Raw genomic sequence first — 576,716 nt, forward strand, 5'->3', positions numbered from 1 at the left:
ACCCTGAGGTGAATTCAGTGTCCTCTGTTCTCACCTCTGCACCTCCGGTATAAAAAGCACCTCTACAGTTACTGCTGAAAACGGAACTTGAAGTGGGGAGTCCCCCACCTGGCAGGAATTCAGCACAGGTGGTTCTTCCAAGAACTACAGAAAAGTAAGGCTATACCTACTGTACGACATGGTCAGTCTGTTAGCTGTCACACTGCAGCCATTCTCAACCGGTTAATTGCCTGTCAAGGGGCACCGCTACCACACAACAAGAGCTACAGAAGCTGCAAGCCAGCGACTGGTTCAGAGAATTAGAATGTGGAAACTGGCCACCAGCTTCACCAGATCGAGCCTGGAGTTTGGAGATGGGATGAGGGTGGTGAGCCTTCTTTTACTATATGATCGATCAGTTGGCAGTGCTTTTCCCCTGAAACATAACCGCCTACAGATCAGCAAAATGGCAAGCAGTGGAATAGCCAATGTTAAGCTTTCTCCTTTCTCTGCAGAATGGCAAAACACTGGCAGGCCCTTGTGTTTGTATGTACTATGACAGCCCAAGACAACTCTTAAGAAATGCATGAGACTAGAAGGACCACACAGAAGTATCAGCGTGGGGAGAGATCCTCCATCAGTGGCCTGCCTTTTTTGACAGTGAGAGACCCAGGGTTGATCTATATTTACAACAGCCCACAAAGGCCCACAGCACGGAGCCTCTCATATCTCACCTGGAAATTCCTTTGTGCTGAAGTTACTGAAATTACATCAGACATAGTTTTTGTAAGTTAAAGCAGATTTTGACACACAAAGTGGGATTTGAGACAAGTGGGAAAGCGTGATTCTCCCGCTCTGCTCTCATGGGACCCCTGCTGGAGTACTGCGTCCAGCTCGGGGGCCCCCAACACGAGAGGGCCATGGACTTGTTGGACCAAGACTAAAGGAGGCCATGAAGATGATCAGAGGGCTGCAGAACCCCTCCTACGCAGACAGATTGAGAGAATTGGGATTGTTCAACCTGAAGAAGAGAAGGCTCTGGGGACACTTTACTATGGCCTTGGCCTTTCAGTACCTAAAGGGGCCTACAAGAAATCTGGAGAGGGACTTTTTACAAGGACATATAGTGACAGGACAGGGGTGAATGACTTTAAGCTGAAAGAGGGGACATTTACATTAGATATTAGGAAGAAGTTCTTCACTGTGAGGGTGGTGAGGCACTGGGACAGAGAAGCTATGGCTGCTCCATCCCTGGCAGTGTTCAAGGCCATGGATGGGCTTTGAGAAACCGTATCTAGTGGAAGGTGTTCCTGCCCATGGCAGGGGGTTGGAAACATAATCTTTGAAAGTCCCTTCCAACCCCAGCTATTCTATGATTCTAGGATTTATAGGTAAAGGTTCCTCAGCAATTACATTTACCTCACTGAGATGCCCCAGCTAAGACCACAGTCCCCCTGAGCAGAGGCCTGTGCATTCAGCACCTCTTTCCCCAGCCCCAGATTTAATTCCAAACTTGGTGAAGACAGCAAGAATGCTTTTACTGAAGCCAGCACACTCTGAGCCAGGCTTCACCCTGTAAATATTTACTGATGAATAAGCATATGACCTGGTTCCCAGTCTGGCTACTATAACCAAAGATGTTTCTCTGTCAGCTCAGGAGCCCATGGCTGCAGATGCATTGCAGATGCGCAAGGGTTTTACAAGACATAGAAGATAATTTACTCCTGTTAATAGTTACCCCTTTTGCTAAACTTTCCAGATTTTACTCTCTGTTTAACATTAATTCCTTTCCTTTTCTGTCTTTTAAACTAATATTGGTCTGTTTTAACTAATTGCATGTAATCATTGCTAAAAGTATAGCATTGCTACTTCAGGTTTTTTCACTGTTAACTCTTACCCCAGCTTTACTTCACAGAAAAAATAGTTATCCCCACATGCTTCTTGAAATAATTGTTGGTTCCTCTTATAATTTGCTTGGATGCCAGCTTCTATTTAGAAATAAAAGATAATCATTGACTAACCACTTTAAAGCAGCTTTGTGCTAACCTAAATTAATCCCTATTCCACTTGTTTTTCTGCCTTTCTGCTCCACAACTGCCCCCTAGAGAAACAGTTCTGCAAGGAAAAAAATAAGACTCGCATCCAGTCATGCAGTACTTTCAACAGTTAGTTTGCACTAGACTGGCAAGGATTCAGATTGGTAGAGGCTTTTCTCAGCAAAACTGGAAAATGCTGACCCAGAGGCACGGATATATTTTGGATAACAGAACTTTTCTGAACAATGTATTTTTCAGAATTTTTTATTTTTCCCCCAGGCAATATAATTGCTGATGAAGATTAGCCAGGACGTGGCCAGCTACATCTCCGAAATCTGACAGGTCAAAACTTTAGTTAATGCTTCCCTGGCAGGGAACATCTGCATTTTGAAGAGGATTTTCATTAAAACACTGAGTGCAAGCCAAGTATATGGGGTTTCTTTTAAAGGTGCTAGGAGGTTTCCTATATTTCTAAGCGAAATAAAGAAACCGTGCCCTGCCTAAGCTGACGGTCAGCCTACCTAGGTAGACCTGAACTTGGCATTTCCTTATCCTGCCTGGTGCCTTGGGCAGTATGTAACTAGCTATGGGGAACAGCCTGGGCATTCACAAAGACCTTGGGTTTATCACTCAGCGCAGGGCATGAAAATACTTGAAACTGTAACATTTTTCACAGAACAGGAGGACTGTTCAGTGCAAGTGGAGAAAAGAAGGCTCCATGTAAGCACTTTTCTCAGAGAGACACGTACGGCTTCATCCCTGGAGCTGAGTCCCTGTGTGTAGACAGATGAGCTTCCAGCCTGACAGGAGTTTTGCCCAGTATTCAAAGGGAACTCGCAGCAAATCTATCCAAGTGGAAACAGTTATAGGACTGGGGATATTTTTGTATTTATTAAGAAAAAAAAAAATGGCATATAATAGAAGAGGTAACCCTGTAACAAACAATTTTTCTGTAAGTAGCACAATACGGCCTGGTTTCCTAAGATTTGTGTCTTATTTCCCTTACGTTCCCATACCATGGTAATGACCACTTTCCTGTACAAGGACCCCCACATACCACATGCCTGCCCCTACAACTGGTCCTTCCTTCTTCCGACCTTCCCCACACACTTCACCCCAGTGCTCTCCCATGAGCTGTAACTAGGGAAGAACTGGAAAAGGGTCTACACCATGGCTGGTTTGGCACAGGAGTGTGCTGGCTGGCAAGACAGCTCAGCAAGTTAGTTATCTTGGATTCTCACGCTACCTCACTGCTCTTCTTTCTAATAAAACTTCTATAGCTTTGTATTGTTGAGGCTGAGATTCCTCATCAAACTGGGCTGAAACAGCCACTGAACTTCAAAGTTACCAGGGGAAAGAAGGCATCACTGTTGCACTTCCCTTGGAAGCCTGGCTACTTAAAACTGCAGAATCGCAGGTGAGGAGCCAGTGGGTGTTATTCCAAGTGAGGTGAATAAGCAGATTTTCCCTGCGGGAGAAACATTTTCTAGTGCGAGGCTAGCGAATGAGGTTCAGCCCTACTTGAGCCACCAGGGCCCAGCCAGAGCAGGGGCAGCCCTGGGCCACCTTCCCTCCCCCTCAGCGCCTCGCTCCAGAGAGGGACGTCTCAGGAGCGGCCTAGAGTGGCCCCTCCGGAAGGCCCAGCAGATCCGGAGCTGGGCTGGGTAGGGCCCTTAGGGGTCGAACCCCGCCACAACCCAAAGCGGGCGTTCCCCGCCCACTTCTTCCCTGAGCAGCGGCAACAGCAGGTGGAATGGGCGCGGTGGTGCCCCCCCCACATCGGAAGGCAGGCGGGACGTGCCAATGCCGGGGGCAGCACACCTGCCAGTCGCCTACCCGCAGGCCACCGCCCGCCCGCTCGCACGGGGTCCTGCCAGCCGCCTGCTGCGCTCACGGGAGAGGCGGCGGCACTGAGGGCGCAGCGTGCCGCCCTCGGCACTGGGATCCGCTCCCATCACATCCCATCCCGGTGTGAAACGCCTGCACGCACCACTGCCGCCGCTGCTGCAGCAGTACCAAGCAGCAGTACCAGCAGCAGTACCAAGCAGCAGTACCAGCAGCAGTACCAGCAGCAGTACCAGCAGCAGCCCCCGCACTTGCGGCGCACCCATCCGACCGCCAGGAGGCGCCGCCACCCCGCGCCCGCCCGCAGCCCACCCAAGCTCTGGCGGGGAAAAAGAGGCGGGAGAGGCGCGCGAAGCTGCTCGCGCCCGCCCCTCCCCTCCCCTCCCCGCCGTCACGTGCCTAGCGTGAGAGCTTCCCCCGGCCCCTCTCGAGCTACGGCGCCGCACGCGACTTTCCGGGTGGGGAGGGGGCGGGGCGCGAGCCGCTAGGGGGCGCCCCCACCCCGGGGGGGCGGGCCGGCGGGCCTGCCCGTCGCGCGCCGTTTGTTGACCGAGCGGCGGTTGGTGGCGCGAGACTCTCTTGTGACGAGCTCGCAGGAAGGACAGGCGGGAAGGGGGGGGATAGGAGGCGGGGCTGCTGCTGCCGAGGACACCGAGAGGGGGAGGAGGGGTGAGAGGAAGGAAGGAAGGAGGGAACGGAGAGAGGAGGGAGAGCGCGGTCGGGCTGAGAGCCGGGGAGGAGGAGAAGGAGAAGGAAGAAGGCGGGCAGGAGGCGGTGGTTGCGTGCGTCTGTCCGTGCCGGGGGGAGCCGCGATGTGAAGCCCCCGCACGGACCGGTAGGGCAGACGACGGCGGTGGCAGCGCCCCGGGAATGTGCGTCTGGGACGCGAGGAAAGGTGAGCTGCGGCTGGGGGCTGCTGCCTTCCCCCTCACGGCGCTGTGGCTCCGGCCCCTCATGGTGGCCGCCCAGCGGTCGCGAGCGCGCCTTCGCGCGCGCGTGCGAGGGGCGGCTTGAGGAAGAGGGGAGGAAGAAAGGAAGGAGCGGGGAACGCGGAGTGGCGGGGCTCGCAGCCGCTGCCCTGCTTCAGCCCCTCCCTGGGCCCGCGGCCTGGGCCTGCCCGTTCTCCCCGCCGCAGCTCTGCCCTCAGCGCGGGGCTCGGCGGGACCGAGTGCGGGAGGGGTTGTTTTTTTGTGTGTGTGTGTGTGTGTGTGGTGGTTGCGTGTGTGTGTAAAGGGAGGGGTGCAGTGTGGCGCACGGGGTTATGTAACAGGCGCGGGGGCCTTGCACGCCCGCTCGGTGCTGGCGCCGCGGAGGGGGGAGGTGGAAGGGGGACGCACCCCCGGGCGCGCGCGCGTTCCCTCTTCCCCCCCCCCCCCCCCCCCCAATTTGCGGAGGGTGTGCCAGGTGTGCGCGCGCGTGTCTGGGTCAGCCGCCCCCCGCCGCCCCCCGGCACCTGCGCGCTTGTCACATGGGGCCTGCGCCTCAGACACAACACGGCTCCGCGGGCAGGCAGGGAGGGATGCCGCCGGCGTTGTGCCAGCGGAGGGGTCACTGCGGGGAAAGGAGGAGGGGGGAAGCCCGAGACCTGGTGCAGCCTTGCGCTCTTGGGCGCACCGCGCGCCGTGCCCCTGCCTGCGGTTTTCCGCCGTGTCGGTCGCAAGTTGTATTTGCTGAGCAATAGTCCTGGGTGTGAGAAAGGAAGAGGAGAGCCGTGCTTGCTAAGTAAGCCCGTGCTTGCAAACACCGAGGGACAGATGTGTTTGCTGATGCTGCTTCACCCCTTCTCTGTCTAACGCCGATGCATTTTGCTATAGTTACCATTGGTTTGACCTGTGATACTGAGTAAAAAGTCCCTGATGAGAGATATGCGGTAATGGCAGAAATGTGTGGTAATGGCACGTTAACCTTAACAAGGGAGAGGAAGACAATAATCACCGGCACGTGATTTTTTTGGTAAAAAATCTGTGTGTTGTATGCTGTAATATTCTATTATTTCTGATGCTTTAAAATTAGTGTCAAAGTCTTCAAAATGACAGGACTGTGAATACTCTGTTAATGCAAAATTTTCTTCATTAAAAGATGAGTGGATGTTTGTTCTGCATCTCGATTTAAAATCCGGGTCCAGTCTCAAATTTGTAATCCAAAGAAGCAAAAACAGGCGATGATAATTTTACAACCCAGATTCTTTATTCATTTAGATGCTATTGTTGATCAGGTAGAACTGTTCTAAACAGTTTGCTGCTCGCCATTAGTTCCGAGAGGTTATAGTTCACATTTATTCCTGAAATAGTTCTGTCGTACTGAGGTTTATGACATTTAATACAGAAATCCAAGTCTGACAGATTTTTTGCCACCTTGTCTCCAGTGTGTGGGTATTACTCATTCCCCACCATACTGGTCTTCCATTCAGTCTGTTCCTTCCGGTGGACAATGTTTCAAATCCCTGCTAGTAAATAATCTCAAGCTGTCAGGCTGGAGGTCATTGGTAGGACAGTATTAGTAGAGGCACAGTGCAGACACCTGCCTTGTGATTACTGATGTTTGCCTACTTGCAGAGAGATTGTTTTAAAAGTAAAACTTGAAGAGGAAAAATGCATTAGTGTATTTCGAGCTTGGATAGTAAACTGATACAGTGATACAGTGCATCTTTCTGTGTACAGTATATGTGTCTTCAATATGTTATTCAGTAGTTGGCCTTTCAAACATAGTGCCAGTCTGTCTTTCTGGATGGTATGTTTGTACTATTAGTCACAGCCTGTTCTGATGCAGTGACAGTGTGTTGTAACTGAGTGCTGATTTTGGTTAGTCTTTTCTGATCCCTTCACCCAGATGTCTTCTTTTTCTAAAGAAGTTTCATGGCAAATTTTCAATCTTTCTACCATCCCTTTCTGTCACTAGGGAGAGGGGAAAAAAAATGATTAAGACAGAAAACCTGGTTTTGGATAGGTAGAAATAAATTACTGTGATTACAGAGACCTTTTTTCTTAATAAATCAGTTGTTCAGGACAAGCAGGAAAAGCATAACTTGTCTGACCCTGCCATGTGCTTTTACCATGCTTTCACCATTTAATTTCTTATCTAGAGCTTATTTCATAGAATCATAGAATAGTTAGGGTTGGAAAGGACCTTAAGATCATCTAGTTCCAACCCCCCTGCCATGGGCAGGGACACCTCACACTAAATCATATCACCCAAGGCCTTGTCCAACCTGGTCTTGAACACTGCCAGGGATGGAGCATTCACAACCTCCCTGGGCAACCCATTCCAGTGCCTCACCACCCTTTCAGTGAAGAACTTCCTCCTTATATCCAACCTAAACTTCCCCTGTTTAAGTTTTAACCCGTTACCCCTTGTCCTATCACTACAGTCTCTAATGAAGAGTCCCTCCCCAGCATCCCTATAGTCCCCCTTCCGATACTGGAAGGCTGCTATGAGGTCTCCGTGCAGCCTTGTCTTCTCCAGGCTGAACAGCCCCAGCTTCCTTAGCCTGAAATGATTTTATTTTTTTCATGAAGAATGAACACTTTCTATTTTAATTAAAGGTTTATATTATTGTCACTGAGATCTCTGTCAACTCTTAGCAGTATCTTTGCCTGGTGCAGGTATCACAAGGGAGCTAAATATCCAAATGTTGAAACCCTCCCTGAAGAATACAATGTAGATTAATTTAATGATAGTGCTGTGTGTTTACCTAAGCATAGCAAAATGGGGAAGAACTGGAAGCAAATGGAAATGAGAGTGGCCATGGAATTATAAAGTTGAAAGGAAGAGTGCGAATTTAACTAGATGCAAAAAAAAGAGTGAGGAATTCTCAAGCAAATGTGTAATATAGAATTCTTGTGGAAGTGTCTTTTTTTAAGGGAGAAATTTGTGTGTTTCTGCTCTGTTGTGGAAACCAGGCAGTGTTTTAATTGGAGGCACAAATTTTTTAGGGAGGGGGCCTCTGATGTCTGTGGTCCCACCACTTCTGTATTCCTTGTGAAGTAACTGGCGCTCCTAAGATAGAAGTCAGAATTAGGAAACACTTCTTTCTCATTCTTCAGTGGAAGAAAGGGGAGTGTGTACAACAGCTTTAAATCCTGGGTTGTGATGATAACTTCCATTCCTGTGGCTTGTATTTTCAACAGAAACTGAAGGCCTGCTGCTTCTGTAGTTAAGGAATCTGTGACCATGAAATTCACTTAGGAGATACTTTTAGTTTGTTATATCCATAGAAAAGATTGATGTCTCTTCCATATTCTTTGCTGTAAACACATAAGCAGACCATAGCCTCTGAATTTCAGTGTTAGCTTTCGGTGAAAGTCGTATTTTGTTAACTGGGGGGTGGGGAATGAGTGCTTCTTTCCTCTCTCAAGGCTTCAGGTCTCCCAGCTGGTATTCTACCTGTGTAATAGTGCTGAAGCTGGTGGTTTGAAATTTAGTTTCTTGCATAAGTAAAGCTTAGCCATATTATGGTTTATTCTTCTATGTTGGTTTTGCTTTCTGTTCCCAGCGCCCTCTAAATACTTCAACCAAATCCCAGCATAAGTGAGTTACTGGCTGTAAACTTCTCATTTGATTTGCTTGAATTATAGAATCGTAGAATAGTTAGGGTTGGAAAGGACCTTAAGATCATCTAGTTCCAAACCCACTGCCATGGACAAGGACACCTCCCACTAAACTGTGTCACCCAAGGCTCTGTCCAACCCAGCCTTGAACACCGCTAGGGATGGAGCATTCACAGCTTCCTTAGACAACCCATTCCAGTGCCTAACCACCCTCACAGTAAAGAACTTACATCTGTATATCCTTATATCTAACCTGAACTTCTTCTGTTTAAGTTTAAACCCATTACCCCTTATCTACAGACCTTGATTTATGAAATAAATAATCCTGAAACAGAGAAAAATAATTTTTCATTGGAAAAGGCGCTGTTCAGGTAGCTTGCAGAGTAATTACTGAAAATGCAGGTAGATTGATTTGAATGCCAAAACTTGAAAGCAGTGCTGAAGCTGTGCAGAGTAGGGTTGAGAGCTCCTCTAAGGTTTTTCCACATTGACCTAGAGATGAACAGTATTCTGGCAGGCTGAGGTATGCAGTGGATTTTGGCAGGATCTTGGGGACTGTTGCTAGCATTTGTTTGTCAGGTTTCAGTTGTCATGGTTTAAACCCTAGCCAGACAGCTTGTTCACTCACTCCCAGTAAGTGGTGCCGGGTTGAGAGCAATCGAGGGCCTCTCCTCCCCTGGGGCTCTCCCCTTCCCCGCTCCCAGAGGAACGGGGAGGAGGATCAAAAGAGTGCAACTCCCACGGGTTGAGACAAGAACAGTCCAGCAACCAATGTACAACACAAATCACCACCTTTACTACCAGCAACAACGATAAGAGAAAATAACAACGGAAGAGAATACAATACCACCGGCCAAGAAACGAGTCCCACCCGGAAGCCCATGTCCTTCCAGATAACTCCCAGTTACCCCCCACCCCAGGCATGACGTGCTGTGGTATGGAATACCTCTTTGGCTAGCCTGGGTCAGGCGCCCCGTCTCTGCTTCCTCACGGCTTCCCCTCCTCCCTCGCAGAGCATGAGCCTCACAAAGTCCTTGGTCAGTGTAAACATCACTTAGCAACAACCGAAAACGTCGGTATCACCAGCACCGTTCCCAGGCTGGAAGTCAAAACACAGTACTGCACCAGCTACCACGAAGGAGAAACATGACTGCTACTGCTGAACCCAGGACATTATCCACCCCTTATTCCATACCATTCACATCATGCTCAGATCCCACATTTTCAATACACCATCGCTCTCCCACATATATACATCCATATACACAGACCAAGAGAAAGAGATCATTTTCTTAGTGCATGGACCAATCCCTGTAATGCTGCCGAGTCCATTCGGTCCATGATGTCAGGTTCCATCTCTTGTAACAATCTTTCAGGGCAGGAAAGGCTGTGTGCAGTACTGGATCATTGCCTGCTGCTGCTGGTTGTTCCTTTACTGTGGAACTCATCCGGTTCTATCAAAGTTCATTCTCTGTTGGGATGATGGTTGGAGGGAAGTCAGGGTTAGTCGCTGGTGACCTGGAGACATCTAGTTGATGGGCTATAAAAGTATTATACAGCAGGCAACAGCATACGATTAAGTTCATGGGCTGTTTTCCCCTAAAATCAAATCCCCTTGAGGTATACATCGGACTTCCCCATCTTCCCTCATTACCCACCAAGTATATCCAGGTCCCTGAGCAAAAGCAGTCCCACGAATGGGTTTGCCTTTACCTGAAGCAGGAATAACCCAGACTGTCTTCCCCAGCAAATTCTTCATATGCACCACGGGAACTCTGTCCCCCTCTACAATATGTAAAAGTTCTGACTGGGCTGGGCCAGCCCTGTTGGCAGATCCTCTACTGTTGACCAACCAGGTGGCCTTTGGTAAGTGTGTATCCCAGTGCTTGAAAGTTCCCCCACCCATTGCTCTCAGTGTAGTTTTTAACAGCCCATTGTACCGTTCGATTTTCCCAGAGGCTGGTGCATGGTAGGGGATGTGATATACCCACTCAATGCCATGCTCTTTGGCCCAAATATCTATAAAGTTATTCCGGAAATGAGTCCCATTGTCTGACTCAATTCTCTCTGGGGTGTTGTGTCGCCACAAAATCTGTTTCTCAAGGCCCAGGATAGTGTTCCGGGCAGTGGCATGGGGCACGGCGTATGTTTCCAGCCACCCAGGGGTTGCTTCCACCATGGTAAGCACATGGCGCTTGCCTTGGCGGGTTGTCGGCAGTGTGATATAGTCAATCTGCCAGGCCTCCCCATATTTATACTTCAACCATCGTCCTCCACACCAGAGAGGCTTTAACCGCTTGGCTTGTTTAATTGCAGCACGTTTCACACTCATGAATAACCTGGGCAATAGTGTCCATTGTTAAGTCCACCCCTCGATCACGGGCCCATCTGTATGTTGCATCTCTGCCCTGATGGCCTAAGTGTCATGGGCCCACCGGGCCAAAAATAATTCACCTTTATGTTGCCAATCGAAGTCCATCTGAGCCACTTCAATCTTAGCTGCTTTATCCACTTGTTGGTTGTTCTGGTGTTCCTCAGTGGTCCGACTCTTGGGTACATGGGCATCTACGTGACGTACCTTCACCACCAGGTTCTGCACCCTGGCAGCAATATCTTCCCACAGTGCAGCAGCCCAGATGGGTTTCCCTCTGCGTTGCCAGTTGCTCTGCTTCCATTGCTTCAACCACCCCCACAGGGCATTTGCCACCATCCATGAGTCAGTATAGAGATAAAGTACTGGCCACTTTTCTCGTTCAGCAATGTCCAGGGCCAGCTGGATGGCTTTCACCTCGGCAAACTGACTCGATTCACCCTCTCCTTCAGCAGTTTCTGCAACTTGTCGTCCAGGACTCCATACAGCTGCCTTCCATCTCCGATGCTTTCCCACAACACGGCAAGACCCATCAGTAAACAAGGCATACTGCTTTTCACTTTCTGACAGTTTATTATATGGTGGGGCCTCTTCAGCACGCATCACCTCCTCCTCTGGTGACATTCCGAAATCTTTGCCCTCTGGCCAGTCCATGATGAGTTCTAGAATGCCTGGATGACTGGGATTTCCTATTCGAGTTCGTTGTGTAATTAGTGCAGCCCATTTACTCCATGTAGCATCAGTTGCATGATGTGGAGAGGAGACCCTGCCTTTGAACATCCAGCCCAGCACGGGCAACCGGGGTGGCAGGAGGAGCTGTGCTTCAGTGCCAATCACTTCTGAAGCAGCTCGAAGCCCTTCATAGGCTGCCAGTATCTCTTTTTCAGTTGGGGTATAGCTGGCCTCAGATCCTTTGTATCCCCGACTCCAAAAGCCGAGGGGTCGACCTCGAGTCTCCCCCGGAGCTTTCTGCCAGAGGCTCCAGGTAGGACCATTCTCCCCAGCTGCAGTGTACAGTACATTTTTTACATCTGGCCCTGTCCGGACAGGTCCAAGGGCTACTGCATGAACTATCTCGCGTATAATTTGCTCAAAGGCTTGTTGTTGCTCAGGGCCCCATTTAAAATCATTCTTCTTCCGGGTCACATGATAGAGAGTGCTTACAATCGAACTGTAATTTGGGATGTGCATTCTCCAGAACCCCACAGCACCCAAGAAAGCTTGCGTCTCTTTCATATTAGTTGGTGAAGACATTGCTGTTATCTTGTTGATCACATCTGTGGGGATCTGTCTACGTCCATCTTGCCATTTTATTCCCAAAAATTGAATCTCCTGTGCAGGTCCCTTGACCTTACTCCGTTTTATGGCAAAACCGGCTTTCAGCAGGATTTGGATTATTTTCCTCCCTTTCTCAAAGACTTCTTCCGCTGTATCGCCCCACATGATAATGTCATCAATGTATTGCAGGTGTTCTGGAGCTTGCCCCTGTTCCAGTGCATTCTGGATCAGTCCACGGCAAATGGTAGGGCTGTGTTTCCACCCCTGGGGCAGTCGGTTCCAAGTGAACTGGACACCCCTCCAAGTAAAAGCAAACTGTGGCCTGCACTCTGCTGCCAAAGGGATTGAGAAAAATGCATTGGCAATATCAATCGTGGCATACCACTTGGCTGCCTTTGACTCCAGTTCATACTGAAGTTCTAGCATGTCCGGTACGGCAGCCCTCAGTGGTGGTGTGACTTCATTCAGGCCACGATAGTCTACTGTTAGTCTCCATTCTCCATTAGACTTTCGCACTTGGCCATATGGGGCTATTAAAGGGTGAGCGAGTCCTGCTGATCACCCCCTGACTCCAGTCTACGGATCAGCTGATGGATGGGAATCAGGGAGTCTCGGTTGGTGCGATATTGCCGCCGGTGCACTGTTGTGGTCGCAATTGGCACTTGTTGTTCTTAGACTTTCAGCAACCCCACAGCAGAGGGATCTTCTGAGAGACCAGGCAAGGTGGACAGCTGCTCCATTTCCTCAGTCTCCAAAGCAGCAATACCAAAAGCCCACCGGTACCCTTTTGGGTCTTTGAAGTACCCTCTCTTGAGGTAGTCTATGCCGAGGATGCATGGAGCCTCTGGACCAGTCACAATAGGGTGCTTTTGCCATTCCCTCCCAGTCAGGCTGATTTCAGCTCCAGCACAGTCAACTCTTGGGATCCTCCTGTCACTCTAGAAATATAGATGGGTTCCACCCCTTGACAGCTTGATGGCATCAGGGTACACTGTGCACCAGTATCTGCTAGAGCCTTATACTTCTGTGGGACTGATGTGCCAGGCCATCTGACCCACACAGTCCAGTAAATCCGATTGTCCCCTACCTCCACCTGTCTGGAGGCAGGGCCCCTCTAATGGTCATCACAGCGTTGGACACTTAAGTCGTGGTAAAAGGGATTATTCTTCGTTATCACAGGAGCTGGAGTAAAATCAGCTCTTCCACTCCATCTGGGAAACTGCTCACCAGAGACTGAAGCTGTAGCTCTCATGGGATGATCAGTCTTGGCCCTTGCTCCCCTCTTCAGTTCACTCACCCGTTCCTCCAAAGCTGAAGTAGGTTTTCCATCCCACTTTGTCATGTCTTCTCCGTGATCCTGCAGGTATAAACCATAGGGTACCCCGTGGCGTATACCTCCTGTATCTCCTCTCTTAAACAATAGGACACCTTTTGTTAATAGCTGAGACGTGAGGAGCTGGATAAATCAGATAGATCATCCCTCAATTGTCTGAGGTCCTGGGACAGTTTTTACACAGCTGAGATGATGGAAGGGGTGAGATTGTCTTCGAACTCTCAGAGTTTATGAACCATTTCATCCACTGTTAGTGGTACTGTGTCATTCCAGGTTACTGTTGCCAATGAATGGGCATATGATGACGGTGCATTCCGTGTAAGTTTTCGCCACATGGGTCGTGTACATTCAACTTCATCTGGATCTATGGGTGTATCCCCGTTATTCGGCTTGATGTGATAGATCATCTCTACAATGGCCGATTCCCTCAGAGACTGGATGCCTTTATCTGTAGTAGTCCACTTGGCTGAATGACTCATAACATCATCCTTGTACGGAAACCTTTCTTTCACAGCTGCCAAGAGCCACTTCCAAAGGCTGAGGGACTTTTTCTCTCTTGCAATTGCTTTGTCAATTCCCCCTTCTCTAGCAAGTGATCCCAGCTGCTTGGCTTCTGTACCTTCTAGTTCGTGACCATCGGCCCCATTGTCCCAGCATTGGAGTAACCAGGTGATGATGTGCTCCCCTGGTTGACGGGTAAAATCTTTTCGCATATTCCATAGCTTGGTACCTCTTCTTCTTCTTCTTCGTCATGTGATGATGACTTCTGATCAGATGCTAGACCGGGTGGTGAATACATTGTTTCTTCGTCTTGCTTCACCCTTCTTGCCTCTTTTTTGCTTTTTCTCTTGTGTAAAGGGGCAACCGATATTGGTACAAAGTGGTCCTCTGGTTTGGCTGCAGTGATTATCACTGTGGTTTGAGTAGCAACTGTACTTGTTGCTGGGGGTGGTGTAGCTGCTGTGCTTGGAGCTGGGGTAACCGCGCTGTCTGTTGCAGTCGAAGTTTGAGCAGCTGCTGTACTTGCCACTGGGGTAGCTGTGCTGTTCATTGCAGCCAAAGTTTGAGTAGCGACTGTACTTGTTGCTGGGGGTGGTGTAGCTGCTGTGCTTGGAGCTGGGGTAACCACGCTGTCTGTTGCAGTCGAAGTTTGAGCAGCTGCTGTACTTGCTGCTGGGGTAGCTGTGCTGTTCATTGCAGCTGAAGTTTGAGTAGTGACTGTACTTGTTGCTGGGGGTGGTGCAGCTGCTGCGCTTGGAGCTGGGGTAACCGCGCTGTCTGTTGCAGTCGAAGTTTGAGCAGCTGCTGTACTTGCCACTGGGGTAGCTGCGCTGCTCATTGCAGCCAAAGTTTGAGTAGTGACTGTACTTGTTGCTGGGGGTGGTGAAGCTGCTGTGCTTGGAGCTGGAGTAGCTGCGCTGACTGTTGTGTTGCCCTCAGATCCACCGACATTCTTTTCCTTTTGAAGGTCCTGGATAGTGTTGAACAAGGCCCTGTAAGCATAGCCCAAGCCGCAGCACATTGCCATGATTTGTCAGTTTCTGGTATGGCCAGAATGACCACACCTCATTTAAGTGTTTTACTAATTCTTCTGGATTTTGCAGTTGTTCGGTAGTGAAATTCCAAAGTACTGGAGGGGCCCACTGACCTAGATACTTGCCCATACTATCCCACACACCCTGCCACTCATGACTGTCCAGCCTCAGGGAAAATCTCCTGGTCCTCCTACATCGTCGTTTGACCCCAGACAAGACCCAAACCTGACTCTGCTTAACTCTTGAAATCAGTCGTGGGCAAAACACACTCTGTATGTGTGCTAGCATGGTGATTCCCATCACGATCAGCAAACAAGTCTCAACAGCATTAAAAGGCCATTCAAAAACCTCAAAACTCTCAAATGTAAATGGTCTGGGGGGAGGACTGGGAGGGTAAAAGGATGTCTCCTTCCCAGGTTGAGCACCTGAGAAGGAGAAAAAAGATGTGGAATTGATAAGCACTTCTGTTATATACCTCCCAAAGTATAAAGGTGGTGACCACACTGGGAACATAAGCCAGATCAGTTTCATGATCAATGATTCTATTGTATTACAAGTCATTACCATAAAGTACAATGAGATAAAAACCTTAGCCCAAGCCCCACACTTGAAAAACACTAATACAGCAAATACTGGATGGAAGTAAGATACGATATACTGAAACTGTGAGATCAAGAGGAACAACCTTGAGAGCCAATAAATCAGCATTGTGACAAGTGACTATTAATCTGGGCAAATCTTTCGTTATCTCAACCCCTCGTGCCCCACGTTGGGCACCAAAAGAGCTGTCGTGGTTTAAACCCTGGCCAGCCAGCTTGTTCACTCACTCCCAGTGAGTGGTGCCGGGCTGAGAGCAATCGAGGCCATTTGAGGCCAAGAATGGAATTCAGATTTGAGTTTTATTCAGGGATCCTAAAGAATTAGAGCATTTTTGTTTTGTCCTAAGGACTTAGAAAAGTGTTTTCTGGAAAACACAGAAACACTGTGATCTGTGTTCCACTTTCCTATGAATCTGGGAGGAAACTTGAGAATGTAATGGATCAGATCAAGAGATTGCCTAAGTAATAGTAAAGAAATAAACATACTGGCATACTTTGGCTTTATATTCTGAGTTCCTGTAGTTTGTTACTGTTTTTCAAAAATACGGACTTGTAGCATTCTTGGTGTCCTGTCAGAGAATCCACAAATAAACTAGGCAATAGACGAAAAAATATTTAAATACTTTATTTTTTTTTGATCTCTCCACTTACTATTTTCATCTGATTACTCCTACTCATGTTGGTCTGAGTTGATGATAAAAGTAATATCCATGCACTAACGAAAGATGTAGAAGATTTGAGTAGAAACTTAAAACTTCAAGGGTAAGCATAGAAGCCGTATCTTGTGAAGATTTTATTTCAGAAAACATTTTACACCTTTGAGAGTTTCAAAGGCAAATCCAGGAAAACATTTGGAAACTTGACTACACAGTGTCAGTTGGAATTAAGTAATATCATTCAAAAGCTGCTATTAACGGAAAATCTGCCTAATTAAATACTGAATCTGTAGTCATCAGTACTTCTGCTGGTAAAGTTACTTGAGTGTTATGAGTTCTGCTGCTGCTTGCATGTAGTGCTGTCCATATGTGAGTAGGGAGAAGGTCCTCCATAGGATCTGACATCAACTACCACTTGAGATTCTGAAAAGTGGCTGTCTTATCTCTCTTTTTCCCTGAAAAGCCTGGCCTCATCAGCACCTGCTCAGAGTACTGATGACATTGACTTGAGCATAAAGCACAACTGCCTTGGGCACTTCTGAGAAGAAGAAAAAAAAAAAAACAAACCAAAATCCAGCTTGTAGAGAAGAAGTGGTGCCTTCTCATTAAATTAGTTAGCGCATTGGTCCAAAAAGTGGATTTGTTTCCATGCTATTTTCCATTGCCATAGTGGATAATATGGGTGCTGAGCAATCAAATTGGTCAGTAGCAAAGATAAGTTTGTTGTGTATATACATGCACATGTAGGCACACACATACACATATATATCTGCAGACATGTTTATCCAAGCAAATACATAGAATCAATCAAGTCCCTGGGGACAAGATAGCATCAGTCTGCTGGCATAAAGTCTAGGGAATCTGTGAAGGCTGATGACAGTGTATGTCAGAGGTTTTCACCAGCACAGTTCTTCTGAATTTGATGTTAACACATTCAGAGCATTCAGATTTCTTGCTTTAATCACCTCATGATTTTCCCAGTTACTTGTTTTCAAGCAATTATACCTCCAGTTACCCACTTCTCCACCTTTGTTAAAGTTTAGCTTTGCAAAGATACTTCCTTCAGGAAGTCCTAAATTGTTCAGCAGCAGCAACTCATTAAATGGGAGGAGGGATCATGGTTTGCTTGTGCTGCCTGCCACCTGCTTCACCTACACCCCACCATGGGCCTCTTGTGTAAAACAGGAGTTGTGGGACCAGGTTGTCATCAGACTGAAGAATGCACAAACTGAAAAGTTCCTGAACAAGTTCTGTGGATGTATTAGGTAAAAAAATGAACATCCCACTCTTCCTTTTCAAAGAAAAGAGTAATACAGGTATCTGTTCTCGAGTATTATGGACAACTAAACATAGGGGCTTGAAGGAATACTATGCAATTCATATACTCATCTTGTTTATTGTTTCACATCCTTAAATCCAAGAAAGAGAATTCCCTTTTGGTGATTTACAATCCATTCAGTATGTTGATATTGAGTGTCCTGGCTCCACAAGCTATATTTCTTATCCTGATTCTATTTAAAGGCTTTTATTGTGGGATCTAGGCATTTAGAAGCTAGCATAAAGGTTGCGAGTGTTCAAAATCCTCTTGTGGTTAAAGCTTCAAAACAATGTAAGTGCAGAAGAGAAATAATGAAGCCAGTTGTCAAAGTCCACAGAAAAATACCGGTGTATTGTGACAGTAAGAACAGTTGTATTAAAGATTTCATACTTAAAAGTATGAAATTAAAAGGTGAATTGAGCTACATAGCTAAATATAGCAATGAAAATTTGTGAAGAAGAGCCACTCATCGCTGAGGAGCTCCTCTGAAAATGCAGAAATGTTGAAACTGATGCCAGACTTCTGTGAGCATGTCCTGCTTTTGGCTGGGGTAAAGTTAATTTTCTTCTTAGTAGCTGGTATAGTGCTATGTTTTGGATTTAGTGTGAGAATAATGTTGATAACACACCAGTGGTTTAGTTGTTGCTAAATGGTGCTTACTTTAAGCCAAAGACTTTTCAGTTTCCTGTGCTCTGCCAGTGAAGACAGGCACAGGAAGCTGGGACCACAGCCAGGACAGCTGACCCAAACTAGCCGAAGGGATAGGATTCCATACCACAGAACATCATGCCCAGTATGTAAACCAGGGAGAGTTGGCCAGGAGCCATGGATCACTGCTCGGGTCAGGGTGGGCATTGTTCAGCAGGTGGTGAGCAATTGTGTTGTGCATCACTTGTGTTTATTGGGTTTTATTTCTCTCTCTCCCATTTTATTATTATTGTTGTTATATTTTACCTCAATTATTAAACTGTTTTTAACCCACAGGTCTCACCTTTTTCTGATCCTCTTTTCATCCCACGTGGGGCAGGGGGTGAGTGGGTAGCTGCATGGTACTTAGTTGCTGGCTAGGGTTAAAGCATGACAGAGAAGAAGAAAAATTCAAGTTAAACCACTGCTTGTGACAAGCTTTAAATGGACTGTAGCTGCTACTGAGTGTTACTCCTAGAGGGGAATGAAACATTGACAGTTGGACTCAAATTGAATCTGGCTTGCTATTTTTCAAAGAACTACCTTAAATTCCATGTATAAAGGCAAAAAGCGTATCTTCTTGAAAACAGATTGCTTGAAGCTGGTGCAGAGTGTGCAGTGATGCGGTTCTCTGTACCTCATGCTTATGGTTTGTCCTGGGTTCAGCAGTAGCAGTCATTTTTCTCCTTTTTAGTAGCTAGTGCAGTGCTGTGGTTTTGACTTTCAGCTTGGGAACAATGCTGATAACACTGATGGTTTTAGCTGTTGTTAAGTAATGTTTACTCTGACCAAGAAAGATGACTGCTACTGCTGAACCCAAGACATGGTTCTTCGTGATGGTTAAAACAGTCATATGTCCAGGACTCCCAAGTCAGTTGTGAAAAGGTCTAAACACTTGTGGTGGTGTAAGCCTGTGCAGCTCTCACGCATATGGTTACCTGTTGTACAACTGCTTTAGGTCATTGTGATGATTTGCCAGCAAAAGACATGTTTATTTCTTAATTGTTACTTGTATGTAAAGTATTTAGTTGTTGTTAAAGTAAAGTGATCTGAAATAAAAAACATTTTGAGTTGCAAAAAATAATTTGGAAACTGAATTAGTTTAGCGAAGAGTTGCTGCGTTTTTTTGGGGGTGACTGAACTGAAGGTCAGGGCATCACTTCTTTGCTGTCAAGCTCAAATGTGCTGTTGTGGTTTAGATCAGGTCAGTAACTCAGCACCATGCAGTCACCTTCCCCGTATACCCCACTCAGGGCAGGATGGGGAGGATAATTGAAAGAATGTAAACCCCACGGGTTGAGGCAAGAATAGTTTAGTAACTAAAATAAAGTAAAATATAGCGATAATAGAAAGAATAGCAACGATAATAGGAAACGAGAAGACATGAAAGCTCAGAAAACACAAGTGATACATAATACAATTACTCACCACCAGCTGACTGATACCCAGCCTGACTCAAGCAGTGATCTGCATGATGTGCTGTGGTATGAAATGCTCCTTTGGCTAGTTTAGGTCAGGTGTCCTGATGTTGCTCTCTCCTGGCTTGTTGTGCTTCTCCTCACTGGCAAGGCATGAGAGACTGAAAAGTCCTTGATCAGGGTAAACACTCCTTAGCAACAACTAAAAACATTGGTGTATTATCAGCATTATTCTCAGACTGAAGCCAAAACACAGTACTGCAGCAGCTACTAGGAAGAAAAATAACTTGCAGCTGAAAACAGGACATGCACAGAAGAGAGTTTTAGAATAGTCATCTACACATAAGGAGTTGATTCAGAAGGACTTGGATTTTTTACATGCTTTATGAAAATTGTGTGGTATGTCACCTTTCTAGCAAATGCCTTGGATGTTCATATTTTAGAAAAATATTATTTCTGAATTTTTCATACAAACAGTTTTGTGTCTCATTTGTCCAAGATTTTAATGATTGTTCTACCCTAGTTTATATACTTAGGTTTACTCACAGGAGATGAGGGTTATGGTGGGTGTTTCTGGGGACAGATATGTTCCAGGTGTCCTTCAGCTAATTTTATTTAAAATATCATCAAATATTGAGCTGCAAAACAACTTGATGGTTGACCCTGTAACATTAGGCATCAAATGCTTGTAATTAGGAGTGATTATCATATGGGCACATGTGGCCTAATAAGGCAAGCTGTTCCACCATAGCTTTTTTTGAAAGCTCTTACCCTATGGAAAAAAAATATGCTTTGGATTTGTCTGCTTTTGTGAGTCGGTTCAGCTTGCTGAACTGGCAGGAAACTAATCCATAACGTAGTGTTGATTTTCTGTTGATTTAGTGAGCTGAATTGCACGTAGCACCAGTATGAACCTAGGGGTTGTAAGAGTTTGGAGGTAGCGTAGAAGTTAGGAAGAAGGAATAAAGTCTGTTAGGCCAGCAGAGATTGAAGAACAGAATCATCATTTTGGTGGCAGTCTGCTACCAAGTTGACTCAACCGTCTTCTGAAACTTCATTCACCCTGGGAGTTCATTTCCCACATAGAATAAAAGGTTGCTTTGAGAAATACTAATTAGTTTATCTTAATATGGAATGGTAGCATTAACTCTGAAGATTGTAAAATCACAGGGATTTAAAAATACAGTATCTTAAAAAAAAAACAAAAAACAGCTTTCAAACTTTTTTTATGTTGTTTTGCTGGATTCTGAACCTTTCAGTAGGTGGTAGAGAACAGTTTTTAGACCCTGTAGCCACAGCTCTTTTCCAGAAGACCCAGTCAAGAATAGGACTCTCGTGTGCTGAGAAATGTGTAAGCATGTAAGACAACTCTTTCCTCAAAGTGCTTGCAAACTAGTGCCAAGTAGAGTGGCAAGTTTGATGTGGGAGCTGGAACGTAGATGCGTGAAACTCGACAGGCCGCAAAATACCCACTTGATGGAAACAACTTTTAAGCCCTGTTGAGCTGGGATGGATTCAATCTACAGTTCAAGCAAAAGATTCTGATACTCATTAGCAGTGGCCCAAGATATCCATACTTCCATTAGCAGTTAGAAGTTACACCTTCAAGAATAAGGTTTGTGGTGTTTGAGTATGTTAATTAAGTCAAGGACATTGACTGCATGTTCACTCTGACCAGAAATGCAAAATAACTGTTACAGTGTTTTATACTTTCACTCAGCTTTCAGCTACCTGAAACTGGATTATCTGGATTAGATGTTACTTCTGCCATGTATTTAGACACAAGTGTGGGAGGATTATTTGTTGAGTCACAGTGCAACCTATTTTGGTTTTGGGAATAGTTCATACGCTTTCGTGTAGTGCAGAGCCATAATGTGTATATTCTGCCAGATTAAAGTTGGCTACTTGAAGATGCAATAGAAATGTCTTTATACAATATACATAGAAAAGGGAATCTAGGGAGTATGGCAGAGAGAACTCAGGTTTGGGCAGGATTAATACTGACCTGTAATTAAAACGTCCATCATGATCCATGTTTGCTTCTTACAGGGTCCTTGAGATCTGTATTCTGTGCTCCCAAGCATTTTTCCCCACAAACACCTGTGGGTTTGGTCTGGGTTTTTCTGTTACTTGTGTTATCCCACCTGTTCAAGATAACAGAAAGCCACTTGTTATATAACAACACCATCCTGAATTTAAAGTATTTTAAAGAAATAACTTTCCTGCATCAGACTGTGTGTACTACAGAGAGATTAAAACAAGCATCATCAAATTCGCATCAACATTCCGTGTTTTGTAGTCTAAAAACCTCAGTTGCTGTGCAGCTCTTCTATCCACATAGACATGTTTATAGAATTCATAAAATGTAGATTTAACATTTCATTCCATTACCTGATCTGTAGGCTTTGATTAATAGTCTTCAATAATAGGATTAAGTGGTGGTGGGTTTGGAAGTAAAATGCCAGGCCTGTGAAGCAGTCCACAAACAGATGTTACATATCTTTTCCTAGTGGGCTGTATTGAGTATTCCTAAAAAAGCCAGTTATGTACAAAGCATCAAAACCCTAGTTTCTCTTCTAGCTTCAGTTTTTAAAAGGGTTGCCCAATAGCAATTTGGATTTCAGGTAAAGAACCCTGTTTTTTAGAATGGTAATATTTTACCATTTGGCCTAGGAAGAGATGTAGACCCCAAATATGTTAATTTTGGTCACAAGCATTCTTAAGTTGCCTTTTTTTCTTGAAAGGTTGTTTCTCTTGTGCTGAAAAAATGGGTTATATTCCTAGGAATACTGTTTTTGCCTTTACAGGCTTTTGTGCAGTTTGAGTTTGTCGGGATTTTTTTTTTTTTAATTGCTGAAGATTTCTTTGTATTTCACAGGTCCGGAATACAAGCATTTCAGTTTTATTTTAAAAGTTTTTCTCTGGGCTAAGGGTCATTTTATAGTTTGTCTTTGAGGCTATAAGAGGTACCTGAATACTAGTAACTATGATGGTTTACTTTCACTCTTGAATTTGTGAAAAGAGGGAAGACTGTTCTGGAAGAAGTTAGATACTATGATCACAAGAAAGATTAATTCTTGTGTAAAATTGGCCAGCTTGTGATGGATGTGTAAGTCCCTTGTCTTGATTGTCTTGATTGCACTCCCTCCCCTCCACCTCCCGCTTCAGGTGTTCCTTACAAAGCATTTCTTTTACTAATCCCTTTGTCATGATTCCTATAGATGCACTCTGGTATCATCCTTAGATTTCTTATTTCATGAACTAGTGAGCATGTTTCAAGTCTTGCTTGACTTTTCCTCTGATTTAAAATATCCTGTGCAAGATGTCTCTCAGTGTCATTTGTTCGTTAAGTTTCAGCAAGGCAGTTGTAGAGGTTATCTTCATTCTCCAGGAAAAATTTGCATTGTAAACATAAGTCTTCAGCAGTGGGGATTCTCCTTAGTCTGGAAACTTTGGTTCGCTATTCAGTTCCTGGAACTACAGAGGGAAAAAATAATCTTCCAGGTTTTCATATCAGCATTAAGGAAATAATCCACAACTCTCCAGAACTGAGACAAGCACATCTACTAGTCACTGGAGTACCATGTTCATAACTTACGTGTTTGGAATGTAAGTGGACTGGCTGAGTCAGAAATCACTTCTGCCAAGGAAATGGCAAATCATTATCAGATGTTTTAAGTAGGCATTACTGCCTCACTGCTCTAGTTTCACAGGGTCTAAGAAGACAACTTTTGAAAAGTTGGTATGATACACACTAACCTAAAATTGTTTTGCTTTTCTGATTCCTAGTTTTAACCAATCTAGGCACACACCCATGATTCTGTTTTTGGTTGGCCCCATTGTTTGTGGTGTTCTGATATAATGGCTTTTAGACTACAGGTCTTCGTCACCTCCCAGTGTCCTGAATAGAAACTAAATGTTTTTCAAGGTTTCAGAAAAAAATTACCCTCTTCAATTTATCAGGAATTAGTTTAAGCAAGAGGTTGACTGTATAGGGGTCAGTGTAACTGCCTATCAAGTCTTGTCTTCTCAAGAACTTGATGATTGCAGTAAAGAACGTCTTTGTTAGACTGATGTTGTGATGACTTACAGTGTGCATTTCATGCATTCTTGAATGTTCTTTGTTGTGGGGTTTGGTTGTTGGTTTGTTTTGTTTTTTTTTTCAGAGTAGGGGTTTATTTTTGTCTGAGATTTTCTTTGATAGACTTAAAATCATAAAAAAGCCCAGATTGGAAGGGACCTCAAAAGGCTATCTAGTCCAGCCTTTCATGGATAGGGAAGCCTAGATTAGATTATCTAGCACCCTGTCCAGTTGCAGCTTGAAAACCTACAGTGATGAGGACTGTACCATGTTCCTAGGAGGTTGTTCCAGTGATTGATCTCACTGTAAAAAAACTTCTTTCCTATCTCAAGATGAAACCTCTCCTTCTGCAACTTGTGCCCATTGTGTCTTGTCCTCTCCATGTCACTCCTAGTTAAGAGAGTTTCTGTCCTTTCTGTAGCCACCCCTTATTACGAAGGAGAAAGGGTAATCAATAGTTAAAATTCTGGTGTCTCTTAAGAGTTCATACGCTGATACCTATAGTATCTAAAAACATAGATGACATTTTCATGAATGTTTTTTTTCTTGAACTTATTTTGTTTCCTCCAAGAATTTCTTATCCTGAAGCAATAAATTAGAATTACAGTTGACTTCAGCTGATGGAAAAATCAGTTTTTCCCGATGAAAGAAATCATCTAGCATTTCCAGTGTGTACTGTCCCCTACAGGGAAAAAGTCAGTTTTGAATTTCATGTGGTCATCTAACTCGTCTCTTATTTTTCTCACTGCTCCTTAAAAGTTCTGTGGTATCTGTTAGATATGATCCAAACCACTGAAAATAATTTCAGGAAGCCCAGTGTCTTGGAAATTGATCTCTGGGTAGGAAACATCGGTACCTAGAGAGAAAATGCAACATACTGAGGAAGGGTTGCTTTGCTTTGGTTGATGGTGTAGAGCTCATCTCCTAGACATGTGATTAATCATCATAATTACATACGTGTGTGCAGGTTATGTGTCAAATTACAGCAACTGTAAGAAGAGTAGAACCAGGTGCATCATGATCTTCCTGTGTTTGCAGAGGTCCTGAAACATACAAGAAGCTTATCTTTTCAAGGTAGTTATGCCTGCTTTGACTAATTCTTTGGTTGCCTAATTTGTCATATTTGCAATATTCCATGAAAATCATAATATTTATTAAAACTTTCCTGCAGACATGGGTGGGTTAGCTGGATTTCAGAGTATGCCTGCCTGGTAGCTCTAGAGCAAAAGGGATTTAAGAGACAAAAGGTAGAATTTAATTTTCAGCCAGGTTCGGAGAAAACAAAATGTTCATGTGGTAAATGGGGCAGCCTTCAGAAGAGTGCATTGGGAGACCTGGTTAGGAAAACAACCAGTATGAGCTTTTATCTCCATTCACAGCTGTATGTGCTCTATAGTAGGCTGGAGAATGAGTGAAGCTTTTGTGCTTTGTTACTGGGTAATGCTATGGGGAGTCCAAAGAATAAGTATCTTCTCAAAAGCAGACAAGGATTTAGAAAAAATGGTTTGACTTCTTTCCATGTATTAAGTGTAGTTTTGTGCGTTTTTATGGAGGATAAAGGAATAGAAAATAAATATTTAAAAAAATAAAGGTGACTGGCTTAAAGCTTCCTAGTATTTTCAGAGTCCTGTCCTCACTCTAAGAGACAGTAGCCCTAAAAGTCAAAACAGTGTTTTTATTTAGGGAACTGATTGGAGTAGAGAGAGATGTAATAGCAGGCAGTGACCTCATGATCTGCCTACATCATTAATATTTTAAAATGAGTGTTACAATAGCTATAGTTAATGTGGATCACTTGGGTGCACTGAACAGTTGGCCACAGTCCTAAATGTTTGTTCTTCTCTTCACCAGTCCTGTTCTAGCCAGCTAATAGCTCATCTGGGGACACTGCTGTGTACAGCTCATGGGGCCAGGGATAAGTGTCTTGCGTAAAGGCAGACAGCAGTTTGGCTGGTTGGATTATTTACTATTAAGCAACACAACAAACAAACAAAACCCCAAAGAAACAAATCACAAACCTAGCTGTAGATCTAGGTAATTCATTGACCATAAGATGGCCTTTGGTTCTTTTTGCTTTTATGTGATGTATTGCATTGGAGCAACATGTGTTTGGACCTTTTATAATTGGCTGTAAATCCACTGGTGAAATTAATCCAGTCTCTAGTACTAGGAAGTGTTTGCCTGCATCCCGCCATTTAAGTATTATCAAATAGGAAATAAAAGAGTGTGGGCAGTATTGGGCAATATTTTCCATGAACAGTACCAATAGTATTCAGGAAACTTTTATTACTCCTTTTTTGTAGGTGATGTAGGATGAGCAGGAAAATTTTCATAAATCATAATGGAAACTGAACAATGTACTGCATTTTTTAATATTCTAGGTTAATAGAACAGAATGTACATGTGTGGTTTTTGATACCTAGCAGGAGCTACAGTATGCATTACTACAAAACTGAAGAACTAGGGTTTTGTGCCATTTTCCATTTTTAGGTTAACTGCGTAACTCATAATTTAGTGAAGCCCATTGAAAAATGTAATCTTTGTGCTAATCTGTAGCTGGCCTGTAATGCATTATTGAAATGTCAACTGGTGATATTACGAAACATGTAATTGATCAAGCATTGTTCTTCCAATGCAGAAGCTTCAGTATGAGGCGGGGTGGATGGCGGAAACGGGCTGCCGAAGGCGATGGCTGGGGAATATGGGTATGTTCAAAACCCAAGTGGTTTTATTTTATTTTTTAAGTGGTAAATGGCACTGTGGTTAGAAGGGTTTACAGTGTTGTTCTGTGTGCTTCACCTGAAAACACATAATTAAGTCCAAAAGAATTTTTTTTAAATTACCAGGTTTTGAAGTCTTTGCAACAATCCACTAGGTTACATTATTAAGTGCAGATCCTTGAATAGCTTTAAATCACCATTTAAAAACTAAACAAAATAATTTTAAAACTATGTATGGTTGTCTCCACCATATTCTATATAGTTGGACAAACAGTAACTGAGTCACCTGATTTGCATAAGTATTTATAATGCTACTGTCTCATGTATATTTAAGAACTGAAAATACATGAAGCCTGATGAATATTCTCTACATTGTTTCTTTAGGCAGTGAGGCTCTGATTTAGCATCCAAACTTGCATAATTCACTTATTTATTTATTTTTATTCTGTAAGAATTTTTGTATGCATAGAATCTTTTTCATATGTAATCAGATAAAAGAAGTATGAAATAAATCCTGTCAGGTTGCTAACAGGATGCAGTTAACTTGTAGATGACGATGTAAGGTGGAGGACTTGCTGGTTTTCATTCGGAAAAAAAGAATGTCTTTTGTATGTCAACCAAAATCAATTTGAAGGAATGTTGCTTACCTTTTCAGTCTTATAATTGGCCAGTTTCTGTCTGTAAACATTAGAAAAAAAGACTAGCATCATAGGGTTTGTTTTGTTTTGTTTTAACTTAAAAACTAGGGAGGGTACATGTCAGCAAAGGTCAAGAAACTGGAGGATCAGTTCCGGTCAGAATCAGCCATACAGCACCAGAGGGATGGAAATTCATCAAGTATCTTTAGTGGCGTTGCCATCTATGTCAACGGCTTAACAGGTGAAGCTTTTCTGTTTCCTTTTTTTTTTTTAAGAATCTATCCTGTTTTGTTCTAGTTTCTGTTTACCATCCTAAGTGGAGTAAAGAACTATAATATGCAGGAGTTTGCATTTTATATGTTATATTGCATAACAGTTACTGTGGTTTGCATATTATGTTTCTTTGTATGTCATGATTAAGGTTTTCAATATAAATTCAGATTTAGGATCTGAATAAATATTACTTTACTAAATCAGTTACATGAATGGCCACTGATAGAAATAGGAGTAAATTTTTCCACCTTTCTGTGATCTTATTATTTGAAATGAAGCCTTTTAATTTCCTTCATACGCCTATATGTATAAAATTTTTAATTTTCCAAACTATTGATGGTTGGAGCATATGCATGAAATTTATGTTTGGGCGGCTTGCTAGGGATTTCTGCCTCAGAGTGGCATAATGCTTGAGACAGTGTACCCATTAATAGCAGAAGGAAGAAAAAGAAAAGAGGTATGTATGCGTTCTCTGTGGTGGACTGCTAGTGCACGTTAACTAGAGTAAGATTTTTAATCTGTCGTACTGAAGTTCATATTTCCCCTGGGTTCTGTAAAGCAGCTTAATAACCTTTTTGAAACTTCCCAGAAGCCTTTTTTAAGGAACCTATGCCGGGAATGTTGTGACTGTTACGTAACTGATGGGTATAGCTTCTGCAAGCAGTGCAGGTTTGAGCACAGGGCTCAAACAGACTCAAAAAGGTTGAGGTGGTCATGTTAAACTGTTAATACATCTGAATCGGCTATTTAATAGTTTCTTTCATGAAAATCTAGTATTTGCGTATTCCTCAAGATATTAATTCCTAATACAGCTCTACAAGATGGTTGTCCAGTATTTTGAAAGTTGACAGTAGGGCACTGGAAGGAATTGTAACTGCATTCTTTAAAATTTTCTTCGTTCCTATATTGATAATATTATCCCTTTTTTTTTTTTTTTTTTTTTTTTAGCTTCTTCTGACAGACTTACTATTCAAAACATTCTATTTTGTGCTGACCCAGACCTTTTGGTGCTGCTGCAGAGGTTTTCCAGAAGCTAAAACTTTTTCTTTGTTTTTCTCATGTCTGCTTGCAAAACAAATAATCTATTTTACATGATTGAGGGGATAAGAAGAGATGGTAGTTTTTAAGGTATTCTCTGTTCCCTGTGTAACAATTCAGGAAAGAGTTAACTGCTTCAGTAAATCAGGAATTGTATAGTAGGAACTTTGTGCTGTTGTTCAACCCTTTTGTTATTAATTCTTTTGTATTACTTCTGTGTAGAAACTACTCTCCCAAACTGTGGTAAAAAGATAAGTAAGTTAATCTGATTTTGCATTATGTTGATGTAAAGTGTTTTTTAATGTTTTTTAGCATTAAATCTACTTGAGGCCCATCCTGTCCATCCTTGTTGCCCCCATCATACATGTTGTTGAAAGATCCTCTAGAACAAGTAAAATGTTTACATTTTGAATCAGTCTCTTCAAAAACAGTTTTCTACATTTCTTCAGAAATGCTTTTCTGGTTATTTCTTTGAAGAAGTTGTTTTTTCAGTAGCAGAACAGTGGTTTGCACACTTTCTGATCATGGCATCGTAATTCTTGGTTAAAGTTGTTTTTCTTACTGTATTTGCTGACACAAAACAGGGGTATTTCTGGTTTTAATTTTCTAGATCCCTCAGCTGATGAACTAAGACGGCTAATGATGTTGCATGGAGGCCAATACCATGTGTACTATTCCAGATCAAAAACAACTCACATCATTGCCACAAATCTTCCAAATGCCAAAATAAAAGAATTGAAAGGAGAAAAAGTAGTTCGGCCAGAGTGGATTGTGGAGAGGTAAGTTTAGGTCTACTGCTTTTGGAGATTTCTCCTTTTGGGAAAGAATAATTATGGAAAATTGTATTTTGAGATTAGGGATTAATTTAAAACAGTCCTTGCAACAGCTGAATAAAAATACCACTGTTACATTGAAGATACGCTGCTTAGGGATTGTTCCCTAAGAAACTTCACTAAAAACATTCAGAAATCTGAGGAATATCAGGAAACTGAAAATTATCCTGTTGATTCTATTTAATGTCCAACCATTGACCAGCCTTCATGTCAGTATGTTTAAGTAAGTATCAAGTGATTATTTTTTACCCTTCTGCCTTGTTGTGCTTTGCTTAATTTTCATTTCGTCTGTAAATAAAGAACAATTAAAAAGCATTTTCATGAAATCAAAATTAATCCATCTAAACATTAATTTGTGAATTTGTAGCAAAACAAAACAAAAAAAAAAAACAAACCCACAAGTTTTATTTACAAAGAATTTATGTGCTTTTGTTCTTCCATACACCATGGAATACATAGGATCAACTGAAGTTGTCCTCAGGTCCTTGAAAAAGAAGATAGCCAGGCTCAGAGCAGTTAGTCTGGCTTGCATCTGTCTTCTTCCATCTGAGGAACCCATGGGAAATAGTACAAGCAGCAGTATGTTCTGGAAATTGTTCTGTCATTGTCATGCTGTTCTTAACTAGCTTCTTTCCTAGACAACCAGCATAAACAGGCAAGGAAATCTTCTGCATACATATTTGTAAAATGCTGTCTGCTGTTCCTGTTCTCAGCTTGCTGATTTTTCAGTGCTTTGGATTCAGCTGTTTAGTATCATGAATCTTTATGGGAAATTTTTAAAACTTTAGTCAGAAAAGATAGGTTCCTCAGTTTGAAAAATACTCCAGTATATATTCTTTAAACAGTTTTAGGGCCTTGACCATGAGTTTAAGGACCTGAAAAAACAGTGGTAAGTGTGGTTTTACTTGAAAGATGTGGCAGTTTTCACTCATGCCATTAAAGCTCGCTATGATTTTAACCAAGCTGGTAAAAACAGTTTGTAAACATTTGGTAGAGATTTGCTAGAGCCTAATGTATGGTATCTTCTAAAATTTTCTTTATCATGTGTTGTGTTCAGGTTCTGCATTTCCTGGTTCTGGAAGGTTGTACTGTAGAGTAAGTCAGAAGAACTGAGTATAAACAGATACATGGCCTTGGGCACAGGGAGATGGGGAAGTCACTGTCTCAGTAGAACCGGGTTGTGTCTGAATCTGGAATAAAGCCTGATTTCACAACCACTCCTCATTTGTTTTCCCTTCCTTTCAACAGTACTGAAGAACACTCACTGGTTAAATACTCCATCTCTGTGAATGGAATACCAGATGATGTTCTCCTGTGTAGATGAGTTGGTGAACATCAGTGCAGTGGATGCAGAGGTTCCAAATGTATTGAGTATTTATGTGCACATCATGTTAGTGCAATATGATGAGTTGGTGATTATTTGATTATTTTTTTAATTTTTTTTTTTTTTTAGTTTGGTTGAGAATCAACCCTAAAACGTTACTGTCACCAATTGCTGGTGAAGCAGTGTTGTTAGATCGTCAGTCTTGTCATCCAAGGTTGCAAAATGAAAAGGTCATATGTCTGTGGAGCTTTGATTTATTTCTTTGTGCGCACACATTGTGATCTAGTCCTTAATTACATGCTCACATATGCCATCTATTCACTATGGTACCTGCCACATTCTCTTCACAGAAAAGATTGAGTTCAGGTTGCAAATTGCTAATTCAGTAACTTGGTTTTTGCTTCTTCGTCTTGTAACCGCATTCCTTATTAGTTGCATGTGATTCAAATTCTTTGCTGATAATGGAATAAATAATTCCTGTCTCTTATTGATGCTTATCACTATAGCATCTGTCTGCTTTCCAAAGATTAATGAACTTATCACAGCATTTATTACAGTGGTTATTGTTTTCATTTTTTGTTTGAGAGTTACCATAAAGACGCTAAGGTAAAACACCAAAAATGCCAATAATTTGGAATATACCATGTGAACTATCTAAAATTAAGGGTTTTTTTAGAGTCAATTATACAAGGATGGTAAGGCATATACTGAAGTTCATTGCTGCATTAAAAGCTTTGCCTATTCTGAACTGTGAACATTCTGAACTACTGTCTAAAGTCACAGACTCAAAAACCTGTTAAGTGCAGGTAGCTCTAGAATTTTGGTTTAAGCAGCATCACATAGAGATCGTGTGGTAACGGTAGTTGCAAAATCCAGTATTGCAGAGTAACGTGTGGTTGCTTTAGCGACGAAATCATGCTTTGAGCTGTGTTTGGACTAGCGATATCCAGAGGTCCTTTCCAGCCTAATTTTTGTGAAGATTATGAGTTCTGTGATACAGGGAGTGTGGAATGGAGAAAGATGTTGAATGATGCACGTAAAATAGGATTCCTTCTGCTGCATTTTAGTACAGTTTGAAAAAATAAGCCAACTGTGTGTTGGTCTTGTAATGCAGCTGCTCCAGTTGCTAAACTCTTAGCATGAACAAGTTCATACATAAATGTGGTTTTTTTGTCACCTTGATATTGCAGTAATGATTTTGAAATACTTGAGTGGCTGTGCACACGGGTTCATGTGGTGATACAAGAAACAGTCTCACCAGGAATTCTAAAAGCTTAGTTGCTGCATCACCACTTTCTGTACAAGAAAACTTTGGAACTTCACCATGTGTATTTTTAAATCTGTTTAGCAAAGTTTAATGTAAAAGATGTTCCTTCATGAATGCTATAAATTCATGTATCAAACAATACTTAATTGAGATATTTATAGGGCTGTTTTTACATCCCATTCCCATAGAAACCTTAGCAGGTCTGTATGCCTAACTAGTTTTAATTTATCTAATTGGGAAATGCGATCTCCTACTATATTCTTCACTAATTGCAGCAAGAAAGCTCCTAAGGGGTTTTATTCCAGTGTCCAGCTCCCTTGACAGTAGTACAGATTTGAGCTAGTTAAAAAGCACATCTCCAAGAGAAGACATTCAGGTGTTGAAGAGCAGAAAAACAGTATCTGTCACTGCTATATTGGATTTTTTTTTTATCTTCACACTTGAACACTAATATTAAGCTTCTTTGATATGAGAGAGGTTTCTGTGCTGTAAGAGGTTCTGCCGTCTCCGACCAGTGTTCTATATGAAGAGTTGTATATGAAGAAGAGGTGAAGTATAAGCTGGGAAGGCTGTTTACTGCTAGGAACAGGCACTGGGGTGGAGAAACGAAATAATGCTGTGGTGCACTTTTGAGAGGGTTCCACTTCAAAGGCCATGACTTTCCCTAAGGAACTTAGCAGTTACTGAAGCATAATTGCAGTTTCAGTGGAAGAAGAAAAAGGGAGATACAGTGGAACACACGGGACAGAACAGGGAAGATTGTGGTAAATGTTTGTGGAAGGTCTATTTGGAAATGATTCTTCTGTCTAGCTTTCTTCAGTGAATTTTCTCACAAGAAGGGGTAATTATCCTTTTGAAATGGAAAAAGTGATTCTTTCCTGTTCGTGAAGCACATCCTATCTGACCTCCTTTACATTCTACCCAAATTTGCTTGGAACACATGCCTTTGCATTGTTAAAGCTCTCAGTCAGCATTGTTCAGTTACAATAGCCTGGACCACTCACAGTTGGTTTTGGTTTGCTTTTGAGGATTTTTACTTATTTTATTTTTTTTACTGGGCTTTGTTTAATTTGATTTTGAAAGTAAGTATTTGGGGTTTGTGTATGTCAGTGGGGGAAGAGAAATGGATGTAGACAACTGACCAACACAACTGTGCAAGTGTCTTTTGTACTACCTACCAGTCACCACATCACAAATTACTTTTCAGTTCAGTTCAGTTTGTAGTGAGAAGAGGGGTTGTGGGAAAGGGAAGGGACCACAAGTACATACAGCGAAACAGCAAAAAGCAGTGACCAATGTTAACAGTTTATTGTACATGAGGTATTTTTTAGCATAGAATGTTTGGGGTTTTTTTCAGTGTCATAAGTAGTAACCTGTTCCTTTTGTTGTTTTTTTTTTGTTTCAGCATTAAAGCTGGACGTCTCCTCTCACACATTCCCTATCAGCTTTACACCAAGCAGTCAAGTGTTCAAAAAGGTCTCAACTTTAATAGCATATGCAAACCTGAAGATGCCGTGCCAGGTCCAAGCAATATAGCTAATGATCTCAACAGGGTGTAAGTGTTTCTGATCTTGTAATGCAGATGTTAATCATTCACCCATAATGGGTTTGCATTTACAACTGTATAGTATTTTAAAAATTCACTTCAGCTTTATAAGAGGGAAGCTCTGAGTCACTGAAATTTAAAAGTAAAGTATAGTTATATAAATAGTTGAGGACAGAACTACAGTTACCTTGACTCCAAGCCTAGTCTCTAGCCTTCGGACTGCACTTTGCTTGATAATATAACCCAGGGTCCTAGGATGTAGCATATCTGTATGGAAGCAACAGGCATATGTTAAAGGATTGTGACTAGTGACGCTGAAAAGTAGGTCTTCATTTCAAAAACAAAAAGCTAGTATGATATGATTACTTTTGCTTAAGGTGCCTAGGAACAAATGTAAATGCATACTAGTTGCTACGTTCTTTCTTTAGCTTCTTTTTTTTTAAAAAAAAAAGCAAGCCTCACATCATACTCAAGTATGCCAACACCAAGTTGTCACACTTGAGAGAGAAGCATTAAAAAATCCAATTACAATATAAAAAATTCTGAAAGACCTTGAGAAGGGAATAGAACAGAAAGCCCCAGTGAAACTTTACTGGCAGAGGAATTGGAGTTTGGAAAGAAACCTTTCACTTGAACAAATTGTTCTGTAGATATTTTTTTTAAATATATTTTTTCTTTTAAGAGGGTTCCTGCATCTATTTCAGAACAACATGTGCATTGTTTAGAGGCAAGAATCATAAAATTAGAGGATATTTGAGGTTGGAAGACACCTTTGGAGGTCATCTGGTCCAACACTACTGCTAAAGCAGGGTGAAGGGTATTGTGTAAGATAACTATACTTTCTGATTTGTAATTGCGATCTGTGTTCTTCCATGGTCCGCTGATTTATTTAAAATCCAATTCTGCATAACGCTGAGGAGGCTTTAACGCACAAGTGGAATTTGTCTATATTTAGGAAAAATAACCAGTACCACAAAATGAAAATCCTAAGCAGTATTTCTTACATGTGTTTCGAACAATGAGTGATACAATCACCATTGCCTCTTACTATTGCATTGTTAATGTTTTTTAAATGAGAATAATATTCAGAATATTGAAAATATATCTATTTAGTCTGAAAAGCTTGAGTTTAAAAGCCTACCCTATCCACTGATGCTAAATATACCTACCGCTATCAGCCATGCAATTCCTCAAAAATACTATGTTTAATATAATTTATGACTGGTAATCTTAACCTTAATCTTAAATTGTTATCACAGTTAATTGGCTTTCTGGTTTCACTGGTATACTGAATAGCTAATTGTTTCCCACTTATATTTTTGTGCACTTAAATTGCTAGCTTTGGGACTTGGGATGGTTCAGGTTTTTTTCAGCAGATCAAGAGTATGCACAACTCTTGAATGCTTTGGTTTTAATTCCATTTAGCGTTTGTTACATATTTAATTTCTTGAATGAAATCTTTCCTTCTACACTGTCAGAGTAAATGTAAGTTGCCAATGCACTTGTGGCAGAATATTTTGATTTATATGCTTAGACGATAAAATGCAGGTTTTTGTGTTTTTGTCAAAAGCTAAGAATATGCTTGATTTGTAGAGCTTGAACAGATTTTTTCCTTGAGAGAAGAAAAAATAAATCTAACACATTAATCTAAAATAATTTTATAAAAGATAATTGGTTTCTGTGTTTACTTAATTTTTTTTTTTTGTTTGTAAGTAGATAAAATCACGTATCTTGTTGAAAAGGTAACCCCTGGTGGTTTGCATATTCCTAAACCGCTTGTGCTGCCCATGGTAGTACAGTTCTGTTAGCAAATAAATAATCATTGTAATTCGATTGGAGACTGCTGCTCAAATTAAAGGCCTTGGAAATAGCTTTTCTAGTGTGCGTGTGGTATTTGGTCACTCCTGGTAGTGCTGTGTTAATGATGCACCAAGTCTGTGAAGTCTTGTACAGCAGTACAGTATTTGTGACATTGAGAGGACATGGCTCAGAGTTTGAGATAATTGTCTTGAGAATGTGAAAACTATTCAAGTATATACTGATAACAACTAGGAAGATAAATACTTAGCAATTGAAATGACCTGTAAATGTGTCTTTTTATATAGAATATATGGTATTAAATAATACCATCTCTTTCAGAAATCATATTAAAAAGCATGAGATGGAAAATGAGATAACACCCAATGGAATAAGTAGCTGGAATGAAGAAGAGGAAGAAGAAAGTGCCGATTTGGGATTTACAGACCTGGAACAGCGCCTTCCTGGACGGAAACAAAATGGAATTCAGTCTCACAAAGACAGCGCTGCCATTTTTAACGGACACACACACACTTGTACCAGTGCCTTAAAGACGCAGGATTGTTTGGTGCCCTCTGGCAACAGTGTTGCAAGTAGGTTCTCTCCAGGTCCTGTGCAGGAGGAGGGGAAGACTGAAAAAGGCATGGTTGACTTCAGAGACTGCACAACGCAGCAGTTGCAGCAAAGCAACAAAAATACAGACTTTTCGTGGAATCCACATAGGACTATGAGTAATTCATCCTCATCTTCATCTTTGCACAGTAATGCTAAAATAAATGGTGCTCACCACTCCACAGTTCAGGGGCCTTCAAGCACAAAAAGCACTTCTGTACCTAGTTCTAGCAAGGCAGCTTCCTTACCTGTGTCCAAACCTTCAGATTGTAGTTTTATTTCTGACTTCTATTCACGTTCAAGACTGCATCATATATCAACGTGGAAGTGTGAATTGACAGAGTTTGTCAACAGCCTGCAGAGAAAAAACAGCGGTGTCTTTCCAGGAAGGGAAAAATTAAAAAAATGGAAAGCAGGCAGGTCTGCACTTAAGACTGACACAGGTAGATACTTGTTTAAAAAGGTTTATGTTGAGAAGGTGTTTTATATCTTTGTATATTAAATGTCTAAGTCGGTGAGTATTCAGTATTAACATTACAGACAGGCTATCTGGAAAAGCTTGATGCACTGAAAACTAAAGGTACAGCTGCTTTTTGTTTGGTTTGGATTTTTTAAAGTAAAATGTGACATAATGTGATACTCTGGTCTATTTAATTCTTCCTTGTAGACATGATATTCTTGACTTTACCAAGATATGTGGATTGCTCAAGGGGAAAAATATATATCTAAATACGCAAGTTTGTAGTTGCTGTGTGAAAATCTAAAGGGACAAAGAAGAAACCTTGCTGCTTATAGTTCAGTGTGAAAATTTAAAAGATGAGTAACACTTGAAAGTGAACTAAATTTGTTAGTAAGGGGTTTGTATACCTCTGGATGTGTTTAAATGGGTAGCAGTGTCATATGATGCTTCTGAACTTGGCTTGTGACAGAAATGTTTTATGTCATTACATCGGGGTCAAAATGAGAAAAAAAACAAAACCATGTAATTGATGAGAGGCAAAGTGTTACAAGTACAGCTAAAGATTTTGCATCTTTAGAATCTCTGATTTACAGTGTTACTCAGTTAAAAGGCTAGCTGTGTACCATCAAAGAGATTCTGTGTTATGCTGTAAAAATACTCACTTGTAATCATGAAAATATACTTGATAAATTACCACATCCTAAAAAAAAATACTGTTAGATAAATAAATTAACTGATTTTGTGTTTCTGCTAGGATACCCCAGTTATAAAATGTTAACTTATGAACTACCTTAATGTGTATTTTTCTTGCATCAAAATATGGTATAAGTTAATATATTTTAATTTTCTCTTTGATTTGGCTTGGAGTATTCAAATAGTTAATGACTGTGTTTCTGTTCACAAGTAGCAGCTTTTTAAGCATTAAGTTGAGCACTTGATCTGTGAATGTCCTTTATGAGACAGTCCTTATCTTTCAAAGAATGAGTTCAAGTGATAAATTATTAAGAAAGAACAGGGAAAAACAATCTGGTTACTCAGTAACTAACTCACATGTTAAGTAGAACAGTTCACTTGATGTGTTGAAGTATTTTTTCACTGTTATACTTTATGCATTGTTGAAATTAAGATTTGTGTGTGTGTATGTTAGGTATAGCCTCCTCTGGTAGGCCAGCAATATAGACATGCAGACTTGAACTTCTAGAATACTTGACACAAGTATTTCTGGTGTTTTAGGCATGTAAGTTTTTCAGTCTGGATCTGTCTTGCTTGTCTTTGCTGATTGTTTGCATGGGTATAGGTACAGCAATGTCAAAATTCAGTGGCATGGGAGGCTTAAAACTAATTTTGGTGGGATTCATGAAGAATTAATGATAGTCGTTAGTGCAGCTAAAACTGTTGTCTTTTGGAACAGTCTTCTGATTGATGAACAAAAAGGAGTAAAGTTGTCTGTTCCAGATCCAGTATAAACATAGGAAAATTAAGTCCAGTTCCTACAACATGCAGTAATCTCTTTGGGTTGGGGGAACTTGTTAGGTAGGTGTTGATTATGAGCGAATAAAATAGAAACTTTAAGTTGATGCATGTTGAGGCTTTGTCTACTGTTTATGTTACATTTCTCTGGGTAAATATCTTCTTGGTGAGAAGAAACAAAAATCTTTGTAATTTAAGGTGATAGTCCTTGATGACTACTGTGAGTAGTACCAAAGTATATATAAATTAGGGTTCAAGTTTTCTGTTGGTGTATCTTCATACTAGGTAATGTGTCTGTTGCGAGCTCAGCCAAGCCACAGAGCTGTATAATGCACGTGGATATGGATTGCTTCTTTGTGTCTGTGGCTATCCGAAATAGACCAGATCTCAAAGGTCAGTATTTAGTTCTATATGTTGACAGTTTTCTCAGTTAAGTCTTTAAAAATAAAACCAAAGTTGCACACTTAACAAAATGAATTTTGGATGTTAATTTTTTTTTTTTTTTTGCTGGCATCTTTGATAGTCAGACCCTGCAACTTTTGTATTCCTGCTTGCTTTCTCACAATCTAAAAGAAAGTGGAAGAGAGAGCTGGAATTCTCTTTGCTGTCTCCTTTCGTTATCTAAAGTAAGAAGAGAGAAATAAAATTCGCAGTATTCATTCTCTATAATGTTGCACATGTCTTGTTGAGACTTAAATCTACCGTATTAGAAATCAGAGATCAAAATCTTGTGGTACCAAAAGTAGGGTTTGGTCACTTTCTGTTAAAAAAGAGTGGGGTATCCTAATAAATATTCTGAAGTAATGTAAGGCTGGGAATTAACTGATGCATATTTTTCTAAGGAAAATTTGCTTCTCCTTCCCTTGTTTGTCTAAGCTCTCACCTAGAGGGTGAACAAGTCAGTTGGCACTTGGAAGTCTGAGTTGTGTGATTGATCGTTCTTAGGGCATATGAAGAGTTAGTGGAGCTCCTTGGCAAGTTTTGTTGTTTTTTTTTATTTGCAAGTGTAATATTGAGAAATGGACATACTAGTTGTTCTGTGCAAACACTGAACTTCAGTGATGCACAAGTCTGAAGATTTGGTGCAGGAGTGACCATCTGCCACCCAGAATATTGTAGATCTTGGGAAGGAGTAAGCTGTATATACAGTTCCTCTGTTGTGTTCTGCCCAAAGGCAGGAGCAACTGTATCAGAGAGACGCCTGTTATGTTTGAGTCTTTGAAACTATTTCCTGCCAAGTTTAAAATTCCATTATTGGAATATAAAGAACCTAGCACCTTTCTGTGAGTGTTTTTTCTGTTCCACAGAAAACTTTCTCTGCATAAATTTTCCAGAAATTTCGGTGCATAAGTCAGCTTCCTGTAGAAAAACGAGGGAGGTGTTGATACTACTCAAAAGTCAAGAGTTTACCAAATGTTTGATTTTGTACAATGAATGAAACAAATAGAACTGAGTACATTGATATGTCTATACCCTTCTAGTTTACTTAAGCTAATAAACGTGAGCAATATTTAAAATCATTGGTGTTTGATGTGTCTTAAACTAATGAATCATTAGGACATCGGTGAAGTTTCACAGCTTCCATTTTTACTTGTTATTAAACTGTTACAGCTATATTTCCACTCTTTATAAGCTTTTCTTCTTTACAGGTGACTGCAATTAAGACAGCAAATTCATAGTCACAATGCAGTCACTTTCATAGCTGTTTCCTCCTTAATGCTGTGAAGAGTGTATAAGCTTTGAAGAAGTTATAAAAAAAATAAAGCAGACATCTTTATGATCTGATTCTAGCTGTGCTATTATTAAAATGTAAGCTGCTATACTATGTTGACTTATAAGTACATGCATTTCTTCTCTGCAGGAAAACCAGTAGCTGTTACTAGTAATAAAGGTGCAGGAAAGGCAGCCCTGCGCCCTGGTGCAAACCCCCAGCTTGAACAGCAATATTACCAGAATAAGCTAATGAATGGCAAAGCAGGTACAGATAAGTCTGTTTGTTTGTTTGTCTGTATGGTCTTTTGTTATTGAAGACTTTTTCCTTAAAGTCATTAATAAAGTGCACAGTGGATAATTTTTTTTTCACAAGGGATTTCATAAAAAAGTATCTTTGGACAACAAGGTTCTCTGTGGCCTCAATAATGACCTGCCACTGCGACAACTTCTTAGTTAACTTTTCTAAGAATGGGTTAATTATTTTGAAGTAATTTTAGGTTTTACTCACTTTCATTGAGGTTGAGTATAAGATAGCATGTTAAGTAATTATTTAAAGAATAAATACAGGTTGTCTGGAATCACTTTGTTATGTCTATTGTAGAGAAGAGGTGCCAAATTTTAAAAGGTTACTAATTTTTTTTTCTATAAGAGTAGAGCTGATAGCATGTGGCCAGTGACAATTTTTTTTTGTTTGTTTTTGAATTGCACGAGTACAATATCTGTATACAGTGAGTTAATTTGGGTGATCCTTAAAGCATTTTAAGTTTCTGGAAAGTCTGTGCAACTTCCATGAGCTCTGTCTCACCAGTAATTTGTTTCCGCAACACCAGGGCATCTGTTGTAGTTTGAGAATTCTTTACTTGCCTGCAGTAATTTAGAAATTCATTACTTTCCATAAGCAGTAGTATACTAATGTAAACAAAACAGTTTTATTAACGTTTGATTATTATTATACTGACTGAACTGTATTTAGTATGGGAAAGTATACTGCTAGACATTGGCAACTAGTTGCTCTTTTTTTTTTCTCCAACAGTCTCTATAATCAGCTTGAAACTTTGTTTTTACATTAAGGTTGGTAAAAAGTGCATACACAAGGGGTAAAGTTGAAACTCAACTTTCAAATCTAAACTGAAATTAAATAGCGGCTGCCCTTGTATATGGACTTTTAACCAACCAGGGTATTAAGGAAGTGATACTATTTTATTTGTCTTTTGCTGTAGTTTAAGACCACTTCAGAACTGAGGTAGATTATATGTTTGTGGAACCCACTGGCCTTTAACTTTTTAGGGACATTTCAGGATGCTTCAGACTTAGTTTCTGCTGTGTTGTTTGCAGTGCCATATATGAATGCGTTACAGAGATAGCTGTGGCTTTTATAGAGTTGGATTTTCTGTAATGGAGCTCTTGGATTCAGCTTTATGCAGTGACTTTTATTGGGACCTTACACTGGATAAGGGTGTGACTTAATACAAGCAAGTGATGTTTGGAGAGTGGGGCAGTTAAATAATAGAAGTTTTAGCTAATGTCCAGCATGTTCTTTGTGACTCACAAATTCAATAGGATCTCTTCTACTGTATTTATTGCTTAAGGGTAGAGCAGATTTCAGCCTTGTATAATAAACTCAGTTTCTTACTGCAGCGGCTTTTTCTGGATATCCACACACTCGTTTCTTTAACTTCATCCAGCCTCCCTGGCTTGCACACAGACAGGCAGATAGTTCATTCTTTCTTGATACTTAGTCTTATTGTGCAACCAATTTTTTTGATGAAAGGATTTTTTTCCTAACACTTTTTATAGTCTCTCTTCATTAGCTGCAGCTCATAATGGTTTTTGGCCTCTTTATTAATTTTTACCTCCATGTACAGTAGTTTTATCAACAAAAAATACCTGTTGTTTCTGCTTGCATTCTCTCAAGTACATGGCTTGTCTTCCTTTTGGGGAAAAAAAACAGTTATGGTCTTAGGTGAACAGGTGGAATTGCGGGTTACAGTTTTCTAGCATCACAGTATCTTAGAAAGTGAAGTGACATACTTCACAGCATGTATTTAACTGTGCCATGCCAGAGGTAAATGTGGTTTAGTACACGCATGTATCACATGGAAAAGTACTTTTTCTAAAATGTCAAAAACACAGAATGCTAAATTATGCAGTTAAATATACACAATTCTGTCTGGGGACACGTTAAGCAATTGAAATTAAAGGGTAGTTGGGACCAACCTTGTACATGAGCATATTTTTACATCCATGCTTCAACATGGAACCCACTTCATTTTTTCGATGCTTCATGCTTTCCAGGCTGTTCTCTGATTTTGCCTTCTCCAGGTCTTGCTTATTAGAAAAAAATGTTCTAAATTAAAAAAAACAAAAAAACACCACAAACCAAACCCAACAACAGCAACAAAAAAAAGGGAAGGGAAAAAAAAAACCCAAAACAAAAACCCCAAACTCTTATGAATCACTTTTGACCAAATACTGAATTCTGCTGCATCAGCTACTTCTTTTTTTTTTTTTTTTTTTGAAATTACTTCTTTAGTGATACTGGCTCCTGCCTTTGATCTGCATTGCTAGACAAATATCCAGTGTCAATAGAATCTTGACTCTTTTATGAAATACTTTCTTTTTCTTGTTCAAATTCATCCAAAAATGTATAACTTTTAAATTTAAAAACTTGCTATCATTCTCACCCTAAATCTCCAAGTTGGAGAAAACCTTTCTGGGTAGTAGAAATTACTTCTCTACATACATGCCATCTTTAACATTCATGTTCTAAAGATAGAAGATTAACATATGTTAATCACGATTCATAGTTTGGGGTCTCTTTTCCATGGCCAGGATGCCCAAGATGTGAATGTTTTCTAGGCTTCCTTTCCCTCAACCCTAGTATCTCCCTTTTTTCATTCTAAAGAGCAGCAGATTTTAACCATCATATTAGTCACAGATTTATTCTCAGCGATTTCTTTTTCACAGACTTGGGTCCTGGCCTCTGATTTCTCCATCCGTTGCTCCACATTCACCATGTGCCTGTCTAGTTTCCCAGCTTTTGGTGAGAGGTTCTCTACCTTGCCTTCCATTGAGGACAATGTGTTCTGCATTGCCCTGAATTTCACATGAAGTGACTCCATCAGCTCATGGGGGGATCTGCTCTGCTGCGAAGTGGAAAAAGTCGACGAGTCCAATGAAGATAGACAAGATGACAGCATCATCTCAGGCCAGGGCACAGGAAGGCATGGACTAAATAAATTGTTCTTGTCATTCTTATCTTTATTTGGGGCATAATTTTGCTCTAATTTTCAGTTGCAGACATCTTAGGTAACTTACTGAGCTCATCATACATTAAAACATATAAGACATAAAAAGGTGCACAAATTTAGCAGAAATTCTGAATAAAAGCAGTTTTTCACATGAGTCAGGTTCTACCCCTGCTGTCTCCACTCATTACAGCACTTTCTCTGGTCTGATAACTACTCCCATGTGCACATAGCATCATGTTTCCTTTCAGTCAAATTGTCAGTGTGTAAGTTGTTAGTACCATGAAATATAATTAGGCTTTGTGGCACTCTGAAGAAAACTCCCTGTTTATTATATTACAAAGGTGTATGGTATTAGATAGAATGCAATAAAGAAAAAGACCTGTAATATACATACTAGTTCATTTTAAGTAAACAGAAGCTTTTTTTCTGTATGATACTTGGGGTTTTTTTGATTCTGACAGGGAGTTTGAAAGGGCATAGTAGTTTTTGCATCTAGACATTTTTTCAGGTGGATCTGTATTTAAGTTACAGGCATGTATCTTTCAAGGTTTACATACTGTGAAAACCCAAATAGAAAACGCTGTGTTTGGTTCCAGTGTTTAGTGTTTGGAGTTCTATTCTAGTACCTAGTGTGCAGTGGGCCTGGAGGGGCCTTATCTCAGAGCATGCAGTAAAGTTTTATAGAATTAGGGAAAGTCTGTCTCATTTTAAGTCTGGGGTTGCAGTATTTATAATTGTATCATTTTGATCCAAGATAAATTTATGGTGATATTTGAAAGAAGTTGACATATCCTAATAAAAGTATTATTAGGAAGTAACAACAGAAATTTTGTCAGTTAATATCCTCATAAGAGTGTTAAAGGAAATACAAGTTTCTTGCTAATGTTCTTTAATTTGAGCTAACTAGTATTCTGATTATTTCACTTCTTAAAAACCACTTGGTGGTATCTAGATAATTAGAACAAAGTTTTAGTAAGAGGTTGTAAGTATGATAAAAGGTGGTCTTGTATTCTGAATTTAATTTCTGTGTTCTGGTGGTAGGTGTGCTTTTTGCAAAAAGGAACGTAGTTAAGTGTCATCTCGCTCAGCTAAGCAGTTGGTAAATTTTTAGTGTCTTTTATTTGTTTATAGGATATGGTTGTAGCAGTAAGCCTCAAGTGTTTGATCATTTTTATTGTCATTAATGATAAGTGGGATCAGTCTTACTCTGCAGTATGGTATATGCAGTCACCAACAAGGTGCTGTCTAGTAATTTTGAGGAAAATAGAAGCAGGATTTTTCTGTTAATTTAATATTCTCAGTAGCATGTACACTGATTTGCAGAGAGAGATTACCATGGAAAGGGTGTTCTGGTACTTTTTTTCTGGACCATTATATGAATCAATATAGTATTAAGAACCTCTTAGGAGGTAGCAGTATAGAAATTGTATAAAATAATATGCATAATTCTTATTCTATTCACATCCATTCTGTTGAACTCTTAAGAAAAATAATATTTATAAAAATATTATTTTCCAAGCAGAAATTAGAGTACCTGATAAGCTGGACTCACCAGTCTGGGAGCATCTGGATTCCACTCATGTGAATGGAGCTGACTTCAATCTCACTGTGCTGTCCATGGCTGAAATAGCTTCTTGTAGTTATGAAGCCAGGTAGGTAAAAATCATGTATCATAAAATGTCAAAAATTAGCAGGTTTTAAGATGGTTTCTTCATATTTATCTAAAAAGGAATTTTTATGTTTTTAAAATTTGTAATTACATATGTTGTTAGAATTTAACACAAGGTGTTTCTTGTGGATGCTGCTGCTTTTTAAACTATTTCATAGCTCTTAACCTAACACATATTACTTGAAACAAAGCCTGTTAAAGAAAAACTGGTGCCATTCACTGTGTTAATTGTTGATTTCGTCAGGTTATCTTCACTTTTTTTTTTGTGTCAAAATTGCATTCTTTCATGGAATTAAGAGCACTGTTACTGAAGTTTTTAGTTAAAATCAGACAGTAAGTGTGATTACTAAGCTAAAAGCCATTTCTTGCACTGATTATATTGAGCATCCCCCCCATGAATGCTCAGAGTATGAAATAACTTGTTATAAGCACAGTGTTGGAAATAAAATTTTCTTCCATGATAGATATAATATCCCAGAAATTATTCCTTCATTGGAACATTTCTCAAGCATGCTAGAATAGTCAGGCTTATATTTATATCTCAAAAAATGAGAGTTTATTTAATACAAGAGCAGAATTTTGTTAGCTTGCACAGTGGAATATAAGATCTGGTTACTTTAGTCACTGAGGTATATGCATGGTTTTAATTTGAAGCAGAAGGTAGCAAGTGGTACTTTCTGGAGACTTTGTTCCCAAAGGCAGGCTGTCCATGCTGCATGCCTGAATATTACACAGCTAATTCGGATACTGTATTTGCAGTTATTTTTCTTACCTATTGAGTTGCTAGATTCCTTTTTATTGAGAATTCATTTTTGTGGGAAAAGGCAAATACTTCATTTGGAAATTCCCTGTATTTAATTTGTAGAAAAATTGGTGATGTATTAATTTGGTTTCGGGTGGTTTGGTTTTGTGGGGTTTTCTTTAATAATTTCATTTCAGACAAGTCGGCATAAAGAATGGAATGTTTTTTGGCCAAGCAAAAAAGTTGTGTCCAAATCTTCAAGCAGTTTCATACGATTTTGATGCATACAAAGAAGTTGCACAGACAGTATATGAAATACTAGCAAGGTAACACATGCTGTTTGTTTACGTGGTCTTTCATGGTAAGATTGTCAAGCATATTTGCCACTGCTGAATGCCATTCAATTTAGTGTTTTCATCTCCATGTTACTCTTCAGCTTCAACAAAGCCATTCCTATTTGAGGTCTTCCTTTTGTAGTATTTTTGTTATTTTGAGCACTGTCTTTCTTCTGCATTCTTTTGCCTTGAATTCACATCCTGACATCTGAGTTCCGAAAGACTCATTGCTAAATTTTTTACTGATTACACTATGCGAAGCAGATCCCTGCTTAGTAGTGAGATTCTTCCAATAAGATTTTTTGAGTAACTTAAGAATGGGTTACTGGAGTAACATCTATTGGAAACTACTTTCTGGTTTAAAATGCACTTAAACAAAATTGGAAATTTGTTACTGTATATGAAAAATAAGTATTCAACTCATTCTCTAGCTGTTCCCTTAAAATCATAATGCATGTTGAAATTAGTCCTACGTTAGTAAAGTTACTGTAATTTGTTGGTTTAGCGTTTTTAGTATGTGATGTGTGATACAAAATAAGCAGGGTAATACCACCACAAAAGGAGGACTTTATTTGCTACATATTTGTTTTAACAGATGGTGAGCTGTTGCTGGTGTTTCACCTCCTTTACTTTGTGTTGATAGCTATACTCATAACATCGAAGCAGTCAGTTGTGATGAAGCACTAGTAGATATCACTGAAATCCTTTCAGAGACCAGATTGACTCCTGATGAACTTGCAAATGCTATCCGCACCGAAATCAAAGCCCAAACTAAATGCACTGCTTCTGTTGGGATGGGTAAGTACCTTATTTCATTTTGTTTACAAGCAGTACCTGCTATTATTAGGTCTATCAAAGATATGCAAGATTGCTAAAACTCTTAAGTGTTTGCGTGATAGGGAATCTATTGCCATTGCATTAAATTAGTGTAAATAAAAATGCGAGAAAATCTTCATAAGTAGAAAGTTTTAAGCAAAAAAATTACAAAATTGTACATCTTTGTTATTCGAACAGTATGCTAAAATGACATCAGTATGATATTCTTACATTCATTTTTATGAAAGGCTACTCTATTTTTTCAATAAATGGGAAAACATTTATAGAATTTATAAAATGAGCACAGTCTGTTCCTTATCAAAGATAGCAGTAAGAGTTTAACATGGCATGATTTAGCATAATTATTAGAAGATACTGAAAGCAAAGGTTTGTGTGATTTGTAGTAGGCATTGTATACAAAATCACACATCTGAAAAGACTTCCTTGATTTCTTTTCACCTGGCCCCTTCCTTTCTCCTTTGCTTTTTGGCCCAAATTAATACTAGAGTTGAATATCTGTAAATAAGTATGCTGAGTGTATATGTATATAAAATCCACTTGTGAGACAAGGTCAGTACTGTAGGCAGAATTCTTTATTTCTTATAGTAGAGAGACTGTAATTCCCCGTTTGTATTTTGTTTTGACTTGAAGCACATTTGTGATCTCTTTCATGTGCATATTTCTACAGAAAGAGCAAAATCAATTTTTAAAGCATTATTTTGTAATCTGTTATCATAGTTCTCTTACCAATTGAAAGAGACATTTTTTACTTTTTTTTTTTTCCCTAATAATCAGTATTTGTGAGATATTGGAAAATAATTTTGGTATCCATTCTAGAAGTTCATATGGTAGGTATATGACAAGGACTTTGTCTCTTCATTCGTAATTAATTTTTAGTAAGTAAGTCAGAGGCAAACAATTGTAGTTTTATTATTACATGAATGTAGAGACCTTATTTCAAAAACAGGTTCTGCCTGAAGCATACATTTTGTGTGATTTGTATGTTGCCCACTGTGAAAGTTGTATCAGTATAATAAGATGTAAATTTTAATAGATACTGTTACACTGTTGAGATCTCCTCTCAACACTGTTGGCTGATCAGAGATAAATTGAAGAAAGATATGCTTATGCCAGTTGAATAAATGTAACATTTTTACCCTTTAGATTTTAGGGGCTAAACTAAACCGATTTAAACAATGCTGGTAAAAGATTAAACACACATTTGTTAAGTGAGGTATTAATTTTTTCATACTTTAACTCAATAAAGTATGTGGCAATAAAGTAATTGTGTTGTTGCAATAATACATTGCAGAAGGTAAATCACTGAGATTGCGTGATAGGAGAGGCTATATTGATACACTTGATAGATAAGAGGGTCAGAAATCTTCAGTACTCTATAGACAAAACACATTCTCACAGTTAAATAGGAAATTGAATGAAGAATCTGTCGTTAATTCTTTCATCAGTTTAATCCCTCAGGAGAAACAGTGCATGTAAAACTCTGTTACTGCTCTTATTAACTAAAATTTTAGAACAGACAGAAAGAATGTGAGCATAGGGGAGAGGAGAAGAGGAATAGTAACACACAGTGCTGTGAGTTGTGAATCTCCTTTTATTAGTTTGCTTTATCATTGGATGGGATGTTTGAGTGGCAATAATGAATGTGTTTGGGTACCATTCCAGAGATCTTATTGGCTGAGCATGAATAAGCGTATGAATAGGGAAATAAAAAATGCTGACTAGGTTCCCACCACACTTTTAAGAGTGCATATAATACTTTACCAAAGTCATTGGAAATTTTTTAGTGAATACTCAGGCCCAAATATTAGCTAAATTCCAGAATTTCACATATAATATAGTAGATAGAATTGTCACCTGTTACTTACATTGACCACAGTGGTCTGTTCTGCAGTGTTAAAATATTACCCTTCTATATTTTTTAGCCATTTGCACTTAACTCTTTATCTGTACCTCTACGTGTGTAGAACATACCCAAGACAAATAAATTCAGTGTTCTTAGTGAAGCATCCAGTACTTACTTATTGGTTGTTTTGGGATTTTTTGGTGGATTTTTTTGTTTAGTTGGTTTTAACTTGCTGTAATAACAAATATTGCTAGCAGCTCATGAATATATTTCATTAAATTCTTTGCCAAAGATAAGGAATTTGACTCACTTTCTGCATATTTTCCATGATTACTGAACTATGGCATTCTACTTGAGAGGACAGAAGTTACCACAGACATACTTTAATTTATTGTTTTTACAGGTTCTAATATTCTGCTGGCCAGAATGGCAACTCGTAAAGCAAAGCCAGATGGACAGTATCACTTAAAACCTGAAGAAGTGGATGATTTTATCAGAGGGCAACTTGTTACCAGTCTTCCAGGTACTCCTTTCTTTTAGAGGACACTTTGACTCTTGAAATTAAAATAGTTTCAGTTACAAATCTGTGTTCTGAGATTAGATGCTATTCCATGGTTATGATTGAGAGACAAAAAGGTATACTGACTTCTTAAAAATTCTCTACTTTCTGGAAAGAATGTGTCCTTTTTGTGTCTTTGAGAAGCATCTCTTTTAGTAAAGAATTTTATGGATTCACACAACATGATCTACAGAAGAGAATGTTATGCAGCCTTATAATCTTTAGAAAAATTGAGATGAGTAATTTCAAGTGAGTGCGAGCTTGCTGTATCATAATGGATGTAATCGAATGGGTAACATCAGGTACTTACGACTCTGAGAGACAGTTTGCTTAGAAATGAGAACTAGCCCAAGAGGGTATTCTTTCTAAAAAGGAGTATATGAACTCACGAGTTGGAAAAAATAGCAGAGATGCCATAATGAAACGGTGTATGAAGAGGGAAAAAGCACAGAGAGGAGTTTGTTTATTCTCTGCTGTGTCTAAGAAACTGATTTTGAAGAGAATGAGAAGAAAAAATACGAAAATTTGGAAGAGGAAGAATGTTACAGAACTAGAGAAGTGCTTCTGCTTGCAACATGAGCTGTGTTAGAATGGCTGATAAATAGGAAGGTGTGAAGTAAGGCAGCTGTGGTAGTATTACCAGTGTTATGCTTTTCATGCAGCTGTAGACAGGTTTTGGTTTTGGTAGACTTAAAATACCCATTGGGCATTTGTTACACAGGTAATTATTGTTTTGTGTGAGGATCTTTTAGTCCATGATATACTGCAAACTGTGAAAGAATGTGTTGATTCTTTTAAAGAACAACAAGAAGTTTGTCAAATTCCAACTTTTTTGCCTAGGTTTTTGAAGAAATGATTGTGACAACGATCATGATTTATAATTTAGCAAGTATGACAGTACTACTAATTTTATTAACTGCAGTTTCAGCCAAATTTTACTAAGAAGTCCTACTGACATTATGTTTCCGCAAGTGTTGTTAAAAATGACAGCTTGACAGAGGAAAGCAATCCAAATGAGTACAATCCTTTGAGGGATGGGCAGGCAAAATTCAAGTGTTGTATGTTTTGTTGGTAGTTCCCAGTCATGTGCATAACCAGAGTACATGTTTTCTGTTCTGTATTCCTTGGTCAGATAGGAATCATAGAATCATAGAATAGTTAGGGTTGGAAAGGACCTTAAGATCATCTAGTTCCAACACCCCTGCCATGGGCAGGGACACCTCCCACTAAACCATGTCACCCAAGGCTCTGTCCAGCCTGGCCTTGAACACCGCTAGGGATGGAACATTCACAACTTCCCTGGGCAACCCATTCCAGTGCCTCACCACCCTTACAGTAAAGAACTTCTTCTTTATATCCAATCTAAACTTCCCTGTTTAAGTTTTAACCCATTACCCCTTGTCCTGTCACTACAGTCCCTAATGAATAGTCCATCCCCAGCATCCCTATAGTCCCCTTCAGATACTGGAAGGCTGCTATGAGGTCTCCACGCAGCCTTCTCTTCTCCAGGCTGAACAGCCCCAACTTCCTCAGCCTGTCTTCATACGGGAGGTGCTCCAGTCCCGTGATCATCCTCGTGGCCCTTCTCTGGACCTGTTCCAACAGTTCCATGTCCTTTTTATGTTGAGGACACCAGAACTGCACACAATACTCCAGGTGGGGTCTCACGAGAGCAGAGTAGAGGGGCAGGATCCCCTCCTTCGACCTGCTGGTCACGCTCCTTTTGATGCAGCCCAGGATACGGTTGACTTTCTGGGCTGCGAGCGCACACTGAAGCTGGCTCATGTTCATTTTCTCATCAACCAACACCCCCAAGTCCTTCTCTGCAGGGCTGCTCTGAATCTCTTCTGTGCCCAACCTGTAGCTGTGCCTGGGATTGCTCCGACCCAGGTATAGGACCTTGCACTTGGCATGGTTAAACCTCATGAGGTTGGCATCAGCCCACCTCACAAGCATGTCCAGGTCCCTCTGGATGGCATTCCTTCCCTCCAGCATATCAACCGAACCACACAGCTTGGTGTCATCGGCAAACTTGCTGAGGGCGCACTCAATCCCACTGTCCATGTCAGCGACGAAGATGTTAAACAAGACCGGTCCCAACACCGATCCCTGAGGGACCCCACTCGTTACTGGTCTCCAGCCGGACATTGAGCCATTGACCACAACTCTTTGTGTGCAGCCATCCAGCCAGTTCTTTATCCACTGAGTGGTCCATCCATCAAATTGATGTCTCTCCAATTTAGAGACAAGGATGTCGTGTGGGACAGTGTCGAACGCTTTACACAAGTCCAGGTAGATGACATCAACTGCTCTACCCCTGTCCATCAGTTCTGTAGCCCCATCACGGAAGGCCACCACATTGGTCAGGCAGGATTTCCCCTTGGTGAAGCCATGCTGGCTGTCACCAAGCACCTTGTTGTTTTTCATGTGCCTTAGCATGCCTTCCAGGAGAATCTGCTCCAAGATTTTGCCAGGCACAGAGGTGAGACTGACTGGTCTGTAGTTCCCCGGGTCATCCATTTTCCCCTTCTTGGAAATGGGGGTTATATTTCCCTTTTTTCCAGTCATTGGGAACATCACCTGACTGCCATGATTTTTCAGATATGATAGCCAGCGTCTTTGCAACTTCATTTGCCAGCTCCTTCAGGACCTGTGGATGGATTTCATCAGGAGACAGAAGGATATTTCAGTGAGGGAAAACTGGGTTGATTGAGTGGGATGCCTGTGGACATAAAGAAGACCAAGGAGAAAGCTGAAGGGAAGGAAAGAAGCGTTTCTGGCCCCCATGTTTTAGTGAGGTTCTCTGAGGCATAGCAGGGTTCACAGATAAGTGGCAGGGAACTGAAACTACTGTTTTGGGAGAATGATAGACATTCAGGATGTATGGAATGCATCTGTATGAAAGCAGGCTTCATTATATTTTTTTATTGTTCAATGAAAATATTTAAAAGAGCTGTAAGCTAAAGTGTTTCCTGGCTCTAATTCTGTGTTGAACTGTTATTTAGTACTTTAGTAGTATAATGTGACACAGACACAGTACAAAAAGTGCTGAGTAAGCTCTCATTTATGCTTTGTATGTTAGTGATTGGCTGAGCTTAGCCTGCATGTGTACATGCATATTTAGTTTTAAATGTTTTAAATACTATTTTAATCATAGAATCATGGAATCGTTAGGGTTGGAAAGGACCTTAAGATCATCTAGTTCCAACCCCCCTGCCATGGGCAGGGACACCTTACACTAAATCATATCACCCAAGGCCTCGTCCAACCTGGCCTTGAACACTGCCAGGGATGGAGCATTCACAACCTCCCTGGGAAACCCATTCCAGTGCCTCACCACCCTTACAGGAAAGAATTTCCTCCTTACATACAATCTAAACTTCCCCTGTTTAAGTTTTAATCCGTTACCCCTTGTCCTGTCACTACAGTCTCTAATGAAGAGTCGCTCCCCAGCATCCCTATAGGCCCCCTTCAGATACTGGAAGGCTGCTATGAGGTCTCCACGCAGCCTTCTCTTCTCCAGGCTGAGCAGCCCCAACTTCCTCAGCCTGTCTTCATACGGGAGGTGCTCCAGTCCCCTGATCATCCTCGTGGCCCTTCTCTGGACTTGTTCCAACAGTTCCATGTCCTTTTTATGTTGAGGACACCAGAACTGCACACAATACTCCAGGTGAGGTCTCACGAGAGCAGAGTAGAGGGGCAGGATCCCCTCCTTCGACCTGCTGGTCATGCTCCTTTTGATGCAGCCCAGGATACAGTTGGCTTTCTGGGCTGCATTAATTTTTTTAAGGGGGAAAAAAAAAGGAGGCAGGAAATTAAAAGATAGGCAATAGACGCTGAAATGGAAAAGTGGCAGGAATAGCATGCATAGACAGGTGCAGGTTTACCAAAAATTCTATGTATCCCCTTCCTTAGCTGATCACAATTCACAAGCACAGCATCATTTCTCTTTGGCATAACTTACAGAAGACATTTTTCCCTCAGAAAATGACTCATATAATACTTTGGTTTGACTTGAGTGTTTTGAAGTTTTTGGAATTCACTTGCATATTCACAGTAAAAACATTTTAGTGTTTGTGTCAATAATGCCACTAAGACAAAGAGATTCTGTAAGATAGAAGCTGATTACCTGTGATTTCTAACTTTCAGAGACTTTGGTAGTGTAAACTCATAGGACTAATATTTTTCAGAAGTAACAGGCCACCTCTCCAAAACCCAGACATGTACTTAAGTTTATCACACTTATATATGTGCTGTTGCCGTGGATACCTACAGTTTCCAGTGCTTAGTAAATCAAAGCACAAGTGATACAGGTATGCTATCACTTCTACCTGAAATATTTTTCTACCTTGGAAGCAGTGGAACAGTATTCAAAATATTTGTTGATTTTCTTCCAGATTAAATCACTTGTATATGGTAGCAAAACATATTACATATTGGATACTCTTCTTGGACTGAGAGTTGTAGTGTCCAGAGCTGTATGTTCTGTAATAACCAGTACATTGTCAAGAAGATTTGCAAGCAAGAGTCATTCAACATTTTACCCAGAAATAAAGAAACACACTGCAATATGACATCTTAAACTAGATATATAAAAAATACAGGTGAAGACACCAAAAGTTTCCATTTGGACCATGTTGAGTGAAACTTATTTTTTATAGTATATATTTATTTATTTGGCATAACCTAGTGTAGGTTTAAAAAGGCAGATTTTATTTGTTCAAAACCTGACTGGCTCGGAATTGTATAGAGTTAACAGAAGTAATTGCTTTGTTGTTAGGAGTTGGCAGGGCAATGGAATCTAAGCTGGCTTCTTTGGGAATTAAAACCTGTGGAGATCTGCAGTGTGCTTCAATGTCAAAACTGCAAAAAGAGTTTGGTCCAAAAACAGGACAAATGCTCTACAGATTTTGTCGTGGTTTGGATGATCGACCTGTTCGTACAGAAAAAGAAAGAAAATCTGTTTCAGCAGAAATCAACTATGGAATAAGGTTTACACAGGTAAATTCAAACTTGCTTTCTTTTCTGCAGTGACTTCTTTCAGCTTTAGAAGAATCTTCTCATATTCTGATTATTTTCACTTACACTTTGATCTGTTAGAGCACCATCTTAGCCACCAAATAGGAATGAGGAAAATGAAGAAATAGGAGACCAAACGATAAAATGGGAGGAGAGACTACAAAAGTATTGGACTGAAAAGAAGCTTGCACAAAATTAGCTGGCTATTCTGCATTCGTTATACAAGTCTGGTACAGAAAGAGAGAACTGCAGTAGGTTTGTCAGCACCTAGCATTCTCTTTCATTTAAATGCTGATTATTCAAAATGCCAGTGCCTGAAACCAGCACCAGTACAACATTCTCATTGGACTTTTTACAAATATTGGGGGGTGGGGGGAAAGGTTTGTTGTTGAGAAAATTGTATTAAAAAATAACTCAGCTCTTTGTTGAGAACTGAAGCATTTATAGAAATTACAGGGAAAAAAAAGAGAGAGATCTCATGGTGTTGTGTAGTCCAGCCTTTTGCTTTATGCAGGGGAAGCTTTGAGATCAGACCAGTTGCTCAGGGCTTTATCCAGTCTGGTGTGGAAAACCTTCAAGAATGAAGACTGCAAAACTTCTCTAAATAACATCTTCCACTGCTGGACTTTCCTCATGGTCAAAGTATTTTCCTTATAAGCCCTATGCCCTTCATCCTCTAGGTGTGTGCTTAAAGTTAGACTTTCAATTCTATGTTGGGGGTTTCTAAATACATTTGGGGTTTTAAGGCTTATTTCCAAAAGGACTTATTATTTCCTACTTACTTCAACAGTAGGATAGGAATGTACCATCTCACCTAACTTCAGCGACCGACAATATTAATAAAACACTTGATGTTAAATAAGACAATTGCCTGTGAGTCAGCTTGCTCTTTTCAGTTTACACAATCTGGATTGCATTAAGCCTTAATGATTTACCTTCAGTACTTGAAAAATAATAATTATCTAAACATGTTGTTTTTCCCCTTCAGCCTAAGGAAGCAGAAGCATTCCTTCTGAGCCTCTCAGAAGAAATCCAGCGTAGGCTTGAAGCTGCTGGTATGAAGGGTAAACGATTGACCCTTAAAATTATGGTGAGAAAGGCTGGGGCACCAGTGGAGCCTGCAAAATACGGAGGTCATGGGATCTGTGATAATATCGCCAGGTAACTATGTCTGGAAAAAAGAATGGTTGGTAGTAGGCATTAGAACACTTCTACAGGATGTTGGGCACCAAAACCTACAGGAAGACAGGACAGAAATTTTAAAGTGCTTGGTACCTTTTTTTGTACATGTCAAACCTTGCACCAAAATCCAAAGTAGAATAGTATTATCAGAAGTCCTCTGTGTTAGGGTTGTACATATGTGGTCTTTCGGTCATTAGCACGGAATGTAAATCCCCCAGTGATAAACATGGCATATTGGGAGGTGGAAGAAGAGACTAAGGTGTCTGTCATAAAGAGAGAACAATTTTAAGTCATCTTTTGCCTTTGAGTTTATTCAAAGATTAAAATGGGGGAAAAAGAAAATATATGTTTGATGTATATGTAGATGTTGAAAAGTTCGTGGGCATAGAAGAAACAATTTGTGGGTTTCAGAGGAAGCAGAAACAGGAAAGAAGGAATCTGAGTCTACAAGTGCATTCTTTGTGGTTTGAAATTGCTTTCTTGAGAGGATGTAGTCTTGCGTGTCTGTGGATGCTATTTAAAAATTAAAGTGATTTAGTGAAATATTCACAATTAATTACCGTGACTACCCATTTCTCTTGGCAGGGAGATATTCTTCCTTTTTGACTTTAGTAATATAGTTTAAGGTTGCTTTTAATTTTATAATAGTCTCATGAAATACTGATACAGACTTTTGATCCTGACAGTTGGAGTCAGTTCTCAAAGAAAATACTTGTGCTTGGCAAGAAGGATGTCTGATCAGTACTGTTCTCCAAGTTGAGAATGTGTGGGGAGTAGGGCAGTATTTGCAAAAGACTGAGAGACCACTTTTGATTCTGAAGATTGGAGCTGGCATCAAGACACCGTGGACTGCAGTTGCCCATCTCAGTACAAACAAGTTTCTTTGTGTCGAATCTTTCATGTTGTTGCACCAAGAAGTCTGCAGAGAATTTTTCTGGTCCTAGAAAAGACAGCAAAGATCCAAAGAATTATAGAATCAGCTGGTCAGAAAAGACCTTTAAGATCATCAAGCCCAACCGTTACCCTAGGACTACCAAGTCCATCACTAAACCATGTCACTGAGGTCCTTGTCTAAAGTGGAGCTAAGAAACTTGAATCTCAAATTCTCAGGGTCAGAGACTGTGCCCCATGTTTCAGCTACTCAAGAAGGGTGCTCTTCTTGAGGTGGCTATAAGAAGGTTCATGTCTCTTGACCTTTGCTGTTAAGTTTTTTCATACAGTCATAAGTTCCTCATCAGAAGTACCTTTATTTTATTGTGGATCATTATCAACATAGTAAAGTCCCTTTCAGTTTGGTCATGCTGCAGCATTCTTGATCTCATTGAGATGCTACCTGTGGTGGATGCCCATCCCTGGTGAAATCGGATAACCCTGTTACTCTGCCTCGGTAGTCAGTTGACAGGTCATTGTCAAAGGAGTAGGACCTTCAGCTTCCACAAGGAGTGTTGTTACTCTTCCCCTTTCTTTATTTCTGATTCTTCTTTGCTTCCTATTGTTCAGCTGGATGGTGTTGACTAAAGTTGTGGTGTTTTGTTTTTTTTTAATCTCAAATCTATATGCTTGCATGCTGAAAGCACAAAAATGATACCCTAGGCATAAGAACCATAGAATCATAGAATAGTTAAGGGTTGAAAAGGACCTTAAGATCATCTAGTTCCAACCCCCCTGCCATGGGCAGGGACACTTCACACTAAACCATGTCACCCAAGGCTCTGTCCAACCTGGCCTTGAACACTGCCAGGGATGGAGCATTCACAACTTCCCTGGGCAACCCATTCCAGTGCCTCACCACCCTAACAGTAAAGAACTTCTTATATCCAATCTAAACTTCCCCTGTTTAAGTTTTAGCCCATTACCCCATGTCCTATCACTACAGTCCCTAGACATGAGGTAGTTACATGCTGTTTCAATATACAAGGTTGTCTGAGAACCTTCTAAATGGACTTTTATTCTTCAGGCAGACACTTCTGTATCAAAGCCATTGTTCCTTAGATAAAGGGGTGATGCTGTTGTGTGAGGGTGCATTTGGCATCTTCAAAGATAGGTCTTTTCTACTTTCCCATCCACCTCATGTTGTTGTAACAGGTGAGTCCCTCCTGAAGGGTCATTTGCTCAGGGTTGCCAATGACTGAAGAGGTAGGGGTGTTCTTTCAGTGGGTTACAGATCAACAGTAGAATTTGCAGGCATAGGGTCTGCCTCATACTTTTGAGCTTGTGACATACAATCTAGCTGTGCTATAAACTAAAACTACAAAATTCACCTTTTGCTATCAGAAGCTAATCATATTTTGAGGCTTGTATATCAAGAAGAAAATCCATCAACCTATGCTTTTGTCTTCTGGCTATCCTCGGTGCTTTGAGCTGAAGGTTTAACAGTCTAGGAACATACTTTTAGGATTGAGTGTATGTTGAGAGAGAGCTTTATTCCTTCTTTATGGAAGGAATTATTAAGTTTGGAACTATTCCCAGACTGCTTTCCCATGAGTGAAATATAAGGAGACACCATTAAAGTGTTTAGTAAGTTGTCAGTATGGCATCCTGTCAAAATACCAAGATGGAACTTCCTCTTGTCCATAGAGTCCACTCCATCAGAATTAACAACTGCATCAGTTTCCTCAGTGAGACAACTTCACACCACTCACATTTGATTAGCCATGAGAAATTCTGTCCTTATCTATCTTAAATATTAGGCCATTAGAGAATCCAGAACTACTAAGCACTACTACTACCATCTTAAGCTTTCAGGTGGCAGTTTGTAAAACCCACAGGTAATTTTGTGAGAGCTGTTGCAGAAAATTGTCCACAGTGTAAGATGTGTATTTGGAATATTGTTTGAAGTCACTTGCCATTGATCCAAGTTCTTTGTTATTTGAAATCCACATGCAGATGCCTATATCTGCATCTTCCTCAGAGTTCCTTCTGAAACTTTCTTTTAGACCTTTGACAATCCACAGTTGAAGTAATGCTGAGAAAACTCTTTACAAACCCAAGCTTTAGTGAAGAATAGTTCATGAGTGCATTTCTACAAGTACTGTGAAGTGAAACGTTTTTGTCTGGCATTTTGTAGGTAGCATGTATGTAAGTACATACTGTATTTGACAGTGCATGGACCACACACTGAGAATGTTCAATTCTTAAGTAATCTGTTTTCTGTAGGACATACTTAGTTCTAATTACCTTTAAAAAGAAACCATGGAACAACAAAAAAAAACAGTGTTGAGTTTCAGTTCAGTATGCCAGGAAATTGCGATCTGTCTTTCTTTGAAGTCCTCTCTTGAATAAATACAGAATTGTTGTAGTCTTTAGGATTTGTGAAAGTTTCCTTTTTAACCATACTTTTTATTCTTTGTAGGACTGTGACTCTAGATCATGCAACAGACAGCGCAAAAGTAATTGGAAAAGAAACTCTAAACATGTTTCACACAATGAAACTGAATATATCAGATATGAGAGGGGTGAGTTAATGGGAAAACTGAAATTAATTCTCTTAATCAGCCTTTTTTGTTGTCTTTTCATAAATTTTCAGTTTCCCAGGGTAGACAATAACCAAACTTAAGCAAAAGTGTAGATAATACAAAGCCTGTGTCAATCAGGCTAATTTCATCTACTGGGATTTTGCAAGAACTGAGTCTAGAAGTGAAACAATATTATCTTTCTCATTTGTAGACTGAAGTGATGGATTTAGTACAGATTCTCCTCAGTAAAACCATTCCTTTCTGGTGCAGATAGCCAGATTTAACACTAATCACTTCCTGGTCAATATTGCTATATTTGTTGGCGTCTAAGAACTCTCATAATAATCACATTGCTTCATGATCCTGTTGACAGCAATCTTGTATCTCAGAGAAGTCAAGATGGTATTATCTTTGTGAGTTCTTAGTTTTGGATCGTAGTGGTTAATCCTGGGACTTGTTTGGGATGGTTTTAGTGGCTGTTTATTTCAACATATTTTACTTCTCTCCCCCACGCACAACAGGCAGCTGATTTCAGAGAAGGCAAATTTATTAGGAAAGAATTACAGATTTTATGTTATTTTTTTAAACTTTATAAAATGAATGTATTTATGGTTTGGATTTAGGTTGGAATTCAAGTACAGCAGTTGGTTCCCATCAGTAAAGCCACTTCAGCTCACTCAGCAGTACAATCTGGACATTTACCTGGTGGATCACATTCAGTTATTGATCTTTTTCATGTTCAGAAACCAAAAAAGTGTTCAGAAGAAGAACGTAAGGAAGGTCAGTAAGCTTTGTACATGTGTGATAACAATCAGTTCTGAAGGGCTCCAACATAGATTACCTTTTGGAGTACTTAGTACAATAGCAGTGTTGTTTATTTATTTAACATAAACTCTTAGCAGGTTTAGCTGCTACAAATAAAAATGCTACAAATAAAAGTTTACATAGGATTATTCTGACCTTTTTAAAAGTTAATAGTAACAAAGGATACTTTGAAATGGAAAGTGGTATAATTATGCTAAAAATTGTATTAACTTTAGCAAATAAAACTGGAAATTAACTTTATTGTATCTTGAATCTTCAGAGTATTTTTAACTTATAATTCTGTATTTTGTTTTCATATGTATAGTATTTGTGGCTGCTATGGACCTTGAAATATCTTCTGATTCAAGAACTTGCACTTTCCTTCCATCTCGTGGTAGTCATCTTCCACCTGGTCTCAATTCTAATGTTAACAATGCTGAGTCTGCTGTCAAATCGAATGGCGTACATTCTCCTATCAGCGTAAAATCCAGGCTTAATTTGAGTATTGAGGTTCCATCTGCTTCCCAGGTAAAATACAAGGATATAAAGCATCTGCAATACATTGTAATAACTTGGGATTGTCTGTCTTGGGTAGAACAAAAAAAAGGCTACACTGCGTTTTTATTTTTATTTTTTTAACTAAAAAGAGCTCTAGTAGAGTACAGTGCACAATAAGCTGTTACTTATGCTAAACTATCTTGCCTTAATAAAACAATTTTTTTAAAAGCAGTCATTTATAGGCTAACCCACAAAAGATTGTATTTATGCAAAGGAAAGAAATTTAATTTTCCAGTATCTTTTTTCCTCTCCATCACTTGCCAAAGGATTGCAGTGGAGCAGGAACGGAAAAGATGCCAGGGCTGAAATACTAAAAACCATTATGTTCCACCTTTCACAACCAACTACCAGAGCCTCATTACAAAAAACGCAGAGTGAACTGGGAAAACTTCTGTCAGACAAGTTAGACGCATGAAGTAGTTCATGTTCAGTGTTTCTATGATAATGATAGGATGCAGATTTGTAAATTCCCTTGTCTTATGTTAGCTGTTTAAAATTATTTCTGATTAGCTTAATCACCGATGAGTGGCTCAAGAAGAATTAGCTCAAGTACTTTGTGTCATTTTCATGAAGACTGAATTTTTTTAATGTTTTCTGTCTTCATGGCAGCAACATTCTTTGCCACAGATGCCAATAAATGATAATCAGTAAGTCTTCTCTACATGAATTCTTAAAGTCATGTATTCTATACCAGTCTATAAATTACACTATAAATCTGTCTTCCAGCTTTAGTCAGTGAGAAGGAACTGAACAGCAACTAGTCTTACACTACCTCATATACTACAGTGGCTGTGCTCTAAGTTTCTGCCTAAAAGAATGTCAAACTTGGGTTACAGATTTAGTTACTCATCTTCCTATGTTTTTTCTTATGTTCTCCAAATAAGATTAACGCTCAGATGCACACTTAACATTTGTACAGGATATCGCCTTTTAGATGAGAAGAGGACATCTCTATTTAAGTAAAATGTTCCTGTGGGGCTTGGTTGGGATTTTTTTTTTTCGTCTTGTAACCAAAGAAGAGCCTCCTTATTTCCACCCCATGTTACTCAATCAGACATTTGTTATATGTGTCTGCTGTGAACATGCTGCACTGAATTTTGTAGGTATTTTAGGTACAAGCAGATCTACATGCTTTTCTGTAAAAATCTGTAAGTCTGTAAAAGCATTTGTTTATGTTCTGTTACCTGCTTTTCCAAATATTTGCACATTTTTTGAAGCAAATTACAGTCTTGCCAGAATACTTTTTTTTTTGTAATGCAATACCTACGTTTTAGATCCTAAGCTATCTGAGGATCTAAAAGCAACTTGAGTGCATAATGTGAAGCTCCTCCATATGCTCAGATTCTGCTGTAGGAGGAATATGTGTGAACAAATGAAAAATGCCCTAGTCGTGCAGTAGAATTCCTACAACTTTGGTGGCTTATGGCACAATATGCTCATCTTTCTGCTTTATAACCATATTATTATGGAATATAATATGTAATTCAGTATAGGGAAGGAATGGTAGTTAGTCTCATACTGTAGTTTGTGTGGTGTGTGCTAGGAATGCTACAGGAAGATACATTTACAGCCAGCATTTCAGAAAATGGTCATAGAAGTAGTTATATAGCAAATTTTAAATGAGAGAACTCAAACAGAATGTAGAATAATAGCTGAAGAGATTAATAATACAGGCAGCTTTCATGAAAACCCCTCAAAACTATAAGCCAAGTAGCTTTTCCACAGATATTTATAGTTCTCTGTAAATCCAGAATCTGGTCATAAACTCCAAATTTTCTTCTCAAAGGTCAAAGATAAAGTTTTCTGAAACTGCCATGGAGTCTTATTTAGGAGAACTTACAGGCAAACACTGGCATTTATCCACATAGTTTCACTCAAGTGAGAAAACTGATGCTGTAGATTTACTTGTCAGTTATATTCATTCTGTCACTTGTGCAGCTGTCACTGTTTACAGCAACTTTTAGGCACTGGGGGGCTGTTTCAGTTGTTTCAAGTCCATAATTGATGGTAAGTAGTAATTACAGCAGGCAAAAATTTGAATCTAAGGCTTATTTCATTATCAAAATCTATGACAAGAGCCTGACAGTATGCAAACATACAAAATAGCATTAAATTAGTAACATGTATCCTAGAACTCTGTAAAAAAAATTTTAAATAAATTGCTTTATTGCTTTATATCAGACATCAATTTAGTATTCATAACAACACATTGCCTGTGTAATTTGAACTCAGAATTTGGGTTTCATTGTCACAAGGTAGTTGTTGAGGAAACGTCACATATTTGTGATTGCGATTTGTGATGAGACCACTCAGCACTGTGGAAAGATACAACTGAGCATTCATATTTACTGAACTACTTTTTAGTCTTAAACCTTATTTTTGTATCTTGCTGCTGCAGAGTGTAACTGTCAGGTTACTAAGTATGTTTGCATACATGGATTAAAATGATTAATATTTTTCTAAAATTCAGCAACTGTAGAATTATTTTTTTTACTAAAATTAACCCTGTTACTATATTCCTCAGAAAAATCTAAAAGCTTTTATATATTTGTAGCTAGATAAGTCCGTGCTAGAAGCCCTGCCGCCTGATCTCAGAGAACAAGTAGAGCAAATATACACCATTCAGCAAGGAGAGAGTTACAGAGACAACAGAAAAGAGCCAATAAATGGATGTAACACAGCACTTCTGTCACAACCAGTTGGAACAGTGCTTTTACAAATTCCACAGCTCCAAGAACCAAATACCAATATGGGAGTTAATGTAATAGCCTTGCCAGCTTTCTCACAGGTAGGATGTTTGCATTGTATCAATTAACATCAAGTTTCCACCTACAGGGATAGTTAACAGCTTTTTCTTGAGACAGCATTAACTAGAATCTGTGACTTGCCAAAATGATTTATGGTCCTTTAATACCTTTAAAAAGTCTGCTTTCAAATATTACTTGATGCATCACAGACATAGTATGATAGTATCTATTTAAAGTTTTATAGTCATCAGTATGCCTGTGTTTTTGCTGTTGCCTGATGTAAAACCTCATTTACACTTTGCTTTGCAATCCAGTGTGTAAACAGTCTTTTTTTCTGCATTGCAGCTGAGTTACACTGCACTGTAAGTCTGAAGGAGTCCTAAAATCTGCTTAGCTAGTCACAGGAGACTCACTCTGTTTAAGTGGATGTTTTGATGATGTAAAGCCAGCCTCTGCTGGCTTCTGTGGATGTGATTGTAACACATTCCTGGGAGAAAGGCAGGCTTGGCTAAAGATTGTGCATATCTCTAGAATTTTTTAATGTGCTTGTATACAGCATGTCCAGGATGAGGAAGGTGTGAAGTTGTTTCTCAAAATAGGGGCCTGAAGCAGAAGCACATAGCAGTAATGATGCTTCTAATGGTATTCTGCCCTTCAATCCAAGATAGTGCTGAACAAATGTAGGGTAAAAATGAATTTAAAGATCAAAGATTGGGTTACTCAGCGATACAATACCTTGCGTGTGCATCATTTAAAATAGAGCAGTATTTTGATTTCTCTGTTTTCTGTTTACTGTGCTATTTCTCCATTGTTCTCAAACAAACTGATACCACGTAATCAGATTTAGAGATATTTGTTGCAGTTTCTAAGGCATAATGCTGCTTAGGTAACACAGAATCCAGAGAAAATTAGAAATTCCTGACCCAGTGAACAGTAGTTAATGCACAATTGTTATTTCTGGTACTAAAATTTCTTCTCCTTGATTCAAGTTCTCTGGCTGGAAACCAGTTGTGTCAGTTTTTTGTTCCTGAACTGCAAAGTTGGGTTTCCCCTGTGGAGATGATGTGCAAATAATGTATGAACTCTCCATACCTCTGTTTTAAAACATGTAGTTGTGTTCATTCACAGGCAAGTTTATCTTGGACTTGTGTGTTAAATTATGTTCCACAGTTGTTTTACCACTCAGCACTCCTTTTCAGGGTGAATTTCAACTGCACAAGGCTTTCTGTAAAAATTGTATTTTGTTAGTGTTTCTGCTTTATCTATCAATTAGGTAGTTGAGAATTGATGGTTGTGTTTTTATTATAGTATTACTCCTTGAAATTGTCTTAAAAATACTTAATCTACATACTCATGCACTGGTTTTCTTGTCTCTTATCTCCTGATGCTTAGCGGAGCAGCCTTTCTGTTTGAAGATGCAGTTCAAGAATAATTCCTATTTATTTGCCAGGGATATCCGTACTATTTTAGAATGCCTTATGCTTGTAATCCAGATTTTCCTCTTGAAATCCATTCAGCTTTATTGGCAAAAAGAGAGCTCTAAGATTTACAGTTTTAATTTTTATGAGTTAGGTCAAAGTTTAATACCTAGGGTAATGTTGTTGAATAGCTTCCTTATATTTGGCAGGGGAAAAAAAATGCTAAAACCAGTTAATTAATACAGGAGGATTTTTTTCAGTGATAAAATCAAACATGAACTTAATTCCAAACTGTCATCTTGGTGTGAATATAGTTTGACAGGGGTTTTTTGTTGTTAAAGTCTTTGTGGGAGCGTATATTGTATGAGTGCACACAAACATTTGAGATTACTTTCTTTCAAATGATGCAGTCAGCTAAGCAGTAATAGGTTTCAGGTATAGAAACATTGCAAGCCACTCCAAATTGAGTGCTTTAGCTGTATCAACTCAGCAAATGTAAATGATACCCTCCCATCTTTTTATAGCTTAATTAGGTTTGGTTTTCAACCCTTCATTCCTTTTGACTGAACTGTGGTTTTATGCCAGGTGCCAAATTAATTGGGTGATAGTGATTTATTCATTAGAAAACATGTGGAAAATATCCTTTGTTGGATAAGTTTCTCCCATAGAAAGCATTTAGATCAATTGCATTAATTTCCATCAGCTGCTGAAGAAATCTTAACATTTAGAAGAGCTGTATATCTCTGTAGAAGCTGAACCCTGTAAAAGCATAGGATGCAAAAAGTAAAGATTACAGTTGCTTAGAAACTAATGAAGTAGTGGAATTAATTATTGGTGGCAAATTTGCACCTCATCCTTATATCATTATAACATGGTTCCTTTTCAGGAAATTTATACAGCACATCAAAAATACTGATAGCTGTGTGCTGAGGTAGTACATGAATTTATAAAATCAAGATTCTCCATGTGATTCTCCATTGCCATGTGAAAGCAATGTCGGCACACTCTAGTTGTACAGTGAGTTACACAAAACTCCAGTTAATTAGTGTTGAATTCATACGGACTTGACTGATGGCTCTTCCAATTGAATTTTTGCATATTACACTTTCAGAGGGCAGTGATAGGGGGAATAACAAACACAGCCAGTACCCTGTTCTGCTTTATTTGTGCATAAATTATTAAGTGATGTATACAAAAAACACTGTTAATTGAGGGCCTCCCAAATTCATGACTCTCCACTGCTTAGCTAGAGAACAGCAACCTTTTTAGAATCGTTCCATTAAGTAAGATTTATATTTAAAAAATAACATAATTCTCTGGACTTAATTGGCTGTGTTCCACCACAATCCTTTGTTCTGTACAAATTGAGGTCGGAGTTGTTCCCATTTCCTCTTTTAATTAGTGCACATTTTGGGTGGTGAAAAGTTTGTTTTGGCACATGGAGTTTGAAAAGTGGAAAAAATGTGCTAAATGGATGAGTTTTACCTGTGGGAGCATGTTCATGTTTATTGTCTGTGTAATTCAGACATCATATGTGCAAATAGCACAGCCTACCTTCCTGACGTATCATATGTGTTTTAGTTAAAAAAAAAAGGTCAAATATGTATTGAAAATAGGAAACAATTTCTACTATCTGTGCATACTGACATACAATAAATAGAGTATCTGAGGTAATGGCAGAAATTGTATTGTGCCCTTAGAATAGCAATAGTAATTTTGAATAAATTTTGTTGTTGTTGTTTGTTGCACATCTCTGTATTCTACCACTGAAATAAAGGGCACTCTCATGCTAGGCAGATTTAATCCTTGAAATTATAGGTTTGCCTTTTTTAATTGATATTTAGCAGGGTATAAGCTGAAACACTGTCCAATAATACCAGGAAACTCAGAATACAAGACTAGTCTGTCACAGATTTGCTACTTGAGATGCACAGTGAGGGCAGATAACCAGTAATACATTAAATTATATTTTGTGTATATGGTAATTGGTAGCAAATTATTTCTTGTCTAGAATTTGAGCCCCTAGGACAGTTGGAAAGGACTGCATTTTTATCAGTTAAACAAGGGATGGACAACTGGGAGGAAGAAACTAAATCCTTTCAAGCTAGTTCAAAATATGAGGTAGCTGGACTTGCCTTTCTTGTCCTTAGAGAAGTGAGGCTGTTTCTAGTGATGTTCTGTTTGAGGAGGTTAGCAGCTTCCAGGAAATAGAAGTACCAAAAGAATAGGAGGAGCAAAAGTCTGATTGTCACAGTGCTTGAGTTTGGAAATTTGAAGGTAATGTTCTCTGAGTTAGGCTTAATTGTGCAGTTAATGTAGCTGTAGGTGAATAAAGATAGTGGTGAATGAAGTGGGTGAATAACGATGCTTAGTGAATTATAGGCCCATAAACAGTAATTCTCAAAAATAATAAATATAGAGCAGTATCAGGTGAAACATTTTATGAGTTTTACAAGCTAAAGTACATGAAGAAAACATATAACATATTTTACAGTGTTTCTGTTATATCCCTTTTATTTTTGCTTGGGATAAAATTTACCCTTCTCATGTAAGTGATCTAGAGGAAAGCAAGCAGTGTTGCTCACTGGTGAAATAATCGAATCAATCTTCTGTTACTGTTCAGGTGGACCCTGAGGTTTTTGCTGCACTGCCTGCTGAGTTGCAAGCAGAGCTGAGAGATGCATATGATCAAAGGCAAAAGCAATCAGAGCAGCAACCCGCTAACACTTTTGGTGAGTATATATAGTTGTATAGGAGTTGCTTACTATTCAGAGACAGTTATGCAACCCTAAATAACAAACTGGAAAAATATAACACAAGCTTCTGTGAAGATGCTGTGTTCAATCAAATTTCTTTATTTTTGACAGTCAGTTACAACCAGCTGTGGTCTCATTTTGCAAACAGATGCCAAGCTTTACTTAAATGGGTAATTAATTCAGTTCATGGGGACTGTGGCGCTAAACTTACGCATGTCCATATGTTTGCAGGATGGAATCTAAACTTGATATGTCGTGTAAGTTAAGTGTTGCATCTTCAGTACCTAAGTTAGTTAAATTATGTTCAGATAGCATTCTCATGGCTCCCTGAACCCCATAGCACCGGTATGGGTTTCAGGCAATTAGAGATATGATACATCTCACCATATGTCTGATGGTCAGGTGGTTTTACTCTGATCTGATCACACAGGCCTCCTTTTTATAATCAGTAGAAAGAAATAAGATTTCTTTCCCATGAATGTGCTTTGCCATAAAATAGGTTGGAAATGTCATTGGGTTCATTGCCAGTAAATACTGTGTTATTATAATCAAACCTTGATTTCATAGTCAGTGGGCTAATGCAGATAACGCATTAGTCATATGATGGAGTGAGAGTGATTTCCTTGGTAAACTGTTATAAAAATAGTCTGGGGGGGTTTCACTGCTGGTTTTGCTGATAACCACTTGGTGGGAAGTCTTAGCGGGTATCTAGGTGGAACAGTGCTCTGACTGAGGCAAAGCAATTTGTCCAGTAGTCTTCAGATTTCACCATCTGCTCATACTCAAGCACTGCAACGGTTGATATTAAAAGGCTTATGAATAGTTGAGTATCCTCTGAGTACACTAAAAGCAGTGCTTTTCAAATCCTTAAGACCAATTCCCATATCTGGAATGGCATGTGAGTGTGAAAGTCGCTGTATCTAGGTTATGTTCTCCAAATTGATCCATAGATTTTTGTGGAAGATACAGAGTCCTCCTTCCAATGGAAAAATACTAAATTTTAAATGTATCAACCACTGACTGTTCCTTTCGTTTTCAGTGACAAAAAATCCTTTCTTACACCTGAAGCATGCAACAATGAAAAATAAGAAAAAAAACAGGAAAAAAAATCCAGTCAGTCCTGTAAAAAAGATCCAAAGTCCTTTGAAAAACAGACTCGTTGGTAGCCCTGCAAAAACCGTGCCAGCTGCAACTGGAAGCCCACAGAAGCTAATAGATGGTTTCTTGAAACAAGAAGGAACAGCTGCTCAGGTAATTTTAACACTAACAGCTTTCAGTAAAGCCATGTCTGTTTCTTTAGACTTAGTCCATGTTCACAAATGCAGCTTCTTTTATTTACTGGAATCTTTACTTGTTGCTTATCGATGTATAAAGATGGTGTTAAGATATTTGTCAGGCTGACCGTTATCAACTTTTATGTTTGTAACAGTCAGAAGCAGTTCCATCAACTTCAGATTCTTCAGGCCCATCAGCCGTGCAGACTGAACAACAGCCTGGTTCATTTAGGCCACAAGCGCCCAACCTAGCTGGAGCTGTTGAATTCAATGATGTAAAGATGTTGTTGAGAGAATGGATTACAACTATTTCAGGTATGGGGTGTCACACTAGTGGTGATCTTGCAGGCATCACAAGGAAAACTATTTTTTTAGTAGGCTTTTTGTACTTTCTTCCTTCACTCTTCCTTCCACTGGTTATTTTTCACAGTAATTTTGAAGTCTGACTGCCTTGCAGTCTTGGAGTGACTTGGTTCTTCCTACTTCCTTGTTATTCTGTTTTTTTGCCAATTCCTGTTTTTTAACAGCAGGAAAATTCACCTGCTCTCTCTTCAACCTGTTAGGCTCTTATGCCTCGATGTTACTTACTTGTGTGGGAGGTTTTCCCTGTTTTGTCCAACATGTTCCAACCACTAAGATGAAAGCTGTTGAAATGTTTTTTTCTCTTACGGAGGTGTCATTTTAGGGCAAAACAATGCAGGTTTTGGGTGTTCTGGTGGTGGTTCGCTTTTTGTATCCAAACTAACTGCTGGAAAGAATTCTGGAATAAAGCACAGAAGTGTCACACCATTGCTAAATTGTGATTTGAGCCTTAGTGTTATGTCAAACAACCGGCAACACCCTCATGTCTTGAGAAATCTGACCTTCGTATTCTGGACATAACTGTTCTCCTAAAAGTTTCAAAACAGCCACTCCGTTTTAAGTTCCTGCTTCTTTTCCCTTTGGCTAAGGTTAGCTTGGTCGTCAAAGAGGAGTTCAAGAGACACATATTTCAGGACCTTGCAGCCCTTTTATGTACACCACTGGTGATGCTGGGGGGGAGGTATGGGGATATAGCAATTGTCAGATTGGCCTCTGGTGTGCTAACACTGCAGAATTTCTTTCTATTATATTCCATTTATTCTGTGAAAGTGTACTTAAAGTTAACTTTTTATTACAGATCCTATGGAAGAAGACATTCTACAGGTTGTTAAGTATTGTACCGATCTAATAGAAGAGAAAGATTTGGAAAAGTTGGATCTGGTTGTAAAGTACATGAAAAGGTAGCTCAATTGCTAGTATTTGTGACACTTAGACCATTTTTGTTAGAATGTATGCATTGACTGCTTCACTGTGAGGCCACAAGACCATGAGAATTCCATTATGAGTGTAGACATATTAAGTTTAAATTTTATTCAAGAACAGGAGTGGGGAGAAGAGCTGGGCTTTCAAAACAGGTAATTTGTGAAAAGAGTAGCATTTAACAGTACTTGCTACAGCATCTTTTGGTTCTAGACAAAGGATATAGTTTTTGTCAGCATTATCTCTTCATCCTGTAGTCACTCATTTTTCATGGTGCTGTCTCGATCATACCTTCATTTCATCTGATTTTGTTCTCCTGCTGTATCCAGATCCTGTCTCGCCTCCAACCTATTAAATCCATTTTTATTACTTAGTTACCGTGCTCGTGTTACTCTTCCCATGAGTCAGGAGGCCCAGGTTCCATTTATGATGTGCTTACTAACTGATACATAACTATGGAGCTCAGCTTTCCATGTGTTATATCTGGAAAATATTTATTTCACAGAATTAACACCTAAAAGACTACAGCAGTGTAAAAACTTCACTATAATTTTGTATGATGATTTTGATGTCTTTAGGCCTCAGGAAATGCAAAACACATAGTGCAGTTAACTGTTTTGTTCAGTGCTGCATAGTAAATAGTTTATGAAGCTCCTCAGAAAGTGGCATTGTCCAGTCCTGGTCTCTCTATGTGGTGTTTGCACCAATGGCAGTGTGTCTCTCTAAAGCATGGTGACAAGCATAGGGCAAGGGATTAGGAGTTGGATGATGCATGTTGTCCCCAACATAAGGCCTTCTAAAGCTGTAAGTGTAGAACAGTGATCTAGAAGGGATTTTGAGAGTACAGAGCTGCTTCATTTTCTTTGAGAATTTCCTTACTCTGATTCTAGTAGTAGTGCAGTGCTAGAGGTAACGCAGCTGTTGGCCTCCATGATTTGTTTCCATTTTAGCAATAAATACAAGATAGAGGCCTTTGCCAAGATGAAATCAAAATACCATTCACAGTGAACTACTGTGATTTTGTTTTCCAGTGTGAAGACTAAAACTTGCTGTAAAAATGACAGGTTCTTTAACAGTAATTTTTGCCCTTTTCCTCCTTTTCTCCTTCAGGTTAATGCAGTCATCTGTAGAATCGGTTTGGAATATGGCATTTGACTTCATTCTTGACAATGTTCAGGTAGTTTTACAACAAACTTACGGAAGCACATTAAAAGTTATCTGAACTTGTAGTAAAGAGCTCGATGAGAGCCTGGAGCTCTCTGCTAGCTGTGCCATAAGTGCTTGTGAGGTATTTGCAAAGTGCATGATAGTAATGCCCTGAGTTTTTATAATTTCAGATTTCTTTTTAAACAACAAAGTGTTTTGTACATTTCTTTTCAGAAAGTGCCAAATTTGTCAGTATTGCATGTAAATAATTGTGTTAAAATTCTTTTATTGTAGTATAGAATCTATTTACAAAATGTTTGTTTATAAAGTTTTATGGATTTTTACAGTGAAGTGTTTACAGTTGTTTAATAAAGAACTGTATGTATATTTTTGTACTGATTCTATTTTGTGATGCTTTGATGTATAGCTAACCCCTTGTATTAAAGCCACAGCTTTGATTCATTTCACACAGTTCTACATACACAATGCCACTGTCTCAACATGCATAGGAGATTGCTGTACACTCACCTGGCTGCTGCTTCTTTCTTCTCCAGAAGCTAAGGGAAGAATATTAGCTCATTTTCAGCCTCATCCTTCAAAGACAGAAGCCCAGCCACTCCCAAAGCACACATGGTGTGAGCAGAAGCGTAAGTGCTGTCTGAGCTCTCTGTATTTCGGTGTGCTTGTTACCTCTGGAGCCGGGTGCTCGGGGAGGGAGACGAAGATCTTTGCACAGTTACCCGGAGGACCAAATGAAGTAGCTGACATGTGGCACTGTTGAAGCCTCTATCACTCCTGAGTGCTCGCTTTCCACTTAATAGTTCTTCCCAGCCTGTGACATGCATTTCCTCGATGCAACATAAAATAGGCTGTAGTCAGTAGTAGAAGTGAAATAAACAGCCCTGTCTCTCTGCATTCATAGTAGGGAGAGATGTGCTTCCATCTGTACAGTTTGCGTTTTGGGCAAGTCTGCTTTTTGCAGATGTGCACCAGCCTCATACAGTCCTGTTTGGCCAGTACATTGCAGCAATGCTGGAAAGAATGAAGACCACATGAAAAACAACACTGGTGGTAAGACAAATCTTTTCATTTGCTGTAGAAATTACAGGAGGGGAAACAGAAGTATGGATGAGTGTGGGCCCACACACTGTAGTATTGAAAGCTGGAATGCAAACTGGAGCTAGCTGTGGAGCAGGATTTGCACCACCAGCACGTAGGAACCATCTCTATTAGCCAGGTTAACTGCAGCTTGAGCAGAAAATGCTCTGCCGTCACTTCACTGGCTGCCCTACAGGGTTAGCTTTAGGTTGTGCCCTATGCTTCCTTTGTATGGCACACTGGGAGAGGTACCCATCTATCAACAAGGTGAAAGATGAGGGAAGGACAGATGTTTCCCTGGATTTCAGCGAGGCTGCTTGTAACATCTTGCTAAACAAGGGGATGAAGTATGGGCTACTGAGACACAGATGGATTGAAAAGTACCTGGGAAGGGTAGCCCTAATGGTTAGGGGCAGAAAGCATGAGGAAGAACATCACCAGCAGGTGAAAGGAGGAGACTGTGCTCCTCAGCTCAGCACTGGTGAGACACAGCCACAGTGCTGGACCAAGATCTGTGCTCCTCAATATGAGAGGCACATGGACATTCACAGCAACTCCAGTGCAGGGCAACAGCGGTCCTTAAGGGAGTGGAGCTTCTCCTGATACAAGGAGGGGCTGAGACAGCTGAAACACTTGAGCCTGGAGAAGGCTGGGGGTGGATCTTAGATCTGATGGAGGGAAAACAGAAGATAGACAGACCCTCCCCTGTGGCATCAAGTGAAAGGGCACAGGACAACACTCTTTGGATACAAAATACTCCTTTTAACAGTGCCCATGGACCAGGCTGTCCACAGGGTTATAGGTCCTCGTTCACAGGAGATGCTCAAAACCTGCTTAGACTTCCCCTTTCCTGACCACGGGGTAGGCTGCGACTTGGTGAATACAAAAGGTTCCTTCCACCCTCAGGTAGTCAATGATAAGACTGACTTTCCCAGCTCAAGTTACATTGCTTGGTACCTGTCAAACTGCAGCTATTTGTAGATACAGATCTAGGGGGAGAGTGACCTCATCTGAATCAAGTTGCACTAGTTAGCAAATTTTAGTTGCATGACTTTTGGAGCTGCCTTTTTCTCATTTTCCTGTTTAAGAAAACCAGCACAATAACTGCTCACATAAAGGAATATATTTATTGAAATTCAAGCAAGTATTTTGCCAATTAGGTTTCAGGTACACAGCTCTGGCTTGGCCAAGTGCTGCTCAAGACGAAACTGGTAAATATCTGGTTTAGAAGGACTCAGAACATTACTTTAACTGAGTAACAGTATTTATATTCAACAGTTACCTGCCTGCTTAAAGCATTTGAGTGAGGGTATGGTCTTAAGTTCCACAATCATCAACCTGCAGAAACTGCATGATCCTTTTCCCAGAGTTTCTACCTGCGGAAGAACACCCACATTTGAGGAAACAATCACCAATACTTCAAGACCACAATGTTTGACATCTGGGTTCTCAAGAACTTTTTATTAATGTAGTTTTCATGATTGCATAGTTTGCAAAAGAAACTTCTAACAATGAAATGCAGTCTCCTTGCTGTGACCACTCCATTCTAAACCATCACTTCCCAGTGCTGTGAATTCATACTGTACCAAAGCAGTCCTCTTCCAGGGCACATTTAGAGTCAAACAAACATACATCATTTTGGTAGGTTAAATCCCATTGCCAAAGGAGGCAAGTGCTCCTCTATAATGGAGTCTACACAATCCCAGTTATAAAATTCAGTTTCCCAACAGAAAAAAAGTACTCTAAGTGACAGAGGAAATCTGATCAAACTGCTTTCTGCAAGTTAAATCCTTGTAAATATCTTAAATGCTAATGTTCCAGCTTGTGCTTTTAAAAGTGGTGGTTTAGCTCCTCTGGACATGAACTGTCAGTTACCAGGAGACTCCATGATCAGGAACAGGTAAAGATGTCATCTTTAGCAGGGAGCCACAGGGGAAAGGGAGGGGTAGGGAGGTGGGGATTACACGGCGACTTCTGCACAACACAATCATCATCATCAAACAAATGCCCTTGGAGCTGGTGCTGTGTCCCACGCTGTCAGGTGACTCAACAGCTTCAATGCAATATCCAGAATCACCCTCACTTGCAGACAATCACAACCCTGAGCAGCAGCTGGAGCAGAGATGCCACCTCACACCTGGGCTGCAACTCCAGAGCTTTGGGAACATGGTAGGAGACACCAAGACCATCACCATACACACTTAGTGAGGGGAAGGGAGCCAGAGGAAGAAATACCTTTGCTGGAACACTGCTCCACTACTTTGCCAAGCCCCCAGAGGCAAAGGCTCCGCCTGGCACTTACACATCTGTGACAGCCCACAAAGTGAAATCTTGTTTATCAATGCAAACTGTAAAACAATGGGCTGCTATGTCCATCTCCTTTATTTGCGGCTCTGCGGTATAATGGTTACAGGTCGACTTTCATGAACTGTACAAGCAGCAAAAGGTGACCAACTATGCTTTACATCATTGTTTCACACAAAGCAAGTACAGAAATAGCCAATTGCCTAATTTTCTATTTAAAAAAATTTCTAGAGGCACAAAGCAGAAGAATGTTGGAAAAGAGACTCAGGGAAGAGGTATGCATAAATAAAGAAGTTTCTTACATCAAAAATGTCCCAAGAATCACAAAGTCTGCAGAAGCTTGGGTAGTCAAATACTGCAGTACTGATCTCCTCAATATAAAAGTGAAAGAGCTTTAGTTCTGTAATAAAAATTCAATTTATTTTATTTTCTTCTGGAGAGAGGGAGGGAAGAAGGGTGGAAGGGAGGTGTAAGAGAAGGAAGGGCAAACTTTAAAACAGCAGCCAGTAGTAGGAAGGGCAATAGGAGAGGTGAACAGGCACATTGGAACCATGGGAACATGTAAATTGACCACTGTCAAACCAGTGTAAATTTCTTGGTTTCTCATGGAAAAAACATTTTATCCACATATTTTCCTCCCAAACATATATCCAACACTGTCTTCAATATATGACTTTGTTGGTAACTTTTAGAACAGGAATACTGTGCTTATTCCTGCCTCCCCTTTGCTGTAAGAAGTTATCTAGATGATTTCAAACACTTTCTTCAGTTCTACTATAAGCTGCCAGTCAGATTTCTGCATTTCATCCCTGAACCAGTCCTTCAGCGCATCGATGGACTGACGGCTGATCTGCAACACAAGACAAACCCATCAGAAACACATGCCTATTAACAAAAGCAGCTTTTAAGGCGCTGGAAGGAATTGATCTGAAGAAGGGCAGCACTTTGCACAGCACAAAAGCTCCTCTTAACCCCAGTTTTGCTACTCATGTCTGCCACCTTCTATGATTCCTCACATCCTACCCCTTACACTTGGGATTCAGAGGTGGCAGAAGCACAGTCAGTCTCATGCCCTGTGCAGGTAAGGTAAGGACCTGTGAATGGATAGGACCTCCCACTGCCCCCAGAGCCCATAGGACCAGCACAACCTCCCAAGCCCTGCATTTCCACCTGAAAAAACCATGTGCCTGCTACCCCCAGCATGTGCTAACTGAAGCAGTTTGGAGTATGGAGAGCTGTGGCTGTGCTTCTGACAGCTGAAGACTGAACAAGGGCTCATCCTCTTCTCACCCAAGCCCCGTGCTCCAGAATCAGAGCTACTGAAGTATTGCAATCTATTGCACAACTTCAAAATCAGGCAAACAATCATGCTGTGGTGCCATGGGGTCTGCTAAGCTGCTCTGAGCACAACTGTGCAAAAAGCTAACTGTTTTGCCCTCTCAGGTGCAAGGTATTTTTAGCTGCAGTACATCCTTCCTTTGGTCCTCAAGGGGCACCACTACAAACCTCAAAACAAGGCCACAGAGACACTGGGCTGAGCAGCACCACACACAAACTGTTTCAGATGTCCATTAGTCTGCCACAGAAGGTTCCTAGGGTAATTTTTTCAGGCTTCATGCAACATTGCCACTTCAAGCAAGCTACTGTTATGTCATAAGCCCTCTCCAAAAACGCAGACTGCTTTTACCTTACTGACGAGGATATCTGTTGCTTCAAAGTGTCGTCCATACATTTTAGGTGATTCCCCAGGAATAGGTTCTATTTTCACACATACTTCTTGGCCTTTTTTCGCAACCTCCACTGGTTTATGGTTTATTTCAATACTTGTAACTATTCCAATTTCAACAAACTGCAATACAATGAAGGAGCTGTGTTACACATCCACAAACCCCTCTGTGCACACAATCTTACACAAATTCCTCAGTAATTCCCACAGGAAGCACTGCACCTCAGAACTAGCACAGCAAAACATACCACACTGTAAGTACACCATACTTAGAAGGGCACTGACATCACCTCACCCACAGCTCATCTGGAATATCAATTTGTTATCCCTTAAATTATCCCAATTTGACTTTCCGCCTTACTAGCTACCAGGAATGACAATTCTGCTCCTTCCTTGATATCACAACACAAAACATGCAGTGGGGAAGGCAGGTGGCTGACTGGCAGGTGCCCACCAGCCACACTTCTGGCAGCTCCTGTGCCCCACTACAAGACCTCTCTTCCAGCACAGAACAGCAAGAGGGCTCATGAGATCAAGTCTCCATCCTGGTAAAAGCCTGAATCTTATCTCCTACCAAAACTGTGCACTGGGAAAGGGCATCCAAGCATTTCCCGATACATCATCCCACGAAGTACAAGGTGAATTAAGCATCCACAGAAGAGGTGTTTACTTACATTTTTGCTAGGTACACACATGGGAGTCCCCTGCTTCACCTGGCCGGCCTCCACAACTACACCCATCACTATTGGGTCACGAGAGTTGAAAATGAACTGAGGGAGTATTTTCATCTTGCAAGGAAACACTGCTATATGCCTGGAAGGTGACAAAGAAAAGGCATTTTGCAACAGACACTGGAACAGCATACACAACATGAACACTTCAGCCTTCTCCCACACTCTTGGATGTTTATTTTCTTTGAGAGAAATCAAGCAGGAAAAAAACCTCTTTCCCAATCATGCAAGTTCTAGTCAATGCTCAATCTTAAAGAATGACAGGGAACAATAATCAGGCTTGGCTGGCATAGGTTTTATTCTGACTGGCTTGGGCAGTCAAGTAAGACCAAGACCAAAGGAACAGTAGTTTTACAGTGCAATTACAGTCTCACAAGAGCACAGGAATAGAAATACCATTGCCTCAGCTCATCACAGGGACTCCAAAAATAAGATTGTAAAGCGAACAAATGTGTTCAAATGCTGAGGTACAAACTCAAACTGGGACCAACATGAAGTGAAACATTTTAATTTATTTTGACTGTCCTTACTTTACTGAGGATCACCCACTAACAGATTCCCAAAATTAATTCTGGGTCCCTATGCTGCTGCATATCCATGTTACCACAGCCAGAATAAAGCCCTGTACACTGCAATTGCACAAGCATGAAACAACAGAATCCAAATCCCTTTTGTTTTCTTAACTCAGCAAGACTAACTCATCTGTTACAGCCTGGGAACAGAAGACAAGCATACAAAACAAACCTCAGTAAGAACAGTCCATATTACATGATAGTTTGAGCTCAATTTTACAACTGCTTCACAGTTCTTGCCCGACTGAGCCTAATCCCACATGTAAGCAATTAGACTGGAGTACTGAACTCTTGAACACTACCAATTTATTGTCTTATTCTCTTCTCCTTCCTTCCCCTCAGAACAACATGTAAATGATAATTATTTGGGAAGAAGTTAAAAGCAGTTTCATTCAGACTAAAATAACTGAGGCACTTATTTGGGAATCATCCCTGATAGGACTGCTCTTACTTACTTGAATTCCTCTTGTTTCTGTTTTTTGTAGTCTTGTCTATATTTTGTGAAGGCATCAAATAAATGATAAATTATTTCAGCACTAAAAATTCGGACTCCTAAACTATCAGCCATCTCCTGTGCATCACGTTCAATCCTCACGTCAAATGCCAGAATGACTGCATATCTGTAAGTAGACAGAAGTCAAACAGCTTGAGACAGACCACAGACCCCGAGCTGAGGAGAGGGCATTACTCAACCACCAGTGAACATTTATCAATGTGGTACATAAAGAAGTTACTCACTGTGGGTCATGCTCCAACATAACCGATGCCTTCATAACGTCTTTTTTATGGACAGGACCTATATTAATTCCTGAATACTGTTGAAGGAGAAAGCCACATAAGTCAGTCACTAATCTGATGCAGAAACAACATCAGACAGAGCACAGAAGTACTTACTGGCACTTCTGATGTTTTAAGAAATTCAAGTAATGCTTCTAAAGAGCCTAAAGTAGAAGCCTGGACATAAACACCTTTCTCTTCTAATTTGATTGCATTCAGTGTTTGCTTCAGTTCATGTATTAGTTCATCCTTTAGGGAAAAGAGAAGGAGAAAAAAAAGTAAGTTTTAGTTCTGTTGCCTCAGGGTGCAAAATCTTTCTGTTCATGAGCTTCTGGAAGTATGAGAGACATACTGACACAGACCAGGTACAGGTCATATGCGACCCTGGGACACACTGCTGCTTGTTCCTATCATTACAAAAGTCTGAACTGAACTAGACCTGAGGATTTTGCAAGAAGGTGATCACATAACACAAAGCAGATGCTCATCTTGGGAGTTCGTAGCATTTCTCTGCAGACTACACATAGTTCTCCCCAGCACTCCTAAGTTTCTGCTGACAAGACTGAATGAACATCCACCCCCCAGCGTGTGGCAATTCCTTTGGTTGCCTGAGGATCAACAATGAAAGCAGACACTCCTAAAACCATGAGCTGGAGAAAATTCTAATGTTCCTCAGGCCTAGATACAAAGCAGAGGATGTCAGACCAGCAAGGAAGGCCATTGTGCTACTTCCAGAGAAGTTAAAAGCCTTTAACAGCCCAGGCCTCTTAAACCCAAACACTCAGTCTTTTCCTGACAGATGAATGGGTGTCACCATTTACTTTAAGCCATCACATACCTACTGCTAGCAGGCTTTATGTACATACTCAGATGTACCCAGCAACAAAGTCTGTATTTGGAAGACCTGAAAGATTATATCCCCCCCCCCCCTCTTTAAAGGCAAGACAGTAGTAGTCAGAAGGGTAAATAAAACTATGGTTAAAAGTAAACCATCAATATGCACATTTCCTTTTTAAACTAACTGGAGCATCTTAACTCAGTTTTGGTTTTAAGATGTCTACATTCTTTCCTCTTCCCATTTTTAAAGTGTAAGTTACAAAAGAAATCTACTACAAGAGTCTTAAATCAGCTTTGCAATTATGACAGTCTGAAGAACTCCACTGGCAGATATTTGCCTAATAATTTAATTGAAATATATGCACAGATTACTACAAACACCAAATAAGTAATTAACACAGAGTCAAACCCTGCTGTGATCCTTGTTTTCAAACCTTACTCTACCAGCAGAGACGCCTCAGCAGATTATCAGGGAAACACTAAGAGTCAAGATTCTAAAACATCACAGAGCTAATGCTTCCCATGGGCACAACGCAACAACAGCATGCTATTGTAACAGGTTTTAGAGTACAACCAAAAAAGGCAAGTTATTTGTGTACTGAGCTTTCAACATTTAAGTGAGCTCCTCCCTTGGTTTGCCTGGAGGACCTGTGACTGTCCCATTCCCAGCAGTGTTCAAGGCTGGGTTGGATGAGGCTTTGAGCAACCTGGTCTAGGGGAAGGTGTCCCTGCCCATGGCAGGGGGTTGGAACTAGATGATCTTTAAGGTCCCTTCCAACCCAAACTATTCTATGATTCTGTGATCACCAGAGAACTCTGTTACCCTTAGTTTATGTGTCTTATTTCGCCATCAGCCACCTCACCTTGAGTACTGGGACTTCATCTTCTTTATGAGCTACAAGCAGTGGCAAACCAGCCAATGTTTTTTCCAAATCTTTCCCAAGAATCTTCACACCTTGAGCAGCAACAACCTCTTTGTGCTTTTCATACTGGTTCTGAAAATGAGAATACAAAGAGCTCAATGCAGGTGGCACACAGCAACACAAGGTAGTGCTGAGCAGCTGAAGAACTTGCTGCCCGCAAGCAAAAGTGGAGAGCATGATGGCACAGTCCAGCAGCTCCCATGTTTCACCAGTGATTTTCTCTACTTTGCATGGTTCAGTCTGCATGCTCCTCTCCCTTGTGACAGCCCTCCCTCCCCCATCAAGGGTGGCACAGCAAGGGGAGTCATCTGAAAACCGAGAAGGCAGCCAAAGCCAAAAGGGAGTATCTACTAGAAAAGGGCAGACAGTGACAGGCAGCTACTCTCCACAAAAAAAAACAAATTCAGCCCCATAGGTAAGTAAGGGGAGGATGGCAACAGCTCAACTGATGCACCAAAGCTTAGCTAACCCAGACAAAGGCTCCATGTGGGAAGAGCTGTCTCATTCTCCCACTGGAGGATCCCACCTTCTCATGTACCTAGTCCCATGCTCCATTTCCCAGGTGCTCCTCCCCACCCAGGGAGCCTTTAAGATCTCTACCCATCCAGTGCATGGCTCTAAGGCGTCATGAAAGCAGCTACTTCTGAAGACCTTTAAATCAATACTGGAGGAATCTTCTGGTTTGTTTCTTCATTTCTTTTGTTTGGGAGATGTCCCATGTTTTCCTGAAAACTGCCAGGCAGCTTCTTTGCCTAGTAAGCACTTTGTTCCTGCAAGCCTCTATTCTTAAGCCTTCCACCCGAAAATCTGGGTCTTATTTCAAGGATGACAATTCCCTGTGGGCAGGCTGAACTGAAATGTATTCTCACTGCCTGCTTCAAAAAGAAACCAAACCAACCAGCTACCCTAGATCCACTTTCCCAGCTAAAGGTTCCCAATCCAGTGTTTTTTGTCACAGTGCTGATACTCCATACTCCATCTCCCACCAAAAGTGCAGAAAAACATCCGAAGATCTTGTTGATGGGAACCTGCGATCTGTTACATTGCTATTGAGGCCCACAAAAAGAGTCATGTGAGCCTCATTAGTTTCACACACACACACACCAGTCTACTTTTGCTCTAAATAAAGGGAAACAGATAGGCATGTTTTCAATTCATTCTTCATGGTACCAGAATACATAAATCAGCTTCCAACAAAGCAGAGAACATAATCTAAGTGTCAGTTTTCCTTTTGCCACTCTCTAGCCATTTTCAAGTTATAGCTGTAAAGCTGCACACCAGAGGAGGAAGCCTCACTTAAATTCTCCAGGGCAAATGTCCTACCCCCCGCTGATCAGAATACCACACACACAAGGGGAAAGAGCGGCTCTTCCCTTCCTATTTATATCAGGCCAAGCAGCACCTGGTCAAATCCCACCTCAGTCTCAGTACTGCATCCTTCAGCATCTCTGGGCCCACAACAGTCTCACAACAAAGGATCACCATGGCAGCGAGAGAACACCAACACAGGCACCAGCAATTACTAGTGCTACTTTACAGGAGTATTTAAGTTTGCAGGAAGGGGCTAGACTAAACACTAGGAATGATGGTGGCCCACAGGGACACAGTTCTCCAGTGAAATGAAGCACAGGACAATGGTTGCAGCCTTAGATTATAATCCAAACACTAGTTTGCAAACTCTAAACCAAACCCGGTTCAAAATCTTCTCTCAATGTCAATACACTAACCAGTTTCCATACCTTAACTCGTAGCTCCTTCATAGGAGGAGGCAGCAGAAGACCTCTGATCTGAGTTACTATGGGACCTTCAACCCCAGGAACAATAATGGTGTCCCCTTCTTTCAGGCGTCCATTAATCAAAATAACATCTATGGTAGTGCCCATGCCTGGCAGTGCTTTAACCTGAACGAAAGGGGGAGAAAGTCCAATTTCAACAATTCAAACACACCTTTTTTTACCAGGAGGAAGGGGGAAGGGCAGGGATGAATCTACTGTGAGGGTGGTGAGACACTGGCACAGGCTGCCCAGAAAGGCTGTGCCTGCCCCATCCCTGGCAGTGTTCAAGGCCAGGTTGGACAAGGCTTGGAGCAACCTGGTCGAGCGGAAGGTGTCCCTGCCCATGACAGAGGATTAGAATTAGATGATCTTTAAGGTCCCTTCCAACCCAAACCATCCTGTGATCCTAGAGGAATTTCAGAGAACAGGTACTGAATTACCTCCATGACTTGAGCTCTCAGCTCCTGACACTCAGCCAGCCTCTTGGTCAGCATGGTTTGCGTTAGTTCAACAAGAAGAGCTATCAGACTTCCCATTCCATCCCCTGTGTGAGCAGAGGTAGGTACAAGAGAAACAAAAGTGCGGGGATCCTTATTCTCATAAAACAAGGCAGCGTTCAAGCCCTGGAATCAGGATTAATAGTTATATAAGGGAAAACATACGTACACATCAGTATTAACACTAACATTCAGCCCCAGCCAATTACTACTGCATTTCTTAAATCCCAATTTCTTAACAAAACACATGGTTACTGACAGTATGCTACGGAACTTGAAGCCTTGACCCACACTTGAAAGCAGTATGGGATAACTGTACAAAGCTAATTACCACATCTAGCTTCTAGACAGCATTTTATGTCACCAACAGAAGTTCCCAGAACTGATGTGACTCATGCCCTGCCAGTGTCCTCAAGAAAAAGAGACACATGGGATTGTCTCAGGCAATTCCCAAAGACAGAAAGAATAGCGACAGAAAATTTAATCTGCTATTTGTGACTGTGCTGACCATCCACAGCAATTAGCTGCTACTTTTCTCCAAAGTAGCACTCTGAAGACAGAGCAGTTAGAGATTCATTTAAACAGCAGCAAATTTTGGTTCATGAGAGGTAAACACCAGTATGTGAGAGGAGACCGTTCTCTTCATGTTCTGAACTGTTTTCTGGAAAAGGAAGATAAAAACCCCAAAACAAGCCCCAAACAAAACCCCACCCACCCAAAGCACACCACCTTTACTATCTTTTTTGTTAACCAAAGAGCCTCAAATATTCCAGCCTACCTGTTTCGCAAACTCCACTATGATGGCTTTTGCACGCTCTTCAAATTCATCTTTTGTATTCTTTTTCTGCTTCTTTAAGGTGATGGCTACATCTGTATCCGGACTTTTCTTCCAGTCGTATAACCTATCAATCTTGAAAACAGAGCAATATGTCATCTCTCACAGTTTAAAGGGCATCTGTATGCTTGTGCCGCATCATCTCTGAGAAATACTTTTCCAGCCAACACAGCCAGATATTTGCTCCAGTAATCAAAGTAAATCTTTTTATTTGCTTTTAGCTGCTATATTTATCTGTCTATGTATTTACCCAACACCAAACAGAATTTCATTAGATCAATACTACTTCATGCTTTAAAAATTGAAGCTAAAATAATACACATTCATATGGGAAAAGTTTATACACATTAATTGCATCAAGTTTCAAGGTAAAACATTCAGAAGGAAGAGGCCCACAAAGAGCTTTACATACATTAATAAAAGGACTTATTTTTCCCAAGCAAAGACTACTGGTTTTACAGAGAATTTTTTAAAATCACTGTTTTTTTAAACTTACTGGAATTTGGGCCCTTTCCCAAGTTGCTACAGAGAAGGGATCACAGGGATGTTGTTCAAAAGATACAAATGCATACTTCAGAAATACTTCCATAAGCAAAATTTCAAAGCAGGAAGGACATAGTCCAAGAAACTATTATCAAAACTACATCTTTAGAAAATGGATTATAACCTGGTCAAATAATAGAACTATAACCTGAAATGCAAGAACTTTTGGCTATTTAATCTCAGGCTTAGTACAGGCCTTAACACCTCTCCACCTAATAGCTGAGTTTTATTTTTCAAAGCAGCTGTTTTCAGCCATGAGACAATGGCCTCCTCAGTTCCAATCACCTTCAGTCTTAATGCTCATTTCATTTTTTCAAACACCACTGCAGTTTTCACAATGCACATGAACACCCTTCTGTAAGCTCTCTGTCACGATGCTAGATAGCATCCAAAGTCATTGAACATTACTTATTTACATGTTATAATTCATACTGAGCCATCACAAACAGTAATTTCTCATGCACAGAATTTCTGAAAATAAGGCTGAAAAACCACTACCTTTACCATCTAATATTGCAGAGCCTGAAACACTTCCCACTGGTAATCAACATTACTATTCTTAAAACCAGCTTGTCTTCAAATCAAGCTAACATGTATGGGTAGCTAATATAAAGTAAGCCTTTTCAATGTGAAACCTGGCTTTCAATTTCATCAGAAAATGTACAGAAACCCACAGAAGCGAGTGTAAGAACAAAAAACACAACTGAAGCACAACTTCCAGAAACACTTCATATACGGAAGTTAAGTAAGGTAAAGAAACGTATCAATAAGGACTCGGAAAAGAGCTATAAGAGATTATTCTGCAAAGCTCCCATAAAGCCACTGGAGTATCAAGGGTATGAAAAATGCAAGGGAGGATTAAACAGCCACTGCTTGAGACTTTACATAAACAATTCAAGTTCACAGAAGGAAACAGACAACTGTCAGATGCCAAATACACTCCGGGTACAAAAGCACACTGTTAAGAGTAAAAAGCTATCTTACCTTGTTGAGAGCTACTATAAAGGGGCATTTCTTTGATTTCAACAGATTTATTGATTCAATTGTCTGTGGCTCCAAACCATGCATGATGTCAACTACAAGTATAGCAATGTCACAAAGTGAGCTTCCTCTATTTCTTAGGTTGCTGTGGCATTAAAAAAAAAAACAAAAACCAAAAACCGAAACAGACAAATCAGACATGTAGCAACACCAAGTACAACGTCAAACACACCAACAAAATGCCAAAGCTGATCAAGTAATTTTTCCCTCAAAAATGTGAGCTCTATAAAAACATCTAAATTGCACATTTTAAATTCAATATCTTATTCTCCCAAGATTTCTCATATTATTATATATTTTTGCAAGTTAAGATTTGTCCTGATTTTTTTCTGAGCAAGAATTGAGACAGTTACAAGTGAAAAACAGGAGTGCAAAACCTGAAGAAGGCTATTTGTTACACAATTCTATGTAACACCAAGATTAGACACCTTTGGTGCCAAACAAAACCCGGCTAGAAGATGAAGAGCTGTGAGTGGTTTGATGCCAAGGAACTGATCAGAACATTACCAAATACCCAAGGCATGGCATTTTAGTGCTTGCAGGGGCTAACATCTGAGAACATCACATCAAATTCTTAATCCTTCAGTTTGGATATTTCATCCAAGCACTACCTCAGTGAGTACAGCTATGCATATCATGTTTTTAACTTAGAAGCTGATTTAGCACCTTGTCTGCACACCACTGATGTTCCTAGACAGCATATGACCTCTGCTAAGACTCAGCTAACTCATGCAATTGGTAACTGCAGTCTTCTGAATTCAGTTAACTGGGACACTATGAACTGGAGGCTACAACAGAAGTTCACAGCAGAGTGCTTGGGTCACCTGAAAACCTCACCTTTTCTTCTCTAGCTTTCTGCTTCTGTCTTTCCTCTTACACTAACTATTAAGAAAAAAAAGTTATTTACGTGTTTTTGAAAAATATTCATAGCTCAACTGCCAAATCTATATTCACAGATCAACCAGATCTAAAAAGCCAGCAGTTAACCAGATATAAAAAGCAGCTGCAAACTAAGCAAAACCACTTATTCCTGTACTTCAGGTTGTCTGGGTTTTTTCAAGTAAGAAGAAACACAACAGATTAGGCAAAGATCTAGCACTTTGCTTAAAATATATCCAGATGCTTTAGCCACCACTTCTGGGAAGTACTATACTGTGAGAAAACATTACCTGAAAGACTCATGTCCTGGAGTGTCAATTATCAGCATGCCTGGAATTTTTATGTTCTCTCTGTCAAACTAATATTTCACAATATTAATCATCTTGTAAAGATTACACAAGAAAAACAGCAAACTACCTAAGAGCTGGCAGCATTACTGACAGCCTTCACTTCAAAACCACAGATATACTTTAAGAAAAGCCAGCACCCTCCATAAGCCAGATCAGTCAAAGCTCATTTCTCTATGAAAATATTAAATAAAATGATGCAGCACGCTCCCCATGGTATCAAAGCAGCCATAAGCTCAGCTGAACTTTGCAAGACAAGGCAGCCTACAGAGGAAAAAGTAGTTCTGACTAGTGAGATTTATCATCCTTGTCTTGGAAGAGTTCTTCCTCCCCACTCGACATTTCTAAGAAATTGAATAAAAAAGCCAACACTACCAAGGTTTTTCAGTCAGCTGCTGCTGCAGGCAAGATGGAATACAGAACCCAAAACAAGCAATATGGAACAGTTACTATTTCTGTTACACAATAGAATCCATCACCCAGGAACTAGCCCAGTTTCAGCACACACAGTAAAAAGGGAAGTTTTAAACAGAAAAATGCACTCAGTTTCCAAAGTCTCAATTTACAATCAAAATATTGATGAAGAAGCAGTCTATGTACATATATGTACTGTTTGGAACAGAGTAAGCAGTATTTGTGTATTTTCCTGAAGAAATAGCAATTCATTAACTGAAACTAAACTTTATCAACTAAAATGAAAAATGAGACAACCCCCTTTTGGCGGAGGGCACAGGAATTAAAAAGAAACAATCAACCCCAATATTAGAGATGAGGTAAAAATGCATCTGCCCATGTCAGGAAATCTCACAAGGCCTTAACTAGTTTGCATTTCGTACCTAAAAAAGCCCAAAACCCACCAGTCTTTAGCAAGCTACAACTTACATTTTTCACCATCTTGGTTTGCTCATTAATAGCTTCCAGGGGAACATTTGTTGCACCAATCTGCTGAGTGATACCACCAGCTTCACTGTCCTGCACATGAGTATGGCGGAGCTACAGACAAAAAAAAGAGCAGAAACACTTACATGTAAGTGGCTGAGGTAATCTCTGAGTACACTTTAACTGTGTCTATTTTCAATCACAATAAACACGTGCATAAGCAAGATGCACAGGCAGTGCCTTCACATTACCTTATCTAAAATTTTGGTCTTGCCTGTGTCTACGTGCCCCAGGACACAAATAACTGGTGCTCTGAGCTTTTCAGTGTTCATGTTTTTGCTGTTTTCAGCTCGTCGCTTCTATGAAAGAGACATAAAAATGGGTAAGTATAAATCAAACCCCACAGCTCACCTCACATCTTGACTTGATTACATGCATACATAGAGTTAACTGTGGGCATTAAACTTTCAAGGCAACTCAAAGTTCACCACCCCTCTTTTGGCAAATCAAAAATTTGCAACTAACAGTTAAGGTTTTGGTTGGTTGGGTTTGGTTACAGCCTAGTAGACTAAGCTGTTACATCCATCAACATGTAGCTTTGTGGATGGTGCTTTCTGAATAAGCTTATCAGGTAAGGAAACCAAGGACATTAGCAGCCACAACAATGCTGAACAATTTACAAGTACATAATTTAAAGCTCGACGATATCTATGTGTAAAGGCTAAAAGCCTCTTTCTCCAGGAGAGGGAGAGGTGGAGGGAAGCAACATCAAAGAGCACATTCTTTGTGGTCAAGGTCTCTGAAACCAATTATTTCATCTTCAGGCAAAACCAAGTATTTTTAATTCATTAACTCAAATACTAGACCTACTTGAATATCAGTCATGACACAGCCATCATTCTGACAAATACAGTCAAAAGGCTTTTCAATGAGCTGAAAATTAAGTTTTTTCCTATACAACACAAGAGTCCAGCTGTTCAAATAAAGCTGTATCTAAATACCTCAATTCTCCGTTTGGCTTTGTCATAAGCACGCTCTTCCTTAGTGCGATCATCATCAGAGTCATATTCAGAATCGGAGCTAATTTCCTTGCTAGGTTTTTTTTCCACAGATTGTTTCCCAATTGCTTGGGAATCTGCCTCTCTCTCATCTGAGGTCTTTTCATCTTCATCTTCACTCCCTTCACTATCTTCAGATTCTTCACTCTCTTCTTCCTCATCTTCCTCATCTTCTTCTTCCTCCTCTTCTTCATCCACTTCGTTTTGTTCTTTGACTTCAATGTGGACAGGCTTGCTCTCTATCAAAAGAAAAAAACAAAACCTTAAGTAAAAATGCTTTATTAAATTCACCCTTGTAGGGGAGAGGGCACCAAAAAAAAAAAAAACAAACCCACAAAACCCAGAGACTACTATAGAAGAGTGAGGACTGAGAGTAGGTTCCATTCAAGAAGTCCTAGTCAAGACTGTTTTTCAACTTTCAATATAAAAAAAAAAGTGTTTCATGTTCAGAGCTGCTGACTTGTGTTTAGAACCTGTGCAAGCAGTGAGTTCGGGGTGGGAGGAGGAATAACATTATCAACATACCTGCACTAGACATCATTTGCAAATATGAAGTTATTTAAAACTGTGTGTACTTGATAAAGGAATGAATGCACCAACGTCTTTAAATGCCAGAATACTCCAAATTCAAATAATATGGATTTCTGTGTATCAGGAATATACATTTAAGCAGTAGTAGCAATCATAATAAATGGTCTCTTTTTCATCTTAAAGAAAAATCTCATCTTGAGGTTTTCCTAGACTGTTCAGAGAAGAAATATTTTCAGGGGAATCCTTCCATAAACACACAAAAAGAGCTATCAAAATAGGAATTCTTTGAAAGCTTTCCATTTATCATACTGGCAAAATCAGAAGAGACAAGCTAATGAAGACTTTAAAGCCATGCATTCCCTTCCTTAGAGAGCTACTAGGAGGCTCACTACTCTTAGAGATTAGCTATGCTTCCTTACTATGCTTAAAGTCCATCAACTAATATGCTAATTCCCAGGAAAGCTCATTTCCTGGATCACATCGGCAGATACTTCCAATCAGGCAGCCAGAAGTGGGATGTGATGCTCTCTCAAGGACAGTGACACCACATTACAACCGTAAAGAAGGTGAGCAACCCCCAGTACACAAAGTAGAACAGTCCAGCACCAGAGGAACTCATCTATGCTGAAATAAAATCGCTACCACTTACATGTATGTATACAAATTATTATATTTGAAAACACAGGGGCTCAGCAAGTCAATAAATACTTGATCAACAGTCTTTCATCTCAAACAACAAAGCCCCATCATGGAAGTGCTAAGAACAGGAGCCAACTCCTGTTCAGGAAGACTCACAACAATAGCTTTTGCCACCACTGAAAGAAAACACCCAGACTTATCCCTAAATTCTTGCACAGCTCTAATTTCCCCAGAAACACTGCTGTTGGCCGCATGCAGAAAACTGGCCGTGGCACAGAAGTGCAGGAATATGAATATTCTGACAATTCTTTCCTTTCTTTCAGACCTGTCTCTCAAAGCAGCAATGAGAGGAGGTAACAAGAACTTAGTATAATGCGTGCACACTAACCTTCACACCATCTTAGTTCCCCCATTCCTTGAGAAGTTGTCTCAAAGGTAGTCTCCTAGATGTTGCCAGATTTATGTGGTAAAACTGTTACAGCTTTGGAATGGTTACTAGAGAAATACAGTACCAGGTAAAAGGTTTCCCAAAACTCTCAGAAGTGGTTTAAGCGCAAATTAAGAGGAGAGGATTTTTACTCCCATAAAAACAAACAAAAAAAATCCAGTTATGTTGTAACTACACATACTCCATGTAGCTCCAAAGGATCTTCTTGAGCAGTATTTGTGTGGTTTCTGAAAGCTCTGCCTTTGAGAAGAGGACCTTGTATCTCTATCATCACACTTGCCTCACAATTTATATAAGGAAGCAGGGGGAGAATCTAAAAAACAATAGTTTTCTACAGAAACAAGAGACTCATCAGCCCAAAGAAGCCTCTTAATCGGAGAAAGCATCCATTTGGTATTTACATGCCCACCTTTCTCTCCATCTTCATCACTAACCATAGCTTCCCAGTCATCCAAACCACCATCTTCTGTTTCTTCTTCTTCCTCCTTTTCTTCTGAAACCAAGAAAACCAACATTAAAGAAACAGTCCAGCAACTTAAAACGTTTTTAGAACCTCCTTCCTTTGACATACTGACAACTGTAACTTAGGAGTTTGCTGCTACCATAACTCTATCAAATTATCTCCATGTTGCCTAAACAGAAAATGCTGCATACTGAAGAAATTATCCTCAGTTCTCTTCACAAAATCATACAGTGCTAGCACCTTTACTTAGCAAAACATGGTTTAGAAAGACTTAGCTAAACTGCTCATCTGGTTTGTGCCTGCATAGCAAGCAAGTACCTGCACAAGGCATGCCACACAAACCTCTGCAACACTCCTTTAAAAGAGCTGCCCAACCATTAGCCATGTGTAACAAAGTGACAGAGAAGAAAGAAAACAAGTTGGGTTTGCAGTATTGATTTTAATTAATGGGAAACAAAAAAGCTGCCCATAAAAAGTGCAATTTTACGACTCCCAGTACCTTAACATAATTATATCATGGATTGCAGAAGCATTAAATGTATTCATTCTATCAGGAATTAATTCAGATAATATAAAGATAATCCAGCTCTTCATAAAGGACAAATGGGAAAAAAAAACTTTTCACCTTCTCTAAAAGAGGCATTAAACTATATACATTATATGTAGTTTAAAATATATACAATATTATATATAAGCTATACATAGTGTGTATATATATGCACATTTATAAAAGATATATAAAAGATACATATATATATATCTATAAAATGTTGCAGCACATGGAATGTCATGGAATTTCAGCTCTTCGAAATGAAGAGAAAGTTCCAGACTGCTAAACCATTAACTGGAAATAACGTTCCACCAGTAAGCCTTTGTCTTCTACAGCAATGGAATTGCTCCTTCAATGGGAAAGTTAAGCTAGAATTAGAGTACACATTCAGCTTTGTTTTCAAAAAGCTGGAAATTTTGTCAGTATTTATCTAGCTTAAGTATAAGGGTAAAAACTGAAACAGTCTCCTTGCTGAGGAGGAAGTCCAGTACAACATGATTTTGCCAAAACAAGTACTGTGTGTAGGCAAAAATTAGGACAACAATCACTTGCTGGACTGATACTCAGTTTCAGAAGCTAACCCCATATCCACTGCATTCAGCACTTGTGAAAACAAAACATTTGGAACTTGTACAATCCCTGTGAATATTGCAGTATCAGTACTAGATGCAGCGTATTTTTTCCCTACCCCCACTTAACTGCTGACAAAACAGCCTTTTAGAAAGCAAATGGGAAGTCAAGAGAGCTCATCATAAGGCACTGAATGGGCTTGAAAGTTGCCTAAGCCAACCGAACGCTGGAGTTCACCAAGAATGAGGGATCTTTACATTCCCATTTTGAAGCTTCACGCCTTTTTATTCCATAAAATTCCATCAATTCCTCCCTTAGGAAAAGGGAAAAACAACCCAGCAACTACCTCAAGAAAGGATGGCCACTCATCCCCCATCCAACCAGGAACAATACCTACCATGCAGTACTGCCACAAAGTCTAATGGGGTTTATTAGCATTATGACTAACCTGGCTCTACCGGGAGAGGAGTCTCTTCTTCTACTGGTGGTTCCAGTTCTACAGCATCTTCAGCTGGGGAAGTCACCTCCACAATTTCTGAAATTGCCAGAAAGCAAAGTGGTTGCTACATCCTTCCAAAGTGCAAACCAAGACAGACATACAGCTTCACACTGAAGTTCTATTTTAAGTTGTGCTATTACAAGTAAACAAAATCTGAAATTATGTAACACCAAACAACTCCCACTTACTGAGTTAAAACAAAAGTTAGAGCACGTGGCTTATTTGCAAAACATCTGGCTTTCTAAGCAGTTAAATAGGTTTATGCAATAGGCCCATTATTGGCTAAGAGTACTACTGTTGCTTTCAAACATTATAAAACCCCTCATTTTCTTTAAAAGACAAGGGAAAATGAAGTAATGAACTACCCACTCTTGCTCTACTGTTCCATATGAGAAAATCAAAATCACAGATATAATTCTGTTAAGCACTGTTCTCAATTCTTTACACACACTCTTTAAGTGGTAAGCAGCCACACAACTTCAGCCAAATAGTAAAAAAAAAAAAAACAACAAACCCAGCTAAATAACAAAAAAGCTGATTCAAAGAGGTTTTGGGATTGTTTCTGTTTTGTTTTAACTCGGGAATAGTCTTCAGAAGAGCCACAGTAACAGCCCCACCCCAGAAAAGCCACAAAGCACAAAAGTAGAAAGTTCAACACATTCAATCCACACCTAACCAGTGCAAGCTCTCTGAGCTACTCACACCCTGGAAACTGAAAACTGCTTTTATATACAAGAAAATAAGCAAACAAATTGCCTCCAGCTTAAAAGTACTAGAACTAAGATCAATCCCTTCTCATCCTGGAACATCAACCTAGACTTATTTATAAGTTATTACTCACACTACACTGTATTTAACCTACACAGGCACACAGGGCATTCAACCTCACCATTGTAAAAAGCTTTTACATTCTGCACATCTCCAACATTTATAAATTCTGAAGAAAATACTGAGGTTAAAGAAAAAAAAAAACACACCAAAACCACCAAATTTAATTTTTTTTTTTTTTTTTTTTTTTTTTTACAACAAAACAAAGTGAGCAGCCTTCAAAAGAACTTTAAGATCTTAATGCACCAATACTTGCACATGGGGGCAGGGATGTCAAAAGAACCTCAGAGACACCCTGAAGTGTCACTGGTTTAGGATTAGCTGATTTATTCCACAAACACTTCTGGAAATGTGACTGATCTATTAAGTATCCCCACATGCAAACCACACCTTCTTTACTTTCTGGCTGCTGCTGCTTCTTTTTCTTTTTGTCTTCATATATTGGCCTCTTCTTTGGCACAGAATCTTTGGATGGCACTTCAACACCTGCAAAACAGAAATTGTTAGAAAGAAAAATCAAGGTGATTAGTTACCAAACATAAGCTTTGGTTTAAATGAGAACATGCTTTCTAGAACTCCCTAGGAGGAGGAAGGGAGGGGAAAGTAGGTTCAATGCATATTTTATCTTTTTAAAAAGACTGATTTTCAAAAGCTGCAAAGCTTGAGCAAAGTGTAAATCTTCAGATACCCTGAAGAGTCTCAAAAAGAAGACATTACTAAAGGGAAGAAAACAACCTGATCCTAAGACTCCAGGTTTGAAGGTTTTCTAGATTGCATGAACACACACACAAAGCTTAACAGCATGTGTCGATTTAAAGTCTGCCATGGTAAAACTCCCTTCAAGCCAGTCTGCCAATCACCCCCATTTCAGAAAATCTGGAGCAGTTAAGAGGCACAGCTTTTAAAAGCTTAAGGTTGTTCAGTAGATAGCATTTTATCTTTTGCTCAGTGTTAGGGAGGGAGTTGTCTGTTACTTTTAACAACATAGACGGTTTTAGGTATTAAGATATGCCAGGTTCAATTCATCAGCTTCATCTTCTCCTGTGACATTGGAAGGAATTCAGTTAAAAACAAGAAGTTCAGTGCAAAAACAAATTAATAATTCAATTACTGCTACATCTTCTAAAAATTCCTTTAGGTAATGTGTGACTTACAGTTTGGATTTGACAAAAATCCAGTTGTGGCAACACACAAATAGATTCTAATAACTACAATAACAACTCAAGATAAATGACCTTTGTGTATTTTTAAGAGCTCCAAACACTTTATTAGCTACAGAGATTCCTACCCTTACACATCCACCTAGCAGAAGTGTCAGAGAGCGTTCCCACAAATACAAAGGATACTCGGAACTCAAGGACTCATTTCTTTCTTTAGCCACAACTTACCAGGAACAAATTAGTATATGGGCTTACAACACACTGGATACATTTATTTCATTGTAATGGAAACACTATATTTGAGGGTAAAGCTGGAAATCTCTGTTACACCCTTTTCCAGAAGCAAATGCAAGAGGATAATATACTGTCCCCATGGACCAACTAACAATGCAAAACAACGCACTTGCTTAAGTGAGCATATGAATTAATTCACAATAATACAAGACCTGCAGTACAACCCATCTGCTTTTCTTGGCCTTTGGACTAAGCAATGGAAGGAAGTGATTTCTCTTAAGTTCCTTAAATGACATCTTTAAAATGCAAGTGAAATATAAAATATTAGAAATATAAAGTTGGATATTTGAAGTGCAAGATGAAAATATAGACATTTAAACCTACTTTTGAAAAGGGGAGTGTCATACACACCGCCTTCCTAGACAACAAAGGAGCTTCATTCGGAATTACTTAGAACTAATCCCCCAGCTCCAGATAGAAAAAACATACACAGAGAAGGGGCATGATTTACTAGTAGTAGTAGTATTAAGCTTTATCGCTTACCCTGAGCTTGAAGTAGTTTAAGAGTAGCCTCCGCTCTGGCTCTGGCTTCTCGTTGAGCTTTTGTTAAAAGTTTTCCCTCCTTCTTTAATCGCTCCTTCCTCTCTTTTTCCTTCTGTTTCTTTCTTTCTTTCCTCTCTTGCTCTAATCGCTCCTAGAAAAAGGTTAAAAAAAGCCATGCAGAAATGTTAAAGCATGCTTTACACAAAAGCTGGCCAAGTAGATATTGATAAGAAACACATGAAAGACTAATCCACTGACTGCACCAGCATGGGGATAGGTTAAGATTACCCTGAGGACAGAATAAAGGAGAGGGTAAGATACACGGTACCTCCTCTTTGCGTTTTGCTTCTAGCTCCTCCAGTCGTCTTATGCGTTCTTCCTCCTCTCTCTTTGCCCTTTCCTCCTCCTCTTTCATTTTAGCTAAGGCTTCCTGCATAGCTTTAACCGTGGCTTTACTGGGACCCTTTTTCTTCTCTTTCTCTTTTTCTTCTTTCTCACCTTTCTTTTTTTTCTTGTCTTTCTTCTTTTTGTCCCCCTCATTGTCATCAGCTACAGAAAGAGACAGCAAACATTCAAAGACCTGAGAAATTCTAAAGATACTCTAAATACAATTAACATTTCAAATACAGTAAGTAACATCAAACAAGAAACTATCTAAGCACTTTGTAATGAAAAAATTAAACTCTCTGAATTTATAAAGTCAGGGCCTGAAGTCTTAAAGTAGCAGAATAACTGGGAAGTGAATAGTATGTTTGCAATACAGAACCATAACCACATACTGCAATGAGAATTCACCTTCTGGCTTTTGTTTTCTCATGTACCTGAACAAACTATAGGCCACAAAAAACAGCCACATGGGAGCCAACACAAAGAAGCAGAAAAGGCTATCGTGTCTAGTATTCCCAATTCAGAATAAAGCAACAAATCATCTTCACTGTGTGCCAAATCTTTGGCCTTATAAAAGCTACAGTGTTTAAATTACAGTTTCAAAAATCACATTACAAACCCTCTGTTGCTGCAGGAGTCTCGCCAGCGGCTGCCAGGACTTCAGAAGCCTTCTCTTCTGGTTTTTTTTGAGCTTCCTTCAGCTTGGCTGGTTCTTTACCACCTTCCAGTTCTTCCTTCTCTTTCTGCTTCCTCAGTTTGGCTTTTTCTTCCTCACGTTTTTTCCTTTCACGTTCTTTTTTTTCTGCCTTCTTCTGAGCCACTGTTTTCACTTTGAATGAAGGTTCATCATCATCATCCCCACTTTCTGCAGCAGGAGTAGACTTCAGTTTCTGGTTTTTCTTTTGTCCTTTTCTAGACTGGGAGATGTCATCTGATTCATCACCACTCTCACCTGTAGACACTGCCCCTGCACGGTCTTTGCTTTTCTTAATGTTAGTTTCATCTTCTTCTGACAGATCATGCTTTTTATTTGACTTCTGAGTTTTCCCTTTGCTTTTCTTAAGCTGTATTTCATGATCATCATCATCACTGCCAGAAAGCATGTCTTGTTTTGCTTTCTGAGCTTTTTTAGATTTTTTATCTTTATCTTCCATTTCCTCACTGTCGTAGTCATTTTCCAGATTGGCTTTTTTATTCTTTCCTTTCCTTTTTTTGTCTTGTTTTGATAAGCTTTCTTCATTGTCATTTTCAACCTGGTAATTAAACAATTCAATAATCAGCCATGGAAAATTACTTGCTATTGTGAGCTAAGTAGAAGCACTGAAAGATGTCAAGAAAGACTTCTCTTACTGAAGACAAAGTGTGAAAGCAGTAACTATTCCTGCAAAGTGTGCTATGCCTCAACCCACAATTAAAATTTATTCTGATTGGCTTTGAGTAATTATTAGTATGAAGATATGGCTTCTGGTAGAATCTCTCACCAGTTACTTTACTATGAAAATATAATCAACTATAATTAAAAATACATGCATGTCTCACTATACTCCAAGACTAGAACTTTCCTGGGACAGAGGTGCCTTGTATTTTACTGTCCTATTAATGAGCCCACTTTCCCCTCAGTGTTCACCTTTCCTGTAGAAGGTTCCCTGTCAACTTTCCCTCCTTGCGCCTCTATTGACAGCTCTTCCAGCTCCTTCAGGATATCATCTTCACTAAAATAAGAAAAGTTACGGTACTTAAGTAACTGAGTTCTTGTTAAATGGAATAAAATAAGACAGAAAAAAAACCTGCAAGCTTACTCAAAATCTTGTTTCTTCTTCTCTTTTTTCTTTTTGCCTTTGGATTTCTGAGGCTCTTGCTCCTTTGCAGCTCCTGCACCCTCTATCTCAGCAGCAAGGGCATCAATATCAATATCATCTTTTGCACTGAAACACAAAAGAAAAGCAGGGTTATCAAGACTTCCAATGTTAGGTTTATATAAGAAGAAGCCATCTGCATAAACCAAAAGCTTCAAAATGTAGAATTCCAATCACCAGAAGTCAGCATCACAAGGGGAAACCCCACATTTAACAAACCATTATACCCTATTACTTTATTCCACCCAGTAGGACAAAAAAGAAAAACCCTTGCACTACTTGAAGGGAGGTGGGACAGTCAAATATGTCTCTCCTGAAAGACTGGGTTTGAAAGGTTAGATGTGAGATTTTATAAAACTTCCTGGAAAAATGTAACTAGACTCTTTCACTTTGTTTCTCCAAGAGATAAATATAAATGGCTTAGCCCCTGAAGTCACAGCAATGACAGCAGGTGTCATTAATAGTAAAGCAGGCCCCACAATCAATGCCTAAAAACAAAGCACAAATAGAAGAAAACTTCTAATTTAATAACCAGAGTTCTATTAAGAAGCACTTGCAAACAAAAAAAGCTATTGTATATTTATTTAGCAAGTAGAAGTTCTTCACAGCTTCCAACTTGTAACAGTTGGCTATGCTTTGCCCTCAGACTGAAAAGTTTCTCTTTCAAAAATAAAAGTAGTCACACAGAGGAACAGTTCAGCCTCGAGCCAGACTCTAAAGCAGATCAGAAAAAAATACCAGTGCAGTTGGCAATCAATCCTTTCTACTACTTCAGTATCACCTCTCCCAAGCCTAAAAAAAGGCCAGAAAATTCACTAGACACTTGAAATATGCATCCTTCCTCATTAGATCTCACGATAGCAAGTTTCTCTTTCAAAAGCATTTTCTAACCTCTCATCTGCAACTAAAACACAAGGGGGGGGGGTGTTACTGTTCTTTATCAATATTTGTAATTCAGGTGCACTTTTTTCTTGACTTGTACCACAAGAATTGAGCAAAGACTAAGCCTAGTGTGCAGAGGTTTTTCCACCTAACCACACTCACTACAATTGTGAGAAAGGAGACCTACCTATTCCCTCCGTATTTAGGACCCTAATACTCAGGCCAAAATTAGTCTAGTAATCAGTATTATTTTACCAGATCTTGCAGCTTCAAAACAAACAAATAAGTAAATAAATAAATATGCATCTACCTCCCTCTTTGATATGTGGGCAGAGATCTGTTGTCTTGCAATCTCACTGACTCAATTATTACCAGCCACTAAGGGCAAATCAATCAAAGACTGACCCACCAAATACCTGAACCTATATCCAGAAAATAAATTGATTTCTTCCAAATTCAGAGCCTCCAAGATGCCAGCAAATTCTGAACTACCAGAACTTCAGCCTTGCCAATTTGCAAGCCCAGGAGCTGAATATTAATGAAAAAAATCAAGTACTTTTGAAGATCCTGAAATTCAGCAAGTCTAAGCTGTACTTACCTTTGCAAAAGGAGTGGGCTGAGAGAATCGTTTTACAAGTGAATGCTGACAGTCACAAACTCATTTTATCTCAAATATTGGACATAACCGAATCACCCAACATTGTCTATATGTGACAAGAGCACAAATAAGCAAGACACGGTGGTTGTTTTGAAGGCCAAGACTGATTATTTGTACTTAGGATCTTAAATTTTCTTGCTTGTAGACTAAAGAAACCAAATAATAAGCACCACAACGAAACACCTCACTGTACATCACCTTTATTACCAGAAATACTCTCATTTCTAGTCAAGAGAAGAAAAACCACACCTTAAATATACCTAATAGTACTACTTCTGTGCTGCGTAATACATTTCTTTGAGAAATGTAACTCTCTAATAGTTAATGCCTAATTCCTAAACCAATCCCTACCACTTCAAGAGGAAATAATAAACTTTTTGGCTATTTCCATCTTAAAAACAGCTGACTTGACTTTTCAGCAACATAAGAGCTGTTTTTATAAGCAATTTAACTGCCTGTGCACCAGCAGTAGCATAGACAGCCAAAATAAAAATGTCACCTAGAGTTAAGGCCCTAATACCAGGCTAACTACATTACATCCAGGCCTACACATAGGCCCTTCATTTCTTTCTGCATTAAGTGCAGAAATTCAGTTTATTAAGCACACTTGCTTACCTCCTTTTACTTTAGGAGTTAATGGAGAAGATCAAGTCAAATCCAAGCTTGAAACAGTTTTGAAGAGCCCAAAACACAAGCTCCACCACTACTTCTTCCATAGTTGTACTGCTCCCACTACTGCAGGATCTTAGCCATATGGCTGTATAGATACTGAAGAGCCACGTCTTTCAACAGCTTATATTTTACAAAGATATTCTTAAGGCTGGCTTTTCACATAGCAATTTTGCAGAAAGTTATGTCCAAACATAAAACACATGGGTTTTATGCTACTAGCAAGGAGGATGCTTGGAGCTTTCCAGGACATGGCCTTTAAGGGGTGAGGAGTTACTTGTTTTCAAATCAACACACTTTAACTGAACCTTGAAGAAAACCTTTTTGCAGGGGGCAAAAAAATCTCTGAAACACTGAAAAAAAAAAAAAAAAAAAACATAAGCAGTACGCTTTAACACCCACCAGCAAGAACAACTTGGGAATAATAATGAAGACTGTTCAGCTGTCATGATAGTGGCATATAGTACAAGAGCCTTTCCAGCCTTGGCTTTCACTGCTTAACAGTCAATGGTTTCCAAGAATCATAGAATGCTTTGTGTTGAAAAGGACCTTAAGATCATGTAATTCCAACCCTCTGCTTTTGGCAGACACAGCTTCCACTAGACCATGTCACCCAAGGCTCTGACCAATCAGGCCTTGAACGCTGCCAAAGAAATCTACACTACATTTCCACTTCCTAAGAAGTGACACGGTAAGCTTTGAACATTTAAGCCTCAATGAAATGAAAGTAAAATTAAGGCTGCACATACACAAACAGCAATATGTATAGTTACAATTCTTCTTAAGAAATCTAAAGCAAGAACATTGTTGGAATGCTAAGGAATTCAAATATTGTCTTCCATTACTATGAGTTTATTCCCATACTGACCTTGAATTTGCTTACCTTTAAATACTCTAATAATATTCCACTAGGATTTCATAATAAAAGAAAGTTGAAAATAAGACTGAGAAGGTGCCCTCCCTCTCTTCCCGAGTGATTCTTAAGTCATAAGGAACCCACTGCACTTAAGATACATAACAAGAGAGCTTCCTTCCTATTGGCATTGGAAGATACAACTAGGAACTCTTTCCTGTAAACCTTTTTAAGCAGTCCCCTAAAGCACGCTTCAGAAACCCAACACTCTTGCAGGAACTTCCTCCTCCAAAAGGTCTTCACATAGCCTCTCTTGCCCCTCCACTTAGCCTTTTGCAAGGGTCTTAACCCCAACACTAATAGTACCTTATACAGGAACCTGACAGCACCACTATCCTTAAACAGTTTTCAATTCTGACCTCAAATCACTTTCACATGAAGACTTTATCTATAGACTTCAGAGCCTTGCTACCTTGAGCCATTCAAGCCCATAATGCTTTGGGCTCAAGAGAGGCTTGCTGTTGACCAGGTCTGCACACCAAAATAACCAAGTTACTCACCTGATTTTCTTTTGTCTGTTTCAGAAGTGAAATCTGAGCCACCTTTTCTCACTCCCATACGTTCAACTCCGGCCTCTAATTTTGCTGCCAGCTATGAAGAGAGTTCTGGTATTGCTAAAACAGCATTTCAATTCAATAAATACAGCAGGAGTTTGGTGTGTGCACTTCACTCAAACCTAAGCAAACAATTTTCAAAACATTAAATGGCCACAGACATTCCTCCCTGAAGAGCTGTGCTTAATACAGAGCAAGCTATGCAGAAAAAGACACAGCAGTCAGGCTAATTAAAGGAGATGGCAGGAATCAATGACGAGTGTGCAGAGATCATGTTATTTCAGTCACCAAGGAAAACTATTTTTCCTTAGAATCACACCACTGACTAAAAGTCTTCCCCTATGCAATTTCACTGCCTTTTGCCATTTAAGCAATGTAACACTTGAACGTAGTCCAAAACTGTTTAGAAGTAACATACAGAAACATTCACATACTTTATATTGAAAAATATTGACCTTACTGCTTTAGAAATTACATTAAGAAATCATCTCTTACCCAGAAGGGTTCCAGTAAAGGCTACTGAAAACCTGCATTACATCAGGAAAGCCCCTTATGAACAGATTACTGAATATTCACTGGGTCCCTAGTTAAATGCCGTGCTAGCACACCATTCTGTACCAGACCAGGATCAAATATACACTGAGCATCCCAAGTAAGTATTCAGAGATTTTTAAGACAGCCGTGGGCAACAAAGGAAATTCAACATCTCCTCTCATGCAATCAAAGCATCAATTCAGGCCAGTAACAGTGACGCTCCAAAACACAACCTAAGCTACTGTGTAAAGCCAAACCAGCAAAAAATAAAGCTACAATCACAAATCCTGCCTGTCAGAGAAATTATGAAATGTTTTCGGTGTGAAGATTTAAGCAGAGTTAGGAAATAAACGAAGAGCTGTCACCTACCGCTGCTCAGTCAGATGGAAAAAGACAGCCAATAGCTCTCCTATTTATAAGATCCCACACAATTGCAAGCTATTGAGTCAGGAAAGTGGAAAAGCCTCGTGACTGATAGATGCACAGTCTGGAGAAGGAAAAAAAAAAAATACACTGCAGTGTTTCTCTTGCTAGTGCAGCAAGGAGACAACATTTAAGACTAGAACCCCAGTTAAAACAAAATAAAATCCCTCAGCTAGTTTATAGCATCTGCTGAAATAATACTAAAATAGCACATACCTTAAAGTGTTAGACTCTTTTTTCCTGGGGGTAGGGCAGAGTGGGCGAGTTTAAAACATGACAAACGAGCACAGTTTTGGAGCAAGTTCTTTTTCTGATGCAATGGCCTGCAACAGCCAGAACCTAGAAATTCCCTGTAGAACCCATCATGAAGCCAGAGTTCACCCTCACACAAGGTTTACAGTAATCCTAGTTTCCACATACTAGGGTTTGTGTTAGTCTTAAGGGCACACTTCGCCACTTTGCTTACAAACACTTCAATTGTAAAGTCTTATAATTTCTAATGCTTTCTAACAACAAGCAAGATGTATGTTTGAAGTTTTACCTCTTCTTTGGGAATCTAGGGTATTACAGGTGCAAATTAGCACACATTTCACCAGAAGTTATCATGCTCCAAATCAAGATTTAAACTTGCAATTCTGAAATATGTTAAGAAGCTCTAATGGTTTCTAAGTTTCTCAGAACTGTTACAAATACATTTTAATTATCTATCATGTATCTTCCATGGAAGGTTAAAAAAAATTACTCCAAGTACTGGCATAATTAATATATTCATCAATAGGGATTTTCATAGCATGAAGTTTCCATAGAATCATAGACTAGCTAGGGTTGGAAAGGACCTTAAGATCATCTAGTTCCAACCCCCCTGCCATGGGCAGGGACACCTCCCACTAAACCATGTCACCCAAGGCTCTGTCCAACCTGGCCATAGTAAGGACAGATAATGCATGCACTACAATCTCTTTAAGAGACAAATCTAGGCATAGAAACTTGAAAGACTCCCTGGGCATTGCCCCAGGAAGCAAGGTCAAATACAGGGAAGACTATAGCTACCAAAGTATGAGTCAATAGCCTTTTAGCATTTTAATTTGTGCAGGGAACTTCTGCAGCTGAAATGTGCAACTGCCCTTCCTCGTCAAACAAGCTCCTCCAGCTTCCCATGCAAGTTTTAAGGAAGGACAGTGTTACAGGTCAGTTGACACCAACAACATTTCACAGACACTCTCTGCTAACAGACAAGCATATTAGCATGATTACCACACAGGCATGTCTTCCTCATGCTCTAAGACCACGAAGAATTACACCTTTGAGTACATTATAGTACCCACAATACATATCCCCAAACACAGGGTAAAACTTCACTCTAAACTGGCACTTTGCACCTACATGTGACAGAGATGGCATCCTGACTAGGTAGCAGTGAGAGAAAAAGAAATTATTAATCCATAGATGAACTGCAAGAGTAGAGCAACAGGACTCATTAGCAGTATAAAGGAGACAAGTTGCCCACATTTATACCAATTTAACTCTAGTGAAATTAGTTAAATAAAACTGGAGAAATTAAATGGAAGAATCCAGATTAAAATGAGAACAAGCCGTACTGGAAATCCAACATCTAGCTTTGCGAACAAAGTCAACAAGGTAACACACTCCTGCTGCAACTAAAACTAAAAGGTGCATGTAGACTCAAAAGATGACTTACTTTTTGATCCACTGCACTGACCAAGACAATTACTAAATCTTGCCTTCGCCTTGCAGCTAAGCCAAGTCAGAGCCAATACTAATTAAAATATTTTGAGCATAACAAACTGTTTCTTGTAAAGCTGAAGCTGAAATGTCAGAAAATGTTTGTACAACTAAAAACAGACTAAAAAACATTCATGTGCATGGGGCAGGAGAGTGACTAAGTTGACACAGCAAGAAAGCTGCATCACTAATGTGAACTCATTGCCCGCATTCCTGCGTAATCAGAACTCCTTCTTGCTGAGGCAACTTTGGAGATATTTCATCATTCACATCACACCAGCTCTTCTAACCACCTTCAAAGGAACGGAGCTGTCATTAAGTCATTTTCTTTGCTTAGAAAAAAAAACCAACCAAACTTGAACTTCAAAAAGATTGAAAAGAAGCTGAACCATCTGTTTCCATTTGTTTGGTTTTGCAATAGGTTTAGACCAAGTAAAGCTAGTACTTTTAGACAGGTCTTTACCATTACTCCCCTAGAGCACCTCACCCATCCTCTGTTATACATGGGTTGCAAGCCTGGTAATAGGATGCATTCCTAAATACAAGCTTACCCAAATTAGTAAGTTACCAATGCTGAATGGTCTATTTGTAGGGTTTTTAACTTGCAGGTGTTAAAATAAATAGGCATTCTGCCTTTCACCAGTTTATTTTAGAGCAACTGGTTTAAAATGCTACAGAACATAAAACATTTTGGAAGTAATTATTTAATTGTCCAAAACCACGCACCACCAACTTGCTCTTGAAGTGGGTTATGAAACTGAAAATGCAAGTATCTGCTGGCTCAGCAATGACATTCAAAACATGAAACAAAAGCTATGGTCTTTTTTGTCATCCTTACCTATCAAAGAACATGAATACAGCAACATATTTTCAGAGTAGAATCAGCCACCCTGATTTCCTGCTGAAGACATTTAAATTATATATGATCAAGAGTCTGAAATTCAGGAAGAACTACACTCCTTCCTCAGCCCAAGAAGTGAAGCAGTGTCCACCATCAGCACCAGCTATGCAACCCACCACTGCAGCTGACAGGGCTTAAAAAAAAGTCACAGCCTCAGAAAAGTGCCACACTCCCCTTGCCTTTTCCTCCAACTATGGCCAGGGGAGGGTAGAAGTGACTTCCTTCCCCATTCCCAGCAACCTTTCTCTTCTCATCAGCTCATGCAATCCTGCAGACAAAAGCCCTTGCAGAACACACTCTTCTGGTGGCAAATCAAGTAACACTGCTGAGTTGTGCTGTGAGCACATAAGCACTGTACCAATGCAGTTGAAGCAGTTACAGCATGCTGCTGGGGACAGCAACAGTAAGACCCCAAGTCTGGAAACATCTGACAGCTTGACTGAATATAGTTTGATGCAAAACTACACCTTAGCTGTTTTTCCCAGATGAAGGAAGCTGGTAAGATTTCCTAATTACATGAGACAGCAAGGAAGTGAAATTTGACTAAAAGCATAACTGCTCTGTACTCAGGCTCCCCAGACAATGATTCCATTTTTAATATTAAAGAGTCATGCCTTCTTTTTCAAGTTTGGCTGAGGAAAAAGAAGAGTGGCATAACAGCTAAGCAAAACTGTCTGAAAGAGACACAGAAAACCTTTAACCCCAACAGATCCTAGAAAAACGGAAAATCTCCTTTATTCAACACAGATTTAAAAATAAAAACAACAACAAAAAACACTCACTACAATCTAAAATTTGCATTTAAACAAAGATACAGCAAAACTTCAACATAAACTTCTGTAGTGGCTAGCAGAAGGCAACACAGAGCTCTGTAGTTCTTCAAGGTTCAGTTTAAGTGTTTAGGTGCCAATAGAACTAGGTGACTAAAAGCATGGAATAGGAAACACTAAAGAACTGGCATTCAGTCTCACTGAACTAGTTCTTTCAGGTTTTGGTTGTTTAGAAAAAGTGCAATGATGACAGAAATTACCTCCAAGTCCACTGTTTTACAACTTCCATGTCCTATGCATTTTACTGCACAAAATCAAAACTGATCACAAAAATACCATTTAGAACACTTCATAAAATACACTTTAGATTGCCTATGAACCTGAAGCAGAAAGGATGCCCACCCACATTAACTATAATTAAAAAAAACATACTTCATCTTACAGCATCAATTTACCTAAAGAAGCACCTATCAGTTTTGAGGGAGCATGTTAAAAATCTCCACTAGACTACCATAAAAGAAAAATCGATACACGGGAACAATAAGTCATCAGTGCTGCAAACACTGATGCGTCAACACATACATCTTCTGTAAAACAGCAGCTGCTTTCAGACCAAATGGCACTGTATCTTTTTGGCAAGACAAACTTAACTATATTAATTATATGTTCCTGTAATTTGCGTTCAGGAAAATAATTTCCTCCACCAGTCAATGGGACTGTTTTTCTGTAGGGAGGAAGAACAGGAACATTATGCAAGCATTAAGAGCTATGAACAGGAGATTTCATCCAAAACTGTAACCTTCACTCCTAGGCAGCTTTAAATGATGAACAGTAGAGAACAAATGTACAGAGACACATGAGCCCAGAGTCAGAAAAACATGACAATTAAAACCAGCAAAGGTATGTAGAACTGTCAGCTCGTCTGGTTTAACGAGTGTCAACAACAGCAGCAAAGTTTAACTTGCCATAAACCTCTATATTCTGAGCATGGCTTGCCAGAGATCTTCAGAGAATCAAAGAACAGTGTCTGCAATTCCTCTGGCTTGCAATGTACTATTTCCATACTTTTCATAAATAGGTTAGTTATACATAAGGTTTAAGTGCCTTCATGGAAGTAACAGATGAAGAAAACTGAGATTTCCACAAGAAAATATGATTCTAACAACCTACTTCGTGTACTGCAGTGGTTTTGGTTTGTGATACCATTACCACAAATATCTGAAAAATTGACAGTCTTTTTACAATGATGCTTTGCTTAAAAAAAAATAAAAATCCAAACCTATAAAATTAGTTTTCTTATGAATATGAAAGGCCTGCATTAATAACTACAGGCTGGGAAAACAGAAATACACATTTGCATTGAACAGGCCAACAAACTTCTGTAATGGAGAAATTATCTTGCATTAGTTCATCTTGCAGTACAAAATCCTACCATCTTCCAGATGAGAACTGCAAAACAGGGATTTCAAGGGTTTATACGCTGCTCTCGATGGAGCTGCAAATGCTCTGCTTGTGGAAATATGTGGAAATATCAGAACAGATAAGGTTATGTTTTCTAATGTACAGAATGTTTCTGAACTACAGGTATCTGAAGGCTTGCTAGCCTTCACAGAACTTTCCTACACAACGTTAAGAAGATGCTACTTAACAGACTAATAAAAGAGAGCCAAATAGAACAACTAGTAGACAATGCCAGGAGTTTAATTTGTAGAAGAGAAAGCAATATATAGCACCAGCAACAGCACTCTATGTCTTAATTTAGCAGCAGTGTTCACTCTTGGCTGCAAAATCACAGCTGGCACCTCTAACTTCTAAAGCAACATGCATGAATGATCAGAGCAGTATGCCTAGGCAACAGTTCACAATATTAAAGGGCACAAGAATAAACACACCTAAAGACTACCTACTGGAAACAAAAGAAAGCTACTAAGAGAAAGATGACTTACAGCTAGGAGAAGAGTAAAAACACATGAAAAGATAACACCATCAAGGGAAAAAGGTCCGTATCCTATGCCGGAAATAATTTATACCATATAGCATACTTACTTGGAAATCTACAGCAGCAGCTTAAAGCTTAAATTCAAAGCACAGTTCTGTAGTTTACAACAGCCTTTCTTCCCACACATTAAAAAGGAAATAATAATAATCCTATATGGAATTCACAAAGACAGCAGGGTAGAACCTTGGTATAACTTCTTCCATTACAGCCGGATGCACGAGCCAAAGAATATCACTCCTGGGAGGAGCTAGACTACACATTAGAACACCTACTCTTCCATTAGGAAGGCCTGAAAACTCAGATGCCTTTTTTTTTTAATTTGCTATGACATTTCATTCAAAAATGAGTGATTAACACAACCATAAAAATTCTAAAGAGGAAGCAAAACTTCCACATGGCTTAAGAGCTATTTATGACCGAAGGCACTCTCCACCTTTACAAAGCGTATCACTTACTACACAGCACACTGAATTTTTTCCTGCAGTGACCATGTATCTGACCATTCTAGATAAATATGTTCTTTACTGACAGATGCACAGCAAACAAGCAGCACAAGTCAATAAGAGAGTTCAAGAGGAATATAACAAAAGCACTGGTATAGTAGAAACAGGTTTGTAGGAGTATCTGTTCAGGCAGCAATCTGTATTCCTAGCAGACAACAATCTTGCATCACCATTCTTTCCCTGCTCACCACAGCTGTCATCTCACTCTTGAGTCTTATCCTTTTGTACTTACACTTTGCTCCCATGACAAAATTCATTCTCACCCTTATTTACCAGCACACTTCCAAAACATAAATTAACACTCATAAGTATGACGTCCTCTGTACTCAGCAGAAACAAGGGAGGAGTAAACCACACAACAGAAGACAAAGCTATGTGGGTGAAGGGAGAAAAGCAGAGTAAAGATGACATGTACCTTGGCTCAGTATGTCAGAAGACAAGCAGGAAATCTGTCACATCCATTCTCAAACCAATATTCACAACACAAACACACCACGTGCATCTTCCCACATGCAAGTGCATCTGCACTGCAAGTTATGCCCATGAGCTGCCACATGCTTTGGGAGCTGCAGTCAAAAGGAACTTAAGGGATTGTAACAGAACTGTTGGAGAAAGAGGAAAAGGAAGAGTAAACAACACTGCACATCACAGAACTGAAGATGCAGGACGCAAAACTGACAAGAAGCCTTTGATTACACAGTACCATTCCTCTCGCTTTACTGGAAACTGAAGCGAGAGTGATGGTGGATGCTACAGTCCAATCTCAAACTACAGATGCAAATATGTGATACAGCCTATCCCTCCCTCGAGGGAACCTGACATTCACAGTGATGTCAGCTAGAACTAACACCAACAGATAATCACAGCACCTCTGCAGACAGAGCCTATTCCAAAACATCACTGGCTTTCCAGGTCTATCCTCACTCCCATCCCCTCAAACTCTCTACTATAACATACACCCAGTCTAACCATGCTGTCCTTCTCAAACATGTATCTGTTTAAATTCCTTCATGTCATCCCTCCCATTGCCATACAGTCAGGTAGCCCTGTGACACTGTATTGCCACTGCTAGTAGCAGTAAATAAGCTCTGCACTGCACTTGCAAGGCCTTAGGACTACAGCTACTTTGTCGGGCTACTTTGGCTGAACTTTTCTTAACCTGCCTGCAACTGTTCCTTGATTTAGCTGTGACAGCAACTTCTCTAATTGACCAGGTGCCTATGCCTAATTGCTTCTACTTTTGTTTACTTAGGCAGGCTGCAACCAGAGTCTCATATAGAGAGCAGTAATAAGCAGTCACTCTGTACAGAATGAGATATTCACAGCTCTACAACAACAAAGTCATAGAATCATAGAATAACTAGGGTTGGAAAGGACCTTAAGATCACCTAGTTCCAACCCCCCTGCCATGGGCAGGGACACCTTACGCTAAATCATATCACCCAAGGTCAGGTTGGACGCGGCCTTGAACACTGCCAGGGATGGAGCATTCACAACCTCCCTGGGAAACCTATTCCAGTGCCTCACCACCCTAGCAGGAAAGAATTTCCTGCTTATATCCAACCTAAACTTCCCCTGTTTAAGTTTTAACCCGTTACCCCTTGTCCTATCACTACAATCTCTAATGAAGAGTCCCTCCCCAGCATCCCTATAGGCTCCCTTCAGATACTGGAAGGCTGCTATGAGGTCTCCACGCAGCCTTCTCTTCTCCAGGATGAACAGCCCCAACTTCCTCAGCCTGTCTTCATACAGGAGGTGCTGAGTCCCCTGATCATCCTCATGGCCCTTCTCTGGACCTGTTCCAACAGTTCCATGTCCTTTTTATGTTGAGGACACCAGAACTGCACACAATACTCCAAGTGAGGTCTCATGAGAGCAGAGTAGAGGGGCAGGATCACCTCCTTTGACCTACTGGTCACACTCCTTTTGATGCAGCCCAGGATACAGTTGGCTTTCTGGGCTGCGAGCACACACTGCCGGCTCATGTTCATTTTCTCATCGACCAACACCCCCAAGTCCTTCTCTGTAGGGCTGCTCTGCCCAACCTGTAGCTGTGCCTGGGATTGCCCCAACCCAGCTGTAGGACCTTGCACTTGGCATGGTTAAACTTCATGAGGTTTGCATCAGGCCACCTCACAAGTGTGTCAAGGTCCCTCTGGATGGCATTCCTTCCCTCCAGCATATCAACCGAACCACACAGCTAGATGTCATCGGCAAACTTGCTGAGGGCACACTCAATCCCACTGTCCATGTCAGCAATGAAGATGTTAAACAAGACCGGTCCCAACACCAATCCCCGAGGGACACCACTCATTACTGGTCTCCAGGTGGACATTGAGCCATTGACCACAACTCTTTGTGTGCAGCCATCCAGCCAGTTCTTTATCCACCGAATGCACCGTCCATCAAATTGATGTCTCTCCAATTTAGAGACAAGGATGTCGTGTGGGACAGTGTCGAACGCTTTACACAAGTCCAGGTAGATGACATCAACTGCCCTACCCCTGTCCATCAGTTCCGTAGCCCCACCACATAAGGCCACCAAATTGGTCAGGCAGGATTTCCCCTTAGTGAAGCCATGCTGGCTGTCACCAAGCACCAAGTTGATTTTCATGTGCCTTAGCATGCCATCCAGGAGAATCTGCTCCAAGATTTTGCCAGGCACAGAGGTGAGACTGACTGGTCTGCAGTTCCCCGGGTCATCCATTTTCCCCTCCTTGAAAATGGGGGTTATATTTCCCTTTTTCCAGTCATCTGGAACTTCACCTGACTGCCATGATTTCTCAAATATGATGGCCAGCGGCTTCGCAACTTCATTTGCCAGCTCCTTCAGGACCTGCGGATGGATCTCATCAGGACCCATGGACTTGTGCACATTCAGATTTTTAAGATGGTCTCAAACCAGTTCCTCTCCTACAGCGGGCACAAGGTCTTCATTCTCACAGTCCCTGCATCTGCCTTCCAAAACTTGGGTGGTGCAGTCAGAACCTTTGCCAGTGAAGACCAAGGCAAAGAAGTCATTCAGAACCTCAGCCTTCTCCAAATCCTGTGTAGCCAGTTCTCCCAAGAGCTTCCTGAGGGGGCCTACACTCTCCCTAGTCTGTTTTTTATTTGCTATGTACCTGTAGAATCCCTTCCCGTTATCTTTAATACCTCTAGCTAAGTTTAATTCTAGCTGGGCCTTAGCTTTCCTAACCTGGTCCCTAGCTTCCCGGACAACATCCCTGTACTCTTCCCATGCCACCTGTCCTTGCTTCCACTTGTTATAAGCCTCTTTTTTCATTTGAATTTTCCTCAGGAGCTCCTTATCCATCCAAGGAGGTCTCCTGGCCCTCCTGCTGCACTTCCTTCTGGTTGGGATGCAACACTCCTTGAGTATCAACCAAGAGTCTTGGGCCCCCCTGCCCTCTAGGGCTGTATCCCATGGAACCTTCCGAAGCAGGTTCCTGAAGAGGCCAAAGTCTGCTCTTTTGAAGTGCAGGGCAGTGAGCTCGCTGCACGCTCTTCTTACTGTCCTGAGGATCTCAAATTCGAGCATCTTGTGATAGCTGCATCCAAGGCTGCCCTGGAGAGTCACATTTCCAATGAGCCCTTCCCTGTTGGTGAGCACGAGGTCAAGCATAGCACCTCTCCTTGTCGGCTCCTCTATTACTTGCAGAAGGAAGTTGTCTTCTACACAATCGAGGAACCTCCTGGATTGCTTTTGCTGGGCCGTACCGTCTTTCCAACAGATGTCAGAGTGGTTGAAGTCACTCATGAGAACAAGGGCCTGTGAGCGTGAGATGATGTAGTACAGAGAAATACAGGCCTGATATAGCAGCAGATGCCTTGAGAAGTGGAAGCACAGGGCTGAGAGGAGTGCAGGCATGGATAAACAAGACAGCTTGTACAGGACTCAGTGCTGGACATACCACAACTCACCAGCAACTGACCAAGAGAAATGCAGGCCTGGACAAAACCATTTTTAGGGGTAACAAACAAGAAAGAAGCATTACCTAATACACAGTGCCTTTTACATATTTGGATGAGACACAAAGCTGCAAACCAATGAAAAGCACAGGCACATTAGCAAGCATATAAAAACATCTCGGGTGGATCCCAGAGTGAGGAAGATGAAACCATCAACATGAACAACCATATTGCTCCTCATGAAGGGCACTGATGCTGTAACATGCTGTAGCAGCTTACCATCACCAGGATGAAATCCTAAAACTCAGAGCAGCGGTGAGGGTGAATGCAACCATTTCAACTGAATGGTTGTTCTCTGTTTTCCTAACAATCTGAATTAATAATCATTACTCTCTCAGGATTTCAATTATTCTAACAATAAATTCTTGGCCTCTCTTTTAAGGTATACCTCCATTTTTCAGCACAAATGAGGCTTTGTGCACAGCACCCAAGAGAGGCCTGCGCTCAGTAATTTACAGACCTACAGAAACGTGCACAGATACACAAAGAGAATAAGGTATCAAGTAGCACCAAGACTCTCAAAGCATCACTGCACAGCAGTCATTGCCATGGAAAAGCCCTGAGCAGCAGTGCCTCAACACACGAAGGCTTTTGCACGACTCTGGCATCTACCACACTAGGTGCAAAGACAAGCACTAGGCCACTTTTCCTTTCAAGCACAAAGATCCACCCTTCCTTCTTCCTTCGCAAATCACACTTGATTCATTTTCTCAACAGAGCTGCTCCCAAGATATACCTGTGAAATACAAGCTGACAACAGACACTAAGAAGCAGCATATATGGTATGGCAAAAGGTGCAAGGAAAAACAGTCAAGACAAGCGGAACACTTCACTAGTTACATACTCACTACTCCGAATGGACCAGAAAAACTAAAACAGTTTGCACCCTAACACGGTAAAATGTAACAACTTTAAGTCACTAACACCTTATTACAATACACATACAGGTAGCAAAGAATGCTTAGCGAGAAAAAAAAATTGTTTTGTGAAACAGCCATCATAGGAAGTACTTTCATAACAGAAACAATGACCCAAAAAGGATACACAAACTGAGCAGTCTAGGTAAGGAAAAGTTGTGATTTCCACTTCAGACACATTTGAAGATACGAGTTTTCATTTAACTCCTTGTCAGTATTAACAAGTAAAACCACTCTCCAAATTGGTTCTGTATCTGGTTTTATTATCTTATAGTGACAAATAACAATATGTTCTCTCCTACTACTGTAAACACACACAATGTCATTCAGTTAGTGCTCCATATGGTTAATACAGCTGCCATTATAAGAATCCTTACACACAAGGAAAGTTCACAGATGGGGCAGTACCCAAGATGACATGTACATAACCACAGAAGTGATCCTCTTTCCTTATAATCACTAAAATATACAACATCTGCATTTATTAAACATATACAGGTCACCAAGTTACAGCGTGATCTATAGCACTGTCTCCCATTAAAAAAAAACGAAATGAAAACCAAACACTTCGGGCACTGCAACTGCACCGAACAGCTGTTTTTAGCTGACAACCGAGATCGGCTCTCACAACCAGCAGTCAGCTGACATTGCTCTCGGACAAGAGCCCGAGAGCCCAGGCGAGGATCAAGGAAGCAGCATGCAGAGACCGCAAAGGAGGCGGCGGCGGCAGCAGCAGCAGCAGCGACAACACATCCGCCCCAGCGCCAACCGACAAGTTTCTCTCACCGCGGCCGCAGGACACCCGCCCGCCCGCCCCGCGAGGCGCTGCCAGGCCCGCCGTATCCTCAGGCTTCCGGTGCCGGCCGGGCCCGCACGCACAGCCAGTACCACTCCACCAGGTGAAAAACACGACCGGGCCTTCCACCCAGCCAACGTCCGCCCGGCCGGGCCGAGCTGGGCCTAGCGCGCCCCTCCTGCCCGCCACCTCCGACGAGGCCGCGAGCCCCTGCAGGCCTGACTCAGCGCCGCGACACCGGTGCTCACCACGAGCGATGTCAGCAGCCCAGGAAAAGGGACCGAGGCGAAGAGCCGTCATCCACCCTACCTGTCCTCGTTCTTGTTCTTCTGCTTCTTGCCCATAGCGGCAGCACCGGCGCTTAACGCACACCTCAACGCTACCCGCCCGCCTGCGCGCAGACCCGTGCATATGGGGAAAGCCACCGCCTCCACCGCCGCCGCCCGCCCCTGACTCGCGTCGCGCACGCGCCCGCCCAGCCCCACCTCCACCTCCACCTCCACCGCCGTCCCGGCCTGCCCAGCGACGACCGGCGGCCGCCACCGCCTCCCCGGCCGGGCACTGCCTCCGCGCGCTGGCGCCCCCCGCCGGCCGGAGGGGGAACAGGCGGCGCTGCCGGGACGGGCATCGAGGGGAAGAGTCAAAGCATCAACTAGGTTGGAATAGGCCTTCAAGATCATGAAGTCCGACCTTCACGCCAGGACTGCCAAGACCACCACTAAACCGCGTCACTGAGGGTCTCATCTACATGGGTTTTGAACACTTCCAGGGACAGTGATTCCACCACTTCCCTGGGAAGCCTGTTCCAACACCTGATGGCTGCTCTCAGGGTTTGCATTGACTAGACACAGCAACATCGGCTTTACTTCCACCAGTTCCATTCTTCAGGCAGCCCTGGCAAAGGTCTAAGCAATGCCCCAGATCTGCAGGTTCCATCCCACTTTCCCAAATGGCCGCATTTGCTCCCTGCTTGGCCATAAAAAGAACGACCAGATAGCCAAAGTAAACACATCTGGGAAGCTTTTATCCAGAATCAAAAAGGACAGTTAGGTCCAACTGGGCGAATGGAGTGGTTAAGAGGAAAGCTTTCAGGGCACATGGCGAGCAGGCAGTAGCTGAGATGTGGGCACTGCTCCATGCACCTCGGTATCTTTCCTCTGCTCACAGCTTTGCTGGCCCATCAGCCCCATCACTTATCCCCATTGGAGGTGAGGTATGAACGACAAAACAGTACCATCTGCCCTGTGGTGCCTGGCCTCCCACCAAAGCAGGGGCATGGAGTAGACAGGGCTCAGTTGTACCTCGGTGTAAAGGATCAAACTCAGCTCCATTGACAGGAGACATACACTGACAGGGAGCTGGGCTGCTGGGCAGCACCATCAGCCAAGCGTTTCCTTCCCTCATCACCACATTTTCTCAGCATACAGAGATTTTTCTCCCTCTCCCCTCCAAGAAACAGTACAGGAGCTGAAACAGTGCTGCATTCTCTTAGAGGGGAGACTGAACAGTGCTGCTGTGGGACAGGAGAAGACAGGATGTAAACTCACAGACATGGGGCATGGAAGTTAGACATTCAGCACTGAGTATTACAGCGGGGGGGAGGCTCTCAGTTACAACCCCATCTCCTCTTGGTAATGTTTCTCAAGAGCAAAGAAAGATGGGGCAGGAATAACAGTGATGATGGGGATCTCGGATATTACAGTATTTAATATGCTTCGAGAACGGCACATTTTCTGTCATTGTCATAGAATTATAGAATACCAGGTTGGAAGGGACCTCAACAATCACCTGGTCCAACCTTTCTCGGCAAAGCATGAATCAAAGTCATAGCCGCGTTAATTTCCTTGGCAGACAGCAAGCCTCACTGTTCTCTTCATCTTCTAGCCTCAGGATCACCACCTCCATCTTGTTTCTCTCCCAAAAGCCCTCAATTCCTACTTTTCTCCACTTTCATACAGCTGTACTCCTTATCAGCCTTCCCACTTCGGGCACCCAGCAGACTGCAGATAAGACCAGAAGTTTATCTTCCCGCCCCACCTTCCCCATCAGCATAGTTCAGTACTGGTAAATCAGATTTCCAGGAAACAAGAAAGAAGAACACTTGGGATTTTTTTTTTTTAAATCACACTTTAATATCCTGTTATTTAAATGTGCGCATCTTCCAGCGCACTTGCAACAAGAGCAGCAGAGACAAGCCCCGGCCACTCCAGCACGGCCCTCCTGCTCTCACCAGGCCTGCCGGAGCGCCCGCCCGAGCCCCACCTGCCCTCACCGAGGCGCCCTTACCTCACGGCGTCACTCGAGGGGCCTAACCCCGCAGATCCCGGCCGTTATGACCCTGCCGCGCCCCGACTCCCTGCGGGAGCTCGGCCTCACACGCCCCAACCCCGAGAAGAAATCCACGAGGAGTCCCCCAGGAAGGAAACAGCAGTACCCCCCAACTCCCGCCGGCGGCATCACTCCAGAGCCGTTCACTACCGCCTCACACCGAGTGGAGGGAATGGGCGGGGCTCCGCAGCGACGGGGTGTATCCTGTCCCTCCACAGAATCACTCGGCCCGTGTTCCGACGCTTCCGTCGGGCGGGTCACAACAGGGGAAGGCAGAGATAAGCCGGTGCGCAAGGCCGGGAGGAGCGCGATTGCTAACGGAAAGGAACAGGATGGGAGCGGACAGAACACTGCCCCTGCAGTGGTAACTCCCGTCGGGCTGGAACCGCGGCTGAGCCGAGCCCCGCCCCTGCCGCTGGGCAGACACACTAAACCCCGCCCGCCCGGCTGTTAGCGGCTGGGGCAACTCCCTCCCACACACCCACAGCGGCGCATGCGCGTTAGGCTATCAGGGAACGCAGTGGCCAGCGCTGCGCACGCTCTCGCGAGACTTCGGCGGGGTGCGGCCTGTGTGAGGCGGGGAGTGGGGTAGGGGGGCGTGCTGTGCGCGGCAGCGGAGGAAGACGTGGAAGAGGAGGCGTGAGTGCCGTTTGAGTTCCGTGGCTCTGGCCGCTTGTGGTGGGGGGCAGCGGGGCTGGGAGAGGGTGAGGCTTTCCCTGGATAGCTCGTAAGAAGCTGGATGGGTGGGTGGGTGGATGGATGGATGGGTGGGTGGGTGGGTGGGTGTGTGTGTGTGTGTGTGCGGGTCCGTTCTTTGTAACCGCTCCGCAGTGCGGGTCCTCCTCACCCCGCGGCGCACCTCGGCCCCGTTACGGGCCGTGGGTCGGGCCCTCGGCGTCCCTCTGTAGCAGAGAGGGCAGGACCCCGTCAGCGTTGCTGAGCCCCCTCGGGAGCCAGCCTCGGACGCACCCCCTTGCAGAGTAGGAAATGCTTATTGGCACCCAGGCTTCCGGGGCTGGGGGAGCCGGGAGCCCTCTGGGGGCCTCAGGCTGTGGTGGGCATTGGCTGGTGTTTTTATGTTTTCCTTCCTGTTTGCTTGGAGGAGGAGTCTGCCTCAGCTGAGCAGGATTCCCTCTCTCCCTTGAATACCTAGCGGCTTCCGAGGTGCGCTAGCAAGCTTCTTATTTCCTATGTAAAGGCAAGAAAGGAGATAGAAAACATTTATGGAGAGACTTGGTAGTTAGCAGCTTCAGTGAGAGGGAGTCAAGATGAGGCGCTGCAGGTCAGAGCAAGCGTGGTAGTGACACGTGTGGAGTGTGTCAACAGGGTCAGCACTGCTGAGGTTATTTTGCACTTGGAGTGCTGCCGTGATGTTGATACCTTGCCCATCTCTATATAAAAAACTTTCTTGCCTCGGTATGCAAGGTGTTTTACAAAGCCAATGGCACCATTAATTTGGCTGGTTTGAAATACAGCCAAGAGTAATCTGGAACCCAAATTCACATTAAATCTATGGCCTGCAGGTTGAGAATCTGATTAGGGTGACTGTGTATTGCCCCCATTTCAAAACCATCATTCATGGCAATAATGTTTTTTTGTAGTGTAAGATTATTGGCGAGAACAGTCAATTACATTGTCCCAGCTCTTCATGAACCCCAGTCTTGGTATCTTGTGCATTTTGAAGTGTTTGGGCAGGAAGACCTTTACAGAGGAATGATTTCAGCTGTGTTTCTTCTCACATCAGTTAGGTAGTTGTTGGGGGTTTTTAAATCCTTTTGCTAACTGCCATAGGCCGGTGTTTGCAGTAGCAGTTTTGTTGTACTAGTTGAAGCAGTGTACTGGCCTAAAGCATTTGCTGTTGAGCACCTTGTCTTTCTTTCAGCTGAGGAGTGTTAATTCGGATTTAGATATGTTAATCTGCATCAGGTACTTAAAGTAACTGCTTTTAAACTTTTGATGGCTACCTACAGACTGACCATTGCTTTGACTTACTCTGGGACATCTTATACCTCCTCTCATCAGCTTGGAGCTTTCCGATTATATCTTCTAGTTTCAGAATATTTATTAAAGGTACGTGGATCTGGCTTGGCCTGAGAGTTCTTTGGAACTGATGAATTCTACTTTATGTTGACAAGTAATTTCCAGTTCCTTTGTGCTTTCAATAACTGCTTTTGGGACTGAGAGAATAGGGCTTGACTGGTATCTTTGTTGCCATCTGTGTTCAATGAAAAAGTATTTTCCAGGGGGAGTTGCACTATAGAAAAGAGCAATCTGTTATCTTCAAATAGCATAGCATTTTGTTTCTCTGCAATGTGAACTGCAAGTAAAAGAGGTCAGGCTTTTAATTAAGTGTTTGTATAGATGTTAATTCCATGTATCACTATTCCTACAGCTCTGAAGAGATCACTTTCTAGTTAAAGATGGCTGCTGATACCTCTGTTGACATACTTCAAAAAGTTCTGGAGAATGAAATCCTTCAAACTACCAAGGTTGTGGAAGAACACCTGGATGCTGAAATGCAGAAGCTGGACCAGATGGATGAAGATGAATTGGAACGCCTTAAACAAAGGAGGCTTGAGGCACTAAAAAAGGCCCAGCAGCAGAAACAGGTCATTCCTGTAGTAGTATAGACTCTTGATGTATACAGTGTAACAGACTTCTTGGAAATCTTAGGGAAATTTTGCATGTGAATTAAGTGGCTTGGAGTTGTTTGGGTTTTTCCTCTTTGGGTGGGGTTTTTATTTCTTCCTCACCTTTCTGTACTTACTAATTTTAAGTTACCCAGGAAAGCAAATATCTGTCAATGTGTGCATGCTTTGAGTTTTTTAACAGGAGCTGAGAACAACCTCTGTGATCCTTTACAGTAAGGATAGGGTAAAGAGTTTCATACAAAGATTTGTGTGTGTCTTTATTCACTGACCATTGCTGTCTGGAAACACAAGCGTTGTAAGCAATCTAATCATAAGCCTTTAGGCCCCTTAAGCTTCCGAAATCAGGAGGTTGTTACTTATGGCATGTAAGTGATGCATGCCATTCTCTTAAGGGTAGAAGAATGATACAGAGCTTTTCTTTGTTACTAGGGTGAAATCATTTATCACAGTCCTAACCCAATGACATGCCTTTGTATGACTGCTCGTTTCTTCTTACAGGAAAGAAATTCTGCTTTGCTCCCTGGTGTCTCATGCTAAACTGTGGTCTTTGTGCTCCCCAAAAAGTCTCTTTGAACATAGTTCACAGTCTGAATTGGGAGTAGGGAAGCCATAGGTTTGTTAGCTTACTCCATCTAAGCAAAACCAAAACAAAGAAATAGAAGGGGTCGTGGGGGGAAGGTGACTGGGTTGAAAGAGATGTTCTAGCCGTGATGGAATGCATAAAAGCTAATGCCATGCTCTGAAATGAGAATGCAGTAAAATGACATGGCATAGTTGGTATGCTGGAGGGTGGCAGGGTTAGTGGCTTTGATAATCTAAACATGGAAGTAGAGAAAGTGGCATACTACTTGCTTGTCTTCAAAAGTTCAGTTTATTCTAGTGTTTTCCTTTTTCAGAAGTCATAACATTTGGTTGTGAACATGCGGTAGTTCTCATGCAAAAACTTGGTTATGTCAGTTGATCTTAAGTCACTGTTCTCATGCATTTTCAAATACAAATTTGAAGTAGCATACTACCCTGTAAAAGGTGTGTGCTGCCACACTGGCCTGGAAGCAGAGGGGAAGTAATGCATATCCACTGACGAATAAGTCATTTTTTGATTTGCATCATGATGACTTCTTCATGTGGTCATACCTCTGTACAACGTCCAGGAGATTTTGTTCTATGCTAATATAACTTAAAGGATATTTTTGGTTTGCTTGGATATTTCTTGTTTGCTTGGATATTTTTTCCTGCCACTCTGCTAAGACAGAACTGCAAGATCAAGAACAGTGATTTATCTATACTTCTTTCCCACCCTCCATTAGAAACGAAAAGTTTTTTGTCAAGTGTTGTCATACTGCGCTACTTCTAATAATTCAGCTTAGTCTGTAGTTGTTTTAGTTATTAACTTTCAGTATTGTAGAAGCTCCTTGTTTCTTAAGTGCATTAGCTTTTTCTAGACTGTATTCGTACACCTAATCAGACAGGTGAAGTTGCCTGGTTGTGAAATTTTGTTTTTCCGTACATTTTCTGATTAATGATATGCATGCGTTTCCTGAATGGTTCTCTGGAAGCCTACCTCATACTAAGGTACCTTCAGTATCTGTTTTGTGACACATAAACGTAATTTGCTGCAGGTGAATTGGCAGGCTTTCTTCCCCCCCTTTTTTTTTTCTTAGTTAAAAAATGGAAGAAATCTATTTTAAAACATGTAATGACTTGAATCAATTCTGGACAAGAGTTCTGTGAGTGTACAAAAACATTGTAGAGAGAGTAGCCCAAGCTGTCGATTAGCAGTTTTCAATTGCTGAGTTTTCTGTCATTGGTTCTCTCTGAACTAGTCTAGTCCTACTGAAAGGCTGCACTGTAGAAATTTATGCAGCTCTGCAAGATTTGTATTGCCAAATAGGTAAGACTGCCTTACTGCTGAACCACTTATCTCTTGCTGAGAAAGAGGCAACCCAGAAGTATTGCCTAGCCTGGTGGCATCTGTATATCTTCAAGACAGATCTGAAGGGGAGAAGTAATTTGTTTCTCCTTCTATGAAATGGGTTTCCACTGCAGGTCCCATCTTTAATTTTTCTTAAAAGCTGTACATTTTGCATGTAGGTGCAGGACTAACATAATCCATACTAATTATTTCCTCTTATGTTTTCCAAAAGGAGTGGCTTTCAAAAGGACATGGAGAATACAGAGAAATCCCAAGCGAGAGAGACTTTTTCCAGGAAGTCAAAGAAAGTAAAAACGTGGTGTGCCATTTCTATAGGGATACAACATTCAGGTATAGTAAATAAGCTGTGCTCAAGAAACCTTTTGTTTATAGATGTCTACAGAAACAGACATGTTCTCTTGTTCTTTCAAATTTCACAAATAAATAGGTATTTTTAAAATAATCAGATTCCTTCATTTTCCAATTCTCATTCTCTTCTGAAGACATTTGATTTTTATTTTTTTTCCATTCCAGTTAATCTTTACATGATTTGACAACAATTAATACTTAAGTAGTTCATTAGAATATAAATGTATAACTTCTTTGACCATATTTGGGAGAGTGCTGTGTTTCATTGTTTAGTTTGAGGGAGCCATGTCTCTGAATGTAGTGATTATATGGTAGCAACATTTCAAAAAATTGCTTTGGTTACTCTGGACAGTTCTGACATTTTCAGAGTTTAACCTTTTACTTTGAGAGGATGTGGATACCAGTTGCAGCTCAGCTGCTTTCCCTTTTTGCCTGTGCCCTTGTGATTATGTCACACTTCCAGGGTATGAGATGCCTAGACCTGAGAATATGTCCTGACTCAGAACTGGAATCTAAAATAATATCTCCCACTTCCTTGGAAGAATGTCGGAAGTTCTGGGTTGTAGGCTGTTCCTCAGTGGGTCTGTCTTAGTATCTTCTGTTAAAATGCAGTTGCAAAGTAAAAGTAGTTTGTTGAAGGAAGAGCCAGTTGTCCTGGTTTTGGTGTTGGTTGGTCATGCTACCCCCCACCCAAGGTGTTATGTTCTCTCTAGTTTATAGAATATATATAAGCTGAAACAGCCTCAATGTGAGAAACTGAAAGAGGTCAAAGCTGCATTATGTCAAAGTGAGGCACCTGTATCCTACGTTTTCTAAGTTAAGCATTGAAGCTTCAGAAATACGTGAAGCAGTTGTATCTGACTAGCTTTTTCTTAAAGGAGTTGAAAGACTATCTCTGAAGATAAAGTAGGTTAGAACAGGTTTAGGTTGTTTGTTTTCTAGTTTCATGAATCAATGAAGTCTATATACTCAGCAGAAAGAACTTAAGAGAAAGTTCTTTGTAAAATGTATCATGCTGACAACTAGCTTGAACCTAGTGTGTCAGGTTTACCAGCCACACTATCAAGCTGTTTTCATCCTTGCCCACTCCAGCTTTTTGATATGCTTGGCTCTCCTCTGGAGTTGAGGGACAGTCACATCACAGAGTTCATGCAGCTAAGTCAAACCTTTTAAAGAAGACAGTCCAGAAAGCTGAGGTTGCAGATGACAGGTCTACAGACCTCTGCCATCTGACAAGTATTTTGAACAGTTCATGTCACTGTCCCTTAGCTGAAAATAATTGTATGCTCATTCCTGTTCCATTGCAATAGAAAAGTGAACTATTTTTGTCTGTAGCACTACTGAAGCAGACTGTGCTGATAGCTTATTTTCCTGTACAGTGAGTTACCACATCTCAGTTGTGGGGGTGGTGACTGAAAAACACCAAAGTGCTGCAGCATTTTGAGAGCACTTTTCTGGCAACATGAAGGCTCTTGTAGAGGGATTTTTCTAGCTGACAGGCTGTGAGCTAGAGCAGGAGTCGGAGGGAAACTTCATCAATAAATGCAGGCCTCAAGAAACGAGAGAGGCCTTCAGATGTATGTGGGAGTAATTAGGAAGGAATTAGAGAAATGGATGGTGTAATTGTGCAATAAAGGTGCTCCAGGCTGTTACTCTAATAGTCATCAAATCCAGCTACCTTTGAAACACAGTTTCTTTTTAAACTAAATTCTTAATTACAAAGGTCGTATCTGAGGAGTTAATGTGGTAGAATTAGCTCTTCACTGTTCAAACTTTCTCTAAAATGCTCATTCTTCAGCTTATTGAGTCTAACACTTTTATGTGTTTTGGGTTTTTTTCACAGGTGCCAAATAATGGACAGGCATTTGACTGTATTGGCAAAAAAGCACATTGAGACAAAATTTGTGAAATTAAATGCTGAAAAGTCTCCTTTCTTGTGTGAGAGACTGCGCATCAAAGTACTTCCCACTCTGGCACTGGTAAAAGATGGAAAAACGCAAGACTATGTTGTGGGTTTCACTGATCTTGGTAACACTGATGACTTCACTACAGAGACCTTAGAATGGAGATTAGGCTGTGCAGATGTAATTAATTACAGGTAATTAACTGGGTTGTGATTGTTTTATTTTCAGATCCAGTGTAAGAAGGTGCTTGCAGACAGGAGGATCTGTAATATTTTGTGTCTTGGATACATTGTATACAACTGGCACTAGGCTGAGAAAGTTGGAGCTGTTCAGCCTGGAGAAGAGAAGGCTGCGTGGAGACCTCATAGCAGCCTTCCAGTATCTGAAGGGGGCCTACAGGGATGCTGGGGAGGGACTCTTCATTAGGGACTGTAGTGATAGGACAAGGGCTAATGGGTTAAAACTTAAACAGGGGAAGTTTAGGTTGGATATAAGGAGGAAGTTCTTTCCTGTAAGGGTGGTGAGGCACTGGAATGGGTTTCCCAGGGAAGTTGTGAATACTCCATCCCTGGCAGTGTTCAGGGCCAGTTTGGACAGAGCCTTGGGTGGCATGGTTTAGTGTGAGGTGTCCCTGCCCATGGCAGGGGGGTTGGAACTAGATGATCTTTTCCAACCCTAACTATTCTATGATTATATGACACACAAGAATTAAATCCAGTTGTTTGATCTCTGTATTTTGCAAGGGAAAGAAGTATCTCCTTGTCTGAGTACTGAGACATTGTAATGATCATTGTGTTGTCCTTTCTGTACAGTAACAAAAATAAACCCAGTTCTTGGCCCTGAGGTGTATGAAGTAGCTATGATGCTTTGATGTGGCCTTTAGGAGTCATGCATCTCATGGAATCCTTTCTAAATCAGCTGTAGAATCTTATGTGTCACACTTGCAATGCAGTAAAGTTTGAGCATTTTTAATCCATCAGAAAATGTAGCAAGTTACCCTTAAAGTGCATCCTAGTCCATACTGCATACATGAATATGAATTCTGGTTTTCAATAAGCAGTACAAGAAGTGAAAGCAAGTTGCAGAAGTGCAAATAAATCATTTGTGTAGCACTACAATATAATTATCAGAAATCCCACATTTAAGACTGCAGAATAGAACGTAGTAGTAGATAACTCTCACCACAATAGCCTAATTTTACAGGAGAATAACTTACCAGAACTTTCTGCTTTGCTTTCCAGTGTGGCTAAAACATTATCTTTTTAAGTTAATTTTGCTCTTTTATTTTGGATGTTTCTGGGGGGTGCATTATTATTTTAAATTAATTATCTGAGTTTATTCCGGTCTCTAATTTCCAAATTTTTGGAAGAAGTATTGTATCTTAAAGAAACTGCTGTTCATTTTAGTAGCTGTTGGAACTTCAGATAAAATGACTGAAATAGAAATCTGTATTTCAAAAGAAGTGTTAACAAGTTCAGAAACGAGCAAATACACAGAGGCGTCAAAGACGGTTTGGGTATGTATATTCTGGACAGCAACAGCCTTTTATAGGATAAGTCTTTGAGTGGAGTTGTACCAAGCTAGACCTGTGTATTCCACTCTTGGAGCTCATTGTGAAGTGGGGAAGTTTTGATCTTTGTTCATTTTGCCAGGTCCTGAGTTTGGTACCCTGGCTTTGCAAAATGAACCACAACATCTACATAGCCCAGAAGATCCGTTGGAAGCATTCGTGTACAAGTGTTGCATTTCCACACTCTGATTGTAATGTCCCATGCTCTGGAGCTCCTGAAAGGAGATAGTCCTTCTCAGAGCCTAGAAACAGTTCTTTTCCTTCAACCTGTGGGATAGGTAGATGGTAAAAGGATATACTATATTTAGGGAAAGAAAAAAAAAACCAACCAACAAACTGTTAGGTCACATTGTTTGACTAAAATCAGGATTCACGTGGTATATTGGCTTATTACTTACATGTGGTTAGCTGGCAATCAGTGAACTGTTGATTCACGATTAGTATCAACAAAATGTTATTTGCAAAATGTTAATACCTACACATTTCTAAACAACCTTTCATAGCTATTTCCATATGGTTCTAATTGCTCACTTACTGATAATAAGATGCAAACGCCTCACAGGTGATGTGAGTGAAAGCATGCACACCCTTTTCCAAGCAAGGGGCAGGCATACCCCCTCCTGTAGGAGATGTAGGTGCTCCAGCTTTATGCAAATGCCTGCTGTTCCCAACAAGCCGTGGATGTGCACACTGGTGAGGGAACCCTACAAGGTCTTGCATTCACACTATGAATCCTTCTGTAGTCTGCTAGCTGGAGTGCAGTATCCAGTGGAGAAGCTGCTCTGTCTGGCTAGGAATGTAAACAGTGACTTTTGGCAGTACAAAACCCAGTTTATATGTTTCTACTCCAAAGTCCCGTTACGAAATTTTAGCTGCTTCTGTACATCTGGCTTCTCATTTGTGTTGAAAAGTCTCTCTAATTCCCTGGTTACTGCCTAATCAGTTACGTGGGAAAAGACTTTCAAGGTCCTCAAGTCCAACTGTTACCCCAGGACTGCCAAGTCTACCATAAGCCATGTCACTAAGGGCCACCTTGTAGTCTGGCAGATGGATGTCTTTAGTTTGCAGCAAAAGCCATTTCACATAGTTTTTTTTCCTTTTTTTTTTTCTCTAGAGCCCTACTCACAGCTGCTGTTTATGTGCACACTCCTAAGTACAGTTACCCAGGCCAGGATGTGCTATGCCAGCAACACTGCAATGCTGCTTAGGGTGGCTGTAGGGAGTAGGGGTTGTGTTCTCTTACAACGTTTTTCTGAAGAAACGGGTAATGAGAGCTGCTACTTACTGTCTGTATGAATATGGCTTTAATCAACATGTCTTACTCTTTTTTTCTCCAGTGGTAACTTGATGGACCCACCTTTTCAAAGTCAAAAGAAATTTGGAACAAGCTTTACAAAGTTGGATAAGAAGACCATAAGAGGAAAGAAATATGATTCAGATTCTGATGATGACTAGAATGGCAGCTATATGTATTTATAAGTCATCTTTTGTTTATGCTTGGTACATTTCTAAGAATGTTTTTTATACAGCTTACTGCTTTTCATTACATCTGCACATAATGCTCATTTTTCTATACAGTTTTATACAACTGAGTCATAGCAGAAAAAAGCTTAACTATTTTATTTTTCCTCTTTTGGAAGTCATTTGTAATTAAAAAATCTGAGTCCTTCTAATTAAATACTGTGGCAAATGATGAACTTTGTCTCAAGTATAAGTTTCTGAAAAGTTTTGAAGTAACTGTTAGAAACAACTGTACCAAGTCACACCAAAGGTCCCTCTGGCCCGGCATCCAGTGTCAGTGGCCAAAAGCAGATGCACAGCGAAGAATAAAAACAGTGAGAAGATAATAATGCTTTCCCAGAATATACTTGAAGCAGTCTGTGGTGCGGGGAACTCCACATCTGAGAGCATTTGCTGGTTAAAATCATGGAAAAAAGATCTCTTTAAGTCCTCATAATATCCTAGCATCCATATCATATGGCAAGGAGCCCACAGTTTAACTGCTGTGTGAAGAACTACTTCTTATTGCCTTTCTTGAATCTGACAGTTCGAGGGCTTTTTTTTAATTTGCTGATTTTCTTCATTAAAGGAGATAATAGACACTTTTAAAAAAGATTTTTCCCTATCAGATCCTCTCCAGTTGTCTTTTAAAATCTATTATTACCTATCAGTAAAGGAATTATGCATTTTAACAAATGATTGCTTATCTTATGGTGCCATATCATGATACTAAATAACTAAACTACGTTGCACTATAAGTTGTAAAAACAGTCGTAACCTCTGTGAATTCTGAAATAGATGGTCAAGAGAAATGCCCTTTTACCATCTACGTATGCTGCATGTTAAAGCTGATACAGCGGGTAATAGCACATAGCAACAAGCATATTGAAAAAGAGCCTTGTTCACGGGTTTGTATAATTCTGTGGTTGTGAATGTGTGGATTTTATAGCAGGTGCTTTGTACAAGAGAGTAGAATAGAGAAAAGTGCTTGGGAGAAACCTTGATCTGTTAAGTTTAGCTATAGAGCTGTATACTGTGTACTGTTCTTCAGTAATGGACAGAGTTTTCAAGGGAGGATTTCCTTGGAACACAATGCAAAATTTCTGGCTAAGTGAAGAGTTGAAGATTGTTCTTTTCATTTTGAGGAAAAAAAAAAAAAATAGTTTGCTTTGTGCTGAAGGACCCTTCTGAGGTGGTACTTTGAATCCAGTTGGTCCAAAAAGTGGTGAAGTGGGTCTAGCTGGTCTTGCTACCTTGTAGTGGAGAACACTTGTGATTGGGCCAGCCCAGCAATATATCTCTGTAAGTAAGTTTAAAAAATTATATTTTATTTCTGTTCATGTACATTGAAATAAAATTATTTTAATTCTAACGCTGACTTTTGCATCCTTTCAGATAGGTGGTCTAGGTGCTGCAGGCCATTTTTTTTCTTTACATAAGGTCCATCAGAAAGTTGTATGTGCTCTTTCTGGATTCCTAGCAAGCTGCATACAGTTCTAACATTACAACATCATGTTGAGAAGGCAGCCAGCCTAAGATGTACACAGCTGCCTGTTAATCTCTCTAAACACACTAGAAAGGGCTTAATTTATTTTTTTAATCCAGTTGCATGAAATCCCATTTAGGAAACCAATGTTCCAACAGTATTTTTAAGACTGCCTTAGCAAGACTCATCTCCGAGTCCTAATTATATTGAACAGGTTGTGGCAATATAAAGTCACGTCTAACGTAGTTGAGTGCTGTGTGGAAACGTGGGCTTGTCAGGATTCTAGCATGGTGCATTATTAGAGGTTATCCAGTTCCATGTGTGAATAGCCCCATTACAAACTTGATGTAAATCCTAGTCAGAGTCTGTGGTTTCATGTCACTTCAGCTGCTGATGTTTTTTCTAGGTTAATTTTCCTTCCTTTCTTTCTTCATCTGGATTGTAATACAGCAATACACACTCCAGTGCTGATATAAAATGTTTGCAGGAATGCATGGTTTAGGTAAAAGGGGAACTTGAGACTCTTTGTACTAATAAGTTTAATTTCTCCATTCTTGATCTGCATATTACTTTGAGATGAGCGATCTAAACCCAAGAATTTTATTTGGTCTGAAACTCAGAAATTCTTTGAGGATTGGAAAATCCTTGTGATTTAAGTAGTGAGGAACATATTATTCCATGGTAAAACTCAGTGATTTTGCTGTGCAGATTAACTAATGAAGTGTCCATGATAGTAAGACCTGGGTCAGCAAGCTAAAAGTGTAAACAGTACTAAGAACACTCAAGCAAATGTCAGCTGTACAGACCTGAAAAGCACAAAACTTGTCAACAGCGATCTAGTAGCAGTATGGCTGGTAGATGAGAAGATGACAGTAATGTGCAATATCTAGAAAGGATGAAGGTTGCATGGGATTGGTTACAGCAAATAGATTGTATATCTAAGGACGTGACTAAGTAAGGTTCCTGAGCCTAGATTAATCACAAAATGGTACCTGGTCTGGCATTTGTTAGCCATGAAAGGGCATTGTACAATAAAGAGATGAGAAATGTTCACGTATAGCTTTTTAAGTTGTGGGGCTTATGTATGAACTCAGCATGTAACTTTAATAATGACTAGTGCTTGAGTCTGTGCTTGATGCTCACATGGTTATTAAAGAAGTGCATGCAGACAATAGTAACCAAACAAGATCTGCATTGTTCAGCTGTTTGTTAATGCTAGATTATTGACTGGGCACACTTTGATCACTGATTGATCCCACGATATGGTTGTGATGGTCTGCTCACAAGATCTAGCTGGAAGTTAAGTGCTGAATTGAGCTTTGGGATTTGGGAAGTGTGGAAAGGTCTGTTCCCTGAAAGAGATAGGATGAGAAATAAATCTGGAGAGGGCAACTGAGCAGCTGCTCTCAGACCCCGTTAGCAGGCTGGATTGCCTGCTGCTGCCATCAGTGGTCATTGAAGGAGGCTGACCCACAAGATGAATTGATGCCTTCCAGTCCTTGTTTCCAAGTAATCCACACTGTGCTATTTCCCATCTAGAAATTATAAAAGGAGTATTTTTCAATATATATTTATAGACAATCCAGGCTTTGAACAGCACAGTTTCTAAAGCAAGCCTTTTGTCTTCCACATGAAAGTAAACCCAGCATCCTCAGCCCAGTGTGAGGGATGCTGTCATTTTGTCTCTCACATACATGCGCACAAAAACAAGCACAAGCTGGTGCATTAATAATACAGCTGTTGAAATCATTGCATATTCAACAGCTGTGTATTCCACTTTTAAAGGGAAAACTCTGTCAGGAGTGGATGGATCTGTCTGTCTCTTTAGAACAGCTGTATATGACAGTTCAGGAGTGAGGGCTATGCTCTGAAAGAAAAGCCTCTGTAGGAATCAGAAGTGAAGACTACTTGAAGTTACAATAGAGTATTTTAGAACTGTTCTGAGGGCAATGTTGCCCCTAAGGATAAATAGATAGGTTCCTCTACATTACTGCTCTGAGGGTCTACTCTGATCTTCTGTTCTTCGATCATGCTTTAGAGCTTTCAGTGTTAAGCATGTTGTATATGATCATGGTAAGCCAAGACATTCCAGTCTCCCAGATGCTTCTGGTTAGCCATTCCCCTACAGAGCACTATTCTGTATTGTATGCTGCAAAAGAGAACATGTGCCTCCTTTATCAGTTTAAGCTAACACATTAAATTCGCTAAAGTAGTACATAAGAGACCAGATCATCACCACAAAATACTCTTGTTCAAATTTGGTGGATTAATTTTAAGTGCATGTACACTGAGTGATATTTGATGCTTGTTGATGGAAAGGGAGTAAAGAAAACTAGCTTCTAGCAATGCCGTGAGGAGCATATTCTAAGGCTATATGTTTTTTGGATTAGCCATTACAGCCATGGCTTTAGCTGCCTAAAACTACCACTGATCCAGGAGCCATGAACCTGTGTCAGCTCAGTGTTGCATCCAGGTTGATATACTTTGCCTTTTTGAACAAAACCTGTTCAGGCATCACCTGTCTGGTGGTATGATTTCAACATGTGGCTCTTACAAAAAAGGTTTAAAAATTAACTTATCTATTCAGAAACTATGCAACCTCCAGCAACCATTGGCCTTTCCCAAGATGACATCATATGAAAATCATGTGATTGTAATACACAAGCCACATTAATTCCTTTCCTGATCTTCTTCCTCCTTGCTAATTGTTTCTTTTGTTAGCATGCTGCCCTAGAAAGAGGTCTGAAATTGTTTCCTGTTTGGTTTCTAAATTGTTGACAATCTTCAGCGCTTTGTATCATGAATTCCAGGCACATAGAAAAGATTCTTTAATAGTTATAACAGAATGGTTTGGGTTGGAAGGGACCTTAAAGCTCATCCAGTTCCAACCCCCTGCCATGGGCAGGGACACCTTCCACTAGACGAGGTTGCTCAAAGCCCCATCCAGCCTGGCCTTGAACACTGCCAGGCATGGGGCAGCCACAGCTTCTCTGGACAACCTGTGCCAGGGCCTCACCACCCTCACAGTGAAGAACTTTCTAATATCTAGTCTGAACCCTCTGCCAGTTTAAAGCCATTCCCCCTTGTCCTGTCACTACATGCCCTTGTAAAAAGTCCCTCTCTGGATTTCTTCTAGGCCCCCTTTAGGTACTAGAAGCTGCTCTAAGTTCTCCTCAGAGCCTTCTCTTCACCAGGCAGAACAAGCCCAGCTCTCTCAGCCTGTCTCCATAGAAGAGGTGCTTCCCTATGGGTGCCCGAGAGCTGGATGCAGTACTTCAGGTGGGGTCTCACAAGAGCAGAGTAGAGGGTCAGGATCACCTCCTTTGACTTGCTGGTCATGCTCCTTTTGATGCAGCCCAGGATAGGGTTGGCTTTCCAGACAGTGAGTGCACGCTGATGGCTCATGTTAAGTTTCTAATTGACCAACATCCCCTAGTCCTTCTTGGGACTGCTCTCAACTCATTCTTGGGACTGCTCCCAACTCATTCTCCACCCAGCCTGTTGTCGTGCTTGGGATTTCCCCGACGCAGGTGCAGGACCTTCTCCTGGCTCAAACTTCAAATGACTTGCTTTAGATGATAGATCTGTCTTTAAGCTGGGTTGTGAACTGAAGTCTCATATGATTCAGTCCAGTGACCTCTTTGTTAGAACACGTTTCCTAGAGTAAAATTCAAAGTCTAATTTTATAGAACAGAGGAAAATACTTTTTTCCTCACTCATAAACCCTCATGGTCTGAGTTATTTTATGTGATGGCTAGAGAGGTACTTTGCGCAGAGTGGGATGGCATTTCAATGTCCACCTATGTTCTTCAGAAAGAACACAGTGAAAACTGAGAGCCTCATGTCTTACAAGCTTGAAGACCTTTGGTATCATTACTTACCAGTGTACTAGATGTAGAAAAGAAAATCTACGGAAATGTAATTACCGAACTGGCTGTATCCCTTTAAAAGTTGAGAAACACAACTCTAGAGGGTTTGTTTGAGATGATGCTACAGATGCATCTTTAACTGACCAGTTAGTGGTAGGCATCCAACATGCGTCAGCTGTCATGGGCAGCTTCCCTATAAAACAATTAAAAAGTCTGTGAATTCCTGGTGTTACCTATAATTAGACCACAGACAAAAGGAAGAGCCTGAGAAATGCATCTGCCTGATGATAATATGAAACTGGAGTTGAAACTCACAACAGAGACAGTAATTAGTATGGGTATTGTTCTGGGTAATTTTAGACAGTATTCTCGCCACCCAGTGAAATGTGGTGCTGTAACCTGCAACCTGAAGGAGAACAGCATGTGCAATATATAATGCTTTTCAAAATTATGATCCATTCTCCTTGCATCTCCATTAAGTAGGATATAAAAAAAACCTCTCACCCTGGTAGATCCCTTGGCATGAGGAAAAAAAGTGTCCCTGCCCATGGCAGGGGTTGGAACTGGATGAGCTTTAAGGTCCCTTCCAACCCAAACTCTTCTGTGATTCTGTGATCCTGTGAGTAGGAGAGATGTGGTGGTTTTGAGCCTCGGTGTGCTTTAGGTCACAGGGATGCTCCTGTCTCTCTTATGTAAAACAAGTGGAAAACACTATTCTGTCAGGTAGCAATTTTGTCCACTCCACTCTGTGCACCCTTTAGCTCAGTGTAACCAACAGCATCATTGAAAGACCATGGGGAAACCATGTCTGTGGTCACTGATGTAGTCACTGACTGGGGCTTATTGCCAGTATAGCCCTGTGAATACCAGGAAACCTTTCTGCTTCTTAAGTATAAGATGATGCATGTACCATTTGATAAGTGATTGCCTCCTCTTTCCTTGACTTTCCGTCTCCTCCCTCCCAATCACACACTGTGATGACCAAGATCCAGCACGAGGATTGTATGTACTGGCATTCTTTATGTTTAAAGATTACACAACAGGAAAAGGAGTTTAAAATTATAGGGTTGTTGTTTGTTGTATTTTGTTGGGGTTTTTTAATTATAACATTTGTGTCCTTTTTCTTTAATAGTAATTTAATAACATCATATTTCTATGGCTTTCATATATTTTCCTTACCACCAAGCACGAGGGCTAGCAACTCACTGTCCTTCTGAATGAGTCTTGCAATATGGATGAATCTAAAAAACCCAGGCTTCTAAACAAAACACCAAGAATAATGAATCAAAACATAAAAAGAGGTATGGTAGTGTTATGAGAGAAAGTAACATTTTTCAGGGATATCAGTCCAGCACATTCCTGGATATCTCTTTATGAAGTCCAGCTGTTTAGAAAGAGCTGCTTTAGTCATATGCACAAAGATGTACTACTGCTCATCCCCTCTGCAGCCTAGCAAGGGCAGCTGTGTAGATCCCTTCTGTCGCATTATGGGCTGTCAGAAGCAGTCCTTGTCTGACTCTTGACATAATTTTCCATACTGAGCTTAGCATAAAAATTAAAACTTGTGCTTTGCTAGCACTCTCATTAGGCGCTTCACCTGAATTCAGTGCTCTGGGTTTGCAGCCCCACAAAGACCTCTGAGCAGATCAAGTTTCCTAACATTCTGTAGGTCTCCTTACATGGTGGTGCCTTGGACAAAAGCACTGCCTTAGAGTCTTGCCCCATTCAACATATGTGAGCACGACTTTGTTACCATAGAGACTGCCTGCTTTCACCATTCACTTTGAAGGCAGTCGGCACATTTTGTGGGGATAAAGAGGTTTTTAGCAAGAAAATGTCCAATCCCTAATGTTGATAAAAGAATATCCTCTTCTTTGGCCTTATACTGGAAATTGTGTGAATACAAGGAATCTATCCCAGGCACTTAAAAGAATACAGCAGCATGGATAAAAATAATTGTACTTAAAACATAACATGCACCTTTTAATGAGTAAATAAAGAGCAAAACAATGCAGAAGAGGCATTAAGAATTCATGAGGCAGTACTGTGAAGAGTAGAAAATCTGTAATATTACAGAAGTAATAAATGAGAAAGAGAACACATAGCAAAGACAAAGAGTATTTAAATTCAAAACTTTATCTTAAGGACCATCAACAAGTGGACAACATGTTAGGACATAAATCTTATCTGAGGTCAGAGGCTGCTTCTCAAAACAAGGTGCCGAGTGATCATTATGAACGCAGGTTCAGTGACAGAGGAGCCCTAGTTTATTATCACTAACATGATACTGTTTTTATGAAAGGTAACTGGGTGTTAATACTAAGTCATTTTCATCTATTTGAGAGAGCACATCTCTTTCAAATACAAATTGTCTTGTTCTACAGAAGGCAAATGAATATAGCTACTGGGTTTGTTGCCATTCACTTTGATGGCTCCAGTGCACCTGAGCTTTACCCCATCTCATTTCTTCTGGCTTTTCTCTCCTCCATTTCTTCAGTCACTAGTTCCTTTTGGAAGGATTAAAGTCACCCTGTACATGTGATGTCTTTATTTTCTACCTGTTATTTCCAACAATACCACATAGATTCTCCTGTTCTATTCTGCTTTTAGACTGTCTTGCCTGTGAGGGTGGTGCAGCACTGACACAGGGTGCCCAGAGAAGCTGTGGCTGCCCCATCCTTGGCAGTGTTCAAGGCCAGGTTGCATGGGGCTTAGAGCAACCTGGTCTAGTGGAAGGTGCCCCTGCCCATGGCGGTGTGTTAGAACTCGATGACATTTGAGGTCCTTTCCAATCCAAACCATTCTGTGATTCTAAGATTCTTATCTTACATTATGCCAAGCAGTACCTTTACTGTTTAAAATGTTAAACCTCAGTAAAAGAATTTGTGATAGTCTAGTCTGAGGTACCACAATAAGACGCCAAGTTTGTACATGAAGAACGAGTGCCTAGCCTTGCTGTAATTTTGGGGAAGATGTCTATTATCTTTCTGATATGGGTCCTTATTGATTTTTAAGGTGACAAAGTGCACTTGACCATCATCTGGTTTCTTGGTCTCGCTTAGTTTTGAACCCAGTGATTAGTATCTGGCCAAAACCATGTTTCCTGGATACTACTCAAGCCCAGAAGAGATCAGTGGGAATAGGTGGATTTGTGATATATTAAATAATGAAGAGAAAGCTACTGGAAGGAAATCTTGCATTCCTAGACTCCACACATACTGGACAGAGTCTTGGGAAGAGAAAAGTGTGGGGAAGGGGACAGGATTGAAGGGCTCTGTCCTCCCAGATCATCTTTCCGTCTCCAAGTGTCTCAGATGTTTTACACAGATGAAAAGTATTGCAGCTACAAGATGCAAGTCTGTCAGAGACCCACCATGCGTCCCCACTGGCTTCAGCTGGTGAAAGACCAGTTCCTTTCCTCCTCATTTCAGCTACAGCATCCTGCCTCCCCAAATCTGAAAGGCAAACCCTGCCTCTCATCTCAAAATATTCAAGTTACTCTCCTGAATTAGGCTTGCTGTAAGCAATGAAGCACAGATGCTTTCCTTTAATTGTCCTTTTTAAAATCCATATGAAAGCATAATACTTAATTAAAAGCTTGCCAATCTGAAATCACTGTGGAAATGAGGCAATAAATCCTTCCAGAAATGTGTCCAGACTAATCCCAGATGCAAAGCAAGGAGAGTGCTAGGCAGGAATCTGATTTTTGCCTAGCCTTTACCACTGATTCACTGCAGTGCTTTCTGCAAGCCATTTATTGTGCATCAATGTTCTCACTAATGGAGGAAAACCAGTATTTATTTCCTTTCAGTGTTGTCCTTAGTATTACTAACCACTGCTTGTGTAAATCTGTGGATGAAAGGCATCATAAGAGTTCTAAGCTCTTAATATGTATTACTTATTGCACTTTAAAACAAATGTCATCATACTAGGTAGGAATTAAGATTCCTAAGCCCACAGGGTGGGTACCTTTTCATACATGTATATATAAATGTCATCAAGTGACCTGCCTCAGAGGACGGCTGACTGAAGACAGGTGAGTTGGAATTCATTCATAGACTATTCATTCAGAGCCAGAAGCTTTGATTTTGTTTTGATTTAGCATCTTGTCAATATTGTGATTACTACACTGTTTCTGCCTAGGCCTGTGATGGTTTATGTGATGGGAGGGAAAAAATAAGGCTGATAACTTAGAACTATATAATCTATCAATTTCCTACATGTGGAAATAGCTACAGTGTGTAGCTTTCAATGGGGCCATGTATGGATTTGCCATTGAATTCACAGGTATTGGATCAAGCTATATTGATCTGGGCTAATAATCAGGGCTAGCGGTAAAGCTCCAACTGAGCTACTGCATGTACCCAGCTCTGGCCGTGACCATTTGTTGGCCTGAATAAGCTGTCTCAGGACGAGTATTTCCAATGACACTGCTGAACTATTTGTGTTTCTGCACCCATGCAGCCTGGTTTGCAGTAGAAATACAGGTTAAAGAGATTAAAATCAGTTACTAAAATATTATTAAAATGATTGTTAAAATTATTATTAAAATTAGTATTAAAATCAGAAAGGGGTTTTCAAGTGTTAACTGCATTGCATGATGATTGCCTGCAAGACCTGGGGCACGTTTTGTATTCGAAACTCTCTTGGGAACAAATTTTTTGTAAACCACAAAACCTGCTCAGTCTAAATGCATTTAGCAGCAAGGCAAATACAGTCAATGCTTTTTTGCAGTTGATAGCTTTTACCTGGTGACAGTTTTGAATTCTATTAACAAGCACAATGAATGCATTGATTAGTAAAGTAATTATCTGTCACTAGTATCGCAGATCACAGAATCACATAAATTATCACAGAAGTATTATTTCATCAGATGGATGCTGGAGCTGCCTCACATACCTTAGCAGAGAATTAAGGGTCATATTGCTTCATTTTTGAAAACATGTTTTTCCAAAAGCCAAGCAAAAAATCTCATTGCCTTTCAAACAGACAGACTAAAGATGCGTGCACTCTAGCACGTTAGACTTCAAACAGTTATTTAAAGCAAAAGTACCTCACCTGCTCATCCTAAGGACAAGCTATGGGTGTTCTCATGCTAGGGGAGGAGCCATGTGAGCAAGCAATGAGAAGTGACAGGGGCTAAAAAAATCCCTGCTGGCCCAGGCTGCTGACAGGGACCTCCCTGCTCCCAAGCTTCTCAGGCACGGCCTTTCCCTCTCAATGTGGTGGTGTAATGGCACATGAGATGGAGGAGACATTCAATGGCAGGAGAAGCCTGTACCCCCAGACAAGGAGGAAATAAGGATCAGATAAGGATTATCACTTGCTTCTCCTCCCACCACCACTTTCTGAAGCTGGTGGCTGCATCCCGTGCTGGGGGTGAGGGGAAGGACATACTGCAGAGGGGGTGTCTTCACTCTCCAGCCTATCTTCACCTGTCTGGGAGCTTTTGGCATGCAGACTTTGCTACAGGGATGTTGAAAATGAGCACCAATTCATTCATGTTCTGCAAACCACTGTGTTTCCAGGTCTCCTGGAGCAGCTGAGGAGAGCCATCGCCATGATTCCTACACTGCTCTTGCTGGGCCTTACGGCCCTTGTTGGTGAGCCAGGGTTTGGGTTCGGGTTGCTGTCAAAAACACCCAGGAACTGTTTGCAGAGGGACTGCAGAGAGGAGGTGTACATTCAGGCCTGAGGTCCCCTTTCTGCACGGCGCTGTAAAACCCCATGTGGCTGATGGTCCTTGGCTGCTCTATGCGGCTACTCGGTGTCCACGTGCATCCCAGACCAGCATGTCTGGAGTACGGGACTGACACCAAAAGGGAATCACAGACGTATCTTCTCTTGATTTTACCATCTAACCTTCTCTGATCCCCGCCTGCCCAGAAATGATCTCACCAATGTGGCAAGCTCTTTGATGCAGGCTGTTCATTCCTCTGGAACTGAGGAAGCAGAGTAATTTGCCCAGGCTGAGGCAAGCACTCTCCTGAATTAATTCCTTACCAAGTTACAGATGGTCATAGAAGATGCTCCTGGCCAGGGTGCTCGGGTACCACCAGCTATCACCCGAGGGGTCCCAGATAATTTTGGGCATTGGATGGGGAGCACCCTCTGAAATAACTGCAGAGGCTGTGGTTCCCCTCTCCCACACCAGCCTTTGGATCTAACAAGGCAGATGCCTATTCATCTAAATTGTCATTAGTTTCATTCATTTCAACCTATGCAATTAGAAAAGAACAAATTTCTGTTCTCTACCTTTCTTTGATAATGTTAGTAATGGAGAGCAGTGACAACCACACAAGCATGGCCAACACAAGGTGATGTGCATTACTGGTCTGCATGAGTCCCTGAGTATGGACCTGCAGCACACTGTATCGCCCTGAGATTGTGTGCGTTTAAACACCTGTATTTAATTTTTCAGCTCCATCCATGAGTTACAGTTGCTATGGCGATATAAGTGCTCTTCAAGCCCCACTGGTCCCCTGTACAGCTGTAAGAGCCTCGGATTGTGGTAGGTATCATTTATTGTTTGATTTGTCAACCTGTTTGTACCTTACAGAGAGATGCTTTGTCTGCTGCCAAATTAAATGTGTTGCAGCCACTCAATTAGCCAAAGGAGAGAAAGCAACACCTCCTCTCCCAAAATGTCAGGTGCTGTGAAGCCCCCAGACCTCGTGGGAAGTGGGAGGACAGATTTCAGGTCCCATAGTCAGGATCCTCAGCTGCTAAGCAAAGGGAAAAGGTGCAACCCCTTTTCAGTTAAAATGGTTTCTTCATCGGCCAGGACTTTAGCATCTTCACAAAACCCCAGAGCCTGTCTGCTCGAAGGGGAAGATGCGCAGAGCCAGGCCCTGAGTGCTGGCATGTCAGCTCAGCTAGCTGGAGGCACAGTTTGCAGGGGGAAGGTCCCACGTGCAAAGCTGTCCTACCTCTGGATGACCCTTTTCTGGTAACTCCTTCCTATTTCCCTCATTCTTGTCTTGTGTTACTGCCCCGTCATTACAAAGCTGACTACGTCAGGTTCATACTGCTGAGATCTCCAGGGACTTTGCCACATACAGTGGGTGTAGGCAGCTCCAGGGCAGACACCTGACTGCGGGTGTCCAAGTATGGATCTGAACCTGCTTGCTTGTTTCCAAACTGTTCCAAAATTACCTTTGAGAAAACCCCACCTGGACAGTCAGTCAGCCAGCCTCACAGTCTTTTCAAATGCATTTTGAATTGCACTTTTCTGACTCCAGAGCCGCATTTCCAGCCGTGCGGCAGCAGGAGTAGCCCATGAATGTGCAGTCCCACCTCCTGAGAAGCTGCCCTCTTCCCCTCATCATCCTTGGGTACTGGCACAGCAGTTCTCTGGCCACAGCCAGAGTCAACACTTGTTCCTCAAGCGCCACTACCCAACTTGGTGTAGCTGTGTTTACTTCAGCACTTGAGTTACTCCTTTGAAACACCACTCAAAGGTGAAGCGAGGGTTTTGGACAGGAGGGTGTGTGAGTCTGCCCTTTCCTAACCCGCAGGACTTGCCCTGGTACGGAGCTCTGCCGAGGCAGACATCATACGCCTGAGGAAATACGAGATGCCAATTAAGAGAGTAGCCAGAAACCTGTGCTTGGAGCCGGCGCTCATCGCTGGCATCATCTCGCAGGAAAGCCGCGTCGGTCTGCTCCTGGACAACGGCTGGGACCAGGAACGGCACAAGTACGGCTTGATGCAGGTACGTGGGGATGATGAGTATGAGTAACAGAACAGTAACGTAGTATTTATCCCAGGGCCTTACCTTAGTAAATGACTGTTCTGTGTTCAGGATACCACTTAAATTTGTTCCTTCTACATCAAAGGTTGTGCGTAAGTGTTGCCCTGAGTAAGGTCACTTCAATGAGTCACAGCCTGGGATTACAAAGAAGACAGGGAAGATGATAGAGCTGTGGTTGTGTTCAGAGGAAAACCCATTTTCTTGCTTGACTTTTCTAGCTTGGTGTGCATCAACAGCCTTTTGGACTGTGGGATAGTGAAGAACACATAAATCAGTGCTCAACTATCCTGGTTCTTTCAATTAATGAAGTAAGGGCGAGACATCCTACCTGGACCTGGGACCAGCAGCTGAGAGGTATGTGAGGGGCTATGTACTAGAAAGCAATACGCTGAGTAATGGGTGCGCTGTGCATTTGCTGGTGGGGAAAAGAGCATCACTCTAGCAGATTTTACAGCATCTCTTGCCAAAACAAACAGGCAAACAAACAAAAAAACCCACACCAAACTGGAGTTTTCTAGTTGAAAAGAGGCAATCCCAAAGCAACAGACCAGCAAGAGGTCTGAATACAGATGCAGCCTCCCAGCTCAAAGCGCTGTCCACAGAGCCTCCATGTTTCTGCCTACAGAAGGGAGACTGTGGTGGGACACTAAACTCCTTGGCAGCTTTACTGTAGTAGAAAGCAGCATGAAACAAGCCCAGCCTTGGAGCTAAATTTTCCTCTTCTCTGTTCATCCTACAAGTGAAATAGCTGTCAGGTGGACAAATAAGGTGCAAAGCAACCAAACAAAAGCCACTGGGGAAGGCAGAAATTGAGTTATCACAATGTAACAGATTGACTGTGGCATGCTGTTAAACTGTGTGAAGGAAGCTTGGCATCCAGGTTTGCTTGCAGTCCATGTTATCTGTGCGCTGGTTTGTTCACCCTGCGCTATTTCCTACTCTGCCATCCTTGTTCTGCCACTACCTTTTTTGATTACACCCTTTTCTAGGACCACTATGCCATTCCCACTTTCGTTTGGAGAGAGTCATGGGTTCCTTCACTATAGAAATAAGAATTTTACAAAACCAGTCGCTTTTCAACCATAATGCAGAATGAGCGATTTCCCAAGCAGTTGTGTTGGCTTGGTGAGATGCATGGCCCTTTTAGCTAGGAATTTTTACCTTTAGATCTTTGTTTCTTACTTATAAGCCTGTAACAACAACTTATTAACTTTTTCTAGGGGGAATCTGCACCTACCGTGCAAAAATGGGCAACTTCCAGGTCTACGAGGATGACCCCTGTGACAGAGACAGCTACTACGTCAACAGTGTGATTAGACGAGCCCAGTACTTTAAGAGACATGGGTTCTAGCTCATAAACCCACACCACCACCGAGCCTCTCCTCCACATAGACTAGCCCAGTAGTGATGGTAGTACCCAGAGCAGCTCCTCAGGTCCCCTGGCAGGACCAATGCTGGTGGCAACGGCTCAGCACTGCCTCCTAGGGGACCTGCTGGGACAAGACACCACAAGCTCGGGGCCTTTGGAAGCAGATAGGGACAGCCCAGCGATGTTTAGGCGTCAGGTGAGGAAGGTTCCTCTTCCCATTTGAAGCTGAACCCAGAGCTGTTTGTGCATCCCCCAACCATGGGCACACAAGCACCTCTCTCTGTGCATTGTCTGTGCTCTGCCCATCTCCTTTATCCACCTCCTTCCCTCTCCCTGGCCAATGTGGGGATGAAGCCCCTGAGTTAAACTCATCCTTCCCCTTGATTGTGCTGGCTGCAGGGCAATGAAGAGACTTCTCGCCAAGCCTTTGGTCTCTGCACTAGCTGTCCATGCCTGTGGCCAGCCTTGTGCAGAACAATGCTAAACATGCTTCTGTTTCTCACTCGAGCCCTGGAGCCCACAGGCATGGTGGGGCTGGGGACTCCTTCACGGTGAAAAGCAGCCTCATGCAGGAGAGGCTGTATGGGAAGTACTCCAAGAGCCATAGCAGGCACACAAAACAGCTTTCCATTAGTCAGCAGCCCTGTGAGTGGGAGCCAGACCTGTACGTACCCAAGCCCAGGGGCTGTATCAAAACAAGAGTGTTGGTAAAAAAAAAACACAACCTTTCCTGCTTTAGCTTTTGCATCTTTATGCTGGGTTTCCTTCAAGTTTAAAAGTGTTTCAGTACCTGTCCCTCTGTCAGGAATCCAAACTTCTAATTTGAAGTGAATTATCTCTGGGTTTGTAAGTTCTCTTTGAAAGTGTTCTTCAGTGTGGATGGGTCTGGGTGGAAATTAAGGTTTACTGAGAATAATACTGAGAATAAGAGAGAAAATAAAGATAAATGTTGAATCCAAATACTTTCTTTTCCCATGGGGCCCAGTGCTCAGCAACCTGCAACTTGAATAATAACCCAATTCATTACTCTTAAAATGGGTCTAAAACTCAATCTGAGAACAGGAAGAGGGAAATGGTGCTGCAGCCACTCAGGGGTGGATGAGAAGAGCCAGACTGGCGACCAGGGTGGGAGGCAGGACAAGCCTGGCCACTGCCTCCAAACCTGTGAACAGGGAATAAGGATGTTCATGTTTAGCCTTTTGAATAAGGATTTTGGAAGTGCTGAGACACTTTTCTGCTGGCTGTCACCATTGTTGATACAGAAGCGACTTGTCTTGTGGACCCCTGTGTTGGGTACTACAAAGAACTTTCAGGGTAATAAATCAACATCACTGGGAGCGACCAACATGTAAAAATAGCTGCATGTTATGCTGCTGTAGAGAGGGGAAATGCAATTGGTGTTCTTTAAGGACTCTTACAGGCTAACATTGCTGTGTCAGAGTCAGTAATCAGCAAATCAAAAAGACAGCAAATTCCAGTCAGGGGAGAAAAATCTTCTCTGGGTCCTGTGCTTTGTTTTTACAACCAATGTTAGTACTGGGAAATGTGTTTAAATGTGCTTCCTACAATAACCAGGAAATGTGAGGTGGGAAGCTTTCTCTGTCATCAACCTCATAAGCTGCAGGCAGTATGCGCCAGTCCCTCCACAGCTCAGGCAGGGATCTGTCTAAAGTCTGGAGCTTCAATGACTGACTATTATAGACACCAGGCAGAGAGAGCAAGTAAAAAACCTGTTTCAGCAGTAACTGAAGCAGTAGGAAACCACTGCCAAGAACAAGTCCCCATGGACCAGAGCTGTAACTACATGGCTGAGCAGATTGATCTGATGACGGACTCTGAACACTGGAGTTAGATCAGTTTGAGCCTCGCATCCATGTCTCTCCAAAAGATGAAGAAAACAAAGGGCAATGCCACCATAATAATGCAGTGCTGAATAACTGAGCTTGTTCTGCTTTGTTACTCATTGAAAAAGTGGGCTGCGATTTCCCAGCCAGCAACCTGTTCCCAGGACAGAGTTTCTCTGTGGTTGCCTTAAGCACGCTCAGGACCGCACCCCAAAATGCTAGGCTCATCCTAGGAGGGGGCAACAGTTTTTCTTCTTGAGTTGTGGCATCTTCTAGTGTGGACTTCTAGCATGGTATTTTTGAACATCATCCAGGATGCTTGGCAGGCTCCTTTGGTTTGGGTCTGCTACTTTTTGCTGGAGACTGTTGAATCTAATGCTTGCCTCACTTTATTTAATTGCTTTCCTTGAAACTAAATGCTCCCATGCTGGATGCACATGGCCTGTTTTTTCCTATTTCAGTGTAAAAAGTGATCCTAGAATCACAGAACCACAGTATGGTTTGGGTTGGAAGGGACCTTAAAGATCATCTATGATCAATGGCAGAACTGCACTCTGACAGGCTTTCTGTAGCCTTTCTGAAAGACGAAGAAAAAGTAAGATGAGCTGGATTTGAATTGGAGGTTGCTGAATACCTCAACTAACAGTGAGTACAAGACAAATCCAGGACATAAACCATGATTTGGGACAGTTTTGAGGCTGCCCAAAACTGCCTGTACCCCTGACATAGCAGGAGAGACCGCAGTGCTGTGTGGCTTGCATACTGCCTCCTCCATGGCAAGCGAGTGATGGGACAAGTAAGAGATGCTGCAAAGAGCACTGACAAAAGTCACAGCATGTTCTCTGTCTCTGGAGACCCAAGCCTACAGCAGCTCTGGAGCTCTTGCTGAAGCCTGCGAGCTGCAGCCTGCTTGATGCCGCACGGGTTGTCCTACTATGCGGACATGCCATTCTCCCCTAGTACTCTGAATACCGGTTTGTTGAGGAAAACAATTCCCTGGGCATGTAGACTCCGTGCATGCATATATGGTTAAACAAGAATTTCTGGGTAGGATCCAGAACAGAACAGATCTACCTGCCTGTGTCAATTACTGTGATGTAGAAGAAGCAAACTAGTACCTCCTTTCCAATTCTCCCCAGCAATAAGGGAACGGTAGCACAGGCCACTTGGAGATTACTGGTTTGTGAATCATCTTCAGTGGCATTTTGAATTTTCTTTTTCTTTTCTTTTTTAATGTCATTTCTGTATAAGCCATCCCTGTTCTATTTTCCTTCCTGCCAGATGTACTTCCCTCTGTTTCAACATTCTTTAAAGTCACATGTAATCATGGACATCCATGCAAGGGCTGATGTGACTTTTTGCAGCTGGTTCTCGATGGGAGGTTTTAACTGTGCAGGCAAAACTTACAGAATTGACTCTTTCAACACAATGGCACAGGATTCCCCAGCTTGGAATGTGAAAGAGCTGATGTAAGAGTGACGCAGCATTTCACCCTCACAGGATTCACCATGGGGAAGAAGCATGTAAGGATAGATTAGCACTGACATGGAGGTTTGCCATCCAGTGGCTACTTTCCTTACTGCTGAAGAGCTACAGTAGCTTTGACCCACGTTGCCTGGTAATTTGGACTTGTGCCTACACTTTTGTCATTGCTGTACAAGCAGGGATAACAATAGGGACCTGGCATAGTCTCTGCATATCCAAATTCTCAGCAGTGCCATTTTATTGTTGCTGGGTCTTCACCTGCAAAAACTTTATTACAGCCAAAAGTGCAGGTCCCCACTTTCCCATTGTCAGCATGTTGTTGCTTCCAACAGCTGAAAGCGGGCAGTTGTTTTCAGGCAAGGCTCACCCTAGGTCCACACTGATAACAACAGGGTTTCAAATTAAATTAAAAGGTATTCAATTTTTAAAATCGTAATTGTGTTTGTGCTGTATAGCAGAAACCCTGTTGTGCTTGGGAGAATGCACAGCACGTTGTCAGGCATTCCTGTTTCCCGTAATACCTGTGGCATGTGGGAAATGCACTGGGCCAGCTGCTCCAAAATGCTGCCAGCAGAGAAAAAGTCCATTTGTTTCCAGGAAGTGTGGTGAGATGGGGGAAATCATCCTGCAGCAAATATGTCAAGCCTGTGATGTTTGCCTAACATTCTTGTAAATGATTCACTATACCAAAGTCTGTTTTCCATTAGCTGCTGGGATCAGGTTAGCGTTGTTCCTCTCAGTTGCTGTTTGCTTGTTTGCCTTCTGCGGCAGCGTGCTTAGACAACAGAAAAATGCAGATAAATGGCAAGTCAAACAAATTGCAAGTCAGATGAACTGTAATGGATGTAATTGAAGGATGTTTCTCTTTTGATTTTTCTTGTTGATGGTAGCTATGGACAAGCAAGTTGGAGCCAGGAAGTAGTATATATTTCTTCTGACTCTCTCAGATACTGTTTTCTTCTGGTAACAGAAATCCCAACTTTTGGAGGTACCTTTCTCCATTGGCTACGCAGGCAGTGACAGAGAAGATTGCAGAAAAGGATCTGGAAGACATGGAAGAACACCAAGTCAAGATTACAAAATTTGGCAACAGCCAGCGTGTTGATCCAGCTGTGACTGGTTGCTGGTATTATCTTTCGAGAGTCACCCACTGGGAAAGTGCTTAAGGATGCCTGGGATGACCACAGAAATGCATCTGGTTTAATGCAAGTATGATCAACCTTCCTATAAATACAAAATGCATCCTTCTTCTGCAGCAGAAGGACAGAAGAGCAGCAGTGGCCTCGCTGAAAGGCAGTCCCTGAACATTTCAGCCAACCCTTTGGCCAGAACAAAGCTGTCTCCGCTGTCAGCTTCCTGCACTGAGGAAGGACCCTGGTGAGCGTCAGGACATAAGCAAGCTGCTTTTGCTCTGTGAAACAGCTGCTTGCTTCCCAGTGCTCTCTTGGGAATGAAGAGATTAATTGCTTCTATTTTATACTTTAGGCAAAAAATCTTGTTTCAAAAAGATTTTTTTCTTTTTTTTTTAACTAAGCACAGGGGCCTGTAGGCTGCAGCTACATATAGTCAGGTTAATTACCCCTTATGCACCACAGGGGCTGGCTAGTGAAGGATCGTGCTTCATTATTCATGCCTACATTCACGCCTCACTTGTTTGCCAAGTTGTGTGCTTACCCGTACAACCGCTAACCATTTGCTGTATGCATTGGGATCCAATTTTGTAACAGCTCCAGCCCCCTAAGGCTTGCACTTCACTACCCCATGGATAAGAAGTACAGAAGAAAGAAGAAAGAAGAAGGAGAAGGAGAAGAAGAAGTGGAAGAACCGAGGCAGAGATCCAGGGAAGCTCCACTAGAGAAGAAAGAGGGGGTTTTGTTTATTTGTTTTAAATATGGTGCATTTCTTACAGCCAGCATTTTTACCTGTGATTAAAAATATCCTGATATTATTATTGGCATTGATCTACTTACACTACAGTATTAACTACTAAATCTGAAAGAGTCGGTGAACCTGCAGCAGAGCAATAGCACAGAAATAGAAATTTATTCTTAAGCCAGCCCATTTCCACATTGCTACCACATGTTGCACCAGGATTTGTTTGAATATAAATACTACAGCAGGCAGACATGGCAAATAGCTCCTACCCAAGAAGCACGCTCAATATAAGCAAGCTGTGTGCCCAAGCAGCAAAGGGTACCATGGGCTCTATGGACAGCACAGCTTGACCAAGGGAAGAGATTACACACCTCTGCTAAGCACTTGTTAGACCACATTTACAGTAGTGTCGTTTTGGGTCCCCTAACACAGGAGAGACCAATTAAGTAGAGAGAACTCAGTGGAGAGCCACCAAGATGGCTGGGGCTGGAGCAATCACCCCATGAGAAGGGACAGGTGGATTTAACAGCAGCACCACAGCACCTACCTGTGAGGGATAATTGAGGAGAATAGAGCCAGGATGGCTCCTCCCAGTAGTCCAAGATGGGAAGAGAAGTGACAACAGGCATAAGCTGAAAGAAGAGACATTTGGACTGCATACAAGAGTGTATTCTGCCTATAACTTTTCCCCATGAGGACAGCCAGGCAGCAAAGCAGGCTGGCCAGGGAGGTTGAGCTGTCCCTGTCCTCAGAGGTTTTCAAGACCTCAGTGGACAAAGTCCTGAGCAACCTTTCTAACCCTAACCATTCTATATTCTATGATGTTATGACCTCAGTGCTGGCCCTGCATTGAGCAGGAGGTTGGACTAGAGCCTTGCGAGGTACCTTCCAACCTGAATTTTGCTATCATCCTAAGTCAGCCTGTTTGCTCCCTGCACAAAAAGGCTGCATCTCTTACCTGTGCTTCATGAAGATTTATATGAAACATTTACAATGCTCCATTAATGAAAGGCTGTGGACACACACACTGTGTTTGTGCACCCTGCTGGTTCAGGTTGTAGAACTGAGCGCAAATCTTTAGAGAATGTATGCTTATTCAGAGAAGGTTTGAGATAGCAGCTTGACTATGTGACAGTTGTGACCTTGGAGGAAATACCATTTAAGGAACTCCCACACTAACACACAGATTAAACATTTCAAGAAAATACAATTTTATTTTTCATTAAAACTGCCAACTTGTCAAAGATAGTTGTAAACACTTCTTGTAAACACCTCTTGTAAACACCAGAAATAACAGGTACTATCTAAAGCATTCTCTTCTCTGTACTTGGGAAACAGTTACTAACTGTGCTCTAAGTTAGGTAGTTTATCACACACTTTCTAAGTTGCGCACAGTACCAAGGAAGCTCGTTCATTAACACATTCTCTTTGGTTTACACTGCAGTACTTTTGTAGCACCTGTATAGTGTAATGAATAGAATAGACTGACTCGTACACATACTGTGTATGACAGAACTGGCAGCGCTCCCTCTGTTGGCTGCAGTGCCTCAGACAAATCCTGAACGTGCTTGGCAAAGCTGAGCCATCCTGGCTTTAGTGCTCTGGGCCAACAGTCTTGGTGCAAGTCTTATATTTGCTATCCCTCAGTAACAAGACCCATTTAAGTAATTTTCTGGGCCCTAGTACTTGTGCCATCTCTTTTAAGCTGCCCTGTACCTTGGATGCCCTGCACTCACAATTTCAGCTTGTAACAAGTACCTCCCTGTAGGAACACCATCACAGGGATCAACATCACACAGAGATTGCAGTTATAACACACTGCAGCACAAGATGCTATGCAGGTTCAGGAAGGCAGGAAGGCAACATCAATTTATCTGCTTCATTTGTTCCTTGCTATTCTGGGTACATCAGACCAACACCAGTATCTTCTGTGTCCTTCCAAGTATAGCCTGTAGCTTGCTGAGAAATGGAGGTTTTTCAGCTCAGTTGTGCATTTCTGCCTTCAGCCTGCCTGGAGGAATCACTGACCCACGAATCTCCTCAGTGCTACTACTATATCCTATCCTCCTTTCTTTTCTGCACAGTGTCTCCAGCTTTTATGTCCCTCTACCGATGTCTGTTCCTTTGAACTCCTACCGGTGTTTACTCTTCTCTGGAAGCATGCAGAAAGGGTAAATGTTCATTTTCAGTGACTGTATCCTTCTAATCTTCTCATAACATACAGTCATTAAGATTAACTTCTCTACATTGCGTGTAGGGTGGGAGAGGCTCACACTGTGTTAAACTATGGCATTCATGCTCACTGCAATGAACACTGCTTTATCATTTGATATAGCAGCAGCTTCCTAACTTTGGTCACGATTCTCAGAACTGTAAACAAAAATATGAAGAGTAATACTCAAGATACTTCAGTAAAAGGTGTTATAAGCTTGCAGCCCATCATTACTAACTTGCACTGAAGATGTGTGCTTCAGGGTCTCCAGGTTTCTAATGTCTGCAATTTTAGAACAGGAAAAGCATCAACTTATACACAGACTGCAACACTTAGGCTATTATTATTAAACAGTCAGGATCAAGAAATATATATAAAGTGAGATAGCAAGTTCCCTGAAAAACAAATTATACAAGTTACCATGATATGAATCACTTCTTCTGTTAATCCTAAATGGGGAGTTCAGGTATTTTTAAACTACAGAGACAGCCAGATGACAGACTGTTTGCTAGGGAACAAGCAACCCAAAAGGGTGGATGGGCCAGACTGGATGGGGCTTTGAGCAGCCTGGTCTAGTGGAAGGTGTCCCTGACTGTGGCAGGGGATTGGAACCAGATGATCTTCAAGGTCCTTTCCAACCCAATCCATTCTGTAATTCTATGAAAAGCCTGTGTCAATCAAATGACACTCTTGGTGGATAGCCAGTCAGTTCTTGTGTAACTGCTAAGCAGTGAGCTTTTCAATTCCAGTTTCTTCCTTTGTGCACCAAAGTCATGCACTGTCATTGTAAACCTGTTACTGTTAGCTCAAAATATCCTCACCATCATTAGTTAGATGTATTCTACTTACTTCTGTGACTATTTACAAAGTTCTTTAATAGCAAGCCATCAACTGCACACATTTAGCCACAAAATTTAAACACAAGGACACAGGCCTATCATTCATTTAATATTTGGGGCAAATAATAACATTTGTACACACTTCTTTAAGCATCAGTATCACCTTCACCATTCATACCAGAGGGGAAGAATTAAGCTTACATTTCATACACAAAATCTTAATGCAGGATTTAAATAATCTACTTTATTTTACATAAATCCAACCAGCACAGCTTATGACTTAATTGCTTTCTGCTCCACAGGTTTCAAATGCCGTTTAATGACAAGCTCTCCCTTGCTTGTAAGAAAGGTGTCTGTCATTTCCTCTTCTGTTGGCAACCCGTAAGGTAGTTTCAGGGGCTGTATTCTACAGGCAAAAGAGTTTGCTTAGTGAAGTTCTGTGACTAGAATAGTTACATTAAATGCTCTAAATTAAGCAAATAGTTAACAAACCTTATCAAGTGTTTAACAACTTTCAGTTTGGAATTCACAGAAGGGATATTTTTGTGCAGTATCGGCTGATGTGCCTGTATGAAGGATAGAATGGGTTTTACAAATGCATTGCCAAACCCCAAATCTCTGATCACTCAACTTCTCATACTGACAGTAAAATTACATACCACACTTGCAAACATAGTAAGTAAAAAATATCATGCATCAAGAACATAAATAAAGTATGAAAACTTGATCAAACTCTATTACAGTAAAATGATAAATACAGCTTCACTCCCATTATATTCTCAATATATTGAAATTTCCTCCAACTGTTAAAAGTATTGTAAATACAGTAATGTATTTACATTAAAAGTAATGTAAATACAGGAGTTCAGGGGTACGACTGCTTCAGTTAGATCTTAAACTGACCAATCACACATTTGTTTTTTCTGTAATGTAACACTGACTAGACAAATCTTTGCACAATGTGCAGTTGCTCTAAAAAATCTGGATAAAGACGTCTTTGACATAAGCTCTCTAAGAGTCTTGGATTCAGAAGGCTTTTCATTAATATACAAGTCTTATTCATGTACCTGTAATATTTGAACAATATGACCTAGAGAAAACTGAATTACAAGTACTTACAAATCTACTTTTATCATTTTAGCAGAAGTCTAAAGGTAAAGTTCACCTTAGGCATGCAGAGCAATACCAAACAGTGATTCTCTGGATTTCTACGAAAGGGCTATTTTCCATTAACATTCTTCTTGGCTCTCAAACACATCATCAATTTCTCAATTACCTTTATAGCCACTGTAAAGCAATCCACATTTTATAACTCCAAAATTAAGAAAAATTTAAGAAAAACACCACCTTAATTCTAGCCTATTTCTACATTTCTGATATACACAATAAGTATAAAGAACAACAGTCATACTTTATCCAATCCAAGATCATGTATTATCTTCTTTTCCCAGTAAGGGCGACCAATTACACTTTTAATTCTAGTAATAACATGGATCTTGTGGGGCTGCTCAGGGTCACCTCCATACTTCTCATGATCTCCAGGTCGCGGCTGAAATACCTAGAATCAGAAGTTCACAAAACCATGTTAAACTACCTTTCTTCTCAAAAGGTCAGAACACCAACAAGTGACCTCAGATTTAGCTTTTATAGCATCAAGTGCCTGGTGTCACTCTCCTAGGTGCAGAATCCTGCATTTCAACTCATTCAATTTCATGCCACTGATGATTGCCCAGTGCTCCAGTCTATCCAGATCGCTCTGCAAGGCCTCTTATCCCTCAAGAGTCAACTGCACCTCCCACTTTGGTATCAGTGACAAACTTGCCAATGGTGCATTCAACTCCTGCATTCACATCCGTGACAAAAACATTGAACAGAACTGGCCCTAGAATTGAACCCTGAGGAACGTGGCTGGGGACCGGTTCACCAGCCCCATTCACTGCAACCCTTTGGGCTCTGCCTTCAGCCACCTCTTCAATCATCCCAATACAAACCCTCTCGTCCCACAGCCTCTGGAAATCTGTCATACTACAGAAAACACAAATTAAGCAGGCTAATACCTATTTTTCAGTCTCTCGAATACTTAAGCACATACCGAGTCTGGAATTCTCGACCTGGTAAAGATACAACGAACCCACGCTGCAGGTGCCACTGCCCCCATCCTCTTCCCCAGCAACTGTAAAGAGAACAGGACAAAACTTGTCTGCGCTTTCCTTACAGCTCTTCGTGTTTGCTAAAACGTTACACGGTCACTCAAACTCGGCCCGGTTGAGCACACGTCCCGTCTTTACTACACTTCTAGGTGGCTGAAGAGCAGACAGTGCTCACACCGGGCGCCCACACCGGCTCCTCGGACTTTTCAGCTGCCTCTCCCCCGTCAAGAGGAGGCACGAACCAAACAACCCCCAGCCCAGGCTACTACCTTCCAAGCGGCTGCGGGCCCCAGGCCCCCCACGCCCGCCGCGGCCGCCATTCCGGTGCGCTGCCTTCCGGCCGGCCACCAACCCCACAGCAATTCAGTTCCGCACTGGCGGAACGGCAACAATGAGCACTTCCCCCTTCCCTCTACTGCCGCTTCGGTTTCTGTTTCCCCAGCGGCGGGTGAAGCGGTGCCTCGGGAAGTGTGGCCGCCCCGTCCCGGTCCCCGCCGCGGCGCCCATGTCGCGGACAGGGGGCGATAGCACTGCCGTGCTGGAGCGGGCCGGGGCGGAGACGGTGAAGCGGGCTGTAGAGCTGGACGTAGCGTCTCGGTTCCAGGAGTCGCTAGTGTGTTACCAGGAGGGCATCGACCTGCTGCTGCAGGTGGTGAAAGGTACCGAGCGGGGAGGTTTGGCGGCCGTTTGCCACAGCCGTTGAGGCGGTTAATTGTTAAACACCCCCCGGTTCTGCGAGAGGGGTGGTTTGGCGGAGAAATGAGGTCTGTCTGGTGCTGAGGGCCGGCCCCGAACCCTCGTCTCCTCATGGGGAGGGAGAGAACTTTTGATTGTGCTTTTGATTGACAGCCACGAAAGATGAGGCCAAAAAGCACCGATACCGGCAGAAAATATCCGAGTATATGACCCGAGCTGAGGACATTAAGAAACACATTGAAAAAGAGAAACAAGGTACGGAGCTGCCATGTACCTCTAAACATTTGAATACGTGTTGCTTATGTGAGGTAAGTAACATGGGAACTACGTCCTGCTCTTTACTGAAAAAAGAGAGTTCTTTTCCTTTCAGATGGCAAATACCATAAGCAGATCAGGATAGAGGAAAATGCAACAGGTTTCAGCTATGAAAAGGTTTTCCAAGAGTACCTTTCTGAGATTGTTTCTGAAGTTTGGGTGGAGGACCCATACATTCGGAGTGTTCATCAGGCAAGTACATACTCGGTGTAATTGATACGGATGTGACTGCTAAAACAATTCCAAGTTACTAAATTAAATAAAACTTTTTTTTGCAGTTGTATAACTTCCTGCGGTTCTGCGAGATGCTAGTTAAAGGGCCATGCAAAGTGAAAACGATCCACCTCCTCACTTCCTATGATGAAGTAAGTGTATAAGTTCTGGTTTCTATTTCCCAGTACCCAGGTGATAACACATGCGAATATGCACACAAACAAATATATATGTATATTAAATACTTATTTTTAAATACAGATTTTTGTATCACTTACTTGTACTTGTTAGACTGAGGCTCTGATGCCTTCAGCAGAAAACACAGATTAAGAGAAAAATAAAAATATGATAATTGAACATAAGTAATTTCATAAATTTAGAGTTTTCTTATAACTAACAATTTCTTGGTAAGCAGAATCTTAAATGGAAAAGATATTTTCTTGAAAGCTTTCTTGTGGAAAAGGTCATCAAAACTAAAGCATCTATTGAGATATGGGCTTTTTTCTCTTCCAACAGCTAGTTGTATATAGTTGTCAATTTAGAGGCTTTGATGAGCTAAAACCTCACAAACTATCACTGTATTTATTCTGGCTCAAATAGTAATTCATATCTAGTTTCAAAGGTCTGAGAATGAGCTCTTCCTCTACATATCTTAGCAAATGTACCAATAATCTGTTTCTGTTTTTTATGCTGCCTTTGAAACTGCTAATCTGCCTTCATCCAAGTTACTTTCTTTTGGTTTAAGTTATTACTAAAAAACTTTCGGTGAGTTTAGGAAGAGGTGACCAGAAGTAGAATTTATGGTTAAAAAAAACCCCAACAACATGTCATTTTTACTTTTAACAGGGTAGTGGGAAGAGTCAGCAGATAACTGGCTTGGATGAAATACAACAATCATTGAGGAATTATGGAGTAATGCTGAATATTGCATTTTCATCTTCAATCCATGATCGAGAAATTAGGTGGGTGATATAAAAAAATCAGTGAATGCGAGTTATTTGAACTGTTTAATCCTAACTTTTGAGGCAATTTCTAATTACAGCTGTGGTTAAAAGAGTAGAAGGCAGTGGCCCTTTCTGAACAAAATCAGCCCTCGATAGTTTCACATGTTCTAACTGTGAACATAATAATAGATTTCTCTTTATACAAAACAGTCCTTTCCATGGTTTATACAGGTATTGGTGATACTAGGAAATAATTGTGATTGAAACAAGGAGAGTGTGCATCGTGTGGATATAACTTTTTTTTATTCAACAAACTCATAGTATTCAAATTTGTGAATTTTTAAAACAGATTCAACAATGGATGGATGATTAAGATTGGAAGGGGTCTTGATTATTTTAAGAGGCCACAGGTAAGAATGATTTGATCTCTTTAATTAACTTATACTGTAGAAGAGCTCATTTTATGTTCACCGTGTCCATTCTGTTAATTTCCACAGGGTCGTTTCAGCATTGGATACTGTGATTTTGACTTGCGACCTTGTCATGAAACAACAGTGGATGTCTTTCATACTAAACATACAAAGAAAATGTGATCAGATACGACTTCTTCTAATGAGTGTTTTTACAAGCATAAAAATGTAAGATTGGAAGATGCTGCTTGATTCCAGCTCTCCACCCTCAGAAGGAACTCTTCTAAGTACTTAGTCCAGCACAGCTTTTATGATCTGTAGGTTCTAAGAATATTTGAGATTTTTCAGCCTGAGAAAACACAGCTATACATTTCCTTCACTGTGCTTCTCCCATAATCTTAACTAATATAAGCCATGTCTAAATTTTATCTTGATTTTGTAACAGACCCTCAATAGTGCCTGTCAAAGGCATCTTTACTGTCTTGAGCAAATTTTGTTTTTAATATCTTTAATTGAACACCTCACAAACATTTGAAGCTGGACTGCCACATGTCCTCTTTTATATGCAGCCTTATTTATTTCCTTTAATTTCTGTATTCTAGTCATGACTACTGTTCTGCTGTGTTTTGGTTAATCCTGTAATATCTGATTTGAGACTTTACCAGCAAACCCAAATCTAACATTCCATTTTCCAAGCTCCTTGCATACAAACACTGTAGTATTCAGTATATGGACATTTTGGGGGCTTCTTATGTGCCTCTGCATGATTTTGGGCTGGAAAGTATGCAAACAGCTGTATTCTTTTCCTTGTCACTCCTGTGTGTTCTTTTATTCTGCGATGCATGGTCATATACCTGATTTCCATACTTTGCGCACTAGGTGTGGAAAGGGTGTATGATCCTCTCCCAGTCTTTTTCCCTGACTTGCAAGTTTAATGTTCTTCCAGCTGGTCATGTCAGTCTCAGCTGCAGTAAGCTACTTTTCTGCTACTAAGATAAGTCCTTTACAAAGTAATAATTTGTTTTTTTAATTCTTCCAGAAGTTGGATACCCTGAAGTTTTCTTGCTAATAATGATTTTAAGGATTATGCTAATAGGAAAAAAAAAAAAGAAAGTCTTTTCTTGTATTTCTTTCACCCTTTGGAAACCACAAGGTATACTGAGCTGCTGCTGCTTTGTTTTTATACAAGAGTTCTTGATCATTTTCATCAAGTATCTGGCAAAGACATATATTCTGACATGAAGAACAGGCAGTGCAGTTCCCACCAAAATCTTTTCCGCTTCAGGACTGACAGGTGCCTTACACTTTCTGCATCTTGTAATACAGTATGCCTCTATATTCTAGCATGTTCATTGCTAGAACTTCTTCTCTCTCCTCTGTTTATTTTTCCTAATGGCTGCTGTATTCTGTTATCTTTTTATTTTTTACATTTTCTTTATTATTATTTCACCTTCTGTCATCTAAAGCTGCTATTCCTTTACGCTTGCCTCTAACACAAGTCTATTCCACAGCTATCAAGAAGAATCAGAGCTGGTCTTTGCCTTGTTCTGTGGGTCACAGTTTGGCAGTGGTCTGTCTTATCCTTTTGCATAATAATGTCTGCTTTTCAAAATAACATATAAAAAAGAGTAACATACATGCCACAGAAGCTGTACGCTACCAGTCTACCTACCCCTCAAACATTCCATAGGAACTCTCTGGCTTGCTGCTGTGGTACTAGGTTTCTAGTCACTGTTGTTGATTTTATTCAGTTGTGTATAATATATGTTTATATTTAATGGGAATAAAGGTTATTTTTTACTATTTGTAGTTACAGTCATCTGTTTGAATTCTTCTCTGATCTATTTATTTACATATATATATATATATATATATATAATTTTGTAGGTAATTCAAGGAAGGTAGGTAATGCCTTAAAGACCAGCCATGTTTTGGAGAATGTTTGCTGCGAATACACTAAGCTTCCCAAATGTGAAGCTTTGTATCTTTTAACATAGCCCAGCAATTTCAAACGTACAGGGGCAAAATAAAAAGCCACCTTAAATATTGTAGATCAACTTTAAAGTTTAGTACTTATTTGGAAATAAAACTAAAATATTTATACTTCTGGCATCTGCACTGGAACACCTCTCCTGTGATGACAGGCTAAGGGAGTTGGGCTTGTTCAGCCTGGAAAAGAGAAGGCTCCGGCAGGACCTTAAAGCAGCCTTTCAGTGCCTAAAGGTGGCCAACAAGAAAGCTCGAGAGTGACTTTTTACAAGGGCATGTAGTGACAGGGCAAGGGGGAATGACTTTGAACTGACAGAAGGTAGATTTAGGTTAGATATAAGGAAGTTCTTCACTCAGAGTGGTGAGGCACTGGCACAGGTTGCCCCGAGAAGCTGTGGCTGCCCCATCCCTGGCAGTGTTCAAGGCCAAGTTGGATGGGGCTTTGAGCAACCTCATCTGGTGGAAGGTGTCTCTGCCTATGGCAAGGGTGTTGGAACTAGACGGGTTTTAGTGCTCCTTCCAACCTAAACCATTCTGTGATTCTATGATTCTGTGATCTTGTAATGTAGTATGTCTCTGTTCTAGTAGGAATCCCCTGCGATGTGGTCCTCTACAAATACCACAAAAGGCAAGCATTTTCTTCCCTCTCTTGCCTTTTCATTGCTAGAACTTTTTTCTAATCAGGCTGTAATCTACTAGCTAAGACTACAGCTTTCCTTGCAGATCCAATGGATATGCAGTATCTGTCCATACATAAAGTAAGCCTTCAGTGATACATCAGTTGGTGCTGCACTGGAATTTTTACATATAAGCTCTTTATCACTGAATGGTTCCTTTCACTGTCAGTAGGAACACCATGTATGAGGAGGAACTGGCATCAATGAGTAGAGAAAAAAACAAATTATCTGGGAAATCCAATAGTACAGTTCCTCAATAATTTTACTGACTCTCCATGCCATGTTCTGTGCTGCCACTCATGTAATCAGGTCCTCACCTGGACTGTGCAGCCAGGGCTGTCCCTCATGCCACCATCTGTGCAGATGAGTTTAAACCACCTTCCCCGCTGGAGTCAGCAGGGCATTGTCCAGTCACATTGTGTGGCTGCCAGTCCTAGCCGAGGGCTGGATCCACCCCCAGTGACTGCTCTCCTTAACCAAAGGTAAGTCACTTCTGACATGGAATTTCCTCCTACTGGGTACTGGTCAACCAGCCATCTTCCAAAGGTGAGTCTGGAAGTAACAGTAACACCTCGGAGGCCTCTGCAGGCCTCACCTGTTAAGAAGTATTTGACTTGTGAAGAAATATTTGCAGCTAGCAATCTCATCTGGTGAGCACCATTTCTTTAACAAAGGAGGAAAGTATTCATAAAAGGATATACTGCCTAGGGCTTCCTAATCTGCCTAGATCCTCCTTATTTGAAGAATTGCAGTCACTGCTGGTATCCTGCTTATCCAGGAGTTGGGTGAAGAAGAAATTGTATAACTCGAAAGTATATAAAGTCTTTAACTGCTTCAACTGGGCAGAGTTCCTATCTGCCTCTGCTGTTCTGGGTTCTCTCCTATGGCACTACATTGCTGCTCTTCTGACCTGATCATAGTTGTATTTCAGTTACACCATGACAGACTTTGGTGCTGTGACTTGGATTCAAATGTCCTGCTTCCCCTGGGAGGACCACTGACTGATCCCTGCTGAAACCCCCTTGGTACCACTTAGAAAGGTAAGGGTCCTTGTGAAATTCCTGCTGCAGCATCAGCCGAGGGTTGTCTGTATGGACAAGGAGGCCAGAATGTCCTACAGACCTAACTGTAAGTCTTTGAAGTTCAGCAGGATTCTGTTACCCTAGCTTTCCACCCAACTTTTCCTTCTTGCCACAGCCTCAGAAATGCAATTAGGCCAGCCCCAAGGACATGAACATTATTGCTCCTTTACTTCCTTTAGGCCAGAACAGCAAGATTGTTTCTTGCCTGTTACTGGCATTTCTCAATCTACTTAATGTGCCCCTAATTTTCCTGCAGTTCTCAGAATCTTCAGAAGTAGTAAATCCTGTTGGTATTTCAAGACAGCTCATATGTCATCCAGTAAACAAGCCTTTCTCCATAACCCTCCCTCATTTCTGGATACAGTGCTTTCCTTTAAGTCCTATGACTCCAGTTAACCTCCTGGGAAAAGACAGTGATGTAAATTGGGTTGTGCTGTATATTGTGACTCTACCTTACTGCGCACACCTCAACGGGCGAATTTATGGCTTTTTTGCTTTATGAACCTCCCACTGCAAATTTTACTGCTGTTCAAGGGCAGTTTTATGAAGAAAGAGTTGTGTAACACAAAGGTATATAAACTCTGTGACTGCCTCATTTGGGCAGAGTTCACATCAGCAGAGTCCCCTCCTTCAGCTGTAGCAGTAAACTACTTTTGTTCTAACCTGATCATAGTTGCATTCTGCTTATTTGCCAACAGAGAAATACATCTTGAGCCTTTCTTTCATAATGTTTATATTAAACTATTATTTTTATTTAATGTGAAAACTGTGATTTTCAGTTCATTATTGCCTTTCCTTAGCTAATTTTGTCCTAGACGTTAACATAAGGAACTTGTTTCTCATACATGTGTACTTCCTAATGTAGAAATATTCCTGTTTTTATATCGGATAGCAGTACCTATGGCAGCAGTGACTCCCAGCTTTGTGCCAAGCAGTGTGGGTACAAAGGAGGCACGTATGACCTCTGCCCCAGTTAGCTTCTCCTACCCTCATCACATAAACCTCTACACTGAATTTCCTAAGCCCTTCTCTGTTTGCACAGACCAAAGCCCTAATCCAGTGTGGAACTGCTGGACTGATTCACTATGCAGTAGCAAGCTTAGCTTACTACCAGGCAGAGGGTCACCACACTGCAAGAAAGGACTTTCAACCAGAAACCAGGGGGACACACACAGCTCTCCCCTACACAGCTCACGCCCTGGGACACATCCTTTGGGCTACCATCTGCAAGGAGTGGGATGCAGGCCGGGGGATCCAGTGCAGCAGCACCACAGCAGTTTTCCATCTACCCCATCCCATCTGTGTCAGCCATTTGTACCTTCTTGGCTCCAGAGCCAGTTTGGGATGCCTCCACTGTCTTCCCTGATTTAAGCAGCAATGATGTCTGTCAGCATGGAGCAATACAGGGCTGCAGCTTACTGCAGTGGCTTACATCCCCCAGTTTGGGAACCTTGGGTGCAGGCAGTGTAAATCTAATTGCTAGTAGGTAATATTAGGCAAAAGCACAAGGTTAAACAGTTTGAATGACTAATAAGAGAAAAATTCAGCTTGTAGAAGTTAACATTTTAATTTTTTCAATAAATAAAAAGCAGCAGCAATTTAACTTGCATTTTCAAAGTGCAAGTCACATTAACATTTTTATATTCTCACAGAGCAGATTCCATCTGCTCTGCAAGTCACCATCTTGTGGACACGCTCTTAGTAATGTTGTCACTATCACAGTGGTTTCATTTGGGCAAAACTTACTGCCGGTGAGGTTCTTCACCAGCTCACTGCACAGTGCTGGTGGCAACCACTGCTCTGGCAGATCAATGTTACAGACTTCAATCCTTCCATGCTTTACATCCATATCTACTTTAACATCGAGAACAGAATCTTTATAGGCTATGTTAAAATGAGTGCTAACATTGAACTTCGGTGTCTTTCCATACACCCATTCCCAGGTTTGTAGTTCTTTAGCTTTATTATTAATTCCAGGAAGCACAGTCTCATCAGCTGGATTTATTAAGTTGATATGACAATCAATTTGGTGCTGCATTGCATATTCTTCAGCTATGGCATCCAGAAGCAGCTCAGAAGTTAAACCAGAATCCTCTTCAAAGAGATTTTTCACTGCGGCAGGCACACTAGGAGTAGCATTGCTTTTTAGCCCTTTATAAGGACTTTTTAGCACAGAAGATAAAACAAACTTATCTGTGTTACAGAGTAAGGTACAGTGGTGATAAGCAGCTGTCCTTCCCAGTTTTGCAGCAGTACCTGAGATTTTGTATTGCCTGTCTAGCAAGATATCGTATCTGTCAGTGACATGTACATCTAACTGTGGGCGCAAGGCTTTCAGGGCCTTCACAACTAGTTTCAGGTTTTCCATTCGTTCGTGTTTTTTCCTCGTTGTAAAGAAAGTCAAATTGATATTGCCTAAGTCATGGTACACTGTCCCTCCTCCACTTCTTCTCCTGGCTAGTTTTATATTTTTTTGCCTCAATAGCCTGAGGTTGCATTCCTGCCAGGGATTCTGATGTCTCCCTATTACCACAGCAGGGGAATTTCTCCAAAGGAAAAGGACCTGTTGGTTCTCTAAATTCATGTGGTCATGGATCCAGTCTTCCACAGCCAGATTCTGGTAAACATCATTAGAAGTAGACTGCATAATGAGGCCTCCACTTGCCGTGCTTCTGAAGCCAGCTTTTGGAGCCTGGAGGATGCAGGATAGCTGAAGGCAGTTCTTTAATGATGACTGGAGCACCATGTTCTTAGTAACTGGACAGGAGATGGAAGCAATGCTCAATCTGGTAATGCTGAACGTGGCAAGTGCACAATCTGCTGTTGTGACTGAAATTAAACGCTAGTGGGAGTCATGATGCAGGCATGCTCTTCCCAAAGCAGCAATGCTCCTGAAGTGATGAGAGTTACAAGGCATGATTCTCCTGAAGCTAGTAATGTGGCTCAAACCCTGACATGTGCTTAACATAAAAGTGGGGATTGTCAGTAGCTTCTCCTCACTGCCCTTAATGCCTAAAAGACCAAGAGAAGAAATGGAATTAAGCTGTGTATTTTCCCCTCACTAGTACAATTTTACTTTGTGTATTTTGCTAAACTTAATTTCAGCAGTCCACTTTTGTTATGATTAAAAAACAAAACTAAACGAAACAAAACTGGTGCACCAAGTTCACGAACTCGTTGGGCCAGTGAGGGGTGAGCCGGGCGTAGAGCTTGCTGCCACGGTGCCTGCAGCGCCCAACCGAGAAGGGAGACAAGGCCCGCGGAGGTACCGGAGTAGGGCGCCATTTCGTTCTTGGCTCGGGCGCTCCCTCAGCGGCCACCCCTCACCGTGCGGCAGCAGGCCCCACCCCACCATGGGGCTGCTCCAAGGCGATGCAACTCTGGCCCGCCACCTTCCTCCCCTCTCCGTTAAACGGCCGACCCTGCGGGCCGCGAGTCGCTACTCACAGTTAGGACTAGCAGGGCAACGTCAGCACGGGCAGCAGTCTCTTCCGGTTCCCGAGGTTAGAGGTGCTGGGGGCGGTACTGCTGCCGCCCGGCGGGAAACCGGGAAGGCAAATCCATCATCCCGCTGATGGTGCAGGCGTGCCAGCGGGGGGGAGCGGGCGGCGCTTCCATACCGAGGCCTGGACGTGGTATGGCTGGAGGAGGTTGAGAAGTGAGGATGGTGAGCTGCTGTGCAGTGTGCTGCCAAGTGACTTAAAGCTTTTCAGCCTGATTAAAAACCCAAACCGAACCTCCTGTGGTAAGCGGTTATAAAATGGTAGGTGTTGATTGTTACTGCCTCTGCCAACACGGTAACTGCGAAGTATCGGATCATGCCAGCAACAGGCAGATGCACAACAAATAGAACAGATGATTAGTCGTGCAAGACCCAGCCGTGCGTTTCCTCATCGCAAGATTTTCTGGATGCCAGAAGCTTTCATGAGTTCAAAAGGAGACTGAAAAAGTTACCATAAATGCACAAAGGTTTGTGAAATACATAGAAACTGCAGTATTCATGAAGATACACAAGTTACGTGTCGGTATCATAATTCATTAATGAGCTGAAATTGATCCAAAACTAGATAACTAAAGATGTATTACACGCAGCAGATTGTCTTCAGATTTGCATTGATTTAAGCCATTCTTCGAGTCTACCGGACCATGGCTATAACTTCTTCAAGAGCTATTGTCAGTGTTTAAGTTTATGCTGTCAGATCTTGTTTGATGCTAGTGCTTAAGTTTTTATCCACAGTAGTATTCATATGGGCAGGTGTGTGCTCTATGTCTCCTGCTGGGTGTATGTGTATTTATAAATGGTATGATGCATACATTTATCTTCCATTCTGCCTTTATACTGGAGTCCCAAGACGTTAAGGAATTGTAGAGAAAAAGGTTGGTACAGTGGGTTGTGAGAATTCATGTAGGTTATTTCTTTTGAACAGGTAAGTAATTACACTTTGTATTCTATAAATAGGTGGCTTAGGAAGAAATGCCAAGTTGATGTCCTTATTCAGATGAAACCGTGAAATTACTTGAGGAAGCAATTTGGCTTTGGGTGTGTAAGTGGGTGTTCATATATCTGCTTTATCAATAAAGAAACCTATTTATGATGTGGCCTGAATTGCCTTTTACCTTCTAATCAAATAAACAGAACTAGAACAGCTGTCTTCCCTAAAGGGCAAAGGAGAAAAGAAAATGGATAAGGGTGAAAGACTTTTAAAGATGTGAGCTTGCTGTTATTTCCTACTGAAGAACTATATCATTAGGAGCAGGAATATTCTTACCAAACTCTTAAAAGAAATGTGGGTGTAGTAGGGCAAGCAAAAAGTAAGAAATCACTGCACGTGTGCTGGTGGTGACTAGTGGGAGGTACAAGACTAAAAGCATCCTGATGTGATGTGTGCCCAAGCATTTGGCACGTTGTATTGCCACTTTAAAAGAAAAAAAAAAAGTTGGGAATTATTTTAAGCAGTTTGAAATGGGCACAATTTGTTGCTAAATTAGACTGGTGAAACTTCACTGGGGCTAATTATTCTGTAATGCATAGGGTAAAAAAAAGTGTGAACTTTGTCCAGAAAAATGTGCTGAGTGTTCTAAATATTTAAAAATCAACTTTTGAGGCAGTTGGCAAAATGCAGAGGTTAGCCTGGGCGCTTTAACTGGTCAGAGGAAGTGAAATGCACCTTGTGGGGCTTCTGCAGTTAACTAAAAACAAGATGTTGAAGCATTAGTTTACATTTTGGCACTTGACTCTTGGAAATTTGCAATATGTCATTTTGCCATGGGGTGTCACTAAAACACACTGCGAGCTGTTACCCTCCCTGGTTTTGTAGTTCAAAACTGGGTTCCCTTAATGAGAACCAGAATCTGCTAAAAAATGTAACGTGGGGAGAGTACTAGGTGGTCAGGTAAAAATGCCATGGGTCTGTTTTCTGTGCTGAAGGATAAACTCCACATGCAACAATAAATACCTTTACTGAAAAGTGGCTCTTTTTGGAAACAAACCCAGCAAGATAATTAGAAATATTATGAAAATAAGTGAGAAGTATGAATTTATAAATACAAACTGTGATTTATCTCTTCTGGATTGGAATTTTTAGATTTCTTAGTCTTGGCTACCATCTTATAAATTACATATCTGCAGAATACAGCAATTATTGGTTTTGCTTTTGAAAACAATTCCGTGTATGACTGACTTTCTTTAATCAACAAAGCTTTGTTTGGTGCACAGAAAGCAAAGCAACTGCTCAGCACAACCTTAACCAGCATTAACATATAAGAGAGAACACACCAGAGTCAGTCAGTCAGAGAAAACTGTAGACATATCAGAACAAAAACAATCAAAAATACCTTATTTCACCCCTAAAATGAATTTTCATGTAGAACAATTTTGGTAAAGTTATGAAAACCTGAAATGTTTTTTTCACATCTCTTTTGGAGATCAGCATGATAATGCAGAGTCTTCTCTGATGATTCCCACTATACCAAAATCAGGAAGTGACTTGTAAGAAATCCAGGATGGGGAGAGGAAGATAAAAAGTCTTGTTTCTCTTGCTTTTTTCCTGGAAGTTAAAATTTTCCAGTTTCTTCTCTATCTGTGGTTGGGGATCATACTTCAGAGGTACTGGGCACTCCTAACCTCCAAAAAGGTGAGCTCTATCCATGAGTGCTTAATAGTGGCAGCTTGGAAAAGTGACCTGTCACTCAGCCGGCACTGTTTCCAGAATATAAAATCCATGCTAATGGCTAACGGAACAGAGGACATTTATCTCTGGTTTCTCAGCTTGACTTTGGGACTACCTAAAGCTGCCTCTTTCAAAGGTTGGTGGAGTGTGAGGTGTCCCTGCCCATGGCAGGGGAGTTGGAACTAGATGATCTTAAGGTCCTTTCCAACCCTAACCGGTCAATGATTCTAAACCGTAATGGTTAGGGATAACTTTTTCTTCAGGGGGGAGAGGTGGAGTCGGGGTTTCTACAGCTCTTGACAGCCATCCAGTCTAGCTAGGGCTTTCACTCGACTCTGGAAGAACCACCTCCCGCCTTCGCTGTGCTCCCACCCTGGAGAGCTTCGCCTCACCGCGGGGAGGCGAGAAGGAGCCCAGGGCTGCGGACCAGGGCAAGGGGCTACGCGGGGCTGTGGCTCCCCGTTCCCTCTCGGCGGGCTGAGGGGGGCGGTTGGGAGGCTGAGGCTGTTGCCAGGCGCCCGGGGAACGCGGAGGGAGGCAGCCGTTGTGCCGTGGCGTCACCCATTGGGCAGGGCGGGAAAGCGGGCGCGACGGCGGGCGCCTCAGGTTGCCGCCGGCAGCGGCCATGAGCGCCCGGCGCTCCCCGGGGCTCCGGAGGGGGAGAGCGGAGAGTCGCCGTAAGGTAGTGGCCGGCGTGAAGGGGGCTGCGGGAGCGGCAGGTGATGTCGCTGTGTACGCTGTGGAGAACAAGGAGAAAAGAACATCTGTCCCATCCCTGACAGTGTTCAAGTCCAGGCTGGACCTGCCTTGGAGCAACCTGGTGTCCCTGCCCGTGGCAGGGGGTTGGAACTAGATGATCTTAAAGTCCCTTCCAACCTAAACCATTCTGTAATTCTATGAGGCTTAGTGAGGTCTGAGTGTGAGGTTCTACCCCTGTCGCAAGGGGACTACATTATTACAGTTCAGAGGATAGTGATAGAAGGTGCCAGCAGTGGTAGTTAAATGTCAGTTGCTCTGTGGCAAGCATAAATAATGGTTCTTTTAGGATATATAAATAAATAATATGCAAATGATCATATTATTTTTCAAAAAGTGCTCTTTCACAAGTTGAGTAAAATTAGTATTGTGAGTGAGCAAATACTGTCTGGAAATTTGAGTCCTCATTGCTCAGTGAGGCAGTGAAGATACTGATAGCTTGCAGATTACTCTGATCTCTTCTATTCCTTTTCTGGAAGGACTAGGGAAGTGTAAGAGAAGATTGGGGGTGGGGAAATCAGAATAAGGGAAAAGACCCTTAAGGTATGATACAGGTTGGCTGTGTGGAGGAACAAACCCACTTTTGGTGTAGTCAGTTACTTGAGGGTATAGATGTGACTGGGGCTTCAATTTTGTCATTTTAAGTAATGTTTGTACATTCAGGTTCAGAGTGGGATTTACCCTCCCTGTCCTTCATTAGTGCTTCTCTTCCCACTTTGTAAAACAGGTATCTTTGTGAACTTTCTTCAGTAATATCAGGATGGTATTCTCCCCAGATTTTATAATTTCATAAAAGTGTAGGAATCACAAACCATGGATGTACAGATGCTGTCTCTAGAGCATTTTGTGGGTGGTTTCTGTGGTGTGTGTTTTTGCTTGTTTGTTTTAAACTACTTTTCCACGCAACCACTCCATAATTATGTTTTTTGGGTTATAACTGTGTTTTCTTATTAATTCAATAGCATTAGCTGGATCGGGCTTCATGAAACATAAAACCAAAATGACAATGAAAATAAATTCGTAATTTTTTCATTGATTTTCCTGATATATTTGTATATGCATTGAATAGAAGAAAGTGGCAAAAATAACTACTGCAGAATGTCACAGGACAGAGCCCATCCAGAAAGCTTTCTGTCACAAAGCTTCTTTCAGGACTTCCTAGGTAATTCAGAATGTACTTTTGTGCAATGCTAGTAGTACTTGAGAAAAACTCTCTGACTATTAGAATCAAAGTGAACCTCATAGAATTCAGTATTCCGCTATATTGATTTCTCATGCATTACAGGATCAGCCTGTGGAAGCAGTGGAGTTTCTGTATGGCACTGTATCCCTGTCTCAGTCAGGTTGGGATTTTAGAAATCTGAGGTCTCAGAACATTGAAACGCTGCAGGAGGCAGTAACACTCCTGCAGACTGAGGTGTTACAGCAAGTTGATGGTGCCAAAATTGTTGGCAACTTCTGGTTCCTTACAAAAAGGCCATGTAATAGTTTCCTAAAAACCAACATTGTTTCAGGGAAATGACTAATCTTATCTTGATTAATCAATGAATTTGCATTAATAATTGATTTGATACATTTCTGCTGGCCTTTCTGAAGCTTATGGAAAGCATAGCAGCACAACTCAAGTAGGAGGATTGAAGGGCATTCCTAGGACCTAACAGAACCATAGTGAGTAGGTGTTGGAAACTTTAGACCTGGCCTGGAGAGACATTTCCTCTCACAGTGCTGTGGGAGAATAACTGCAGTGGCAGGCAAGCTTGAAATAATTTTAGCATAAACATTAAAGATCAGATTCTGCATTGTCCATACCCTTCCAGATTAATCTGTTCAAAATGGTGCTAGTAGTGTGCATATTCTTCATTTGTGAATAATATATACTGATTTTTTTTTTGTTAAGTGTAAATTACGTATGAAATAGTCCTTGCAAATCCTTGAAGATTAATTAAAATTCTTTCTTCCTCCTTGTCCTCATAGATTGAAGATCTGAAGAAGATAAACTATGAGCTAAGGCAACGTGTCCTACAACTTCTCGATACAAAGCAAGCGGTGGGAAGTCAAGTGGATAGATTCACCTGTAAAAATGATCACCTGTGTAAAGAACTGGCTGTAATTGGCAAACTGTCTGAGCAGCTGGAAAAAGAATTGCTATTGAATACTTCTGATAAGGAGCTTAAGGAAGCAAAGGTGGCTACTTGTTAGAATTAATATTGTGCAATGATATTTTAATGTTTGTTGCTAATATTACTTTTGTAATTTTGTAATTTTGTAATTGTTGCTAATATTGTTTACCTTTTGGGCTGAATTTCTAGCTTTCATCTCTGTGTTGAAATATATTTGCTAGAATGAAGGAAGAGTGGGTGGGTTCTGGCATTTTTGGTATTTTTTAAGTTCAATGATTAAAATCATGCAGTTGGAAAGAATGTAATTTCAGTGAAAAATGTTTTTGATTTCACAGGAAAATGGCATTCTGTGCACATTGAATTATGTGATGCAGTAGTGGTCAGATGGGAGAAAGCATATTCTTTGCCATTAGTGTAACTACATCCTTATTTCTTTAGCCCATGAACTGTCCCTGGTTTTGGCAGTTTCCCTGCAAGACAGTCCTGGGAATAAGTATCCCATGCTTCTTTTTCCATTCACTCACCTGAGAGTAATTCAACTGTTACTGTTTCTACTCATCCTGAACTGCAACTTTTAACTGGTTGCCTTCTAGATTAAGTTTATTTTTACTGAACAGTATGTTTTCAGGCTAGTCAAACTAGAAAACATGTAAAAAATGCTCTTTTGAACTAGAACAGTTGAGGTAAAATGCTGGATTTGCACTAATGATTATACAAAATCAGTGTGTCTCTTGCTCTCTTTTTTTTTTTTTTTATTGTAGATTCAAATTCAGAACCAGCAGAAGACGATAAAGAAGCTGGAACACTCAGCAAAAACACTAAAATCTGTGAGTTAAGCATGTATCTATATAACTATGAAATCAGATCACTTCCACATGAAATTAATACTTGTACGAGTGAATTTCACTTTGTTTTCACTGATAATTTACAAGTTATAGAATAGATAAATATATCCGTTATCATTTGTAATTTGCTGTCTCTAGCTGGATAGGAATCTTTCTGGTTTGCAACTAGCTGGTAATGATTCTGCTTTTGAGATTCTTCATAATTTTTTTCACAAAATTGCATACAACTGTTTTGAATACCTTGTAAATCACTTTCAAAACAGAAAGAAGTAACATTTTGATATGTATACAATGTCATAATTGTAAAAATATTGTAAAATTGTAAAAATATTTGCCATTTACAGTGGTAAATCTAACTTAAATTAACATTTGGATTTATTAAGTGGACTCATTCACTTGCTATAGATGGATGGGGAATTTTTTTATGTGTTCAAGGTAATAATTTCTTGAGGTAATTTAATGTGGCATATGCCATAATCCTGCAAAGAATCCCCTATCAAAAAAAAACACTCTGATTCTGTAGAGCTTACTGTTCAGTTACCCTGGAAAGATTTCAGTCCTTCAGCCAGAAAATTTGGGATTTGACAGCTAGATTGACAGATTTAGGTGATTAATTTCTAACTTTTCAGGGATTTGAAGGCATACTTCTGCATGTGTCTTAACAAAAATACATTTGCAGAGTTTGGTACTCTCTAGGTGCTTAAACTCCCATGATTCAGGTACTTCCAACAGATAGATTGTAACAGAGAGGGATTGGGTGTGCAGTCTTGAACTTGGGAATTCCAACTCATCCTCAAAATTTGTTTCAGGCCCCTACATGATTTTCTGTATTTCAGCTATATTTATTTGCACATTGCTTTATTTTCATTTCAGAAATTCACCTTCCATGGATCTTAAGCAAACATAGCAGCCTAATGTCTTTCATATTTAAAAATTCATTAAATATTCCAGTGCAAATCTTAATTGCCCTCCTTATTTTTGAGCAGATATTTTCCAAGTTAATTAACATTCAGCTTTTATGTCCTTTTCTGTCCTGTTAGATCCATTCTAAAAGGACATTCAGATATATTCTGCAGTATAATAAAAAAGAGAAAATAGAGACATTCAGAAATTACTTTAAAGTATTAAATGTATATTTATTTTAATTAGATATCTTCTTTATCTTTATTTTGAAGAGTATGTTTATCCATTTTATATTGAAGTATCATCCATTAACAAAATTCTATTTCAGTGAATGAATTCTCTCATTTTTTTGCACTTGCAGGTTATTTTACAAACAGAAGCTGAAATGAAGCAAGGGAGGTCACCTTCAAAACTGGATGCCTTTATTAAGACACTGGAAGAGGACAGAGATTACTATAAAAATGAGAATGAGAATTTGCTGAAGATATTTAGGAGCACACTTGCAAGTCCTAAGCGAACCAATACTTGTGGCAGCATCCTAAAAAAAAATTCATCCATCCAGGTGAGCTTGGGAAAACACTTTGAAAAGGGAGGAATGCATTTTTAGAATGTTGGTTTATCTTGTGCTAAAATACTAAAGCTATAATTAGCAGGAAGAAAAACTAATTGATTATAAAGGGAAGGATGCCTAAGGTGGGAATGGGCCAATAATGCGAACTTCTGCTTTATACTGCATGCATGTGTATCACTTTAAATGGTTCCTCCCAAGTGCTTACAATTTAAGTAATTGTTAACATGATTGTCAGTACCATTAGTGATAGACAGTTGCTGCTCAAACTAAATGTGGATTTTAGAAAATGGTATGTATATCTGGTCTCTAATACTAAGAAACATATATGTAGTCTTGACTATCTAGAAGGTACTAGGTTGGAGTCTTATTAAATCTTTAATAGAAATTTCCAAAACAGATATAATAAGAAATCATATCAAGTTTTGTTTCTCTACTTTATCCTTACATCGTCGTATTCTTTAAGGGAGTGACCTTTGCTCCAGACGTTTTGAAGATACTGAGAGAACATGAAGAACTTAAGTCAACCCAGAAAAAATATGACCGCCATATAGCAGAAATTCAGGGTAACCTCAACGTTTTAACAGCTGAGAGAGACAAAATGGTCAATCTTTATGAACAGGTAATTTAATTTATCTTTGTATGATTAATTAAAGTAACTCACGGTCATGTGCAAGAAAAAAATGGTCTTTTTTCACATTAAAAAAAAAGCAAAGCATTTGTTAAAAAAGTAGAAAAAAGCTATGGAAATTCTGTGATTTGTATGTGTCAGATAAACACAAGTTTGTAAGTGCTGTCCTGAGTTGATAATGCTTTTCTGAATCAAAGAATATGCGCACAAATCATTACTTTGATATTGTACAGTTTCTGTGAAGCTCTGCATTACCACCCCTATGCCACAGTAATATACTACATTATCTATTCCATATTTCTGTTATGTTGCTGTTTTTAAAAACAGGCACAGCAAGAGATTTCCCGACTTCGTCAGGAAGTTATCAAGTGCCCAGGGAGTCCTAAAGCTACTGCGACAGCTCAAGCTATGTTAAGACAAGTGGAGATGGAAAGGGATACAGTACTGTCAGATTTTCGAAGGATGACTACAGAACGTGATAGCCTCAGGGAGCAGTTAAAGGTTTGATTCCAGCCTCCCCAACCCTGGTTATTTTAACCAGTAGTGAAAACTACTTAGTAGTGTAATTAAAGTTGGTAAAGACTTCTAGTCCTGAGAGTTAATTGTGTTATATGTCTGTGGTGAGTTTAGACTTGTTCTTTATGTGGTTTTGTTGTTGATACAGATTTCCCAAGAGACTGTGTTTAATGAAAAGGCTCGTTTGGAACAGAGAATTGAAGAGCTAGAAGCTACTATTCAAAATGTAAAAGAAAATTATTTATGGAACTATAAACGTAATACAGACGATAATCATGGTTAATCCTGCAGGAGCAGCCTGATTGTTTTCTATCAGGAAACAGTAGGCTGAGAGCAGTGGATGTTCTTCATCAAGACTGTTGACACTGTTACCTACAGTGTTCTTTATCCAGGTTAGGATGTTAAGGTCTGGATGGATGGGGAAAAAACTTGATTGGATGGTCAGTTTTGTGAGGTAGAAGTTAATTTGGCCTGGAGACTGTTAACATGGAGCACCACAGGGGTTCTGAGGCCTGTCCTGTTAAACATCTTTATCAGTGACTTGAAGCAGGCAACAGAATGCATGCTCATAAGGTTTGCAAATAACACCATTAGGGAAAACTGTTGATACACTCTAGAGCAGGGCAGTCATCCACAGGGACCAAGGCAGATAGGAAAAATGGAAAACAGGAACCTTTGAAGTCCAACAATGATGAATGCCAACTTCTGAATTTGGGAAGACCCAGTGGCACCGATACAGGTTGGGGACCAATGGATGTGGGAGCAGCTCTGCTGGAAAGCAAGCTATATATCAGCCAGCAATATGCTGTGGTGGCAAAGGTAGCCAAGAGTGTGCTAGGCTGTGTGAACAGGATGCAGCCAGTAGCTTGAGGGAAATGATTATCCTCATTTATTGAGCACTCATTAGACCACATCTGGAATATACCACATCCGGTTTTGCCACCACAGTACAAGAAACACAGTGCCAAAATGGAGTGAGTTTAATGGAGGGCTCCCACAGTAGCTGCGACTGGGACACTTTCCATATGAGAGGAGTTTCCAGCATTAGAGGTGGCTTAAGGATCTAAGTCCTAACCTGCTAGTAATAATTGAGAAGTCGCAAGTGGGCTTTTCACACCAGTGCATGGTGGAAGGATAAGAGCAACAATGGTCATCAGTTGAAACAACAAGGGTTCAGGCTGGATAAGGAAAAGCCTTTTTCTCATGAGGACAGTCAAGCAGTTCCCAACCTTGAAGATGTTCAAGACTGGACTGGACAAAGCCCTGAATCAACCTGACCTCAGAGCTGGCCCTGCTTTAAGCAGGAGTTTACACTAGAGACCTCTTGGAGTTCATTCCAGTGTGTATTATCTATGATTGCATACTGTAAAGCCTGATGCTCCAAAACCAAATATAATCGTACTGTTCTGGCAAGTCCTATTTAATATGGCTTAAATTATTTGTGTGTGCAATTGTTTGCTAATGTATGGTGCCAAAACAGAAAATCAAAACATTAATTAATATAATCTTAAATACATCTACAGTCTTGATAGAACTTGTTTTTTTTTTTAAATAGGTTAACATTGTTTTCTGTTGTGTATCTTTCTTCTAGATTTTCTGGTTATAAGTTCTGGTTAATTCTCCTCTTCAGCCTTTTAAATCCTACAAAGCTATTAAGTATAGTTCCAAGGATTATAATATTAAACTGAGTGCATCTGCAATGAAGAATGCACTGTAGGTTTAAATAGCTCTGGGTACTCCAAGTAGCAAATTAGCTTCAATCACATGTTTGACATATGATACATAGTGAAAATTGGTAATAGTCCTGGTTTAGGTATGTCATCTTATTTCTTCAGTTCATTTGGTGCCCTTTGAGGGCAATACATCAATATGAAATTTATGGCACTAGTATTGAAAAAGTTACTATGTACCAGAGTCTTACTCACTTGCTCTTTAGAAGTCTGGCTTCTGAATACAGTAACACAGAAATTTGTACTGAAAGAATCAGTAAATGAGGAGAGGGATGAGGTGAGAATTTTTTACCTTTAAAGAGCTGTTTCAAATAATTTAGAAAGGGCAGTTGAGTGGTGTTAAGTGTGAGCATTTTAATAAACACGTCTTTCTTTGAAGTGTAGATTTGAAAGTAGTTTTCCTGGAGTCTGTGCGAGCGGTTTTGAACCTGTTCTTTTTTCAAGGCACAGACCTAAAGGCCTCATGGTGGTAACTTGGTGATACAGTGCTTTATGCAAATGTTTTACAGTGATTTCTCTATGCATATCTGTATCTATAACTTAGTAGAGGCCTAAAGTCATCCCAAACTGGGATTTCTCCCTTCATACACTCATAATAATGATCTTTGTAAGTTACTGTGCACTGAAAACTTTCAGTATTGATCAATACCAAATATTTTTGCCCTTGGCCATAATTACCCACCTAAAATTTACATTAATGAATGAAAATTTTCCCAGAGATCTGAAAGACCAGGAATTGATTGTCCTTCAAAGTAAGTGAAAATCATATTTCATCTCTTTGCCAGCTACCTTCAGTAGACTTGGAGTCAGCCCCGAGTAAATGAGATACTTGGACATTTGTTCTTCAGTAAAAGATTTGTGCTAAAAACAGTAGAATTTGAATCAACGGGAGAATTTCTGTATAAATCATCTTTTTCCATCTTTTACTGTTTAATTACATTTATAGTTAGAGAGTGAACGGTTAGAACAGGTGTCCAAAGTGGTGCTAATGAAAGACACCATTGATTCTCTGGAAACTGAGACCAAAAGATTGGCAAGAAAAGCACTGGACTCTGAAGCTGAGCTGAGTCGACGGGAAGCTGAATATGTTTCACTTAAGTAAGTCAGTGTATTTAATTGCATTAGTTTGTTGATTAACGTCAGCCTATGTTCATTTGTTTTCATAACTGTTGTATAGCTCAAAGGCAAAGGAATTTATGATAGTAGTTCTTATGAGCCATCCTTCTTTTTAGAATAAAATTGGTTTCCTAGTTGCTTATTTATATGTAAATGTTCTCAGCTTGTTGATATTACGATATGCTGAAAACCATCTTCAGGGAAAAAGTAAAATTCACACCAAGAGTTAGGAGCTTTCTATTAGAAGCTGCAGAGATTGATGTTTTTTGGTAAATTATGACTTTTTTTCTCTAATTTTTTATTATTTTTTATGAAAGCAAACACATAAAATAATGAGTGTCATGTATAGTTAGTTTCAAACATTCTTTTCTTATTCTTGGAGCTTTTTCATGAGAGGAAATAAAACTGAAGCCTTGTATAAAGTTCATAGCCTGCAGCTCAACTGGAGTTCCTAACCATGTTCAGAAGCATGTAGCTGGGACTAAGTTGAAGCTGTTAGGGATTAAAGCACAAGTCAGTGATAAATCAAAGTGAGATCTTGAACAAGTGCAAGATAAAAAAGGATAATTTACTGACTGGAAGGAAAGATCAATCACGTATGAAGTTTGTGCAGAGAGATATGGGGGACTAGATCACAGACTGAACTAGGCCACAGAGTGAACAGACTGCAAGAGAAGATACTGTGACTTTTTCCTCTTGTATTTCCAGAAATACAATTTAGTTAGGCAAACACTCTCTTAAACCTATGTGTCCTTAAAAGTGACTGGTGTAGTCAACACCAGTTGGGTGTTGTAGGATTTTTATTTATTTTTTTTTGCTGGATTTTAATTGGTGGTAATACTGGGTGCTAGAATCATTAATATTGCTACATGATTTAAACAGATGACTTGGGTATAACTTGAAATAGGTCAGACCTTCCAATGTATGTCCCAAGTGAGGGTTTTTGTTTTCATAATTTTTGAGAAGTTCTCAACACTTGTTGTAAATAATACTTTGTACTTTTCTGTGATTCTTTATAAGAATATTCAGACTGTAATATGCAGAAATTAAGGTTAACATTAATAAAATATCCCAAGTAGTCTAAAACATACAGAAAAATGTTGCTTTTTCTTAACCTTTACAAGTTTATTGACATTTCAGAATGGAAAAAAATATTAATATGTAAATGTCTGAATTCTCCTGTTTAATGCTTCTGCTTTTCCAGTTTATCAAATGAAAAGACAGAACAGAGTCTTTCAGAGGCTCAGCAAAGCCTTGTTAAGAAAAAATATGAACTGCAAGTTGCTCAAGGGAAAATTACACTTCTGGATGAAAAAATTGGTGAGCACAAATAAATACATTTTTGCCAGTTTTAACATTCCAAATGCAAAACATTAGTTTTCTTTTATTATTGGAAGAATTTTGCATTTTAAAATTATGTAACCAAGCTCTTGCAAGTAAGCTTCAGTGACAATGCATTTTGTCAGTGAAAGATGCATGTTGGTATATGGGCATATCATTTTGATTTATGATCCACTAAGGAGGTGGTAGCACCTCTCAGCACCATAAGATAATGATAATGGAATCCAGAAAACATCCTTTTTAGTATATATCTGATATTGTATGTTGCATGTTTTTTATATTATGGGAGTAAAGGAGGTGGATACATGAATTATCGTTCCTGTAGTGCCAGGGAATATGTTCTTACTTCCGAAATAACAATGGTATTGTGTTAGAAGTCTTTTATTATTTTCTGTACGTGTAGTTGACATTATTTTTCTGAAATGCAGTGCTGAATTTGTGAAAGGAAAGCAAAGCTAAGCTATAGCTAATTACAGCTAATGTTAGAGCTGACTGATGCTATTAAATATCGTGGGTTTTGTTAATTACAAATTTCAAACTCAAGTTATTTGAATTTAAATATTTTGTTTGGGATGAACATTCCACTCAAAGTGAACTTATTTGTGTTTTTTTTTAGTGTTTTGGTTAAGGTGTTTAAGCCAGTCCTGAGAAGGCTAGAGGCAAGGATGTTTTGTCCACATTATTTTGTTTTAAAAGTCCTATACTTCTATCCCGATAGTGGTTCAGTAACGTAGGGACTTAGTGTTGGTTAGGCATGTCAGTCTATGTCTTATTGCATGCATCTGAGTTTGGGTGTATTTTAAGCCCCAAAAAGAATTAAAACATCAGTTCATTAAAGCTGAATAGAGACTTTTTAGATTTCGTCACCTGAGGTCTCACATAATCTGTCTGAAGCATGTTCTAATCTAGATTCATTAGCATTTTTCATTACTGTGAGGCAAGTCCAGGCAAAGAATCTTGAAATTAATGGAGTCTGTATTGTGCAGTTATCCTGTGACTACAGGAGTAACAGTGGAAGATGCTGAAGGAGTGGAACTACAGTGTAGGTGTGGGGAGAGAATGTACTGAGAAAAGAAAGTGAGGAGGTTTCAACTGCAGTATAAGTAAGGAGAGGATATGGAGATTAAAATTTGGATAGGGCCACATAATCATAGAATCATAGAATAGTTAGGGTTGGAAAGGACCTTAAGATCATCTAGTTCCAAACCCCCTGCCATGGGCAGGGACACCTCACACTAAACCATCACACCCAAGGCTTTGTCCAACCTGGCCTTGAACACTGCCAGGGATGGAGCATTCACAACCTCCCTGGGCAACCCATTCCAGTGCCTCACCACCCTAACAGGAAAGAATGTCCTCCTTATATCCAATCTGTTTAAGTTTTAACCCGTTACCCCTTGTCCTATCACTACAGTCTCTAATGAAGAGTCCATCCCCAGCATCCCTATAGACCCCCTTCAGATACTGGAAGGCTGCTATGAGGTCTCCACGCAGCCTTCTCTTCTCCAGGCTGAACAGCCCCAACTTCCTCAGCCTGTCTTCATACGGGAGGTGCTCCAGTCCCCTGATCATCCTCGTGGCCCTTCTCTGGACTTGTTCCAACAGTTCCATGTCCTTTTTATGTTGAGGACACCAGAACTGCACACAATACTCCAGGTGAGGTCTCACGAGAGCAGAGTAGAGGGGCAGGATCACCTCCTTTGACCTGCTGGTCACACTCCTTTTGATGCAGCCCAGGATACGGTTGGCTTTCTGGGCTGCGAGCACACACTGCCTGCTCATGTTCATTTTCTCATCAAGCACCACCCCCAAGTCCTTCTCCGCAGGGCTGCTCTGAATCTCTTCTCTGCCCAACCTGTAGCTGTGCCTGGGATTGCTCTGACCCAGCTGTAGGACCTTGCACTTGGCATGGTCAAACTTCATGAGGTTGGCATCAGCCCACCTCACAAGCGTGTCGAGGTCCCTCTGGATGGCATTCCTTCCCTCCAGTGTATCAGCTGAACCACACAGCTTGATGTCATCAGCAAACTTGCTGAGGGCACAATCCCACTGTCCATGTCAGCGACAAAGATGTTGAACAGGACTGGTCCCAACACCGATCCCTGAGGGACACCACTCGTTACTGGTCTCCAGGTGGACATTGAGCCATTGACCACAACTCTTTGTGTGCGGCCATCCAGCCAGTTCTTCATCCACCGAGTGGTCCATCCATCAAGTTGATGTCTCTCCAATTTAGAGACAAGGATGCCATGTGGGACAGTGTCGAACGCTTTGCACAAGTCCAGGTAGATGACATCAACTGCTCTACCCCTGTCCATCAGTTCTGTAGCCCCATCACAGAAGGCCACCAAATTGGTCAGGCAGGATTTCCCCTTAGTGAAGCCATGCTGGCTGTCACCAAGCACCTTGTTGGTTTTCATGTGCCTTAGCATGCCTTCCAGGAGAATCTGCGCCAAGCTTTTGCCAGGCATTTCTAGTGAAATAGGTAGGTGAAGCGAAGTTAAAGAGCCAGGAGACAAGTGAAGAATAGGGATATTGGCTTGTCCTGGACTGAACCCAGGACAGAGGTAGACAGGAATTTGCAGCAAGGAAGGTTGGTTGCCACAAGAGACTGTAAGTATGAAACAGCGAGACTGGAAGTTAGTAAATTGAAAAACAGAGTGTAGATGTGGCACCAGGGAAAGCTGGGGCAATGCGGGAAGTCAGAGACTGCAAATTAATGAAGTGAGGGGAAGGAGTGAAGAAGGATCAGAGACATCCAGTAAGGAGAGCTAATATGAAGTGTGTAGAGAGACTGGAAAGATTTTCGCAGTTGGATGACTAATTCAGAGATTTTGGGTAGGACCTGGAGCTATGAACACAAAGTGTGATTAGAACTTGTGGGTAGAATACACACAGACTATGTAGGACTTGAACAATACAAAATATTTAGAACTTGAACAATAATGCTGAAAGCAGGAGAAAGATTGGAAGAAAAAGGAGCTTGAGATGGAAAACATGGTTTTAGGAGTCTTGTATTAGTAGGGAAGGAGTTTAGGATGAGAAACCTTAAGGCTTAGGGCTGTCCAAAATGAAGACAAAGCATGAGCAGCTAATAATATCTTCTTGGATAGGTAGAATTGGAAAATATGGTTCTAAGATGGAAAGAAATTGTGTGTGTCTACTAGAGAACATTCTCCCATTTTGGACTCTGGAATGGAACTAGGGATTTCCAGTCCTGTGTCACCTTCTTTTGTCAGCAAATTAATGTGTACAGCAGTATAGTCCCCCCATGGTTGTCTTCTATGTGACACGTAATAGGAATCCAAATTATGCTTTTTGTTTTTCACACATGTAACTTATTTCCAAGACAAACACTAAGAAGTTTGGAGTGTGAGTCTTACGGTTGTCTGTACTACTTAATAAATAAACCCAAATTTGGGTGTTTGGTTGTTTGTTTTTAACTTATGGTACTGTTTTTAATTACGCTATCATGTGGTATTTTTCTATAGGAGCCTTTGCACCAACTTTTGCAGAATTTTGTAGGGAGTAAATCAGTGTTGTCTAGTGAAGCAAGCTTGTCTGTCAGATCTTCTCCTTAGCTGAGAATACAGTGAATAAAACAGGTAATTGCAGAAAGAGAAAGCACATACTGTTTAAACTGTTAAATACTACAATGCAGTATTTAATGATATTGCTGTCTATACATTAGAATTTTGGGGTGATGCACATTCAGCTTTTCAGAATTGCTCACTAACTATGTATATGACCTATTTTCGGAGTGCCTGATTTGATACTTTGGTTATTCATTTTCAGGAATGCTGAGCACTCACAGCTGTGACAGCAGTCCATAGTTGTGGTTTTTTGAAATGTAATACTTTTTATCCTTAAAGTGTTGGTCACAGTTTGGGCATCCAAAATAGTCATAGTGCTTTCAATTGATCTTAGAGCCTGCATTGCTTTTCTGTAAAATGGTGATAACACACCTGTCCTGGGTTCAGCAGATGCAGTCATTTTTCTCCTTAGTAGCTGGTGCTGTGATGTGGTTTTGACTCTCAGCCTGAAAACAATGCTGATAACACCGATGTTCTTAGTTGTTGCTCAGTAATGTTTACTCTGACCAAGGACTTTCTGAGTCTCATGCTCTACCAGGGAGGAGGGGAAGCCGGGAGGAAGCAGAGACGGGACACCTGACCCAAACTAGCCAAAGAGATATTCCATACCACAGCATGTCATGTCCAGTAAAGAATGGCAGACTGCCACATGCAGCACCTCACTTGGATGTGTCTGTAGTCTTGGAAGCTTGACTACCCTACGTTCTCCTACAACTGGACTTTGAGCTTGTTTGGCGATGAGGATGGGATACGAACCCACACAGGCAAAGCACAATGGATTAGCAGTCCATCGCCTTCACCACTCAGCCACCTCGTCCCAGTATATAAACTGGGGCAGTTACCCGGAAGGGCTAGATCACTGCTCGGGTCGGGCTGGGTATCGGTTGGTGGGTGGTGGGCAGTTGTATTCTCTTCCCTTGTTATTTCCCTTATCATTATTACTATTGGCGGTAGCAGCAGTGATTTGTGTTATACCTTAGTTACTGGACTGTTCTTATCTCAACCCATGGGAGTTACATTCTTTTGATTCTCCTCCCTATCCCTCCAGGAGCGGGGGAAGGAAAGGGGTAATGAGCGAGCAGCTGTTTGGTTCTGGGTTGGTGGCTGTGCTGAAACCATGACAACACCCTTGCTTAGAATCACAGAATAGTTGAGGTTGGGAAGGCACTTCTGAAGGTCACCTTGTCTAACCTCCCTTTACAAGCAGGGCCACCTACAGCCAGTTGCTCCTGTCCAGATGACTTTTGAATATCTCCAAGGAAGGAGACTCCATAACCTCCCTGGGCAACCTGTTCCAGTGCTTGGTCAACCTCAGAGATAAAAATAAAGTGTTTCCTAATATTCAGAGGGAACCTCCTGTGTTCCAGTTTGTGCCCATTGCTTATGCAATGAGTCACTGAGCTGAAAAGAGCCTAGCTCTGCTCTGTTTGCACTCTCCTGTCAGGTATTTATGTATAAGACCTCCCTCCTAAGCCTTCTCCAGGCTAACCACTTCCAGCTGTCTCAGGTTTTCCTCATAAGCAAGATGCTCCAGTCCCTCGTTCATCTTTATGGTCCTTTGCTGGACTCTCTCCAGTATGTCCATGTTGTACTGGGGAGACCAGAGCTGGAACCATCACTCCAGATGTATCTCATAGAGCTGAGTACAGATACTACCTTGACCAACTGGTAATACTTTCCCTAATGGAGCCCAGGATACTATTCATCTTATTTGCACCCAGGGCACATTGGTGGCTCATGTTCAATTTGGTGTCCACCAGGACTCCCAGGTTTCCTGCCAAGCTGCTGTCCAGCTGGGTGGCCCCCAGTGTGTAGTGGTGCCTGGGGTTGTTTCCTCCCCAGGTGCAGGATTTTGCACTTCCCTTTTTGAACTTTGATATTCCTGTCAGCCTGTTTCTCCAGCATGTCAAGGTCCCTCTGGATGGCAGTATGACCCTTCAGTGTATCAGCCACTCATCACAATTTTCTGTCATCAGCAAAATTCCTGATGGTACTCTCTGTCCCATCATCGAGATCATCAATGAAGATGTAAAACAGGACTGGACCCAGCATTAACACCTGGGGCATACCACTAGTGACCACCTGCCAACTAGACTTTGTGCCACTGATAACCAACCTCTGGGCCTGGCTGTTCAGATAGTTTTGAATCCACCTCACTGTCTCCTCATACAGCCCATATGTCAACAGCTCATCTCTGAGTATCTTATGGGAGTGTCAGAAGTCCTACTGAACTCAAGGTAGACAACATCCACTGCCCTCCCTTCATCTGCTAGGCCAGTCATTTCATCACAGAAATTTGTCAATTGATCTCTTCTGCTGGGTGAAGCCATGCTGACTACTACTGATGATTTTCTTGTCTTTAATGTGCCTGGAAGTGGTTTCCAGGATTAGCTGCTCCATCAGAATTTTCTTTAGAGCTAGGTTTGAACACTGTCTTCTTAGCAGGTTCCAGAGCCATACATCCAAAAATACAAGGTGGAAATTTGAGTGCATTTCATCTTGTGTTTTGAAACACGAAAAGCTTCTGTGGAAAAAATAGAATGTGAATATATGCTATGATGTACCTGAAAGGCTGAGCTACAGATCATTTTACTTCTGATGTTTTATCTCCTGGAAGCGGTTAACAAGTATCATTCAATGAGCCTGATTACACTGATATTTAAAAAGTAATTTGCAGCCTGCATGATTTTTATGAGATGTAAGGTTCACGGTAAGAAGGGTTTCAGTAGTTCTCCTCTGTGAATGCAATGCATGTAGATCAAATAAGGATTGATTCTCTAACCATTTAAAGGTAAATGTAGTGTGTAACACCTTATTAGCTGAATGAAGACAGGGAGAGACATCTTTTGGAATTGATTTTGTAATGAGTAGATTGCTTTTTTCATTATTATCTTTCCAATTTTAAGTGGTGTTAAAACTTATAATTGCATTACTCTCACTTTTACATGAAGTTTGTATGAATAAAAATATTATTTAAGAAAAAAGTAGCTAATATCAGGATATCAATCTCTCTTACTTCATCAGTCTGTATGCTGTAGTCTGCATATTGCTTCTGTCTTATAGTAATTCTGTTTAAGCCTTTATTAATATCCAAGAAAGTTATTTTTAATGACCTAAAAATTTGCTGTTTAGATAGATGATTTTTTTTTTGAGCCAAGTAATTTAATATCAGTTGGATTACTTGCGCATTTTTAAAAGGTACATGCTTCAGTGTTTTCTTGAAGGGGAGATATTGCCATGGTCTTTTATACTTTAGAAGTGTACCAAAAGAATTTTTATTTCGAATGGGTTGAATTAATACAAACGAGATCTTTCTGATTGTTTCCAGGTAACTTTTCAAGACAAAGTCTTGTACAACAAGAAGAGATCTGTGCTTTGAAAGGAACAGTTGCGCAACTCACTAAAGAGAAGGCATCTTTGCAAGGCTGTGTGGAAGAAGGAAGAAAAAAGATTGCTACTTTTGAGGAAAGCCTGGCAACTAAAGTATGTTCTAACATGTAAACAGTCACAAAAAGTAAATGGGTAAAGGATCTGTTGAGTCATCACACTTATATTGTCATCTACAACAGTGCTCAGTGCTGACCTAGTTCTGCTCCAGTTTCAAGACAACAATAAAACTTACACTGACTTCAACAGCAGTAGGTTTGAGCAGTGTTGGTCATCTCATATTTGGTGTTTTGTATGGTTTATGCTTATCAAGAGAAGAGACTTCAATTCCTTTTTTCTGAAGTGGAGAAGAGTAAATTAGCCAATAAATATTTTATCATAAAATTTAGCCTAAATTCATCTTTGGGGTCCACTGATGTTAAATATGCGGGGTGCTAGATAATATTGCCTTTGTTGTCACTGAAGAAGCACCTGAATTACATTCCCTTCACCTTAAGGTATATTGCACAGTGTGATTTCAAACTATGTAATGAAGCTGGTAAGTTCTTAGTTCTGAAACATTATTTTTCACTTCAGCTAAAGTCACCTGGATATTGATTTAGGATAAAATAAAGAAGGTAATTATTAACAATTATTAACTGTTTCAACTGTTAACTCAAGAATTTGCGCTGATAAAGTCAGAAAAGATATAGCAGGACAGGCTAAAATCATATTTCCATAAGCACTGACTTCGTATTTTTAGAGCTGTAAATTGTGAAATGGTGTCCATTTTAGAGAAGAGATGGCTGTCTCACCTCCCCTGTGTCTTCAGTGGAAGACATTTCCTTAGCCTGTCTATGTTTCTTTTAATATCTGTATCCAAAGGCAAGGGAGTAAGTAATAAACTTTGTGATGGAATTCTTGTTTTATCATTTGCAAACTACCAGAGTTTGGTAGTTTATTCATTGTAGAAAAGTTGTGATAACACATCTAATAGGCAGAAGGCATTATTTAGTTTTGGGAGTGTGAGCCAAGTGCTACCTTTACAATCACAAAGGATTAAAAAAATTAATTAAGACCATTATACTCTGCAGAAGATAATATTTGTTCCTTTATTTGCCACACTAGATGATTGGAATTTTCAGCTCTAAACAATACATGATGAAACTTAGAGAACCACAGTCCATTTTGCACTAGTTAAATTAATCAGCTAGCTGAATAAAAGGAAATAGAAATAATATTATTTTATATTTTTTTCCATTTTATACTGAGGAGTGGGAAACGTTTTATTTTAATTTTGTATTTCTTTTCAAGGAGAAAATAATTGCAGATTTCAAGATTCTGATTTCTGAGTTGGAGCGTTCCATAAAGTAAGGATGAACTGTAAGACCATTATCAAATTTTGAATAACTTATTAGCTCAAAAACTGAATCATAGGATGTGCTAATGTATAAATATTTTTTACTTATTAAAAATTAAAGTGTTACAGCTTTGTTGCATGATTTGCAAACTTAACCAATGGAAGAGCTATCATTTGTATTAGGTTGGGCAGTATTGTCATACCTGAAGGATTTTTTTATTTGCTGTATAGAAAATCTTCTGAAGCACTTTGTATCTGTGAGAAAGATATTACGACTTTGGATCAACAGCTACAAGAAACCACCAAAGAACTTGCGCAGGCTAACAAGAACAGAGACTCATTAGCTCAGGAGAATGACAGGTTACAAGAGCATCTTTCTAGTATTAAGCAAGAAAATCAGGTATATTTGTACAGAGAACCCTTGACTAAAAAGGAAAATGGTGCATTTTTAAAGTACTGCATAGAATTGCTGGCCCCTCATCAGAAATAAATCTGCAAACTAGTTTTTAAGCTCATTTATCAAACTCTGATTTCCCCCTTATTGATCAGCTCACTTGTATAATGAGGACCAGCTATTCTTACGGGATGGTTTGGATGTTTATCTGAGGAACAGCTAATTAATGCTTTTTTTGGTCTTCAGGTAAAACCAATGTGGCAGTTATGACTATTACTTATAAGGAAAAGTACTATAAAGAAGGAAGAGAGTATTTCTCATACTGCACTGTCAGTGGCCTAGATTATTTAAAAGCTTTTGAATTTGACTTGCTAATAATTGAACACAGTATACATTCTAATAAGATTCAAAACTTTGGCAATAATATTGTATTTAAGTTCCTTTAAAGTGGCTTTTGTATAAAAGATGCTGGAAATATTTGGTTGTATTACATTATCTACTGTGGTACTTATCTGAGTGCAGTTCCTAATGAAAGCAGTTAAAATACTTAAACTGAAGTGCCACCTCATGCACACACAATACTTACGCATCAGTGTGTTTTCCAATCAGCTAGAATTTAAGCTTAAATACTTGTACAAAGTTCATCACTATGTAATGCTCTGTTTTTTTCTTTTTTTTCTTCAACTTCTTGCCTTTATTTAGTCTTTCTGATACTCGGTCTTTCTTCTCTGCACTTATTCTACTGCTTAGGATGTCTGGGAAGATACTTCATGCTCCTCTGGCTTTCTGTTCTTTTAGAAGCACCAACCAGTTTTGAAGGAGCAAATTAATTTCACCTGATGTTAGGTATATAAAAATTTTAAGTTATTAAGGCTCCCCTTTAAGTGAAGGAAAGTCCTCCAGAAGGAGATTCGCCCCATCCCATCAGTTTTTAAAGTGATTCATTTTACCTGTCTCCCTTCATTAGAGAGGAAGCATAGCTAACACAGATCAGGTGCCTAATTCTGCACTGCAAATATTAGGTAAGACAACTCTCATTCTAAATAACTATTCTCTCAAACATACTAATAATTTCTCTTTGGCGCCTCTTTGAGTATCCTAGAAAAGTCAAGGTTCATAGTAGCCTTCGCCACTAAAGGTACTCCAGGGAATCACTATTCTTTACTTTCTGTCAGAATCACAGTTGATACTGATGAGGTTGGCTGCTACAAAACACAGCCTCCTGTTGCTTTTACCTAGTTTTGAAAGCTTTGTGGTTTTCTTTGTAATGCCTGGGTGCTTTTAGAAGCAGTTAGAAACAAAAAAGTCTTAGCCTCACAGGATCAATTACTTTTTAATAGGCTTGTCTCTATAATATGTATTTGTTCCTCAAGGTGCTTCCATTAATTTAGGGGACACTTGAAGTATTTAAAGCAGCATTCTTGTTTCTTCACTTGGGCTTACTGGAAAAGTTCAGAGACTTCCAGAGTACCTTTCTCAAAAACTGACAGCTTTTTTTTTTTGCAGCAGGAATAGGGGTTTCTCCATAGCCTTTTCCACACACAACCCCTCCACACCTTCTCCCAGTTCATGCAGTTGAGTGTTCTAGTAATTTTGTAAGGAAGAAAAAGTTTCTGAACAGAGCAGTTCAAGACAGCCTTTCTGCAGTTTTTTTCCTCTTTCTGTTCTCATTCTCAAGCAATAGTTGTGAGAAATTCTGTCCCTTCTCCTCATACTTGTGCCTTTATTTCTCCCAATTAGGAGATAACCACTTAATTAGGTAATTCATTTTTTTTTTTAGCTGTCTTCTGCTTTTTCAGATGTGGGCTTTTGAGAAAAAGTAACATGTAAAAGAGAGGGAGCTGAGTCTGAGCCCTGCTCCTTAAATGGGACAAGCTCTTTTGTTATGACCATCTAGCTCCTACATAAACCATCTGTATTTTCCTTTTTGACTGCTACATTCATTTATTGGCATTTTTCTTCTTCTTAAAAAGATTTAGCATTATTTGTAAATCAAAGAAACAAAATATTTTTGACAAATGGAAATTTTGTTTATAGAAATACACATGGTTTAGTTTTTATGTAGCCTTTAAATAATGAGTTAATAAAGCCATAGGCATTAGATATGCACTAATGCTTTTCTTTTTTTAAAGGTACAAACATTATACATTATGAAACAAATCTTTCTTCATAGGTACTGTATAAAAAACTAGCAAAGTACCAAAATGAGCTTGATGATATGAAGTTGAAAGCGCGGGATTTAAACACAGATATTGTCAGGCTGAAGGATGTACTGAAGTCTAAAGTGAGTATATGGATTAAACCTCTTAATAAAAGCTGTTATTTTAACTAAAAATAAAAATTTAACAATAACTCCTTGGAAGAATTTGCTTCCTAGCCAAAACTTATTTGCATTCTACTAATATGGATTTATTAAATACATTTTCTTAGCTGTTTTTGCAGCATGCAAGTAATGCAGTATATTTAATCATGGTTTTATATACATACACACACACATATATATGCATGTGTGTGTTTATTAAAGTTAAAAATGCAGGTAGTGAATAATGCAGAGACTTGGAACTCTTTTTGTCTTTATTACCAAATGGGATTAATTTAAAAAGATATTTCTGCAATATATTTGTATACATCATATTTGTAATGTTAATCTAGTCATTTTTAACAGATGTCTTTTGAGCATTAAAATGGGGCCATCTTGAACAAAACACTGGTTCCTGAGAAGTCTCTTAATGTTTCGGCTAAATGGCAAAGTTTTCAGTGGAAAGAGAACATACAGTATCATGTCATACCTGTAGATCTATACATATCCCTATTTTGTGAAGCTTACTGTAAATTATTAAACAAACAAGCTTTATGTAATAGGAGAGAGAGAACTGTGAGCTTTTGGAGAATTACCACAAAGCCCGTGAAGAAGGACAAAGTTGGGAAGCAAAATGCCATCAAGCAGAAGCAGATTGTAGCTCTGTTAGACTGGTACTGATCAGTGCAGAGTCTGAGAACTGCAGGTTGAAAGAGAAAGTGGATTCCCTTGAAAGAGTGATGGAGCAAGTAAGTTGAAATTGTTCTTTCCATAGTTCATAGATCATAGTGAATTGATCTGGTAGTATTTTAAGCCTGCAACTGTTTAATAATGCCACTTCTCATATTTAGAGATATTTGCAACAATAAGCTGTAGTGTTTGAGTTTATTTAATGGCATGACTAGAACTCCACTAGTCACACTTGGAAAAAAAATCTTAAAAAATAGTTGCATATTTCAAGGAAATAAATATTCATTATAAATTATAAAATTCTCTCATGTGTGGAATGACAGAAGGTATAATGTTGCACACAACTCCACAGCATACCTGAAACATACCTAGTGCTTTACCACCTTTACATTTCTGTCGCTGCTTTTCTTGCTTCTACATTTTCAACCTTCTTTTCACTGCTTTAGATGTCCCAAAGAGCCTCTTCCCACCTGAAAATCTGCAGAACTCGGAGAGAAATGTACAGCATGGCTTTAGAAATACATTAAAAACATACAAGCTATCATCTGGTTTTCAGTTGTTACAGTTTTTGTTGCAGATCATCTCTGCTTCCTAAATATCATGTAGGCTAGGAGGGCTAGCCATGCACATTGGCTACTCATATGGGACTAAACTGCTGCTGTTCAGAAAGTGAATAACAACGTAACAGTAGCAAAACAACACAGGAAGATTGTGTGGCAGATTGATATTTAAAAAAAATATAATAAAACTGGTACATGGTCTTAGTTTGTACAGTGAGCCTCGAATAGAGATTTCATAGAATCATAGAATGGTTTGGGTTGGAAGGGACCTTAAATATCATCTAGATCATCTTGAAAGATATCTCGGATTTTACATTTAGTCGCTAAGCAAGCAGAATAGCTGAAGTAGTTCATTAGCAAACAAATTTGACATGAACTTTAAAATACTTGACTATTTTAGGAAGTATCAATATCTCTTTAATAAATTTCCTTAATTTTCCCTGAAAATCAATTTTGGTTGAGCTTGTTTTTTACAAAACCTACAAAATTCGTGTCTGATAGGCAATTTTTAAAAACTCAGCTTGGATAGACTCTGAAAAATTGTTCACAGATACTCAGATTACTTAGATATTTCCAGTATGATTCTATCACTGTCCCATCCATCCTCTGTTCCAGCTGAGTTCCTTGTTCTTTACAGACTTCTAGCATTCTTTTTTAACCTTTATGCCTTTTCCAAACACCACAGGTAAAGCTGCTAATTTTTTCATACCTTTCAATCAGCAGAGTTTTATCAGCTATGTATGACCTTCAGATAGGGCTTTTATTTTACAGAATATTCCAATGCAGAAGTCTGCAGTACTAGATTGCAGCATATATATATATATTAAAAAATGGAAACTAAACCTGATGCTGAATAATATTGTTCTTTCAGTGTTTCTTATACTGTTTATTTTCCTATAACTTATGCTGTCTACAGTTTTCAGTATTCTTTTGTTCTAAAATACAAAAGCAGAATATCAAAACTGTTTATCGGCAAAAGAACTAGATTTTTGATTGACAGAAAGTTGAATCTTTCAGACTGAAGAAGCCTTTTAGTTCAGTACACAAAAACTTTGAGTTTTGCTTTGGAAATTGAAAAATATTCTCTCTGCTCCCCTTGGCCTATGACCTGAGTTCTCTCATATCTTCTTTGTTGGAACACACAAATGGTTCACACACAAAATGCAGATATTGGTTTGTTATACCAGGTGTCATTTCCTGCACTTTGCCTCAGCAAAATGTAAAACTTCTTTAATGACTGTCTACAGAATCCATTGATCCATATATTTCATACCATTTCGTCATTAGTATCAAATGCATTTATATCCAGATATATGCATTATGTGAATTTATAAATCTGACACAGGATTTTGACTAAGGGCAAATATAACACTAATTATCCATCTTAGAGTGAGGGCAAATTTTGGTCACTGATTCCAGACTTCCTCTTTTCCTTTTTTTTTTTTTTTTTAAAGGTTATTCTAATATCCAGTGATCTTAACTAACACATCTAAAACTTTTAAATCTTTGTTTAGCTGCAGAGCAAGTGTGAGTCATCCTATTCTGAAATAGAGCTGCTGAGAAAACAACTGGGAAATGAAAGAGCAGCTATGAAAAACCTGGAATCTTTGCTTGTGTCCAGTCGTGAGAAAGAGCTTCAGTCACAGATAGCAAAGCAAGAAAAAGACTCTACAATTCAGTTGCTCAAGGAACAGCTTTCTGCAGCAGAAGATACACTGTGAGTAAATGACCAGGAGAATATTGCAGAGTTCTTTTTTCATTCTTCCCAATTGTATAGGCAAACAGGTACGGGTTTATATCTAACTGCATTTTCAAATGGCCAGTGTATGTTGGTTACCTTAAAAGCAGAAAATACCAAAACCTTCTGATTCCTCAGCTATACCCTAACAGACTTTTCTGTGTAGTGTTATATTTCACTCAAAAAATGTTCTTGATCTCATTTGGATGGTACAGTTGCCCTTTTAATTTTGGATAATCGTATTTCTTAACATACCTGGAGGATTATGGTTACTATCTAATTAAAATGTATGGGCTTTACAGTGCTGTGCAGAGTCAAGATTTTACTCAGCTCAGAAACAGAGCAGCTCAGCTAGAGTTGGAACTGGATATGACCAAAAGACAGCTGGAGACTGAGCGCACTGAAAGGCAAGTGTATGTTTTGTATTGTGTTTCCTGCAGCTAATTGGGTGAAAAGCAATACAGTATTAAGACTAATTAGTAGGATAAACAGCAAAGTTCGGCTTTGCTTTGCCGTACATCTTCTGTGTGTTCAGAGGCTATTCACGTCACTAAGTTTAGTCTGTTCAGCTGTCTAAATTAGCTGTCTAGGTTCCTTTTCTAGCCAACAGAATGAGACACTGAGATAAACTGCCCTCTGGAACTGATAGATTTACCATGGGATGGATTGCTTTCCTGAACATGCTCATCTGTCTTCACTCACTGATACTGATGCCTGTTGATCTGTAGTGAAAGTCTAGGAGACTAGTTGGCTATAAATGTGATTTATTGTCTACTAGTTTGACAATATGAATGGCAACCTTTGGCTACACTTGTACTAGTAAACTAATCCAGGTCAGAGCATTGACTTGAGGGGTACACACAATGTACACTTGTCCATACAGTTTAATTGATAGTACACTGTAATGGTTTGGGACAGTAGAAGCCAGCATTCTACCACGTACTACTTGAAGCACAGAAAGTGTTTGGGATGGTTCCCAAATGGCAGTATGGCCAAAGTAATGTGGGCTGGTCAGTTTGGGTTTTCTTGCTGCTGTTGTTGTGGGGTTGTTTGGGGGTTACTTTTGTTGTTGTTTGGTTGGTTTTTTGTGGGTTTTGGTTGGTTGGTTTGTTGTTTTGTGGGGTGTTTTTTTATGGGAAGAGGATATCATAGAATCATAGAATCATAGAATAGTTAGGGTTGGAAAGGACCTTAAGATCATCTAGTTCCAACCCCCCCGCCATGGGCAGGGACACCTTACGCTAAGCCATGTCACCCAAGGCTCTGTCCAACCTGACCTTGAACACCGCCAGGGATGGAGCATTCACAACCTCCCTGGGCAACCCATTCCAGTGCCTCACCACCCTCAGAATAAAGAACTTCTTCCTTATATCCAGTATAAACTTCCCCTGTTTAAGTTTTAACGCGTTACCCCTTGTCCTGTCACTACAGTCCCTAATGAAACTCTCCAGCATCCTGTTTAAGTTTTAAGGCGCGTTACTGAGGTCTCCACGCAGCCTTCTCTTCTCCAGGCTGAACAGCCCCAACTTCCTCAGCCTGTCTTCATACGGGAGGTGCTCCAGTCCCCTGATCATCCTCATGGCCCTTCTCTGGACTTTTTCCAACAGTTCCATGTCCTTTTTATGTTGAGGACACCAGAACTGCACACAATACCTCAGGTGAGGTCCCAGGAGAGCAGAGTAGAGGGGCAGGATCACCTCCTTTGACCTGCTGGTCACACTCCTTTTGGTGCAGCCCAGGATACGGTTGGCTTTCTGGGCTGCAAGCACACACTGAAGCCAGCTCATGTTCATTTTCTCATCGACCAACACCCCCAAGTCCTTCTCTGCAGGGCTGCTCTGAATCTCTTTTCTGCCCAACCTGTAGCTGTGCCTGGGATTGCCCTGACCCAGGCATAGGACAATTACCTGAATTGTTTTGGAAAGAACAAATCTAGGCTCCATTATGCAGTCTGTAAGTCAATTGTAAAAACAGTATGCAGAAATCTTAGATAGCAAAGACTGAAAAGTTCTTGTATAAAAATCTGACATTAGATTGAGCTGTTTTTGAAAGGCTAGAGCTTTTTCTTTTTTTTTTTCTCGTGTGTCTTTTTCATAAAATCAAAACAGTGTCCCTTCAATATCCTGCAAAGGTTACAAGGTTTCTATTTCTTTTCTGTTTTTCCTTGGAAAGTCATGCTTTACAAGAGCAGGTATCTATCTCTCATGCTCACAAGGAAAGGTATTAAAGCATCAAGGTGGCTTCTTACAGCCAATCTATTTTTCTGGTACTGGCAAGTGAAAACCAGAAAATTAGCCAGAGAGGATAAAAACCTATCATTAAAGTCAGTATCATGATAGTATGTAATGGGAGCAGCAGATGTGAGTACTGACTTTTTTTTTTGTTATTGTTAACGAAGTGGGTAGATGATATCCTTGTTCTAACACTGATTTAGCTAGCTGTGTTAATTTACTGCCTTGGTGCAGAATGAAGTAATACTTCAGATTAGGAGGTGGAAGTGCCAACACTGTCAGGCCTTGAATGAACACCAGCACAGTGGTACCAGGAGGTTTAATCCATCTGTCTGAGTTTTTCTTTACCAGTTAGGAAAAGCACCTCCCCATTCCTCCCATCTTCCTGACTGCAGAAGCAGTTTAGGCTCACATGGGGACAGCAGATTTGATTTATTGCCCTGTTCTGATTGTGGTGACCAAGCACAGTGACTCTCAGTCAGTTTTCCAAAGTAGTATCAGATCCCACATACTTCCTCCTTGTATACCCAGATGCAGGAGTTATGGATTGATATAATACCCAAGCCCCACTCCTTGCAGTCAAAATGACTGGACTACCATTTTACAACTTTCCCACTGGGCAGTCCAGCGTCTCTTAAATATCCACCAGTTTCACAGCACTTCAGGTAGAAACCAGTCTACTGGCCTTGCCAACTCAAACAGCACAGGAATACTGCAATCAACACTGTTAATATCATTGCCGATTTTAGTGATTGTCCTTATTTTGCAGACTAGTGAATAATGTTAAAATTAGGCTTTTCCTCCCTGGAGATTTTTACAGTTTTTAAGAGTTTAACCTGCAGCAACCATGGCTAGCTTCTCTCTTTTAGGGAAAACAGAGACAATGAGTATGTAGAATAAAATCTGTCTAAGGGAGTAATACAGAGTCTGTCTTCTAGAGAAGTGTATGATGAACATCACGACGCCTTCTAAAATAAAATTAAAAAGCTGAAAATCTTAAATAGTAAAAATAATCATGTTAATGACTGTGAGATCATTTTAATGATTTTTGGAAAGTGCTTAGTCTCACCTTAAAATAATGTTTATTTAGGGAGCGTGTTGTAAAGGAGCTTCAACGTCGGAATCGTACAATCTCATATCAGTTAAGCTCTACATTAAGAACATCATCACCTGAACATTGCCATCAGCCGTTGCCTGATTGGTCTCCAGACTGGTCCCTGGAAGAGTAAGTGGTTTAACAACATTTAAGTTCCAAACATTGAGAGGGGAAAAATAAATAAATAAAAAAAATAAAGGGGTGAACTCTGCTATTTCTTGTTGAAATAATGACTGAATTTCATTGCTTCAAGTAAAATTATAAGAAGATTCAGTACCACAGTATTTTGATGATACTCCTTTTATTTTATTTAGCTGTATCAAATAGCAACTACTTACACTGCAATGCTGTAGTCATAAATTCTTCAAACAGTAATAAAAGAATGCTACAGAAAATCTCTACTTAATTTGCCAGTGCAGGTGTAGAAGTATTTTCATCTTTCCTACATAAAAGCTCTTAACTACCCAGCCTTTCTTCTTTTAGTAGTTTTCCACATAGTTTTTACTCTCTATATATGCATGTTTTACAAGAAACTTAATGCATTCTAAAAGTCTTCAAATACTTGTAACCCTGAGGAGACACAAGCCCATCCTTCCTTTTAAGAATCAGTGAAATGGAGCCTCCACAGTATGCAGGTACTCCCTGTCAAGCTTAGTTTCGTATTTGGTAGTTGCATGCTTGTTGCATCACACATTTTTGGTAGATTGATGGCAGCCTGCATTAAAAAAAATGCCAGTTGAGGGGGAAAAATTCGCAATTTATGACTTCCTGGAAAAAAATTGTGCTTTTGAGAGGGTTATGTACTTCCAATATGAATTTTGTTAATACTTTGTAAACTGAGAGTATTACCTTTGGCACTTGGTTCATCTTCATTATCAAAGGCTTCTCTAAGTACATAGATCCTAAGAATATGAGACAAGTTTCCTCAGTCAGTGAGCTGATTCTGGTGCCCTTAGGAGAACACAGCTGTGCAAGACAGTGATTTTGTAGCTATTGCCAGGCCTTGATAGTATAGGGAGTCTTCATTCCTCCAATAGGATTGTGTCTGGGGGATTTTGTTTTTTCAGTTTTCCTCATGGCTGACCTTATGTGACATTATCTGCTTTTGCACATTCCTAGTGAACAGTTTTAAGTAAGGAATGAAATATGTGAGCCAGATACAAATACTTTGTTTGCTTAAAATCTTTAGCTGGTTTAAGCTAAATCTGTCTCAAATCAATGTAGCTTTTGAGTGCAAATAAACTCAATTTTTTTCTGCCTAATTATTTTCCATTTTTGAATGCTGAAGGTACTAATATAATTCATTACTTTTTTCCTCATTCAGCTTTGTTATACGTTTTTGGCTCAGAGGGAAAGACTATGGTTGTTCCAGAGTTACTTATACTAAATGGTTTGGGATTGTTTTAATGTAAAAATATCCCAAACAACTGTGTAATAAAACCTGAAACTTTGACAGTCTATGCTATGTTTTAAAAGCTTAACTGGAAAGAATCAGGTTTGTGTGGTGTAGTAATACAGTGATGAATAATATAACGTGTTTGATAAGGTTCTCCTCAGATAAAGCAGAGGTCTAAATCTAACCCCATTTTCAAGAAGGGGAAAATGGATGACCCAGGGAATTACAGACCAGTCAGTCTCACCTCTGTGCCTGGCAAAATCTTGGAGCAGATTCTCCTGGATGGCATGCTAAGGCACATGAAAATCAACAAGGTGCTTGGTGACAGCCAGCATGGCTTCACTAAGGGGAAATCCTGCCTGACCAATTTGGTGGCCTTCTATGATGGGGCTACAGAACTGATGGACAGGGGTAGAGCAGTTGATGTCATCTACCTGGACTTGTGTAAAGCGTTCGACACTGTCCCACATGGCATCCTTGTCTCTAAATTGGAGAGACATCAATTTGATGGATGGACCACTCGGTGGATGAAGAACTGGCTGGATGGCCGCACACAAAGAGTTGTGGTCAATGGCTCAGTGTCTGGCTGGAGACCAGTAACGAGTGGTGTCCCTCAGGGATCGGTGTTGGGACCGGTCTTGTTTAACATCTTTGTCGGTGACATGGACAGTGGGATTGAGTGCGCCCTCAGCAAGTTTGCCGATGACACCAAGCTGTGTGGTTCGGTTGATACCCTGGAGGGAAGGAATGCCATCCAGAGGGACCTCGACACGCTTGTGAGGTGGGCTGATGCCAACCTCATGAAGTTTGACCATGCCAAGTGCAAGGTCCTACACCTGGGTCAGAGCAATCCCAGGCACAGCTACAGGTTGGGCAGAGATTCAGAGCAGCCCTGCGGAGAAGGACTTGGGGGTGGTGCTTGATGAGAAAATGAACATGAGCAGGCAGCGTGCGCTTGCAGCCCAGAAAGCCAACCATATCCTGGGCTGCATCAAAAGGAGTGTGACCAGCAGGTCAAAGGAGGTGATCCTGCCCCTCTACTCTGCTCTCGTGAGACCTCACCTGGAGTATTGTGTGCAGTTCTGGTGTCCTCAACATACAAAGGACATGGAACTGTTGGAACAAGTCCAGAGAAGGGCCATGAGGAAGATTAGGGGACTGGAGCACCTCCTGTGTGAAGACAGGCTGAGGAAGTTGGGGCTGTTCAGCCTGGAGAAGAGAAGGCTGCATGGAGACCTCACAGCAGCCTTCCAGTATCTGAAGGGGGCCTATAGGGATGCTGGGGAGGGACTCTTCATTAGGGACTGTAGTGACAGGGGTAACGGGTTAAAACTTAAACAGGGGAAGTTTAGATTGGATATAAGAAGGAAATTCTTTCCTGTGAGGGTGGTGAGGCACTGGAATGGGTTGCCCAGGGAGGTTGTGAATGCTCCATCCCTGGCAGTGTCCAAGACCAGGTTGGACGAGGCCTTGGGTGATATGATTTAGCGTAAGGTGTCCCTGCCCATGGCAGGGGTGTTGGAACTAGATGATCTTAAGATCCTTTCCAACCCTAACTATTCTATGATTCTAAGAAAATGGCAGACTAGCAGAAGTGTGTAAAATATTTTTGAATGATGAAATAATTTCCCTCCCTGCTAACTCTGGAAAGATTCAGAAAATTCACTGAGACCAGAAAAAAAGAAAAAATAAGGTAAAGTATGGCCTGAGAGTAAAAGCAGGAATATTAATGCAAATATTTGTGTGTAATCATCAGCAGAACCACAGAATTAAGACTTTCTAAATAGATATGGGGAATTGATGAAATATGATCTAGGTGCAAATTCCTGTTGGATTTAAAGCAGAATACTATTAGAAATAGAACTCCAGGAAGTATAATTCCATTTTTCAATTGCTTGAAGACAAGTTACCAGTGATTGAAAAAGACACTGTAGAAAAAACTACTCACTGGTAGTGAGGCTTCTTCCACAGCTAATGTCTGACTCTGCAGTACCTGAAGTACAATGAGATAGCAGTGGTGGAATCAGCACTAATACCCCTCCTCCTCTGCAGTGTTTGGTGCAGTTTTAGCAGACATGCTGTGAAGGGAGATAAGGTGGACAGTCACATTTTTATTTTATTGAGAATGTGATATAAGAAGTAAATTGGACAGTAACTTTTTCTTATTCTTCTATCTTTTTCTTTATTGCACCAGCCTCACTGTTTCAGTAAAGTTAACAGGATGTGCCTTGTAGTTTGTCTTGCAGACCTAGTGGGAAAGACCTTTTCTGTCTGATTTCCTCAAGTGACAGGAATCCAAAGCTTGCCTTTCACTTCAAATAGCGTTATAGAGCTTTTGTACAATAAAATCTATTCTTTCAAATGATCTGGATTGACTTTGAAGAGACTGGGAAGCTTGCTCAAATTGCTTTCAGAATCAAAACCTTAAAATTTTTCACATGGAAACATCAGAATGTATTTCTGTATTCACTGGACATGAAACAAATTAGATTTCTTTTCCTTTCTAGGAATTCTTGTTTCAAGGACTTACAATGTTATATTCGCAATGGCTTGTGAAGACTGCACACCACCTGGAGAGTTAAAGTTGAATGCTCATTTAATTAATCTTTCTTCCCTGCTGAATGCTAAATTTCATTAAATCTCATTCACAAATGCTTGCGTAGGTTTTTTATCACTCTTAATGTTGTTCATCGAAAAGAAAACAGCTCGGGTAGCTTCCTCTCCCACCACTCTCCCAGCTCTTGAATTACCATGTGGGATGGCCCATCTTAGAAACAGAAAGAAAAAAGCCCCACAGGTTCCATTGACTTTACTGACAGTGTGCTTTTATTTTAAAAGTGCATAATTTTAAAAGGTTACTGATATAACTGAAAAAAGGGGGAAAGAAAATAACAACATGAAACTTTATTGGGGGATAAAGGGTCTATATTCAGGTGTTATGCTTTGGGTGTATTTGCGCTGAACTATGTGAGTATTATGCTTGAGAGAATGCTGTGTCATCTCAAGATAGGAAGAGTTTGAGGATTTTTTTCCTCTCTTCAAACACGACTGACTTATTAAATTGGATAAATAAGACAGCAATGCCAGCAGATACCACTGTTTAAATACCCATGTATGAAGACATGTATTTTTTTGTACTGGAGGGGTGTTCAACTTCTAAGATTTTATTAAAACTGCACAAAGTTTCTACTTAGAGTTCTTTAATATGAGTGAGTACTGTTTGGTGATCGTTAATGGCACTTAAACTTGCCCAGAAATTCCCACCCTTTGTTATCTCATAACATTTATCTGTGTTCTATGTTCTCACATTTTAAATGCAAAAGAAAATGTAAAATTCTCTCCTATAACTCATCTGGGAAATCTATGCTTCAGTATTTGGAAATAGAGAAGTAATTCTCTATTTATTCAATTCTCTAATTATTCAATGTTTTTTAATAGATTCATCCTTCTTGTTATCTTCATAAAAGGATTTTATAAAAGGTCTCCAGTTTATTTTTTAAAAGCAAAAGCATGTTGGTCACAGTAATGGTTTAAACATGTATCTTCCACCTATGTTCCTTCAGATGAATTTGGTTTGTGATAACCTGACTGCTAAACATTAACATATTTGAGTAATGATTGAAGACAGCATAACCCAGATGAACGCCCCTAACTGCCTTTTAAAAGCTGTTAATATGATTTTATGCTGCTTTTTGGGAGCAGGTAGCTTTAAAAAGCCTGTAAAAGTATTTTGATTAATAACGTAAAAAAATATAATGTATATAAATATATACCTGTAGTATAAATGTGAGAATTATCTTCTGTAAGAGCAACAATTTTTTTCAGCACAGGTGACTTGATTTTAATTTGTAGGTTAGAATCCTTCATTCTTTATTTGGCAGACAGCCACAGAGATCATTCTGGCAATCATCAGTGTTAATAGGCCTACTTGCAAGTTAAGACTGTAGGATCAGACATGATGATATTAAACGTTTCCACATTATGCAGTTATTATAAGGAATATTGTACACTTTTACCAGATGAGAGAAGATGATCATCTCATCATTCCAGAAGATGAGAAAGTGGTTTGTTTTTGCAATCATATTGCCATATTGATTTTTTTTTTTTAGAAGATGATCACAAAAAAGCTTAAGGTGTGATCTTAGTCTGTAAAACTGATAACCTGTCATTTAGAAAATGAGAAGAAATTAGATAATCATAAAATAGATCAAACTGAGTTTTTTCTGGGTGTGGATATAGAGTGCAGAGGCCCATGTCCTAAGATGTAATTCCTTAGTTGCAACAATGATGGCTTTTCCATATAAGATCATAAAGAAGTCAGTAACAAAGTGCTCCCCTATGAAGTAAAAGTGCAGGATTCTTCAACAATTTGTACTTTAAAATTCTTCTCTTAAGTAGAAAGGATTAAGGACAAATGAGATTATAAATACCAAGTTGTAATAAACTTGCTTTTTGTAGAGTACTCCAATAAAGTAATAGCCTTTATTACTAGGGTTAGCCTTTCCCTAAAGAATGTTATGGAAATAAGAACTTTGTTTTACTGCAGGCAAATTGCAAAGCAATCATCAGGTTATGGATGGGGCCAAAGGAACTTTTTTCAGTAGTGGTGTCATGTAGATTTCAAGTGACTTCTGACAGCAATGAATTGTTATGTAAATACATATGGTTAAGAAAAACAGTCACTCAAGTGAGTATATTCATAGAGCAATATTACTGTAGTGGCAGCCTCCTACATTTGAATATATCCAAATATACCAAATGTGCTGTGATAGTATCTCTTTCCTCATAATTTGGGTTACTTGTGGTAGGGTGATTTTCTTGTTGCTTTCTTACAGTATTTTGGTCAGAAAGAAACATACACCAGAAATCTATTTATCATTTGTTTACATTTGTGATACCTACTTGCAACTGTGAACAACGCAATACTTGACTTTTATACATGTTTTAAAATTGTCTTTTACCGCAATATTTTTACATAGGCAAACCTGAAAATGCAACTTGTGGTTTCATATCAAGTAAGAGCATGTTAAATTTTTTCTTGGCTACTCTGTGACGATCTAAAATTATCCATTTTGCATAAGAAAGAATCCTATCATACTTTTAAAAGTATTCATGCTCTTCTGCAGCAATATATTCCTTATTTCTAGCCACTGTTTTTGGTCTTGTTTCCAACTGACTTTGCTTCTCCATGGCATTGAAAATTGGCACCATTAATCAGTAGAAAGTATTTTACTTGAGCATAATAAGTTTAAAGTTTTTTTTAGAAGAAAGAATTCAGTGCCTCTGATGTCCTCCCTCCTTGGTCTCTTCTCCACGCTGGAAGAAACAGAAGCTGCTATGTCTGTGTACAGAGCAGTATTTCCATCATCAGTACAGTCCCAGCAAGGAGGAAGAATTTGTTGTGCATTGCTGTGTTGAAGTATTTCACTGCTTTTTGTAAAATCCATGCAAACAACCTTTCAGCAGCATTTGTATCTATGTGATTTATCTTACTGTTTCCAGTCAAAGAAAATCAGATATTTTATTTTGCCTTTCAGTCACTAATAAAGCTTGAACTTTAGCAACATGTCATCGGAGTTAAGATTCTGCTGTCAGTGGTAAAGCTAAGTGGGTTCAGTCTTCGAGCAGGAAAGCACTCGTGGTGTGGGGTACTCTTTAGTAGCACTACAGCTGAGGTTTTTATTCTGTTCCCCTCCTCTCTTCTGAGAGCAACTAATCCTATTGATATCGGTGTAGGCTATGGCGCATGAGGATGCCCCATGGCTATCGGCATCAGATGCACTTTAGTAGCTCTCTTGCTTGCTTGCTTTTGTGCATTTATTTAATCTGACTTTGATATTAGTAGATCTTAGATGATACAACAGAATGCATATAAAGTTAGTATATATAGAATATTTAACTAGATAATTTGCATTAGCTCCTCCTTCCACATCTTGGTGATTTCAGATGAATAGCCTTGCAGCGAGGAATGTAAGTTGTTTTACTGATACAGACTGGTGTGTCCTTAAAAAAGTGTGATCTTTTAATAAAGGAAGCAAGAGGGTTTTTTAATGTATCTTGCATTCTTAATGATCTTTCCTCTGATCCACTGAAACTTCATATTAATTTCCAGCAGAGGGAGCATGTGAGACGAAGATGAACAGGTCATACATAGCTTTGTGGTATTAGCATCTGAACACGTAGAAAGATTTCACAGGTTTTTGGGTTGTTGTCTTGTTTTGGTTTTGGTGTTTTTTTGACACTTTCTGCACAGAATAAAAATAGCTTGATAAGATGAATAAAATTTACACAGGACTTGGCTTGAATTGACCATGTCAAAACATATATCCCTATTTCTTGACAAGAATCAGATTTATTATTAATAAAGTTAGGGGGAAAAAAGGCTTTCTTGTAATTAAAACATTATAAGACATGGCCTGTAATGATGTTTCCATTCAATAAAATGTTTTTGACCTGGCTCCCTAATAGATTGCAATTCAATTTTTCTCTAGGCTGCCAGACATTTGACTTTTATTAAAGTCCGTGAAGCAGTTTAATAATTTATTTCATCCGATGCAAAAGTCCAAACTTAGTTTTAAGTTTCCCAGCTTGTGCTTCTCACTGCATTGTGTTTTCAATGCTTTTATTTTCCGAGGTGGGAGAAGAACAAACAATTTTTTTATCTTGAATGCAGCCAACACCCAAGCAATTATATAAGAGTACACAAAGCAGAAAACTTCTTTGTTGTCAGAGCTGCAGTGCAACCTAGCAGGTGAACAATGTGCTTCTCAGGTTTGCTTTACACAAGGGTATGTCTTTCCTCCTGCACATGGCAGTATGTTATAAAAAGACTGTTGGCATAATAGCACGTGCATTTTGTAAAACAATGCTACTTAACAGCAATAAAACCTATAATTGATCTGTTTCTTTGACCCAGAGTGGCTGCTGCTGAAGTAATGTGGAAATGATTTCTCATTTTCAGATTGAGCGTGCACCATGTTCCCATTTTCATTTCTGCTCTCCCCACCACTGCCCTAAGAAACAAGCAAGCTCCACAGCATGTTTCATTCTAGCACTTTTACCTTGGACTGTAAAGCAATGTAGTGTGGTGTTCCTTTTTTTTTTTTTTCAGGCAATATCTGTATTTTCTATGCAAAACTGCAGTCTTCAGACTCGCTGGTACACTGGAGAGACTCTTCAGAGACAAAACCATGATCATGCTGAAACTAGAACTCAGAAGTTTGAGAGAAATTTATTGAACTAGATGGACACCAAAGTAGGAAACCATTCTGCTGACGTTATTTTTGTCAGCTCCTCCAGCCTTCCTATGCTTGCCTCTTGCATGGAAGCTACGCTTCAGATGCACTACTTGAATACCCAAATGTGCTGCTGTTCACAGATGCAAGCAACTTCAGCTGCAGCCTTTCACTGATACCACTGTAAGAGTCCTGACTGATTTTTAATTATGGTCAGGTCTGCTCTCAGCAGATGTACCTACTGACTGCAGTTACCTACATGCTGCAGTTACCCCGCCAGCTACAGAACTCTTTAACCCGAGAAAGAAAACCCTCAGATGGCCCGTTGCTACCTTAAACCACTGAGGGTAGGCGAAGGGAAAAAAAAACACCCAAGCCTGCTTTATTCTGGAGCTGGAATCGCCCTTGTACAGTTGCTGGGCTGCTCTCCTCAGCCCCCTGTACCACAGAAACTCGGCCACGGTTAAGATCTGCTCGAGGCGGTGGCCTGAGCTGCCCTGCCCTTCGCCTCAGCGCCGCACCCCACCCGCCCTTGGCCCCGCGGCTGCGGGCGGGCCCTGCCCCGCAGGTGGCTGCCGGGCCAGGCGGGGAGGAGTGAGTTAGGGCCACGGGCAGGTGGCTGCAGGTCAAGGGCTCTGGCGCGGCGCTGTCGGATGGGCCGATACCTCCTGACTCACTCCCCATCTCCTCCGCGCTGCCAGCCGCGGGCACTGCTCTACTGCCGCTTGCGAGCTGCCGGTGCCTCGGGCTGCACCGCGGCCGGGTGAGGACTGCCGCCTCGTCCCCAGGTGAGTGAAGGCGGTGCGGAGCCGTTCACGGAGCCCCGCCGCCGGCAGCGCGACGGTGAGTCTCCGCGGAGCGGTGCGAGGCCGCTTCCCGTGTTACTCCGGCCACGCACGGCTGGAGGCGAGGAAACCCGCCGGGAGTCGGCGGCAGGTGCCCGAAGATGGGCGCTGCGGCCTGGCCGTGCGGGCGTGAGAAGGCAGAGCCGCATGCTGCGCCCCGGCGGGGTCTCCTTTCAGCCCTCCTGCGGCGGTCTCTGCTGCACCTCCGCCTCACCCCGGCTGCCGGCAGCCCACTTTCCTCAGGCCCGGCTGCCGATTCCCTCCGGCCGGGCTGCGGGGTGACGTGGAGCCGCTGTCGGCGGGGCGCTGCCGTCGGGGGCGGGGAGGCCGCCCGGCGGGACGGGGCTTGGTTTCCCCTGTGTTCTCCTGAGTACAGTGAAGGGAGACACTTAATACGGATAAAACCAGGCGGTTTTATTCAGCAGTTAAAAACAGGCAGCCAGTTGTATGAGGTTCAACAAGGCAAAGTGCAGGGTCCTGCATTTGTGCTGCAACAACTTCAGCGGTGGGGGAAGAGCGGCTGGAAAGCTGCTCGATGGAAAAGGACCTGAGGATGCTGATTGATGGAGCTGAACATGAGCCAGCGTGTGCCCAGGCAGCCAAGAAGGCCAACAGCATCCTGACCTGTGCCAGAAATAGGGTAGCCAACCCTGTACTCAGCACTGGTGAGGCTGCAACTCGAAAACCGTATTCAGTTCTAGGCACCTCCCTACAAGACATTGAGGGGGCGCTTCTCCTTCTCTGGAGTGGGTCCAGCGAAGGCCAACAAAGCTGGTGAAGAAGGGTCTGGAGAACAAGCCTTATGAAGAACTGCTGAGGGAACTGGGGATGTTTAGTCTGGAGAAATGGAGGCTCAGCGGGGACCTTCTTGCTCTCCAAGGAGGATGGAGAAGCAGAGGTGGCTGATCTCTTCTTCCAAGTAACAAGTGATAGGACAAGAGGGAATAGCCTCAACTGTGCCAGGGGAGGTTTAGACTGGATGTTAGGAACAATTTCTTCTCTGAAAGGGTGATCAGGCATTGGAAAAGGCTGCCAAAGGAAGTGGTGGAATCACTGTTCCTGGAAGTGTTCAAAACCTATGTAGATGAGGCCCTCATCGACAGTGACATGGTTAAAACTTGGACTCAGTGATCATAAAGGCCTTTTCCAATCTAGTTGATTCTATGATTCTAACGTACTGGCCACACTAGTAGTGGGAACATAGTAATGGCACACAGTAGTGGGAAAGCACAAGCACTCATTTCCGTGTATCGCAGGTTCTTCTGCGATTGCTGTTTTGAGGTTTATCAAAGGTGTGAATAAGATCAAGCTGATCAGGCTTCATTTTTCCCACCAGCTCAGTGCCCCTCAGGAAGGCTGAGTGTGGCTTTCCAGCATGTTTTCCTGCCCCAAAAAGGGTGTGGTTTTTCTTCTCCCATTCCTCAAATGTCTGACAAAATGCTGACTGATCCTATGGCCTGAAATTGTCCTTTAATGTCATAACTTCTTCCCCTCTTTAATATACTGTTGGACATGAGACTTGAAATATCAGGAGTCATTTTTTCTCATTATTATATTAGCTTCTATTGACAGACTGCAGTCAACAGTATATTTAGTGTATTGAATTTTAACCACCACTGATAGATCTTTGGTCACTGTACATGAATCTCTTCAAGAATTCGTAAAAGTGCAATGAAATTTTAGTGGTGCAAATATCCTGTCAGTTTTGCTGTACAATTAACTGAAAAAATATATTTAATACCAGTATAAGCACTAATTATTTGCATATTTTCATGCTAGTTAAAAACCTATCTTTTCTGTAGCCAGTTTAAATGTTATTTAATTTGCATGAAATGATGCATGTCTGAGGCTTTATGTGCATATAAATACCAAAGCAATAGAAATATCGTCTAGAAGTGTGCAGTGGAGTATTCATTACACACTTTGCCCAAAAGTAAATTGTTATTCCAAGCTGACACACACAAGATCTTCCAAAAGTTTTTACTAGTCTCCTGTTTTTCCATTATAAATCTAACATACCATAATTAGCTCCCATAAATCTTCCTTGAGTTGAACATCATGTTCTCTACTCCATGCTGTATATTCTCCTGTGCTTGTCATCATTAAAAAAATCACTTGCTTTATCACTCACATATCATTAGCTTCCAAAAATGGTAACGGCATGCATCAAAGCCTGTTTGATACTGACACAAGGCTCGGAGTAATTTCTCATTCCTTGTATCACTGTGCCAATAAACACTGGGGCACCAGTCCTTTTCCATGCAGTGTGATATGGATTGTTTTTATGTAAATTTTGAGTAGAAGCGAGCTCTCATCAGCAGTTTCTGCAGGGCAAAGATTAGATTACAGAAGGAAAAAATGTAGTGTTATTACTGGTACTTGCCTTGTAGCTCTTTAATCATTGAAAGAAGGCAGTTTCATGGTAGGAGTTGGCTTATCATTAAAGGAAGGGGAGCAGGTGCGTTTGGCTTAATCCAGTGGTGAAGCAGGAGCTTTCTGTGGTTGTAGTGTGAAGTAATTAATTTGTCCATGTACAGACGTCAGAGTTTATAGACAGTAGAAGCTCTTGTTTCTTTGCTTTCACAATGACCTTGTGATTTTACTTCTGCTGTGTTTTTAATTAAAAATGTTTTCTTTAGCATCAAGGATGCTTTCAAGTATTTTCTTGGAAAATAAAAGTAACCTGTGCAGCAGTGGCTGTGGTAGCGTTTCTTCTAGCGCACAGGTATGTGAGTGCCTTCTGCCTCTCGCTGAGCTCTCCAGAGAAAAAGGCCCTGCTCATGTGCTGCCTGTAGAGGTACCAACATCCTCTGCTATCCCTTCATGCAGGACATTAACAGCTGTAAGTTACCTGGCTTGCAGTTTCAGTATTTATAGTTAGGATGGAAGAGTACCAAAGAGGAGGAAAGGGTGAGCTCTGTTTTAACAAGGACTGGCACTGAACTGTTACCAAGGAACTGAAAATATCCTTAAATTATGGAAATGACAAAAGCAAGTATTTATTGCAGTAACAAAGCTACATTTCAGATTCAGCAGGACTAAAGTGAGATACCGATGTTTAATGACACAGAGACAAGTTGTCCCTGTGTTTATGTGAAGATTTAATAAATGGCTATTGCCTTGTGTTGCATCTGGCTGTTCCACTTCTGGGTTTCACATGTGTGTTGCCAGCACAGCCAGTCTCTCACTGGGGCAGTGTAACCAAACCACAGTGTGAGTAGGGACCCTGCAGACCGCTCGCTGTGGAGAAAGTGAGGGTGTCTTCTAGTGTCTGTTTTTGCTAGTGTCACACATCTCCTGTCCAGTGCCCTGCACAGCTGGAGTGCATCAGTTCTCTCGCCCTCTGAGGTCTTGCCTCTTAACTTGGCTCATTAAATATAGTTTATATCCAGCAGGGCACAATTCATTCATCTTTGTTTCAGATGCCTGGAAGTGCTGATGAAATGAATGTGTCTGGTTTTTATCAGTCCAGAATAGTAAAGAACATCCATTTGAACATGGAAATCGTTGTTGGAAGAGAGTAGATGAAGGCTGCACATGCCAGGATCGTAACAGACTCTTACAGAAAAAGCTATTTCATTTCCCAGCTTTGGATACTCTGAAAAAGAGTTAATAATCACAGGAGAGATGGAAATATGATCATAAAGCATTAAAATGTAATGTGTCCAAGGTATTAAATATAGAGTCTTCTCTTACTGAGAGATTTATGGTTCTATAGTAGTAAAGAGAAAATAGAGGCTATGGAAAAAGGTCAGGGAAGGAGACCATTTAGTTACCCATTTTGCTACAGAGAAATATCTGTTCATGGACAAAATTGCCCCTAAAGGAAAATGGCTTTATCTGTACCAAACTATTTCTGTGTATTGCTACTTATCCTAAAGGCAACAGAACTGCCCCAAGGTTATGTTTGTCCCTCCTTCAGGTTTGGATTTCATAAGGCTGGGTCCTCTCAATTTATGTTTTTGAGTTGCTTGATACTGGCCCAACTCCTCCCACAGTGCCTTGTCAGTGTAGTACTGCAGCCTCTCTCACTCCATTGCCCCACGTGGAGAGGGCTGAAGAGGGCTAAGCTAAGATGTGCTCAGTAAAGGTGTCTTCTCATATAGTCATTAATGGAAAGGTCTTTCTAATTCATTATCAAGTTCAAGGCCAGATTGGACGGGGCTTTGAGCAACCTGGTCTAGTGGAAGGTGTCTCTGCCTGTGACAGCGGGGTTGGAACTGGATAGGCTTAACCCATTCTATGATTAACATTTTGCAGTTAGATGTGGGTAAAACTGAGTGCAGTGTAAGAGGTAAGGGGATCTTTTGCCACTCTTAAATACATTTAAAATTGAAGGTTTTAAACTTAAATATAGCAGTGGACAGTGCAAGCAGTAGAGTAATTCTGGAGTACTTTAATTTATGGTGTGTATAAAGTGTGAACATTATGTGTTATAGAATTCTGAGTGTAAAATGCCTACATCTGTTTGATGAGTTATAACAGCGTGAAACTAAAAATCTTGGCAGTTCAAAATGAAGCAATTGAGTCTTTTGGCACCTGGGATAATACAGACAGCAGTCTCGGAGTATAGTGTAAATGTATTAGAAGATGTTTCTGCAAAAACAATCAGCAGCGATGTTTCTAATGAAGCTGAGGCTTACACAGTCATTGCCTTGATTTCAGGGGTGACAGTTTACTGTGTTCATAGCACTTGCAAGTCCCATTACTCCTGGAGCGTGTACACGGGATAGCCTCGGCTGGAGCCAACAAAATTCCTCTTGGCAGTAGTAACCTACCCTGTAGCTGCAGGAATTTAACTAACAGAAAACTGTCTTAAAGCCCTTTAAACAGCAGATGGTGTATCTCCTTTTGTAGAGCATGTTTGAAACGTACCTTGGGAGCAAGTTTTGCTGTGTGCAATTGGGGATACCTTAAATTCTGACAAATTTGGAAATTTTTCAGGGGGAAAATTAAATCAGTGACTTGGAGAAATACGCATCAAAACAGGTATAAGAGAGACAGGGATTTTTTTAACAGTTTGTCACCACTGGTGCTTCATGACCTTGGAAAGAGTCTACTGAAGTGTAATCACAAGAGTATTTACTTAGGGCAAACAGTTTTTTAGCCTGTCTATTGATGTCCAAAGAGGAAGAGATAAAACAGGACACAGATTTCTTTGGTATTTCTTCCAGTACATTTTGTTTCTCAGAATTCTCAGGTCATGCTCCCAACTGTTTCAGAGCAGACTTCATCAGTCAGCCCTGGGAGTATGGAAAACCCACGTGTGTGTAACTGGTATGTACATACACTCTGTGGTTGTTCTCTGCCAGCTGGTTTTCTGATGAAGTCTGTTGCTAAACTAAGACAGAAGTAGCTTTAAAAAGAATCCTTCAAGGAAACTATCTTGACTGCACCGAAGTGCAACTTTTATGGGTACATTTACAGTTTTAGGAATGATGTACAACTCTGAGTTTACAAGAGAGACATGCACTTGAGAGTACACAGAGTTATAAAAGTGTTTTAGCTCACACTGCTAAGCTACAGTCTCCATAAACAGTTTGTTTATTCTATGGATAAAAATACACAGTAGCTCTGCTTTTTTTTAGACAGCATAGGAGTTTGTTGGGGTTTTTTAAGGTCAATTTATTTTGAATAGTGCTGTTTAATATTGCCTCCCTGAGAAGCTAAAATCTCATCATGCTTTGGGTTTTTGTCCGCAGCATATGAAGGTACTGGGCAGAAGTGACAAGTTGCACAAGTTGTGTCCAAAAGTGATAAATGAGATGGGAAAATAGCCCAGTTTCTCTTTCTCCATGTCATTCTTTTTTATCACATCAGCTTTGGCAACTCTGCTATTTATAGAAAAATTGAATAACAAAGGAACAGATTCATCTTTCAACTCATTGTCCAATACGATGCTATCAGCTGCCTGGTTTTTAGAATAATGACGTTTATTTGATTCTAAACTTGATTAGATTTCTTTCCTTTCTAAAATGGAAAATACTCTAGAGCTGAAGAAGGAAGCTATAAATACAACATGTGAATGCTCCATCCCTGGCAGTGTTCAAGGCCAGGTTGGATGAAGCCTTGGCTGGCATGTCAGGGTTAGTGTGAGGTGTCCCTGCACGTGGCAGAGGGGTTGGAACTAGATGATCGTAAGGTCCTTCCCAACCCTAACTATTCTGTGATTCTATGAACATAGCACAGAACGTAAAGGATTGAGATGCGTAGATAAAAGGGCACCGTATGCCATCAAAATTAGTAACTCCTGAAATCTTACAGTCACAATTTTCTTTCCTTAATACTGGAATCAGTATCGCTAAGGGTTTTGCAAGGTATTGATTAGGGGTTTGGTCAGAAGCAGGGGCTACACTACATCAGCTGACCATGGAAGTGTGCATGGGAAAGTTTCCAGAGGTACTTGGACAAATTGGACATAAGGAGGGACAGGCACACAGCCTGACCTTCTGGCTTCTGCTCCTAGAAGAATGAATTGCTAATTTCTGTATCTGCAGGCCTTCTGAGTTGGTGTAGTGCTTAATGTATCATCACTGAGCTGACAGTTTCATAGCTAGGAATGCTGCAAAATGTCCACATGGTTTAGGTCTCTGCATGTAAGTGAACAAAACAAAGATTCCAAATTTATATTACTTTGTGTGCTGCTCTGCAGGAAAAAGGCATGTAAATCTGGTCTCATCAGTATCTTTTTTTCACTTAATGATATATTACTTAAAAAAAAACCCTATCACACAGAAAAACACTGGGAGAGGAAGAGAATTAATGCCACGGCTTAGTGGTACTAACCAGTGTACAGAAGTAGAGTGTGAATGAAGCGTATGTAGGAGTAGCTGGTGAGAGCTCTCCATTTCTCCTCACAACTTTAGATTTGTTTTCATCCCTGTCTTCTGCATTGTAGGCTAGTTGTGTAGTGTGCTCAGGTGTGCCCTCTTTTGTTTGGAAGGACCACTCATGCTACTTTGATAAGCACTCACCTCAGTGTTGTCTGTTCTTCTCAGAACTGCTGACAGCAGTCTTCATCAGAGAACATCACAGCAGGCAAACTGGGAACATCTTTGGGGCTGGAAATCACAGAAGAAAGCTGACAAAAGATTGTCCCTCCAAACCATTAACATTGCATTTCTCTTGGGGGGTATTGAAGGTTTTATCAAAGACTAAACAATGTAATTTTTATAAATTTAAATGAAAAAGCTGTGCAGGGGTAGTGTGGTGTTCAGAAAGACTATAGGTGGCAGCATCATAATAGAGTTGATTTGGTGTCTAGCTAAATAGAGATACGTCCTTAGTTCCTTCAGCAGCATGTCGTGAACAAATATACTAAAGAGTGTGAATCAGAAAAAAAGCACGAGAAACTTGTTGATCACTGTTTAATCAAACAGCTAAAATAGGTTAATCAGTCTCTTAGATCTGCGTGTGCTCAGTGTTGTAAGCGTGAATGAACATGCTGACTTGCAGAGATCCTCCTTCTGGGTATCTTGCTTAGTCCATTCAGGCCAGCCCTGGTAACTGGATTTTGCTGCACTGGCATATAATCCAAACATGAAAAAGAAAATGCTGTCCTTGTCAGCACTGTTCTCGCAGGATTTTGAAAAGGAGCTTTTCAAGAAAGGCAAGTTAGTGTATTTCAGTGGAGTGTTCTGAATTTTGTGAGGTGGCTGATGTCTTTGCGACATTGAAGGTAGATGGATTCTAAATTTGCCTTCCAGACAGGAATACATCCCAGTTAATTTGGAAAAAAGATGGCCCTTGTTACAATAAGGAGGATAAAATTTATTAATTCTGTCCCTCCTACTTACAATTAAAGTTTATGAGAACAGTTAATGTGGCGTATTATCTTGTGTCAGTGTGTACTTATTACTTTCTCCTAGCGGGCGAATTGCCCAGCAGAAATGAGTATTTTCTTTTCCACAGCCAGCAAGAACTGTCAGACCCGTTCGGCAGGGCACAGATTGACTTTCTCGGTCGCCTAGATTTATACCCCCAAAATCAGCCCCAGATTACCAAAATGAAGTAATAGACTGTATCTGGTCTGTGGGTTTCTTGTTCTTCATTAGCCTGCTTTATAAGAAGATACTCTTGTGTTTACTGCTCTCAAATATTCACTTTGAATATATACTTACCTCAAAGGTTACTTGATTCAAAATAACAGGAGCTGTGGTAGACAATATATATGATTTTTTTTTTTTTTTACTCTTATAGCCTAGCTCTTTTTCACATCTTTCTGTGAGATGAAAGATGAAAGAAAGTATGCTGCAGACCCTAAAGCCAGCTTAAGTAATCACTGCTGAACTGACTGATGAAGAGTGCTGTGATTCTTTACTAGTTTAGGTTTTTTTAAAGTGAGTTGATAACTGTCTAAAAATTAATTGTGCAGATTCCAGAGTTCTGGATAACATGCATCAGGGATGTTGGAGAAAAAATAGTGTCACTGTGAAAATTATTTGTTCTTTCTAATGACTTCAGGTTCCCTTTCGGAATTACTTCTGCAAAACCCCTTTGACAGAATGCCAGACCAGTGTGAATTAAACTACTTAACCATTTCTGCCTGTCTTGTGTCTCACACTACCAGGCAATGTTGAAATTTACCTTGGCAGCTTCCACAGTACTTCCATTTATTTGCTCAGAGATAGATAGACTTGAAGCAAGATCTCAAAGCCGAAATACGGAGGTGGTATTTTTTATTTAGAAAGAAGAAAAACATTTGCTTGTAGTATTACTTCTATATTTCTTTCTTTCGTAAGCCAGCAAAATGAAAAAGAGACATTGTACTTGGATGACAAGGGATAACAGAGGCATCTGTCTTGACTCGGAGGCTTTTAACATCTTCAGGGATCTAATACCAGTCAACTGCAATAGGACTGAAGCACCTAACCTGAAAATCCCACTGTACACCTTATCAGCTAATGATTCCTTTTCATTACAAGAGGCGATGGCTCCCACTTCTAGCTTTTAAGCATTTAATGGCTCTCTAGAACTATGTATTCGAAGAGTAGATGCTTAGAGTAAATACTGAGGGCTGGCTGTGCCCTGTCTGTATCATATCTTTGGGTAGTAGCTCAGGGAATGTTCTTCAGTCAGGCTGTGACTGATCACCTATTTCTTCACATTTTTACAGCAGCTCTGGACATGGTCCTCGTTAGATACGCTGATGATGGGTTTCAGCAAGGAGGGTGAATGTAGTCATCCTCTCTCAAGAACCGTGAGAGTTGAGTAGTCTGGTTTGAAGGCATTGGCTCCAGTGCTATAGAACAGACCTGAGATCATTTCATTTACAAGAACAGATGTAGCCTGAGGCATACTGTAGAAGCTCCTAAATGTAGGCCAGTCTGTATCAACCATACCAAGCACAGTGATTTTATCCTTACCCTGAGAGATGTCAGTAGGCGAGTGTTTAGTTTTATTGAGGGGGACGGGAAATTGGCTCTTCTGTTTTGATGACATTTTTTAAAACATGGTTGTGTGCCAGCCTGTGGTATATTTTTGTAGCACAGTATGAATGATTTGTGTTTGATCCCACAGTTAGAGAGAGCACTTCTGTAGGGCAGGAGAGGTCGCTTATGTGCTGCTGTGAAAGGCTGTGGGAGCAAATGCTCACAGTCACAGCTGACACTTAACGCTTCTGAGCTACAAGTAAGGTCAGTGGGCAGCAGGGTGCTGATAAGGGTAGGAGTTCACTGTAATGAATGTGTATTCACCCTGTTAATGCTTATTACTGTCTTATTTTTCCCCATAATATTATAGCCCCTAACCCAAAGATTGATCAGCACAATGCTGTTCCAACAGCTGCTGTAAGCAGAAGACATTCTGGGTATAATTGGGCTCTGTACACTGATGACTGATCACATGAATTTGACAAATTCTTATGACAGGATTTGTGGCTTTGAGGTTCATTGTAGAAGCCAGATTGTGCCTTTCTTGCTGTTAAGGCTTAATAGAATTGCCCATTGATTTCTCTGCAGCCAGGTCCCCCAAGGGATTTGTTCATTCAGGGATTAAAATTGTTCCACGGTTGTCTGATTTGTTTAAAGCTCACGCGTTACTCTTAGTCGGAGACAGTGACCTCAAAAATAGCCAAAATCTTCCACTATCCTTATGTGGAAGAAAAAGATGTTAAAAAAAAAAAAAAATCAATCACATTCTAGCTAATGAAGGTATGAAATAGGAAAGTATACCTCTGCTTTTCTACCTCCCTACTTCTGCTTGCTGTAGTCACAAATGAGTTGAAATATCTGCCTGGTGAATTTGTTTGGAGTGGAAGGAAGCCAAGAATTATTTTAACAAATGTTTTAGCTTGACACTGAGTATGGAGGCTTAGTTTGCCAAGCTGGAAAAGTGAGTAACTAGGCAATTTTTGTGAGGCTTATATAGGGTGTGGGTCATCTTAATTGTCAGTTCCAATCTGTGTTTCGTGTTTGTAGTAGAGCATATATTGTGAATGAACAGACACGGTCTCCTCATCAGTTTCATGTTTCTCTGAAACAGCTGATTAGTTTTGAGAAACCATGGCACATACTGCAGTTAGCTGAGAAGCCTGAAGGACTTCAGGAAATCTGCTCTTCTATCTGCTGGACAGAATTTCACAGGTACCTGCTTCCCCTATGCATGTGTCTTAAGGAGGGCCATGTTGGGTGCTGTGAAGGTGTGAAGGTAAAGTGTCTGGTAGGCTGGGCTGCAGAATACAGTAAGGATTATTACTGGCTCTTGTGAAAGATTGAAGGAGAAGGGGGCCTTCTAACACAGCTCCTGCAATTGTTGGATTCACTGGTTGGTGTGGTGAATAGCTGTCCTTGTGTCTGTGGCCTCATGGCTGTAGAACAGTCTCACTAGCTTCTTTTGACAGGTTTGCTATTATTCATTCTTGCCACAGCTGTGAAAGAAATCAACAAAGCCCACCTGAAAGTGGGTCTGCTGCTGCTTCTTCCACTTTTGTGCAGGCATCTGAGAACACAGAGTAGCGTGTATGAATAAAACCATACTTGGGCAAAGCAGAATAAGGAGCTGCTTTAAGGTCAGAGTTGAGGTTGTGACTCTGGATTCACTTGAGTTCAGACTATCAAAACTTAGGTTGAAACCAGGCCATCTTTAATAAGTTTTAACTAATGGTTGTCTGGTGATTAAGTCAGATCCAGGCCTGATAATTAGAAAAAAACCTATCCAAACCTTGATTCCATGGATGAAGCAGAATGCAACTAGGAGAAGGGAGGCTTCTCTGAGAATCACTTCCTACTCTGTTCTGCCACCAGTGAGGTGGTGGTGCTCTGTCATTAGGCATTTTCCCAACAACTGTTCTCACTGTCTCAGACTTTCTGCTGCCTTTGCTGTATTGCTTTTCCTACAGAGTATCTCTTTTCCTTTCTTTTTTCCATCTCTGCCATACAAATATCTGCATTTGTGACAGCAATCTTAAGGGACATCTCCTTTGGCCAACAGCATCAGTCACTTCTTTGAGCTTGCCATGTATATATAGATGATGGCTCTGTTACTCTTGGTATCTTCTTGGATAAAGAAGCTCTGTTGCATTTTGTGCTTGCTCTGAATTACAACCGTTGCTTCAGTGATGATTAACTTGGTCACAACAATAACTTGGGTCATTAATTTTCCTGTTGGCTTTTAGTGTGAAATTTAACAGTGGAAGATGGTAGGAGAAAAAGAGAGACATTTTTTTCCTAGAAGCAAGTTGAAATCATGAGTGTGTAATAATTTAATACTGCATATGCGATATTCCAGAATCCCCATGTGGGCTTCAATCCTTGAACAGGCAACATTCAAAGTTTTTTATGGGACTGGAGGTTGGTGCCTTTTAGAGATACCTGAACCAACTGTTTCCTTTCCGACATTTGCAGTGAGTCTGCAGAATACAGAAAGATAATGCTAGCTGACCTGCTGTTTTGACAAGATTATGCTCTTTCAGCTTGTTACCATCTCTTGTGTAACAGCGCTGTTAGCACAAGGGTTTATATTTGAACTCTAGTGGAGTGCTTTAAGGAAATGCTGTCTGCTCTAGAGTGAAGAGATTGTTTCCACAACCTTTCTCAATGATGATTTTTTAGTAAAAGGTGGTCCTGTGAATCTGATGCAAATGACTCTGTGAGCAGACAGCACTGAGAATTGTTTGTCATGACTGCACAAAAGATTTTTGGTCAGCTATCTTGAAACTCAGCAGAAATTTTCTCTGCAACACTTGCAGTGATCCCGATGTAGCAAATTTCTTAGTAAAAGCTAAATACGTAAGTGGGTTTGCTGGCAATTAGACTGTAGCCTTCAAGTCTAAATCTGTAATTTTTATTCATGTTGGTTAAATATGTGGTTTAATAACCATCTCAGCGGCTTTGTGGTCTTATTCTGAATGAAAGTCACAAGCTGTATCACAACAATAATTTGGGCCATAAGAGAGGGCCATGTGTGCAAATAGGTCCATCTTACTATGAACCTTCCTCTTGAACTCATGGGGACTTTGCATCTGTGGGTGATGGTGGTTGGAGCCTTCAGCAGGGGCGTCCTGACTCCATCTCTGCAAAACAAACTTGCAAATTCTGCTGAAAAGTATTTCATTGTTTTTCCAACCACATCTGCTCCTCCAGCACTAAATTTTGTCAGCTGCATCTCCACATTGTAAAGCCTCATTTCCTATTAGCTTTTCTTATCTGATTAGCTGTTAATAGCTTCTATTTCTGAAGCATAATGCAAAGTAAACTGACCAACATACAGTTTTCATCATAATACTTGTAAGTGATCACTCCATCTACTCTTCAGGATGGAATTAGGCTGGAATTTACAGTAGCACTCAGCGTCATCCTAACTCTGTACTTTGCTATCAAATTTGAACTAAAGCTGGGAGCTTGGATTAGCTTGGCCCAAGAATCTGCTGTTGTGTCATTAAAATATTATCTTCCACAACAGGTCTGTACAGCGTGATCTGGAGACAATATCTGTTTTAATAGGCTAGGGTAAGGAAGCAAAAGCCATTTGCTAGTGTAGGTGAGAGAGCTACTGCGGTAAGAACATGCAAGTGGTCTGCTTACACAAAAAGGTTCTTAATCAAAATGAACTTCAAACTTTAACGAGTCTTACTGCCATTTCTTCTTAAACTCTCAGCCTCTTTGCTTAGGAGCAGCAAATTATCAAATACCGGGGGAAACCACTTCAGAAACCAATTATGTTGGATATGTAACGTCTGATAACGTGCTGTGTATTAAACCAGAACGCCCTGACAACTTTCTGCAGACCACTTGAAAAGAGCGTTATTTACTCTGCTGAGTCAAAGCACAAACTTGAATTTGTCAGAACCAAGGTTCATTGTGCAGCTGTAACCTGCCCCTTGCATGTGGGATGGACTTAAAAACACCATCAAAAGCTATTCATCCTATTGCCTTCCCACAGAAAGGACCTAGAAGTTATACCACCTGCCAAAGTCACAAGCAACTGAATATGATGAAGAAAATTAATGCAAGTATCACTGTTATCTCTAATAAAATATCACTGGCTTACAATGAAAGCCTGAAGGGAACTTAATCAAGATATAGACACTGTGTGCTGCATAAATCAATGCTGATTTTGGGTGGTTGTAAAAGGGAAGGTATAAGTTGTTTACATACAACTGTCAATTCTAAGACTTTCAAAACCAACTGAAATAGAGAGGAAATTGCTTTTTCTGGGGCTTATATGTCATTAGAGAAATAAAAGGTACTTAAGCCCCATTTTCTTAAAGGCACTGTAGAATTTAAGAATCTATTCCAGATTAGGCAAGCAGTTAGCTCTGCTATATGATATGAAATCATACAATATTTAGTACCATGCCCAACTTATTTTAGAACAAACTATTACAAGAAATACCATGTAGATAGTATAGTATGGAAACAAGATACCTAAAAAGAAGTGTTTCTGTTCCTATTTGGATGTTCAGATGGCTTTTTGAGTATGTTAAGGCTCTATTGCCTCGCTTTTCTTTCTCTCCCCTTCTCTTTTTGATGTCATTGTTTCATGCCTGTAGGGAAGCCCAGGTAGAACCTGCACCAGGAATGAGCCAGAGAAATGGACCACATGCAGAGCACTGTCAGACTCACAAATGGAATAAACTGAAATTTGTGGCAGGGAAGAATAAGAAAAGGATATTATTAAAAGTAACTGTAATAATTTTTCATCCTGCTACTTCAGAGGTTACAGACAGCAGCAGGGTAGATGGAGCCTCTTTTGTTCTGTTTGGCTTCCTGCCTGTCAGCTCAGCATGCAGGTACCCAGCAGTGAGTCCACATGGGCTCAACTCAGTGTAAGCCACCCCAATGATAACTGGAAGGAAATGGAGAGAGATGGTGGTTCTGCAAGGGTTGTTTGGGTACACAGCAGAGCGGGAGCTCAAGGGGTTGCCCTTTGAATCATCAAAGTAGGCGCATGTGGGGGAAGACTGGTATCATCATGCATTGTATGGAGTTACCAATCATTTCATTGTTTATGCAATTGCTAATTCTTTCTGTGAATGTTGTCCTTCAACAGTAATAGAACTTTTACAAGTAGTTATTAGAGTAAATACTGTTAAACCTTGCCTATAGCAGACATAATGAAATCATCATAAATGTATTCAGAATAAACTTGTATACACAAAGAGAAATGAGCTTTACAGGTACTTTGCAGTGCTGTTAATCGTTGGACTTAATCATCTTAAAGGTCTCTTCCAAACTAAATGATTCTGATTTGTGCCTAAATGCTGTATACTGATAGCTGCATAGGAGGTTCTTGTGCCTTTCTTGAGCTTGCATGCCTCCAGTGTATGTCTTGGTTACTGTACTGTATTGTGTAAATTATAATGGGTTGTTTGTAATATGGCTGGGTGTGTTTGTATCAAGTGCTGCCTAGGTGGAATAATAGCTGTGAGCATGCAGGACATGGGCCACAGTGCAAGCTAGTCTCTGAGGACTGAAAATGCCATGCTGTCTTTTTTCCTTACTGCTTTTGTTATCTGGGAGTGAACATGGCCCAAACCTAAATCATGTTGCTGTGTAACATGAAAGCTATTTAGCCCTAACGCAAAGGGGGAAAGACTAAGGCTCTTTTATTCCCCATGTCACCACTCATTTCCCCAGGAGACCCTTCCTTGGTTGCCATGGACATGCAGTCTGGTGGTACAGTCTTCCTGTCCTTTATTCAGTACACCTACTAACATCTGTACCAGTTCAGCTTTCAAATATAGACCTGGCTTGTGCTGGCTCTGGCTAGATCTGGTGCTGTTTTACACATTTTTGTGATGCATTATTTTTGGCTGGTTGTTCTACCTTCTTGAGCAGATGTAACATTTCATAACTTGTCGCTGAATTTTAATCATCCTTCCATTCATGGTGGTGACAACCAGAAATCTGATTGTGAACCAGTAATGTGAAGAACATGAAACAGCTTGAGAATTTCAAGAAATCTGTTTCTCAGCACCACTCCCTTGAAGCCTGGGCTGTGTATGAAGTGTTGAATGGCACGAGGGCCTGGAGCAGGCGGGTCAGTGTCGTACAGTTCAGTACTGAAGGAATTTGCATTGCAAAAGAATTTATACAGCTTGTTCTTCAGTTGTGTTTGAGTCTAATTGCACTTGATTTGACACTCACTGGGTAATTGGGGAATCAGAGCTGCTGAGACCAAGGACACTGAGCAGCTGGGATAGGTTTATTGGTTTCGTAACTGAAGTTAGAAGCTCTGGAAAACTAGGACCAGCACTGTAGCGTCAGCATTTGTCTGAACATTAAGGGATTTAGACACTACAGACCTTACACTGTTCCTACTTACTTCACCGTGGGATGCAAACCTGAGAGCAGGCAGGCTGTTAGGATGTCAGCTGAGACACCAAAACCACAAGAAAAACAGAAAAAGGCAAGTATATATGCAAGGTTAAGCATACAGAGAAACACTGAACTAGGAGTTCTCAAGCTTTTGTTCACTTGGACAATTTGGATAAACTGTTGGTCTTTTGTGGCATTCAGATTTGAAATGAAATGAATATTTTTTCATGAAAGGGATGGGTTTTTTTCTGTCTTTTATATACCTTTAAGAGAAAGCAACAATAATAATGAGAGGACTAGAAAATGTGTTTGTTGAGAGTGTTGCTGTGGCTATGATTTGTCCAGAGCCGTGCAAGATCTCAAGTATGAATAGCACCAGGCTTTTTACTGCTCTTATTATTTAACTGTATTCTCATGGCATTCACAGGACTCAGTCAGCACAAGGAGCTATTGTACTTTCAACTGTGCAAACACTCAAGAGACGGAACCATCTCTAAAAAAACTCTGAGTCTAAAGTAACAAGATGGGTAAAACACGTGCATTCAGGCAACTCAGTAATACCTTGCTGTTAGGTATTCAGGTGGGGTCATAGCAAGACTTCTCAGCATCTTTCCTTTCCTTCTGCCTCTCTCATGTTCCCCACACCCTTTCCAGCCAGCTGATGTTGAAGTTTTGTGGGCTTCTGTCCTGGCCTTTACCTCTTCTTTGGAGTGCTGCTCAGGCTTGGTACCTTGCAGGGCACAGACATGCTACCCATATTCACATCAGTTACTTCACAAGAGCCCCCATGCATTGTCACTGAAAAGAGCAAGGCTTTGGAAGATAATTTGGAGGATCTAAGTCAGGGTTTTTTTCCACAGAGCATTTGTTTCTTTTGGAAGTTCACATGCAGTTCTCTCTGCCTTTAGCTGCTGCATGACATGATATCTTCTCTTTGCGCAAGGCTACACAACTCCAGCTGCTGGGGCTAAAAATCCAGCTTCCAGGCAATAGCAGCCACACAGGCCACTTTCCATTGTTAAGACAGTATGGTTCAGTTCCTCTCAGTACTTGTCTTTCATTTTGGCTTTGTGCTTACTTGCCTCTTATGACTTTGTTACTGTGGTAATGGCTCTCAAAGGCACAAGGAGAAAATTCCTGTTGGTGGAGCAAGGCCTAACCCAGATCTGCCGGTCTGCATGCCATACTATTTTGGATGCCAAGTTGACAGCAAGAATGAATCAATGCCATGAGATTGAAAAGTGAGTGTATCATTTAGCTGTTTGGACCAGCAGATGGCAAATGTAGAGGAAAAAAATCAATCTAAGAGCCAGTCTAGGGAATAGACATTAAATAAAGCCATCTGGCAGACATATGAGGGGAAGGAAGAAGATGAGACCAAGTTCTGCTTCAAATATCTGTTCACAGCTGAGAGGAAGCTGGTGGGAACTCATGCTGTGCGGAGCTCACTTTGACCCTGTAAGAAGTCCTGTGAAGTATCAAAACCTTTGGCAGCCTTGGGAACTTATATAAGAAAGACCCTAAACTGCCAAGCAGAGAGACAAAGCAGCAGAACCATTACTGCCTGTGTGCGATTCTGATAGTACTCCACAGAGAATAGTGAATACAGGACTGCTTGATTCCCCATGATGGGATTGAGAAATAATGTCCCTGCCATTGGCAGTTTGGAAATAGATGATCTTTAAGGTTGCTTCTTAACCCAAGCTGTTCTATGAGAAGACCACATCTAGGAATCTGGTTTGTAGAAAAGGAAGAACAGGGAGTAAATAAAGAATGTGATCCAGTATATCCCAGATATACTGGGATAGGTGATTGATAGCTGAAAGGTGTTGATAAATCTGGTTTTGTGGCAATGCCATGGCAGTTGTCGCTTCACTGTATTGCTTTTGTTCCCAAAGAGAGATGTATGTGGTTTTGCACTCAGGCTTTTAACGAGAGTTTCAAAAGAGAAGCGTAATTCATTGAAAATGGAAGTGGTATCTTACATAAGTGCCCAGCCTTTCTTTTGGAAACTTGCTCTCAGGGAATATGTTTTCAGGTCCCAGAAGTCTAGCAGATGTTATTACTATTTCTGTTTTACAGGTCAGTACTTTGGTTTTTATACACTGAGAAATGCACACAGCTATTAGCCTTTTACATGAGAACAAGTATCTTATTCTTAACTCATAGATGCACTCTCCCCATCCCGTCCCCCTCCTGTGCCCCCTGTCCATCCCCGTCCCCCCCCCCCCGATAAAATGGTGGGGACTGTGACACATCTTGAGAATTCAGGACCTCTAGTAACAAGCAGTTTTATTGACAGACTCTGTCATCTTCTTATTCCCATTAAGAGCAATGGTGGATCATTTTACAATGAATTTGGTCTTGATGTCCAGATCCATGGCATTAAACAGAACAGATAATCTCACCACTCAGACCTAACTGCAATAAAAGCAAAACATTCAGTATTGTCATTTTTTAGTGCCTCCATTGATAGAAAGGTTCTTGTCAATGATGATGGAGTGGCTGTATTGTGTGTGTTAACTCTCAGTTGCAGACACTTAAATGCAAAATGGTTGCCAGTTCTCACTGCGCGAATTTTTCAAGTATCTACTTCCTTTTCATCTCATCTGTGTTGTTAGTGGTTATTGTGGCTGAGAAAGTTGTCTTCAGTTTCCCTCAGCATCCAATAGCCAGCCTAACAAAAAGGCAGTATTTCTGTCCCTCTGCTCAGATGAATAATTCATTGCCCTGTGCTTTTTGTGTAAAGTAAATTTGAACTATTTCTTTTGTAAAGATTATTTACAAGAGAGTCATGGACACACAGGAATTAATGTGCTGCCTTCAGGGTTATCACTATCTTTTTACTGAGAGGGAAGTTAACGGTTTATTTCTGTTATGTTTTGGTTAAAGAATTTGCTATATCTAGTGTTAGAGGGATCGTATCCTTTAATTGGGGAAGTTGGAGTTTGGCAGGTTTTCAGTGCTGTTCTGCTGCTATTCTCCCCAGCTCAGATGAACAATGGGCTGGAGGGATGCTGGCAGTGTTGCTTGGTTACAATTCATCAGCGTGAATCAGTGTTTCACGTAGCTCCTTCTGCATCTGAACAACCAGGAGACTTCTCAGTACTGTGTTACTGATGTGTGTGGAGATGTGACTGGATTACGTACTATCTCAGTTGCTGCAAAGCTATACCTTGGCCTGAAGATTTGGACAGCAGCATTTGACTTTCTGTGTCCAATTTTCAACTGTGTTATACAAATGCATAGCTGAGTAAAGCAAATTTTTAATAATATATTTTGTTGCAAAGTGTGTTTGATGAGTTAGGTACTTTAGCATCCTTGTGTATGCATCAGGAAGATTAAATCCTTCACTATCTTCCCCTAGAACAGACATGTGCCTTGCTGAAACCTGCCTGCAGGCAAAGCGAAGCATGTAAGAGGAGCTGCCACCTTTGTCGTAGTCCTCTTAGTGCATTTGGATGCCAGATCTTAAACTGGCATAAAATGAAGCTGGTGGAGTTATGCCAGTTTAGATAATAGGAAGATGTGATGGGTTATTTTTAACACTATGAAATGGCTTTTCTGTACCCCACCCAGATCTGTTTTACCACTCACCTGTTCTTACTGTTCAGACATGACTAGAGGAAATGTTAAGAGGAAATAAAGATGCCTAGTTTGGGCTCTCCTTTGAATCAGCATTTCCAGCAGCATTGTTCCTGTCTACATTTTTTTTCTAACTTTGGTATAAAACTGCACTTTCTTTGCCATTTACACTTTTATTGACTGTTACCACTCTGCTCCATGTACCGTTCACACCCCCTTTTCTGCCCAGAAAAAGTTTGAAACTGCCAGTGAGTCTTCACAGCATTTAGGTTGTGTTTGAAAATACCTAAGAAAATGAGTGGTGATACAACAGTTGACAGCTTTGCCAAGAGTGTCACTGGCAAGTCACTGACTGAGCTATTTGCTCGTCTGTGGCCAGAAGATCACTGGATTCTGGCACCTACCTGAATCATTGTTGTCTTCAGCAACAGTTATCTCCCATGGCTTTCTACCCACGACAGTCCTTGTCTGTGTATACAGCCCTTCAGTTTGTATACAGAAAAAGCCAGTATTTTTCTTGTATGTCATCTCCCCTGTCACATGTGAAATTCTTGTTCCTGAAAGGGGACAATTAGTTTAGACAATTTAGTGTTGGCTTACTGCGTTGCTGAAGAGAGGCCATTTGGAAGAGTTTTTAGGAAAAAAAAAAATGCACTGAAGTGACTCTACTTGCTTTGCAAAAGAAGAATCTGTAGTAGAAGATGAATCTGGCACTGTCTAAAGCACAGATATTTCTGTGGGCAGGTTCTCTGCATAATTTTGCCGTCTGGTGATAGTATCTTTAAGATGGCCTTTCATAAAGAAAGTTGTTTTAGAATACTTGCACTACTTCAAATACAGCTGCACTGCACAGAGCTGTGGTTTCTGACATGCACAGTATTCTGATCATCTAACTGATAAGCTTGTCTTTAGCAGCAGGTGATTTAACATCTTAAATTTTCAGTTTGCTTCCTCCAAATGATGCTTGGTTACCTATAAAGATTTTCTTACTATGACCATCTTTAAAACCTGGATTAATTCAGGTTTGCTGCTCCCTGGGTCATGACATCCATAACTGTTTTGTGTGGAAATTTAAGTGCTTTTGAGATTGGACTTAATACTGAGCCCTTCCTATTTCTGCAAAAAGATGAGAGAACGGAAATGAGCGAAAGAACTGTGATTTTTCCTATCAATGTGTCAGGCCTTGGCTCTTGTTCAGAAAGGTGCTTGAAGCACCTTAATATTCATCTGATTTTGGGCAGTTATAATTGCTGCAGGGATAGACTGATTCCCTGAGTAAATGCGGACATTTATGAGGGAGGGAGAGATTTCAAGCCTAGCTAGGAGTCTGTTGCCTGACCCTGAGCCTGTGTTGAACATAGCTGTATTGGGCCACTGAACAAAAAGAATGCCTTTTTGGGGGTACACTACACACATTAGGAGTAAGCATTAGGTGTGCCATTGCACAGCTGAAATGATCTGGCATTTCTGCAAAGACACTTCTGTGCATTTTCCTTCCAGTAAAACAGCCTTTAACAGATAAAAGGCTATCAAATTGTGGAGGAATTCCTTTTTAAGGTTATAGCTGGACTTCCACAGACATGAGAAGCCTGTCCTCCTGTGCCCGAGACTCCTCTTTTAAAGAGCTTTTGCCTGTGTGGTAGCAGGGGTGGTAGGTATACCTGTGGCAAATCTCTCACGCAGTGTGTGCTCTACAAAGATGATACTGCAGCTACTGCCTTAGCTGGGCTGCAGGTCCTCACAGGTATCCCTGTCCAGGACTGGAAGCATCCACCCAAGCAGGGAAGGAGCTGCTCACACCTGGATGGAATGACAGGGCTTGTTTCTGCACTAACACCCCTCATTCCTCCAGGCCTCACCAGCAGATGTGCACAGCATCGCTTTATGCCGGTTTTGTGAAGAGGATGGATGTTCCTTGGTGTCAGTAGAAAGCAAACAGGCATTTTTCTCAGATAATCGTGTCTGCGTGAGACATTTACATTATGCTGCATTTGAGGAGTCATTATTTCCTTCCACTGTACAGGATAACTAGGGTCAGGTATGCCCTATCTAGGGGACCCAGAGGCGCTTTAGTTCTTTAGGCCTGATTCAGCTCTTACTTTTCATCTTTTAGCAAATGCAGGCTGAGGAGGTTGCAAGCTAAATAGAATAATTAATATGGTGGCATAGCAATAGCTAAAAATACTTAAAAGGTATGAAAATGAAGAGTTGTTGTGTCACCATTATCTTTCCTGATTTGTTTCTCTTTAGTTTTCTGTGTTATGAGTTTGGCTTTGAATTACGCTTTGTAGCATACATGTCTGGGATAACCTTAATTTTTTGATTTTCACATGTTTAATGCTCTGTTATTGCATTTGTTAACGTTGAGGCTGTGCACATGGTGCGTGGTTTCTCCCGCTTTATCTAAAGACCAAATTTGAAATACAGAGTTCCCATTTTGAGGTTAATTGGCACAAAGAGTGGAAAATTTGCCCTCTGTTTTTGCACGGGCATTTCCTGTTTTCACCACAGCTGCCCTTTTTGTCATAAAAATAGCTCAGCTGCTGTCCCTTTACCCTGGGTGGTGCTCGCGGTAGCCTTTGCAAAGCCAGGAGCAACTTTTCAGCAAGCCTGTGACTTTCCAGGAAGGACCCAGCTTACACTTCCTGAGCAACATCAGCCTCCACTAAGAATTCAGGTCAGGATCTCCCTGCTTGTTTCCTAGCAACTGGGGGATACTCGTGGTTTCTCCTCTGGCTGACTCCTCCCGGGCGTTAGATACCGGGATCACTTGGTGAAGGGATCGGAGCAGTCCTAATAACTCATTCTTCAGGAAGGCAGAGCACGGCTGATGAGCCATAGGGTGCACTATCCAAGCCGAACCTAAGCAAAACTTTCCTCTATGCAAACTTGAAAGCGCCTGTGGTGTTTGTGGCACCATTTAAATGTCTGGAGACGTGACAGATCCCTTTTGAAACACCAGTAGCCTTTTTGTGTTATGTTGAATCTGGCAAACAGGAGCGTACGCAGGTAAGCAGCTGAAGAAAGTTTATGTCTGAGTGCTTTAAAGGTTGTTTTCCTACAGGTGTAATGCGTTTCTTGGTTACACAGATGCATAACATTCAGTTGTGGGAGTATTGGCCTGCCTTTGTACTTATTAAAGTTTCATTGGATGGTAAGTAAAAAAGTTAAGTGGAAAGATGAACTGTCTTCCCCAGTTCCTTTTGGTGCCTGTTTATAAAGTGCTGAAAAACAACCTCTGAACTTCTCTAGTGATTTTATTGTAGGATTAGCTAAAGAGAAATCCTTAAGTGATCAAGAGTTACCGGTTGCCACACTCGCTGCAACTGGCTCCCCACAGCACATTTACAAAATGGGAAGCAGCAAGTCCCTCTAATTGTGTATTGTCTGCAGAGGCAGGCAATCATTGCCTCTGGTTGGTAACACAATGGGATTTCTTACTGCTTTTTTGTTTTCCTTTGATAAATTACAAGTAGGAACCCTTTGACAAATTTGAAATTAAAGCAATGTGCTGTTCTAGAAATTAATTTAGGAAAAATAAAATGGTCTTTTTTCTGCTGTGGCCTTCTCTACTCACAGATGGCAAAGATGGTGGGAATTATCCCAGAGTATGTCCGTATTTAGTGCTGGTACAGGGCTGGCATGGTAGTTTTCTGAAGGACCACTCCTCACAGTAAATACACTTCTCATGTTTTGAAAAACATGGATTGCATCCACAGCCCAGGTGGATCCGTGACATGGACTGTATCCAGCTGAATACAAACTGTTTAACTTGCATTTTTCAGAAGTTTATAAACAGTATGTTTCAGCTCTTCATTGATATGATTTGGTACAGCTGCAATTAACTTCACCAGAGGCCTGACAAATGACATCAGCCAAAGATCTGGCTGCACATCTCTTGGACAGGTACATTGCAAGGTCTTTTGCACAGGAGGCTGTAGTGGTAGATTCTGAATAGGGACTTAAAAGCCCAGATTATTTGTAAGCCATATATTTTAATTATCTCTAATATGTAGCTGTTAAATTTGAGTGCTGACTCTAAGGCATTCAGGAGCTGATTTCTTCAGAGAGGCTGAGTAAGTGCAGTTTCAATTGATATTTTCCACACTTAGTATTCAGAAAAACAATTCCCAGAGTCTCACATTGCATACCTGATACAGCAGCTGCTTTTCAAAGTGTGCATGTGCAACTTGGTATCCCAGGCTTTTTTTCTCTATCATACACATGGGAGAGCACAAACATCGATTGCTAGGACCCGCTGTATATATGTCCACTTAAGAAGAGAGAAAAAATCTGTACCACAGCAGGATCGTTGTGCAGTTCAGGATGCAACCTATTACAAAAGGTTCTCCCGAGTGTGTAACTTCACACTACTGTGTGTTTAGGTGATGTAGGACAGAGAAGGAGACATACCTGTTTGAGGAGGTGCTTCACATTTCATTTAATTGTTCTGGTCTCAAGGTCAACAACTGAGGAGACAGTTAACAGCAGAAACCTCTTTAGTCACTTTGATCTAGCTTTTCTAGTAAAGCAGCACCCTCAGACGATAGCATGGGACCTGAGAGATTAAGTTGTCCGGCACTCTGGGATCTTACTGATCTTTCCTCTGTTCACAAAGCCTTATAGTGTCCTCTTATTAGTGCTTTTCTGCCAGAGCTGGGAGCTTTGCTAGACATCGAATTCCCTGCCATTTTCCATGACTCACAAATATTTTTAAAATATCTGAAAAAAAGATGTGAAAAGGAAGGGGGCCCCTAGGCAAAGAGGGTCAGATTTTCCTCAAGCTTGAGCTAGTGCATTTGCCAACTGCATGTAAAAGGCAAAATATTTTCCCATTACACCTACACCAGAGATGCTCTGTACGAACACAGATGGCTGGGCCCTTGCAAGTCCAGCCAAGGGAGCATACGCTGGCGCTTTGGGGTTTGAAAAGAAGCTGGAATGGATCCTGTAGTCTGATGTTGGCAGCCAGCATCAGTGATCTGGGTGTCTGGACACCCAGATTTTCTTGATGATAAATGGCTCAAACGTGTCCTTGGAGTAGAGGGTGAGCTAGAGGTGGAAGGTGAATGCTTTCCTCTCTGCCAACCTGTACAAGTCTAAGTAGGAGCTGGGGAGCTTAAATCCAAGAGTGACCTTTGTCTCATCTAGCTATAGAGGCCTCCTGGGATCCAGTGTCCTGCTCTGAGTATCTGGCTGCCAGAAGAGGTGAGGTTGTGGTGGGATGGATGCAGAGAAGGGTAAAATGGCCAGGAGATTGGAGAGCTTATCTCTGGGAAGAAATTAAGGTGCCATGTTTGGCTTTGCAGATAAAGGCTGAAAGGGGAGATGGCCATCTTCTCTCAATACCCATGTCAGGAGAGAAATGCTGCTTCAATGAAAGTATTGCATTGGCACAAAAATAAAGAGGTATAGACTGTTCGTTTTGACTAGGAATTTCTAGCCATCACAGAGTTCTGGAATAGCATTTCAGTCAAAGTGATGGGAAAAAATGAAATAGTTTTCAAAATAAGACTTTAATCAGCCTGTGAAAGGATTACATGGAGCGTTTGTTCTCCCCTCTGGTAGCATGTCCCAAAGTTTTATCCTGATACACCTGTGTGAAGGGCAAAGATTGAAGTGTACCAAAACATACCATTCCTTGGGACTGAGAAAACCGAAAAAGTTAAAGCAATGCGTGGAGCAACTGGGAAGGGGCTGGTAGGTAGGAGGTGTCTGATAGTGATAGGTCTTGCAAAAAGTCAGCTAAAGGTCCTTTGTGGGAAAAATGATTCATCACTGACTTTGGACCTGCCTATGGGATCAGTAAAAGACAAAAATGCTGGGATGCTTCAAAGGTACCATGGTTATTTTAGAAGTGAGTTTTGATTTGTTGTTGTAATTAACTCTGTACACACAAATTTGTCACCTGCCTCATAGAACCATAGAATGGTTTGGGTTGGAAGGGACCTTAAAGCTCATCCAGTTCCAACCCCCCTGCCATGGGCAGGGACACCTTACACTAGACCAGGTTCCTCCAAGCCCCGTCCAACCTGGCCTTGAACACTGCCAGGGATGGCACAGCCACAGCTTCTCTGGGCAACCTGTGCCAGGGCCTCACCACCCTCATAGTGAAGAGTTTTTTTCCTAATATCTAATCTAAATCTACCTCCCTGGGAAAGCAAGCAAAGCACAGCAGTCTGAGGCAGGGAGTCCTCTCACCCAGGGGTGGTGAGATGGCCCTGAATATCTGTGCTGTGCCTGACAGACAGATTGCTCCTGAGTGAAACCACTTCAGTGGTTTTACTCTGCGCCACCTGACTTCGTTGGGATCACGGCAGACCCACAAGAGGTGAGAGGAAAGCCCACACAAGCAGCTTTTGCTCGCACAGCTTTGCTTCCTGAGGTTTAATTAGAAATGCTATGCTGCCACCCTCTCTCCCAGTGCTCCCCACGGGGAGGTTGAGTGCCTCTGTACTCCTTTTCCTGCATCTGGAAGAACATAGTTAGATTTTTCTAGCATCTGAATTCCAATGCCATTTAATTTATGATTACTGCAGTACATTTTGCTGTGCTTCTTTGAAGCAGACACAGCTCAAGTACCATAGAGTCACGTGTAAGGGTGATGGCAGATGAGAGCTCTTTATGTCGTGCTGGATTTCTGCAGCTCACTTGTGCTGTATTTGTCAAATTGCAGGCAGGAAATTTTTGAATTAATGACAAATATTTCCCAACAGGAGTTAGTTAAGTGCCTGCACATGTTAACTTAACCGTAATAATCTTGTCATAGTCATAAATTAATGACCTCCATCTCATCAGGCTGTTGAGTATTGAAGTAAAACATTCATGGTATACTCAAAGAAGAGAGCCTGGGGACGAATGGGATAGGTCTCCAAATGGGTCTTTTCTTTTTTACCTCTTTTAGAGATGATTTTCAGGTTCCTGTGTAGTCTTTGGGGATTACTCAGCATGCAGGGTAGGATGGTGGGGATGGGAATGCAGAGCACCTAACCATGAGCTGTTAGGTAACCCTGGCTTCCATCTATCCTCCGCAAAGAGGTGTCTCCTCAGAGTGAGGTGGCTTAGACCTATTACTAGCTGAAGTGTCTTCTTTTCCCCATTGCCTAGAGGGAGATGCAGTGAGGGATAAAAGGCATGTTAAACTAGTGAGGTGTTTCACAAGGAAAATGCTTCTCAGGTCAGAGGAGGATAGAGTAAATTTCCTTAGGAAATTAAACCTGAGGAGTAGCAGCATTATATAGTGACGTTTATTACCTGTCCTCCTGCTCTGCTTCGAAGATGAAAGTGCTGCCGGGGCTAGATGCACAGTTGGTATGACACTGTGACTGGTAGTGTATTCTGCTGCTCTGGATAGATGGGGAGCAGTAGCCCTCTCGGTGACTACGTCCCTTACTGTAATAAACACTGTCAGGGAAGGTTTGAGCTCTCCAGTGCTGTCCTTTCTTGTACTTTCTCCAGTCCCCTCTCCTGATTTTATTCTGCATGTGACATTTTTGCATATAATCTTCTGAATATGTGAGCACACATGCTCACTTGTCCTGGACAGATGGGCATGTGCAAATACTTTCTCCTTTCCAGTCCAAAGGAATGAGAGAACTTGTGCAGGTGGTGCAGGCACACTGGAGACTTGGCTCTGGACTTCTGACTAAGCAGCAGTAAAAACTATTAAGTAGCATTCAGGGTACTGACATCTAAAAGTCTGCAAGTCTGAAGCGCCAGCTGGAGGTGAAACATGCAGCGTGACTAGCCAGAGGTTGTTTTCACTGAGGTTATTGCTGCAGGGAAGGAGCACAGGGGGAAATGAGAATCTGAACAAGTGGCAGTTCTTCCCATTTGATCGTAAGCTTGTTTTGGAGCATAGAGTGTGGTTTGGAACACAGACCAGCAAGTATATGGTGAGAGAAGAGCTACAGGAAAATATCTTCTGTCTTTCAAACACAAAATATGTCCTGAATGGATAGTAAGAATGAAAAGTTTTCAAGTGCATGTCATGAGGCAGTAAATAACAAAAAATTAGGGCTCTTACTTTTGTGAAATCCTGGTGGTATTTTCATTACAGGCTGTGGAGGAAGGTTCTGAGCAAAGATGAGAGAACTCAGCAATAATATTTATTGTGGCATGGTCAGAAAACAACCTTCCAGCCTGTCCATGTAAGAAATTATTTGGGTTAGGAAGACTGTCCAACTTAACTGGACTCCCCCACCTGAAACCCCTGCAGTAGTCATGTATTGCTGTGACCTTGCATTACAAATCTTGTGCTGTTTTTCTGGAAGTGATCTGAGTGGAGGAAATAGGAAGGAGCCCATGGCTCACCTGCCTCCCATCCAGGCTCATGAAAACGATTATCCATTGAAAGCCAAGAGGGACTGAATTAGGAAGGGTCAAAAGAGGCTAAACAAGGTCCTTTCCAATTAAAAGCCTGCCACGTGTACCCCTTCAGAGGGAGCCTCGTACAGCAGTTAGACAAGAGGCTGTTCAGCTTTGCATTTGGCCTCTGGGGTTTAATGCAACAGGAATGTGGAATGTGTTTACAAGGTAGCGGTTATTGCTGAAATATGTGAGCGCTGGTGCCTGGGGAAATTTCAGAGGACTGAGATTGCACTGACAGTGGCTGTGTCTCTTGGACAGTCCATGGGATGTTGGGGAGGGAACTGGCCTCTGAGTCTGCAGCCAGAGCCCTGCAGAGGGAATGCAGTGGAAGATGCTCCCCTTCTCGACCACCTCCCACTGCCTTCCCACAGCTGCAGTTGGTTCTCACTCCATCCTCACTGCTCCTTTGTGCTAGTATGACCCAGGAGGGCGAACCCGTCCTTGGGCTGAAGACATGGCTTCTTGTTATACCTGCATCCGAGGTGACTCCAGGTTAGTGCACAGCTGCAGCCGGTTCGGCAGATCGGCGTGGGCTGAAAGGCAAAGCTGAGGGAACACTGAGGACTGGGCCTCTGACGGCACCTTTCATGAGCAGCTCCTGGAAATCAACCTGCTGCTATGTTCTGGCTAGTCTCAGCTGGTAGGCTGGTGTATCTCTGCCTGGAAGGGCTCAGGTTTCTTTTAGAATATTTACTTCATTCTCTTTGCATTCCCTACTTTCTTTGTTCTCCACTTTAAATATCCACTATTAAAACTCTTCCGCATGTGGTTCATAGATGATACTAATGATTATTTTATCCTTCCAGCACAGGAATTCCCAAGGAACTGGGAAAAGCCCAGTCTAGTCTTTTTAGTTCATGCACTTTCCCCATCAGCTTGTGTTTGGCCAAAGCAGACTGTATTTTTTGTCACACATAATGGCAAAGTATTTGGAATTAGGCCTGGGATATAGCTATAGACTATGTTTGGATTAACATGACATTTTAAAAGATTTGTCATAAACTTTTAAAGAAACCTAAACTGAAATGACACTGTTAACTACACAACACATTATGGACCTGAGAGTAAATACTCCATGAAGTATAGATGGGCTTAGAGAGGATGAAAATTGGGTGAAAATCGGCACTGATGTTAGCGGTTGCCTTCATTGTTTGGTTAACATGGCCCACTGAGTTTTCTTCAGAACAGCAGATAAAGCTGAATACGGATCTTATTCTGGGTAGTTCTAAGCACTTTCTGCATCTTAAACCCCCATTAGCCTCTGCACTGTACAAGAACACGCTTACAATAGGCTAATTGAGAGGGCAGCAGGTGTAAGTGCACTGTTCCACAGGGCTCGCTGTGGTTCCAGGTGAGTCTTATTCTTCCTTTGCCACAGAGTGAGTGTGTGTGTGTGTACATAGTTATATAGACAATTTACTGTATTCATGGTTCCAAAAAGCAAGGAAGGATCAATGAAAGCCCTGTTATAGTTCCTTGAATTTGAAGGCACTGAGACTTTACAATAACGTTGATATTTCTACTCATTCTGAATACCAAAAGACCTGGTATAGTTATTTCTGTGAAATAGCTTCAGGAATGTTCCCAGTGCTGAATTCAAGGATAATTGCAATTGTGACATGTAAAATCAAATGTAATTTTGTTCTAACTAAAGCAAGACATTTTACTTTGTTTTCTATTGCTTCGCAAGGAGAGGCACAGTGAATTTTTAATACTTCACTGACCCTTGACTCTGAGTGACGTTAGCCTGCTGCTGTACAGAAAAGATGAACTTCTGCAGAACATTATTAGCCAAAGTACTCTGTGAACACTCGGTATTATTTAAAGGTACAGACTGCGCTTCTGTCAGTGAAGATGGCTAATAGAATCCTAAAACTCAGGTAGTATGTCAAGCTGTTTGTGTTCCTAAATATAGTAGAGGATAGCTGGTAGGGTGCTGGCCGAGGGAGGTCTTGTGCCTTTGTGTAAAACAGCTCCGCTTGTATTATCCCTGCATGCTGAGAAAGAAGAAAGAGAGCCAGTGTGTCTTTATTACTCTAGCAAGTCGTTTAATAATAATGCTTGGTAGAATAGATCTCCTGGCTCCTCTATTAAATCACAAAAAAATAGGGAACTGAAAGCATGAAGAAAAGGGTTACTCCATAGGAATAAGACATTTCACATGAGTTCGCTTTATTCTTTCTCTAATGGAGCTACCCCTTCCCCCCCTTTAATTCTTATGTATGGCTATTTGGTTTGATTTGTTGTTGTTGTTCTGGTTTTTCTTCCTGTTTAAAGAAATCATGCAAGATAAGGCTTTTCTCCTGAACAAAATACGACCTTTGACAAAGTGTATACCCTCAGGTTACTGAGCCCTATCAAGGAAGCAGAGTTCCTTTCACCCTTCTGGGGAATAGCCTATTCCCTGCCCTATCCGGGATATCAGACTGGGCAATCCCAGTGGTGCCTTCTGAGCTCTTAGGTTTGTGTCTTCTGTTGCAATGTGCTTTTTTGAAAATAAAACCCAAATGCTCACCCTTCAGAAGCTGCTTGGGAGGAAAGTTTATTTTATGGAGTGTTCCTCGCCTCTCTCAGGAACGCCGGGGGAAGGAAGGTCAGTCAATTCTTGGAAAAAAAAACAGGTAGAGAGAGCAGGGTTCCCCCTACACACTCTCCCAGTTCATTGGACATGCGTTGTGCTTGTAATAGGGAAAGGAATGTGCTATTGGCAGGGGCACAGCAGAAGGGCTGGTGAGGATCTGACACGAGGATCTGCCCAGCCTGTGGGGTAACAGGGGCAGATGCACAAGAGGAGGGTTTGGTCTGTTTAGGCAAAGGAAAGTGCATGCTGCCCAACAGCAGTGAAAGAAGTAAGTGAAAACAACCGAACCCCTAGAAAATGCATTGAAAGGCTTGGGAAGATGCACCTGCTGCCTCTTCTGCTTTTCCTGTCATAGCCTGTGAAGTCCAACATGCTGGTCATAGCAGTTCTCACCCTGTTTGCACAATGGTTCAGAAGGGGTGTCCATGCAGTGAGATATATCTTATCTCCCATTTCCGGTATTCCATTTAGCAGGTCTTTCATTACTTGACATCCCTTGATGTCTCTTCTATCAATGATCACAAGGACACTGGGCACCACCTTATGCTTACACAGGATGCAACAGGGGATTTGAGCGATAAACGTGAGTATTGCAAAGGAAGGGCTGCTGCAAAGAGATAGTAGTATGTCAGTAGTTACACGTAGCTGGTCCCTATGCCACAGCTTACTATTCCCCTGCCACCAGTGATGTTGGAGGTGGAGTAGCAGCAAACTCTGGCACAAGGAGCAGCACTGGAAGAGATGATGTGTTGATGCAACTAACTTTTTTTAGTAATTTCTGAGAGAAAGGGCAAATCACTCACAGCTAGCTCTGTTCATTTTGACAGTGACTGGGAAGAGGATGGGAGGATCCCTAAAAGGTAGAGTTTTAAAGGGGAGGGCACTGACTGTTTCAGGCTGGATGCTAGCCAGGGAGGGAGTGCTGGTAGCAAACCTACTCACAGCCAGCCCTGCTCTAAGCATGAGGAGTGGCACATGAGCTCTAACCACATCGTCGTGGTTGCACAATATACAGATTTTCTGATAGCATGACAGCATGCTATAAGGGTGGGTTGTGGTAGCCAGAGAAAAATGTCCGCCACAAGGAGGGGAAGAAAGCCTTTTACTAATCAGTAATGCAGGGAAGAAGAGCAGTGCAGAAAGAACCTGCACTCTGCTAAGTTCACTATGAGACTGATGAAGATGGATATTGAACTGTCATGTTTTAGACAGCAAACCATTTGTGAAAATGCCACATTTTGAAGATGATGTCCCCGTGGATATCAGTCAGTGTGAACAAGTAGGCGCTAACATCATCCGCACTAAATTATTACAACAAGCAGAGAACACATGAAGTCGGAGGCTTTGCAAAATAATACTTTCTGTTTACTGATTCAAAGCAATTGAAAATGGAAAGAGATGATTGTTTGCCCAACTTTGAAAACAAAAGGCAAAGTTGTATACAAAAATTGACAGGGTGTTTTTCTTCTTGGTTTGTCATGAAGATTATCTCTGATATTTTATATTGATTTGGTAGAGGAAAACAGTGCAGTTTTCTCAGAAAATGTCTTCTCTGAATAAAAGGGTTTTAATAATTCAAAAAGTATGGGGATGCATCTAGAATATGTACAGAACCTGTGTAGGTGCTGACATGATAGAAGGGCAGGGTGGCACTTCAATCACACTTCTGGGACTCTAGATAAAGCTCCTAGGATGGCTGTGTGTATGTAAGTGTGCACTCAGGTGCCTTTGTTCATTTGATTTTAAAGTTGGAGACTGAATAAAAACTGAAACCTGTGCTTCTTTGACATAAAGAGAGGTCTGGAGCAGGGAGATGTATGGCTTTGGAAACGGTGTTGCAGTTGTTATCAAATTCTCCTGTCCCTCTATGTGAGCTTTTTGGATGTGTTCATACAAACTATTTGGATTCCCAGAGACCTGCATCTCACTCATGTGGACACTGCTGAATACCTGGGCTCATATGTGCAATTCCTGCTCATGGGGAGCACTTCACTATGCTTTCCTAGACCTCCTGTTGCAGAAGGGAAGGGGAGAGAGGAGAGGTTTATCTTAGTAAAATGAGCTCAAGATGATAGATGACTTCTGGAAAGGATTTTATAATTGGGCATGTTGTGAGAGATTTGGTTTTGGCTAGGCTCTCGTGTTACCACTTGGGAGCACTCAAAGCAGTTTGAGAGCTTGAAGCGGGGGTTGATGCTGGGATTTCTGTTAGCAGGAGGTCAGAGCAGAGAAGTGTTGAACAGCAGGGTTTCTTGTGCTGTGCAAATACCTCTCCATCACAAGCTTCTTACCCTGCTCTCCTACACTTCCTTCTACCACACCCTGTTGCGCAATGTCTTCAGCAAACGGTCTCTCTTAGTTGCAGAGATAAACCTTTGCTTGGGAGGCAGGTGATCACCGCACGCTTTTGGCCCTGTGCTATGCCAAGGCGTGGTGCCCTGGGGCTGCTCTGGGTGGTGCTCTCACTAATGCACCTTCTGGAGAGCTGGGCAGCTCCAGAGGTGTGCAAGCTCTGCTGGTGCGCCTGCTGCTGGCAGGGATCGCAGCAGGCGCCCTGGGCTTGCTCCCTCTGGAAACTTTGAGCCGTCCCTTTTCTGCCATCCATGTGACAGGCGAAAAGGACTACGTGGCTTGTGGGTGGTGTCTTTACTTCAGGTGAAGTCTTCAGGGGAGGGATGGATAAGGAAAGGTTTGCCTCGGTCTTTGCCCCGGTGCATGTCACCAACAAAAATGTTAAACACTGCTGGTCCCAACACCAACCCCTGAGGATCACAACTCCTCCCCTGCCCATCCTTCCTGAAGAGCCTGTATCCTTCCATTCCAACACTTCAGTCATTACTTTATCTGCTAGAAATAGAGTATTCTTAACAGAAATAAAAGGTATAAACTTCTGTAGTTTGGTTCTGCTGTGATTTTTTGGATACACACTTTTGAATGTACTGACATTTTAGAGGGATAGGAAGGGGAATAAAACCCCATTGCGTTGCCATATTCTCTCTCTATTCTCTGCACTGATCTAGTCTCAACGGTATTCCTTGTATCTTAGCTCATCTCGAAAGGGTATGGAAAGGAAGAAAGAAGGTGGAGGAAGCCTCTGCTGGGAGAAGTCCAATATAGAAAAAGTACTGTTATAAGCTTGGGTAATATTTAGCAATTTATCATCTGGCATTTTGGGCTTATAAAATCTCATAATAAATTGATAAAGCACGTATCTCTAGGAGTCTGCTGTGAAACAAACCACACATAAAATACAAAGGAAGCAAAGAGGAAAAGTGTACAAGTATTAGTGGTGTGGTAAATCCTGCCCTTGCTAACAGGGGAGAAGTGATGCAGGCTGCTCCTCTTGGTTGTGAATCCTGCTGAGTCTTCAGATCACAGGATGATTTAACTTAGTGACAGACTTCAGTAAATCTTGGGGCAACTGGAAATGAGAAAGATCATCAACCATGTTCCCCAGACGAGCCTCCAGATCAAGCACAAGTGGACAAGAATATCACCCATGTCGGTGGGTGCTGATTCAAAGCTGCTGTATTTTTATCAGCATTTTATTGAACTTACAGGCCATCAGAGATTGTAAGCAAAGCTTTGAGGAAGAGAAAATTTAGCTCGACAGCAAACAGTCAATTCTCTGTTTGCGTCACAGAAGTGACAAACAGTTACAGTCACACCAGGGGTAAACTTTGGCCTCTGGGTTTTTTTGTTGTTTCTCCTCTTAAATACCATGTTTTAATCAAGTCTTTCCCATGATGAATGTATTAATACTGGATGGTTTGTTACAAACGCTGAGGAAAAAGCCTGAAAGATTGATAAACCTGCTTCAATGTATTGTTAAAATAGGTCATACTGAATGAAAAAAGGGAAGCTATAGATAAGACAGTTGTCCGAGTTTATATATTTGGGAAAGAAAATAGGGTGGGTGGTGAGCAGGTGAAACCCAATATTTCTCTAACAGTGTCCAGCAAAGGAAGCATTTAAAAGGAAAAATAACTTTCCCCCATGTCAGTAAAGATGTCATAAGAAGTTCTAAGATAGAAGTAAATGTGGTTGTGTACATCTAGGTTTGGTGGGATGCTCAGCTGGGCAGTGCTCTGCTTGCGGAGTAGCACAGAGGGGTCTCTGGCAGTGCACAGGGATAAGTGGGGGTCAGTATCTCTCGGCACTGTGATGGGATATTGCTCCAGTGGAAACCATCACTTGGCAAAACACTCAAGCAAGTGGCTAAGTCTCAGCTTCAGTATTTGCTTAAAATCAAGGTTTTCTAAAAACTAACCTGGTGTCTTTCAAGCATCTTTCTGAAAACCTGACCAGCACACTGCCTGCCGAGGGTTTCACAACTCCTTCCAGTCCTTTCTGCCACCTGCTGATCCTCTCCTGCTGTCCTCAGGGTAAGGAAGCGGGTGCCCATTCATCCCCTGATGCAAACAAATCTCCCTTTGGTGATAGCAGCCATAAAACTCCTCCCGCACCCTTGGCACTGATGCCTCGTGTTCCTCGTCACAACGCATGTTTACACAACATAGTGGTTGTGGTGGGGTCCTCTTCCTGTGCCTCAGCCAGCGTGGGCTTGGAAGAGTCACATCAAACCCTGGGCTTGGACTGGAAACTGGCCTTCGAACTGAACACCTGAGGTATGTCCCTTCACAAGCTCTGGGCAGTGAAAGGCCCACACTGTTCCTCGATCCTTGTAATTGCATGATGAGTCGAGATGCAGGTTTTATAAAAGCCTTAGAGTTGCCTCACTGCAAAAGCAATATTGCCCACCTGGCCCAAACTTCTAGGGTTTATTTGCTGCGATTTAAAATAACCGTGGGCCTGCTGGGGACATGAGAGTCTCTGGGCTCCTGCACAGGAGACAGAGGCCGCTGCTACTTGCACCTAGTTTTCTTCCACCCTGCCTACCTGTGACCTCCACCTTGGGTCACTTTCTGCTTTTCTCCAGAGTCATCTTACCCGGATGACCTTCCTCCCCACACACCTCCTGGATCTCTTCAGCAGGCTACTCACAGTGAAGAAGCCACCTCTTTCCAGCAATTCCCACAGGCAACACTGGGGAACCATACAGGGATGGCTCTGGCAGTGGTGGTGGGACTTGGTGTTACAGAAATTACACATGCCAGTCGCCGTAACAGGGTTTGACTCTAGGTTCATGCTGAATTGATAAGATGAAAGAGAGATTCCTCTATGCAGGTAGTTTTTATTACTAGAGCTATAGCTTGAGCTGGGTGCCTCTGAAGAGTGACCTTGAACAAAGAAATCCAGGGCAATTATACCCTTACAATCTGAATTACCCACTCATGCAACAGTTCAGACCAATAGTAATATCAGGGTCTGGGGTCTTCCCATTCTTTGTTGGGTCCTTTCATTGTATCTAGGTGCGCCATTTCTCTTCTCCTATCTAAGGTTGCAGCTTCTGTTAATTAACATAGCTTCCTTATCTTCTGGCTTGAACCGGTTGTGGGGCCTTCTTTTTCTTCACTAGGTAGAAGTACAACATGTCTAGATGAAAGTTCACAGCTTGTGGCCTAAGGCTTCAGCAGATTTAGCTACTAATGCTGTGCAAGTTATGCTAAACAAGTTGTATATAAGTAGTAGGTCAAATCACAAAACACTGGCCAAGGACCTGTCTCCCCACAAGCTAGTGCTCCAGCCTTGCTCCCTGTGCTGCACCCTTGCGAGAGACATCCCCAAAAGCACAGTGGATCTGAGCTGCCTTCCCCAGGTCTTGGGCACTTTTTGAAAAGACACCTTAATTCATAAAATAACCTTAGAAACCAGCAAAAACATGGCAGAGCTGAAGAATGGCTGCATGAGGTCAGCAGGGGAGTGAGGACTTTGCTTTAAGATGCGTGGCTAGCAAGGAGAAAGTTCATCATTGTTCAGCATCCTTCTGTCTCCCCTAAGCAAGGAGATGTATGCCGCACCCCTGATCGTGTATTACTATCCCCAGATGTTTGGCACACAGAGTGGAAACACTCTTTGTGACCTCAGATGTCACAAATCAGTCACACAAACCTCCTCTTACATTATGGTGGAGGTAACTTTAATTAAAGTTGTTTTTATTCTCTAGAAAACTGGCTGTCAAGTTTTGGGATGGGACAACGCCACATTTCTGGTGTGTCAGAAATATATTATCTGCTTGAATTTTGCCTGAGGGAAAGTGTTTATATTTAGCTTCATGTTTCAAACCAACATGTCCCATTGTGTGGGCATTTATCCCCAGATGTATTTGCTATGCAGAACTAGTGAAGTATAGCCTATAAACATTTGGATTAAAAGAATACACCCTTGCTTGAGTGCAGCTGGATGCAACAGAGCAGTGTCAGTGGGCCACAACTGGGGACCTGAGTTATGGCATATATCATTTATATAGATACTGTAGGATCACACCTCTGGCATGCATATAGGAGCTGAGGGTTTCAAGGTGCTGATTTGCACTCCTGCCATTGCTATTGCAACATGACAGAGTAAATCTGAGATACCCTGAGCCTAATTATCGGCTAGATAGGCCAAGGCTCACAATGCATATGTATCTGTCACCTCCCAGCAGGCATTTGCTACTAATACATGTATCATCTACATCTGTTGTTTTCTAGGGCAGTTCCTTATGAATTGTCCCTACATAAGGCACATGCCCTTGACCAAACATTGCTCACCCTCGTATTTGTGTTTAACTCTGACTTGGTTTCCTGATGGGTGGTAGCAGGGGGTGTTTTACACCCACTCTGTGCATCCAGCTTGGGGGGTAGCCGAGGTGCCTTTGCTGTCCATGCATCTGGTCATCACAGCCAGGCTGAAGTGCTTGCTGACGGTTCAGGCATCACGTCATGTTTTAGACTTGAGTAATAAATGTTTCATTTCCATCTTTCTAACTCCTTGAATGCACAAGCCTCGTTAGTTAATTCTGCTGGTACTTCAGGGGATCAGAATAGCCACAGTGTATTCACCCTCCCACCCATGTGTCGTGGGAGCATCTGGCACCATTACAGCCCAGAGAGTGACCCTGCAGGATTTAACTCACCATCCAGTCAAGGACATCCATGACTTTATTTTGCCTTGACCATGAAATGGTGGCTCTCAAGATGAAAAAAAGAGAGCACACATAGACTACTGCTCTGAGAATGCAATTTAAATTACAGATATTCTGTCTTAAGGCTTGGGACTTGTAGAGTTTTGGAAATGTTTTTTAATTTAGGAACCTTAACAAGCAAAGTGGTATTGTGCTTTCAAAAAGCAACAAAGAGAGAAGAAAATGAATTGTTTTATTTTTACTTGTATTTTTCTGTTGTCTGTATGGACAAAGGAATAAAAAGGGTTGTTACCTTTTCACAAATTGCTTAAAAAATAAGGAAAACTACAGTCTGTAGATTACTTCAAATTTGGATATAAATAAAGGGAAAATATGAATAGTTCTTTACTAATATTACTTGTACATGTTCATCATAGTATCATAGAATGGTTCGAGTTGGAAGGGACCTTGAAGATCATCTAGTTCCAACCTCCCTGCAGGGACAAGCAGGGACACCTTCCAGCCCAGATTGCTCAAAGCCCCATCCAGCCTGGCCTGGAACTTCCAGTTACCAAAAAGCTGTAATAAGCACAAAGACATTTTGTCTGTGGTCCTGAATAGAGGAGAGTCAAAGAAGCCCACCTCCTCTGATGCATACTTCTGGAAGCATTGGAGAATCTCAACAAACTCTATTTTCAGGCAGGAGAGGCTAATTAATTGAACCTTAGCATACTATTGTCTTATGAAAGTAGAAATATCCTATGCAATTTATTATACTTTTGCCTAATAAGCTTCATCCTATGGGATATTTTTTGGTATTTATCATGGAATGATAGAATGGTCTGTCTTGGAAGGCATCTTAATGATCATCTGGTTCCAACCCCCGTGCCGTAGGCAGGGACACCTTGCACTAGACAGCTTGCTCAAAGCCCTGTCCAGCCTGGCCTTGAACACTGCCAGGGACAGGATAGCCACAAGTTACAGATACAATACGTATAGACATGCATTTAGACATATATTTTATTTACATATAAAAGCACATGCATAGTATTTTGTATTGTAGTAACTTGCCTGTATGTATGTATACAGCTGTGAAGTACTGATACTTTGTTGATATGACTGATGCTTTTTCTACCTCCTTTAGTGACTGTCACATGAGTTCCCCAAGGATAATGGACCCTAAGATGCGAGAGGCTGAAGGAGATGGAGAGGACAATTCAGGTAGAGTTGTTCCCTTCCCCAGTGAATGAAAGGTGCTGTGAGTTTTGTTGAAAAGTTCTTCAGCTTTGATGCCTCAGCTCTACGATGGAAGTGAATGTTTGTTTAGAGAATGCGTTTTCCCTTTTTCTCCAAGAGCGGCTATATTTTTGACATTTTTGGAGGCTTGAAATAAGATTTTTGTAGCATCTTGTGACCAAGTTAACTTTTTACCCAACAAGTAAGTGAAATGCTGACAGTGATGCCTCACAGTGCTGTCATGCTAATTTATATAGGGCAGGCACAAGTTGTTGGGATGTCTTGTGCAAAAGACTGATTCCATTTTAAGTAGTTTCCTTTACAGAGCTTGTAACTGAACCTAATTCAGGTCTTTCTTCACTGAGCAGACTAGCATTGCTTTTCAAGATTATTGCTTGATTTCTAGTTGAATACTTTGTGATCCGTTGAGTCTCGTAATTAGCATTCAAAATATTCTGGGATGTATTATAAAACTGACATTTTAAAAGCCTCCCTACACCGCACATTCCACCCATGTAAGCCTTTTCTACATTTAAATTGGTTTTGCTAACACTGTCCTCATCATCACTGTTTAGCTTGCTGAACAAAGGCGGTGGGTTTCCAAGTTGTAATTTCTTCTCTGTGTCCCAGGCTGTTAATCCAGAGTTTTTCTTCACAGTGTAATTATCTCAAGAGGCAAGTAGAAACTCTATTAGGAAAGATTCTACACCGCAGGTTATTTCTTGTGTGTCATAAACATTGCAGTCGATTCTCCAAGATAATAGTAATTTCATGCTATCAATGTAGTCTTGAAACACATTGGTGCAAGAGCGGACTGCATTGTGTTTTCCAGGGAAAAGACCCACTTTTATGCAGAAATGATAAAGGAATTATTATTGTTCAGAAGCATGCTGCTGGCTGCATCTTCTTTATGTTTCTTCATTTAGGAAAGAAGAAATCAAAGTTCAAGTCTTTCAAAAAGTTTTTTGGTAAGAAGAAAAGGAAAGAGTCATCTTCTGGGAGCAGCACTCTGAAGCTGTTCCAGTCAACAAGTGATGTCGCAGCCTCTCATAACATGCACGTTAATTATGATTCTGAAGATGAACTTGAGTAAGTGTTTGGACTCTAGCTGGTAAACAAATACAGAACTGCCACAATGTTTGTAGATTAAAGACACCTTAGAATTGCCTCCTTGTTTTTTTCATAATGCTGCATTCTCAAACAGTTGCCTTTTTCAGGAAAGTACAAATTAAAAAGGCTGATGCAAGACAAATCACAAGGGAATTGTATGGGGTGCAGCAAGAAACAACTAAAAAAAGCTTTCGTTCAATCATAAATAAGCCTTGGGTTATGATTTCAAAATAATGTAACTCCCATCTTCAAAAAAGAATTAGGTACTCAGCTTTTATCTTACAAAGATTGTCTTATGCCCCTAAGATGTAATTCCTAAGGATTGTTAAAGAAATTTAGATGTCTAACCATTTATACCAGGTTTTGAAAGCAAGGAAGGGATAAGAGGATGACGGCAACTGAAATCAGCAGGATCCAGAGGCTGTGAAGCCTTTATTTCCTCTCTATACACGAGATTCATCTGACCAAAGGACAAATTTCTGCATCTGAGTTAGTCATCAGCTGCCTTTTATAATCAGCAGAGAGAAGTTAACATTACTAAGAAAGCTTGTGTCATTCTTGCGTAGATGTCTGAAATTGTTCAGATGAACCAGCCTCTAGAAGTGCCTGTTTCTCCCCACTAAATGTAGATGGGAGCCAGGGCTGACCTGCTCCAATGTAGATACCTGTGGTTTAACGTCTGAAGTTAGACTAGATGAATCCTGGCCTGTGTATGTCTGCCTCTGAAAATCCTGTCTTTGTTCAGGCATTGCCAAAAATGCTACCCACTACTGAAAGGTAACCATGAGAAACCCAATCTGAAGTTCACATGTGTTCCTTGATGGAGATCTGGAGAGCCCTTGATTGCCTAAAAAGCAAGTCCTTGCATGGCCTGTCAGAACAAGCCGCCTGGGTCCTCAAGTGAGAGATGCTGTGCCCAGGGACGGGAAGGGCAAACCATTCCGGCCATTTAAAACGGCATTATACAACGCGGCCACCAGGCAGCGCCAAACAACCAAAAGAATTGACTAAATACTTTGTGTGTCTTTTGTAGCATTGGCAAGAATAACATTAGTCCAGCTTGAAGCCCCAGGAGTTCCACTCTGGCAGCCCCACGTTAAACAGTGGGCTAACAGCGTTGTTGTTCGACCACATATTTCTAAGACATGGATGGTCAGATTTTCTTTCCCTCATGCACAGCTCCACAAGGTCATGTTCAAGTGGATACGATCTCTGGCTGGTTTGGCCATGTTCCTGTGCCTTTACTTGCAGGGTTGTTACATTATTGTTTCTTAATATTTGTTTATACAACGACCAGAAAATTCCTTGAAGGGAAAGAGAGTTAATTCAAGCACTCGTAATCTGAGCAGACATCTAGGATACCTACACCATGCATCTGGGTAGTATGTGTCTGCTAGAAAGAGAAAGCAAAGGTAGCACGCTGGGATGAACATCCACATGCAACAGCGCTGCTGATCTGGCTGCCCTTGCAGCCTTTGTAAGATGTCAGTGTGCTGAGCAGCAATTGCAGTCCTGACTGGCACTTACTTTGCAAATTGCTATAGCTTTGCCTGACCTTGCATACATTGCAGAGATCCCATTTTCATTTAGATAAATTGTTCTTCTAACATCTCTAATGCATTAAGCAGGAGCAGCAGGCTTTCCGTTCTTCTGCAGCAGGAATACAGATCAACTTTTTCCTGCTATTGTTTTATCGAACATATTTATAGCAGCCGTTACAAGGAAAATGTTCCTTTCTGCCATGTTTGTTTATGTTCCTGAATGTCCCTATGACAGTATCTAAGATTCAAAAATACACAGTTCTCTTTTTTTCCTGTTCTCTTTTTTTTTTTTTTTTTCCCTCTAGAATGCTGCTCAATTAACTTGATAAGTACATGAGCCCAGCCAATTCTGTACTCTGCACTCTGGTATGCCATTTCATAGCTGTCTTATTTAAAAAAACTAAAAGATAGGGAGTCCTAGAAGAAATGCTGTGTGCATGCATTTCTGGTCCCTGCTCGCTTGGACTATGAGCTAAGCTGTGGAAAATGCGCACTAGAGACCTCCTAGCAGCAAACTGTCTGACCGTGGGTCTCCTGTACCATTCCCATAAGGAAACAAGGTCTTCATGCCCCACATGTAACATTTGCAAAAGAGGTTATATACCACATGCCTCAAAAGCAGAAAACGGAAGATGAGCGAAGTCATCCACAAAACATCTCCTGCTTCCTCTCACTAGCCCATAAAAGGTGTCCATGAGAAAATGTATCCCCAGGCTCATAAGAGAGAATCCCAGGGATCTTGTTATAGAGAACAGGACCTTGTAAGCATCTTGTAAGGATTTATGCAGATGATTCTACATGAGAACTGTATTGCCTGAAATACTTTTGTTAATGACCTGTGTGGCAGAGATACATTAAATACTGTACCACACTTAAAAAGGTACTTACTCTTCCTATGGTAATGGTCTGTTATTTTCAAGACATGTTCTTATGTTAGCAAGAAATTAGTTCGTCTCAGGTACAGGCTCCTTTATGTGAGCTCCTTTCCTTTTGCACCTAGGCTTGCCTGTCACAAGCCCAGCTACCAAGGCGTAGTGGTTTTTTCATGAGGTATAACTCAATTGCTGGGGTTAAACTGTCTTTAGCCTTCGTTCAGTTTGTTAACGTGACAGATAGATAACAGCATTTTCAAATTTGTGTTTGGCTTTTAAAGGTGTTACCTGGATTAACCTGAATGACTATATTGTATTCACAAAGGAGCCTGCAATCTCCTGTGTGCCCTTCACACCTGTCTCCCACTCCATGTTCAACAGACCACCTTAGTTAAGAGTAAGAGGACTGGCAAAAAAGTCTGTATGTTTTCACTCATTTGTTATATTATTCTAGGACACATAAAGGCATTATGGGAAGCAGAGCTTTGTCACATGATAGCATTTTTATCCCTGAGACTGGGCAAGAGCCTGCAAGGCCAGTAAGAGTGTTCTCTCAAGAAAACATTTCTGATCGGATTAGAGCTTTACAGGTAACGTATACATAATTTTTTCAAATGCAGGAGGTGGAAGTGCCTTTTCAGGCTTGATTTTTTTGGGTAGTATTTGTGGTTCAGCATTTGATTAGTAAGTAATATCTGTCTGCAGTTTACATGAAATGTTGCATTTGTTAATCAGAAGCAGTATAATTCTTGGTTCTACTGAAATGATAGCTGAAAAGTGGATAGGTTGTTTGGGACCCTACGAGAACATCTAAAATGAGATGTCCTATGCTCTGAATTATTCAATTGCAAAGTTGAAATAAAGGTAACTTGTTGACCTGAGCTAAAGCATACTGGGGAAACCTCCATCACTATCACATGCTAACGTATTTTATGCCACGCTGAAGATGAAACTCCAGCCTACCATGAAATTGGGACCTCCACCTCCATTTGGACCTAATGCCAAGCGAACAGAGGATGCTGGGACCAGTTCTGAAGATGATGGATTACCCAGGAGCCCTCCAGAAATGTCTTTGCTCCATGAAAACCTAAATTCAGGCATTAGAACAAGAGTGAGTAGTTCCAGTGTTGACAAAAATCAGTTTAATGACTTGTGTTACCTATGTGCAGAAGGCAGAGTAAATTATTTGGTTTGCTATATACACCACTATCTCTGAACAATTCAGAAATACCTTACTCAAAATGGGAAGATGCTATCTGTCTGTGTAAACAGCTACTAAGAATCTCTGTTCCTGTTAAAATATAAATATCATGCCATAAAAATGCAGAACTAGGAAGGAGTGGATGCGTTTGTGTAGCGCATGGGGATGGTGGGGTTTTTTTTAGGGACTACAGAGAACTGCCAGGCATGAAAAAAGGCTGAAAAATCTATATTCCCCCTTGAATGTGCTGATAAGAGAGCTCTCTTCTGTAATGTTTTTTTCCTAGGCTGTCTTTGGAAAACAAAACAAAGCATTTGAAACTGATTTTAAATAGTAGTTTTGTTATACATTATTTTGTTCTTTATCTCCATGTCTTACACTTTATGTTTTCAGTGTCCTCGCTAATCCTTAAGACTATAGAGAAAACTTACATAGTATCTGTGTGCACTTTGTGTAGATGGTTTCTGTGAGTATATCCATCTTGTTTGTCATCTTTTACTGAATCTCTTCCTCATTCCATCCCACAGTTCTCTGACTTTCACAAGCACCTTAGCTCTTTGAGTTTAGCTGGAACAGGCAGTGAAGAAGAAGATCAGGTAACTTCTGCCAAATGTATTAAGGGCCAAGCAATTATGCATAGTAGTTTTATAAAGAAATGTTAAGACAAATGTTATTGTGTTGCCCATCTGCCGCAAAAAAACCCTTGTGTGTATATAATTGCATGCCTTTGTTTGATGTGCTTTTTTAATGCCTGTCTGTCTAACATAAAAGTTATAATTATTTATCAACATAATTCTGACACCAGGTAATCTCCCACTGATAATAATTAAGCCCTTATATCCTTTAGCAAACTTCGCAGACATGATTTAATCTCCAAGCACGATCCACCAGATTTAGACACTGAAACAGTAGTCCTTTTTTGTAAAGATGGGAAGTTGCAGTAAAGGCTGCTTGGGTTACATGCATAGGATAAGGGAAGGAGCCTGTTGAGGGGTTGTGATCCTCTCACATCTGCCCAGACAGACCCTTGCTTTAAGCACAAGGTTACCTCACACTGGTCATAGTGGCTGGCATTGCTGCTCAAGAGTCTGCAGTTCAGCCTTCAGTTGGATTCTGGCTGTGAATTTTGCTGAAGTGGTTTTCAGGACTTGAGTACAGGCAAATAGCTGGCTTTCTTCAATCAGCAGCCAGCATTCTGGCTGATTAAAGGGAGGTTTTGAAAGGCTCTGAAGAGTCCCTTTTAGCTGTCAGCAGCTGGAGTCATGGTGGAAACAACACAGGAGGTAAAGGGAAAAGCACTTTCTAGAAATAGGAGGAGGAGTGTAAGGGAATTGCTGAAAGGAAATAGAGAAGCTAGTCCTAAGCTGACTATTCCTTGGTAATTATGCAAAATGTATTTCAAGGCCAGCTGCAGCAGGGCTCAGCAAAGATTTCTGGCTACAGTTGTTAGATTCCACATGAAGCTGTTTGAAAACCTGCTTAGATGCAGTGAATTTTTAATAGTTTTAAAGAAAAACAACAGAATGCTTGCAGAAGGTATTTCTTGAAAACTGGTATAGGCTCGCTGTAAATTCATCCAGTCCAGATGCGTGTTTGCTAAAGGAGGATTTATGTCTCCCTGTTGCTCCATTAACATCACTCTGACTCACTTGCTGACTCCAGAGACGAGGTGGTGACTCTGTGGTTGCTCAGCTTTTTCCACATGGCCCATCATTCAGCTAGCTCAGAGCTCTCTTCATCCCAGTCCAGTTTCAGAGCACAGCCAGAAAGCAGCCCCATCTGAAGGTGCCCAAACCACAAAGTCTCCTACCTGGCATTTTGGAGAGTCAGAGGAGAACAGATTGCAGGGCTGAGGAGTTGTGCACAATGCAACCCCAAGGTTTGGGGGAGCAGTGACACCTTGCTGTGTCTTGGAAGCTTTCCTGGATGGAGGAAGGGTAAAAAAGCTCATGACTGTCCCATCAGGCTTCGGGAATGTGGCTCCCTCATGGACCCCCACCTTGTGCCACCCAGTATGACCAGCAGAAGGACAACAGAGCCATGCGAACATGAGATTTGTAGAAAGGAGTCTGGCAGCTGTCCACTCCTCCAGCAGGCTTTGCCAGAGCCAAGCTTCATGGGACAGGCAACTTCTGCAGCCAGCTCAGAGCTGGCATTCACTCAGGCTGCTGAAATTTAAGTAACAAACCAGATTCTTGATTTTCCAGTATAATGGCCAACACTGAGCACTGCCAGTGAGAAGACATGCGGAGTTCTCGAGGAAAAGCAGAGCCCAGAAGAAAGGCAGGCAAATAATGACGTGCCTTGAAAGAGAACATGTGTTGCATCTTTATCTTGGAGCTGAAATGTCAATGTATTCACTGTTAGGTACTAATGTATAATGCAGCCACGTATCATTTGTTGTACATTAGTCATGTTTGAGTACTAGACTGCAGATAGTGTAGCGTGAAAATTAATGAGAGCATCCATTATTCAGCATGGCTGAGCTACCTTTTTTTTTCATGAATAGAAGGCATGATCAGAAGCTGTGGATCCAACCTCTGCTAAAATCAATGTGAGTTTTCCCCTGGCCATTGAGGAATTTGTAGCAGGCCCACACTACATGACAGAGTATCTTTTGGCTGCAGTGCATAATGCAGAATTCTCCTTGCAGAGAACACTGATGCTTTTTCCCTCTCTAAATAAAATGAACACTGTCCTGCTCTCCCCTTCTCCCATCCAACCCCCTCAGTAAAATATCACTTCCAGAGGCAGGAGAAAGAAGAAGAAAAGAAGAAAGAAGAAAGCCTACAGAAGAAAGCATGACAAAGGAGGAAAGCTCCTCTAATGAAATGAACCAGAATTTCAAGCCTACAGGGAGTGCTGTCACGAGTTGTCAGAGGTCATGTTAATGCTATGACAGACACTTTGGAAATATCATTTTACCTATTTGCAGAAAATTAATCTGAGAGAAGGGAAGAACCATTTTTAGAGTAATTTTTCTTATGTTTTTCAGTTTCCTTTTTACATCAGCCCTGGGACTGTGGTAGCTTTTTGTGAAGTGCACAGGCAAGCTGAGTTCCAGCTTGCTGAGAGTACTGCACCCCTTGCAGCATTCAGGAGTTATTTCTGGATGGATTATTGGCCTCTAGTAGGAATTGTCCGTGATTTCTTTCCCCAGAATAGTCTACAAATGTAATGTTATATTTCAGGTAAACTCCCTAGTTATTTTGCAGATACAAATGCATGAGGAAAAAGCACAAGCTGACTTAAATGTCAGTGCCACTGATGTTTGATTCTTTTGTCTTTAGGAGGGTGTGGTAGGGTTGGAAGGGAACTGATGACATACAGAAAGCTAGAGATGCTCCAGCCTAGCATAACTGTGTGTAGAAGCCTAGACACAGATGCTGAAGGACAGACCAAGAAAGGAAACTGGCCCATTAGGTTCTGTAACTGACTACTCTTCATAAATGTCTTCTAAAATAGCTGGCCGTGTATGTGTGTGCCTTATACAAGGGGGAATGGGTTTAAACTTAAACAGGGGAAGTTCAGGTCAGATGTAAGGAAGAATTTCTTTACTGTAAGGATGGTGAGGCACTGGAACAGGTTGCCCAAGGAAGTGATAAATGCTTCACCCCTGGCAGTGTCAAGGCCAGGCTGGACAGAGCCTGCGTGGTGTCCCTGCCCATGGCAGGGGGGTTGGAATGAGATGATCTTATGGTCCTTTCCAACCCAAACCATTGTATGATTCTGTGATTCTATGATCTTCTAGTTAAAATATGACTTAGTCCTTCCCGCCAGGCAGTATACCATGGTATTCAAGCAGCTAAAAATGCAGAATTGCTAATAGTAGTACTCCACATGCAACATTAGGAAATGTGGTGTATTTTAAAGAGATGTCAAAAAGAAAAACGGGCAACCTTAGAATGCCAGTAAACATGGCCCCTTTTTTTGTAGGATTCTAATTTTCATGTCTTTGTTTGTTTATTTCATTCTCTATTTGGGGATTTTTTTTTTTTTTCAGGTTACATTGAGTCCTTCTTCTAGATCTTATTCTACAGATGGTCAGCTGTTCCCTGGGCATGGAAGTGCCAAAACTGGAGCTCCCCAGATATCTGACAGTACCACCTCGCCTACAGCCAATTTTGACACTCCGCCTGAGCTTTCCTCTTGCTTGGATAATTCTGCTGCTAAACATAAGCTCTTAATAAAACCTCGGAACCAGAGATCCAGTAAAATGAGACGATTTTCTCAGGTACTTGTGAAAATAAACAGCATCACCTTTGACGCAGAACCAGGAAGTTCTCACTGGACTTTGTATTTCAAACTCAGATATGAGAAGGAAGGTCAGATGGCAGCATGGATATTTCATTGGGTTTTACTTGGTGAGGCTACGTATCTGGAGTAGACACTAGGAACAGATCAAATATGAGTTTAGTTGTTAACTCTTGATGCAGCAGTTTATGTAACAATTCATTCTTAAATTTACTGTTTAGCACAATTCGGTATCTTCTTTGTGGTGCAGGAGCTGGGGCTGACTGCTCCATTTCTTTAAAATGCTTTTTGGAAACTGTTAGAATCAACTTGGGTGACATGGTTTAGTGTGTGGTGTCCCTGCCCATGGCAGGGGGGTTGGAACTAGATGATCTTAAGGTCCTTTCCAACCCTAACTATTCTGTGATTCTATTCTGTGATTCTAACTTGTGTTCTTCTCGTGGTCTGAAAGATCCTGTAAAATCAATCATGAGTCTTTGAGAGACTGTTCATGGAGGACTTGTTTTAACTTCCCAAAGACCACTGGGTTTATATTTACAAAAAGCACAGAAACAGTAAGTTGTGATCTATTAATTGGAGCCAAATTCTGTACATTAGGACTGTGCTGAATTCAGACCTCTCCCTGCCCCAGAGCTTGTAAACCCTTTATGTGCACCACAGAGACTTAAAAGTAAGTCTCCACAGAAAAAAAGAGGTGTATACTATTAAAAAAAAATCGCTTTTAAACCATGCTTTTAAAACACCATCTGATTCTTTGTCATATCTTGTGAAGGGTGTAGCTTATTTTTCTTCTTTCTCTCTTCTTTTTAGAACTAAAGTTTGCAGCTCTTGCTATAGTATTTGCACTTTGTTGTTCATGGTTTCTTTCACTGTTTCAAATACAGCCATTAAATTCTTTTGCTTATCACCAGGAATATTCTGTCTGTCTCTAAATACTTCTTGTCTGATATACTGTATTTTCTAAAATCTGTGAGTGGTCTTTAGGCTCGGTAGAGCACCACGGTGAGCAACACAATGATGAGGCCAGTTATTTAGAGAACCATGTAAAGCAATAACTCATTGATCAAACATCCTCTTCCATTGTAACATTGTACAATTGCTTTGTCCAGCATGCTTATAAACTGCCAGATGACTTAGCTCTCCTGGTTTTCCATGGAGAGTGCTTACATCTTTTGATAATAGTTGTTTTAATATTTTCTGTCTGACTCTGCCTGTGCACCTTTGCTTCTGGCTAACTGGTATCTTTTGCTTTCATGTTGCTGTGCTTTTATGTTCCTGTTGATGATCAGAGGGCTGGCGCACCTCTCCAGGCTGAGAGTTGGGCTTGTTCAGCCTGGAGAAGAGCAGGCTCCTGACTTTCTAGCAGCCTTCCAGGGGCCAAAAAGAAATCTGGAGAGGGGCATTTTACAAGGCCATGTAGTGACAGGACAAGGGGGAATGGCTTTAAACTGAAAGAGGGGAGATTTAGATTAAATGTTAGGAAGAAATTCCTTACTGTGGGAGTGGTGATGGGACACTGGCACAGGTTGTCCAGAGAAGCTGTGGATGCCCCATCCCTGGCAGTGTTCAAGGGGCTTTGGATGGGGCTTTGAGCAGCCTGGTGTAGTGGAAGGTGTCCCTGCACATGGTGGGGGGATGGAACTAGACTATCTTTAAGGTCCCTTCCAACCCAAACCATTCTGTGATTCTATGTATACGGATTTGAACATAAATTCAATTGTTTTCATAATTCTGTCCTTTGGGTAAAGGCAAATGTAATGAAAAGCCAAGCTATAGCTACAAATTCGAGTCATTATGAGAAATTTCATCTGAAGTGAAAAAAATTCTTTCTTACAGAGACATTGAGGTTGTGTTTGTTTTGGTCTTGTATGTAGTGAAAGGTTAGACAAAGGACAATCATGAATTCTGAACTCCTTCCCATGACAGAGGATGTTAGCCAGCCGGGGAGCACTAGCAGACCTGAAGACATTGTGTTAATATTTACCATGGAGGTAGATTCTCACTCTACAAGTGAGAAAACATAACTGAGCTTTCTCAGTCATCTTCTGATCAATGTAAACTGCATTGCTCCTGTTTTAATAAATAAATGATGTTAGGACCAGTATGAAATAGACTTAAGGAAGGTATTTATAATAAAAGTGGAATAACAGGCTAAATCTGCATCACACAGCATAAACATGCAGAAATTCCTGAGCCAGCTCTTGAACCGGAAACGTGACAGCTCTGTCAGCACAGTGCTCTGCCCAGTGTAAGGAGACAACTGCGTTGGTATGGCTGTACTTGTGAGGTCTGAGCTAGTGTCTCTGAGGGGTTCTGCTCTGTGCTGCACAGATTTCCCAGTCTGAACTGGGAGATGGTTTCTTAATGCAGTGCCACATTGGACAGCTTAGATGTTCACAGCTTGGATGTTCACAGCTTATAACTCCATCTTTGCAATTCCACTTGCAAAACAAGAAGTTGGAAGAACCCTAGAAGTATCTTCAGAGTGCAAGTTTTGTGTTCTTGGAATTAGGGCCTATATCCAAAATATATATTTACCTGACAGACTACAGTGAATCAGTCAGCAAATACAGGCACCATATGAAAAGGCATATTCAGCAGCTTCATAACGTGCTTTCAAATAATCCTCTATATTTAGCCAGTCCTTACCAGAAGCTTAATCACAAGACCTCCCAGATAACTACATATGCATTTAGAAACTTTCAACAAATAGTCTAACTCTTGAAGAAAAAAAAAGACTTTTACACAAAGGAGAGAAGGCTATCATGCTGTTTGGCAGTGGGATTAGACAGAAGACTGCCATATGGGGTTAGATACTCAGCTGGCACAGAGGGTCATAAGCGGACGGACTTGTTAGGATTTTGCTCTTCTTTCCATATACCCTTCCCTCTTCAGAGTCATGTTTTAGGAAGAATGGGTTGTTTTATTTTTAACGCTAGCATGGAGTAGCAAAATACAAAGGGACAGATTTTTCTCTTTCAAGTGCTGCTTTTTGCCTAAGAGGAACACAGCATAGCCAGTATGCTCCGGGGAATCAAGTGCCAAGGACAGTCCAATGGCCATTGTTTTGATGAACTTTCCATCTACAAAGGCATGAAAGCACTAGTTGTGCAGAAGGAAGTGTCACTCATGGCTTTTATATTGGTTAAATACATCATACCAGAATCTGCTTAGATAAAAAGGCATCCAGTATACATAGATTAAGAAAACATCAACTTACCAGTGGAGGCAAGTATTGCCTTCCTCTCTGAGATCTCTGTTATAAAATGTAATGATGTATAAGACAAAAGTGCATCTCTACATGGTGATGGGGCTTTCTGAATTTTTTTCTTGCAGAGGACCCAGTCTGAATCTCTGACTGATTTGAGCTGTACCCCAGAAGAAGAAGAAGAGGATGATGAACAGACAGACTTGTCAGATGCTGTATTCAAACCAAGCAATCAAGAACTGCCATGTGGCACAGCAGCAGTGCAGGATGTGGCTTCCTGGCCAAAGCCCAGAATGCCTGAGGACCTTCCCCCTGCTTTGAGACCAGTGATGACTCAGCCTGCTTCTGGGTCTGCTGTTGCACAGGAAGCCCTGCTACCAGAGAATAAACCGGAGGGCTGCCAACCAACACTGGAAACAATGTGTGTGAAGTCTGAGTCCTCACTGCTGTTAGAACGCAAAGACTCTGCAACTTCTTCCTACTCCAGTCCAGACAGAAACGTACAAAAGCAAGAAGATGCCTCAGAAACACCAGTTCTGTTGTCTGGGGATGTGAACGATGTGTCAATCAATATTTTAAATCAAGAAAATAATGAGCTTCCTACCGTGTTTTCAGTAAATAAAATACCATCCAAAGAAGATTCTTCAGTTAGTAAGAATAGTATTGCTTTCTTGGAAGAGTCAGAAGAAAATATACAGAAGGATGATAACATAGCTGAGGAAATGTCCTGTAATAAAGAGGTAAAGAAAGAGGTTGCTCTGTTGTCAGAGTCCAGCAAGCAGTTTTCCACAGGTTCTTTCCAGCCCACAGGCTCATTCCATGTGTCACATCCTGTTTCCTCAACAAGGATGGGATCATCTGCTTCCTGCTCTCTAGAGAAAATGAAGACTGCACAAGAGGTAGCTGCTTCTGGTAAGGAGAACAGTCAGTCACTAGTCCACAAGGAGGAACTTTTAGGGAAGAAAGCTGAAAAAGCAGCCAATGAACTCAGTGCCTTGAGAAAGTTTTCTGTTTCCTCTGCGCAGGAGAGACCAAGGACCAGAAGCCTTCACTTCCCAGAAAGATCAGAATTGGAAAGCCCATTAAATACTGGATTCTTCCTGTCCAAAGTGAAGGTCTCAAGAAATGAGAAGAAGAAAGAAGACTTGCAGAAGGAATCAGATCTGGAGGGTGAAAAAAGAAGCAACAAAAAGCAGCCTTTGCTGCCAGAGTCCAACTCTGAGAACTCAGGCCAACCTGCAGAAATCTTGGCTGGCTGCGTGTCTCCAGCTGTCGATACGGTGCCGGTGCCAAGCGATTCAACGGCGGTATCTCAGAATCAGCCAAGCTGTGAAGATAAAAATCCTTTTCAAGTGAAACTTAGATCCACGTCACTGTCCTTGAAATATAGAGACAACTCATCACCAGAATCAAAGGGGATTAAAAGACACAGTGCAGAGTTTAATTTAGAAAATGAAGGATTGACTTCCTTTCTAAAAGGTGATAAGGCACAGATCAGAAAAACAGCTGATACAAATATTGGTGATTCTTTAAATGAAAAGATCAAACCCAAAGCGAAGTCCTCTGAACAGCTTAGTAACAAACCTCCATTGCCTAAGAAGCCAGCCTTGCAAACCATAAGCGTTCCAAATACTACTGCAAACAATGAGAAGCAGGACAAAGCTATTCACTCTCCTGAATCCAGAAATGAAGATAGGGACTTGGAGAAAAAGTCAAATCCTTGTAAAGTGTCTGGTAAGACTCCTGATACTTGATAAAGTTAGCTTCACTCAAAAGGAATGGTATTACCTGTGGGAGAGCACGAGGCAGCCCTCCTGTGTCCATCACAACACTGATGAGCGTGAGCTAATGGTTCTGCCTTCAGTGATGTTGCTCCCTCATTCTCCCTTGCTGAAAAGAGTATCAGAAGAACAGCAGGGAAGAATATGATATTTTCACCTGCTATTTTTGCATTTCAGGGCATTGTTTAAAGGATGTTTTAAGTGACACTCAACAAATAAAGTGCATTAGCAAGTACTGTAGAACACAATTACCAAGACATTAAACATCCCATTTAGAGGTGCTGTATGGCAATTCAAAAGCCAGGAGCACATATTAAGTGCAGTGCCCTGTGTGGGATGAGTGACTCAGACCTCTAGACCTTCTTTTTCATGGTAGCATTAAGGGAGAAGTACCAGTAGCTGCCTGGCATGCTCCACTCACCATTTATTTATTGTCTCCTGTGAGCTTTGCTTATTCATTTATCCATTTTTATCATTACTCATTCCTTGTTTAAAAACAAAAATTAACTACCCTGCAGCTTCCTGGAGTTTAAAGCCAGGAGAGACTGTAAGATTGTGTCTACTGCAGATTGTTAAATTTCACCCTGTTGTCTGCATTATATAATTGGGTTAGAGTTAGAAAAATAATCAGTCCTTTGGAGACTAATATATTATGGGCTACAGGCAGAGAACAGAAACGACTGGAAGTGGCACCACTGTCTGAGGTCTTTGCAAGGACAGTAAACAAGTTAGGTGATGCATGCTCAAGCTCTTGTAGAACTGCTCTTTGCTTCAGAGAACAGCCAGGAGGGGGAAAAGGAATCTTTAGGTCTTCTGATATGTGGGAGAAACTTCTTCCCTCCCCTTACTCTGTCTGGTCATGGGTTTGATGTTAAGAATGTGAGGAGGAGATGCTGGCCAAGCACATGAAAAGGTTTCTTTGTGCCACTGCAGAGCTCCCTCCTGCCTCTGGTTGCTCTGGTTTGGGTTAGTCTGAGCTTTGGAGTGGGGAAACACCAAACCAGTTGACCTCATGGCACTTGTCCTGTAGGGTGACAAAAAGCCTGTTCCTGTCCCCAGAGGAAACCTGAGATGCCCTGAGTAGCAGCTGATTCCACTTGTCATCTGCTGCAAGATCACAGATGTGTTTGCAGGGCTCTGGCCACATGTATAGTTTCCTGCACTCCCAGCAGCCATAAAGGAGGGGATTCATCAGGTCCTCTGCAGCCAGATGAGGCTCCCATGGCCATCAGTCTACAGCCTCCCTGCACCCCATGAGCAAGGTGCTCTGCCTTCATATAATCCCAGCATTCCAGTTACAGGTATTTTTCCCTCTACCCTGCCCTGAGGAATGGTTGATTATTTGTAGTGGAGACCTGGCTTGGTAGGGTTGGTCTGGCAGAGGATAGAGGCAAGCAGTGGGAGGATCACTGCTCCTGCACACAGAGAGGCAAGCAGTGGGAGGATCACTGCTCCTGCACACAGCCTTTTCTGACATCCATCTTGCTGAGTCCCAGGGTGCCTGCAGCAGCAGCAGGGTTGGAGGCAGTGCTGGAAGAGGGAGAAAGGTCAGAAACAGAGCTGGGAAACAAGTTTCTCCACCAGGCTTCTCCTCTGCCTCCTCAGCCTCGGGGTGAAGGAGACTCCTGCTTCCAGGCTCAGGACTGTCCTGTGCAAAATCGTGTCCGCAGGTCCCCTCCTCCTGGCAGGGTTGCACACACCTGGGGCTGCAAGTTGAGCCATATTTTGGACATGTTCCTCTCCACCTGACACTACTACACCAAATCTGTGTGGCCTGGAGTTGTTTCAGTTGGTTCAGATTGGTCTGTGATAACTAGTCTTCTTCCTTATCTGCTGCACTACTGCTCTCGTATCACCTTAAGCAAAGCTGCTGGTTTCCCAGCTTTGAGTCACTTGGTAGTGGGTTATAATAGGTGGGCATGTCAGGACTCAGAAAGCAACCTGTTCCAGTGCCTCACCACCCTCACAGTGAAGAACTTCTTCCTTCTACCCTCTGTCAGTTTAAAGCCATTCCCCTTTGTCCTGGCCTTGTAAAAAGTCCCTCTCTGGGTGGTCCCATCTCTGGCCTCTTGATCTGCTGGGACACCCTTTACTTTCCTTTTTCCATCCAGCCACCCTTAATGCTGGCACCCAGCTCTCTCCTAGTCCTTGAGTTCACCAGCCCTTTCAAAAAGCTGTGGTCAACATCAGGAGTCACGTTGTGCTGTCAGGAGTTTCCTCCCAATGTGTTAGGAAATCCCTGCACTGAACAGAAAGACAAGTTGTGAAATGGTGATGTAAGGGCTGCAGTTCCCTTCACATGTGGATTCATCTCAAGGAAGTCAGTTTGCTGTGTTGTGGAGTGAGCAGGGGCAATTAGGTTCATTCAGTTTGATTTTTAGCTTTTCAACACTCCTGGTACCAAAGGCAACAGGAGGGCTGGTGGGATGCTGGTTTACCACCCCGGCTGAAAGCAGCACCTGTGCTCTCCAGAGTTTTCCAGGGAGCTAGCAGGGGATTGCTTGTCCTCTGTCAGGCTGCAAGGTAGCTTTTTAATGGCTGTGTGAAATTAGTCACCCCAGGAGGAGTCATTTTGAAGTTCCTGCAGCTAAAGGCACAAGTCTGCAAGAATTAAAAGGTTAAGCTGTGCTGTTTGGGTTTGATACACTTTGCTATAAATCCTCTAAAGGGCAGAAGCAATTAACATATGCTAATGGGTTATTGCAGGAGTAAAACCATAAGCAGTAACTGTGTGAATGTGTATTTTAGGGTATATAAAACTCAGTGACTGAGGAGCTGTAGCAGGGAGACATGCTCTAACAGGGAAAAGGAGCTTGGGGAGGGACAGTGAATGTAAAGGGAATGAAATTGATGCTTATCGTCTGGCAAACACAAGCTCTGAAATGACAAGAAAAACGTTTCTCCCTACATAAAAAAGACATTGCTTTAATGCTGTAGTGTCCTGGCTACAGCTGAAAAGGAAGCTGTCATTTTCCAGCAGAAGTTGCTTTTTCAGTTGTGTCAGGCTGTTTTGCAATATGGCTGTTTTCCAGCAGTGAAATAGACTTTGATGCTAACATAGCAGTTTCTTGTGTAAAAAAGACTCTCCTGGCAGCAGTGGTATAGATCCAACCAGGAGTCAAATACCTCACACATCATCCTAGAGAAGAAAGAAATGTCAAATCTTTTAGAATAGCTTTGTCTGAAATTAAGGAATTCGGTGTGTACACTGACACCAATGCATGAAGTGCTTTTATAAACACAAGGAAATATGTAGGCCAGGATATACTACATGCCATATGCATTTGTAAAGCTCTTCTTAAAATAACCGGGGCTTTATAAATGAGCAAAGATACAACAGTGTGGAATTAAATATGCATGCATGAGCAGTGTTACAAACCAATGACCGTGTTGTATACAAGGGGTGTTATCTCCTGGTGTAGAGTTGTTTGGATTAGTTCTGAGTATGTTTGCTTTTAAAATACATAGGGAATCCACAAGTTACCTTTGCTTGCTGTTAGAAGTTTGGCTTTCAAAAAGACCTAATATTTCTGTCTCTGACCTTTTTCCTGCACAGATGTATGGCAAGAGGAAGCACTCTTTGCAGTCCTTGCAGGCATAAGATGTTCATTGGCAGATATGAGATTTAAATGTTATAAAGGGCCTCTGCTATATTTTGTGCACACAAAGGCTTTTAGATTTGAAGAATATGGGTACAATACCTGAGGCCATCTCTAAAAAAAAAAAACCTAACAAAAATCAATCTCTAAATCTCAGGGCAATGTTTAAACATGTCTTTGCTGTGGTTATCCATATAAGCAATGCACACACACCCAGATGCACTTGAATACACTGAGTATATCTGTCTGTCAATAGACAGAAATAGGTATGTATCTCTCTCTCTCTTTCATTTCTCTTCACTTTCTGTGCGTGTATATAAACCAATGCACAATAACAGGTCATTTTGTACATAAAGATTAATTTTTATCTTCGTCCTATTCTTTGCACAACCAAACTGACACATATTAAAGGATAATGAGAAGTGTACACACTCATTCCACAATATTTAGGCATAAATTTAATCTGTAAGATCAGAACTTAGTCTGAGGAAAAAAAAAAAAAGCTGTTTTAGTAAGATACTGGAGGAAACAGGTACCTGAATTTAATAGGGCTGCAGAAGAAGAATTCCCCCACAGGGCCATGAGGCAACCAGCCCGGCCACTGTCAGACCAGCAGAAAAGAGCTCAGGTGATTCTGATCTGTGGGAGGGAATTGAGGATGTGGCTATGGTTCACTTGGCTTCAGGGGTTATCCTTGGTAGTCAGTCTGGAGGCTGATGAAGTGATGAAGACAGTAGACAGAGTGGCTGTTCTTGGGACCATCCATGTGTGTTAGGTGGCTGTGGGAAAGATGTGAAGGGAGGGCTTCTGTAGCTCTAGATGTGGTTTCAAGTAGCACAGGAAGACCTTGGCAGCCTACGTTAAATGCTAGTTTTTATGCATGGTGACATTATGCACAGAGTGGCTTGACAAGTTCTGACCTGGTATCACCGTTGTTGGTGACTTACCCTGAGGGGAAGAAGAGGCTCACTTGTCTTTCAGAAAGCCTGAGGCCAAGCCAGCTCCAAGGAAACTAGGGAAAGATGCAATCACGAGGTTAAAACTGTGGGTGAACAAGAGACAAACTGCTGCCAGCAGTGTCCTTTATTAGCTTATGAAGTTATTAAGAAGTTGAATAGCATATTGTTTAAAACAGGATGTTGTAATAAGAACTGAAGAATATGATTCAGATGTCAGTTTTATTCAGAAAAACCTCCCAGGTGCCAGGCGGAAGGAAGAGGCTCAGCCCTGCTTCACTGGAGGAGGCATTTGTGGCATCTGTGGCCTGTTGAACTCACACAGCTTCCCATGGAAGATGCTACTGCTTGCATTTGTCTCCCTAAAAGTCACATTTACCCACTGGGAACTGTTGTGCTAGCTGCTGTGCATGTGATGTGCAGCAGAAGCAAGAATTAGATTTTGGTTTTGAGTACTTTTGGTTCCACTCTGGCTACCTGGTTCCTTAAACTCTCTGCTTTGCCATGTGATGAATCATAAAAGCACACAGACTACCTCATGACCAGATGAGATAGGGAGGGCTCATTCAAGGTGATCAGGCAGTCAGTGGAGTGAGGAAGATGAGCAAGCAGCACTTCTCTTGAGAACAGTCTCTTCCTGAGAAAGCTTTTAGCCTCTTGGTGTCCCCCAAGGTACCCAGAGCTTTGTAGAACAGATCATCTTAAACTGCCGACTCACTTCACTGTACTGTCTCCTGGATTACTTCACCACCTTTCATCTTTCTGGCTGGTACCACAGTGCATGTGTACTGCCAAGAAACCTCCTCCAGTTGGAGGTGGGAGGAGGTAAAGGATCTCTGGGCAATAGGAAAGATAATAAATAGTGAATAAGCCTCTTCTACCCCTTACAGTAATTCTGGCTGACAGATGAGGTAGTAAATCCTGCACAGGTTGCATTTGATGGGTTTTCTTCTGAAAAGAAGGCATTTCCTCTGCCTTGCCTGTCTGGCTTTCTGCAGCAAAGGACAAGGGCAGAATAAAACTGCTCGAAGAAATAAGGAAGTCCCTCCCAGAAACAGCAGCTCTTGATCTGCTACAGGTGACCCTACTCTGCTGTCCTAACTCAGGCCTGTACAGACACATATAAAATCTTTGAGATGATGATAAAGAGGTTTTGTTCCCTCCTATCACAGGGGCATTCTGATACCATCTCTTATGGGATGATACTTGGCCTTCTAATTGGCATAACTAGGATGTCTGGCATCTGGTCAGGGAGACTTGTCTGAAGAGCAAAAGTGCTTGATGCCTTCCTTAGAATATCTGCCTTGTGAAAAACATAATAGCAGCGTCCAGACATATCACTGTGGGACCGGGAACCCTGTTGTGCTAGGCAAGGCACATTGAAATAACAGAAAGATGAATCCTAGATCCATGAGGATGACAGAGAAACAGGAGTGCAGGTAGCAATAAGACCATTACAAGCAGTGTAGTAAATAGAGCCTGGGCATAGCAGTCATTGTGTTGGTATTGATTGATGGGAGCCGAGGAGGAGCAACGTGCATTTCAGTTGGTGTTTACAGAAAGCTCCTGTGGTGTGACAGCGAAAATGGGACAAAGCACAAAGAGTGATTTTGAATCAGAGGGACTGTACATCACTAGCAGCATCAAGGCAGAAGTCAGGTTCCCAGTATCACTGGAAAGCTGGTGGGTGGGTGGGTGGAAAAGGGCCTTCAGGGTAAAGACATCAGTGGTTTTGAGCACCAAGATGTTATAGACAGTGAAGGAAGGTGAAAAGGTGGTGGAAAAGGATTCATGGAGTGATGTGTGTCTGTCGCTGTACAGTTGGAGAGGAAGCCCAGTCTTCTCTAGGCTGAGAAGAGGCCTGTATGTGGTGGGGAAGGGGTATGTTAGGTGGGATGGAACTGCAGGATGAGTCCAGCTAGCCAGGCTTCAGTGGGGAAATATGTTCATAATATTGAGCGTAACTGTGGAATGGTTATTCATTAAAGGAAGTTAGGGAAATGAGTTCACTAATTTGGATAGAAGGTAACTAAAGTTAAAAGCTTGTACTCCATGTACTTGAGTATGTACATACAAAAGCTTGTACACTCTATGTACTCAGTGAGGGATCCTCAGCTCTGAGGAACACTAGGCATTGCTGTCAGCTTCAGCAGTGACAGTCAGTCTGTGTACAACTAGTGCTTTGGGAACTGATGAAGTGTGGCACCTGCTTTTACTGGGCAATGCACCAGTAAGTCCTGCCCAAATTGCTCATGACCTAAAATGGGTGAGCAGGTATGGGTTCAAGGATATGGCCTACAAGCAAAGGAGGGAATGGGATGGCTGATGTATTAGCAGGCATCACATCAGTTCAGCTGTGTGGGTTTACTTATGAAGACCCTAATGAAGTTTGTCCTCAGATACTCAGAGAAGATGGGCTAGCAGTCCTTGAGCTTCAGCTAGTGGTTATCCTGGTGAACCGTGGAAGATGAGGGGCACTCCAGAAGGTGGCACATCTTGAAAAGGGAGGCAAGATGGAGGGGAGAAAAGCTGTTATAGACCACTTAAGTTAATACAAAATACTGGAAGGAATACTTGAGCTATTTCTAAGCACCTACAAGATAACAGATATAAGTTCCAACCAATGTGGTTTGGTCAAGAGCTTGGACAAAAGTGAGAGTGATCTAGAGAATATGATTAATCAGAAGAGTTAAAAATAATCAGAACACAGGTCTAAGTCTTCAAATGCATAAAAGGCTGCTGCAAGGAGGCTATAGGTAATCTGCTGATATGCATAGTGTATAGGAGAAGAAGTTAAGGATTTAAATTGGAGCAAGGAAGATTTAACTTAACCAATAGGGAAAAAAAATCGAGTAGAACAACAAGAGCCAAGCCATAGGATAGGTTGTCTAGAGAGACTCTGAGATCTGTCGCATCTTATGAGGGTTTTAAGAACAGGTTAGATACATACTAATCAGGAAACAGTTTATGTGAAATTGATCTTGAAACTGATCTTGCCTTGCAGCTGAAAGTTAGACTACAGGACATCTTGAGATCCCTCCCAGCCATATTATCATCCTGTAAAACAAGACAAAAGTGAAGTGAGGGGAGCCAGTGAAGAAAAAGGAAGAAGGTTATGGGAGGAACAGCTGTTGGCATGCAAAGGTGGGGCATAGGTGGGATGCTGAGAATTGTTGTAACTTGCTGTGCAAGAGGGAGGTAAGCTCCTTCAGTGTTCAAAGACTGCATTTACACAGCTGGACTTTCTGGCTTGTTTCTTCAGAGGTTTTGCTGTGAGATCACGAGGTGAATGTGAAGGGAAATGCAGGCATCAGCCGGCAAAATACCTTGCTTAGGCTTTAAAGCAAACCTTGTGTTTTCTCTTTTTGTGGTTTTTAGCTGACATAGGCTTTATGGTGTTTTCTTGCTCAAATAACTAGTCTGTCTCTGGTGATGTACAGCACTGACTTGAGAAAATCCCTGAGCAAAGAAAGTTTGTGGGATTTCATAATGTGCCTGAGTTTGCAGACTCCAGCTGTTGGGAGAGGATCATCCCTTTCATCTCCCATGCCTTCATGAGGCTTCTCAAATGTGCCTTCAGAGATGTTTGCCTGCTTTCCACAACAGGGCTGTGTTCCTCTAAACTAGACCACAGCCTAGACAGCTCCACAGGGTCCTGCATAGTACCTGAGCCCCAAGAGACTCTGGGGCAGCAATGTTTCCTGGCTGGGTCTGCCTCTTCCTGGGTCCCTGAACTGGGTGCTGACTAGGTAACAGACATTTCCTCGGGGTAGGACCATGTGTGATTTGAGGTTGGGAAGCTTAACGTCTAGCTCTGAAATAGCCTTCTGTAAATTTGGGGGTATATTAGTTGCCAGAAATGTCTGGGAATGGTTAAATCATCTTTCCTTATGGCTCTAACATGGCTCTCAGGGTGTTAGTACTGTTGTTCCTCTTAAACCACCCAGAGGCTCCACATTGGTTGGAAAACTGAATTTCATGTGCAGTGTGAGCCAATGAAGAAGTGGAGAACCTGGGAGATGGAGCCAACAGGGGAGCTGAGGCTCTTCTCTTGTTCCATACCTGCTCAGCATATAGACAGGTTTTCTCTTCACAGAATATTTGAATAGACAGTATTTCATTTCCCCGTAACTCTGGATACTGCTTATGCCTGAGTAGCAGCTGTGAGGACAGCAGGGTAGCACTTTTGACCCTTCACTCTAGGAACTGATTTTTTTTTAACTCATGTCACTGAAATCAGAGTTGTGGTAGAGCATGAAAAAAGTGACTGTCTCCAGTGGAAAGCACAGTCAGTGTCAGCAAGCACAACTCAAAGTAAACCTCACATCAAAAGACCATGAATTAACCCTATGGTTTTAGCAGTATTTGTTTGTGATCAGACACCACAGACTTATGCTCAGTCACGCACAGCACCTGGAGGCACCAAGGGGCTGTGTGAGGGAAGCTGTACCTAAAGGAATGGGAGGAAGGCAGGAACCAGACCAAGGCATCAACTGCTGCTTCGTGGGTACGGGGAGAGGAGGAGCCAAGGGCAGCTGCAGCGGGGACAGGGTTGTCTTTGTAACACTGTGGTTCAACTCTGGTCAGCTTTGAATCTGCTGCTGCTTGTCTCTGAGAGGTCACAAAGCAGATGGGAGAAGGGAGCAAAAGAGTAGTCCTTGGAAAATGGGCAGATTAGTGAAGCTTGATTCGTGTTTCTGCATCTCCCTCAGGTGAGGGCAGTGACACTGCGACTCCAGCCAAGCAAAGATGCAGAGCAGTTTTCACCAGTAAAACAGTAACTTAAAACAGGCAGATTGCTCTCTGAAGACCAAACTAAACAATTCCTACTCACCCAGGCTGGTCACACGTCCTGGGACCAATCAGCATATTGGGCAAGTGCGAGCTAAAGCTAATTACAACTTCTTTCATATAACCATGTACATAAATGATCTGTCAACAGAGAGAAGCATGCCTTCCCCTGTGGCTGCTGGAGATGCTGGAAGAGATCCCAACACTCCCATAGAGCCAGCCTGGATTTCCATAGCAAGGCAAAAGCAAAGGGGCATGCAGCAGGAGCAGGAACCCGACAGAGAAAAACTGGTGGCTCTGGATATGAAGTCAGATACAAAGAGACAGAATAAAGAGAAGGAGCGAACAGAGGTACTTACAGTACAAATTCATGATGCTTTCATATCACCTCCTTTAGTGTTCTTTGTATCCACTGCTAGATTACCAGTCATGCTGTAGTGATTACAGATACTTGATGAGTATAATCATGAGTAACAAAGACACTGCCCTCAGAAATGTGTTACAGATTCAGTGTTCTCTGATCATTCAGATATGTAATTTTATATTTCCAAGAAATCCTGGAAGTATGCGAGCTGTGTAAAATTTCTTGGGTGCCCAGTGCATACTTACAGATCTGAAGTGTGTATTGCATGCTAAAATACCCACAGTGAGGTGCTAAACTGTAGTCTCAGATCTCTCTCAATGCAGAGGGAATGCACTGTCTTTAACTATCCTTCAAAGCACAGCATTTCATTGAGCCTCCTATGCATCCGGACTGATTTAACACTGAATGAACAGCTCAGTCCCAGAAGCTCCTAGGTAACAATTTTTAGAGCCTTGAGAAGTGAAATAGGATAAAAATAACTTTTGCACTTGCAGACAGTGCCAAAATATAAATTCTGGTTCTCTGTATATGGGTAACTCAGACGCTCACATGATGCCATGGAATACGGGCTGACACTGCCTCTTAAAAGATTCCATGCAAAAGAGGGTGACACCCATAGCAAGTGATCTTCCTGGTTGACAAAGCTGGGCCAGCAGAAGCACTTGGCCTTAATTCTGAACACTAATAAGTCTTCCCTGGTACTGGGATAACTCAGCAGCGTGCGAGTGCTGCCTGCATTGCCTCCTGCACAGGGATAACCCTGCACTGATGCAGGAGTGTGTGTGTCCTATACCAGTACAGCATTCCCAGTGCAAATGGCCCACTTCTTTGCTTTAGATGTTGCTGTTAGAAACCCAGGTAGCTGTTTTATATCCTGGAATAAGGGAAGATCTCTAAATGATAAAAAATAGCAGTGGTTAGATTAACAAGGAGTAATACTTAATAAAATGTCTGTTATGAACTGCAATAATGCTCAAAATTGTCATAGCACTTAAGACACCAAGGGTATAAATGATCCCAAAATACAGTTTCTATGTCAGAATAGGAAACTCCAGATTTGAGCTGGCAATGTTCTCTTAAATTCATGCCATGCATTTTATTTCCCTATATCAGCTAACAGAGAAACTTCCTCAAGATGCTTCTGACTGCAGCATATGAGGCTTGGTGCTGTTGTACTGATCCCACTTTTTCCTTCTCCCACATTGCACCAGCCACTGTCACTTGGGTAGTTTTTGATACTGGCAAGGAAATCCATGGGAGGATGTGTTTGATTCCTTTTTTATGGAAAATCCATTTACCATCAAGCATCCAAAATACAGTGCCCTAACCCACAAAATTCAGGAAGTGGGAGGGAAACATGAGAAAACAAGGCTGTTTCCAAATCCTATATATGCTAGTAGAGGTGTGAAAAGGGCTTGGAATACATGTTGCATTGAAGACTGTAATAACCTACTCAGAGATACCAGTATGAATAAGAGATACAGAGGGATAGTTTTAATTTGTAAAGCTGAGTGTCATGGACACTAAGCTAAAACCACAGGAGTTTTTTGAACAGGTATCCGCTCAAGTGAGAGGACTGGGACCAATGTGTAATGAGCACGTGTGTTCTTTGAGCTGTGACAGGCACTACATTCACTTCTTTTGCTTGTGTCTCTCAAACTGGTCTCATTCTCTCTGCATTACTTGGATTTTATCCCTCTCTGTGCCTAGGGCTCAGTGAAGCAGCAGTGGAGCAAACTTTCGCACCTGGCACCTAAAACCACTTCTGAAGAGCAGAGGAAAGAGACAAAGTCTGAAGTGAAGGAGCCCCTGCTGAAAACCAGTTCACTGTCACATTATGTCCCTGGTAGGAAACAATTCTTAAAATGTAGGCTGTTATCTCACAACCTTGTCAGAAGAAATCCTCCTTGAGTGTGCTGGAAAAGGAGTAGGGGCTAGATTCTAATCTCTTCCCCAGGCCCACATCAGCATGGGAAGACTGTTTTCAGGGTTCAAATCTGGGGTTTTATTTGGTGGCGTATTCTTTTGACCACTTTAATTACAAAGTAGTCAAAACTCGTGTTGAAAGAAATGTGACTTGAGAGCACGAGGCCATTTGACATGACGGGGTCTCAAATGCACTCAGTGTAGAATGTAGAATGCAGAATGCATGCAAAATTAGCATTCAATTTTGATGTGGGTTCCTCAGCAAGCTGGAAGGATGTGATCATAAACTGCCTGCCCATCAGTCCTCCCACTGTAACTTTGAATCTCTTTGGTAAATTGACATTTGAAAGAAAGGCAGAAGTTTTGAAGGCAATAAAATTCCTTTGAGTTGGGGGTTCGCTAAAGGAGGGATTTGCAAATGAATGCTCTTGCTAATGAAAAGACTCTTCTTTTTTGGCCTGGGTGTTAAAACACACAGGGCACAGCAAGGAATCCATGTCATCATTTTGGTTTTGGTAAATTTGGGGACCAAAAGATACTAGTGGTGAGAAAAACACTGTCTTTTTTTTTTTGAGGATAGAATGGTTCTTTCCTCAATAACATACTGCGGGAGCAGCTTCCATGTGAAATGTGAAGATTTTCTACCGAAGAATGAGCCATGGGAAATTTTCTATTAAAGAGGTAGGGGGTACAGCTGCACAGCAAGTGAACATCAAATGTCCATTTGTTTTATTCACAGTAGCCCCATCACCAGCACTGGTGGATAAAGAGGAAATAAACCCCTTGAGGAAAGCCAATAATGCTGCTCCAGATCAGCCATCATGGATGGAACTGGCCAAAAAGAAATCGCAAGCTTGGAGTGATATGCCACAGATTATAAAGTAGAGTGATGCAAACAAATAGCATCTTTCATAATGAAGTCAACAACTTAACTGAACTTCTACAGACCAGCTACTCACAGTGGAGAGTTTCTTGATACACGAGAAGGGGTTTATTGTACAGCAGTGGAGAAAGTGTGCAATAGGTGCAGTCAAAAAGTTTACCGTCAACTTTGTAGCAATCAGGATTGCAATGGCAATGGATTACTTAAATTATGCTAAGGACATACTTACACTTTGGAAAATAAAACCTTTGCTGTACATATTTCCTGCATTTTCCGCCTTTAATGGTGTTTGCAGCAAACCAGGATCTTTGCTAACCTCTGAATTTCTGTTGTTGTCGGAAACTTCTGTTTGTTACCGTTTTCTCTGTTTACATTTATAAAGTGTGCACTAACATTCTGATTCTGTTTCATGTGTTTCACTGGACTTGCCTGACGCTCTTTCTGTTTGGCACATGGAGGCGTTGATGAATAGGTGCTAGTGAGTATTCCATTCAGCTGTGTTGCTTCAGCAGCATGTTTGCTTAGCTGAGCCAAGTGGTCCTGTTTCTGGGTTTAGGTTACGTTTTATGAGGCACAAATACGCACATTTATGCGTGACCATGAATAAAAATTCCTCAGCTCTTTCCGTCAGCAGCCTTGGTTGCACAACATTTGCAAGCAGGCAAGTAATAAGGAAACTGATCGGTGGTTGGAAGCTCATCAATGCATTCACAGTTGCCTTCCTACCTGAGTTTATCTGGTTGCAACTGGCTTTCCTCTGTGTGGAATCATCATGCTCAGTTAGGAGGACAGTATTAGTAGCAATGGACAGTATGCGTTTAGTTTAAAAATAAGAACTGAAAAGCCTTGAGCTAGAGTCCAGACTGAAATGCTGTGAATGTCATTCCAGCATCGGCTTCACATATCACCTCCTAGGGAATCTTAGTTATTCTCATTCAAAAACAGTAATGTATCTCTGTGCTTTACTACCTTTATATAAAATTCTCATGTTCATTGGCCTGAGTCTCCCCCACCAGCCTGGGACTCTTGCTTATGAAGTCTCCCAGGCTCTTCACCTTCACCTGTTTAACAAGATTGACAGGAGAAATCATTGCTGCTGATTGACCGAAATCACTCTGAATATATTTTAAGACCTCTCTGTGAGTTAAAGAAGCAAATGACAAAGCCCATTAGGGAATCTCCTGGAAATGAAATGCCCACTGCTAAGCCTTCCCCTCTTTGCAAGCATTTCTCTCTGTTTATATATGTGTGAGTTACTGCTTGAGCACTGCACTCTCCCAGTTTATTTGTATTGATGTACGTGATTTTTTTTTTCTTGATGCAGTTAACAGTCTTTTTAGATAAATGTAGGGGGACTTTAGGATTCCTGGGGTTTCCTAACACCACCTGCATTTGCAGTTTCAAAATCTTGTCTGCTCTAAGGAAGTGGGGAGGAAAATCTGAGCTCCCTCCAGCAGCTGCACTTTTTAATGAATAAAGACACAGGGCACTGGAACAGGTTAATATCCAAGAAACATCCATTTTCAGATGGGTTGTCTTTCCTCACTGAAAATATGAGGAAGAAAACCAAGTTTTGTATTTGTCAAAGCCTTTGGCTAAAGCCAGCCAGCCTGCATCACTACTGGAATCAGCCTGCATGGGTGCTGGAGGCCTGATGCAGCCGCTGTGCTTGCCCACTCCAGCAGCTGTCAGCGGTCCCAAAGCCAAGGAGTTCCTGCCAGTTCTTCCAGGGTTTCCTCCTTTATGCAGATCACAGAAGGCAGTGTAGGCAAACCTGCTGAAATGAGAAGTGGCAAGAGAGCTTCCTGCTAAACACATCCACAACAGAAATAGGAACTTAATTACAGGACAGGCAACCTTGGGCTCAACTGCCTGAAGGTTGGTTGTGCAAACAACTTTCACGTGGCTCCCCATGAGGCAGCAGGCACAGTCCTTTAGTGATTTTTTGTTTTGGTATTCAAATCGTACTCTAGGACCTGCAGCAGCAATAGGTACATTTTTCAGATGCAATGAAAAACAGCTTAACTATCTCTCCAAAACACCTTTTCTGTAATAAGTAACTAATTATCATCAAGTGTAATTTTAAGATATGCTATTGCGTTCTGTAGCAACCTTCGAAGAAAAAGACATTTTGTGTATTAAAGGACTGTAATAGCTGAAAGAGGGTGGAGGATAGATTTAATTAGATACAATGAGGAAGTTCTTCAGTCTGAGGGTGGTGAGGCACTGGCACAGGTTGACCAGAGAAGCTGTGGCTGCCCCATCCCTGGCAGTGTTCAAGGGCAGGTTGGATGGGGCTTTGAGAGCAACCTGGTCCAGTGTGAGGTGTCCCTGCTCATGGCAGGGGGGCTGGAACTCGATGATCTTTAATTTCTCTTGGTTCTGTGGTTCTATAATATATATAAATATACATATAAAAATATATTAAAAAAAAGACCAAATTTGGATTCTCTACTTATCACCATTCCATGCAGAGCACAGTGTTTTCAGATGTAGTTAAAGGTATGGTCTGTCTCCTTAACATTCTCTCCCTGCTTAAAAGGATTAAACCTGTGTTGAAACCTGACTGAATGCCTAGAGCATGACCTGTGCAGGTGTTTGTGGAAGAGTACAAATCTCTTGGACCATCTCCTGTTTTCATAGACAGATGCTCAGGAATACCGGAGATGAAAGGTGGAGGTATTGTAGCAAGACCTGCACAATCTCAAGGAGAAGTCCCTCCCTGTTCTGATGTGTCAAGATAAGGAGTTAAGGGGGTGACCAGCTCTCCATGGAGCACACTCCTCATGTGGCATTTGGGATCCGAATCTGGGAGAATGATAAAGTAGGAAGCGTGGGGTGGACATGAGCCTGTATTTTGCCATTGATGGTGTGGTCCAGGTATTGCTGCCTTAGGGTTTCTACTGGCTCAACTCACTTTCATTTTTTAGTAGGTGTGAATGACTGCCATGGGTGGTGACAGACAGCTTTGTGGTTCCCTATGGGCCCATGAGCAACATTCACCTCCAAGGGAATGGTACTGCAACCCTGCCAGCTGCTCAGGCCTGTGTGAAGCAAACTTGGGATCTTGACCAATTCTGCCATAATTATGGAGGAATGTAAGCTAATTTCAAAATCTGCTTAAGAGAAGCAGTAGCATGATGTGCTGCTTTTCATGCATAAGTACACTGGAACTGATTGCTGATTGTAGGAGGCTGTGGTCACGAAATGTTCAGTTGATTTCAAAAAGCGTCTATACAAATCAGTGGAAGACAAAATCCATCAAGTGCTGCTTGACACGAAAGCTAGGACCTTCGCTTTGGAGATTGCAAAAAGCTTTGGGAGGTAGTGTGACTAATGAATTCTTCGTATTCTACTACTGCTGATGGACCTGGCCTTTGTGTAAGGGAAGGCACTTGGCTACCTGGACTTCTGAGCTGATGGCTAGAGGGAATTTTTATTTTCTCATGGCATTGTTCTGTACCAAGATCTATTCATTCTAAGTCAAAGGGTCATGCAAACAGGTCTTGCTATATCTGTCTTGTCAACAAGTAAGCAGAAAATAGTTTTAGAGCCTGTGTTCTTCTTTGGTCAAATAGCCTGTTCATGGCAATGGAAAGATGCAAATATAAATATATTATTCTTCTCTGTATGAACAATGATTTATGTTTCACACTTGATACCACCAAAAAAGCCTTTCAGATCTGCTCAGCTTTCTTAAGGACGTCATTGTAGTTTTCCAGCTGAGAAGCAAGATGACTGACTCAGGCTGATCCATTGTGCTCAGGCAGCTGCAATATATATTGTTGGAGTATAACATCTATCAGGGAAATAAAATGTAAAAAATCACCCTTTGTTCGTGACTCATGCACATAAACTAAGATAGTTTGAATTGCAGTCAAAGAACAACAACAAAATGGACTTGAAAAATAGATGTTTCCTCTCCCATAAGTGCTGCATGAGGCACCTTTGGCTTTCTGTTCAATGAGGAAGGTGATGGTCTGCAAGCAGTTGTCCCTCCCAGGGATGAAGGACTGTGCACAATGCAAACAAAATCATGTATCGGGTGTCTTTCAGTGCAGAACCTGCATTTGATGACTTACGCTGTTTACTAGTCAGATTATCCTCATTAGCTACCTCCTAACATTTTAAGTAAAAAGTTACAGCTAAGTGGTTTTTAAAGCTCAGAGAAGTGCAATGAATTCTTAAGGCCAAAATACCCTTCTGACCTTTACTTTGACATAGTGTTTTGCACTCTGTTGCCTTTGACAGTAAAAACATTTACTGAATCTGTTGCACTTTTTCTCAAGACGAAGTGGAATATAAAATCCCATTGCCAGTGAAAATACCCAGCAGCAGCAGCAGCAGCATAGCAAGCAGCTTGCTGTAATTTTTCAATGCCATTAATTCCGTCTTAGTCTCAAGGAGCATAATAAACTTGCCAAAATGTTTGCTTTGTATACACGATGAGCACTCTGCTGTGCGTAACAAAGGTTTAATTACAGGATTTTGTGTTTGTGGTTAGAAGGTAACTTCTGTACTGTTACAGAGTCCAAAAAAGAAAATGGCATTTGTGAACACTGGGCAGTGCTGCATGTCTCATAAAAACCCAGGGGTCAATGTAACCCTGTGTGATCCAGCACAGAGTGGCTGCATGGGGTTAACTCCTATAGAAGAAAGCATTTCAGTTCCAAGTGGGCACAGTTCTCACATACTCCCACTGTTTGCCAAGGTGCTCAGAAAGTGACAGGAACCAATGAGGTTTTATAGCGTGGAATCTTTTATAGCCTGACTTCACAAAATAAATACCATGTGAAGATTTTTATGGATTACTAGTCCCAGCTAATTCTCTGCATCATGTTACACTTTGAAGCTGGAGTCTGAAGGGGAACATATTCATAGTCCATTCCGATCATCTTCATTTGCAGTATCTTGCAGCACCTTTGCTGCAGATTCTAATTCTGTGTGTACACTGGATGTATTCCCAGAAGAAAACCTCTCTAGCTCACCTAAGGCAGCTTAAATGGAGGTCATTGAGGAGAAGGTTGAACTGTCTCCCTCTCTGGGATCCCAAACTGCTATCTTAAGTACAGTTAGGAATGCAGCTGAGTCTGTAAGACATTACTGAAGTGACGGAGGACAATTTTCCTTCCTTCCATCTCACATACTTTCACATTGAGTACTTTCATTGTTGATTTCTTTTTGCTTTGTTTATTTACTTATTTGCATATGATGTTGCAGGTTCATAATTGCACCAAAGCCTATTCAAGGATGCTGAGCAGGGTGCAGTGGTATTTTCACTTACTGTAGCACATAGTTCCCATTTATTTATAGAATCACAGAAGGGCTTGGGTTGAAAGGGACCTTAAAGATCATCCAGATCTGACTTCCCTGCCATGGGTAGGGACACCTTCCACTAGACCAGGTTGCTCAAAGCCCCAGGCATGGGGCAGCCACAGCTTCTCTGGGCAACCTGTGCCAGTGCCTCACCACCCTCACAGTAAAGAATTTCTTCCTAATATTTAATCTAAATCTCCCCTCTGTCAGTTCAAAGCCATTTCCCCTTGTCCTGTCACTACATGCCCTTGCAAAAAGTCCCTCTCCGGATTTCCTGTAGGCCCCTTTAGGTACTAGAAAGCTACTCTAAGGTCTCCCTGAAGCCTTCTCTTCCCTAGGCTGAACAACCCCGACTCTAAGCCTGTCTACTTAGGAGAGGTGTTCCAGCTTCTGATCATCCTTGTGGTCCTCCTCGCTCAAAAAAGTCCATGTTCTTCTTATGTTGGGGGCCCCAGGTGCTGTAAAGGTTTCAGCACCATATCAGAAACTGGAAGTCACTGAACTGCAGTCAGGTCTGTCCCAAAGTCATGCTCTGGTGATTTTGTCTCCCAAAGAAATCCTATTCCCACATTATTTTCATTCCTCCTGCCCAGAATTTAACAAGACTGAATAAATGCTTCCAAAACATTGCCTACATCGAAGAACCAAAGAGAACTGTCTGGAAAGAGCAGAGGAAAACACCCAAAGTTATGACGAGGAGAATTCAGTTAATAACCCTTCAGGAAAATAAAAGCCACCTTTCTCAGCAGAAATAACAGAGACTCCTTAATAAGCTGTTGGCTTGTCTTCTCTGCACTCAGCACCAGGGATAATTTTGATGGGCAGGCTGCCTGCAGACAAGGGGAAGAATAAAGCCCTGAGCTTGTCCAGGCAAAACAGACATCATCTTCCCCATCTAGCCACTCCTTTAAGTAAGGGCTGCCTTCTTTCAACTTCTTTGCCTCCTCCTGCAGCATTCACCTCAAGTATGCAAAAGGGATTGCTTTTTGCTTAATGAAGGTTTTTGTTTGGTTCATGCCTTTATTTTGAACCACAAAAAAAAAAAAAAACCAAAACAAAAAAACAAAGACTTCCAAGGAAGAGCCATGGCACAAATCACTCCCCATCCTTGGCCTTGTGGCATTGCAGAGCTTGTCTGTATGTTCTTTCAAACCCCAGGGTTATGTGGTGGTTCAACAGCTCCAGCACTCAGAAAACCCACTGGGAAACACAAGGAACAACCAGCTCATGGCCCTGACAGCACTCTGTAAGCCATACATCACACGATGCCACATGAACCCCAGACTGGCAGGCATCATGCTAGACCACGTGTCATCAGACATCAGTGTAAGGTTGGCATAGCAGGAGAAGGCGAGCAAAAATTCACATTTGCTAACAGGGGTGCAACATGCACATGAATGTGCACACACCATGGAACAGATGTGCTGAACCTGCTTTTGGACAGCACGGTAATTTGGTGTTACAATCTCAGAAGGAAGAAAAGCAATGCAAAGAAAAGAAGCTGGAGCTAGAGGTAATGGAGGCAACCTGCCCTACTCAGCAGGGAAATCCTACTGCCCTGTTTCTTTGCTGCTTCCCTCCTCTGTGATTTCTGTTTGTTTCCATGGCATGCTGAAGCAGCCGGCAGCAAGTGGGCTGTCTGCCGACGAAGGGTGGCTGCATTTCTTCAACATCAGATCCAGCCACAGAGCTTGGGTCCATCAGCGGAGAGTGGGCACAGGCAGCAGGTTGCAAGGCACTTTCAGTGGTGGACTGTGCTGCCAGCTGCTCTCCAGAGAGACACTGAGCTTTTAAATTGCCTTTTCATGCCACAATTTCTCTGCTAATTGTGAGGGTATAATTTATCTTACCTTGTGATCGTGGACAGGAGACTGGGGAAGGCAGATATTACTGTGACCTACTTCCCTAAAGCAGGATGCGAAGGAGGGTTTTACTTGGGAAAAAGGCAGCATTTGCTGTCAGAGCCTGTTTATGTAGGCTGATGTTTTCAGGCAGGGAAAGCAGAGGGTGGTTATTCGAACAGGTAGACTTGTGCTGGTTTCCCTATTTGCTTTACCCTGTTACACAAGCAGCTCCTCAAATCCACCTCCCAAACTAAGCCATACTCTCACCAGCTCCTGTCTGACACAACCCCAGCACAGTGCTGCAAACCAGTAACCCTCAGACCGAGCCACAGATGTTACGCCAAGGATACGGGAGGAGGAGAGGTGGTTTCCTTTGCTGGTTTTATGTAACTGATGGACAAAAAGGGAGCCTCTTAGCTACATGTGTATCTCAGAAATTGGCTTGAGTAATTTGGAATCCTTGTTAGCCAGTAACAGAGGAGTTTCAGAGAGCGCAGAAGTACACAAGCTTAATTTCGTGCATAGCATAATTGAAATATGGCTGCAGTATGAAGCTGAATTCAAAAGAGAATAAAAATCCCTATCTTGCCCAAATAAAACATTTTAAAGTTATGCTTCTCTTGTATGTAATCTAGTAAATTCAAATTATTAAAATACTTGATTTTAGAGGCAAATGCATGTTCCCAGGATATAACACATACTTCCTCCCAGTTTAGTGAGCGATTACTTCTTTAACAAGAAGCAATTTGCGCTCCTGAATTCTGCCTTCCCTTCAAACAATTTAGTACAATTTGGAGTTTTTATGTTTAGGCACAGAAACTATTTTGATCAGACTGGAATCTGGTGTATGACAGCCCATGCCCGTCTGCAGCCTGTGAGTTTTACTTGCTTAAAAGAACCTCTGGGTCTTGCCTGGTGCTGGGACATCCCCAATACATTCAGCAACTCCAGCCCAGAGTCTGACCGTTCATTTTAGGGATTTTTCTATTTACACAACAAAATAACTGAGGTTGGAGCTGGCCTCTATTCCCTATCAGCAGGAGATGGCGCAGGACCTCCTTCCCGTGCCATCAAAGTAGGTGTTTTTATTATGTGCCTCAGGCTACCTTCCTAGAACCTGTTTTGCTTTTTTTTCAGTGTGTTAGGCAATTACCTAGAGGAACCCAATGAGGAATACTCCCTGCTCCCAAATCCCACACAAGAGGTGTAAATGTGAACCTGTCACCCAATGCATAGGTCCTGCTGCCTTCCCATAGGCAGCATGCCAGAGCAGGAGCCTGCAGACACTGTTCTCAGGCTGTGGCACCACTTGTGGGTCTCCAGCTGACCCCAGATTTTACCTTTCATAGTCATAGGTCTCACTTCAGCTAACTCATATGTATAATTGAGCCAGCCCTCTCAAAATTATATATATTGATTAATGAGTGAATTAAAACACTGAATTCTGGCTCCCTGACCATTCCAAGGTACAGCCACTGAACTGTTAAGCTTTTAATCATATTCTGCTCTGTTGCACAAGGAGCTCACGCTGGTGTTTGCCAGGCTTGGGTGGCATATTTTGATTACTATAGCGGGATGCAGTTACTTGCTTGTTTCTGACTAAGACATTTTATGAATCTTCCCTGCTGTTCATAAACATAGTGCTGTTTAATTATTGAGGCATTTCATAAAAATGTTTTTGAGAGGAAGACAAATTTTATGTTCTGACTAAATAATTAAACATTATGCAAACGTTCACAACCCCAGCATTCTGGTTAGGCAAAACAATACTTGGATGATGGCCTTGTTTGCACACTGCTTTAGTATTGTTGGGCTGTAATTAGCAGCAGATACGGTATTACTGAGATTTAAAAACATAAGCAGGTTCTGACCAAACAGGATGAGCACAAGAGTGAGGCTGAGGGACAGCCTGCAGCCACGTCCCCCAAGGATCACCTACCATACCAGCTGTGCTCGCTGGGGAGCAAGGGCAACTCTGGGCTCACCCTCTTGCAACTGGCAACCTTACCTAAATGCAGAGGGAAGAGGAAGTGCTGTCAGCTGTGACACAGCCTGTAGCAAGGGAGAGATGGGGAGGAAAGCCATTGCTTTCCGCACAATCCCACTTCACCAGTGCCCTGCGTGGTGCTCTCAGCCTGCTCCTTGTGATTTTCCCCCTTCAGCTCTGGCAGTCTGGCAACAAAACCCAGCTGTTGATGGTTTTAGGGTTTAATTGTCAACAAACAGGAGTCATCTTGATACCTGACTTTGGACACATCAGGATATGTGTGCTGTAACTCTGTAACCTAGGGTTTCAGTGTAATCCCGTTAAAAAACAAAGGACTCTGTGTGCGTAAGCCTTGCAATTTGTTACAGCTCTGTTCCTCTCAGGATAGGAATAACAGTAATGGTATGCATGAGATGCAATATGCCAGTGATACACCTATTACAGTTATCAAACTCATCATCACTGACATGTTACAAACTTCAGGAAGAGTTTATTAATTGCTCAATGTGCTCCAGCTGCCAGCAGCTGTTAAAGTCTCTGATAGGTGTTTGCTCCTGACCCCTGTCCCATTCACTCCCATTACCTGCACGTTTGGTGGGTGGAATTAGCATTGGCCCATGCAGTTGCACAGCACGTGGGATCACACTAATAGCTGTCATTCTGAAAAGTACTTTTGGGGAGTAGAATATGTCAATATATTGCTCTTAAACTGCTCGTTTCCTTTTGTTTGCTGGGAGAATAATCTGCATGCAATTTAGAGGAGGCTGAACACCTAGTCTGCATGTAGAGATGGGAATCTGAAGCTTCTTTGGAATCTGTGAAGAAAGGAATACACCACTTCATTTAAAAATGTATGCCTTCAGTGTCCTTCCTAGAGGATGGAGCTATCTGATAGTCCCAAAGCTCTTACGTTATCACTATCATTTTTGTCACCTGTTGGAGCTGCAGCAGTGTCTATCTTGTTGCTATTTACATGTTAATCCAGATATACAGGTAGGGCTGCTGTCTGACTAAGGTTCATTTCTCTTTCTCCTAAAACCTTGCTCTAAAAAGTCCCAGGACATGGGAAATTGCACTCGTTATTTCTAAATGCCATGAAGAATGCTCCTGTCCTATCTATGTTTTCCTTGCCATCTACCATCCTCCCACTGATGCTTGGATAACTGAAAGTTTGCTTTGTGGGGAGGAGATGGGATTCTAAATTGGCAGAAAGATAACACTCAGATGAAAGAAACATCACCAAAGACTTTGAGGCCGATCAGAACGACTTAATACAGCCTGGATCCCTGCTGCGACAGGGCAAAGCATGAGATCTTTTCATTACAGCAGAGCAACAGCTCTGCTAGTGTAAATGGAGAATGGCTTTGATAATTATTCTTAGTGCTGCAGAGTTCTCACACTCACAGGGATTGTCGTGACACTTGCTGTGCCTTGGAGGGATATGAATTAAGGTTAATGATACATACTATAGGTAAGTTGAACAAGGGGATCAAAAGATATCATTCTCTTATTCCTTCTGTCTCCTCCCCTGCCACAAATCAGCTGCTGACAGAACGACTTTGGCATATAGCCTGTGTTCAAACATCGCTCCCATCCTCCCCAGGCTGGATTTGAGCTGCTCTTCCACGGCACTGCTGTGGTGTGGAGTGACATGCACAGTGAATATGCTGTTCAGGGAGAAGTTTAGTCTAGGCAGGTTGATAGGGAGATCAAAAACCCCATAGTAATCATTAGGGATAAACCTAGGGTTTGAACATTTTACCCATATTGTATGTGGTGGGGCTGGACAGGATAAGAAGGACGCATATTGTAGGGTCCTGCTTTGTCAAGAACCTCATTAATCTTTTTCTTCCCTTAATTCCGGTGTAAATGCGTTTAACAATTTCTGTCTATTCCTTACAATATTGGTACAGAATTATGAAAGCAAAGCAGCTGGGGAAGACAGGATCATGGCACAGTATCAGAGCAGAAGGTACAGTAAAGAAGGTATGAGAGCCAGGGCTATGCTTCTTTGCTTGCTGCGGTGATGCTGACTTGAGTGTTGGTAGGCCACAGGTGATGACTGCAGGTAGTGCAAGCTCTCACCCAACCATTGTCTCCAGCATCAGGCACCATGTAAATAGTTTTGGCTTGGAATTAGGTTACCAGGAATGAATTCAGAAGGCCATACAGCTAGTGCAATGCATGGAGAGGCAGCCTGCTCCTTTACTGCAAACAACCCCATTATTAACTTGTTGCTACCAACCCCTTGTCCATCTTTTGCTGGAGAAGGTACTTTTCATCACCCCCTGCTCTGTGCTGTCTCTGGTGGTAGAAAATATGCACAAAATTCATTCTTCACCTAGTGCTCCCCCTTTACGAAGAAAGAGATCAGACTGGTACAAGAAAGCACAGGAAGCCTTCCTTGCTGCTTGTGCACCTGCAGATTTCTTGCTGTACCATGGCTTTTTGCAGGCTATCGACCGCTTTCAGAAACAGAGCATAACCCATCACTTTGTTCCAGTTTGGCTTGCAAGATGCTGCCCTTCAGTCAGCAGTGGAAGAGACACTCAGTGACCAGACATCTTGTGGGTGGCAGGGCAAGAGTAGGAAGGAGCTACTTGCCCTGGAACTGGATTTTAGCTAACAGTTTGGTACCTGGTTTTGACTCTTCAGCACCTGGTCCTAACAAAGTGAGTTGAAGCATGTCCTGCACAACTCTGCTTTCTTGTGGGAAGGAAAATTGATAATGAAGAGCCACGTTTGATTAAGACAAGAAAAGAGTTGAGACAAAGAAAATGACACAAAGTGTGGTCAGCCCACTCTTTGGCAAGGGAGCTTGTGCCAGAAGTCTGGAGCTTTAATGTATGTTTCTTGACAGTCAGAAGTCTAAATTTGCATTGTTTCCTGCAGATTTTACCTCAGGTTTTCCAAAGCTCCACATCTTTCAGAAGATATGCTAGAGCCTTAACTGTACTTTTTTCAAGTAGATATTTGGGCATTTGCGGTGGTGGAGCTAGAAAACCCTAATAGTTTGCAACCATTCTGCACAAAATAGTAGAGTTACACATGAACCACAGTCCCTCTCAGAGCTTCTTCTACTAATGAGACCATGTGCTGTGTTTTGACAGATCTTCCTAAAATTTTATTTCTGCCCATGCAAGTTGACTTGGATTCTTTCCCCGTGCTGTCTGGACCTATATTTAGTTTTGCTAGGAAAGAGTGAAACAGACTTTCAGAAGATGACCTTCAGAAACCTCTTGCTGAGGACCTGATTCAGTCTTCCCTTTAACTGCAGCTTCCCTGCCATCAGTGGACCAACCATCAAGTCACCCTGAAGTAAGCTAAAGGGGACATCTCAAAGGCCGATGAAGATGTACAGTGCACAGAGTCTAGTTCTCAAAATTTCCCTGAAAAAAAATTTTGTCTTTTAGAGTTAGGAGAGAGAGTACCATGAAGCAGTCATGTGTGAAAATGAGCTGGCAATCAAAATCCATAATTCTTAGTGTGATTTCCTTTCCCTTGGACTACTTTTTCAGTAGCAACCATAGCTGACTGCTCTTTACCTAGGCATTGGACCTCAGCTACCATTAGCAATATTGGCACAATATGAACTTCATGGTTTCCGGGTTTATGTTTATGTAATAGTAGGAATGCATTTAAAAGCCTCTGCCTTCAGAAGGAGATGAAATGTAAATGTTCATCGCCTCTGGGCACATGGCAGAGGCATTTGTGGCTCAGACAGAACCTCCACAGCAAGTGAAATGACAGTGATGTGGGCGTAGGGGTACAGAAACATGAGTTTGGAGATCAAGCTCTGTTCCTACCTCCATGAGGGACTTCCTGGACAGATTATTTGCTGCTTCCCATCTCAGTTTTTATCTTGTTAAAGTGAACCAACAATATACCTGCAGGAAAGGATGGCACTATCACACCTGACTTCTGAGTGAGACACAGCTCTGTGTGGAGTGGCATCACAACATGTAACAGAAGATTATTTCATCATGTAAGTCACAGAAGAGGCATAATGAAGATTACCTAAGAGTGATATCTTTTGGCTACTAAGCATTTGTATCTACAATCATATTTTCATGTAATTTTCTATATCCTGTCACTTGTAGAGTATTAACACTACAATAGATGCTACACGAGCCGCACGTTAATACATGAACTGTACATCTAGCAACTTCGTGTCTAAAATAAGTTTACAACACCACAAACCAAAACCTGTCTTTTGCAAACTAGCTCAGCCACTGAAGCATTCGTTTCAGTTTGTGTCTATAAAGCCATAATGAGATCTGGATTTGCATAAGCATCAAACCTGTATGTGAGATGGGAAAGCCTTCTGTATTTATATGTATACACCATTTTATCTAGTCATAGAGAGGGGATGGGAAAGCTCTCCTTACCTTTCCCCTTCTTTTCCTTTCCTGTCGCTTTTGCTTTTCCCTTCCCCTTCCCTTCCCTTTACAGCAGAAATACAGCTTCACTGAGTGAGGTGCTCAGCTAGCTAGAACAAAAAGGATTTGGTCACGGAAAAGCAAAACCGAGAAGTAGAGGTGGAAGCACTGAGAGTCCCAAGGTATTTGCTCTGTTAAAAAAACAAGGCTAGTGGCAGGCTGGGAATAAATCTCTGAAAGAGAACTCAGTTTTCAGTCAGGAGACACAGGCAACTTTCAAACAGATATTTTTCAACTGCTGAGACTTTTGCTGCCACTGCCAAGCACCTCTACCCTTTTTGCTTCTTTCCTAGTGCCTGGAAAAGCCAGAACATGAGCACGGTGAAAGGCAAGGACAACACTGTTATGCTTCTGAATGAGACAGGAGAAGTGGCTGGGTAAAAAGAGCTCCAAATCTGATGAATGGCAACAATCACACAGCCTTATAGAAGTCAGCTGCCCAGGTGTGCCAGGAGCAGTCACTGAAGAATGTGTGAAATTACAGCAGGCCTGGAACGTTTTTTGTCACTTTGTCTTTACTCTGACATGTAGGTAATACCTTAGGAAAAATTTCCCAACATGAAATCTTCTCTGTCAAAATATGATTATGCATTTCTCTCTTGCATTGTTTTGGGGTTTGTTTTGGGTTTTTTTCCTACTGGTATAGACTAGCAAGCTCCTTGGTCTTTCTATTTCAGCAACCCAAGCTAGAATGCCAAGGATTTAAACTTCCTGTATTTTTAAAACAATTTCCTCTCCCACATCTCCTCCATTATGGTTGTTACAGTATTTGCACCTTAACACTTGCATTTAAACACTTGCGAACACTTTGGAAGTGCTTAATCTTCTCCAGTTTCAAAACTGATACTTCAGCTGAACAGCAGTGGCTATAGGATGAAAGAGTAACTGGGCAGAAAGAAAGAACTCAGAAATTTGCAGGCATTAAATATTGTTCAGGCCTAAAATAGAACTGCCACCCTCACCTTACACTAAAATGCAAGCAAAGTTTTAGCGTCAGACAAAAATCCTCAGCTCCTTTCCTCTGGCAGCTGCAGCATTTTCCTTCATCGTGTACTTTTTCCACGCATAAAGTAGCGGAATATGCCAGGAGGCATTTGATTATTGCTGTAGTGGGTCAGATGAGGGCAATGTTGAATATTTATTTTTTCTATTTTGAACTTTGCCTTCCTTCTCAGGAAACTAACTTCAGGGGAAGATGTCAGAGGAACTGAGAAACAAACATGTTATGCTTACCCTATTGTTCAGGGAAGTTAATAGTTAATTGGATACTGTCAAGGTCCAGTCAGTGAAAGAACAAAAAGTAGGAAAGGTTCAGACAGTTCTTGTGAAATGACTGTCATTAAACTCATGGCGCAACACAGCCTTCCCTTCAAAACACTAAGCTCTCTTGACAAAAGGATTTTAATGTGAAAATGTCTCCACCAGTTTATACTTTTCCAGCACAGAAATGCAAAAATTTATATCCCTAAGCAATACTCATCTATTGGAGGCAAACAACGGTGGCTCTAATGTCTTTGTAATGTCTTTGGCTTGTTGGGATCTCAATAGAAAATTCTGCTATAGGTGTGTGTGTGTGTGTGTTTGCACGTGAGGACATGCATGCGCTATTTTTTGTCTGAAAGTTATTGTGCTAAATCTGTTTTTCAGTAAAAAATCCACTTCATTCCAGTTCCTTACAAAAGGGAAGATTGAGGCACATTTTCATAATAAATTCTCACTGCTCAACAAATAAAACCACAGAACAGCCTGTGTATCAAGACCTTGCAAACTCCTTTTTTTGTGCTCTGCCTGAGTTACCAGCAGCCCCTCTTTGCAAGCTTTGAGAAAGCCACAAAAATCACTGAAGGCTTCTGTGCAGGTACCCTAATGTGTAAAAATACTGTAGCATGCTTAAGCATTAAATAAAAATAAGCTATGGAGACTTGCTAAAGGTCACTCTTCAGACAGAACAACTAGCAAGATTTTTCCTCAGTTTCTAGTTCTAGTAGGGAACTACCCCACTATATCTACAGTAAAAGCCTTAACTGAGAGTAAAAATGTGTACTATAGGCTGTTGAAATTAGGTGAGAGATGAGTAAAAAAAGGGGAAGCAATCAAGTCAGTCAAAAGGATTGAAGACTGCTAAACAGCTAGCACTATATGGTAAAAGCATGGATCTTTTGAGGTAGGCTGGACCCTAACCTAAGCTGAGGGTGCTGTTTGACTGATTTTAATGGGAGCTTTCAGACCTCCCAAACATGCATTAAATTCCTGGAACACATGAAACCAACCACTGAAGGTAGGGGATTATTTACAGAATAGAACCACCACAACCCTAAATCATTAGCCCATAGAGTAAAGCCGTCACTAATTTCTTTCAGTGATTGCCCAACGAAGAAATAATGACCCTCTGGAGGAAAGCCAGTTCGTTTTCACACCTCTGAAGCTGTACCCATTTTAACAGCCTCTTGGGCAGCACACATGGCATTGCAACTCGTGAATGGTACAAAGGACAGAGGGTTCATTTAACCAGTGTGAAGCAACAAGCTGCTTTTTAACTAAACAGTTCTTGTTACAAGCTCTACATAATTAGCACAGTATGAACTCAACAGTAGAATTCATGGCTGTGACTTCATGTCACTGGTGAACTCACACATCACATGGGGCGCCAATACATGTGATTTGCTTGGCACTGAGAGGCAGATTGAGAAATCTTCTGCCAAGTTCAGCTTCTTTACAGGAGGATAGACATAATCCTTATGCATCGGGCTAGGGAGGGACAAATTCAGGATGGACCTCCTGCAGCTTACCACGACGCAACAAGTAACCAAGTGCTGGGACAGCTAAGCCTTTCTTAGGAGTCTTTCAGAACAATAACCCCCTAAAAGTACATCCTAATAAGTAGACACGCCGTGGCAAGACAAGCACCTAGAATCTTGTGTTCAGTTCTGGGCCCCTCACTATAAGAGATACTGAGTTGACGATCCAGAAAAGGGCAACAAAACTGGTGAAGGGAGTGAATGAAGCACAAGTCTTATGAGAAATGGCTGAGGGAACTGGGGGTGTCCAGTCTGGAGAAGGCTCGGGAAGGACCTTATGGCTCCCTACAGCTACCTGAAAGGAGGTTGTAGTGAGGTGGGGGTAGGTCTCTCCTCCCAAGTAACAAGCAATAGGACAAGAGGTAACAGCCTCAAGCTGTGCCAGGGGAGGTTTAGACTGGGTATTAGGGAAAAATTCTTCACAGAGAGCGATCAGTCACTGGAACAGGCTGCCCAGGGCAGTGGTGGAATCACTGCTCCTGGAAGCATTCAAAAACCCATTTAGATGAGGCCCTCAGTGACATGGTTTAGTGATGGACCTGGCAGTCCTTGGATGAAGGTTGGGCTTGATGATCTTAACGGTCTTTTCCAACCCTGTTGACGCTACGATTTCCATGAGCACTGACAACGCCCCCACGCTCCAGCTCCCACCACTGCTTCTGAGGGAGGCCTCGCGAGACAGAGCCATTTATAGCTGCGGCCGAACAGAGCGACAGGACTCTCAGCCAATGAGTCTCCTCCTCCGACGCGGCCGCCCATAGGCTGCCCGCGGGGCCGGTGGGCGGGGCGTATCCCCGTGCCGTTCCACGGCGCTCCGGGGGTGGGGGGTGCGGTTGCGCGGGTTGTGTGCGTCGCTGAGGAGGAAGGGGAGGTGGGGGGGGCCGGGAGAGGGGAGTGAGATCCCCGCGCGAGCCGAGACAGTCGCCCGCCCGCCGCCGCCCGTGCCCCGCGGCTCCCCCTGCCGGAGCGCACGCACAGGTGAGGATGGCAGCGGCGGTCAGTGGGTCCTGCTCCCCCGCTGCCGCCTTCGGACCCGGCTCAGAGCCGGCAGCTGCAGCCGGCTCGGGTGCTTGCGGGGGGTCAGAGCCGGGTGTTTCTCCCCACCTTCTGGAGCGGGTGTGCGGCGGAGGCTGTTTCCCTCCTAGCGCCGCCGGTCTCTGCGGGTCTCTGCGGTCTCTCTGGGGGCTGTCCTGCTCCGCCATCTGCGTGTATGCACCCTTCTGCGCTCGCATGCACCTGCCTGGTGGCAGTGGTGGTGTAGGGAGCCCTTGCGGGTCCTTCGCAGGACTTGCTGCCGCCCCCTCCCTTCGCCCTGTGCTTAGGGTGCGCTCCGGGCGGTTGGAGGGTAAGAGCGGCGCTGCTCCCCCTCCTTCTCCCTCTGGTGCGCTCGGGCAGACCCTTCTTGCCATCCTTCCTCCTTCGCTTCCCGGGAGAGGGAGCCCGCGGGGGTTCGGCAGAGTTTGCAGTTTCCCGTCCCTCTTCCTTCCCTTCGCCACCACGCTCCGATGCGCCAGGCAGCTCCGCGGACCGGCGCTCTCCCTCCTCTCCGTCTCCCTCAGCTCTCGCCCTCTGCTGCCTGGCAGAGCTGGCGCGGCCGGTGCGTTATCTCCCCGCTTGATCTTTCGCTTCTCAGACTAAATAGCCAGGGCCGGGGCGGTGAGACACCGAGGAAGGTCCCGGCTAACTCGGGACGGTTTCGGCGGAGGCAGCGGATCGCCGTTCCCCGGGCTTGGGGCGTTTCGGCTGCGAAATGACAGGGCGCCGGCGAGCCGGAGGGGACGGCCGTTAACGGAGGCGGGTGACGGGGGGGTTGCTGAAGCGTTTCAGTAGAAATAAGGTGGAAAGTCCCCTGTTTAGCGGATCTCCACCAACCTTTTCCTTCTTGTCTCTTAATCGTTCTCCCGTGCCTTGAAGAACAGCCTTTTAAACGCAACGCCGCTGCCGCGGTAGGTGCTTTTGCACCTCCCGGCAGGATGGGATCTGGCCTCATCCCCCCAGAAGTCTGGCTCGCTTCATGCCCTGATTCTACACCGTTCAACCCTTCAGCAATTGTGCGAAGAGCCTTTGCCGGGGCATTGAAGTGTAACGTTTTTTTCTGATTTGTGGTTGGAAATATACTTTGTATGTGTTTTGGGAGTGTCTGGGTACATACAGAAACTTCTTGGTTTATTTAAGATGTGATTCTTCTGAATCCTCAGTAGAATGCCCCTCAGCACCTGAGGGGTGCCAGGTACCTTCGGTACCCGTTGCCGTCAGCATCTACCAGGACTGTTCCTGTCAGTCTGCAGGGGAAAAGGTTCAGGTCACAACGGTGCTGGAAAGTTTCATAGGCTTCAATCTATCTACTTATTCCCTGTCATAACGTTGGCTCAAACTGGATTACCCCTCAGTTAAATTTGTTTAGTTTGTGTGATAAATTATTGAACAAATCTAAAGTGACCACCTGGGGCTTAAATAATTTATGTCCATCTACACATGGGTTTCTGCTGGTTTAACTATCTGCATTTTTAAAAGCTGGAGCGCTTCTGGTTCATGCATGGCCTTGATGTATGCAGTTTGATACAGTGTAATGCTTGAATAATCGTCTAAGTATTGCTGAGCTGTAGCTGAGCTGCTGGTGTCTGTGCTAAGAGGAGTGGGTACAAGACCAGAAGAGAAAGATAAAAGCAGAACCAGCCAACTCAAACCCATGATAATTATTAATTTGACACAATTTGTGCATACTTGCTGCTAATTGAATCATGTTGCTTTTTTCTTTTTTTTTTCTTTTTTTTCCTCTGAATTCTTTCATGCTGTATATTTTTTATTTATTTTTTTTTTTATGGATTCAAATTGCTCAGTGAGAAGCCCTGATCACAACATCCTGATTTTATTGCAGCAAATGTAAAAATGATGCCCGCGTTTTCTAGTGAGGCAGGTGGTTCATTTTCCTGGCATTATCAGATGATATTTTTGCTCTCCTGATTGCCCTCTCTTGTTTGCATGTCAGACCAGCTGTCTGTTTGCCCCAATGGGATAATCTGTCTAGCTTGCAGACTGGTCTTTCATGCACACCTGACCTGCTCCAGAGAGATCTGACTGCTGCTAGAATAATGGTAAAGGTAGATGAAGGTTTAGTCATCCTTGCTTCAGAGGCACTTTAGCTGTGTTAAACTGTTAGTGTCAGTGACCTGAGTGGTATCCTAGCTGTTTATTCTGTTAGTCTGGGAATCACCTGAACTTTCCAAATTTATGCAGACAGGCCTTATAAAACCATGGGGTTTTGAGATCTTTGCCTTTCCTTGCTACAGTTCACCCAGACTTTTATCACCAGATTACTATTGCTACTCTTCCGGCTTTTTATCACGTCCATCACCTATTCAAAGTGCTGGTGCTGATGATACTTACTGGCATGCCATACTCTCTGTGTTGACTTTCTATAGGTCTCTCAGTTGTCTTTATCTTTTATTTCATTGAATTCAGGTTTCTTGTGTCATAAGACTTTTCACAGTTCTTTCTGTTCCTGCTCATTATTTTGTTTCTTACTGAATTTTGCCATCGTCTTTGTCTGCTTCCTGTGTTCTTGCATTTGTTTCCTTCCTCATAGGTGCTATGTGATTTCTGAGTTAATGTTTACACAAGCCAATCTGTGTGTAAAGTTCCTCAAAACAAAGCTTGTTAGTAGCATTATATGGGAGGTAATCACAGTCTGAAGATAAATGTTTTCTGTAACTTGGGTGTCGTGACCACAATTTGAACACAAGAGCCTGTAGGTCTGCAACTTTGTTGTTTTTTTCTCTTAATTTCTTGATCATGCCTGTTGGTTATATCTTGTTTTGCAAGCTCCTTGGTAAAGGTAGCATGTGCTGTGATACAGGCTTGGGCAGGGTAGTTCAGATTTGACTGGAATCTCTTGGTACCATAAGGATAATACAAAATATATTTTTCTCTGTTGTTATAAATGCACCCAGGCAAGAGAGTGCCAGAGATTGCTTCCAAGGAAGATTCAGAGCAAGTTATTTATTGCTGGGTAGCATTATTTGTATCAAATATAGTTTATAGTGCGGTAAAATCTGGTAGTGCCTTAAAAGAACATTAAATGTTAATGTTTGAACTACTGTAAGGGATGAAGTAGTGCTTTAAAAACAAATCTACACACGTCCCTTCTTAAAGTTGGTTAATTTATTTCCTTGTGCTTTGCCTTGTGCAGTTAGGACAGTGTGGTTAGCTGCTGGCTGTGTTTGGCCAGCTGAGGATTTTCTAATCCCAGGATATGAAACCTTCCTCTGGGATGAAACTGAACTGTAGGTAATTTCTGTTGTTTTGTTCTTGTGCCTGTGTGACAGAGATAGAGGAGTGATATGGTCATACCATGGTGTTTTGTGGGGCTTTTGGGTTTTTGCCAGTTCATATAGATTGAGCACTCTGAGTGTGTGACTAGTCTGTGCATAGATGTAGCTAAGCTAGGGAAAAAATGGTTGTGGATGGATCAAACACGCTTACACTAAGCAGAGAAAGATGAGTGATGTAGGTTTGTAAAGGCTGTTTATGACTGGTCTCTCAGTTTGCTGGGGGCAGTTCTGCTGCTGCAGTTACATTAGGCCACACTGATTTCAGAGCAGTTTTGTTGATGTGAGGGTTTAGGAGTGGGGCCTTGAGTTGCTGGCTTCCTGAAAACAACTCTTGTATCAGTTCATTACCTGCCAGGTGGCACGTGATCCCTCCCGCCTTGACTTTATGATAAACTTGTAATGTTGGTGATGTGTATGTTTGTCCTTTGCTAAGCAAATTCATGTGAAATACAGCTCTTCCAGATACAAGCAGTCTTTACAGAAAGAGGACAAATCAATCTAACAAGTTCTGTTCTCTGAGCCAAGACTGAGGCAGTGCGGGGGAGGTGCGTGTAAGGCACAGTAATGAGAGTGTAGTAGTATTTCGTTACTGTATTTTGGTACATGGGGACTCTTGTCAATATTTTTGGCATAATCTGTTAAAATTTTATTTCCTTTAAACAGGACTGGAAGAAGAAAGACAAGTTTAATTCATGAGAACGATAAGAGAGCTTACAACAGATTGGAATGGATTGATTTACGATACCTCTGATATGTGAGAGCTACATTTTGTGTTGCTTTGGCCAACTGCTGCTGATGGACTTCAGCTGACTTCATTGCAGCAAGCCCAACAGATAGGTCCTCATCTCTAATAGAACATAAACAAGTGTGATGCTGAAATGAGATGAGGCTCCGAAATGGAACTGTGGCCACCGTGTTAGTTTTCATCACTACTTTCCTCAGTTTGTCCTGGTATACTGCATGGCAAAATGGGAAAGGTAAGTAAAAGGCTCCAAAACCAAATTGACCTTCATGAGCCTGTATGGTACTGCTGCTATATGTTAGCAATCTGTAAATTGTTTGTTGACTAGCACTGCTCCAAAAAAATATTGCCTTGGCAAGGAATAAACATCCACTAATAGATTCAGGAAAATTAGCTTGGAGCCACTGTGATTTTAAAAATGAAAAAAAAAATATACCAGAAGAAAATCAGATGCTGCCCTTGGAGGAAGGGTTTGGTCAAGGCTAAATAGTTGTAATTTGGTGGGTTGTTTTTTTTTTTTGTTATTGTTGTTTTTTTGTTTTTTTTTTTAATTTTTTTTCCTGGTTCCTGGAGAAAAAAAAAAATTACAACCCTCAAACAAACCCCATGTTCTCTGGTTGTTGTTTTTCTTTTTTTATTATTTTTTATTTTTATTTTATTTCCGTGTAACATATGGCCAATGGACCCGGCTGGAGAATGTTATTTTTGGTGCTGCTTTCTCTTCCCTGATGATACAGTGATGGCAGTGGCAAACTGCCAGTCAAGATTATGGAAAGACTTTTTTTTGCTGTCTTTGACTGACATATAAAATATTTCTTGTCAGTGCATGATATAAGAAATAAAGTAATGAGAAAATTGACCAGGTAGTGGGAAATGTACCTATTATAACAACATGAGCAATCTCATTAAATAATAAAGTATCTTTTGTGTGTAATATACTTTTACCTTCTTAAATATCTTAGTTTATGTCAACGCACTCCATGTGAGGCTTGTAAATTCATTTTTTCAGAGGGTCAGGCCTGTTAACTGCAAGTCAGATGTTTTGGTTTTGTCCATTAGTAAAGCAAATAAACTTGTTCAGCAGTGGTCTTTAGGAGAAGAAAGGGATTTGGGTTTTTTGTGTTTTTTTTTCTTCATAAACATCTGATCTTTTGAAAAATAGTAGACTATGTCCTTCTAAGATCAAGTAATTTTAAAACACATTCTGTCTTTAGTGAGCTTGCTACACGGTTTATTCTGACTGTTCTGCTGAGAATACTATCTTCAGTTGTACCTCAGGTCCAATAAGAAGAAGCTGAGGTTCTCCAGGAATATTGTCTGTTGTAGCATAGGCAACTTGTAACCCTTATTTCAGTATAAAAGAAGCAGATGAGTTCTGTAGCGTATCGAATTATTGTTGGGTTTGATTTTTTTCTTTCCCCATTGGGCACTTGCAGGAGAAACAGACGCTTTGTGGTGTGATCTCTGCTGTAGCAGTTGGTTGGTAGGCTAGCCTTCTGAGTGTAAGCAGCAGGAAAAATGTCAGGTTCTCAAGGCTGTGGTAATATATAGATCTTTTCATTGGAAAACAAAAGTGTAGACGTGCCAAAGACTGACAAGAAAAGGGTATCTGAATAGCACTGTAAGTAGTATTTTCTTCATTTTGACTAATGTCACATTCCGTAGTTTCACTTTATGTTACCGATTTATTTCTTGCTGAAGAACCTCACATGAACTTTGCTTTCACTTCAGCAAAGATAAATGTTTATGGAATGTCTTTTTTTTTTTCTTCTTTTCTTTCTTTCTTGATATGTCATTTACAAATCTTGTTCTCTTTTGTCAAAACAGAACACCAAGAAAAGTCTTTGTTAAAAGAAATTAACAGAAATCTGTGATTTGGAGAGCAGTAATATGTACAGCACTTACACAATTAAAGCTGTTGTTGGTCAGACTGCTCTATAACACTTTTTATTTCTTTCCTATTTGAATGCTTAGAATCAATGCTTAATGGTAGTATGAAAGTTCTGCATTTATCTTCTTCCAGGTCTTGCTGGTGAGCATTAGGATAGGTAATTTGTTAAATAAAAATCAGTGTCATGAGACATCAATAATGTGTTCATCATAAATCACAGTTACGAGACTGCAGTCTGGATAACTTATCTTAAGATGTTGCTTCAGGAGAAATTTATACATAAAACAATGGGGGTTTTATTTTACTTTTTAACTTATAGTTATCATTTTATTAATTTGCACAGGTTGTACAAAACCAAAAGAGATCTGAGTTCATTTTGTACCATGTTTTTAGAGACATTCCTGCACCAATAGAAAAGATTAAGAAACTGATGATATGTGTTTATTAAGATTATTTTTTTCCAGCTTGATATAATTTTGTATTTAGTAAGCCTTTCAAGATGGTATCTTAATTCACTGATATCATTCTAATTACAAATTTTTGAGTGGCTCAATTAGAAGCAAATACAGCACTTGCCGTTCCAATTCATTGAGAGGCTATGGGGTGTCACATACTCTGCCCATTATCTTTTGTTATTTGTTACATTTCTATGGCATGCACTAGAGTCCTGTAGTGCTGTCCATTTGTCAGTCTTTGGACAGCAAAGTAAATCAACACTTGGAAAGAAAATACTATTAAAGTTTTTTAAAGAAAAAGCAAATCCCCAAATGGCTGGCTTCTCAGTGATAAGTAGAACAAATTTTGCTTTTTAAAAGCAGAAATATAGTGCCTTGTTTCTAACAACCCTAATCCAGTATTCAAGTGATTAATTTTACTTGAGAAACTAAGAACTTGGACAGTTGTCACTTAAAATGCAGAATTGTTTGTAGAATAGCAATAAGACTGGGATTATGTGATGTTTTTGTAGATCATGTCTTCTGGTAAATACACCTTGTTCCAGTCTATGCAGGGTAGGATTTAGATACTTGAAAATGATACAGACTTTGGTACTGTTTTAAAGTGCTAAAAATTGTTTAAATCACTGTTCTACAGGGACGTCTTAAGGATGTCCCGAAAAGTTGTCAGGAGCTGAAGGCAATACTCTGTCTGAAGTGCCATCCCTGGAAACAGCATGGCTTTAGCTTACCTAATGATCTGATTATGTAAATAACTTTTCACAGAGCAGATGCTGCTCTTTGAATGAAATGGTCAGTTATGTGGTTGTGCTTTTAAAACTGAGTTTGAAAAAGGTTCACTGAAATACCTCTGGCCTTTGGAAAGAGTTTTCAAAATCAGTTATAATTCTTTGCCACTTTCTGGACCCCATGCAATGTCTAGAAGCGCTTGAGTTGTGAGGAAGCAGTACATGCGCTGAACACACCTGGGAAAGGCCTCTCCTGTGTGATCTATGTGCAAGAGTCGTGGGTGAGACTGCTTGCTAGGAGTTAAAAATGTGCTATGGTTAGCACAAAGGAAGTAGATGTTAGAAATCAAATCTTGCCAAAATTACTTCGGTGCACAGAAGGACCACTTTTAAAGGATCTGCAGTCACTGTGAATTCACAGTCAGTTTGGTGTAAGTTGTCCTTGTATGGCTCCAAAGACTGAGCTCTTATGCAAGTGCTAACTTTATGCTTAACTCTACCTCCTTTGACTAAATAATGCTTTCTGGTACTACAAACCTGCTCGGAGGCACAGGCCTTCACCACCTCATTTGTGCACCACTGCAATGCAGTGTTTTTTTTATCCTTAAGGCACTTCTCTTAGGAAGATCTAAGCAATACAAAACAGCACGGTATACCTATTACACCAGCCACAAAAATTACGTCAAAGCTGTTGCATGCTCTGTAGAGAGCATAGTCTTGGTGCTTTGATCTTTAATGTGACTAGTGGCCTGAGTAAATAATGTTCCAGGAAGAGCATAAGGCTCTTGAGCACCACAGAGCATACTCTTCTTAGGTCAGCAAACTTCCTGATGCCTGTTACCAGCATGGAAAGGAAGGTAAATAACTTTACTGAATTAGGGAAGGTGTGGTACTATGAAATTCCTCAGCAAAGCATTCATTAACCTCATTAATTTGCTTCCCCTGTTAAAGTTCTACTCTGATTCTTAACAATTCTACACACTTTTTTTTTTCTGTTGAGTGTATGTTACTTTGTTCTTGGTGAAAGATAGTGGTTGGCAGTGTCTTGCATCATTTTTAGAAGGCATTTGGTTACTTGAAGTGGTGAGGAAACATACGGAGTATGTATTGTGAAAATCTGATGCAACTTAACCCTTTGAGATTGTCTAAGCTATGTAGTTTTCAGAGCAAGCTGAAACTAGTCGTGTATATCATCTTTCTCCCATCTAAAACATATTTTGGTTTAGTGATGAGGAATTAGTTGAAAAAATTTACGGTTTTCAGTTCATCCTAGGGTGGTGGTGTAACTGTAGGATCTTTTCACTGTATGAGGATGACTTCTTTTGGTATACTGGTTTAAACTGACAAGGAAGGACCTGCAAGAGGGCTTTTGAGATACTTATCTAGCTTCATAGTTTGCTGAATATTCACTCATATTTAAGTAATGATGGTTAGAGCTACAGTTTTGTATTAGGCATGACGTTTTCTCTTATTTGGAAGGAAAATTATGTGGGCTGTAAAACAAAACTGTTGTCTTTTCTTCTCCTCTGGCTGCTTTCATAAAATTAGAAGTCCCATGCTGTTTCTCAGCCCTGATAGTCATAAGTGCTGAAAAATATCTACACTTAATAACAAGCATAAGAAAACCTGAGACTAAACCAAAAAGCCTCAGCCAGTGGTGGAAAATCCAGGAGGTGGTTCTCCTCCTTCTCCTGGAGGAAATGTTTAGGATAACAATGGAGGAAACAGGGCAAGGAAGACAGGAGATATACAGATAGATAGAGATAGATATTAGTTCCCTCCCTGACAGTGGTTATGCAAATATTCCCTTTAAAAACATAAATGTTAATTGCAGTCCTCTGGCTGCATGTTCTGATTTTCATAGTTATGTGCCGATTTCCCACTGATATGAATTAAGACCAGCCAACCAAAAAAGTTAAATGGGCTTCAAGCTGGGAATAGTGGAGACAGAGGAAGGGAGGAGCTGGTGTGGGATGCTAAAGTAGAAAGTACATATAGCAGCTTATGTTATGCCAGTTTGTTTGCAGAAGAAAGGTGGTTGTTGTTTTGTTTTTGTTTTTTTTTTTTTTTTTTTTTTTTGTTTTGTTTTGTTTTGTTTTTTTCTTTTCTGTTAAACAGGAGGGAAGCATGATTTCCTTTGGAAATTCTGTTGTAGATCTTCCAGGAGCTGAAACTAAAGGAAGTAGGAGTTTCCTTTTTCTTTTTAATACCAGCACAGAAACATTACTTTAGTCTTTATCTAAAATACTCTTTAAGCTTCATTTCCAAAACTGACAAATTGGCATCCATCTGATTGATATTAAAAGTAGGAGTGGAATTTCATTAAAGCCAATCAGGAGTGTAGGTTTGGAATAGTTACAGAGGGTCCTGTGCAGGTAATGAGCACGCTATCCCAGGTGAATTGAGCAGAAGAGGTATTATATATCCCAGCTATTCACGTGGGCAGTTTTTAGGTCTGGTATCTTTGTGTCTGTCTTGTGCCCGTTGCAGTGGAACTTCTCTGACACCAGTGATTTGGTGGGCTGCAGTGGAAAGGATCGCAACCGAAGTTGTTTTAGCAGCACTGCCTTGTCCCCTTTTTCTGTAACTTGCTAACTAGGTTAGCTTGACAGTTTATGGGAGTCTAAAGCTTGGTTGCTACCAGTGTTTAATGTGACCAGACTTGGCCGACATCTTGAGGGACTGCTCTTGATTGTGGAGTTCACATTGTTGAGGAAAGGTAATACTTTTGCTCAGTGTGGCTTCTCTTAATACTACTTCACCCTGAATCTATGCTTGCATGACTACCGCAAAATGCTGGTTGCTGCTGCCATGCAGAGGCTAACCTGTAAGTGATGTAGCCAACCTAGGAAAGAAAGTTGCATCCAAGACAATTGCTTATTCCCTACTGTAAGAAATACATGTATCCACTAAGAAACCTTTGCAATAGATTGTAAACCAGAGTGTATTTATCTTTTTGCTAGTAACTGCCTTCCTAGAGTAGTTACAATAGATACATAGTCATATTTCTAACAGTGAGTAAGGGGGTCTTCGCAATGTCCTGTTTGTGGTGGTTGGTATTTTCCTTAGTGAATCTGGGTGATAGAAGGGAGCAATTTCTTGCTAGATTTCAAACAGCACCATTCTGGAGGAGCAGAGAAGGCAGGCAAGAGACTTGTGGAAGTTGGAGACCTAGTCCAGAAGGGAGGTGAATGGAGGGTTGAAGGTAGTTAAAATGCCCCAGATAGGACATTGGGCGCACTAAAGCGGGGAAAAACAAAACAAAACCAACACGTATACATAACGTGTATATGTTAAACCCGCCTGGACACATTCCTGTGTAACCTTATCTAGGTGTTCCTGCTCCGGCAGGGGGATTGGACTAGATGATCTTGTGAGGTCCCTTCCAATCTCTAGCATACTGTGATACTGTGATAAAGTACAGGGAAGAAGAAATTTGGTGTTAGGATGCTAGTTAGAAATGGCAGTTTACTGTAAATCAAATGCTAAGCGTGAGTCACCATGTTATTGCAGGAAACAAAAGAAATTGAACAGAAAAGGGTGCTAAGGAAGTAAGAAGTATGAAGTCAGCTGCTCCAGCCATAGGGAGTCTTTCTGCACTGCTGACATTGTGTTCACTTCTAGATGGTCCACTAAGGAAATAGATTTATTAGCTAGGGTTCAAAGGAGCAAGAGTGATCAAAGATCTAAAAAATCTAAACTGTAAGGAAGGATCAATGTCCTGACGTTCCTTAGCTTGAAGGAAAGGTGTGAGGAGAGAGACAGGGAAATTAGTTTCAAATGTTTTTAAAGTTCTTTAGGGGAAAAAACCAACAAGAACCCATATTCATTTTGTAGCCACACTGAATAACAGGATATAAAGGACTGAAACGGAAAGAGAGAACAAGGCTAGGTAGTGGAAAGAGGTGTTTTTTTTTTTTTTAATGGTAAGTGTAGTTACGTACTGAAGTAGATTGAAGGGAGGGGTGAAGAACTTCCACGCAGGCATTTTCAAGAGCAAGTTGAATCAGCAGTGGCAAGTAAAAGACACCAATACTACATTTGGTACCAACAGAGATTTGGGCTAGCACAAAAAGAGTTACTTACACTGGGTTTTAAAGTTAATATGACACTCAAAATAAGTCTTAGATAGGGAAGACCTGCAGCTGGCAGGAATGGTCTAACTTTGAAGTAGCTATCTTCTTGAAATCAGCTTGGAGGAGGGGGTTAGACTAGATGACCCCTAGAAGTCCTGTCTAACCTAAGTTGTACTAGGTGTTTTTGTGGCCAAGTTTATCTCCTTTTGTGGCCAGAGGGATGTGCCAATGCATTTCATTACTAAATAATACTGATGTTTGCATGGGATATGTGAGAGCTGCCCTCTTATCAGAAAATTTGATCCCTTCAAACATGTAAAATGTTTGCCTGTATTTTAGCAGATTCACTTAAGCTTTTATTGTTAATGTCCACTGCCATTTCTACAGGTAGGAACCATGACAATACTGTGTTAGAAAAAAGTCTCAAAAAGGGACTTGCTTTTATTTTCAAGCGTAATTATCCTTTTTGTTTTCCACCTCCTCACTTCCATGGTTTAGACTAGTATTTTATTCAGTAACCTTATTCCTACTGTGTAATCACAACTTTATTTGCTATTTGCTGTCTGGATTAAAAAAAAAGCTTTTTTTCATTATTGATACAATCTTTAGGATTAGAATCCTATAAATTGTTTCTTTTTAAGATGAGACACCAGTAAGTCTATAATTTAGTTTTGTTTATAATGCACTATGTTTTCTTTTGCTGAACATGACAGAAAGTGAATAGAAAGTGGTTTCCTTGCTCAGAGTGCAAGGCTTTATTGCAGCTAGTCTCTGCCTAAAAAGCAATTACTCTACAGTATTTTAGAGCTGTGCTTCCAGCTGCTTTTCTGGTTGTCTCCTTGGCTTTCATGCAGTTTTCTGTCTATTCCTGTGGATGCTTCCCACAGATGTGCCACCCATCTATCTAACAGTAAACAACAGAAACCCTATTTTTACTTGTGGCAATATATAATTTTGCTATCTTATGCTGAAAAAGGAATTTAAGTTTCCTGTGCCTATTAAGCATAAATGTTGCTATTGTAGCCCACACATACATCAGGGTCTTATATATCAACACCATGAACATTAAATTTTTCTCAGACAGTTCAGGAATGGGCTGAACTAAATATTTTTTTCCATTACAGACTACTAATAAAGTAGTTGTTCAAATAAACAGCCCTCATATTTAGTTGTACAGCCCCTAGAGGCGAACTGTAGAGGTACTCTTGGAGGGAGATTTGAATAAAATAAATGTGATGGGATCACATTTGACTTACAAGGTTGTTGTTAATTTGCAGCAACATGGGAGCATGGTGAAGCTTTGATCCCGAGTTGTTTGCAAGGAGTACAAGTTAGACAGAATATGTTCTCTGAAGCAGCTTGTTCAACACAGTTGTCAAGGCAAAAAGAAACAAGGAGCATCAGCAGCCTCAACCCACTGGCATGTGTGAAAACAATAATAAAACTTCTGCAATGGCTTGGCTTTTGTGCCCAACCTATTAAGGATTTCTGAATGTTTCAGCACTTAGAATAGCATTGCTAATTGCGAGGTGGTAGCTGTCTTCTGACCAGTTATCTTTTGATAGATGAATTTTATTCTGATACATTAAAATGTTCAACATTTGTCTGTGGATCTACTATTACTAATTTCATTTAGATTTAGAAAGCTAGCTTTTCTTGCTGCAATTCCTGGCTTGTCTGTTTTAAGAGGAGGGAAAGGAATGGTTTAGAGTATCTTGATTTACAGGTACAGAAACTCACAAAGTTACTGACAATTCTGTAGTGGAAACAAAAAATGTTAAAGCATTTCAGATTGTCAGAACTGAATGATTGCTTTTTTCTTTCTATGTCATGATTCTGGTTTCCTGTGTGCCACATTGTACTGTAACTGAGTTAATCTGTCTGAGAATATACAGCATTTTAACTCTCAAAATGTGAGCCCTGAATGTTCAACAGTGTATGAGCAGATAGTGTGATGATTCTTGGAGAAGGTTTGGGGTATGTATACCTTGGTTATCCTGGAAATTACTTCTTTTTTCTTTACGGAAATCTTGCCTGGACACAAATCCTTCAGCTAAAGAGCCTGTTAGCCCTGGATGGGTGGATGCTGCTGCACAGGCATCCTGTTGCTGACCAGTTTACTGCATGACCAGAAATCCCAATGGCATACACAGATTGTGTAAGTGTGTACAGTAAGTGACACCTTCAAGAAGTTTTATGTAAGTGTATATTTATGACTGGTAGTTGCTGAGCAATTGCACAATAGCACACATGCTTTTGGGATGCCTGAGTGGAATCAACCACTTGATTACTGCCTGGTTGATTGATATATGTGCTGTGAGTCACATTCTGGAGGATGTATAGAGGGGCATGAGTTGTAGAGTTTATTTGTGTGGAAGCATCAGGGTTAAATGCTTCTGCTTTGCACAGATGTATCTGTTCATCTGCAGAAATAGGGGAGACCTGTCTGTAACTTGTAGACACGTGATGGTAGAATAACTGCTTTCCCTTTTGATGTAAATAGGATGCAGGCGTTTGAAGGTAGAGATAATCTTTTGGGGTCAGGGCTCATTTTCCGTTGTTTTCCGCCTCCACACTGCTTTAATGAGAAGGCAGTTGTGTACAATAAATTTGCAGTTTTGTATTACACAGAGACACTGAAAAAGAGACTTTGCCCTGTATTCGTAATATGTTGCTTTAAACCCAACTATTTAACTCTGGTTGATAAAGCTTTTAATTTGGAATGAGCTGTAACTGAATGGAAGAACTTTCTTTCTCTTGTATATTGGGGATCCAGAGATGAGTTGCATTGGAATTTGTAGTATTTTAGCTGTGTGTAGATAGCAGTGATCAGTCATTTGAATTGGTTAAAGTTGAGAATTTGTCTCTGCGCAGGAAAAGATTTGATGCAGAGACATTCAGAATATGTTCGTATATTCAGTACCAATGGCTTTATCATTACAACTGCATCGGAGACCAACTTAAATTAGTGACTCAGACAATGAACGTAGGATGGTTGTGGTTAACTTTTCTCTGAAGCTGAAATGTCACTGCAGCTTCATTGTTTTGATGTGCCACTGTATCTTCTTTTTCCCTCTGTCACTCCTTTGTAACACATTTTTAGTCTGTCCTCCTCACTTGGTTCAAATTTGGTGTTGACAGTAACAGTGTATTCCGTAAGTTTGGAGGAAACAGGCTGTTACCACCAGGAAAGAGTCTCCGCTTGGTCCCAGGCAGGGGTAGGCTGGAACTCAGCAGTAGTGTTGGGCTTTGTTAGGCAAAAAGTGTTGGGCTTTGCTGGCAGCCACTGCTCATGTTCCTGCTGACCACACAGTGGGTGCAGAGCTGTGTCTGCTGCAGCACTGCTCTCTTTTGCTAGTGATTGAAGGCAGATGCTATTTGAAGTATATGTCTGGGAAGGCATATACATGGGGGAAACATGAGGACTGGTGTTCCAAGGGCCGAACACTGTTTCTGCTGGCTGGGGTTATAATGACAGAGGAACAGAGGGTCCTGGGGTGTAGACAGGGAGTCTTGGGGAAGAGCTGGAGCCACTGGGACAGAAGTCCTTGTCGGTGAGAGAGGATGGAAACAACTGTAGAAAAAGGAATCTCCGAAACTTGTGTGGATGCAGTATCTGCTGGTTGGGTTTGGGTATTTGCCCTCTGCTTCCACCCTCAACTCGGCTCCCCACCCCAGATCTTGGCTGTCACGAGGCACACAAAATTACCAGAGTACCAGGTGAAATGATGGTTTTAAATAAAACTCACGCAGAGATTTACACATAAATTGTATACATTAGGTTTTGATTTTTCATTATACTGCTGGTTTAATCCTTCTTCAATGTGTAGGACAAACAGCTTGTGATTGTGTTTGCAAGTGTAATTTTGTACTCTGTTTTCTTTTGACTTAGTGGAGAATAGCTTTCTGGTCTGGCAAGAATTTGTGCTTAAGCTGTTTGCCTTTACCTGTATCTGGTCTTGTGCATCTTACTTAATGTGTGTACATGTTTAGTATCATCATTAAAGGTGCCATACATGCTTCTGAGGTAGGCTGATGCCAACCTTATGAAGTTTAACCATGCCACGTGCAAGGTTCTACACCTGGGTCGGAGCAATCCCAGGCACAGCTACAGGATGGGCAAAGAAGAGATTCAGAGCAGCCCTGAGGAGAAGGACTTTGGGGTGTTGGTTGATGAGAAAATGAACATGAGCTGGCTTCGCTGTGTGCTTGCAGCCCAGAAAGCCAACCATATCCTGGGCTGCAGCAAAAGGAGCGTGACCAGCAGGTCGAAGGAGGTGATCCTGCCCCTCTACTCTGCTCTTGTGAGACCTCACTTGGAGTATTGTGTGCAGTTCTGGTGTCCTCAACATAAAAAGGACATGGAACTGCTGGAACAAGTCCAGAGGAGGGCCACGAGGATGATCAGGGGACTGGAGCACCTCCTGTATGAAGATAGGCTGAGAAAGTTGGGGCTGTTCAGCCTGGAGAAGAGAAGGCTACGTGGAGACCTCACAGCAGCCTTCCAGTATCTGAAGGGGGCCTATAAGGATGGTAGGGAGGGACTCTTCATTAGAGACTGTAGTGATAGGACAAGGGGTAATGGGTTAAAACTTAAACAGAGGAAGTTTAGATTGGATATAAGGAAGAAATTCTTTACTGTGAGGGTGGTGAGGCACTGGAATGGGTTGCCCAGGGAGGTTGTGAATGCTCCATCCCTGGCAGTGTTCAAGGCCAGGTTGGAGAGAGCCTTGGGTGACATGGTCTAGTGTGAGGTGTCCCTGCCCATGGCTGGGGGGTTGGAACTAGATCATCTTAAGGTCCACCATAACTATTCTATGATTCTATGGCTACTTTGCTGTGTTGTTTATTGAGATGTTATAGCTTCATTTTTCAAATAGAAATTAAATGTAGGAGGCTGATTGTTATGCTAAAATGAGTGTTACCATTTGTGGTATTTAAGTGAAATACTAGATTTGGTGGCTGATGCAGTTGACTCTACCCTTAATTCTCAGGAAAAGTTTTATAGCAGATTGATTTATGTATTGCAATAATGGAAAAAAGTAATGGGACACTTAATAGAAACTTAAGAGGAAACTTCTACGGCTATACTTACTAGCATCCTTCAACAGTAAAAATGGAATTTTACATACATTTTTTTGTAATGTGAAAGGTTTTCTGAACAAATCTTTAGCAAAGTCTTTACTGTAAGGGAAAATCAAAATATACTTAATTTCAGTTCATCTTTATGGAGTTGTAAAAGGTTTACTGATGTTTATAGCTACATGATGCTTCTTGGATTTCTTCTTTTGTGGGAATGATTTCTACAGTGTGGTAGTTCTTCCATAAACTCTTTGCATCTTTGTTAGAGGAAGGATCAATATGAAAGTTATAAATCCACTCAGAAACCTTATCCCATTTAAAATACAAATGGAACCACATTTCCCTGTGGCACTGTCGCATCACAAGCTAATGTTCAGTAATATTGATTAAGGGTAGTGTAATGGGAAAATAATTAAAAATATGTAGTTAACACAGTGATTTGGGGAAGTTAAACCAACATAGAATTTTCTGCACTGAGTATTTTGGAGTCTGTGTACTTCTCACCAAAATAAAATATTTAGCTTCTTACACCATGTGACCAATTCCAGTGGCCATAGTTTGTTCTAACTAGAAACCAAGTAGTGCCTTCTCTAGCCTTGTGGAAACACATTTGTTGCTGCTTCTAGACCATTCTTTTTCTCTTTACAGTTTTGTTTGCCATGATTGATATTCTGATCTGTTAAAGTATATTGTTTGTTCTAGAATTTGCATATGACATAAAGATGCCTGTTCATCCTGTGCCCCTTGATTTATTTCTTTTTTAACTTATTTTTATTCATAGGGAAGTTGTCTGTGAAATGATGACAAAACAAATACGATACATAGAGAACATGCTAGAGTTGAGATTAAACTAGGTTCAGATGTTCAGCTAGTGTTCAGTTTTGAATTGGTGTAACACTGTAATTACAGGCTTGAGATGCACCAGTGCTCACAGCTGCATCATGATTAGCACGGTAATCATCACAGTATCACAGTATGCTAGAGATTGGAAGGGACCTCAAAAGATCATCTAGTCCAATCCCCCTGCCGGAGCAGGAACACCTAGATAATGTTACACAGGAATGTGTCCAGGTGGGCTTTGAATGTCTCCAGGGAAGGAGACTCCACAACCTCCCTGGGCAGCCTGTTCCAGTGTTCCATCACCCTCACTGAGAAGAAGTTTCTTCTCAAGTTTAAGTGGAACCTCTTGTGTTCCAGTTTGTACCCATTACCCCTTGTCCTATCATTGTTTGCCACTGAGTAGAGCCTGGCTCCATCCTCGTGACACTCCCCCTTTATATATTTATATACACTAATAAGGTCACCCCTCAGTCTCCTCCAAACTATAAAGGCCCAGCTCCCTCAGTCTTTCCTCATAAGGGAGATGCTCCACTCCCTTAATCATCTTCGTTGCCCTGCGCTGGACTCTCTCCAGCAGCTCCCTGTCCTTCTTGAACTGAGGGGCCCAGAACTGGACACAATATTCCAGATGGGGTCTCACCAGCGCAGAGTAGAGGGGAAGGAGGACCTCTCTCGACCTACTAACCACCGCCCTTCTAATACACCCCAGGATGCCATTGGCCTTCTTGGCCACAAGGGCACAGTGTTGGCTCATGGTCATCCTGTCGTCCACTAGGACCCCCAGGTCCCTCTCCCCTACACTGCTCTCTAGCAGGTCGTTCCCCAACCTATACTGGAACCTGGGGTTGTTCCTGCCCAGATGCAGGACTCTACACTTGCCCTTGTTATATTTCATCAAGTTACTCCCTGCCCAACTCTCCAGCCTGTCCAGGTCTCGCTGGATGGCAGCACAGCCTTCTGGCGTGTCAGCCACTCCTCCCAGCTTAGTGTCATCAGCAAACTTGCTGACAGTACACTCAATTCCCTCATCTAAATCCTTGATGAATATATTAAATAATACTGGTCCCAGTACTGACCCTTGAGGCACTCCACTAGTTACAGGCCTCCAACTAGACTCAGCCCCATAGACTACAACTCTCTGGCTTCTCTCCTTCAGCCAGTTCACAGCCCACCTCATTACCTGATCATCCAGACCACACTTCCTCAATTTAGCTGTGAGGATGCTGGGGGAGACTGTGTCAAATGCTTTGCTGAAGTCAAGGTAGACCACATCCACCGCTCTGCCATCATCCATCCACCGTGTTATTTCATCTCTAAACCATACGTGAATCTGTGTTTTGCAGTTTTTTGTTTTTTGTTTTTTTTCCAAATGCAGACCTATCTGTGTGTTCTAATGTTCCTTCTGACTAGGAAGCTTGAATGATTACCAGGTTGATTAGGAAAACTAGTTTACTGTTTGTGTACCCTCGTTTGGAAGAGAAACACTTTCAATAGGAATGCTTTTACTGTGAGCTTTTATGGAAATTTGTTTTCTCATTCAAATCCCTTTTCCAGTTTTAACTTGCCAAATCACTACAAGGAGAGCAGACAAGGAAAGTCTGCTTTCATGAATTCTGTTACAGCAAAGAACATGATTTTAGTAAATTGAATTGGAAGTTCAGTGGGTTATAAAAAGGTGGTGTGCACAGAAATATTTAATTAAATAAAAAAAAAAACAACCAACCCAACCAAACACACCCCACATCCGCCCCCAAACATACAGAAAAATCCCAACCCAAACAAACTGACCTCACCCCCCAAAAAAGAAACCCCAACAGTAAAACATAAACCACAACCAGTAAACTCCAGACCACTAACTAGCATGGATATTTGGGTTTGCTAGCTTGAATAGGTATCTGTGCTTGTTTATAGAAAGTTGCTGAAAATGTTGTCTGATTGAGGTCTGAGGAGAAAAATGAGATGTCATGGAAGACTTGTAGCCAAATTGACTGTGAGGGGTTGAATTACAGATTTGCTGATGGTGTAAACAAATCTATTTCAGGTGAAGGGGTTGATTTTTGTTCTCTTTTATCTAATGTGAGAGATTTATGTTTTACCAGGGTTAGGTGTTGGTGTTATTTTTAATGTTGAAATTATGATATGATGCAGAGATACTGATCTTTACAGTGTGAAGCCACGCTCTGCTAGGATCAGCATAAGCAGTTATGGCTTCTTTCATATGTCATGCTAGAAATTGGTCTACTTAGCTATTATGTAGTTTTAAGAAGATATCCTCATTTATTAGTAGCATTAAAGTGTATGTATACACACACATAAACTAAATGGTGGAAGCAGATATACTAAGTGGATGCAACATGGATGCTTAATGCACACATTTCTTCAGAAATGTAGAATGGATTGTTTTATTTTAATATGTTAAAAAATGCAATGGAAATGCTTTCTTTCAGCATATGTCCTCCAGCCCTTCACTGTTGCCAAGAATGCAGGCTAGATATTGACCTAACCTATATCTTTAAAATGTGTTTCAGTGTTATAATTGTAATGCTTGCCTAAACTGGAGCTTTGTGCTTGCTTGAGCAGTAGATTTTCTGCATAAGATTTTGGTCAGAGTTGTAGCTTGGTTTATTAATTGGTAGTTTTCTTGAAAAAAATAATGGTGACATAATGATCTTTGTAAAAGCTGTCACTGGAAATTGGGTTCCTGTTTTTGAGGCAATACTGTGATGATGTTGTTAACCACTTCCTAGTTTCTTTTGTGCTGTTGTAGACTTTGAGTCTCATGCAAGACAAGTAAAAAATATCAAAGTGGAGGGTTTCAGTGAAGGTTGTTGTAAGGTAATTTTTTCTGACACTGTCAAGAATTAATGCTCAAATTACACAACTTCAATGGTTTGCATACCCACCTGAGCTCTTCTTTTATTAATTTCTTAAGATGAACTTTGTGCTATGTATGGCTACAATAAAAGTTGTATTAATTTTCCTTGTACAGCTTTGTTTTTTGGGAATAGAATCTATGAAGCTTTTATTTATTCCTCAGTGTTTCTATTCAGGCCCAGAGATGTGTTAAATGCTGATTGCTTATTGTGGAACTGATTTAGCATATGATTTCAGTGACCTTTTTATATCACTTTGTCTTTAAAGAAGAAATGGCAGCAGAGTTGACAGTGCTTCTTAGCACTGGGAATAAAATAAAACCCAAATAGCTGGAACCTAAAAAACCTTGAGGATTACATTCAACCACAGAGTCTTGGGTGGTGTTGTTTACTAGGCAAAGAAGTGTGAATGCTAGTTAATGGTCAAATTGGGACAAATAAATTGCAAATGTGATATTTCCTTAGGTGTCTCCGTTGTTTTTTGTTTTGTTTTGTTTTTGTTTTGTTGTTTTGTTTTGTTTTCAATTACCATAGCTTGCTGGTTTTTGTTTTAAAAGAAGACCTTCAACACAAGTGCTGCTAATAACAAACAAATCATGTGTTTAATTATCCTTATTGTCTGCAGCCAGTGCACAGACAAGAACACCATATGCTTCTGTTGACTTGACCTCCTTGTTGTGAGTTGTGAGTGTCTGGATTTTCTGGTGTATTATTCCATTTATTCCTTGTGTCCGAAGGAACACTCAGACCCTCTGTCAGCCCTCATCAATGGAGATTAGAGAGTAGTGTCATATGTTTTCTAACATGCAACGTGTCATAGTGTCACAGTTTTATAACTGTGTAGATTTTTTTAAATTGTGACCTTTCTGTGTGGAACAATTCCAGTAGAGAGGCAAAGGTGAGCAATTGTGTCTGGAGACGTTTGGAACTGTTCCTGACTATTAAAATACCCCTTAAGTAAATCATTCATCAGTTGTCACAATTCTGGTTTGGTTTCTTTGGCTTTCTGATTGCTTAGGATTGTTTTTCCTCTGGGAAAATATTTTATTCTGTAGCTTTTTAGGAAAAAAACAAAACCAAACCAAAACAACCCAAAGCTGCCTGATTTACTACTTTGTGCTTCTATTTTGATTGGTGAGCTGTAGCATTTTTTAGCTATAGATATAAAAAAAGGGGGTGGGGAGGGAAGTGGGCTCTCAGAGTCTGATGTGTTTTGTACTCCCTTTTTTCTGCTTGCTTTGTGCAGGGGGTTTAATTTTTCAAAAGAATGATTACAAGTAAAATTGATTCTGAAGTTTACATTTCAAAATAGGAAGGTTTTACCAGTTGATATTACAAAGGATCATATTCAGATTGCTTTAAAAATTTTAGTGAGAACAACTTTAACTCCTGCTGCAAAGGAATGTTTAAACAGAAGTATCTGGACTGAGATTGGATCAGGCACTGAAGGTTTCAAAGCAAACACTTCAGACTTGTGCTAATGCGTTAGGATTGGAAAGAACAAAAAACATTATTTGTTTATACAGATCCTTGCCATGCAAAATGTGAACAAGTTGCAATGAAAAATTAAGTAATTATAATTATTGAGTTTTTGGTGGGGTTTTTTATTAATAAAGTTTGGAAAACCTGCAGAACCTTAAACCCAAGCTGTTCTTCACAGTGAAAGCTGCTTGAATAAGCAGTTTTCATAATACTTTTAGTCCTAATAAGTACATTTCCATGTGCAAAACAAGGGCAATAAACAGTAATTCTACGGGATTGTATTGGTAGATTGAAATACCGGATTGCTGAAATGACCTGTCAATTTGAGTAACAAGATCAGGGATAAACGAATGATTTGCCTGCTTGTTTTCCTGAATCTTGATACAAGCCCTTTTTTGTTTGTTTCATGAAGCAGGAAATTTTTTGTCATGATTAGTAGGATCTATTTTTGTACATAAATCATCTACGTTACTTTACTGTCTTTAATTCCACAGAATAATAAACTTGCAAAACAATCACATATTCTCCAATCCCTTCAAAATAATAAAACAGTGTTACAAATACGCATAGCTAAAAAGGCCCACAGGATCCAGTGTTCAATGAGGACTGATTTAATATGACCTTGAGCTGTTTTCTTAAGAGTTTTTATTTATAGCATGTCTGTTGTTAGCATTTACAGTATACTGCATTATTCTGTATTTGCATGGCTGATTACTTTTCTGCTTCAGATTGTAAAACTCATCATAACTTGCTTATAAAAGGTTTTGATTTCACTTAAGAGCAAGGAAGCTAATTAGCTTATGTTGAGTAGTCATCCATGGTAATATGTTGTAACATTTCAAGGACACCATCTATCAGCTTTTAGGCAGTTTTGATACAAAATCAGAATCTGATTTGTAAGCACAATTGAGATCTGATTTTGGGGGGCAAAGTTTGTTAACGCCTTCTTTAGTCTTCGCTGTTTGGCACTGCTGATTATAAATATGATTTGTGCTTATGTAGAGATACTGACACTTGATCATTACCTCAGCTTGTTACTATGTTTTGCTGTTTTTGTAAGCCTGAATGTCATGGGTGGATTCTGCAACATCCTTATTATCTCTCTTGTGTAGGCAGAGCTTTTTGGCCATTCCTGTGTGATCGGTTTGACAATTCTTTTATTTGCCTCTCAGGTGGATGTTTGAGAATTCAGTGCTCAGTTTGTGCCTTGTGAGTATCTTCTGAGCTCTGGAGTCACTTACAAGGGGTGATGGAGGCAATGTTTGTATTTCCTCAGTAAATGCCACTATGTATTTCTTGTCTGCACATCTTTACATCGGATGATTGTACAGTGCAGTGAGAGCAGGATGTCATATCACAGTATTGGGTAATTGTATTTACAGTTATATTTTGCAAAACATGCAAAAGAGGAGCTCTAGCCTTTGTCAAAAAGAGTGTCAGTTTTAAGATGAAATTGAAAATTACTGAAGTGCGAATGTACTATGAATCCCTTTTGATTTATTAGAGGTGTTCAGGTGTGTAGTTTGTTGTTTGTTTTGGTTTTTTTTTGACTGACACTGGAAATAATTTAGTTTGCCATGTTTCAGCATAGCAGGATTTAAATTTAAAAGGATATCTGTGCAGGACAAAGATGAGTTTGATCAGGTGAAACTACAATTATGATAGCTTGTGTGGGACTTGGGTATTCTGGATCAAGCATAGTCTAAAAAATACGTGTTGCATATGCCTCTGTGAGAGTGAAGTGCAGGTCAGTACAGGTATTGTCATGACTTACTGGATATTTCTGTACTTGGTATCACAGTTTCATGGATCACATAAAGCATCTGAACTGATCTCAGGGGAAGTGCAGAACTTACTCTTTTACTTTAGATAACTGAAAAAAGAAAAATGCCATGCCAGACTGAACTGGCTTGCGCATTGACGAATCCCAGACTCATTGAAGAGTAATCTGCTTTTGCTGCATCCACTGACTATATAAAATGCAGTGTAGAAGCTCTCTGTCCATTAAGATCTCTATTTTGTATCAACCTGTAAATTAATCAACATCCTTAATGCAAGTGTAATGAATTAATACATGAAGTTTGTTACTGTCTCTGACTCTTTAGCATGATGTTTGGGGTTTTTATAATGGGAGTAAATGAGTTGTGGAATAGCCAGTCGCAGAAGTACCTGAATTGGCACTTACTACAGTATATTCTCACAGATTCAAACGTTTATTTAATGTTATTTAGATAACTCTTCAACCGTGTATACAGAAAAATGAGACATTTGCAATGGAACCTTTAACTTGTAGACTTGTAGTGCAGTTTACTTCAGCTGAAACTTTTTTGCTTTTAGAGAAGGTGCAGGCTGTGAAGGTTTTGAGTGAGGGTCTAAGGAGAGAAAGAGCCCTGGGGTTGGAAGAAGAAAACTGCAAGGGTTGTCACTGAGGTGGGCCGTAAACATAACTGTTACATTGGTGGACTTAGTACTGTTGCAAGTGAGACACTGTTCATTTGAATAATGATTTGAATATCCCCCTTTTGATACAGGAAAGGTCCTGCTGCATCAGGTATCTGTTCCTGCTTTTACCTGTTTTGCTAATATTTGTGTGCAGTGCTGGGTTGCCAACAAAAGCGTTTTGTGTATCAGACTCAGTCAATTTTTCCTGTTCCTGTTTAATGAACAAAGGGGGGTGAGAGGCTTTGACAGTTCAGTTGGGTAGGAGCAGGAAATAAAAAATCAGGCCTATAATGCAGTGAAGCTAAGCCCTCTGTCCTTTTCTTGCTGCCTTTTTTGAGTGCCAAGTCTGTGTCTGGTTACGTTTTTCTTTGTGTGGCAGGTCCATCACTGAGGGTATCTAGCTGATTTGTGAGCTGGAGGAAGACTCAACTGCCTGCTATTGATATAGGAAGGCTGTAAAGCTTTTCCTAATCTTGTTGCCTGATGCATCTGCCTTTGGAGACAACCAGTGGTAGCACCATAGAGCTCTTGAGTAAATTATAGCTTGTTTGTTTTTCTCTCTTTTTGCCTTTTTTTTTTTTTTCTTTCCCTCTCCCCTCCCCAGTACAGCCACTTTAGTTTGGGATTTCTATTTCCAGTTGTGGAAATGGCCTGTGATTTATCATATTTCTGAACCTGCTTGATTGATAAGATAAATAGCAGCTTGCAAAGCTTTCAGACTGCTTTTTGTGTTGTTGATGGTGCTTCTTTTAGCAGACAGTAAAAGGCTTTCCTTGAGGGAGAATGGCAATACTGAGAATGGCTGAAATATTCCTGTCGTTTGTAAAGGTTCTTAACTAAATTCTGTTTTCTTTTAACCTCCTTCACCACACCCCTGCAAAAGCCCCAAACCAAACAACCTCCAACCCCCCCCCTGCAACCCCCAACCCCCACCCCCCCCCCCGTCATCACCCCCCACTCCCTCCCCCCCCCCCCCAAAAAAAGGGAGAAGGGATGGGGCATATTGCACAGCAGCCACAGATTTTTATTGCTGGTTTTTTTCTGTAGATAGCAGGTTTTTACTGGAGCCACAGGCTATCATTGTATGGCTGTTGCAGGCTACGTGGGGTAAGAAACCGTTGCAGATTGCAGAAATGCAGAAAAACTTCCCTTTTTAGATGGTGTCTGGCCCTTTGCCCACTGTTTGGACCATTTCTTGAGAGGCATCTATGGAGGGTCACAAGCATCTCTGATTCTGTAGTGCCTGTACCTCCTTTCCCTGGTACACTACTAATAAAAATAGATATGTATGCGTATCATCTAGATACATGTTCAACTCCATATTCTGTGTTTTAAGATTAATAGCAACACATGCACATATATATGGGTTTCAAAAGTGCACTTGCGGTTGAAGACGAGGTGCTTAGGTTTTCTTTGATACTGACCCAGCTCTGTTTCCTTTGTAGATGGTTTATGGTGAAACTTCAAATAGTCAGAGGCAGGAGAATTTTGCTGATTCTACAGATGTTTGCACTCCACTCAGTTTAAAAGTGCACCCAAAGTAATTTCCTTGCATAGTTTTCATACTAGAATAGACTGTTTCAGTTGGAAGGGACCTATGGCTATTGTTTAGTCCAACTGCCTCGCCAATTCAAAGCTGATGAAAAGGTAAAGCATGTTATTAAGGGCAGTCTCCAAATGCCTCTGAAATAGTGACATGCTTGGGGCATTGAAAATTTCATTTTCCTAAAAATGTAATATGAGCAAAATAACCTAAGAGCTGTTGATACTTTTTAGTAAAGCTGAATACCCATAGAATTGCTTTGGTTGTGTTTCCAGAATGTGTTTGTCATTTTGTTGTTCAGAATGTGTTTCATTTAGAATTATGATACAGCAAGTGTTCTGCAGTATAGGTAATTTACTTCCAAGTCTGACTTCTTTTGCTGTTTTAGTTGAGCTAAATTAATCTGCAAACTACTTCCGTAGATTCAAGCTACAGCACATTTTCTGTTCCTTTGATGCCCTTTTTGTCCCAAGGAAAAGCCCCTTGCTCTTAAAAGTCATGAGCTGAGGTACATAAACAGATAAGACTAGTAGTAGACAACCTCAAACTATGGAACTATGTGGAGATGTTGAGAAGCTCCATGTTGAGCTGAGCAACCGGGCATCTGGTTTAAAACTTTGCTTTATTAGCTGCCTAATTTTGGAACAAAAATCAAATGATGTAATCAAGACTGTGGCTAAGAGGAGAATGGACAGCATTTGTAACTTAGGCAAGTGGTGTCTTTTGGGAATGTCTTTTTAACAGCTGCTTAGTAGAAGAACCATAAATAACACGGAGAAGGAAGAGTAGGCTGAGTGCTGAGACTCCATCTCTGGTCAAAACTCTGCAAACCTTTGCAGTTTGATTTGAATTTTGAATTCTAAAAACACTGCACCAGCTATCAAGTGAGCTTGTCTAAATTCCAGGTTCTGCCTATTTAGGAGAACATTTTGCAACAAGGTGAATAAAGTTGAGATAACAAATTACTGAGTGAGTTGACATAGTGTTAACTTTCCAAGAATTACATAGCATGAAGCCAGCTAAAATATTTAGGTTTCAGCTTCTGGAGTTTAGTTGAAACTACCAGAGTTTGAGGGAGAGCAATGAAGAATGAATGCTTTCAGTTCTTAAGTCACTTCTTAACAAGGCATTTTTATTTGAAATGTCAGGGCTAGTTATTTTTATTTGATCTTTTTGGCTTCCAGAGCAAAGTATGGAAAAGCATCACCTTCTCATTTCAATGTAAAATAGTATATTAAATAAAAATGACTGCTGAAGCTATTGGAGACCAGATGAGTTTGGTATTGGCTACAGCTGCTGTTAGATGGATGTTAGGTATGTTTGGGATTCTTCCATCAGCTGTATAAGGCAAATAACTCGCTGTTTGAATTCCTCCTGTTTTCTTAAACTACTTTGGATTTCAGTATATGAAGAAAAGTCATTGGTAATATTGTAGAAACAGAAACTTTTTCATGATGATGACCACTGATCTCTGTGACTGCTTCCTTTATGGTGTTTTAGGCTCAGCATTTTTCTTTTTACTAGAACAGCAATGGAAAAAAATGGTTTGCTTTTTGACAGGAGATCAGTTCAATTTCTTTAGGGTTTAGAGAACCCCCTGAACAATAAAACACTAACTGGTCAAGTGTGTTTTGAAAATATTTGCTGTACTACTGACTTTTTTTTGTATATACAATGCTTACGAGTCAGCTTGTCATAGAATATCTCAGTTGAAAGGAGCCTACAACAATCATCCAGTCCAGCTGTTTGCCCAATTCAGGGCTGACCAAAAGGTAAAGCATGCTATTAAGAGCACTCTCCAAATACCTCTTAAACACTGACAGTCTTGGGGCATTGACCACCTCCAGGAAGCCTGTTTCAGTTTTTGACCACCCTCCTGGTGGAGAAACGCTTCCTAATGCCCAGCCTGAACCTCCCCTGGTGCAGCTTTGAACCATTCCTATGTGTCCTGTCATTGGATACCAGGGAGAAGAGCTCAGCACCTCCCTCTTCTTATCCCCTCTTCAGGAAGCTGTAGAGAGCAGTGAGGTTGCCCCTCAGCCTTCTTTTCTGTAAACTAGACAAACGCAGAGTCCTCACCACTCCTCATAGGACATTCCCTCCAGCCCTTTTACCAGCTTTCTCTTTCTCTGAATGTATTCAAGGACCTTCATATCCTTCTTCAATTGTAGTGCCCAGAACTGCACATGGTCCTTAAGGTGAGGCCACACTGACACTGAACAGCAGGACAATCACCTCTTCACTAGCTGGTGATGCTGTATTTGATGCATCCCAGGGTGCAGTTTCCCCTCCTGGCTGCCAGGGCACACTGCTGACTCCTGTAGAGACCAGGACCTCCAGATCCCTTTCTGCAGGGCTGCTCTCCTGGCACTTTTCTCCCAGTTTGTACTCGTGCCCAGTGTCGCTCTGCCCTAGGTGCAGAATCTGACATTTATTCCTGTTAAATTTCATACTACTGAAGATTGGCCAATGCTCTAGTCTATCTAGATTCCTCTGCAAGACATCTTGTCCCTCAAAAGAGGGACACTTTGGTATCATCAGCAAACTTGCTAATGGTGCATCCAACTCCTGCATCCAGATCTTTGACAAAAATATTGAACAGAAGTGGCCCTAGAGTTGAACCCTGAGGAATGAGGCTGGGAACCTGTCACCAGCCAGATGTAGCTCCATTCACTACAACCCTTTGGGCTCTGCCCTTCAGCCAGTTCTTCAACCAGTCACCATAATCCTGCTCATCCCACAGTGGGGCAGCTTGTCCCAGAGGATGCTGTAAGGGACAGTATGAAAAGCTTCACTAAAATAAAAAAATATGCATCCATCATCACCCTTCATCTGCAGGTGACCTTATCATAGAAGGATATCAAATTAGTTAAACAAGACTTACCCTTTGTGAACCCATGTTGACCGTGCCTGATGACTGCATTGTTCTTTGAATGCCTTTCTATAGTACCTACTATAATCTCCATAATTTTTCCGTGAACTAAGCTTAGACTAACCTCAGGCTTGTAATTTCCTATGTCTTCTTTCGCACCCTTTTTGTAATTGGAATAACATTGACTAGATTTTAGTCAGTGAGGACCAACCCAGATTCCCAAGATAGTAATGATCAAGAGGGGTTCTGCCATAATATCCTTTGGCTCCTTCAATACTCTGGGATGAATCTTATCAGGCCCCATGGACTTGAAAACATTGAGATGATACAGCTGGTTCCTTACAATTTAAGTGTCCAGAAGTGGAAAGTCATTGTTCCCATACTCGTGCCCTCCAACTCGGGGGACTGGGCAGCCCAAGATCTGTCAGAAAAAAATACATTGACTATCTCTGCTTTATTGTTGTCCCTATTAGTCAGGTGACCATAACCAACAAGTATCAGTCCTGTGTGTTCTTTAGACCTCCTTTTTGCCATTAATGGACTTAACAAAGTCCTTTTTGTTGTCAGATTCAGCACTGTCCAGTTTCAGTTCTAACTGAGCTTTGGCCTTTCATCGTGCATACACATTTCAGAAAGACTGCCTTGAATTTCTGGAGAAATTTTTACAGTCACTTGCAAATTTTGATTCCTTTTGAGGAAAAAAGTGAAATTTAAATTATAAATTGGACTTCTGTGTAATATAATAACATGTTTTCCACAAAAAGTCCTAATTCTTTGATGAAAATATTTAGCTTTCAAATTATTTCGTATATTGGAGAGGGGGGAAAAAAAGCAAATATAGAATTTGAGCTAATTCAAGGTTTAAATGAAAATAGATATTTAAATTTAATCTTGATGGCTCATTCCTAAGTCCTAAGGAATCAAAAACTCTGGAAAAACAAATCAGAGTATTTATAAACTCCTGATGCCTTAAGGGACACTTTTCTAAAGTCTGGGACAGGTGGTGACCACTATTGGTGGTACTGTGAGAACCTTCATCCACCAGTTCCCTCAAGACCCACAAATACATCTCATCAGGTCCCATGGAATCTTCAGGTGACTTAGATGTTCTTATGCATTGTCATCTTCTACAGCAGGCAGTTTTTCTTTCTCCCTGCTCCTGCCTTTGCCTTCTGCAACTTGGGAAGTGTGCCTGGAGCTCTTGCAGATAAAGATTGAGGCAAAGAATCTGTTCCATTGAATTCTTCAGCCTTCTCCATGTTCTGGGTAACCATGTGTCCCATTTCCTTCTAGAAACAGTCCACATTTTCCCTAGTCTTCCTTTTATCACCAGCATATCTTATAGAGGCTTTTCATGTTGCCCTCTACTTCTCTGGCCAGATTTAGTTCTGTCAGGGTTTAGCTTTCCTCACGTGATCCCTGGCTGCTCAGACAGTTTCTCTGTATTCCTCCCTATCCTTGCTTCCACCCTCCATAGGCTTCCTTTTTCTGTTGGAGTTTGTCCAGGAGCTCCTTGTTCGTTCACACAGGCTTCCTGCTGATTTTTGCCTGACTTCCTGTTTGTCAGGATCTGTTGCTCCTGAGCTTGGGGGAGGTGATCCTTGAACATTAACCAGCTTTCTTGGGCCCCTCTTCCCTCCAGGGCTTTATCCCATATAACTCTATGAAGCAGATCCCTGAAGAGGCTGAAGTCTGGTCTCCTGAATTGCAGGGTAGTGAGCTTGCTGTGCACGCTCCTTGCTGCCCTAAGGATCTTGAAATCCAGCATGGCCACTGCAGCCAAAGCAAGCTTCACACTCCACACAAGCCACTCCTTGTAGGTGAGAACAGGGTCCATCACAGCCCCTCTCTTCATTTGATCTAATGTCACTTGGAGAAGGAAGCTCTCATTGATGTGCTGGGATCTGAATCACACGTTTCATAGGGTTCTCACCATTTTCCCAGGAGAAGTACAGACCCAGCCACAGACAAGTTTAGCCTTTTTGAAGTAGGAAGAACAGTGCTGGTTTGTCTGCTATCCTGTACCATGAAGAAAGACAGGAAGGGAGACTGGATGCTACAGGCTGCTTCTGAGGGTATCCACTGCTATAGAAACTCTTAATAAAACCTTTGGTAGCTCACCTGTTCTTCCCTGTTTAGGCAGAAATTAAGATAGATCTGTATAACCTGCCATCACTCATTCATTTTTGTGAGGAAATATTCGTGTACTTGAGTGTGGTGTCTACAGTAATACAACTATGTATTTGCTTAGCTGTTAAAATTCTTTGTAACCTTACTGTGACCAGTAGACATGGTTCCAAGCAATCTTTGATTTCTTTGGGTTATCACTGGCAAGAATGAATGACCTTCAGGCCAGAAACTCTGGAACATTTTCCTGGCCTTCTTAATACTGCTGACTAAAGCACCAAGTCCTGCTTCAAATAGCAGTCTGGATTCAGCCTTCAGTGTATAGTGTGCCTAGCTCCGTACTGTGGGCCAGCGTTTGTGTTCTGGGTTTGTTGGCACAGAAGCAATAACCATTTGGTTTTAATGAAAAAAGGAAAATAAGCTGGCATGGGAAATGTTTTTAAGAGGTAGTGAACTATGTTTTTGTTTTTCTGTCTTCAAAACAGAGGGCATTTAGCTAATTATGTTTTCTAAACATAATCACAACAGTACATCCCAATGACAAAAAAGAAAATAGATGTAAATTGAAAGAAGTTGGAGGAAATGCAGCATTATTAACAGCAGAAATTTGACTATAATTCCTTTTTTACCCCATGCGTTACTTCAGTGTAGCAACAGGAAGAGATTCAAATTGCTTGCAAAACTTCTGCTTCCCTACCTTTGCAGTACTAAAAGGCTAGTAATGGATAGGTAAATATCAGAAGAGAGATGTCACAGGATGACAACTGGGTGGCTAGAGTATTGATTACAAGATGTGAAATCATTTGAGATACTTCAGTCTGTATCTGTAGATTGGCTGAAGCAGAGTGAGGATGGTGAGCAAGAGATTTGAGAAAATGACCATGGTGTTTCCTTCTCCCTTTTGGTCTCCTTTCAAAATATATATGTATGTATTTACATTAGCAGGATTTTGATCAAAATTTTGTTCTTGCATGCGCTGACAATATCATTAGTGTAAACTTGGGTCTGAATTGGTATGTCTGAAATACTGCTAAATTGCACTCATTCTCTCAAAGTATTCAAAGGGAGCTTTCAAAAGATATGACTCGTGCTTTTGTATGGTACCACTCCTATTCTGCTGCTCAGAAGAAGTGGCTTGTGGGCATCTGTTCCATGAAAGGATGCAGAATTGTCTTGTGGTGCTGAGTAATGGGGATTCAAAGGTTGCCCCTGTCTGAGGCTACAGTGAGGACCATACTGTGCTCAGTGCCTGCTTTGTATTCCTGTCTGGTGCAGCTCACTCTTCCCTCCGTAGGCTGTGTAAATGCTAAGGTGCCTCACTCAGGTGTGATTGTGCTGGGCTGTGCTCTTGGTTGGATTTCAGATGCTGCATAGCTAAGCCGTCTCTGAACTTTGTTGGATCTGTCTTTAGGTGTTTGTTTCCAAAAATAACCAGGATCATCTTTTTTCTCTCTAGAAAAGTTGATTGCATATCAACGGGAATTTCATGCTTTGAAGGAACGTCTTCGTATAGCTGAGCATCGCACTCTGCAACGCTCTTCTGAGCTGAATGCTATCTTGGAACAGTTCAGGCATGCAGTAGCTGAAACAAATGGGAGTAAGAATGCAATGAATAATTTTTCAGGTACATACTGTGATTGAGCTATTTTTTATAACTCTGCAATACCAGTATCTCTTCCTACTACTGTAGAATAAGAAATCAATACTTAGCCAAATGAAACCGTTCAGCAATACGAATAAAGAGTATGCAATGTGCTGTATTATGTGGGGATTCTTTTAGGGTTTTGTTTTTTCCAATTTCCATTCTTAATGATCTGCCTACTCTTCATTTTTATGACTTTAGGGACTGAATACTTATTCCACACCTAGCTCCCAAAGTTTGGAACTTGTAGTTACTTATTTAGTGTACTAAATATATTTTGACAATAATTTACATTACTTTTAAATAGAGCTTGAGGGGAAAGGTGAGCAAACAGAAGACATGGTTAACTTGAAGCAATTAGAATATGTTTAAAAGTCAGCTGGAATATGTAAAAACATACAGGTTAAGGTATTGGTTATGATTTGTAAAATACACATGTAATGTCCTATTTTAATAACTAGTGATTAAATGGTAAACTGTTAATCTTTTACCCTTTTTGGAGGTTGATGCTCAAGTTTACTGAGACCTGTGTTTGACAATATTAGAGAATACCTTTGCACTACTCACCGGATTATTGAAGTTAACTTTTAAAATCACACTATTACTGCTATAGTCACTCTAGTTTTTCTAGATGGATAAATGAATAACAAACAAATACAAGCTTTCTGGCAAGAGGTCTGATTTTGTAGGGTGCAGAAATTTCACTGTATTTGCTTAATGAGGAATATAAACCCAGAGAGTTTTGCGAATAAAAAAACCTGGATCAATTTTTTTTGAATCTACTTGCATTTGCGCTGTGGGTTGCAATTTTGTATGGATTTTTAATTTTTTTTTTTGTTCTGTCTGACACTGATTAACTGTCCAGCCTGATCCCCGTAGTTCCCTGGATCTCCAGGAATGGTGTGGATAAAGAGTACATTTAGCATAGTCTGTGTGTTTTTTACTGTTAAAGCAAACAGTCATAGAGGAGGTCAAGTTGTTTTGATACTGGATTTATGATTTATTACCACATTAATCTCTAAAAATGATTTCGTATGCTTTTAGATGTTATAGTTACAGGGAGTTATTCTCTTCTATGCAACTGAAGTTACTGATTCACATTTTTAATATTCTACTATGTCTGGATCCCAGCTGGAATATCCTTTTTTCTCCGTGTGGAGCCATGATGGGAAGTCAGCTGAAGTCTGAGTTCCTCAGCTTTTGTACTCAGAACTTAATATTAGATAGTTTGGTTTTTTTTTCTTTTAAATTAAGTTTAATGTACTTAAGTATACATATTACTATGTGATATTTGCTATCTTTGAAGCTGAAAAAATTCCTTTATGTAGATGGTTACTCATTCATAAAACGCTGTCATACTTTGACAGAATTTTTAATCCAGGTTTTGCAGTTGATGCTAAAGGAAATGGGTAACAGGAAAAGTAAAACGTAGCTGTATTAGAATCTATAAAAATAAGCATCTCTACATATGGCATCTGTTTACAAAGCTTTTTTTCAAGATTTTTAATGGTTAGAAATTTACTTTAACTCATATCTAAATATTAATAAAGCCCCAAATGAACCAAACGAAACTCCACAACAAAACCCTTCTATCTTTGTAGAAGCTACACTCAGAATCTGAGAGGAATGACATTTATAACATTACTTTTCTCACTTCTTCACAATTCAGTTTTATCTTGGAAACCTTGGGTACAGTTTTTTACTTAACTTGATATTATAAAGCCCATAAGTTTTGAAAGTTCCATATGCTATCATATTTGTCGTTTGAAATAGGAGTCATTTTCACACTTGATGTAAGAAAATCAACACGTACAGCAGGGGAATTTAAAAACTGTTATTTGCAACTTTGAGAGCCACCTGGACATCCTGTGAGGCAGTTACTTGAGAAAGAGTGAGAATTATTTAAGTACTCTAATGGACTAAATTAATTTCACGTTAGGATTTATTTTATTACAGAAACACTCAAAATCTCAATTGTGTATTTAATGCTGGTTTTGTTTTGTTATCTGCATGTGCAGTGTATTCCAATATGTATTTGTAGCTCTGAAAAATTATCTGCAGTAGCATCACTACATGGTGATGTGCTCTGTAAGCGTAAGTAAAAATTTATCTAGGTAAGTAAGACTCCCATTTTGATTCATTTTGGGGTAAAAAACCTTGAACCAAACCAGAAAAACCCCAAACAATGAAACCTGTAACTAAATGGAGCATTCTTTACTTCTGTGATTACACACTAAGTCTTATATGATCGGGTAAGTATTAACTATATTTGTAGCAAGGTTATTTGGTGCAAAATAATCTCAGCCGTTGTTTATTAAAAAATAAAAGAGGAAAATACTTCCTTTGTAAAAGAAATATAATGCCTCAGTAAAATGTATCATTTGTTCTGTTTCTCAGTCAGGGTCAAGTTTGGAATTTTGGACGATTTACCACTGCATAAAATTTCATATTATTTGTTTTCTGCATCACTGATTTCATGTATGTTTGCAGATGAGACGCTGAAATTGTTAAAAGAGCTAACAAGTAGAAAATCTCTTCAAGTGCCAAATATCTATTACCATTTGCCTCATTTGTTGAAAAATGAAGGAAGCCTTCAACCTTCTGTGCAGGTTGGCCTTGGAAGGACAGGAGGTATGCTGATAAGATGTTTATTTTATGTTTGATATCTGGAGGACTTTCTAGTTTTAGTAATGTAATTTCCTGCATTCCTTGGTCGATCAAGGACATCTCATTTCACTTGTGTGATATTGATATCTCTTAGAATTCACACTGAATCCAAGATGAAAGGAGTTTGACTTCACTTTATTTTTTGCATAATCTCAGTCACAGCTCATGCCATGTTAAGGTGCACATTAAGAAGCATTTAGTTTGGATGAATTTTTTGTAACTAAGTAAAAAGGAACAAAGCTCAGGCATTACAGATTCTGAACTGCTAATGGACATATCCCTTTGGCTTTTCAGATTTGTGGGGCAATCATGCATGGATATAATTATTTTGGAGTTGATGTTTCTGGTTTTTTGAACAATGTATAGCTTAGAGTTGGGAGAACTAGGATAATCCAATATAATTGGATGATAAAATGTAGACATTCACTGAAGGGGATTAAAAAATCAGTGTTGTGCTGCAGTACTGCTGATCTACCCCCCGCCTTTTTCTTTTGTTTCACCTAATGTTCACAAATTCTGAGCCTTGATTATTAGAATAGCTCCATTGAATCCCACTCGTGGAGCTCTATAAGATCGTATAAAGCCCAACCAATACCTCAAAGCATAGGTGTGTGTGACTAAGCTTGAAGGCCCCACTAATGAATCCTTGTTTCTGTTTGTACCATCTGACTTGAAGGGTTCATGTTATTGTCCACTAGATCCTTCTCTTTTCTTTCCCCCCTCCTTGCTTTTGAAGGAAGCATTAATTACTTCTGGCCTGTAATTTTATTCATTACTTCAGTACATTTGATTGGTCCTTCTTTTAACAGAAGGCATGCCTGTGTGACAAATGTGTGGGTTTCAAGCCACAGGGTTATTTTTCTGACACTGTTTATTTCAATCTTGTTATTCAGGAAGGAAGAGACATATATTCCTTTATTGTTTTAAGTGAAGCCTGTATTGTATCCTACTGGGAATATATGACAGAAGTTTGAAATTGTAAAATAGAAATTGGAATGAGGTTTATTAAAAAGAGGGAGGAAATTCTGAGTTAAAAGTTATTTTCTCACTTTCCCCTTTCCTGGTCACTGTGTTTTTTGAGTGTTTGTTTTAAAAATTCAGAGCTTGCTAATGTGTAGTTGCTAGGTGAGCCAGGCTCTGTAAGGAAGGATAAACAACACTTTAAATAGTTGTTTGGGTTTATATATTCATGATGTGGTAAATTATTTCACATAAATGGCTCAGAATGCTGGTGCTGACTTAATGAAGTCTGTTTTATCCTTTCACTGTATTCTTGCTGCTGTCTGCTGTGTCCTATTAGGTAGTCAGTCCTGGCTATGGGGTAGGGTACAAAAGAAAGACTCTGGGAAATTTAAGGAACATGGAAGTTAAATGGGCAGCTGAAAGGTAGTGTTAATATTGTTGTAGCAGGGGCCAGATTGTTTTGCATTCGAGGTGCTTTTAACAGGGATAAGAGATTTCAGTGAGGAACTTCTGGATGATCCTGATGACCTGGACTTGTTTTTCTAGAAGAACCCAAACCAGGTGCAAGGAAAGTAAGAGTTTTTCACTGGTGTCATTTTAAAAGAAGACCTCTGAGAAGTTAAATACTTGAATAGTGAAGAATGGTTATGCCAGTTTGAAAACAAAGCTGAGTTGGAGAGTTTAATCACTGTTAGTCTTGGTGCACCTTATCTGATTGATATGATGGTTGTTCATTGTTACCTATTTTGTGGCAAGGTTTTGGTAGTGCGGGGAGTATGGTGTGGCTTCTATGAGAAGCTGCTAGAAGGTTTCCCTGTGTCTAATGGAGCCAATGCCAGCTGGCTCCAAGACTGACCCACTGCTGGCCAAGGCCGAGCTCATCAGCAATGCTGGTAGCACCTCTGGGATAACGTTTAAGAAAGGAGAAAAAGTTACAGCACAGGAGCAACTACAGCCAGAGAGAGGAGTGAGAATGCAAGAGAACAACAGCCCCGCAAACTCCAAGGTCAGTGCAGAAGGAGGGCAGGAAGCGCTCCAGGTGCCAGAGCAGAGATTCACAGGCTGGGCAGAGAAGAAATTCAGAGCAGCTCTGTGGAGAAGGACTTGGGGGTGTTGGTCGATGAGAAAATGAACATGAGCAGGCAGCGTGCGCTCACAGCCCAGAAAGCCAACCTTATCCGGGGCTGCATCAAAAGGAGCGTGACCAGCAGGTCGAAGGAGGTGATCCTGCCCCTCTACTCTGCTCTTGTGAGACCTCACCTGAAGTATTGTGTGCAGTTCTGGTGTCCTCAGCATAAAAAGGACATGGAACTGTTGGAACAAGTCCAGAGGAGGGCCACGAGGATGATCAGGGGACTGGAGCACCTCCCGTATGAAGACAGGCTGAGAAAGTTGGGGCTGTTCAGCCTGGAGAAGAGAAGGCTGCGTGGAGACCTCGTAGCAGCCTTCCAGTATCTGAAGGGGGCCTACAGGGATGTTGGGGAAGGACTCTTCATTAAAGACTGTAGTGATAGGACAAGGGGTAACGGGTTAAAACTTAAACAGGGGAAGTTTAGATTGGATATAAGGAGGAAATTTTTTCCTGTTAGGGTGGTGAGGCATTGGAATGGGTTTCCCAGGGAAGTTGTGAATGCTCCATCCCTGGCAGTGTTCAAGACCAGGTTGGATGTGGCCTTGGGTGATATGATTTAGCGTAAGGTGCCCCTGCCCACAGCAGGGGGGTTGGAACTAGATCATCTTAAGGTCCTTCACAACCCTAATTATTATGATTCTCTGATTTTGCTGCAGCCCATGGTGCTGCCCGTGGTGAGGCAGGCTGTGCCCCTGCACCCCATGGAGGTCCATGGTGGAGCAGATGCCCACCTGCAGCCCATGGGGGACCTCACACTGGAGGAGGTGGATGCCAAAAGGAGGCTGTGACCCCATGGGAAGCCCAGGCTGGAGCAGGCTCCTGGCACAGGACCTGTGACCCAAAGAGAGGAGCCTAGTACTGCAGTACTTGTGATCCTGTGGGGACCCATGCTGGAACGGTCTGCTCCTGAGGGACTGCACCCCATGGAAGGGACCAATGCTGGAGCACGCGGGGGATGTGAAGAGTCCTCCCCTGAGGAGGAAGGAGCATCAGACAACATGTAGTGAACTGACCACAACCCTTTTCCCCATCCCCCTGAACTGCTGGGGAGGAGGACGTAGAGTTGAACCCTGGTGTTCAGCCGGGGTCAATCCACTGCACGTATACAATGATCTGGCATGTCTAGGATTACTTTCTTTTTGTTTGCTTGTTTTCTCTAAGTGTTGGTGACGATTATGTTAATCATGCTCCTGATGATGGGTGGTATATTTTTAAACTCTTTTTAATTACTGTTATCTCCATCTATTAACTCTGCATTTCTTAAGCAGTGCTTCATTGCTAGGTAAGATTTTTGTTTTCAATCACTGAAAGTACATTTCTGGTTTGTTTGATTTCAGTTTCCATTGTAATGGGAATACCTACAGTGAAAAGAAAAGTCAAGTCTTACCTTACAGAAACTCTCCACTCCCTTATTGATAAGCTGTCCCCTGAAGAAAAACTGGACTGTGTTATGGTTGTCTTTATAGGAGAGGTAATCACTTAAATATTTTATGCAATTTCTTTACCTGCCTTTATAATTACAAGTACCACTCCTTTCAGCAGTTGATGAGGTTCTAGTTTTTCTTCAAGATGTAGACAGATGACTCATTCCATAAAAAGGAGACTGCATCAGTCTTGTATTTCTGATAGAAACAACCCTGAAGAGCCCAGATTTGTCTGTTTATCACGGGAATAGTGGACATAGAATCAGTGGACTGGTTATTTCTGTTTATGCATAATGACAGACATATGCTAATTACCTTATTCTTTCAACATCAAAATAATGGCTAAGTGACTCTGCTGTCATAGGGAGGATTCTTCCCGTTTTCTTCGTACTACTGCTCAGTCCTTTGTCACGTGAGTGCTGCAGTTTGAGATATTAGACACAGATTGTTACTGGGTTTATTTTCTGGATAGTGTGGATATTTTAAGTCCAGGCTTTTTTCACAGACTAATTCAAACAGTGTTCAGTTGGACTGGCTGGTCAGTTTGGCTCTGATTTAGTGGAAAACAAATCTAGGAAAATGACAGAGTGCTTTCAGAAATAATTCTGAATGTTGACTGCTGGGAATTGCGTGTACTTATTTTGGTCTGTATGTTTTTCTTAGAAATCTGACTTGGAGAGTGGGAAATGTGTATGTATGTTTGTCCATCATCCACCTAATCATATAGTGCTCTACTGAAACATTGTTCTGTGAGGCCCATAGATAAAAATTCGAATCCTCTAGTTATTACTGAAAACAATTTTAATCCTGTGTCTATTCAGGGATGAATCAGTGAAAAAATAGATAGGCATTTTAGTAATTCTGGTTGTATTATCAGCACATTCTAAAGCTTTCCTTGAAAAGTTGGCAGAATTTTTAGCTGTACCTGAGAACTGATTCTTACGGTGTTCTGATGTAAATTGTTCTGCTTTCTCTTTCTTGACAGTCAGTCATAAACTTGTCTGTCTGGATAGATCCTGCTTTTCTGCAGCAAATGCTCTTAAAACTTTTATATGGAGTATCAAGAGAATTATGCAGAATATCAAGAGAACAGAATTCATTCCAAATTACTGGAATACTGAGTTTTTCATCACTCTTATTAGTTGGAGTAATTTTATGGCCTTTTATGTAGCTTCATTTTCAAGGTTTAAAACTGAAGTTTCATTTTGTTTTGCTTAAGTAGGTTTGAGCTGTAAAGACTCTGTGTTATCACTGGACTCTGTCTTCTACAAAACTTAGAAGTGTCCCAAATTGCACAAGATTTCTTGTTGCTTTAGGCAAGCCATATTGCTATACCCAGGTTTTCCATAGCTAAATAACTTTCTTCCTTTGAGGTGGTGTGAAATTCTCTTTCATATTGGGAATGATTCTACAACGTTGACCATAAAGGAAGTGAACATTTTAGCATGGGAGCTATGGCTTTCGTGCCTAAGGAGAACTGTTGGGATACCATTACCCTCTGTTACTGCTGTCTCTGAGAGCATCATTATGTGCCTACTCGCATCTGATATGGGCACCACAGCCATGAATGTCTGGGGAAATTTGAAGAACCTAAGTTTAAATTTTTGTCCTGGTATAATCATTCCTTAGATTTCCATTTCTTTTTCTTTACTCCATCTAATTTTATGTCTTTTCTGCTTTACTGTTTCTTTGACCATGTTTCTGTTTTCTGAAGTTCAATATCTTATTGTTTGATTTGTAATTGCTAGAGGGAACTTTTTCAGTGATTAATAAGGAGCAGTAAATACTTCAACTATGCTGTGATTTTTCTGAGTTATGCTGTATATTTCAGCTTCCTTCTGCAAGATGAAAAGTGTAGGTTTATTAAGCAATTTCTCTGGCTAGTTGAAGGAAGGCGTATTTCCTTAAACAAAAGGAAGGGCTTTAGCTTTTAAAATCACTTTGTCTGTGGGATTTCCTACCCTAAAATGTGTTAGACTATTGCTGTCATTAACTTGTGTGCATTGATGAAAGCTTATTTAATAATACACTAGAGCTTGGACCAGCTATGCTAGTATCAAAAAGGATAGCAAAAGTTTCTGAAAAAAAAATGGCTGCTGCTCAACTTCTGTGCAGTTTAAGTAGAGCAAGAAATGGTCATAGTGTGAGGTTAGGTAATTTTGCTAATGAGCTTTAAATTACTATCTGGCTTTGTCTATAGCTTGTAGCAACAAAAAAAAAGCACAGGACTTTACAAAATTGTTTTTACCAGAGAATTATGTGAAAAATGGTATTTTAAAAGGATTTTCGTATTTTCTTGCTGACTTTATTTGTGGAATCAAGTTGACAGTCTTTAAGAATCATTGCTGGGAGCTGTAGTCATGGGCTGTAATCTCTTTGAACTAAGCACCCTAGAAAACTCTTTTAATATTGTTAGTTTTTTTAGCAGTTCTCACTCCTTTCTTGTAAATTTGACTTTTTTACTAGAAAACAAGTTGAAAATTAAGGCTAATGGCCTTCTGCAAACAGCATGAACAGTGTAAACAGATGAGCTAGTAAATATAGATGCATTATGGTTGCTAAATAGAGATCTGCGTATTCATTTACTGCATGGATATTTCTCAGTAATGTAATTATACACAGTAAATTTCCATACTGGAAGTTCAAGGAATTCTAAAATATCTCAGCTGATGTGATATCTAATCATCAGTTTAAATAATTACTAGAATTGCTTGACAGTAAGCTGCAATTGTCACAGTAACTGACATATGTCTGTTCTCCAATTTGTTAAAATAACTTTATTGCAGAATAATTTGTAGGTATTCATTAGGATGACTAATAAATAGGCATGATTTGGTGTATAGTTAATCTTTTTTACTGCTCTTCACTATGTAGCTAGTACATGGGCTCATGTACTTGTAACAAACAATTTAAATCTCATTAACCTTCTCTGTATGAGAACTTGCTATCAGAAAAAAAAAACCACTATAGGCTCTATTATGAAGTCCAGATTAAAATTGTCATCTAGTATTTTTATTTAATGAAGTTTGTAATTAACATGGGAAACAAGGTTTTGAAGTATCATCATAGTGGAACAACAGACAGACATACACACACATTACTGAACATGAGAGAAATAAGAATACTTTTCTGATATCTTTTTTTCTCCTGTGGGGAATCTCATTTACCATGAAGAAAATTCATCTCAGACATATTCTAAATATATCACAAATTATTGTCAGTCCACTTCATTAATCAGTGACTGCACTTAGTGCAGTCTTTTGTATAAACAGTAATCAGTGTATAATGGAAAGACTACAAGCCCTTGATTTGACAAAAAATATTAGAAAGGCAAATAATTTCAGTAAGAATCAGAAGACACTACAGGTATGAAAAAGTGTTTTGCTAATTCTCTACACTACTAATTACATCTGACTGTAGGGAGTGGTTGCCCAGCTATTTGTTCTTGGAGCACTAGGCCTTATGTTACACTTTCTTGCATACTGCTTATTCAGATCTTACTCTAGTGCTTCATGTGTGTACAGTTCACTTAGTCAAGAAAAGCTTGCATATCTTAATTATCTTTTACTGTCACCATGCAATCTCTTCATGTAAACAGGGGCTGCTAAATTAAAACATGTCGGTCTTCAAAAGTGTTTTTTCTCTGTGTCTCTGTGCACCTTTTGTGGAGAACCTTTTATTCTTTGGAAAAGCTTCTGTACTGGTTGGGTCAGTGTGACACAAACACCCAGCAAGGTACTATCCTCTATTCTGGTATGAACAAAGCCTCAGCAAACTAAGCACTGAGTGCACATACTGGATCAAACCTTGCTGAGCCTGTTTTGGATGTATTAATATTGGAGTAGAATATGTGAAACTTTTCCAGCAAAATAAACAAGCTTGTATTGTTACCTATTCTTGCTCTGGGCCTGAATTGTATATCTCTTTGATCAGCAGATATCTTGACAGAAAACAAAGGAGTATTTTGTCTCTCTTGCTCTCAACAAGGGTGTATTAATATAATCAGAGAAGTTCCATCCATTCAGCTGGTTGTTGAACACTTGAGAGCTGCTCTGTAGAGTGTGTTCCTAGTCCTCAAAACATCTGACTACATGTCTCAAGCTGGAGAAAGACCAGTAGGTCTTAGCATACACATGTATGTAATATATATGTTTTTTTGGTTTTTGTTTTTTTTTTTTAAGAAAGCTATACAAGGCTATTGTGTGAGACGATAACATTATATTCACCATGTAGTTTTAAAGGCCTACAGAGATGGTAGCCTTTGTTTTGGACATCTCACTCAAAACTGATCAAGATGACCACAATTTCTAGATAACTGACAGCTCTTTTACGTGGAATGGTAACTTGGCCTGACAGTGAGAATGTGAGATATTTAAACTGCTGTTGCAGTGACTGCTGATACTGGGCACCGTCATGGGATCTTACGTTCCTCTTTGCATGGCAGGGAGTAGCAAAGTTTTTTATATAGGACTAAAACAGTGATAATCTTTCTTAGATCTTTCTTAGATCTGAGAAAACATCCTTGACAGGATTTGAAAACTTCCATGTACCTGCGACAAATTCAGTGCCTCAGCATGAAGATAAAATTCAGGACTGTGGTCTTTTCTCAAACCCTAGAGAGTTGAATGACTGAAGTGCTTCTTTTTAAGATACCTGTTGAGGCGCACCTTGTCCACAGTAACTGTCTGGTGCTTCTGTAAGGGAACATCACCGTTTTCAGAGTTGTATCTCTCTTTGGTATCATTTAGTGTATTTGTGAGATGGAAAGAAAGAGTAATAATCTGATTTCAGAAGCATTCTAGTAGGTGACTTCATACCTGGATGATTGACTGAATTGACATTTCGAGTTTTGGGCACCACTATCAAATTTTGCTGCTGTGGTCTGCCTTGGCTTAAAGATAATGAAGACAAATTGCTTCTGTCCTCCAAATAAAAGATACCTATAATAGAAGGATGCTTTTGACTGTACACAGCACCTACCTATCTTCTGGAAAACAAATAATCTAAACCCTTTTAGCAATTTACAGGCTCACCTATGGGCAAAAAAGTTTTTTGTTTTTGTTTTTTCTTTTGGCTGGCCTTCTTAAAAGCTAAACCTATTCTCTGGTGTGGTGTTGTGGTTCACAGCACAGTCTGTATGGATGTGTGCCCTCCTGATTGAGGAGCTGACATGCAGGGCACAAGGGCAGGGAGAAGCAGGAATGGAGTGCTACAAGAATGTACTTGTGTTCCTGCTATTGCTGCCAAAAGCTTTGTATTGTGAAACCCTGTCCTGAAGTGAATTGGGTTAATCACAGAAATGATGGGAGAGAGATATTTCTTACCTGTTTGGTAGAATGTGGGTTTTCAGTAAGGGAGAGAGGAAGTCATTAGCTCATGTAGCACACAGAGGCTACATTTTGCTTATGTAACATTACACAGCTGCGTTAGGACAGTATTCTGCATTGCTGGTTTTTGCTTTGCATCTTGTTTTCATGTTTCCTGTATTTAACTTGCTGCTTCAGACCTGAAAGCAGACACTGTTTTCTTGAAAGTAATTTCTTTTTTCAGCTGCATTTGTTGAACTCGAACAGATATTATTGCCTTATGCTTTATTTATATCTGTACACTATTGCAACCACTGCTGCACTCTTACTCCTCAGAGCTTTTCTTCACTGCATAAATAGCCAAAAATAAGTCCAAATTCCACTTCAGTGGCTGCTTTTTCTTGTGTGAATTTTAATGCCTTATATATAGGTTACTATATTCCTATGTACTTTCACCATGTCAAGGCAAATACGCATTTACGTTGTCTTTTCCAGAGGCTGTTCAATTTTGCATTGTTTGCTATTATTTAAAATACACTGTAAAATTATTCCACCCCTATTTTACAGGGATGATGAAAGATCAAATAAAATTGTAGAAATTAATAAGCAATGAAATGACTGCACTTTACAGATTAGTGTGGTTGTTTGCCAGAGATATTTTTCTTTTTGGAAGATGTTATTGAGTAAGTTAAGACTTACTTCTATTAGATTTCATTCAAGATTTAACATCTGCATAATCTAACAGCCTAGATAAACCACATTGTTTAGAATATACTGTACAGTTAATGTCTGAATTTCTCCCCTCTTTCGCTGCAGCTTTTCTTCTTGAATTTGTAATATTTTGATTTTCTGCGTCTTAATTCCTCTCCTGGTGGCCTGCGGGGGGGGGGGGGGGGGGGGGGGGAAGACAAAAAAAAACAACCAAAAACCAACAAACCTTTGGAATTTTAAGTTGATTCTTAAAACTAGTATCTTGGGTTACTGTGACAGTTGGCTAGCTGTTAATCAGAACTTTCTAACCTCTTGTTTTGTCTGCTAGCTAATACATTGCTATGCACATGCTCACTCATAAAAATCAGTAAAAAAGATTGGAAAGTTCATTGCTACTCTGGTTCCTTGTGTTTGTTATGAATAACAATGTTCAGACAAATCTTAGAATAATTGCAAATTTGAGATGCATTCTTACCTCAACTAGAGAAGGTGCTTCAGGGAATTGTAGGGCAACATCTGACAAAAATCAAGGAAAGTTAAAAACTTATTTTACTGACAGTCTGAAACTTTAGTTTGGTCCACAGTGGACTCTTTTAGAGTTTTCTTTCAGAAAGATTCATTGAAGCATTCTATATGTCTCTCTCATCAAAATTGCTGATGTAAGGAGCTATACCTTAGATGTTGCCATGTTCACAGACTTATGAAAGTCTGTAGATCACATAAGCTAGAATCTTCTGTTCTTGTTCAAAGTTTAGATAGGCTGAAAGGCAATACTGGTGAGGTATCTTGAAGAGGAGTCGACTGCGGAATATTGAATACACAAAATCACATCTGTCTCAGGAAGTAACCTGAATTAAAAATAGTTGGAGTGTGGTTGGCAGCAGGAGGGAGTATTGTGTATGCTTGTCCTATTCCTATTCTTTGCTATGTATCTGTTCATGACAGCCACTGCTGGAAACAAGATGCTGACCTGGATCAATCTTTGGCCTGATCTGGTATGAATGAAAAGAGGAGGATGTCTCACCCCAGGTGTTTCTGCTTTCTCTCAGAGATCAGTCATTTCATAAGGCTAGGAAGAAAAACCAAGCATAAAGATTTGAACTGCTGATACTGAAGTAACCACCCCTGCTTATGCCTTTCATTAGTTCCCAGCAATCTACCAAACAGGACAAACTTGTTTGTAAGGCTTCCTGTGGTTCATTGATAAGGTGTATCTTTGTGGCTGGCACTGTTAACTCTTAGGTTGCGGCCCATCACAATTCTGCATTTAATCACTTTAAAGGAACTAATTCTTATTTATTTTTTTTTTTTTACTTCTTTTTCCTGGGTCCCAAAGTCCTAGGGATTACTTAGTCTTCAACCTTAATAGTTTTACTAAGAAAAAATTCTGGGTTTGTTATTGCATTCTGGTTTGGTAGACAAAACCATTCATATCTGTAGCCTCAGGTTGTGCTGTGTTGGTTGGGATCACCAGTGACATTTCCTTTCAACAGCAGCAAGCAGCACTGATACCATGAAACAGAATTTAAGCTCATCATAGCTGCTCCAAAGTCAACCTAGTATCTACCAGATGATCTTCCCTGAAGCCTGAAGAACAGTTACACTTTGTCTTTCACGGGTGACTTCCTTTTGATTAATCTGGATTTGTCTTGTCCTGTTTAAGGTTCTTGGAGAAGACAAGGGTATTACTCCTTATGCAGTCTTGTGTCCTGCAGGTTGATAAAGAGGAGCGTAGGTCTTATATTGTCAAGGCAGTAATCACTTTCTTCCTCAGAAATGGAGAATAGCTTTTGGTCAATAATAGGTTTGGATTTGGGGTTTTTGTTGCTTTGTTTTTTGTTTGTTTTTTTTTTTTTCCTGTTTTCAGTTACTAGCTGAATTTTTTGCTACTGCTTGGAAGATCCTTAGGTTAGAGCAATTATCTAATCCTGATTTCCTTCCATCACGACCCTGCAAAGTCTTCTATACAGTTAACTCTTCCCTTGGGGATAGTCACAGCTTGATCAAATTTAGTGCATATTCTCATTTATTTCATGAGGGTTGTGTGAAATAACTTACATGTGCCACCTTCCTGGGACATGCCCACAGCTGAAGCATGTTGGCAAAGATCCCATGTACTGTTAGGCTGGGTAATGAGAGGAGTTGGTTGCCTCTGGAAGTTCTCTGATATGGAAATGTGACAGTCAACCTCCTATCCTAAGGGGAAGAGTTTGGTGTTGAAATCCTGGTTCTGAATCTCAGATGTTGCTGAAATACAACTGCTTATTTAGAAACAATGGCAGGATATCAAGTTTTGAATGCGTTTGATCTTGTGAAAAATGGCATAAACTCTTTTAACCTCAATGTTCTTTTTCATTCTAAAAATGGTGTCTCCTTTTGCACTATGTTGATACAGTGGTTGTTGATTCAGAAGGAAGGCTACTTATTAAACCAGCAGTGGTATTTGCTGTCTCGTGTTCAGTGCAGCTAGACCAGAGCATCTTGATCCTGTGTGACACCAGCACAGATTACAGTATGAGATTGGAAGATTACAGACTACATCTCTTTAACATGAAGCTATTGTGATTGCAGCTCTGCTGTGAAACTGCCAACCTTTTGCATGAAGGACACAAATAAATAAGGGAAAGTAGGGAAAAAAACCTTCTTATTCCAGACTTTTCTTTTTTTTTCTGATTGTGGTGAATTCTATGTAAGTATGTAAGGCTTAAAAGCACTAGCAAGGCTTCATGGTGTATCTTCAAAATGCATCGAAACTATGTTTAGTCTCAGGAGATGTGCACTAAGGCACGGACTTGTGACCAAAGATACGCTTGCAGCTGGGATGAAGTTAGGCATTTATTTTCATCTCTGGAATATTGTATGGAAACTAGCTGTGTTTCTGCTCTGTATATGTATATACATTAGTGTGTATACATATATATTTTAAATCTTGCCTTTTTCTATACAATTGCAGTACGGTCTGTTTAACAAGTACCTGAGTTATTAATGCTAGACCAGGTAATTGAAGGTTGGTGCGCCAACTAGAAATTCAAATTGCTTGTCTTTTTTGTATGCTGACTAGACAACAATTTCTGTATTTTTTTTATGCTTAAAAGGTTAAAAAAGAGAGAAATGTTTCAGTTAAACATGGATATACTAAAATTATTTTTAGGTAGTCTCTAGATCACTGATTTGCAACTGTTACACACAGCATAAGAAGTTATGTCTTAAACTCCATTCCAGTAATGAACTGTGCGTGAGCAATCCATATATGTATTTTAAGACAGTGATATATCAAGGTCCGTATGGACCTGTTAGTCTCCATGTGTGGAACTCCCTGCAAGATGAGTTTTAAATTGTGAGCACCTTCCCTGCTTACTAGAACTTTTGTCCAGAACTAGGCATAACACTTAGGAAGAAACATGTATGAAAAATTTATAACACATGCTTTCTACTCACATTTCCCTGTGGTATTTAGAACCTGGTTTTGGAAGAAATCCCCTGTTGTCCTCTTTGTAAAAGTGTGCGTCACTGGCATTATGTTGGATTTTATAAAAATAAATCTTTAAAAATAGGAATGGTGCCTTTTAAGATCAAAGGGTAAGCACCTTTATCAAACAAGATTAGTGGTTCTATAGAAATGTTTGGGAGGGATTTATTCTGTATGTGTATAATCCTTTAATGATAACATGCATTACAAATTCATCGGAAAAAATGAACTACTCGTTTCATTTCGAAGGCAGCTATTTCTCCAGAATCCTCATAAGCCACCAGAACCTGGGTTGATCTATAGACTGTACATTTTCTATTGAAAACTGATAAATAGTGAGTCAAGTTATTAGATTAGGAAGTGTATCAAAGATTAGGGTTTTCAGTAACGTTTATGAGTTCACAAACTCTTTCCTGAAATGCATATATATGACCAAGAGAATAGGTTAAATAATTGGCCAGTTCTGGCAAGTTAGATGATCTAGACTTTTCCAGAGTGTCATGATCTGTGTTTTAACCAACAGTTAATTTTTAGAATCTATGCATCTTTAAGAACTGGGTGTTTGGTAGGATTGATAGTCCCTGAAATTTAGTCTCTGATGCAAAAAAGCAACCCTAGCTGTCTATGGTTGGGTCATCCGTGCTTTAAATGTAAAGTTTAGGAGGTGCATTTTTGAGGAAGGAGTGTGTGTTCAGTGACCTGTGTTTCAGAAAGCTTTCCTTGGTAATAGCATCATATATGTTATTATATAACAATAATATGAAGTTCTTCCTATACAAACGCTCAGTGATCATTTTGTCCTTAAGAGCATGAGGGGTTGCAAGAAAATTCCACACTTGGATTAGAACTGTTTGTTAAGTCCAGATATGAGGCAAATATTCTTCTCTGTTTACAAAACAGTTTGTTCTGCATTACACATAAGCCATAGTTACAAAGCTTTAGTTGCAATATTTTCTTATATTACTCAAATGTCTTACATGCTGAAATTGAATTACAAGTACAGCTACGTCTAATGTTTATTTTACTGGGTTGCTTTAAAATGTAGCTCTGAAACTGTTAAATATTCTATTTGTTTTTTTTTTTGTTTGTGTTTTTCCAGACTGATCTTGATTATGTTAACAGTGTTGTTGCAAGCCTGGAAAAAGAGTAAGTTGTCATTCATTTTAATGGAGGTTTTCTTAGCTTGTCGGTGGGTTTGCTTTTTGGGTGGGTTTGTTTTTTTTGTTGTTTTTTTTTCCTAAATCTGGTTGTGGTAAGTAATAAAAAGTATTCTGGAAATACGAGATCATGCATTTTTGTTTCTTAGGGGTTTGGATGTTTGAACAAAAACTTAATAGGTGACAGATTAAGGGGCAGTGATTCAGTCAGTTGAACTGTAAAACAATAAATGGGATTGAATTATTTGGTGCAACATCAATAGGTGGGATTGCTTCAACATGCATGGAAATTTGTGGCATCTGTGGCAGGAGGCTATACCAATCTGAAGAAGATGCTAAGGAAAACAACACTTTTTGTATACTTCTATTTTATTTATACTTCTGTTTTACATGCTTTGTTTAAGTCATTGTAACCAGACACAATAACTGTACCAACAGAAAGCAAGCAGAAAGTCTACAGAGCTCAGACTCTTTCATGTAATTTTAGGATGTTTCTATTGACAGGTTTTCTACAGAGATGAATTCTGGCTTGGTGGAAGTAATAGCCCCTCCTGCAACTTACTATCCTGACTTGACGAACTTGAAGGAGACATTTGGAGACTCAAAAGAGAGAGTGAGGTTAGTTTATTCACTCAGATCTATTCCCATCTCCTCCCACACTAGCTTTTGTTGTTTATGAAATGGCAAGTGGGATGTGAATTCTTGAAATATTTTCTTACTGTAATTCTTGAAAGTGTGGGGATGCTAAAAGTGCTCTGTGAATCCATTTCATTCCTATCTGCATGCTGTTCTGCGTGTGATCAGAGCCTAATGCTATGCTTGGTTGAATTCATTTAGTGTTAAATTCTTGGAGGAGAACTGAGACTTTATATAGACTTTTTTGTTTACTGTTTTTCTTGAAATACAGTGTAAACCTCAGTAATTCCAGCTGAATTACCATTTAAAATGCACATTTGTATTTAGTGAAATGTCAGGGAATTTTCACAAAATCACATTCAAGTTAAACCAGTTTTATGTCTGTATTAAAGCATGAGGTGAAAGCTTTGTTCCTTTTATTCAGACAGAGGATTTCCTGAGGGAACAACGCCAAAAGCAACTCCCCTAATATTTCACTAACATGCATCATTCTTTATAGTGACATTCCTAGTGTGTATTGAAATACTTTTTTTTTCATAATTCTTAAGCTTTTAATTTCATTTCAGATGGAGGACGAAACAAAACTTGGATTATTGTTTTCTTATGATGTATGCTCAGAAAAAGGGGGTTTATTACATTCAGGTAAATTTATATTCTTTGTTTTGAGACAAGTTTTCAAATGAGTGTTGAGAAACTATGCTACTGGTCACATCAGGAAAACCCATACAGAACTTGATTCCATAGTTGAAGGAGTGCATTAAATATGGAGGTTATGGTATATGAGAAAGTAATTTGTGGAGGACACTGCCTCTGAAGTAGAAAGTGATTTGTCCTATGTGACTAATTTTTTCTTCAGATGCTTAGTAAAAAAAGCGAGGAATGCAGGCAGCTCCCTAGGCAAAATCCACCTGCACAGTTCTAAATGGAATTTGAGCTAAAATCCAGTTTTACATTCTTTTGAAGGCAAATGCAGCATTAATTTATATAGAATCATAGAATGGTTAGGGTTGGAAAGGACTTTAAGATCATCTAGTTCCAACCCCCCTGCCATGGGCAGGGACACCTTTCACTAGACCAAGGCTCTCTCCAACCTGGCCTTGAACACTGCCAGGAATGGGGCATTTACCACTTCTTTGGGCAACCCATTGCAGTGCTTCACCACCCTTACAGTAAAGAACATCTTCCTTATATCTAACCTAAACTTGCCCTGTGTAAGTTTGAATCCATTACCCCTTGTCCTATCACTACAGTCCCTGTTGAAGAGTCCCTCCCCAGCATCGGTATAGGCCCCCTTCAAATACTGGAAGGCTGCTATGAGGTCTCCACTCAACCTTCTCCAGGCTTAACAGCCCCAATTTTCTCAGCCTACCTTCATATGGAGGTGCTCCAGTCCCCTGATCATCCTCGTGGCCCTCCTCTGGACTTGCTCCAACAGTTCCATGTCCTTTTTGTGTTGAGGACACCAGAACTGTACACAATACTCCAAGTGAGGTCTCACGAGAGCAGAATAGATGGGCAGGATCATATCCTTCAACCTGCTGATCACACTAATGACTGTTGTGTGTAGATATATTTTCAATGTGTTGCTAGACTTGTTTTCTGTATTCCTTTTTAAAGAGGTTTTCAAGAACAGAGTTAAGCAATTTTGCTTTAATTTAGCTCAGAATTGCGCCTAATTATGTGTCGCTGCTTTGAAGTAGAAGCTTTACCTACAGGTATTGCAGATTTAGTGAGTAACTGCAGTTATGATCTTAATTTAGATTTTGGTACTATGTCTCACTAGGGGGAGAGCATGAATACACTGGGAGAAAGGACAGAAGAATCAGGATCCACTGCACTTACTATGAATTAAAGGGCTTGTAGCACCCCATCTTGACAGTTCAACTGCCTGGACTAGATGATTAATTTGGACTATGCACCTATTCTGTTGGACAGCTAAAGCCAGTTGAAATGAATCTCACCTCTGTAGACAATGTCTCTTAGCTTCTTGTCGCAGAGGAGAAATTCTTTCAGTGCTGTCAGGTGCATGAATAAAGAGTGTAATGTTTGTGTACAAATAAAACAGCTGTTCTACTGGTAATGTCACTTAGTCTAGCATTATTTCAGCGATGATTTTTCTCTGATGGGAGAAGCTAGAAAAGCAATGTTCTGAAGTAATAAGTTGGGATACCTTTGTGAATTCTTACTACAGAAAGATAATGGTTCTCCACAAAGAGACAGACTGTGACCCCTACAATAGTTATTCTTGTCTATAGCATCTAGGTTTTATGGCAGTGCTTGCATTAGAAATATATGGCTATGCGTTAGCAATATATTGTAAATCAGAATTTCCTAGCTGTACTTTTTCTTCTTGCTTTTCTGGCTCTTCTTTTTATTTATGTTTATGTCATTGTTACCTTCCTCTAGCTTGAAGATGACATCGTTGTCAAGCAGAATTATTTTAGCACAATAAAAAATTTTGCACTTCAGCTCGCTTCTGAAGATTGGATGATTCTAGAATTTTCTCAGCTGGGTTTCATTGGTAAGAAATTGTTCACTTTTGTTTAAAAGAACACATTCATCCTCAGACTGTGAATTAATAGTGATCTGACTTCAAAGCTATCTTCTTTGTACTGGAAATAGATCAAGAAGTAGAAGAAATTCATTGTTTTTTTTAGGAACTCTGGTTTAAGTCAGGGTTTTGTTTTGTTTTTTTGCTGTATGTTTTTTTTTGTTTCCCCCCTACCACTCAAAGTCCCCCCAAGTTGTTTCATATATGATTGTATGACTGAGTGTACTCATTTGTATGCTTTTGTATGACTCGAACTATTGGAAAAGAGCATTTTTATAACCAAAAGTTAGTTCATTCATAAAAATACAGTTGAACTGCAAGGGATGACTTATATTTTTAATTTAGCTGCTGTGAAACAAAATGTCATTAGAGCACACCTGTCTGAAGTAAAAGAAAAAAGCATGAAAACTATCTCCACCTAAAACAACTTCATTGGCGTCTCTAACAAGATTTCCAAGAATCAGCAGGCATCACTTTGTCTTGGTTGCAAAGCCTGTTCTATCTCCACCTTTCTAATCAATCAAGGAGAAGTTATGACAGTCTGCTCCTTATTAGGTATAGTTAGAGTCTGTCTGTCATTTGCAGTGAATGACAGTGAGAGAAGCTAAGGCAGCATCTCAGGCTTGTGGATTGACTACTAGGATGCTGCTGAAATTACTTTGGTTTTTTGCTCTTACGCTAATGTTTTTATTGAGAGGCACTAGACATAACAGAAATGCCATGAAAGAGAAGTTTTGAAGGGATTTCACTAATCAGAAGGTTATTTAATTACTGCAGTGATGTGTCGTGATCTGTTTAAAGGCACTAAGCTGGAGATAGGTGAGGAAAAATGAAAAGCTAAGTCGAACTGTGGAGATTCCTTATGTAGTCAACACAAACGATTCCAGTGCAAGGGCTCTAAGTTGAGCTTAGAACAGAAAGAAGTTCTGCATGCAACAGATGAAGTGCAGTCCAAGTTCAGTCACTCTCTTGGAAATTCTCTCTCTTGTTTTTACTTTGGATCTACTTTCCAGAGAATGACTTAATCTTTAACTCAGTGACCCATAATGGTAGCACTGAGAACTGTATGAATGGCATGTACTGTCCTTTTTCTAGTTCAGCATCAGGTGTGCTGTTGAGGCAATAGTTCCCTGACTTTCACGGCCTCAGACATTAACTGAGTAGAAAGGAAAACAATAGATATCTCCTAAGGCTGCTATGTTAGGGTACAAACTGGTACTTTGTATATTTCCCTGTCAGTCTAACCTACAGAAACCATGGAGAGAAGAAGAGGAAATGGGCAGAGGGAAGTCTCCTTACTTATCCTGTCACCACATAACCTATCTGCTTAGTTGCCTTGGCCTGTCAACAGATATGCACTGTTGCTGAAATAGTTATGGACTGGTTTTGTGGCCTCAAAGGTGGAAGGGAGAAACAGGGTATGGTATTGCATATCAGGGCAAAATAAGCAGAAGCTTTTGCCCTAAATAGACCTGTCTCCTCTGTTGGGGAGTCCCTTGCAATTTTCTGTGGTTCTGTGGCTACAGAGACTGGTTAAATACCAGCATCTGATTAGGCTTTTTTCCTATTTGAACAGTTAAACTATAAACCCAGCTAAGCCCACAATTTGAGTTTTAGCTCCAGTCCTAATTGCACTTGAAATGTAAATTAAACGTATGAAGTGTTTGGGCTATGGAAGTAAATTACATTCATTCTACATTTGCTTAATTTAGTAGTAGAACATACTCACAAATTGCAGTTTTGTAAGGCTGACATGTCAAAACTTGTGCAAAACCAACTTACGGTTTAGGACATGCATTGTCTAGCTCATGCAGATGTATTTATTATTTGTGTATTTGTGCATTTCACAGCCCTTTCTGTTCTCAGTGCTGCTATAGTAGAGGGCACAGTGCCTAAAGCCAGAAGGAGTAGGTAAATAGTTCTTAATACTGAGATTTGGCTTAATTACCTGCAGAACTATTTAAAAATATTTTTAAAGTTGTTTTTCTGCTCTGTCTATATGCCTTTTTTCAGCAGTTGTAGTTTAAATTTAGTTATTAGCTCCTGCTGCTTGCATCCCTGTTCTTTGTTCCTTGGGTGATATTTGTGTGCCTCCTTTTAATTAGATGATATCAGTAGAATTTCAGATGCATTTAGCTATGGCTACACATCTCAATGTTGCTTTTCTACCTAGAAAATTTAATTAGCTTTTTTCTCTCAGTTTAGCGCCTTATCCTGCTTTTAGGTTTTGAGAGAGAAATTAGTATTCAAGAATGTGACTAAAATTTCTGCCTTGGAGGCACATTGGTGTGCTGTAACCATATACTGCATAGAAATTTTATACAAGTAATGTAGATTTTTCTCATCTCTGCTGTCACTTTATGGATCTTGATGCATACTGGTACTATGGTAGTTTGGTAATGTGGGTAGCTATGGAGAAGAGTAAAAGCATCTATTTGTAACGGGATGGGTTTTGTGTAGATGTCTAAGAGCAAGTAGAGCACTGAATTGTCTAGATGCTAGGGATTTAGAAATAATCTCTAAAAAGAGAGGTGTGGCTGATTCACTGTAAGCTATTGGAAACCTTGATCAGCTTGCAAGTTTGCTAGGTAAAAATCTTTCTTGTCACAGTGTATTTCTGAACTGAGAATCTAATTTATGCAGGTACTACATGAAGAAGTGGCAAATGCAGCTATTTAGGCTGACAGCAGGATTACAGAATTCTGTCACCTCTGCCACAGAGAAGTTGCTTCCTTTGTTTTTTTTTTTAATACTGAAAGTATAGTCTTTAGTGTTGTCAAGTATCTGATAAATAATGGGTGAGATGTATGCCGTTTCCCTTAGAAGCTCTGTGGAAGATGATGCCTCTCTTGCTCTTCTGGGTTGTGGCCCCTGACACAACAAAGTCATACTAGCTTTTTTGTGAGAGATAAGTGATTTGTCTTGCAACTGCCTGGGAGCTGAAGTGTTTTACAGAGGATATGCAGTACTCTGCACTGTAGCTATAATGCCATCTGTCACAAACTTTTAATGGACTGGTCTGAAACTGGCCTTTTGGTTATCTTACACGGTTCCTCTGAATCTTAATGTGCCCTGATGTTTTAAGGCCTGTTCTGATTACAGTTTTGCTCAAGCTGTCCACATAGTTGAAGTTTTGGGAAGAGTAGATCAAATCAAATATTTGAGATTTAAATAACTTCAAAGAAGTTCTGGTTTTAATGCTAGTATTTGCATTTCATTAACAGGGAAAGCATTGAAATACTTAAACCGTAGTTAGAATATGTGCTTGCAGATATAAAACTATTGTTGGTGTAGACTTAATATATTTAATGACATTTATGCAAAAGAATGAGAAGGAATGATTTAGATATTTGCATTTCAGAGAACTGTGGAAAACAAAGTTTTCCGTTTTGTGTCTGTCTCAGGGCCAGAACAGTTCAGTAAGGATAGCATTTAAATGGACTGAAAGTCAGATTGAAGGCTTGGCAGGACACAATAAGTAATAGAAAATGTTCTGCAATACCTTTTTTTTTTAACCAGTCCTGGCTCTCACTTGTATCAGTATAGATAAATAATATTTCTTCCATATTTCATAAATATCTAGAGATTTATGGAGCAAGATTTTACATTTTGAGTCTTAATTCTCTTGGATTTTCAAGTTTCTTTCCAAAGGGTAGGTTGTAGGAACCCAGAATCTGAAACCTCTGAAATTTTGTCATTAAAGTCTCCTGGGTTGTGTCTGTTCTCATGCATTGTACCAAGTCATGAGCATGGTACAAGATGAGCCACTGCTTCAATTCTTTCACATTATGTTTGGTTTGAGGTGGTGCCTGTTGACTTCAGGTTTTACTTAGGTATCCTTGGCTTGATGAATTTCGACTACATTCTGGGGATGACCAGTGGGCAGTCTGTAGCCTGGATTTAGAATGGCATCTTAACGGCTCTGTGGCTCACAGCACCTTCCTCACCTGCAGCTGTGTGTGAGGCCACAGGACTGCAGCACCTTGGCAAATGCTGCTGGTTGTTCTTGGGCTGTGGCGATGTCCTAGGGAAGCCAACCAGCTGCTGGTATCCTCACTCAGGAGAGCCTAGGCAAGGGTTTGGTTGGTTTGGATTCAGACAGGCTGGGGTGTTGATCTGTGGAGTAGGAGTTGTACTTTTCTGTTTCCCATCACAAGGGTTAGCTGTGGACAGTCAGGGGTCCAGAGCTTTGAAGACCTGGTTTTGTTTTTCCAGGGCTTCACTGCAGAGGCCTGGTTTTGAGCAGATGTAGCAAGAGTGTTTTGCGGGAGAAAAGAGGGTGTTGATCCATAGCAGTACTGTGCTGTGCCGGAGGTGTCCTGAAAACGGAAGTGACAGATGAGGGATGCTGTGCAAGGAGCTGGGACAATGCTGTGCCAAGCTGGCCATGGAAGGTGGTGGCAGCATTTCAGCAAGTAGTGTGTGGCTGGCTGTGCTTGGTTACTGAAGGGGGACCAGGGCTTTTCCCAGGAGGAGGGTGTTGCCTGTTCATTTTTGCTCCTGTGATCACCAGGAATTAAAGTGAGAAGGCTTTGCCTGTACTGTCAAACCCTTCCGTGGTGCTGGGCAGTGTAATGTAGAGAGGCCAGCTTGGACTGAAGATACTAATGCAAGTACAGTTGGCTGATGCTGACTTAGTATATTCTGACCAGTTGCAGTTGCATGCATCAGGGTTTGTTTTGGGGGTATGTGTGTGTGTGTGTGTTAATTTTTTTATTTGTTTTGGGTTGTGTTTGTTTTTTTTTCTTATTTTATTTTCCTGGTGCATCTTGTGACATTATTAACCAAATGATTCCCTGAGTCAGGGGTGGTTGCGTGGTTGACAGTAGCATGCATAAAGGGCCTCTCAGCCTAGCCAAGTTTGCCATATGGAAGCAAATACTTTGTTGCTAAACCTGTTTGTATTTTAAGTAAAATTATGATAAATTAGGAAAAAGAGTAAATTCCTACTGTTAGGTTCAGTCTTCTTATTTAATTTTAGGCACAGATCCGGTACATTAACATTCAGGTTTTAAATGACATGGTCTGTGAGTGTCTTTTCACTGTAGATGGCAACTGAAGACTGTAGTCCTTGTGCTCTTTAGAAGATGAGCTAATCAAAGGAAGAAATGTACAGTGTAGTTCTATTGCTCTGTCCTTGGGTATACCAGGAAAAGCATTCCAGAGCATCATGACTGTGTATCCTCCTGGAAGAGGATAAACTCTCTTCTGTCAGTTGCTGTTGAAATTGGAGCAATAATGTGGGGGTGTTTCTGTCTTGAGTTGCATGGTATTTTGCATCTCGTCAACACCACAGGGAAAGGTCCACTTCCTATGGATGCAGCTGGGAATGACAGACTACCTCAGCAGGTGTCATCAAGAAATGATGGTTTCAGTTCTATAAACATCCCAGAAACATCTGATTAGTCCCATTTTTTCAGCTTGTATTTGATTAGGATTCCTTGTATTTTTCTCTTCTCCTGCCCTATGCTACTGAAAGCAGTAGGCAGAGATGAATCACCAGGAAAACTGGAAGCCCATTTAGTTGGAAGTGTGACAATCTGAAGGAGCTGTTATTCTGCATGAATTATTTTAGACAACATTGTACAAATCATGTGATTGTTTCCTACCCATTTAAAAATATTTACTTCCACAAATAATGTTTTAAAAATGATAATACAGTGTGTAAATAGTAACAAATAGTAACAATATGCTAATAAAAAAATCATAACATCTTTCATGTCTTTGAAGAAGAAATCTTTGAAGTTGTCCCTAGTTTAGTAGGAGTTGTCCCTTGTGTAGGGGGAGTTTCAAATTTTAGTTACAGCTTTTCAAGTGGAGATGCTTATTCAAGGGCCTCATTGCAAGAAGCACAAGTAATGTCAATGGTTTTGCTTTATAAATAGCCAGATTAAAGGTTTCTGTAAGGGGCAACTTTGATTAAGCAGTGTCAGGTCAGTTAATGTCTTATCACATTTACTTTGCCAACCCATGGTGTGAATGGTCTGCTTTATGAATATAGCATCACTCCAAGGGATAAAATAATTGGGACTTTTATCAGGTGCTTCATGTCTGTATTTATTGCACTGCATCATGATGTAGCTTTGTGCTTATCTTATCCCTGAATTCCAAAAAAAGCGTTATTTCATTGGCTATGTTCTGATCAAATTTCCTAGTAGTCATAAGAGAATGAGAGTGTATCATACCTGTTTTCTGGAAAGGACCATGCCCTATAGATGGTCTTCTAAGTATGTGTCTACTTTTTGACAAAATGAATGATCTTGCGATTTGAGATCCTGGCATTGGCAAAGCTAATCTCCGTATGTAAGAATCCGATACCTAATAGTGTCAGAGCACACATAACAGGGCCCTGCAAATTTGATGCTGTCCTTTAATCATATCCTTGTTGCTACTATGTGTAAGCTGACAATGGCATTCTGTGTCTACTGATACCTGTTCTAGTACAATGGCATACTGTATCTACTCTGAGATATTGTATATTGTGCCTGGCTCAGTCACCTGCTTCAGTAGAGAAAATTTTGATCCCTGTTACAAGAGGGATTTGAATTCTCATCTTCTTGTTGTGGATTTTGTTTGTTTGGGGTGTTTTTTTTATGCTGCCTTGCATTAATCTTCTATGAATTACAGACTTCAGTGAGCCTTGAAAGAAAGAGAAGTAACTGAATGTCTGGCTCTGAGTGGTATTCCTTGAGTACATTCACAGTGAAAATATAGTTTCCTAATCACTTTAGACTAGATAATTTTTTATTTTTTGTGTAATACTGGCTCATGGTGATACTCAGTTATACCCTCTCTTAGAATCATAAAATCAGGATGGTTTGAGTTGGAAGGAACCTTAAAGCTCTTCCAGTTCCAACCCCCCTGCTGTGGGCAGGGACACCTTGCACTAGACCAGGTTGCTTAAAGCCCCATCCAGCCTGGCCTTGAACACTGCCAGGGATGGGGCAGCAACAGCTTCTCTGGGCAACCTGCGCCAGTGTCTCACCACCCTCATAGTGAAGAATTTCTTCCTACTGTCTAATCTAAATCTATCCTCTTTCAGTTTAAAGCCACTGCCCCTTGTTCTATCACTACATTTCTCTCCTTATATAAATGCAAACATCCTCCTTAATGGCTAAATAAGGTAGGCTGCCTGCACCATTTCTTCATTTCCACTCAGCCATCTGTTCAAGTAGTGCTATATTGCTGATAGTTTTTAACCTTCATACAAAACGTTGTTCCCTATGTGTAATCCACACTAGCCTATATAGCTCCTTAGTGGCTTTTCCAAATTATGTCCTCTTGTAGACAAGAACTAAATCCCATTTTCTGATGAGTGTGGGGAATGTTTTTGCCATCTCAGAGGGCAGCCTGTTCTCAATGTCTTCCCCAGCTGTTCTTTGTAAATATAGAAGAAGATATTAGGGTCTCTACCACTTGTGGAACTTTTTATCTAAAAAGCCTGTGAAGGCCTCAGATTACAAGTGGAAGAAACACAAACCACATTTCACATGCCAAAGTACTGTGTGTTAGTGTGTTGTACAGAGCTCCCAGGTGTGGAGGGACAGGAGACTTGCATTGGAGACTGATCTGGTAGACTCTGATACATTAGTGCCCCCAAGCCCCAAGAGCTCATGCAGAAATCAGCACTCATCACCGTCTGCAGAACTGAATCACTTCATCTGGTGTCTTTGTGAGAGATTCATTGTCATGTGATGTCTTTCTCCCTGCTTTCTCCTTTGTAGCCTAGCAAAGTAGAGGCAGGCTTCATCTGCAAACTTGATAATGTCCTCTGAATCCACCCTCAAATCTAGCACTATCTTTGGGAGTTTAGTTGGTACTCAGTCCCTGATAAAAGCACTTGTCAGTCCGTCTTCAGCCTTGGACTGCCCCAGTCAGAGTTGTGTTGCTTCTGGTAGCAGTGTCTTCATAGAAGACGTCTTTCTTAAGTGTCCACCTTTCTCTTCAGACTCCTGTGCTGGCAGTGAAGTGTATTCCAGGGCCATGTAAATAGTTGCTCCTGTTGATAGTAAATAGAATTTCTTCATCAACAGTAAGTTTCCTTCTTTTGCCAAGGCCTCCTTAAAGCATCACAGTTTGCAGGGATCCCAAGAATCCTGTAGCACAGTGCGACCCAGAAGTCCCCCTAGATTTGACCAAGCAGTATGCTGTCTTGGAAGCCCCAGAGTCATGGCAGTACTTGTCAAAGAAGTTTTGCAGCTTTTGTGGGAGAGGCTTTCTACTAGGCGGCTGACTGTTTTGAGTACAGCTAGTTGGAAATGCCCTCAGTGTAAGTATGCTGATGGCCTATGCCTTTCAGAAAAAAACTTCTGTCTTTATTTTTAAGTTGCATTGTCTCTGGTTAAGGTCTAGCAGCTTCTTTCTTTCCCTTTGATTTTCTGTGCAGAATGATCTGGAGTTAGTGGTAGGTGTTCCATCTCTGCTTTTTTTTTGTACAGGCAAATGCTGAAATTGTGTGACTGAGCAGATAACGCTTGAAACAGCTCCTTGTCTCAGATGCTTGAAGCTTACATGTGACATGGAGAATCATAGACACAAGTCTGTAACTCTTCTTCTTCTATTTTTACAGACTGACAAATTCTTTTCTTAGGGAGACTGTATTGTATACTGAGTATCTTGATAGCACCAAGATATATTACAAAGACTTATTTGAATAGTTGTTTTATTTAGTTTTACATAGTTAAAAGGTATGGAGCTTTAAAAACATTGAGATTTCAAGTTTTTCACTGCTAACATTTCTTGTCTTGGCACAAACTTGTCATCTGTTGTCTTACTGTTTTCAGAAGACAATGTTATCTTTAATCTAAAATAACTCCTGTGTTTTTTAATGTCATCACAGGTAAAATGTTCCAGTCTCCAGATATCACTCTTATTGTTGAGTTCATATTTATGTTTTATAAGGAGAAACCTATTGATTGGCTGCTGGACCATATCCTCTGGGTGAAAGTGTGTAACCCTGAGAAAGACGCTGTAAGTTTGTTTTTATTACAAAGCTTCTAAAATGTTTTCATGATGGTGAGTTGGTTTTGTGAGCTGGAGGCTAGCATACTATGTATTACGGGGGTACTACATGTTCTGAGTCTTTCTTCCTACCAAGATTTTAGTCTCAAAAAGAAATTTAGAGAGTTCTCAGAGGCATTATGACTGTTATTGTTTCAGATTTTGGAGATGGATGCAATAGAATGAAAAGCAAAAGTCTAGTTGTTTTCTGTGCGTAGCATTCCTAAAATAACTCATTCACATAACCCCTCATTCACTGAGGCTCTGCGGAAAGCCATTGCTTAGATAGCAATCATAGAGAAGGTTCTGAATGGGGAGTAAACTTTGAATTTTGGGCCTTCATTTCTCAAGCAGCACCCTTGCTGAAAGACTGACTAAGCAGGTTCTGTGCAAAAACTTTGAATAGTATTGGATTTGCACAGCATTATTGGTAGATTTCTGGAATTAAAGTAAGAGCTACTGGATAAATAGGTCTGGGTTCTTGTTGAGAGTTTTTGGTTCATGTAATGTTACATACTTGCAGTAAGAACTCAGCAACCTTGTGTTGGTTTTACAAATGTGATTTATTCTTTTTTAACCCCCTTCCATTTCCCCTTCTGCCCATCATTTCAGAAACATTGTGATCGACAGAAATCTAACCTGAGGATACGCTTCAGGCCTTCTCTTTTCCAGCATGTTGGCCTCCACTCCTCTCTAGCAGGGAAGATCCAGAAACTAACAGTTAGTACCTAAAGTTTTGCTTCTTTTCTAGGTCAGGTTGATTAAATGAAAATCTTTGTAGCCTTTGAGAAAACAGGCATTTTCTTGTCTGGCACTTTTAAGCATGTTGTACATACTCCAGTTGGAATGAAACCTGATTTCAACTGGTTACAATCAAGTGTAAGAAGTGCTAATCTCAGCTTGGTTTTGTGGATTTTTGCTAGGGGATGTTTTTTGGTTTTTTTTTTTTTTTTTTTTTTTTTGGAGGGGTGGTTTGGTTTTGTTTTTTTTTTGCTTCAATGGCATGTTCATCTTATCAGTAAGATCTGATACACCCAAAAATGAGTAATGCATTCATTTTCTGTTTGACGCAAGGATTTGTTTTAAGTGTAATCACTTGGGGAAAAAAAAAAGTATAATGAAACAGGTTATCTGACCAGCATGATACTTGTCTTTATTTCAATTAGGATAAAGACTTCCTGAAACCATTATTGCATAAAATCCACGTGAATCCACCTGCAGAGGTTTCAACATCTTTAAAAGTCTACCAGGGACACACACTAGAAAAAACCTACGTAGGGGAAGATTTTTTCTGGGCTGTCACACCTGTTGCTGGGGATTATATTCTATTTAAATTTGACAAGCCAGTCAATGTAGAAAGGTAAGTAATTATTTGCCTTTGGTCTCATATCTAAAGCTGCTTGTTTGCCAAGAATGCTTGACGATAGAGCGTTGGGGCTGTCATTATAATCGAAACTGAAATGACACAGGGTCTTTGGAGTTCAGCTGAATCGATGTTCATTAGTGTCTTCCCTCTAATTCTTATGCAATTCAAAACTGGTGCTTCTCTGGAAGTTAAGAGAATTTGAAAGAAGGCAATTTGATTGTATTTGGTGAATCTGCTTCTAATTACAGAGCAATTGTACAGCATGGTATGTGGTACAGTATGTTGTGCCCTGCAGCCTTGGTCCACTTGATTGTCCAGATCGGAAATCTTGCTGGAGCATATCACGATGTCCCCAGACCTGAAAGCTGGGAACTCTGAATGATAATGTTTTTCAGATGTAGCTTTAGGGCTTGAAAACAATCAGCATGCTAAGACTCCAAGCTGACCTATTTGAAAAAATTAAAAATGACAAAAAGAATAAAAGGGACAGGGGGGCCTGCCCTTCACATACAAATATCTGTGATTTGTTAGAGGACTAAAGGTGACTTATTTTTGGATACTACTCAGATGAAATAAGGGTAATAGAGTTTGTGCCTTAGAGTGTAGTCATCCATTAGCTTTATGGAGGCTCATTTGCTGCTTTTCTTTTTACTGTCTTGCCAACATAGTAGTCCAAGACTCAAAATAAATTGTTCATTTAGTGTCTGTTTAGATGTTATGTTTGTGGATTCCTTTCCTACTTTCTTCACATACCTTATGAGACCAGTACCTATAGTCTGGTAGAGCAAAGTTTCTTTGTATCAGTGTCACTGGATGCTTTTCCTTGTGAAGCAGCCATTTTTGCAGTCCTGAGCTGAATCCAATTAGTCAACTTTGGTGCCTTGGTACATAATCAAAGTGTAAGTCTTCACCTTGGCTTAGAGCAGCAGTAAGGAGCATTAGTTTCCTTGTTACTATGTTGTCCATACGAACATCTGACCTATGAAACTCAAGTTTGTAATTTGAGAAGTCAAATTACTGAAGTTCATCGTTAGAGTTTAAAAGACTTTTCTGGTTAGCTTTCCAAGGTGCATGTGTTAAGCAATCTGACTGCCACACCTCCTTGGATTCAAGGCAGAATGTTTTTTTATCCTGTGCCAATAGTTGAAAAAATACGTATTTTTTCAACTCAGATATATGAATTCATTGATTTCTTTTACATCAAATGTTCCCCTTCAAAATTATGAAGTAAATGTCCTATTTGTGTGTTTGCTTTGTTTTTCTGCTTCATTGCTTGGTGGTTGTTATCTGGCTTCTTGGTTATTTTTTTAAAAATTATATGCATCTATGTTATGAATAGTGTAACTTTAAGCAGCAAATGATAATCTTAGGTGGATTAGGATGAGTCAAGTGCACAATGGCAATTTTGAAGAGCACTGCTATCAAGTATCATAGGGCAGCACTGTTATTCAGAAATGGTGTGCACAGGTCTGAAAATAATCTTTTTTGATATGTATTTCCTTAATGGCGAGAGGGTTGAGAGAATGAGTAAGTACTAATTATGTGTGCATAAAGGTGGGAAGAGAGTGTTTGTTATTGTGCCCTGGAAAATTGAATCTAGGCCTAAGGTAGTTGCATCTACCTGCTGTGTAAACAACAGTCCCAGCAGTAGAAGAGGATATGATTTTTTTGTTGTTGTTTTTATTGAATCAATGCATTTTAGTTTTAGAAGAAAAGGAATATCTTGTATTCTGTTGCTTCCCAAAGGAAATCCACCAATAAGAATGATGCTACCTGTTCAGATTTAAGTTTAACACTGTTTGGACTGTCATTGCAAGCACTTTAAGACTTTTGTTGCGATTTTAGTTTCTATTGCCACAGTGTCCTCAAAAATGCCATATTTTGCCTTTTTGAAGTCAGTGGCTGATTAGGGAGGGCTACAGATGGAATTTCAAATTGTTGAGACTTGGTTTTGTTCACCTGCTTAATTGCAGCAGCAGATTTTGGTAGGTGAAGGTCAAGTGGAGCAGTGGTGTTGCCTGATATTTCAAGGGTGCTTGCTGAGGCAGTCAGAAATAAAGCTGTGACCTGTTAGTTGAAACACAGAAAAGGGAAAGTGGACTGAGCATTAGAAAGACTTACTGGTGAGGACATATATCTAACTATGGGAATTAAGAGTAGAAAATACACTATTGAGAGCCATCTTGTGTTTGTGAAGGGATGCAACAGGTGTTTCCTTCTTTAAATAGTAGAGAAGGTCTTGGAATTTATAGAAAATTTTGTCTGCCAGAGTCAGTTTGAGTGTAGCTGCTTAATAACTCCCGTAATAAATTCTGAATAAACAAGTGTTTAATGGGAATACTGACCAAACTCTGACTGAATGGGAGGTCTGTTATGCTATAACAGAGCACTAACTTGTTCCTATAGTTTGTTTTTCCATGCCACATGCTTTGCTGAACTGAATTTAAATTTTCTGCTGAGTATAAGAGTTCAATAATTACCTTTCATTAAGTCCTTAAGTATTTCATTTTTGAGATCTGAAAATATTGTCGGGGTAACACTTGCAAGAATCTCCTAATAGTTTAAAGTGAGAACTGTGCCCATTTGCTGAGTAGAAAAGAACATTTGTGGCTATTTTGTGTAAAGTCTGGTTGGTAGATCCCTGCTGAATATTGAGCAGTCAAATAGATGGTGCTTGTTCTAAACCATACCTGGAGGTATGTGTAAACTGAAATTATCAAATGCTCAGTTTAGTAACAGTTCTCGTACTGAACCTTTGTGGGGTTTTTTAACAAGCAAAACATCTCCAGCCACAACACTGATGTCCCTTAATAGTAAGCTAGGATCTCATTTTTGGAATAAGAACGTATGTACCTCTCAGAAGTATATTCTTGAGAATAAAAGTAGATCCACTGTCTTTCCTCTTAAAACAAATTGCACGGCGCTGTTGAAGGTTGAGGTGTTTGTTTGATGGGGTTTTTGTTTGTTTATTTGTTGGTTTGTTTTTGTTGTTGTTGTTTTTAAAGAAATGAATGGACTCTTTTCTACATGCTCAAAACAGCCTGTATTGTAAAGATAAGAAATAGTGAATTTCTGCTCCCTTAACTTGTTATATAATTATTGAAATCCACTTTGCTATTTTGGTCTGCACACATTTAATTATTAAAACGTACAGTTATATTTGAGAGGTTCTTTATGAAGCATACATTTTTACTACTTTAATGCTAGTACTGAGTGTAACTTCATTTTCCTCACTATAAATAACAGATTCAAGATACTTCTTTTCTTCATTAGTATCTCTATTTTTTTAAAGATGTCAGTGAGTATTGTGCCCTGTCAGTTCATTCTGAAGAGCTTTTGACTTCAGAAGTTGCTTTGAGGGTTTTTTGTATGTAGGGAGCTCTAAAATGTTGGTGAATGAGTAATGAGTCTTGAACAGAGATCAGTAAAGTTTGAATGTGATCCTGGTTTAAAAACAAAAAACCTAAACAAAACCAAACCAAAATAAAAACCAAAACAAAAGAGCACGTCCCTGAATCCCAGAAAGACGTTCCATTGCAGCACTTAAGTGATGCTCGTGTCCATCATCGTCACAGCCATCTCTTTTTTGACTGTCTAAGTTTCAGAGTCCTCTCTATAGATGTGATTGATACAAATCAGTCATGGTTTTCAGAGAAGATGTGCACTAATTACATTAAGGAAGTCTTTGGAAGCACATAACCAGTGGTTGTTTTAATTAGATTATGTTTACACTTGTCAGCTTTTCTGCAAGAGGAATTTAGAAAGGGATTTATCATTTAGAATAGGAATTTATACTTATTATAGGAATTTATAGAAAGGGATTCAGATTTATTTCAGTATAAATTGCTATCAAATACTGATCTGTATTAAATAGGTTTTTAAAAGGTGCAGGAAAAGGTAAGGATGTATTTTGTACTGGAAATAAATCCATCAAAACCTATCTCAGCTTCACGGGGGGGTGTGTATATATATATATATATATATATATATATATATACACACATAAATTTGCTTTATATTTTTAAAATATGTGGCTTATCCTTTCCTGTCTGTAACTGCTTAGTAGTTTTACTTTTAATATTTTCAAAAGGATTGGCAGTTTAGGTTTGGGGAGGGGAATTTGGCTTATGGTTGTGTTTTATTTTGGGTGGGTTTTTTTCTCCTCTCAGTCCCAACGCTGCTGTTAGCTCTGTAGCTGCCTCATAGTTTTGTTCTTCTTTTAGCAACTTATTCTGTAGTCATCCTAATGTGACATTAATAAAGTGATTTTATGAGGTAGAACTTGCTGACTGGAATTTCAGCTTTAAACTGAAATCTTGATACTCTGACAAATCAGCTTGTAGATTACGTTTACTACTTTGTGTTCTGGTACTGGCATAGATACTGAATGTGCAGTATTTCAGATTAATCACTCATTTTTTCGTATTGTTGACCCTGGAATCCCAGGGAACATGTGATGTTAGCTCACACTTATTTCCTGTGGCATCTTCTCACAACATAGAATTACTAATCATGCAAGAAATAAATAATTGACTTAAGCTAGAAAATCAGTGTGTTGAGTGTGAAGAGTATCTTGTTGAGCTCCTGGTAACTAAACATACACATTATTTTGTCTGCTTTGAAATCTCCATGACAATGTTGAAAAATGCTCACCTAAAAAGTGACAGTTGTTTGCCTGTTATTACTGCCACTTCCTTGTAAAGGAAAACAAATGCAGCTTTTGAAACGGGTTCCCTCGCAGTGAAAACTTAAAAGGAATTTAATTTTTTTTTTTTAAGTATAACAAAGTTATCAAAAAAGTATCATAGCAGTTGGTCATATATGTATATAAAATATAGTTAATTATCTGCCTATGGGATGCAAGTCCTCCTGTGGGTAGATACACAAAAGCAAATTGTATTACAAAGCAAAAAAAAAGACTTTCTAGCCGCTTTCCAAAACTGACAGTGACGTGGAACTTTTTCATAATTTGCGTTTGCAGTAATCACCACTTAAAACCTAGGGAACTGCAAAATTGGTTGGATTTTAGATTAGTAGAGGAATAATGCATAAGCTGTTCTTTGTTCATATCACTGTTGAGTATAGAAACTCTGATTCAGTGTGGCACAATACATTCAGCCTTTCTAGGGCAATTTTAGCTGAAGAACCACATACATGCACACACGCACAGAGTGTATGGTTTAGAAATAGTCTTTGTTCTGATTTTAAAGATATAGTACAGTTATTAAAGTTTAACAAATCTAACAGCATCTTCATTTTATTAAGCTTTAATGGTGGTGTCAGTTGATAGGAAATATTTGAAAATCTCATTAAATGTTTTGGTGTTTGTCAGTATGTTTCAGGTGGAATAATAATCATAGTTTATATATTAAAGAAAAAAAAGAGAATCTGGGGATTCTGGTTTCTGTGTTTATATAAGCTGCTGTACTAGTAAGTAGAACATCCTCAACTGGATGCACTGACAACAGGGATTTGGCAGGCAGGCTTCCAGTCACTTACACTGTTTGCTCTGCTCCGGGCATGGAACTCTGCCCATAACAATGAGGCAAGAACTTCATATGAAAAGGATGAAAAAGCCTGAAGTATGGATCAGAGACAAAAGAAAAGAAGCCTGAGCCAAGGACATGCTGCTTCCTCCTTAATGGTACTAATATTCAAGGTTTGTATATTTGGCAGTGTTCCTGGTTTTCTTAGTCAGAAATCTTGGAGTCTTAATGCTGTTACCTAAACATGAGAAATCTAATACCACTTGAGATACCCTAAAATACTTCACCTGATTTCCAGAAGGGCTTGAGCCTCTGAGATGTCATAATTTCATCTTGCCAGCCTGTGACAAGGTCTCATACCCAAGTGTAATCTCAAATGGTGGCAAATGCCATGTTTAAGAAAAGTGAATGGGGTTATCATCTGTGCCTTTGGAGAATTAAACTGGGGGGGGGGGGGGGGGGGAACGTGTTTATACGTGTATTAAAAATACCCAAACAACCTGAACAAAACAAAACAAACAGAAAAAAAACCAACCCACCAAAAACTGGAAAAACCAGCAACAACAAAAGCCTTTCTACATTTCACTGGATTAAAAATTCAGCAGAAGTAACCTTGTGAAAGAACATAAGGACCATTTAACTAATACTGATGCAGTGGCAAAATAAGTGAATTCTTTAAAGAGCGGACATTTCAGGACAGAGAACAGCCCTTCCCTTAAAAAACAAGTGAACAACAACAACAAACAGGAAACAAATAAGCAAAACCCAACCACAAAACACCAAAAAACTGGAAACTACCTCCAAAATGAAGAATTAAAAAGATAAAATTAATTTAATTCCAGACTCTTTTCTATTACAGTTGACGTGTGTATGCTCTAGAGAGTACAGTGCAGGTTTAGAAAGCTGATCTCATAGTCCTCACTGGGAAACAGAAGGCAAGAGTAGACCTGGGAATGAGATTTTTTTACCCAGCTAAATGCCTTCTCCTCATATTGCACAGTTGAAGAAAGTTAGAAAATGGATATGGAGAACCTTATCAGATTATTTAGGCTGACTTTCAAAGTGGTGTGAGAAAACTCATTTCTTAGTTGTGTGTTCAATAACAAAAAGACTCAAACTGCTCCCCAAAATCCCACCATCACATCTTCAGTCAGGCTACCTCTGTGGTCCTTTGACAGACATGAGCAAGTTCTCTCCTTTTGGCGTGCTGGTTTGGGGCTTCATATGAAAATGGGGAATTCATCCCTCACAGCTCACAAATGTGCAACTCAGTTTATATATAGACAGTTAGACTGGCTGCTTCTGGCAGAGGAAACGAAATTTTACCAGGCGTTTTGCGTAGAAGTTAATAGACTCGAGGACCTAAGGCTGCTTTTTTGTTTGTTTTTTTTTTTGTTTTTTTTTAAGTGTAAGCAGTTTTTGCAAAAAAGTGGTGAAGAGGCGTAGGGGGTAGGAGAAGAAACTGAGCTCGAGAGAGTGAAAAGAACTTATTCATCTTCTGTTTTTATTTTGCATAAGGAAATAATGCATGGCTAATACCAGTTTCCAGTGACAGTAAAATAACATTTCCTAATGAGAACTCTGGGAAAATGAGAGGGAAGAGGTGGATTATATTTCTTTTAGCACATTTGCATCCAGTGATCAAAAATACTGGATAGAATTGGTGAATAGTGACTCTTGAAGTGGATGATGGCATCTGTAGAGCCAAAAATTTGCTGACTGAATGCTGCTTTTATAGAAATGTGCGGAATTAAATACTGTTACACTGCGTGTTGCTATGGATAATGTGCTCAAACATGAAAGGAAACATTTCCTCACTGCTTTCTTCCTACCTCTTTTCCTTTTCTGAAAATGGGATGTACTGAAATACATCAGATTGCTAAAGAGAGAGACATAAGGAGGGTAGGTAGAGAAAATTATTTGATTGCTGATACTCACAGAGTTTATGCATTCATAAATAAATTCTTAGAGTATTTGTTCATCATTGAGTGAGAAGTCTTGTTTCCTTCAAAACAAAACCAAAATGCATTGACAGTGGATGTGAATTGTGCTTTTTAAAGAATTTTTGTATGTTACTTCCTTTCAGAAAGCTGATGATCTACTGATAAAGTTACTGTTTTCTCTTCTAAACAAAATAAAAAAAGCATAGTATCACACTTTCTATATATATATAAAAAATCATTAGCACTTCTATTTATTTAAATAAAATATAAAAGACAGCAAAACAGATTTTTCTTTTTTAAATGGCTAAAAGAAAACAAAATAGTCACTAAAAAGAATAACAGCTTTCTGGGCCTAAATATGCTTTGATGTGAGGGAAAGGAGAGTTGCGTTCCCTTCATAAGTAAAATAGGAGGAAGGTAAAGAGCATGTATAGTGGGATTTTGGGTTTGGTTGTTTTGGGGTTTTATTTGCAAGTATAAGTGTTGGAAAAATTTAGCTATTCAAAAAAGAATAAAGTTAACAGTGCAGATTAGTAATATTTGTATCATTTTATGCAAATGCTTGGGAGGATGTTGCAAAATATGAGACTCTTTCTATGTGCTTTCAGCTGGGGGAGTTTTGAATCTTGAGTGTTAAGCTCTTAAAGTACTGTAATAATTTACTGCACTGGCAAAGTAATGATATCTTTCATCAGCGTATTAATGATAATCATGCCTTTCCCCTCCCCTCCCTTGGTGTGTTAGGGTGAATATTTGTTTCAGCTTAGTGTTTGTTGTGGTTTTTACCCTCCAACTGGCTTGATTTTATAGGTGTATAGTTTCATAAAAAAAAAAGTCAAACCCTCAACTTGGGTAAATACTCAAGTGACTGAATATGAGAATGTGCAGCTTTGCTCCATTTGTTGCTTTTGTTTGGTTGGTTTTGTTGTTTTTTGGGTTTTGTTTTTGGTGGGGTTTTTTTTGTTTGTTTTTTGTTGGATTTTTTTTTCTTAGCCTTCAGTGCTCTTTAAATTTTGTGGGGTTGTTTGGGTTTTTTTTTGTGCCACATGAGGTGTTCTTATCTAGCATTCTCTATTACTCTCATACTGCATTGAAGTCATGAGCAAACTGTGTGTAAGTAACTTTCAGTAACTTCTGGCAGACAGGAGGTTGTCTCTGTTCTTGAATACCTACAGTAGCTAGTTATTATCTTTGACCTGTAACTCTTGAAAAGGACACTGCCAGAGGAAAAGTTTTCCTAAGGCTCAGATGCCTCAGTATTTCATGTACCAGTTGTAATTTAGAGTTACTTTTCTCTGATGACTTCTATTGAGAATGTCCATATGTGTCCATGTTTCTATTTTGTAATTAAAGAAAGATGTGTACTAATATTCCATAAGGTAGTATTTTTTTTTAACTTTGGGTGAATTTGTGTTTGTTCAAGATTACTGTATTTAAAGGTCTGTGGCCTTCAGAATTTTAATTTGAAGGAATGGTGCAGAAGGTGTTATGTGTAAGCAGCAGATAGGCAAGGATATCTTAGTGACTCTATTCTAAGGAAAACGTCAGTTAACTAGAAAGAAAAAAAAAACGTATTTTCACTGTTTACATGGACTGTCACATGTAAATCCCGGGACAAATGTCAGAATAATTTAGCAGATAAAAGCACAGCTGCTTCCGAGTCTTTCAGTATCTGTATTGATAAATACCTGTCATAGTCTGAAAACCTTGGAAGCTTGTGATTTATCAGTATGTCAGGAAAGCAAACTTTACAAAAGAATAGCTAATGACACTTACTTTAGGAGCTGTAGAATTATCTGTTTGTAAGTTAAATTTTATGTCAAATGAAATTTTCTAACTTGTAGATGTTATTTCTAAGCAAAAGACTCATCATAGATGTGAATTGACTGAGTATGTGTATTCATACTGTTGTTAATCTGTTTAACCTTTTATGTCTAAGTAGGTGCTCTCTGTCAAGGGTTAAAGCAAGGTTCAGATACAAAAATATCCCTTCCTTTCAAAACATAATTTTAAATAAGATATGACACATACATGTGTCATATACATGGGTGTGCATACTGGTAGATGGGTAGCTATAGAAAACATACCAAAGCAGCAGGTTTGATTAGATGGAAACCTGACAATCAGATTTATGAATTACTTCTGCAAAGTCAGCCAACTTTGGAGTGCATTGCCCTAAATGGAGTGATACCTGCTGGGATGAGGAAACCCCACTCCAGTTTCAAAAGCTGGTGGCACAGTAGGAGAAATGGTTGCCTATGGTTGCAGGGTTGTTCTTAAAAACAAAGAAATGATTCCCAAAATAAATAACACAAACACACATAACAAAAAATCACAAGTAAACAAGAAAAGAATCTACCACCACGGCCTGCCTCCCCCAAAAAATCCCACTCAGACATCCCAAAGCCATCAGTGTTCATTGAGAGCTCAGTGATCACAGATCACAAGGAGTTTCTTTGTGGCTTTTTAGGTGTGTCTTCTCAGAAATAAGATTTGTGAACTAGTAAGCGCTAAGGAAAAGCAGCATGCCTGTGGTTTGGTTGGAGCGTTTGATGGCAGCACGTTAGGTATGTGTGTTTAATCACATTTTAAAATAAGTCTCCTTAGAATTTTCAGTGTTTTCAAGAGAAAAAATCCCAGTAATGATGAGGGTGTCTGACAGACTGAAGATGGCAGGTTACATCTGCTAGGTCAAAGACTGCAGAATATGCTTTTAGCTTCTTGTCAGCTTTGTCTAGAGTTTTGTTTTGCTTATTATTGAAACATCCAGTAAAGGTGTCTTAGAAAGGATCATAAAGTCTTTGGGTTTTTTTTTGATATTTAGAAAAAGTCACAAGATTTTTCTTGGAAGAACTGTGGATGTGTTAGGTGTCTTGTGTACTTTAGAACTGACTAACCTTTCCGTGAAACTACAGTGGGGAAATTGGTTTTCTTGAAGCACGTACAGTGCTGAATCTGACTGAATCCTATTTGTTTTGCAGTTCAGTCTGTGTAGTTCTGCGGAAAGCAGTGCAATAGAAATCACTGTAGCTTTCTTATATCACAGTGTGTGGTTTTACTCCGAGTTAATAAAAGAACTGCATATATGTATTTTTTAATTACTTCTATCATTTTGGGATCACAGACATTTCTAATTCAGGGTCAGAGCGCGCTCTTTTCCCCTCTTGTAGCTGTGGAGTGTGGATTGATGGCAAGTATGTACCGGCTTCAATGTATTGGATAAAGACAAACTGGAATTTACATCTCCAATTATGTCTTAATAAATTGCAAATTGAGCTAATGTTTGTAATTTTAATCAAGTGATAATTTCTGAACTAATTTTGTCCCTGGCTGGTGATGTATTTAATGTCGAAGATGGTGCTTACTGATAATTTTTCCAAGTTCCAATTGATGAAAGGTTTGAAATGTGTTGATAGATTTCTACATATTCATTTACACGTATTAAAAGTAAAATAGGCTTGTTAAAAGTGACATCTGAGTAGGTGTGATATCTAGGTAGTTTTTGACAGAATCTGAATAAACTGGTCTACTGGTGATGATCAATTTTTCAAGCGTTGATACCACCTAGTGGTAAAAAAGTTGTTGCTTGTTTACATAATATGTATTCACAAGAGTATGAAGTTTGTGCCATATATAAAGGAAGGGAAATTAAACTGTCTTTTGTAACATTATTTATACATGCACAGTATTGCAAAAGCTGTTTGAGGGTGGGCAGATAAGAGTTTCAATGCTTCACTGCTTGTTGTGTATAAGGATGGTTTTGGTACAGTTTGAAACATGTTTACTATGTCCTATTAAAAAAAAAAGGGTAATTTTCATTAAATGAATGAGGCTAATGGGAGCTTTGTACAGGTGTATATAAAAAAGTCCTGTGTGTATATATGCACAGAAAGCATATGGGTTTGAGGTTTTTTAATAAATAAATCATCTTTGGAGTAAAAGTTTGAATTCAGGTAGCATTAAGGCTGTGAATACAGGTTGGGAATTGCTGGCATAGTCATTAATGAGCCTTTGCAGTGAAACAGGATGGTGAGCTGGTCTTGGGGGAAAGTAGCCTGGCAAAATGTTGACTTGGATGCATTCCCAGAACTGGTTCAGAATGGATCTGCAGAGTTCATCCTATGAGCATAAAGAGGGGTGTCGTGTGTTGGGGAGTGATGGGGAGAGGCTGAAGGAAGGCAGGGCTCCCACTTCTGGGGGTGGTAGCAGTGCATGCCAGGCAGTAATGACTACAGTGTTGGTCACTTCATATAGCATATGTCAAGCAATATGTCAAGATCAGATTATGGAAACTACCTTTCTAAGTAAAAGATTGCCCAACTAATCTTTAAAAGTGCAGAACGTCAGCCCTTTCAGTTATGGTACTAGGTGAAACCATTTTTCATTTCTTATTGCCAGCTGTTGTAGGTGCACCATAAAAGTTATGTTTGGCATTGTAACATCTGTAATGTGACTATTAACATTTAAGACAGTAACTTAGCTAATTCTGACTGATGTATGTAGAGTACTTTATCTTTCCCTTTTCATTTGCAGGTACTTGTTTCACAGTGGCAATCCAGAGCACCCAGGAGACATACTTCTGAACACTACTGTGGAAGTTTTGCCTTTTCAGGTATGAATTTACAAATTTGTCCTCTCCATTATAAGATAAAACTTCCTCATTTTATTGATGTTTTTAACAGGGTGAGACGTGAATATTACTTTCTTTTAACTGTGGGACCTTGATGCTCTGATGCTCTCATATTTTTTTTTAATTGGATCTGTGTACAGAAAACTATTGTAACTGTTCAGATGTTCATTCAAGATGAAGTCTGCTACAAGCGCCGTTGGTAATTTGGAGATGGGAAAGCTTATTTTCTTAAAATTCTGCTACTGTTACAAAAAACCCTAAACCAACAACTTCTCCTCTCCTATGTATTCTGGAAAATGCGAAAGCTAAGTCACTCTGCTTTTTGAGAATAAAAAGGCCTTGGATTGGGAATTAACACACACCCAAACCATACTAGATGTTGAAATAGCTGTACTCATAAACCAAATGTGTTTCTTTCTCTTGATTACTGATTATCAATTTTTTTCCATAACTCACTCTGAGTTTTTGCTTGGGAGGGCACCACACTATCTAAAGTATATTCTTGATGGGAGCCAGATGCTGTGGGTTCTTTTTCTTCAACTAGATATTGTAGCTAACCATGTATATCACAAAACTTTGTGACGCGAATAAGGTATTATTTCAGTCAAGTTTCATTTTATTTACTGTTAAAATAGCAAAGTAATCCTCTCTTCTCCTATACACCTTGGGTAGGTACCTTGCCTTAAATAACCATATGCTGAAAAGTAAATGAACATGGAAGACTTCACTTCTCCAGTCTTGCAGTCTGCATTCCTTAGGAATGTGCAAAAATAGGAAATTCCAACCACTCCACCCCTGAAAATAAATTTGTCTGTTTGATTCTAATTATACAACATGATACGTGGGATATTATATTGCTGGATATTATATCATATTATAAGATTTTTAGGTTTTGTTTCTCAAGACTTTTGGAAATATATTCAACCACAAAGCCAGCAGCAGCTCTCACTTCATGTGGTCCCAAAATACCACAAGAATGCACACGATTATGAGAAAAAATGTGCATCAAGCATCTCTTTTTTTGGCTAAACTCAACTGTGAAATGTTCATCAAACCAGAGCATCCCTCAAGAACGGAATGCTACTGAGCTTCTGTTGCTATTGACACAATTTGTGGGGAAGTAAACAGGAAATTCTGCATCTGGCCCCTTCCGAAGCCATTGGTGTCAGCAGATAATGTCACCAATATGGGGACAGTGGCTGCAGAATGATAGGTACTCTCCTGAGAGAACTATTTCTCCACCATAGACTTCAGAAGAGCTGGAAGCCTGTTCAGGTACTTCAGCCCTAATCCTCCATAAGCAGAATTCAGAAAAACAAAAAACAACCCTTAGAAACCAGAGTGTCCCCAGCCTGGATTTGTCTGGGACTCAAGCAAAACCCTCAAAACCCTCCAAAAACCCAACAAAACCCAAATTCCAAACCAACCAACCAAAACTCCACCACGTCCCAACTCCCTCCTGAAACCAAAAAAACCCATTGCTTTTTCAGCAGCCTTCCTTAAAGGTAGGAACTAATAAAAATAAAATATAAAATAAAATACAAAATAAAATAAAATAAAAGCTGATGGATTTCATCTCCTGTTTTGTCAAGCATTTTTAATTGCTTCATAGCAAATTCTTATTGTGGGTCTTTTAGTATGGGATCATGTGATTCTGGTTGTAATTTTCCACCTGTTCTTGAAACTCTGGTCTGCAATTTAATTTTTCTGTTCTTATTAAAGAAGTTTATTGATAGCCATCCCTTTTTAGTGAGGCAGCAATAATTGCAATGCTTCCCTTCCTAGGCTGATGGCTTTTCACATCACCCAAATTCTTACATCAAAAACTAAGCTGTAAGTTTCATTTGTTCTGAGAGAAATCTCTGGTTCAGCCATAAGAAAAGGCAGCAAGATCCTGCCTTTGCTGTGTCTGCTGTTGTCTGCTATGTATTCTGCTCACGTGACAGTTACCGTGCAAGTTACGTGGGGTGCTTAAAGTACTTCTTTTTTCCACTCTGGAGCCAAGTACCACTGAGTCCTGAAACACTGCTGCTTTTTCTTTCTTTGTGTTGGCTTGTCTAAGGCTATAAATAATTATCCTAGGCTGGTTCATAATTATTTAGAAAAGATGGATGCTGAATATATAACAAGACTGCACACGCATTTGTCTTTCCCTGGTAAAGTCCTGTGCCAGAATAAATGATCTTATTTATGCTTTTTTGTTCTAGAGTGAAGAAACGGTATTAAGCAAAGAAACCAAAGACAAACGTTTGGAGGATGGCTACTTTAGGATAGGTACGTCTCAGTGAAAAAAAATCTGTGTTGTTGCTACTGCAACAGTTAAGACATTTTCATGAAGACCAAACCAAACCTAAAACTGAGCTTTAATAGTTTGGTTTTGGGTCCATGACTTGTAGGCTTTACTTAATAATGTTCCAAATATTTCTTTTTCGAGACTAATGTGCTAAACAAAGATATAGTGTGACCCTGAGTTGTAGTGCAGCTGCATCTAACTTCTCTGCCAGGGTCAATCACCAAGATTATTGTAGAGGTGTTTCCAGGCTGTGTAAGATCACCTCTGCTACCCTGTGATGGTGCAAGTGCCTCCATGTGAGCTGTGTGCTTGGCCTGGGTTTGAACCCACCGTACAGCTGTCTTGCCGTGGGATGAGGTGGGCATATCCATGGCCAAGTGGCTATTGGGGAGAGTGCCAGGATACCTGTTGTAAAGGACAAGAAATTTTACTTGTGGATTGTATTTAATTGCTGGACATATGTCGGGTATCCCTGTTACAGTGAGAGCAAGTTTTTTCATCTTAGTGAATAGCAGTTTTTCTGTGTTTTAAGCGTAAAGTCTAAGTGGTCTTTTAAATGGGATTCTTATTCCTCCTAATATCATAGAATCATAGAATAGTTAGGGTTGGAAAGGACTTTAAGATCATCTAGTTCCAACCCCCCTGCCATGGGCAGGGACACCTCACGTTAAACCATGTCACCCAAGGCTCTGTCCAACCTGGCCTTGAACACCACCAGGGATGGAGCATTCACAACCTCCCTGGGCAACCCATTCCAGTGCCTCACAACCCTTACAGTAAAGAACTTCCTCCTTACATACAATCTAAACTTCCCCTGTTTAAGTTTTAACCCATTACCCCTTGTCCTATCAAAAATATAATTAAAGATCCTCTAAACAGGAGTACATCAAGCAGAGCATAAATAATATCCCTTGTCCTTAAAACACATAAGCCTTCCTGAAAACACATAAACCAGAGGCTTCATGTTTAGCTCCATGAAATTATATTAAAATCTGTGCCAAAATCTTTTTGGGTGCTCCTACTCTTAGACATTTCCAAGGTTTTTTATTCTTACATGTAATCCTGTTTGGATTGATGCATCTTCAACTAGGTCAGGTTGTCCAGAACCACATCCAGCCTGGCCTTGAATGTCTCTAGGGATGGCGTACCTACCACCATCTGTGCAACCTGCTCCAGTGCTTTACCATCCTCACTGTAAAACATTTTTTCCTCACATCCAGCCTGAATCTCCCCTCTTTTGGTTTAAAACTATCACCCCTCATCCTATCACAACAGGCCCTGCTAAAATGTCTCTCCCCATCTTTCTTACAAGCCCCTTTTAAGTACTGAAAGGCCTCAATAAGGTATCCGCAGGGCCTTTCCTTCTTCAGTGTGAGCAACCCCAACTCTCTCAGCCTTTACTTATAGGAGAGGTGTTCCAGCCCTCTGATTGTTTTGTGGCCTATCTTGTTTGATGCTGCAAAGCTGAATCTGATATCAAAATTGTTTTGAGAATGATTCCAGTCAACCCCACAGCCACCAGCAGCAGGTTTCACCTGTCAATCGTGATATTACAGGTACATTTTTAGGGGCACAGGTTTCGTACTTTAGTTTGTTGGACAGGAGTTAACTGAAGAGATACTTTACCTTCTTTTACAGGTAAATTTGAAAACGGTGTAGCTGAAGGAACAGTTGACCCCAGCCTAAACCCTATTTCATCATTCCGGCTTTCAGTGATACAGAATTCAGCAGTTTGGGTGATTCTGAATGAGGTGAGAGATGGTATAACCTTTTAAAAGGGAAATTGGCAAATGTGAGATTTCTTCATTCCATTTTGAAGCTCAAAATTTTGGCTAATGCTGAAGCAATTATCTCTTCTTACCGAGAAATTTAATACCCTAAAACATGACTTTGTTTTTTCTGATTCTCTATTTCAGATTCATATTAAAAAGATTACAAACTGATCACAGAAACCTGCTTTAGAGGAAAAAGAAAGAATCCTTAACTTTTCCAATAAGATCTGACATCTTTAACAAGTCACAAATTGAAAATACTGAGCATGCACCTTATTCCAAATTTCTTTCATTTTCACTTGAACTCTACCTCTTGTGAAATCTACTGTAGAAGAGAAGATTGTATTGACCCCATCTTACCTGATCCATCCAGAAACTGATGCTCCACACTGATAATGTTCGTCTGAGGCCAAAGTTGTCCTCCACTTTAATGTGACTTTACCATCCTATGGTTACAGATCCCTGCTACGCTTAACCTGTACTATTTTGATAGTATAGTACTATAGAGAAGTTGTACATATTGTTACATTCCTTGAAGAAGAAGAAAAAAAAAATTATTGTTAAATATGTTTTATGAAGGGGGTACTTTCGGAGTTCCATTTATTTTCTATGACAAGAACCCTCTTTTATAGACTGTCAGGGATATATATTAAAAATGTTAGGGATATTTAATTTATTAAAATAATTTGAAAAGTACATATTTTTATGCAGTAGAATTTTAAATTGATATAGTTTTTTTATGAATTCTCTAGTTTAAGTTATCTTTCTACATTTTCCTTTGGAGATGCAAACATTAATACCATATTTCAACTATACTGCCATGTTTAAAAAAACCCTAGATTAAGTTTCTAAATTATGTAGTTTTGTACACGGAATGTGAATGATGTTCAGAGGCATTAACAGAGCTCCGAAGAGCATTTTTCTTTGGGGCTATGAATTTCCACTATGTACAGTTTGTAGCCACATGAAAAGCATGCTGAAATGTCTTGTTTCATATTATGTACAAAATCTGCAGTGATTTTAGATTGAATCCATTGCATTTTAGAAGAATTTTTTCAATTCCAAACAGTTCTTTCTAAAAATCTTTGTAGACATTTCCTAGCCTGGACAAATTCATTTTCTGTACTGAAACAAGATCATTCTCCAGCTTTGCTTTGGAATGACAGAGGTTAACTTTGATCAAAACAATTAATAGGAGTTAGATACACTTGATCTACAGAGGTATCCTTTTAAAAAGTTCTGTTACCTCAGTGTGTAGTTCAGATACATTACATACTCATTACAGTGAGTAGTTATAGTTTATTTTCTTCCATTGTTCAAGAATGAGGTTTCAGTTTGACTCCTTTATTGATCAGTGTTGTAATTCCCACTGACTTTTAATAGCATCTGAATTTGGCCTCAAATTAGTATTCTGCCTTTTTGTTTCAAGGGAAACAACAGTGATGTTAAATGGATCAGGAACTTGGGCAGGAACAGAAAGTGATTTGGATTAGATCCAGAGTGGAATTGTTGCAGTACTAATGATGCCACTGCTCTTAAAAACTCCTTCAGCTTAGGTGCTTATGTATAAGGACATGGCCTTGGCAAAAATTAAGGTACCCAGTTAGAACGGTCAGGAAGAAGAGCAGAAATTCCTCTCTTTAAATAGGAATAAAGTGCCTGATTGACACTGGAGGGAGGCATCTACCCTGGCTTAGGGATTCCCTGCTGTGCTGTGAACCAGCCTCCTGGAACTGACATTTTGAAAGCTGGCCCAGTCTTTCCTGTGGAAAAGAAACCCTTCCATTATCCCCAACATTGAATCATCTAGTCTGGAAAAGGCTTTTAAGGTCTTTGCGGCCAGGGCACAGGTGCACACAACCTGTTGCAGGGTCCCTGATCTAGAGCAGGGCTCTTGAGTTGTTATCTACAGCATCAAAGTTTGACTAACAGATCTGGCCTCTTTTTTATGACGTATTTATAAGGAACAGGAGCCTAAATCTGACTCCCTGGCACTGCAAGCCATCACCACTCTTTCCCTCTGGCTTGTTGGAAAATTGTGTTGTAGCTTTGACAGTTCAGGATATTCAAGAGCTTAACTACTTCTACAGACTGTAGCTATTTTGTTTTAGCTATGTTGTCTGGGGACACAGGGAAGACGGGGTTTGTACGCAGAGCTAAGACCTTCTGTGTAGCTTGAAGAAATGTAGAAAGCTACCAGGCAGGCCTTGCTGACATTTTGGGATTGCATTGGATGGTGTAAATAAAATGTTACTTGGGAAGCTGGTCTTGCCAATAAAGACTGTGGGCATAAGCTAAGCACTGGCTTCATAAATAGGGTTTATTTTTGGATTTAGGAATGTGGATGGATAGGGTCCGAATCCTATGTGAATTTAACCTGTTGGGATGCCACAGCCCCGCTTGTCATACATGATGCCGTACCATCAAAGTATTGCCATGTGATGGCTTTTCATCACACGTTATCTACCAAATGTCTAAGCAAGTATTTAGGTTTTCTTCTCAGCTGTGCCTGTGAATGAATGATGCAAGTAATTCAAACCCTAGCTATATATTACAATTTAGATTGCAGAAATATGTTAGACACTGCAGTTCTTAATAGAAGTAGTTTTGCAGACAATGATTGTCATCTTTTTCCATGAGTTCAAAAGTTTATTGGTACCACTTATTTAAGAAAGCTGTGTGCTTATTCTCCAAGCATCGCTGTTCTTGATGTTTCATACTAGTTGAGGTGAATCATTGCTAATATATTTAAATATATAGAACCCTGACCACAGTGATTGTAGGACTCTGGTTAACAGTATATTTAGTTTTCAAAGATGTTGAGAGGAAACTTATCAAAGACAACAAATTAACTAGTGCTTGGCAAAGTATGGGGGGGGGGTTCTAAAGATTGTTGCATTTTTATTGCATCCTACTAGCAGAAGTTGGAAATACTCCAGGCTGCTCTAACACTTTAAATGTTCCTGAGCTTATATGTTCTCTAAATAAATGTGCCATGCTAATATAAATTATGTTTTGTAAATTCAGACCTGGTGTAATCAGATAGTTCTGCAAATTTCCTTGGAGATTTTGTTGAGAAATACAAAAAGGGAAAACTTTTTCTAGCTACTTATTTCTGCAGACAGCTGCTTTGGGCTTTCTGCTTTTCAAATTCCAGTCCTTAAGTCTGGGTTAAGTGGTGCTTTGGCTCAGCAGTCATCAGCTTGGGCGCTGTTTATGGTGGGTGTGCTCCAGAGGGGCTGGAGTCTCTTACACGTCTCAGTCGTAACTTACAGTATTACCACAACAGTTCCTCAGCATCTTAAACCTATTTCCTGATATTTGGGGAGGTTTTTTTCCCACCTGTATTTAATTTCAAGTTATTTTGTTGTGGCCTTACAAATACCCTCTAGGCCACTAAATCTTAGAGTAATCAAATCATGGAAAGCGTTTCAGAATAAACTGCATTATCGTATGATATCATGTTATTGTTATGATTCCTGTCAGCTCCTTCTGATGCTGTTAAAGCTTCAGAAAAGGGAACTTTGTGAAGCCAAAGGCATTACCAGAAACCTTCATTATCTGAGCAAATTATTCTTAACTTCTTGTACTGGATGCCAAACAGGATGGCTGGTATGAGTGCTGGATTTCCAAGCTGAGGAGGGTTGCTCTGGAGCAAGGAGATACAAAAGACTTGGTATGGCCTTGCTCTGCTTATTCAGTAGGTAGTGCTTCGGAAAGCTTTGTAAATAATGTGAACAGGATGTGATCCCAAAGTAGCACTTTTTATTTTTCAATTAAGGAGTGTTTCTAAAGCACTGTATAAGCTTTGCGCTTTTGCAGGCATCTCAACCATGCATTTGTACCTGTAGAAAATATTCTCATAGATACATCCGGTTTTTCTTAACTGAAAGGAGTCTTAGAAAAATTCCAACAGATAAACATATGATTCATGGACCAATGAAGGACTGGCTTCTTCTGTTGTATTGCTGCTTGTACAAACAGTTAAAGATGGTTTCAAAAACAGCTTTTAAGTACCTTGGGTCAGTTTAGAGCAAAGCCATTTATACTTTGCCCATGTGATACACAATTCCTTGAATGGGCTGGAGTATGATCAGGTCTTTGGAAAAAACTGAACAACTGTGTAACATCTTTCCTTTGTGGTTTTTTTCCTTAAGTGTATTATCATTTCAGTAGTCTCTGTTTTTTGTTGGAAATATTTGCTCCAGATGAAGTACTGTAGTAATTTGTAGTTTGCTTCCAATTTGGACAATACTATTTTAGTCTTTGGGTGGGGAGCACAAACCTTGGCCCTGACAAAAACTAACTGTAGGTTCTACATTTGTTCTTAGTAGGAACTATGTATTCTGAAAAAGCTGAAGTGAGTAACCATAGTAGTAAAGGGGAAAAAAGCCCTTGTGTTTTTAAATCACCTTTGCAATCACCAGCATAATGCTGAAAGGCCATTAAACAACTTGTGTTTTCAGGCTAGCATTGATTGCTGACGTAAGAAATTGGTCTTCGAGTGTCACTTTTCTGACCTTAGTGGCCTCTTAAGGGTTTTGCCGATTTCTGCTGTAAAAAGTGAGCTGCTAGAACTTTTGAAGTAGCTTAATTTTGAGAACAATGAAGTATTCCTTCAAGGGGACAAACTTTGATATCCCTAAAGGGAAGGTACGCAAGCCGCAAGTCCTTCATTGGTTTCACTGATATTACACCATGGGGCACTATGTATGAAGTATTTTCACTGCTGAAGTGAATTGGGTGATCACTGGTGCTGGATTCCTGTTAGGGAAAAGGTGTACAGTTGGGCTGCAGCTGCCTGCAGGCCAGGAGCTTGTGCCAGCAGCAGGGGTAGGAGCAGGTCCTAACTGGAATCCTTCACCTTCCATGGATCAGTGCTCCCCTTGTTAAAAGGGGAACTTTGCTCAGCATCTGCTGAGAGGGAAGCATGATTCTCTTCAAGCCTTAACAGTGGCTGAAACAGTACTGTAAGACGCACTGCCAGCATATTTGGTATTTTAAGATACAGTCTTTTCCATAGGCATCAAATTCTAGTATTGAAATAATTATGTCTTACTGTAACCAGTTTATTCTTGTGTTGTTCTGGAAACTGGATCGTAGTGCTCATGTTTCATACTGAACACTGCTTTGGAAAGTTGTCATCTGCCATTTCCAGAAGGTAGCATTTGAGATGGTCAGTTTATACCCCTTGCCTTGTGGCCCTTGCAGCTGCAGGCATTGCCATGAGCCCACCCTTGTAGCCAAATGAAACTTGTACTTTCCTTCTGTGTTCATTGACCTGCCACGTGTAAGGGTGGTTGCTAGAATAGAGATTGGTTTAAAAAACTTGCTGCTATACTTGGAAACCTGATATGGGTCATGTTAATTGTGCCTTTCATCACCGTTTCTTCTGTGTGCCAGAGTTGTCCATGTATATTTGAAGTAGTCATAAAAATAAACCTGTTCTCCAGTTCTTTCATGAAAGGAGGGGACAGTTTCATATATAGAGACAGCTGTTGCTTTACCATTACAATACTACAGAGATCCACATGTTCACCCAATCCAAGGCAAGGTATTCCAATATTATTCTTCAGTAGAACTGCTTTTTGGTGTCACTTAAAATCCTCATAATGTAGAGCTTATGCCAGTATGTGCAAAATAGCTGCAGTAAGAGTTATGCTAAATAGACTTGTTGCAGTTAAATTTAAGCTACAGAGATGTACAAGTAACGTTGTTTTAGGAATGTACTACAAAAGTATTTGAACAAAATTGCTAACATGTTTACTGTTGTAAATATTTTAATAAAAAAAGGACACTTCAAACTTTTTTACACAATTATCTACAATAAAGAGAAATTTACAACAATTTACAAAATGCTCTTTTCTTTACTGTCAAGACAGCTCAGATAAAATCAAAATAAACATTAGATACGTAAAGTCCTGGTTTTATTTCACTCTGTACTTATAGAAGGAACAAAGCATTTTGGTGAAGTTCCATCCACATGCCAAGGAGATCAAGTAGAGCATGATGAGAAGGGCGAACGGATACAAAAGAATAGCTGTGTTCTTCAAAAAGGGCAATGCTGAAACAGAAACAAAACCAGAGCAAATATGAAGCAGTGCCCTTTTCAAGAAAGTTCTTCATGTAGGATGGCCGTGGAGGAAGACATTAAGAAAAAAACAGTGCTACTCTGCCCAACTTCTGCTGTCATCTCTGCCCTACTAGTCCTACCACCATCACAGATCAGAGAGGACTTGAGGTAACTGGGGGAGTTAACACCCTGGGAGATGTTTTGTCTTAAACTCAGTACAGAATTTTTATCCAATGCAAATGTTTCAATTTGGATTTACACAGGAACTAGAAAAACAAGTTTTACAAGCCCTGTGGTCCTACAGAGCTAATACAGGGCAGGAAGCTTGTATGGTGAAGAATATAATTTTTCAGTTAAGATATCCACACAGCTGGGCAGGGATTGGTAAATTTCTATCAGACTTCTTTCACTACAGAGATAAAATTACTTCAACACTCAGCTGAGTCTCTTGTATTAATTCACAAATTAATATGCTGAAATTATGCTCTTGTTTTTAGCCAAATAGAAAAGAGGCTGCCATTACTCACCACTGTATCCTAGGAATGTCACATAGATGTAGTAGCCAATTGCAGTCAGCCATAATGTATTCCCAACAAAATAGCCAATGACAGAATCAGATATGATGATATCTGGAAGAGACAACTGCTCTCAGCTATTGTGACACAGCGCGATTCTGAAGCAAAGAACCCAAACTATTCTACTTACAGTTGATGAAAAACAACTGGATAAAATGCAAAATGACTAGAAGTGGATAGAAAGCATTCAGATGAACATCAAAGGCATATCCCCACTCCACATCATAGTCTCTGTTTTGCTGCTTCACCAAATACTTATTAGAAATGAACCTATATGAGAAGACAATTGAGAATGTTAATATGACTGTAGAGCTGACTGACAAAGCATTGGTTTGAGACAGTAAGACAGGTGTGATCCTAGCTCTACCCTAACAAAGCTTCCATTATCTGGGAGAAAACACACAAGAATTACGAGGCCAGGTTATTGCCAAAATGTTTTTTGTTAAAACTATAATTGCATCCCTTGCATTCAAGAGGCAGCTGAGACATTCCTGGTAATACAGAAACAAAGCTTTGTTTTAAACAGATCAGTGCTACAATTTATCACTGCAGTTACAGTTGGGTTGTACGCACAGGAGGTGACTTCAGAGAAGTGCCCATACACAATCAACACACCTCCTGTAGGGATGGCTTAACTCATCTTCACAGAACCACTGCACTGCAAGCACAGAAAGAGGGCAAGGATAACAGGCTTAAGGTGAGCCCATTCTTATTTTTGAAGACACATACTAACAGAATGTGCACTGCCTGGTGTGACAGGCTGAGGAACAAGCCTCAAGACTGTTTTCTCCAGCTGAAGTTCTGCTGACATCAGAAAATGTATCCCATTTATAAGAGGAACAAGAAGTCAATCCATGCTCAGAAATAAGAGACCAGAGTTTTTGTGGTAGCTTCCTCTGATGTACTTTCTATGCTAAGGGCAGGGTCAGAAGAAGGCAGAACATGGGTGCAAGGTGGAGAGAAACAAGAAGGGGTTCAGACTCACTAGGAACGGGGGGAGCTTTTGAAAAGAAAGTGATCCTGCATTGGAAGAAGGGACCTGAACCGAACTGGGGCCAGGTGATGGGCAGCAAGGCCTGCAGGAAGCTGACTAAGGGACAGAGAAAAACTGTCCTTCTAGCTCAGGAGACTGAATCCAGAGGCACAAATCACTGGAGGATGCAGGGAAGAATTACTCTGTGCTCTTCTCCAAGCAATTTATGGGTTACTGGGCCAGACAGCAGATGTACCTTTCATCTGTCAGCTACAGTTCTGGTATGTGCTTCATCCTGAATTTTGCAGTTGAAAATGGGAGTTCCTATTGTTTGAAAGGAATCTCCCTTTTCTGAGCGGTATTGGTTTAAGATGTCAGCTCTGTTCCCAAGAACTCAACTTTAAGGGCTCTTACTTCCTTATGTTCTTGGTAAAATAAAAATGTTTTCTTTGTTCCCCTCCCCTTGCCACAGCCCAGAAACAGTGACTTCCCACTGTTTCATGGCTCCCTTGCAGGTGTGGGACACATCTATGATGTGCTGAGGCCCAGGTTATAAACTTACTCCCTACTGCTCTCCCCTTCTTTAAGTCTCTGGACATTACAGGCTAAAACTGGCAGCAAACAGCAAACATACACAAAATAGAACCAACATTGCTTATAGTGGAAATAGCTAAAATCTTCAGCAATAAGCATGAGCCAACTGTATATTGCCCTACTTAAATACAGTCATCCTTAGGCTTACATTACCTAAGCTGTTGAATCAAAATAAGAAATGAAGTAATATTGGTTTTGATCACCACAGTCTTGATCTGGCATTACTGCTGAAGATTAACCAGCACAGAAAGAAAGAAAACAAGTCAAAATGTTTCTCATAATACAAACTTTCTGAGCATTCACCTTTTGCAGGAAATAATGGTAAAAAAAAACATGCATCCTTTTTTAAAGCAACATTTTGAAACAATTACCATGTCAGCACAAACCAATCTACAGTCAATACACACTTTATGATATTGCCCCAAAGAACCAAGTGTCATGCAAACAGCAGAGGATGATCCTTATCGGATCAGCAATACTGAACTAGGTTTCAGCTCTCACTACTTACCACATCAGAGTTGCAATCAGGAGGCCAACACCTACACAATCGATGAATACAACCCAAAGTAGCAGCTTTATTGTTTCAAAAAAGCCCATGTCCAGCACAAATCCAAATCCTACAGTAGACACTGAAAGGAGAATGAGGTAATTTAAATTAGCTGTGGAAAAGAAAGCATGAGATCTTATACCACTATATCTTTTTGAGTATACTGTTACAAAACATCCAGTTTCATTCTTATTTTGCTCCCCGAGATTTTCATTCCCACAACTAATTTTTTCCCCACCCAAAACTAAGCATAAAGCTATTTATTCATAATATAATCCCTTTCACAAATTGGAGAACACTCATCTGTACTTGGGCTTAACAACGTAACAGCAAATTCTATTGCTCCAAACAAACTCCTTTAAAAAAAAAAAGCCACACAAAACTACAATAGAATATACTTTGGTTCATAAAAGCTCCTTGTTAACCCAAACCATGTGTGTGGTGATACATACTTTCACTTTAGAATTAACAGTTTTGGAATTACTAAAAGCAACGTGCTATGTAACAGAAGATGACTAGGGTAAGACTTATATTTGCAGTTCAGTCTCAAAACTACACAAGAGGCTTTGTTTATACCTTAATTCTGCAATATGCAGAATCTCACTAAGGCTTTCACTGCAAAAATAGCATTTTATCTGTGATGTTCAGATAAACCAAGTGTTCGTATTTTTTTAAGTAAAACATTACTGTATGGCATGGCATATTATTACTGTCTGTAAAGTTACAGGGAATTATATATAGTTTGAAATGCAATAGGAAATGAGTTGCAATAGAGAGAATAATTCAAGACTAGATAGTATTAGTTGTCTCCTCCATTTTCTAATTCCCACTTTAACTTCCAAATGGTTCGGTCATTTTTTTCTGTTCAACTTTGATTAAAGGATAATCCATACAGGTTGGTCCTTTTGTGTGTGTGTTATTAGAAGGGCCACAAATGTATATTCCTAAACTTTCCCTGCCTCTCTTTCATGCAATTCCCTTGTACTCACCGCAGAGCCAGATACTGAGAAGCACTAAGAAAGCAGGATCATCTCTTGCCCATTGGTCCTTTGTCTGTTTTCTGTAGTGAAAGTTCCTATAAACCCTCTGTGGTGAAGTAAACAGGTAAAGCATCTGCCAAAGAGCAAACTCGAAGTCCATCTGTCGGAAGTGGAAGAGCCTCCGCAGGTACTTGTAGCGCTTGGCTCCGGCTGTATGCCTTGCAGCATCCCTGGGGCTCAGAACACCATTGCCCTGGCTCCGGGAACTAACTGAAGTAGTTGGCAGCATTTCGCTGAAGAAGAAATTTCAAAAGATGCATTCGGCTTAGCACACAATGAGGACTAAAGCCACAACCAGGCCATTCACGCCACGTAAGTTACAAATGCTACGCACAAGTATGAACTGTGACAGTCACAGGCGAGCCCGCCATGTCCTGACAGCGCCTCTGCGGACTGCTGGGGAGGGCAGTAAGCGGGAAAGGTGGAGCAGGCACCTCCGCTTCAGCACCGCCTGCCAGGCGGCCCCGACCCTGCGGCCCCATCGCAAAAGCGAGTCAAGGCCGACAGGCTCTACAGCAGGCGAAAGGCCGGAGAGCGCAGCCAGGGGCAAAGGTACGATTACCGGTCTCTCCGTCCGTAGTTCAGCCCACACCAGCCCAGCATCGCCCAAGCGACATCCGTGACCGCCCCACAAGCAACAGCCGCCGCCCTCTCAGCGGGACCCGCATCTCAGCGCCGGGTGGGAAGCACCGAGAGCCCCCATTCCCCGCCAGCAGCGGGGCTCGCACCACCGCTCCGCTCGTCCCTCAGCAACCGGCAAGGGGATGGGACCTCACCTGCTGCCGCAGCGCGACCCTCGCTTCACCCGGCGCTCGGGCCGCTACCACCCCCCGCACCAGCAGCCTTCCGGTAACGTCGGTGACGCAAGCGCCCCGGTTTGCTTCCGGGATCCACCCCGCCTCTTCCTTTCTACCGCCGGAAGCGGGATAGGGCTAAGGGCGCCCGGCATGGCGGCCGGTGCTGGTAGTGATGCCTGGGTAGGCCGCAGCGAGGTATAGAGCCTGTTTTTCCACCATGCCTAAGTACTATGAGGATAAAGAAGAGGACGGACAGGCCTGCGGGGGAGTGAGGGAGGACCTGCGGCAGTGTCTGCTGGAGAGCCCCTGCGTCCTGCAGGTGAGCGCTGCCGCTCTCCCGGGATAGGGCTCGCGGTCCTGCTGCTGGTGCTTCAGTCGCCTCCCTGGGCTTAGGGTGCCCCGAGACCCGCTCAGGGTCCTTCCCCGAGGCCTCTGTCAAACCCCTTAATTTGGGTTTTAAGAAAGTTAAGAAATGGCGACTTTAGAAGAAGGCGCGAATCACCGTACCATGACAAAATCCCGAGTAAACCTCTCGTGAAGTAGTTCGATGTCTTATTGAGAAGCTTCTGCGATCCGTTTAAGTGTGTAATCCTTTGTTTTTCGTCTCACAGGAAAATAAAAGCCCGAAGCAGTGCTTGAGGGAAGGACACTGTAGAAGTTTGCAAATGACGTTTTTTGCTTGCAAAAGATCGATGGTGAGTGTTTGTGGTGCGTTTCCTGCTAGCGGCCTGTTTTCTGAAGAAGAGCACTCAGATCGGTAAAACTGATGCCATGTAGCAGAATAAGGCTTGCAATTGAAGTCTTTTCAAAAATACGGATGTTGTACATCTATACATCTGAAGAGAAAGCAGAGTGTAAAAGAGTTGGAAAAATGCATATTTGAATTAGGCTTAGAATGTGACAGGTAAATGAGGCATTTTTGCTATTGTTTTTATTAAAGCTTTGGTTTAGGCAATATTAGTAGGTCAGGTAATTGTGAGATAAGATACTGACAAGCTAATTTTTGTTTGAGGTCATTGGAAGAGATCTGTATGGAGAACATTTAAGTGAAGAGGTTGTGCTATTGAAAAAAAGGCTTTCACTGATGAAGCTGGCTCTTGCATTCAAATTACACTATTCTTCATTTTCTTAGAGGACTTGAGTTCATAATAAGTAACAGTTTGGGTTTTTTTTAACAGTGAGCCGTTAAGTATGATAGTGTGAAGACAGTTTTAAAAATGTAATTAGATGAAGTTTCCCCTATTTTATCCAGAAACGTGTTGGTTGTTTCCACAACATTTAAAAAGGGGTTAGGATGTTGTAAAGGTAGTATCAAAACTTTCTAAGCATAAGTAGTTCTGGGCTCACTTTTATTTGTAGGCAGTGTGGTGCATAATGAAGAACATGCAGCTAAAATGGTACCTAAAATTTTTCTTCCATTCTGTATTTTTATTAAAGTTGTAGCAGCATTTCGTACCCCTCATATATAAACTGTATTAATACATAGTGACAAGTTATTATTATTTCTGTGGACAGGAAAAAAACTCTGTGTATTTAATGCTTGAAATATATATTTGAGATATATATATATATATATATATGTATATGTTGCAGCAGTGATACCATTACATGATGTGCCTGTATTTCTGTCTGTAGATTGCGAAGGGAACCTGGTGAAACTAAGTTTCTAGCCAAGTGTCTCCTGTCATGCAGGAAGAGGCCTGGCTCTTACATGGTTGTGTTTAACTGCTCCAAATTCTAAGGCTGATGAGTGACATTTTTCTTGCCCTGTGACCTCTGTAAATTTCAATAATCCTGCTCTGCCGCATTTGATACTTGGCATAATAGTGAGGCTGAGAGTATCCAAAACCAAGTTAGATGCTAAATGCAGATGTAATTTATAGTATGCTAAAACCATTAGGGGGTTTACCTAGATTCTGTTTTCTTTCTAAGGAAATGTAATGTCTTGTACTGAAGTTTATTTCCCTACTATTTTAGACGTTGAAGTAGGATTAAGGTTTAGAGTAGAAGCTGCTTGTCTTGGACAAGCTATGTCATCATGTAGTTTAGCTCTTTACAAATTTTGCTGGAATTCTGAAGGAAGGTTAGTTAATGGTGGTAAAATACCCACCCTCAGATATTAGATTGATTACAGCTGAATTGCGGTCTGAAGCTGCTGTCTACAAGACTGACTAAAGTCAGAAGAATTTTCCCAAGATCAAAATATGTTTTTCTGCTGCACTGGCAAAGAACTTGCAGTTTAGCTTGTGTAAGTGCGCTCTGTAGCTTTTATTTTAGCTTTACTGCAATTTTTTGCTTCCATTAAATGGCTTTTTTGTAACTGCCAAGAATAAACCCACAGATTTCACAAGCTGAATATTATTTCACTTTTTACTGTGGTTTGGTGTTTTGTTGGGCTTTTTTTTTCCCCCTAGAAACTTCTTGTATTTAAGTTACCCTTTTCCTCACTGATGTTTGCAGTGATTCCCACTTCAACCCAATCTGAATTTTGCTCCTTCAGCTTATCAGTTAAGTTTGGAAAAAGAGATCTAAGCAGATGGACACTACCTTGTTTTTCCATGTTCCTTGCCACCCCACTATGATGTTCTGTCATTTGTGTTATTACAGAGAATGCATATCACATATTTTTAATTTCAAGTGAAATTCAAGGTAATACAATGTCTTTTTCATTGGAAGAACCCCATGATTTGTTGGCTACATCACTAATTTTCTTTACAGTAAATTCTGCTGTATTTTGGGCTTTGTTCTGATGTTATGAAGTGCCAAGACTTCACAAGCACTCTAAAGCATTTCTTTTGTAAAATGCATGTTTTTAATATATTGATTTCAATTTTCAGTTGGATACTAGGGCAAGATTCAGAGGAAGGAAAGGATACTGAAGTCCCCATGAAGAGACACAGCCGTGGGAAATCAGGGCTCATCAGTACTTTACACAAAACAGAGACTAAAGGAAGAAGACTATCTGCTGCATCCTTTTATACAGTAATTTCCTGGAAGGTACCCAATCCTGAGTATTCCAATAGATTGACCTGGATGTGCATTTAAATGTTAAAATGAAGAGAAGTGTAGAACTGCAAGTTCTGGCCAAAATGGGGACTTGTCATGCACTTGCAATAAAATACATAAAATCTAGAGTAAGCTGCAGAAGTTATCATTCTGTTTTGAAGTGAAGTTGTCTTTTGTGGTTTCACTAATTCTGAACATGTTTACTATTTCACATGACACAAGATATGAAACTGGAGTTCACTCAACTGGTATCCCAGAGGATACCTCAGGATAGAGCTGTTTGAGTTGAATGAGGTTCTGAAATGTATGCAAGCTGTTTCCACCCCAGTAGGTTTGCTGCCCTATAAACCTGCACTAACAGGTAGGAGCAGTGATGTTTTTCCAGTCCCATATGTACAAGGATGGCATCTCTTTCCTCTTGCTACAAATCCCTTTAATGTGGTGATTGATGTAAATGGTTATTAGCACTGTCTAGTCTTGTTGGGCAACTGGGTTTACATTTGGTTACTCTAAATTAAAAGATGTCTGATTTATCTTTCAAGTAGTCTGTCTTCTTTATTGTATTGACACAAGTCCAAGAGAACTCTAGCATTATCCTAATCAATGACTTGAAAGCTGGATGCTTGGTTGTAGCTAATTGTATATCTTTGGATGGGTGAGAAAGGTGTTCCTCAGGCCAGCAGTTGAGGAAACCATGGCAGCTATTACTATGTTCTAGAAGTATTTACAGCAGTACGTGAGTTCCTCTTGAGATGACCCTGAATGGTCTTTCTGCATTATTTTCCAAGCAATTGTATAAATACTAATCCACTGGACTTTATTGTGTTTATAGTAGTGTTCCACAGATTTACTTTCTACTTTGTGTAAGCAGTATTCTCATTTTTACTTTGTCACTTCTCTCTGAAATCTTTGGTTCTTGTTTATGGGTATAAAATACTCAAATTCTCATTCACTTAAATGGTAACTAGTTCCTGCTATACACTTCTTAATACTTGCTCTTTCTTGAGAATATTAGTGCTTTGTCAAATTTCATATAGTTTCATATGTTATAAAAAAACTGAAGTGAAAAAGCAAAGAAATTAAGAGGGAACTATTGTTTTGCATTCCTTTGATCAAGTATGGCTGTGGCAGATCTATCTGAGGTATGACAGTATTCGTCAAGACAGATGACATCTATCAGGTAGTCTCTCTTGCCCCACCCTGGTAAGGAAGCAGGGTTTATGGGGGTAACAAGCATTAAATAGTGCTTAAACCACGACTGTGATCAATACTTACTGGTTCTGTTTGAGAACTTGTTTCTGAAGAATGTTTCTTTTTCCTTTCTTCAGTGTGTCTGAAGAAATAAATGGTACTATAGCTCTTACATAGGGAAATTTGAATAACTTCAGACAAGGTGATCAGAAAAAAGATTAGGAAATAGGAGAGGTGAGAGAGTCATAGTAACTTCTTGGCTAAAACTTACGGCCATGTGGCTGATTTACATTTAGTCTGAACAGATGCAAGCAACACTTACGCTTGTAAAACTGATGACTTGAGTGAATGAGTGTGTGTTGATTATTTAATTCTGTCTGCCTTAAGCAACTGCAAAGTGTGTTTATATTCCTTGTATGTGTAGGATTTTATTTTTGCAATCATAAATCAACACCGATTTCACATTTTCATGTTCTGTCGATTAAGTGAAAGCTAGTTCATTTGTCGAAGTGCTGTAAACATACTTTGTTTTCCCTAGTTAACATGTTATCTCTTTACATATACTAAAATGATAAATTGGTGCTGTATAAATACTGTGTATTATAGTTACAGTAGATAAATTGTATATAAATATTGTAAGAGTATTAATTATAGCACTCTAATTTCAAGCTTTTACTCACAAGCCTTCTCCCTTTGGGGAAAAAGAAAGACATTAAAAAAGGGAGTAAAAATAAATTCAAAGCCTATTGGCAGGTAGTTAAATGTCAGGGAGAAGAGTGGGAATGGTATGTGGGTTTAGTAGTCAAGGACTCTTCCATAGTCTGTGCTCTGAGAGTAGGCTATAGGCTTTCTTAGCTGTAATCATTTAAGTCTCACCTAACGGCACTGCAGCAGCTCCTTTTGGAAAAGAGCAGACAACTGGTTAGTTTTAACTAGTTATTTCTGGTGAAGATCAAGTGATACATTTAAATGTAGTGTTGCTACTGGACATTCTGTTAATTTAACAGAATATGTGTTTTGATACAGTGGAGTCCTAGTGTTGAAATTTCCTAATGGTTCATAAAGCTGGTTGGGCAGTATAAATATGCATATAATATGGATCAAAATACTGACTCGCTCGAGAGACTGTCATTGTTCAGTGCAGTACTGTGTAACATAACATTCTGTCTAAAAATGACTAATTATGTAATTGTCTTGGGCTTCTGTGCACTGTCCTACTTGAGAGCTATTAATGTTTCTTGTGTGAAAAAGAATTAGTTTCATTAACAGAAAGCCCAAAGTACTACAAATTTGTGTATATGATTCCAGCTTTTTCCTTACACACAAAGTGTTTTAATTAGAATATATTGGTATTTTTAAGTCTCGTGCTTTGTAGCACACCACTGGCTTTTATTAAAAAATACTTATTTCTAGTCTGTGGTAGATTTTGCGGGATTGAACATGTAATGTGTTTGAATCTGTGAAATTGGACAGCGGAGAGCAAAAGGTTGAAATGGTGCCAAAAGGCACTTACTGGTTTTAGAATCACAATTATATGCAGTGCTAATAATTTGTGTTGTGTAAGTACAGGACAGTATACAGAACCCTTTCTCTGCTGCTGTAGTTTCTTCTATTTGTTTTACACCGTGGCAGAGTCAAAGGGTATTGAGTGCTGTTGAGATTCGTGTTGCAGACTGCCTCCATCTGTGTTAGGACCTGTCTGCATTGCTGCATCTGGTTTCATCAGTTAATGTGTTCTCTCCATGGTCTGTATTTGTATTTATGTAGTTGTAAACACATACAGCAGAACGACCCGCATGTTTATTCGGATAAAAAATAGGCCATACTTATTTATTCTGGTTTTGAAAATTCTTTAGGTCATGAAATCTGTTCTTTCAAGTTAGTATGAAGCTAAGCACATTGTTTAATCTGTTTAATGTTACAGAATCTGTTTAATGAAGTCCCATGTTCACATCTATTAAAAAGAGAGAGAAAGGGGTTGGCATTTAACAAGTATGCACTTTTGAAAGTTTTTCTGCTTCCAGAATGTATGTGTTTGTATTACAAAGGGGTTCATTATTCAATGGTTGGCATAAGAAATTTGTTGTGTATTCTCTCTTCACTTCCAAATTTCTGGGGAGTAGCAGGTTAGATGATAGGCTTTTTTCATTAAAGGCTTTTTTCATTAAAGACTTTTTTCATTATTTCAGTGGAAGCCTGAAACAAACTAGACTGACACCTTCTGCTCCTAAGAAGAGCACTAAGTGCAATCATCTTCTAAAATTGCAATCACAGAATGTAGGTGGTAAGCAGTATCTGTTGTTTAAACCTTTGGCTGGAAAACTTAGAAATACAGAACTGTAGCAGCTTTGCTATCATGATGAATTTCACAAGTCCTCATGCTGCCTCAGTGCTTGATATGTGGTCATTTAAAATATGTGTATTTATTCTAAATCTGTATCTCATTGTTTAAAGCTGAAGAGCATGACAGTTTTAGTTTCAGTCCTGAACTGTACTTGACAGAATAGTAACCAGAAACCTTAAGATCCTTTTTCCAAATGTGCATGCTGAGTTATCTATTTCTGGCATAGTTTTGCTGCAGGCATCTGCAGAAAATTGTCAATTTCGGTAAGTGGTATACTCCACAATGACTTGGTTGATGCTCTGGGGGAAGAGAATTCTGGTTTTGCATTATTGGTACTATTACTTTGAAAGAAGCTAGGGAAAAATAGTGAATATAGGAATTGGCTTGTAATTTGTATGTTCTAATGAGAACTGTGCTACTGTGGAAGTGTGTTGTCTGTCATTATCATGAAGGATGAGGAATATAGACTTTTTTTGTTAGTTCATGGCAGGAATCTTTGAGGCCCTTTCAGTGGGAGAAGTTCTAAAGTCTTTCTGGTACGTAGGTCACAGACATGTAATACTTGTTAGATACTGCCCTTGAATCTCGGGCTTTTGATTCTGTGTCAGTCATACCTCTCTAATGGTTATAGCAGGATGGCTTCTGGAAGTCTGAGTGGGAAGAAGTCTGTTGGAGGTTGTCAGGTCTCTGGCATGCTAAGGAAGATGGAGGTAAATAGCGTGCTGAGGGGAGTCATTGTAAGATGTGTAAGCTTTTGCATTGCTCAGTATAAAGGCAGAAACTACATAAAGCCCTTTATCAGCTGAGATTCGGCATCTGGTGAAGTGTCCCTTCCCACTTTATATTAGCAGTCTAGGTAAGAGTTTGACACCCTTTATCTGGTGTGACCTCCTGTGAAGGCTTTTACGCTAGAGAAAGGCACTTGCTCTTGAAAAGGGCATAAAATGTTTTCTTTTGATAGTGTGTACCAACAGCTAGTAGTCCTGCTTTCAAAAGTGCAAGTCTGTCTGGTGATCAGGATTTGACTTCAGCTTTCACTTGCAGAAGAAGGGATGGGGATGGCTCTGCGAAAGAGGATGGTCCTAGGTTGTATTTTCTTGCTGGGAATGCATTTAAAACTTGGCGGGGGGGAAGGTAAGTGTGGCCTTAATATTTTTTGATGAAATGCATGGATTGACTTCCTGAAATCTTGTGTTATGCCTGTCTTCCTTAGTCACTTCACATATTTGTAATCTTTTAAGAAGGAGATAAATTCCCTTTTATGTTGTTTGGGTTTTTTTCAGTGATCTACGTATGGGTGAAATCCCCTCTTTCTTTGTACACTGTTGATGTGCTTCCGAGACTCATGTTGCATTTTGTGACAAGTGGTAAGTTGGGATCTTGTGTTCAATTCCTTGTCCATTACAATCCTGATGCCTTTTTCAGAGTCAATAGTTTTTCAGACAGCTCTTTCCCCAGTGCCCAAGGTGCAGCTTTGTGTTCTTTTCCTGGATGTATAACCTGAGATTTGGCTATAAAAAAAATAATAATAATTGTGAACAGTATACTGTACCAGCTATTCCAGAACTCCTTTGTGATGGCCCAGTTCTTTAGTTCATCATAGTGCCAGCTTTTGTGTTCTCCACAATATAATCAGCAGTGAGTTTATACACACTTCTACATCTTTGAGGAAAATATTGAGTAGTCTTGAACCTGGTAAGTGTCCTGGGGCAGCTCTCAAAGTACCTCTACTCAAACACAGCTCCCTTCTGATAATCAGTTATAATTAGCTACAGATAAACCATGATGTTTTATGCTTCTTCATGTTGCCAAGCTCTATATGGAAATCAGAGTGTGCTAGTGACAGTGTCTACGTGCTTTCTAGCCTGTTCTGGCCAAGAATATTTAATGTTTTTTATGAGAGGATGGCTTTAAGTTTGTGTGGTATGCAGAGGAACTCCTATTTTATGTCTCCTTGTTTAAAAACGTGGCATGTGTTCATTAGTTTTGTGCCAAACTATGACCAAAGATAAATGTTAAAAATCCCATATGTTTGACAAGGCCTTGAAAATGCCTCCTCTAAGTTCTGTGTGATTTTGAAGAAGTCCTTCCATGGAATTTCACTGTTGACAGATGGAAAGGAAAGAAAAATGAAAAATTCAAGGTCCATCTCCTGGCTTCTCCAAATTATCATATTGAGGACTTGACCAGGCAGCTTCCAGCAGTGGGGAGCTGCAACAGGCAAGTTCAGATTCTTGCCGTGGAGTGGTGTTGGTACTGACTCAGTTGGTAGTTGGCAGCTGTACTCTCTGGGTCATGCATGGTTGGCGGGAGGCATCCAGAAGAGTGTGTCTGTGTGTGTTATCTCCCAGATCCCCCAGTTCAGGGTGTTTCCTGTGCGCTGGAGCCCCTTGCAGACCTCCAGGGAGTTCCCAGGGAGTGGCTCACAAGTAACCTGCCTTTCCCTATGCATTTGTGTGCCATGTGAATGTAACAGAATGAGTCAAGAGCTGGACTGTGACCTCTCCTTACAGTCTTTCAAATTACACTTGGCACTGCTTGAGCAGGTTAAGTCCCTCACTGACAGCGTCGTGGTATAGAGATTGACTAAGAAATGGAGCCCTGGCTCCAGCTACACAGCTCTTTCAGCAGCCATAGCTGGTTGATCCAGCTATCAAGTGGCTTCAAGTGGGAGTTCAAGTGAGTAAGGGCAAACGGAGGAAACATGCCGACGTTTTTATTAGCAGAGAAAAAGTTCTGGATTGTTATCTCGAATTATTTGGCTCAAACTTCACATCCGCGATGCGGGTTCCTCTCAGCCCCGTGACGTGTTCTTTCTTAGAATCCCCAGTTCTGCCTGCAGATGATGTCACAAGCGAGCGCAGTTTCTGTGGGTTTGGATCCCGTGGGGCCGGGGATGACAAAGCACCAAGGGGCCGGCGGCTGGCCCTGAGGCGGGCAGGCAGCCCGGCACCTGCGGCCCTGCCGACACAGGCTTATTTCAGCCCTGCCGGGAGGGAGCGCAATGCAGTCCTTCCCCTGCCCGCCCCTCGCGGCGGGGCCTTGCGGGGCCGGACGGCGCAGGGGCCGGGCCCAGCGGCGGGGCGGGGCCGCCGCTCCCGGTGCCGTCACGAGCGGGCGGGCGCCGGCGCGCGTCGGGCCGCCGGAGCCGCTGAGGGTGCGGGGCCGGTGGCGGCAGCTGAGGCGAACCGGGGCTGCGGAGGTAAGCGGGGAGAGCCGGGCGGGCTCCGGCAGCGGGCAGGGGCCGCGCCGCCGCGGTGTGAGGCGGGCGCCGGAGGGAGAAGGTGCATCGCAGGGGCCGGTGCGGCTGAGGTGGGAGTCACCGCTGACAGCTCCGGGTGAGAGGGGGCGGCCGTTGGTCTCGCCTCGCCTCCTGCCGCCGCTGGGAGCGCCTCGCCCCCATCTTGGGGAGGCCTGGCGCCCCGTGTTTGCTTCGTGCCACGGCTTCGGTCATCGCTGTGGTCCTCTGCGGCGCGGTGCTGCGTGTGGCGGCGTTGCTGGGTACGCTGGTACGCGGTTATCGTTGGTCAGGGTTCGTACTGGGAGTCCGCGGGAGCGTAGGTGAGCCGTGCCGGGCTGCCGTGTGTAAGGGCGTTCGAACAGCTGTCTCGGGAAGGGATGCGAGCGTGAGGCGTCAGCAAAAATGGTGAGGTTGCTTTTAATTTTGACTTCCTGTGAAGATCTGCTGAGAGAGCTGGGGTTGTTCAGCCTGGAAAAGAGAAGGCTCCTGAGGGACCTTCCCTTCTAGCAGCCTTCCAGTACCTAAAGGGGGCCTACGAGAAATCCGGATGGACTTTTTACAAGGGCATGTAGTGACAGGACAAGGGGGAATGGCTTTGAACTGCGAGAGGGGAGGTCTTGATTAGATATTAAAAAGAAGTTCTTTAATGTGAGGATGGTGGGGCATTTGAACAGGTTGCTGTAGCTTCCCCAGCCCTGGCAGTGTTCAAGGCCAGGTTGGAAGGGGCTTTGAGCAACCTGGTCTGGTGGAAGGTGTCCCTGCCTGTGGCAGGGAGGTTGGGACTGGATGACCTTAAGGTCCTTTCCAACCCAAACCATTCTGTGACTCTGTATTTTAAGAGGGTGCTTGGAAGCTCAAGTGTGTTCCTGTTTTCAGGTATTTTTATGAGATCCGTGCTTTTTGATATTCACCTGGATGCTTTTTTCGCAGCTTTGTGCTGTGACATGGGTTTGAGCAGCAGACTGCCAGTCCCCGTGTCCCCAAGATATTTGTGGTGGGCCCCACTTGTTGTAGTACTAGAGTTACGCCAAGGCAAGGTAGTGTGGTTGCAAGTAGCCGAAAGTAGTGCTCTGCCGCTTCACACCGGTGCTCAAAAGGAGGCATGGAAACTGCAGGAGGCAAGGTGGGACTGTCCATTCAGGGTTGGTAGCAGGAGTTGCAAAAAGGGAAAATCGGGAAAATGAGTGTCCATTGGCAATTGTTGTCTGGTGACATGTAGTGCTCTTTACTGAGCTCTGCTTTTTTCATCAGTAATGCCATCGTTTGGGGAGCAGGAGCTGAAAAGCTGAACTTTGTGAGCAGAGCGCACAGTGCAAAGCAACAGGATATTGAAGAACATTTAACCTCCCTTAATTTATTCCAGACCAGCCTTTTTGATTCCTTTCACAATGTAGAGAAGCCTTAAAAGGAAGCAGATTGTGTGTTTAGTTTGGTGCATATTTCAGATTTTTGCTCATTTATGAAGCTAGAATATGGTTGTGAAATATAATGTATGTAGAGTCCTTTTCAGTACTGATGCACCATCATCCGTTTTGAATGGCTTTGATGAAGCAGTGTAAGAATGAAGCTGCAGCTTTTTCTCAGTGCCACACATTTTTCCCTGTACAATGGGTAAAGGCAGTATACGCTGGTTGAAGCTTAGGATGGGCTGCATGGACGGGAGAGGGGCTTTTTCATGAACCATCAGGCACCATGTTGACAATTGCTCTCCAGCTGCAGGCCAATATCATTTTTTCTTTAGAAGTCTGTGTTATCGAGCTTGGCAGTAGAGAGCTAGGTGGGAAGGTCTTGCTGTGTTACTTTTTAAGCAACAGCAGCAGAGACCCTTCTGTGTTTGTATGCTCTCAGACTCTAAAGGAAGGGGGATGAGGTAGCACAAACCTGCTGTCCTGGAAAACAAGGTAATTTTTCCCCTTGAGAACCACTGATTGCTTAATGCTTTTTTCAAAAGATCCTAATTAAAAAACTTATTGAAGCTTTTCCTGCTCCTGAAGATTTTAGTTCAATGGGCTACCTTGCTTCTAGGAACTCAGAGAATGCAGTATCTTATCATAGAACCAGAGAATGGTTTTGGTTGGAAAGGGCCTAAAGATCATCCAGTTCCACCCCCCTGCAATGGGCAGGGACACCTTCCACTAGACCAGGTTGCTCAAAGCCTCATCCAACCTGGCCTTGAACACTGCCAGGAATGGGGAAGCCACAACTTCTTGAGTAGCATGTTCCAATGCCTCACCACCCTCACAGTGAAGATTCTCTTCCTTATACCTTGCAAATTTTTTCACAAGTCTCTCTGGCTTTCAGTGCAAGTGGGGAAGGGAACACGTATTTTTGGCAAGACCCTGAAATTCAGTATTCTCGAATGTAGAAGTTCTGGCACTTCCCAAACTTTAGGGTGGATGTGACCTTCTTTATGCACTGCTTCCTGCTGGCTGTACCAAGTTGTTAGAAAATCATGATATCAGTGCTGTTTTCCAGTATCTGTATCTAGGCTGTATGCATTTTTCTTGATAGATGACAAGTTTGCCTGTGATTTAATTTATTTTTAATAAGCTAATTTCAACTAAATTGATAGTGGGTGGTAGCTCGTAAGGAGCCATGGCAAAACGAAGAACCCTGCCAAAGTGTGGCAAAAAAGCCATGTGATCTTCAGAGGGTGTTGGGCTCTATTACAGGAGACAGTGATTCCTGCAAACTTACTTGCTTCTGTCTTGCTTGCTGTCAGCTGCACAAAAGGCTGTACCCTTTCTAGGGTAGTAGAACTTTCGGTCTGAAGATCTCAGATACATTGAACATCCTCAGCTGTCTCTCAGACCTGTTCAAGTCCAGACTGGTTGTGCAGATGTTGTATTAAATGGAAGTAGTTCTCCCTGTGGAGTGAAATGACTGCAATGGCTGCTCTGTTTCCTATATGTTCTGGGCTTCTTAATCTCCATACTATTGTGTCAAAATTAGGAAGGAAAATAAGAAGGCCAATGAGGTCCTTGGTTCTTGTTTTCTTCTTGACATTTAATTCAAGCTTCTGGCATGTGCTTTGTTACAGCAAATTTTAATTACCTAGTTGCTAGTATATAAGATGGACCTTTAGAATATAAGAATACACCTTGGCCCCCCTGTGTAGATTACTTTGTTAAAAAAACTTCCCTGTTTCTCACCTGGATCTGGAGAGTAATTGCCTTGCTTGGAGATGGAGTTTGAAACCTCTACCCATTGTCCTTACAGAGAGAAAGGATCAAATAACACAGGCAGCATAGCTCAGAGCTCCATCTTATGCATTCTTTGCTTCTGCTTGTCACTTCCCTTCCTGTTTCTTTTCTGACAAACTGAATTTCCTCTCTATTGTTGGATTATCTACCTAAATCTCAAACAGACATCCTTTGCAGAAACGCTGTTAGAAAATGTAGTTGACCTTGGAAGAAGAAAGCTTTGGGGTGTGTCTACCTCATCCACATCTGTCAGGCACATAGCCATAGCCTCATATGTGTTTAAATCACACCCTGTTCCTACTTAGCCAATATGATAAGCTCTTTGCTGTAGATGAAGTTGATTCTTCTGGCTTTCACGTAGGAGGATTTTACCTTTCCAGCTTCACTGCCACTTCTCCTTCCACTGATCTCCTTCCTTTGCTTCCCATGTGGTCTGCTTACTGTGAGGGAAGTGTTGCCACAGAGTGGAAGTGTGTGAGGCAAACCCAAAGAATAATCAAGGCAGAGCTGACTGAGAATGAAGCGTGGACCGAGTAAAGTAAGGAAGATAACAGGGGCATTTGTAAAGTAAGGATGTGACTGAGAGTAGGGTGTGTGTCTCAGCTGCACAGAGTAGGGTCATAGCCTGCTTCTCTTGTTTGTATGGCAGGCAGTAAGGGAGGTGTGTATGAGATGGTGGAAGGCAAACACTGCAGCCCTCACTGGCAATTCTTGCTGTATTTTCCCTGGTTCAGAGGCTTGGGTTAATGATGTTGCGTCAGCCAGCACAGGTGAACATTGTGCTTCTGCTTCTGTCAACCTGTTGAGCCCGCCATGTTTCTGTGTCATGCAGAGGAAAGAGAGGAGCCAGCACTGCAGAAATACGTTAGCACTTGTTGAAAACAACATTTGAAAGCTGCAGTGAAGTGTGTTCACTCAGCAGGAAGGCTATCACTGGCCATGTGTAATTCTATTTTGTGTGAATTTCTTGAATTTATGATTTTTTTTTTTTCCAACTATGCAGTAAATAGTAAATAGGAAAATTGAATTGCTAAGGTACATCCTAACTTAGCTAAAAGCATCTTGATGAAATATGAGAGTAACATAGCTTCCCCCCTAATCTCCAGGCAAGTTGAAATCTTGATTTTTAGGTGAAGGAGGCTTTGTGCAGGTACTTTGTGCAGTACTTGACCAAGGACTTCTCTGCAGCTGATGTTATGAATGTTGCGTCTGTATTCACTAAAAGTACTTGTTGAGATATCACTAAGACCTTGTATGAAATCAGCAGGAGATTTTGAAAGACGGACATCTTGAGCTGTTACATGTAGACCTGGCCCACTGGTGAGCGTGTAACAACCCATCTTGTTTGTGGCCTATTGTTCTGTCATGCTAACAGAGAAGTCTGTTGTATGAGAGATGATGCTTTCTAAATACAGATATGTTCTCCCAGTTTGTTGGAGGCAGAACAGATTTTGTGGAGGAGATAACTGAGTGAGGTGAGAGGGAGTAGCATGGGAGAAAAGGAGTGTGGATATAGAGGGGAAAAGTGAAGGGAGTCAGGAGGATGAGAAGAGTTGATGGCCCATACAGGAAGGGAAAGAGATAGCAATGGAAGACTGTATCTGGTGTGGTTCTGATCTATGTTTTGTAGTATTGCCAGCAGAGCACTTTAAAGTTGTAGTTTCTGCAAAGGAAAAACCCAACTGGAGATGTTCTGAACCTGTGGCTCCAGCTGGGGTCTGCTTAGGGAGAATGCAAACAGAGGGGCAGGCTTCAGAGCTGGGCTTCCCTGGTAGGTGCATCCTGAACATGAGCATAGAGGAAGCAAGTGGGGCTGTGGTATTCTGAATGAGCAGCACCTGTGGTGCTGCTAACTCCCATAGCTACATAAAATGCTTTAGAGAAGTTGGGGTCATCTGCTTGCACAAGTATGGCTATTTTCATCTTGCTTAAGAAATTAGAATGTTTTACTGCTCAGCTAAACTTATACAAGAATAATTCGTCTTTCAGCCATATGACTAGATACAGGAAGCATATATATTCAGATGTTGCAAATCTTTGGATGCAGCATGCCTCAATTCCTTGGGGGCAGTTTGTAGCCAGGGTAACCTTCCTGCAGTGTAGCAAACCATACAGAATTCTACAGCTAAAATTGGTGCCTGCGAATGCTTCTGCACATGCTCAGTTCCTTCCTTTTTTACAAGACTAAGAAGTCCAGATTAACTTTGTGCTTGAATAGCTGCTTTACCTGGTGGGACTCCGCTGCATCACTGAGTTTTCTGTAATTTCCAGCTACAGAAGCATGTACAAGTGCAATGAACTGTGTTTAGAAAGAATTTTATGCCTGGAATTTCTCCTTGTGATGAGTAGGACAAGTAGGACAAGTCTCTAAGGTAGAAATTAGGGCTAACGGTGGAGGAACAGATGATACTGGATTTGCTGAGAATTTGTTTTTCCACTCATTCTCTGTCATTATACCTATTGTGTTGCAGAAAGGGCAGTGCTCGTCTTGCTGCTAGAGTTAGGCATTGGATCTTTCTGTAATTTTAGTTTGTGTTTGTTTCAAACCTTAATTCTTGGCATTCTGAAACTTGGATATCGGCTTTAGAAGAATTTTCCAATAATTGTTTAGTCTTTATAATAAGACTTCAGAATTAAATTGCTTTGTGTTAAGTGTCTTAAAATACTTGCCTGCTATTGGAGTCTCCACTGTTCTTTTTTTCCAGTTCTTTTTCTACATTTTCTCTGTAATGACCATTGTGAAACGAATAGTTTTTCATAGTTGTCTTTTTTTTTCACTGTTGCTTAAAATAAAGTAGTTATCAATAGACCCTCTAAAGATTTCCCCCCCCCCCTCTGTCTTAACATACCTGGATTTCTCTTGCTGCATTTTGTCTTGCCACCAACAGTTCATTTGATCCTGTAGCTACATTTTACATTCAGTAGGCTGGAAATTCCTACCTCCCACAGCAGGGCAGGTGGAACAAAATGTGTGCCTGCGATTCAGCAACTTCAGTGCAAAGTTCAGTGGCTTAATTTAAGATGTGGGTTTGACATTTCTGAAGAGTGGTCACTTGATCTGGTCCATTGACTTTGCTTGGGAGGCTGTAAACATGAACAGCAGTGTGGTAGTATCTTCAGTCACCAGAGCTACTTGCTGAGCTCTGTGTGCCATTTTTCTGTTCTATTTTAACCATAAAGTGATAAGTATTAGTGTGTTGTTAATTCTGATAGCAGCTCTGTAAATATGAGAATATATAGAACATCACAACATTTGTTAAAAAAAAAAAGCTGCTTGTGTATTATCTTGTGGAAGATGCTACATATAAAATGTAAAATCTGGCATAAGTCTCCCTGTCCAGGTCCAGAAGTCTGTAGAGCATTTCTCAGGTGCTTTGTGAGTATGGACATGGTCTGCACAAGAGCATTATATTGTGGGTACCTTATCTCTTCCTGTTTTTTATGGGTGTCTTTAAGTTCAAAATTGTGCAGTATCACACAGACAGACACACTAACAATTAATATGAGACCAGTAGATAATAATATCAGTAGAAAAGTCATGTATGTTTAGCCACGGTTAAAAGTCGTATCACAGCTGAAAGCTAGGAGGTAGTGTTGTGTGGTATTTAACATCCTGTGGACCCATGAACTTGCTGTGCTGTCCAGTTGCATACTTCTAGCAATGTGGGTGAACATGATTTTTGAGGTTTTCTAGTAATCATAACTTCCGCTCCCTAAGTGTGGGTAGATTGTGCATCCTCATTTCTGGGACTGGGAGAAGTATTCGTCACTGTTGGTTTCTGTGCTGAAAGGGGTGCTGTCCCATACAAACAAGACAGTTATAGGCATGAGGACAACTTTTTAAACCACAAATGACCTACACTGCTGGCAAAATAGCTGTCTTAAAAGAGCAATCTATGTAACCACAGTTTTGCCTCACGAATTCCAATTATACTAAATCTTTAGTTAGATGATCTACTTTCCTCTGTTTTATTTAATGCACAGAAGGGGCCTAATCTGGGGATGAACTGGGCAGTAAAGGACATCAGTAAGTGTAACAGTTTTATTTGTTGCAGTGATTGGAAGTTGTACAGCAATCAAAGCAGGGGATTGAGGGAAGAGGAGGACAAGATTGTTTCTTAATTGAGAGCTGCATCCTTCCAGAGGCCTGGGACACAAACGTACCACTCGCCACAGCTCCTGTGTGGTGCAAGGCAAGTCTTTAAAAATTGTCCTTTGCCAGTGGTCTGTACACTATTTCTCAGGTTTGGGTTTCTAGTAGAAACTAGATCTTAAATCAAGCTAAGCCCTCTCAGCTATTTCTGCATACATTCTGTAAGACTGTTCTTCCAAAGTTGAATATTGGATGCCTTGAGTCTGACAGCCCAAGCCTGTTGATGCTTTATTCTTTCTGCAGAAGGCTGGGTCTCCCTTGAAGTGTGTGTCCAGTGTCTCTCCTGGTTCCCAGCCTCTTTGCACCAGCTTAAGTTGCCCCCCTAGGTTTTCATCCGTGTGCTAGTTGTCCAGTGTCTCTGGTCTGTCCATACCTCTCTGCTCCCCAGATCTTTATTGCAATGATTCCTCCCAGCCAAGTAATTTCTTACCTTATTTCTACTCCCAGGCCTCAGTCCTGGTCTTCTGACAGCTTCATTTTTTTTTAAGCCAATTTTGTTAGTACTGCCTTTCAAATCTATTAGTTCTCCTGCTCCTTCAGTTTGGCCATTTCCCCCCATGCTTTTGAATTTGCTATTTCCTGAAGGCTTGTCTGACAGATACAGATTATGTTGGACCAGTTCAAATGTTCAGCCAAACTGATGTTCAATGATTATTAAAAGGAACTTGTTTTCTAAACCCCTTGGGCTGGAGCAGTGAATCTGCCTGTAGAACAATGTATGTGCAGGCAGGTCACCTGTGGAACTGAAGAGTGTTCAGGTTTCTAGCATTTTTGGAGATTTTAGTTGTGAGTGAATCTCTAGTGGATCTGTGTTTACTGTAACTTTTTAAATGATTATGATAGGAAGGAAAGACTGCCAGGTTTTGTTGTTTCTCAAATTCATGCAAACCTTTAGCCTTTACTCTCGGCAGTAGCTGGCTTCCAGCTGAAACTAGTGACTATTCTTTAAAAAATCAGTCTGAGGCAAAGACTCAATGTGAAAAGTTTCCGGGCACGCACTTTGGGAATATGTAAGCAACTGAGAACAGCATCTCTTGAATGCTTGACTGTTGAACAGCTATAGTTGTGGATAGTTTTGCTGCTGGTCCCATCTTCTGACTGCTTCTCTCTTGCTGAAGGATTAGTAAGTGTTTTACATGCTGTTCATTCACTTCATGTGAGCCTATGTATCTTAGCTATTGTGCAGTGACACAACAGCTTAATGTTTGTCATGCAGTGGCATATAAGAGGTTTCTAAAACAATGTGAGACTAGTGATGGCATGTAAATGACTGGTCTGTTAAAAAATTGAGTAAATCTTGTGTAGCAAGGAGCTGCTTTTAATGTAAACAGAGACTTTTCTACTCTTCCCCTTTTGGTAAGAATGGTGGAAATGTTGAAGTGCATCTTTGCTTGAATGTATGCTAAAACTCTTTCTCTACCCAGACAATGTACCGTTTCCAAACAACTGCGAGGAAGCATTTGTTGAGCACTAACTCAAAATATATGGGTGCTGCCATTTAAGTTGTCTGCATTACTTGGGGTTTATTTTTTTCATCAAGTAATAGATTTAATTTTGCCAAGTTTAGGACTTGAGAAAGCTACATATGCTGTGATTGAGTCATTCCTTTTTGGCAAGATCAAATTACCAAAGAATAGTTTGGTTTTTTTTTCCAGTTAGACTCAATCTATATTTTAGTAAAATTACCCTTTCCAGGAAGCGTCAGTAAGAACTGTATTTCTGCTAGAAGCACTAATGGTTATAGTAGCAGGGCCTGAGACGCAGGCTTCCAATATGAGCTGTAGGTTTACTGCTTCACTCGAGCTAGAGGCAGATATGGAACAAGTCTTGTTAATTCTACATCAGGTTCTCATGTAGCTTTCTATCTTTGTGATTTCTGCGTCATGATGTCTGAAATGTTCTCTTCTTAATATATTAGTGGTAGGTTACAGTTCTGTGTTCCCAAGAGTCTTTCCAGCTGGAAGCAAGCAATCTGCTATGACCAGAAGGTTATATATACTCTATAAAAAGAGAGTACAGCAAAACAGAGTCAGTCAAAAAATCTGTGTGAAAGCTCCTACAGTGAGTGAATCTATAATGAGAGTTTTGGATGTGTGAGCTCTGTTCAATTTTGAGAACACTTGAGACTAACTTCCTAATTAATATATTGAATGAACATGCCTACATAAAATATTTAGCAGTTCTGTTGTATAGCATAACTAGCCCTGTTACTATAGAGCAATAAATGTCAAGGTACTGTCAGAAAGTGGGAACTTCAGCACCCTGCAGGCTTGGATGTGAATTTAGCAGTTGTATTAAAATATTGTAGGTAAAATGAGCATACTGCAAAAAATGAACTGGTAAGATGTAAATAAAACCATTAGAAGTCATCCTAGGCTCACTGTTGGCTCTTTGCATATGTACTGTGCTGCTTTTCAGTGAGTGTATAGTGCCTATTACTTCTCAGTAGGATAATACTGCCCTGGGAGAGGAGATGCTGGTGGAGTGGAGGCTTCTGCTCTGCTATGTAGAAGCAGCTTAGCAATTAGACTACCTGCTAAACACAGGAAGACTGAGAGCTGCCTGAAAAACACTGCTCTTCAGTCCTAGCAGAAAACAGGTACATAAGGAGACAATTAGTGGGAGCAGATTGTGAGGATCAGTGTTATTCTGGTGAGATTTTACTTCCTAGGAAGAGCAGTGAAAAATTTTAGTGTTTTGTTACGTAAATGTCATGTCTCACATAGAGGTTTCAGGGGCTGTTCCTGGTACAGGAATAAAATTCTTTATTTCTGTGGTTCTTTTATGTTGCCTCCTTATTCTGTTTCTCTGACAGGACAAAAGCACCTTTTCCTCCTGGTTTCCCTTACCTCTGAATTAACTCAGGGTACTGCAGCTCTGAAACTAACATGTTAGTTCTTACTCTTGGAACAGCAGAGTGCTGTTGTATTAATACCTTGCTGCAGCAGTCCAGGGTTGATCTGAACATCTCCTGCCTAGCTTTGGAGGCTGAAAATCTCCAGAATCTCTTTGTTTCTGGGATAGCTGCTGCTGTGTGAGGAAGGAAAGGTAAACAACACAGTCCTCTCCACTGACACATGTATATGAACAGGGTAGCTCATCCCAGGGGTTATCATTGGAACCTGTTTTCCCTTCCACACTGCATCTGACAGGTAGGAGCTGGAGAGAGATATACTGGGTACAGTAATTCTGCAAGGGTGTTCCTGAGAGCTTTCAGTCTGAGGGCAGAAATTTATTTTCCTGTGACTGTACCATTTTGACCTCCCATTTCCTACTTCCAAATCTGGGAATCTACAGTTGTGACAGGCACTTGGTTTGCCTTTATGGTTAAAGTTGATAGGATGGGAAGGCAAACAGTTCTTTGAAAGTGGTTGTGGGAATTTAGTGGAACATTCTTTTAAAAGAAGCCATGGTAGTAATGTCATAAGTAAAATTAGGTCATGAGTAATTCTCCCTTGAAGAAAGGCAGTTGTGAGGCCTACGTTTTACATGCAGCAGTTAGAAAAGGGTGTCAAGGAATATATGTGGCAGTAGTATTGTCAACCTTGAGCGTTCAGAAACTGCAGGGAGCTTTCAGAATTGTGAGGGTTGCTCAAATAATCCTTTCCATAGCCTTCATATTTGGCTCCCAGCTTTGGGAGCTTTTAGGTGGCTCCCAATCTTGATGGTCCCTGTGCAGTAATACTGAGTAAGTAAAACAGCATGCTATGCGGTCACCTTATATTCTGCTTTTCCTGAAAATCCCTGTGTCTTTAAATTTTTTGTGTCTGGGAATGGCTTTGAAGAACTAATGTGTCCTGCCCTCCTTATAAGTTTACTTGTAAGGCATGTTTGCAGGCTCTATTCTGATATAATGTGAAAGGTTTTGTCTTTCCTATGTATAACACCTGAGACTTTCAAGAAAAGGCTGAGGATTGTGAGACTTGGGTAAAATACTTGGAAGGACCAGTGACTCCAAAAGGAGTAATTGTTGAAGGTTCTAGGAAGTCTTTGTGTTTCTAGGTTTCCCTGGGGCCCTTCACAGTGGTTATGAGGATGGGCAAACCTCACTTTTATACGGGCTTCTAAGTATGTCTGGAGTTGTGTAATTGTATGTGGTTCATTGTCTTATGATTCGTGGCACAAAATTATGCACAGGATGACAGTGTGATGCCAACATGAACATATCTATATGTACTGCATCTACCTGGAACTTTTAGAAAGTGAAGAATTGACCTCCTACTGAGATTTATAAATCGGAGCTTACAAACAGTCTAATTTAAACTGTGACATCTAAGAATTGGAGGAGGCAAGAACTGGTAAAAATCCATCTGTATTGCCCCTCTTTTTGGTTTATTGTTTAGCAGCTAGGTTGGAGAGCCCATGAAGATACACCTCTAGGGAGGGTAATGCTGTGTGGTTCTGAAAGGAGGAAAGCTTCGTCTCACCTAAAAAAAGTGTCAACAGCTCAGGGAATAAGGAAGAAAATTTAAGTCTTAGTTTCGTAAGTAGAAGGAAATGGGGATTTTTTTTCAGTGGGCCCTTTTTCCCCATTACTGCGGTTGCTCTTGCAATTTAGGGTTAGACTAGAATTGTGACCATTGGAAACCATGATGTGAAGCCATGAAGGTGGCAAGAGATACAGCTGAACAGAAGGGGTACTTGCAGAACACAAGTTCAGAGACATGAGTCTGTGAAACTTTGACAAGATTAAGAAAAAACATGGGGACAGCCTCTTCTCCCAAGTAACAAATGATAGGACAAGAGGTAATGGTTGTGAGCTGTGGCAGGGGAGGTTTAGATTGAAAATTTCTTCACCAAAAAAGTGATGAGGTATTGGAACAGGCTGCCCATGGAAATGGTCAAATTGCTGTCCCTGGAAGTGCTAAAAAAGCCTGTAGATGAGGCCCTCAGTGACATGGTTTAGTGGTGGAGTTGGCAGTCCTTGGGTAATGATTGGACTTGTTGATCTTGAAGGTCTTTTCCAATCTAGCTGATTATATGATTCTATGAATGGGTTCTAAGCAAACAGACATTAAAAACCTTGATATTAATTTGTGCAGAAAATAGGGAAACTGTAATTTATCTGTTATTATTTTTATGATGTAGTTGGTGGGGAAGGTAAGAGAACTGAAAGAAACAGGACTGGGGGGGGGGGAGAAAATGAAGAGTGAGTGGAACCCAAAACCAAAACAAAACCCAAGGAAGGGGAACTATGAACTCTGAGGGAACTGAGGCTGTGTAGAATTTGTAAACGATGAGAATCTGCTGTACTTTCAGAATTGGCCTCCTAAAGCATAACAGGAATAAGGAAGCCCCGAAAATGAGGCTTGAGGTTCCCACATTGACTACAGATACCTGAATCAAAGAAAACTGTTTCTATCTTCATGAGCTGCAATTAACAATATTTCACTTTGTATGGTTATCCTAAAATACTTTTTCAGATGCTTTTAGTGACAATGATTACTAATACAAAAACTTCTTTAATGGTTACCCTGTGGGTAGAAAGAAATATGCAAATGTATTAATTTCCAGAGAGGAAGAAAGGTGACTTAAAAATAAAACTGTGGTTGGCTCAATTGACTGTCTTCAACGAGCCATTGACACTGAGGAAATGGCTCGTTATCCTGTCATTGGTATTCCACCATTGTGATCTCATCGTTCCCGTTTCCATCAGCTGCAGGATACATGCCAGTTTTTTCTCTTGTGGCCCTAATTAACAGCTTTTTACTTTTGACTGGGTGCTTGATTAGGGTATTTTTTTTAAGGTGAGTTTCTTGTGGTTGGTGTGTGTTGAAGCTGGAACTTTGCTTCATTTCTAACATGTTGGCTTGTAGTCCTGTCAGCTCTGAGTACCATGGCCTATAGGATGTAAAGTGTTTTCTGATTCTTATAGAACCCAAATTAAAAGGGTGACATCTCATGAGTAAGAAACGGCTCTATCCTCTTCTAGACTAGGCAGTGTGAGAGTTGGTTCAGGCCAGAGGACAGCCTCTGCTTCTGAAGAGTTGCTTCCTGTCCTTACTGAAGCATAAGCCTTCCCAGGCTGTCAAATGGAGGTCAGTCCCCTTCCTCATCTGGTGACCTGCCTCCCTGTTTACTTTTGAACAGCTGTTGGACCTTTTTACAAGGTGAGTGGGCATGTGTTGAGAAACTGTTTAGTTAATAGGGTTACATGCATTGCACAGACGGGTAAGGACAGGGAAACAAGGTGATGTAATGATGCAGGATATATTTGTGTGTTCCTTTTGTGGTACATGTGGTTGGAAGTAATCTGGGTATTGATATGGCTTTCTCCTAAATGACATGTTGCATGAGGCTGAGTAAGGTAACAGGGAGGTAGCTGACAGTTGAAAAGGAAGATAAAGCTTTGTTTCTTTTTTATGGTTGGGTAGTTTTGTTTTGTTGGGTTTTATATGGCTTTGGGCATGCATTTGAATTGGTGAAAATTTGTGTGAGAGAAAGCAACTGCACCTGACTGTGTATATAGCATGTGCTCATATTTACCAAAATACCAGCATGGTTAATAACACTTCTCTTCCTGTGACAGCCCAGCTAAAGACATTTTCTTTGTTGCCCTTCAGGCACATGCTCTGTTCTGGCATTTTTGACTTTACATTTAAGAAATTCTGCCATATGCTTTCCAGACCTGATAATCTGGCCCAGTGTGCTTCAGATGCTCAAAAAGGTCCTTTCTCAGAGACCTCCTCTTCTGACACATTCACATCTGAATGTGGTATTTTGGTAGTGATGCGTGTAACATTCCGTTTATTGAATGCTGAATTCCTCTGCAACATTCAGCATTTGGTTCGAGCAAGAGTGCAAATGAGGGCAGAGTTTACACTCAAGAAGGGAAGAGTTCCTGACAGCAATGGCTAGTGTGGAAATCCTTGAAATGATGTACATGATAAGCAAGGTTTGTAAGATGAGTAGTAAGGGAGTGACCTGCTCTCTGGAGAACAGGAGGTGCATAAAGCTGGAGTGGGATGTTTGTGATGTCCCTACGAAGATGACTTTTACTGGAGTATGTGGTGGTGATGGTGGGCATGATGATGGGAACATGCAACACCTTGGAAGGCTTTGGAAATGCATTACCATCATTTGTTTGCACTGTCAGGCTGACTGGCCTACTTTCCTCTGAAAAGGATTTGCTGACAATTGTGTGAAAATCTTGCAAATGAAGGCATAGCCCCACATAGCAGCAATAGTCCCTGCCTGTCAGAGCTGGAGTTTCTCTCTGCCTTCTGCATGAATCTGAAATCTGTTGCTGGCAGCCATTGGACCTCAGGGCTTTATCTGAATTTCCATATTCAGAGCACAGGATAGTGGCTTTCAGATGGAAGTTCTCTAGTAGAGTCACAGAAAATCTGCTGCTGTCTGCACCTTCACTTTGCTGATGCCACAGCTTTTAATGTTGCGCTCTTCATTAACTTAATATCCTGCTTCTATTTCTTGGTGCCAGAAGAGTGCTTGAAGCAATGTGGTTTTGTTCTTGTTGTTGGAGTACTGATTTCAAAGTCACATGGAAGGAGGAAGTCTGCAGGAGAAACATTGTTGCAGTTTCATAACACATTTAAATAATTATTGGTTTAAGGTGTGATGCATCAAATTGTATTTTCAATAGAGATCTTGGTTTTCATCTTGTTTTATAAAACCAAAATATTTTTATGTTAGCATGTGCAACACATGAGATGATACTGCACAGTGTCTATTTTTAAAACTAGAGTTCTAACCTCTCTAGATCAGGGTATTTGCTTAATCATACTGTGTGGGATCTTCTTTTCCTACCCATCTTTTTTGCCCACAGTTCAAATGGCTGGCTGAATATATATTATTTGGATGCATCAACATGAAATTTTGCAGATGGCCAGCCAGTCTTAATACATATGAAGCTGTGATCACAGTTTTCTAAACAGTGCCAGAGATGCTGAATTATGTTTGCAGTATTGCCAAATCTCTTTAATCAGTCTTGCCTGAAAAATGATGGCATAAATCCCAGACTAGTAGTGGTGCTTCACTGAGTCATTAGCAGTGGTTGTCTAGATCTGATTGTACGAGATAATTTTTACAGATGTAAATGGACCAGTGCAGGGCAAAAGGGGAACTGTTTACTCTCTACCTAAGCTATGCTATAGCTTAGGTAGAGCCATTTTTAGGTTTTTGGGCATGTATGAGAAGAAATTTCTTGCATAATTTGCTCAGTACTTTGTAGCTGGGTTCTAGAATGTGACATGCTATGCTGAAAATAATTTGTAACTGTTTTTCCTGTTATTGCATCAGCAATTTAGCTTGTGGGAGTGAGAAGCAAGCCTTAACCCAACATCTGGGTGAGGTGGTAATTGCTTAACAGGAGGGTCCTGCTAACACCAGCTGAACAAGGCAACCTGCGTGGCAGGGAGGGAGTGCACGGGCCTGGATTGCGTGTGCATATACGTTTTAGTTGTAGGGGTCAGTACTGTGGACCTTCTTCTTCCCTGTCCTTCCTTTGCTGAGAATAGGAGGAGAAGGGCAAGAAGGGCTGTTTGTGCATTGGAGGATACTGCCTCTTCTGAGTGGAGAGCTCCCCTCGGTCATTCACGGCATGAACAGGTACCAGGGCAACAGTAGAAATCTTGAATACTAAACCAAAGTAAAAATGTTATCCACAAGGACTTTCAACCTTGCTGTGTTATCTCCATAATGAGCATCTTGAGGGACAACGTTGTTTTTAGGCTGGATATTAACTGCGTAAGAGGATTGTACATTGCAAAGGCTTTTGTGCCAGCTCTGATGCAATCCTGATGAGCCCAAAGGTGTTTGTGGAAGTCCTTTTTTCTTTTGTTTGAAGGTTTGAACTGCTGAAAGGTGTGTTTTCACAGCTAGGGAGTATTAAGTGTATAAAGTTTGAGCAACAGCAACATATTTTCCTTGACACTGCAGGTCTTGAACTGGAAGACCTGTTTTTAATGAAAAAAGATGCCTACAGAGAAAAAAGGCCTTTTTGTTTAGATCACCTTGGTTTCATACAAACATTAAAAAGATCATTTTCAAAGCTCCTATCCAGAAATATGTCTTAAATACACAGGCTTGACTGAGCACAGTGATTACAATTTTTCCTTTATTCAGACAAAGAGTTTTTTTTAAAGAACACAAAGGACTTGTCTTCTACTTGGATTGAATGCTTCTACTTTTAAAACAGTCATTTCTGCTTGCTAACGAAGTAACAGGAAAGTGATATGTGCAGTGTTTAATCCTACTTGAAAACGTTTACATGAAAAAACTTCTGTTTTTTTTTCTGGACATGTTCTCAAATTGTAATAAAGGATATAATAGGCTTTATTTTCAGTGGCAGTGATTCATCACTTATTTTTCACCTTGCATTTTGTCTGGAAACTTTGAACAGTGATCACTTTTATATGTGCAGACGTATTTTCTAGGATTTTTGTGTAATGTTTCACTCTTCTGATAGCTAACAGTCTTATTTTTAGGAACAGAATTTTACTTTTGTATGCCAAAGTTTCAAGATCAGTATCAATAAACTATCAAGATTTCATTGACTCAAAGTTTCACTGATACCTGTGATATCATACACTTTCCAAATTCTTCGGCAACTCTATGTGCCAGAATTTGAAGAAAAATATTTTCTCTTTCTCAACTAAAATACAGCAAAGCTTGAAATCTAAGTGGTGATATGGGTGTTATCAATTCTGTTTTCTAATATACTTCCAGTAAATTAAACTCCAATACTATTTTGCCTGGTTTACATAGTAAAAAAAAATCTATTTTGTAAAAACTATGTAAAAAATACTAATTATTAAGTCAAAGTATAATGTTTTGGACAACAGAAGTACTTGAAGATCTCGAGATGGAAAGAATCTTTCTGGGGCTTTCTTCAGAAACCAGATATAGGAAACTGTAGTTTTATATTTTCACTGCTTAAATTTATAATTATAAAACAAACAAACAACACCCAAAAGCCCGCAAACAAACATAAAAACACTCAACAGTGAAATGGCAGATGCTTATTTCTATTTTGTGAAGACAATACTTGTCTGCAAAGGTTTCCTTCACAATTTAAGTTACCTTCTTCACAGATATTTTTAGGTATGTCCTGAATATTTGTTTTTCAGGTTGTGGTTTCAGGTTTTCTTTGACTTTATAGTTAGTGAAAACCAAAATATTCAAGAAAAATAGTAAGTTTCCTGGAGTCCAAATAAAAATACATTGTAGCAATATGGTTTTGACTATGGGATGTTTTCTTGATGAAGGAAAAGCAAACCATTTGAAACCAAGCATGGAGCAACAGCGTCCGTAAGCCAGTCAGATTCCTTAGGTGTTTTTTTTCTTCTGAGTAACTGTAGATCACATAGAAGGGAAAAACTGTATCCTCATGTCTAATTAATAGGTATCAATGTCTACTGTGTGCAGTGATGGTTTCTATATAAAGTAAACGCACATCCTGTGCTCTGGCTTTGGGATAGTTCTGTATTTGTGTGTTTTTACTATGGTGTCCTGTAAAACTCTGGATTTTGTTTTTGATGCTTAATTTGTTCCAATGATTCTTTCCTCCTCCCCCCAGACAATTCTAAGTGTAATTAAATGGATTGCACTGTATGATTTAATTTTTTTTTTTTTTCCCCTTTCTGTCATCCTTCCTCCCTTTTTAAGACAAGAAAACAAATCTTAATATTTTTGGATTCCCACATCTATTTCTGGTGGCTTGCATCCTGGGGGAAAAAATGCAACATGGCTCAACGGAGTGTGACATAAAAAGCTATATGTGGCTATTGACTGGTGTGAGTTCAAGTCCTTTTAGAATATCCCAAGAAAAAGCATAGGCATAAACATCACAGTAGTTCTTTAGGTTTTGCAGTTATTTTGTTGATTTTTCAGTACAGGTCACCGCTTGTATTAGAATCTACAGGCTTTCCTCTTCTTCACTGGCTCTGGTTTTGTATGAAGTGATTGCTGGTAGAAGGGGTGAATAGCCATGGATGGACAGAACCCAGTCTGGGACTCCCTGCAGAGGAAGAGACTTGTGAGCCTCATCAAGAAAGTGCTGTGGTACTGGCCAGAGTGTTCAGCATATCCCTTAGTTCTGTTTCTTAACATATGCACCACCAGTGTATGAACTTGTGCTGCATATGGACTTGTGGGTTCCTTAGATTGTCATGCCAGATGCTTTTTTCAATCAGCTGTCTCTTTTGGGGCAGTTGAATGAGGCAGAGGTCCTGAATTTTATAGGTATGTTTTAAAAGTAAGTTTGGTTTTACAGAGGGGTATGAAGTGTATGGCGGTTGGTGATTGTAAAAGCGTGATCAACAGTGATCTTGCTGTGGAAAAAGTATGTGTTCTTTCCAATGCAATGTGAATATTATGGGTTACTTATTTATTTAGACCTGTTGGCTGCTTTCCTCTTTGAACTTGATATAGTAATGACAGAGTTGCTTAAGATAAAGTTCTGGGAACCTACATTTATTATTTTTTGGCTAAGGGCACAGAGAAAGCCAATAAATGAGACATCTGTAGGTAGTTTTCTGCTCAGAAATAGGTATTTGTATACACATCTGTGGGTGAGAAACATTTACAAATATGCAAACTTGCCTGTGTATGTAATACACATATATATATATACAAACTCCTAAATTTGGTTTTATGGCTGTATAGGTCATGTATCCAAGTAAGTAGGGACAACAAACAAACTTTGTAGGTAACAGAAGACAGGATGAAGAGATTTAGGATTTTACAGTTTGGTGGGTTGGTTTTATTTCCTTTTTTAAGAAAGAATTTCAAGTTCTGGTTTTTAGTGGGAGCGCAAATAGGTTGAAGTGTGTGAATGGGCTTTAGGATGATAAGTACACAGAGAATGAAGACTACACAAAACCCATCCTTGTCTTTGCTTACGATACCTGCCAAGTCTCCCGCTTAGGGAGCCTCTGTTCTTGGCTCTTCTTGGTGTCATTAAAAACTGCTAAAGCCAAACAGTAAATTGGTCAGAACAGACCTTTTAGGACCTGGATATTTTCCTGTCTTTATGGCCTGCTTTGTCTCTCCCTCTGACATCAGTGGGTGTGGGATCAAACCTTTAATTCTGTGAAAATTTTAGAGACTGGAGATTAAAAAAACATCTGTAACTTTTTGCAGCAGAAGAAAATACAAGTGTTGCTGGAAGGAAGGATACTGTTATTTAAAACAGCCTCATAATTTTGTCTAGGTAGCAATTGTTACATTTGCGGCAAGTTCATTAGCTGACTTCCTACTGTGGTTATTGCTTGTGGTTACAGGCAATTAAACCTGAAAGTCTTATGATCAACACTCCCTGTAGTTTTAGGTAGCAGATGTCATAAGTTGCATAGGAAAAGGCTACCTTCTTGTGTTAGGTCACAGTCCTGTAACCTTCCATTTCTGCCTTTAAAATCATGCAATCTAAGGAAAATATACAGTGAACACCTGACCACTGGAGTTGCATTTAGACCTCTATAGCTATTAATGATGAGAAGTCATAGTACTTGTTTATACCTGTTTTGCAGTTTGTCTTAAGTACAGTGTTTTGTTCCATGATTTGCATTTTACCTGAATTTCTCACCTGAATGATTTTACTGTGTAATAACTGCTCCTGAAAAGGTAGAACTTCAAAGTGACCCAGGCTGAAGAGAAGGGAAATAATTTGTAATTAATCATGTGAACAGACAGAATACAAGTTCATAATCATAAAAAAATGTGTATTGTGTGTATTTCTCTGTCACAATGTGTATAAATAAAGAAAAAATCTTCTAGTGGACCACTGAAAGTAATTTTTAATTGACTTGTTCTTCCCTCTTGGAATGTAAATCCGAAGAAGTTTGAAATAGGACAAGCAAACATGAGGAAAGGTAACAATGTAAACAGTTAGGATTAGTTAAGTTCATTAGGGAACTGTTGGAAACCAGCTGAAACAGGATGTGCTTGTTTGCGTCAGCATTACTGTTTTTGTAAGGGCTGTTCATTGCACTGTTATTTGTCTAGGCTTCAACCCAGTTGTCTGCGCTCTGAGGGTTGCGAGCCTGCTGTTGGAAGTAAGGTGGCAGTGAAAGACTGACACTGTTTTCTGCAGGTTTTACTGGTGAAACCAGCACCAATCTGTTTTGAACCAACTTGCTTGGGCCTCTATAGGTAGGCGCATTAGAAAGTCTGTTAGTAAAGAGATGGGAAATTACATGACATGTTAGTGGCATGAGTGCTTTCTGCTGAAGGGTTATGGGGATAGCAGGTGCAATCCAGAGGCAAGTTGATGTCTAAAGGACTGACAGATTTCAAATGGGACTGGGGATTGCTATCCGAAGGCAGTAGCTGCAGTCACAGGAACTTGGGGTCTCTGCAAAGTTAAATATTTCATGCTTTTGTTTTGTGTCACTAGAATATTTAAAGTGGTTTTGCTGAAGCATGAAACAAGGAAGCAGTTGCTAAGAATTTCTTAAGTAGTCTACATTTTACAGTAGAGGTTCTTCAGCTTTGATGTCACTTCTGTTTATACCTGTCAAAAACCTCACAAATGTGTATCACAGACCTGCTAAATTTTGCTAATCTCTCTTTTGATGCACCTTGTGTACTCAAAGATTCTCTGGTCTTTTTCTTTTTTACTCACTGCTAAATGGAATATTTTAGCCATACACAAAGTGAAGAAATTCAGTTTTGTACAGTTATTGATTAGTGCATCCTAGCTGTTTTCTAAAGGGGACAAATTTGCACAAGACACTTGAGACACTCGGGATTGATAACACATATTGGATTTCACCTCTGTGGCAGCTGTGCTCAGAGGCACAAAACTCTCACTTCAGGAAGCTGCTACATATTTAAAACAGCATGAAGTTGAGCATTGATGCTTTTCTTGTGCTGTGTGTTACTGACATCAGTGAAATTATATGCAGAGTAAGGAGTTATCTGACTGGAGAAAGTGTTTTGAAAAAGTTCTGTTAAAGAAATTGCCTATAACTATAGGGAAAACCAGTGAGCATTTTTAAAAAACAAATTGAAAGGAATTACTAGAGGGAGAAGGAGAGGTGGCTTTGCTTGTGGATATATGGCTATAGAGTCAGAGGGCAGGACTAATTGAATAAAGAGCGCCCTGGAATGTAGCAATGCACAGGAGTTGCCTGTGTCTTTTTAGGGGAAAGTCTCACACTGATGGTGCTCCTCTGAGAGGAAAGCACTCTCCTTATGGAGGGAACCAGCTCAGTTTTTCCATGATTGTGAAGAAAAAGCAAAAGTTCATTGCCAAGAGGCGAAAGAAACATTACTAGAACTTACGACGTACAGAAAATTTAGAGTGGTGTCCAGTATAGACTGTCTAAAATAATGTTAAAAGTCAGCACAGTACTTGCTCTGATTTTTATTACAGTATCGAAGAATTGTTAGCATAGAAAATTTATTTAATGTAACCATTTGAGAAACCCAAAGAATGGCTGATACGTCTGTGGAACTATTAATGGGCAAAACTTCTATTTTATTTATGTAGATACCATCTTGGTAACTCTGATCCCAGTGTTAGCAGTGGATTAGAGGAAATGAGCAACTTTCATAAATTTCCATAAGGAAATCCTTGATGGATCTATCTTCTGACTTACTTCTTTGCATGTGTTACTGTTATAGTTGCCATGCAACAGTCTCTTGCAAGGATGGTCTGATATGTCAGAAAGTATTCTTCCTTCATGGCTTCAGCAGCCCTTGATCTTCAAGCAATCCAGCCTGTCAAATATGTATTTCAGCTGATTTTGTCTATTTGGGTCAGTGACTTGAGGACCAGGCTCCTCACCCTGTTACTGATGTTTAACAGGCCAGCCATATAGTAGTAGCAATCTTACGCAGGCAGCTCACTGCGAATGTAGGGTTATTTATCTGTGCAGTTCATAGTGGAGTGAGGTTAAGCAAAGTGATTTTGCTTTGTGTTTGCTGGGGTTCAGGTGATGTGTTATAGCTTGTTCAACTTGAGCACTTTGATCCTCAGCTTTTATCTTTATAACCATAAATGTAGAATATCTGATTGTGACAGGCATATCTTCTGAGCCAAAAAATGGTGTTTCTGTCTTTTATATCAGTGCTTTACATGTGTCTTAAGATTTTCTTGTGCTATTTTGATTCCAACTAATATTTCTTTAAAAAAACACAACAAAAAACAACCAACATATATTTCTTGAAGAAATATGTTTCTTGAAGAAATGTATTAAAAGATTTCTTGTAAATACAAGAGTCGTTTCTGTGGCTCAAATTCTATAGTGCTTAAAAGAATGCCAGGAGAAATCCATTCCTGCCTTTACTTTTAAAAATTACACCTGCCTACAGACATATTTTTCAAGTAGGTAATTAGCTCTGAATGATTTTGTGGCAGCTCCATTTTAATAATTTGAAGACTGACAAAACAGGCTTGGCAAAACAGAGCAAAATGGCTAAAAATCTAGCTGATTGATTTTGTGTTTTTATCCGCAAAGAAAGGAAAGTGCTCCATTGTGGCGCATGTGTGCCTGAGTAGGACATTACCTTTAATTAGCCCCAACCATACAGGTCTCACTGTTTAGCACCCATGTGTCAGACTTTGTGCTGCAAAAATAGGTTATAATTTATTTGTTCAAACTGGCAACAAAATAAAAACTTTACAAGAGATCCAGCTCTTTGGATGTTTCACTGTGTAATTGCTGTCTAAAGTCAGACATACCAGTTTAATTAATTACATGAAAAATTGTTTTGTCTTTTTTTTTCTTTTCCCTTTTTTTGCCTTCTCTTATTTAGGGTTGTTAGCTCTCAGGCTTGAGAGGGGGGAGAAAAAGGAGTAAGGCTAATTTCCTGAATTGTTTCATTTTTATGCTTGCAGATGACAGTAGGAGCACTCTGGACTTGATAGCAGTTAAGAGATTAGTTTAGAGACATCCTGCTCTGCACCAGCTGCTCTCAGTGCTCTCCAGATTGAATGCTAAAGATGCTATCTAGTGGCTCATGTCTAGCTGGGATTAATTTTAGGCTATTTTGAAAAACTAGGGCTGGTCTTCTTTGGGACACAAATTGGGGTATGTTGAGTGTTATGTGAGCTAAAGACAGTTTTTCATTCTGACTGGTGCTTTATTTTCCACAGTGTTGCATCCAAAACAGATTTGTTTTGTACTTTAGCTGTTACTGCCTTTCATGTTTAGAAACTGAGGCTGGAAAGGCTGAGACTGGAATAGTGTAATACTGTGTGTTCTCTCTCTCTTTTTCTCTTTCCCCTTTCCCCCATATCCCTTCACTGATCTTTGTACTGTGAAACAGATGAAGAGTAGAAGATTTCTGACGGAAAAAGGAGTGTGAGCAGTCCCCAAAATTTCCAAGATGTAAATAAGCTGTCCTGATAGTTATCCCTTCCTCCTGTATTTGTCATCCGTCTTCTCAAGAACTATCTGTACAAGGTAGCTTCTAACAGTACAACAAACAGTGTGTAGACTTGAAATAAGAAGACAGTAAAGTCAACTGCTTCAGGAAGGTGTGCTATAAATTTCAGGGTGTTGCTTACAGAGTATCATAGGAGGCTTGAACTTTGCAGTACCATTTCTCCTTTTTCTGTGGATGTGTGGCTTCTGCAGTATTAGAGGCCAAACCTGCCGTGGTACTTTTCCAGGCTTACTGGCTGTGCTGTAAAATATTCTCTGGAGACTCTGCACAGCAGTTCTTCCAGAGTTACTGATATTTTTCTTCTCGTTGGCTTTTCTGTCAGTGCCACAGAATCTGAAAAATGGTGCTAGAGCCAGTTGGCAATGTGATATTTGGAAAAAGCTGTGGTGACTATAAAGGAATATTTCTATCATGAGCCAAAAGTCCGGGAGTTTAAGGGATGAGTGGCCCAAAACAGCTCAACATATATCATGAGTTTTGTGTAACTGAGCTACAGCATACTTAAGACCATGGAGGATTTATATAGCTCTGTATTGCAGCTTCAGTAACTAAGCCTTTGAGGATTGCTTAATGGCAGGCCAGGGGATTCTGATCTGTGGTCTCTGAACAGTGAAATCTTGAATGGTATTGCTTTCCCTTTACTAATTATTATTGCCTTTACTGCATGTAAGAGGCTAAGCAGACCCTAAATACGTCAAGTAGCACTTGCTTTAATGGAAAAATTTTTTTCATGATGGTAAATGGTTAGCCCACTGAACAAGGAAGGTTTGATTCAGGGCATGACTTTTGAAGCCTCTGATAATAGAGTTGTATGGTTTAATGTCTCATTTGGGTTCATGCCAGTCAGACTCAAACTTTCAGGGAGTAATAGGTTCATGTTGGAAAATGCCATTGTTCAAGATATGATTAGGACTTTTTTCCAGACTGAAACCTGCAGAGGTAGGTCTGCATGGCTCTTCAGACCCCTCTTGTCTGTGGAAAAGGTCTTACTGCTATGACTGAGCACAGTTAAGCACAGCAAAGTCTTAACAGCCTTAAAACTCTTCTGCCTAAATTCAAAATGGGAAACAGAGCTGAGAAGTTTTGGGTTTTTCTCCATAGACTCGACAAACATTGTTTTTCTTAGGGAAGAAAAAAACACTTTCATAAAGCTTTCCTGATCTCTTCCCGAGTCATTTTGTCTCTTCTCTCTCCCTTTACTGTCACAGCTTCCCCAGGCGTCTTGCTTTCAGGTGTTTGCTTCTGAGCAGCCTGTCAGTCAGGCAGCTCACGCTTGCAGTTTAGAGTTGCCTGAGCCTCTGATGAATCACTCCTCTTCTGAATCCACCTCCTTAGATCTTTCTCTATCACATAGTTAATGATGCTGTTTGATTTGCCCTGCCACACTTTCCTCTAAGGCTACTTGCTGTGCAGTTTTGCCACTGCTTCTCCATTTCCTGTTCTCTAAACCAGTTTGCCCATTAAGAAGATACCACAGCACCATTAACTTCTCTCCTTTCAAGACCATGCACTAGAAACTGCTCACAGGTTGGTATATTAACTGAAACTCATATCCTCTGGATGGGAACATCGATTTCTTCCTTGCTGAGAGTCTTGATTCCCCAGCCCTGACATTTCCTGTTTCTGTCTGTCATCTTCTGAAAACATCTCATACCTCACAGCCAAATTCTTCCCATCTGTGTTCTATTTTGAGCTCTGCTTTTACTGGATAGTCTCTCTAACTTCGGCACTTAAGCCACTGCAACATTTATGTATAACTTCTGTGGCTTTTTTGATCTGTTGGTAGGCCTGGTTGGGGCATATTAGCACCAGCAGACTTCATCCCCTCTGCAGTTTTAGAGAAAAGTGATTGTCTTCAGAGACTGACGCCTAAGTTAGCCCCTTCACTCCTACTTAGCTTAGTTGCTCTGAATCACATTCCTACCTGTTTTGTTTCTGAGAAAGTAGAGAATTCAGTGCATTTTCTGACTCTCCTGGACGTTCTTGTTAATGTCATCTCATCAGCCTCCACAGTGAATATAAGGAATATGCATGGATGGTAGTAATTTTCAACCTATTAAAAAGCTCAGAGCCGTTATAGAATTTTAAGGCACGACTTTTTAATTCATGTTCTTAAATATTCGTTTATTCCTATTTAGCTACATCTGTAGGAGGAATCAATAGATTTGTTTCTTTAATACAATTTTTGAAGTTCCCACTTTTCCTTTTCTTTTTTTCCCTTAATGGGAGATTTTTCAATGAAAAATTTAACTTTCTGTGTTTCCTCTTTTTAGTACCTAGATTGTAGGGTTCTAGCACATAGTGATATGGAACATTGGAGTACTAAAGCTAAAAAGGCTTCTCTTAAAAACAAATCAAAAGAACATAAATAAGATACCAAAAATATGTTTCTTTCCCGTGTGGAAAGAGTTTTAAGTGGGTTAAAAAATGATTGTTTCCTTCTCACTCTCTTACATAAGCTGTAATTGCTACCAATTTCATGCAAAGTTTGTTACTATTTGTAAAACGACTCAGGCAGGTCTCAGTGATGTTTTTTGAACCTGCAATCAGTTATTTTTTGGGAGGAAGAAGTGTGGGGGGAAGGAGCAGGTAGCAAAATGAACACCACTTTTGTACAAAAAGGACTTGTACTGATTAGCTGCTATCTAAATTATAGTCTATAAAAATAAACTTTAAACTCATTTAAATGAAGCTGACAAAGATTCAGGTCCTTTTGAAATAGTGTTTGGCCAGTATTTCTGTGGTTTCAGCCTATTATATGGACTCTTTAAAAAGGCAGGCTATTTAGAAACACTGCCTAACAGGTGCTGCTTGCATCTTACCCCTTTTTAGACCCACTGTAAAAAGAAAGACACCCATACTTTTGAACCTGCTTTAATGTGAGGATAGTTTTTACTTGCCTTCCTTTAATTTTAATGTGTCCGTTTCCTTTTCCATCATAATTACGGCTGTTACACTAAATTACAGCCTGTATATTTTAAGAGTCTTTCCATAGTTATGGGTGTGGATCATGTAGTTTCCATACCCTTACTTGTGATTTCCTCATTGAACTATTGTGCAGCTTCTCAAGCAAAATGGATGGTTCTGAAGCTATGACTATTTGTATTTGAGAGAGGATTTCGTACTGGGATTGTGTTGAAGAACTGACACAAGATAAAGGCTCTGTCTTCTTTCTCTTTGCTCAGCTTGGTATCTCCATTCAATCTTGATAAGATCAACAAAGATGAATATACTGTATTCTATTTCAGAAGTCTTTTCATGGTTATTAAAATCGTTTTTCCCAAGAGAAATTAAGAGATTTAATGCTATTTTGGACAATAGAAATCAATAAATTATTTTTATACTACCTGTATTTATGGCTCTTGATGACTTATGCTTGTATTGGTGATTTTGTATTTATAGACAGCTGTTTTCTGCATGTCTTCTCTAACTCTAAAATGTTTTCATGAGTGTTTAAAGTCCTCAGCTTGCAAAAGTGAATGCATTTTGGAGTGCACCTTTCTAGGAATGTGACTATCATATATTAAATAGTTCTTTACACAGCTCTACTTTGATTAGAATCAACCTCACAAGATTTGCATGGGGGTTAAATGGATATCTTCCTTCCAAAACTAAGCATTTTCCAAAATTACATAATAATGCCTTGAAAGGTATTATTTAGTGGACTAATCAGAGCTCAAGATTCAGTTCCTAAGACTTTTTGGGTAATGCCAGGCAAGTAATAAATAAAATCATTACAGCTAAGTGATATGGGCCCTAGAAACCTGTGCTTCTGAGCCTCAGCCTCTGCTTCATTATTCCATTTGAAAAATCCACGACAAATTACAACCCCCCCCAGTACCATGTGGCCCCAGAAAAGCCCAAACTGATGAGCCAGGGGCAAGGGAAACCATACCTTCCTCTGTTTTGGGTTAAAAACTGTGAGGTGATCTGGAGAATAGGCAATGAGGATGACATGGCCTATTGATTCCCAGATTTCCAGGTGAATGCTTTTTCTCTATCCTGTCTCAGGTGTAAAACGCATGCAAATAGACCTGTGCTTTACACTAAACTCATCTCCATGTCAAGGAAACCTTAGGTCTGTGGCCCAGACGAGGCTGGGAAGGACAGCTGCAGCTCCCAGTGGTGCAGGGTGGCGCAGGACCTGTGGTCTGTGACCACTGCAAGTCTCTTCAGGCAAGTGCTGGAGTAGCCATCGATTCCATGCAGCTGAAGTATATCATAGACAATTATAAGAAGGTGGAAGTAGGGGAGGGCAGGGTAATACAAAAATCTGTGGTTTGCTACCTTTATAATATAAAAGGGTATTGCCAGTAATCTTACCAGTTTAGACTGGTGGAACTGAACTATAAATGAGGTTGTATATGGACCTGTGCACATCACTTTTCTGCATAGCTGGAATTGTTTGGTGACTTATATGGCTCTCTTCAACAACTGAATGAATGCATGCCATACATTTGATGGGAAAATGAGAGAGTGAAGGCTTTGTAGAATGACAGGGTATAGATACCAAAGCATTACCTTTAAGTAGCACAGGTACCAATGTTTTCCATTTAATCATAATTCCCTAATACTAATCGTACTTCCTTAATACAGACACACAAATGTTATTAGAGAAAGTTGATGGGATTCTAATAAATGTATTAAACCTGATAAATAAATGATGCAATATCTTCAATTGTTACCTACGCAGTCTAACTCCCTTCAAATTCAAGGACTCAGTCTTTTCCTAAAACACTATATGATGTAAACATCTGTCATCTGTGATGCCCCTTTAGTCCCCAGGACATCCCAAGCAATGAGACCTTTTTACCAGTGCAAATAATCTAGAAATATATACAGCAATACATCAGTGCATGCTTCTGAATTATACAGAAACAAATGAAACTGATTAAAAATATCCAAGGCACCCACTAACAGCTCTGATATGCTGTCTGATCTTCCAGTGAATAAATGGAAAAAGACATAACTGGTGGAATTCTTATTTTTTTATTTTATTTTTTGCCTTCTCTTACTATCTGTGTAATTTTTCTGGTTTGTAGTTGACTGTTCTTAGAATAAAACATACAGCCTTTAACATTTAGGGTTTTTTTTGAAAACACATTAAAAACCACCGAGGTGCTACTTTTTGTGAGGTTTTTTCTATGGCCTAATTTTAGGAAAAAGCCCAAATGATCTCAAGTCAATTAAGTTCTGAATGTCAAAATTTAGATTAATCATGACAGAAACATTTCCATTATCAACACTTTTAATAAGTGTTTTCCACTTCAGGCTCCCAGTGGTCTGAAATCTGATACACAATCCAACATGTACGTTACCTTAATCTTTGAATGGTCCTGTTGATATTTGGTAGAGTTAATCTGGGAAATAATTTACAGTGCACCAGTAATGAAAGTTGGATTCACATGTAGTGGCTTAAAATCTGTGAGCTTGCAGATGATTTTTTTTTTTTTAATTGTATTGTTACATAATTTATTTGGAAAGAAGAAATAAAGAATTTTGAGATAGAAGAAAAATAGTTTAACCATGAGCTTTTTTTTAAAAAAATTAGATTTTTTTTCTTCATGCAGATAAGGAAAATAAATTTTACAAGAAGCATTGCAGAACAGTCATAAAGATTGTCCACCAGTACATTCAGTTTTACTGGTTTTTGATTTAGTTTACCCAATGCAGCAGATGGTACCGAGAAAACAATAACTCTTTGCATTGACTTTCTCCAGCGTTGACAGTTGTTCTTTCTGAGGCATTTAACAAACATACCAGTCATAGGTCACGAAGACCAGCATGAGTTCTGCAAGTCCTGCATTGTGAAGGCAACAGGAAAAGCTTCACTCAGAAAATGTTCAGAGTGTATTGAATGAGCAAAATGAGTGGATCTAGACATATTCCCACCAGAGTATAGCATTTTGTTAGAGAATGCAAGGGACCATAATGTTTAAGTCATGCAATAACATGCCTCAAAATGAGTTTACACCTAGGTTTGGGTCTCTCTTTTGTTAGGATTCACAGCTCAGTGTTCAATTGAAATTGTTGTAGGAGTAAAGAAAATGGGGCACACTGGTTTGAACAAAGAGGTAGTTGTGCATTGTAGAGACAAATTGTTTGGAATCAGAAATTTGTGTCTATAGTGACAGAACAGATGTTAATATTCTTGGAAGCCTGGAGAGACTACGTGTTTTCTGACATCCTTTCTCTGTTATCCTGTGTGATCTCTATAACGTGTTTTAGATTTGAGGTTACAGATATTTCTGCACTTGCACTATAGTTTTTTAGAAAAAAAGCAGAGCTCTGAATACAAGGGGAATAAGATTGAGCATAGGGTAATTGCAAATGATGCATCACTTGATTATCAGGTTTAACGTATCATTAGGGTCTCACTGACCTTTCTGTCAACACAAAACATGGGCAGATGTTAGCATTAAAGAGAAAGAGAACAGAAGTGGATAGATAAGAGCAGGCCAGCTGCCGAAAGACCAGCTGACACTACACTGACATCAAGTGCAATCTGGGGAGTCCTCATCCAGGCAAACCTTTGCATGCAGCAAATGTATTGGTGTCTGTACACACAGGAGCCACAGCAGTGCCTGTAAACTAGTCTGTCATCTGGTCGGTACGTCTTAGTTGCGATGAGATATGTTTTTCTTGTTTTGCCCGATTTCTCTGATCTTAGTCTCTCAGTGTCTCTTGTTTCATTTGCTGATAACAGACCATAAAGGGGAAATGGCCATTTAGATCATCTTGTGCATTTTCACTAGATGTGCAGAAGTACTTCCCTCTGAAATGTGTGCATGCAGTATGTTACAGGCAGCTTGTCACTTTGTAGTCTCTTCCTAGTGCAGAATATGTGTCTTTGGATTGTTACAAGACATAAAAAAATACATTATTACTTGGGTCATAGCTATAGCAGTAACTTGAGGAGGTGATTTCGGTGATGTACTTGTGTGGTGTGGAGGAAATGGTTTCCCACAGCCTCGTATGGGTGGCTTTGCTAAGTGCCTTTGTAGAGATGGGTGCAAGATGCTACTGAGACTTTGGTGTCTTCCCAGCAGCAAACAGGGCTTTTGTCATAGCGTATCAAAATACCCACAAAGGGTAATTAGCTGGAAGAAATGAACATACTACTACAACACACCTGAAGGGAAGTCTGACGATCTAGTGAGCAAGACACTGAAATCTAGTGTCTGCATTTGGTTTTGAGGTGAACATGTGGAACAATCTTAGCCAAGTCTGTTAGCTGTGCTTTGTAAGATGATGCAAAAAATGTTTTTCTTCTCAACTTTTTGCTTATATGTCTTTTTGAAATATGTGCTCCTTCTGCATGTGTGGCTGCTCACTGGTGAGAACCTCTGGAAAGTACTGTGATGCCAATAACCATGATAAAAGAGTGTGAACCTCTTCAGAAAGTGAGCTTTGCTTTTTTGCCTTGAAAATGTGTGTCACTGCACCTCAGAAATCATTATCTCTGAACTTACACATTTCCACAGGACTTTGAAAAACAAGGCTATAAAACATTAGGATTGAGCAGAGTATGGGGCTGATGGGAAGATAACTGGAATGCTAGGAGTGTGAGGGGGGAAGGAGTAGGGGAGGTATTGCTGTGGATACTGGCAATCATCCTCAATTTTCTTCTGTTACTCCACTGCATTGGGATCCAGCTCCACCCTTAAAGAAACTGCCTTTTTTATTTTATTACTTTTATTCCCCCCTCCACCCTCTTGGGAGAGTGCAGCTAAGAAGAAAATAGGCTCAAGAACAGAAGCAGAGGTTGGTGTTCTCAGTAAGGGCAATCTGACTGCAGCCTGAACTTTTGTGAGAAAGCAGGGTAATATGGAATCTGACAAACTAGAAGAGGACATTTCTACCAATGTTGGCATAATGATGACTTTAAAAACAAATTTCCAGAGACAAGGAGATGATGATAAAGAACAGGATTCATTAGCCTAACATGTTCTGGGGTACCATTTTGAATAGGTACTGTAGAAAAGCCTTTGCTTGCTTTTTTTGTAAAAGAGAAAAAGGAAAAAAACTATTATCTCTAGCCCTAAAGAATGTATAATAGCCTATACTGCAAGACCACAGCCTTGATGTTAGTTTGCCTGCTTAAAATCTCAGGGGTCTTGGTTTGCTTTTTTGTTGTTGCTGCTGGTTTTTGGATTTGGTTTTTTGGTTGGTTGGTTGTTGTTTCTTTGCTTTCTTTTTTTTTTTTTTTTTCTAGGCATGCTGTGGATTTCAGCATTCTTTTGCCAATTCAACTACTTAAGACATGAGAATAAAGCACTGAAAGCTTGACAGTAGCAAAGATTCACTGTCATTAGTAAACTTCAGGAAAGGATGGAATTCAGCAGATTTTCCAAGTGATAGAATACTCATGGTTTTAAGGGAAAGAGTTCAGTGTATCTTCATAGATACATTTGTCTCCCTTGTTGATGTTATTTCCAAGACCATACTTCTAGGATTGTTTTGCTCAGCTTGATTCCTTCTCGTTTCTGGATTCCTGCCAAGTCAATATTCTTGGCTGCTTTGGGATACATGGAATAAACATTCACCATCAATAGTATGAAGTTCATTCAGCAGTTTTAATAACAACCAGATACAGTACTGAACAGTGCTGTGCACGTACTTGGATTGGATGGGTTTCATTTGATTGGGCTTTGCAAAAGAAGGGGTTCTTTAAAAAGACAAAAACTACAGAATCATGAAAGTAATGCTTTGATACTAGCTTTTCCATGAGAAATCTCAAGACAAATCTGTTTATCTGGGTGATAGCCAGCTGGACATGTGCTAAATATGAGGAAAGATGTTCTGCTGTAAATGCTTTGACATAAACCAAGTGCCTTTTCCCAAAACTATCTGGAATGTTTATATGAATGGCTGTCAAGCAGGTTTGTGCATTTTAATGGCATTGTTCCTTGGGCCAGCAACTTACTCATCCCACCAGAATTTGTTTCCGTGTGGCTGACCTGGTGGATCAGTAGTACAGGGCTTCATCTGCTTCTTGAAAGCTGGATTTGCTCAACGCTGCAACTGCTTAGTATAACGTGCTTTTCAGAAATAAAGTGTAATCAATAGAGCACTGTGTATCAATACTGTCTAGCATTAAGTGCCTAACTTCAGCTTCATGATGCCTATTCTCAGTTGTGTTTTGTGGGGAGTCTGGCAGGCCTGGGAAGTTAATAGGTGATCAGGTTGCTTCTTTGACTGTGGCAATCATCGACAGCTAGCGGGGAGACTGCAAGAATTTAACCCTAAACCCAAATGTGCTGCTCCTGTCTATAATGCAGCTATGCTCTTTTCCTAGAGGCATGTTGCCCTGCTAAACTGGTGTCAGGCACACAGAAGTTATGCTCATGTGCATCCCATACTCCTTCCTACAGTTCTTTTATCTCACTGCATTTGAGATGGATTTGTCCTCTCCAGAGTACCTGATGAAGTCAGAGACACTTTGCTATTAACTTGTCATGAATAAGTGGATATTGCCCTAACAGTACTTTAGGTTTAGCATCTTTCCTGGGGTATTTGAGTGCTTCCCCTAGTCTTGATGAGGTGTGAGCCCACAGATATCTTGTAGTAGCACATCACCTGGCATGTCACACGGTGTTGTCCTGGCTTGCAGAGCAAGCTTTTGCATTCAGAAAATACAGAGTGAAAAAAAAAGAAACAGAATTGGTGTCTTGGGAAAACAAACAAACAAACAAACACGATTATGCAGAGGATGAAATCTAATCTGCTGCTGAAAGAAGAAGCTGGGGCAGTCTGCATGCATAGAGGCACACGGGTGGTGAGCACATGCATGTGTGTTTGTGCGACAGCGAGCGTGAACGAGCGAGAGGAAGCCCTGAAACTTAAACTCCTCCCGCAGCTCTGCATCTGCTCTGAGTCACTGGTATGACTCACACTGACAGTGTTCACGTTAGCAAGCGTTCAGATGGAGCAGCTCTGGCAGCAGAAGAAGCAGGTTATATTATTGATTGCCTGCTGCAGTAGACACTTGCGCCAAGATCTTTTTTTACAAGCACAGATGAAACAGAGGAGGCTCTACTGAGCACCGTTATTATTATTATTGTTTTCTTAAGGTAAGAATGCCTGTTATTTACTAGAGAAATATATGAAAGGGAATTTAGAGCTAGTGAAGGCTGAGTCTCTCTGCTGCTGCTTATTCTCGGAGGACGCTGATCTTTGGAGCTGCATTACTGTAAAGCTTTGTCTCAACTGTTTGCAGCACCATATGGAGAATCATGTGGCTAAATGGGCAGTGCACATCCTAGGAAACAAAGTAAATATATTCTCATTCATTGATGTTATGTAAGGCATGGCAGCCATGTTAAGGACATAAGACCTCTCTTGAAGAAACAGTACTACTAGATGGTAGGGCAAGGAAAACACCTGGTTTTTAAGCAGCTCTCTGTTCTTTGGGGAGCACTGCAGCAGTTCTCTAGTTCTTGCTTAAAACTAAATATGCTAACTTCTGATTTTCTGTGTTACTAGAATAAAAAACGGCATTAGAAAGAGCAGAATAATTGTTTACATTTAGAATCATAGGGGTTTACCTTGAGCATTCAGTCTGGGACTATATGCATGCTGTGATCTGTGCAGCACCTGAACATAAACAGTTTCTTCAATGCTTTAAATGATGCTTCCAGATATTGGGCTGATTTTCATTTTGTGCCACTAAAAGCCCATATATATATATATATATATATATATATGCCCTGTTCTTACATTTAGTTATGTGAAAAAAGTCAACATATTCTAACCTAGTGTTGACATATGCAGAATGGGTAAAACACTTTTTCTGTAGTGGCTTTAATGCTGTTTTATTCACTCTGGTGCTGTAATTTTAATGTAGCCTAGACTGGTGTCTCTTATTATCCTCAAAAAAAAATTCCATTGAGTCTTGAGCCTTTGCTGTGCTCCTCACAAGAGATTTCTACGTTAGGGATTGTGGTCTTGAACTGCGGTAATTAATTATCTTAATATCTCTTTTCTTTCCTCCCCCCCAGTTTATTTTGGATTTGCAAGGCAGTGTCCTTTTAAAGTGCATCTTACAGTGAGGCTGGCAGCTGCTCTTAGTAATAACAAGGGAGCCTGGTCTCTTCCGTGTATTGTTTTCAGAATGAGAGAGTAAGGATGTTTTCAAAAACTGTTCGTGTACTAGCTTACTTTCAGGTACTTGACACTACCACTCATTTCCTTGTAGAATTTACATTAAAATGACCACTGTCAAAGAAACAGGGTGCTGTAGTAAGGTCATTGAAAAATCACAGAATACTTTAGGTGGTTCTTCTATTTGCCAGTCTATAGCATTCACTGATACACAGTGTTTTCATTCCTACTAATTAAATAGATTTGGTGTTACTTCTGCCTTTTAAAAATACTAGGTTTCTTAATAAAATGAAAAGTAAGATTTGTTAGTGCATTTTTTTTACACTTCTTTTGGCATGCAACTTAGAAAACCATAATGTGAGAGAAGCTTGTAGAACAACGTCACTCATGGACGACCATCTCCCTGAGCAAAATTTTAGTGACTATAATTTTAATTTATGTTCCCGATATAAAATATTTCACATGTTACAGCATTATAAATGCAAGCTAATTTAAATAATGTTAAGGTTGGTTTTAAGATCACTCACTAGCAAAGTTCTGGTACATGGCAGTCTTTCTTTCCCCTCCCAAATCCAAACAAGTCCAAATAAAACAGTCTTAATTTTTCCACTGATTTGTACCTTAATTATTGTTTTCTAAGACTGTGTGTCAGAATTTTGTTTGCCTTCACGTTTGCCTTTTAAGTATGTATGCATTTAGAGTACGAATTCTGTATTATGTCAAACCAGAATGAATATTGTAATAAAACTCAATTATCTTCAATTGAGTTTACATAATTTCCTTATGAATGTGTTGTGGGCACAGTTATTAACAGTTAATATTTTGAAAAGAACTTTCAAGATGATGCTTAACATCTAAAGAACACTATGACAGCCCCCGAGTCGGCACAGCCCTAAAGACAGCCACTCCACCCTACTTGTCCATAAACTCTTTGTGCAAGTGCTGACCACCAAAGAGAACTCCCTCTGATCTGTCTAATTCTTGTGCTGCCTACTGTGTTCCTCTGTCTGTGGATGGAATGCACTGAGTGAAGAAGAGAGTCAGCTCAACAAAGAACAAAAAGCCCAGTCTTGCAAGATAGCTAGACAGTTTGCTGGAAAGCTGCTGGGAAGAGCTAAAGAAGTCTTGGCAGTGTTTGTTGTGATGCTGTCTTGATAATTACAAGATATATACGTTTTGGATATATTATCAAGTTACAACTAAAATGTAAATATCCAGGGTAGGAAAGATTTGTGCAGGGAAGTGATCATAACTTTATGTTAAGTGCAAAGGAAGCAGCTGAGTTTGATCCTTCTATGCAGGGGTTTTGTATAATAGGACTTGCCAAAGTCTGCCCTCTAGGCACCTTGAAGGTTAGTTTATTCCTTTAAGTTGCTTTTGAATCAGGCTTTAAAGGCAACAAATGGCAGAAGCTGCTGGAACCATTTCACTTGTACTTTTGGCAGAATTTGAAGTGTGAGAGTTCATGATCTCCTTGGCCTTTCTTTTGTGTAGTGAAGTTTTGTTATCTCCAGTGAACCCAAGCAGAAGATCCCAGCTCACTGTTCCCCCTTCTGTTCCTAGCCTACAGGACATCACTGGTGCTTGCATAGCTGTTTTTCTCATCTCTGCATTACTCCAGAGCTATGTTTTGTTATCTCTGCCCTCACTGAAGCTTTTGTGGACTTTCTGCTGAAATTTAAGTCCCTTTTTTCAGTTCTCACTTCAGCTGCTCTACTGTGACCTGTTTAATGACTCTCTCCGCTTGGTAGCTTTTCCACCTAAGCAAGCTTTAAATGGAACAAGGCCACAAAGCTCATGTAGTTACCTGTTGCTCCTGTGCTGCTTGTGTTGCAAACGAGACATGGGGTGTTCACCTGTCCTTTTTATTTGTTTCTTCCTACATAAAACCCACTGCTTCCTTTGTGGCCATGCCTTAGTTGTGTTATTCTAAGCCCTTCATCTGCTTTCCTGGCACTTGGGAAACAGTGCTGCTAGATTACCTTTGATCTGTTATATATTCTGCTTCCTCAATCCTTAAAGTTTCAAAATGGGCAGCGGCATAATCCTTGGGTATGCTGTTCTACCTCTCCCTGCCGTGGCAGGGGGAAATGACTCTGCAGGAAACACAGCTTTTGCTGTGGGTAACAAGTGGAGAAATGAGGGGCAAAGAGAAATCAAAGCATTTCTCCACAATTCTTGAAGCTCTGAGATCTTCAGTAGCAGGAAGCACTTACTCTTGTTTTAAACAAAAGCCTCCTTAGCAATGATTTATAGCTAGCCTTGCCAAATGGCTGGTGAAGAACTTAAGGGAAATCCATTCTTCTTTTGTTACTGAAACGTGAATGATCTTTAATATGGGTAATTTTTTTATTATGTTACAGTTTTACCTGATGATCAGCCCAAACTGGAGCACTGCTATATCAAATGCTGAGTTTTACACAGAGCAGAAGATGGTCCATACACTGAATAATGATCTTTTCTCCCACAAAAAATGGTTGCCCTACTTTCTATGCTAATTTGCTTTTTTACATTAGACTTTCTGAAAGAGGAATCAAATCTAAATTTGAAAAGGAGGGAGGAAAAAAGTTGGAGTTGTTGGGGTGGTTTTACAGGTTTTTGTTTGTCTTTTTTGCATGTTATAAATAAGCCCTGGAAACTGGAGTTATATTGGACTAAAGTCCTTGCATATGAGCAATATGAATAGCACTGTTTGCAATACTGAGCCATCTTGGTTGTTGGGAGTTTTGTATCTTTTTCTTTGCATAATTTTTAGAAATGACAATATTTGCATCAGTTGTTTGGGGGGTCTCATATATGTGTATGTATCTATAGAGCATCTGCTTTGTCCTTTTCCTTGTTCTATGAATAAGTCTTCTTCTTTGGATTAGATTTGTTGCCTTGTTTTAAAGAGGATGGGGAAAGAATGTTAAATCTTTGTTTATAGTGTGTCCTAAGAAACTCTTCACTTAATGCTGGAGCAGTTCAAACAGGGAGACACAGAGAGGTGGTGAACACATCCTGTTTGCCCTGCCCAGACTGCTAGAGTTGGGCATTGCATAAGGCTTTATATCACACAGAAAAAGTCAGCGTCTCAATTTTTGTCTGTTGAAACTTTTGTGTGTTCTTGACCATGTGCTAGTTTAAATAGAGAGTGAAGACTGCAGCCTGTACTGTGAATATAGCAATGATGGTCCTTTCATATGCCTTCAGGGTCTGAATTTCCACTTGCCTAGTCCTTCATGACTGTAGTCCCCCTGCCCTGCTCAGGAGTTGGAGCCAGTTTGAGGAAGAGTATAGTCCATTTCGCTCTGGTTAAATGGGATTACGGCCTGGATTACGATGGCATGTTATTTCTGTGCTGAATTGTCCTTGTTTTTTGTAGGGATGCAGAAATCTGGGATTAGCTCCATTTCTGTTTCAGTTGATGCTTCATCTTTTAAAGCAGCAGAATACCTCTGACTGCTGTGTGGGCTTAAATCAGTGATAGTAAATTGGTATGTTTGATGTCTCACATGACTATAAATTGATCTTCTGTATTCAGGTGAAACACAGTTTAAAAGGAGTGGGTTCATATATTTTAGATAAGTGCTTGCTAATGCCAGATAGTAAAGTTGCTACAGGCAGAGGTGAGTGACAGAGCATATCCATTTTTGCAGTTATTTGGGCAGCAGATCTGATTTTAAAAAAGCAAATGGCAATACTGCAATATTCTAGATTGCACTAAAAAGCCGGTAGCTTCATCAGGTTTCCTATGTGTGATAAGTAAGTGTATTTAAGCCCCAGATTCCTGAAATACAAGCTGCTATAAAAGATTTCTTCTCACTCATTTCAGAAATAGACACCAATGGTCTGACTTTAAAGCAAAAGATTTATTTTTTCCCTGACATTGATGTTATTTCTGTTGAGCAACTGGGAGGGCTTCTCCAGAGGACATATGGACTGACATAGTAAAATGTTGATTCTTTTAACACACGTAGAAAGACATGAAAAAAGATAGTATCATGCTGACAGTGTCTTTTGTTTCCAGAAAGCTTCCAGGAAGAGCTCTTTTGAGCTCTGTGCGTGTATGGAGGATTTGTATGAAAAGGGTTACGTCCTGAGTATTGCTATCACTAAATATTGTGGTTGTGAATGCATGACATAAAAATGCATGCAGCTGAACTGGTTAGAATGAGGACTTTCTGTTATAAACTCTCTCTGAAATGTCAGTGCCTGGGAAAAGTTCATTAAATTATTCTCTGTTCTTGAGATAAGTGGATGACTTTCAAATTGTATTTTAGTAAACAGGAGGTAGTGAGTAATAGGAAGAATGTGACCTTTGTGGTTTTGCCTACATAAGAAAGGTAGCTCATTATTGTCCCCATGGCTTTGTAGACTCATTGGTGAGAACATGATATTAAAAGCGCCTCTACAGGAAAATGATTTTACACAGAAAAGTTGCATGGAAAAGTGACTACTCTATTGCCAGTACATATGCAGTGAGACAGACTTGTAAACCAGACCAGAAATGAACTTTGGAAAGAAAGAATAATGAGGAATTAGAGCAGATTCTTCTTGACTGCTCTCCTATGAAGCCCACAGTTCAACTGGGGAATGTAAGGGAACTGTGACAAGTTTGATCTCATATTTATGAATTTCAGGGAAATTGCTTGTGATGAGAGTGCTTATGTTTGCAGATTGGCCATTTTTAGAATTTATAACATAGTGTGAGTAAGTGTCATCTAATTTCCTTTTTCCCAAGACTAGGTATTGCTTGTTACTGGGCAGAAGCAAATTAAATGAAGTTTTAGTCCTAAATTTTTGTTGAAGTGATATGATGTTTTACAGAGGATCCTATGAAAGATCCTTCAGGGCTTTGCCACGTTTAGTGCATACTCACAACAGTTTGTACAATCAGTTTATCTATAGCACTTTCACTAATATACATGGTGAATGAAAGTAGGCCACTTAAGGGTGTGGGCAATGTCACAAATTAAAGTAAGAAATGGGAGTTGGGTGAAATTGTGTTTAATCCATGCTCCAAGGATCCAGACCTGTGGTCACTGGAGTGAAATCATCACTGCCATTGCTAGAGGTTCTCAAGAGAGTTACTTTGCAGAGCTCCACGAAGCCATGGCTGGAGGGGTCAGAGTGAAATGCAGTCAGAATTGTCTCCCATGCCAGGACCTTAATATGTCACATTTACTGGCATTGAACACTGCCAGGGGTGGAGTAGCCAGAGCTTCTGTGGGCAACCTGTGCCAGTGTCTCAACACCCTCACAGTGAAATATTTCTTCCTAATATCTAATCTAAATCTATCCTCTTTCAATTTAAAGCCATTTCCCCTTGTCCTATCACTACATGCCCTTGTAATATGCCCCCAGCAGTCAGGTCCTGTGGACCTGAGTGGGCAGAGTGAGCCATGGGGCAGGCTGGATTGTGAAGGGCAGAGATACCTGCTGGTGAGAGGCTGAGGCAGAAATGGTCCTCCTGGCTCCTGCCATCTAGCACCTTTCTCCTCTCCTTAAGCCATGAAAGTTCTGTTTCTGCCAGCTGCTTTGTGCCACAGAGAGGGAGGTGAAGATGCTGGCAGATTGCATGGAGCAATAGGCATTTTTCTTTTTCCCCTTGAAGAATTGCTGTCTCACAGGATCCTTTTGAAGCTGCCATGTCATTTCAATGCATGGAGTTTGAAGAAAGGACTCAGCACCTTCAGGAAACAGAAAGCAGTAAGAGAGGGGACCTAGTTGGGCATGTGGAAGAATAAACTTGCATTTGCACAGGCAGCACTTGTGAGAAGCAGCTGCTTTTGTGCTTGGACATGGCTGGAGGCTTCCAGCGCGTATGTGTGAACTGAGGAACAGAGGAACTTGGCTTCAACACCCATAGTGGCTGAATTTTGACTACCTTGAAAAGGCTTTGCCTTTTTTTTTTTGTGAGCTCAGGAAGAACTGAATGTTCTTTTCTGTGCTCATTAATGGGATTTATATTTCAGCTATGTAAACATTTCCACAGCCTTTAATTTAATGGAAAATCATAAAATGTCACAAGGGCCACTGGTAAGATTTTTTGAGGGCTAGAAACCATTTGGTACATGTAACAATTGCCTCTTTGAAAAGTGGGGGTGTCTTTAAATACCAATTTAACATAAAATTTAGCAGAAAGACAAATGGAGAGTAGAACACTTACCAGTGAAGATCTGCTTAGCTGATGTTATATTTGTGATAAGTGGCAGACAAGAACTCTAGTAATTTGTCTCAATTTGTATGAAGATTTGATACCCCTCCCTGTCATGAGTAAGACATCCAGGGTAAATGGGAAGAGTTGTTCCTCTCTAGCACAGTGCTTATTTGTCACTAGCAACATTCCCAAACATCTAAAAGGCTTTTAAGAGAAGGGAGGTGGCAAATAGGCATTTGGAAGGGCTGTAGTAGCTGCTGGAGTGTGTAATATTTTGCAGCATTTATTTTTTGAAAGTGTGACATCTTTCCCAATTTCCCTACAGCTTTCCCAACTTCCCAACAACTTGCACTTTTTTTCCCCTCATTCCTCTGTGATTCATATTTCTGAATATGAAAAATAAGAACACAATGTCTTCAAAGTAAGCATGTGATATTTATATGCGAAAATGAGTAATGCAGCCTAGATTTAGCCATGTTGTGTTGCACATTTTGTGGCTGGAGTGCACAATGCTCTGATTTACATCATCTATCAAGTTGTATTTGGGGTTCATAAAATATGTCACCTTGGATGGGGCTTTGAGCAATTTGGTCTAGTGGAAAGGGTCCCTGCCCGTTGCAGGGAAGCTGGAACTAGTTGAGTTTTAAGATCCCTTCCAACCCAAACCATTCTGTGATTATATGCTTCTATGATAAAATAAGGATGTACTACCCATCTTAATGTTGATGACATCTCAGGGATTTGTGTAAAATAGAACACACTCAGAAAATTATTATTTGGTTAGACTGCATGAAAATAATTTCTATCCATTACTACTTGAATGTTTAGTTTTACAATGGGATATTATTTAGCCTGAAAGCGTAGCCTCCAATGATAAAAATGAGACAGGCATGTGGGCATTTGATAGCTAAGAAAAACGTGTCTTTCTGTGACACTAATGTAATAAATGAAAGAAGGAAGTAAGAATTTTAGGTACTGGACACCATTCATTTACTGTCCACAGTATGAAGAAACTGTTCAAGTTGATTCTGGGTGGTCTTCATACACTTCAATCTCTTCTATGTAAGCATGTAGTAAATGGTTGGATTGACCATGTTTGTAATAGCAAACCAGGTCTTCTCTTTCATATTGAAAACAGAATGTGAAATCCACTTGTGCAAACCAGTTTGACCTTAAGCCTGTCTTTTGAAATCTCTTTTTCCTTGCTTCCCATTTTGCAGGAGAGCGCTCTAGCTAGACTGACTTGTGGAGGTGTATATGTGACAATATTGAGGAGCAGACCAAATCTCAGGGCATGCTTGTATGTTCTGGCTTTATGTTTGTTCAACCTGAGGAGGTACTGGTGTGTACTGTGAATTTCTTTTCATGAAAATTAGGTGCAGAGCAGGGTAAATTGTGTCAGGAACACAGCCTAGCATTAGGAATGCTAAAGCACTCCTTCAAACAGTGATATAAACACAGTCAGATATGTGTTTTTTTTTTTTCCCAACCAGGAGCTGAAAATAGCGGAAACTTTAATGTTGTGAAAGTACAGGTTGCATGCATAATGCAAGCAAATCTGAAGTAATTCTGGGGAAGTCAGATCAAGACAAGACAAGTTTCCTCTTTTTCTGTAAGGCATATTTTGATATAATGGTGGTAGCATCTTGTGTAATTTAGTACTTCAGAAAGAGTTGCCACATTGGTCACGACAGTAATTTGCTCAGATTGAAGAGAATTTATGTTCTTTAAAATCCTGAAGACTGGTATTTCAAAATGGGGAATATGAGGGAAGACTTTAGGAAATCATATGTAGTTTGTAAAAGAGTTTAAAGAATGCTGTGGTTTATTTGCCACAAGGCAAAGGAGAAGATAAGACGAATTACAGCAGGGGACACAGTATATTCTACCTTTTGTCAGCTTGAGGCTTGTAGCAGGGGTCATAACTATCTTGACCTACAAAAAGAATGTGCTGTCTGGGTTTGTCGGCTGATTATTGGAAACTTGAGCCTTTAAAATACGTTTACAGGAAATGTCTTCTGATCTACATTAGGTCTGACAAACTGCCTTGTATGAGCATTAGTTTGCAGATCTGCTGTTGTCATGTGGTTCATCCTCAGCTGCTTGCCCACTGCAGAGGTTCATGCTCCTCAAATTTGTGAGCATAAACAAGTATAGTCCTTCCCCAGCTTGATTCTGTCAGAGGTTTAAATTGTGCTTTTTGCAAACTGTTCTGGTTTTCTTTTTCCCCCCTGTCCAAGTATTCCAGGATTTGTTGGTGTTAGGGTTTTTTTGTTTGCTTGGTTTTTAAAGAACTTTAAAACTGCAAAACCCTGCAGTTTTGTTGACAGATAGGAGGAGGGGGAAAGTGAGAGCAAGCAATGGGAGGTAGTAGCTTAGATTGGCTCCACTCCTATGGGAATAGCATGTCTGTTGAACTATGCCTGGATAAAAGCTATCAAAGTTAGTCACTGGCAAAAGGAGTTCTGTTTTTCTTTCTTTAACTAACGGACAAAATCACACCTGGTGTCATGGGATCTGGGTACCTTTCAGAGATGTTGACACCACATTTAATTGCAAAGGAAAATGGTTAGTTACTCGTTCCTCCCTGAAGTTATTTAGCTGCTGTCCAGTTGTTAGCGTAAGAACTGACACATAACCACCGGAATGGTTATATGAGGTGCTTTATTGAGGCGCCGGGAACCAGGGGTACTCACCCAAATCTGGTTCCGATTTCCGTCACATCGCGTTCGCAATTTATACACTAAAAATTTCGTAACTATTACATATTCAACACAGTTTACATCATTGACTAATACATATGCATCAAAGATTGCTACATCAATCTATTACAACATCAGCCTCTTCTGCGCTTGCGCCGCCCCCTCTGGTGGTCGCCCTGATGAAGTAAGGAGTCTTCCTCAGATGAAGTAAGAAGTCTTCCTCAGGTTGTCCTTTTCACCTTTCCTCTACTTGGCCAGGTCCCAGTCGTCTTCTGGACGTTAGCATTCTCTTATCTTCACCAGGATGCTTCTGGTATGCTGTTTTTGGCTATCTTAAACTTAGGTTCTGCTTGGGTAGAGTTTTACAATACATACACCTATACTCCTCTCACCATATGCAGTTATGTTAGCTCTTGCTACCAAGACTACCATTGTATCATGTAGTTACAGAGTAACTATGATACAAAACGTCAAAGTTACAACGTTTTCTAATATACAAAGCCTCACTATTGATTTATAAATTTCTCAAATATAATCATTTTACTATTTTATATGATTATTTTATTGTAAAAACTTCACCCTCTCTAACACAGTCAGTGAGTAAGAAAGAGGGAGGAAGGTACAGCAGAGGAGAAAGTGAGGGATTTTCATTAGGAGCATGTGCACACCCTGTCATTCTGGTGTTTGTTTTGTATCATACTTTAAGGTTTCTCCACAGGGACTAGTGTCACGTGCTTCACTTCCTGCAGTGTGCAGGAATAATGGTGTGACAGTTTTGATTGAGAGCTGGTGTTCTCAGTTTGTGTAGTCTCTCTGGTTCCAAGTAAAGTGACTGGGGAGAAAAAAAAATGTCACGATGTATCATTTCCTTATAGTGATACATCTGAATTGCTTTTAAAATCTGGCAGCACAAGCACTAAGGCTTAATCTGCCGTCATCAGTTAACTGCAAAACAATTTCTCTAGGCTTTAATTAAGCAAAAATACGCTGCAGTCTTTGAAGAATCTTTTTTTTTCTATCATCAATATTTCTTAATGCAGAAGGCCAGAGGCAGAACGTGCCAGGAAGCTGGTGCTTTAGTGTGGTCTGCAGTAGTTCATTACCACACCCTGCTGTGGTCTTACTGCTGTTACAGGGCAATGTAATTAAAAACCTGTACAGTGTAGGGTGAAAAAGAGAGGCTTGAGTTGGTGCCCAGTTAGAATCTTTCATATGCGGGTGACATTGGACTCTCTGGGCTTGCTACCTGGGCATAGAATCATAGAATGGTGTGGGTTGGAAGGGACCTTCAAAGACCATCTAGTCAAAACCCCCCTGCCATGGGCAGGGGCACCTTTCACAAGACCAGGCTGCTCAAAGTCCCATCCAGTTTGGCCTTGGATGTACTACTAGTATTTAGTTCAGTTGTCATGGCTAGAGCTACCACATTAGTGGTTTTAATCAGGTACCAAAGGACCACAGAATTGGAGTGCAATTAAAAATGTGATCGTGTAAAAGAGAACTTCTGGGCAGACTCTTGAAATGTATAACTTGAAATGTAGCTGAAGAACCAAAGTTGCTTTTAGAATGGGGTGCAGAGCAGGAGGGCACCTGCAGGAGGTCAGAACTTGCTGGGAGATCAGTAGGTAGGATTTGGCTTCTCTGCAGAAGTAGCAGTATTTTTCTAAAAATCTCACTGATAGACTGATTTTAAAATACATCACCCTAGAATGTGTGATTTCCACTGTTGATCTGCAAAATAGGTGTGACTTTCTGATGGTAGTGAGCAAGGTATGACTATAACTTGTCAGCAGAGAAACTTGATGTAGTTACTAGGTTGCAATGTCTCTATTTTACAGATGTGTGAGCTAAGCTGCAGATATGAAAGGGGTTTGCCTGTGGCCGCAGAACTAGTCATCTTTATAATAGTGTTGTAAATAGGAGTTTTAGATTCTGTTATCATGTCTGCTGTTTTCATTTCTTAATTTTAAGTGAAATGAATAATAACTGACCAGGTTTAAGTATTTATATTAAAAGCACTGAAGGTGGATGGTGGTACAGTATATTACAAGATTATAATGTAGCAGGTCCATTGTATCAGCCCTTGATGTGGCGACTGGCTGACTGTGACTTGCTTTCTGAGTAGCTTCCATGGTGCCCAGGAGCTTTCACAATATGCGCTTTGCTTTTAGAATGGAGGAAAAAAAAAACAACTATACTAAATAAATGCAGTTGAAGTTATAAAGGGTACCAAAATGGGACTTTATGTGCCTACACTGAATTTACCAAAATAAAAATTATTTAAAATAGTAAATGACTTTGCCAAAAACTAGTGCATATCATATTTAACTCTGAAAAGAGCAACATAACGTCAGATGTCTCTGGCCTCATTGAGGAGCTCTCCAAAAGCTAGGGTAAGTAAAATGCTTTGTAACTTCTCATCTGAACTGAGACATGTAGAAGTGAATCTCAAGTTGGTTCTGCCTTCACCTTGGACAATGAAAAGAGAAGAAAACTTGAGCTGCCTTATAGGCTACTTCTGTGAAGAGGTACAATTTTGTAAGAAATTTCAGGTGATTAGTTGATGAGTGTGTAAAAGCATAGGGCTGGGTGGAGTTTCCTGAATTGTTGAGCCTAGTCTTAACAGTGGCATGATGCTCCTCTTCCGTGGAAACCAAGTTTTTCCTTGGCTAAACTAGCTTTTCTGGTTGCTATTATTGCAGTTAGGTTAGTTATTTTGTTAACATCCTGTTTATCTTAATGGTTTTTTCACCTGTCCAGTGTTTAGCCCTTGTCATGTACTTCTGGAGAGCAAATTGTGAATCATCTCAGCCTCCACTTGCTGAGCTCCCCCAGATAAAAGCTGTCAAAGCTAGCCTCTGGGAAAAGTAGCTCTGTTTTTCTCTGCTGCATTACTTTCCTGGACTGTGTATCTATTTGACATTGAACTTGGTTGAGGATTCTGGACTGATTGATTTATGGATAAAATGTGCAAGGGAATATCTTGATTATACTTCTTGAAGGAAAAAAAAAAAACACATTAAGATGCCTGTTGCTTAGATGTGGTGTGTGGTGTGGTATGGCCAAGGACAGTACGTTCCTTGTCACAGTGGAAGAGCTGTGAGTATTGGAAGCAAGAAATTAAACTCTTAAATCTCTCTGCCAGGGGCATTTGAATTCAGTCTGAACCTGCAGGAAATACCAATTGCTTGGGGGAGGCTGAGTTCAGTCGTTAGCTTTTCTGTTTCATGGGGAAGGAGCTGCAGTGCTATGTAGTGACCCAAACACTGACTGTAGATGGAATAAGTAGATAGGACAAGGTAGCTGAGTTGGGAAGCTGTGCTGGGAGACTGATTGTTGCTGGTGACATGAAGTAGCTGCTTTATTGAGCTGTATTGAGCTGCTTTGTTATACTGTAACTGCATTGAGTGTTTTACAGACATAATAGAAAAGTAATTTTAGTTAAATACATTTTGTATTGCAAATGTATTTTCATTAATATAATCCCTACATGTGAAATGTTACGGTAACAGTAACCAATTCTGAAATATCTCTTTTGCCTTTATTCTTATTTTCTCTTTCTTCAGAACTCATCCACAGTCTGTATACTGTCTTAAATGGCAAAGGAACTATGTTATAAAATGTTTACACTGCATTTTTTACAAGTTTTTAGTGATTTTTTTATATTGTTCTTATATTTATTGCTTTCTCCAAAACTTTTTTTCCTGTAGTACTAACCTGTTTATTTAGATCCATTCAGTCAGAAACTGTCCTTTTTTTGTCTTTCAGACTATTAAAAAACAACTGGATGCACATGCCAAATTTCATCTGTGAAAGACGGAGTAAGGTAATATGATTTTAGAGATTGCTACTATAATGTGTGATGATCTGTGGACACTGAATGCAAAGGTTCAGATATTAAGTAAATTAGAGGCAGACAAAGCAAAAGGAACTTTAGTCTCAGAAATAACGAAGTGCTGACAAGATCCTGTGTTCTACTATCAGTGAAATGCTTACCCTATGTTTTGTCCTGTGGGCAGTTCACTATGTTGGCCAGAGGTTTTCTGTTGTTGTTGGGTGCTTTGTCCACAGAAGCTCAGGTTCTAATTAGCTAATAATTAGATAATGTCATTAGCTAATGACAGTATGATTTATCTTTGAACAATTGATATGTTTCTGGAAATTGGTGAGGTTCAAACTACAGCCTATACTGAAAGACCAGTATTTGTCACTTGTTTCCACCATAAGAACAGACCAGTGGTTCTTAATTTTCCTTCTTGAACATCCTGGATGTCGTGGTTTAAGCCCAGCCATGCAGCTCGGTCACTCACTCCCCCGCCTTCCTCCCTCAGCTCCTGGAGTATGGGGAGGAGAATCGAAAGAATGTAACTCCCACGGGTTGAGATAAGAACAGTCCAGTAATTAAGGCATAACACAAACCACTGCTGCTACCACCAGTAATAATAATGATAAGGGAATAACAAGTGAAGAGAATACAACTGGTCACCACCTGCCGACTGATACCCAGCCTGACCAGACAGTGATGTAGCACTTCTGGGTAACTGCGTCCAGTTCTACATCCTGGGCATGATGTGCTGTGGTATGGAACACCTCTTTGGCTAGTTTGGGTCAGGGGTCCTGTCTCTGCTTCCTTCCGGCTTCCCCTCCTCCCTGGCAGAGCATGAGACCCAGAAAGTCCTTGATCAGAGTAAACATGACTTAGCAGACTTAGCAACAACTAAAAACATCGGTGTTATCAGTGCTGTTACCAGGCCGAAAGTCAAAACCACAGCACTGCACCAGCTACTAAGAAGGAGAAAAATAACTGCTACTGCTGAACCCAGGACACTGGATCAACAGAAATGGAATAAAGCAGATCTGCCTTTGTTGTCATTGAGTACTGCTGTAGCATAGAGCAATATCCTTCAGGATGGGAACTGAATCCTGTTGGACACTTCATGAACATTTCTCAAGTGTTTACTTCTCCACAGTGAAAGAGCTACTTTATGTCCTGTGATGTGTCAGGGGGCAGAGGCTGATGGTCACATTACTAGGCCCTGGGAAGTGAAAAGGTGTCTGGTGGTTCCTGTTAGCAGAGGACTTTTGTGATAGCACTGTTGCCCACTTGTTTCCAAGCAAAGTTCAGTCATAGGACTCTTCTGGCTTCCTGTGGGACTGAGCAGCTGTTGGTGGGTTGTATTGTCAGGCTGGCCAGCTGCACTGGACTTCTGGATTTTCAGAGAATAAGAGAAGTTGTGGTCCACATAGTGATGTGTAGTATATGGCCTTAACAACAATGCAGTATGAGGCGGACACCAGTGAAATGAGTCTTCTGGTAAAGGTAGGAGGTTTTACTAGTCTGGGAATAGGAGGCAGCGAGAGGTGAAATGCGATGCTCATGGTCAAATGTGATGCTCACAGTCACATGTGACACTTGCAGTCACCTGAGTAATCATGTGTAGAAATTGAGGGGGAACCCTCAGCCTTCTCATCTCTGATGTAGTGAGTGTCTTTTGTAATCTTTTCCTTGCTTCCCGTTTTGCCTGACTACACTCTTTAGCTAGACTAACTTGTGGAGGTGTGTGTATGACAGTGTTGAGGAACAGACCTAATGTCAGGTCATGCTTGTGGGTTCTGGCTCTGTGTTTGTTCAACCCGAGGAGGTACTGCGATTTTCTTTCCATGAAAAAGGAAACAGGTGCCCCCAGTGCACTTTCACAGGTTTCAGCAAAGAATGAAAGTTGGAGTAGAGTCAGTGGCGAGCAGTAGTGACTTCTCAGAGATGCTTTTTCCCCAAGTCCTCATAAGGGAGCGCAAACTTATTTGTAAGATTAAGCAGACAGATCAGCAAATGCACTTCCTCATGCAGCACTGCTTTTCTTGTATCAGATGTGTGTCTTAATGCAGGCTGAGGATCAATTACTGAAGTCTGGAGAGGTGTGTTACCATGATTGTCCCTACATACGGAATTAAGCAAGAGATCAATACCATGTACTGGATTATTTAACTGGGGCAGAATAGAATACAGTGCACAGCAGGATGCTCCAGCGGTTTATGTGTAATTTTTTTCCTTTCACCATCTTGAACTGTTCAGTGAAGAATAACTTGAGAATCAGGCATGCACTTACAAATCTTTCTCAATCCCAAAAAGGCAGGGATGAAGTTGCCAGCAGCAAATGAGCACTGCCAGACCCTGTAGATGTCTTTACTGTGACTTAAAGGGAACAGCAGTAATACTAGCAATGCATATAATCTTTCTTCTATTAATCATTGTCTGCATTGGAAAAGATATGCCTGGGGCAGTCCTCCATCTTCATCCAGTTCAGTGCTGCTTCTTGCTGAAGAAATGAAAAAAGAATTCTCATACTTCCCCAAAACACCCGTTTCTTTTCCCCTGTAGGGTCTGTCCACACTTTCAAAGAAATCTGTAACAATAGAGGAAGAAAACAGTATTTGTGGCTCCCCTACAGGGACACTATATCATCCTAATTGTTTCTCAAATATGGCTCTAGCTGTGCAATCAACTCCATATAGACAGATCCCACTACTCATTTGAGACTTTGTGTTAGATTAGGACTGGAGAGAAAAGAAAAAAGTAAGAAGAGAGAATGCCACCCACTTCTGTTTGCCTGCTTGCTTGGTATTTTGGTGTATATTTTCTTTCAGCTGATTTGGATTTTTGAAAGGCTTCGTCATTAAGAGTCTCAGTGTCAGATATATAAAGCTCCACATAGCTTTTTTGATTGAGGGTCCTTAATATGTGTGTGTATAAAACAGAATTTATCTCCACTGGCACCCTTTTTAAGCAGCAGTCAGTTCTCTGGGTGACATGTCCAGAAAACATCCACTGGTATAGGTGACAAACAGACAAACTGCATGAATGACTAAGGAGAGGTAGTTCTTATTAGCACAGCAGCCTGCTTTGTGATTGTTGTTAGCTTTTACTGCAAGGTTACTATCCGTTATTGCAATTTGTTTTTTTAACAAAACCCAGCGTTCACTAGTTTGTTCCTTCCCCTCTTGCTTTTCCCTTCTTATCAGTTTAAGTATGTTAAAGTGCAGAGTAGGCCATATGTGAATGCATGGCTGTGTTAAATATATAGTGATCCTATTTCTTAGGCCATCATGTTCATCATTCTGTTGTTAGTGCTAGATCAATTGCATGCACCATGCTGGATTTGTGTTTATAATTACAATAATTACATGTGCAGTTATTGGATAATGTGAAGCATTTGCCCTTTCCATAATGTTGTCTATTCTATTAGTTGTTTTTCTGACTCTGCTGATTCTAGTCTGCAGAGTTAACCATCACTTTAGCTGTGAAAACAGAGATGGAGGACTTAGTTTGAACAAAATCTTAAATAAAAGCATAATCAGATTGAATAAAGCCTGAATGCAGGGAGGACAGAAAGAAGGGTAAGAAGACATGATGATGTATAGCTAATGAGAACAGCTGTAGACGGCACAAAATCAGGGACAAGGTGGCAGAATTTCAGATGTTTTAAGTGTCTGGATCCATGGATTATTACTTTGCTGCTTTGCTCTGGTGACTTCTTTCTCTTTTTGCAAGTATTCAACCTATGTTATGTTCTGCGCAAGCGCAAGAATAAATTATGGGTTTTCTGAAATTAAATATTACTCTTACATCAAGACCTTTGAAGTGTTTGGAACATTATCCTGTCCAAGTTAACATTCAATTCAATAACCTATTAATTTTATACTGTGTTTGCATTTTAATTATAAAGCTGTTATAGTGATTAAATTACAAAATGCCCGGTACCTAATTGTTAGTAATCTCAGCATTATCTGTGGGAGATACATAGATGAACTACCACAGAATCATTATGAGAATTTCTGGAATAATTGTTTCACTAAAGCATACTGAGAAGATAAAAACTTAATCCAAACCAACCCTCAAAATCAGCTGCCTACCATGCTACTCTCATTCTTGGAAACTTTGCATATGGATCATTTCCTACTTCCAGTTTTATTTTCTGTATAGCTAGGAAGATAAGATAGGAAGTCACTTTGTGGGTCCTCAAGTCCAGATCTCTATACATAGAAAGGTGTGGATTGTGCAGTACAAATACTTGCCTACTCTCTCGTCAATGCTAGGTGGAACACAGTAGCTTGAAGCATGGTAAGAAAAGACAAAAAATCTGCAGCATGCCTCAGACTGGAGCATGGCTGGCATGCTGGTCTCTGCAGAATAAATAGCAGAAAAGGCTCCTAGTTATTTTTAGCTTTAGTGCACGATTTTTCAGAACTTTGGGGAGGGCAGAAGAACAGTTGGGCCTGAAATACCTGAGGTGAGGTTTTCAAATACTTACCTTTAATCTGAACTCAGACATCTCAATAAAAGTCTTGTGTAGACACTGAGCACTTGCAGCCCTTGGTGAAGTCAGGAACAGCTGTCAGTGATCTGAGGTCTCCCAGGAAGTCATATCAGCCTTAAAGTCTGCATCAGCAGAAATCTTACTTTTCTGCTCATTTCAGCAGGACTAAAGCTTATAGTTAACACATGTGCTCATGTGATGCCCCTAAACTCAGTGGCTTTGAATATGTGAGGTGCCTGCCCCACTGATTTTGTTTCAAGGCATAGGAATGCCAATTTGGGTCAAAAAAAGTGTTAAAACTGCAGACTAAGGGAATGTTTTGTGTGCTTCTAAAATATTTTTTGCCCCATTCCCCCCCTTTTTTTTTCATATGTTTAGCAATCTGAGAGAGACAAAAGTGCTAAAGCAACATGAAGAGTTAAAAAAAGGATCTTGCATCCTATCAGACAGTTTTCTTGAACTGAATAGCATATGATAAATACACTAAAAGGATAGTGTACTTAGGTTATAGGATAAAGGATTAAAAAGGATAACTTTTTAAAAGCCTTTCCATTTTATTAAGAAAATCATTCCTTATCGAAAAAAGCTTTCCAGTTGTAGCATATGAGTTGCAAAGTCTACACTAACAGTTCGTGAATATAAGAAATTGTACTGAATATTGGGAATCTAAGGTACTATGCAGCTCTTCAAGAGGCTTGTGTAACAGAATTCCCAGAAGCATTGCAGATTCGCACTGGGATTTCCCATATCAAGTTAAACAAGGACCATAGCTATATCTTGCTGTACTTGTGATTTTGGGGTCTTGGGAGCTTTCAAGAAGTCTTGAGTATTCTACTCATAATTTCATAAATTTCATATAACTTTTTGTAATCTCAGGAGAAGCATCCAGTTTTTCCATCTTGTATTTTAAAAGCATTCAGACTTTCTGGCTGTCAGAGTGACTTTTTAGGTTGCTGTACTGGGAATTCCCAAATTGGGAATTTCTTAAAGGTAATTTTTTTTTTAATGTAATTAAAATATGGATCCATTACTAAGAATTCTTAGAGGATTTTTATTACTTTATACTATTGAATGTTATATGTACAGTTATCTAAAGAAATGGAAAATGTGATCTAGGCAACTTCAAGTTTGTTAATTTGACCTTAATAACATTAGGAATCTTTTTTAAGGAATGAATAATTAAAGACATGGGAGTTGAGTGCAAGGAGAATGAAACACAAACTATTTTGCTAAGATAGGTCATGTCAGACTGACCTAGTATCTTTTCTTCTAATACGAAAGTAGGTTTTCTAGAAAAAGAAAGGTGATGCTAGATCTGGTCTCTCTGGATTCTGCTGAACCATTTAACAAGGTATTGTATTAAAATTACTGTTCAAGGTGGAGGAAGATAGGTTAGTGTAAGAACTCTAAACTCATGCAAAGAACTGGCACAAGGGGAGAAAACAGGAGGTAGATAAGTGTGCTGAATTATTTCTGGGAGTTGACTTGTTTAGTTTTCTTGAGGCTTTTTTGATTTTTAGTCCATTTTGTTGTCATGTTGTATTGAAATCGGGCTGTTGAAACTTCCTGATGGAAGTTTCATCTGCATGATGAGGAGGAGGATGTTAATTTCCAGTACATGATTTTAAATGGAATGGCTGTACAATTAATTGTACTATTAGGTAATACTAAAGGGATGGAATTCAACACAGCAATGTGTCAGGCCACACACACTGGCAGGAATTCAGTTACTGAGTTTAACCTTGGTCTCAAAATTAGCAGTCTAAGTAAGCTCTTATATAATGAGTACCAAGAGGCAGATTTTTAATTAGGCACCCAACTCCTACTTCTGTGTTGGCTGTTAACAGAGCTTAGGCACCTGACTCTGGCATCTGTGCTAAATGCCTGAAATTGGATGGTGCTACAGCTTCAGCTTAGGAAGTAATGCAACAACTTTTCCTATGAAGAGGGAGTTCAGCAGTGGATTCTTTGAAGGAGAAAGGCCTGTGTGAGGGTAAGTGGGTTCAACTTTGTCTCTAGTCTGTCAGTTTGATACGATCGTGAAAATGATGGATGGGATCCAGGGAAGTATCAGGAGAGGTATTTCCACTTGAGGGAGGGCACTTCAGCTGGGTGCATCTGGGCTGGGGCCTGATCTGGCATAAGTGTGCCACACTTTTTTGCGATATCCAAGAAACTTTAGCACAGTACGTAACAGATGCAGAGAACAGCTGCAGCTATGATCAGAAAACTGAAGTTACAAGGGGAGTTTTGAGACAGCTGTTTTGGATATGTCCATAAGACTTACAAAATGGGAAATAAAATTGCTGCAGCTATGCTGTTGGAGTCATGGGGAGCCTCGGAACATGGTTGATATCAGCTAGGTGATAGCTAATGAACAGGATGTCTGTAGTCCATCAGAAGCCTAACGAAAGTCTGCATGTAACAATGTGGTATTGTAGGAAGGTTGTGATACACAAATAGAAGTATCCAGATATATGATTTAGAGGTGACATGGACTGAATATATGTCACTTCTTAGTGATTGCAGTTTGTGTGTGTACCTAGCATATGGATAAAATATTTAACCAACATAGAAATGATGGTGATAATCCCACTGAGAGAAAAGCTTGCTCTGAAGTTGAAATTGTGGTTGAAGATACTAAAATTGTGGTTGAAGATACCTGATGTGCCTCTAGTGACAAATGACAAGTGAAATAGTTACAGTCAGTGACAGCCCTTGCCCCTGATATTTTCTTAGTTTGACAAATGCTGAAATTTGTAACTGTCTGTTAGTGAAGAACTGCACTTTGCCTAGATGCTGGTTTGGCCCAATACCAGGTTCAATAAGGAGATGAATTCTTTGAGTAGGGGTAAGTAATGTGTTTGCTGCTTTGCTGGAAATCCTGAGTTGCTCATAGTGGCTTCATCAGCTATTAAGACACTGATAGGTTATTCTTTAGCAGAATTCTCCATAAAATAACAGGCGGAAGACACCACAGTAGGAAACCTTTTTAATGTACTTCTGGCAATGCTATGTAAGTTCTCTAGTTATTTGTTTATTAGTAAGTGCTTAGCCTATGTTTCTGAGGTTTTTAAGTGCCTAGAAGAGTATCAGGAGATAATAGTATAGCTTCTCTTTTTTTTTTTCTGCTTCCTAATTAATTATTACATAATGGTACTAAGTTGTTCTTGTTCTGTGATAAACACAATTGTGTGATGATCTCACAATCCTTACTTGGAAAATTGCCACAGTAAAGAAAAAACACTGATTATGAACTGAATTGTCAATAGTTTGGAAGGGGGGTGTTCTGTTGCAAACAGTGCTTTAAATGACAGTCTGAGAGCATGTATGGCAGGAGGGGGGACTGAGAATATAAGAGTGAAAATGTGTGAGTGCTTTTTCAGGTTTATGTATTAGAGACATGGTCAACTCCCTTAGATTTAGAGTCTGTCCCAGTTTAGGTTTGGGCTTCTTTCTGTGTTCTAGGTTTTATTTAGCTTCAAGTCATGCTTTTCTGGCTAGTAAAGTGGGATTTTAATTTGAAAATCTGTCTAAGCCTCTTTGCAAGAGGTAACACTTGGAACATCTCAGGCCTGCATGGCTGTCACTTACAAGGATGCCTAGAAAAAGTGGAAGAATTATCACTTGAAGAGGTCTGTGGAGGAGAAAAGATGATCAGGTCTGAGGGACTTCCACCTCTAAGTTTCAGAAAAAAGGTATCTCTCCAAATGAGGAAAACAAAGAAATAGAGAAATTTCTTGCAAACCTTTCCTTCCCATCACAATTCTTTAGGAGAGTTGGGGAGTGTGTGGGTGAAATAAGCATCAGTGAGGAGACAACCAAGGTTTGGAATACTTCCCTGATCTGCCCAAGAACTGTTGTAGATCATTATTAAACATGACATGTTGGAATCAAATTTAACCCTGTTTCATAGTCTCTTAAGATAGCTGTTTACAAGTCAGAAAAAATTACCTTTTGAAGTTTCTTATCCCTCCCTACTCAGTTCTAACTACTTGCCTATTTTGCTTAAGTGCAGTTCAGTGTAGTGAATCCCATCTGAAGGTTATACACCTTCCTTAACCTTTTCATAGCATAGTGGTTAGTCAAGATAAACACTGTCCTCGTGGTTTGGTCATGTGAATTCTTAAACAGTAATAAAACAAATATTTTTGTACAATTAAATGGGGTCTATGTGAGCTCTGTCTCTGCCAAACTGTATGCAGTACAAGAGAGAAGGTTGTTTCAATTTATTTGGATCTTTCTGGCTTGCTGCTTTTAATTGTATGTGTTCTGTTTGGATAGATTGTATGCTATAAAACCTAAAAATAAAACGTACCAAGGTATTTTGGGTGTTTGTAGGCAGGCACATATAATATTAATTTGTTCTGGAAATGTATTCATGCTAATTTTGCTTTGAAACAAAAAGTACATCAGTTTGGGAATATTTATGTTCAAGATTGTTCTATAATTTCCATACTAAAAACCCATGCAGCTCCTGCTTGACTTTAACCCTAGAAGTGTCTAGAACACAAAGATGAGATAGTCTAAAAGATGTATCATGGCTCAGGTGCTTGTAAGAGCTTACTCTCCTTGAAAGCATTTAAAAAATAAGATGTCTGAAATTGTATTTTATTGTTGACTTTTTGCCCATGTTAGCATGAGCAAAGAAAGAAGAAGAATAATGAAGTGCTGCTCAGCTGTTAACACCAAGCTATTTTTAGGCAGATATTTGAACATTGATCTGGTGTTTCTAAAAAAAGAAGGCATTTTCACTTGGTGATGACTTTCCTTTAGGCAAACCTGTTGTGATTTGTGGTAAGGTGATTTTTGGAGCTGCCTCAGGCGAATGCCAAATATTCTCAAATGTTCTAAGTGGAGGTGCAGAATAAAAATGTTGTGTGGAGGAGAACCTAGCTGTGTAAACCTACAGGTTTCATGTAGTATCCTGGAAGCATCTTGTATAGTGGGATCAATGGGCTGAGGCCAATTGTATGAAGTTCAACAAGACAAAGTGCCAGGTCCTGCACTTGGGTCACAACAACCCCATGAAATGCTACAGGCTTGGGGAAGAGCGCCTGGAAAGCTGCTGGGCAGAAAAGGACCTGAGGATTCTGATTGACAGCTGCTGAACGTGAGCCAGCTTGTGCCAAGGCAGCTAAGGCCAATGGCAACTATCAGCAGTAGTGTGGCCAGCAGGACAATGGATGTCATCATCCCCCTGTACTCAGCACTGATGAGGCCGCACCTCAAATTCTGTGTTCAGTTGTGAGCCCCTCACTACAAGAAAGACATTGGGGTGCTGGAGCATGTCCAAAGAAGGCAATGAAGCTGGTGAAGGGTTTGGAGCACAGCTCCCATGAGGAGTGGCTGAGGGAACTGGGGTTTAGTCTGAAGAAGGCTCATGGGGGAATGTTACCACTCTCTACAACTACCTGAAAGGAGGTTTTAGCAAGGTAGGTGTTGGTCTCTTCTGCCAAGTATCAAGCAATAGGATAGGAGAAAATGGCCTGAAGTTGCTCCAGGGGAGGTTTAGATTGGATATTAGGAAAAACTTCTTCACTGAAAGGGTTTTCAAGCATTGGAATAGGCTGCCCAGAGAAATGGTGGAGTCGTCATCCCTGTAGACGTGGTGCTTAGACCTGGTTTAGTGGTGGACTTGGCAGCTGTTGGTTAACGGTTGATGATCTGAAAGGTCTTTTCTAACACAATTCTATGATTTCCACTGCTTCAGCTGGAATTTTCATTCCAGAAACTTGAAGATCTCCACCTTGAGGTGTTACTTGTTATTCAGCTGGCACTCTCATGTTTATTAATCCCATTCCATAAGGTGACCCAGGAGTCATTTTTAATAAACATGCCTGTTAATACAGTCAGTACCTTAGTCTTTAGGAAATACTGCTAGCACTATATGAAGAAGGCCTGACTGTAGAAGCTGAACTGTTTGAACTAAGGCACCAGCTATGACTTCTATCGATGGTGGGAGGAGAAGCAGCTGATGTGAGCTATCTTTTGTTGGTTTTCCTTTTTTAAAGGTCTTCATTTGCTCTAAGGTGTGGTGTTATGATCTTGTCTTCAGTCTAGAGAGAGGGGGAACTTTTTTTCTAGATAAATGGGCACAGAAACTAAAGGAAAACATTCCTAAAACATTTTTCCAACGTTATTTCTTAAGTGACTGGGACTCCCTGTATATTAGAGCCCAGGTTAATACAGAAACTCTCTGATCTGACTATGAATATTAATAACCTTTGGGAAATTAAAAATGTAACACCTTCCTTACAAAGATAAAGTAACAGCATTACAAAAGAAGACTGATTAAAAGCAAGTTGAAAGCAGGTTGTGATTAGAATATCATGGTAATAATCTGCTGGTAATGGGAATACAGAAAAGATGGTAAATAATCAGACTCCGTTCTTTTTGGCTCAGTTACATATTCTGCAGCAAAAGACAATTTTTGATGCTATCTTCCTTCTATCCACTGTTACTGGGAGAGGAATCTTTTGCTTTCTAATTATGTGTATATATATATATATTAGTTTGGTTTGATGAAATTTTTCTTTGTGATTTTTTTAAATTTTAGCAGAAAAGCCATGAATATTTTCACATGCCAGTTTATGCAGATTTAAGCTTGGCATAGAATTGCAGTTATTTATCAATGTAAGTGATTTTGATGTTTTCATTGTTAGTGAAAGAAAAGTGTTATCACTGTTTTTGTTCGTTAATGTTTTATAGTTCCTAGGCTATAGAAATAACAAGTAGGTAAAAAGCGAAATGAGGGGGATTTTAAATCTTTTGAACAATAAGTAGGAAATAATGCAAAATATTCTAAGTGAAGCAATGTACTGTCAAAGAGATGAGTTCTTTGCTAGTTACGGGAGAGCTCTTCAACAGCATTCTTAAATGGCAGTTGAAGAGAAATTCTGAAAAAAAAAGCATTTTGTAAACATTTCAGATATATGTAACAGCAATAGCTTGAAAGGTAGCACTTAATTTCTGGATAACAACCTCTAGTACTTTCTGGTTTACCTCCCTGATATTTCTCTGTGAGTCAGCTTTGAAATCCATATACTATAACAGAAGAAAGCCTTTTCTATTTTGGATTCAGAAATATGACAAATCAGCTTTGTTTTTTATGGTGCCTGTTGGTGCGCTTTATCCACAGACAAACAATGGGTTATATGTGTTAACCCATTCACTTTGGTGGGTTAAGTAATAAAGAGCCCTGGCACAGAGTCTTTTATTTCTTTGAGAAGGAAAGTTGGGAGAGCAATGCTTTCAGGTAGTATTTGATGTGGAAAGAGGAAAAATGGAAAGGACAAGTTCTTGAGGACTGTTTTTTCAGGAAGGCACTGCTGGAGCAAAAGTCATTTGGGGAGCACTGGTTATAGATCCCATGGACAAAACAGATGCCCAGAGCATTGGGAATGAGTGGCCTTAAGTGACTGTATTTTACCATATATGTTTGTTGATAATTATTCAGCTTTACAGAGAAATGCATTTGGTGTTATTGCAGATAATAACTGAGAGCTTGGATATCTTGCTTTGCAATGAAGAGGCAAGCACAGACAAAAGATTTCTCATTATTTTTCTTTAAGTCTTAAAGCAGCTTGTAACTTTCCCAGAACAGCTCCAGTCATCTGGAGCTGCTCTTCTGGGTTGTGTTTAAAAACTGTTCTTTTTCCCCTTCCCCAGGAGCACTAGTAAGTACCAATAAGTACTTGGCATCCATTACAAAGCATCTTTCATTAGACTAGACAAAATCAGTATGCTAAATAGGAGCCTCACAGAATAGGAAAGATCCCTTCTATGTCCAGCTGCATCCATCACTACAGAGGCAGCACTGGCATATTGTAGCTTAGTGTTTTGGCTTTGAAACCATATAGCACAAAAGGACTAAGATATTTTCTGTCCTGAGGTCATTTTCCATATTAGTGGTCAAAAAGGAAAATCTGAACACGAGAGCTGAAAAGACTGTGATTGTAAAGGTGCCTGAAAAACAGACACAGAAATTACCACATGATCACAGCTTTCCCAGAACTGAAGAGAAGTTTGTAGGATTTTTTCACTATTGACTCCCAGAATCTGATTTGTAATCTTAGCAAACTGAAGAGTACTTTTATAATATGACAAAACACATTAGGAAAATCTGTTTGGGTAAGTTTTTGCAAACTCTGTACCCACTTATGGAGGAGTGACCTGGGGGATGTCACTGGGGAGGAAATTAATATGTTTTAACACTAGTTATTTGGATGTCACTGATGTCCACTCCCAGACAATGTAATTTTATCTACAGTTGTAAAACATACAGCTGTAGTTTCATGATGGTTGATGAGAAAATGAACATGAGCCAGCAGTGTGTGCTTGCACCCCAGAAAGCCAACTGTATCCTGGGATGCATCAAAAGGAGCGTGACCAGCAGGTCGAAGGAGGTGATCCTGCACCTCTACTCTGCTCTCGTGAGGCCTCACTTGGAGTATTGTGTTCAGTTCTGGTGTTCTCAACATAAAACGGACACAGAACTGCTGAAACAAGTCCAGAGGAGGGCCACGAGGATGATCAGGGGACTGGAGCACCTCCCATATTGAAGACAGGCTGAGAAAGTTGGGGCTGTTCAGCCTGGAGAAGGCTGTGTGGAGACCTCATAGCAGCCTTCCAGTATCTGAAGGGGGGCTATAGGAATGCTGGGGATGGACTCTTCATTAAGGACTGTAGTGATAGGACAAGGGGTAACGGGTTAAAACTTAAACAGGGAAAGTTTAGATTGGATATAAGGAGGAAGTTCTTTACTGTGAGGGTGGTGAGGCACTGGAATGTGTTGCCCAGGGAAGTTGTGAATATTCCATCCCTGGCAGTGTTCAAGGCCAGGTTGGACAGAGCCATGGTTTAGTATGAGGTGTCCCTGCCCATGGCAGGGGGTTGGAACTAAATTATCTTAAGGTCCTTTCCAACCCTAACTATTCTATGATTTTATGGACTTTGTGCCAGCTTAACTGCAAGCAAACCTGCCCATTTGTGCAGTGTTTATACTTTTAAAATGGAACTGTTGATAAATATATAAACTTCTGCATCTTCTACTTGACTGTACCATCAAACTTCTTTACCTTCTCACCTCCTCTGGATCTCTGAAAACACTCATCCATTTGTAAGATTAGAGTTTACAGTTCCAATCATTTAAATTAGCTGAACTACTTGTGGGGCTTCGGTCGTAGAAAAACTTGTAGTACAGCAGAAGTGTAGAAAACAGTATTTTTGTGGCTTTCACAGTTTACATTGTGAACTGCATACCTGAGGTTGTCTAACAGTCAAATAATTTCACAGCCATGATAATGATGTGATTTGATAGCTTGTTGCATGTGGAGTTCTCCTTAAAGTCTGGTGCTGTATTACCACAGAGCCATCCCTTGGATACTCAGCCTCAGAGCTGTTCAAAATGGAACAGTTAACAAAGCGCTTGCTGAATGCACACTAATACCACTGTTCCTGCATCACCCTTTAGTAGCCTGAGTTTTCATGGGAATGTGACAGTGTTGTTGCTTCAGTGGATTGGATTGAGTGCTAGCCTCCTGCATTTCAGCCAGTGGTCCTTGCCTTCGTTCCCCATAGGTAATGCCAGACTGATTTTATTCGGGTTAGCAAATTGCTTGTTTGGGTTTTTTGGAAGTGTATACCTTATAAAGCGCTATTGTCCTGTAGGGTTTCAGCTATAGTTTGGTTTTATTTAATTTGTTGAAAAATGTTTTGGTTTTTTTTCTTAGTTGGATAAAGACATTATTAATAGACTTTCCCTTTTTAGAACTGGAGAATGCCCAGAAAGTCTTTTGCTCTCACTTTCTGAATACAAATTTACTTCTAAATTGAGACCAAACATGGAAGAATGTAGACTCTTAGGTGAATAATTTGTGTAGTTCTGAGCAGACGGAAACAACATAAAACCAGAAAAAAAAAAAAAGAATTAGTCCTGACAATCATTGCTGTTTGGTTCTTTCAGTGCTCAAGTTAGTGTTTTGAAATTGTCCATGAACTATGCAAATAAGTTGGTGGGAAGTGACTGAGGAAAGCAAGCCTACGATCAGTAGCTTTAAATTAGCTTGTACCAAAGGGTTCTTCCACTGAGAAATTTTCAGGGAGTTTTCAAATCGGAAAAGGTTAAAAGCTATTGATATGAGAGTTTAATAATGTTCCATTTATTTTTGACATAGTTCTAGCTTGTTTCACTTCAAACACTTTAAAAAATTAGTTGTATGACATTTACTGTTTTAAAATAACTATTTTACAAAGATGCATCACACTGATGTCTCTGATTCACAGTGATTCACTGTGGGCAGGTGATCATTTTATGTCTTCAGTGGAAGCAAGCTGTGCTTGGAGCATAGATGTTATCCCAGTGATCACAAACTGTCCTGACAATGTTATGTCTAGCTCTTGTTCTTGTGTCTTTAGTCTATAAAAATTGTCTAAATGTCTAATAACTTCTGCATGACCTGAAAAAGCTGGAAACACTAAAATTAGTGCTCCCCACTGTTCGAAAATTTATCTCCTAAAACACTGGATGACAACAGCATCTGCCTGGTACATGTAAGCAGTGGAGAATGACGCTAAATTCCACATCTCTGCTGTTACACCCAAAATATTTTTATGTGCAAATATGAAACACAATTTATATCTAAAGGCAAGAAGTTGTTGTTATTATAATTAAAGTATTTACCGTTTAATCCAGGAGTCATTGCTCATTGAAATCTAATAATTACAGGAAAAGAAAGAATGCTTCTGTACAGGGGGAGGTCTCAGTAGATAACAATACAGTTAAAATCGTTGAACACACAAAGTGTCTACCTCTTTATCGTGCTGTAATGCACACTCTTCCCCAGCTCCTTTAGGTCCTGAGGTGATTTCATGCTGGTGGTGGGGATGTGAAGGTGTTTTAGCAATTGTCAGTATCTAAAGGACCTTAGATGCTGATAGGAGGTATATGAAGTTCCTTTTTACAAGGACATACAGTGATAGGACAAGGCGGAATGACTACAGTGAAAGAGGGTAGCTTTAGATTAGGTATTAGGCGGAAATTCTTTACTGTCAGAGTGGTGAGGCACTGACACAGGTTGCCGAGAGAAGTTGTGGCTGCGCCATCCCTGGCATTGTTCAAGGCCAGGTTGGACGGGGCTTTGAGCAGCTTGGTCTAGTGGAAGGTGTCACTACTCATGCAAGGGCGGTTTGGACTAGATGAGCTTTGAAGGTCCTTTCCAACTCAAACTACTCTATGATTCTATGTTGATAGTTTCTTCTTCTTAACTCTAGGACTCACTTGGGATCATTTACAATGTAACAATTGTTACAACTAAACCAAGTTTAATTGCAGGCTAAAACAAAGTTACAGGCAGATAGAGAAAAGTTCAGGCAAAGCAAGCCTGAAAAGCCTAAGTCCTCAGGGTTTGCAAGCTCCACTACAAGGCTTATGGCCAGTAGTCACTAGTGTTGGCAATATGGTATTACAGAACTATAGGGTAACAGTGAAGCAAGGGCCCATGATGAATTCTGGTAACACTTTAGCTGTCATCTTACCACCATCCGTTAAATATAGAGGTCTGGGTGTGTATGCCCAGCTCAGAAGGTTCCTAGGTGCTTGTGAGCTGAATCTAGGAGTACAAAACCTGGAGATGCCTCACAAAATACCAGTACTGCTCATTATACTCTTTTTCTCAGACTAGCTCTGCCTGTTGTCATAGAGGACTCTAGGCTTGAGTAACATTTTTGCTCCAACCCAGTCTTCATCTTTAGGTTTTGATCCCTCCGTTTTGCTAGAAGGCAGTGGATGTAGAAATGTGTGCCCACACTGAGATGCAGTTCAGTATCTTAGTTTAACCTGTTGCTGAAAGTGGCATTGATGAGATGGTGGACTATAAACTTGTGTGCCTGAAAAGAAGGTACACTTTCTCATCTGGGCTGGAAGAGCAAGATGGGTAGTTGTGGGCAGAAATATAATCTCTGCTGCCTTGCTTTGGAGGTTTGACTACTGAGGTAGGCAGCATACTTATGAATTTCTGATAAGGGGTGGTGGGAGGCACCAGGAGTTAATGGGAGAAGTTGGCATCACTGTTGCTTGCCTTCAGCATGCAAAAATTGAGAGTCAAATATATCAGTCATGAGAGTGAGTTAGTCATGAACTTCAAGAACAGAAAGTAATCTGGGATGCGTCCTTCACATTTTCAACCTTTTCTATATCCATGCAAAATTTGCTCTTAAAAAAAGTGAGATTCAGATAAACTTGGCCTGTAGTAACACACCAGTTTTATGAAGCATGCTAGTGCTTGGAGAATTGACAAAACACTGACATTTAAGCTCATAGTTTTGTGCCCTGAGTGCTGCAAAGAACTCAGCACTAATATATGCCCTTTGGCCTTGCATAGCATTTATATCTTTTTGTGATTGTTGCTACCATCCCTGCAGCAGTTGTTATTTTTAGAAATAAACTTTTGAAGCCCACTAAACTATGTCAGTTCTAAAGACTGATCACTATTAGTGCAGTACAAACAAACCAGTAGATTGTAGTTGCAGCTATTTGAAAACTTTTTAAAAGCCCTGGACTCCAGAAATCCATGGCCATGCCCTATAGGAATCTTAATTTTTCTCTGGATTTTGGACTGAAATGTCTGTTACATTTGGTCTGTTAGCAGATGAGAGTGAAAGAAAACAAGTTGTTATAATGGGATGAAATGTTGCACACCACAGCTACACAAATAATTGCTACCTTTTCTGTCTGAACAGGCCCCTTTAACCTGTAATATGTTAAACTAAGGACTAATGAACTTTCTAAGTAAGTACCCACAGTATTTCTTTTTGTCCACAGATGTTCATTTATCATCTCATTTTACACATTAAACCAATCAGAGTAGTAGAAATACCTTTAGTTACTCTTTCCAAAGTTTATTTTATCTTTGTCTTTTATGTCTTAGAGCTAGGATCATAATATCTACGGCAAGGCATTTATTTTGTAATAGCTTCTTTCTTCAATCACACCTCAACAAAGAATATAGTATTTCAGTGAGGTTGAGGGTCAAAGCTGGGGAGCTTCATGAGAATTTTCACAAGTAGAGGACAGTTGTTGAAATATGATACTCTAATAGAAAGGTGCCAATTGTGCATTGGAGAATGATTTATAATCAAATCTGTAGAAAAAGTTCAGCAATATTTGGCCTTATTTCCTCTTATGAGGTCACTTCAAAGACACGTGAGACACTTATGATCTATTTTTTGTAGGTCATGTACTTTATTTATTCCAGTTTTGTGCCACTGATTTAGGTCTTTTAAATTCCGCATTCAAATATGACAAGTTTCAATGTATTTTCCGGTATGTTTTCAAATAACCCATGTCTGTCAATACTGTAATCTTTCTTGCATGCTGTGTTTTGGTAGCTCTGCTACAAGTTAAGAATCCATTTGGTAAATGATGCTGTAGTGGTAGGACAAGGGGTAATGGGTTTAAACTTAAACAGCGGAGGTTCAGGATACATATAAGGAAGTTCTTCACTGTGAGGGTTCTGAGGCACTGCAACAGGTTGCCCAAAGAAGTGGTAAATGCGCCATCCCTGGCAGTGTTCAAGGCCAGGTTGTACAGTCTTGGGCGACATGGTCTAGAGTGAGGTGTCCCTGCCCATGGCAGGGGGGGTTGGAATTAGGTCCTTTCCAGCCCTAACCATTCTATGATTCTGTGATTGTCAGGCCCTGTTATCAACAGTTCAGTTTATACTTCATGTGGACTTTGCTTTATACAAGTGTGGTGAAATGTACCTTCCCTCACAATTAAGTTTATTCCTTGTTGGTTTCTCTGAACTCTTAACCTGTCTTTTCTGAAGAGCATCAGTCGTGGTCTTCCTTGTGACCTTCAATGGACAGATGGTGACACTGTGAAAAATTACTTTTTAATGTTTTCTGGCTTTGTTGGGAAATGAAATTGTGGCTTCCTTTTCTGAAAGAGAGGCGTCTGCAGCAGTTCCTTGCCTATAGCAGAAGCACTTGGGCAAATTGGTGTATCTCACACTGACACTTGATTTCCTACTTCCCTTTCTTGTTGGCCTTGATCAGAATACAGCTGCTGTAAGTGTCTTGTAAAGGACAGAGGGGGTGTATATGTACTTGTGTGTGCATGTGGGAGGGGGGTATTGGGTGCAGGGAAGAACTGGGACGGCAGACATGCATCCATCGACCCAGAGTGCACCTGCTGCATTGGGCAATGCAAACACAGGGTAGCATAGTCCCTTTAGTCATCCCTGAGTCTGCTCTTGCTCCTTCCCAGTGCTTGTGCTCCTGAATTTTTGAATGTATAAATGTTTTTGAGTATATAAAGGCTGCATCTTGCTCAAGACCCACTCAGAAATAGTTTTATTTCTTCTTTCAATGTCTGTCTTGAAGCACAGCTGATGGCTGGCAGGTGAAGAGCAATGTCTTTTGCTCTGTTTAGTCTTGAGTCCTACCACTTCTTGAGAAGCAGCTTAGCAATTCATCCTTCCTCAAACCCCGTAGCCCTACTCCCTTTTGGCTGTCATCTTGGCTCACATCTGCCCTTTTTCTTGCTGGTGGAGAACCTTTTGTGAAACTCCATAGTTTCTCCTCACAACTTGGGCAAGAAAGCAAACCAACTGTTGGGGGTCTTTGGCCCAGATCCTAGGAATCTGGACAGGGTTTTCTGGATGGGTTTGAGGTCTTTGACAGGGCCAGCAAAGTGGGGTCTGCATGCTGTCTAAATAAGATTGTCAAGGAAAACACTTTCAGAAACTGGCAAGACACTGGTGCAGCACACACGCGCATACATACCCCCATTGTATCTTACAGGGTGATGTTACTGTTAACTCACAGGGTAGGACTGGCATGAAAAAGGATTCCTTTCACTGGGACAGTTGTCCCACCAAGGCATTGAAATGGGAGCAGTAGGAAGCATAGACTATTGTTGCCCTGTGTGGTGCTGGATTCTTATGCTGCCAGCATCCCACCACTTGTTTACATGACTCCAGAAAGGAATCCAGGAAAGAGCCTTGCAGTCAGCATCTTGGCCTGCAACAACCCCCTCTCCCATTGATTAGAAAGATCAGGGTGAAAACACAGATCATTTTAAATGAAAACAGCACAACGGGATCAGATATCTGGAACCAAAAAATTATTTCATTTGAAAAGACATCTGGTTTTGTGGCCATTAGACATAGCTTAGGCATGTATTGTATAAGGAAAAGAAATGTATAAATCAGGAATACACACACAAAACACAGTTCAGGAATACAAAATGATGGAGAAATATGCATCTTTTTTAGCAAGTTTATATTATAGTGTAATATATAGTGTAAAATGTAGTACTGCCTAAATCATGGTAATATTTATTTTAAATTTTCTAAATACTTGACACAGTTTCATTTTCTGAGTCAGTTACGTCTTGTTGGAAACATGTATGTTAGAGAAAGAATTCACTCATTTCTCACTCGTCCTTGAATGCTGTTCCGTATTTTTAAATTTAGATAAACATTTTAAACAGTAAGCATGGGAATCACAGCAAGCCAGACCAGTGCCACATAAAAATGAAGAGTGCTTGGGAGATTTTCCCATTGTGCCTGTTACACAATGGAGCATTCCTTCTGTGTGGGAAAGTGTAGTGTCAGGAAAGTAAATAAATGTTTAGACTGTGACCCTGGAGCACAGTCCTGTTGCACAGGTGAGGCACAATGGTTCTGGAGCATTATGATCCCATCAAACACTTAGAAGACAGTGCTGACAGTAGCCTGTGATTCCAATAATTCCCTAGGCTTTTTGTTGTAATCCAAGCTTGACCAAAACTACTGATTACAGATGTAGTGAACCTGAAACTATTCAGTGCTTTTATCCCTCTGTGTCTTCTGTGGTCCCGCTCTCTCATTGCCTGTATGTTGCAGGATATTTTACTGCCATCTGTCTGTAACCAGCAGTAGTATGTGTGCCTGAGTCATCTCCATTTCAGATCATAAACTGTTCTTTTTTTGTCATTTTGTTTTGGTTTTTTTTTCTACCTTTGTTCTTCTACCCCAGCCCTTCCTGCAGCAAGAGGAGCTCAGAGATAGGGTTAAGCTCTTTGTTTTTCTGGTTAGAGCAATGCTCTTTCTGCACTGTGAGCATCATGGTTATGATGAAAGACTGCTTGACAAGAGGCAGGCTGTAGGACTGTGTTCAAAGGGCCATCAAATTCAGAAATGTGTTTCCAGTCCAAAGTCCTCAACAGAAAATATGTCCCCTGCCCTCATGGGCTTTTCCATGTCTGTATAGGCAGTGTGGGGACCTCGGGTCACGAGGAAGGTCAACCCATGCACAGGAAACTTCACCTCAATGTACCCAGCATGTGTCTTGTGAAGAGGGTAAAGATTAATCGAGGATAAAGATCATTTGTAAGCTGTTTCAGTTTCTGTTGGTAAAACAACAGAGGAGGCTGAGAGGGTTGGACTTCAAACTGCTCTCATTTTTCATGGCACTGTGTTGCGCTCAACTTGATGAAAGCTGTTGTACAAAGTGAAACAGAGCTGTGCATTTTCCTTTTTAGTCAGCAAATGTGTGTTACAAATGCTCACTTCCACCTGTGGGTGTACATATTTTTGCACTCATAGGAGGAGTACAGGAGAAATAGAAGTGTTGTGATGACAAATGAATTTAAAACAATGTCTCATTAAGTAAAGAATGCTAATTCTATTTCAGTTGTGAATATAGACAAATAGTCTTAATTTGCACAAAGAACTAAGTGGCCTAAATTACCGTTTTCTATTAAAAGTGCTCAAATGTATTAAAGAGATAAAATTAGGTTTTTAGATTAATTGAGTTTGCTAAAGTTCATAGCAAGAAAGGATAAAAAAAAGTGTGTGACTTATACGTTTTTCTGTAAGGGAGAGGGTAGACAGGAAAGCAAAGAGAAAGCAAGCTACTTTCTGTTGCTGAAATGACCTTTTATCTAAATATCACTGAAAGGTTGCATTTGGATATTTCCATGCTGCACAAATACATTCATTGTGTCTTGTGGTAGCTTATTTCGTTTTCTTGTGGAAGACTTTTCCCTGTTCTTACTGAGGTTACCCACTTGCTCAGGATACTCAGGAGGGCTTCGGAGAGTGGCAAGAAGGCTCTTTAGGGCAAACTTATTTTTTTGTCCTTTGTAATCAAGATTATGGTCCTTGGGAGAGGGAGACATTAAGCCAGCTTGTGAGGGGAACTTAGACTTAAGGAGTAGACTGAGAGGGGGAAATACAGGCTCTTTGCTGACACACTAGCACCTGTCCAAGTGTGTTTTTGGAGGGGAAGTAGTTTCAGTGGGAGGCAAAGATCTGTACTGGATGCTGGCACCACTTGCTTTTGACTTCCCAAACGGCATGGTAAGGGATATGTCCTAGATCATGGAGTGACTGGAGTGAAACTTTGCTGTCAGCCTATGGATCTGCAGTAAACACAGCCTGTGTTGCTGTCCCCTTGAGTCTGGTTGGAGGGAAGAATCTTACTCAAGGTATTTGTGCTGGTTTTGACTGGGATAGAGTTAATTAAGGGCTGAACCCAGCACTGATGACACAGGGATGTTTCCATTATTGCTGAGCAGTGTTACACAGAGTCAAGGTCTTTTCTGCTCCTCACACCACCCCACCAGCAAGTAGGCTGCTGGTACACAACGAGCTGGGAGGGGACAGCCAGGACAGCTGACCCAAGGACCAAAGGTATTTCCCACACCATGTGGCGTCATGCTCAGCCCATAAAGCTGGGGGAAGAAGAAGGAAGCAGGGAACATTCAGAATGATGGCATTTGGCTTTCCAAGTAACTGTTAAGCGTGACAGAGCCCTGCTTTCCTGGAGGTGGCTGAACTCCTGCCTGCTGATGGGAAGTGGTGAATTAATTCCTTGTTTTGCTTTACGTATTAAACTGATTTTTATCACAGGCCATGTGTTTTCTCACTTTTACCTGTCTGATTTTCTCTTCCATCCCATCAGAGGGGAGTGAGTGAGCAGCTCCATGGGGCTTGGTTGCCTGCTGGGGTTAAACCAGGGCAGTGTCAAGCTCATGGCTCTGAGCTTTGCTGCTGTTGTGATCTGTGTGAGATTCAGGACATTCAGTCTCTCATTAAATGAGATAGAAAAGTGAAGTGCTTCTGACACTGTGAAAAAAAGAAGAAAGCTCTTAATTGGTGTCAGTCTTAGCAGGCTTTCGCTGGAACCTAAGTCATTTGAGCTGATGTTCTGCCCTTGAGCTGCCTCTTCAGCCATGAGTGATAGGATTGATCCAGACATTCACTTCAGACCCTGAAGTATGTTTAATAGAATTCCTTGCATTTTCTTTGAAATTGCTGTTGGAGATGGAATGCTGGAATTGCTGGAAGATTGGTCTTGAGCCAACATGGCGAATCTTGTTTCACTACCGAGGTTTTCTGTGGTTGGAGGTAAAAATTTGTAAGGTTCAGAGAGTGAACCTTACAGTCCAGTGAGTCCTGAGAGTGGTAAAACTAACTGCAGTTCAGTAAGTATCTCAGAACTACTTTTTCCACTCTGTCTTGGAGGTGATGGTGAACTTGTAGTAGGATTGTATCCCCATTTTTAAAGAAGCATTAAAGAGGCTTCCACACTCTCCCGTCCTCTTACTCTCTTCATATAGATGTATCAGTAACATTTAGTATTCTGCTGCTGTGGCATTTTCTGCTTTGGCATGCCTCTTTGCTGGATCAAATGCTATGAGCCCAGAGCAGTGTGGCGATAGGAAAGTCTTAAAGTAGACTTTGATTTAGTCTATAATTGGAGTAGCCTCTTTCTCCTGCTTATTGATGTGTAAATTGGAAAAATCTTGTTTCTTACGGTTGTAAAATGAGTGTCAAAAAAGTGGGTGTTGACATGAAAAAAGGTTTGATCTCACTTGACATGTTTGTTTCAAGGAGTAGTTTGGTAGGAAACTTGTTTTTTCCAAGAAGGGAACAGACCAAAGAGAACAGAGATAAGGAGAATATTAGCTGGTACTTATATACAACCTAATCATTAAGGGATTATTTTGGGGCTGCAGTGATAATCGTGTTTGCTTGAGATTTTTTAAGCAGTCAAGAGTGAGACCAAACATCTGAAACTTTCAGGCCTGTAGGATGTGAGGCCATGCAGCTGAGCAGTGACATTTGCTTTGCATGGCAAACCGCCAGGACTGAAAGCAGCAGGCCAGAAGTGGCATCTGATGAAGATTTTTTCTTCTGATTATTAGCTTTTGTGCTAATAGAGCACCCAATAAATATTTACATAATAGAAGGGAGTCTTGTTCAGAAGCCTTTTCTGCACAATGAAAGTGACCATTGGGGGTCAATAGCAGCTATTCATACTTCAGTTGAAGCCACAGTTGAAACCTGGGCTTGCAGCAAAACTTCATGAGGTGCAAAGTTGCACACATTGCCAACATCCACTGTCTGCAGTATCAGTAAGGGCAAAACCGAAGTCTATGTGTCAATGTATCATTCCATCTTCAGGATAGGGTTTGTTTGGACATGAATTACATCAGCCTTTGGGATTGCTGGCTGTGGAACTGGAACCAGTGTTTGGTACTATCTAAGGGAGCTATCCGGTATGTTAATACTACCTTTCTTTTGGTAGGAATCCTACCTCCACCTATTATAAAGTAATTGTTGAAATGGTTGTAATTCAAAAGAGTGGTCAGAGCACCCGTTGGTTGGGTCATATCAGTCTATGCAGTGAACAGAGGGAAGTCACCCCTGCCTGAACTGGCACAACTGTGTGAGGGATCCAGTTTGCGCAGCTGCAGCATCAGGCCTAACCTAGTCACCTAAATGCTTTCTATAGTTAGAGAGAGGAGGAGAGGTACTTTCTTGTGGTGATTCATTCCACCTACCTTGGAAAACAGTGACTCATTTTCTGGAAGTGCCTATGTCTCACCATTGACTATTTAGAGACCCTGGGCAGTGAGCTGAGATCAGATACCTGCCTCCTGTGCAGTTTAGGTGAGATTAAAGACCTTTCTGTAAGTGATAAAAGTTTATACCTAGGTTCTTAAGTAGTCTTGGGTAATTGGTAGGGCTGGTGATTAAATTAAAAAGCTCAGACTGGACTTCTCCTCTTTTATTGTAGTATGGCATACATGGGAGGTCTTAAAAGGTGTGTCCTATTAATGTATATGTACTTGAATGAGATGGTACTACTAGCAATTCCAAACCTTCAGTTAACCCATAGTAGATTTAAAAATAATTCACTTTTCCTGTGTGATTATTGGTAGCTGTTCAGAGAAGCCTACCTCACATAGTAATTTCACTCAATGGAGAGAAAGCCCTACATCTTCATCTCTTGGACTTCTGTGTTTTGACACAGGATCTTTTCTCCTGACAGTGGTTATAACTCTTCCAAGCAGCAAAATTTTGTACGTTTAACTGTAGAAAAGCAAGCGTAGTAACAAGTCTCATACTCAAGATATCATATACTTTCCTTTTTCTTAATAGCACCAAGCCTTTCAGTAAGCATGTTAACATACGTTTCTTACAGCTATTCTATTCACTCACCAAATGCTGACCTGAAGACCTTTTTAGCATAACCTTATTTCTTTGTGCTCTTGCTCTGACTGGCTGTTGTTATGATTAGTGAGGTTCAGCAGAGGATCATACTCTTTTTGTTTTTTTCATTTTCAGTAAACATTAACGTGAGAGCTATTAATCAGAAGTTAACTTTACAGTTAATCTAAAAATGATACCTGCCTGTTTGTTGTGATTTATGCTCTATGAAAATGTTTATTATTTATACTGATTATTTTGTTAATTATTTTAGATGTGGACTTAAGTGATGATACACAAAGTCCCTCCACACATGAGGAAAAGAGCCCTCTGTGAGTATGATCAGTGTAAGCTGAAAATTATCATTAGGCGATAAATTAGTATTGCAATTTAAATGAATAGTTGAGAACTTAGCCTTGAAAATTTATTATGCTCAGTAATACTTAAATAAAAATAGTTTCAAAGCAAATACCTGACCCTATGTTAACTTCTCAAGGATTTACCCTTTTTAAGGTTGTCAGCAACTGCAGACATTTTAGTGTCTGTATGGACTCTAACCTAACTGCTCTCTGACCTGTACCTATGTGAACTATTCTTTAATTAAGGTATCTGTAGGATTTGGGGGAAGGAGCTATAGCATCCTGTCTAAATTTCTGAAAGCACATTCTGTAGGTATTCTGTTTCATTAGTCTTCTGTTTTATTAGGTTAGGTTTAATGGGCTTGCAAACCATGAAACACTACATTACCTAAAGAAAAAAACAAGGAAAACCAACTGCTGAAAGAAGAAAAAATAATTAGGAAAATGGAAAGACTTGGAAACTGGCAAATAATTTTGATGGAAGTTTTATTTGACCAAATCTTAGGACATTCAGTACTATTTGTGAAAGACCAGTGGCTCACTAGCCATTTAACCACTTGAGAGAGATTGAACTTCAGAACAACCAGGTTGGCCAGAGGCATTACAGCCAGTGTCTAAAATCAACTGGACACAGTCCTGAGCAACTTGCTCTAGGTGATGCTGCTTTTGAGCAGGGGGCTTGGATTAGATGAACTCCAGAAATACCTTCCAAGCTCAGCTGTTCTGTAATTATGTATGAATTTGAAAACTGCTTGCTTTAATTTTTGTCTGTCATTAATTATATCTGTAAGCAGAGTGTTGTTTTGTATGCTGTCACTGAGTTTCAAATCTTTTAGGGATGGGATGTTCAGAGCTGTCAATTTCTGCTTCTTCCACTCAAGAGTTCTCTCTTTTCCTATTTGGAATTGGCTTACGACATTATACTGTATAAAGCTGAGTTGAATCACCAAGGCAAATTATTTGTTCTGACTGGCAACAGACTGACCTATCTAGTGGATGCAGCTGAAATTCCTTCCTCCCTGCAATGAGTTTGCCATTTAAATCTCATTCCTAAGCTCATGTAGATGACCAGGGTTGTGTTTAGTTCAGTTGTCAGAGGTGCTTAATTTGCATCTGAATTTCAGATGTCCAGTGAACCAGTGCTAGTTAAGAAGGTGCTTGAGTTCCTGTGGGGAGAGGAAGATTCTTTTCAAATCCTCCAGAGGGAGATGCTGACTAGTTAAATTCAGAGACTTAAGTTAGGCAGCTTGAGTGTTCCTTTGGAGGGCTTCAGTTTTGAAACACCCATTTTAAACACAAGTAAAAGCTAGGTGCTTTATTTAATTAGAATGCATCTTGCCCATTGTTAGGTCCATCAACCTGAAAGGAAAAGAAATACGCTTCCATTATGCAGCATGGTTCAAATATTGTAAAATAAATGAGGGCCTCCTGTGAAGGTACTAGTCACTGTATTACTGCCTTTCAGGTTTATCAGATTTTACTCCTAGTCTCACTTCCTAAATGAATGGAGTTTGTCATAATAGTATGAAATGAATACTAAAGTTCCGTAACTGCAATGCTAGTGTGGCTGTCAGAAGGAAGATTCAAATTTATCAGCCAAACCAAAAGCACCGCATATAACAATGTAATAAAATTTGTTATATGCTTTGTGTTTCTTTGCTACCATAACATTTCACTTTATAGGAATTGTGAAGGGAAGAGCAGCTGTCATGGATGTCTGTAAAGCAGTAAAGTTTAGGGTGAAGGAAAATCACAGCCGCTGCCATGTGCCACATCAGCAGGCATCCCTTTTTACTTTCCATCGCCATCCCAGAATTTTAGCCTTGTTCTGACCCAGTAGGTTTTATTTATAGTTTCCAACATCCCTACATGGCAGTAGAGCCTGGAACAACACAGTGTGTCGACACTAACAACATTTCCTGCCCTTTTATTCTGCATTCTGCTGACCCATTGTCCCTTTGTCCTTATCCCTTGTCCTACCTCTGCAGACAGAGGCCCCATCTGATGAATTTACTTGTGTTCCCTGGTGATTATGAAAACCAGGAAACTTCATTAAGGATGGTTTAATAACTTAGACAAAGGAGAAGAGCAGCTGGTCTGTTAACGAGTCTCTCAACCCCCATTCTCTGACAGAAGAGCCTTTCTTGTATGTGGTACAGTCTTCAACAATTTGCAGTAAAATGCTACAGATGTACAGCTCATGCAAATTGAGTTACTGTGCATTTAATCTGCCTTGAGCATTTTATTTCAATGACCTGAGGCAATTTTATGGCCCTAGGTTTGCTGCTGTTAGAAAACCAGTAGCTGATATTGGCCTAAAATTTTGGCGTGTTTTTTCTCTCTTTATTGCTTAGTGTGGTAATGTTAGAGGAATAGCAATTGGAGACAGCCTGCTGCACTCTGCTACTCTGTAAGACAAATATCAGTAAAGCCAAGTGGCAAGAAAAGAAGGGTTCTTCATGACAAAATGACAGCAAGAGAACACAGTCCCCGCCATGGTGCAAAATCGCGCACTGTGCAACGGGCCTCCACCATTGATGTCACCTCTGACATGCTAGGCCTTTCTCTGGCAGGTATGTACCTTCTTGTCAGCTATTGCTCTGTTGCTCCTTTCAGAATTCTACCCTGTACTAACTTCAGGTTTTTTCTTTTAACCCCTGAAGATTTAGATATAGTTGGTTAGCCGGAGGGAATTATAATAAATTAAAAAATCTTAAACTTACCTTTTTTAAAATAGACAAAACATTAAAATTTGAGAGGGGAGAAAAAAAGAAATTAAACTAGATTTTGTGCAGTTATGTTTATCAGTCAAAAATAAGAAACAGGAAGACAAAACAATGAAAGAATGCCAAGGTCTAGGAAGAGTCTTGGTAACCTCCTTGTCTGACATGGTATAAAATTTTCAAGAGAGTTGAGGGAGCTGAGAATTTTCTCCCTTTTATGGTGAGTAAATTAGGATTTGTAACACCCAGAGGCCTTCATTGATTAGTGAGAGAGACAGGTGCTTTCAAACTTTTCCCTATTTACCGATCACAGAGGAGATGTAGCTGATTTAGTAATTTGGAGTAAATTGTGGCTCAGACAGTAAGTGGCTTTAATCCTGTTGTTTTTTACTGACCTTCAGCATGTTATAGTCCCATATTCTAAATGAATAGTTCTACATATTTTAACATGTTTTATAAAATGAGATCATCTCAGGTTTCTCAGATAATTTTTAAATACCAGAGATTAGCTAATAAGTATTTTAAATACCAGTCATGGCTCATTCAATTAAAAATACAGTCTTTTTTCCTATAAAGTTGAATTTCTTTCTCTGCATGACTGCAACTTCAGGAAAGGTTTCACATGACAGCAGTGTTTGGCTAATCTTGTGTTAATTTTTCTGATTTACAGGAAACATTCAGGATCCAGATGAGCCGATTTTAGAGTTCAGTTTAGGTAGGCTTAGTGATTTTCATGCTAATTTTGGTGATACATGCTATTGAGTATGTGTGCGGTTTTGTAGTTGTTGATTTTGAAGCGCTTTTCATATAGTAAGGATTGAAACTTTGATTTTTATGGAAATGTGGTACAGTTTTCTTGCTGCCTGAACAGTATCTTTTGATAAGCAGCCAGCAGTTCTTGGAAGTCTGTAATTAAAACATCTGTCCTATAAAATTTAAACTATTTGCTATATGAATGTAATTTTTAAATGTTTGGTTTGTTTATGTGAAGGTACTGTGAAGCTGTCTTCAGTCTCAGTATATCAGCACTTCAGAAGATATCTCCCTGTATCAGCCATTTTCCTGTGGCCTTTGTTATCAAGGGATAATTTGACATGCCGAAGTGATCTGATTTCTAAGACGGTTAAATTTGAACAAGAACGTTGTGTATTAACTCACCTCGCTTGAAGAATAAGTGAAAAATATTTGCTTCATGAGAATTCAGTCCACATTTTCAAGTGCAGCATGGTTATCTAGGCCTAACAGTGGACTAATGTTTGGAAGGTTATGCTCTTAACAATATGCTTGAAATGAAAAATGAGAACATTTTCTCAGATGTAATAATGTTATGAATCTTAAGAATTAGAGCTGAGTAAGGTACTTTGGATATTTTCAGATAAATTAAAATATTGAGAACTGTGGAGTGGTTAGTGTACATTTAAACATTTTGCTTGCCCAGGTAAATTTCAGAATTAAATTTCTGTACCTAGCTGGTGGTCGGAGAGTCAGACCGCATTGTAGTTACCTGTATCTAGCTAGATATAATTTGGCACTGAAGTTTAATATAATCGCCTAGAGTCACTCCCCGAGATTTTTGGTAGTTATTTGCTACTCACCATAGCCCCTTCACAGCAGTTAAACTCACAATAACATTTTAGAGGAAATAAATTGCTGTCCTTTTACAGTTACAGGCTAGCTTTTCACATAGTAGAGCTGCTTGATCAATGTTTAAGCACTTCTATTGGTTCTCCATGGCAAAATGCCATTTGGTAATGGGCTTAATGGAGCGTGACTTCAAATCAACTACAGCCATGCTCAGGAGATTCCCAGAGGAAAACTTATGTTTGTACGCTGTTCTGATAAGTTGTGCCAGGGGCACGGATAGGCAGGTGTTAGAAGAGAACAAGTTTAAATTACAGCTCTACAGCTTGGAGCCAAACTGATCTGATTGCACGTTTAATGTTTGTATGCACAAAGGTGAGTGATATCTGCATTTACAGGTGGTAGAAAGAATATTAGGCCCTTCATGGGTTTATTGCGCAGGGTGTATAATAAGCTTTTCTGCAAATGTAGAGTCTTACAGCAGTATGAAAAAGAGCCTGTATCTAAATTTATTTATTTATTGCATACTTAAAGCTTGCAGTGAGCTCCTGACTCCGTCGCTAGATCGAAAACCAAATAGTTTTGTAGCTGTGAGTGTAACAACACCTCCTCAGGCATTCTGGACGAAGCATGCACAGACAGAAATTATTGAGGTAAGTGGTGAGGTCCTCCTGGATTAGACTTAAAAGTGAAGCTAATGCAAGAAGCATTTCTTCTTAACAAATACCACCTTGCATTAATTTTTGACCTTTTTTTTATGATTACAGGGAACAAGTAATCCTATCTTTCTAAGCAGCATTGCCTTTTTCCAAGACTCTCTTATCAATCAAATGACACAAATCAAACTCTCCGTGTATGACGTCAAAGATAGATCTCAGGGAACAGTAAGTTTTCTTTATTTCATTGCTTGCTGTGTCAGTGTTAAGCAAGGAAATGAGAGGCAAGGAGATAAAACTAGTAGGGTTTGTGGAAGAAAGCAAAATGGTGTAGCAGCACTGATCCTGGAGAAAGGAAGATGTGTAGGGAAAGGAGGGACAAATGCTGTAGCAGAGTGGGGAGCATTGCCGGTATTCTCAAATAAGGCTTGTCTGCAGCAAGTTTGGGGAACACTGATATAAATTAAGAGGTCCTGTCACTTTTTCTCTTATGTTGTGGACCTCTTTACTGAACTAGATAATGAGTGGGATCCAACACCCCTAACTGAGGCCTCTAACCTGGGGTCGTTGGCCCATGATGAAACAGTCCTTCTGAATAGAGCTGCTGAATTCTAGAAATTGCCCTAGCCTGATACCTTAGTGATTTTGTTCAGGGGTAAGATTTGTTTCCTTACTGAGAAAAGTTTAAGTGCCAGCCCTCCCATGTAACTACATGTATCTGGGTGCAACTCAGCCATTTATTTTCAGATTGTTGCCAAAAATACAATTCCAGGCCCCATGTAGGCTTCCTTAAGGGCAGGAGAGCTATCCCTCTCTGTACAGTGCTTTCTAGGGAAAAAAGAAGAGGTAAGTTTTTCAGGAGGAGACAGGTCTGGGTCAGAGAAGGACTGTGAATGTAGACCTAGTCAGTCTGAGCCCCGTTCAGTCATTGCTTTCAGCATTCCTGTATTGCTTGGCCTAAACTTGTATATATTGAAGTAACTCCTCTCAAATCCTAGGGAAAGAAAAATGCTTACTGTCCTCCAGTAGAAAAAGGATTTTTAATAGATTACCACATTTATTACATTTTAAAGTTTTAATTAGTTATGTATGGGCATATGTAATAATATTTTTGTTCTCAGACTTTTGTGCATAATATTTGTATTTTGGGCTTCAGTGCTGTGGACAAAGTCTTTATTCATTGTAAAATAAAATTCTGGTACTCATCTTCTTTCAGATGTATTTGTTGGGTTCTGGGATGTTCACTGTAAAAGAACTTCTTCAGGAGAAGAATCACAGGTTGCACTTAACACTAAGGTTTGTGATATCCTCCTCCATTTAGGAATTAATTCTTAATTCTTGAAAGCATGCTTAAGATGTGATGAAAACTTTGAGATATGAAGAAAGCCTTTTGTTTGGTTGGGTTTTTTTAGTTCCAGGCCACTACTACTACAAAAAAAAATATTTTATATTGCATGATAATCAGAACAAGACCTTTCCAATATGGTGAATAATGTTAGACATTGGTTCTAGTTCTCCAGTTCAAGAAAGTATTCTCAGACCAATTTCATTTTTGTGCATTTCATCCTATCACCTCAGCATATGTGTCCGTGAAGAGTGGCAAAATAGACTATTTTTGACTGTGCTGATGTATAAAGAGCCTGTGATGGGAAGAATGAAACCCATTGAAAAAGAGAGGTATCTTAGTTGTTTGGAATACCTTGTCTCTAGATAAATCTAGGCTCTATTTCACCACCTACCAGTTGCTAAGTAGTGTATTTGTTGCTGAAGAGTATATTTATCGATATAATGCACTAGGAATAGAAGGAGTCACATTACAATAGCATTGATTGATGTAATTTTCTAATTTAATTCATATTGGCAACTTTCAAGGAAAGAACATGACTCAGGAGAGAATGAAAAAGAGAGTGTGAGTCTCATACCAATCCTTAAGGTAGCAGTTATAATCATAGGAATCAAACCATAAGGGGCAGGCTGGCAGGGGCGATACTGTTGTGGGTGTCTGTTACAGACCACCAGATCAGGGTGAGGAAGTTGACGAGGCCTTGTACAGGCAGCTGAGAGCGGCCTCACAGTCACAGGCCGTGGTCGTCGTGGGGGATTTTAACTTCCCTGATGTTTGCTGGAAGGACCACTCAGCAACCCAGCCACAGTCCAGGAGGTTCCTCCAGTGTATGGATGATAACTTCCTCCTGCAAATGGTGGATGAGCCGACCAGGAGAGGAGCGCTGCTGGATCTCATCCTCACTAACAAGGAGGGTCTGGTCGAAACAGTAAGGGTTGAGGGCTGCCTTGGTTGCAGCGACCACGAGATGGTGGAATTCAGGATCTTGTGTGGTAGGACTAGGAGAATAGCAAGTAGAATTGCAACCCTGGACTTTAGCAGGGCAAACTTTGGCCTTTTCAAGCAATTGCTAGGGGAAATCCCATGGGCAAGGCCCTTTGAAGGTAAAGGGGCCCAAGATAGTTGGTTGACATTCAAGGATTGCTTTTTCCGAGCTCAAGATCAGAGCATCCCGACACGTAGGAAGTCAAGGAAGAGGGCCAGGAGACCTGCGTGGCTAAATAGGGAATTGCTGGTTATGCTCAAGTGGAAGAGGAGAGTTTACAGTTCATGGAAGGAGGGGCTGGCCACTTAGGAGGAATATAAGGCTGCTGCTAGAGGATGTAGGAAGGCAGCTAGGATGACTAAGGCCTCCTTAGAATTAAACCTGGTGAGAAGGGTCAAAGACAGCAAAAAGAGCTTTTTCAAATACATGGCAGACAAAACTAACACCAGAGGCAGTGTAGGCCCGCTGATGAACGGGATGGGTGCCCTGGTGACAGAAGATACAGAGATGGCAGAGTTACTGAATGCCTTCTTTGTCTCTGTCTACTCTGCTGCAGGCAGTCCTGAAGAGCCCTGTACCCCTGAGACCTTAGACGAAGTCAGGTCAGCGGAGCGGTTTGCCTTAGTCGATGAGGAATGGGTTAGAGACCAGTTGAGCAATCTGGACATCCATAAATCCATGGGTCCAGATGGGATGCACCCGCGGGTGCTGAGGGAACTGGCGGAAGTCATTGCTAGACCACTCTCCATCATCTTTACCAAGTCTTGGGAAACGGGAGAGGTGCCTGAGGACTGGAGGAAAGCAAATGTCACTCCAGTCTTCAAAAAGAGCAAGAAGGAGGACCCAGGTAACTATAGACCAGTCAGCCTCACCTCCATCCCTGGGAAAGTGATGGAACACCTTATCCTTGGTGCCATCTGAAGGCATATCAAGGATAAGAGGGTTATGAGGGGCAGTCAACATGGCTTCACCAAGGAGAAATCATGCTTGACCAATCTCTTAGCCTTTTATGAGGAAATAACACGGTGGATGGATGATGGCAGAGCAGTGGATGTGGTCTACCTTGACTTCAGCAAAGCATTTGACACAGTCTCCCCCAGCATCCTCACGGCTAAATTGAGGAAGTGTGGACTGGATGATCAGGTAGTGAGGTGGACTGTGAACTGGCTGAAGGAGAGAAGCCAGAGAGTTGTAGTCTATGGGGCGGAGTCTAGTTGGAGGCCTGTAACTAGTGGAGTGCCTCAAGGGTCAGTAATGGGACCAGTATTATTTAATATATTCATCAATGATTTAGACGAGGGAATTGAGTGTACTGTCAGCAAGTTTGCTGATGACACTAAGCTGGGAGGAGTGGCTGACACGCCAGAAGGCTGTGCTGCCATCCAGCGAGACCTGGACAGGCTGGAGAGTTGGGCAGGGAATAACTTGATGAAATATAACAAGGGAAAGTGTAGAGTCCTGCATCTGGGCAGGAACAACCCCAGGTTCCAGTATAGGTTGGGGAACGACCTGTTAGAGAGCAGTGTAGGGGAGAGGGACCTGGGGGTCCTAGTGGACGACAGGATGCCCATGAGCCAACACTGTGCCCTTGTGGCCAAGAAGGCCAATGTCATCCTGGGGTGTATTAGAAGGGGGGTGGTTAGTAGGTCGAGAGAGGTCCTCCTTCCCCTCTACTCTGCCCTGGTGAGACCGCATCTGGAATATTGTGTCCAATTCTGGGCCCCTCAGTTCAAGAAGGACAGGGAGCTGCTGGAGAGAGTCCAGCTCAGGGCAACTAAGATGATTAAGGGAGTGGAGCATCTCCCTTATGAGGAGAGACTGAGGGAGCTGGGTCTCTATAGTTTAGAGAAGAGGAGACTGAGGGGTGACCTTATTAGTGTATATAAATATATAAAGGGGGAGTGTCACGAGGATGGAGCCAGGCTCTACTCAGTGGCAAACAATGCTAGGACAAGGGGTAATGGGTACAAACTGGAACACAAGAGGTTCCACTTAAACTTGAGAAGAAACTTCTTTTCAGTGAGGGTGACGGAACACTGGAACAGGCTGCCCAGGGAGGTTGTGGAGTCTCCTTCCCTGGAGACATTCAAAACCCACCTGGACACATTCCTGTGTAACATTATCTAGGTGTTGCTGCTCCGGCAGGGGTATTGGATGAGATGATCTTTTGAGGTCCCTTCCAATCTCCAGCATACTGTGATCATACTCTTGAAAGCCCCTGTGGGACACAGTTAAGTAGAGGGTTGGAGAAAAATAAAGACAGCAAAGTGAGATTAAGGAAGGAGAGCCCTGATGTGTAAAGGCACATTGTGGTATGTGTTAAAAATAGGACAGGCATCCATGTTAGAGAAGGCAAGGGGAAGTCAGTTGAAGGGGGAAAACGTAATCAGAAAGACTGAGGAAGATGCTGTTGGTAGTATCTGCATAATCAACACTAGAAACTGTGATAAACTTGCAGAAATTTCTTAGCCCAGATACAACTGTCAAAACATGGGCAAAGCTGTTCTTGCTAAGAGAAGAGATGGGTAAGGTTTTCAGCTTTTTTCACAATGAGTTGTAAAGAAAAAATTAGTTGACATGACTTAAATGTTAAGTATTTAAAATTATATGATTTAACAGGGGGGATGAACGAGTCAGAAGCGGCATGAGAAGTATGACGTTGGCTAAAATTTATCATAGGTGTGAAGATGAGTGTGTTTTGAGGGAGTGAAAAAGAGGAATGTGATGGCAGGAGTTGATGGTTTGTGTTTTAGACAAGGTTATTCTGCTAGGTTTATTCTTTCATAACTAAGTTGAAAATGGACTTTATTAAACTCTATTTGTTTTGATATCAAGTACATTCTGATTATCAAAGTGTGCGAATACATGCTTGCCTTCTCATTGTCATGTTACCTCTCAGATGTATGAGCTGGATGCTGAGCATGATCTACAAATATGTTGCATAAACTTTTTCTTGTAGTCATCCTGTGTGCTTATTTTTTTGCCTTCCCAGTGTTGTCTGTTCCAGAGACTTTTTTTTTTGCTAGCTGTCCAAGCATATTTTTACATGTAAACAACAGTCTTAAAATACAATTTATCTTAAAATACAATTTATCTTAAAATAATAATATAAAGTCTCTGCCAGACTTACTATAAGTCGTAGGTCTTCTGAAGAATTGACACACATGCATGATTTTAGGTTGCCTTCAATTAGGAGGTCTGTACAGCATCCCTGCAGAATGAAGACAGCATTTTGCTGTTGGAATAATATGTTATAAAAACATGTATATGTTCAATGAAGTTGAAAAGCTTCCTATTTAAAATGTTCATTAAGTTTGAAGATTAATAGCCTTTTATAAGTGTTCCCTTGTTGATAAACAGGTCCACCTCCAAAAAAATCTCAACGCAGAGTGTTTGTTGCAGGTCGGCTGAAAGTGACCGTGTAGGTAACATTACAGTTATTGGATGGCAAATGGAGGAAAAAACTGACCAAAGGCCTCCAGTGACAAGGTCACCTGATACAATTAATGGAAGGGTGAGTATGAGCATTGTAACAAGTTCAGAAAAATGCAGATTTATTGCCAGCATTGAAGTAAACTAGGTTGATGTCTGCCATCCATCTTTATGTTTAGTAGGGCTTTATAATTGCAAAATACTGTAAATGTCAGTCTAATGGTGATAAAGTGGTTTTGTATTTTGCAGAGCTCTTGGTGCTCATGTTTGGGGGTGAAAGTCTTGAGGAAAATTTTAATTTACAATGATTAGGCTTTAGCTTCAGGTACTTGTGCCTTTCATCAGAATAGGCTTGTGGTACTGTACGCTGGTGCACTTGGCACATTGATAACCAGCTTCACAAAGATGTGCTATTCCAGTTCACACTTAGAATTGCAAGGTGGCATTAAGCAAGCTGTAATGGGGTTGCTCAGGAAATACCCAGAATTTCCACAGGCAACTTAAAAATTTTAATAAAACTGAACAAGTTATTTGAATATTGGATTTTTTTTTTTTTCTGACGCCCCAAATATTTGTCTGAGAGCAGACATTTATAGTGCTTTCTCAGCCTAGACATGTGTTTAAGTCTGTAAACCTTGTGTTCTGAGTATCCTGGTGATTGTTGCACTCCTATCTGTGTATCACAGTCACAATGTGCATTAGTATCACTTTGTAGCTGTAGCTACATATGTTGGTGCAGTACCTTTAAGGACTCTGGAGCTATGCTAACATAAAGTAATCGTGAAGGGCTGGATGGAAAGTTTTACAGCTTTTTGAACTGTGTAGTAGAAGTAAATAGGAATGCTTAGATTGGAGGGTTTAGGTATATTTATTGTTTCAGCCTGCAGTATTTTTTGTCCACAGTAAACATATTTGAAATATTTATTTTAACCATGTGTTGCTTTTAATACTCCTTTCAAGTCTGTGTAAATAGGGTCATCACAGGTATATTGTCCTGACACTTAGGTTTTATTCTTTACTGCTCTGGGTTTTCTTTTTCTTTAGACTGTGTTGCCAGTTGATGAAAGTTTAACAGAATCTTTAGGAATCAGATCCAAATATGCTTCATTACGGAAAGATGCACTGCTGAAATCTGGTAAGCTGCTGTGTGCTGTAACAAGTAAGCTTTGGGCATCAGTAAAAGTTAATCTCTTGTTGTCTGCCTGTGGCTCCAGGGTGTTTAAGCAGATGTTTTATTTGAATAGAAGCAGGCTGCTGATTGAGCAGCCCTTTGAGGGTCATACAAGAATAAATTATTTTGTCATTTGCACTGTATTGTAGAGTAAAACCAGCAGAAGCAAACTTATGTCAGTAAGTTGACTGTAGTATAAAAATTTCCATGCAATTTGCTAGTATTTCCTAGTGTTTTAAATAATTTGGAGGCTTTTCCCACAAACACTGGGAGAATGGTCACTGCAGATTGTCTGTACTTGGAAAAGTTGGAACTGATGCCTGCTTAAACCAGATCTTTACAGCAGTGTGTTACAGCACATTAGTGATTTGAAGCCTTTTACTTTAGAAAAGGAGAGGCTTTGTACACCTTAAACTTAAATAACATGATTTTAATTCTTCAGTGTTTGGTGGTGCCATTTGCCGAATGTATCGCTTCCCAACCACTGATGGAAACCATTTGAGAATCTTGGAGCAGATGGCGGAGAGCATCCTGTCACTACACATCCCTAGGCAATTTGTGAAGCTTCTTCTAGAAGAAGATGCTGCAAGGTAAGTTCAGGCCAGTTTACATACAGCAGTGATACGACTGTTCCTGAGTTACCAAGAAATATATCTGTGTTAATGGACAGAGGCACTGAACTAAAATTAGTAAAAGCAGCAAGTTGCTGACTGTACAGTTAGAGTGGATTAAGATTTCATGTCAGAGTATAGACTTTTGGCTTGAGTCTATGGTAACGTGAGCATACAGTGGCATTGTTGGAATAGTGAACACTTAGGATCATACTGCAGTTAGCTGCATTTATGTGTTATCTGTTCCTCTCACAAAAGTATTGTTAAGACCACAGAAGAGATATTCCATATTCATGTGACTGTATTAGGTCCATAACATTAGAATACATTATCTTTTTATATATATAATTATCTGTATTATAGAATCATAGAAGTGTTTAGGTTGGAAGGGACCTTAAAGATCATCCAGTTCCATCCCTCTTGCCACAGGCAGGGACACCTTCTACTAGATAAGGCTGCTCAAAGCCCCATCCAGCCTGGCCTTGAACACTGCCAGGGATGGGGCAGCCACAACTTCTCTGGGCAACCTGTGCCAGGGCCTCACCACCCTCACAGTGAAAATTTTTTTCTAATATCTAATCTAAATCTCTCCTCTTTCAGTTTAAAGCCATTGCCCCTTGTCCTGTGACTACATGCCCTTGTAGTAAGTCCCTCTCCACCTCTCAACAGTAAGCCCCATTTAGGCACTGGAAGCTGCTCGAAGGTATCCCTGGAGTCTTCCCTAGGCTGAAAAACCCCAGCTCTCTCAGAGTAGTCAGAACTTAGACTCTAGAGAGTGAATGCTGTACCTTTTCTAGCTGTCCTGCTACAACCTTGTTGGAGAAGGCTTGGGATATGCCATTACACATTTAGACATGGGTTATTCATTGTTTGTTTTATATCTTTGTTTCTGTACAGGTTTCCTCACAGTACATTTAAAACCACCTATTCATTTTGAAGTACAGCTATAAGAATCTGAAGAGTTGACAAGAATGCCCATAAGGTGCCATCTATGATGGGTGTAGTTTAACAACTTGAAGATAGTAAGAGGAGAATTTAGGGTGAATGGGGAAAAAAGATGTGGCTTTCTGTAAGGCCGCAGGCAGTGAAGTTTCTTAAGGTATTAGCCACGGAATGTGACTGTTCAGAGGCTCTTGCTAAAATCATGCAGAGACTGGTTACATATTTTATACAGTTATGGGTTAATAACAGCCCAGGTGATTGCTAGTACCACTTTGTTATGTGCTGAATTACTTGGCACGAAGGTAAGTATGACTTTCGTGTAATTGAAGAGAAAGACTCACTTCTCCCTGTTCAGTTGAAGTGACACACTCTACAACATGCACAGCCACACTTTGTATTCATAGGATCTCTCAGATTTGGCCAAGCATTCTTGTTTTCTCCACACTCTGTGCTGCAGCCCAGAGGAATTCAGCTACACAAGCACAGCTGCTTCTCTCTTAATATACTGGTGACTTTTAAAATGTCCTTGGATAATCATGACTGCTGTCTCTTACATAAAGCTTTTCTGGGCCAGAGCTCTTCGAAAGGAAACATCTAACCAGGGGGATATTTTGACTACCTAATTATGGCAGACACATCCCCTGCTGCCTCAGCCCCATGGGACAAAGAAGTAAACTTGAAGTCTTAAGCTATGAATTTACTTCAGGAAGACCTGGACTCAGATGCATAGTTAGTTTTGAGCAGGGAGTTTGTCAAGGTAGTCATAATAGCATCTTATGCCAAAGCAGTTTACAAGATGAAACTGTTCATGTCTTTCTCCAAGTCACTAGTAAATACAGTTTACACTGTTGCCTGTTGGCTAATCAATCTGGAGTTTTTCTTGGAATTTTTCTTCCTTTTATTAATATCCTAAATATTGTGCAGTGAGAATTGTTCTGTGAAATTGGATATAAGGAGGAAATTCTTTCCTGTTAGGGTGGTGAGGCACTAGAATAGGTTGCCCAGGGAGGTTGTGAATGCTCCATTCCTGGCAGTGTTCAAGACCAGGTTGGACAAGGCCTTGGGTGATACGGTTTAGTGTGAGGTGTCCCTGCCCATGGCAGGGGGGTTGGAACTAGATGATCTTAAGGTCCTTTCCAACCCTAACTATTCTATGATTCTATGAAATGCTGTCTTAAACTATATACAATTGATTAAAACTGTGGATTAAGGATACTGAGAACTGCAAAAAAACCTGCAGGATCCTTTTTGTAGGTGATTGCTCTACCTTTTCTGGGTAATGTGCTGTTGAACTGTGTCTGGCATTGACTTGCTTACTTTTCGCCTTCTTGCTTTATTCCAAATAATATCTTAATCCAAGAAGACAGTACTACAAGCATGATGTGAAATACACTGAATATTTCCTCAGCAGTGCTGTCGGGGAACAGAATATAACACAAGATTGCCATGTGTGACTGAAAACCTAGCAGTCAGGTTGCCATGGAAAGCCAGGGAGGTTTCTGTTCATTCTAGGTGTATCCAGTTGCCCTTTATTCCACTTGCAGTAAAACCTAAATTCCTGAATCTCAGATGAAAGTTTTGCTGGTTTATCTTTTGTCTCTCCAGACCCTTTATTCATGCTTATACTTCTTAGACCTTCCTGGCCTGGCCTTGGAAACTGTTGTGTAGATACCTGGCCAAGGCAAATACTCCTTGTATCTAGTGTCAGATAGGTGCTAACCTCCCACCTAACTTCTGTCACAGTCCTGATTTAATTTGAGAGCCATTGAAGTTCAGTGGAGTTGCCTAAAAAGGTCCCTCATTGTCCCAGGTCACCTGACATGATGACAGTGCCCATCATTTGCAAATCTTCATATAGTTTGGGAGCTCCTGCAGAAAGGTAGGAAGCTTTGGTTTTGACCAACACCTGAGTCTGCTGAGGGGAATTCAGTGTATTCTGCCTGTGAGGAATCTATAGGTAGAGCTCCAACAGCTGTTCTTTGGGGCTTATTTTTGGAAGCATTCCCAGTCTGGTGAGAGTGAATTGAGAATGCGTCAGCAGAGGATGGTGCTACATTGGTACAAAGTGAAACCCATTGGTCAAGAGGACTATAGAACTGAACACCTCTCTTTTTCCTTTTCTTTTTTATTTCTTTCTCTTCTCTCTGCCTAGGGTTTGTGAACTGGAAGAACTGGGAGAACTGTCTCCTTGTTGGGAAAGCCTTCGTCGACAAATAGTCACTCAGTACCAGACAATTATTTTAACTTATCAGGAAAATCTAACTGATCTGCACCAGTATAAAGGTGATTTCTTTTTCATAATAATGTGATATTTCACAGCTGTGATTGTTAGTGCTTCTCTGAAATTGGCAATCCAGAATGTCTTAGTTTGATAAGTAAAAAATGCTATTATTAGATTTCTTCATTAACATTTATTGTGAGTTTGCTAATCATCTGAGATACTTGTCTGCTTTATTCATGCTCTTATTTTACCCTGAAAGTACAGACCAATTATGACCTGTAACAGAAAGATACATCTTTTTTCTTTCTTTTCTCTGTTTTACTTTCAGCATGTAGCAAATGGTGAATGACACTCCTTGAATGTTTTAGCATAAGCAGAAGCAGAGGGGTTTTATGCTTACTTTTCTCCTGCATTTCTCAGGTCCTTCATTTAAAGCCAGTAGCTTGAAAGCTGATAAAAAATTGGAATTTGTTCCTACAAATTTACACATACAGAGAATGAGAGTCCAGGATGATGGAGGATCAGGTATTTTTTCTTTCTCTCTTTCTTTACCTTATTCTGTTACTTTTCTCTCCTTTTTTCTTTTTTCATTTCCTTCCTCAACCGTACAGCCAAGTTTCTACAAACTACTGCTCTGTAGTACTAGTACTACTTGGCATTTTTGTAGCACCTTCTATCCTCAGATTCCAAATCTCTCCAAAAGAATAGGTGTAAGTATAATTATTGCTATTATACAGGTGGCAAAACTAAGCTTTGGAGTTAACTGTACCCTAGGTGACACAAGTCAGCCTTTATATGAAAGAATGCATTGGGTTAAGCTGCTATATCTCTTCCAGTCATTTTGAATTGTAGCAGAATAGCAACGGTTCCGATTTGTTTCTTGTCAAGGATGTGTGCTTTGTCTCTGGAACCACTTCTGCAGAATCACAGCAGCTTGTTCACATCAAGCTTATTTCTTCATATATAACCTTGTTTTCCCTTCTTTTAACAGTAATTCTTACTAACCAGGGGGCACGCACTTGTTCCATGCATCCATATGAGGGATTCCAGTAATGGCAGGCTTTGTATAAAGACCAGTGTTCAAGTCTTTGTTTTTCACTGTCAGTCTTCTAGATTAAGAAACAGAGGGCCTGCATTCAAGTATAGTTCTTTCGCCTCAAAAGTACCTGATGGATTTCCAGAACATCTAAACCAATTCAGTTTTCCATGTCCTTCAAAACACAGGCAGAAAGTTTTACAAAAATTACTTTCAGAGTAGTTTTTAAATTTCCACAATTATTTGTCCACATTAAAGATTACAGGCTTTCATCCGTAAGTCCTTTTTGTCCATCCCAGATCAGAACTACGACATAGTCACCATAGGAGCACCAGCAGCTCATTGTCAAGGCTTTAAATCAGGTGGCTTGCGGAAAAAGCTGCATAAATTTGAAGAGGCAAAGAAACAGTAAGTAGAAATGTTGTGTCAACTGTTATTGTGACTTTTAGTCCTGGTCCACTCTCAGTGATTTGGAAAATGACTTCATTCCATGGTTTTGTTGCACTTCATTCAATGGTTCTACTATACAATGTAAAGATTATTCCATGTTTTTTTCCCAAAAGGAAGAAGGAAAACAATTTCCCCCTTATACTACCATATTTGTTTTATTTGTTTGCTTACTGATGGGCCCTTTCTGATAGTCTTTTTAGTGAAATCATGAATTTTCCCAAATACTTGTTACTTCATTTAGTTTAGCTGGTTTAGGTATTGTGTACTGCCTAATTGTGGACTAGAAAATGTGTTTGTAGAACATCGTCAGCAGCACTACCTTGTGCTTTCAACCCATTATTTTCAGGAGACTTTCAGACCTCTCATAGCTTTAAAGTTCTGTCACTGAACTCTTTTTAGTACAGCTAATAGTACAACAGGCATAGTACAGCTGTGCCTGACAGGCAGATTCCTTTTTGACAACTTGGATTTAGTTCTGGGATTAATGCTGGAGGCTTTTCTGCACAACCTAAAGGTTTATGCACAGATTAGGCTTCTGAACCTGGCCTCACTCTGCTCTGCAGGCAGGATGCTTGACCTCCACAGTCGTGTCTTCAGGCACTTTTCTAGTGACCTCTCTGGAAGTGCAACCATATATATTAGAGGAAGGGGCAGAAATCGGGCATGTCACATATGCTAAAGGGAGAGACCTACATGGCACCCACTTCAGCTCTCAAGGAAGAGCTAATGCTGTCTGGATCTGCAGTACTTGTGCTGCAGCATGGAGAATTTAAGGAACAATGAGAGCAGCAGGACAAGGACATTGTAGACAGGAAAAAGGAGACTTTGATAATGCCCTTCCAAAGAGAGGATTTGTAGGATTTGGAGCTGATGGGGGGAGGGAGTGACATGGGAACCAGGCTCTGCCAACTGCAGAATTCATTTTGGCATCAGAGAAGTAAATAGCAGCATCCTGTGAACATCAGTCAGATACGTACTGATAAAAAGATAGGTGCAAAAATATGCAGGAAACTGTAAACTGGAAGCACTACTATACTATTCTTTTGATATCACTGAAATTGCTTTCTGAAATAAAATCCTTCTGTGAGTTTAGCAACTGAAATGGTCCTTATTCCTGCAATACCTAATTTCCATTTCCCCCACCCCACAGTAACTAAGCTGGTCAAAGAGCTTAATTTCTATTCAGTACTTTTCCTCTAAGCTTTACAGAATTGCTACTTCTGGGTCCATGACAATGGACCGAGGTTCAGTAATTAAAGAATATATTTTCTTTTAAATACTTCCGTGTTATCATAAAAGTTGGTATAGTAGAACTGAGATCCATCTCCTCAGTTGCACTGTTACATAGGTATCATTCAGTTCTTTCTCTTTTCATTGGCAAAACTGTGCTTGATGCATCCACATTTCCCCAGAACAACACATGGGCATCTGGCAATCTGTGGGTTTTTTGCTTACAAGTTTAATCATTATGTATCCACCTTGTTGAAAAGATGACTCAAATAAGATATTTCCCCAAACATCTTTTATTTTCTGCTTTGGTATTTGCTAACAATCTGCTAATTTTATTTTGGTTTTCTGTTTTTTTTAGCAGTTATGAGGAGTGTTGGTGAGTTTTCTGTTTCTGAGAGTTCTGTAGAGAGGGTTTCTGTTCTTTGGGTTCTTTTATTTTTCTTTTCCTTCTTTGTTGTTTTTGTTTTTTTTTGGCAAAGATGTGGTGTGTTTTAAAGTGTGGAGGGCTTTTTAATGTCATGCATCATGGCATCCCTAATTGTGCCTAAGTAATTGTAGCTGCTTTGTGGAACATGATGTGTGAATGAATTTCATCTGCAATGTTTGTTTGTAATGAACAGCAAGCTTCTTGGCTCTCTCCAAGCATAAGTTAGAAAGCTGTGGATCAGAACACAATTTTATATCTTTTCCTCTGTTATTTCCAGTGAAAACTACCTGGAGAGAGAAACTTACTACCAGAGATGGAAGATAATTCAGATAACTCTATGTATTTTTTAATCTTTATGGTGATAAATTTGGCACGGTTTATATTTTTGCAACCCACGTCTTCATTTAAACATTTTCACTTAAATTCTGTTTATTTGTCTTCATGTTGTGGTGTTCAGTGCTACAAAAAGGAAACATTACTTGATGGTTCAACAGTGCAGAATTTCTGCTCTAAATTACTTGTATTAGAGGTTGAACCCCTAATTCACTGGGAGTTAAGGCTGTGTTACAGTTTGCTGATACAGTACAATGAGAGCTGTTCATTTGAATAAGCAATTGCAGGTTGGAAAGTAAATATATGTAAATTTTACACCAGAAATTTTACCCCTGATCATCCCAGCAAATGTTTGTGATTAAAAATGTAATAATTCTAAATCAGATCTCAATATGCTGCATGGCCTTTCCTGCCAAATATGTCTTTATGCATGTTAGCCACACTGTCGTGGAAAGAAATTGCTCAGAGGAATTGTCACTAACATCACCAGTCAATAAAAAGCATAAATCATGTACACGACAAGTCCTAAAAGCTGAGATCAATTTACTGTATGGTGTAGCAGTACTGGGGAGTGGTTCTCTGCTCCACTCAGGTGGGTGACCAGAGGGACACAAATAAGGAACCTTTCAGGAATCACTTATGCATTATATCCTTTGAGAACAAATCCCTCATCTTTTCTTGTAATGGAGGTCAGACAGATAACTAGGATTAAGCTTCACCCTTGCCTTAATATTAGCTAAGGGATGCGAATTGGTATTTGTGGTGATGATTTTAAAGCGTGCCCCACAGAACCCTCCTGTCTTATCTCACAGATACGCTACAGAAATTAACAGCATTGCTCTAGGGGGTAGTAGGGAAATTCCTACTCCTCAGAGGTCATGATCTGAGGTAACTGTGCCTGGAAAAGAAACTCCTCCCTATGTAGTCTTGTAGCTGTGTCAATTGACCAGTGCTGAGAGTGGTGCAAGCAGTAGGTTATTCTCCGCTGGCACTATGTTGAAGCCATTCATTACTGGAAATAAATTAATAAAATTAAGATACTATACCATTGGTGTATTATCATGCCATGTCATGAAAGGACATCACACTTGTTACAGCTGGAGCTGATGTAAAGGCCTGATCTTTTTATAGCTTTCCTATTGGGAGGATAAAACCAGCATACTGCTTGGCAAGGAGAATAGTGGTGGGTTGGTTCCAAATAGTTAACTAAGAGCACAACTTCAGTTTAAAGCCATTTTCTAAGCTAAAAGACAGCTTTTGTAAAAGGTTCTTCTCTGGTAGGATTAAATCACCCTTTAGAAGAGCTATTCTTCACAGAGGGAGTCCAAGCGTCTGTCTTGTAAGCAACGTCTGTAGACATCTAAATTTAGAGGACATAAACTATAGTTTATTACCCTTACTATTTGGAAAAGGCCAAAATTTGGTACTGCTTTACATTGTTACAGCTGAGTTTATAGTAGGGACAGTTATATCATGTCCCTAGTTTAGTATAAGAAGTGTGTGCTAACAGAAGGTACACCAAGGGCAGAGTCCTTGGGTTAGTCTGGAGATACACTTTGTTTTTATATATCATAAGATTGCTTTTGCTGGTGTAACTTGAATCAGGCCTGCAACAAGGGAAAAGGTACACTAGCAAGGATTTTTTGTTAATACCACAGTGTTTGCATTATGGATCTGGTGGCACTTCTGTGTTAGGAGTGCAGATTTTCTTTTCATAGTCCTAGCAGATACGTGATAAAACAGGTTTTTAAAACAGGCCCCATTGAAGTGTCTGTGTGATAAGGAGAGGGAGAATGGGGTTAGCTGTCTCTGCAAACAGTAATTCTGTATCCGATGGCAAGATCTATCACCCACATTCTCCTCAGCAAAACTGTCCCTCTGGTATACAAACTCTGCCCACAACCCTTTGGCATAAGGGATTAGTAAATCTTCATCTGAATGCTTTCAGTAAAGTCAGAGAAGGCTCTAGGATCATGTTCCTGCTGTGCAATTGCCCACTGGCCTTTCACTGTTGATTGCTAGTTTAGGTAAATTTTCGTTGTCTGCCATTAATTCCCCAGCATGCCACTGTAATGTGTGTACCTCTAGATCAGTTTTCTCCGTAACATCAGTCTTTCTTTTTCAGCACTTCAACAAGTTCCCAGTCTATAATATACATCCCACAGGACATTGTCAGAGCAAAGGAAATTATTGCACAAATCAACACCCTGAAAACACAAGTCAGTTACTATGCAGAAAGGCTCTCAAGAGCTGCCAAGGATAGATCAGCTAATGGCCTTGAAAGAACACTTGCCATCCTAGCAGACAAGGTAGGAGAATAATGCATTTCCACACTAAAACACAGTGTATTTTTTTTCTCTGTCTGTAGTGGGTTTTCTTGAAATATCTGTTTTACCTTGTTCAGTAGTGTATTGTAATGTGTACAGGCCTAAAGAAAAAGCAAAGTCAGACTAGGCTTTACAATTTGCTGCTTTTTATTTAGGTTGTCTCTTACTTTTCACACGCTTCCCTTCACCTCTTCTTAGGAGTGCAGTGGAGAGCAATGTCCTCTGGTTCACTCCATTCATCATATTCCAGAAATGTGCATTCTTCACTTTCTTTTATACTCTTTTCTGCATAACCACCTGGGGTTTTGTAATGTTCCTCCAAATCATCTGTCAAGCAGCAGCTACTGGGAAAAAGTTAATGAAACAATTCTGTATTTTTCCACTGGCAAAATAAGGAATAATGGTGACACAGCCTTTGCTTGAATTATAGTGATGTGAATCAGTTATTTCTTGATCAATGCTAACAGAAACCAGACTAGACCCACAACTGAACATGGTCTTATTTACAGGGACAAAAAAACCCAAATACTGATACACTGATGTTTTCTATCCCTGAAACAGATCTGAAGGCTGTTGAATAGCAGTAATGGCCAAACAGCTTGCCATAAATTGTCCCAGTGGAAGGGATATGCATACAGCTTTGTAGAGTGCAAAATACAGTGTGACCCCATGTAAATGTATTATATATTATATTTGCTCCAAATGAGTACAGTGTGTATAACTGATCTGTGGGTTTTTCGACAGCTGGACAACATGTATATATAACGTAGTAAGGGCTTGTTTGTAGTTATCTTAATAGATGCGCAGACCAGATACTTTTCATATTCACATAACTTATAGAAATTCTTTAATACAACACCACTAAATAAGACAGGGAACAAGTTGCATTGACTGGTGGGTTATATTTTTAGTCCTCCTCTTATGTCTTGTTATGATTTCAGACAGTGTGGTGGAGGTCTAAACATGGTTTTTGGTGTGGCAACTATTGTATACGCTATAAAATTGTCTGCACATTGTTCTAAGCTTTTGTCTAATGAAGAGTGAGGTGCAAATAAAGATGAACAGCACGCTTTGTGAGATTTTCAACTGCTGCAAGGCTAATACAGTAATACGACTTTGGAAATGTACCATTTGTGTTTGGGTGTCCTATATTGCTTTTTAAAGCCATTCAGTTAAATGATTGCAAAGGCACCTTAGGGACTCCTAAACAATGGTTACTTTCTTTTACAGAATACTAGTTCTTTTTTCTTTCTGTGAAAGAATATAGTATAAATGGTGCATCGAATAATGAAAAATAGTTAAAATGTGTGGGGTTTATTACTTTTTAGACCCGGCAACTTGTCACAGTCTGTGACTGCAAGTTGTTAGCAAATTCAATACATGGACTGAATGCTGCAAGGCCAGACTATATAGCTTCAAAAGCATCTCCAACCTCTGGAGAAGGGGAGCAAGTGATGTTGAGGAATGATCAAGATACGCTTGTGGCCAGATGGACAGGAAGAAATAGCCGATCTTCTCTGCAGGTGGATTGGCATGAAGAGGAATGGGTATGTTTGCTTAGTGGAGTGATGAATATTTTCTTCTTTTTATTTTTTGATTGCTGTGTTCTTTTGTCTATAAGCTCTTTAATTGCTCACCAGATACACATTGGGCAAGTGGTTTAGAGGTACTGGTCAACTAGCAAAGACATTGACTGTCCTGTGCTCTGTTACTCCTTGGCAGGGGGATAGAAACAGGCCTTAACAATATTTCCACATCTCCTAAACAGTGGAAATCATTGCAGTAGGTGAATGGCATTTCTGAAGTCAGTTCCAAGGGAAAGTAAATAGCTTCTAAAGTAAAAACCTGACTCTATTACAAAGGGTATTTACAGTTCTCCAAAATAAAGCATAATTTGTGTGCATTAGCTATCCAATTCAGCCTTCCTGGTTTTTATTCTCATCTAAATATTTAGAACTTGCAGTCCAACTCTGTTTTAATTATGAACACCATTTTAATACTGCTTGAACAAAGTATTTAAATGGTTTTCCTCACCACACTGCCAACTGAAATAAGAATTTGGCTGCTTAGATTCTGTCACTGTATAATATAAAAAGAAATTAATGAAATCTCAAAAATTGTTGAAATTCATGAAAACAATTATATATATATATATATATATATAATGAATGCCCCATTCCTGGCAGGTTGGACAAAGCCTTGGGTGACATGGTTTAGTGTGAGTTATCCCTGCCCCTGGCAGGGGGGTTGGAATTAGATGATCTTAAGGTCCTTTCCAATCCAAACCATTCTATGATTCTATATTGTGAAATACCAATTTTTAAATGAGATACAGGTCATTTTTTAAATAGATCCTTATTTTAATTATTTTGGCATACATTGACCTATAGTCAAACTCAGAGTAATGAGATATGAAGAAAGCCAATTCAGCTATTTGGGTAGTAATACAATACAGTAATTTTATCTGTTATTCACTGTGTTATATAGGAAAAGAGATGTGTGATTGCATACAATTATTATGTCAAACATGAGTTTCAAGAATAAACAATATTGCCAGCTGGAAATTGAAATAGTTCAAATAATTGCTCAGCAAATTTACTTAGAAAATAGCTTTACAATTTGCCATGCAAGTCATGTTTGTACATATTCTTGACGTGCTGGTATATGTTATTTATATATCCAGAAATTGTGTACAGGATAGCCCAGAGGAAACTTCTCAGAGCAGCTGTGACTAGAATCACAGGAGAAAATACGTTGCCAAGAGATTTATTACCCAGTGTCTCTTTTCTTTTTAAATTGAGAAAGGAATGTTTTCTTTTAAGGAGAAAGTTTGGTTGAATGTTGACAAAAGTCTGGAGTGTATTATACAGAGAGTGGACAAACTTCTCCAGAAGGAGCGCTTGCAGAGTGACAGCTGTGAAGATGTTTTCCAGTGTGACGTCAGCTCTAGTAGCAAGAAAGGTAATCGGGACACTCGTGCCTACTGGATAAATCCAGAAGATTTAAATGAGACCTCATCATCCTCACCACCTTCATCATCCTCACCACCACCATCCACACCATCCTCTGCATGCCATTCTCTCAGAAAGACAAGTGCGTATGCCAGACACTGCTTCTCACCGCTGCTTTCTCCCTGCGTGCTGGCATCATCCCTAAGCCTGCGTTACATCCTTCCATGTGTTTTTAATTCAGTGGTGGTGTTAAGCACTGATGTCACACAGAAAGGGTTGGTGGTGTTCTGGGAGCTGCGAAGCTCCATTACTTATTTTGAAATCCTGATCCCACTGAAAACATTGCCAAATCCATTGATAACAGTCACATTTGGTTTTCACTCTGGGTGTTTTAAGCTGGTAAAACAGGTGGTTGGGTTAGCATGTGTCAGACACCACCTCTGGTAGCTTTCCTGTTGGCTTCAGCTTCTTTGCAACAATCAAAGCTTATTGCATCAAATCTCTATGAAAGATAAATAAAACATGAGAAAAGTGCAAGGGCAATTGGCAACACTAATGGTCCCAGCTGGACTGCCATAGCATAGGGGGGAGCCAGGCAGTTCCATTAGATGGAGCTGAATTCAGATGAGCCTACAGGATTTTAAAGCAATTTTTAACCCAAATTGTCAAAAGCTGTAGGGCTGAGGCACTCAATTCGTTAGACCCTGTGTAGCTGGGAGATAGGAGTTGGCAATGCAAGCTCTCAGTGGAATGATCCTATCAGAATTTGAGGTAAAGTGGGTGCTGCATTGAATCCAGCATGATGCCATGAGCATGTGAATGAAAGATATCCTTATCAGTTTAGGCTGACAATTTTGCAGTCATGCATTAGATTTCAGGATTATTTAATTTACATATGTACTTATTTGGCTTATTCTTACCTTCTTTACATGTGGCCAGTATGATTTGGCCACTTAATAGAGCAGGTGTGCAAAGATAAACTCTAGTAAGATTAGTTTGTGTTTTCATTTCTTTTTTCCTGTTCTGTCTTATTGTTTGATGGCCCTTTGTCCCTTACGTGTGTCTGTGACTTCATGTCCATCCCATTATTAGTGTTGCAGTAGAAGGCAATATACTTTCAGGGGGAAAAAAAAAAAACAAGAAGGAAGTTAAATGTTAATATATTTTTGTGTAGCGTTGTATCTCAAATGACCATGTTTTTCTAGATTAGACTGACATTTTTGTGTATTATAAAGGAACAGAAGAATTGGTTCTTGTTTCAGAATGCATTGTCTGTTAATCTTTGACTAAATTTCTTCTATCAGTTTGATACCTTTAAATGTTTTTATTTGCAGGCTAGTTTACATGAAGTTTTATACGTATGTACATGGGAGTTTTATCAGTAAACTTCAATGCAACTTCATATGAATGATTAAAAGTTGTGGATTTTCATATTTAAAAGAACAGGAAAAATCTGTGGTGGGTGACACCAAAGCTTTTGCCAAGATAATTTGATGCTGAAAGCATCTTAAAACAATAATTTTCTTTCATTTTCAGTCATACTTTTAAATCTACTTTAGAACTTGACACTTATGCCACAAAAATTGGAATTAGCTGCACTTCTACTAAAGATTTTGTTTGTGCCAAGAGTTTCAGTAACCTTTCCTGCCTATTTCTCCAAATAGGGATGAAAAATATCTTTCCTTTTAATCCGCAGAACCTGGAACACAAACATTATATCAGGAAGTGTAGCAAGCTTTAAAGCTAACAAGCATGTTGCCATTTCCCAGTGCTCCATAAGTGTAAGGACTAGATCTGATGTCTGACTGCCAACCAGTGTTGGGTGAATTTAACTTAAAAAATCCTGGAGAGGGAATCCTGTTTCTGAAGTATCTGGTGCAAACACTGTTGTAGGTCTTAATGAGTAATTTGAATGGCACTTGGGACGTTTATTGTAAACCAGGGTAAGCTGAATACTTGATTACATTCTCATCAGATGTAGTTCCTAATTAATGTATTTTTGAGAGACTTTAATACTATCAAGAAACCTGGTTTTACTGAAATCAGTGGGAATATTCCCATTGAGTTACTTCCCTTGACTCCACACCAAACCTCTCCTGTTAATTGCTTTTAAACTGAAAGAGAGTAGATTTAGACTAGATACAAGGAAGAAGCTTTCACAATGAGGGTGGCAAGATACTGGAGCAGGTTGCACAGGGGAATTGTGGGTGCCTCATCCCTGGAAACATTCAAGGCCAGGGTTCTAAACAACCTGATCTGGTTGGAGTTGTCCCTACTCATTGAGGGGGGTGGGGTGGGGGGTGTATTAGTTGACCATTAAAGGTCCCTTCCAACCCAAACCATTCTATGATTCTGTGAATTCCCTTTCATTGTTACTTTCCACAGCTGATCATGGGAATAACTGAGGGACAAAGAAGATCCTTTCCCTGTGTTCAGAATCCCAACATTTTAAAGTTTTTCCTTGTCATGTATTCAAAGAACTAACACTTTTTTTCCATTAGTTTTTCCCAGTTTTGAATAAATTACACTGAGTGGCCAGAATTTTTTTGAAAGCAATATAAAACCCAGCAAACCAAGACAGTTTCAGAACTGGTAAGAGAGAGGCAGGACTTTAGAGGAACTCTGGAAATGAATGTTTGTGAAAGAAAATACTGCCTGAAATAGTAGAAGGGAGACTTCAGAAATTATTTTAAAATTTGTTTTTGTTATAGGCTTAGATATTCATTACTAAAATTGCATGGGGACACACAGCTTCTTTAATGAACATGAGCTTTAATTTACTGAGAGGTAACCTGAGAGGTTAGACAATCTGGGATTGTCTAACTCAGCTGATTGTCCTAATGCATACAATTGAACTTGATATTTTCTGTTGCTGTTTTCAAGTTCATAATTTATTGACTAGTGACCCTAGATATAAACAGCAGAAGTTTAAATCCTGTTAGCTTTATAAACTACTTTTCATTAATGCAAGACTTGCTATAACAGTGTATGTATTAATTTCTTTTACTGTTTGCATTGCACTCTAGTGTATTTTCATCTGACGGCTTGTTCCTCCCACTGAAGTGGGTGTGGAACACTCACAGGCTTCACTGGTGAGGTTTCAGCCCTTGATATAGAATCTGATGCTGTGTTAACAACCTCAGAAATTGTATAATGGAAATTTGTCCAAGAGAGTAAAGTACTGTTTCTTTATTACTCTTGTCTTGTGGGTGCTTTAATGTCATTTTCTGTTAAGTGCATTGAACTTACTGCTAATCTTTTGCTATTCTGTTTAGCAGCCTTGCTGCCAGCTTATTCTATAATTGCACTAAACCAGTGAGTGGTTCTCAAATTGTGGATCACTGAGGGTTGACAGTGCCCTTGCTGGTAATCCACAGAGATCCCCTGAGCTAGCAGGTACTGGCTTTCCTCCAAGTTTCCATCCAGCTATTTCTCTGATCAGAAACAGTGGAGTGGAGGAGACAGCCCATGCCCTCAGTGCCTGCAGGCAAGGGGGTATCTCTGCTGAGCTCCTCTTCACTCAGTGAAAGTGTTTGAGAACCCTCGCGTTAAGCATTTGAGTTGCTTATATTTAAACCGTGTTGCTGCTCCTTAATCATGCATGTTGCCCCTCCATTTCTGTGCAGATTGCAGCCCCACTCCGGAAGAATCTGCCCCAGGTATGTGCATTCATGGCTTCTGCTTCTTCTGAAAATTGCAGGGGTTTGTTCATAATTAACAACAAGTGCCTTGCTGTTAAGACTGAAGTGGTAATGCTCTGCAATATCACGTGAGTTACCTAAGCATATTGAGAAGTTACCGTTTCCTAAATAATAGTGTAAGGGGGTATCTGTTAACTTCTCATGCCCAGGTGTGTAAGAGCACTTGTTCCTGGTCTCTTTGGTTTCTCCAGTCAATGTGTTTTAGTAAACTGTTGAAGGTGACAATGATTTGAGACCTGTTCCAAATGACGCTGAAGTATGTGGGAGTCTGACATTTCACACATTTCAGACATACCCTTTCATATGTGCTGTTGAGGTGGCCTTTCTGAATGAGAACTCGAGCAGAACATGGAGCAGTCAACAACACTGATGGAAAATCTTTGTTGTGGGTACAACCCAAGCAGTATTGGGCACTGCAAGTCTAATGGTTCAGGATGCAGAATTTAGGAGACTTTTATCCCATTGTTAGCCTTCTTTCCTCTGTCCTTGTGCTTCCACACAGTTGCATTGCATTTCTAAGTTCTGAATAATGTGCCTCTGTAATATTGCTCTCTCCCAGCCAGGTGGGTGTCATTTCGGCCATTTGAGAGTAGTTTAATCTGAGTTCAGTCTTTGAACTGTTTCAGCATGGGCTGCTTGGTTTATTGGTGAAACCAATAGGAAATAAAGCCCCAGCTCAAGTATGATTTTCATCTTCACAAAGTATATTCATATATGTTCACATAATATATTCATATAAATATTCTTCTCAGCTACACAACTCGACTCCTCCTATCACTGAGAAAATGTTTTCAGTTAACAAAAAGACTCCCCAGGTTTTTAATTCTTGGAACACCCCTTTAGTTTCTGCGATATTTATAGTGCATAAATGAATGTTATATATTTATTTTTAAGGTGGGAGTCACCAAAAGCAGTTAGGTCCCCCTAGCTGCGTACCCAGATATCCCCAAAACTGCGTCTTAAACTTCAGTGGCTGAAGCTACACTGTAATGGAGCACTTAATGCCTGCTTCCCTTTGAAGCTAAATGTGATGCAATTGTGTGCTTAATCGGTTGCTGATTATACTTTACTGATCAGGGCTAAGCAACTACCACTTAATTAACAAATATCTCTTTTAGATACCACGAGTCCTTGCAACCATGACCTAAACCAAGGGCAACTGTGGGTACCCAGTACTTTGATTTATGGATACTAAGCAGTTTTTAATGTAAAAAGACTAAGAATATCTTTTCAGAGCTCTGGAGGACAGTTACTTTAATACATTTTTTGTTGCTCTGTAGGAGAGAAACTTGGGGGGAAAAAAGGCAAAAGCTTTTCCCAGCTGACATTACATCCTTGATTTATAGCAGCTTTATGTATTATGTTAGACATAATAGAATGCATAAAACAAGACACTTGGGTTTTTTTTTTTGGTGTATAGTCAGAGAAGGTCCACTGTGTGAGCTCATAGCATCCCCCCCTCCCTTCCTTCTTCCCTCACTCCCTCTCTGCCGTTCTCCTCCCTGTTTTTCAAAATGCTGCATTTCAAAGTGTGTATTAAAGTATGACTTTGGTCAGCAGCAGTCATAAGAAAAGTGGCAAAGACATATGGGGCCACATCTGGCACTTATTTACCAGCCAGAATTCAGTTGTAGCTGTCTGAGTGGAAACTGCAGGACTTCTCTTGCTGTACAATATAAAGTGCCTAAAGCAAATGACAGGCATCCTGCTGGTTTGCACTCTGCCAGTTTTTAAATGGAATAACTTCTAACATGAACTAGAAACCTCTGATAAAAAAGTGTGATTTGTGGCCCAGACATACCAACAGCTAGCTTGGACTAGGTCTCTGGCTGTTTTAAATCTGTAACACCTTGTTACATCTTTGTTGTTTCAGGCCCTATGCCAAATCATCCTACCTATGGATCTATCCAGTGGAGTCAGTAATAGTTTATATCACAGAACATAACAGCAAAGCTCAGAGTAGATTTCACATTAGAACTGGTGCCTCTTGGTGTTTGAAGGTGCCCTTGGTTGATTTGATAGAAAATACTCTTCAGTAATAAAGTTCTGTTAAGAAAAATAATGAGGGGAAGACAGAAGGACAGGGAAATCAAGGTGAAAGGTAAGCACTTAAGAGTCCTTTCACATTTGTTTGAATGCTGTCAGTGAAATGTGAGTGCAACTCCTTTTATTCCTGTTTACTGTTGATAAAAACTACCATTGACTAAAAAATTGAAAGAACACAGGTGACACCTGTGGCGTAGGTAGCAAAAAAAGCATTTAGAATTTTGCAGACTGACAAGGGCTTGTTTTTATCATGGCCAAAATCTTAAACCAAGAGAACACACAGCGCAGAGGATTTTTGCTCATTACCCTGGATGAGCCACTGCATTGAATGTGAGTGTTGGGAGGAAAAAAATCATCTAATAATTGCTTTATCTTCAGACAAGCTTGTGTACCATCAGTGTGCTTTGTGATCACCACAGATAAGGATACCTTTCAAATGAAGTGCTGCTAGACACACTATAATTGTAAATCTCCCCTGAGAAAACTCATATACATGAGTTACACACTTGAGTATACATGTATACACATATGTATACCGAGGCAATGAGATGATGATGTGCTGGAAGATATTTTCAGCTCTTTTTGCCATTCTCATTTGTTTATAGAAAAGCTCTTAAATGCAGTAAGAGAAACACTGTTTGTATCATCTGTGTTTTGCTTTTTAAGTGTTCATGGGGTCATATTATGGCATCTGATTTATTTTGAGAGAAAATACTTCGTAGAATATAAAAGACAAGCTGCAATTCCTTGCCTGTTCTTTTGATGTTTCCTGCTTTTTTCTTGGCAGTGGAACAGAGCCAAACAGTTTCCCCTTTGTGTAGTTTATTAGGTTATCTATCTACTGCACAGAACAAAAGCAAAAAGGATAGTTTTGGTAATCTTGTCAGTTATGTTTCTGTTAGCAGACTTCCAAAGTTCACCTCATTGGCTGCTTATCAAAGAAATGTTCGTTATTACTAGCTCGTAGTTATGCATTTGACTCAAAATCCCAAACAACTTCCTTTCAGGGGCCTGAAGTGCCCCATTCATGCAGGTTCTGATCTGTACATTGCCTTGTTCCTACAGGCAATCAGAATGGGCGTTGTGTTTGTTCTGTTTGTGAGCTCCAGTGCTTTTTAGAAATAGAACACACGGTCCTTCCCTTTAAAAAGAGAGGTGTTTTTCTGTTTCAACTTTACCTTACTTAAGTAGGGCAAAACCAAAGCACTGTCCTATTTTCTTTTTATGTTGCAGACAGAATGGATTTTGGTATAGCATCTGAGTAACTTTTCATACAGTCATAGAAATGTTGGGTTTTTTTAATTGGTATTTGATTAAGACAGAAGATGAAAGAAGGAAAGAAAAGAAACTGAGCTTGTGGGGCATTTTAAGGCAGAGCAGTCTCTTAGAGAAAAGGAAGGGCACAGTGTTTGGTATACTAAAATAGGACTTTGGCAACCCAGTTTCATTTCTGTGCTTCTTGTTTAGGACCTTGAACAGAGTCCCTCTGGGATGTAGCTTGTGTGTTTCAGTGAAAGTCAAGGTCTGAACTACGTCCAGGGATCTGGCTAACTCCCATTGTAATCCCTTAGTGTTTCTTGCTAGCTAGCTCTAAGCCTTCAAAGCAACTCAGCAGACAGAGGACACTTAAAAGAGTACCTACATGAATTTTTTCACCTCTGTGCCTTATTAGTCCTTTGTCGCAAATCAGAGATAAGCATTGTCTTACCTCACTGAGGTGCAACAAGGATCAATAAGATGGTGAGGCAGTTGAATGATACACCTATGAGTCCACAAAAAAAATTCAAAGGCAAGATATTTGGGAGAAATCTCATTGACAGAAATGGCTAAGCAGATGTTCACTATTTCTGTTATATGATCGACTTCACAGTGTCTGTCCATGGACACACTATGAAAGGGTATGTTTGAACATGCACACACAGTTATATACACTTGTGTATATAGATATTCATGTTTCTGTTATGCTTTCCAAATCAACTATTATATAGCCTGCTCTGTGGGCACAAATCTGTGAGCTATTACAGTCAGGAAAGTCACAACAGCCTTGCAGAGTAGAATTCTCCATATTTTCCTCATGTGGTAACCACTCTGTAAGATTACTTAATTAATAACAAGCAGGGAGTAACCATCAGCCAAAATAAAATAAGCCCTAAATGTGAGTTATCAACAACTTCAACTTGCAACATGAAGTTTCTTCTTAATGCATGTTTGTTTGTTTCAAATAAAGTACTTACAGTGCTGCTATTTTATTTTCTTTTAACTAGGTGAATGGAGCGAAGCTCTTTATCCCTTGTTGACAACACTCACAGACTGTGTAGCCATGATGAGTGACAAGGCAAAGAAAGCCATGGTCTTTTTATTAATGCAGGACAGTGCCCCGACAATAGGGCTCTGCCTGAGCCTTCAGTATCGCAGGGATGTTGTCTTCTGCCAAACTGTAAGCAAGCAAATATGGATGATTTGATTGCACTTTGACATGTTGGTGGGGTCTGTATGAAATCTGAAAGAGTACTGTTTTCAGAATTTTTCTTATCTGTTCTACTCTCGGGTTTAACACTGTGATCTCTTCTCACAGGAGATCCTGTCCTTATTGGTCATTTACATTCATTTGACAATATATAATTGAAATGCCCCCTTGGATATATGTTCACTATTGTAAACAAAAATTATTCCAGAACTAGTGAAAGTATACTGCTTCCTATATACTGTTTTGCCTTCTAATGCCACCAAACTAAAACCAGAAGATGGAAAGTGTACTCCCTCAGTTACCTTTTGTTGTTTTTTTGCATTGAGAAAACCAACAGCGCCTGTAGTAGCTAAGGAGAGAAGTCTAGCTACAGGGAGGGAAATGAGTGTTGGGTTTCTTTTCCCCAGAAGTTCTGTTTCTGGGCCTGCTGGGGTTTCTTTCACTGATTAGCAGATGGCTGCACTAAAAAGCCTTCCACATTTCTTCTGCCCACTACATTTCTGTAGTGTGTCTACTTCCCTGTGAAATCAGTATCTCATTCGTTTATTTCAAACATCTTAACTCTTGGACATTGTTTGTCTCATGTAATGTCTCACAGAAATAAATTCAGGGATTTTTTCTATGCAAAACCCACTTCATAGTGCAGATAACTTTTAAACTCGGTGTTTTGGTTATGTTTACCCATCATAAAATGAACTTTATTCCCTTCTATTTAATTCTGTAACAAAGTTGTACACCTGTGTACATAGTATATGGCAATCACCTGGGAAATTCCTTTGTTGACAGAGTGACTTAAGACTAGTACTAATCTTACACCTTAGTAGTGATCTAGTACTGGGTCTTCAGGATGTTGTCCTGAATATCTTGTAACATTAGAGTTGGAATCTTTGCATAACACAGATACTGCATTTTAAAGCTGTGTTAAGATGGCATTTAAAAAACAAACAAATATATTTATTCATTCTATCAAAATCCATGGCCTGGAACTAGCTGTGGTGCTTTTCCATCTGTAACTAGAACAATTCTCCACGGAGACTTTTTTGTAATTTATAAGTTGTAGACCCTAATACAAGTCATTGTATCCAGAAAACAAACAGATGCAAGATCAACAGCATTCCCATTTTGGGAGAGCTTGCAACATGAAGGCGGTATGCCTAAATCTGATTTTATGAATGTTTTGGGCTTTTGTTGGTCAGTTGTCTCTTTTCAGCTGTAAGGGAAAGAAGAGTGACATTGAAGGGAAAAGAGCATCAGTCTGACAGATTGTATGGCACTTCTTCTATGTTATGTTGTTTCTGTTTGGGGCTGAAGAGCCTTTTTTGTCTTGAATAATTTCACTTTTGTGCATTTTCTCTCCCACAGCTGACTGCTCTCATTTGTGGTTTCATTATCAAGCTGAGGAACTGCCTGCATGATGATGGATTTCTGAGACAGCTCTACACCATTGGCTTGCTGGCGCAGTTTGAGAGCCTTCTGAGTACTTATGGTAAAGGCACAGGGCAAGTGGGTGGTATTAGCTGTTGAGCCAGCAAATTCTGCATTAAATTGGCAGAATACAGCAGAATACGAGTGTTTTGGACAAGCTGCAGCTCAGCTACAAAATGATTTTGAAAAGTGAAATGCAAAAGCACATTATAGCTAAAGCACTTAATTAGCTAACAACTCTGAAGTTCTTCACATTTAATTGAATTACTTCTAAAAAGAAACTATACCTGTTTTATTCCAACCCTAACTATTCTATGATTCTGTAATGTCAAAGGTTTAAAAAAAAAAATAATGTCTCAGTGATTCTTTTTTCAGAAAAGAAATGGATTAAATTTTTGGTAAGCTGGGAGAAACTGTGCCCAAAATAATGCTTTTTGAATTTCCTTGGCCTCCTGTAATCTTACAGCACAAATTAACATTAAAGAGAGAATACAAAAAGGGATAGTACTTTGTTCAAAATGTTTCAGTCCTGTGTCTGTACAGCCATCTGGATGTCAGTTAGGGAATGCTTTGCTGAACAAATGTGGAATATCTTGTAACTTTTCCAACACACTTTTACAACACAAAGGATATCATGTCTGTGGCAATGCAGAGGGGTACTTACTAGCATCATCTAAATTGGAAAATCAGCATATATAATCTACTTGAACAACTGTAGTCTGGACTGTGCTAGATAATTGGTGTTTCCCAAACTCATAAAGTCAGTGATGACATTGTCTGCAGTCTGTAGGTCAAGGTGAAAGCCTGGTCTCCAGAGCCTGTTTGTCCATAGACCTTTAAGAGAGAGGTGACCTACACTTGTCGTCAAATTGATAAAGGGAAGTTTTACATAATGAGTAATGATTACGATTCACTTTTTCTTCCATGATTTAGGTGAGGAGCTGGCAATGCTGGAGGACATGAGTCTGGGAATCATGGACTTGAGGAATGTAACCTTTAAAGTAACTCAGGCCACATCAAATACATCTACTGACATGCTGCCAGTCATCACTGGAAATCGGTAAACAAAGCAAAACAAATATACTTTGCTCTTTATGAGATGGGGACATGCCAAAATTTGTCTCTTTCTACCCAAGTTGTAGAAGAGCTGTGGTATTAATGAGCAGAACAAAATCAACTTTGTTCAGGAAACTGAAAATCTGATTGAAATGTCCATGAGAATGTAAAATCAACACTACAGGTTGTGGAGGCTTGCTTTTGAACTAGAATAGCTTTTCTGATTAGGAACAACCTGTGGCAGTTCCTTAAAGTCCTCAGTTTTGACTGAGACTTCTTTTAATAATTGTATTATGTTCCAGATGTTATCCATCTTTCCATAAATAATACACTCTCAGAATGTAGCTTTTTGATCTTCATGTCTAATGGCTGTTTATTTATTTGCAGTGATGGATTTAATGTGAGGATCCCCTTGCCAAGCGCCTTGTTTGATTTGTTGCCGCGAGAGATTCAAAGTGGCATGTTATTGAGGGTTCAGCCTGTTCTTTTCAACGTGGGAATCAATGAGCAGCAAACCCTAGCAGAGAAGTATGTATTCAGTCATGCAGGCTCAACCTTAATGGCAGCTCAGCAATCTCCTGTTCTGATGGAAGAATGTTTCTATGCAGTCACAGTGTTGCGTTACTAACAGTGATTCAGTTTCTCCAGTACAAGAACAAGGGAATACTAAATGAAACTGTCAAGTGCAAAACAAACAAAAGGAGGTCCTTCTTTATATGGCATGTAGCTGTGGAGCATCTTGCCTCATGGGTTTGAGTCTAGTGCAGGTTTATGTGGTTCAGAAGTGAATTTACAGCCAAGGAAATCTATCATGAGCTGTTTAACGCCGGGAGCTGCTTGTGACTTTAGACCTCTGTGAGTGACAGATCACTAAACACTGAGAAATCATTCTGAGTATTGCTGTGTATTTGCCCTCTTGGTTTTGCAACCTCTTGTGGCTACTGTCAAAAACTGGATAATGGGCTAGGTGGACCTTTGTTTTAACATCTCCTTGCAGTACTTATGTAATGCAACACTGTTTTTATAAAGCTGAAATATAGAATTATATAATTATACTTGCTAGGGAAAGCGCCACCAGAGCTTCCCTCTGCTGTGGCTATATCCTGTAAATAATATGGTGACAGATCAGTGCTCTGATGGAGAACTCCAGTGAGATAAGGCACATGCATGTTTTGACAGCAGCCTTGGTACCAGGGTAGATTGTATAGTGGGGGATAGCTAGCAGTTATCCAGCAGTTACTCTTGTCTTCTATTGCCTGTAAATGTGACTAACATAGTTACAGATGTCAGTACTCTTGTCTGTTTATCTGTGTATGTAGTTATAGTTAGCTGAGATGCATTGTTGACAATATTTATTACATTTGTGGTTTATTACTCCTAGATCCATATTTCTCATTTACATTTCTGAGGTCAAAGTTCTCAATCCTATCTACTGATGTTATGGTTACTAATAGCTTATGAACTAAACCAGTAAATCCATTATTAAATGTTTGAACTTAGATGAAATGATTTACCAGAGAGGTATTTAATACTGAAAAAGATACACAAAAGCCAAAGAATTTTAAATACTATTTTGTACACGATTTTTCTTTCACCTTCCTTCCCACTTTTCACCTCACACTCAAGTATTTTCTTTTTCTGTAATGAATCACTAAAACACTTCTCTGTTATGCTTTACTTGGCATTTGAATGGTTAGGAATTTCATGGGATTACTCTTTAAACTGTTTTCTAGTAGTCATATTGCCAAGTGCCAGTGTTTCAAAGAAGAGGAGAAGCCTTTTACCTTGGGCTTAACTGTTCCGTTCTTCATCTTTTAAAGGTTTGGAGACACTTCACTGCAAGAAATAATTAACATGGAAAGCTTAGTGCGGTTGAATTCGTATTTTGAGCAGTTCAAGGAAGTTTTGCCTGATGATTGTAAGTATTTGGTAATTAATGGCAAATTTGGTTGAACAGCACAATTCAGGCTGGTTTTTGCTTCATGTTGGTTGTTAAATGTTGCATTAGTTATTTCCATGAAATCTCTTTTAACACTTCAGTATTAAGTAGAATAGATTCAAGAGGTTTAAAGGTCAGTCTGATTAACTTTCCTTTTTCAGTTTACTTTTCCTTTATATCTCTTTCTAAGTGGCATTATGTACTGTATAAACATATAGCTAGGGAGTTAGATTGCCGTGAGGGAAAGGCATAAAAATTACAGGTTATAGCAGCAGTACTTTTATGTGCAGTTTTTGATCACATTCTCTACATTTATGATAACCTACACAGAGCAAAACTGCCTGTTTTTAGGAACTTAATCACTTTCCCTCTGCTTATCCTTTGGCACTTTCCTATAATAGTTGCATCTGCAGCCACCAAGAGAGAAGTCTAGCACCTGGAAGAGAGATAATAGCTACAAACTTGAATTTTACTGGTTACATAGGATAATTTCTTGCTTGTTAGTGTGTTTTTGGAGGCAGTGCCAAAAATGTTATTTATGTGTGACCACGCATGGAGAAAATTCATTGATTTGTTGTTCTTAGTATCAAACCTCCCGTAAACTAATTTCATGGGTCCCACAATTGCAGTTTTATTGCAGAAATACAAATGCAGTAGCATGCAATGGGATAGTAAGAATTCTGATGTTAAAGTACGTTATTGTACTTCCTGTTATCCTTGATTTTTTTTTGATGCAGCTGAGAGCAAAAGCTGTTTCCCTCTATCCAGGCATTCATAATCCTGCACAATTAATTCTCTGAAATTTTCACTCTGAAAATTTAACTTTTTATTTACAGCATTCTAGTATTAGACTTTTTTGTCAAGTTCAAAAGTTAATCAGTTTAAAGTGATTTTTGTTCTACTTTTCTCTCAATTACTTCATTTCTCTAATCTTCCTTAATAATAGTTCCCATTCAGCTCCTTCCTCTCCTCTTTGATTTTGCTTGCCTTTTATTTTTTCTTACTTCAGTCCCTTCCCTTGTCCCCAAACCTCTGGTGTGGATCCAATAGTCTTTTAGCTTTTGCTTTTTTTTTCTTGAAACTCTGTTTAACCCTGCAGTCTGGTTTGTACCCGGTCATTTGTTCCTTCCTTTTGCATGTCTTTAAAACTGTTTTACTTTTATACTTATTTTCCTCTATTTTTAAAGAGCACTGGTGCCATGACCTTGAGTTTCCCATTTGCCAGTAACATGCCTTATACTAAAGGTTTTTCTTCAAGTAACTGGAAGTTGTGAATAAGGCTGGCATGCAGTGTTGGACAGTGGCATTAACATGCTTCTTAACAGTGAAGGAAGACAAAACAGTCTTGTGTCCATCTGCCTGTTCTCCCTTACTCTAGTTACTTGTCATTACATTGATCCCTGCCACGTGAAATGGACACCACAAAGAGGGAAAACCCACCGTATGCCAAAACTTCCTTCTGCTTCACTGTTTGTCCTGGGTAAATGTAGACATACTGTGTCTGGTTTTGCAATCCAGCTTGGACAGATGGTTTGTGGTTATAAAGATTTAGCAGGAGTTTTGATTAAAGTATGGAAAAAAAACTATAATGGTATCCTCACCAGCAAGTGTGCTAGAGATGCTCTGTGGACAACTGAGACAAACTGGCGCTCTGCTTGTTATAAGAAAGGTCTGTGGGTGTTTTGTACCTCCTCTGGGGCAATATTTATGACGTACAAAGTGAAATACACTTTTCCATAAACTCTTGTCAAGAGAGAATAACATTTTACATTTAACTGTAAGAAAGGTGGTTATTACGACCTGCCAGTGATGTAGTCTGTGGTAAGCAGAGGAAAAAGAAAAACCAAATGGACTATTCTTGGGGAGAAGAGGCCTAGTGAAGTATCTGCTGGCAGGCTGTAGGCAACGTTCCTTTCAAGGATACTACAGAAGGGAAGCTGATTCCTGATCCACTGTTCTCTGTGCTCTTAATTCTAAGTTAAGTGAATTACTGTCTTAGCTTCATTAGCTCCTCATCTTTAGAAATACCTGGGGAGATGGTCTGTGTCATGTTTTTGTTTGCAGGTATTACTTTCTTTCTGGGTGTAGAGTTCAAGCAGAGCAGACCAGTATGTGCACAATATTGCTAATCATAGAACAGTATCATTTAGGCTGAAAAAGACCTTTAAGATTATCAAGTCCAACCATTAACACTTTCAAGTCCACCACTAAACTATGTCCCTAAGTGCCATCTCTATACGTCTTTTGCATAATTCCAGATATGGGGACTCCACCATTTCTCTGGAAAACCTGTTCCAATGCTTGATAAACCTTTCAGTGAAGAAATTTTTCCCAGTATCCAGTCTAAACCTCCCCTGGCGCAGCTTGAGGCCGTTACTGCTTATCCTGTCCCTTGTTACCTTGGAGAAGAGACTGACCCCAGACTCACTACAGCCTCCTTTCAGGCAGTTGTAGTGAGTGATAAGGTCCCCCCTGAGCCTTCTCTTCTCCAGACTAAACAACCCCAGTTTCCTCAGCTGCTCCTCATAAGATTTGTGCCCTATACCCTTCTACCAGTCTTACTTCCTTTGTTCACTCTGTTATTATATTGCTATCAGATTCTGAGCCCCTGAAGTTTTAAATGAATGTGCATTTCCAGTTGATTTTAATTAGAATTGAATTTGTTTTGTTGGTGGTACTAAGTAATTAAGAATTGAATTACAAAGCTTACAAGCTTTGACTCAAGAAAACATGACTGCATTTGCAGCAGGCATGTAGGAACACTTTCCACGTAAATTATCTTGTAGAAATGTTGAATACAGGTAAGTAAGTGGAGTCGGTTTTGTTTGTTTTATAGGTCTACCTCGCTCTCGTAGTCAGACGTGCCTGCCTGAACTGTTAAGATTTCTGGGACAAAATGTACATGCAAGGAAAAATAAGAATGTTGATATCCTTTGGCAAGCTGCTGAGGTATTTATTAATCTAAGCATCTCTGCATAGTTGAGCTGATTTTCTTTATGCATATGTATTTTCACCTCTTTTGTTACTGATATGTTCCAATTTTTTCATTTGCTTGCACAAAGCTTGGAAATGTTGACAGGTTACACTTCCTCTAGAATAAGATATGGGGAGATAAAATGTATTTTCCACATAAGTAATTTCCCTACAACTCATGCAACAAAGCTCTGCTTTCTCAAAGATGAAAACTTTTGACATCTGTCCTACACAACATTTGTGTCTTTCTAAGGAGAAGTACAGGTGTGTTCTCTGACAGAAGATTATGCATGAGGAAGGAATGATGAATTGTATATCCATTTCTAGATATGCCGCAGACTAAATGGTGTTCGATTTACAAGCTGTAAAAGTGCCAAGGATAGGACTGCCATGTCTGTCACCCTGGAGCAGTGTTTGATCCTACAGCATGAACATGGAATGGCTCCACAGGTCTTCACCCAGGCTCTGGAGTGTATGAGGAGGTAAGAGTTTGACTTGTGTCACTTATTCTTAAATGAAGAACCATGCAAACTGCAGAGGAGCAGACGTCTCTGTTTCTGTCAAAAGGAAAAAAAGCGAAGTCAGAAAACTGCAAAACTGACTGCTAGAATTCATCCCTCCCTTGCATGTATTAGTGAGTTGCATATGCTAAAGCTGGTTGTTACCAGATTTGCATCACATGGGCTTTAGTTGTCAGCAGTGAATTGGAGTTTTTCAGAGAAGCATGTAAGAATGTGTTTTCAGTTAATGCTGAGCTTACAGAACAGAAAACCGGTTCTTCTTTGAATGTTGTTTAATGATGGGGTTACCTTAACTGTCATAGCACTGGGTTTCCTAGTTCTAGATCAGGCAGGTTTCTCAGGGATGATCTTTTGTTCTTGGAAACACAGACACCTGCAGTTTGCAATGGTTTGCCGTGTGTATTCTTTAGCAGTGAAACACTGTTCACTGGGTGAAATGTCAGTATGGGTGTTTCACGATACAGCAACCAAATTTCATCACAATGTGTCAGCGTGCTGTTGTCGTATCGATATAACAATGTTCTGTATTCTGAAGCAGCAGAGATGTTTGCAGAACTAAACACTGTACTAATAAAAAAAGAAAATCTGTTTACTGTTGTTCAATGCCTTGTTTCAAGCACTGCTGGAAAACTCCGTAACTCACATACCAGAAGAAAGGATAAGAAATCTAGCTTTAGTCTCTTCTCAATGTAGTTCAACAATGCTGTTCAGTCCTGTTTTTCAACATTCACTCTTACTGAATGTACTGTATTGTGTGTCTTCTCACCAAATTCTCTAGAGTGTTCAATTCTCTTATCCTTTCTGTATGTTTTTGCTGTTTGACCCTTTCTTACTCTTCAATTACCTGGAAGGAAAATGTCTCATATAATAACACTTGCAGCCTCTTACACTAATAATTTGGGTGTTACATCTACATCTGATTGGATGTCACTGGACTTTTTTTATTTTCACTTTTTTCTGCATCAGTACAGTGTTAGTACAGTACATGAAAACTGCAGTCAGAGACTGATTAAACCTTGATACTAGAAACAAAATGGAATGGTTTTGTGAGGGAGAAGTTATTCACTTAAAATGGAGTTAAGCAGCTCTCAGATATGTTTATTTAAATTATGCAACTTGTCAACTTAGACATCTGAAAGAAAAAAGCTCTGTTGCACAGTTGTTTAGTGAATGAAAACTAATCAAGTATAATATTAGGAATTTTGTTTCTTTAAATTTGTTACTGAGTAAATGTTGTTTTTTTAATGCAGCTATGGACACAGTAGAGGCAAAGAGTAATAACAACATTGTTTTGGACTATCAATTTAATATACCACAGGATCAGATAAAATACTGACCAAAGAAAAGCACTGCTTTATGTTGATCTACACAGGGATATTGAATGAGGGCAAATTTAATCAAAACCTTGGGCTCATGTATTCTAGCAACATCAGAGACTTGCCCCGATAGGTGAAAGATGCGACTTTCCTTCTGTTAAATCTTTGACTGAGAGAGATTGTGCAGAACAAATACTGGCTAGTCCTGAAGGACTAGACTAAGATTAGACTATTCTTCAAGCCCATCACTCTTTCTTCCTCACGTGTCATTGCTCTTTCGGGTAGGTGGTTGTGTTTTTAAAATTATTTGCCAGTTCTGCTCAGAACAATGGCACAGAATTAGGGAAGCTTAACAAGAGAGTGAGCATTATGGTACAACTATATAGGAGTCCAGCTCCACCCAAATCCCTTTCAGACTGGACAGGGTGATCTGAGCTAGATGACAGGCATAGGAAGTGAAAAGATAGCAAATTACTTCCAGGCATTCAGAAAATGTTCTTTTTCTTTTAACTTGAATCTTTTTATTATGCAACCGCTGGAAAATGAAAGGCTTGGTTCAGTCTTACAGACTTCTAAAATTTCTGGGGCAGTTGGAAGGACAGGAAAAGTACTTAAAGAAAGTGGGACTCAATGAAAGCATTTCAACTCTTCTCTACTGGTAACTTTCAAATAAGAAAAGCATCTTTGCTTATACTCTTCTTGAAAAGTTAAGAAAGCACCCTCTTCTTTATGTGATGTTGGTCTTTAGAGGTGTTAGTTCCCACTTACGTTTCTCAGGGACTTCCTTTCCTTCCCAGCCTTGTGATAATTATGTATCTGAGATGATTATGTTCAGGGAGAGAACATTGAGTACTCATTGCAGATTCTTGCAGAAACTCACAGATACAAGTTTGTGGTTTTCACCTTAGAAACAAATATTCCATTAAAATAAACTCAGTTTTCTGTTAAATAACTTGCGGCTTTTTCAGCCCCAAATCAAGTATATGGTAACTCACACCCATGCTGATATATCTGGAAGTCCAAGCTACAGAGGAAATGACTACCTGGCTGGTAAGGCAAATCAAAGGCAAAGTCCAACTAGCTCACATAGCCTCTTCCATCTGCAGCAGTGCCAACACTCCTCCCTAGACCTGTGATTACCTGACCTCCCTTTCCCTTCACAATTACTGGCCTGTCAGATACGCCAGTGGAGCTGTTTGTGTGAATATGTTCCAATCCAGTTTCAGTCAGAATCAGCCCGGGTAGCAAAATTCTTTAGACATTTAAGGTAGCCCAGCTCATTTTCATTAAACTAATTAGGAAGTTCAGCCAACAAAGAAAAGCTGTCTCTGATAGGGGCTCTTGAAAAGCAGTTGGAAATGGGGTGAGGGAAATGATCTCTTCTAGCTGCCATGGAGCCAGCTAAGCAGATGACATAATGAAGCCCTGACAGCTGTGTTTGCATATGATCACTCACTGCAATAAAACAGCCATGATAAACAGCTTGGTCGGATTTCTTCACTGGTTGACCTGTTTTAAGAATACAGTTGTGATGAGTTGACCTTGGCCACCTGCCAGACTCCCACCCAGCTGATCTCTCACTCCCCCTGCTCAACAAGACAGGAGGAGAAGATATGATGAAAAAACTTGTGGGCTGAGATAGGGAGATCCCATGCCAGTTAGTGTTACAGGCAAAGTAGACTTGACTTTTGCCGATAGATTTCAGTGGTAAGAAACAAAGACAAAAATTACAACACTTTCCCTCCACAACCCCTTTTGTCCCAGGCTCGAGTACTTCACTGCTTCATTCCCAACTCCTCTACCTACCTCCTCCCTATATTGAGCAATCCAAAGGAGGTGATCCTGCCCCTCTCTTCTGCTCTCATGAGACCTCACTTGGAGTATTGTGTACAGTTCTGGTGTCCTCAACATAAGAAGGACATGGAGCTGTTGGAGCAAGTCCAGAGAAGGGCCACGAGGATGATCAGGGGACTGGAGCACCTCCTGTATGAAGACAGGCTGAGGAAGTTGGGGCTGTTCAGCCAGGGGAAGAGAAGGCTGCGTGGAGACCTCATAGCAGCCTTCCAGTATCTGAAGGGGGCCTATAAGTGTGCTGGGGAGGGATGCTTCATCAGGGACTGTAGTGACAGGGCAAAGGGCAATGGGTTTAAACTAAAAGAGGGGAAGTTCAGGTTAGATATAAGGAAGAAGCTCTTTACTGTGAGGGTGGTGAGGCACTGGAACAGATTGCCCAAAGAACTGGTAAACGCTCCATCCCTGGCAGTGTTCAAGGCCAGGCTGGATGGAGTCTTGGGCAACATGGTCTAGTTGTGGTGTCCCTGCCCATGCAGGGGTGTTGGAATTAGATGATCTTAAGGTCCTTTCCAACCCTAACTATTCTATGATTCTATGGGGAATGGGGGTTTGCAGTTGGTCCATAACAGCAGCTCTCTGCTGTTTCATCCTCCTTCACTCTTCCCCACTCCAGCATGGGTCCTTCCCATGGGCTGCAGTCCTTCGGGATAAACTTGCTTCTGCATAGACTGTCTACATGCCCAGTTTCCTTCAGGAAATATTCACCTTCTCTACCACTGGTCCCTCAATGGGCTGCAGTGTGGATATCTGCTCCACTGTACTCATCTCATGGCTGCAGGGGAATCCCTGCTCCAGGACCTGGGGCACCTTCTCCCCTCCTTCTCTGACTTTGGTGATAATAGGGCTGCTTCTCACATATTTTCCTGCCACTCTTCACTGCCATGCAGTCTTTTGCCTTTTCTTACATCCACTTTGCCCAAGGCACCACTATCTTGGCTGAGGGGTCTGGTTGTGCCTGCGATGGGTCCATTTGAGTTGGATGCAGCCAGCTGTGTTCAACACAGGGCAGACTCAGCTTCTCTTCACATAGAGGATTCCCATACACATGCTTGATTAACAGGGAATTTGCTTCATCTCTTTACCCTGGTCCTCCCCTAGACGTAGTCTGCTGATGAATGTTTTAAGACAGGGTACAATTTGGTATATTTGTTATTTCCAAAGGTGACTTTTCACCCCTCAGGTGGAAGCATCTACATGGGCCAACAGTGACAAGGAACACGCTTTCCAGCTCTTGCCTCCATTTGCACTGTATGTGTCTGTGCATGTCTTTGTGTAAAAGATAGCATGATAGCTTTAATGGTACAGATGTGGCATGTGATGTTCATAACGTCTTCTTGCCATTTTGAGCCTTTCTTCCTTCTTGCCCTCTCCCATTGTTGTACTTCCTTACCTGTATCCTAAACCACTTTCTTTCCTCCAGGCTATTCTGTTGAGCTTTTATCTACAACTTTCCAGTCAGCATTAGCTTTCCACATACTGCTTCTCCTGAGCACTTACACACACACCACTGTCCACACCACTACAAAGATAATTGGGATTTGTAGGCATCGCAGATTCAATCTGCCCTTATCCAGTATAGGCACCAGGAGGTGAAAACATTTGCATCACCAATTTTGATGTGTTAATCCAGATCAGAAATACAGTTGGTTTAGTTCCCTGCCCACCTAATTCCATTTGACTTGAAATGGCACCAGCTTCTGAAGACTTTTTTTCCCCTTCCACCACATCTAGGGTATCTCTGATGTCTTCCAAGACACTGTCGTTTGGTTACCTAACCTTGCTACCCAACCAGCAAGGTTATGTACCACCTTTTATGGATGGAGTGAGTGCACTTGTTCTAAGTGCAACACAGGTTGCATTTAGTTGTTGCTTTGTAAACTAAACAGAGAGTTGAACTGGAGAGGGTATAAGAGAAATCTAAAATGAAACACCACACTACAAAGCCTCAGGTTACCTGAAGAGGTGTTCTCTACTGTCAGTCTTTGGTGCTCAAAGCAATGTAGGAAGCAGGGGCATAACGAGATGGGCTGTGCTATATGTCTTGCCTTTACCTGCATATACTGAGGCACTTCAGAAACATGCATTTTAGAAAGCATATCAATACACATGTGAATTCGTGTTGAAGCAGAAAACTAAGTGGGTGGTTTGGGTTTTTTTTGTTTACATATTGAGCAGGTAGTTAAGAGGTTAAATTATATCACTGCAGCCTAAGTGGAAAGACGTTTGAAAGGGTCAAATACTATAATGGTTATTCATGTTCAGCTTGCTTTCCAGAGCTCCACTTCTTTGCAGCATGCAAAGGCATGGCAGAGCAGCATGGGATATTATTGCTTGGCAATCTGAAACAATGAACATGGAAAACCATTTATATTCAACCTACATGTGTTTATTTTTAGTGGACTACAGTACTTCTTTCTTATTTTTCTCTTTTATTCTCTTTCCCTCTCCTTATTTCTGTAATTGTGCTGACACATATTTTTGAGACGTTTTCCCACTCTTTCTTTACTTCATCTTCTGGATTTTGTTGTGCTTTCTTCCATGTTTTTTCATTTTCTTGACCACCTTGTGTTGCCATCTCTTTTTATACATTCATTTGCATGTCCGTCTTCCTTTATGTTTTATTTCCCTCCTCCCAACCTTCTTCCTTTTCACAGCATTGGAACACGGGAGGTAGTCACCCAGAAGAACTTGAGTGGCTTGGTGCCCATCCGTGATTTCAGACTAGATCCCAGCCTCCTCTACTCTATTCCTTTACTAGCTCTGAGCCCCAATTTACTAATTGTGTGGCTGTTTCTGAGCATAGCTTACCTGGTGGCCAGATTACGTTGCAAGTGAAGATAAAGTTTAAAAACAAAAGCAAAAAAAAGCTTGAATGTGTATTGCCACTTGGTACCTGCTGGACAAAGGAATGTGTCATAGCATTGTCTGCCAGGAATTATTATTATGCCTTACAATTTTACGTTTCTATTGTACTAAACTGTAAATACACATCAAATTATTTTATCAAAAAGAATTGTATTGAAACTTTAAATTCTTGTTCTGCTTTCAGTGCTTGTAACATAGTCTGACATTGGCCTGTTACCTCGTTACTTTAGCTGGCCTGAAGATCTCTTACCAAATATAGTTTTGTGTTACTTGTTTCATGTATTCCAGAGAAAGGAACTCTGTCTGAAAAGAATTTGTATCTTTTGTATATTTAAGGTGTATGCTAATCTTGCCTTTCATTTTTACGAGGTATGAAGAGAAAAATAAAAACATGGGTGGGGTTTATAAGAAATTATAAGAAATTTATTTAAAGAAATAAACAGATTTCTACCTTCATTTCAAATGATAATATCCAAATTACATTGCTGAACAATTTGTAGAGCCATAGTCTTGTTCCTTTCTCATGGTTAAGTATGTTCTAACAGACCAGTGTATCCACTCAGAAAATGACTTGCAGTGCGCTGCATGTAGAATTTGTTCATTCTATTTGTAGATCTGCATTTTGTAATGTATTGAAGACATGAAGTGAATGACTTGTGGTTAGAAAGAGGATGTAATTTGCATTGGCCTGCTAATGGTCCATTATCTGTTTCAGGTGCTCTGTTATAGAACTTATTCTGAAACAGGGTCATTCTCATCCTAGAAGTTAAAGATACCAGTCTTTAATATTTCAGGCAAGAAGAGGGGAGGTATCAGTTAGCTCCTTTAGTAGGTGGGTTCAAGGTTTTCCACTGCGCTTTGGTTTAATTACACTAGACTAAATATTACTGTTATTTCCATTTTTAAGTGTTGGACAGCTTTAATAAATTATGATGTTGATAGTGGCTTAGAGATAAATGAGTGATGGTAAGTTAGCATTTATTTAAGTGGTGAGACTAAAGCGGCTTACCTAGTTTAGTCACACAGAATAACTGCAGATGAAATTTGGTCCTTGTTGATGTAACATCAACCTGGAAGAGGCCTACTAAACTGAAAGATTTTGTTGCTGCAGTTGTGTGGCAGAGCTTGTCAATAGCAATAGCTGATTAAAAAAACTAACCTCATTTAATGTACTTTGCTAAATTCATGAAGGAATTTACTTCGCTTGGTGCCTGAGATGACAGAAAATTGGGCTTTTGAGGAGAATTCTCCTAGTACTGTGATTTCTATTTTCTACTATTATTAACTTGCTTAAAAACTATAGGTAGCTATAGCTTTTATTATCAGTCTTAATGGAATTTGAAATTACCTGCTGAGAGAGGTATGCTTAAGAAAAGAAAAAAGCACAGTTAGAGTAAAAAATAGAGCAAAATCCTAAATTTGGTGAATGTTCTAACTAAAACCAAAAAAGTATGTGGTTATATTTGTATCTTCATGAAATCAGACTGTACAGTACACTGTCTCCTGGTAGTTTTCCTCACTATTCCCATTTTCTTTTAAAAGGAAAACAAAAACAAAACAACCAAAAAACAAACCCCAAACCAAACAGAAAGCCATACATATCTATCTATATTTACATATAGATATTTAAGCATCCTATTTATTTTTAGTTGCAGTGGATTTAGGTAAATCCTTACTGCTGATGAGGTTTAAAATTGTGGTATGATGGTACTGGACACATCCACACCCTGTGCTGGTTATCTGGTACCACTGTGTCTCTGTACATATAATTTCTTCTTCCTGGTTCATTTGCTATGGGTACCAAAATCTGCCTTTTCACAAAGTGAACAAAATGTCAGGTTGGACTGTGGTTTTGCTCTTGCAATGTGATGAGTGTTACGAGCTCAGTCTAACAACATGTGAAAGCAATTTTAGTAGTAGGTGTTATCTCCACTGAACTCCCTAAGATTATTAATCTGTTTAAATAAAGCGTAAAGGCTTTGCTCATGACTATCACTAGGGTAAGATCACCCTTAAATTTATCTAGAATAAAACCCCAGGCTTTCTGAAAACAGTATTTATTTTCTTATTTTCTTAAGCTTTAGTGGGAACAAGTTTTCATCTTTTTTATTTTTAGCTTGGTCTGTGCTGTCATTCAGGCATTCAGATTTAAAATGCTGTAGTGCACACTGCTTATGTACCTCCAGAAGAAACACAGCACATGAGATGGTGTGTGAAATACGTCTGTCACCATCTCTGTGGCCTCCTTGTGTCATGGAGGGGAATGTGCAATAACCAGATGCAGTGGGATGAATTATGAACAGAATTTTTTATTCACTTTGGAGTGAAAATGCTCATCTGGTATCCGATATTTGCTAGTTAACCATTGTTTTTATTAGTACTCAGAAGTATAATTTGTGCCTATTTTTGATTAATCTATTTGACTGCAACAGCCTCTGGAGGAGGGGTTCCTGTAAAACACAAAGCAGTGCCATGAAAATAGTGTCATCATGTACAACCCATTCCATAAAAGGCAGGTACAGAATGTGCTCTGGAGACGAATATCAAACTCACTTAAACTTTGTCTTAAAGCAAAAAGTTACTATATTTTACAACGTCGATCTAGGAGGTACATACAGAACACAGTTCTGGTCAGCTTAACTAGCCCAAATTAGAAGAACAGTGAGGTCAGTTTGAGTGAGAGAGCTTTCGAATTGAATGGGAATCCAAACCTTCCTTTTCAATCAGATGACCATGGTTTCTGTGGTAGATGCTGCAGCATCTCCAGGACAGGAATAAAGTGGTATTTCCACCATAAGATGCTGTACTGTACATTTTGTCATGAAGTTCTAGTATTTGTTGTTTAGGTTTCAGTCCTCTATCAGGGAAAGACATTCTCCTGCAAGCCTAACTTGATCTATAATATATATGTAAACAATAGTGCTTCCTCCTTGTACGTCTGTTTCTGGATGTAATCAAAGGAACTGTGAAGTAGATTTATGAGTGTAAAGAAGCCTTATAACTGGAGTAGTTTTTTATTGTAGCACAGAACCTCTTTGTAATGTGGGGCAGTTGCACCAAAGCATTGAGTGAAAATGAAATTCTCCACAGCTTTGTTTCATTGGAGTGATGACTGTCAGTGCAGCCAATCTTTTTTGCACCCACACAAAGTTGGTGTTTCGTGATTAAGATTTTTTTAGACTATGTTGGTTTTCAAGTCAATTTATGCATGCAGAGATTACTGGAAAGTCATTATTTTTGTATCAGCTCTAATCTTTAAGTAAGTACTGATAATGCAGGGAACAATAAAATTACTTCCAAGCTCTTATTGAGAGATCAGCAGTTTTTCTTTTTCAGCTTAATGTATTAATAAATTAGCAGAACTGCTTTTAAGCAATCTCTTGAGATCCCTTGTGCAAAGAAGCGGCATGTGAGCTCCTGAAATACATGAAACCATCGATGAAAGAACTTTTTTCAGTAGATGTGCTGCTGCTTTTTAGAAATGCAAAACTAGCAATCTGACATAGCATGTGTCCATCCTGTGTGCTTCTGACTGGCATTGTATGATGAGTCCTCATTTTTAATATTTGCAGTGGCAAATCAATTAAGCACTCATTAAATATAACCAACTTTTTTTTTCAATGCTATAAAATAACCAGTTCATTTCATCTTAGTTTAAGTCTTTTTTATTTTTCTTTTTTTCCTTTTTACTGCTGTCATTTTTTGTGCTTGTTTTTTTTCCCCAGTGAGGGTTGTCGCCGAGAAAATACAATGAAGAATGTTGGATGTCGCAAGTATGCATTTAATTCCCTGCAACTGAAGGCTTTCCCAAAGTATTACAGGCCTCCAGAAGGAACTTATGGAAAAGTTGAAACATAAGCATACTATGTCCTTTAATTGCTGTTCCATTAAAACGTGTGGATACACTCTAGATTAATCCGTGATTTTGTCATCCAGAGGACATAAATCACCTTTTTGTACGTTTCGCTAGGTTATCCAGAGCATGTTACTTACAGAATTGGAATCTCTAGTAACAATTATTCTGACACCTTAGCTTGAGAATAGTGTGATAACGCTCTGCCCGTTTAAATAGCCTTCAGTGTATGTAAAACGACCAGATATTGTGTTACTTCCTAATTATCTATATGCAAATAGCTAGGTACCTCCTGGGTGGGCAAGGACTCTAGGAATGGCGTTGGGCAGCTGTTTCATGACACATCTTTTTATACAGAATTGAATTTGAGATTGAGCTTTTCATAAACTTTTTAAAACTGTGAGTAAAACTCAAAAGTTGTAAATAAAAAGGGATTGGATCCTAGACAGTCTAATAGCTGTAGAATGCATTGTTACAATCAAGAAACAGAAGTTTAACTTAAAAAGAAAAAATCAGCACAATAAAAGCCAGGAGTATAATTTGTTTACTGTATATGTATACTGTATATGTATATGTATACTGTATATGTATATATCTTCATAAAAGAGATTAACAGTACAGAAAAGGCCAGGTATATGAAGTCTGGTTTCTAGTTCTGTCCAAATAAAACAAATTCCTGCTGTCTTTGGCAAGTAAGAACTTGGGCACACATCTGATGTTAAGAACTGTTTTGGAAACACGGTGAAGCTTAATCATTAACACCAGCAGCAGTTCCCTCTGCCCTTCCCCACTACAAAGCAAGTGCAACAAGCAGGTTGCTAATGTTGCATGTGACATGTTGGGTCTCTCCCATGGTGTCATATATTAATTAACACATTTTTACCCATGAATTTTTATGTCAGTTCTGGATTTTAAGTATCGCGGGGGGGGGGAGGGGTAATTCTTTTTTTATTGGTATTTGATTTTTTTCTCTCATGTCAATTTTGTATGTCAGTACAAAAATGCTGAAAGTGCCCAATGCATTCCTACTACTCCATAACCCAAATTGATTTCTTTGCATTTTACCTGGGCAGGTGTTCAGAATCCAGGGAGGGCAAGTATGAGTGTTTTCAGGGCATTTCTGAGGAAGGTGCCAATGCCCCATGTTGATAGAAAGGAACTGTTCATGTACTACCAGTACTGCGCTAGAACTGCAGGTGTGTTCTAGCTTATGACAAGGTGATCAGTTTGATAAGTGTTTGATAAAAAACATTCAACAGATCTCCTCAGAAATAATCTCCCAAAGAATGCCTTTGAAACTACGATACCTTTTTAAAAAGCAGCTAAACCTTAATTTCCAAATTTGAACAAGATTTTAACAGAATACCTAACAGGATTAAATCAGCCTTCAGCACACTGTGCCCTGTTCTTCTTAGCTTCTAAGAATGTCAGTTTTAGAATAGAAAAATCTGCCCATTTATTCTTGTGAAAGTAGCAACAGCCAGGTAAGTATATGGCTGTTTTCTGGTTCCTTTCTCCCTCTCACTGATGTTTGTCTGTGCTGTCACTGCTCTCTCAGTCAGTCATGTTCATTCTGCTCCCATGCAGGTTTGGGGGTTACAGGTCCAGCAGTTTTTGCATTTTGCTTGTTGCAATCAAACGCTGAGCAGCATGTCAGAGAGCCAGGTCAGAGAGTGTTCTGCTGAGTGAGGCTGTTACTGTTAGTTCTGTCTCTTTCAGATAACAAAACACTGAACTGTGTGCAAAATCTATGTATTGTAGTACCTGTCCCAGGTGTGAGCAAATCACCTACAGTAGAACAGTCCCTTGTAATTTTACCAACCCTGTTCACCATAATAAATAAATAAATGTTGGTTTGTATTTTTTTTGCTAACGAGTAAACAAATATATGGTGAGAAAACTTTTCAATGGGATCTCTTTGGTTGATCTCTGCTCAACCTTCAGTCCCAGGCCCATTATTAAATGCTACATTTATTTTTGTATAAACTATACTCTTTGTATCCCTTAGTTTTTATGAGTTGATAATTTTATTTTGTATATTTCAAACATATTGAATTATATTCTAAGTCCTGTATTGTTACACTAAAAATCTTGTGATGTTCAGCTTCAGAAGAGAAGAACAAGAGGTCTGTTGTAACAATTAACAGAGCCACTCTCTCACACTGTGTCCAACAATCATTAGATCTGCTCTCAAGCTTAGTGAGCCTTTATTTATTTTCTATACCAATGTAATCAGAAAAAGTGGCTGAATTTTGTATGTGCATGGTTTTTGCTCACCTTTTCAAAGTGGTGGAATACCAGTCTCAAGTATGGCGTTATTTTGTTTAAAATATCCTGGTTTCAGTATGCTTACACGTAAAACATGGTTGTCCAGCTAACATTTTATATATACGCCAGTGTCAATACATGCACGTTGATGGGCTTGTTTAAAGGGTGCAATGAACAGTAAGATCTTGGGCAGTTCATCAAAAAAGGAAAACTGTGAAACTTGAAATCCACATAGGACGCTTCACAAGGGTGAAGTAAGCTTTTCTGTTGCACAGGAGAGGCAAAATTAAGGATTACTGTAAAAATAAGTTCTGTCTAATGGTCTTTTTTGAGTACATTTTTTTAAATTATAAAACATACAAAGGTAAAAAAAAAACCAACTGTTGCCAAGTATGTTCTGTGTATGTTCTGTGAAAGTACCTACAGCACAGTTGCCTTTTGTTTCATTTATACATGTAAAATTATTGTATAATACAAAACTGTTTTGTCCCAAGACAACTGTATTTGCCAAGCTTTGTGCATTGAAATATTTTTATTTATTTGGTTTTGGGCAGTATTAATATATCATATGGCTACTGTTTTATATATTCTAGTTCATCCAATCCATGTATGCTGTAAATGTGCTAGTCTTTAGGATGAAAACCAATAAAAGAACTGACAAGAATAACAAATGATGGTGTTTGTGGTAAATTAAAAAGAAACATTTTTGGGTTCCTTAACTTGCTAGCTTTATCTGTTGAAGAATACATTAAGCCAAGTTGTGCATGGATATATTTTACACAGACCTGTGAGTCAGGAAGCAGTTCCTTCTAATCCCCACAGAAGTACAGCTGCTATCAATTTTCTGTAGTTAAGCCAGGCACCGGTTTGTCCCACATGCCATACATTCAGCAGCAGTCAAAGAAAGAAACAGTATGAAATTAATTTTGTCCTTAATCTTACATACTTTCTCTGTGAATCTTCTATGAGACCTTCCTGAGCTTCCTTCTCTTTCACTCTTCCTTCCATTAATAGAATCCCTTCTCTGCCGCTGCCTCCCCTTCAGCCAGCTCATCCCTCCAGCAGCTTCAGTGCTGCTTTTCAGCAGGGGTAGGTTGTCATTGTTGATTATCATTTTGGTTTCAGGTTAATTAAATTTTATGTAATAGCATAATGGAGAATAATCCAGAGCATTCTGATTCCTGTAAAATATGAAGAATAGAACATAAAAATGTAATTCTGCTGTCACTGGGTATTTGAGAACTGCCAATTACACTTTTGTTGCACGAGAGAGGACTGAGGACCACAAGTGGGGCTCAGTGAATTAGTTTTTCTAGTTATACAGAAAGAAAAACCATGCCGGAAAAAAACAACAACAAACCCACACTGCTTTCATTCAGAATGCAAAAGGGAAGATTCTCGACAGGTGAGAATCCCTAAATTGCAAATGCAAAATACATTTACATACATGCGTGCACATACACATATCTGTATTTCAAAAATGTTTAATTAAGTGTCAAAAATGTACCTACCAGTGTTCATTTTAATTTAAAAAGGTGAGGTGTTTCAAAGATGGTTGAAAGTTTAACATCTTTAAAAGGCATTCCTAGCTCCTGGAGAGATTCTCACTTTGAGGCTGACACGGGTGCCTATGTAATGATTGCTCCATTCAAAACCCACGGTGACTGTGGATCCGGGTTGCCTTGGAACTGTAGCTGTACAAGGGTTGTAAATGATGCTGTGGGGAGCTGCAGAGAGCAGCAATGATTGCGTGCCTCCATGTGAAACCAGAACTTGTTCCATCTCTTTGCCATGACTTTTGGTATACAACAGACTTCAGGCAGGACTTGAAGCTCTGGAACAGCCTTCTGTGTAGGCACAGACTACACTTCAGAAAGGCTTGCCTGATACCACAAATGTAACATCTTAAACCTTGAAATGTACTCTGACAAAAGAGAGGGAGATTTAATAGATGCTTGAGATAATAGAAAAACAAGAAGATGACAACAAAAAATAGTAAAGCACTTGTTTAAATCAGAAAAGGAGTCCTCAGCAGAAGAAACTGTAGGTAATTTTGGTGACCAAGAGTAAGCTTTTTCAGTGTTTTTCTGTTTGTGAATTCCTAAAAATTTCTAAGACCTGCCTCAGAAATACTGTGTCTACATTGCTGCCAACCACATATGGGTTTGTTTAAAATAGCTCTCCCTAATGAATGACAAGACTTTCAGGCTATGAGTGGGAAAGCTTAACAGCAACCTCTTTTCCTCACATCATTTTAAATGTCAGGCAAACCTTCTGCTCTCAATGAATGAAATATTTTCCCTGTTGCGACTCCCTCCCTTTGGCGGCATGACAGTGACATGTGGAGCTCAGCAGTGTTCAACGTGATCAACTGGTGGCATGAAAACATAGTTTATAAAAGCCTGGTAGCCCTGGCAAACACCCCACTTTTTTGTTTTTGTTTTATTTTGTTTTTTAATTATTTAAATTGTGCCAATATTAAGTTGTTTGTTATTTGCCAGTCTGGTGCTGTAATTTTTGATGTTTCCTGTATTCCACACAGTCTTCATCATCAAGAAGTTCTTATTTTTTGCAGTGGCTGTTGTATTTGTACGTATACCCCACGTATTCTGAATGTGAAGTTCTGCAAATGTGTGTTTTACAGATTTTACAGCATAAGGAACTCACAACGCATCCCCTAATGTAATTTATTGTAAAGTTTTGGTCCTTACAGTCAAAATATTTGAGATAATGTGCTGTTTTATTATTTATGTGTCTTGTTTTGGACCTAACCACAAATCATTATGCTTGCTGACTGTTACTGAGGGAGCAGAGCAGAAGAGTCTCCGACAGCTCTAACCCCAGACTAGATCCCAAGGTCCAGAGTCGGTCACTGCCCATCAGGTTCACTAAATGTTTAATTATTCATAAAGATGAGAGATTAAAACGGCCAATGGGAAGCGCACTACCTGGAACATGAGCAAATTACACTGTGGCTGAAATAAGGGATCTTGGGGTGGGGGAATGGTTTTGTTTATTGGTGCTCCTATCAGGAGCATTGGAAATCTTTTCTGCTGAAACTACGCAGGGATTCCTCAGAAAAGCCTCTCAAAAGGGAGTTTGAAACTATGTCCCAACTGGATGGTGTGGGGAAAAGGGAAAGATGTTCTAGAAAATTCCCAGTCTAATGATAAGGACTACGGAGCTGGGATATAAAGCAGTTAATTACCCACCGGGCCTTCAGATCACCCCTGATTGTGGTAACTAATTGCTTCAGCCTGCCGCTTCACACACGCGTTTTCAATCGGCACATCACAGCATCACCCGCCAAGGCCCCGCGCGACCCGTGCAGGCGCAGACCGAAGTGGGTTTAACCCGGTTCGGGTTGCTGCCGTTCACACGCCGTCCCGCTCCCGTTTCGTTTCCCTCTCCCCAGCCCGCGCCGGGCTCGCGGCCCCCCTCAGGTGCCCCTCGCGCCCACCCGGCACCCTCCCGCCGCGAGGCCGCTTCACGAGAGCGCCGTGGGAGGAGGCCGGAGCCGGGCGCGGGAGGACGTTACCTCAGGTGAGGCTGGCGGCGGAACGGAGCGGCCAAGCCGAGCGGAGGGAGAGACGGGGCAGCAGCCGGCGCCGCGCGAAACACCGCGGTCGGCCGCGGCGGAGGTCGGTAGAGCCGGTCCAGCGCCCGCAGCAGTAGCCGCCACCTTTCTTTCGGGGAGGGCACCAGAGAAGGGAGGCCGCTGCGGGACGTGCGGCTGATCCCTTCCTTGTTGTAGATGCTCCCACCTCGCGTCCCATAGAGTTATAGAATACCAGGTTGGACCTCAAAGATCAACAGGTCCAACCTTTCTAAGCAATACACGACTTAGGCTACGTGTTGCAGCACCCTGTCCAGCCAAATCTTGAAAGCATCCAGCATTAGGGAATCCATAGCTTCCTTGGGGATGTTATGTCAATGGCTTGTTGTTCTCATTGTGAAGAATTTACCTGTTGCTCCAAATTGCTATTCCTCATGAGCAAAGACTGCTCATCAGTGTGGCCTGCTCCCTCTCCCTAGCCTGTGGCATCTCTTTCAGAAACATGGTAGTATTCTTTAACAGGGTTGACAGCCCTGTTGGAGTGTTTGTTAGATCCTGCCCTTAAAGAAACTTCTGAAAAGAAGTTACTCTGGTAACTGCTTATCTTTTAGATTTCTATTCACTTGACGTATTGGTGATGCTTGCAATTTCCATTTGGAAATAGAGGCAAGTTGATGGGTAGAGTTCATAAAATATTGTAGCAATAAAATATTTATATGAAGAAAGGATAGCTAAGTGCTTTTAATATTGCTTAAATTGTAGCCATGTCTTGAAATGCTGCTGTTTGCCGGTATTGTACATTTGAGAAGGCCTGAAAAGCAAAATTGAAATAATTTACTCATTTATTTAATTTCCCAAGAAATTTATTAAGTTGCCACTGATTGATGTTGGCACTGGGCAGATGGTGGCTCTGGCATCTAACATTGGGATCCTGGTGATTACCTGCTGCCATGGAAATGTTCTGTTTGAAAGTGTCTGTGAGAAAGCCCTCCATGTCACAGGTTTGTAACAGATATGAGGTGATCTGGCCTATATGTGCAAGAGACATCTATCAGGCCTTGAACAGCGTTTGTTAGCTGTAACAGGGTGTAGTCATTCTGATATTTCTTTTTTTCCCTATACATTCTTTCTGCCCTCAGAACTTTGATTCAGGGTTATTCCTGCTCCATTTTGTTCCACTACCCATGACATTCTCTTGCATGTTCTTCGTATTGTATTTTGACCAAATTTCTCTTAAGCTTGACAGCACTTTGCAGCACATGAAGTTACATTTTTCAATCAACTTCAGTTGCATGAGGGAGTAGGTGTTCCTTGAAATGCCATGGCAGTATGCACAGCTTCATGTCTGTAGGCAAATGGCTGAAGATATCCTTGACTTTTCTCAGTTCCTTGTCAGATTTAGAATAGTTTCCTGAAACTTTCAGGTCTTCCAAAAAAGTGAACTTTCCATACAAAAAATAAGGCTTTGTAATACCTATGTGGGAGCAGTCTCTGGAAGTAGGTAACACTGCAACACCACTTTGAGATGTGACTCATGGCAGGAGCTAGAATAAATCTTGCTGAGAAATATCAGCTAGTTGAAGCACTTAATTATTGACTTGAAATATGGCAGTGCTGCTAAAAATTGATGAGATTTATTTTTCTCAACCCCAGCCCCTTTTCTCTAGAAGGTTCATCAGTAGCTCAGAAAATGCAGGTGTACTCCCCGCTCTGCCAGCGGGCAGTGGCGCCACAGCCCTTGTGGGAGTTGAGCACGCAGGAGGAGCAGCCTGTGGCGTGGTGCAAAGCAGCACGGTCCACTTGAGGCACTGGTTGAATTTCCCAAGTCACTAGGGAAACTGGCATCTCCTTAGTTGTCCTTTTCCGTGGCAGCAGTGTCAGGGGCTGCCTGCAGAGCTCATTGATTGCAACTTCTGTCTCCAGGAGCTGGTGCAAAGAGAAGGTGTGGGATTTGCTTTCCCTCGTGTCAGGCTAGTGTGACTGGGTTCCACGTGTTTGCACCTCTGCACTCGAGAACAGTTGTTTTAAGATGTTCTGCAAATTTCAGGGAAATGAGAACTATCAGATATTACAAAGAGGAAGAGGAAGACATATCAAAGGAAGATGGGAGGTTTGTTTGTCTTGCCTTCTCCCCCTGTGAGCAAAAAAGGGAAATGGCTAATGTTTGGTTTTACTGTTTATCTAAACTGGCTCTGTACTCTAACATGGGCTGACTCAGTACTTGAACCCCACATTTCATCTTTGGCTGTGTGTGCTGGTTCTGCAGTGAGTTGCACATTACAGATTCTGTCTCTGCTGCTGCCATCAGCAAAGCTTTGCAGGAACCACTTTGACTAAATCTGCAAAGGACGCTTGCCACCTGTAGCTTGCCTAATTTGTAGTTTTTGTTGTTGCCTGGTGTGGTGTTGGGCTTTTTGAGGCTTTCTTTATTGGTAATTGCTAATGAGGAAGTTTATTGCTAAGACTCACCTCAGCCTGAGCTTCCTTCTCCAACCCCACTGCTGGGAGAAGAGCCAGGGCTTTGTACCTCCCAGGGATAACCACGGCCTCCAGCTGTGTTTGTCACACCCAGTTAAGTAACCCATCTTGTAGAGAAGGTACTCCTTTGCTGCTTGCACCCTTTACTCTTGCTCTGCAGCCCCACAGAGCCCAGTCACCAGTGTGTGCTGCTTTTCTACTCCATATCCTTGTTCCAGCTCCACTGCATAAACTGGTTGCACAGGATGCTGGAAGATAAGCTCTTCTTTTTCTCTTCTGTGCCTCTCACTTTCCCCAGTCATCCTCGGAAGATTACTCCAAAAGCACCAGATGGCGCTTTCAGTGCATGGGTTGTTATCCAGCATAGCCCCTTTCAGTAAGGCAGTGAAATGCTGCTGGTTTAGGTTGTGTGAGTTCAGTGGAGATTTTGCTGAGAGATGGGGAAGTGATTTCTCATCTCACCAGGAGGGATTGTCTCTGAGGCAGGCAGGCCAAGTGCTATAGGGCATTTCCAGGTGCAAAATGTTTCCTAGAGTGAACTGAACCTAGGTTAGCTACCTGTTTTTCACAGTTTGGGGTGAATGCAAGAAGCAGCCTCTTGTTTCTAATTCCATGGTCTAAATGATCCCTGAGTAAGAGGGTTCTTGCAGTTAGGCTTACATTTCAAGAGCAGTGCCACTCTGCTGGTGTTTTCTCTACTCCAGGAATGTTCACGCTGATGGGGCTCCCCAGGGTCCAGAGAAATGCTCGTTTTCTGGGTCCTGCTGGGGCTTGCGCAAACACAGAAGTAGTTTTATGTGTCTTGCGAGCTACTTAATTAAACAGGCAGTTAATAATAGGTAAGATAGAATAGCTAGCTAGATTTGATGCTTACCAACCTAAATTAGGAACCTCAAAACAGCTGTACTTTGTGATAGGAAAAAACAGCCCAGGTTCATGTCCTGTCTTTGACAGTGGCTTCTGCCTTATAACTGTGAAAGGACAGAACTGATATAGTGTCGGATTTCCAAGTGTATTTGCACAATATTTTTATGACTTGCATTTTTGGAAGTGTCCGAGGATGTGTTTTGCATTGTGTCACACCATCTCTGCTTCCCCTTCTCTGGGTATTCATTTATTTCTTTTTGGGCTCTCATAATTTGAGTCCTCAGACAATGAGGATTATGAGGTCTATGCAGATTGTGCATGGAGTTCCTGAACTAACCTATGAGTTTGTCATTATGGTGGAGGCTGGTGACCAGAAAGTTGATGGCTTGTCAACAAACTGTAGCTGTTTTGGTTGTTGGTTTTGTTTGTTTGGGTTTTTCTGTTTTGTGGGTTTGTTTTTTTTTTGCATTTTATTGATACATTCCTGTCTCTTGTCAGACTATGGCTCAAGGTAGATAGTAATCTGATCATTATTCTTGTTCTCATACTGTAAGTCAAGACTGTTACTAAAAACAGAGAGCAGCTTTTCCAGGGAAGGAAAACTTTTGAACTCATGGTAGTTTCAGAAAACTGAAAGGATTCAACTGCTGTTCTGGTTCCACCACTTACTCTACCAGCCTGATGAAAGATTCAGTGGAAGTCTGTACTTGCAGAGATTGAGAATGACCATGTGAGGGAATGCAGGGGAGAAGTTCAGGGTCATCCACACTGAATACTCAAGTGCCACTTCAGTATCATCTGACATGCAGGGCACTGTATTAACACTTTTGGATGGTTATTGGCAAGCTAAGCCAGGAGTCAGGGCTAAGAAAAGTTGTACTTAGAAGAGCAGAAGCTTTGAAGCTGCTTAGACTTGGGTGGGTTTTGCTTTAAAACATTTGCTCTTTAATCAATACTTATTCATGCATTTTGACATGTAGGTAACTGATAGTGACCAGAGTTCTGCGTGGGGGCCGCATTGGGCTCTTTTGGATCTCTGTAAAGAAGGCATAACAGCACATAGTGTAATAACATGCCATTCTACAGTGTCTCCCACCAGGCTCCCAGTACAACCTGGAAGTGAGCAGGGCTGTGTCAGGGCTTTGATACTGAGACTAGCTAGTCGGAAAGAATAAACGGAAGTGAAATACTCAAAGGGGAGAGAATGCAGAGTGAATAAAGTGGAATGAAAGATGAGGGAGTGGAGAAGAGCAGAAGCCAGTGTGTTGGAAATTTGAACAAAAATACAAAATAACTGGATAAATCCCTCAGGTAGGGGTGTAGAAATGAATTGTAAAAAAGTTCTGTGTGAACTGGAGGAGCTGAGTGTCCTGAACATGTACAAGATGTCACAGGTTAAAAGGGTTTAGTACTGGGGAAATAATTTTTTTAGGTGAGCAGGAAGAGATCTGAAAGTATATAGAAGGAAAAAGAGGAATGGTTCATTTGTAAATATGCTGATGAAAGAAATATTAAATACAAGAAATAAATAGTTTGTACTAGGCTTGTCTGGCAAGTTGTGATATTGCACTTGAAGAGAAGTAAAAGCCTGGTCTGACTAAGTGTGTGCTCCAATGTGTTGACTTTCACCACTGAACTGCACAAACTTACCAGTTCCTCTTAGCTTAGGAGTTTCAGTGCATGAATCTGTTGAGGAATAATAGCTGTATAGACTGGCAGTAGGGAAAGTACTGTTAACTTTGCCAATGTACAACTTTTTAAAATGCTGCTACTATAGCCGAGATTTTTATTATTTTTTTTTCCCCAGGTTTCAGGAAAAATCGGAGGAACTTTTAAGGCCAGGTGGCACTGCTGTGATATCCCGAATGCTGTTTGTAGCCACAGAGGGGTGCTGTTTATCGACATAGTAGGACTCCCAGTCATCACTTGTGCAGAGTGAGGAAAATGGTATTACTCACATTTATTGAGTTAGGGGAGAGTGTTTCCGAGGTTGCTGATTTCATCAGCATTCCTGAAACCTAACGGGACCTTGTCCTGTGAGCTAATATTGCTGTGTAGACGAAATCAGTGACTTTTCACAAGGAGGCTCCATTTAAAAACAAAGCCAGCAGAAATGCTGTCCATTTGCTGGAACTCTCTGGTGCTGAGCCTGCTGACTTCAGCAATATTCAGGTTTTATTGTTCCGATAGCTGTATCACATAGATTTTTGCATGTGGTTGATCGATGCAAGGGCCCTAAGTCAGCACACAATTTGCCTTATTCTCATTCCACATTCCTGGAACCGTTCAACTCGCAGCCAGTGGCCAGGTCCCACATTTGCACATCTGAAATTAAGCTCGGTATGACAGTGAGACATTCTGTGTGCTGCTTGTTGTGGCACTGGAGATTTGCTTTCTGTTTGAACTGTGAGGAGTTTGGAGCATTTCTTTAAGCTGTTCAGTTCAGCTGCTTCAAAGAAAGGAACCCTCTTTATCCTGCCTTTCTTCCCTCCTCTCTGCCTTTTAAAGTCAACTGATCCAACTGGATCAGTTCTTGGATCTGAGCAACTACCTCTATACGGTTCTGCTCAAGAAAAGAATTTTGTCCAGGATAGTCATGTTTCAGCAAATACAGTGATATTGGGGTTTTCATTGCTTCTTAAGATTCTGTTTTTATTAGTCCCCCAGAGTTTAGGCTACTGCTTCATTATGTTTACTCTGGCTTCTGCAGATTCTTGAGGCTTTGCTTTCTGGTGGTTTGATTTCTTCTTTTCTATATTAAAAAGAAATCATGTTCCACTTGCTGGTGGATCACACAGCACCTAAGTAAAATAGTAGTAAGTCTGGTTAGGTGTTGTGTTCAGAGGGCTGCTGAAGAGCATGCTGATCCAGTCATCCTGAATACTGCTTTAGTATTTATGTGACTAAAACACCAGTTGACCATAAAGTCCATCCTTGACTGGCATTAGATGAAAACAGACATTGGGCAAAAGACTCGGGTTTGAAGCAGAACCTGCTTAACATGAGGTGACTGAGCTCTCTTCCAGTTGCTGCAACCGTTCCATAGAAGATGGGTTATTTCCAGTCTCAGCGTGTGGCTCTTCTAACAAACTGACTCATTGTGAGCTGAAGCCATCACTGTTTCATGAGGCCAAAACATCAAAGCGTAGAAAACTTGCTCATAATTGCAGGTTGGGAAAACAGACAAGGCCTGTCAAAGCTGTATTTAGTATAAAACATCACTTCAGGTGAAACAGTTCCAGTGAAAGGTAGCTTCTTTCCTCACAAAGGCAAACACTTGTGCCCTCTCAGTTCTACCTATCATTATGGTGCAGTGGGCAGCTTCAGCAGGATTTGATCATGTTTCTCCAGTGTTGAGATCTACTGTTCCTCACATTATGGAACCTGTCTTGTCCTACTGTTTCCCAGTTCAGGCTGTTCCTTGCACAACAGTGGCCATGCTACAGTACATGACTGCTGACAGCTCTGTGGCAGGGCCAGGTCCAGGCCTGCTCATTGCTATGTTGATTCATTCCAAGTGTCTGTATCTGAAACAGTAACTGTCCTTTCACTGGGATTTTATATCCTGTTATACTTACTTTATATCCTTTCTGTCTTACATTTTTAACAAAGTCTCTAATGTCTTTCATGAACTTTTTGAACTAGGGCTCATGCTAATTTAACCGATTTCATATGTTGGGGCCATACATACCTACTTAAGGCTTTCAGATTTTAATAATAGGCCAGAAACTTTTCAGACCCTTAAAGTCTATTTGTTAGAGTTGACAGAATAGAACTACCCTTTAGGAGCACCAAAATAATTGCCAAAATTAACAGTAATTGTTTCTCTTCCTTGCTGGGAACTTTGTATTTCCAGTAGCTTCCAGGTCTGGAAGAGAAGAGCTGACTCATAATACTTCAGCCCTGATGCTGCTCTGAAGAAATGTTTCAATTATCAGCAAGGCTGTGCCCTTCCTAGTTTCCAGGACAGCCCATCTTCCAAACCCTTTAAGCTGTTTTTTCCTTTAGTCTTTTTACTGGAGATAGAACTTCCCTCATGGTCTGAGCTTCAGTCTTGTTTGTTTTGCTTTCAAAAACACAGTTGCCCCTTGCTTCCCAGATTGTGACTTACTTCTCCCTCTGTTCTTTTATCTTAAGTTGTCCTTCCAGCAGGCTGCAACATTTTCAACCTCATCTGGATTTTTATATAAGACTTTACATGTGCGTTGCAAAAAAACTGCATTTCTGTTACTTTTTAAACTCATCATGAGAGGTCTGGTCTCTGATTAGCTGTGGGTGCTTCCAGCTCATTCCCCCAGTTTTCAACAATCTTAAAAGTGTTTTCAATGCAGATGAAGGGTGACTATGCCATAAAACTGGCAAGCACACACTTCAGGGAGAAGGCAGCAAACCTTACTTTTGCCCAGGTTTTATTTCACCTAAATTCTGTCCATCATGGTCAGGACTTCTGTTTAAGGCAGCTCTTTGGCTTTAACTAGTCAGAGCAGTGTGAAGGTGCTTTCAGAATAACCTCTGAATAGAGGGAGGGAAGAAAGGACACTCAGAAGTAGAAAGTCTTTAGGCCTAGGACCTTTTCCTTACAAGTTCAGAGACAAGGACATGGTTTTTCCTCTCTTTGGAAAGAGAAAACTGTGTGTCAAAGATCTTGATAGCTGAGGTTGTTTCACCCCTGGAACTCCAGTAATGTTTAAGTGGTGCTCAAAAGGAAACTCTTTAAAAGCAAGAGCTGATAATATTCTGAAGGTGGCAGAGGTTATTTGCATTAACACAAGGGAATGGCTCATATTTTTTAGGGAAAAAAGTCTAAATTATTTATGTGTTGCCTTGTCTTGTTCAAAGGTAAGTGTTTTTAAAGCAGAAAATTTCTCTTGTCTTCTCAGCTGCTTAAACCACTGGAGGACTATTTGTATCTCAGAATTCACTTCTGCTTCTATCCTCCATGGAACCAAGTCTATATTAATATAAACACCTGCTGGGAAAAAGCAGAGGCATGTTACCTTAAGCAGCTCCATTCACCTTGAATAACTGCAAGTTACCTTCCCAAGCTCCATTTACAGAGAAGCAGGCCCCGGCATGTCAGTATCTTACCTACTTACTCTTTTCCATGCAGTTAAGAGACTTGTTTGCCCAGTTACTCAAAAGGAAACCGCATACAAATCCAAGGTGAACATCTCATGACCTTGCATGATTCTAGAAATAGCCAAATTTTAAGAACAAAGGAGTTCCAGCAGGTTCCTATTTCAGATCTATATCTTTAAATTTCTGCTGGTGGCAGCAGAGGACATGAAGAGAGCAATGTGACAGTTGTAAAGATTTTGTTTACATTGTGTGAGCTGGAAGAGCAGTCAGTCTCATTTATTTAACCCTCTTATTTTGTTGCACACAATATTCCTGGTGGCATACAGGTTTTAACTAAAATAGAGCTCTTACTCTTTGAAAGGATGGATTCTGATAAAAATCTGTTGTAAATCAGTGCCACTGAGTCATAAGTGAATTTATGTTGCTAGTGTCTGTTAATTTTTTCCTATAATGGAAGGGTTTTGTTTTACCCGACTTTATGAATGTATGTAGTCACTAGGGCTTGCCTTCCTGTTAATGAAGGGAAACAGACACCTTGAGACAGTTAAATCCCATCTAAAAATAGAAAAGTTCTTGTTCAGACCCATACAAGAAAAGTGTTACAAAGGTATGGGCGTAGCATAAGCAGCGGCAGCTGCTATTAATGCCTGATATGTGGAAACTCGAACAGTGCGGACATTTTTCCAGCATTTTGCTATCCAGCACATTTTCAAGCTGGTGGCCCTGTGTAACCCGAAAACAGTTTCTAGTGCTTCACTACTACACAAACCCACACTGCCAGATCTCATCTGCAGTTAAGTTTCTGTTAACATAAAGCTCTACACCCAGTAGATTTTGGCCTGAAGCTACCATTGCAAAGTGGATTCATGCGCACACAAGTTTAGAAAATAGCAGAATATAATTCCAGCAGACAGATCTTGAAAAAAGCATATTTATTTTAAAGTACAACCCAAAGTTGTATCCGTAAGAAATGCACAAGGTATCTTGTTTCTTCCACAAGTCTTGGCTGTGTGCATTTCAGTTCAACTTAAAAATGCATTCAGGTTTACAAATGTACAAACAGCACAGAAAGTGTGTTACAGTCTCAACAGAATGCGCTTACATTCAGCCATTTTGCTCCTAAGGTTGTGTGTTGGTTTTGCTGTTGTTTTTCTTGATTTTTTTTTTCCTCATTTTTTTTACATTCTTAGAACCTGTGTTAACAAAGACAGCCTTATTTTAAAAAAATACTCTGCATTTTAGCACAAAGTGCCTTTTGATTTTAAATTAGAACTTGGAGGATAATACTGGAAAAAATTTAAAAACCCAAACTTGTACTTTTCAGAAAAGTTTTGCATGCCAGGACCGCTTTAGAAGTTCAAATTATTTCCTACAGAAAGATGGCAGATGGTAAAACATGAAACCAGGGGAACTGGTGGGATTTGCAGCTTTGGCTGTAGTTGGGATTTGTGGCCACACCCAGACTTTTTCAAGCTTATCCGCAATCTCACACTACCATATTGCAGGACAGACTTTAAAAAAGAGCAAGTGATGAAAGCAGGATGTGTGGGAGGTGGGGAAGCGGGAGCAATGACCAGCAACAGCCCAAAAATAATGTTTCAAAAATTTGCATTCAGAATTGTATCATGACCTGGATAAGAGTTCTTTCATTTTGCCTAACTTCAGTTTTCATGAGGATAGTGTGAATTAGACCAAGGATCTGAACTTCTTCTTCCAATTGTTGGGCTCCAAATTCTCCAAGGATTGTAGGTCTGTCCCATGTCTTCAGCAGGATTGGCAATGGTGGCAGCAGCAGGCGCAGGAGGAGCAGCAGAGGAATTTTCACTACCCATGAGATCAATGCCTGACAGGGTGTTTGTTGGAGTGGTGAAGGGAAGGCCACTGTTGAGGTTGCTTGACCAAATGGAACTGCTGAATGGAGTAGTGGACCACAGGCCACTTGGGTTGCCTAGGATCGACTGCAGTAAAGACAAAGCCAGGTAAGGAGCAGCTTGCTAACTTCTATTTTCACCCTGTTTACAGCCCCCCCCCCCCCAATCCCCTGTGAAAGAAAAGTATCTGAGCAGCAACACATGCTATGGAATTCCTTCTAGCTTCACTGCAATATGGAGTTCCAAACTTCCTTCACTAGAGCTTGCCCAGAGCAGCCAAACTACTAACAGTTACCAGGCATGTCTGGTAACTGAACAGGCTACAGAGTGCAATTACATTACAGGCTTTTAAGCTGTTTTCATTTGAGCTTGTAAATCCCTGTACCATTACTAATTTAAGCACTACTAGTATCCAAGCTTTAACACACAAGAGGCAGAAAGCTCCAGCTTAACTAAACTAGTTAGAATGAGGCAAATAAATATGGTTCAGGTCTTCAAAAAATGAACAAAATTCCAGTTGTAATGGAAGGTAGCAGTGAAATCTATTCCTTGATCCTTTTCTGGCTGTTTGCAAGCTTATTTCCTCCTATTCAGGCAAGGGAATCTGTTTAAATTGTACGCTTTGGATGTACCTACCTGTGCTGAGCCCCCTGTATCTCCCCATATTCCTAATGTATACTTTTTCCCCCACCCAAAATTTCTCCAGGTGAAGGGAGAGGGCACTGAAGAACTGGCCATTTATCACAGAGTTCCAGTAAGTCTGTCCTGGTTCAAGACACCTGGAAGTCTCTCACAAATGGTCATGGTGCAGATGCAGGTGTGCTGCTGCAAGATGTCACAAATGGACAGGTAGCAGCAAGCATGGAAAACACGTGCAGAAATTAACAAGGCCCAGGTTTTGTCCACTGTTTTATTAAAGCCCAAACAGTAGCAAGCAACAAGCAGGGGAATCTATCCCATGGTATGGTGGAAAATGATACCCAGAAGCAGACAAAGATGGAGATGAGAAAGGTAGCATAACTTTCAAGCTAATATTAGCACAGAACCTGCTACATGTAGGCTTAATGCAACCACGTACCTCAGTGCCAACAGATTTAGTGTACATATGCTGTAAATTCAATTTGCAAATATACAGTAAACATGATACATCCAAAAGGCAGTGGACTTGTTAAGTGCTGTAAGGTATAAACAACCTTATGTTTGGATTTACTGAGTGGAAACGGGTCATCCCTTCCCCAAATCTCTGTCCTCAGATAATGCATACTAAAGATTAACCAGTATCAGTGTACTCTGCACCTGAAGATGAGAATAAAAATCCCTTTAGAAAAGGAAAGAAGGTAGACTCTGAGAAAAAGTGTTCCTTTCAGGGTTTTATTGACTTTTCTGGAATGAAGAAGATACGCTCTGTCAAATCATACCTGAAACTGATTGGACACTAATACATTATCAAAGGGTCCACATAAAATTTGACACTGAGGGCTGGGCAGGGGTTTTCAGCATACTTAGGTCGGCCAGGCCAATGCTGTTAGAACTCTCCAATGTCACTTGGAAGCTGAGCTAAACTAGGGTCACACTGTAGTCTTGTTACATAACTACACGGTTATATTTAAGCTACACAAACATTAGGCTACTGAGCCTACAGCAGGAAACAGTCTGCTGCTCAGACATTGACCCTAACACACTAAAAGTCCACCCTATTTCCTGATGTGGGCAAGAGCCAGGAACTGTTCCTATGTGTCCCAAAAGTGTTTGGGAGAGCTTAAGAGAAAGGCAACTGCTCATAAAGTAGAAGCAACCAGGAGAGGAGCAGCAGAAAAAAGTAACTTAGATGAGCTTCCTTTCAGGGCTGGTGGAGGGAGGTAAGAAGTGGCTGGCAGACAAAACTACAGGCAGGAAAATGGAGTAAAGGGAGTGCAGTTAGAAACTTCGGAAGAAGTGCAGCAAGGCCTGAGGGAAGACAGGACCCCAAAGTCAAATGCTATTTAGTACAGAAGCAAAATTACGTATGAAGTGTGAAAGCAAGATGAGTAAGAAAGTAGGATAATCAAAATCAACTCACCATAGATCTTTCTAGAAAAGAAAGCACTGTGTAAGTGTGGCTTGCAGGAACAGGTTTGCTCTTTTGCCAGAAAGGACTGTGCTGGGGCCTAGTACCTGCTCTCTCATCTAGCACTCAGAGCAAGGAAGTCTAGTAACGGAACTGCCAGGTTTTCCTGTTCTGGCTTACCATATGCACTTGTAAAAATATCACTATCATTACAAAGGCTTGAACATTTCAGTCTGTTTGCTACTTCTGGTTTATTAAGTGATCTCTTTGAATACCCTCCTTAAAAGAATTTTCTCCTCTGTCTATGAGGTATTTAAAGGGAGAGACTGACAATTCTTCTATACCATTTGTCTGGCTTCCACCTCCCTGCTTCCTGAAGCACACTTCCAAATACCTTTTTTCAGAAGCAGCTAGGAAACAGAAGCTGGGAGCCAGAGGATTGTTCTGGTGGTCCTCAATCCCTCCTTCTGGCAAATGCTGAGAAAGCTGCCCTCCATGTGACCAAAAAGCAAAACTCTTGCCTTACAGTTTTAGTGAGACAAGGGTGGGATCAGTGAGTGTATGTCTGTAAGCTGTGTGACCTTCTTCAGCCTGCTTGCCCTTCCCCCCTCCCCCCATCTGAACTGCTACCAGGTGGAGTAAACACTGCCTCTTACTCACTACAAAAGCATTTTCAGAAGACATGATGAATGATTTCAGCTGGCACTGAAGACAGCTGTTGCAGTGTAAGTTTAATCCTGACAGGCAGAGGCACATCTCCATCAGAATTAGTGAACATTTTAAAGGCTTCGCCTTATGCTCAGCCCATTACTGTTTTTTCTAAACTCAAAATAATACATCTGCAGGCTTTTAGATATGGAGGTTTTTCTGACCTTTTGTTAATTTACAAGTTGGTGCAACACTGGATTGAGGAAGCAGAATTGAAGTCTGAAAGTTAGTATATTGGCTCTTTTGCAACTGTCCCTAAAACTGGAAGTGACAGCAGCAGTGCGCAGCCATGGCATGGGAGGAGAACGACTCTTTCTGCAGTCCCAAAAAACATGGGAATGGAAAACTTTTGTAAGTGCTGCAAGATGCCCTTGGGAGAAATATTTTTATGTAAAGCAATTTATGTGGATTCATCATCCACAAGTGAGCAGACTACTCAGTCTCTAACAGCCATGTCAACTTAACTACACAGAAACAGGAATATACATAACTTCCCTTTTCCTTATTTTTCCACTCTTGGTTTGGTTTTTTTTCACCCAAATTTAAAAAGCCTTTAAATGAAATCAGATGGCAGAGACAGAACAGGTTGGTAACAGGAATAAAACACTGGATTCAGGCTGAATACTTACTGCAGTTGTATGAGTCGGGGAACTTGAGCTTGTTGGCCAGGAGGGTACAGAATCTGTAGCTGAAGGATCCCAGATGGATGATGGAACATTACTGAATTCACTCCAGTTTCTCTGAACATCCTGCCCGTAAGCAGATCGAGCTAAACCTAGTTTGCTAAAAACCTCTAAAAATAAAATGAAATAAAACTGAGTACGTTACTCTTCCTCTTTTTCCAAGAACTACAGCAGACTAATACTCTTCACAGTTATTTCCCATATTTTTTCTAGTGGGTCCTGATGCAGCATAAGAACTGAGATTAGGAAAGGTCACACACAGTAATACAAACCTTATGTCATGTTCCCTGCGCTAGTTCTTCTAACAAGTAAGTTAGCTGCAGGTGGAGCAAGCAAAGGTGCTGAAGGTGCCTCCCATAACCATAGCTCTCACTTACCTTGCAGCAGTTCCCCCCTCCCAGGTAGCTCCTGGTGCAGGAGGTAGCACTGGCTGTGCCCCAGCCCAGGCCCTGTCCATGTTCTGAGAAGGGGAGGGCAGCACCACCACTTGTGGTTCACCTAGTCCCATGCACAGAACTGACCCCCAGGCATCTGACTGGCGGCCCCCAGAGTTGCTGGTGCTGAGGACTGCCAATGAAGACCAAAGAAAGACAGCCCCCCCCCCCCCCCCAGCATTTTTCTGTAAATATCCCATTTTTTCAGCAGATAGCATTTTTTTCAGTAGACATACAATCCATTTTACAAATGGCACATGCTACATTTGCTTTGCTTAGCATCTTTTACAGACACCCTAAAAATTACCATGCATCCTGAAACATAGTATGCAAATTTGTGTAAGTAGTTACACAGAGCATCCCTGCCCTGCAATACAGCCTACCTGCATCAAAGCCCATCTCAGTAGTCACTTCGGGAAGGTTTACCCAAATATAGGAATTAATTGTCAGGTCATCATGCAGCTATAAAAACATTACAGGAAAGCAACAAGAGGGATCGGCCATTGCTTCATATATACAGCAATGGCTTTATGCAGGTGTGAAGTGCTCAGGTGACCCTTGGCCTGGGGGCACCCTTTTGAGACCTACAACAGAGCTTCAGGGGGGAAGGAAGACTAAGGAAAAAACAAATGTAATTGAAACAGAGAAACTTCAAAAATTAGTATTTCCAGCCAACAAACACTCTTTAACAATTTCCACTAACTCTCTGGGCTGAAACACTGGCTACATCACCAATTTTTTAATACACCTTCCTATGCAGTCATCTTTCTGGGGGACAGAGATGGGAACATTGTACTTAAGACCAGTGGAATGGAGAGACCCCCTTTTTTTACCTATATTTGATTATGGAAAAATATTTGAAAACAAAACCTCACCTCCAGTTAAGTTAAAAGAATTGCCAAATGCAGAAAATGAGTTGAGAGGCGTGAAGTCAGGACTGCTGGGGCTGCTGACAGTACTCCACAAACCAGAACTAAATATTAGGGAGAAACAGGAAAGCAATACATAACTCATTAACACAGTACTACCAACAACTTACTGATCTAGGTATACATGTATATGTGCAAAAGTATGTGTATGTGTATATTTAACTATATATATTTTTTTAATGGTGATAAAGAGTTAGGAAATCAGCTTGGCTTTGTTTTATCAAGAGATTCCAGTGAAATACCATTTTTCCTGTGTATATACCCACTTTGGTATATATACACACTGCTATAGGCACAATGCTCTAATCCACAGACTGAACTCCAACGGAAACCTGAGAATAGCTCTTTTGATCAGTTTTTCAGAAAACTTACTTACAGGGTCTAAGCTGTAGCACAGAATTTTTTGACAAGCAGCTCAGAAGGGTACAGATGCTCCCACTCTGGCTTTTGGGCAAGCTTCTTGAAAACACAGATGAGTTAACTGGAAGTAGCGATAAACATTTACAAACCCAAACCAAAATGCCACCCACAAACTTTGCTCACAAAAGCAATTCCTTTGAATGAAACTTGAATTCAAGTCTCTCTCCTATTCCAGAAAGATTATAGGACACTCACTCACTGCTTTTTACAACTGAGGCAGCCATGCACTACCAAAATATGTCAAAAGTACAGCATGCTTTGGGGTACGTGACTGAGCACAGCTGTATTCCGCTCCTAGTCATAACACAAAACCCAGTGACAGTTCTGGTCTCAGTGTTAAAATTGGGAGTGAAAGACACTGCTGTACGGCAAAAATACTCTGCCTGCAAACCATTTCAGGCAACTTTGGTACACACTGCTCAATACCACAAGAGCCAAGCTGATTTCTCAATATTTGGATGCCCAGGAAACACAAGGTTGTTGAGTTACTTGGAACAAGGGGGAGAAAGCCCCATCATATTCAGTACATCCTTCTTTCTGCTTCTGAGTCACTCTCAAGTTCTACATTTTTCACACGGTGAGAGATGCTGTGCCCCGGCTTTGAAAAGCAGTTTAAAACCCCAAAGGAACAGGAATGAATTCTGTCACTACCTTCAAAATGCCATTAACAGCTTACAATATTCTTTTCTCTGGCCCTATATCTGCCTAGAGAATGTAAAAATTACCTGTCAGAGCCATCATTGTCAATGACTGTGTGGGAAATGCTGATATTGCTGGAAACATCTGTCTTGCTCAGAGAAACCTTTGGTAAACCACTGCCACCTGCAAGAATACATATATATATATATATAAAGTTATATTTAATAAAAATAACAGAATATTCAGGAAATACTCAAATATTTAGAACTACAAACTGGTTCTAGTACCTGGGCTCTTGTCATAACCTGCAGCTACAGCAGCAAAAGTGGGGTTACCATTCCTGCCTGGAAGAGAAGCTGCCTTTGCCAGCTTATGCCTGGTACCATTAGGCTGTTTGCTTTTCATGTCACTTAAAGAAGAGGGAAAAAAAAAAAAAGTAAGGTTTTGGACTTGAGCAGCTTGATAAAAAAGCAGTAATTTAAGCTAGCATTCATGAAGATGTTAACAACAGATCAACAGTTCACGTAATTTGCACATTTTTCCAACCTCCCAAGTTGTCAGAAACCCCAGAACAATATAAATAGCATGGTAAGACATGCACAGTAGTGTCTGCCAAAAAGCAGTTTCCACGGGAAAAGGAAATGGGTGTGAGAAAAGGGAGATGCACCCTCTGAAGTACATGGGTTCTGCCAGCATTCTGCACTTGGGAAGTCAGTGGGAGGTACAGATTTGTACTCACTGGCTGCAGCTGCTGTTCACAATGCTGCTGTAGGTGCCTCCTCGTGGCCCAAAGGCAAAGGATGCTGGAGGAAGAGGAGGGGATGGAGAGGCGGGTGTTGGGGAGGGCTGTCGCTGCTTCAGGAAAGCATCTGCGTTCAGGGTTTGCAGAGAGAGTTTATAAAGGTTGTCTGTGGCTGGAAAGAGAAACACAAAACATCTTCCTGTAGTACCTACGTTACAACAAGGCTTCCCAAACTTCTGCTATCCCTTCTGTTCAAACTGAGGAATTGACAAAGGCTGTTCCCAAGTAGCAGCTCCTTCTCAATACTTACCTGTCATTATTCAGGTTATATTACATTGCCTGTTTTCAAAGAGACTGTATTCAAGTAAGCACACCGATATGATAAATTGATTTGTACGGAAGTGAGTGCTGTGGAGAGGGATGACTTTATGTAGACATGCAACCAAGAGGAAGGTGATTTAGCTCCCACTCAAGGGACTTATAACACAACCAGAAAGCTTATCATGGTGTCCCCACACTAACCACTTCATTAAGGCATTTTCTCTCTCAAGGACAAATCAGCTAATTAGCTTCAAATTTAGCTCCAGTGGACTTGACTTGACCAAGCAAAACCCATCTGCTGTAGAAAACACATTTTGGTTTTGAGTGGCAATTCTTATTTCCTCAGTTCCCCTAGCAGCTTCTGAATCCTGGTCATCACTGAAGAGCTGCAGGATGGCCCATGTTCTGCTCAAGTTGTTTTCAAACCTCCCACATCCTACTATGTGCTATCAATGAGGCCTACAGCAGAAAACAGAAGCACTACACAGTGAAAAAAAGACAGAGAGGTCTATTGACAGACCAAGCCTACCTACAGATGTTTACTGCAGAAGACCAATTCTGTCATCCTCTACTGATTACTTACAGCTGCCAGCCTTGTGAAGAGGCACAGAGTCCCACTCTGGTGGTGGAGAATCCTTTTCCCCTTCGGAGCTGCTGGTGTTTCCTAGCTCCTGTCCAGAACCACTGGGGAGAAATTTTGCTAATACTGATGGCCTGGTCTCCATTAACTTACTGTTGGGACCTAGTAAAACAAGAGAACAAAAGCAAGTCTGTGGATAGTAAACTGCACAGCTTCCTTCACACACCAGACATAGAATTAAGCACTCAAAAGTGATTACAAACAACCAAACAAAACTCCCGTGGTATTTACAAATAGCAGCCTTGCATTACCTCTCATTTTGGGGAGGTTTCTTGATTTAGACCCATTCGTCAAAAGGTGCTGTGTAGATATCTTGGATGGAAAGGTTTTGCGCTGCTTGTTTTCCAGTGGGGGTGTATAAGATAATTCCAAGGAACTAAATGAAAACAGAGATCCATTTATTTTCAAGCTCTCAGAAGCACTGAAGAGATTTCATATATGTACACATACATTTTTATATATATATACATATATATGCATGATATGGTTTTACAAAAGACTGGTCTCCTGTGGCTGTCTCATGTCAAACTTGTGCTCATCATCAAAGCTATTTGTAAGCGGAGTTTTGTATTTTTCCTACATGCAACTCCACCCTTCTTAGCCCTGGGTCATTTTCTATCCACACTGCTCCACACATTCGTCAGGGCTCAGTCACTTCCAGGAGAAGCTTCAGCCTGGAGCTCCAGGATTACAAAACCTACGTGGATATATACAGAGGCAAAAAGAGATGGCAACTACCATTTTTCTACTCTGCCCCCTCTCGCTCTTGTTTGATCACGTGCTCCTGATGATACACTATTGCTCTGAATGGACAGGATCATCTTTTAGTTGATAGCACAGAACTGTCCAAACCCACCACTGTTCTCTTTCTCCAGCTACTAAATTATGTCTCTCAGACTTTCTAGGGAGGACATATTTTACTCATTTCTAGCAGAAGAATTCCAAACTGGCTCTCATTGTGGCCTTCAAATCCTGTCACATGTAATAAACTTGTGATTCATGTGACTGATTTATAAGACAAAGGAAAGTAGGTAAAAATAAAAAATAGGGAGGAGACTTTGGCAGGCAATGTTTTCAGAAATTTTGAAGAAATTTAATTTATACTAACTCCTATCTCAGTCTAGCATTAATTACAGCAACAGGGAAAACAGAAGCCTCAGTTTGGTAAAGTTTATTTTTGTGACACTTGGATAACTGTTTTCAGAATACTTTTTCAGAATGAACTAGGTGCAGTAAGATTAAGGTTATTCCTTTTTCTCTTTTCTATCTAACTTCTGCATTCAACCACCTGCCAGTAGGGGAAAGGGCCAGGCAGCAGCAGCAGCCTCCTTTAATAACACATCCAAGACTGATCCGTGATACAAAAAAGTAAATTGCATACTGTAATTTCACCAAGAACAACTACAGGCTTGCACCTTAGCACTGGCTTACTCTGCTGCCACTAGAAGCTCCTGTAGAAACATTAACCCTATTTTGTGTATGTGGGCCCTGTTACAAAAAGCTTAGCATTGCTTAACCCAATTTGCTTCACTAGATTTGGTTCTTTTATGCACCGTATCACCATTAAATCATTTATCATTTGCAAGCTTCAGATATTCCCTGATATCAGGAAGGAAGAAGCATCTGCTCAAAAGTAGCTGCTGTTGGCATTAGCCACACTGACAGCCGCAGCAGTCAAATACACAGATTTTTATCGCTCCATCTTCCTTTCAAGCATGATGCCTCACCTACTAAAAAGCCTGTGTTATTCTTACCTGGTTTTCACATCTACAGGGATTTCTTTCTTGACACTTGTTAGCAGTTTTTTAGTTTTCTGTTTTACTTGGACTGTTTCATTTTCAGGTTTTTCTGGTGTAACTTTTCCCTTTTGTTTTTCAGGTTCCTATAAAAGGCATTATAACAACTTGTTACTGTTGAGGAGAAGCAATGTCCCTCTTGCATCACAACATACATAGTGTAAGCAGAGCTGAGGAAAGAATGCTATTTGAACACATGAGCATTTTTGCAGCTCAGAAATTATTTTTTTACTCCTTAGTGAGTATACCTATAAAGCGTGGCATCTGTTTTTTCCTATTTGGAAAAGGAGAAATGAAAATCAGCAAATTAATCTGTTCCAAGCAGATTTGGTGTTTGCAAATACCTAACTCCTCAGGCCATGGCCTCTGAGTCTGCTTCAAAAGACCTATGCTGCACTTGTTGTGCACAGCCCTGGCCATCTGAAACAAATTCTTCCACCAAGCAAAGAACAGGAGCAACTTCAACACCCAATTTACTAGCTTCTTCAACTGCACTTCTAAGTGCACTGTCAAATAGCCATCCCAAAAAATCAAAGGTGATCAAATCACCTTCTAAACCGTAACTTTTAAAGGATACTACGTGGATTTCTACACGCCGCCTCCCAGCTTGAATCCCTATCTTACCTTTTCCGAAGTTCAAATTTAAGACATGTTAAAAATTAGGCTTGGTATTCTTCTCTTTGCTATTACCTTTGCTTTGGTTGGTTCCCCCAGCACATGCTTTAGGACAGAACATTTACAACAACCTGACCACCACACAAATTCTTAGAGCTTTAATCTATTTATTACCTAGAAGCATGTAAGCCAAATGAGTAATATAAAGGTAGGGGTACCGTCAAAAGCAAGTTAGTTACCTACCTGCTGACAAATTACCACCCCTGAATTGACCCTTTGTAACTGTTGAAACTCATGGCTTTAGCCTGCACCTTAATTATTGAGTAAAATTGATGTCTGTATGTTGGCATTTTAGTCTGCAAATAGAATAGGCTAGGAGTGTGCGGAGAGACAGTTATCCGATGCTGCTGACAACCAGCAGCTTATTGAAGCCAGTCACTCAGGCATGTTCAGTCCTCAGACAGCATGACAAGCAGGTTCACACTCACAGATGAACAAATCTTACAGAGAAGAAGTGAAGGCAAGAGTTGGGAGAGGTATTTTTAAATTAACATTCTTCCTTTGTTAGGTTTTATACGAAAGCTGGGGTTGGGTTGGTGAGAAGACACTGTTCCACCTTTAACAGGTGACCTGCCAGCTAAACAAGAGTCTCCTTTTACGAGCAGTGCCATACCTCTTTGAGAAGTGGTTCTGTATCTGGGTTGGAGGTTTCGGTTGTGGTTGAAGAACTGTCATCATCTGCCAAGGAATCCTTCAGTTCATCCTCCTGTTGCTTTCCTTTCCCTCTTCTGTCCTTTTCTTCCCGCTTCTTCTGTGGCTTAGCCTTGCGCTGAAGCGTTTTCCCTTTCCCTAGGAAGGTAAGGATGCTTCAGTTTTCAGCACCAGTACTCAAGAGATGGGCTAATTCACTTCATTTTGGAGGGTGACCCACATGATTAAGCCTCTGAAATTCATCAATACACCAACCATTTACAGCCACCTCAGACCAAATGTGAGTAATAGCATCACACCTTTATGTGCATTTATGCTCCTAAGCCCCACCTCTGTTGCCTCTATAGACTGTGGACACCTGGCTACTGTGATTCTTCCCTGCTCTGGTCCTGGCATTCCTTTTAAACACCTCAAAATCCAATCTGACAGTTTAACTATATAAAACTAGATTTGAACTACAGAAGCTGGCGCAAGCTTTATAAACCAATTGAAGAACAGAAATCATTAGCATGTTTGTCAGTTAAAAAGAAAAACCAAACACAACTTGCGGTAAAACTAGAGCAGATGAGAAAAATCACTAATAGTATTTTAGCAATGATGTATAAAGCCCCAGCTCCCCAAACCTGAAAATCTCCCACCCAACCGTACTTTCTCCCCTTGACATATTTAATTTTTTCAGAGTAGACTGTTCTAAGAGGTTGGAATAAGCTGACTGTGAAACAGTTTGGTTTGACACGTTAAAGTGTTACTGCATCTCCAAGTAGGGGAAACAATGTGTTACACACTCCAGGGGATGTTTAATCAATTTTCTTGAAGCAATCCCCATACAAGTAAATAAAGCTACTGGAACAATTACATTTTTCCTTGCGATTTCTGAATCGTAGCATAGGATAAGCTCAAAATGTAGAGGTTCAAGAACCTTCCAAATTAAGGTCCTGGCACGATAGCTGTGATATTTCATTTGGCAAAATGTCCTTCAGGTAAAGTTTGTACTGAAATGTAAATTTGCCTTCAGTATTTTGTCAAATACCAAATACATACCAAAGGGAAGTGCCTTCAAACTTTGGTTTTTTTTTCAGACTTAATGTTTTCACTATCAACAACTACAAAAATATCAGAGATAAAATATTCCTTTTAGTGTGAATACAAATAAAAGTGTAAATACAAGTGGATATTCGTACGGAAATGTTCACAAGGTCAGCTTCCAGCTTACTGCGGGCATTGGGGATTTGCCTCAGAAGGCCTCGTTCTAAGATTTAATTCAAATTTAGTCTACATTTGGGATTGCTAAACAGTTTAATATTCATCATTAGAAAACCTATGTAAAATGTTATCATGACATAAAAATGTAACATGAAGCAGCTGTTTGACAAAAAAACTAATGTAGCCTCCACAGCAGTCTGCTAGGATCCAAGTTTCAGGAAGCTGAAATAGAACACTATGGAGACAGGAATCCTGCATGGGATGTTGAGACAGGCAGTTGTAGTGCAGAAGCTGCTGCTTCTGCAGATGTCTGTGAGTACAGTTCTAGTTATTTAGACAAAGCCAGACAGCAGTGTGGGTATGCAGATCCAGACAGATATCGGAACTTCCCCTGCGTTTTTACATTTTTAAAGAGGGCAAATGGAGATGGTTGGGTTTTATTGGATGCATGGAGCTTTTGTGAGTCAAGTTACGGTTTACAGATACTGTTGGGTTTTTTTTTTATAATGCCTGTCCAAAAAGCAAGCTACATGCATAAATCTGACTTAATGATCTGAGATGACAAAGAGGTCAAAAAAATACCAAAAAGAAAACCACAACAAACTATCTGAACTGCAAAATGTAACATTCGTAATGTATTTTGCAAGACAGAATATGTTTAAATATTCAGCATACCGCCACGTCAAAGCATAAGTGAAGCAAAGCCTCTGTAACAGGAGAAAACCCATGAATTTATCTGAATGAATCTGTAGTTAGAAGAAAGTTGCAAAACAGGAAAGTCATGCCAAAAAAAAAAAAACAAACCAACCAAACGAAACCCCTGCATTATCACATCCACTCTGAACCGATTTAAGAACTTTCTACTCATTGCTGTTTAACAAGAGTGAAGCTTTCGTCTTGGTAGTACATGATCATACAGGTGCTCCAGGGTTTATATGCCTTTCCACATTCATTTTCTTAACTTTAACAAAGAACACAACACCAGCACTGTTTCTGTGCAACAGAATTGTTAGGGAAAGGTGAAAAATTCATTAGAATTGAACATAAATTTATAACCACAGAACCCTAGGACACAACTGAAATACCTATTACAAGAAGCATGATAAGAAGTTCTACTCTAATGAAGGGTTTATAAGAAGGCACATAACTGACAAATTTATAAATCTGAACATAGATAAATCTGAACGTAGATAATGTATGAAATGTAGCACATTATTTTAAGCATTAGACAACTGAAGAGATTCATAACAATTCAAACTAACCTCATGCAAAGATGAATGCTACTTATAAGCACAGGTGCCCTATATTCATTTGCTGACCCCCATCATGAAGGATTTTCTACAACTGCAAGTCTGGGCATGACAAATTCCATTCCCAAGCAATACCCACAGGGTTATGCCCATCTCTCTCTCTCCCCTCCCTCCCTTTCTCCCTGTCTGTTTTCCTGACACTAGGGTAACTCCCTTTTCCTTTCCTCAAGCCCCAAGTATAAACACTGGAGGTATGAGGAAGCCAACCCAAAGACAAAGGAATAGCAACTAAAAGAATCTTTCTTCTTCAGAGAGTCAGATGCTTAAATATTCACACCTGCTTTCATCAAAACATTCCAAAAACACCGCATGAAGAATCACAAACTAGCATTGTAGAGAATGTCACTGCCATAAAATAAAGGAAGTGTTCAAGACACAGGCACATCCAGCAGGGTAGGGAACAGCTGAGAAGCTATCACTTTCCATGCTATGAAAACACAACCTTTACAGTCCATTAAATCTTGTTCTGTGGCTTATATAATGAATAATCCCATTAAAAAAAAAAACAGAATTGCATTACCTTTGTTTTTTGCTAGTGGAGATGGGGGATGCTCTGTAAACACATCTGGGGGAGGGGATTCTGGGTGGTCAAAGTCTTTTTCCATAGTTTCTATGAGCCCAGTTAGATCTGAGTCCTCTGAGCTGTGCCTTCTGCTCCTGGCACAGTCGCTATGAGGTGGGCTGAGGAGCGGGAGCTGTGGCAAAGCACCTTCAGTCTGCTGCTCTTGCCCAGGTGCGAGGGGTTGCTGGAGGGGCTGCTCTGCCAAAGCTGCTGCCTGCTGCTGTGTCGGCTGCTGGTTCTGCCTCGTTCCCTTGGCTCTTTTGCCTGTGGCATGAGTTTGAGCTGTGGCACCTGGATCCAAAGTAAACGGGCCCCCGGCTCTATTCACTGACTGCATGGAAGCTCCTTGTGCTGAAGTCCTGTTAGGTATGCTTGAACTGGGTTTGGATTTGATGTTTTCAGCATCAGGTGCATTTCTATTGCTGTGAAGGTGTGTTGTTGCATTGCATTGTTTATGATTCCCTGCACTGGATCGTGAAGATGAGCTGCCTGCTCCATAGATCCCTCTGGATGAACTGTGATTAGAATCTGATCCAAGTGTATTCAAGCTGAAAGAGCAACAAGTGTTTAAATATACTCTACAATGTTTCCATTCTTCACATGACAAAAAAAAAATAAATCACTATGCCCCATAGAAACCTTGAACCACATTGTTCTTGGCATGTAACTGGCAAAAATGCCTAGCACTTGTTTGTCAAGTCAGCAGCCTTTGCTATTTCCCATGCGCTTGCTCACTGTACATATGAACAAAACTCCAGTACAATGACAGTCAATATATACGTTGGAGAGAACACTGAAAGGAGAAAGTAGTTTTTTAACTTAAGACACCAAAGGTAGGAACTTCTGGCCTGCAGTGTTTCTGCAGGTTACACCTTCCTTTTTGGAGAAGATTAACAAGAAGCTTAACAGAGTTTGGTTTCAGTGGTGTTTTTTTCCTCTCCTTTTTCCCCCCAAAAATGAGTATTTCTCATAATCACAAAATCCATCTTTTTATCCAAGCCATCTTTTATAAGTAACTGTGAGGATCTTAATTTATTCACCTGTTCTAAAGTATTACTTTCTTATTGGCCTTATAAGTAAAGAGGATAAAAAGAGAAAACATTCCACAAAACCCCCAAACATATACTTACTTTCCATCAGATGAAATTCCAACTATTCTCCTGAGATCAAATGGCCTTCCCATATCAAAGGGAGGGTTTGAGGCCTCAAAGGACAAGCGTCTCCTAAATGGCTCCCAAATTCCTTGAGCTTCTAGATAGGCTGTTCCAATTACCAAGAGAAAGAGTACACTGCAGAGAAGAGAGGCAGTCATCTCAGTATTGCTCAGTTTTGAGCATTTTAAGGAAAACGAATCTAATCACACAAGGCAAAATGATTGTATCTAGTACTGAAAATGGCAACCAAACCACACCTTTGTCTGATAGAAACATAAAACGCATGAATCTAGCATGATATTACGCATCACTGACACTGAGAATGGAAGCTAGACACAAATCTGACACGCAGTTGCCAAGAATATTAATCCAAAAGAAAAAGAAAGATATATAATTAAAGCATTAAAATGGCTTCCAAGTGGTCAGGTCTCGCAGCTTGTGGGTGCGATCCCATTTAAAAGCAGAGATCCTCTGCAGAAAGTTGTACTGCTGCTCAGGGAAGTAAAATTCCAGAGCACTATTTCAAGCAATTTTATGACTAACTGAATCTGCTGCAATACTGTGTTGGAGTTCTCCACTTGCATAACGCAGTGCAGTGAACTACATTTTTGAATGAAGCAATAAAACCACTGCAGAGACCTTCATCGCACTATCGCTTTCATCTTCTAACAGGTGGGAGGAGACATAGTGACAATAACTAAAGCTTGCCTTGCCTATTACCCTAGAAAGTTTGTGAGAAAAGAACTTTAAATTAGCAACTTCAGTTTCTGTTCTCCCCCCTGTTCTGACTGCCAGTTTTTAAGCTGAATGTACGAGACCAGCATCAATTCAGAAAAGGATGAGATACCTCTTGCTTCATGTTAGCTGAAACAATCTACTCCAGAAGATACCACCTTTTAACTATCACCAAAAATACAAGCAACCCTGGAGACCAAGTCAGCTGTTGATAGCTGGTTATCAGTGCTTTTCCCCTGCCCCAGGCATTAAAAAGGATTCTACATGCAGAACCAGATGGGAGAAGGTTGGAAAGATAACTTTCACCCAAGATGTTAATAATCAAGAGAAAAGTTAGAGAAATAGGGGGATTTTTTCAGACAAGCTTACATAAACTGTTACTCGAAGGAGCAATTCTTGCTTTGGGTGCCATGCCATCAAAAACGGAATTATCTTTGGGATGTAAGGAATAAGACAATCTCTTTCACTTGTTAATTGCTAATCCATGAGGCTAGTGGAAAGTTTTACAAGACTGATACCAACAAGAACACCACATCTCTACCACCATAGTGCTATACAAGCTTGGAATGGAGTGCACAGGGTTTTGGTGGACTGGGTGGCACCTTACCCTCAGCCCCCTGGCACCCCCCTCCATGGCATCAATGCTGGGCTATGCAGAGGTTGTACAGGGGAGGCTGCAGCAAAAAGTCACCTTGAGCTGATTCTTTTTCACTTCTCTGCCACTCTCTGAATAAGGACTCCGCTCCCTCTGCTGAGGTCAACTTTGGTGTTTTGACACATGAATATGAACTTTGAAATGAAAAATGGAACAAATCTTGTTTTGTGTCTTTTTAACTGCCCTTTCTGGTGTTGGGCTGGTGGGGGTGGGAGCAGTGGGGGTTTGGGGTTTTTGACTTTTGAAAAAATTATTATTGAAAAGGAAAAAAAAAAAAGGAGAAAAGTGGAACTAGCCTGAAGTGTTCAGTCATTGAAATGTCAATGACAAATTAGTGTGATGAACATCACACAGTGGGCAGTAACATGGTCTAGACACCCAAGAATTACCTGGGTCCATCCCTCTTCCACCCTCACCCCCCCCAGCATGGTTTTATCTTGGAGCACACATATGCCCAGCTGGCAAATTCTTTACAAAAAGGACTGGCTCCTTTATTGCATTGCTACATACCCTATTAAGTTGGACTTAAAACCTTGGAGCCACAAGTATGGTAACAATCCAAATCAATAGTGATTTAGGGAAGACAGCAATAAAAATATGAACTAGACAAACTAGAGTTGTTCATTCCTAGAAATTAAGGACAGCTTCCCAACAATATGGAAGTACTGTTTTAGGGGCAATTAGCAAACCCCTATGTGATAGCATCCTAAAAGTCAGAGGCTGTCTACGCACAAGATCCTTGGAATATTATGAAATAGTTACATCAGGTCTCTTCTATAGTTTGCTGCGAAGAAGGAGGTTTTGTACTTATAGGAAAAAGATATAGTGAGGGAAAGGCATCTGCTAAGCTCATTACAGTTACTGCCTCCTATCTCTCTAAAGCACAATACATCAGCAGGATGCCTAAATTTCCATGGGAATTCACGGTTAGCAGTGCTTTGATAGTCAGAGCTAACACGTCTGCTTGCTGACAAAAACTGCACTAATACGCTACTGCGTAACCTCCAAGTGCACAATGTTGCAAACAACACCCTTCAGTTCTCAGAAATCCCATTATTAGTATCACCAGTTGCCTGTCATATACAAGTGGCAGCAAAGTTTATAATTCATCCAAGGCATCTGCTAAGCTCATTACAGTTACTGCCTTCTATCTCTCTAAAGCACAATACATCAGCAGGATGCCTAAATTTCCATGGGAATTCACGGTTAGCAGTGCTTTGATACTTAATTCAAGTTTGGCTTAATTCATCAAAAGCCCTACACATAACCAGAGTCAACAAGAGTACATACATCACTTTAGGAAACAGACGCAGGCCAGAAGTGTATTATTTTATAGTATCATAGAAGGGTTTGGGTTGGCAGAGACCTTAAAGCTCATTCAGTTCCAACCCCCTGGCATGAGCAGGGATACCTTCCAAAGGTCCCTCAAAGCCCTGTCCAACCTGGCCTTGAACACTGCCAGGGATGGGGACAGCCGTTTTGCCCTCGGTCTGAGAAGGAAGTCAGTACTCCTCAGCCTTAATCTTTCAGTTCACACTCAAATCCACAAGTGTTTCTCTCTTCTCCTTTGCGACCTCACCCTGTTGGGTTTTTTCACACCAATAATTTTATGCCAATTTTACACCAATGGTAGTACATACTGAATCTCCTTCTCTATAACCTATATGCAAGCAGTGGTAGCTTGTGTGCACATACTAGTAAGAACAGACACACACACATTACCTCATTATTCCTGAGATGATTATGTACAGTGCCAGTTCCCAGTTGGGTCTGGGTAGTGCTTCTGCACACGTTGCTAACATGTGATATGGAAGAGATGCGTTCAAGATAAATACAAATTCAGAGCCTCCTGCAGTGATGAATTTTAATTCCCGTATAACTCTGGAAGCAGTGAAATCAGGTGTAAACCTGAAAACAAAGTAAAGCACGTTAGAACGCTTCATATGAACATCTGAAAGTTTGAGGTAATTGATATTAATCACAAATTAAAACAAAACAAACAAGCGGCTTCACCAATTACTGCCATGACTGGCATCCCAATCAAAGATTTATAACAAACAGCCCTATTAGTACAACTAATAACCATCCTCACAATTAGCCTAAAAATTCTTATGTCTTTCAAATACCTCAATATAACCTTCACTAAATTCATAAACACCTATACTTAACACATCTGATACTATATTACCTCTGATACACGATATGAAGATATAAGAACTGAAAATAAGTTTTGACCAAATCCGTTACAATAAAGCTATGGCTGCAGTAAAAAAAATACTAAAAGCAGCTGTAAGCAAGCAATGGAACTGACCATTATGTGAGCTATGAAGTTTTTAAGCACTTCACTTTAAGTCACAACAGCATGCCTGTTCAAAAACATCACCCCTACATTCCTGTCTCATCACAAACCAGGACTGGTGCAAAATCCTAGTGAAGCTTTACTGCCTGCAGTATCTTGTATATCCTCACAGAACAGAAGCATCTTCCAAGCTGTTTAGATACTGTACTCTGAACAGTTAACTTTATATCCAAGCAGTTAAAAGATCAATGTTAGGTGTAGAGATCTTTTACAATAAAAACTGACAGAGTTAAAGAATTATTACCCTTAAGGCAACAGACAAAACGTTTAAGACTGAAATGCTGTGCAATATGGTAACAATCCTTAGACTAAAGGCTCTTTTCCATTTACTAAAACCCACATGTAAATCTGTATCTCTCACTTGTATCTCACTTACAATATGACAATGTCTTTAGAGGCATTGGCACTTAGTGCAAACTCGTGACAGTTAACTACTTTAAATCCGTATCCTTCACATGTGTAGCCACTGATTTCCATGGTTTTCACATTAATCTGCAGCTGCCCTGTGTTTTCCACTTTAAATGTTCTTCTCAGTGTGAAATTCGGTTCTTTGTATTTCATTTCTAGGAACAAACAGCAGAAAGCGGTTAGTGTTGTGCTCGACAGATATCCTTCACTATATTCAGATTCTAGAGCAGAAGAGTCCTGTCAGTACTGTAGCAGGAAAGGGGCTAGCGAGGCCCATGGAAATCTTTACGTAACCTGCAGGAATGTATCTCTGCAGCCAGACTCTCATCACTGCCAAGGTAGGGAATGTGTACAATTCCAGAGCACTCTTACTCACTGGGGACAAAACGGAAATCTCCAAACCTCTGACAGCACAGAAAAAACAAACAAACCCAAAGCGAAAGATCTAAGCTGTAAAGTTCTTTGATGTACTGCTCAGCAGCCTGGTACTCTGTGAAAAGTCAGAGCATGAGAATTAAAACTTACTCTTTTGTGTCTCAAAAATAAAATCCATGGCTGAGATACTGTCCTGGTTTTGGCTGGGATACTGTTACTTTTCTTCCTATTAGCTGGTGCAGTGCTGTATTTTGGCTTTACTTTTAAGATAATGCTGATAACATACCAGTGTTTTACTTGTGGCCAAGTAATGCTTACTCTAAATCAAGGACTTTTCAGTCTTTCATGCTCTGCCAGTGAGGAGGGGCACGAGGAGCTGGGAGGGACCAGAGACAGGACAGCATGTCATGCTCAGTATATAAACTGGGGGGAGTCATTCAGAAGGCCCAGATCAGTTAGGCTGGGTATCAGACAGCGGGTGGTGAGCATTTGTATTGTGCATCACTTGTGTTTTTTTCACTTGGGTTTTATTCTTCTCCTCACCCCTCCTCCCTCCAATCATTATTATAATACCTTATTTCAATTATTAAACTGTTCTTAACTTGCAAGTTTTACCTTTTGTCTGGTTCTCTTCCTCATCCTACCATAGGGGGCAGGGGATGGGGAGTGGGCAAGAAGCTGCATGGTATTTAGTTGCTAGCTGGGGTTGAACCACAACAGCTACACTTACCTTATTAGCACACAAATCCCTGAACCACAACATGTAAGAGGCAATGACTAAGTTTTCTTACTGATCCCTCAAAAACAGGGATATAATCTCAAATAATAATTAACATGGCACCTTACAAATATGCCTGGAGAGCTGCAAGGCAGGAAAGGAGAAACATCTCCATACCAGATACAACTAAGATACAACTAAACCTCTTTTACCAGTTCTTTTGGCAATACAGGTACTTAGCTGTACTCTTAGCTGACCTCTCAGAAACAAGCCTGTGGCCACAGAGCAAAAAAACCCTGACCCCAGAGTAGACTCTTGTTGGGATTTAATTTTCATCAAGGAACATACCCTATCTTTTTCCCCATTGGCTACGTGCATAAAGATTCTGAAAGTGTGAGGGGAAAAAGAACATACAGAAAGTTACATCTGTGATCCAATTTGCTTTAAATTTAGGAACTGGAGATTATCCTATTATATATACTAGGATCTTCACCTCCTCTCCTTGGATTTTAGTGGATGAAGGGCTTTTGTTTCCTCTTTCCTGACTTTCAAATTATACAAAAAAGCTAAAATACTTATTTTTATGCTTAGAAAACCAATTTTAATGTATTTAGATGATTTACATTTCCAGGGCACTAGAACAGGAAATGTATTTCCACACATTTCAAATTGTACGTGTAGAATGCAAGTTCTTGTCTGCTCAGTGGAGCAGCCCAAGAAATACTCACTTTCTGAACAGTCTTTTAATAATGCTTCTGTGATTTTAAAGCGTAAAGAACTTCCTGGACCAGGAGGTTTGCCTGCAAACTTCAAGCTCTCAGTCGTTCCTTGTCCTTGTACCATTATGGCATCTATTACAGTCAAATTATTTCTGTGTAAAAAGAAAAAGGGGAAACATTCATGAAAGGATTATGCAGTCTATTGCTCCTGCAAGCTTCTCCACAGACTATGAGGTTACATCCCAAACCTAGAGGACAGCAATATAAGCAGTTTCACACTTCACTCCCCACAATATGGAAGTAAATAGTGGGGGTCTCAAGCAGTGTCTGCAAGACGAAAACCTAAGAAATCACAACGTAGTACAAATAAAACTCCCAAGAAGTATTAGTTAAAGTTCATATTTCAACATTATGTTAATGCATCATACCTGATACAAAAGTGAAATAGTTATTCAAACAGAGCTCTTTACTAGAAAGATCAAACCTACACTGCAGCTTGATCTTGCAAATGGCATCTACGACTAGAGTCCCTACTTTCAAGACAGCATAGACTGTATTTAAGAATTCAAGTCTCCAAATACTGGTGGATGAAAAATTGAACATGAGACGGCAGTGCCCACTTGCAGCCCAGGCCAGCTGCCTCCTGGGCTGCATCAGGAGTGTGACCAGCAGGTTGAAGGAGGTGATCCTGCCCCTCTACTCTGCTCTCGTGAGAGCCTACCTGCAGTACCGTGTTCAGCTCTGGGGCCCCCGAATACAAGAGGAACATGGACCTCCTTGAGTGGGTACAGATCAGAGGGCTGGAGCACCTCTTTTATGAAGGCAGGTGAGACTGTTGGGGCTGTTCAGCCTGGAGAAGAGAAGGCTCCAGGGAGACCTGATTGAGGCCTTTCGGTATTTAAAGGGGGCTTATAAGAAAGACAGGGGCAGACTTTTTAGTAGGGCCTGTTATGACAGAACAAGGGGTAATGGTTTTAAACTGAAAGAGGGCAGACTTAGATTAGATACAAGGAAGAAACTTACAATGAGAGTGGTGAGGCACTGGCACAGGTTACCTAGAGCAGTGGTAGATAACCCATTCCTGGAAACATTCGAGGGCTCTGAGCAACCTGATCTAGTTGAAGATGTCCCTGATTACTACAGGGGGTTGGACTCGATGACCTTTGAATGTCCCTTCCAATCCAGACTATTCTAAGATTCTGTGATGTTGACTATATATTTATATGTACTGAATACAATATAATTACTATAAAACATACCACAATTACATTTATCTTTATCCAAACACATACGATTCTGTACCTATTGTTGTAAAAGCGACAGTTTCTCATTAACAGCTAATCATGAGTATGTTACTATATGTAAGTGAAAAACATCAGAAAAAACCCACTCATTTTTGAAATATCTATCATACCTGATAACAATTAACGATGAAACAGTTTTATTAAGAACTGGAGTGAACTTTATTTTGACAGACTTTCTCTCACCAGGCTTTAGTATTAGGCTTAAAACTGAATGACGAGCCATTTCCTTTGTAAGTCCTGCAGTGCTTTGTAGTGGATGTACCTTTAAAGAGTATGGAAAACAAAGTGACACTTTTAAAAATTGGTATTTTTTACATATATTTGATAGAAATTATACTATTTTAGTTAGAAAATTGGTTTTGTCATAAAGAAGTGTGCTACCCAATGACATAATGGCCTTTTTTAACCAGAAGTTCTGATAGCACATGTATTCCCTACTTGCTAAGTAAACTATCTGTATTTATTAAGAAGCAGAACACAGTAAGACAGAACTGAGCTAAACTACACCCTGTGGATTCATAAAGTTCTAGGAGAAGAGAGAGTTCAGAAGTTCTTAAATGTGCATTTAAACACTAAATTAGCATTAAGCCATTACGTAACATTTTCTATCCTCAAAATTTTCCATTGTTAAAATATTTGGGGCATGTATAAGGGGGGAAAAGCAAACTTAAAGTAGAAGAACTATTGAAAAAAGTGTATTTTGCTAAATTTGCCTTTAGACACTGTAAGCATTGAACTGTTAATCTAAACCAAAGTGCAAAGAGAGGGGAAAAGGCATGTACATTGCAAGAGAAAGTGTTCAGGATGTGGCATGCTCTATATGAGAGAGTATGCACTTAAAGTTGTCCACAAACCCTGAATCACCTGAAGAACAAAGCAATGGAAAACTCAATACTCTGCTGATTTTAGAACTAGCAACCACTACACTGAAGAAAATAATCTTGTATCAGTAAAACAAGAATTAAACATAGTTTTCCTGTAACTTCCACAACTGTATTATAACGTAAGCATACAGAAAAGTGACATTTTAACTGCTATATCTGAAGAAATACTTTTTTTCCCAATTTCCGGAGAGCATCCAACAAAAGCACCACATTTTTCACATTTGAAGACACATACAACTAAACTCTTATTAAAACAAACAAAAAAAAAATTAAAAGTTTAAAAATATAAAGAATGTATTGAAATACTTACACAGTTTCTGAAGACCTGGAACTCTAGAGTCCTCAGGTTGAAATTAGCTGGCTTACTCAAATTAAACCTGAAACAGACGTACATTTTGTTCTTACTCTGCATCAGGGAAAATAACAACAAACTTGCCTTCGTGGATTTCACCTACCTTTGGTAGGACTTAATATGCAGCTGAAAGGTTCGTTTGATTTTTTTTTTACATCCCTCCCCCATCCATCAAGTTAAGGAAGAAATTAAACAATTTTAGCTCAGCAAAAAATACAGATGTGTGTTCAATGGCAATCAGCCTAGATTCAGTTCTCAACTGGCCTCATGATTCAATTCTAAAAGTGGCCAACACTGTAACTGCCAACACAGCTGCCAAATACTGCATGCAATTTTGCAAAACGCATTTTGCTGCAGCGTGAGAATGCCCAAAGTACTCTAAAACAATACTTACCGTTCCAACATCTTATCGACAAAAGCGGATGGGTTAGAATACAGAGCGATAGGAAGGAACTGAACATGCACAGGAACATCAGCTGGATTCTCTAGAAAAATTTCTTCTTCCTGTTCATAAACACAATTTTTTTAAGTTTACATTAGGATGAATGTAATTAGAAATACTTATTAAAATGCAGTGCCTACAAAATGATACTATCAACAAAATAACTTACTGATGAACCGTTAGTGTTGGTAAGAGGGAAGCTTAGATGGCGTGGTGAGCTAAGTATGGATGGCCATGCCATTTCTGCTGTAATTTTCAGCTGGACATCCTTCTGGAGATCTGTGTCTACTTCAAAGACGGCATTCAGTCTGGAAAAAGTTATAAAATTTACTTTACAGGAAGAAAATAGGAAAAGCCTGGAAAAATCTGAGGGCTTAAAAGCACTCTGACCACATTAGTTTGAGAAAAAAGCACAATACATTATATTTATATGCACTTCAGAAACCCAATGAGCTCTGCCCATATGTACTGCTACTAAAATGCACAACAGAAACCATCAAAACATGCTACAGGAGTCCAACCCAAAGATTCTTAAGATGCTCTCTATGAAGTGTTACAGTCAACATCCATTCACTCATTATAGGTTCTGTTATGGCCTTTTACAGATAAAAGTGAGCAGAAAAAGATGGTAGGGCTTATGCACTGCATCACAAATCTTTTGGTACTTGTATTTCTCTTAAATCACTGCTCTCTGGACAGCGAGACAAAAATGCTCTCTTTCATTAGAAAGTACCCAGCTCCTACTATTGCAGAAACAAATTTTGATAACATAACTGAGATTCAGATCAGTGTTTTTCAGTAAGAAAAATAACCCAAAATGATTTGCAAAGGCATAAGCAGTAGGAAGGAAAAACATCAGTCCTGCTACATTCTGCTTTCAACACATTATTCAGACATCCATTATCCAGAACATGTATTCTGCCTGCGCATGTGTAATGTAATGGATACATCCTCTCCATCCGTGGAGAGAAGGGATACCATCCAGTGGGACCCTGACAGGCTTCACTGGTGGGCCTGTGCACCCATGCTCGTGGCAGAGGCTTGGAACTAGATTACCTTTAAGATCACTGCCAACCCAACCATTCTGTGATAATAAGTGCCTACACTCCTGCCTAACAAATCTAAAGCAAAGCTGACCCAGTCACACTTTGTGACAACTATTTCTGTCAGTGAATGAAGTTCTTTGCTATCAACCCACCTCTGTAACAGACTTGGTTCCTGTTCTTTCCTATAAGCTCTCCACCAGGAGCTGAAACAAGACTAACAGTATTGAGTTCTCCAGTCAGCACAACAGATGAAATGCTAGACTTCAAACCTAGAGAAGCAGTTTGGAGACACTTCAAATGAAGTCAGACCTCTCTGTATTCAGAAGGAGCAGTTGCTCCTTTGCTGAATGCTACCTTGGTTAATTTTAACTCTCTTTAAAAGCATTACCTATTTCAGGTTATATATTATATTGAATAATATTAAAACATTGTATATTATTCTAGCTAGAACTGCTACTTAGTCAGTAGTTTCTAATAGAATTGTGCTTCACTGTCCTCTTACTGTAGGCAATAGGACATTCTTCAAGTTAAATAGATTTCGTTTAGATCAAATTTGTTCAGGAGTTACCAGTATTAGAACAAAAAGTGATAATGGAGGTATGCTTTAGTTACTCTATTTAGCTATGCACAGTCTTTTTGTTTCTCCACAAACACACATACATTTTTGGAAAGGTAATCTGGATGCTATCATCACAGAAGACACATGCCCTCATTGTTAATGCCAATTCTGTCTCTTGGAGATTAAATCACCCTATGCACGAGAAGGCAGATGTTTAAAAGGTATACAGCAGCCTACAGAGTTTAACTTTTCCTAAATCTTAAATAGCAATCAATCACCTTCTATTTAGCATACCTCGAGGAAGAATACCAGCCAATTTGATCATTCACTGAAATGCAATAATCTTAGAATAGTAGCAATAGGAAACCTTATGAAATAGAGGGATATTGAGGTTACTACTTTAAAATGGATTAAGCAGGGACACTGTATAAAGATTATAATCTCATTTTGGAAATTTTTGCACAGCAGAGACTGCCTCACTGCTGCCATTTTTGCAACAACTGCAGCATAATCCAGTGGAAAGTAACTCTGAGTATGGTCTGTGACCTGAGGAAATTAGTACTGCTTTTTAAACTTCTAAAATATTCCCATTAGAGGTTTTGCAGAGAAAGCCAAGTAACTCCTTCTTGACCTCCTCTCAAAGAGCACTGCAACGTTAAGGAACCTTGTATTTTGTAAAAGCACACATACACAGAATTATCTTGCGATTTAAGGCTTGAGAAAGTAACAGGGATAAAATACTTACCTATGGCTTGAGTTCTCTTTAATTTCTGTCCATTCTTTGAATAAGTTCGCATGCAAATCCCAGTCAGAATCCCATGCATCTTCTTGCATTGCTATGCTGTGCTGAGCTTTAGATTCAGCTTTAAGAAATAATATATTTTTAAATTCTTCATGTAAAATCATTTCTTACAGAGAAATCTTTAAGGCTTTTATTAAAGTTGAAATTACTTACATTTAGATAGAAAAGGCAATCCTACATAACAACGATCTCCACACTGTAAACCAGGATCAAAATAAATATTTGCGATCTGCAAAACAGGTAAGAACAGATCAATTAAGAAACAGCACAGTAAATCTAATGACCAAAGGAAAACAAAAGAAATAAGATTTCTGATGACCAACGAAGCTTAACATATGGTATATGTGAGAGAACTTGTAAACATATAGAAATGAGGCATAAGCAAACCTTTGACTTTTTTCCAGGCTCTAAATCTTCTTTATTGCTTCTTAGCCTCTTATAATAAAACCTTACATCTTCTGTCAGGGAACGTATGTGTTGTATTTTCACTTTCTGAGAAAAGGAGTTCATGATGTTCAGGCTGTGGTGAACCACTTTCCCCTAAAGAAAAGAAAGGCAGAAGAAAGTCTGCAGGATACGCATATGTATTCACTTCTGCAGGCTGGCAAAGACCACAGCAGGGGAAATGTTAAACTGAGATTTTTAATTATGTTATCTTAAAAAAAAAAAAAGGCAAAAAAAAAGCCACTTGTAACGCTTCAAGGCAAGTTTCTGTGAAGTTGTATTCTCTCCTCCATCTACTTCCAAACACAACTCATCCCTCTTTCAAAATTAAGTACACCTTAAGTGTCTCAAAGAGCTGCAACATGAGTTCTGCTTAATCAAATCATGTTAAAAAAATAGCAGAGGAGGAATGGCAAAAGAAAACTTCTGGTTTCTGAGCCTCCTATTACAAAAGGGAAACAAGCTTCTTGTAAGAGATCCAGTATATAGTTGTTGGTATTCAGAAAGAACCTGAAGGGAACTTTAGTAGTGAAGCTACAGGTTACAAACACTACAGGTGACAGAGGGCATTTAAGAAGACAGGTACAACCCTCCTTCTCACTCCCACAGAACATGTAGTTTAGTTGTTCGTCATGATCGGGATCATTACAATGCTCAAGCTCTCCCCCTGCTCTCACTTGTAAATCCATGATTCCATGGCCATGTTTTTCACCTAATCTCAAAACCAAATCCTGACAAGTAAACAATAAATAAAAAGCAAACCAAACCAAACAATGGAAATGCACAACTTGGGACCACTGGCAAGAATCCTGATTTCTATAAACTAAAGGAATACAAACAAATTTAAATACTCAAGACTATTTTCTAATGAACACAACTGGAGTTTCTCATGTTCCCCTTAAATCAACACCTTCAGCTTTTTAAAAATTTCTTTAAGGTCACAACTGAAGTGGAGAGATGGGAGAGATGCACTTCTGCAGGCTCATAATCTGCCTGTGGCCTTAGGAAATAGTCACATACTATAACAGCCTCAAGAATAGCAACTGCAGAAGGAAAGAATCTGCAAGAATAAATCTCTAAACAGTATAGTCTTGTTAAGCTGAACAGGAGGTATACCTGAGCTTCAACTATGGAATTCTATGAGTAACAAACTACCATCAACTGGGCAAGATAAAGGTTTGTTAAGCTCTGTAGAATAAATCAACAGTATTTTACTAAAGCCCTTATGCAGCATTTAGACATGAAACAACAGATAAGGGAAGTCTTTACCCATCAGTAATAAGAAAAACAGAACAAAGCTACTTAACATACAGGTCCTCAAAGATGAGCTTTGATCAGGGAAGAGTTGAGAGGTAGCACTGTGAACTAAAAATGCCATTATAAAGCACAAGTCAGTGCAGTTAAGATCTGTTTAAATCAAGACACTGCTCTTTACAAGGCCTGTATACACTGTCAGTATACTGCTGACAGACTTTGACAGAATACCAGAAATCACACTTAGGTGCAAATACACTAAAATTATAAAGCCAGCCCTGGGAACTGGGCAGCTGCAAGAGGATTACATCCCAGGTACGAACTGAAATCAAGTGTTACTGAAATTGTAGTGCCTAGTTATTCCTGGACCTTATAGCTGTCAAATGCCTCTTCCAACACTGAAACAAGAAGAACTGATGCTATTTTAGGCTTATTGTCATAAGTAATGGATGCATTACAGAACAACTACATGTAAGAGTATCATGAACTCAGTGATCACAAGTTTATTTTTAAATGAGTCTAAGAAAAAGGAAGACTGCTGTCAGTGTTCTCAAATATCAAAAGAGCTAATAAGTAGTAAGTGAAGCTGACTGCTCTGAAAAGCTTGGGGCTTAAACAAAGAGAACAGTCTCAAAGAATCTTGTCAAAGGTGATAATTACATCTGAATCTATCCCCCCAAACAAAATACTGGAAGCCAAAGGTCCTCTGAATGAACAATAATGTGCAAACTACTAGAAAAGAGCATGAAACCAATAAAAACCACAGCAGCCTGGGGATGAGAAAGAATGACGATAACTATGGCTTAGGGGCTGAGAAACAGGTGCTACAAGTAGTAGTACCTGCCAAAACAAAACGCAACAAAAAAATCAAGCTGGCCAAGACCTTGGGCATATACTAAGATACACTGAGCAGCTCTTCAGCAATTCCAGTTAGACCAAAATAAAGCAAAGATTTAAATAAAATTACTTCCTTGTGGCCCAACATGGAACAAAGTATTTTCATGTGGCATTCAAGAGGGACAATGATTTTGCCAGGAATCAGGATATATAAATTAGGATACAGAATATAGAAATTGCTCCCTTTTTAGTGAAAGGGAAACAGACCTTTAAGTTATTTCAGTTTATGAAAGGCTTATCAAGCAGCTCATAGATGAGGTTACAGATACAGTAGTCAGTTCAATAAACAGTCATATAATGGTGAGGCCATATAGTCAAAGAGAAAACGCAGATCCTCAAGATAAAAAAAACAAGTGATCTTTGCAACAGAACAAATTGTGAAGTGGGAGCACAGAAGGCAGATAATGGGGCAAATGCAGCAATGGTTTACTGAAGTTCTGCTGTCTGACCTATCTCCCTCCAATGAGATTAGTGTGATACTTTGTCAAAAAATTACTATTTATCTACTAGACATGAGGTAAAGCATTTAGTAAAGTGTTAGTAAAAAATTATTACTATCTGAGTGCACAAATTGTAAGATAAGCAGGAGATACTGAGGAGCTACTGGAAGAGGAGGTGAGAACAGGGTGCTCTACAACAGACAGACTATGCAAGACAGACAAGAATCAAAATCCATTTCCACCAACATGCATGGAGTTAGTTTTACCCTTTTAGAAAACTGCCATCTCTTTTTGCTACTTCCCTCCCTCCCCCCAGTTTTCAATCTGTTTTCCTATTATTTTCCCTATGATTTTCCATCATATTACATTCCCCACTAATCAGAAAGTCACAAAGTTCAGACTTCAATGAAATACTAACTGCAAAGTCAATATACCTTTACTGCCTATGCTTCTATGGTTATTCTGAATGCCAAGTGAGAACAAGTATTATCCGGTTAATAGCTTACTGCCTGCGTCTGTAGCCCTGAGCAAAGAAGCTGCTTTCAGCACGCACTGAATAAACGCTACTGCAGGAGCAGGCATGAAAATAACCATTACATATTTTGGCAGAGAGCTGCAGACCCACATGGCTTGCTTGATTTCTTGTTCATGTACTTTACCATGGACCCTCAAGAGATCTGCTTTCAGAGTGGAAGGACTACAGTAATACTTCCACAGAGACCAAGGACTTCTTATACTAAGACACCAGTTAATTAACTGACTTTGTCATCTTTGGTATTACACCTGAATTTGAAAAATGCATTTGTGCAGTTTCATCTCTCTCCTACTCTTGCTGCTAAATAACATGAATTAGTAATAACCTGTGACCTCAGCTGTCAGAATGACGTTGCAAAGATATCAAGTTTGGGATCATATCAGTGTTCCATGATCCCATTCAAGTAGGCAGTAGAGAAGATGTAGGGACAGCTCATGTTGGGGGGGGGGGGGGAACAAAAAGAAAAACCAAAAAACCCAACCAAAACTAGTGACAAACTGAATCGTAACAGTTCAGTAGCACAATCGTTCCAGCAATTTGGCATGAAACAACTCAAGGCAGTGGTTTCTCTTGAAGAGAACAGATAAATAAGAACGCAGCAAGGAAACATGAAATGCTATGACCCAACCCTCTTACCGGAAAAGAAGGTGGAAGAAAAACATGTTTGGGGGAGCAGATCAGTGAGCCTACAGCAATCACTGCCTTCACTGGTATGGTTAAAATCTGGGGAAAAAGAACAAATAAGTTTAGAAAAAAAACATTTGAATTGCAGCCTTTAAACATCTCTTCTACTTTTAAACTGCACAGAATAACAAACCCCTGAAATTCTACAATTAATGCAGTCTACGCTTATATACACATTTAGAACATGAAGATATGATTTCAATACATCATCATATTCAGAACAGACACTTCATATCACCAGGAAGCACACCTTTGCTCAGTTATACTTAGCACCATTCCAGACATAAAACAAAAGCACCGTTTAAACAGAAGCTCTCCAGTGGGGCATTATATAGGTCTCACTTGAATGGGGCTTACTTTGTTGGAACACAGGAGGATAACATTTTTAAACTAAATGAGTATGAGGGAAGAAGACAACATAAGTAGTCATAGTAAGACTGCAAAATAGATGTAGACTTATAAAAAAGAGTGAAAGGGATGGCAATGAGATCCTTTCTGTGTATTATTAAAGCTGTATTTATATATCATACATATATATATAAAGCTACATAAATATAGCTTACACAGATTCTATAACTGAAGGGTCACATACCTGCATGAGCATATTAAAATACCAAAAAAGGTTAAAAACCACAGCTAACTGGCAGAAATTAGGAATGTCCCCTTTTTTGTAGCTTCATCAGAACCATACAATAAGGTATGTAGTTTTCTGACTTCGTAAGTCATGTCATTTTTTTTCCCCTACCTGTATCACTCAAAGATATTTAATACAGATTCCGTTATGTATTAGAATCTCCCTTTTGCAAAATAATTTATTAACAGGGAAGGCATAAAAAGTTGAATATTTACTGGTTGTTCTTCTCTCCCTTATTAATCTTAGTGTAAGGACTCTGTTTCATCAACTGTCAGCATACTGCTATTTCTTCAAAACAACTTTCACGTCGGGTTTTGACACAAAAAACCCCTCTGAAATTATCTCTCAATTTCAGTAAATGATAACGTACCCAAAAGTACATTGTCAGCATGTGTTATGCCAAAAGATCCATGCATTGATGCTTTGAGCATGTGTCAAGTCATTGATGAACCCATGCCTCAAAACACTGGGTCAGATTTAAATGAATATTTCTGAAAGCCAGATGAAAATCATAATGAATATCATTCTTTATTCCTTCAGAGAAGACACAGCATAAGTAGCATTACTGTTGCTTGACATGAGGTTAACTTGATCTCCAGAGGTTCCTTTCAACCTAAACTTCTCTCTATATTGCAATCTGTCCACTAATACAAGTCTTAAAACTTCACATCTACAAACTGGGCACTTAAAAAAATTCATGAGCAATGCTCATGAATATACAACCAATATACCTCATAATCTGTCGTGATTTGTACAGCTCCATCATGAATTCCTTCAAGTTCTTTTGCTATTAATTTTACTCTAAACACGGCATAATAACCCATTGCTAGTATCACCTGTAAATGGTAGAAAAAGAGTGTTTCATTAAAAGGAAAGAAAATTCACTAAAAAACATACCCAACATCATCTTATTTCTTTTAAGTGAATCAAAATCCAACTGAAATAACTGTCCATGGTAAAAAGAAAAATTCAAACATTTAAGATACTAGCACAAAAATTATCAGTTCCTTGAGGTGATAAATTCCACTCCTCCCAGATAAATGACAAGCATCATCCGAGGGTATTAAGTTACTGTTTCTGAGGCTTCCCCTTTCGAAATCCAACCAATCTGAACATAATATTGCTTCCTAAAAATAAATCATTAGAATTCTATATGGTTTAGCATAGTCAAATTCAGACAAAAATTAAGGATTCATAACCTCCTCCCCCTGATAAAACAAAGCTGCAAGCAGTTGCGGAGATTTGTGTTTATTTCCCCCCCTCCTAAATCTAGCTTTAAGCAATGATTCAAAGGATTACTTACTGAAGACTGATCAGATGCACTAGCATTTTGTAGCTCATGGTGGTTTGCAATTATTGTTGTTCTGTTTCCCTTTTCAGTGGTCAGAAGTTCTATGGCCAAACCATCCCCTATAATATGCCAGCTTTTTATAGCCAGCTTAAAAAGAACAAAAGGGAGTGTTTTCAGTAACAACACTGACGTAGATTTTTTTAAACGGCAAACTAGAAATAAATCCATCCTTACCTCTATTGGATTGCTGTTGATGACTGCAAATAAAATGCTCGTAGCTTCTGTTGCACTCAATATGCCAAAATCTATAAACCGTTCCTCAGTTTTTGGAGGCAGTACAAAGTACTAGAAAAAGTGATAAAGGAATTCTAGCATAAGCTAAATAGAAAAATGTGCTCAAACACTAAGCTCATTAACAAATGCATTAATAAATCTAATACTGCAGTACTGGGACAATCCCAAAATTCTGTACATTGTGTATGTAAAACCAAAGGGAACAAAAGAATTTTTCAGCAGTGACCAAAGCTGTCTGAGGAAAACCATTTTTGGTAAACGTTTGATAAAGTAATTTTGAAATTAAAAACCCCATCCTCCCATAGAAATAGAATAAAGAATTAAAACAGTCCTATGAAGTCTGCCTCTAATTAGACTAAAATACCTACAGAAAATAAAAAGGGAAAATACTTACATCTAAAAATCCTGTGTATGCTCTGACAGGTAGGTGAAATTTAGAAGCATTGGTGATAAGTAAAATATTATTATCTATATGAACAGATGATGTGGAAGGCATAAAATGAAGTGTAAAAATGTATCTGGATTCATTAGGCGGAATTAAGACCGGTTTACTGAAGTTCTGCACCTAGATCAGTGAACAATGAAGATCCACGTTACAATTTAACAAAGTGCAGCACATTTAAATATTTACTATTAGATAAAAAACGTTCACTGAAATGGGGCTTACTTTAAACATTGGTTTTGCTTCTTCTGGTAGCACAACATCATGTATAAGGACTGCAAAACTGAATGTGTTTGTTAGATAGATCAGTCTTTCCACGGAATCAGCAGCACTGTCACGGATGTGAAACAGTGTGGCAGCATGATCAAATCCTAAATATCTATTTAAAAAAACAGTATGAGAAAAATGAAGGGTTTCCTCAAACATGCGATGTTTTTCTTGCACAAAAGACTAAAATTCAATTAATAAAACAGAAATAAAGGTATATATCCCACTGCATGCTGAAACTATATTAGCATTACAGGTACATTGATCATTCAGGAATTCAAACAAGATGAGAAAAATACATAAATCAGTATATTAAGAAGAATAAAAACAAGTGTTTAAGTGTTAAGATAGTCTGCAAATCACGCATATTCCTTATTAACCAAATCAGCCATCTGCAACACAGAAATTCTGACAGGTAAGGTTTAGCTTGTTTGCCTTAATACTCTGTCAGTTCTGTTGATAAAGTTGCACACTGGATTTCAACAATATTTTACAAGTCAACTTTGCCACACTTTGTAAATAAATATCAAAAATAAGGCAGCCCTGACAATTCTTTTTTGATTGAAACCATTTTCTCCACCTTTATTTCATAAAGTCATAGAACAGCAAATGCAAAACTGGAAAAATTTCCAATACTGCATTTTGAAACTGTCTCATCTGCAGCCTTAAACTGCTCTGAAAAAACAACTCACTAAAGTCACTTTGAACCCAAGCCTTGAAACTAGCTTATGCATTAAACTAAGACCACATCACCTTCTAGTGTAAAACCCGAAAAATTCAAACAAGTAATTGCTCTTCTAAAGGAGCTCCAGATTGAGAAAACCTGGGTATAAATTCTTTATATCCCCTCTCTCCCTGAAATGGCTAAATTCCCTGCGATATCTGCTAATATACAGCATTCAGTTTTTGAACTACACTCAATTACTGTAAGCTTACCCATCCAGCACTTCTGCTTGATACGGTATTTCAAGTTTAGAGTAGCTCTTTTCTTTTGCTTTAACAGTTATTTTCCCAGAAGACTGTGACGCCTTTTTTGCTTTTGATGCTGTACACGTAAGAATATAAGAAGTTTGTTAAAGCAGACAAGAAACAAACAACAAAAAACAAACCCCAAACCCAAAAAATCCATTAGGTTAGACCAGCATGGGTAGAAGAATAAAAGCACAGAGCTAGCCCAGAAAAAGAAAAATGGCTCTTGAAGAAATTTCAGGATGCAACTGACATGGAGTAAAAGTCTAGGAAGTAGGAGATCGGAGCTCTGAATTCCACCCCTTTAACACCAGTGAGCTGATCTGCCTGAGTAAGTAAGCTTATCTATGACAGCAAAGCCTGGCTGTTTCTGTAAAATACCCAACTTGGATATATGGTTCTATGATGCTATGTCCAGAGCATAACTCAGATCCCAGGTGAGGCGAATTCCCCACTTAAAGGTATGAAATATACATATACCTCTGCTAACTTAAACTTGAGATGAACAGGTTCCTCACTTAGAACTACCAGACGAGCACAACTTTGGGAAGGACATTTTAATTACAAAGAAATCAAAGACATACCAGACTTTACAGAATTAGAATCAAAATCCATGTACAAACCCAAACTACACAAGCTCCTCTCTATCCATACAACTTCTAAAATTATGTCTGAAATGAAAACCATTGCATCTATAAACTTCCATTTTTGAGCAATCCAGGCAGAAAAACTTACAGCACTAACAAATACCCTGAAGCAGTAACATCATTATGACAGCTAATTAGCACACCTATAAAAATGGAGGTCCCTTTCCTAGAAAAGGTCAGCATAGTTTTTTACACTCATACTATATAGGAGGAAAATGATACAACACTTCTTCCATGATGATATAAGTGAAAGTCAGTATCAACATGCATAACATATCTTTGTATGAAAGGTACCAATAAAAGGTTTTTCCACCTTCACCTCCCTTTTTCTTAAACATGAATTCAAGATAGCAAAATAAGACAACTTTCACAGTATGGTTCTCAAGAGCACAACAGAGCTTTGTTTCCATAGGCATTCCACCATAAAATTTAGAATTAAGACTTCAGATTCTTTTTTAAACTTCATAAGGATCAAAGGGCGATTTCTTCTAATATGCATTACTGTGAGGAACACATCCTGGTTTGATTTCTCAAAACTAAATCTCTATTTAGACAAATTCTGTATTTTAAATAATCAATGTCTTAACATAAAAATAATGCTTATTATTTTTAGAAATAGGGAATTTTTTTTAATAGAAGAATTAAGAATTCCTTCTCTTCTCACCAGTATTTACCAGTCTAAGTTGCCTGCTGATTATGATCAGACAATCCCTTCAGAAATAACTGAAGGCAGAACTGTAAGCTTTTTCCAGGTAGGAAAATTCCATTTCCTTCTCAAAATTATCAGTAACATTTTGTTAAGGGAATGAAAATAATTCATGACATTTCAACAAGTTTTAAGAATCACTTGAAAAGTTCTAAGAAGACAGAAGTAGTACTTACCATCAAAGCTAATACTTGCAACTTTGGTATATTTACTTTCAGAGGCTTTTAACGTAACTGGCTTGAAATGTACTGTAATAGCTTCATTCTGTGGTGTAGGTCTAACACTCTGCAAACAATCACAATATGAAGCACCTGTAAATTTATCATCATTAACAGACTATAAAGCCTTCACATACCCTTCGAAGTGATACAACTGCAACTAGTTTTGGCTGAGTTCCTACAGGCCTGTCTTTCCTACAATAAGGCAACATTATAAGAGGCTTTCAAACTTCTTTCAAGTTCTGCAAATTGCTCTGTATGCAGTGAAGTGGGCAACAGAGTTCTGCTTGGGAATGCAGGATGAAATGAGAATATAGCCAGAAACATCTTAATAAAATAGAAAACAAGCATTATTTAAATCAGTATTCATTTTTTTTGTCTTAATGCTGCAGGGTTACACTGGCTAGACTATTTGCTTCTGGGGCACGCATTAACAAAGTTCTTAACTTGTGTAATTACTCGTGCTGATACAGACATCTACCTTGTCTCTCATCCCATGCTATCTGCAGAGCTGCCACACTAAAAAAAAAACCAAGCCCCCAAACCCCACCAAACTGTAGAGAGAATGGTTTTGCAAATCTGAGACGGCACTCTTTCTATACCAACACTTTACAAGATCACCTTTTGCGTCTGAGGATTACTGTTTTAAACTAAATGAAAAAGGTAAATTGGCCATTACTAGAATAGCAATTGTGTCAGTTATCAGGCAGAGATGATTTGTAGAGATACTCATAACTATGCAGCACCATTATGGATTCCATGTCAACATCTGAAAACTCTATAAAGAGCGCTAGCAAAATCTTTACCTAGATTCCATGGAGAGAATCTGGGCACAGAGTATTTAAACACTCTTGTTCTGGTTTTGCTTAAAATTAGGATGGCTGCCATGATTTCTCCTGCCCAGATGTCTTCTGCTGTAAGAACAGCTCAGTTGCTTATGCAGCAGCTGTTAAGCTGCCACAAAGTACAGGATGCTGTATTAGGGAAACTGAGTGCTGGTTTACCTTATGCTGGGCTACAGAGGTTCAGCACCTGCCTCATAAGCAACTGAGCCCTTCTTGGTCAGAGAGGAGCAAGGGGAAAGCTAGTGACACAAACCAGTAACAGCTCTTTCAAACTACGCTCTCCTTGATTGTAAATTAAAGCCATAAAATCATGCATACATAATTCAGTTCTGCAGACCACATGATCCTTAGAGGAAACCGGCAGCACTGCTCCTACAGCTAATGAATAATCTCTGTTAGCTCAAGCAGAAGTTCTGTATTTTGGATTTATAGCACTGACCTTTGCCAGCCATCTTCATATACATAGTGCAAATATTTGCTATTTCTCTTAATGAGGCAGTTCATAATTATCACCATTTTCTTCTAATGAAAATCTATGCTATGTATCTGAGACCTTGAGGTATCTTTAAAAATAAAAGCTCTTAAAGCAGACGAAACCAAAGCTGCAATCAAGTTCTCAACTTTTGCATGACAGAAAGCATAACATTTCTATCTCTCTTCATGCAAGAGCCTGCTTTTTGATTATTGAAGTTTGAAATTACGCTGATTTCATTTAGTAAATCAAATTGAAAAATACTCACAAGGACAGCCTGTTGCCCAGAAACCTGGCAGGTTTCACTTAAACCACAGGTGTAACATCCTAGATGTATTTACCCAAAATGTCTACAGCTAATGAATTTAGTTAAGGAAGGAATTTACACTGTTTTGCTGAAAATTTCTTAACTGTACTATGCACATTTCTCATTTGCTGCCTGACTGCATGCTATAAAAGGAAATACAGAATTAAGACAACTAAAAGTAAAACAAATATCCTCAAGAATCCTTTCAACTTCACTTTCCCCAAATTTTAACCTAGAGCAAATAAAGCCCAAGCAAAATCTGTCCTGAGATGTGCCTTAAGAATTATCAAATACGGACAGGTCATGAGGATACAGGCAAAACAAGTTCCATCAAGAATTTAATACCACCAATTCTCTCTGAAAATCTCCTAACAGCAACATCTGCGAGGAAGAAGGACTTAAATCAGATACACTTCAGTAACATTTGACTCTCCCATGGAGTGCATCCCAGTCAAGATTCCTGACCCTGCTGTATGAAGATGCAGTAAATATTTAGCATAAAACCATAAAATTATGACCTTAAATGTTCTTGGAGAACAGAGAAGGGAAAGAAAGCTTTGTGCTATTGCAGCAGTTACTGGGAAAGACTTCAAAGGTTTAAGGACTTTCAGACTACACCTATTCTAATAAACTAAAGAGGAGAAGAGTATGGGTTGAAACTGGCGTATGTTCATCCATACTGTTTACCTGTCAGCAGGCTTCTGAAAGTAGCTTTATCTTGCACAGCTAGCATGCTGCTCTAAAGACTGAGCAGGCTGTAGACTTCTGCTTTACAGATAGTAAAGACACAGCTGCCCTGCTGCAAGAGGAAAAAAGCTCTGTGGCTACAGGCAGCAGACTAAGGCTGAATTCATTTGTGTCAGAATCACCCTTGTATGGTTTTATTTGCTTTTACAGACAATTATTTTGTCAGTAATAACTTGGCCTTCAGTTTAAACAGGGACACACCTAACTAACTAAAGCTCATTTTCACCATAAAGCACCATTTAGAACAGCCACTACCTACTAGATTTTAATCCTTTAAGGTAACTTTCACTTGGTAACTTTGAGACGCATGCAGACTGAAAACACAATGGAGAAGTAAACTACTTCTTGCAGGCTGATGAAGAGAAATAAAAAATCTACTCTGAAGTATGTGAATTGTGACAGATTTATGTAAATATTTTCTTACACAAACACTTATCTTCAAACCAAAAGAACTCAGTTTCAATATATGGCTGTCCTGAAGTTCCTGGGTCTTATAACATGATTCAGGAGCTCAAATTTTGAAGTGTGTCTTAGCTTTTAATAGTCAAATGGGCTTAAACTGCCCTAAGGAAATACAAAATTTTCATACTAGAGAAGGCATAAAGTGCTCAACAATCTAGACTTTTGACAACATGGCCTAATTGCTGCAGCACGTTCATCCATGCTGCAGCAGTTCATCCGGTCATGAATAAATATGATTCTCCCTAATAATGGTGAAACTCTACAAAATGCACTTAAAGAAGCTTTTTTTTTTTTAAGACTTTTAGAACTCAAAAAAAAGCAATTCGAGTAACTTGCTCGTATTTTCCTCCACCAATTTGCTGGACCACAGCACGAGTTAAGTATTTAAAGGCAGAACAACTACAGCTGCAACTCCGGCAACAGTATTAGCAGTCTCTCATACACAGATGACCTGAAGATATTTAGTTCCTTCAGCTTAAATATACGCTAAATATAGCCTTGGCCTTTTCTTCTGACATTAAGATGAAATTTGTCACAGAGCTTTGTCCCACTGCTTTTAAACCCTAACTCTAAAGGGTCAGAAATCAATTTCTCAAGCTTTCCTAGAAATAAGCTACTCACCAGGCTCCTTCCAAAAATTCTTTACCCTTGTTTAGCACTTTCTATTTCCTTGATTGGCACAGCAACAGAAATTCACATCATCACAGTTCTTCAAATGCTAGGAAGGTTACAAACTTACAACAAAGTTGTGTCTTAATGAGAAGAACAATTGACTTGATGTGCTGTATGTGGCACACTAAAAATACATCATATCTGAACCTTATCTGCACCACATTTGCTGCTTTGACAGACAGCAAAAGAATAATTCAACTGAAGAAGTTCTGTCATGGCATGTATAATGGTTATCAAATGACAGCCATAGACTACAGTCTATGGTTTATAGTCTATGGCTCAAAGACCATAGCTTAAAAAAAATTGGGTAGTTGGGTTTTTAAATAGGGGAGAGTATGAATTACGCATTATGTTATGTTAGAAGTGATACTGACGGTTTGAACATACAGGTATTTGCACTCGGGAAGCACTACACATTTTAGGGGAAAAAAAAATACCAAAATACTTTCTTATTTCAAGCTACAAAGCAGATAACCTCAAGAAAACAAAGGTACTTTACAGTCTGCTCTTGAAAGCTACTCCTTGCTCATTTTAAAAGATAATGTTGGGCAATCACTTTATACACTCTCACGGGAGTGCGTGAGGAGGACGAAGAATCCCACAGACCCTGCATTCATCTCTCACTCACTGAACAGGAGTTAATGTTCTCAAGTATAAAAGCTTCCAGAGCCTTAGATATTACAGGCACAACCCATAAATCCCAGACCAGCCATTCGAAGAAAGGTATGAAAGCAAATGTATTTTACCATGCATATAGATTATTTGCCTTACTACTAAATTATGTTTTCAGTCACACATGACCTATCTTCCAATTCTGAACCTTACATGGTGAATCTGTGAATGATTGGTTTTTAAAAGAGAAAGTAAATTCAAGCAGAAAATTTCAAATGGAAAGGAAATAAAACTTACTGTAATTGGCACATCTTTTGTTCCTGAATTTAATAAATGCAGATTTAAAATTTTTGGCAGATCTGTTAAAGAACAAAAAACACACCTGTCTATTAGGGTATTTTAACATAACTTCATACAAAGTCAAACATAACTTCATACAAAGTCAAATGTTAGGGTATTTTAACACAACTTCATACATAGTCAAAGCTGGTTTCTCATAAATCTCTTGTTCAGTGTTAAAAAGTTAGACTAACATGACAGTACAACCAAAATAGCTAGTCTCAAGAATGACAAAGCTGCATTTTGGTGTATTGATAGGTATTATATGCTTCAGCTAACCATTTATATTTCTAACACATTAAGGAATGAATAAATAATTCTAAATTCAAATATACAAATAACGCTAAAAAAACACTACAATGAATGATTTTGACAGATGCACCAATATTCAGCAGAAACTAATCTTACTTAAAAATCTTTTCATGTTAAGTTGCAAGAAAAAGTACTTCAGAAGCTACCTTTTTTTTCAGCTGAATGAAGATTCATAGTGTTTTTCTTTGGTAATGAGTCCCTTTTACAGTTTCAAAAGATATCTTCAGCTTTAGCACTTTCTGCCACATACATACATATTTAGTTTTATTAAGTAATATCAATTTTAAATGTAAAATGTTAATCATAAATGTTTGTATCACTTCAAGAAACCAGAAGATCTTATCATAAGAAATTTGATTCAGTTCGCACACTTTCACTATTGCCACGTCTGAAAATTATTTAAACTTAAGCATAGGTAAAGTAACCTTTCAAAAAAGTTCACAAATTAAGTAAACTGACAATGGTTTCCAGTTTAAACCATGTGCAACTGTGTAAGACTAATGTTATTACTAGACTTATACCTGGATGTGCAAGCTACTGCTTGCTTGTACACATCTCAAGTATACTTGCAGAAGAATACATTTGTGCACTATTCTAACACTGTTACCGGGCTCTTGAAACTCTGGCTTTTAAAAAGCATTTTAAAGTTTGCAGACTTTGCCAGAGGCAACCTTGAACAGCACAAAGGTAACAGGGCTTTCTCCTCCCCACCCTATTCCTTACAAATACTTTGAGACCTAAAGCATAGTTTACCTTGTGTTCGTAGTGTACCAAAATCTAGCATTTCTGTTGATGAATAGATTCCTGGTGCTTTAAGAAAGAAGAAAAAAAAAAGAAAAAAAAAGAAAAAAAAGTTACAATTTTCTTGTTACACTTGATATACCTAATTAACTTGAAAGTTAAATAAGCTGTTATACTTGATATACTTAATTAACTTGAAAGTTAAATAAGCTGAATAACTAAAACCAAAACCACCCAAACCCCAACAAAACAGCTAAACAAACACAAGCAACAAAAACCAAACCACTTTTCTACAAACCTGTTGTAACTTCTACTTCAACAGGGAGAATGATAAACTCTGTGCTGTCTGAGGCATTTGTTTTTATTCTAATGAAGGCTGTATGATTATCTGCTTCTCTTGAAGAAAAGCTGGCTCTCATCACTCCTTTTGTTTCATATGGAGGTATTTCCTGATAAATAATCAAAGCACATCTATGAGAGAGCAATAATAATGAAAAAAGCTGCCACACACACAAAAAAATTACAGTAGAAGTATTAAGAGTATTTTGCATTAAGAGCAAAACCTGCAATACCAGTAAGACATTAGCTACATGTTATTAAAATTACCATTAAATGTAGCAAGGATAGTTGTAATCACCTAATATGACGCTGATTAAAAATTGGCATATGCAAGAGGATTTTCACACCCCATTTGATTATATTTTATGTATTAAAATCATGGCAAAATACAACAGACTAAATTGACAGAATTTTTTGTTTGGTTTTTAATTGAAGATGAAAACCTCAATTTGAAATTTGGAGCTTCTTCCATTTTAAATCCAAATAAATATGGCAGAAAGTAGGAATATTTGATGAGTAGTCCTTGTATCAATAGAAGCTGTCAACTGAAACTTATTTCATTTGACAGCTTCTTTCTGTTGTGCTTTTGCTGAAGGAAACTAGACAGGGCATAATCCATATAGGGGCTGATCATATTATATACCTCTTCTGGGCTTTCTGTAGCAGAAACTTACACCAATCCATTCTGGAGGTCAAGCTGTATTTTCCATATCACAATGACTATAGATGTATTCTTTGAAAACTGTTGAACATCAAACTAACTAGCTTCAACTGCTACTACTTGGCAAGTTCCTAAACTAAGAAACTTTCAAATTCTGTTTTCACAGACCCATTCACAGACCCAACATAATGCAGCCATTCATTAAAGTTTGAAAGGCTGTGGTTTGTCTCTTCCATATGTGTAACCAGGGATTCAAGGTTTGTCAGATCCCTGAAGTAACTTTGAACAGTGATTACAAAAATACTCTTACATATGCAGACTGCTTAATCCAATCATCCGAATATTTGGCATCAAAACAATTTTAGACATGTTATCACCATATTTCAAAAAATTTCTTCTACTTAGCAGCTTTTTCTAACTTCAGTGCAGCTCTTGATATAGCCAATTACAATAATGTATCTGGGTGTTTCCACCTACTAGTTGCTACAGAATTCAACATTCCTCAGGAGTTCTTTTGACAACAAGGAAGGGGCTCTCTTTAGAAGCAATGCCATTTAACTAAAATGGTGTCAAAACACTAGGATCTTAATTTTTTAAAATCCATTTTAATGTTTCCTTCTAAACCTCAGCATCTGTTCACTCTTTCCACTGCATTTTTTAAATGCTCATGCTCTGTATTCATACTCACTTGTTTGCAACTTTTGTATTTAGAACTAAGATACTGCTATTCTCATGGATTTTCTCGAGAAAAGCCAGGAAGTTTTGTGATTGTCCTTCTTAGCTCACTTGGAAATACCTTGGCTTTACTTATTACAACAGATGTAACTGTCAGCGACTGAAATGATACACTTGAGCAAAAGACAAGTTTCAGAGCCCAATAACTTCAAAGTATCTCCAGACAAAAAAAAGGGATCAAAAAAAGGAATAATTCTAATTAATGAGCAAAACAGGTTTTGTATCTAGTTAGAAATTCCCAACAGTGTGGTATAGAGCACGGAGCCAATACTTTACCTTCAAGGTGCTTCTATAATTTATTTCACTTAAAGGTATCAGTATGTGATACTTCAAAACTACATTCAGTGAAGAACACAATGAAACAGATTTAATGGGGCAGACTGAGTTCATCAAACCCACTACTCCGTCTTCAGCAGCAGACATGAGAGTAAAGAGTAACTGCAGGGCATGTATGCGAAAATACTTTCCACAGCAGTTTCTGGACACTCTCGATTCATGATCTATGGCCATCAGAAGGCTTACATTGTCCAGAACACTCAGGTAGGTGTGCTTATTCTACTGGGAATCTTCTTATTCATTTCTAAAAAGCACAGCTCAATACACATCATTTCTTTCAATTAAAATTTTCCTTCAATTCCTAGCACAGACAACTAACAGACCCTGCTATAATTTCAATTTTCATGGAGTATTTTTAATGATAACATGACAAGAAATAAAGGTGGCAAAAAGAAAACCAAACCCCAAAACCATGTCAAAAAAGCCCTGCCCAAACAAGTACAATGAATGCTGCAAGACATGACTACTCACCCATAGCTTCCTTGTACCTCCTTGCTGGCCTGTTGGAAGCTCTAAATGGAGATCACCTCCACTGGAATACATTTCTACAACCTGAAGTGGATAACAGGAAAATGTCAGCACTTAACTTCAAAGGGATCCTGTTTCAGTTATCAGGTATTATAATGTATAACGGCATGTGTTAGCAACTATTTGACCACTGGACTATCTTATTCATTCACTTCTAGCAATGAATGTACAGACATTAATCCTGCCTTTAACATAAGAATGCTTGCCAGCATTACATACTAAGGTAGTCCATAAAGACACCTTATGCTGTGCAAAACAAGCAGAAGGAAGCAAAGAGGCATGCCTGGATTAAAAGGAAAGGATCTATTTTACTTTGCTTCAGTATTTTTCTTTATTACCAGTGAAGTTTCTTTATTTTGCAAAATTACAACAGTTTTAGAAACAGAAATTTCATAGTAACTCCCCAGTTTAGCAAATTAAGAGATCTGGGAGCACAGTCTACAATTTCTAGACCAACTGACTTTCATTTATACAGAAAAACTTTTATATAACATGAAAGACTTGGCCTCAAATAGCTTCAAAGTTCAAACAGAATTTTAAGCAGTACCAAAATAAGCAAAAATTCAGTTTATTACTATAAGCATGAGAGACCATTCAATGATTTTTCTCTTAGGCTCACCTGCAAGGGTTCACTGTGAGGGTTATGTATATTTATTATAGGAGAAAAACTGCTATTTACAGGAACTCGTGCCCCAATAAACGGGCGCAATCGATAGGGGTTCGGTACTCCAATCCCAAACACCTGATTCAGAAAAAGAAACAAACTTCAGTAGCTGTAAGTAACTGCTGCAGATGTGCACCAATTTTAGCAATCTACCAAGTACTCTTTTCAATTAATTTTATGCTATATTTCTAACTGAACATTTAAACTCAGCATCATGCTAATAAACTGGCTTAGTCTGCACCTAGAGGGTATTTCTCACACCTACTGCTTCCTTACACTGACATATTTAGAATATGGGAAGTCAAAATACCTCCCCCCCGCCCCCCCGATACTTTGAAACACTAGATACCAGCTAAAGGTTAAAAACATGTGAAACATCCTTTAATCACGCTGTTATGGAACAGACTATCCATATGGGACTATCCATTTTTGTTGTTTTCAAAACACTGCCACAGCAAGAGTCATATTCTTTCAACAAGAGGATTTCTGTCTAGTTTATCTTTCTGAATCTCAAGTAATTTTTTGCCAGCTTAATGAATAACATTGTCTTGGCTCTGGATCAGATGAGTAGAGACCTAAAGAATGAACTAGATCACTGCAATGAGCCACTAAAATAACACACAAACAAAAAGGTTGTTGAGAGGATTTTAAACCCTACATAATTTCATCAATCAGTCTTGCAGTACTACCCTACAGATATTTACACTGGTATACCTCTGTGTTACAACAAGCAGCGGGGATGGAAATGTCTTCAACCAGGCTGATAAACACCTGCCACTTCCCCCCACTATTGTGCGGATATACTTAGATGGTTAAGCATGCCATAATGTCATTTCCAACCCAAACCATTCTATGACTCTATGATACTGCTCTGGTTGATTCACACTTTCTGAAAGGGTATCATTCTCTTACCTGATAAGTAAATACCCCATGATTAGAAGTGTTAATAAATAAAGTGTTCTCTACATTTCCCACTACTCTTGCAAGGAAAACTACATCAAATGATGTATTCCCTCCTGGAAGAATTTTCTGGAAAAAAAAAAACATAAAAGAAAGCATGCAGAAGAATAAGTAAAGACATTATTGAAGACATTCCACCCTGCAGACGAACAATAGTTTTTGTGCTATAGAAGATCTCCATATGTTCATTATGGAAAGCTGAAGTTAGAAAGTCTACTGCAGATTTGGAAAAGAAAAAAGAAGTTTCAAATAAAAATGTATAAAAAAAAATAATAGAAATACTAACACGTTACAGCTGTTATCTAGGGCAGGATCATATTTAATTGTATCTTTATGTTGAATTCTGACCTTAAGAGTTCAGATTATCATGGATATATTTTAGACCGACAGTTTACAGAACACTGGAGAAAGGCAATTACCATAACACTGAAGTGAAATAGGCTCCTTATAGGCAGGTTTCCTGCATTTTTTAGTGTTTACATGGCCCCTCCTGCTGAGCCACAGGCCCTGCAGACAAAACTGAAACTAGGCGACTGTATCTGACAGCAATGTGGTTACAAGTTAACCCTGCTAACACCATGCGTTGTTAAGTTCCAAGTTCCTGCAACAAGATTGCAGGAGTTTTAAGTGCTTTGGAGAGACTGCTTCACAACAACAATTTTCAGAAAAAAGAAGTACGAACAGCTTGTTCCTGTATGCATACTAAGGCAATGTACACAGTCGCTTCAGCAACAATGGAGATCTGCTGTTCAACTGCCAATTACCATTTACACTTCCAGTGTAGTCAGAACCCTTATGCAATATTTCATTCCCTCTCTTCTATTAGGGTCTGCGTGGGCTTCTGTGCTCAGTTCAAATTTACTCAGTAACTGATAGGGGATCAAGAACTGCAGCATCTTAAAACTTTTAGGTATGTAGTTATTGCAGTAAGTAGCTTATCTAAAGAGAAAAGGGAAACCAAGCTCCCATTTGAGGGAGGAAGGTAAAGCTAATTTTAATAAAGTGGAATAACTTACCCTATTTTGAAAAAATGATGCATGAAAATGTGATGTTGTAGCAGATATTGATATTAGCGTAATTGTTTCTTCTGAGCTAGGGTTATGTAGGTAAACTTTTTCCATTTTTGGCATTCCAACTGGCCTGTCAAAACAGAGAGAGAGAAGATTTTTGAAGTGTTAGAATTCCAGAAAATGGAGCACTCTGCTTTGTCCTATTAAATCAGATAGGAACATACCAGTGAACCTCACATTAAATATTGTTTTTTTTTTTTTCAAGTAGCATCTGTAAATTCTACCTTGAAGAATTACTTAGTAAACATCTTTTCCATTATTTTACTGATTACTTTTCCTGAAGGCTTACCTAACACTTTATCATCCACTGAAACGGCTCTTACCCAAAATGAAATTCTATTTTTCAGGTTTTTACTTCAGAACCAGAAAAGGCAAAGTTTTCTATTTCTGTGCTAGAACTTCTAAATAATTATCTTAAAAAAGGTTCACAAAGGAACTTAAACAGAACACACCCTAGGCAAAAGCAAAAGTCTAACCAGACTTTTTTTTTTCCTGATAAGACTATATAAGTAGTCTTACTCCGAACCTAGAACTTTTCAGGAATTGCATCTTGTGATCTACAGAATTAAGTATACAGACATGCGCAGCAATAAATATTTTATTTTTTATATTGCATTTGAATCTGTATCTTAAGGAAAGAAAAAGAAGTGCTTGAGAGAAATTCTAGAATTTGTCTAAAACAGAGAAGTCAAAACAGTTGAACAGCAGCACACATTTTCAGTAACAAGACATGGTAACAGTTTATTCCATACAAGCATTAGGCTTGTCCCTCTTTGCTTACAACAGCTGAGGTGCCAATAAATAAGTTCAGTTTCACCAATTATTTTTCAGTCTGGCATCTCTTCAGAATGTTTTTCATTCCTTTTAACACTTGTTAAGCATCAGCACCAAAACACCACTAAAGCGTGTAGATTATAATTCGCTCCAAATTAAATTTTGGAATCCAAAATATTTAGCTCTTAACTTTCTAGACATATTCCATGTAGCATTCCCTTCCATGTCACCTGCTCCGAACATTGCAAGCACTGCAAAACTATTGATGACAACTGCTACCTGCAGTACCTGAAGAGATGATGACCAATAACAGGCAATTGTTCTGCCATCCTCAGTTAACTTTAATAGGCCAAATTAATAAGCACTACTGTAGTTGCACCTTTCTACAGCTTGGAGGGGAAGGGGGGGAGATGTGTCTCAATAGATAGAGCAACATAAATTTACTGTAAATTAGAGGTTGCATTGAATGAGAATCTAGTGACAGTAATCAAACTATACCACAATTTAAAAAGCAACTGCAGTTAAGAGACAGGACCTGCTACTTATGAAACGTGGGCTAAACAGATAGATGCTAAAGACCATGATATTAATTCAAAGCCACACTTATTAACCTTCAGTAAATTGTATCGTCACTCACAGGAGACTATATACGCACTCTATAACTGCTTTACTTGCCGAGTCCTCCTAATTTCATGTCTCCATCAGCAAATACTTGGTCTTGCTCCTTCTTTCACCATCAAAAACAAATCACATTTTTACTTCTCTAGCTTAACAAGTATTTAAGACAACCATTTTAATCATTACCTTTTAAAACATGTACAAAACACCCAGGCTAAGCCATAAAATAAAAGTACTCATATCTGTTACAAGTATACAGGGGGATATTAGTCATCATTTAGGGAAAGCGGTCATGCCTTAAACAAGTTCTCTCTGATTCTACCAGCACAACAAAAAAAAAAAACGAAAAGAAATCAAGCAGAACAGTTCCCACCAACCACAACAGCAGGAAGCGAGAGAAGATGAGGTAGATTTTTAAGCTCTGCATTACATGTGAGCAAACTACATGATTAGTGTATCGCCTGTGGTCTCTACAGAGAAACAGTTCTGTACCGAAAGCCTAAGATCAGAGTTGATGGAAGTGACACTTTTCTGCTGCATAATGTATGAAACATCACAAAGCCAAGAACCCCATGTTGAACGACTCTGTAATAGTGAAGTGCCAGACTGTTGCTGTCAGAAAGGCAGTTTGGAAGTAAAACTCCATACCAGGAAATGTTTCAAATACTAAGAGTCTCTTACAGCCCTCATGGGTTCCTGGTATGGAAAAGAAGGAAATACAAGACAATATATTTGAGAGGCTAAAGCCTATAAAAACAACTAGCAAGGAACCAGCAGATACAACAGCTCACTAACTTCAGATTTCACACTAAAACACCACAGTATGATTACAGGTGATAAATGCAGAAGTCAGTAAAAAGGAATTCTGTTGCTAGGACTATGTTTCATTTTACTATTTTGTTGACCATTCTGATTTTGAAACAATTAAACCAGTATTATGTTTTCCTCAGATACAGCTTTCCTTATATGGTTTAAGCTTGATGTTAGCCAAATCTACAGAAGTAGGACAAACCTCACTTGTTCTTTCTGCCACCAGACATGGTAAAATCCAGGTAAAACAGTGCGGACCAGACACCCTTACGAACCTACATCCCAAGCAATAATCACATATAGGATGCTTCTCCAGGCTGTGGATTATCAAGCCGCAATGATCTGCACAAGCATAGTGTTATGTGGTGCCAAATTTTACAGCAGAATTTCCTGGAGCACTCACAGTTAGCACTTTTCATTGCAAGAAACTGGAACAGACACACACCTCCAGGCAAATATGAACTGTCAAAGCATGTAAGATTTTGCTCCTGATCTTTTTGTCCCTGCATAATGTTAGGTCCACCTACGCTGATAAAATCCAAGATACCACAACCTAAATGAGAAGATGGTAATTAACAAGGGTGAGGTGCCTGTTCAAATGGGTAAAAAAGCCTGCATTAATGTTCTTTACTGCTGCAACTCAAGTCTTTCTAAAGTCTTGAGTTAGTATCTGCAGTGTACTGTCAGCATGTCCTTGTCATAGAATTCATTGCTGCTTTAGGGATTGAGAGATAGACTCTTTTAACACAGGAAACCAGTGTCTGCATATAGGGACCTCCATAAAATGCTCACTTAATTTATGAAAACTGATACAAATCTATTACTGAAAAGCAAGAGATATAAATTCAGCAGATAAATTCTTCCTCTTCCATCTCCTATTCTTTCTAATGAAACTGAAGAGACAACTGAAGTCAACCAAAAGCTTCCCACTTAGATTTTGTTATGCTGGGAACATAGATAAACATACTCAAGATTCATTTCAGATAAAACTCCTAATGAATTTGAGAGCTTAACAAATATGTCTTCCCTTAAGTATCTTCTTTTAGAATCTTCAGCAGCTGCTGAAACAATTGTAAGATCAGTATGCCGAAGCATAAAAGTTTCACATGGGTTAAACCAGTATCCAGGGTCAGACAGGAGAGAAAAGCAGATACCTAGAAGGCAAAAAGGTAATGTGAAAAGCATACTAAGTCAGGTGCCCAGAAAATTCTCCCAGCTTCTAAATACATGCAGCTTGAGAGCTTCCTGAACCAATACAGATACTTCAGTCAGAAGATCAGAGGGAGTCAGTCACAATAAGAATTTGGGTGTTGACTTGTAGTGTATCCAGCTACTTCTAATGAAGTGAAATGAGCTGGTCTTGCAAGGTTCCCTCTCCAGAGACTGAAAGGGAATGCCTTTTCTACCCCATTCTGAAGAAAATGCTAGTTCCTGCACTAGAGAATTAGTGACTAGAGCATTCTTCCTGTTTCACATGAGTATTGTATGCATCACTGGTCGAACGACATAGACAAGTTACTCTAACTTCAATTAAAGAAGCAACTAAGTTTGAGAATTTAAATGCATCTTCAACTTGGAAAAGCAAAAGAAAATAGAAAGGGTTTGTTTTCCTACATATACTAGCCTCTAAACCAATTGTTTTCCAGCTTCCAGACTTCACTGGCTTTTAACAAACCAATAAAGTTCTTTTAACAGCGCAAATGCCCCATTTTAAGTTAGGAATCTAACTTCGATTACATACAACAAATCATACCTCTTCCAAACACAGTTAGCAAAACCCCATCTACAAAACACTATTAATAGAGTCTTATCCAATCATGTCATCAACTGTGATTTGAATAAAGAGTGTAATAAACAATTATTTCCTTTGCCAGCATTTTGCAGTCTATCATGCTATGCTAACAAAACCAGAGGTAGAATCTGGACTAAAATGCCAATTTACTGTCAACAGCTTCTTACATTTAACAAGCTCCAATGGAAGCAAAAACTTGATTTGGTAACATTTTTTAAAAATTCCAACCACTCTCACACATTAGATGTGTATCAACTGTAGTGTGCAAACCTTTGGCACATTTTAGGTACCTCAGAGGTCCTTTCACCATTTGTTAATGTAATTGTTTGAAATCTAACAACCCGAGTGAACTGGATGAACTCTCTAGTTGCTAAAATTCTCCACTACTTACTGGTAAGAGATGAGAGTTCCTGAAGAAAGTAAGTTAACATAAGTTTAGGATAATTAGCTAAACTTATCCTAACATTATGTTACTTCAAGTAACATAGTTCTTGCACAGTTCTGAAGACCTGCAAGAAGGTCACAAATATTTGAGCATTTCCAAGAAACTGCTTTCAAGGCCTACTCAAGCCTCCATAGAACATCCTGCCAAATACTAGAGCTCACAAACAAGTACGAAAACATTATAAAAATCCCGAGAAAAACATTGCAAAGGAAATACAAAGTGAGACTGTTTATCAACAGAAAAGTGAGAGATTTTCAGAATACTGTCCTACCAATGAGAAAACTTTGCAGAATGGGACCTTGCTCAAATTGAGTCAGGCAAGAACCTCTGCTCACCACAGAAACATATGTTGATCAAGGATTAAAATATCACTTTTGCTAAAAGTGTAATTTCATACATTGCCAATCACTTCTATGAAGCAGGGGTAAGATGACAACTTCATCTTTAAAAGAATTCCACATTTCTAAATTTTTACAGTAAGCAGTCCTAGCTTATATTATGTTAGTAATCTAAAATACACAACACCCAAGCGCTCCATTACCAAAAGTTACTTCTACAAAATATTCATTGCAAAGAATTCATGAGTTTACTTTTGATATAGTCAGAGTTGAATTATCACAGATGAAGGCAATGTATCCAGATCTATGAAGATTCAAGGTCTCCCACAAAGCAGGTACAAGAACTGAATATAAACTGCCTTGCAACAGTATTCTTTAGTCTACACCCAGATGGGACACCTGCAAGAGCCCGAATGTGAAGACTTGTCTCAAACACAGGAAGCCATATAGGTAATGACTGTTCTGCCAAAATAGCCACAGAGCAGCCAACTCCCAAAGCTATGGAAGACAACATAACGGCTGTTTATGTGTTAAGACCACTTCATTTATTTCATTCCCATTTTATAGCAAAACAGAGTAACAGATTAGAAGAGATTACAAGGAACAGAAAGCAAGTAAGAATAAAGGGAGTCAGTTGTGGAGCTGGTTTTGAGTGGAGGGCTTTAAGCATGTTCATTTCGTTTAAAGCCCCAAATCACTGATAGCCAACATGTGGTAGAATTCCCTCCAGGGGAAGACTGGTGCTGCTTCAGAAACAGAATCAAGCAGCTTTCATATTAAATAACCAAATGAGTATTCCACTTACTCCAAGCAGCCCCCTGGAGCAGCGATACGGGAGAACCTGCCTCTGTTCCACCTCATTCCCAGAGGCTTAATGTATACAGAGAACATTTGGGATCTCTTCAAGTGAGCTAAAGATTTACATATCCGAACATACAGCATACATTTCCTTTGACAAACATGAAATTACCTGGCCTGCCTTCAAAGTGGTAGAATATGGTAGCATTTCTTTTATATTAAAACAGCATTAAAAAAAAAACAAACCCACCAACTACAAACTAGGAGTATAGGGCCACTGTAATCTCATCTCCAGCTGGAACACAGGAAGTATGTCTACAGAATCTATTTATCAACTTAATTCTGATTTTGATTTTTGGAAATCCACAGATAAAGTAACTTTTAGTATTATTCCTGCTCAAGTTGGCATGTTTTTGAAACATCTGATTAAACCCACACATTTAGCAGACCAGAAATGTCACTGGAAGAATGGGTTAGCTTACAAATGAAATGAAATATTGCAACTTTCTTTAGCCTAGGAATGAGACATGCATAAACATGAACTTTGAACAAGCTTGCTCTGATAATTTTTGCATGCTACCTATTAACAAAACACCATTTAGGTGCAATATTTATTCAGAAACTAAATATGCATTTTATGCTTTCCTAAAATCCATTATTAACAAAGAAAGAAGAAACAGAATTTGAATGTGAAAACCCTGCCTATTTTAAAAGGCAAAAGAGCTGAAAACTTAAATCTGCATCATTTAACTTCCAAGGTGCTTGGCACCTACAGTTTGCTCCCACCATAAGGTTGAGTTACTCAGCATTTCTCGGAGTTGGTTCATTTTTAATTAAATGCCAAAGTACAGATTTTAAACTGAACTTTAGGGCTTCATATCTAGACCTTTTCTAAAACTGTTTTTGACATCTTATGGAAGTTTTAATAAATCAGAATATGATCTCTGCTCAAGATTATAACCTAAGGTATAACAGATACATTAATTAGCATCTACTGTCAGAAAAAAATAAACATAACGAACCAGGATCTTACATACAGGCTTCCTGTTTTAGTGGATAGAAGGCAGCAATCCCCCAGCACACTTTTGCTTTTATTGCACAGAACCCTTCCCAAAATAATCTGCACTACTTTAGCAATGTAGTAGATCTACACCCCCTTTTCAATGCTTTCAGCTCTGACAAGCATAGTTTATATAAAAAGTCAAAATATAATGAAGAACAGCTTGAAGTATTTATGATAGTGTCTGGGATCTATATTTAGCAAGAAAATTAAAAAAAAAAAAAAAAAAAGCATCTTTGGAAGCCCACAAAGCAAAGAAACACATGCAGCTTTCTTCAGATTAACACACAAACTAAGGATGACAGCAAAGCAAGGTATTTCAGAGCACATCAACAAAACACTTTATTAACGGTAGAAAAAGGCATATAAAATACATTTCAAGTGTCAAATTCTGCGATTACCACAAACTGAAAACCTTTACAATTTAAAATTACTTAAAACCAAATCAATATGTAAGTTTACAGTAAATCTAAAAAAGAGCAAACTGCTTTACAAGTTTGAGTTTTTACTGCACTCACCAGTGTAATTTGTAATCTATAACCATGCAGCAGCCAGCTGCAAGGTGGAGCATGGAGGTGCATTCTTGGAGGCTGTTCTCCTCGAGGCTGTGTTTTCACAAGCCTATATTACTTCTCTAATTACTGCAGATCCACTGACAAAGTTTTTTTTGCCACTGTCCTGGCTACCTTACTACCAAAGCGGTAGTAAAATGGACATGCTAGAGTAGATGCTCTCTGACATGGGTTACATAGAAGCAGAAAGGTAAAGTTACCTCACTACATTAAGTTCTACACTTGTAACACTTTCCACTATGCAGAGCAGCTGTACAGGTAATTAAAGTAAGTACAAGCACTTACACTACCAAAAGCATGGCAATTTACAAGTCGCTATATGATGTTTAAAACTGAGTACACCAGCTCTCTGCAATGAGTAGGTCAACTACGCTTACAGATAATCTATCACTGCAATTTGTGTATACAGCCTTCTCTATCAGGTTAAATGCTCTTGAGATTTTTTTTCTATTTGTCTAACCAAAGAGAACAAAAGGCTTCAACTTACTGTTCATGGAAATCCAGCATCGGTGGCTCAAACCGGAGAGGTCGGCAATTTCCCCGATATAGGGATACACTGCAAGGAAAATTAAAATGCTGTAACAGATACTGTTAAATTACACATTTTTGCTCCCTTCCCATCTCAAATTGCCCTTTTTCAGTAAAACATTAATACTAATAACAGAAGAACTAATTCAAAAGAAGAAACAGCCTGACAAACTTGTCCAGTCAGAATATCTTAATTTTACCAGCCACTTACATGATTACGTGATGTCTCCAAGAAAGATTATACAAGAGTACATATCTTGGAAATGGACATAACTGAAGTGTTAGTTTTCCTCTATACAGTAAGGGCTAAGTGAAACAGTAAGCTAAATAGAGTAATATCATCTTTCATAGCAATATCCAAACATCATCTTCAATGTGTAACAGTAATTTACATGCACATCAAGCTACATCTATACTAGTACATAATCCTGGATTCATCTGATGGTACTGAGGCCATGGGAGAAAACAACCCATGTCTATACTATTAGAAACAATCTCCAGAAGACAGCCACTTCTCTAGCAACATTCCTTAGCTTTGCCTATACTAACCTCCCACTGCAAGCATTCTAGGAGAATGTTAGTTGACAAAGACTAAAATACCACAATCCAGCAGTGAAGGCAGCAAAGAGTCTGGAAACATTCTCTGCTATTGCTTGGTTTACCAGTTCAGTTACATAGAGCACAATCAATAACCCACGGTGTAAGTTACAAGAAAAAGTACAAAGCAGTCTCATTGACTGAAACATTTTCTTATTCAGAATAATGTGATCACACTTAAGTATCTCTGTAATTCAGTAACACTTTATTTTGGGCTGAGTAGAAATCATATCCTTGCAACGAAACATAAAACAGGGAGACAATAACATGAAAGAAATAAACAGGAAAGGCTAAAGAATGGCTCAAGACCAATGGCTTTCTTTTTTTCCTTAAATGCTTTTGTATAGCATATTTGTTTTAGACCTTTGTTTTCTGACTCTATTAAATCCTAGATGCCCAAAGACAGAGCTAGCAGCCACATGTTCCAGGCAAGCAAAGCTGCTTTACAAATCCAGCCAGGGCAGCAGAACGACCCAGTTCTGTCTCAACAGAGGGAGAAACCACGTGACGGAAGATCCCCTCAGACCGTCTTAAAAATCTGAACATGCACAAGTCCATGGGTCCTGATGAGATCCATCTGCGGGTCCTGAAGGAGCGGGCAAATGAAGTTGCGAAGCCACTGGCCATCATATTTGAGAAATCATGGCAGTCAGGTGAAGCTCCTGACGACTGGAAAAAGGGAAATATAACCCCCATTTTCAAGAAGGGGAAAATGGATGACCCAGGGAATTACAGACCAGTCAGTCTCACCTCTGTGCCTGGCAAAATCTTGGAGCAGATTCTCCTGGAAGGCATGCTAAGGCACATGAAAATCAACAAGGTGCTTGGTGACAGCCAGCATGGCTTCACTAAGGGGAAATCCTGCCTGACCAATTTGGTGGCCATATGTGATGGGGCTACGGAACTGATGGAGAGGGGTAGAGCAGTTGTTGTCATCTACCTGGACTTGTGCAAAGCATTCGACACTGTCCCACACGACATCCTTGTCTCTAAATTGGAGAGACATCAATTTGATGGATGGACCACTTGGTGGATAAAGAACTGGCTGGATGGCCACACACAAAGAGTTCTTGTCAATGGCTCAATGTCCACCTGGAGACCAGTAACGAGTGGCGTCCCTCAGGGATCGGTGTTGGGACCGGAATGGTTCAACATCTTTGTCACTGACATGGACAGTGGGATTGAGTGCGCCCTCAGCAAGTTTGCCAATGACACCAAGCTGCGTGGTTTGGTTGATACGCTGGAGGGAAGGAATGCCATCCAGAGGGACCTTGACACACTTGTGAGGTGGGCTGATGCCAACCTCATGAGGTTTAACCATAGCAGCCTTCCAGTATCTGAAGGGGGCCTATAGGGATGCTGGAGAGGGACTCTTCATTAGAGACTGTAGTGACAGGACAAGGGCTAACGGGTTAAAACTTAAACAGGTGAAGTTTAGGTTGGATATAAGAAGGAAATTCTTTCCTGTTAGGGTGGTGAGGCACGGGAATGGGTTGCCCAGGAAGGCTGTGAATGCTCCATCCCTGGCAGTGTTCAAGGCCAGGTTGGACGAGGCCTTGGGTGATATGATTTAGCGTAAGGTGTCCCTGCCCATGGCAGGGGGGTTTGAACTAGATGATCTTAAGGTCCTTTCCAACCCTAACTATTCTACGATTCTATGATTCTATGAAAATAAGTTGGTAATAAGTCTTCAAAGTGATCATCTCATATGTCAAAGTTTATGGTCCAGTTTTGAATGCCTTTTTAAATAGAAAAGGACAAAAAGCTCACATACCTCCATTGTCAAGGTAACACTAAACAGAAACAACCCTACTTTGATAATGATTTTTAAATACCTTTGTCAAT

General features: G+C 40.4%; 13 protein-coding genes, 2 long non-coding RNA genes and 1 other non-coding gene across 52 annotated transcripts in view; 10 read left to right on the forward strand and 6 right to left on the reverse strand.

The window, feature by feature from the left end:
* The first annotated feature begins 4,617 nt into the window (after positions 1–4,617).
* REV1 (REV1 DNA directed polymerase) lies at positions 4,618–70,637 on the forward strand. Of its 9 annotated transcripts, none has more exons than XM_062628523.1 (24): positions 4,618–4,755; positions 24,722–24,757; positions 26,322–26,388; positions 27,150–27,282; positions 28,963–29,131; positions 33,182–33,331; positions 35,462–36,174; positions 37,947–38,054; positions 39,523–39,639; positions 44,145–44,277; positions 45,234–45,362; positions 46,015–46,169; positions 48,455–48,574; positions 53,391–53,611; positions 54,618–54,790; positions 58,164–58,266; positions 58,890–59,046; positions 59,396–59,598; positions 62,183–62,416; positions 66,417–66,525; positions 67,589–67,800; positions 67,979–68,138; positions 68,983–69,085; positions 70,215–70,637. In XM_062628523.1, exons 3-24 carry the CDS (start codon positions 26,332–26,334, stop codon positions 70,324–70,326), a joined length of 3,771 nt encoding a protein of 1,256 aa, XP_062484507.1. In that variant the 5' UTR covers positions 4,618–4,755; positions 24,722–24,757; positions 26,322–26,331; the 3' UTR covers positions 70,327–70,637. The 9 variants fall into 9 exon arrangements, with proteins under 9 accessions (XP_062484507.1, XP_062484505.1, XP_062484508.1 ...); XM_062628521.1 differs by having other exon boundaries at positions 4,620–4,755; positions 24,651–24,757; XM_062628524.1 differs by having other exon boundaries at positions 4,620–4,755; positions 24,651–24,757; positions 44,148–44,277.
* Positions 70,638–73,712: 3,075 nt separating this feature from the next.
* EIF5B (eukaryotic translation initiation factor 5B) lies at positions 73,713–113,843 on the reverse strand. 3 transcript variants are annotated; one of them, XM_062628531.1, is made up of 25 exons: positions 113,800–113,843; positions 113,419–113,524; positions 95,724–95,849; positions 95,552–95,636; positions 94,544–95,177; positions 93,866–94,086; positions 93,538–93,688; positions 91,991–92,086; positions 90,722–90,808; positions 89,100–89,189; positions 87,016–87,311; positions 86,266–86,373; positions 86,018–86,128; positions 85,079–85,146; positions 83,853–83,994; positions 82,269–82,400; positions 81,434–81,616; positions 80,958–81,119; positions 79,159–79,290; positions 77,576–77,707; positions 77,420–77,496; positions 77,137–77,301; positions 76,053–76,191; positions 75,340–75,501; positions 73,713–74,502 (listed from the first exon to the last, which is right to left on the reverse strand). In XM_062628531.1, exons 1-25 carry the CDS (start codon positions 113,837–113,839, stop codon positions 74,395–74,397), a joined length of 3,753 nt encoding a protein of 1,250 aa, XP_062484515.1. In that variant the 5' UTR covers positions 113,840–113,843; the 3' UTR covers positions 73,713–74,394. The 3 variants fall into 3 exon arrangements, with proteins under 3 accessions (XP_062484515.1, XP_062484516.1, XP_062484517.1); XM_062628532.1 differs by lacking the exons at positions 113,419–113,524; positions 113,800–113,843 and adding an exon at positions 112,509–112,654; XM_062628533.1 differs by lacking the exons at positions 113,419–113,524; positions 113,800–113,843 and adding an exon at positions 112,321–112,469.
* Positions 113,844–116,703: 2,860 nt separating this feature from the next.
* TXNDC9 (thioredoxin domain containing 9) lies at positions 116,704–125,617 on the forward strand. Its single transcript, XM_062628539.1, has 4 exons — positions 116,704–116,948; positions 119,135–119,253; positions 121,115–121,369; positions 124,083–125,617. The coding sequence occupies exons 1-4, from the start codon at positions 116,760–116,762 to the stop codon at positions 124,198–124,200; spliced, it is 681 nt and encodes a 226-aa protein (XP_062484523.1). The 5' UTR covers positions 116,704–116,759; the 3' UTR covers positions 124,201–125,617.
* A 5,640-nt stretch (positions 125,618–131,257) lies between these two features.
* Positions 131,258–143,535, forward strand: LOC134168634 (lysozyme g-like). 3 transcript variants are annotated; one of them, XM_062628541.1, is made up of 6 exons: positions 131,258–133,636; positions 135,129–135,203; positions 136,022–136,111; positions 137,118–137,314; positions 137,572–137,707; positions 138,574–143,535. In XM_062628541.1, the coding sequence occupies exons 2-6, from the start codon at positions 135,161–135,163 to the stop codon at positions 138,702–138,704; spliced, it is 597 nt and encodes a 198-aa protein (XP_062484525.1). In that variant the 5' UTR covers positions 131,258–133,636; positions 135,129–135,160; the 3' UTR covers positions 138,705–143,535. The 3 variants fall into 3 exon arrangements, with proteins under 3 accessions (XP_062484525.1, XP_062484527.1, XP_062484526.1); XM_062628542.1 differs by having other exon boundaries at positions 131,260–135,917; XM_062628543.1 differs by lacking the exon at positions 136,022–136,111 and having other exon boundaries at positions 131,259–135,203.
* Positions 143,536–149,392: 5,857 nt separating this feature from the next.
* MITD1 (microtubule interacting and trafficking domain containing 1) lies at positions 149,393–153,514 on the forward strand. Its single transcript, XM_062628540.1, has 7 exons — positions 149,393–149,786; positions 149,977–150,078; positions 150,194–150,330; positions 150,417–150,503; positions 151,198–151,313; positions 151,645–151,705; positions 151,793–153,514. The coding sequence occupies exons 1-7, from the start codon at positions 149,519–149,521 to the stop codon at positions 151,886–151,888; spliced, it is 867 nt and encodes a 288-aa protein (XP_062484524.1). The 5' UTR covers positions 149,393–149,518; the 3' UTR covers positions 151,889–153,514.
* A 544-nt stretch (positions 153,515–154,058) lies between these two features.
* LOC134168636 (uncharacterized) lies at positions 154,059–156,120 on the forward strand. The gene is made up of 2 exons (XR_009966619.1): positions 154,059–155,417; positions 155,717–156,120. It is a non-coding gene; the product is annotated as an uncharacterized LOC134168636 (long non-coding RNA).
* An 875-nt stretch (positions 156,121–156,995) lies between these two features.
* On the reverse strand, positions 156,996–159,021 carry LIPT1 (lipoyltransferase 1). Of its 2 annotated transcripts, none has more exons than XM_062628544.1 (2): positions 158,901–159,021; positions 156,996–158,465 (listed from the first exon to the last, which is right to left on the reverse strand). In XM_062628544.1, the coding sequence occupies exon 2, from the start codon at positions 158,197–158,199 to the stop codon at positions 157,078–157,080; it is 1,122 nt and encodes a 373-aa protein (XP_062484528.1). In that variant the 5' UTR covers positions 158,200–158,465; positions 158,901–159,021; the 3' UTR covers positions 156,996–157,077. The 2 variants fall into 2 exon arrangements, with proteins under 2 accessions (XP_062484528.1, XP_062484530.1); XM_062628546.1 differs by lacking the exon at positions 158,901–159,021 and adding an exon at positions 158,723–158,741.
* A 3,104-nt stretch (positions 159,022–162,125) lies between these two features.
* On the forward strand, positions 162,126–196,436 carry TSGA10 (testis specific 10). 2 transcript variants are annotated; one of them, XM_062628547.1, is made up of 18 exons: positions 162,126–162,305; positions 164,354–164,563; positions 165,261–165,326; positions 166,609–166,809; positions 167,282–167,437; positions 167,774–167,947; positions 168,111–168,188; positions 170,639–170,790; positions 172,013–172,128; positions 179,071–179,225; positions 180,423–180,478; positions 180,700–180,868; positions 183,036–183,146; positions 183,725–183,910; positions 185,926–186,128; positions 186,452–186,560; positions 189,475–189,605; positions 193,380–196,436. In XM_062628547.1, the coding sequence occupies exons 1-18, from the start codon at positions 162,249–162,251 to the stop codon at positions 193,426–193,428; spliced, it is 2,379 nt and encodes a 792-aa protein (XP_062484531.1). In that variant the 5' UTR covers positions 162,126–162,248; the 3' UTR covers positions 193,429–196,436. The 2 variants fall into 2 exon arrangements, with proteins under 2 accessions (XP_062484531.1, XP_062484532.1); XM_062628548.1 differs by lacking the exons at positions 162,126–162,305; positions 164,354–164,563 and adding an exon at positions 164,667–164,736.
* Positions 176,478–176,559, reverse strand: TRNAS-GCU (transfer RNA serine (anticodon GCU)). Its single transcript has one exon. It is a non-coding gene; the product is annotated as a tRNA-Ser (tRNA).
* Positions 196,437–198,747: 2,311 nt separating the features above from the next.
* On the forward strand, positions 198,748–264,604 carry CRACDL (CRACD like). 9 transcript variants are annotated; one of them, XM_062628551.1, is made up of 11 exons: positions 198,748–198,895; positions 237,397–237,473; positions 238,415–238,577; positions 241,466–241,601; positions 241,958–242,122; positions 242,740–242,808; positions 246,216–246,446; positions 249,803–251,408; positions 260,953–261,152; positions 262,876–263,011; positions 263,831–264,604. In XM_062628551.1, exons 2-11 carry the CDS (start codon positions 237,407–237,409, stop codon positions 263,974–263,976), a joined length of 2,919 nt encoding a protein of 972 aa, XP_062484535.1. In that variant the 5' UTR covers positions 198,748–198,895; positions 237,397–237,406; the 3' UTR covers positions 263,977–264,604. The 9 variants fall into 9 exon arrangements, with proteins under 9 accessions (XP_062484535.1, XP_062484536.1, XP_062484538.1 ...); XM_062628552.1 differs by lacking the exon at positions 198,748–198,895 and adding an exon at positions 198,993–199,043; XM_062628554.1 differs by lacking the exon at positions 198,748–198,895 and adding an exon at positions 201,679–201,794.
* A 16,619-nt stretch (positions 264,605–281,223) lies between these two features.
* On the forward strand, positions 281,224–361,202 carry MGAT4A (alpha-1,3-mannosyl-glycoprotein 4-beta-N-acetylglucosaminyltransferase A). The gene is made up of 16 exons (XM_062628558.1): positions 281,224–281,336; positions 285,353–285,666; positions 313,299–313,466; positions 315,975–316,115; positions 319,584–319,717; positions 330,256–330,302; positions 330,818–330,931; positions 331,516–331,591; positions 333,356–333,470; positions 342,340–342,470; positions 343,113–343,220; positions 343,667–343,860; positions 355,829–355,907; positions 358,133–358,199; positions 359,857–359,969; positions 360,135–361,202. Exons 2-16 carry the CDS (start codon positions 285,573–285,575, stop codon positions 360,159–360,161), a joined length of 1,608 nt encoding a protein of 535 aa, XP_062484542.1. The 5' UTR covers positions 281,224–281,336; positions 285,353–285,572; the 3' UTR covers positions 360,162–361,202.
* Positions 361,203–365,752: 4,550 nt separating this feature from the next.
* Positions 365,753–370,567, reverse strand: UNC50 (unc-50 inner nuclear membrane RNA binding protein). The gene is made up of 5 exons (XM_062628560.1): positions 369,742–370,567; positions 368,714–368,834; positions 366,769–366,908; positions 366,591–366,692; positions 365,753–366,054 (listed from the first exon to the last, which is right to left on the reverse strand). The coding sequence occupies exons 1-5, from the start codon at positions 370,019–370,021 to the stop codon at positions 365,918–365,920; spliced, it is 780 nt and encodes a 259-aa protein (XP_062484544.1). The 5' UTR covers positions 370,022–370,567; the 3' UTR covers positions 365,753–365,917.
* Positions 370,568–370,690: 123 nt separating this feature from the next.
* On the forward strand, positions 370,691–374,136 carry LOC134168644 (cytochrome c oxidase assembly factor 5). The gene is made up of 3 exons (XM_062628564.1): positions 370,691–370,908; positions 371,201–371,284; positions 373,427–374,136. Exons 1-3 carry the CDS (start codon positions 370,807–370,809, stop codon positions 373,466–373,468), a joined length of 228 nt encoding a protein of 75 aa, XP_062484548.1. The 5' UTR covers positions 370,691–370,806; the 3' UTR covers positions 373,469–374,136.
* Positions 374,137–400,431: 26,295 nt separating this feature from the next.
* INPP4A (inositol polyphosphate-4-phosphatase type I A) lies at positions 400,432–503,681 on the forward strand. Of its 15 annotated transcripts, none has more exons than XM_062628568.1 (27): positions 400,432–400,837; positions 427,796–427,853; positions 453,103–453,160; positions 455,542–455,760; positions 456,581–456,625; positions 458,026–458,144; positions 458,259–458,375; positions 459,364–459,443; positions 463,838–463,991; positions 464,954–465,044; positions 465,523–465,670; positions 468,786–468,916; positions 469,275–469,379; positions 470,190–470,298; positions 471,929–471,946; positions 474,456–474,639; positions 475,986–476,204; positions 477,480–477,750; positions 481,235–481,267; positions 485,620–485,792; positions 487,185–487,308; positions 488,181–488,307; positions 488,691–488,831; positions 490,124–490,221; positions 493,079–493,191; positions 493,543–493,697; positions 499,561–503,681. In XM_062628568.1, exons 4-27 carry the CDS (start codon positions 455,655–455,657, stop codon positions 499,739–499,741), a joined length of 3,042 nt encoding a protein of 1,013 aa, XP_062484552.1. In that variant the 5' UTR covers positions 400,432–400,837; positions 427,796–427,853; positions 453,103–453,160; positions 455,542–455,654; the 3' UTR covers positions 499,742–503,681. The 15 variants fall into 15 exon arrangements, with proteins under 15 accessions (XP_062484552.1, XP_062484553.1, XP_062484550.1 ...); XM_062628566.1 differs by lacking the exon at positions 400,432–400,837 and adding an exon at positions 413,877–414,153; XM_062628575.1 differs by lacking the exon at positions 400,432–400,837 and adding an exon at positions 413,881–414,153 and having other exon boundaries at positions 477,480–477,618.
* A 900-nt stretch (positions 503,682–504,581) lies between these two features.
* On the reverse strand, positions 504,582–509,197 carry LOC134168649 (uncharacterized). Its single transcript, XR_009966620.1, has 2 exons — positions 509,101–509,197; positions 504,582–507,073 (listed from the first exon to the last, which is right to left on the reverse strand). It is a non-coding gene; the product is annotated as an uncharacterized LOC134168649 (long non-coding RNA).
* Positions 509,198–518,792: 9,595 nt separating this feature from the next.
* Positions 518,793–576,716, reverse strand: part of TMEM131 (transmembrane protein 131) — a 98,417-nt gene continuing 40,493 nt past the window's right edge. Inside the window, exons 4-41 of the mRNA XM_062628565.1 lie at positions 574,234–574,302; positions 566,486–566,609; positions 565,422–565,538; positions 564,465–564,587; positions 563,789–563,869; positions 561,545–561,695; positions 561,259–561,315; positions 560,152–560,213; positions 555,696–555,804; positions 554,134–554,242; positions 553,156–553,309; positions 552,883–553,053; positions 552,429–552,539; positions 552,207–552,341; positions 551,635–551,739; positions 550,222–550,308; positions 546,403–546,555; positions 546,169–546,244; positions 545,959–546,076; positions 543,778–543,916; positions 543,561–543,670; positions 543,125–543,191; positions 542,041–542,192; positions 540,636–540,778; positions 538,783–538,969; positions 537,770–537,955; positions 534,634–534,792; positions 533,462–534,051; positions 530,391–530,566; positions 529,061–529,188; positions 527,558–527,682; positions 527,250–527,408; positions 526,343–526,517; positions 525,891–526,012; positions 525,690–525,786; positions 524,491–524,588; positions 523,128–523,291; positions 518,793–519,830 (exon numbers count right to left, since the gene is read on the reverse strand). Of these exons, the coding sequence (XP_062484549.1) occupies positions 519,534–519,830; positions 523,128–523,291; positions 524,491–524,588; positions 525,690–525,786; positions 525,891–526,012; positions 526,343–526,517; positions 527,250–527,408; positions 527,558–527,682; positions 529,061–529,188; positions 530,391–530,566; positions 533,462–534,051; positions 534,634–534,792; positions 537,770–537,955; positions 538,783–538,969; positions 540,636–540,778; positions 542,041–542,192; positions 543,125–543,191; positions 543,561–543,670; positions 543,778–543,916; positions 545,959–546,076; positions 546,169–546,244; positions 546,403–546,555; positions 550,222–550,308; positions 551,635–551,739; positions 552,207–552,341; positions 552,429–552,539; positions 552,883–553,053; positions 553,156–553,309; positions 554,134–554,242; positions 555,696–555,804; positions 560,152–560,213; positions 561,259–561,315; positions 561,545–561,695; positions 563,789–563,869; positions 564,465–564,587; positions 565,422–565,538; positions 566,486–566,609; positions 574,234–574,302 (5,386 nt within the window). The 3' untranslated portion in view covers positions 518,793–519,533. The remainder of the gene's footprint in view (positions 519,831–523,127; positions 523,292–524,490; positions 524,589–525,689; positions 525,787–525,890; positions 526,013–526,342; positions 526,518–527,249; positions 527,409–527,557; positions 527,683–529,060; positions 529,189–530,390; positions 530,567–533,461; positions 534,052–534,633; positions 534,793–537,769; positions 537,956–538,782; positions 538,970–540,635; positions 540,779–542,040; positions 542,193–543,124; positions 543,192–543,560; positions 543,671–543,777; positions 543,917–545,958; positions 546,077–546,168; positions 546,245–546,402; positions 546,556–550,221; positions 550,309–551,634; positions 551,740–552,206; positions 552,342–552,428; positions 552,540–552,882; positions 553,054–553,155; positions 553,310–554,133; positions 554,243–555,695; positions 555,805–560,151; positions 560,214–561,258; positions 561,316–561,544; positions 561,696–563,788; positions 563,870–564,464; positions 564,588–565,421; positions 565,539–566,485; positions 566,610–574,233; positions 574,303–576,716) is intronic.

This window comes from Pezoporus occidentalis, unplaced genomic scaffold (genome assembly GCF_034315485.1).
Source record: "Pezoporus occidentalis ecotype Australia unplaced genomic scaffold, CSIRO_AGI_Poc_V1 ctg32, whole genome shotgun sequence".
NCBI lineage: Eukaryota > Metazoa > Chordata > Aves > Psittaciformes > Psittacidae > Pezoporus > Pezoporus occidentalis.

What these genes read in the sequence shown, in the direction of transcription:
- EIF5B (XM_062628531.1), bottom strand. Translation starts at nt 113,839, where the DNA reads ATGACTTTGATTCATGCTTTGCCGAGAAAGGTTGGACCAG. An exon ending in TCCTCTCCCGGTAGAGCCAG is followed by an intron (nt 89,190 to 90,721) that starts GTTAGTCATAAT and finishes TGGTTTTCTTGG; the next exon opens with TTTCAGAAGAAAAGGAGGAA. An exon ending in TTATAGTAGCTCTCAACAAG is followed by an intron (nt 82,401 to 83,852) that starts GTAAGATAGCTT and finishes TCTGTTTTCAAG; the next exon opens with ATTGATAGGTTATACGACTG.
- INPP4A (XM_062628568.1), top strand. Translation starts at nt 455,655, where the DNA reads ATGACAGCAAGAGAACACAGTCCCCGCCATGGTGCAAAATCGCGCACT. An exon ending in TTGCCATCCTAGCAGACAAG is followed by an intron (nt 474,640 to 475,985) that starts GTAGGAGAATAA and finishes ATTACTTTTTAG; the next exon opens with ACCCGGCAACTTGTCACAGT. An exon ending in GGAAGTTTTGCCTGATGATT is followed by an intron (nt 490,222 to 493,078) that starts GTAAGTATTTGG and finishes TTTGTTTTATAG; the next exon opens with GTCTACCTCGCTCTCGTAGT.
- REV1 (XM_062628523.1), top strand. Translation starts at nt 26,332, where the DNA reads ATGAGGCGGGGTGGATGGCGGAAACGGGCTGCCGAAGGCGATGGCTGG. An exon ending in GCGATGGCTGGGGAATATGG is followed by an intron (nt 26,389 to 27,149) that starts GTATGTTCAAAA and finishes CTTAAAAACTAG; the next exon opens with GGAGGGTACATGTCAGCAAA. An exon ending in CTATGTCAACGGCTTAACAG is followed by an intron (nt 27,283 to 28,962) that starts GTGAAGCTTTTC and finishes TTAATTTTCTAG; the next exon opens with ATCCCTCAGCTGATGAACTA.
- TSGA10 (XM_062628547.1), top strand. Translation starts at nt 162,249, where the DNA reads ATGAGCGCCCGGCGCTCCCCGGGGCTCCGGAGGGGGAGAGCGGAGAGT. An exon ending in GAGCGGAGAGTCGCCGTAAG is followed by an intron (nt 162,306 to 164,353) that starts GTAGTGGCCGGC and finishes TTGTCCTCATAG; the next exon opens with ATTGAAGATCTGAAGAAGAT. An exon ending in CTGAGCGCACTGAAAGGCAA is followed by an intron (nt 186,561 to 189,474) that starts GTGTATGTTTTG and finishes TTATTTAGGGAG; the next exon opens with CGTGTTGTAAAGGAGCTTCA.
- LIPT1 (XM_062628544.1), bottom strand. Translation starts at nt 158,199, where the DNA reads ATGGTGCTCCAGTCATCATTAAAGAACTGCCTTCAGCTATCCTGCATC.
- TXNDC9 (XM_062628539.1), top strand. Translation starts at nt 116,760, where the DNA reads ATGGCTGCTGATACCTCTGTTGACATACTTCAAAAAGTTCTGGAGAAT. An exon ending in AGGCCCAGCAGCAGAAACAG is followed by an intron (nt 116,949 to 119,134) that starts GTCATTCCTGTA and finishes GTTTTCCAAAAG; the next exon opens with GAGTGGCTTTCAAAAGGACA. An exon ending in TATAGGGATACAACATTCAG is followed by an intron (nt 119,254 to 121,114) that starts GTATAGTAAATA and finishes TTTTTTTCACAG; the next exon opens with GTGCCAAATAATGGACAGGC.
- LOC134168644 (XM_062628564.1), top strand. Translation starts at nt 370,807, where the DNA reads ATGCCTAAGTACTATGAGGATAAAGAAGAGGACGGACAGGCCTGCGGG. An exon ending in AGAGCCCCTGCGTCCTGCAG is followed by an intron (nt 370,909 to 371,200) that starts GTGAGCGCTGCC and finishes TTCGTCTCACAG; the next exon opens with GAAAATAAAAGCCCGAAGCA. An exon ending in TTGCTTGCAAAAGATCGATG is followed by an intron (nt 371,285 to 373,426) that starts GTGAGTGTTTGT and finishes TTCAATTTTCAG; the next exon opens with TTGGATACTAGGGCAAGATT.
- MITD1 (XM_062628540.1), top strand. Translation starts at nt 149,519, where the DNA reads ATGAGCACTTCCCCCTTCCCTCTACTGCCGCTTCGGTTTCTGTTTCCC. An exon ending in ATCCATGATCGAGAAATTAG is followed by an intron (nt 151,314 to 151,644) that starts GTGGGTGATATA and finishes TTTTTAAAACAG; the next exon opens with ATTCAACAATGGATGGATGA. An exon ending in ATTATTTTAAGAGGCCACAG is followed by an intron (nt 151,706 to 151,792) that starts GTAAGAATGATT and finishes TAATTTCCACAG; the next exon opens with GGTCGTTTCAGCATTGGATA.
- LOC134168634 (XM_062628541.1), top strand. Translation starts at nt 135,161, where the DNA reads ATGATTCCTACACTGCTCTTGCTGGGCCTTACGGCCCTTGTTG. An exon ending in GGGCCTTACGGCCCTTGTTG is followed by an intron (nt 135,204 to 136,021) that starts GTGAGCCAGGGT and finishes TTAATTTTTCAG; the next exon opens with CTCCATCCATGAGTTACAGT. An exon ending in TGTAAGAGCCTCGGATTGTG is followed by an intron (nt 136,112 to 137,117) that starts GTAGGTATCATT and finishes CCTAACCCGCAG; the next exon opens with GACTTGCCCTGGTACGGAGC.
- UNC50 (XM_062628560.1), bottom strand. Translation starts at nt 370,021, where the DNA reads ATGCTGCCAACTACTTCAGTTAGTTCCCGGAGCCAGGGCAATGGTGTT. An exon ending in TCTCAGTATCTGGCTCTGCG is followed by an intron (nt 368,835 to 369,741) that starts GTGAGTACAAGG and finishes TTCTCCTTTCAG; the next exon opens with TGTCTACTGTAGGATTTGGA. An exon ending in CTGATTGCAACTCTGATGTG is followed by an intron (nt 366,909 to 368,713) that starts GTAAGTAGTGAG and finishes CTTCTCATATAG; the next exon opens with GTTCATTTCTAATAAGTATT.
- CRACDL (XM_062628550.1), top strand. Translation starts at nt 221,273, where the DNA reads ATGTTGAATCTGGCAAACAGGAGCGTACGCAG. An exon ending in GCAGTGAAGAAGAAGATCAG is followed by an intron (nt 242,809 to 246,215) that starts GTAACTTCTGCC and finishes TTTTTTTTTCAG; the next exon opens with GTTACATTGAGTCCTTCTTC. An exon ending in AAATGAGACGATTTTCTCAG is followed by an intron (nt 246,447 to 249,802) that starts GTACTTGTGAAA and finishes TTTTTCTTGCAG; the next exon opens with AGGACCCAGTCTGAATCTCT.
- MGAT4A (XM_062628558.1), top strand. Translation starts at nt 285,573, where the DNA reads ATGAGGCTCCGAAATGGAACTGTGGCCACCGTGTTAGTTTTCATCACT. An exon ending in GGAAGATCCAGAAACTAACA is followed by an intron (nt 343,221 to 343,666) that starts GTTAGTACCTAA and finishes TATTTCAATTAG; the next exon opens with GATAAAGACTTCCTGAAACC. An exon ending in TTTGGGTGATTCTGAATGAG is followed by an intron (nt 359,970 to 360,134) that starts GTGAGAGATGGT and finishes TCTCTATTTCAG; the next exon opens with ATTCATATTAAAAAGATTAC.